Here is a 576,716-nt window from a genome sequence, read left to right as displayed (position 1 = left end):
CCCAATGGTGAAGATTCTATTTCCGATCATTCCAACCCCTCCCCCCTTTTTTTAATCGATTATTGTTTCGAGGTTTTGCTGTTGCTGTGTGTTTTCTTGAAAGAAATGTAATTTAAATAATGCTCAGTATGTCCACTTACCTGTATGTTAGTACCAGGTGATAAGGTTTGCAGCTCCCCTCAATTTAAAAATTGTACCGAGAATATGACGTGTACAGTATCTAAAAAAGTACCCAGTGCCCTGCCAATCGGCAGCATCAGCTCCACACGTCAACGTGAAAAGGGTTAGGTGTGAAGGGATGGCATCCTCAGACCACAATAATCCCTCTTATGGCTCCACGATTAAAGAGAGGTGCTCACTGGGTCTACCCCATCCATCCACCATAGAGCAGGATAAAGACTAGAAATGGTTCACTGCTCAAAATATCAGAATTAGACCCATCTGGTTCATATCTCTCTAACACCATCCAGAGAGTTCCTCTAACTCAGAAAATTAAAAAAGACCAAAAAAACCATTAAGAACTAAAACATTATCTATCCATCCATCCAAAATCGTAATATATGATATATAATGACATAGATCATAATATGTTACGTAATTTACTAAAAGTTAAATTTAACCAAATATACCGTGAATTTCAAATAAAAGCTATGTTTTCAAAATGCCTTGGCTGCCAGCCTCTCTCCCTGACCTCCCCACCAAACCCCGCACACGGGGAAACCCTTGGCTGGGGTGGGAATGGGTTTTCTGTCCTGCTTCCAGCCTCCTCTTTCACCATCTTGATTAAGTGTGTCTGATCCATTCTCGGTATCAACCTCATCCAGATTTCATGCTGATGTGGTCATGAAATTTGTCCTAACAAATCAGATAATATAGATGATCCAGAATTATTTTATAAACAGAAAAAAATGAGGTCAGAGAAGCTAGGACTTGCCCAAGATCCTGTTAGTCACTGGCGAAGTCAGACCTAGAATTCCACATTCCTAGCCCGCGGTGTACCATGCTTTATCCAGAATGCTTTTTGTCTCATAAACAAGATTGAAAGATGCTAATTAAGAAAATGCTAATTAACCAGTGCACTTCAGGGGAAATCTCAACGTTACACGTAGCAAGTTCAAGAGAAAATGTGCACTTCACAGGCCTCACCTTGACATTGTGTATCTTCTTAGAGACAGTGAAACCATAGTCTTAGGATATTTTTACTCAGAGTTAAGGATTGATGCTTACTTGAAACAACTGTTCCAAAGAATCCCAGAAACCCTGAAGTCCTGCGGATCTGTTCTGTGTTTGGATTTGCCATGAATTTCTCAGCAATTGTGTTACTATTTCAAACCAGCTGGAGATAAGCCAGGAAATGAGAAAAGTAGCTAGAAGAATCCAATGCCCTTGATTTAATAGCTGCTTTAAACTCCTAATGAAGTTAACATTGGGCTCTTTTTTGGCTAGTGATGATTAATTCTTGTAATGACTTGGTTTTCTTTTGCCATAGCTTGTCTAAAATACTTTTCTTGCATAATCTTCTGTCAAAACTTTTCTGGTTAAAAAAAAAAAAAGACAACTAACAAATATAAAGGGACTTTTTTAGTCATTTCCATGGAGTGAGATTAAACCCAGGGCCGGTTTCACCTTCACCTTGAATTGGACGAGTGCTGATGAGGAACAGCTCTGCAAGCAAAGCAGAAATGCGTTATATATTCTAGCAGAATGAAGCTGACTGTCCTTTCTCAGCCGAGAGAGGACAGTCTGGAAGCTGCTGCAACGTGCCACGCTTGCCACTGCTCCAAAGGGACTGGGTCGATGGATCCCCGAATCAGTAGCTCACAGCTCGCACTTTGGCAAATTTTCTCAAGGCTGTACTTTGGAAGATAATTCATGAGATGGGGTATTACTCCTCTGTTTAACATAATAGGGTTTTTGATGGGAGAAAGTGGGTGCGCCCTCTTTAGTTTATTCCTACTGCATCTAAAGCTGGTCTAAATTGTAACTGGACTCCAGGGAGTGATGGAGCTAAGCCTTCCGTCCCTTGCAGGCTTACGGGGCTCTGGATGGTCCCTGAGGTGCCACATCCTGGGCTGCACAGCCCCTGCCCTGAAATGCGACACGGACGGATGGTGCTGGCCTTTTCCCTGGTTTTGCAGCGGTGCGTACGTGTCTTCAGAAGAGGCCTTGATTTACAGATTCCTGTTCCCACTAGGAGTCCACAGTCCTCATGCAGACAAGGGGTGTTAAATAAACATCTTGCATGAGGCAGACAGACCATGCTGTCCTGTGATATCAAAAATAAATCCAGTCGATGGAAAACAGTGTTGGAGTTTTCTCAAAAAACTAAAAACAGAGTTGCCATATGATCCAGGAATCCCACCCTTGGGCATTATTGGGGGAAAACTCTAATTCAGAAAGATATACGCACCCCCATGTTCACAGCAACACTATTCACAATAGCCAAGACATGGAAGCAACCTAATGTCCTTTGACAGATAAATGGAAAAAGAAGATGTGAGATATATATATATATATATATATACACACACACACACACACACATACACATATATGTATATATATACACACACACACACACACACATATATGTTTATATATATACACACAAATATGTATATATATATATATATACACATATATACACAATGGAGTACTACTCAGCCATAAAAATGAAATAATGCCATTTGCAGCAACATGGATAAACCCAGAGGTTAACATAATAAGTGAAGTAAGCCAGACAAAGACAAATATCATATGATACCACTTATATGCAGAATGTAAAATATGACACAAATGAACTTATCTAGAAAACAGAAACGGACTCACAGACATAGAGAACAGACTTGTGGTTGCCAAAGGGGAGGAGGTTGGGGGAGGGATGGATTGGGAGTTTGGGACCCACAGATGCAAACTAGTGTATACAGGATGGATAAACAACAAGGTCCTACTGTATAGCACAGGGAACTATATTCAATATCCTGTAATAAACCATAATGGAAAAGAAAATAAAAAAGAATATATATATATATATTCAGTTTTATATATATATATATAACTGAATCACTTTGCTGTACACCAGAAACTAACACAACATTGTAAATTAACTATACGTCAATAATAAATAAATAAATAAATCCAGTCATTTTCAACCCCCAAGATGTACTTCTCACTCGTGCTTGACTTGCATCAAAGTTTGGCTGAAGCTCTGCTGCAAACGACCTCCCGTTGGGACCCCGACTGCTTTTACAACCTGGGCTGGGATGGTGATGGTTGTCACAGCAGACGGGAAGAGGACACAGATAACCTCGCTCTGGCTCTCGGCACTTCTGCTCACGTTTCATTGGCCAAAGCAAGTCAGATGGCCGCGAGGGTTATCTGTAGGGTGGGGACGTATAAGCCTCCCCTAGGCAAGGCTAGCAGATATTTGAGAACAATAAAACTATCAGGCATGCTAATTAAATGCTAGACCCATAGTTTTCAACACTTTCAGTTCACAGGCGTTTTGGTAAGACAGAGACCACCACATTTGCCCGCTCTTAGTTTCACCAAAACCACCATTTACTTATGCATGGTGTCCTTTGAACTACACTTATCCAGACTAATTTTTTCCTTTACCCTTAATTACATGAAGAATACATAAGTGTATTCTTGTTGTGAAATACTTAGATAATAAAAACAAGAACAGTATGGCAGTTGCTCAGAAAGTTAAAAACAGAACTACCATTATGATTCAGCAATCCCACTTCTGGGTATATACCCACAAGAAAGGAAAGCAGGGTCTTGAAGAGATATTTGTACACCCATGTTCACAGCAGCACTATTTACAATAGCCAAATGGTGGAAGCAACCCAAGTGTCCATCTACAGATGAATGAATAAATAAAACGTGGTCTATATATAGAATGGAATATTATTCAGCCTTAGAGGGAAAGAAAATCTGACACTTGCTACAATATAAATGGACGTTGAAGACATGCTAAGTGAAATAAGCCAGTCACACAAAGACAAATACTGTATGACTCCTCATATAGGAAGTATCCAAAGTACTCAAATTCATCGAGATAGAAGGCAGAATGGTGGTTACCAGGACGGAGTGCAGAGGGTAATGGGCAGTTGTTTAACGGGTACAGAGTTTCAGTTCTGCAAGATAGAAAAGTTCTGGTGATCTGTTACCCAACAACGTGAATATACTTCACACCAATGAACTGTATACTTGAAAATGATTAAGATGCTGAACTTTATGTTATGTGGGTTTTTTTTTTTACCACAAACGAAATTTTTAAAAATTAAAAAACAAAGCAAGAGTCTCTTTGATGACCACTTTTGATCCCATTCACCTCTTTAGAGGTGGCATCTGCTTATTAATTTGGCATGTGTCCTTACAGACATTTTTCTATGTGTTTACACACATACCTATGTAGGTAAAGATAGAAATGAACAGTCTGTGCAGCTTTTTTATTTAACATATATTACATAGCACTGCATGTATTTTCGGCAACATGCTTTTTTCACTTGACAATATATGTCTGAGATATTTTAATGCTGGTATATATTGATTTAGGTTTCCTTAAAAATTGCTACAATGATCCACAGCATCAAAGTATGATAGATTATTTAACCATTCTGCTTTTAACAAACACTTAAGTTGGTTTCCAATTTTTCACTGTTACCATCAATATCTCTTTGAGCATATGTGAGAGTATGTCTCTATATTAGATACCTAGAAAGGCATTTTTGGCTCACCAAGTATATATACTTAACTTTTTTTTTTTTTTTTTTTTTGTGGTACGTGGGCCTCTCACTGTTGTGGCCTCTCCCGCTGCGGAGCACAGGCTCTGGACGCGCAGGCTCAGCGGCCATGGCTCACGGGCCCAGCCGCTCCGCGGCATGTGGGATCTTCCTGGACCGGGGCACGAACCCGTGTCCCCTGCATCGGCAGGCGGACTCTCAACCACTGCACCACCAGGGTAGCCCAGAGAAAATTTTTGAAGAGCAAAAAATACAGTAATTTTATTCTTACTCAAAGGGAATAAGAAGCAAAACACAACATGAGATACCATAGGTGTCTCCTTCAGCAAGAGCTTTGGTGGTTCTTAAGTCCCTTGTATATTATGTTTCTCTCCCGCAACACAAATTCATCCCAGTTTAGCTGGTTTTAACTCAGCCTGCACCCTGACGATTTCTTTATGCATCACACCCACAAAGACTAGAGATTTTGCCTGGGTTTTAGGGATATTTTAGACAAACAGCATGCTTCCTGTGCATTTTCTCAGGTCGGCCTTTCTTAAATTAAAATCGTATTATTATCCCACGTGAATTTGTCACATATACATTTCTCTCTTCTCTAATACTATTCACTCCCTTCTATGGTGAAAGCTAATTCCCAAGTCCTGCTGCAGAAATACAAGATGATAGAGATAAGACAGCCAATTGCTTTGAAGGGTCCTTCATTGTGAATCACCTTAGTTAAGGCACAGGTGGCCTATGGCCATGGTTTAGAGGACATGTTTCTAACTGAAGAAAACTGTTTTGGTTTTCACAGAAATACAATTGCTGATAAAGCTGAGGAGCACACGTCTAAAAATGAGAACACGGCCGTTCCCTCTGGTATTTATTCAGGATGCACTTTGGTCCATGCTCTTCTGGCTGGACCCCTCCTTTTGTCTCCCTTCACACAGACGGCCAAGCTCAAATTGCTGTTTCTTCTCCCTCCCGGTCCCCTGCATCTCTCCCCCACCGCAGGGAGGTGTACACCATGCATGTGGCGCGTCCTCTCCCCGCCCCCCCCGGGATGTCACAGCATCCCTGACCCACGTCCTCTCTCGCCTCTGAGTCACTCCTGTCTCCTCGCGCTTCCCCAGTTTTGAAAACACCACCTCTTCCTTCCTTCCTTCTTTCCTTCTGCTGGAAAGCAACTGGCTTTCTTTCCCCTTCCCTTTATTGACATGTTTTATTTATTTGTTCATTTTTAAAAAATTTCAAGAGCAGAAAACAAACTTGTAAAAACATCAAACAGAACGGAAGCGTATGGAACGTAAAAGCCCCCCATCCGCCCTCTCCCTGCCTCCCATTCACTCGGCTGTTAACAGTTGGGTGTGCACCTGTATCAGACGTCTATGACATATAAACAAACACATAGCTATTTCTGTGGAGTTCCTCAACCCTAACGGGAGCATAGGACACAGCTCTGTAGCTTGCTTTTTTCTTTTTCTTTTCTGTTATTTAAAAAAATCACTTGAAAAATGTAAACAATATAGAAGCATATGTTATGAAACATTAAAGTCCCTCTTGTGGTATATTTACCCACAAAGCCAAGCTGTCCTGTCATCACTGTGGGTCACCAAAAACAGTTAAAGAAAGAAGCTCACCATCCAAAATAATTGTGAAGTAATTTGAATCTTTACTGTAGACTCGTTTTCTCTCTGTAACCCCCTTCCCTCTTTTGACACACACACACACACACACACACCGCCGACACACACATACACACACCCCACACATATACACACCCCCCACACACATATACATACACACCCCACATGTACACACACACACACACACACACAGAGTGACAGGCACTCAGGTTCCTAGTTCTGTCACAAACAGTACGGCAGTGAACAGCCTCACGCAAACACCCCTTTGGGAGCGTGTGAATATTCTGCAGTACAGATTCCTAGAAGTGAAAATATTGTATGTGAGTGACGCACATTTAAAATTTTGTTAGAACCTGCCAAATTGCCTCTCCCAAAACAGCTCTACCACTGTGTACTCTTACTAACAGTGAAGGTGAGTATGACTGTGTCTTCACATCCACATTAACATGGTATATGATCAACCTCCTAAAAGCTTTTTCTCTTTTGCCAATTTAATTGGTTAAAAACAGGATCCCGTTATTTCGTTTTTTCTTTTTCTGTTACACATTTGATAAGAACTGTTGATCAGCCTGTTGTTTGCCTTTACTTTTACTTGTGGGGATTCACTATGAGGACGTATTTAACTCTTCTACAGTCAAATTTGTCAAGATTTGCCTTTGTTTTCTCGTTTTTCTTTGTCCTAAAAAAAATCCTTCCTCACGTTAAGATTATTAACGCATTTATCTATCTATCTATAATTTTAAACTATTTGGGATTTATTCCTGTGTAAGGAATGACATAAAGATCTATTATTCTCCTAAATGAACTGTCAATCATTCCAACCTATTTATGGAATAATTCATCCTTTCCCCACTAATTTGAAGTGCAGCCTGTATCATATGCAAAGTGTGTGCGTGTGTGTTGTGTCTATTTCTGGACTTCTTTTCCCATCATGCTATATATTTCTGAATAATGTCACCCTATTATAGTTACTGTCATTTTGATGACATAGAAAATTCTACTTTATTGTTCTTCTTGGCCGATTTTAGGAAACAATCTGTCAAAGTCCACTTTTAAATTCCCAGAAATTTTTAGTGAATTCTCTCTGAATAAATAGATTATTTGGAATAAAGTTCACAAGGGACATTTGAAATCTCCTGTACATTCCTGGGAATCTAAAAGGCCACATGCATGTGCAGGGCTGTGTTCATGCGAAGGGTTGTGCACATGCCCAGGAAAACCTGAGAAGGCTGTAAGTTTTCACCTCTGGCTGACCTTCAGGCTATGTACAAATAAGAAGTGAGAGCTAAGGCAGAGTTGTCAACTTCTTACGGGAGCTTTGAAGGCATGAGTAGCACACACACAGAGCCAAAGGATGGAAACATATTGGTTCAAGGCACATTAGCTTTAAAGGTTTCATAAAGCATGACATGGCCTTTCCAGAAATCCAACCCAATGACTTTCACTTAAATCTCAACGATCTGAACTAGGTCCTATGGCCATGTAAGTGTAAAGACATCTGGGAGAGTCAGTGTCTTAGCTGGACACATTCACACTCTACAGGAAACCAGTGTTCTGTGTGTAAGAAAGGCAGGCTGAACATCACGAAGGCCGCTAGCAGTGTCTGCCACAACCTGTTGGGTTTTACTTCTTGGAATTACCGTGTAGATCAATAAATAGATTTTTGAAAAGTCTATGTAGTTTAAGTTAGTGCGGTACAAAGTTTATGAGTCAATGAAAATGAACTTGCTAATAGCATTTTTATTTTCTCAATCACTGCTGTCCAAAGAAGTTTGAGAAAGTCTCTCACCATGATTCTGTATTTCACCTGGCAACACAAGGACCTGAGAATGCTTTATTGAGAATCATAGCTCACACTTATAAAGCACTTGCCATGTATCAAGCACTGTTCTAAGTGGTTCACGTATATTAACTAATTTAAGCATCACAGTAACCCTATGAGTGATACTATTACTATCCTCATATTAAGAGAAGTAAATAGACATACAGAGGTGTTAATTAACTTGCCTAAAGCAAGGTAATAGGTACCACCAGATAATTAGTACCAAAGTCAGAATTCAAACCAAAGAGATCTGGATTTAGCATCTCTTCTCTTAATCACGAAGCACCACTCAAATCTGACCACACATCCAGTTGTTCAGTATTTTAGTTCTACTCTATTATCCCTACCCCTAAATTAGACACTACTTTATTTACTTTATACCATCTGTATCTATATTTAGCAATATCTTTGCTCACCATTTCTTCTTGTCCCTCAGACATTCCACCTGAGGTATTTTTTCCACATATTTTTAGTATTTCCTTTAATGAGTGTCTTTTAGAGAAAAACATTCTTAGTTATTAAGTCAGAGAATGTTTTTATTTAACCTTTGCTCTTAAAGATGGTGTCCGTGGGTAGAGAACTGTGGGTAACTCTTCAATGTCTCTGAGCACATTGAAAATAATTCACTGGCTCTGACATCAAGGTCACTGAAAAATAAAATTTTACTCTCACTGCCATTTCTTCATAGGTAATCTGGCTTTTTTTCTTGGATGCTTTTAAGATCTTTTGTCTTTCATGTCCTATAGTTTCTCTATGTTGTTTCTAGTTGTGGACTTTTTTCCCTACTTGAAGTTCATTTGGATTCTGATATTTTAGAATTTAAATCTTAGCAATATTTCTGAAAATATCCTAGTCATATGTCTTTGAAAATTGTCTCTTTGTATATGTTAGGACTTATTACCCTTACTTCCTTATTTTTGGTATAGTTTTAAATTTTGCATCTCTGTCTTTTTAGATGGTATTCCACATAATTCCTTCTGTTCACAATTTTTAAAAAAAATTCAGCTGTGTCTAACCTGCTCTTTAATCTTACAGATTTGTGACAATTCTTTGTCAGTCATATGTATTACAAATACCATCTTCCACTCTTTGGCTTCCATTTTCATTTTCCTAGTGGTGTCTTTGATAGACAGAAGTCCTAATTTTAGTAACATTCATCAATCAAGAGACACTGCCAAGCTTTGCAGAGATGATGCTTTCCCTTTCAGTAACCTTGAAGATCAAAAAGAATACATCTGAGAACTAGCAGCCTAGCAGCCGCTAGACGAGGCAGAATGAGTGCCGAGCCCCCAAAGGGCCATTCCCAAAGAACTGTCAATATTTGACCTGTCTGACAGCCGGCTGAAAAGTTCCATTTTCAGGGCATCTCTTTCTTTGATGTGACTTAGAACTCCCTCTGTGAGAACAGCCCTACCGACAGGGTATTTGTCAAAACAATCAGCATTAATTGTTTAACATTGCAGTTGCTTAAGGAAGCGTTACAAGTTGAGGCTAACAAAAGGCTATGAAAAAAAACTTAAAAGGAAACACTGGACACGTGATATCCATAGGGTGCTTTCAAAAGTTTCTATATATTCCTGGGAATCTAGAAGACCACAAACACACACACAGGGCTGTGTGCATACCTAGAGCTGTGTCTATGCCTAAGAAACAACTGAGAAGACCCTAAGCTCTCAATTCTGGCTGACCTTGAGGGTCTGCAGAAGGAAGAAGTGTAGGCTAATGCAGAGTTGTAAGCTACCTGTGGGAACTTGGCAAGCATGCCCCAACACACACACAGAAGCCCTAGAGAAAGGATGAGAGTCTTATTGATTCAAGACATATAAGGAAATCTTAGTGCAATCATTCACTGAACACTAAGCTAAGTAGCAGAGATTTCAGTGGCTATATATGACAAAGAATACAGACTTTATAAAATTTGTCTAGGAAAGTCACTGAACAAATAAACAGAAAACAGCAAGAACAACAACAAAAAACCTTGGGAAGGAGAATCTTATTTCTAGGGTGGTCACATTATTTATCTAGAATGTACAGTTTTCAGCAAAAAATCACAAGACATGAAAAAAAACCCCAAACAAACCCAGGAAGAATATCTTTTCACAAGAGAAAAAGCACACAAAAGAAACTGTGCATGAGAAAGGGCACATGTTAGATTTACTAGACGAAGACTTAAAGTCAAGTCATCAATCATGTAGGAAACCATGTTGAAAGAATTAAAGTTTGAGAATGACATCTCACAAAATAGAATATGTCAATAAAGAGATAAATTATTTTTTAAGTGAAAATTCTGGAGTCGAAAAGTATAAAAACTGTAATGAAAACTTCACTAGAGGGGCTCAACAGAAGATTTGAACAGGCAGACAAAACAGCCAATAGACTAATTGAGATTATCCAGTCTGAAGAACAAAAAGAAAAAGAATGAAGAATAATAAACAGAGCCTCAGAAACCTGTGGGACACCATCCAGCATACACCTAAGGGGAGTCCAAGAAAGAAAGAAAAGAAAGGAGAAAAAAGAATATTTGAAGAAACAATGGCCAAAAACTTCCTAAGTGATGAAAAACAATCTGCTCACCAAGGAAGCTCAATGAACTCCAAGTAGATAATTTTAAAGAGATCTATACCAAATACATCATAATCAAATTGCTAAAAAGCCAAAGAAAAGGAGAGACTGATGAAAGCAGCAAGAGGAAAACAAACTCATCCTGCACAAGGGATCTCAATGAGGTTAACAACTAACTTCTCATTAAAAACCATGGTTGCCAGCAGGCAGTGGGATGACATACTCAAAGTATTAAAAGAAAAACACTGTCAACTAAGATCCTACATCTAGGAAATCTGTCCTTCAAAAATGAAGGAGACAAAAAAATGAGAGGCTTCACCACTATCAGACCTGACCTACAAGAAATACTAAACGGAGTCCTCCAGGCTGAAATGATGGGACAGTAACTAAAATCCAAATGAACAACGAAGAACACCAGAGAAGGTCAATACATGGGTTTTTACAAAGATAGTATAAATGTGTCTTCATTTGTAGTTTTTTTCTTCTTTTGGATTTAAAGACAACTGTACAAAGCAACAATTATAAAACTATCTTGTTGGGCTTACAGTGTGTAAAGATGTAATTTGTATGACAACAAAAGGATAAAGAAAACGGAGGGAATGGAATATAAAGAAGCAAAAGTTTAGTAGACTATTTAAATTGCTATTAAACCAAACTAGATTGTTCTAAGTTACAATTTCATTTTAATTGCCAGGGCACCCAATAAAAAAATCTCAAAAATATATAGTAAAGAAACAATAGATAATTAAAATGGTATGCTGGGAAATTTTATCAAACACAAAAGAAGGCAGTAATGAAGAAATAAAGGGAAAAAGACATGACATAAAGAAAATTTTAAATGACATACAAAAGCCCTAACCTACTAGTAATTATGTTAAATGTAAATGGATTAAACATTCCAATTAAGAAGTAGAAACTGGGAGAATGAATTTAAAAAAAATCCAATTATATGCTGTCTACAAGAGAAGAGCAAGCAATGACACAGAATGGCTATTATCAAAGAAAAGAAACCCTTGTGCACTGTTGGTGGGAATGTAAATCGGTATAGCCACTAAGGAAAGTGGTATGGAGGTTCCTCAAGAAATCAAACAGAGAGCTACCATGTGATCCAGTAATTTCACTTCTGGGTATTTATCCAAAGGAAATGAAATCACTATTTCAAAGGCATATGTGCCTCAGAGACAGGGCAGATGTGCCTGGAGTGGTCGCTGGAGCTGGATGGTGGTAACACACAAAGAACACGTGGTGCAGATGCCTCTAGGATGGGCTGGGGGACATCTGCATGAGCAGGGAAGCGGAATAGAGAGTGGACACCAGTTTCTTTCGTGTCTCCTCACATTCCTTCCCTGTGGGGACTACCTCTCCCTCTATTTCTGTGATACTAGAGGAACTGCCCATCAACCTCCTCTCTGCACTGTCCCCCGGCCCCACAGAGGTGGGTATGTGACCCAGGCTGGCCCACGAGAGAACACAACTCTGCAGGAATCAGGGAGAGGTATGTAAGCTTGGGCATGTGACCCAAGCAGAGCCTATCGTGGTCCTTTTGTAGGACTGAAATGGATGCTGGAAGGGGTTTCCTTCTTCGCTGCACTTCAAAAACCAGTGCTTTTACCAATGGAGAGATTTGGCAAAGAATACAGCCATCAGGAAAACTGTGAGATAGAGAGACTGAGATATATCTTGAAAACCTAGCTCCAGACATACGTACATCTGGCAAATCCTAAACTTTGCAGTTATGTAATAATAAAGTTAAAAGATTTCCTAGAGTTGTTTGAATCAGGTATGGATTACCTGCAATTGAGTGACTCTTGACTGACACAGAGAAGTCGTTGTTTCTGTTTTTGACCATTTAAAACTACGGCTGGCTGTGACTTGTGGAAACACGAATCTCCAAGGAAGAAGTCAGGGACAGATTATCCTCGGTCTCCTACTATTTTAGGGAACTGGTTAACAAGAACACAAAGATTTATCTTTGGGAGTATTCAATAAGGTGATGGTTTGATGAGATGATGATAATTAACTAATTATTAACTAATATGATGTGTCCAAGAGTACTTCCTGGACCAGGGCTCGAACCCGTGTCCCCTGCATTGGCAGGCGGATTCTTAACCACTGCGCCACCAGGGAAGTCCCCGTTTGCGTCTTGCACTGAACTTTCCTGCTAGGAGGGTGGGCTGTCAAGGCAACGAGCACAGTGCAGTGACCGAGAACACAGATGGTAGAGACAGAGCCATCTCCGGGCCTCTCGGCAGGTAAGCAAGCTCTCCGGGCCTCAGTTTCCTCATCTAATAAAAGGGAAATCTAATGAGCTGCTGTAAGAGTTGAGATAAAGCCTGAGAGTCCCCTGTGTGGTGCCTGGCACATCATAGTATGACTCCATAAAGGCTACTGTTCATTATTACTCTAATCATCAATAGTTTTCACCTAATGCATGCTCCACTGATACAAGGAAATAGCAGAGGAATGACTTTATCAGTGCCTCTTTTATTCTTTGACTCCTAAGAGGCTTAGTGGAGAAAAAGCCACAGGAGCAGTAGTACTTACATATGGCTTTTCACTGTGAACTGACAGCAGCCCCCGACTTGACAAGCTGATAGGAACTTGACAACAAGCCCATCTGCAAGAGCTTTGTTATAATCCAGAGCACGGGTAGCTGTCACTGAGACTGAAGGTGTTACCTGGAGCAGGCTCTCTCACCCGCTCCACTGTTGACGTTTTACGCCAGATAATTCTTTGTTGTAGGGGTTGCCCCATGCATTGTCGGGTGGTCAGTAGGACCCCTGGCCTCTGCCTGCTAGATGCCAGTTGTGCCCTTCCACAAGCAAAAATGTCTCTCGACATTGTAAATGGCTTCTGGAAGGCAAAGGTTGCCCCCCTTTGAGAGCCACTGGCCTAGACGAGCCTCTGATTGTCTTGCACCGGATGTTGAATACTGTCTCTTGAGTGAAGAGAGAACGCACCGTCCCAACAGGTAGGGCTGAGAGTCAGCTGGTCAGCACCAGTTCAGCCGAACCATCTCTTATAGTTCATCACCTCTTCTTATTGATCGGTGCCTGTGGCATCTTGGCTGTTCAATATGCTTAACATATTTCCTGCATCGTGCTGAGCCTTAGGTGGAGGTTTCTTTAAAGAAGTAAAGATGAAAACAGATCTTAGCTGTTCGTGTAGCGAAGGCAAAGTTCATTCAAAGAGCATCATGGTGGCCAAAAGTAGTCCCTTGGTAGTTATTCTACCTCATACCTCAGAGGCTTCCAGCGATGCCCCTGTATAGACTCCTCACTCACTGTTACCTTCCCCACCATCTTTCGCAATCATAGTGTAGAATGTCATTTTAGACGGCTTGACGTTAATGATGACCACAAGCTACTCACCTACTTCTGGACTTTTGCAGAGCAGGTTTTCAGAGGAGAACCATCTCCTTCACTGCCTCTGTAAATAGAACTACACCACTTCTGATGAGGTATTCTTAGGCTCTGGATTGATGCACGCATACCATGTTTCTCTAGAGGATGGTTTCGGACCTGGGGTCCCAGAGTGCCTGCAGTGGGGATGGCCACCTGTTATTAAAATGAAAGCCATCCAGAAGTGTTGCCACTGGCATCTGATCTGTGTCCAGAGGAGTCCTCCAGTACGGGATGAGGGGGAGGGAAACCAACAGCTAACTGGAGTACCAATGAATTCAGGACCAAGGGAAAGATGAGGGCTCAATTAGGTTGTGTTACTTCGTAAAATGAGCCCAGGTGCCAAGTAGAATCACACAGCTGCCATAAATAAGCAACAGCGCAATGCTGTTAAAACCCTTGGAGTAATGGGCCACCCCTGGTGAGCCTCCTCAGAAAGGCCAGTTGCGATAGAGGCAGGGTTTTTGGCCAGCGCGCTGGGCCAAGGCTCTGAGTGTGAGCAGGGAGTTACGTGTAGTTTATCGCCTAGATCCTGAAGGATCTAATCAGTCTCTAAAAACAAAGCTCTGTGAGGACGTTAAAGGCAGTGCAGAAACAGAGCTGCTGCTGCAGCCCCCCACGTGCTCGTGTCCATCGCCAAGCCTTCCACCTGCAGCCCCTGCCCCTCTCACAGTCCGGGCTCCAGCCAGCTCCTCACAGGGACCTCTGGGTCTGCCCGCCTGGGACCTTCTCCCTCTCACTTCACTTACCTAACACCCTGTTTACTACCTGCGGGGCTGTAAGGGTGTTAGTTAACTTCTCTGTGCCTCCATTTCACGTTCTCTGAGATGGACAAAATAAGCGTTCTAACTGCAGCAGGTGTGGTGAAGAGTAAACAAGATAACACACGTGAAGGGCTTAGCACAGGGCCTGGCACCTTGCTAGCATGTGGTAAACACCAGCTACTGTGATAAGAATCACTCATCCTTCACGTGTTAGCTTCCTCCAGCAAACCTCTCCTGATGCTCTCACTCAGGTCGTGTGCCCTGTTATGGCTTCACATAGCACATGGTACGGGATACGCATGTCATCTTCAGGGACTGCCCAAAAAGTCTTCAAGAAGACACCTCCCAGATTCTTCATGTAGGCCACAAACAAGACCAGCCATGAATAAATCCCCAAATCCCTGGGCACAATTATTGATACAGTGGTAGGCATGGCCCAAAAAGAGCTCTTTGAATAATTGAGGGAGTTGCTATGGAGACTGGGAGAAAGAGGAGCTCTCTTTTTATGAGATCTCATGTACTGAGGTTGACATTTTGCTGGAGTCAACAGGGGCTAAGCCGTCTTTGCCAGTAAGAAAGCCTGCCTGAGGGCTTCCCTGGTGGCTCAGTGGTTGAGAATCTGCCTAATGCAGGGGACACGGGTTTGAGCCCTGGTCTGGGAGGATCCCACATGCTGCGGAGCAACCGGGCCCATGAGCCACAACTACTGAAGCCCACGCGCCTAGGGCCCATGCTCTGCAACAAGAGAAGCTACCGCAATGAGAAGCCCACGCACCGCAACGAAGAGTCGCCCCCGCTCGCCACAACTAGAGAAAGCCCGTGTGCAGCAACAAAGAGCCAACGCAGCCAAAAATAAAATAAAATAAAATAAAAAGATGCAAGCACAGAGACCTAATCCCAAGACTGTGAGGTTCTGGCAGCTCAAGGCAGGAAGGGGTGTCTAGGGATATGGACAAAATGTTTAGAGGCCTGAGATATCTTTGAATAAAGGTTACACTTTTGCTTAACCAAGTAGGAACTTCTGGGGTGTTAGGGTGAGCTGAGATCTCATACCTTTTTTAATCCTCATATAGCGAGAAAGCCTTATCTGTAATGAGCATTTCCACAGGCAACCACTACCGTGTCTAGGTTTCGCTGAAGCTGGCATATCACCCAAGTGGCACACCTTTCTAGAAATCCAAAGGGGATGGCTTTTGCCAAACTGAGTCCCTGCAGAAATTAGCCAAGCCCCACGAATGATGATCTGTCCGGTGAGCTGTCTCTGGGTGCCATACAGAACCCCGAGATCCACAGGCGGGCCTTTCCTGGTTGAGGGAAATGGAAGAGAATCAGAAACCTGGGCACCAGGGCTGGTGACACTTTCTTCGATTTCATTTCTTCCAACAAGACGGGGGAGCGAGGGACAGTAGGACAGAGGGAAGAGGACGAGCTCGGGGGGACCCTGCACTGTTGATCCCCTCCTTTCACAAGGGATGCACGTCTAGCTGACGCGAGCAGCCCTGCTTTCCCCACTCGCCCCTCTGCGCACGGTGGGAACAGCGGCCTTCTGAAGCGGGGACTCGGAGCTCCTGTCCGTGCAGAGCCAGCGCTGCTTGGGTTGGCAGCGCAGCTACGAAACTGCAGGGTTAGAGACGGGAGGCCGAGGAGAATCTCAAAGGCTTTCCCACCTTCCGCACTGGGCACACGGGCCAAGAGGGAGGAGAGACATTGTCGAAAACACCTCGAGAGCAGCAGATTGCTGAGTCATCAAACGGAGGCATCAGCCTTCTGTGGGGAAGAGCTCTCCCTTTGGTCCTGTGGCCTCAAGGACTACACGGTGTCTCCCTGCTGCCGTGGAACAGGAGCTTTGCTCTGGCGACGCCTGGCTTGTGGCTTTTTCAGCTCCAACAGTCATTCTTTTAAATACGGTTTCTACCATGTATTAATTTGCTAAGGCTGCTATGACAAAATAGCACAGACTGGGTGGCTTAAATGGCAGATTTCTTTCCTCACGGTTCTGGGGGCTGGAAGTCAAAGATAAAGGTGTTGGCAGGTTTAGTTTCCTCCGGGGCCTCTCCCTTGGCCTGCAGACGGCCACATTCTCGCGGTGTCCGCACGTGGCCCTTCCTCTGTGCCCACACACCCCTCGTGTCTCTCTGCATGCCCTAGTCTCCTTTTCTTTTTCTTTTTTTTTTTTTTTTTTTTTTGCGGTTCACGGGCCTCTCACTGTTGTGGCCTCTCCCGTTGAGGAGCACAGGCTCCGGACGCACAGGCTCAGCGGCCATGGCTCAGGGGCCCAGCCGCTCCGCAGTGTGTGGGATCTTCCCGGACCGGGGCACGAACCCGTGTCCCCTGCATCGGCAGGCGGACTCTCAACCACTGCGCCACCAGGGAAGCCCTGCCCTAACTTTTTGCTGAGGCTTTGAGCATAATTATTCTTCCCCTGGTTCGCACTGAATCTCTTCTGCCAGGAAATTGCTTGCTTACGGGCCTTGCCATGGAGGGTCTCCTACAGTTTTAGTGAAGTCAGCTGGGTGAGGCTGCTAAACGGAGCACAGTGCTGACAATCGTCTTGGTTGAGTTCTACCTATACACCCATCAGGGCCTGGAACACTTGCTCTCAGAATTTACAGATACTAACTCTATGATGCATCTGCTTGTTGCCCGAGCAGAGCATCTCTACAATCTATTAAATTCTATTTTACTGCCAAGAGTCTTAAAAAAAAAAAAAAAGCCCACAATCATATTTCAAGTACTAAGGGATATTCTGCTAAGAATAAAAGGTTTATAAGCTCCAAACAGAGGTGAAATAGCTTGCGGAAAACCATAAAGGAATGAAATGGTAGAATTCAGATTCAAATCCAGATCAAGTGCAAAGGCAAAGCTGGTGGTCCTTGAATCACACCAGGTTTCCCTCTGTGAAATCCTATGACGGCAGTGTCAGCGGGTTAAGGAGGCTGTGTGGGTTCAGGAAGAGCCGCAGCACAGGAGACCTCCTTAATGCAACGTGAGAGCATCCTTTCACCAATGAACAGGTGAAACTGAAATTTACTGTTTGAAAACAACGTGTATGTAGTCACTGATTATGATGCCAAGCACTCCAAAGTGCCTTGCAGATACTAGCCCATTGCTGTGTTCACGAAAACGCTTCTGAAGCTAGCACCCTGCAGTTATATGCTTTATAAATTGCTAGTGTAATTCCAAGAGTATCGCGCCCTGTGGCTGACAATGAGGCCCCATCACTGACCAAGGACATTGTGGGGGGAGGGGGGTTGGGTAGGAAGCGTGGAAAGGACTCAAAGGCCGTGGACACCGTGCTATCGTTTTTCCTGTTTTCCTACAAAGTTAGAGAGGAGGCTGGCGGGGTTAATCTATGACCTACTTACCTCTCTCATGTCACAGGTTACTGGATCTCTATAGATTGTGGCTTCTGCTTGGTTTTGGACGCCAAGAGGGAGCCTGTGAGGTGAGCGCGGTGGGACCCGGTGCTAGTTTCTGCCATCTGGGGGAGAGTAGCTCCGGAAGTAGCCGCGGTGACAGGCCCGCCGGCCAGGTGCTCGTCCTACCGCCAGGGGCACAGGCAGATTCAGGCTTCCGGCCCTTCCGGACAAGGGGCGAGGATACATTATTTGTTGAAAGTAAGGGAACAGCAATAAAAGATTCCAATGACAAAGAAATGAAGATTTATGATAATTAAAAAAAACCCAACCTTGAAGTGCCTCCCCAATCTTCTCATTTTGGGGGAGGCAAACTGGCCGCGAGCGCGGGGTCCGCTCGCCGGGGCCCGCGGTAGGGTGGACAGTCCGGCGGCCGCGCCAGCCGGGCCCGCGCGAGGTGCAGCGGGGACCCGAGGATGCAGGCGGGCTCCCACTGCCCAAGGGATGGCCGCACGCGGGCGGGGCGACCACCAGCGCGTCGGCAGGCGCCGCCCACCCGCGGGGGAATCCCGGGTTGCGGCGCGCGGGGCGCGCGAAGACGGCGCGCCCCGCCCCCCGCCCCGCCCCCACCCCGCCCCCACCGCCGCTCGCTCCCCGAGCCGCCGCCGCGCCGCGCTGCCATTGGTGCCAGGCGGTGACGCGGGCGAGCGGGCCGGACGGCGGGGCGCAGGGGGCGGGCGCAGGGAGCGGGGCGCGGCTGATGAAACCGGCTCCCGTTCCCTCCCGCCCTCAACGCTCCATTCACTCCGCGCGGGCAGGTGTGAGTGGCAGGTCAGCTGCCGGCGGGGCGCGCGGCCGCCCGGCGTCCGTTACCTGAGTCTCCCGCTCCGGCTCCCCGCGCGCCGCGCCTCCGCCCGAGCGTCCGTCAGTCCCGCCGAGCCTCGGTCCATCGTCCGTCAGTCCAGCCGCGGTCTTGCCTGCATCCCGCCGCCCGCCGGCCCGGTGAGTCCCCGGCCTCCGCCGGCGCGAGGGCAGCTGCCCGGGTCTGGGTCACCTTGGGGGGCTGACCCCGGCGGCGCGGGGAGGGGCGCGGAGCCCGCGCGGGGAACCCTGGCATCCTCCGGGTGGGCGCGGGCAGGGCGGACGGGGATGTACGCGGCCGGTGCCCATGCGGCTGTCTCCGCCACGGAGTCCATTTTGGTTCGCTGAAGGCGCGGCGTGGTGCATGATGCAACACCCCGTGAGGGAGCGTGGGCGACCTGGCGCCTCCGGGGTGCCGACCCCCCGCTCCCTGCGGGGCGCCGGGACGCGCGGGTGGTCGCGGGGGCGTGGGGACGGGGAACGTGCACGGGGCCCGGCAGGCGTCCGGAGACCTTCCCTTACATGGCGTGGAGCGGAGCACGCCGCCCCGCCGCGAGGTCCACGACGTGTTATCGGCCGCGGGTGGGGAGCCCGCCGGGCGGCGGAGGGTGGTCCCGCGGCAGGTGGCCGGCCGAGGACGGCGTCGCGCACCCGCAAGCTGGCCGCGGCGCCCACGTCTCTTCCTCTCTGGAACCCTGCACACTCCCTGGCCCGCCTCCACCTCTCTTCCGGGTCCCCGGAGTTGTTTCGGGGAAGTCCCCCCCGCGGGGGGCTTCCTTGTGACCCTATCTGGCCCGTAGAGGCCGGCGCTCAACGCTTCCAGATGGTTTTGAGCAGGAGGCAGTTCTTCCGGCTTCACCGAGACAACCTATTCTCAGTGTGTTCCTTTCTACGTAGTAGGAAAGTTCCCGGGCCGGGCGGGTCCCGCAGTCGTTCTAAGACCTGTGTGTACACAACAGCAGGGCGCTGTAGTACTACTACCGCGTGCTCTTACGGCTCCTTCCCCTTTTCAGTGGCCGTGAGAACCCGAGAGGAGTGGTGCTTGACTTGTCTGATTAGGACAGCCAGACAAGTGCCTTCTGGAAGAAACGGAGCACTGCCCAGTACCCGCCCTCAGGCTCTCACGTGTAGAAGTAACCTGGAGTAGGTTTTACTCCAGATGTGTAAACAGAGGAGGGAGTGAGGGTTTCAATCCCAGGTGTATTTCCCTAAATGAGCTCTTAAAAATGTGACCAGGACTGTGTTTTGGCCTCTGGCTGAATTTCCTAATTGTGTTTCATTTGAATTATAATTTACTTGGGATTTATCTTAACGTTTCTTGCCACTTAGGTTTGGTTCTGATAATAGGAAACCGTGATACCTACAAAAATATCCCCCGATATTTTTAGTTGACTCAGTGGAAATTATTATTTTTATATGCACACACCCTTCTGTGATTAAAACAAAAAGGTCTTAAGTCACAGAATAGAAACTTAGGGGACAAAATCAACAATGGATTAAAATAGTTTTTAAAGGTTTAGCCTATTAAGATCATGTTTAATTATTACAGGTAAAATTTAAAGAGTGCCAAAGGGGTTTTGACTAAAGAAACAGGACGAGAATTAATAGAGATCAGAAATGTACTCAGTTGTTTAAATCCGGATTGAACCACATGGGTGCTCTTATGCGTATAATTATTTGCCTTAAAGGAAGAAAGGCTTGAAAGACGAGATTGCTGACCTCGGGGAGCTTGCGTTTTAGGACACATGTTAATTGTATTGGGTTGAGGCTTCCATTCTTTGAGGAGCTTAAACACATGTTTACTGACTGTTCTAGTCTGTCGTTTCTTGTCTACTCAGGCCAGTAAAAATATGTAATTACGTTGGAGGGCCCAGCATTATGTCTTATTAATCCCTTACATTATTAACTATGTATTTGAAGGTATTGGTTTATTAATCCCAGAGAGGAATTTGAAACAGGAATGAGTGTGTCCTTGTCATGGGGAGAAACATTTTCCTCTGACCCTGGAGGTGTCTGGGCCACAGGCATCTTCTGAGATGGCCATCCCTCCACCTGGGGCCGGGTCCTCACTCCAGGTGGGACCTGCGGACGGGCGGGCCCTCACCACTGTCTGCTCCCGTTGCCAGGCAGGCTCTTTCTCTCAGAGAAGCGGGGAGTGCTGGGTGGCTGTCAGGGAGTGGAAGGACCACTTCAGATCCTGGGTGGAGAAGAGATGGGGGACGGGCAGGCGCAGAAGGGGGGAGGCCAGAGCAGAGACGGGTAAGTTAAGTCTGGAAAAAAACCCAAGCCCAGCTTTTTTCTGCACAAGAGAGTGTGTGCATATGTCGTTTCTGCGTGAGAGAGAGATGGTGGCAGCTTGCATGGGGTGGACATGGTAGGAACGTGAGCTGGTTGAGTTCTGCTCCGTCTGCAGGCTGGTATCCTTGCTCCGTCTGTGGATTTTAAAGGAAGATTCCATGTGAGGCACGAAAGGCCAGATGAGGTTCCATGCAGAGCAGAGCCCCTGTGCCAGTGAGGTGGGGAAGGCTGAGGAGAGCGTGTCGGGAAGGGCTCGGGAAAAGTCACAACTGGCTTCTTCCAGACGCTTCCATCCTCACGGGCCGGGGCTGAGCCGGAGCTGCCTTGTGGCACCCACGTGCCGCGGCGTTGGGCCTCCCTGATCTCCCCTGCGCCCTCCAGTGGGCATCTTTGCCGTGGGTTTGTCCCGTGGCCCGCTTGGGGACTGCAGCTGTGGGGCGCGCCTGCTTTTTCATTCCTGGCCTTCAGGAGGCCTGCCTGCCAGGGGTTTCTTGGGCCTGAGGCCACTGGCATTGGACCCCAGGCCAAGGTTGTACCTACCCCAAGGTTTTAGGTCTGTTCCAGTCAAAGAGAAGAGTAGCAGCTTTGGTGGCATATTATGGGCCCTGTGGTAACTTCAGTGGCTTCTCTTTCTCCGTAATCATGTCCCTACCCCCAACCGCAAAGCAGCTTTGACAGCAACTACCCCTGCACTTGTTCAAAGCGAGTCACAGTTTATCATGGCGGGGGTTAGTGCATTTGCCACCTGTGAATCTGCTAGAAGGACGGGCAGCACGTTGGTAAAAGGATTTGGTGGGCTGTTATCTTCATTTGGCTCCGAAGACATTCCTTCAGATCTTTGGCCTCAGCAGAGCAGCAGCTGAAGCTGTTTGCCTCACCCGTCGGGAGGATTCGCTCACCCAGGGGACACAGGCTGCAGGAGAGACACCTCTGCACGTTGGGATAGATTCTGGCACGAGGTTCCCTCGTCATGCCACACCCGAGTCTTTCATTTGGCTTTTCCTCTGGTTATTGTCATTAGCAGTGGGGACCGCCAGGTGGTAGATTTGGTGGACAAACCACGTCAACTGAGGGTAGAGCTGTGTGGAGTTAGAGGCCAGCTTCAGTGCAGCCTGAGGTCATCGCCCTGAAATGCAGACGCTGCTTCTAGGAGCCGGGGCAGGTGGTCCAGTGCCGGGAACGGCGCCACCTGAGGCGTCTTTGGTGCAGGTTTGCTGCCGTCTCTGTGCAGCCTCCAGAAAGTCCTTTGGGCTGTCCGAACCCTGCAGACGTGCTCTTGCCCTGCCTGTAGCTTGGGGAAGCCCTGCTCTCAGCCTCATAATGACGAAGCCAATAAATATGAAGTGCAGAGTATTCTTTGAAAGAATAAAGGTCAGTCCATGTAGATTCTTTCACAAAGTAAATTCCATTGCCAGCCTTCTCTTCTGATAAAGGCAACCAGAAATCAAGCTCCGTTCAGCCTTCAAAGGCTACCAAGAGGTGGACTTGTACTGAGGAGGGAGAATGTCCTTCGTCCGGTAGGACAGCGTGTGTTTCCACGTCGTCTCCCTTTTCCCTGAGTCACCTTTTCCCTCTGGAGGCAGTTGTTTCCGAAACATTCTGTCTTCCTGCCGTAGTGCTTTCTTCAGAAGACCCACGCAGATAATGTCCTTGCCTGTGAGAACAGCCAAGTACTTTGCCACGTGCGTAGTAGTGGGTCCTGATTCTCCGCACGTGCTGGGCGCGCAGGGAGCCCCGCGTCGCGGAGACCCGCTCGCCGTGCCGACTCCGGGCAGCCCCCTGCTCTCCCCGACGGGCCACGCACTGCGGGGCCGAAGGAGGTGCCGTGGGCCTCCGCCCGCCCCGGAGTGCGCTCCGCCTACAGGATCAGTGCTTTTTCTAAGATATTTCTCGGAGCCACGTTTGAATCCTTTTCCATATTGCCTGCATAATAATTGGCTTCTAGTGCCTACCTTACAGGATTGAGAGGACTTAAATGAGGCAATAATCCGAGTTACGCACTTAACACAGCTTCTGGCGCGTACCAGGTGCTTCGTATAAATGTTCGCTGTTTTACTGGAAACAAAGCACAGTTCTTTGATTTTGCCGAGGAGAAGAAGAAAATCTGTAACAACTTTATGTGCCCTCCCATTTTGCCAAGGTGTCAAACGGTCGTCCCTTCTCCTTGGAGCTGTGTCTGCCTTGCAGTGGGTGCCGTGGCACCGGGGTGTTGGGGAGGCCAGTCCCCGCAGGTCTCAGATCCACAGCTTTGGGCTTGTCCCCTCCTCATGCCTCCGGGAAGCAGAGCTCACGGTCCCATCCTCAGGGGTGGCCGCCTGCGTGTGTCTGTGTGCACGGGCGTGTGAGTGTGTGCCCTCGTCCATCCCGACCCCAGACATTTGGTCCAAATTACCCTGAACGCTTTGGGTTTAAAAACTGGGGCCAAGTCTGTTTCCCACCTTTTTTCTTCCCTTCCTCTGAGGGCTGAGGTAGATGCCCCAGTGCCTTGGCGTGAGATGGGGGCCCCATCACGGGGGCAGCGGCGAGGGGAAGGGAGCAGGCGTCTCACCGGCGTTTCATCCCACTGTTGTCACCGTCGTCTTCCTGCCCATGAAGATGATCGGGGTGACCTTTTAAGGTCGGCTTGGAAATGCTCTCTTCCTCTGTATCTTCTTATCTGCCTACCAAGTACCATCAACCAAAGTCTCTCTTACAGCAGATAGGAAGGAAGGGAGAGGCCCTGGGGCTGAGTGAGATCCAGACTGCCAGCCCTCGTGAGTGCTCACCGTGGGGCTCGGCACCTGCTTTGTTGTCATTTAATCCTCACAGCCGCCCCCTGACGTAGGTCCTGCCGTTTGGCTGATGGGGCGATGGAGGCCCTGAGACATGACCCAAGTGGCCGAGGGGCACAGGGGTGGGTCGTGAGTGGCGGAGCTAGGATTTGCACCTGGGGCCTGGCTCCAGGGCCCTGACACCGAGCGAGCTTCGGGCTGTGGGCGTCAGCCTGTGCCTGGGGCTCCGGCCGCTCGCTCTGGGGACCGTGGTCGGGCACGCGTGTGCGTGGGGCCGCGCCGGGCCCTGAGATTGGCACGCGGACCTGGAGGTGCCGGGCTGCCCCGCGCCTCTTGGTTCCAAGTAAGTCCTGGAGGCATGGGAGCTGCTGTGGCACCGCTGGGCGGCAGCCTGCTGTGTTCCTCTAGCTGCCCCGGGTCTTCTGAGTGCAGATCTTTCCTCTCTGAGCCCTGGGCTCCGGGTGCAGCTGGAGCTCTGGGGGCCTTGACACAGCTGTGCCGGGGTGTGACAGAGGCTGGGCTGCCTTCCTCCTGGGTCGGAGCCGGCTGGATGAGGGGCTTCCTGCCCGGGCCACGGGAGCCCCGCCTCACGGATCTCCATCGGTGTCCCTGGTCCCCCTCCTCCGCCGCTGGGGGGAGGGCCCTGTGCAGGGGGTCGTCTGGTTCGTGGGGAAAAGTGGCTCCCTTCTCGGTTCTCCCTCCTTCTCAAGGCCAGTGGCAGTAGCCGTTCTCCCAGGATCTTCACTTTGCTGACTTCTGTAGTGTCGGGAGGTGGGGAGGGGGTCTCCTTCCTTGGAAGGTGCTTCATTGACGCCCTCAGGAAGCCGGGGCTGGGGGCTATCCGAGCCAGGGTAGCAGCAGGCAGACTGTACGCTGGCAGGGCCCCCGTGGCCGTGGCCCCGTGGGGAGGCCGTGGGTGCTGGCAGGTGGAGTGGGGAAACGCGTGCCCGCCCCTTCCTGCCTCTCTCCTTTCTTCCTTTGCTCTTTCAACTTTTTGTGTATAGCATTTCAGACTTAAAGAGAAGTTGCAGGGGTTACAAGGAGCGCCTCAATTTTCTCAGATTCACCGGTTGTTTACATTTCATTCCTTCTTTCTGTTTATCTGTCAGTCAGTTAATCTATCTACACACACGGATGCATTTTTTCCAGAACCATTTGAGAATAAGTCGAAGACATCATGTCCTTTTATTTACCCCGGCATGCTTCAGTGTGTTTCCTAAGAATAAGGACATTCTCTTACGTGACCACAGTACGACATCAAAATCAGGAAATTTAACATTTGTGACATCATCAAGTCCACAGTCCATATTCAACTTCCAGTTGTCCAAATAATGTCCTTTACATATGCATGTAGGTAGTTGGTTTTTTGTTTTTCGTTTTCTTGGGGGGTTTTTTGTTTGTTTGTTTTCAGGAGAGGCTCTTTCAATGGAACTGTGGTCTAATTTTCTACCTTATAAGCCTCTTTAAGAAAAAAAATGTTCCTAAAACTTAGAATGTGTATTGTGAAAAATTTGGAAACTACAGAAAAGTAAAAGAAAGAGAAAATAAACAGCATCCATAATTCCGTCAGAGAGGCTGAGCGCCCAGCCAGGGTAGAGAGCTTGCAGGAAGGTGCTTGGTCAGAAGACTTCAGCTCAGGGTGACGTGGTCCCGCAGACCTGCACCCCGAACACGCAGGGCGGGGGCCCGGGGCAAGGCCTTGGGCTGCCGGGGCAGCAGGCGCCCTGTCTGGAGCGGATGCCTTTCATGCCCCTGCCCACCACCTGGCCGGTTGCCCACCTGAGCAGGCAAACATAACCCCCTCGGGGTGGGGAAGGGTGGAGATGATTATTAAATACCCAGAACTTGTTCAAGCCTTGAAAAGAAACGTTGCAGGCCCTCTCTTGCCTGCTCTGTAGCCCTGGCTTCCCAGACTAAGCAGAGGGTAGGGATGGGCAGGGGCCCTGATGGGGAGGAATGGTCCTGGCCTCTTGGCCTGTAGCTTGCTGTTATTTCATAGGGTTGTTGAGCCTCCTGGCCGCTACGAGTGGGTCAGGGGAGTGATAAGAGGAGAAATTCTAAATGATGAATTGTGTTCTTTGCTAGCCCAGAAGTTCCTGGGGGAAGGTTCCAGACTGTTGGGTGAGGTGTGGATCTTGCTTCTTTCTGTGTTTCGTTTATCAAAGCCGCCCCCTTTGTCATTGCCAGCAGTACCCCCGAGACTCCGCTCCTTCCCCGGCCCTGGAAGGGGCCCTTGCTGGGTGGGGCTGGTTTCTGGAAGGGTTTCGTTCTTAGAACCCAGCTCCCCGTGGTTCGTACCTCAGTTTCCCTGAGCTGTGAAACCTACACTGTGTGTGAACAGGGCCTCTGAAAGCCATGATCAAAAGCCCCAAGTATTTTTCCATGTTTGTTTTCTCTTCTCCCACACCAGACCCTCTCCTTGAAGGAGGTGGCCTGGAGAGGGACTGCAGTGGGCAGCCGCCCAGACTCTGCACACCCCGCTGGGGCCACGGAACTCCTAACCTGGACGGGCCAGCACCGGAGGCTGCTCTTCAAAGAAACCCTTTGAAGTGCAAACATTTCCTTTCCTGAAAAGAAGGGAAATTGAAATGAAAACGTATTGTTCTGTGCAGACAATGTTCTCTTGGATCAAAGAGGGAGTGGGGCTTATAAAAAAGGGAGATTCACAAGTTAGGCCTTAACGTGGCACACGGGGAAGCCGTGACCGTGTACGTGTCCACTGCCCGGGGTCCATGATCGGTAAGGTTGTATCTTCCCTTTGTTTCCCCTTTAAGGTCCTAAATCTGGATCTAACATGCCGTGTTTAACTGTCTCTCTCTCTCTCGTTTGTGTTTTTATCCTGTGGTCAGCATTTAGAACTGTCCTTTGGTAAATTATGACACCATCCACGATGGAATATCACGTAGCCAATAAAAGTGATGTTTTCAAGGAACATTTGATCTTAAGGGAAAAACTTTACTGTTAGAAGTGAAAAAAACCTGGAGGCAATTTTCCATAATCAGTGTTCTCTTAATGCGATACATGTATTTGTACAGAAAGAAAACACTTACAATCAGGCTCTGTTTTGTTCACTGCTAGGTCTGTAGCGCCTGAACTAGTGCTCAGCAAATATTCGTTGTATGAATTATTTTTATAATTAGTGAAGCAGCAGTATAGTTCAAAGGGGGGTATCTTTGAGCTGAGTCGTCACATTTTGGCAAGTGGAAAGAACAGTAAATTATTTCGAATTTCTGTTGTAATTCTGTCCTGGCGTCTCGACTTGGGGTTTATTTTGGAGGGTTTTGGCTACAAACGTGTACCACATTTTGTACTTTGATACACATCACCCTGTGAACGAGGGACTGTGACGTTTCTACTTGTGGAGTCATCGGGTCTTGTTGAAATTAGGGTCTTGGGGTAAGTTTTTCCTGGGTTGGCTACTAGGCTCCTTCCCAGATGGGGTAAGGAGACAACTTCTCAGGTGCCCTGTGGCTGATGTACCATTTCACCGGCTTGACCTGTCCTGCTGTTGAGAACTTTGCCTGTTTCTCATCTTCTAGTGTCAGTACTACCAAGATACACTAGTGGGCCGTACATCGTCCTATTTCTGATTCAGAAGGTTCTTTAGTAACACAGCGTCTCAGGTTGGCTTTGAGGATGGCCCTGGTCTCAGTGATGGCGTGTCACAGCCGCCCGTGCTTCCGCCTGGTGAGATCGTCTCGTTCCTCCTTCAGAAGGACACAGGCACTTAGGTTTCAGAGCCCGACGTGCACAGGGTTCTGGAAGCCCCTTGGGGAGGCTTCCTTCGGGCCGGGGTAGGGCTGCTGGGGCCCACACCCCGCTTCTCCCGAGGGTGGCGGCTGTCAGCTTCTTTGGCTGCAGTCTACGCGAGGAAATAAACTGAAACGGTGCTCAGGTGCACACACAGGGAAGTACATATTTATATACAGATTGAAGTGAAACTTCCCACCGAACAGTGCTCATTCTCGTATTTGCGCTGCACTCTGATCATTTTTACTCTTTTCCATTGCATCGCGAAAAATCCTGGTGGCGACCTGCAGTTTGCAAACACTGGGCGTGGGCGTGCTGGCCTCCATGCCCACCCTCCCCTCCTCCGTGGTGTCCTGAGTTTTACACTCACTGGACTAGGGCCTGGGAGGAATTCTCTGTCCACATCGATTTAGACAAAGACAGTCAGAGGGTAGAGGTTGTTTCTTTTTGTGGTGATTTAAGGGTTTCTAACCGAAGTGGACATTATTATCTATGATGATTCCCCAGAAGGCAAATAGGGACACAAGGCAAGACCTGTGTGAATTCCCAGTGTGGTTTGCTGCTGATGCAAACCCGGGTAGCTCTGTCCTAAGCTGACCTCACACGCTGGTGTTTTGAAGGTGGCCTGGTCAGGCTGTGTGGTTTTTTTTTCAGGGGTGGCGCAAACATTTGTTAATTTCAGCACTTTGACCTTTTTTGGGGTGTGTTTACTTTTTTCAGTGTGATTTGAGGAAGCGTCCACCTGAAAGGTGAGCCTTCTCTTTCAGAGTCGAGGATTTGTAGGAAGAAGAGGGAGAACAGTCACTCTTACAGAAATATTAATGTTTAGACTCTGAGGTCTGATGGATTAAATTGAACGGGGCGTTGAGATTATAATATTAGCAATAGCAATTGTACCCTTGAACAGTTCTTCTTGAAAAGGTTGAATGCGTTTTGTTCTCTTTTTTGAGAAGCGTTTGATTTTTTTTTTTTTTGCTTAGAAAATTAATATTCTTTAATAAGTCTTTGTATATGATTCCTAGAACAATTGTAAATCAAGGGAATTGATTCTCTGGAACAAAAGCACAGTGACAACAGAACTAGAACAAGTTAAATCACCTCGTTTATTGAAACAGTGTACAAATATCTGGCCTTGTTTCTTGTAACTTCTTTTATTTACTGTGCCTCTCAGTAAGTTTACTGTAAGAATTCAGAGTGCCTAATTTGTAGTCTTTTAAAAATTCATTTATAAATTACAAATATCACCACTGTTGTTAGTACTTGAGAAGAATCCTCATGAGCTTGATTTTACGCTGTTATATATGTTAATATTATGTGAAATATTATTATGAATGTTTATTCATAATATAATATTATACAATACATATAACATATATAATATAATATAATATTATGATATTATATAATAACATATTACGTGAAATAATAGGGGAGTATCTGCAATTGTAATTGTATAACATGTTCCCCGTAAGTCTATAACCTCAAATTCTTAGCAGCAAGTTTGGTTTTTAAAGGAAATCTTCTGTTGGAAGACCTTTCTTTCTCCCTAGAGGGCCATCTTGGGAGGCATTAGGCAACAATATTCATGAATTCTTGGAGTAATCCACACTGAACTGGGAATAAGGTCTTGATAGCCTCAGAATTTGATGCAATCAGAATTTGGAAAATACCAGCTATAACTTGCGCCAGGATTCAGGCCTAGTTACTGAGAGGCTCTCAGGTCTGTGGTCTGAGGAGTCACGGCAAGGGCTCTGCCACCTTGAACTCCTCAGGCTTCCCTGCAGCTCCTGGCTGCCTGTTCACTGTCCTGCCTTGAGCATCCGCAAGGCAGCTCTTGCTGCATCTCCCTGGAGAGCCGCCCCCCCCCCCCGCCCCGGTTACTGGGAGATTCGCAGCCTCTTCAGGGGGCTGCTGGCTCTGACCCGAGCCCTCACAGGGTGTCTCTTTCCAGCAAGGTGTGTGGCCCTGGCAGCAGGGATAGAGGCAGAAGGGCCCTCCCTCCTGTCCGACGCTGCGTGGGAGCGGGCAGCGCTGTCCCCAGCTCACGAGGGCCGACTCCATTCTCCCAGCCCCTCCCCCTGCGCTGCACTGCCCCCAGCCAGCAGGACTTCCAGGCCGACTTTATCATGCGTGTGGCCTGAGGGCCACAGCCCTGCTCCTCTCGACCTCGCCTTAGTACCTGGACCTACAGATGCAAACTGTGCACTAATAAATATAAAACTGTAAACCGAGGGGCAAGACTAACCATGGCTGGGAAGGTAGCGCACAAAGCAGGAGCCGCTTCCACGGCACTGCGCGCACCGCCTCTCCGTGACGACGGCTCCCCCCCCATCCACATCTGAAACGCGCAGAGGCAGGGTGGAGACGAGGAGTACGTTCTGCCTGAGGATGTGAGTTCAACCTGCCTGATGTCCTAGTGCCTTTCACATCCTAAAGTCAGACCTCAGGCGTCTGACCCATCTCACAGGCTCACAGGTGCTGCGCACAGATCCCCTCTGGGCGTTTCGCCGACCTGCAGATCTGTTTCCGAAGGTCCGGGGCAGAGTTTCCAACCAGCTCCTGGGTTCTCTGGGAGTAGCCGGCATCTGTCAAACCACTGGCAACTGGGCCTCGTCAAGGAGACCTCAGCCGCTGTTGGACCGCAAGCCCCTTGAGGCCAGGCTCTTGGACCCACCAGTGCCTGGTGTTGAGTAGATGCTCAAAAGGTGTCTTTTCAGGAACCCAAGCACTTGCTGTCCCCGGGCCCTTGGGGTGGGAGGGGCGTGGGGCGCATTCATCTCTGAGCAGCCTGGTTATCTGTTTGCCCCCAACTGCAGATAGGGCGTGGAAACTCAGGCTGCAGGGGCCAAGGCGATAGGAATAGCTTACGTAGAAGGAGGCGCCAGAACTCGGCAGCTCCCGTCTCACGAGTCCATGTGTGGGAACACCTGCAGCTCCCAGCCTCAGTTTCCCCATTTGGAAACTGGGGAGAGCTACAGTCCCTACGCTGTAGGCTGTGCTGATGATTAGATACGTAAAATGAGTTTAGAACGTTGCCTGGTGTTCAGTAACCGTGAGCTCTAGTTAGGGTTGGTGTGTAAAGGGTTAAGCCTCAGCCTCTGGAGGTTTCTGCCCGGTGAAGAGCCCACCTCAGAGGTGGTGACTGCTGTAATGGAGCAGGTGTGAATTAGCTGCAGAGGCTTCAGAGACTGCGGGGTGGTGGAAGGGGCTAAGGAGAGGTTGCTACTTGTTCTCTCTTGGTCAGGAAGTTCTTAATGGAAGAGGGGGTGTCAGGACCTTTAATTAAAGGGGAGCCGTGTGGAGGGAGGGGGCCTGGGGGTGCCGGGGTTCCCTGCTTCCAAGACCCTAGACCAGGATGCCGCTTGGTGATGGAGGGTGTGGGTTTGGGCGGACTTGCAGGTGTTAAACCCCTTGCAGTTTCCTTCCGTTTGCCTCTGAGGAGGTTTCGGAACGGTCGGGTGCTCAGGGGTGGGTCCATCCTCCTCCCGCAGCCCAGAGGCCCCAGAGGTGTGGCCTCGGCCCCTGACCTTTGAATAGTCAGGGGACGCATGCCTGCCTACTGCACGTTTTTGCCTTGGGACGTGTAAGGATGACCGCAAAGCAGATCAGTGTCTCAGAAAGCTTTGAAGTGGTCCTGTTCCCTCCTGTTTCACTGCACATGCTGTGGAGACGCCCAGAAGTTGGCCAGAACTGCTTGATCTAAATGTTCCTTGTCACAGGGGAAATCATGAGGGAAGAGGTGGTGGGAACGGAGTATTACTGCACTCAGTCGTACTTGATGTTTATTTTTGCTGTGTTATCTGGCTCATTCATTCATATGCTCACGGGAAGGCTCTCTGTTAAGTAGAATATGGAAACATCATTTATGTTTTTCTTTAAGATCTGGGATTTGTGATCACTTCTGTAAAAGCCGTGAGCCAAGGCCGGACGTTCTTGGAGGGCTGTGCACGGCGGTGGGGGCTGAGGGGGCGGGGCGGGGCCTGACCCTGTCCTTGACTCTGCGGCCTTTGGTAGTGTCGGCGTTTTGCATCCTGCACGTATTGCTTTATGAAATCCCACCACGGCGTTGTTTCTTGGGGAAAATCAGATTTAATTCATGGCGTCTCGTGCAGAGTGTCTTATAATCAATCACCTTTCGTACATTTTTCAGTCTCTAGAGACTTGCACGTTATCTGTCTCTCCAGGTGGCAGGACGAGCGGTGCGTTATGTGGGGGAGACCTTGTGGTCGGGCCGTGAGGAGTCCCTCAGCTTTTCCGTGCTCGTCACCTTGGCAGAGGGGAAGGCCGTCAGCCGAACGGGATTAGTCTTGATAGCTCAGCAAGCGGCCAGCGGGGAAGTTGAGACGTGTGTGTGTGTGAAGGTGTGGGGAACGTCTGTAAAGGAGAAGGTAGTGCCGTCCAGCCCAGGAGACGTGTTCCCCGCCTGCCTGTGGGTCGTCTCGAGGTGACAAGGGGTGACTTTCGGAAGAGGGCTGCGGTCCCTCCCAGCTCGTGAATGAGCTGGGAGTCAGGCATGGTGGCGTCAGGGGAGCCAGGCTGGATGGACGGGGGCTAGAGCTGGAGTCCTTCGTCCCCTGGTGCCCAGCCCTGAGGTCCCCCTGTGGATTCACCACCCCCTCGCCAACAAGTGCCCCAGGTAGCCCCCCCCCGCCCCCCGTTAGACTGGCCTGGAAGTCCAGAGACCGCCTTGCTGTCAGCCGAGCCTCGGACCGAGTGACCCTGGGCGGGTCCAGGCCCTCAGGGCCACGCTTTCTGCTTTTGGATTCCGAAGAGATGGCACTAGGATACTCGCTTTGGGGTTTCCAGCCCTGAGCAGGAAGTGGTGACATTCTGTGATTATGGAGCAGTTTGGTGTCCGGACTCTAAGAATGGATGTTGAGTAGGAACAGTAAAGGTCCGGGGTAGTAGAAACCAGAAGCTCCGGTGTTAGGACGCTGACAGAGATTTTGACTGAGAAGTGTCACTTGGCCGGTATGAGCCCAGAAATGTCGAGTGGCGTGACCTGTTGCAACCAGAGGGAGAGGAGTGGCTGTTATAAACAAAAAGCACCTGGTCGCGGGCCTCCACGTGGTCCATCAGATCCGCACCCCCGCCCAGGAGCCCTCCAGAAGAGCCCAGGCTGGTCAGAGCAGTGCGTTTCCTCAGCGCATCTCTGGAAAGAGCGAGCAGCAGCCTTGGACCAAGGATTTCACCGTCTGATGCAACACTGCCAGCCGCTTACCCGTAGTCCCGGGCAAGGACTCCCTAGCAGGGGCAGCCGGGTGCTGATGTGTGGTGTGTGTGGGGCGTCTCCTGCGGGTTTTGGAATGTCGGGATAGGCCATGAGAAGTTTCATTTCCAAACTATCTCACCAGAGAGGAAGCTTGAGAGAGGTTATCTTTCAAAAGGATTAGGCGGCCATACACACCAAAATATATACAGGCGCCATCAAAGGAAAAAGAAAGCAAGCTTGCCTGTGTTAACCCACCCAGCTTGAATATGGATGGTGCCACGTCAGCAGCAGAGCCCAGCTGAAGCTCTGGGCCTGTGATTCTAGAAAGAGCTCTCTTTCACTGGAAACATTTCTTTCGGAAAATCCTTCTCAGGGTCCTTGTTTCTGCTTCTTCCCTGCCTCCTCCAAGAGACATACTTCTTGGCAGTGGAATAAAGACAAAGGTGGTCTCGAGAGAATGGAGGCTCCCTGCCTGCCACCAGGCCCTGCAGGCAGAGAAAAGGGCAAACGTGGCTCTTCAAGGTTCGCTGCTTTCGACAGGCTGAGACAGGGAGCCGATGCGGGCGATACTGAAGGGTCACTGCTTTTCTAGCATGGGTGGGTCCTCAGGGTGCCCTGTCTTCCAGGAAGAAATAGCAGACCAGAGCGGATGTCCCAGACTTGGGTTTCTCTCTGCATCCAGGCATCCTTCGCTGCATCTGGGGTGGACCAGCCTGGAGACAGACCCTGCAACACCCGTCACCTTTCCTGGGCCTCAATTTCAAGGAGCCCCTTAAGGAAGGGCGTTCTGCCCAAGGTCCTTTGGACTTGCCTTAGTGGACAGGATCGGAGATGACACAGCTTTCCTATTTAGATATGCAGGTGTGTGTATATAAAAGTAACCTGCCCTTGTATTGGGCAGTGCACACTCAGCTGTGCCACCGAGTTCATGTAAGGGTCAACGGCAGACAAAGGATGGCAAACGGTCAGATCTGCAAAAAAGACTTCGATTGTACAGCCACGATTCAGATGTCTTAAATATCTGCTCTCTGGACAGAAATCCGATAAGGGTTGTATTACAGGAGAGGGGAAGTTTCTAGTCTGCAAATCCCAGTGAAGGCTTGGCTTTTGTTTGGGGATGGAGGAGAGCTCAGCTCGTACAAGGGCCAAGTGGAAGGTTTGGGGACCACCCCCCCGCCCAGTCTGGCAGCACCAGCAGAAAGAGATGCGACCCGAGTTTGAAACTCCTGCAGACCATGGCGTGGCAAGCCGCGGATTTCCCCACCAGCCCTGGCAGTCACCTTGGCCCTTGTCAGGACGTTCAACTCCCTCAGCATAAAGAAAAAGCACGTAGTGCTTCCCGCAGCTGGTCACTGACAGAACCGGAGAAGCAGAGGCGGAAAAGGGAAGTGGACGCACGAAGGATCGCGTTCTCCCCGGCTGGCCGGCACGTGGCGCTGGGGTTTATCACGGACCTTTGGAGATGCTATCGTGGGATATGCCCATGTACAAAGTTTGCTTTGTGAGCCTCTCCAAAGACAGGACTCTCGGCCAGAGTAGACCAGGTTTGACCGAGATATCATTTCTTCTGTTCTTGGCTCTCTGAGTCTGGACTGCATGGCATTTCAGAGGAGCAGGGTGAGCTTGGTGCCCAAGACGCCCATCTGCGTCGTCTTGTTTACGCCCTGCAGTCCTTGTGAAGTGAGACACAGCCCAGGATGGGCACAGCCTTCTCGTCTGAATTAGGAGCCCCCTCTTGGCACCGAATTCTGGAGGACTGCTCTGCCCTCTCCAGGGCGCTCTCCCTCCCGTCCACTCCCCTGCAGCCAGTGCCCCGTCCTCACTTCCCTGGCCATCCCGTGTCCCCCTCAGCCTCTCCCACCCGGTGGGGCGCGTTTGGCTCGCGGGGGCCGGTTGAGCGCGGTGCCGTGCTCCTGCAGACCCTGACCCACTTGGGTGGGAGGACGGTGTCAGGGCCAACAGGACGCCGCCAGGAGCAAAGTCGGCCACAGAGAAGGTGGCACAGAGGAGAGGCGCCCGGCGAGGGCGCCTTCAGCCCCGTCTGACTGTCAAGGTCACCGTGCCTTAGCCACGTCAGACCCCAGTGACAACAGACCGCATCATGTAGGGAATTGTAGTTGAATTCTAGAATTGGCCTTGCGTTTCTCTGTTGAGGGTTAGTAAAGGTTCATATTGGCATTTAAATGTAGGTAATGGACAAAGAAAATCAGCAGTGGGGACGACCAGCCATGACGAGGGCTCCTCTCACCTGGGCTGCCTGGATGGGAAGCGGGAGGACCAGGTGCCAGACAGACCTGGGTTCCAGCCCAGGGGCCCGCGTCCTTCAGGTGGGCGCCGCCCGCTGGGCCGTCTGGGGCCCGAGGGGGAGTGGCCGCCCAGGGCCCTCAGCCCGGGGCTGCACTCAGCGCTTGGCCAGTGGGTGTTCCTTCCCCTTGTCTGTACTTTTCCTTCTTCCGTTGACTTTTAATGTCGATAGACACGGCACGTTTGTCGTCTGGAAAGACCACAGTGCCCTAATCTGACAGGGGTCCTCAGCGGAACAGGTAAGGCCATCGGCACAGGAGCAGCAGGTGACCCGGAGCACCTCCCTTCGAAGTCTGACGTTCCCCAGCCCCACGAAGTACCGTAGGTCTGATTAGAGCTTGGTACTGTTGGTGTCAGCCTTTAGGGAGAATTGGGTCCCAAGAAACCAAAGATATGATGCAGTGACCAACCCCCAGTGTTAGGACTGTGTCCGTAGAGTAGCTGTCTCCCTGCTGTTAGAACATTGGCGGGTCTCAGCTGAGACAGTCGTGTGGTTCTTTCCACCTGCAGAAAGCATGGTCTTCCCTGTCTCTGCCGGTCCTGTGAGTGTTTGCTCTTGTTCACAGGAGCGCTAGGCAACCCTGAGCCTTAATGACGTTTGCTGAAAATTAATAATAAAAAGTGTATCTCCAGCACTGAGTGGGGAGCTGTGGGTGGATAGGTCCTTCCTTAGAAGTTGCAAGGCAGCAGCAGATAACCGGAGCTGGCACCAGTGTCCCCCGCATGAGGACAGAGATACATTCCCTTGGGCCAGGTTTGAAAAAACAAGTACTGAGAACACAGACTCCATTTGAATTTAAACGTTTCAGGCGTTGGTATGAAAAACCTTTGGTTTAATTTGAGCATTAAACCCGCTTTTAGCTTAGGTTTTTTACTCCATCATAAAATACCTAAACGTTTAGCAGCAGAGACATAGAGCACGTTTGCTTGATGCCAGGTGATATTGTATCCCAACGCTCAACACAGCGTTCACTTTGTCCAGGCTCGATTTGTTTGTAAATTCTAAATTAGGGGCCTTTTAGCAGAATGGAAAGTTCATAGTAGCAAAGCAAATAAAAGTTCCTTTATAAAAACTCAGAGTATGCTGGGGATTTATATCCTAAGTTCGAAGCAATATGCAGTACTCTCTTTTTAAAAATATATGTCGTCCTCTTTTTTTTGAAGTTTTTTGTTTTGATAAGGCGTCCTTGGGATTTCTTCCAGCATAGAGCAAGGGAAATTGGCGTGGGGTTGAATAATACTTTTATGTATAAATAAGAAAACTGTGGTGTTCTTGGATGTTTGTTTGATTAAGCGCTCCCGTAACTAAATACCAGCCACAACAGTTACACAAAGGGGCGTAGAAAATAACGCGCTCGGAACTGGATTCACTTTAGTTTGGGAAGTGGTGGCCTTGCTTCTCGGCTTCATGCCTGTGAATCTTAACGTGTGCCTCATCGGGTGGAATAGCAGGTGTTTTTGGTTCATTTGTTTGGTTTGGGCCCAGCACAGACGCTTGTGACTCGTCCTACAAATAAGCCTCAGCCAACAAACTAGTTAAAGAGCAAACAATGTTAGCTACCGTGGTGAGTGCCAGGAAATGGAAGATTTACCTTGGACTTCGATTTTCAATAATTATGTACGATTTCAAATTTCAGAACAAGTTCTTTGAGAAAGTGTAGATTCATTCATTCACGCAGCAACATCGATTGGCTGCCCACAGGCACTTGCCTGAGTTACCCAAGTGCTGGCTGGTCCTTACAGGGCACATTCTGTGGCGTTCTCTGCAGGCACCGTGAAGACGCAAGCCGTTGGCTGAGAAGCCATTTCTTTATGATTCAGCTGACTAGAGAGGATGCCAGACTCTTAGCTAGCACCTGTTTTCAGCCCTCTGGAAACTAAGCTGCTACTGAAACTGCTCACTTTCAGACAGTCTTTTCTCATTAGACCCTCTAGTGGTCTGTCATCAGCCTGCACCCCCTGTTGTCTCTGAAATATTTCCCACGCTTGGCCTTTTTCCCGCAGACTCCCTCCTTTTCTGAGTCTGTGGTGGCAGCTACCTCCATGCACAGTATGTGTGTGTGTGGGGGGGGCTCGTTAGATACGGATGGGGGGGTCTTTACTTGCTGCTTGGTCTGTGGAAAGACCTTTGCAGAGAGGCCGTCTGTGGAACTCAGGGCTGGTGGTCAGGGGCACGGAGGGTGTGGGTGGAGGTGAGGTGCTCAGGCCTGGGCCGTGGACACCAGGTGAGGGTTCCCAGGTTGAGCAACTAAAAATGCTGGACGGATGACTAGTTAAATTTGGACATGCAGTTAAATTTGAATTGCAGGTAAGCAATGGATACTTTTTTAGTACAACTTTTTTTATACTGAAAAAATATTTATTGGCAATATTTGGGACATAATTATGATACACTAAGCCATTATCTGCTGTTCATGTGAAATTCTGATCCAAGTGGGCATCCTGTATCTCATCTGGCCTTGTTGTGGCTCCTGGCTCATGCTGAGAGGTGAGGGTGTGGGCCTCAGGGAGAAACATGGAGTCACACCCCTTTCTCCACTTCAGGAAAGTCCAGCTGCTTTGGACTTTTTGGTTGCACCACACAGCTTGTGGGATCTTAGTTCCCTGACCAGGGATCAAGCCCGTGCCTCCTGCATTGGAAGCGCGGGGTCTTAACTGCTGGACCACCAGGCAAGTCCTGCTTTGGACTCTTTTTAAGGTTGCTCTTTCCCCTTCCCTAGAGCGATGCTTCCTCCTTGGGCTCAAAGCGTGGGCCTGCTCCCCACAGGGCTCTTAGCAGCCAGCTTCCCCCCCGAGCCCCCTGTCAGCACTGAGCCCGCACAAGCCCCACCTGGAGCCCTTGCTTCAGCTGCTCACGTACCCCGCTGCGTGCCGCTGAACGCAGGGCATTTTGACACACTGTTTTGTTCTGAGGATATTTTGACTCTGTTTGTGAATATAAATACTTCATCAGAAATATCATCACAGATGAATTTTGGATGAAAAAGTTTCCCTGAGTGAACTTCAGTTTAAGTCATTAAGTTTTTAGAGCACAGACAAACCATTCAAATTTTGCTTTTTTCTGAAATTATTCTCATCAGGGTAAATTATATTCCATTTAAATCTCCAGCATTTATCAGCCATTTATCCATAGCAGATTCTGGTGAATTTAGCTTCAGCCACTGTTTCTTTTGTGCCATTGATTCCTTCCGAGTCCAGTTTTTCTAGATCAGATTTTGCAGATTTGAATTGTTAACATGCTCCGTTGGCCTTTGCCAGTTGTGCGCGTGTGTTGCTTGTCTCTAGCTGGTATGTTGGTTAGTTAGTTCTCTGGCGTGAACCGGCACTGGTCTTCCGTGCTGCTTTTGTGAACCTGGGATCACTTGTATTTTGTAAACCAGAGCCGAGAGAGTGAGTGGTGGAGTCAGAATGGCAGGTCACAGCATCTCCCTCGGTCTCGCCCTCACCTCGAACTCAGTGCTTCCAAACCCAGACTTGGATTTTGCACCTGAATGTGTGTTCTTGACGTTGCCTCTTTACGAGTCCTCCGTCTTCCAGTCTCCCAGGCTTGAGAGCTTAGAGTTACCTTTGACTCGCTCCCGTCTCTTGCCTCTGCTGTAGTCATTTATTGCATCCTGTCGGTCCTTCCTTCCCCGTCTGGCACAGCCATCTTCTGTCCTGTGCAGTAACCTTAGAGGTTTCTTTCAGCTTCCCAACCCTCCACCTTTTTGAAACCCTCCTACATATTCACTCTGTGTTTTTTTTTTAATGTCCTTTCTCCTGTTAAATGACCAACCTCCAGGGCAGGGAGCACGGAGCTTTCTCTGTCACCTGCAGTTCCAACAGAGCGTGTGTGTGCAGTGGACGCTCCGTAAGCAGCTCTTGGATGGGGGTCCTGGGGGTCCAGGCTGGTGAACTGGGCTTCTCTGGTGTGGGCATGGCCGGCAGTAGGTCAGGGGGTCCAGCCGCGGGCCGTCCCTCCTGCCTTTGGTCCCAAGGTCACACACCCCACAGGTAGGCTCAGCTCTGGGAGCGGGTGCCCCTGCCTGCTGGCCATCTGGCATCGTTCCTGGTGACATTTCACTCTGACCTTTCCTTTGAAGAAGGATTTTGAAGCAACATTGTACACGTAAAGGTCAACAAAGAAGAGTGGATGATAGGCCCACAGAAACCTAAGTTAAAAGGCAGGAAGTGGGGCTCTTAATATAACCGGGTTGGAGGTGATGAGTGGGAACAAAATGCCCTTGAATTTCGTCTTTAATCATTCATCCCTGGAGACGTAGAGCGGGACACAGAAAACAAACATTTCCATTCAATGTATATACAGTTTGGCAAAACAAATAACTGGGCTTTGTGCGCATCCGGACCTCCTGGCAGGAGGAAAGTGGCCTCTCGACTGGGCATCGCTTTCCACCAGGGCGTTCACAGTGGAAGCAGCCGCCCCTGCAGCAGGGCAGGTAAAGCAGAGCATTTCATTCCCTAACGTGGCCGGATTTGGCCCGAGAGCCAAACAGGTGAAGAGGCCCCTGGGTGGAGTGGTGTCAGCCCGCAGCCCGCACCGTCTGACCTCGCTTGCGAAGGAGGCTCCCGGAGCAGCCCCCCCCTCGGCTCCTAAATGACAGCGGACACCAGGACGGCCACGGTCACCGCCAACCCCCGACCCACACACCGCAGACGACAGCGGCCGTCAGCGCTACAGAAACCGGGATGTTTACAGATTCAGAAATAAAAATCAGTGGTCAAAAACTCAATATTAGTTGTAATGTGTATGTCTATTTCTTTGTACATTTCATAGACTTAATATTTTTAACAGCTTTAAGTCAATTTAAGTATATTTTGAAGCAGTAGCCCTCAAACCTTCAACCATCTGAACTGGTGCGGATGGAAATAAGGCAAACAGCTTACTTTTATTGGGTTGGCCAAAAAGTTCGTTCAGGTTTCCATAAGATGATGGACTTTTTGGCCAACCCAATACTTTTTTTTTTTTTTTTGCGGTATGCGGGCCTCTCCCTGTGGTGGCCTCTCCCGTTGCGGAGCACAGGCTCCGGACGCGCAGGCTCAGCGGCCATGGCTCACGGGCCCAGCCGCTCTGCGGCACATGGGATCTTCCCGGACCGGGGCACGAACCCGTGTCCCTTGCATCGGCAGGTGGACTCTCAACCACTGCGCTACCAGGGAAACCCCAACCCAATACTTTTTAAACTGTATGCTTGTGTAGTGCTCAGTCAATTACAGAATACCATACTTAAAAACACAGTTGTCATTTAAAGTACCTGCTTAATCTTCAAAGCACTTTACACGCTGGTCGTTAATAAGATCTCTTACAGATTAAGAAACTAGTAATAACTAGTGCTTCCTGCGTGCCAGCTGCTCTTCAGGGCCCTGCACGTGTTAATCTGCTTGGCCCTACCCTAGACTGGGAGGTAACTATGCAGAGGGAAAGGGAGCCCAGGGAAGGTAAGTCACTTGCCCGCCATATTTTGAATCCGGTTTTGTCCGGGACGTTAACCTCGCTGTTGCCTCTCTGCTCTTTGATCTTCACAGCTGGGAGCGGGCAGGAGTCGCGTGGGGAGGCCAGACTCACTACCGGTTTTCAGGTGGTGAGGCCGAAACAGAGCAGCCTTTCCATCAGAAAACCGGGTAGTGACGCGTGCCCGAGCTCACCCAGTTCGGGGGCAATGGGACTTCTGATCCCGTACAATTAGGGAGCAGATATAAAATGGGATGTAGGAAAAGTGTTTCCATCTCGCACGCGCTTGGTTCAACAAATCCGTAACAAACTTGAGCCGAGTTTCCAGCCCCCCTCCTCCCCAGGGTGCCCGGATCCTTGTGGTCTCTTCGTGCTGAGGTCAGGGCAGAGGACGTTCAGAAGAGGCACCGCTGGGCACGGTGGCCACTTCATTCTGTGCCATAAAGACATCGTGACCACACCTGCCCAGGGGTTCACGCCCAGGCAGGAGCTACCAGGTGTTTTCGCTCCGTGGGCCAGGCCAGGCAGTGCGAGAATGAGGCTGTGGGAGAGCTTCCGCGTTATGTCAGGAAACCTGCCCCCCGTCCTGACCTCTTCTTCCTATTAACCTAATTTGTGTCATGTGACTGGGACATGTCTGTGACATACCAGCTGCTCAGATTTCATTAATTTGAAGATTTTTTAAAAATGTCTTCTTTTGATGCTGTGTGTTGTTATAACGAATCACTAGACTCTCTGGGCAGTTTTGAGAGTGAGGGGGGGTCTAGGCTGGCCCGGGAGCTGCGCCCTTTAGGGGGAGGAGGGGCCACCAGAGGCTTCAAGGCCCGTCCAGCTGTGCAGCTCTATAATAGAGGCCTTGTACGTGGGGTGGCCTGGCTGCCCGCGTTCTTGACGGGACATCAGCAGCTGCAGACATCCAGAGCTCACTGCCTGCAAGGATGCAGCCATCGGGCCCCTGCGGGCAACAGGGCACTCTCAAACCGGGTCGTGTGAAGTGAGTTCAGTACCTGCTTACAGAGACGGGGACAGGGCGGAGGCGGTCCGGCGTGTTAGCGGCCTGTCTCGGGTAACCAGGGGGCTGCAGCTGGCGGTGTGGAGGGGTCTTCCATCCCGGGGGTCTCTGCCCTCACCTGCTAGTGCTGGAGTGATCAGGATCACTCCAAGTGATCCAAGTGATCCAAGTGATCAGCTGAGCCTCAGTGCCTGGTGGGAGGGGTGGAGTGGTGGGGGCCAAGGAGGCGGGCGAGAACAGGTGGAGGAATTGTGTCCCAGCCCTGCTCCCGCCCCGATCTGGTTTGCCGTAGACGAGACTCACTCCTTACAACGACGTTGAAGTGGTTGGACTGAGGCCCGTTTTGAAAGCGTTTAACTGATGGCCTCTCGGGTGGAATTCCTTTATCAAAAGCTTGAAGACCTGTGTGCAGTGGATCTGAGGCATTCAGCAGAATTGGTCTTGGGTCACCTCATTGGCAAAGTGTAATGAGAACGAGCTGAAGAGGGCTGGGTAGCAAATATTTTCGGCTTTTTGGGCTGCACGTGGTCTCTGTCGAATAATGATCTTCCTCTTCCTCTTTTTTATTTTTTTGTTTTCAACCAACTTAACAGAAACCACTCTGAACTCAGGGTCAACACAAAAATGGGCCCAAGTGCCACAGTTCGCCAGCTCGTGGGCCAGAGCGTGCTGGGTGTGCCCTGCGAGCCAGATGATTTCAGGGAGAACGCGAACGTTTTTATCGTAATAGTGCGTTAAATTCTAACGTCTGCTAGATGCCGACATGCCCGGCGCTCACTACCTGTCAGGCCCTACCCTTCGGGGTCCCCGCAGGAAGCAGACGGCGCTCCCGTGGGATGATGGAGCTGAGTTTCGTATCTGATTTCAGATCGTTTGGTGGTGCTCCATTTATGAGAAGAATCCAGGTTTTCTGAAAACATTTTAATTATGAAAAGGTGGGTTCCTCTAAGGAACAGTATGACAACAGTATGAGGCACACAGATCCAGCAGAGACTCTTGAGGGTGGTGTGCTGGGAGCCTGGGTCGGAAGGTTGTAGAGCATCTCGTAATTCCTTCCCAGCGCCGGCCTTCCTGTTTCCTACTTCATGTGCAGCCCGTTGGGACCACTTCACACAGATGAAAATGTTCTCAAGAAGCTCCTCGAGAAGAAATTTTGTGTAAGTTTGGTGGAGAAAACGAGAACAGAGCCATTTTTGACTTGAGTCCCGGCTGGTCGATGGCAGGTGTGCGGGGACCCTCCCAGGGAGCAGGGCCCGCTGGGCGGGAGCCCTTGGGAGGCACCATCCACTCCTTGCACCATCCACTGCCTGCCTTCGTGTGTAGAATTGCAGCGACACAGCCAGTGGTTTAGCCCTATCGGAGTCCAGAAATTCAGAGGCCCAGGCTTGCAAGTGCTTGCCTAATCCCCTTCGGTAGTTGCAGGGCTGCACAGGCAGCCTTCTCGTTCCCGGACCCGGGCTGCTCTCCTGGCCGCATCCAAGGCTCATTTGTCTTCTCAGGCTTCTCCAGAGCCACCGCGCTGTCACGGCCACATCGTGGGAGGAGAGGGGCAGGCAGACACCTGCCCGCAGGGAGATGTACCCGGAGCCTGGGAACACCCAGGAGGATGGCGTGAACTCACCTGTCAGGAGTGCCTTGGCAGACAGAAGTCTGCGGCCGAGCCTTGGGAGCATTCTGAACATTCGGTGCAGGAAGCGCCCCCCCCCGCCCGAATTCGCCTCCTGTGCATTTTTCCTTGCAGCTTCCCGAGCTGGGCCTGTCTGTCCCCTGCCTCACCGGTGATTTATCCGTCCTGTTAGTGCACCGTGACGGTCTTAGGAAATACTGTGCTGGTGCTAAGAGACTGTGAATGTTTTTGCTGCCTGATGATCTTTTCCTCTGACTCACTCTCCTCTGAGGTCCTGGGCCATGGGCACACGCAGAGCGAGAGGGGTACCCCTCCCCTGGGCCCTGTGTGAGCTAGAAGCTTAAACTAAGTGTATCGTTTAAACCAACACATGGCTGCAGTCTTCCTCAGTTTTATTATTCTGTGTCCTGTCACCGTGAAAATTGAAGCTGTGTATTGAAACTGGAGTCTGTGTTCAGTGTAATGGGACAAAATCGGAGGCAGTGCGTGTAGTTAGGGCTTATTAAACAGGAGCTGATTTCACGTTTGTGAAACTCTCAAAGCAGAAAGACTGTTACGTATACTAAATGGCTTGTGCAGATAGAGTGAAGATCGTCTTATCAGCTGCAGCCAGAGCTATAATTATGGATTGGGTGGGGTGGGGAATGGCAGAGTTTTGACTTGAAGCAGAATGAAAATATGGGGGACAAAGTGCTGCTTTCGCAACTGAACTTGGATACAAGTTGTAGAGGCTGCCTGGGCACCTTTAACAGAAAAGCCGTTACTGGGCAGTTCCTTGTGGGTTGGGTGCCTCTTGGCTTTTTTTTTTTTTTTTTTTAAACAGCTTTACTGAATATAATTTAATACCATAAAGTTCATCCATTTGAAGTATAAATTCAGTGGTTTTTATTAGATCCACAGTTAGGCAACCCATTCCCACAATTTTAGAACATTTTCATCACCCACCCACCGCCCCAGGCAACCACTCATCTACTTTCTGTCTCTATTCTGGACATTTCACAGACCTGAACTAACACAATACGTGGCCTTTTGTGACATTAGCATAATGTTTTCAAGGTTCATCCACGCTGTAGCACGAATTAGTCCTCATTCCTTTTTATGGCTGAATAATATTCCCTTGTGGATAGACTACATTTTGTTTATCCGTTCATCAGTTGATGGGCATTTGGGTTGTTGAACCACTTTGGGGCTATTATGAATCATGCTGCAGTGAACACCTGTACGCAAGTTTTTGTATACAAGTTTTTTACATTTACCTTGGTTATATAGCTAGGAGTGGTTGAGTCCTATAGCAATAACTCTAGGTTTTTGAGGAATCTTTTTAGTTTCTGAATGTTACTTTTTCTGTATATACATAAATCTATTTTATCTATTTATTTTGGCCGCTTTTGTTCTTTGTTGTGGTGCGCAGGCTTCTCATTGCGGTGGCTTCTCTTGTGACGGAGCACGGGCTGTAGGCGCGTGGGCTTCAGTAGTTGTGGCTCGTGGGCTCTAGAGCGCAGGCTCAGTAGTTGTGGCTCGCGGGGTTGGTTGCCCCGTGGCATGTTGTGGGATCTTCCCGGACCAGGGCTCGAACCCATATCCCCTGCATTGGCAGGCAGATTCTTAACCACTGCACCACCAGGGAAGCCCTGTTACTTATTTTTTATCGCACATTTTGAAGTATACACTTCAGTGGCATTAAGTCCATTCACCTTGTTGTGTAATCATCACATTCCTCCTCGTAGACTTTGATGACACAGTAGACACCATCGCTCGGGCCCCAGAAAGGGAAAGTGGCTTAGACTTTGACTTGGCAAAGTGGTGGCTTAGTAATGAGCCCACTCATTGCCCTTTGAGAGTGGGAACAGGTGAGGGGTCCTTGGCCCCAGACCATAGGGTCTGTCTCTGCATTGATGCTATGGCTTTAAAAAATAGAAAGTGTTGGTTAAGAGGGGCAGGAGGGGGTAACTTGATGAGGCTGCCCAGGAACCGGGAGCAGGGAAATAGAGGGGGGCTGCTGTCTGCCTCCTGGGGGGCGCCCACTGGGCATGGCGGAGGGGGACACCATCCTCTCCAGACACACAGGCTTATTTGCCTGGTGATCGACAGATCTTCCTGGGCCCTGGCAGGTGGCCTGAGGGGATCCTGAGCACAAAGGGCCGTGGATTATATTTTCTGAGTCTCAGGAGAATGCATCGGTGTGAGGCCAGAATGTGTGTTTCCAGGGAAACCATCGTCGGGCCGGAAGAGATCTTGCAGAAGCTCAGCCTGGACCGTGGGCAGCAGCACTCTGACCTCGGCTCCCTCTGCCGGCCTCCTGGCAGGCTGGGCCCCGCTCTCCTGGGACCTCTGTGCTCCTCCCTGCCCCCCCCCGTCCTGTCCGACGGGTGCCCACCTTCCTGCCTTGGCCCGGCCACGCCTCCACCTTGACCACTGCCCCCTGATGACTCCATCCTGAAATTCCCCCAGGCTTCCTCTCTCTGCTGCTGTTTTGGAGAAAACCCTGCAGTTTTGTGTTGTATTCATATATTTCCTGAGTAGCTCTTTCACCTTCCCAGCAATAATAACGTCACTTCCTCACTGGCAAAGACTGTCCTTTATTAAACACTTTGGGTTAAGTCACTGGCAGACAGAAGCCTCAAATGTCCACATTCAGGGCAGGCGCCATCGTGGACCCCAACCGCTAGTTCGTGAGACAGTTCTTCTAAAATACTGACGCACCATGTAATTAAGGGCTAACAGTCACAGGTCAAACAATTCTTCACTTAAAGGGGAGGATTTCTTTAAATAGCAGCTCCCCTTGGCTGCATTTTATCTGTTGGTGTCGCTCATTAGCTCTTTGGCAGAGAGATTCCAAAATGCCAGCCATGGGACTTCCTGACGGTCCAGTGGTTAAGACTCCATGTTCCCAACGCAGGGGGGCACCGGTTCAGTCCCTGGTCGGGGAGCTAAGATTCTGCATGCCACACGGTAAGGCCAAAAAAAAAAACCCCAAACAAAGAAAATGCCAGCCAGGAGCCAGTGCAGTTGGAAAACAGTATGAAATGAAGAGAAAGTATTTCTGAACTTACGTCACTTACTCAGAGAAAGCCTTCAACAATGAATTGATTTTAAGAAGTGCTTGATATATTTATAGGCATAATCTCAATTTCCAATTATTTTTAAGCAGTTCTGTGAGTTTGACAGTCGTTTCCTCATTGCAGAAGTGGGGAAATTGGGGTTCAGAGTAATCTGCAAAAGCTCATTCAGGTAGTCAGGGGTTGACACCCAGGTCGTTTTCAAAAAACGGTTTCTCCACATTCCACTGCCTCTGACTATGTTTGCGAAGTGGGAGGGTCATCTTTGTGTTTAATTAAAGTTTTACTGTAATCACATTATGGCCCTTCGTCCTAGGGGACCTACTGGAAGCCTCATGCAGAGTTTCAGTAGCATGAAAAATAATTCAGGAGCCGCAGAGTGGTTTTAGACGCGCTGAGGTTTGAGCCGGGGCTCTGCTTTCTACCTGCTTTAGGAAGCTGCTTTTCTGTAAGAGAAGTGGGTTGTGGTAGCTGTGTAAACGTCAGAGCTCGGTTTGAGCGGGACCGAGTAGGCACCTAGAGTAAACGTCAGCCGTCACGATCGCTGCTGCCGTCCTTGCGGAGGCACCTGGCTGCAGATGCCTGCCCGTTACTGCTGCACCGGAGGTGGAGTTGGGTGGCCGTGTCGGAGGGAAATGACTGAACGGAAAGTCAGCGTGCTCTCCGTGGCTCCCCTTCCTCTCTCTCCCCACCGCTTTCCTGCCCTGCTCAGTTTTTCCTTTTACAGTCTGCGGCGATTTCTGAGTTAGGTGGCCAGTTGGTCCTCTTAAAAGGTAAGATTTCGCCTCTCAAATTGTCAGGTGTTAGAAATAGAGGTTGGCTGCTCGCTGGCAGGCGGAGCGTTTCTGGGACGGAAGCCGGTCCTCGCGTGCGGACCACGCCCCCTCTTTGCTCCTCCAGAGCCGCGGAGTGTGGGCGTCCTCCCCACTCAGACGCTGACACAGTGTAACAAGAGCGCCAGTGGAGCCCGACAGCCGCTCGAGGTACTTAGCCTGTTCTGAGCCCCGCACCGCACCTGTGAAGCGCTGACGGGACCGCGTGGCGGGTGCCCGGTTCCTTTCTCTCTCAGCGGGCCCCCGCCAGCGCTCCCATCCCCACGGACTTTTGAGCATCTCCACGTGACGCAGGGTGAACGAGCTCGCGCAGAACTTCAGGATCAGGTTCACTCTTAGAACCTGGATTAAGAAGTGAAGCTTGGGCTTCCCTGGTGGCGCAGTGGTTGAGAGTCCGCCTGCCGATGCAGGGGACACGGGTTCGTGCCCCAGTCCGGGAAGAACTCACATGCCGCGGAGCGGCTGGGCCCGTGAGCCAGGGCCGCTGAGCCTGCGCGTCCGGAGCCTGTGCTCCGCAACACATCAGCACATTTTTTTCATCTTGTACTTTCTTCCTTTGTCTGCTTGCCTCTTAGTAATTCTCAGCCCAGTTTTGGGGACCTCGAGGGTTTTCCAGCTACGTGGTGACAATGTTTTGCTTTCTTGTGAATACATGTTTAATCGCAGGCATTATTTGTAGGTTTTTTAAGAGTAAACCATTACTTTAAACTATTTTACAAACCAGTCCACTTATGAAAACACTGCGTCTGTGGAGCACTTGGCTCACAGCTCTGCACAGTGCGGCAGGCTCCCCCCACCGTGGCGCACCGCACCCTCCTGTTGGTGGGGACTGTGCTGGCGCTGCAGGACGTCCAGCAGCATCCCTGGCCTCTGCCCGCTACATGCCAGCACCACCCTCCGTCAGCTGCGACGACAAAGCTGTCTCCAGACATGGCCAAGTGGTCCTTGGGGGGCAAAGTCACCCCCGTTGAGAACCACTGCCCCAAACCCCGCGACTCGGTGCCGCCAGCCCCCCAGCCTCTCTGGCTGCCCCCTCCCTCTTTGAGCCTCCCCAGGAGATTTACGCCCGTGGGCAACACGGCCTTCCCTTGCCTGCTGCAGCGCTTAGCCGAGAAGGATTTGGTGGTCTTGTCGTGGAGTATCTTGCGTCTCAAAGGAAGGATGAGTTATCAAATTGTGGTCTTTTCCTTGGTGCAGAACTGGCTGGAGTAATGTTAATTATTGAAAGGTTGGGAGTGGAATTAATATCTTGCTGTTACTTCTTTGACCACATTTCCTTTAGAGTTTGTAACTTTTTTTCCCCCTAATAAGCATTGTAGAACCGCAGGTGGCTATATATATTGTGAGGTCTTTCAAACGGCTTTTATGTTTAAATGTTATTGCTGCCTTAGGGGGTGGACAGAAACTGGTGTTGGTCCCCAGTAAAGGTGGAATCAGGGTGGACAATGGAAATTGCGGGAAGAGGTGATATAGTCACATTCTCAGTGGACACTGGAATCCATTCTGGGGAACGGATTTAGTAATAGCTGTAAGACCCCCTGTCATCACGAGCCCCCTGTCCTCAGGTGGAAGCCGGTCCTTTCTCACTGAGCACCTGTGAACAAGAGCGTGGCCTGCCGTTGTAGAGCCCTGGGTGGCAGGAGGTGTGGGTCGTGGGGAAGGCCGGGGACACGATGTGTAAAAGTACTGTAGTTTCTGGTACCGGCCAGGTCGGCCCCTCGTGAGTGTATTATTTCAGTCTACGACAGTCGGCTCCTTTCTGGATAAATGCGAAATGCAGAGCTTCAAGACTGGAAGGCTCAGGACGGAGGGGATCACTCCCAGGTCCTGGTGGTCTGGAAGGCCGTGTCGGAGTCACCAGCGCTCGGCGCACGGCACGAGCAGCTGCCGTGATGTCAGTTCTCGATGCAGCCCCGTGGCGCCCGTCCTGCAGGGTCATAACGGAAAGGGGAACAAAGTGCGAGCGTCTCTGAGGACAGTTTTGGACCCTTGGGTGACGCCTGGAGGCCTCTCTCCCCCACTCGGGCTTTGAGTCCATCATCCCTCTCTTTCCTTGAACAGGAAGGATATTAACTTCTTTGCGGTACTCATCAGCCTCTGAGCTCATGCTCCCTTTTAACAAACAAAAATCTCATGCTGAAATTTCAAAACTATTCGTGCCAAAGAAAAAATTTAATTAAAATATTTGTTTTTTCAAACTACAGATGCCCTTCTTCCAGGCTTCCAACCCCCCACGCATCCCCTTGGGAGGTCCTTGGCTGTTCCAGGGGCTCGAGGTCAGCCAGGGAGCTCTGTTCTTGCCACAGTGCTTGGTTGCAGTCAGAAGACTTAACAGAATTCCCCTAACTGCCTTGAACTCTGTTCTTGTAGCTTCATTCCTTACAATGACCTTCATATCTGACCTCATGGGATGGAGCACTTGCTCGTATAATGGGGGCTCATCTTATTTCTAATAATGTCATGGAATTGCTTTAGGAGCTCAGAAGCGTGCTACCTCCTGTTGATATTTCGTGCATCCTTATTTTTCAAAGACATTGCTCCTAGTCGCAGAATGTAAATTCTGCCGAGGCAGGATTTTGGTCTAGTTAGTTCACCACAGCATCTCTGGTTTCTAGAACTGTATCTGGCACTCAAGGACATCTGTGGCATGAAGAACAATACACAAACTCATTCAAAGGCAAAGCAGCTATTTAAGCCGCCCCAGAGTTGGGCATTGTGTTTAATACAGCAAAAAACCTGTTTAGTAATTCCTGTTAATGTACTTAGTGGGAAGGCCTGATTCCTTTGGATTTATAAATTATTCAGTGGAAGTACGTTTGCTGATGTTTTTGGGTTATTTTATGTATGTATTTCCCATCAGTGTGTGGGTGTCCCTGTTACACAGAGCCACGTGGTGTCATGGTCACACCTGTGCAGTGTCTGTGCCCTTGGAAGCCCGGCAAGGGTGGTGTTGGAATGCTGCTTGCTGTATTTATGAAAGGAGTGAAATCAAATTCTTTAGGTATGAGGTGGTTGTAGCATTCTCAATACCCTGTTTTTAACAAGTGAAATTTCAAATCTGAAGTAGAATAAATCGGTTGAAACATTCTTGGATTAAAGAAAAGCAGTACTAATGAGTTTTTATTACTATGCATTCCAATCCCGTTAATCCTGGTGGCTTCAGCCTGGTTTAATGTACGGCAGGCCTTTCGTTAGCACTTGAGTTTGGCATTAACTGCTTTGATACCATGACAGGGAAATGTGAGCAGAGTGAGGCTCCCTCTCAGGCTGCCTCGTCCTGCCTAAGGAAGCAGGAGGGCAGCTCTGCTGACGGGGCCTATGCCAGCCTGGCTGAGTCCGTGCCGTAGGGCATCCCTAAAGCAGCGGTTCTCAAGCTGTTTGATCTCAGGACCCTTTTCACTCTCAGAGATTATTGAGGGCTTCCCTGGTGGCGCAGCGGTTGAGAATCCGCCTGCCAGTGCAGGGGACAAGGGTTCGAGCCCTGGTCCGGGAAGATCCCACATGCCACGGGACAACGAAGTCTGCGCTCTAGAGCCCGCGAGCCACAACTACTGAGCCCACGTGCGACAACTGCTGAAGCCCGGGTGCCTAGAGCCCCTGCTCCGCAGCAAGAGAAGCCACCCCAATGAGAAGCCTGCGCACCACAACGAAGAGTAGCCCCCGCTCGCCACAACTAGAGAAAGCCCGCACACAGCAATGGAGACCCAACGCAGCCAAAAATAAAATAAATAAATAAGTAAAAATAAATAAGTAAGTAAGTAAATTAAAAAAAAGTTGTTGAGAACTCCACAGAACTTTTTGCTTATGTGGGTTGTATGTATCACACTACAAATTAAAATTCAGAGCAACTTAAAATATTTATGTATTAGTCCTGCAAAAAGTAACAGTAACAATAAACGATTTTACGTTAACAAGTAACATTTGTTATGGAAAACATTTTTATGGAAAACAACTAGTTTCCAAAACAAAAAAAGTTTAATACGAGTGGTGTTGTTTTCCATATTTACAAATCTCTTTAATGTTTAGCTTGATAGAAGGCCACTTGATTCTTATGTCTGATTATACATCATTCAGTTTTGATGTATTGTTTTAGCTGAAATACATAAAGAAAATGTGGCCACAGATCTGTACTTGGAAGAGGAAGAGTACTTTAGTAGCCTTTTCAGATGATTGTGGATATTTTTTGGTACCGCACAAAAACTCGACAGGTGGTAGCTGGTACCCCGTGGAGTCTGAAACCATATCCGTGAGCTTTCTGTACTCTGAAATGGGTCTGTTTTGTACTTTGAATCAACCTTTTACCCATATGTGATTCTGTTTCGGTGGATTAGTTTTACTGAATTATCCAGATCTAAATGTTGACAGATTTCATCGTATATGTTTTCTAAAAACACATTTGTTAATATCACCACCAAAGTCTTCAGAAAACTCTAAGTTTTGGGAAGCTGTCAACTGAGATCTTGGTGACAGATACCAGTTTTCCACAATTCTAGGTTTTTTTGCTTGAAAGCTCAAATTTTATCATTGGCAACAAGCATCGCCAGTTGTTTTCCTTCTGGATTCTGTTCCTTTCATTCCGGCGTTTTCTTCCTAAAATACAGATCCTATCATGGCTTTGGCAGCTGGACTCGATGACTTGGCCCCAGCCCCTAGCACTTTGACAGTTTCCAGCCTTGTTTCAAGCATCTACGTTAAAAAAAAAAAAAAAAAAAAAGTCTTTAAAACAACACAAATTTACTGGGTTGGCCAAAAAGTTCGTTCGGGATGTTCCGTAACATCTTACTTTTTGGCCAACCTAATATTGTTCTTCAGTTCTGCAGGTCAGAAGTCCAGAATAGGTCTCACTGGGCTCAAGTCCAGGTGTTGGGAGGGTGTGTTCCTTTCTTAGGGCTCTCTAGAGAATCCAGTTCCTTGCCTTTGTCGGCTTCTGGAGGCTGCCCGCCCCCTCCCCCATCCTTCAGGGACCCTAGGGATTACATCAGACCCACCCCGGGAACGTCTCATCCAAGGTCAGCTGATGAGCACCTTCGTTCCTTCTGCAACCTCCCTGTCGTGTAACCTAACGTAGTCACAAGTTCCCAGAGGTAGGATTTGGACATTTGGGGGGGTTGGGCGGCATTGTTCTGGCTGTCATATTCTAGCCTCTCCGTTTTTGTGTTCCGTTCCCGCTCACTGCGTGTAAGTTGGGTAACTTCATCCTCTGAAAAGCCCCAAATGGCAGAAACCTTTCCTGAGGCCTTCAGGTGGAGCCACCACTTTCTCTTCTGCCAAGACAGAGACTCACGTGCGAGTCAGCTCCCCCTTTGTGCCCAGCTCCCAGGAAGGATCTGTGTGTCCGTCTCCCCCTGGGCTGTGAACCTGGGCCTTAACTCATCTTCGTTTCTCTCACTGCCCTTGTGGTACTTGGCCCATGACAGACAAATGCCAGTATGTTGCTGGTTTTGGACATTTGATCGTGGGCTGTGTTTTAGAGGCCACTGAATGAATATTTGGTTTCTAACAAGTGATGTTACAGGTATGTGGGTGAGTGTCATCCGTAGGAGTTACCAAAGTACTTAGAGTCAAGTGTCATGTTAGCTCTTACAGCTCAGCATCAAATGGTTCGTGAGAAAAGTGTATATTTACGTAACGATAGAGCAGATGTGGCAAAATGTTAAATACTGGCAAATGTAGATAACAAGTGTGTAAATATGTGCGTTAACTTTTATGTAGGTTTGGACGTTTTCAAAGTAGGAAGTGGCAAAGACTGAAATATTAGCACAGAATGAATATACAAAAGCTGTTGGTGGGATGGAATGGTTGGCTGCAGCTGCTGGAAACCTGCTTTGCTGCATTGAAGTGATACAACTTGAGCTGTGGATGAGCATCTTCTCTTGAGCCTTTGGCTCAGCAATAATCCACATCGGGGTTCACATCAGGTGCAAAGTCATATGCAGGAAGCTTAGCTAAAGCACTCCAGCTCCTGGGTGGGTGAGTGCACGAGCCTGTGTAGAGTAGGAACGCTGCAGTTGGGAAAACAGAGGACTTTATATGCCACTCGTCCAGGAGGTTCTTCCTGGATGCCCCTGTGAGGAGTGACAGTCACCGCCTTCATTCCTTCCGGGACTGCAGGCTGCGCCCCCGGCACGTGGCGACAGAGCACGCCCCGCGTCAGAGCAGTCGGTGGCCCATGTGAAGTCACAGCAGGTGGCTGCTCAGTGCCAGCGAGGGTGGTGTACTACTGCTGTGTGGTCTGCACTGGTGCCCTGACGCTGGGTGCTAGTGCCAGCAAGGACAGAAGAGGGGCCGATCACACAGACTGGAGTCCCGCGTTTCCTGGAGGACGCAGCTGAGGCTTTGTGCCCCTGCTGACCTCGGTTCTCAATGCCAGCGTCAGGAGGGCGCTCGCTCCCCTGGCTGGCCCCTCGCAGGGCCGCGGAGCGTGCACAGCTCCACCTCGGTGTCCTGCATGTGTGGCCGTAGCCTGTCTGGAAGATGCTTTGCTGTCGTCCTTCCTTAGACGTGACCCCGCGTTTGTCGCGGTGGACCTCTGGTTGGGAGGCCGTCTGGTCTGGTGTCCCGTCTGCTCCCCAGCGCGGCTCCCCGCGCGCTGCTCTGTCCCCGTGGTGCGACCCCGTCTGCCTTCCTGATGCCGAGCTAAACGGAATCTTTCCTCCCTGCGATGGCCGCAGGCTTGGAGGTTCTGGGGTCAAAACAGATGGAGTCTAACGTCTCTTCCTCGCCTCCCAGGAGCCTGCAGCCCCGTCTCGTCCCTCCTGAGACGTCTTCGCTCCAGGACCCAGGGATCCTCAGGTGACAAGGTGACCGTCCTCACGTCATAGTCCAGGTACGGTCTGCCTGTCAGCACCCTGGCAGGGGAGTCTGCTCGTTTTTGCTGGAATGTTACTCAGTTAGGGCTTTTGCTGGCCGCTGGCCTTTTAAGTTAACTGATAACTAAGCCCTAAGTTGTCTTTTTATTTATTTATTTTTATTCATTTTGGACTGTGTTGGGTCTTCGTTTCTGTGCAAGGGCTTTCTCTAGTTGCAGCAAGCGGGGGCCACTCTTCATCGCCGTGCGCGGGCCCCTCACTATCTCTGCCTCTCTTGTTGTGGAGCACACGTTCCAGACGCGCAGGCTCAGTAGTTGTGGCTCATGGGCCCAGTTGCTCCGCAGCATGTGTGATCTTCCCGGACCAGGGCTCGAACCCGTGTCCCCTGCATCGGCAGGCAGACTCTCAACCACTGCGCCACCAGGGAAGCCCCCCTAAGTTGTCTTTTTAATGTCTCACTGCTGCGCCCATCCAGCTCTTCCGTCCCATCGACTCACCAGGAAAGGTTTGTCTTTTCACTCTAATGGGTTCTTGAATTCTTACCTGCACTTCTGCTTCGTACAGACCTCTTAACGTCTTGTGACAGCAAGGCCTTCGGTGCAGGGCTCCGTGGGGAGAGGATATCCCCTCACTCCGGGCGCCGCCTGGTCTGCAGCCCTTGGAGGGACTGTGCCCCGTGGGCGACCACAGAGCCTTGACCATGATGCACCCGCTCTGTGTCTGCCTTTGACTCTGGGAGACTTTGAGGTTTCTCAAGGTCAAGGGCCAGTTCCACTTTCCATTCTGCTCTCAAGCTTCTCGTCTTGCTCCTGTGCCTCTCCTCTGCTTGTCACTCTTGTCCTTAAGAATTCTCCCGTGGCTCGTTCTTGGGTTTAGGTGCTATGACGACCTGCTGTAGGTCGGTGTACTTCAGGCCAGTCCTTGGAGCCCTGGAGTCCTGGGCAGGGTGGGCACAGGAGCAGGCATGGAGGGCGGGGAGAGTCAAGGCCAGCCAGGGGGCTGCTTATCCCCTTGTCCCTTTAAATAAGAGCGGGTCCAGTTTCACCTGATGCTTATATTTGGGTTTGGCATAGGATGTAGTTTGGGGGAAAAGGATTCTACTATAAAAATGCCGGAAAGCTGTTGCTCTGCTTATTTTTTGATTGAGAAAACAGGTTCGCTGAGTATGGAGGCAGTCATTTTTGTCACTGTTTCGTTTATCACAAGGTGTTTTCAGCTGTGTGTGTGTGTGTAAGTGTAAAAGAACTGCACCTGACTACCCCCCCGCCCCGCCCTGCAATCTTCCAGTCGTTTGGGCCCATTCATGTTCGTTCTTCCGAGTATGGAGCCGTACTAAGAACGCACGCACGATCAGGATCAGCGGCCCTCTGAGTCCTGCATCAGGGGCTTGGTGGACGTGTAGCCGTGACCTTTGCCACATAGAGGCGCCTCTTGGGGACGGGCGGGGCTCCCCGGCTCCTCCTTCCGGAGAGGTCGATGCTCTGAGTGAGCACCTTGTTTACGAGGCTGTTGCAGCTTGTAAATGTCAGAAGCAAAGGTTCCTGGGCGCACTTCCCCAAATTGTCAGGTTAGGTCCATGTAGCAGGGAAGTGGGAGTGCGTCCCATCGTGAGCCTTGAGTAGCCTCGTCTCTCCTTCTGCTTTTCAGCACCTGTTTAGTAGAAGTGCTTAAATGAGAGTTGTTCACGCTGCATTCCCCCTCCCCTCTGCTGCTCAGCCTCTTCTAGAGCCTCTTCCTCTGTTACCTGGTACCCAGGCTGCAGGGAGCGTTCACATTTGAGTGAAGTGCCTCAGGTTGCTGGCTTCTTGGGTCGGCAGGGCCGTGATGAGGTGTCTGGGGAAGCCCTGGACGGTTCCTGGTGCTCCGGCAGGTCCTGAACCGTGTCTAAATCAGGGGACTTCACAGCCCACCGGCCACACCGTGACGGCACCCTTCCTGAGTGAAGAGACCAGGTGCCAGGTGGTGACGGAGGTGACGTGTCTCCGGAGGGCTCGGGTCTCTGCCGCCTGTTTGTGCTCTTTGGTTTGTTGTATTGTCTTCTCCTGCCAGGAGAGCAGGGAAGTTTGTTTTTACCCTACAGCACAGGGAAGGGAGAGGCATATAGTAGGTGTCCAGATAAATACTTGTTAGATGGATGGCTGGCTGGCTAATTTGGCTTTTTTCCAGGCTGCGAGCACCCTGAGAGCAGGGACAGCATATTGCTTATCTTTGTAGCTCCTGCAAAGTCCTAAAAGAGAGGCACAGGGTAGAAACACCATTTTTTTTAAGTGAAATAATAGCCATTTAATGTACTCCATTCTTCCAGAAAGAGGAAATTACTTTCAAATCATTCCGCCTTAACCAAGAAAAAATAGTTTCAGGTGAATTAAAGGTTAACTCCATCATTGAAGAAGAGAAAGTTAAAAGAAATGTTGGGCTCTGGTTTTTGGGTCCTTGAAGGTTTAAAGAGAAAGTGAATGCAGACTCACTTATTATCTCATGGCTGTTTGGACCATGGATTAGTCAGCTGTCACTGCACACACACCGCAGACTTAGGGGCCTAAAACATCTGTCTTCTCATGGTTTATCTGGCCGGGAGTCAGAGCATGGCTTAGCTAGCGAGGTGCTTGGAGCACCGCGAAGCTGCAGTCAAGCTGTGGACCAGGACTTGGTTCTCAGCTGAAGGCTCAACTTGGGGGTGGGATCTGTGTCCAAGCTTCCTTGGGTTGTTGGCCAAATCCATGTCCTCACGGTTTTGGGACTTAGGACCCCAGTCTCTTGCTGGCTGACTTGAAGGCCACATTGACTGCTGCTTGGGTTTTCCCAATGTGGCCACTCACTTCCTCAAGCTGGTAAGACAGAGCCTTAAATAATGTCACATAATTGTGGGGTGACAGCCCTCCCTTGTGCCAGGTTCTGCTGGTAGAAGCAAGCCCCAGCTCCCACCCCACTCCCCGCTCCCACCAGGGGGAGGGGGTCACGGGCCACCATAGACACTGTCCACTGCAGATCACCTTTCCTTGCCCCTGAGAGGAGGGATTAAAAGTACTCTCATCTGATATTCATTTTTGTGAAAAACTGTTTTGCTTCTTTCTTTCTTCCACAATGACCCATGACTTTACATCTATTAAAGGATCACAACTCTACAGGATCCATTTATTCTCCCAACCCACGTCGGTGTCCTTGTGCCCTCACTGACCCCGCTGGGCAGTGGGCAGCTCCAGAGAGCTCGGATGCACTTCAGGAGCGTTTCGGGTTAAACTGCTTTTTGTGAGCTGCTTTGGAACCCAGTGGTGGCTTTGTCCCATTGTTGGTATAGGAAAATGTGACCCTGAGTCTCAGGTGACTGATGCGACTGTGAACTTTTAGAAAGAAGGCAGGCGCCCTCTTCGTGGGTCTTTCTGGGCAGTGGGGCATGTAGAGAGCATTATTTGGGGCATAAGTTGCAACTTCTATTTTCAGCCTTTAAGAATTCCTTAAAAACGATAGAAGTCTGTGCTGTGTTTCCTCATTCTCTGATGATGTGGGTTCTAATTGTCATTAAGTGGGAACCAGAAGGGAGAATTTCAGGTAACTGCCATCTGGACATTGAACGTTGGCTTATGGCGAGGCCCTGGGGTCACGTTCGGGTGACATTCTGGAGGGACAGCCTGTCCTTAAGGTTATTGCACTGGAGCGTCCATTACAGCAGAGCTGGGGGCTCTGCCTGTGACATATGGGGTACACACGGTCCATCCGACGTGCAGGAAAACAGCCCCTTCACACTCAGCACTGCCGGCCAGCTCTGGTCTCGTGTCCAGCACTCTGGGCTGCTTCCTTCATCTCGGGCTCAGCCTAATCCTCTGGTCCACTCTCTCCTGGCCTTTGATCACTCGGTCCTGCATTCCGGTATTCACAGGCCCTTGTGCAACTGGCCGTTTGCTTCCGATGCCTGACAGTGACTTCAGCTAAACGGCATCACGTTCTCTGTAAGGGAGGCGTTCTGTTACCACCCACTGGACGTGTCCTCTAAGTGTGTGACATGAGAGAAAACCTTGTGGCAGGAAAGTGCTGGATGGAAGACAGGTGAGGTGGAGAGCCACGAGGGAGGCCGTGGTGTTTCTTTCAAATTGTAAATGCTTTTCTCTTGGGGGTGAGTGTCTGAAGTTCTGGCCACCAGTGAAAGCAGGTTGCCAGTACGCCAGCAAGACCCATCATAAAACATGCATTTCCTACTAGGGGTTATTCCTGCAGGGCACACCCCACCCCATGCAGATAATCCCCATGGTAACCAGGGTGTGGGTGCTGTGAATAGCTCAGGGCTCTGAGGGGAGAAAACAGGGACGGGGAACAAATGCTGGTACATATGAAAGAATATAGCATTTGCTTGCGCAAAGGGGCTTTATTAGTTGGATTAAAATATCCTGCTCAAAGGCGAATGTATCGATTTGCATCGATTTGCCACCCAAGTAAAGAAGGCCGTTACCCTTCTAGTCTGTCCTGCACAAGACCCGATCAGCCCTCCCGGTGTTATGTTGTTGATGCCCCTCCTCTGCACGAAACTTTTACATCTCGAGTGTGAATCCCTCAGCTGCCCACCCGTGACTTTCCTAGGTGCACGGCCCTGGCCTGTCCAGCTCCCCACACCCCGGCCCAGCCTCACCTGTGCAGTCTGGCCAGGGTCACCTGCGGCGCAGTGGGCCTGAGCTTCGTCTCCCAGGCAGGTCAGGGTGTGACCTGCTGAAAGGTGGGAGGTGAACCCTAAAATTCATGTATGTCCCGCACAGCGCATAGCACAGAAACACGGATCTACACGTTTCTCTCTCCCAGCTTTTGAACGACCTATGAACCACTTCGTTTTTCGTTTTACCTAAACCTGTGCTGCCTTCTGGTGAGGACGAAGTGATCTCGTGTGTGTGTGTCTGGCGGGGAGCTGGTGTCGTGTAGAGCAGTGCTGGTTTCCAGCGGACCCCAGCTCCCCAGGAGTCTCTTCTCCAGCTCAGTTTTGGGAAACTGTCCCTGATTTTTCACACCTTCTTTACTTTTGAACCAGTGCATTTTCTGGAAATTCCGAGTTTTTTCAGAGTTGCTTGTGACGGTGGGAAGACTGGGGGAAGGGAGGAAATTACAGGCGTTTGGGGATTAAGGTAGGCGCAGGCTTACGGGTAAATCAGTGCGCTGCCTGGGTGTGTTAGGGTTTGCTGGGCGAGTAACTGAGCACATGGAAGAATAACGGTCTGACTGCAGCGGAATTAGATCAGCCTGGCAGGAACCCCCTGCCTTGCTCTGGTTCCAGATGCCAGGTGTCCTGGGGCATTTTGAAAGAGGACGTTTCTAGAAGGAGCCACTGAAAACTCTAATTGACCTTTCAGGATGCCTTAATTAGAGGCCTAGAGAATTGAAGAGGCAATGTTCTGAGAGTTAGTCTGAGTCCTGTCTTAGGGGAAATGTATTTAAGACATTTCTTTTCCATTTGAGATTGGAGAGCCAGTTTGGTAACGGTCGTCAAGGCCCAGGTGAAGTGCCCACGGTTCACACGCGCACGACCTGATGAAGCTTCCCCGCTCAGGACCGGGCCCCTGTGGGGCTCAGGTTCGTGGACCCTGCACTGGAGGGCCGAGGTGACGAGTCTCCCCCTGGACCCTCCCCCCAGAGTTTGTACGTCGCTCGGTTTCACGTCGCTGTGAACCAGGGAGAGAACTTTGTTTTCTTTACATCCCGGAGAATGAGTCTGGCTAAGGCATGTGTCAGAGGAGCTCGGAGCTCCTGACAGAACACGCATTTCTGTTGTAACGTGTTTCTGCACACAAAACCGGGCATGTGTCCTGATAAAGCATGGCCTCCCTAGTGATGGAAATGCCGTCCAGAGACATACTCTCTAATCACATCCTGCTGGTTTTAGGAGGAAACGTTTCTAGATCGTATCTGGTTTTCATGGAGAAGCACTTGCTGGATCTTCCACCGGCTGCTGGGCTCTTGTCATTCTTGGATTTGGGTAAACAATGTTGGAAAGGTTGAGTGTGGTAAAGTAGGCAGCATTCACAGTGTCTGGCAAGGTGTCAGTTCATGACTGCCTTGTGACGGGAACGCAGAGCTGCCGGGGAGTGTGTGCCCCCTGCTTCTGTGAGGCGGAGGTGACGGGGAGATGCCGAGACTGGAAAAGGAAGAAGCAGTGCTGACTCAGCGTCGGAGGATTTTCTTCTCAGTTAGTCATCTAGTCCTCACGAGCTCCTGCACGGGCAGGACCGCAGGGCCACCCCATCTTTCAGATGTGGAAACTGAGGCCCCAGCCACGTGGACTAGTTGAACACAAGGAACCTGAGCCTCACGAAGGCCCTGGGCAGAGGGGACAGGGACTCCATTTGTCCCCACAGTGGAGCAGGGTGGGCTGGGGACGGGACACCCCCCATGACGGGAGGAGCTGCCGGGAACTATTTCAGGGCTTCATAGACCAGACTGTGTCGCTTGGGTCAGATTTTAACCCAACTAGCATCTTCTTGCCTGTGTATTCATTTAGAGAAACAGAACCGGACTCCTTGGTGAATCAGACCTTTAAATATCCAGCTAATAGGATCTCCTGTGAGGGACAGACCTCGTTAGTCGTTGACGGTCACGCCGAGGGTGTGGCCTAAGATGAGGGACAGAAAGACAGCCTGTGTCCTGTTAGTTTCCTGAATTTAAGTCAGCGATAGTACTGAGTGTGTGCTGTGGGCACTCTGCGTGTTAATGGTCCCGTAAGCACTGCCGGGTGCCTCCTGCGTGCTGGGCGGGACAGAGGGTGACTAGATGGGGCCCTGCAGGTGGGACGTGTGGATGCTCAGCCCCACAGTGGGGCTGCTCCCCCTGGCCATTAGCTATGCCATCTGCCCCCCTTCTTTCTTACACAGCCTCTCTCCCCGCCAGCACACCCCCAGGACCCAGGAGATCCTAATTCAGGGAACAGCTCAAGGCTCTGGAGGCAGTAAGATGTGGGTCTGAGCCCCGACTCCATCTTTGATTGGCTTGCCTGCCCTCCACCAGGTGACCTGGGAGAACTGCACAGAAGCCACCTGATCTGTGGTGGGCCGGCATCGTTAGTTTAAAAACTGTCCCCACGGGACTCTGATGTACAGCCAGGGTTGGGAATGACTGAGTTCTAGTCTGCCTGGGTCCCCTTATTTCCAGAATGCAAAGCATTGCCTGCTGGATATGGTGATGTGAGAATTAAATAAAATCATTTATGGAGAGGATCTTCCCTTTGGCTGGTGCCCCCAAAAGTTAGTTGTTACTGTTGTGTTTTGCTTTACGAAGTAACACATCTCACTGCCATAGATAACATGGCAAATATAGAAAAGAAGAAAGCAATGCACGATCTGGAAGACAGTCTCAGTTAATATCTTGGTATTTACACCCCACCTCCACTTAACCCTCATCGGGATCACATCGTGTAGTTTTTAATTTGACGTTCTCCCACGGTACTAGAACTGCTGAAAACACTTCACTGTCTGCACCCCGTCTGGTAGCAGATTTGCCCCTGGACGATCTCGCTCTAGGTCCCGAGCTGGTGCCACATCCTCGCTCTCAGCCTGGGATTGTTTGCTTGGGCCTCTGCAAGGCGTGATCGTGGGTGATGGCACCGCTTCGGCCCCTGAGCCACACGGGGTTCCCTGCCCCTCAGTGGCTTGGTGCCTGGACCCCAGGGGGCGCTGTGCCCGTGGTCAGCAGTTCCAGTTCCCTGTGGCATCCCTGCATTGGAATCTGCCCCTGGAAGCTGCTCTGCGGGGTGGGTGCGTGCCTGAGCTGGACCCCAGGGCCGCCCTCCTGGGCCTGGTGGCTGGGAGTTAGGGCTGAGATGCAGAACATACCTGCCATTGTTTACGGGACCGCAGAGGCCTCTGGCGCTTCCTGCAGTTAGTTGTGTTGAATCGGTAGGAAGGGTCAGCCCGGGGTAGGGGTCCTGGGGGCTGGCTTTCTGGTAAGGCCGAGGATGGTGGGCCTTGTGCCCCCCGTGCTGGTGGAGACCACATTACCTATTGGTTGTGGATTTCAGCCAAGCACAAAGTGTCTTCACTGGAAGCAGAGACAGGCCCAGGTGCCTTGCGGGCTTTAGGCCTCTGTCCTTGCTGGGTGGAGTGGACCTTTTCTTCCCCGTGGAGGTGGTGGTCTTTGAGACGGACTGTTACGCCTGGTCCCACACCCCTCTTCAGGAGCCCCGTCACCCCTCGGCCCGGCCCTGACTCTGCTTCCTGGGCTGGGACCGGGTTTATGCTTTTCCCCTAAACCTGGCCGTGTCAGCACAGGGCATCTTAACAGCTGTGAGATCTGCAAATTTTGGAGGAATTCAGTTTTATCCTCAGCATCTCCGTGCTGCCTGGGGTCAGACAAATGTAGATCTTGAGGGACTTTAAGAGAGAATCTGGATCATGAAGTCACATCTCACTGGAGGCAGACAGGCTCCTGCTGCCCAGTGAGGACGTCGGGGTGTGAGCCGGCCCCTGTCGCCCACGGCAGGCCTTCCCCGCTGTGTTGTCCCCCCCACCCACCCCTGTGCTTTTAGTTCCCTTCCTTCCCTCCTTCCACGTGCCCACACGTTGGGTCTTCATCTGCATCAGCCAGTCCCCTCCACACCACACTTTTTGTTTTTGTTTTTGTTTTTTTTTGCGGTACGCAGGCCTCTCACTGTTGTGGCCTCTCCCGTTGCGGAGCACAGGCTCCGGACGCGCAGGCTCAGCGGCCACGGCTCACGGGCCCAGCCGCTCCGCGGCATGTGGGATCTTCCCGGACCGGGGCACGAACCCGCGTCTCCTGCATCGGCAGGCGGACTCTCAACCACTGCGCCACCAGGGAAGCCCTTACACAGTTGTTTTTTTTAACTTTAAGCTCTTGCACCTGGTCATCCTGACATCTGGGGGATGTGAAGCTGGCTTGGAGAAGAACTTCCTTCAACTCAGATTCTGTTCCTTGCTGTGCGTCTCCGTTCCCACAATGGCCCACATCCCGAAATGCTCTTATGTTTGGGCCCCTTGGACCACATCTAGTTGAGGGCCCTGTCGTGGGCCCTCTGTTCCCGTCCTTGTGAAACTTGCATGTGCTCTAGAGCCTTGGGGGCTCCTGGGGGGAGTCCCCCACGTGGCCGTAGGAGAGCTGAAGTGAGTTTGCTGACCCGTCTGCCCCGCGGTCTGTGTGTCCCGCAGGTGAGCGCCCTAGCAAGGACCTACTTTCTCTAGCCCGGGACACGTGTGGACCACAGTGCATCATTCTCCCGCAGGAATGGCAGAGTTTACTCTAGGTGGCTCCCATGTCTGGGACCGTTGTAAAGATCGCTTAAAGGAAAAGCACAAGTATGGGCAATAAAATTTCAACATTAAGACTTTCCCCAAAGGATTTATGACCTCAGTGTCTACTGCAGCCTACGTCTGACCTCTTCCCCTCCCTCCCATGAGCCATTAAGCGGACTTTTTCAGTGATGGGACTATCATGACATTTGAGAGTAAAAAAAAAAAAAAATCTCACATTTGCCCACCTTTGTCAGACACCTTGAAAACAGCATCTTTATCTCTGCAATCTGGACCCATTGGATCATTTTGCTCCTATTGTTATATAGTGATTACTAGAATAAAACTTGGAGTTAGAAATTCTATGGGAAAGGGGCAGATTGTCTTTGCTTTTCTGAGAGTATAACACATAAGGTAAGGGCTCTTTAATAATAAATGAATCGGGAGTAAGACAGATCTGAGGCTCTTGCTATTACAGGATTTCTGTCAAAAACTGAAATGAAAGTGTAGGTGTCGACTGTTGCACAAATTCCTCCCCACATGAGAGGCTAACATAATTTCCAGATAATCCTTTCAAAGTATTTGGCGACTGTCTGCGTAAATCCCAGCAGCAGGAAGTCCTCATGACCCTGACGTTGCTGGTGTTGGCGTGGTTAGATGGGTTTTACATGGAGAAGTTTCATTTGGTCTCACTGCTGGCTGAGTGCCCACCTTAGGAGTCCAGGCGTGAATGTGAGTCGCGCCGTAATGTGTACAAAATGCCGCCAGGCGATGCCACCCGGAGAACAGTTTTTGCATGACTCCCAAGGAGACAGAAAGGACATTTCTTTAAAATAAACCCGAACAAGGTTAGCGAGCATCTCATTTTCTCCTACCCTGGAAAGTAGAAACAGACAGCGCACTCGTATTTTCCGCATTCTCAGCGCTAGGCCTCAGCAGCTGCGTTTCTGTCCCAGTGGCTTCCAAAGAAGTTGGGTTTGCCCTTTCCCCAGACAGCAGGGAGCACCGAGGAAGTAACCAAGGTGAAACTAACGGGCCCTCCTGGGCTCCCGTCCACTGGCACCCGGAGCGCTTCCCTCCGGCTCCTGTGAGGGAGGAACAGCCCAGGACCCTTCGTGAGAAACGGGGGCGCTGTGTCCCTGCTTAGAAGAAGTCCGCTGCCTCCCTGGAGTCTCGGTTTGTGGTCTCAACCAAGAAGTCCCTTTCACATATGGTTGAAAACCTGTGTCTAAAATCTGTATCTAAATTTACACAATTCGATGCCCCGCCCCCTTTATTTTGAAGATGGCGCGGGGGCCCCCAGCGTTGGTCAGTGGGTTCTTGGAGAGGGTTTCCGCCTGTGCCGGTGATACCACCCAGGGGCGTGTGGCACATGCACCGCAGCTGCGCATCCAGGGAGGTCATTCCGGCCTAAAGTGAGGTCACCGGGCTCTCAGGACAGTGTCCCCAGGCTCCAGTGTGCCCCTGGCCAGGCGTCCCAGTCGGGTCACTCGGCAGCTCCTGCTTCTGCTCCAGACGGCAGCACATCTGAGAAAGGCGTGTGCACTGTGGACCCAGCCCTTCCAAAGAGCCCAGGGCACAGTGTGTCTGGCCTTCCAGAGGAAGGCAGGTGCCTCCTGGGCCCTGGGGTTACTTTACTCTGTGAAGCTGAGGAAAGAAAACGCTGTTTAACTGCATTGTCTTTGCTTTGCACTTGGTTTTGGGGAGAGAATCCGTCTGTCATGAACCAACAACGACCTCTAGGAGGGGACGCGAGCAGGTCAGCCCTCTCGCTAAACGTCAGTCCTGTTCACCAGCCAAGCTAGAAACAGTGCCAGTAACCGGGAGCTTTCACACTCCGCTTCCCGTGAAGGGTCCTGGCTTCTTAAAATACTCCCGTCCCTCCCCAAAGTGATGCTGAGAAGTTGTGTACTGCATCCTCGCACATTCCCCTTCTGCTAAGGGCTGTGTTGAAATGGTGCATCTTCCCTTTTTACTTGTTATCCAAGCAGTGGTTTACTAAAGGCTTTGCTGTTGTTCACAGCCTGACTTGAATGAATCCAGGTAAATGCTGGGAGGAAGAAAGGGAAAGGCAGGACCAGGAGGACTCGCACCCTGGGCTCCCCGGGCAGCACCGGAGCCCCGGCAGGTCCTCGCTGCCTGCCTTGCTGGGGCCCCTCAGGGCCCACTCCTGACCGAGCATCAGCAACTGGCCAGTGAGTGGCCGGAAACACCCCGGGCACCGTTGCTCTTCTGCGTGTCTCCTGTCCTGTCCCTGCCCTCTCAGCTCTTATCAGCTCCTGTGCCTGTGATTTTCCTGCTCCACTGCTGTTGCACTAACAAGGTCTTCTTCCCTCATTTCCTCCCACTTCCTCCCCACCTCACTGACGGTGATATCATTTCCCCCCCGCCAACGCCAGACCCAGATGTGGGGCCAGCACCACGCACCTTCTGAGCTCGTGACCCTGTTTGACACTTGGTGTCTGAGTTGTTTTCCCTTGTCTTTACGAGAAGATCGGATCGGATGAGTTTTATTGCCCACTCTAGCTAAAAACTTTGTCTTGAGAAACTCTCTCTCTCCTCTTGGCCTCGCAGAGAGGACCATCCACTGGTCCCTCTGTGACCGGGAGCTGGCCAGTGACGTGACCCACGGGGGCTTGGCCTGAGGCTGGGAGGGGCGCGGGGCCACAGGGGTGTGGGCGGGCGGTCCAGGGCGCCAGGTGGTTGGGTGTGGACTTGGCTGGACCTGCCATCTCCATGTAGACGGTTTTGCTTTCCACTGACTTGCTTACAGCAAAGGTAGGTCAGTAACTACCAATGGATCATAAAGATGAATTTTTAGTAGCTCAAAGTCATGGTGATAGCTTATCTCTGCACATGCTGTTGTCTGAAAACTATCTTAGCACACGTTTATAGATTTGTAGAAAAGCCGTGAAGATAGTACAGAGAGTGCCCACGTGCCCCACACCCGCTTTTCTCTCTGGTTAACATCTTACACTAGTGTGGTATTTTAGTTATGATTAACGACCCGATATTGATACAGCGGAAGTCCACACTTTATTCAGATCGCCTTAGAGTTCCCTGCCGTCCTCCTTCTGTTCCGGGATCCCATCCCCTCCCTCGTGACGTGTGTCGTCCTGTCTCCTTGGGCTCCCCCTGCTCGGGATGCTTCTCCGACCTTCCTTGTTTTGGGTGACTCCTGACGATTCGTCAGGTGTTTCGTAGAGAGTTCCTCACCTGTGATTTGTCTGATCTTTTGCTCAGGATTAGCCTGGGCTTATGGGTTTGGGGAGGAGGCTCTCAGAGGTAAAGGCCCTTCTTATCACATCATACGGTCAACTATAACTTGTCACTGTGGATGTCGACCTTGGCCACCTGGCCGGGGCCGTGTCTGTCAGCGTTTAAATCACTGTCCTGGGATGCTGACCTGGGATGCTGTTCACGTTGTGGGTGGCATCCTGGGAACCCCCTTGGGTGTGTCCCGTGTGAAAGTCGGAGGCCGGGAGCCATATGTGCATGGGGGCCCCCTCCTGGCATGTGTGATCAAGAGGGCATCACGTAGCACTTTGGGCCAACATTTTGGTCCAGAGGAGAAGTGCTTCCCCGAGTAGCGATGGTTACAAGGAGCCCTAACTTGTTAGTAATTCAACGCTTTTCTGCTCTGGACCTAACTCTGTGTTAAAGTGGAGACGGCTTGACCCCTGCCGTCTCAGAGGATCCCAGGAAGGTCTCTAAAAGGCATTGTCATTGCTATTCAAGGCCTCTGGGTCCTAATAATTACATTAAAATGTGGTTTGGTTCTCTTTGCCCAGCAGCCCACTTGGGATGGCGTCCTGCTTTTCCTGGCAAATCGCCCGATTATTGAGGGCAGGAACGACATCCTTAATGTGCGCCTCTCGCGCTCTTTCTGCCCCTGGAAGGCTCCCGGTTAAGAACTGAAATCAGCGTGGAGGCTCAGAGACCAGAGTCCAGGCGGCCGGCGCGTTGGCCTCCTGGTGTTTCTCCCGCTGGTTAAGCCTGAGACCGGGAAGCCGTGGGTGGGTGTTGTGACCGCGGGTCGTGGAATCGTGACGTGCGAGGCCTTAGCTGTAGATGACGACACGGGAGCACCTCGCCATCCGTGCTGCGCTGAAGGGGGTTAATGGGGGAGAGCGGGGCGATGCTGAAGCACACACCTTTGTTCTTTCTCTCGGCAGGTGTGAGCTGCAGGATGGGGTGCAAGGTGCTGGTGGGCATCGGGCAGCAGATGCTGCGGCGGAAGGTGGTGGACTGCAGCGGGGAGGAGAGCCGGCTGTCCCGTTGCCTCAACACGGTCGACCTGGTGGCGCTGGGGGTGGGCAGCACGCTGGGGGCCGGCGTCTACGTGCTGGCCGGGGCCGTGGCCCGGGAGGACGCGGGGCCCGCCATCGTCATCTCCTTCCTGGTGGCCGCGCTGGCCTCCGTGCTGGCCGGCCTCTGCTACGGCGAGTTTGGCGCTCGGGTCCCCAAGACGGGCTCGGCCTACCTCTACAGCTACGTCACCGTAGGCGAGCTCTGGGCCTTCATCACCGGCTGGAACCTCATCCTCTCCTACATCATCGGTAGGTCCAGGAGGCCTGGAGCCTGCCCCCTGCCGCCTCGGTTGTTCCCACCCCAGCCGTGGGCCGCGCCCCGCTTGGCTCCCTAGACACACAGAGCCTGGTGCCTCCCTGGCACCTGCGCCTCGCTGAACTGCTACACAGTTTCCCTTTTCCTCTAACGCACGTCGGAGGCCACCTTCGGGCATCACTGCCCTTGCTTTTTAATGATCAAGTACATGGGACGACCTTAGTGGGGACAGGCCAGGCCAGCAAGGAGCCAGTCCTGTTCGCACGATAGACACAGAATCAGTAGGGTGTTTGTATCTAGTTAAAAAGGACGTAGTCTCTTTCAGTATTTTTTTCTGATTACTTGAGTAAATACATCCCTGATACAGAAAAATTTAGGAAATGTAGAAGAGCGCAAAGAAGAAAGTAGAAATTACCCACTCTGACAGCCTGGAGAAATTAATTCTCTTATTCATTCATTCTTCTAGCGAACGTTTATCAGGTACCTCCGCTGTGCCCGGCATCCCGCTCAACGTTAGACTCCGTGGAGGAACAGGGTGACCTCCGTTCATAGAGTTTAGGGATATTACATGGTTAATATTTCTGTGAACCTAAATGTATATTTATCTGTCTAGTGTGTCTCTATACTGGTAAAACAATATATAGTGTACATTTTTCATAGCGTTAGTTATTTTTCCATAGTAATATTCTTATTTTTTTCTTTCTATAAGTTTATTTATTTATTTATTTATTTTTGGCTGCGTTCGGTCTTCATTGCTGTGCGCAGGCTTCAGTAGTTGTGTCATGCGGGCTCAGTAGTTGTGTCACGCAGGCTCAGTAGTTGTGGCTCGCGGGCTCTAGAGCACAGGCTTGGTAGTTGTGGCGCACGGGCTTAGTTGCTCCGCCGCATGTGGGATCTTCCTGGACCAGGGCTCGAACCCAATTCCCCTGCCTTGACAGGTGGATTCTTAACCACTGCGCCACCAGGGAAGCCCCGTAGTAATATTCTTGATGATGTACCATTATATAGATTTATATACAGATAATTGATTGGGTGCCTTTGTGGGGTATTTAGATTGTTTCCAGCTGTATTGTTGTTATAAATAGTAAATTACTTAATGTCTTTGGCATAAAAAACAAAAAGCTGTGCACTTTCCTTTAAAATGGTCTAAGAAGCAGAACGTCTGGGTCAGCGGGCCTGCGTATTTTCGAGGCCTGTGTGGCCTGTGGTCCTCCTGACGGCCAAGGGCCCCTTTTCCTCACGTCCTTGCCGACTCTGGACTTGGCATCAGCATTAAAAACAACCAACCAACCAACGAAAACACCAAAAACATAGTCTTTTCTGTTCGATAGGTTTCAGTGTTATTCTCTTTATGTTATTTGTATTTTGATTACAGCCGAAGCTGAGCACATCCACTTAAAAGAAACAAACGCCTGAATGTAAGAATAACTAAAGGATTATTCTTTAGTTATAAAGAATGGCCGGTTCGCAAACAGAAATAATACAAATGGCCACTACATGTTCCAGTTCTGTTTTAGCTCTTGGTAGTAATATTGAAACATCGGGGCGTGGATGAGTCGAACCCCGCTGGCTTCCATGCCCGCCCTCTGGGAAGCCGTGTGTGGTGCTGGGCCTCCGCCTGGGCTCCACCAGGCTCCCTGGGCGACACCCGCCCTTTCTTTCCAGCACCTGCCGAGAGCTTACTCTTCTGGGTTGGAAAATAAGATTCCTAATCACGTGTTTCTCAGTGCAGTACCAAAAGTTGCAATCGTGCACGTCCTTACAAGCTGCGGCCTCTCAGTGGGAATGCAGCTGTGTTCAAGGGGCCACTATGTGTCCAGGGGACTCACCTGCGAAGAAAACAGAATGGTGAACGTGAAGCGCCTGCAGCTTCTGGACCAGCAGGTGACGACGGGGTCTTGGCCAGAGTGGTATTCTCTTGTGCGACGCACCCCCGTGCTACTGCAGGCGGTTCTCGGCCTCACCTCCTGAGCAAGGGCGGCTTCTCTATCAAATGTGTTTCTTTTAAAAGCCACGATTCAGAGGTGGGGAGGGGTAGGCAGGCAGGAAAAGCTGGGCAGCCCTGTTGGTGGCGAGCGGGCCTCTGGGGCAGGAGAGGTAGTGACCTTTTTCTTCACTGGGTTGTGGCGTTGAAGGACAGAACTCATCATAGGCTGGCTACTCGGGATGAAGCAATGTGGTTTCCTTTTTGAGTTGTTGGAAAAACACTTAGCATGAGACCAGACGGTGAAATGGAGTCCTGCAGGTCACTCTGGCCAAGTTGTGTGGAAGATCCAGACCACGGTCACCAGCAAGGCCCCCTTTGAAGATAAAGAAACTCTTTGTGGATATTGGAACTTTAGCGACATTTCCCGAGAAGCATTGCTGGAAAAGCAGTGACGTCATTCAGATGAAAAGAGAGAGAGAGAGCAGTCAGCTGCTCCTGGCCTTGGAGGTGCTGGACGCCGCATCCGTTTGTGTTCCCGTCGGGCAGACCCTCGGGGCCACGGCCCGTGTCAGGTGTTGGCCGCCCGGGCCCGGAGCAGCAGAGGCGGGGGTGAGCAGGGACTCGGCTGCTGACGTGGAGCCAGCCCCGAGCCGCTGTCCTTAGTCCCCCGCAGCGGGAGGCAGGCCTGTCAGCTCTGCTGCTGGGGTCTTAGGGGAGCAGCTTCCTGAGGAACGTGGCCCCTGCTCACTGCAGCCCAGGAGTGGGTCGTGAAGTCACCTGAATGGTTCTCCCTCAGGAGTTCTTGTCAGATGCGATCAAATAAGTAGCACTCAGTACTGTCAGAGCGCCGCTCTGTGCTCAGGGTAACGTTAGTTTGTTAGACTTTTATTGTCATTGAGTTACATGTACGTTCGCAACGCATGCTATGCACGTCGTATTGATTGTGATGGAAAACGGGTTTCTCTCCAGGCTCCACTTCTCGCGTCTCTGCAAACACTAACTGACCCTCACTTCTGAGGCAGCACGTCCCAGGGTCCGGTGGCTGCCGCTGGACCCCCGTGCGCCGGCCGCCATCCCTGCGCAAGTGCCGCCCGTGCCGGGCTTGGTGACAGGTGCTCCGTTAACTGTTTCCCTTCAGTTTCGTCTGACGGTGTGTTTCGTGGCAGGTACTTCGAGCGTAGCCAGAGCCTGGAGCGCAACGTTTGACGAGCTGATTGGCAAACCCATCGGGGAGTTCTCGCGGACGCACATGGCCCTGAACGCGCCCGGGGTGCTGGCCGAAAACCCGGACATATTTGCCGTGATCATAATTCTCATCTTAACAGGTAAAGCCACACACCGGAAGGCACTGGGTTGGAGCGAGGGGTCCAAGGTGTAGGACAGGCTCCCATTAAGTTGCTTCCTTCCTTTTCTCTTTCTCCCATCCCCCCATTTTCTTCTCCTTTTTGTAATTGATACAGACATCTTTTTTGTCAAAATGGCTTCTTAGAGATTCACGTAGGATTGACCTCTTGAATCGGTCGAGTTACATGTCATTTAATTAAAAGAGAATCTCAGGTGTTTGCGTAACTGTTTGTGGAATAAGATCTTGTTAATGCTGCAGGCTTTTTGATACAGAAATATAAATTCTTTGGAGTCAGCGGATGACTATTTGGAAAAGGAAAGTTGGCGTTTGTCAGCCAGGGCGACGTGGAGGAATGAGGGCCTCAGTGTTGGTGAAGGCTCGGGTGGTTTACACCCAACGGCCGGCAAAACACCCTTTAAATAAATAAGCTTCACCAGGAAGTTGCTGGTACAGAATTTTAAAATCGCAGACATGGCTTGAACACAGCTGATGGCAGCTTCTTAGTGACACTTATCTGAGCCTCAGCCACTAGGATGGGAGTTTTGTTTATATAAACATTAAGCTGAAACGCAGATAAATTCTCCTTTGAGGTTAGAAAATCTTGGATGGGTTTTAAAAACAACGTGCCGTATTTTACGCACCACATAATTGAAATCGTTCTGCACAGGCCAGTCTCAGCAGTATTTCTGGTCCAGCTGGCAGGAACATGTATCAGAAATTAAGTCTGCACGAGTGAGATTTTCATAAACACGAGAGAGAGGGACGCTGAAGAACAAACACGGCGGAGAAGTGTTCCCTGTGATGAATTGCTCGATTCTGTCCTAATGCCTGTTTTTCAGAATTCAGTCTATTACATAGAGCGTCTTGTTTTAAAACGTATGAGAGACCTACACTGCAGGGCAGTAGTTTCCAATCAGGTCGGTGGTCACGTGTCACCAGGCACCTTCCCTGCCGCCTTCTTGCCCAGCCGAGAGTTCACTACAGAAGCGTGCCCTGCGGCAGTGCTGTCACGTGGCTCCCGTGGGTTTTTATCATTCGGTGTCTTCTTTATCCTGAGTTTACAAGCTGGCACTAGTCTAGCTTATACATTGTTCTTCGTGCGCTGAGTCCCAGGAGGACCCGTACGTGGCAGGGGTCCCACAGCCCAGGTGGCTGTCACTGCTAGCACCCCGTAGCAGTGAGTGCATGACTCCTCTTCTGGAAAACTCTCACCCTCCCGAGAAACTGAGCCAGGTGTCTCTTGGAGGAAATGAAATTCTGCCCCCGAGGGTGGCTCTCCGGGATGGAGGTTCAGGAAGAGGGAGGGCCTTGCTCTCGGGGGCCGTTGGCTGACACGTCGCTGCCTCTGCTGTTCCTGGTGCCCCTGGCCTGGCGTTTCAAGTCCAGAGGGGATCTGGAAGGCCAGCCTTGATGGCTTTGTTCAGCACCCCCTCAGACCTTGGTTATTTTGATCCCTGCCTCTAGAATGAGAATTAATTCAGTCCCATTTCCTCTTTGGAGGTCTGACGCTGCTTGGATTCTGTTTAAGTCACCCTCTCGTCCCCGTCCCCCTCCCCATCCCAGAAGGACTTGCCTGGTACGAGGTTAACGCTTAGAGAGAGTTTCTGTTGATGCACTTTCACAGGACTTTTAACTCTGGGGGTGAAAGAGTCAGCCATGGTCAACAAAATATTCACGTGTATCAATGTTCTGGTCCTGGGCTTCATCATGGTGTCGGGATTTGTGAAAGGATCAATTAAAAACTGGCAGCTCACGGAGGAGGATTTCCAGAACACATCTGATCACCTCTGCCTGAACAAGTGAGTGTTGTTCTGTCTCTGGGTGCGTGACAGTCATGAGGTTGGTGATGCCGTCGGCTGTGACAATACGAGTCTTTTCTTAAGTGTAATTTGAACTAGTATGTTTTGTTATTATTTAATTGGTTTTTTTGCAGTCAAGTAGCTGAGGGTGTTTTATTTGTTTGAAGTTTGGGTTACGTTTTCTTTCCTTGTACTTGACTGCACACTGTATGACTAAGGAAGATGTTGGGGAAACAGCATCTTCGTTCTAATTCCAAAATTGTGCATGGTTGAGGATCACTGTCAGACTCACTCAGGAATCTCTCTTCCCTCATACTCTGTTTCATGACCAAGCTCTGAATTTTGTTTTCAGAAAAGATTTTCTCTGCAGCACCATGGTGGTAACCATTTTTTAAATTTTGAAATGCTTTCCTATTTAATAACCTAGAACAAAGAAGAAATATGTGGAACTTTTATCACAGGCCTTTATCAGAGGTTTTCAGAATTACTGAAGTATCAGAATGTGATTATAATAATCTCTTTCACTCGCACTCAGCTTGTGCTGCGTCAGCCCTGAGAGACCGTGGCCCCGTCTCCCTTCCGTATCTGGGGCTCAGGACACCCAGGGCTGGAGGCAGGTGCCTGGCCAGCTCCCCAGGCTTCTAGGTGCACCCTTACCGACAGGCTCATCTTATCCAGGAAACAAAAGCCAAACATCGAAACGGGCCTTTCTGATCTTTTTTTTTCAAGATTTTTGGGTAAATTTTAGGGTCCTAGGATGGAGAGTGGGGAGTTTTCATTTTGTATACAATTCTGTTTTAATTATGGCTAAAGGTTAGACTGCTATGATGAAGAGACCTTCCTAAAAGTGCAGTGGCTTTCAAATGATGTCACAGGTCCTGGAATGAACAGTCGGGGGGGCTGGCCAGCGAAACCACACACTGGCTTTTAGGAACCTGATCATCCGCCTGGCTGTCCCGTCAGCCTTGAGGACGCCGTCCTCGTGCTCCTGGTTGCATCTGGGCTGTGGGCACAGGCATGGCCCGGCTCTCGCACAAGGGGACAGAGCGTGAAGACAGCGCACTCAGATCCGGAAGACCTGTCCCCACCCGCACGGGCACCCGGTGGCACTGTTCACTTGGCGCACGGGAGGCAGGGGCGGCTTAACACATGCGTTTCTCCACCGAAACAGTTCACCTTTTCTAACCGCGGCACCCCTGGAAATGCTTGTTTTCAGACATGAGCCGCTGGTAAACGTGCAAGACTGCATTTTGGTCCCGGGCGGGCGGAGACCGCTGCGCCTGGTGGGCAGCTGAGTGATGCTCTGAGGGTCCCGGGGGAGAGGCTGCGGTCGCTGGTTCCCCCCCTTCCTGACAGGCACCCTGCCTTGCGGTCCCTGCCTCGCACAAATCAGTATTTAGCCGGGGCGTCTGGAAAGTGCTTGGTGGCCCCTTGCAGCCCTGGCCATGAAAAGCAGGGAGGCCTGTCGCCCAGGAGTGTGGTGGCTGTGACAGCTGTCCCAGGACCGTTCACCACGGGTGGGGGGCCCGGCCGCAGCGGGGACAGCTGGATGGCTCCTGTTGGGGACCACGGAGCAGGCGCTGGCCTCTTGACTGTGGCTCTCTCTTCCAGTGACACGGAGGTGGGGAAACCTGGTGTCGGGGGGTTCATGCCCTTCGGGGTCTCCGGTGTCCTGTCTGGGGCAGCCACCTGCTTCTACGCGTTCGTGGGCTTCGACTGCATCGCCACCACAGGTACGCCCGCCCCCCTCGGCCCACCCGGGCCCACCCGGCCAGGTCGCTGCTCCCCTTCCCGGGCGTGTGCGTGCCCGTCGCTGCTCTCTCTCTCCTGAGTACCGTGTGCGTTGGCACCGTCCTGCTAATCTTCCGCTTCATCACTCCCCGAGCGGCAGGCCCGACGGGAAGCGGCATCCTGAACGAGACCGCCGGTCCCCTGCGGGCCGGGAGGATGGCACCGTACATAGCTGCAGCTGATTGCAGACCTGTGCGCCCTCCGGGAGAAACAGGGCCGCTAAAAACACTGTCGTCCTGGTGACTGAACAGGCTGGGCTCCCGGGCCTCCCGCGTGTTCTCTGCTAAAGGCAACGAGTCTTCCTTGCCGACCATCAGTGTAAAGGCTGAGAACACTGTCCCTGGGCTTGTGGGTGTCGTGGTCTGTGGTGCTGGGGGAAGGCCCTGGTCCCCACAGGGCCACGTGCCATGGGGTGGTCCCGAGCCCCCCCGGCTGACCCCTTGCTCCTTCCAGGGGAGGAGGTCAAGAACCCCCAGAAGGCCATCCCCGTGGGCATTGTCGCGTCCCTCCTGATCTGCTTCGTCGCCTACTTCGGGGTGTCGGCCGCCCTCACGCTCATGATGCCATACTTCTGCCTGGACAAGGACAGCCCCCTGCCAGACGCCTTCAAGCACGTGGGCTGGGAGGGCGCCAAGTACGCAGTGGCCATCGGCTCCCTCTGTGCCCTTTCCACCAGGTGAGGAAGCGGAAACTCTCGGGAAGGCAGGTTTGCTGTGAATATTCCTCTCGTCCCTTGAAATAGAGCCAAACCCCAGCCCTGATCGTGTGGCTTCTCCCCTTGTGCTGCTCTCCGTCACCCCAAGGGCTCTTTGTGTTACTGACATTTCATCTCGAAGAACCTGAAGCCCACATTTTAGCGCTATCTACTCAGCAAGGTCCTGGCTCTCTGTCCCCATCTGTGGCCACTGGACCAGGCCGCCTCTGTGAACACTGTCTTTTGGCCCTTAGTTTGGCCATAAAGCAGAGACTACCTTGAAAAGGGGAGCACGTGCCTTTTAATGAGAAACACTTTGATGTTTTCTGCTGGCCTGGACACACAGGAAGTATTTGCTAAAAACTGATTGACCACAGAGAAATCCTCATGAAATGCAGCGATGCTTTTATTTTCTGTTTGATTCAGCTAGAAATAATCACGGGAATAAATACAAAATTTCTCTTGCATAAAACTATGTCTAGCTGCCACGCTAGTTTACGTGACACATCTCCCATTCCTGTTAGACTTTGCAGTGAGTGCTTTTCCGGGGGTTGGTGTGTTGGGTCCCTGTCTTTTAGGCGCGGGCTTCACCGTCGGGAGACAGCTCCCTCTCCTCGGTGGTGAACACGCATGCCGCGTTACGGTGCCTTTATTCCCAGGAGATATTTTACGGATGCATTTTGCTTTTCCTCCCATCTAGCCTTTTAGGGTCCATGTTTCCCATGCCTCGAGTTATCTATGCCATGGCTGAAGATGGGCTGCTGTTTAAATTTTTGGCCCAGATCAACGGTAGGACCAAAACACCAATAATCGCCACGTTAACCTCAGGTGCCATTGCTGGTAAGAACTGGAATTTCACGTGCCAGTATTTTAACAGTGGAGTTATTATTCCCCAGGGAAATATCTTGAATTGTGCTGGTCTGAGAGATGTTGTAACTGGTTTTTTTTAACTTTGGGTTTTTACTCTTGTACGTGGTTTATTTCAAGGTAACTAAGTGCCTTTTTGACAAAAGGCAGAAGCCAGTTTTACAGAGGATGTGATGGAATTCTCAAACAATTTGTATTTTTAAATTGTTATCGTTTCATTGGACAGAGCTTAGAATACACGCTGTTCCTTCAAAGCCCGGTGTCTTTCCCCTTTTCTGAATGTCCCTGAGCAGACCTTGGTGGGGTGACATTTTACACAGTACAAGCCAAGTGACTTTTTGTTGGTACTGGAAATTCACCATCTGTGTGTCTTAGCTTGTGAATTCTCTGGAAAGTGAGAATCCCTTATGATCGATGCTTTATAAAACGTGTCACCTATTCTCCAGGGGACATTGAGGGTGTGGCTGGTGAAGCCATTCGCCCTGAGTTTATAAACAATGGCAGGTCCAGAGGAGGCTGATCTGACCGCATATCGGGTCCCTCGCCAAGAGGACAGTTCCGAGAGGTGAGAGCCGGGGGCTAGAGAACCCTTGGAGCTCTGTGTGTGCCACGAAAGCCATGGCAGCCCCGCAAGGAGACTGTGCTTTTTTTTTACGTTTCCTCCTTGAATCGCGTTTCATAGCCCAGGAGGCAGGTGCACACAGATGAGAAGCGGAGGCTCAGAGAGGTAAAGTGAGGCTGCTCTCGCCCGGTGAGTGCAGAGCTTGCCTCTTGGTTCCTGGTTTGTTTTGGGGCCAAAATGGCTGGTTCCTTCCAGCCCACGAGGAGAGCAGTGGGTCTTCTTGGTAAATGATGACACGTGATACCAGTCACAGTTGTACCACGAGAACTTGTCAAATAGCCTTGGGTGAGGCGTATGACCATCTTAAAGAGTGAACTGTTAGTAGCATTTACGCCCTTAGCAAAGTGTGCTTATAGTTTTTTGGATTAATATTATATACTGAAGGAAAGCCAGTTTTTCTTATTTTACACATTTGGTATGTGAGTCTGCATTCTTGAGGGTGATGGCAGTGGGGAGATTAAGGGGCACCATGTGTCAAAATGTGGCCAGTATGTTTAAGGGATTAAGGGATTGGAAATAGTGTTTTTTCAGTATTTACTTGTAATTTGATTGTATTGAAGACTGGCCTTAATTTCCTTCCTGTGCTGATTAAGGGACATTGAACTATAATCTTTAAAGTGACTGTAGAGTACTCACATCGCCAAACCAAGGGTTTGCTTTTTCTTTTCGTTTGGCAGAGGTGGTAAATAAGTATTTCGTTTTCTAAAATCACCTCACATGGAAGAAGTTTGGCTCGAGTTCCTCGGAGTGGGAACGTAGGCATTTGTCGCACACACAGGGGTATCCTCTTCTAATTATCCAGAAGGGACTCACTGCTCTTTAATTCTGTTTTCTAGCCTCAATTTGAATTTGTTTTAGTTGCAGTGGTCTGTGTGGGCTTGAGAAATATTTGTGGAAAAGTTACGGCTTAGTGTTTATGTTTCAATTTGTGTTGATTGCGTGTGATTTGAAAATATCCCAAAGTAGATCCAGCCAAGTTATTTTTTAAATGGGAAACTTGACACATATACCCACATAGACATGCATACTCTCATAAAAATCTACAAAAGATTTTCAAAGAAGCATGAATGTTTTGTTTTGCTTGAAGTGGGGTCATGGTGAAGGGACTGTATTGTCTGGGAATAACACTGCTTTCCATGTGCACCTTCTGGGTTAGAATCCTTTGTTGAGGGCAGTGGACTTGCCCCCAGCCACCTCCTCATCACTGTTGCCTGCTGATGCAAGTCTCTGGTGAATGCTTGGGGAGGCCAGCGGCTGTCTGGTCTGCCTTGTTCAATGGCACATATCTAGCACCCAATGACTGGCATGCTCACGAGTGCCATTGGATGAGGGATGAGGGATGAATGGGTGGATGATGGAAGGATGGATGGATGATGGATGGATGATGGATGGGTGGGTGGATGGATGGATGGACGGATGGATGGATGATGGATTATGGATGGGTAGATGATGTATGATTGATGGATGATGGGTGGATGGTGTATGGCTGGATGATGGAGGGATGGATGATGGGTGGGTAGTTGATGGGTAGATGATGGATGGATGGATGGTGGATGGGAGGTGTATGGGTGGGTGGTGTATGGGGGGATGGATAGATATACACGTCTGTCTATGCGTCTGCGTGGTGTAGGGGAAGATATACCATAAGAAGCTAGCTCAGAGCCTGACTCTTCCACTTAATAGCTGTGTGACCTTAGGTAAGTCTCTCAACATGTCTGAACTTCACTTTCTCCATTTGTAGTGTAGGGATGGCTGGCAAAATTGCCATGAGGGTCAAAAAGGATCATGTTGATAAAAGTACTCTCCTTATAAATGTTAATTATTATTACTGTCTGTTGAGAGCTGCGTATATGGTTAATCCTGAGCTTTTCTCCCCTTTAAGCAAAGTCACAGTGTTTTTCCATGGAAAGGGCCGGGGAGGGCAAGGGGGAAAGTAGAAGCAGCACCCCTCACACAGCCTGGGTTGCAGGTGGGTTGTGGTTCTGGCTGGCTGTGGAGGGCCATGCTCGGTCCTGACGTTCGTTTCCCCCCCTAGGTGTGATGGCCTTCCTCTTCGACCTGAAGGACCTGGTGGATCTCATGTCCATCGGCACTCTCCTGGCCTACTCTTTGGTGGCCGCCTGTGTGTTGGTCTTACGGTAGGTGTGGCTTTCTGGGTCCCAGGACAGAGGTGCCTGCCAGCCTTCTTTTTAGCAGTTTGTGTCAGTGGTTTATACAGTGTAAACTTCAGGCTGTGGACAGCTCCTTTGGGACCCGCCTGGGAGAGGGTGGCATCTGGTGGTTGAAAGCCTGGCTACAGAGAATATCCCTGAAGAGTCCGGGGTGGCCCCACCTGTCTCTCTCATGGGCCCTGATTTTTCTGGCTAGATGTTGGGAGGGTAGAGACAGGTTATCAACCCGACTGTTGGGCCTGGATCCTTGGATCAGAATTTTTGAAGGCTTAGGGTAACAATTTCAGTTTGGTCCAGGTTCTGGGACAGAGAGGACTGGGGTCGGGCCCTGGTGGGCATTGGGAGAATCCAAGACCTGTGAAACCTGGGTCAGTGTGATGCTTCCGTGGCTGCAGTGCACCGGCCCCAGAGTGAGCGAGTGCCGTTACAGGTCCCGGAGTAGCCAACCATGTTCAGGGAAACTCTCCCGGTTCTGGCTTGGAGTCCTGTCTGGACCGGGCCAGCCCCGCAGAGGGCCCTACTAAAGCAGTTCTGGGCCGAGGCTTGGTGTGCTGGGGCCCTCCGCTGCCACGGCGCCCCTCTTGTCAAGCACCCCTGCTCCAGGCTTCCTTTGCTCTGGGGGACAGGGCTTTGCTGCCTCACTCCCAGGAACGACCCCAGGTGAGGGCGCGTGATGAGAACAGAGACTCGTGGAGACGCTCAGTGTGGTCGCCTGGGGAGGGCCCCCCACTTCCTCAGGGGTTTACACTTGCCAGGCCGTTGATTCCATCCCTAACGTGCTCTACAGCTGATTACCTGGCGTGAGCCTCAGTAGTGGCTCTGGAGAGTCAGCTAGAGCTAGTTTGCTAGTTTCCGACCACTTCTTCCTTCCCAAGAGCTCAGTGCTAAAATGTGAGTTCCACTCCACTGTCTTAACTGCCCGAATGGTATTGTATGAGTGAGTCAGTGAAAAACGTGGTTAAATATCTTTATATTCGCTGTTAGATTATATGCAGGATAACTCATGGAGCACTCCGTTTTGCAAAGCGGGTGGGAAAGATCCGACCTTTGTTCATCTTGGCTGGGAAGATAAGGAGCCTCATTTAAAATGAGTGTTTCACTTGCAGGTGGCTTGTGTCTTGGAAATCATGCCACAGGCTTGGTCCTTCACCCAGCTCTATAGAGTTATTTATTCCAAGGCACTTGGAGTTTTAAAATAAATTGATCCAATTAAGTCTTGCAAACAGGCTCTCAAATTCCTCAGACTGCAGACGCAGTTCTCTGGCTCTCTGCACCAGATGGGGTCCTAACGTAGCTGCTTTCTATTTCTGTCTGTACTGTTAGCCCCCCCACAGCCATAGTTTTGTCGGAAGTGGCCTAATATCTTAAGCATCCAAGGGCTAGTGCTACTTTTCAGAGCAAGAGAAACTCTCGGGACCTTCCTCTGGGCTGGTTCATGGTGGAGGTCAAGTTGCCTCATAACAGAGACACCAAGGAGGGTGTTGCCCAGAGAGGTAGGAGCAGAAGGTGAGGCCTGGGTCTCCTCCTCTGTTTCTCTTTGCTGGAAAATGTATCATTCTGATCATCCTCTTCCCGTTTCATGCCTTGTGTCCTGGGCAGCTTACCTTTGAAGGCTTACTAAGAACTTGAGTTAGTGTGTGTCCTTTTGCTTATTAATTAAAGCACATTACGATGGTCAAGCAAACTGCTGCTTTACAGGTATCAACCAGAGCAGCCTAACATGGTATACCAGATGGCCAGGACTAGTGACGAGCTCGATCCAGTCTACCAGAACGAGTTGGTGAGCACCAGCGATTCCCAGATGGGCTTTTTACCAGAAGCAGAAACGTTTTCTCTGAAAACCGTACTCTCACCCAAAAATACAGAGCCTTCCAAATTCTCTGGGCTAATTGTGAACGTCTCAACCAGCCTCATCGGTAAGAGCCTGTCCTTCCCTGTGCGCTGTTTGGGGTCTTGCTTATCCACAGGGGTGGGCAAGAGCTGGACTTGCCCTGGACCGTGACGTCAGTTATTCCGTCCTAATTGGGGTTGGTGCCTGCAGAAACGGAGCCTCCCTCTCCATGGGTTTTGGGGGGAACTGAGGATATCTGCGTGTGGGAACTTGGGAAATGACTGAAGTGCGTTTCTCTCCCTCTTAGCCCTGCTGGTCATCACCTTCTGCATGGTGGCTGTGCTTGGCAACGGGGCCCTGGTAAATGGGGAGTTGTGGGCAGTCTTCGCGCTCATGGGCTCCGCCTTCCTCTGCTGTGTGGTCACAGCCATCATCTGGCGGCAGCCCGAGAGCAAGACCAAGCTCTCCTTCAAGGTGAGCGGCTCGGCCTGACCGGGCTGGAGGGAACCCCCCGGGAGGCTGTGCGCCTGGCGCTCCTGCCGGGAGGCCGCCCTGCCTACCTGGGCTCTGCGAGGCCTGGGTGGGCGGAGGGAGGTGCTCGCTGGCCGGCCTCGGGGGATGTGAGCCTGGGGCTCCCAGGCACAGATGGCGCCGCTGAGAGAGGCCGGGCCCTGGCCCTCAGGTGGGGTAGCGCCCTGCGTTCTCTGGGCTTCTCACGTTTGCCCTGGTGGATCGCATGTCATCACCAAGCCTTGGGGATGACCAGGGCTTCTGCATTTTTAGATTCCACACATAATAAGGTAGTTCAGTCTTAGAAATAAAGCAGAAGCCCCTCTTCCGGCCCCTTCAGGGGAGGAGCAAGAGGGGAAGTTAGACGAGAGCTCACTTTGGCAATTAGTAGCGTAGAACAAGCTCCCACCTACTAGGATTTGCCTGCGGGGGTGTATTGGGGGGTGCTGGGGGTACGGGGTGTGCGCTGGGGGGATAGGAGTGTGTGCTGGGGAGACGGGGTGTGGGTACGGGACTGGGGACTGGCACTCAGCCCCTCCCCACGGAGACCTGGCCGTCCGTGCCAGCCTCGGGTGCGCTCTTCTCTTGGGTAGTTTGGCTAAATGACTCGAGCAGACGCCGTCTGTCCCGCGCTCTCCATGGCGTCCGGCCTGACGCTCCGCCTCCCTCCTGTCTCTGCAGGTGCCCTGCCTGCCGGTCCTTCCCGTCCTGAGCATCTTTGTGAACGTCTATCTCATGATGCAGTTGGACCAAGGCACGTGGGTCCGGTTTGCAGTGTGGATGCTGATAGGTACGTGAGTTGTGGGTTTCGAGGTGACCGGCACGTGATGTCCCAGCGACTCCTGGAGGCCCCCAGCCCCGCCAGCCTGTGCTGAGCTGCTCGTTCGTCCTCCCTGCTACGGGCTGGATGGCTTGTGCCCTCCAGCCGCCCCCGCTTCAGATCTCAAAACACAGCGAAAACACGCGTAGTCAGCGGTTTCCTCTCTGACAGTGAGGAACTCCTGGTAGGCTGTGGGCCCTCCCCTCCCTTTTAGATAACTTTAAAGCCTTTGTCTGAACTAGTTACCTCGGGCCAGAGCTTGACTTTCTCAGAACGAGCCCGTGAGTCAGCTGTCCATCCCAAACAGTGGGCTGCGGGGACTGGCTGGGCCTGTGGGAAGCAAGGGGTCACCCTTTGGGTGCTGGCCCCATTTAGCACCGACCGTGGCCCCTCTCTGGGCCTCTGACAGCAGGCCCTGCAGAGATGGACCCGGGTTCCTTGTGTAGTGTCGGAGGCCGGGGGCCGATGCCCGGGAGACTGGCCTTGACCGGTCCGGGCCACTGACTAGAGCAGTGACCTCCAGGCCATGTTGCGGCCAAACCGCCCAGCCCCAGTGACCGCAGGAGTGGAGGTGGCAGAGGTGGAGGATGCCCACTTCCGAGCATCCCCGACACGCTCCTGGGTCCCAGGGCTTTTGGTGGCTGGGTCCTTCCTTCAAGGCCTGCTCTCCTGTGTCACTGGCACAAAGGTGGCCCCCGGGGGGGGGGCGGGATAGTTAGGGGCACGGACCTCTATGGCCCCTGACACTCACTAGAATGACTAAATTCACGGGTTGCATGCAGTCCCGGGCGACCTGAATGTCTAAGTCACTCAGGTAGGGAGAACGAGGGCTGTACAGACGGCGCGAAGAGCCTCAGGAGCCCTGGCGCCCTTGGAAGTCCACCGTGGCGGGGACAGCGTGACTTCTGCAGGGTCTGTCCTGGACCCCCCAGCGGCCGCGGGGCACCCCGCCAGCTGGGCAGTGGATGAGGCTGTGGAACCAGCGCCCACCCCCGCCCCTGGGGCCCCGAGCCCAGCCCCTCCCCCGGCCTGAGGCTGCCCAGAAGGACGCGCCTTTGCCGAGCGTAGAGGCGACCCTGCTCGATGAGTCGCGCCCTCCTCCACGGGGGCCCCGCATGGGGCCGCCACCCATGGAGGCCTCACGGCGGGGCCGCCTGCAGAGGCTGCTGCGGGGACTGCTTCCCGGGACCCGACGGTGCCCGCTCACACCTGCTCTTGCCCTCGGCCCGCAGGCTTCTTCATCTACTTTGGCTACGGCCTCTGGCACAGCGAGGTGGCGTCCCTGGCCGCCGACCCAGCAGGGACTCCTGACGGTCACTCGGACCATTGCAAGTGACGCACAGCCCTGCCCCCACGGCCCCGGCAGCACCTCGCTCCCCCCCGCGCATGCACGGGACCCGCCCGCACCCACAGAGCACAGTGCCGCGACGGAGCGGCCCGCGGCCCGCGTGTCCTGCTCAGGCCGGCTCGCTGGGCCCATCACCTGGCGCCTCCCGGCTGGGGCCACGGGGCCGAGGCTGCCCACCTGCCTCTGAGCCTCTCGCTGAGCAAGACAGCAGCCTAGCTCCTCGCCGGCCGGGCGCCCCTGCTGCTGCGGCCTTGGGCAGAATGGAGGTCACCACCTCTCGTCACCTGAGAGGTCCGGCCTCCCTTCCAGGGACTGTGCTGGACACTCCAGTCCCCGCCTCCCCGCCCAGCCCTGAACAGTCGCCCCAGATGCCAGCCGAGCACCACGACACGGTCTGTCCCCAGCTGAGCCCCCACGGGGCCGCCCCAAGCCTGAGGACAGCGGTTTAGTTTACTTAGGAAGGAAAACGAGACGGTCTCCTCCTCCTGCTTCTGCCCTCTGGGCTGCCTCCAGAGGGGTCGTGAGGACTGTGATCTCCCGCCTCCTTCCAGGCAGGGGCTCCGGCCCCCCTCGCACACTGCACACTCGGGCCGCAGGACCGGGCTCTGCATGGGGCCAGGGCGGTGGCTACTCCACCCGGACTTCCTGCAGCCACCAGCCGTCCAGGCCCCGGGCTGGTTCCTGCTGCTCTGGTGTGTCTCAGCGCCGGCCGAGTCCTGAATAACTGGAATGTGACACTATTTCTGTAGGACCCGCCTCGAGTGAGCCGAGCGGAGAACAGGGTTTTCTGTGGTCCTGGCTCCTCCCTGAGTCCTCCTCTGCCGCTTGTAGGTCGGTTTTTTGGGTCTCAAGGTCCCCGAGGCCGGCGTCCTCTCGTCCTAAGTGACGGCGTGGCCCTCCAGCTGCTTCTGGCCACTCTTGTGTCTTATCCTCACGTGGAGTCCTCCTGCCCGTTGCTGTGAATCAGTCACTCCACCAAATTCAGTTGGCGGTTAACAGTGGCGCGGCACATGGCCAAGTGATTACCCCGAATTGTCCAGGGTATGGGGTCTGCACGTGACATGGTTTGGGGTCACATTGCTGTGCCTCTCGTGTGGGTGTGTGTCGTCCAGACGCTGTGAGTTTGTGTGCGGGTCGGTGACCCTGCCCTGCACCCCTGCCTCGGTGTCCGTGTGTCCCTGTGCACACGGCGCTCCCTCCCGAGGCCCTGGGGACACTCCTGGTAGCTGGGCCGAGCCTTCCCGAGAGAGTGTAATTCGGTAGACGGAAGGGCCCGTGTTGGCAGGTGAGGGGCAGGCATGTTGGGCTCCACGGGAGATGTAAATGCTGCTTTTGAAGCTTAGCTCCCCGTATCTTCCCCCTCTGGCCTTGGTCACAAACCTGGTAGAAGCCTGATGAACTGATGGCACTTGGCTTTTCTCCCTCTGCCCCAGAAAGTTCTTGGAGAAAAATGCAAGAATGAGTGAAGCAGCCAGATGGCAGGGTCAGCCTTCGTTCTAGGCTCTGGCCACTCTGGTCACTCGTGGAAGCTTTATTCTCAGTATCACTTGTGAATCTTCCAGCGGGAGGATTATAACAGCCCAAAGCTTGGATTTCCAAAGAAAGGTATTTAAATTTATGTAGCTTGGTGCTTGGTACAATATTTTGATAAATATTAACTTATTTTGTTGGGGTTTTGGTTGTCTGCTGTCTTCTTGGGTCCTGTTAGCCATTTGTTTGCTTGATTTGTCTGCTGTTTTTCCACAGAGGCAGAGAGCGTGAGGGAATGAGGGTGTCCAAGAAAGGTGGCAGGTTGAGAGGTGTTTTTTCTCTTTTTCGTTCTGGCTGACGTTTCCCCGTGTGACACCCCCAGCAGACTGCACGCCTGCCGTTTCGGCCAGCGGCGCTCGTGGCTCTCCAGCCGAGAAGGTGTCTCAGCATCTGACGGGGCGAGCGCGTCCTGACACGCGGTCCCCCTCCTCACCCAGAGCCGCGAAGTGCTGCGCAGATGGGCGGTGGCTACCCCGAGAAGCCCCCCGCCCGCCCCCCCGGAAAGAGCACCTGGGGTCCCGGGACGGGGCCTGTGAGAGCGCGTCTTCATGCCGCTGCCGAGGGTTTTCTCTTCTGTGCGTGGGGCGGCGCCTCCGAAGTCAGTGGGCTTTCTGATCACACCCCTCCTTCCTGGCTCTGAGCTGGACACGCACACAAACACGTACACACAGAGACCTGCCAGACACACAGACACAGACACACGGCCAAAAGTAACCGCCGGAAGTGCCCGACGGTTTCACATCCCAGCCTCTCCCGCACTCGGTTCCAGGGCTTGGCTACGTTTTCCCTCAGAGTCAGAAGTTCCACATTTCCAGTGACGCGCCCGCAGGGGATACCGTGTCTCCTTTTATCTGTGCACCAGCCCCAAATGGTCACATTGGAAAGACCCGCTTGGGATGGGGAAGCGCCCCTTCCTGCTGCCCGTGGCCCCCTCCCTGCGTGTCCACGGCCTTGTGAAAACCCACGCGGATCCCCGGGACCTGTACCAAAGAGTGAGGGGGGCGGGGTTTCCGGAGAGGCAGTGAGCCCCGAGCCACCCCCCGCCCCGGGCAGGAGCTCGAGCCTCTGCACAGCCCCCAGCTCACCTGCTCACACCTCCTCTGCCCAACTTTGGGCCGGCTTTGCTTTTACAAACCCAGAGGGCCGCGGGACGGAGCCATCTTTCCAGGCCGTCTTGGAGAAGCTGCTGAGTTTAGACTGTCGTCAGGGTCACTCGCATCTCCCCCACTCGGTTTTGTTCCGTTGAGTCTGTCTCCATCAGGTGGTCGGCTTCCTGGTTCCGTGTAGTTTGGACACCACGGGCCTCGCCCTGTGTCCACAGGTGACTGCAGCACTGTGGAGGCTTCTCTGCCCACCCTGAGCCCCCGGGCCCGTGGCACTCCCTTCTCCGCCTCTGACACATCTGTTCACACCTGGGAGGGGCGCGGGCCCAGCAGGAGCCGGGGGGGACCCGGGCTGTACCAGGTCTCCTCCCCTCCACCCTGTCCTCCAGGCAGGCAGGGTGAGTTGACAGGTCTTGCTGTCCTGCCTAGGGTGGCGTCTAGCCTGACGTTGTAGGCAGAGCTGTCAGCATGGGGTGTGTGGACACGTCTCCTAACGGCCCCACCCAGACTGTCGGCGAGCCCACGGGCATTTGAGCGGGCCTCACTGCTGGAGAAAAGCTGCCTGGCTTCATGCTGGGACCTGTCTTTCCTGACCTGGATGCCCCGCTTTGACACATTAAGAGCCGCTTGTTCTGTTGGCACCCGAGAACCAGCCCCGTGGAGACAGGAGGGAGGGGACTTGGTGCCAGACCCAGTGGCCCGAGTGTTGTAGGACGGATGGAGAGGCATGACCACACTCTGGGCGCAGGCATGTGACGCTTGTGTGAGTTAAGTTCAGATGGAACTAAATATATGTTATGCATAATTGTTAGGTGTAATTTAAAATGCATCTGTTTGTCGTGGTAATGAGAGTATTGTATGTAAGGCCTCTTAGGGAGAGCAAGATGTACATTTTATCAGACTCTTGTGGACTTTTTTGGGTAATGAAATGCTTTATTGGTCCAGTGGTGCAAGAAGCTACAGACATTCTGTATCTCGTCATCGTAGTTACAATACCTAATGGGAGGTTAAGGCAGAAAAAAAAAAGTCAACTGACCTTCCTGTTCATCACTATGGCCAAGTTTTTCTGTGCCCATTGCTTCGCTGGGTGGCAGTGCTCTTTCAAGAGGGGCGTGGACTGGCCAAGGGTCTTGGGGCACAGTTCTCCGGAGCCCCCCTGGCCCACCTTGTAAATGTGTTGAACTGCTGAAAACCCCTGTGAGATGAAAGACCTTGGCTTGAAGTCCAAATGGGATTTCTCCAAACAGTCAGGGAGGAGGGCTGGGAAGATGCATTCAGACTTTGTTAAATTATTAACAAGGTATATGATTTTGTGTTTCTTGATGACAAACTTTTTAAGTTTGGGACTTATTTTCCAATTGGAGAAGTTATATATTTAAGTTTCCTGCTTACGTTGTGCCTTTCAGCATTGATGGGTCTAAGGAGCACAGAGGGTGACGATCTTCTCGAGGGTTGGTTTATAATCAAACCTGAAGAGCTGTGGTTTCCTCAGTACACTTTCTTCTACTGAACGTGGAGCCATTATTAAGAGAATTGTGGTTTTTTTATTATGTAAATTGTATAATATTTTTGCTTGTTTGATCTATTTTTCTAATAGTTTTCTTATAGTTTCTTATAACTGTGATACAAGATTTAGATTCTGACGCTAACTGCAAATCAGATTGGCCTCTGCTGGTCCCCCGGTTTTTATTTTAAGGACAAGAGTAGATGTCGTCCATCGCCTTTAAAAAATGTGAACCTCTGCTCTGTATCCCAGTTTTGCTGACAACACTGTGCATTGATACCATTCTTCATGTTGTAAAGTCGAGCTATTTTGTGGTACATCCTCTCATGCTTCCGCAAATCCTAATAAATTCCGTCTATGGCCTGGGCGTGCTCAGTGTGATCTCAGGAATTCCGGCAGCTCGGGGGGGCGGGGGGGTGCCCCGAGGGGGGTGCCCCGCAGGGAGTTCAGATCCTGCTCTTTGCTTCTTGAGTATCTGCCTGCTTCCCCACAACCGGAAGGATGTCGCGTTGCCTCGTTCTTCAGCCGTTTGGTGGGAATCCTCATTCCGGCTTTAGCGCCTCGGCCAGGGAACCCCTCGACCCTCATTTAGGATCCTCTGACGCTGTCTCCCCACCTCCCACTCTTTTCCGGACTTGGCTTGGGTTTGGGCCCACAGGTCTTCCTGCCAGTGGGTCTGCGGGGCATGACGCTGCTCGTTTGCAGAAGGACGTGGGTGTCAGTGCAGCAAACCCCTGTGCCTTGAGCACTGGCCTTGCGTTTCCCGCCACACGCCCGCCACCCATCTGGAGGGTGGGGTGCGCGCAGGAGCGGGAGGGTATGGGGAGGGCTGTAGCTCTTCTCATAATCCTTGATCTCTCACCACCCCCCGCCCCGCTTGAGAAAGGAAGCGCTTTCTTACACAGGAGGCGCACTCAGTCAAGGGGACCTGAATTCCCAGGCCCTGAGGCTCAGCGTGATCACGCTGGGAGGTCTGCTGCCTGAGAGCAGCGCAGGGGCTGCTGCCGGCCCCGCACGCTCAGCATCAGGGATGTGAGGGGCATCCGTCGGCCGCGCGGTGAACCACCCACCAGGCCTGGACCGCGTGGACGCTTTCCCTCCTTTTCCCCAGGGCTCTGCGGGGACGAACGCAGGCAGGGTGCCCCTTCCTGCCCTCAGCTGCCCCGCCCTCCCCCGCCCCCAAGGCGATCTGTGACAACTGGCAGGCGCTCGTGAGCCCAGACCCGGACTTGTAGACGGGCCGGCTTCCCCGAGCAAGTCTTCCCGGGAGCCCGCCTCGGCGCGGGGCGGCCAGTCCCGTGGCGCCACACTGCCACCTAGCGGCTGGCGCGGGCGGGCGCCCGCCAGGCTTGGGGCAGTTTCCTAGGAAACCCTGACGGTGGCGGGGGGGGGGGGGGGGGGCGCCTGGAGGCCTGGGGGTGGGGACTCACCTGGAGCACAGTTTGGTGATGAAACACGTCTGGTGAGTCAGAAGCTGCCCCCTGACAGCCCGGCCTCCGCAGCGGGGAGGAATCTCATGGACTCCTTGGGGGGCTGTTCGGCCACCAGAAGGCCTCCGGGAGCGGGGGGACACCTCCCCGGGGTAACCCTGTCCGCCCCTCTTCCAAGGGGCATCGTTTCGCTTTACTGTATAAGCCTGTCCACCAAGCCATAAATACGGCCAGAAAAAAGGCGATGTGAGAGAGGCTTCGGGAATAAAGCAGGTGGTACGTCCGCTGATGACGTGAGCTCTGGCCTCCTCAGCACCGACCCGCGGGCACTCCGGACTGAGGTGCGGGAGCCGGGAGACGCTGCGCGGTCGGACTTCCCCACGGACGCTTTACAATTTTACTCCTTGAAGCCGTGCGGTTACTTGTTGAGCGTCTGCTAACGCAGCCCCTGCTACGTGGATTTGGGTGCAGTTGAAACCGACAGCAGCAGCTGAGCCTGTCCGGGTTGTCTGTGGGGAGGGACCCGGGCGTCCTGCAGGGACGGGAGGGCCCAGCTTAGGCTGCACAGCACTTTATCCCGCGTGGGGCTGTCTCTGGAAAACTCGCCCAGACTTGGTGAGGGAGGCAAATTCGCCTGCATGTCCCCCATGCTGAGGGGGAAGGAACGGAGCTGGGCGTTCAAGAAACCCGAGGTGTCCTGCTTTTGTCTTTAAAGAGGTTTGAGAGAAGCAGACAGGTTCAAAAAAAAAAAAAGCTATTTAGCAAACTTAAGCGAATGAGCTCTAGCCTGTGACGGTGGTGGTGATTTTTTAGAGCATTTGACCCAAACTCCCCAGCGGGCAGGACCCTGCCTCTTACCTACACGGGATGCAGGGATGCGATGCGAGGGTGCCCGTTCCGGATGCAGCCACGGAGTGAGAAGAGCCTCCAGCAGCGGGTGGGACGCCCTGCGCCCGGCTTCTACCCGAGCTTCACTCTCACTCCTTCCAGCCTCGCAGGCAGGGAGAGCCGGCCGTGGCCTCCCTTGGCACAGCGGGGACCGAGCGGCTGACTTCAAAAGCCTCTCTGCCACGGCAAGACAGCCGTGCAGGACACAGCTCTCCACGGATGCTAGGCCCCTCCACCCTGGTTTCCTCCGTGGGCCGGGCGCCAGCGCCCCTCTGTTAAGCGGCTGTGCTGACTGGGAGGACAATGCAGGGTGGGTATAATAAAGGTGGTGGCACAAGACGCCAGAAGAAACGAACAGGTTGGGAGGGGTTGACAAGCAGATCATGAATAGCAGACATCGCCAATAACCTGGACACGTGGGTGACCCAGGGGGTCCGGGAGTGGTGCTGGCGGGTCCGGGGTAACAAGGGGCTTTATCATCTGCCGAGGGGCTCCTGTCCGGCGGTGGTTCGGGAGGGCAGAGTGGCTGGAGTCTCCGGAGGTCCCTCCAAACCCCACAGGGAACCAGCCTGCGACCCCAGGCAGGGCAGGCCCCGAGGGACACTCCTGGGCAGGCAGCCAAGTGGCTGCGGCCCAGCCTGAAGGCCCTGGTGGGGGATGTGAGCACTTTTACGTTCAGGGAGTGGCCTGGCCCCCGAGAACCCGAGGGCATGAGAAAGCGCGTGAAGAGGCAGTGCTGGGACCACGGGCCCCCAAGCCGGGCGGGCCTTTGCCTGGTGCTCCGAGAGCAGCGCTCTGTGACCAGCCAGGTGCAGAGGGACGGGCCTGAGGACCGACCGAGCTCACTCTGGGTAGAAGCAATAGGGCCACGTCTGAATTCGACACTGACGGTGAGGGGACTGGCCTCAATCTCGTGTCCTTTTCCCAACCTCCTCCAACCCACCCGGACCTCCCCAGGACGGGGCAGATGGAGCACAGCCGCTGAGCCCCCAAAGCCTGGGCAAGGCTGCTGGAGGATCCGGGCTGGAAGATGGGTGCAGGGATCCTGAATCCGCCGAGTCGGGGGGAGAGCTGGGGGGGTCTCGCGGCTCAGTGACGACCAGCTGGCGCACACACAAGGGGAGCCCAGCCTTCTGGCCTCCCTGCCTGACCCCACCGGACCTCCTGAAGCCTGGGAGGGCCAGGCCAACGGTCACATCAAGTGCATGTCACAGAAGGTCCCTCAGGTTCATTTTAATATGCTTCCAACACAAATAGGCAACACAGAACCCGCAGGGGCCGGAAGAGGAACGAGCGACCCCATTCAGATGGCCACCAGGTGTGCCCACCCCACCAGAACGTCGCCGGGCGTGTGCCGGGCGGCGGGAGGGCAGGGCGCCGACGGGGTCCCACACGCCAGGAAGAGGTTGGGGCGGTTTGGCGGGTCTGTGAGCGGCAGGCGGGGAGGCTGCGGCATCTCCGCGCGGCAGCAGCTGTGGCCTGGGAGGTGGACGCCGGGGAGACAGAGGCCCAAGTCCTAACAGTGTGGGGGCTGGAGAGGCGCAGAAGGGGCCGGTGGCCGCCACCCCTCGTGTTCCGGGATAGGAGCCGTATATGATGGGCGTCCAGGACAGGGAAATGAAGCCAGGGCAAGGCGGGAATTAGCTCAAGTACCCAAGGTCAGGGCTGGCTAGAGCCAAGCTCTAGTCACCTAGTGAGGGATTACTTCGTTCTAACACCACTACAACCTTGACTGCAACAGGCTAACACACTGGACCACATCCTAACATAACACTGATACCTGTATTGCTGCGTAACTGCATTTAGCAAGCGCCGTTCCTTGTTCAGAGGGAAGCCGTTCCTTATTCAGAGGGAAGCAGTTCCTTATTCAGAGGGCCGAGCTACTGTGTCTGCAGGTGGAGCCTGCTGAAAGAATACATACTTGTGTATTTAGTCAACATGGCATGATCTACTCTCATGGGAGGCCCGACTCAACATCACAGCATCATGCAGAGCCACTAAAGGAGAAGAATGTTTCTTCAGTGGATACTCCTGTGTATGTCCCCAGGATGGGCAAACACCTGGAGGTTTGCTAGAAATGAGATGTACATGAGGCCAGGAAGCCCAACCTTGACTCACGCAAGGAACACAGACCAGGTCTGTCTTTATGCCGGCCGCGTATTCACGGAGCAGGCAGGGCTCTGGGCCAGCCACCCCCTTCCGTGGGCCGTGTATTCCCTGCTGTGTGGCTCCGGCCCACGAAGCATCCCTACATGAGTCCGCCTGCCTTGGGCATGCTCAGAGCCAGTCCTGTGCTCAGGACCATTTTGAGGGGCCTTAGGGAGAAAAGTGCAGGGTCTTTGTCACAAACAGTAAACAAAGGCATCATTATCATCACCATACCAACTGTTGAGACCGCTTCTTTCTTTCGTGTGTCTTGCTTCTAAACGTCCACAGCACTACAGGAATACCTCTCAGGTTCTAATTCTACCATTTCAGAGCCAAATGCCAGTCCAGAAGCCAGCCACTGCTGGCTGGCTGTTTCCCGGGCTCCTTCCTCTGTTTGGAAGAACCTCCTGGGCCAAAGATGGGACCTCTGTCAGCTGTGGCACTGCTTGGTCATCCAGCAGAAAATACACCTGGGTTTCTGGGAGGCCACGTGATGATCTAGCATAGCTTGGAACTGATCCCCCAGGATAGAAGAACTGGTTTTCTGGAAGCCCCTGCTGGAACCCCTGAGCTTCTCAATGTACAGGAATGAGGTTGGGTTACGGAACCAAACCGAACTGGGGAGCCAATGAAGTGGGGCTGAGGGTCATATTTTGGTGAGTTGACCATTTTCAGCATCACATCAGAGTAAAGCAAATAGGACACCCGAGTATGCTTTCCTACTCTACGCTTAGTCAGAACACACACCCTATTAGCAGTCTTCCTTCTTGAGGACGGAGCGTGAATGGTCTTGGCCAACTCCAAGGTCACTCTCACCCTCATCCTATAAGGTCATGTGCTTCCATATTTTCCCGAAGATGAAAGAGATTAATGATGGATTCCAAGATGCCATTTAGGAAAAAAAAAAAGCAGAACTTGTGTTTACAAGACTATATAGACGATCCACTGTCCTTAGTGACGTCTGCAAAACTCCTCATGCCCTCAGGGTTTCCCACTGCCACCCCTTATCTGCTCACGACAGAAGTATTAATAATTAAAACTTGCGGATGGAGTAATAGTGACCTCAAATCATGTGGACTAAGAAGCTGATTGTTCCAAAGGCAGTTACCGTTCATGAATGGCTGGTGTTTGTGTTAAACAGTACCACGTGGCGGTAGGTCGGAAGGCGCTTCTTCTCTGTATCTTTTTTTTTTTTTTTCCTTTTTCTATTTTGGGTAGAAATATTCCTGGGAAGGTAGATAGAAATGCATTTTCATTTCCCAATAATTCTTAGGCACGAGTTAGAAAACTGCTGACCTCCACCAAAATATGTCAGCACTTCATGTTATAAAAAATGCAATTCAGAACCGCTGCCTGTGTATATACGTATATGTGAATATACACACATATCGGTGCAGTACACAATGATTATTCAATGGATATTCAAAACTGAGCTATTTGTTAACTAACCTGATATTCTGCAGTGAAAGTTCATTGCTCAAGAACAATTGGCGTTTCTTTCTTTTGGCTCTAACTACGGTCAAACGTTTGCACATCAGACACTACCATTTACACTTTCCTAAGTGCCAGTACCAGGACAGTCTTACACGAGGATCAGAAAAGGACTCTGCCTAGGATGCAGCTATGCAGCTACTGGGCATGCGCGCAGGGTCAGTCGGGCCGGTCCATGGACACCACTCCCTCGAGGCGGAAACGCTCGTGGACCAGGCGCCGCAGCTCGACCCGCAGCGTGGTGGCGTCATCTGGGCGTCATGCTGACTCTGGCGGGAGAGGAGGGCCCGGAGGAGGAGCCTCGGTAAACGGGGGACGTGGGGGACAGTTTAATTGGGCTGGTTGGGTCCCCTGTTTGCAGCTTCCAAAGCAGCTCTTCGTTGGTTCGGCTCAATCTCTTCTTCTCCTGCGTTTCTTTCTCCACGTATTCCTGGAGGTTAGCATTCTCCTCTGACAGCTGTCTGCACGGGGACAACAAGCAACTGTCGAGCAGCAGTCACGCTGGAAGGCACTTAACCTGAGGTCTGCCAGGCCGAGGGGTGCAGGGAAAGGGGGCAGGTGGTGGGTGCCCGCGGGGAGAACAGGGTCCTGCCAGACCCCAGGGACCAAGAAGCGGCGTTGAAACATGATTGCTACTCGTCCCACCCTCACATCCGTTCCCAGAGACCCTCCGCCAACACCCGATCTGCCCACAGCCCCTCTGCCCGGGTCAGGGGAGGCGCTGGGGGCCAGGGGAGAGAGCAGAAGCCGCCGGAAGAGAGAGAGGGAAGTGGGGCTTGGTGTGGGACGCCCTGCCCTGGCTCAGGCCTCCCTGGCAGCCATCACCTCTGGCCTGTGAATCTGGCCGCCTGCTGGACCCGGAGCCCTGGAGAACAGGCCCCAGAGCGGTCCTCCTCGAGCGCCCGGCACCCAGTCTGACGCCTGGTGCGTAATGGATGCTTAGTTGATGTTTGCGGCTAATGGATGCTAAGTGAAAAAGGAACCGAGGCATTCTGTGCCTCTGTCGTGACGGCAGTGGGTCTGCCCCCCCATCTCTCTTCCTGGGGCCCTCCGAGCAGCGAAGGCAGCACCAAGATGGAAGCAGTGTCCCTGGGGAGCAGCTGCATCGGTGCGTCCCCTCCCTGCTGCCCTCCGGCCAGGCCAGCTCTCCTCTGCCATGACCACCTGGCCCAGCGCTGGTGCAGCAGCCGCGGGCCCCAGTGATGGAGCTCGGCGTCGGCTCACACGGTGGTTCTCTTTAGCCTGGGAACCCCCAGCTGGCAGCCTCTCCAAAAGCTCCTCCAGAAATATCCCCGTCACCTCCCAGCTGCACCCCAGCCTTTGGCTGGTGTCACTCATTTCCACCAACATGGGACCCACTGCTCTGCAGAGCCATCGGCTGGGTGCTCAGAGCCGTGTGTTCTACGCTTCCCTCCACGTGGGGAATGCCAAGAGCCTGCGTGCGGAAGCCTCGGCTCGGAGGAGTGAGGACAAAAGCAGAGCACTCCAAGGTCAAGAGCAAAGCCATCCTGTCGGCGACACATGCTTTGGAAGCTCCGACGCCCAGGCCCACCTACCTCGTGACGACGGTGTTCTGGTCAATCCTGGCTTTGAGGTCTTCATTCTGCTGTTGGAGAACTTGGATCTTTTCTTCCAGGATAATGTTCTTTTCTGCCTGTAAAAGATGCAGTGTCAAGAGCTTCTCAGCAAGGCCCTATGGATAGATGGCAGACCAGTGCTGCCCTTGGCTTCTGGGCTTTGGAACATTATCAAGAACAGTGTTTTCCAAACCGCAGTTTGCAATGCATTAGTCGGTTGTAAAATCAGGTTAGAGGGACGTGACCAGCATTTCTTTTTTAAACAAAACAGAATAGAAAATACCAGAGTGCACTGTGTGTAGTAAAAGTATTGTATATATTTTAGATACAGTATGTATTTCCCTTTTAGATATATTATGTGTGTGTATATATTAGTGTATATAGTGGATTGTACGTACTGTATATATACAATTTATGTGTGTGCCTATACTGGATTCCTAAGTAGAATATATTTCTCACAGTGAGTGTCCCCAGACTCCTGCCATTGTCAGAAACGAGCCGTGAGCACCACCAGGACCCAGTTTGGCTGATGGGTCCCCCAGTTCTTCCCATCAGGCCGTCTGCCCTGCACCGGCATCTCTGGCCAGGCCTGTGTGCATTCTACAACATTCTGAATTAATGGAGGGCTGGAAATACAAAGAGCATGGACACACTCTTTTCCTTCTGAGGCTCTGGGCAGCCAGGAACATGCAGCTCAAGCCCAGCGTGGCACATGGTCAGAAGATAACATCCTCTGTGGTCGCTACTCCTCTGCAACTCATGCCCCGCTCTCTCTGTTGGTCTCAGGGCCTGAGACCTAGCCAAGGTAGAGCTCCATTCTAAGATGCACTGAGAAATAAATTAGTTTTTGAAAAGAATGTGACAAGTTCACAGCTAGAGTTATCTTTAAAGAAAACCGCCACTTCTCCGTGAGTCAGGCTTAGGCATCAGAGCCAGAGGACCGGGCTCTGCCCCGCCCTGCAGCAAGGCTCTTCACCCCATCCGCATCTTTGCTCCCAGGAAATGGGAAGTGATTAAATCAGTTCTTCCCCCCACCCCTACCCACCCCTCTGCCTGGAAAGGTTTCTGGAATGAGAACTCTTGCATGCCTGCAGAATGCCTGGAGCATGGCTAGAAACAGCCAAAGAAGCCCAGAGGCTTGTGGTTGACCAGACAACGATGCAGATGGCCCTGCCTGGAGGAGGAGGGCTGCAGGGCTGACAGGGGAGGGCTCTGTTCGCGAGCCCCCCGCTGGCCTTAGCTCTGGCCTTGCTGGGAAGCTCTGGGCTGCTGGAAGGTGCCAGGAGGCCAGCATTGCCTCTGATGCTGGCAATAGGCACTCACACCCCCGTCTGCCCTTATCCTGACTGACAGGCATCCATGCAGCAAGAGATGGCCCCAGAGAGGGATGGTGCTAGATCAGGGGAGGGGACGTGACGACTGAACGCAACAGGTGGTCTGGGACCAGCTCCTGGTTTGGATATAGTGGCTTCAAGGACATTTCTGAGACATACTGAGAACTTGAAAAGTTAGAGGAGGTGATCAGTTACTGAGATGGTAAGCTGAGGGTGTGCTAACTGAAAGAAAGCGGGATACAAAACACTCGTATGTATGTGTGGGTTGTATATTAGGGTGTGTACACTTATACAGAAGAAAGGCTCTGGAAATATTAACAGTGTAGAAATACGTTATTTTAATTTTCTTATCTAATAATTTCCTTTTAGAGTATCAAAAGTTTATTTTAAATATAACAATAAAAAAGAAAAAATTAATCTACCTGCGACCCTTGGGCCAACCTTCCTCTCAAGTATGGCATCTCCCTGGAGGCAGGCTTCTCTGCTGCTGACTTTGGATGACTATCTCAGCTTCAGCCCTTGCACCCACAGGGGCGGGAAGTGAACTCTGGCTGCTCTATTCCCCCAAAGGGGTGCCCTTTGCTAGTTCTGTGGGAGCCAGGCTGAAAGGTGAGGGAGAGAGTGTGGTGAAAGCCGGGGCTTGGAGCTCTGGCCCAGGGCTCCCCCCTGGGCTGGACCACCTTTTGGCTCTGGGTGAGACATGACCTCGTCCTAAGCCTCCGTCTCTGCATCTGTATAAGGAGGCTCCTGACAGCACCTACTCAGTGGATTGCTGTCAGAGTTAAAGAACAAACATGCACAGAGTGCCTGCCTTGTGCCTGGTGCACAAGAGCGATGCTCCACAGATGCAGGCTCACCACACATCTTCCCTGGGGTGGGGGAAGGAACTGGCACATCACAGTGGTGGATGGGAAGCCAGGCAGGGCACCAGACGGCCTCCGGGTTTCTACGAATGAGGCCACCTCTGAGATTCCTGAACTCCTGGCTTCCTAAGAAAGGCGATTTCTGCTCAGTTGTGAGCACCGGGCATGTAAGGGCCCCCACCTGGATGCTGTTACTACTGACATCCACGATGGCAGCAGGAATATCATGCAGGTTACTGGGGCCTCCCAAGGTAAGAGGCCAACTCACCAGCTTTTCCAGCTCAATAATCTTCTTTTCCTGCTGGTGTATTTGCTGATTCTTCATCTCTAATACCTGCTTCAGACTCTTCATGTCTTCTTCCAAGTGCTGATAAGGAGCCAATGCAATCTACAGGGGCAGAGAGCAAGGAGCTATTTACCAGGCATCCCGGCGAAGCCCAGGATTCACCAGCACCGTGAATTCGGCGAAATCTAGTCATCCGTTAACAAGCGTCCTAACAGGCACTGGAGAATGAGAGCGAGAGGGCGAGAGGGAGACTGCTCACAGCCTTCCCTGGTAATGAAACCCACGAGTTGCCACTGGGGGAGCTACTAAAAATCCAGCTCCTTGGGGAGCAGGAGAGATGAAGCCATCTTTCCCTGAAACGTCGGATCCTGGGGTGGCCGGACACTACCAGCCTATCACCCCAAGGGAACTTAGCGGGTAGAAACAGTACATTCAACACTGGCTTTTAACATTCACGCAGACTACTTGATTCAACAGACAGGTGGGGATTGAAAGGTCCCATCTGTGCCCACGGAGGGCCCCGTCCCCTGCCACGCATAGGACATGAGCAAAGTGCTTTAAGAAGCAGAAAAGGCGTAGAAAAGGAAATGTGAGAATAGGTTGCCAGATGTAACAAAAAGACAGGATGTTCAATTATGTTGGAATTTCACATAAGTATTGCATGAGACATACTTGTTACTAAGAAACTCATTTATCTGTAATTCAGATGTAACTGGGGGTTGTGTATTTTGCCTCATGTATTTTATCTGGCACCTTACATCAGAGGGAAGGAACTGTGCCAACCTGAGGAAAAACCCCTCACCCTACCAACTGGGGCTTCAGGGATGCCTCCCTTGCAGGCGGCATTGGGAAGGAACAGGATGTGGGGGCTGGGGTGGGGCCTGGCCAGGCTGGGGTGTTCCCAGGCCCAGCTCGTCACAGCAGCCCAGGGACAGGGGCTGGGGAGCTGTGTGCAACGAGGCAAGAATAACACTTAGATGGAGAACCCAGGGCCATCCCGACTCAGCACAGGTGCTGACAGGCACAGGCTTGAAATCCCGGGAGGCCCTGACAGCTGTCGCTCTGGCGTCAGATCAGCACAGGGGCCCTGCCTTCGGGGTGACTGCTGGGGGAGCCCCGGGCTTCCTGGGATCCAACAGAACTGCCTTGCAAGGGCCCTGCAGGTGCTGGGAGACCGGGAACGCATGATACCTCCAGCTGCTCCTCAGTGTTTTTCCTCAAAGCTTCCTCGAAGCGTCTGGCTCGGTCGCGCAGAGACTGGCTCTGGAAGGTCAGCGTGTCCACCTGGTCCTGCAGGTAACACACGAGATGTTCAGCCCGGTCCCCTGCAGACGCGGCACCTGGGAGGCGGTGATGACGGCCACCACCCTGCCCTGGGGCTCTTCCCAGGGCGTCCAGATGAGAGCCCCCCCCCCCCGCACCGGGCTCCACCAAAAGGCCTTCGCATGCAGCAGGGAGAGGCCCCCGGGCTCCCTGCCTCTGTGCCTTGTCCAGAATGGACCACAGGACACTGACAGATGCATGTTTCTGTCGCACGGAAAGTGCATGCACGCTGGCGGGGCACTCGAAGCCGGTGGCCCGACTCAGCGCCTCCTGAGATCAGACAGCTGTCCTCGCCCCCCACCCCAGGAAAGCAAGAAGCTTGCGGAGCGGAGGCGTTTAATAATTTAATATCTGACTTCACAAAAGCAGCCCATCAGCAGAGAGGCATCTTAGTCGGGGTTGGGGGGGCCTCTAGCCCCCGGCTTCAGGAAGGACGATTAATCCATCTCAGAGAACTGTTCTCATTTGTTAAATTCAAGCCAGAAGCCGTCGAACCAACCTTGACTTCCGGCTCTGCCCGAGCCCCTCCCCCCACACTAAACACAGCGATGGCAGGTCCCGGAGGATTCTGCCTCCGGTGTCACGACCCCCGATCCACAAACACTCCTGATGCTACTCCCTCCACCGGGTGGAGCTACTCGCTGACTTTGTCCCGGACCCGGCAACTCCTTTGCCCTCAAGGGGGAGTCATGGGCGGGGCGGGGTGGCGGGGGAGGAGCTTTCTAAAGCGCAAGCCTGAGCCCCTCACCCCCTAGGTAAAACCCCGTGCCCTCGGGACCCAGTGACGCTGACGCAGCGTCTGCATCCTCCGCATCCGCCTTTCTCCTCTCGCTGCCCCCAGCCCACCTTACATCCGCTCCTCCCCCACAGCCAGCTCCCACTCACCCCCGGCTCTCTTCTGGCCTCCCCTCGGCGCCCCTGGGTGGCAGGCCCCTGGCCTGAGCTGCCACGTGAGTGAAGTCTGTCCCGTTCAGACGCTCCCCCCCGACCCGGAGGGCCCTCCTGGCCCCCATCCCGGCACGTGCCCACCACGGGACCGCTCTGTGTACGAAGGTGGAGAGAATGGAGGCGTGTGTGGGGAGGCCCGGGGCCCCAGCCCTGCTGCCGGCGCAGGTGCCACCACGCCGAGCCCTCTCCCCGCAGCCCCGGCCCTGACCGACGGCGGCGGGCAGCAGAGGGAGCCGGGCAGAGCCTTGACGCCCAAGCGGAGGGAAGAGACGGTGCCTTGCTGGTGCCACGTGTTCCAAAGTTCTCCACCCCCATCACCATTTCTGCAACATTAAAACCCAGGGACTGAGGTCTTCCCCTGAACACTTCTGGCAAGAGAGATGGCCCCGCTCACCACATGTGAGCAGCTGGGTGCGGTCAACGATGGAGCTGCACACGAGAGCACTGCCTCATAGCACGTGCTGGCTCGACCGCTTTCCTGTCATCACAGAGAACCCAGTTTTGCAAACCATCCTTGGTGGGTTCCTTTTCCTTCTCTCCTTTTTTGTTTCCAGTTACTTCCATTTCATTTTTAAGAAAAAAAAGCCCTCCACAGTGCCATTAAATGCACATGCTGGTGCATGAGGGCAAGACAGTGTCAGTGGGAGCTGGAAGGCACATGAGCCAGCAAGTGTAAATCAGGGCTCAGGACAGCCGGCTGCGCCCCAGCACGCATGCGTAGAACGTGACTATAAAATGACTGGAGCGCTGCATAGTTTAACCACTGTGTCCAGGTTTCCCCATCTGTAAAATGGGTATGATACTAATAATACCTAACCCAGAGGATGGTGGTGAGTTAATATTTAGAACAGTACCTGGCATACGGTAAGTGCTCAATAAACATCAGCTATTATTTTATTGCAAAAATAAAATGACTGGAGTGCTATCCACCTTCTATACAAGCCTCGTCAGAGCCTCTTGTCCTCCATTAAAAAGTAAAACAGTGAAAAACTCAGGCAAGTACCATCTAGGTGGCATCTAAACTATCACACTGTGGTTTTTCTGCTTTCTTCCCCATTATTCAAAACAGATCCTCAGGCACACAATGGTGCCCCAGCAATCAGACAGGACACGCTGTTCTTCAACTTGGATTGGCTACTTTATGCCAAGGTAAGAGCACCAAGACCCAGCTGGTGACCTGGCCCGGCATGGACCACTTGGAGTTAACCAACGGCCCCATAACAATGATGACGATGGCAAATGTAGCGACGCCTGAAACTATTATAAGAGCACTAGATGCTGCCTGGTGCTCCATACCCTTTACACAGGAGGAAATCCATTTATTTTTAAGGCAGGACCAGGAAAGTTTTAAACATAAAATTCTCTCTCTGCCCATCTGGGCCACTACCCCTCTTTAGTGTGCACTGTACATCTGCATTATACATTAACTAGATCCCCTTAGAAGACACAGGAATGCCTGCTCACCGGAAAAAAAAAAAGCAATTTTCTCCTGGCACCAGCAAGGTAACTCCTTAGGAGATAACATTCCTTTCTCAATCCTGTAAGGGGTCACGATGACCCACTGCTTGCCCTGTTGGACTATGTACACTGTCAGTATGTTACTTTGATGTAAGACCCTTTGTCTCAAAAATTTATATAACTGTGCATTGACCTCTAAGGGACAGTCCTTAGCGCTTTGTCTTTTAATCTTTAAAAAAAATTTAATTTTAAAGGTTACTTTCTATTTACAGTTATTACAAAATATTGCAATTACAAAATATTCCCTGTGTTGCACAACACATCCTTGAGCATACTTACACCCAGCAGTTTGTACCTCCCCTCCCCCATCCCTACATGCCCTCCCCACCACTGGTAACCACTAGTTTGTTCTCTGTATCTGTGAGTCTGCTTCTTTTATGTTACATTCACTAGTTTGTTGTGTTTTTTATATTCCACATATAAGTGACATCATACAGTATTTGCCTTTCTGTCTGACGTATTTCACTTAGCAGAATGCCCTCCAAGTCTATCCATGTTGCTGCAAATGGCAAAATTTCGTTCTTTTCTATGGCTGAGTGGTATTCCATTGTATACCACATAAAGACTGTCTCCTGGGTTCTAATCCTCAGGTTGGCTCAAATAAAATTCTCCGTTTCTTTCTTGGATTGACTATTGACTAATTTTTTCATTGACACACATATAATTTCCCTTAAGCTGCTCACACTTCGAGGAAGGAATTGGTATTATCCCCATTTTATAGACGGGTAAACTAAGGTTTACAGCTTATGTAGCTGTCCAAGATTTCAAAGCTATTAAGAGAAGGTACAGTGGGGATTTAAACCTCAAACTCAAATCTTTTACCCCAAACCTGTTTCTCTAGCTGCCAGCAGCCCAAGGAGACTGGCCTAAGCAACCGTACCCACCTCACACCAGAAAATCTCCAGCTCAAATGGATTCTGCCCATGAGTTACCACTAAAATGTGCACAATTCATGACTGTGTGATGTTAGTGGCAAAGTGAAGACTCATGGATGAAACAGAAGTCTCCCTTCTTGTGGTTTTGGACCATTTGGGGTTTTCTGATACATCACAGTATGGCTGTTACTTTCCTGGTTTGTGTTCCTTAAGGGTAATATATCTGGGTGGTATGGGATGTGGGGTACACAAAGAAGTTTGGGGTTAATTTGCCAAGGATAAGCCACACGAGGGGCACGTGGGCATGTGCAGGCCCACCGATGGATCCATGGATCCATGGATCAGGGGTGGGTTTGCAGGTGGTTTCCCATTTAAAACAGTACACTCAACAGTGTGACACGCCATAATCCTAGATTCTTTTCTCGGCAGGGCAGGCTCTGTGCAAGAAACACTGCCTGGGGAAAAGTGAGCCACTGAAGAAACAAAATTCCTGCCTTTGTATTAGAATTACGCTAATCACCTCCCAAATTTCCAGATGTGAATGTCCCTAGTATTTCAAAGGTAATCTTTCTATGACTGGGACGTCCACAGCTGGCAATGGAAGCAGGGCCACCAACCTCCCCCTGGCTTCCCAGGCAGCCCCTCTCTAGGGCTGGGGGCGGTCAACACTTTTCACAGAAGCAGCTGATTGGGGTCTCTGGAAGGCAGAGACCTCCATTCTCCCCTTCGAGATCAGAAGGAAGCCCGGCAGTGCCCCTGGCATCTGAGACCCCCACTCTGCGTAGGTTTCAAGCGGGACGCCAAGAAGCTTCGTTACATCTCCAGGGGACTGAAGGTGCTTCTACAATCCCCAGAACGTGTCCTGGGATTTCTGCCCGACGTGAGGCTCCTCACCCCGTGACCCCTGCCTACAATGCTCTGCCCCCTAACCTTCCCCTTTCCGCAGACATGGCTCTGACCGCGAGCACATGGGGAGCCGTCTCTCGGAACCCCTGTGGCGCTAACGGTATTATCCATTCTGTGCAAGTATGTGTTACCTTCCATGCTGGTCTGTCACTATTTGTATCACAGCTCTGAGTAGACAGTAAACTCCTTAAGGGCAGGGAGTAGGTCTTATTTACCCCCATATTCCAATGCTTGGTACAGTATCCAGTACACGGTAGGTGCTGGATAAATGTTTGTGGACAGGAATAACAATGCTGCCATTATCTTGATGCTGGAGTTAAGGAAACACTAACCTGTAATGACAGCCGCAGCTTTTCAAAATTTTCTTCCAATTCTTTCTTTTCAAGCTCGTGGGTAGATATCAGTTCTGGAGAGAAGACATCAAATTGTTAAGTTGATCTTTCTTTTGAAAAGGGATCAAACAAGATTCTTTTGCCAGGCTAAGACTAGTGATGTTGGTGAGTAAGGGACACCAGTATACAGTGGACTTAAGCCTAAAGAGACCTCTCCATTAGTTTGAAATTGTATGCAATGTTATTTAGGAGAGAGGGAGAAAGGATGAGGAAGGAAATAGGAGAAAGGGCGAGGGTTAAGAGGAAAGAAAGGAGGGAGGGAAGCAAACAGAGCACAAGCACAAGCACACACACACACACACACACACTTTTATACCACTCTTATACCCAGCTCTACCAACACCCTGGCCAAGTCAGATTCTCCATTCACAGCATTCATTGATTCTCCAACTTTTCCTAATGGTAAAACCACTAGGTAATTAACGTTAAATCTCCCTTTTCTTCCCTCCCAGGGTCACTCTTCTTTTCTACCATGAAGCCGCAATCTCGGGCTGAAGCAGGGACCTTTCCAAGGAGAGCGGAGCATGGGCTTGCTGGAGAATGGACAGGTGAACGGGACCAGTGCTGTGCCTGCGAAGTCACCTTGGTGGCCTCTGGGCCACACTCTGGAAACCACAGATGCTAGGATTTGCTTGAGCAAAGAGTCGATGTTAAGCCACTCAGACGGAAGGAAGGACTCATTGCACTGGTTCCTCTTGGGGAGTTTGGAGCAATTCTATTCTGTGAAAAGTGTCATTCCAGTGATAATTTGCAAGATAGGCAGAAAGAGATGTCATGTAAGAGTTATTAAGCAAATGGATTCTATTTTCCTCCAGATGGGAGTAGTCCTATTAGCTGGGTGAAGCCCGTCTCATTGTAGCTACACAAGCTATTTGTTTTCATGTTATAACTGGAGAGAGGAAAGGTCTCATTAATGAACCTGGATTGTATGCTCAGCACAGGAGAGTACTGGAGACCAATAATTATCATTCCGGCTGGCATAGCTGCAATTAAGAAAAACTTTGTGGTTTCCCTTGACCCAAATCTTTTAACTAATGATGGTTAAGGTCTCTTAGAAATCCAGTTGTTATAGCTGAAATTTACATTTGGGAAAAAAGACAAAAGTTTGTGCTTATTTTATTGACATAAAACCATATCAGTTTCTGGTCTACCTGCCTTTGTCTAAATGATTACTTTTAATGGTCACTGAGAGCATCATCCATAATAATGAAGTTTTTAGCTACCATTACATACGCCTACATTGTCTTCACATTGTATGTAATTCAAAGGCCCTGGATGTGGCGTCTAAGCGAGACTTCATTAGTCAGAAAAATCTACCATGTCTATTTATACGAAAATCCGGAAACAAAAGGCAACACTCATTGTAACATTTCCATTCCTGTTCCCTTTCCTGAGACCATTTTCCTACAGTGCAGTGATGGGCTTTAGGGCATTTTCAGATACCCTATACCTCACAAGCAAAGAAAAGTCAGTATCTATTAGGTGGCATAAACCACGGCGACTATCTATGTATTCATAATGTATTTCATTATTTTAAGGTCCTGACACTCTGTCCCATGCTTAAGACTATGCTCTAAGAGAGTGCTTCTCCGATTTTGCTACATATTAGAATCACCTGGGGAGTTTTAAAAAATCCTGATGCCTGGGCTGCACCCCAGAGCAATTAAATCGGAACCTTTGTAATGGGAGCTACACATCAGTATTTTTTAAAAAACTCTCCAGGTGGGCTTCCCTGGTGGTGCAGCGGTTGAGAGTCCGCCTGCCGATGCAGGGGACACAGGTTCGTGCCCTGGTCCGGGAAAATCTCACATGCCGTGGAGCGGCTGGGCCCATGAGCCATGGCCGCTGAGCCTGCGCGTCCGGAGCCTGTGCTCCGCAACGGGAGAGGCCACGACAGTGAGAGGCCCGTGTACCGCAAAAAAAAAAAAAGTTTACTTTTGTGTTTGTTTGTTTTTTATGTATTATCTGTGTGAAAAGTATTATGAACCTATTACAGGACAGTACTATATAGCCGATTGTGTTAGTTGGGTACCTAGGCTCACTTTGTTGGACTTACGAACACGCTCTCGGAACGGAACTCATTCATATGTAGGGGACTTGCTGTTGTTACCCGGGTCCTGGATTTCTGTCTTTTCTTAACCCAAGAAGCAACACAAAGGACACACCAGGAAGGAAAGGAAGGAAGAAGGGAAAGGGGAGCAAGAGGGAAACGGAGGGCTCCCCGTGTCTGCAGCCGGAGGGGGTCAGTGCGCACAGCCCACCCTGCCGGCCCACCCGCGCGCACCAAGCCTCGTAGCTACCTTGCACCTTGTGGTCGTGGTCGTCCTGCAGGAGCGAGACGGCAACCGTGTGGCTGTTTTCCATCTCTAGGAGAGCAGCCTCATGGCTGGCGGTGATGTCTTCCACCTGCAGGAGATCACAGCTCTGGTTACACAGAGAGCCGGGGACCGGGCGCTCCAATGGCCTCGCTGCTTGGAGGACCGAGGTGGACTGCAACAAGGGGAAATGTCAGTGGCCCAAACGTCAAGGGCAGGACGCTCCGCTGAGATGACGGCCACCCTCAGCCTTGTGCTGAGGCAGGAGAGCCAGGATCTGGTGGTGATGCGGGAGTCCCGGAGTCAGGGGATGTCACAGGGAAGTCACTGCCACAGGCCTGCTGCTCATGCAACGGGAAGCAGCTCCCGGGGTGGGGTGGGTAGCTGCCGAAGCCGCCTCTTTACTGCCCTGGGCCCCCTCTGGACCACTTCCTTCCACCCCATTCCTTCCCCTTCCACCAAGCACTCCATGAGGTAATAAGGACAGAAGAGGGTCCTCCCCTACCAGATGGTCCCTTCTGCTTCCTGGCAGCAGGTGGGAGCTACAGCACGCGAGGTATCTGGAGGGAACTAACATTTATTAAGCTACCCACTCTCGGCTTCTCCACTCAAGCCTCACAGCAACATGATAAAGTAAATGTTCTCATGTTCATTTCCCAGACGAGGAAGCTGAGGCTCAGAGAGGTTTGAAGTGTTTTGCCCAAAGGCTAGTAAATGGCAGAGCCAGCAGTCAGCCCAGGGCTGTCTGACATCCACGGGCGAAGCTCTGAAACGCACTGCCCTTGCCTCCCCCCGCAAGACCAGCAACCAGTGCCCAAGGACCCTCTCGCCAGCCCCAAGGCAAGTGGGCAGGTCTGTGTGTGTGCTCGCCACCCGTTCCCAGCCGTGAACCTGCCCCCCAGATCACAGTGCAGACCTCGCCCTACCCGGGCTATGGGACCTGCTCCCAAGAAGCTACTGTCTCCCTGGCTGGTGGCGCATTTCCAGGAGTTTAATCACGGGTAGTGCAGCCAGCCCAGGATTTTTGTTTTTTTTTGACTTTCTTCATTATATATATATATATTTTAAACATCTTTATTGGAGTCTAATTGCTTCACAATGGTGTGTTCGTTTCTGCTGTATAACAAAGTGAATCAGTTATACGTATACATATGTCCCCGTATCCCCTCCCTCTTGCGTCTCCCTCCCTCCCACCCTCCCTATCCCCCCACCCCCAGGCGGTCACAAAGCACCGAGCGGATCTCCCTGTGCTGTGCCAGCCCAGGAGTTTTCATTTCTCCCCTTCCTGACCTCCGTCCCCACCACACACCTTCCATCTTTACTGCTTTTTTTATTTTTGTTGTTCCAGCTGTCATTTTAACTTCAAATGTATGACTTACAGGAGTCACTGCATAAGACGACCTCTCCCTGTGATAGCAAACCAGAACAATGTTTCTCCAAATTCTCTGTCAGTGACCCATTGTAAAAACACCATTGTACATTGTTACACACACACACACACACACACACACAGGGCGTGTGTGTGAAACCAAAGTTTCACAAAATGACACTTTCCCCTCTTACCTGCAGTAATCTCGTTTTTAAATTTTTATTCTATGTTCCTTTGTTGTTTTTCAAAATGCAGTTACAAACCACTAAATTCATTTCACGACGTACTAAGGTGTCAAAACCTAGCATCTGAACAACACTGGACCAGCGCACCTGCCCATGCCCTGAAGCTCTGCAGCGGACCAGTTCAGAACACTGTCCAGCCACCTCTCAGAGGGTCTCATTTCTCTGGGGACAATTCAGGCTGATCTTTGATCTGTAAGGAGGAAGAGCTCTTCACAAGAAAGGAAGCCTGCTTGTGAAGGGGATGCATGGGAGTGTTTGTATTTTAAAATGGGATAGATTCCCATTCTGGATACCATCGTTGCTTCAGAAAGTTTGCCCGACCTCTCTCTTCTATGGTAAAAGGAACCGTCATCCACTAAAACAGAAATATCACTGCCAAAACCAACAATGAACTTGACAGTGTTCGGGAAGCTGCATTACGACATGAAAATGGACATGGTATGCGATGATTCACTTTTATCTACTGGCCATTCTTGATTAAACAATATTTCACCTGAGGCTCAGAGCTATGAATCCACTCAGCAGAAAGGCTGATTACTGCGGTTTTTAATTGTCCAAATCCTGTTTATATGAAGGTTTTTTATGGAATCTTTGTCCAAAGACTTTCAGTCTCTTGGAAAAACAAATCATTGGTTAAAAAAAATGGAACTAGTTTTCCTTATGCTCCATTGGTGACTTCCTTTAGAAACAAGTACCCACACATTGTTTGGAGGTATGTTAGTTAAGTATAAAGAAAAATCTTTCATCAGTCCTTAGTATGATTCTAATTTATTGGGTTTGTACACAAATTGCCATGGGTGGTTTCAGAAAAGAGAGATGGATGCAAGGACTAAGTTCCAGAAGAGTCCCTTTCGTCCTGGGGGTGGATCTGCTCTGATCAGCAAGGGTGGTGCTTCATCGCATGCCCTCCTGGCTTGGTGGAGTCGGGTCTTTGATTTAGTGGTGATGGAATACCACACCCAATATAACAAGGATGATATAAGGGTGTGATCTATCTGTTACAGCCTCTCAGAGGGGCTTTTGGGGATGAAATACTGATCCCCTAATTCCTCCATATGCAATGAGAGGAAAGCCCAGGATGTTTTGAAGGAAACCAGTGAGAGCCAGTGAGCCAAAATTTGGGCATCACGGTCCTTACTCTCGAGTGACTTAGGTTTCTAGACATGTGTATGGTTTTTAAAGACTGTTCCCTCTACAAGGAAGGGGCCGCACACTGTTGGCCATCCCCTTTCTTATCCCAGTTTCAATCCCCATGGCTTCTCCTCTATGGCTCTAGGCTTCTTTCCAGAGCACGGAGCAGCAGCCCGTCCGAGCTCTCAGCCTGAGAAGACCTCCAGGTAGGCAGGCATTTGAGGGGATTCAGACAAGTTGACCCAAGGGACACACGAGATATGTCTTGTGCTGTAGATCAGCAAACCTGAGACAGAGGCGCTCAACCATTATCCGGCCACAGCAAACTTAGGCTGCGTGAAGCTTCATTTTCTTCCTTTTAGAACCCTGGGTGCCCCCGTCCCCCCAACATCTCTGCTGGGCCAGCCTCCTCCCTCTTCCAGGAGGACAAAGTTCTGAGCTGGCTGCGGGGGTCCGTCCATGTGCCCACCAAGTAGTCCCAGGGGTACAGAGCAGCAGCTGGTCCCTGCACCAGGCTCTGTTCCTGCAGCTGTCTGCTGTTTAGCTGAGTTCCAGCAAAGCAAAGGGCTGGGAAGCCACCCTCTCTGATGGGTAAGAACAGAGCCGTGGGCTTCCATTCAGCCATTCGCAAAACGCCATTATGGGAGCCTTCGGCAATTCACTTAGAGAAGACTTCCATTCCGAGTGAAGAAGCATGGGCTCTACATTGTCTCGGCTTTCCTCATTAAAGAAAACCAGATTAAACTCCCATTTGCCCCCATCTGCGACGTGTCTTCCTATCTGATGAGACAGAGGGAGCTGCCCCCGTCTTCTCTCTCCGGGCCTCTCTGAACGACCCTCCTTCCGGGTAAGGAGACGACTCACCATCCCTTGTGTCCCTGCATCCCTGCTACAGCATCCTGGGTACCAACTCGGAGCAGGCAGCCAGCCCTGCCAGAGCTCCTGGGCTGACTCCATCGCCCTCCGGGCTGTGCCTGTGCCCCTCTGCCGCCCACCACGCGGGCAGGCGTTCACAGAGGCTTCTGTCTGCCCTGCCCTGCCCCTGTCCAGTGTCTGGAGGCTCTGGGCTGCGATGGGTGGGGCTCTGGCGCCGGAAGACAGAGGGGCCCTCGGGACCTCATTCTATTTGATGAGAGAGTGTGGTTTCGCTGGTGGCAGCTGTGCACCTGCTGTGCGGGACGAATATGGGACAGAATGCGAGATGATGGCCAAAGTGGCCTCTGCACATTCTGATGAAGCGTGGGCATGCTGGGCCTCCCAGTTAGCCTAAAAGGATGATTTCTTTAGGAAAGGTTAGAAAGTGTGTCCCGGATATGAGACAAAGCCAACGTGAACTCCAAAGGTTGAACACTACTGCTCCTCTGGAAAGGAGTCTCTGCTCAAAATGCAGAATCCAGAATGCCTTTAGGAACCAGGGGGTCCTGCACGAGGGGCTTCCGGGCAGGGTCAGGGAGAGAGAGAAACTGCCAAAGGATCTTGGAGGGAGAGGGTCAAAGGTCACAAGTCTGATCACTAAACACCAGGCTCTGTGGGCGAGTACATTTGGAGCAGAAAAGGAAAAGCATTTGTGTTTACGTTGAAAAATCTGTCTCGTGTGCCCTGAGATAGGAAGCTTGGGAAATCTGGCTTCTGTTAATGTGCGGCTAGCTCTAGAATGAGCACTGATTTGATGAAACACCTTTATAATCCGACTCTTAAGATAAGAGTCACACCGTATCTTTAAAGGCACATAAGAAAGCCAGGAGGCCAGGCCACGCCCCTGCTCATACCCTAACTTGTCTGCAGGGCTAAAGAAGGAGGCCCTGTACATCCCCCAACACCAGACCTGCAGCTCTGGGCCCCGGGAAGCCCCAGTCTGTGACTCTGATTCCATTAGCGCGGGGTGCAGACAGGAGGAGTGCTTTGCCAGAAGCTCCCCAAGTGACTCCCATGTGGAGGCAGAGAGAGAGAGACGGTCTTTGCCTCTCGAGGCAAGTGGACGGCTGGATCTTCCTAGGGGCATCCTGCGGTAAAGTCAGAGGTCAGCCGGCCTTCTCGAGGGAGCTCCTGATTGGAGGAAAGCCTCAGAAAATCCTGCGTCAGAACGGAAGCAGCCTCCCCGCTGCCGGCCAGGGCACCGGGGCGCCAGGAGAGGCCCCACTGGTGAACTTGAGTTTGAAGGCTCGAGAAGGACAGGGATGGCAGGACCTATGGGTCAGCATTGCCGGACGCGACTGTCCCCCACAAAGAGGACCTGAGTGTGGACGGTTGGCACAGATCGCTGCAACCACAGACCTTCCAGATCCCCACTGCGGCCAGGCACCGAGCCTCCTCCCAGGCCAAATACATGGGCATGTACTCTACCTGGAAATTAGAATATGGCTGGATGTGCATTTCACCTTCTTCCTCGTTGCCTGCCCGCTCCCTGCTGGAGAAGCTGAAGCTCAGGATAACAGCCAACATCCAGCAGCAGGAGCAGAATCAGGGGCCTGAATAATTCATAGATTTCAACCATCCACCCCCCCCCCGCCCCCACACCAGTGGGTTTCTACAGGAAAGATGTCCTCGCGTGTACAGCGCGCAGATGCTCTTTCCACCATAAAGCTTTCCCTCATCCTCCCACCTGGAAGGAAACTCTCAGCTCCTAAACACAGAATCTCTATTTCCCACCCAGTATTACAGTTTCTGGAGAAACTGCCTCAGAACTTCCCTGGATCTATAACCCAAGGCTATGGAACAAGCAAGTCCACATTTCATAAATGCTGGCATCTCTTGCCGTGTGCTGTCATGAGGCCTTGTGTACGGCGGGCCTTCACTGACTATTCTTTGCTTAGATGGATGAATAGCTAAATGAATCACTTTAGCTGTAAAGGATCAGGCAGAACAGGACTCAGAGCTCTCATAAGACAGAACACCTTTAAAATATACATAAGTAGCTCATGTAACTCACTCTCAAGTGGAAAAGTCAGGGCCTCCAATCTCTCCCAGTATGAAATCTTTAAAAGGCCGCTGTCCCAGCTCAAAGGCAGATGAGGCCACACCCCCCAGCACGCGCTCCTGCGCCGACAAAACTCAGCGAGGTTCTGCCCCGGCTCCCTCCACTGGTGGAGGGGCTCGGCAGTGGCCCAGGCTTCCCGGTTTCCCACACATGACACCCCAGCATAAGCGTTTGTTCAGAGGCTCATCCTTCTGCCTGGGGACCACCTCCTGCCCCTCCTTCTTCCATCTCTTGGCATCTTCTCAACCAACCCAGAACTCTGGACCAGAAGTCAGTGAATATGGGTATAAATACATTCTTTGTGTAAAATTGGGAATGAATAGCCCCAGGATACGGGGCACAGAACAAGCCGATATCTGCACCAGGTCTGAGCTGTGTCAAGGGACCACGAAGCAGGTAAGACTAAAGACGGCAGCTGTGCAAATGTCCACTTAAAGCCAGCGGAGAATCCACGATGCTGGAGGTTCCACGTCTAATCTTAGCCCAGCAGGTAACCTTAGCTGTAACCTATCTGTTTCCCAGCCTCTAAGTCTGTACCACCTCAAGCAGGCAGATGTGTCTGGTTTCCACAGGCCTCTAGAAAAAGGAGGATGACTAACCCAAGATGCTGAATAGAAGAAAGTGCTGTCAAAGAGGAGACCGTTTATTCCAACAACAGTACTTATTATTACTCTGAGATTTCTCCCGTGCCCCCTATGATTCACAAGCCTCTGCGGACCATCGCCATCCAGATTATCTACTGGGGAGGCAGCCCAAACGTTCATGATAGTGAAGGGCCACTCGGCACCAGCCTGAGATGTAAAGTGAGCTCTTCACAAACGCCAGTCGACCTTAGGGATACCATGAGCAGACTAAGGGTAACAATACACAATGAGGAGGTGGGCATTAAGGCGTCAGAGCCTTGGGGACTTAGGAAGAAGAGAAGAGGGAGGGGCAAACGAGCTCCCTCGGAAGCAGAGTGGTCTCATCTTAACCTGCCTGTCACACCGGCGCCAACACGGTAACGGACACGGCAGCTGGCCGCGCGGATGGGCACGCCAGGCTCCTACCTGCTTTCAGGCCGACAGGCTCCCGGGGAATTCTTCCCCAGCTATTCCAGGATGAATGACCCTCTCTAGGAAGACTGCTGGGCTAAGGTTAATGAGCGGAATCCTTCTTTCATTCAGCAAATACACACCAAAGGCTCGCTCTGTGCAGGCAGGCAGTCCCGTGCCAGAGATTTAGCAGTAAACCCGGCAGAAAGCTCTAGTTCAGTGCTCGAGAGCACGGACCCTGGGATCAGACTGGGTCCAACCCTGGCTCTTTCATGAGCATGAATGCTGGCAAGTTATTTAACCGCCGGGTCTCAGTTTTCTCGCCTGTAAAATGGGGACAATAATGGTACTCCCTCTTAGAGTTATCGTGGGGGTTAAATGAGTTAGTACATGTAAAGAGGGAAGAGCAGGGCCTGGCACACAGCACGTGCTAGACACACATGTGTCTGTCATCATCACCGTCCTTGTGGAATATGGAGAAGATCGACAGGGTACAAAGTACAAGTCATCACACATCAGGGAGTAACAAGTGCCGAGGAAAAACCAAACAGGAAGAGCGCGCACAGGGTGGGGAAGAAGCTGGGATTGTGGATCAGGAAAGGCCTCTCTGAGAAAAGCCTGCAAGGGAGGGAGAGAGGGAGCCATGGGGTTTCTAGATGGAGAGCATTCCGGGCAGAGGGCACGGCGAGCGCAAAAGCCCGGAGGTGGGAGTGTGCCTGGGAGCACAAGGCAGGGAGACCAGAGCGGCTGCGGGGGACGACGGACGGGAGGGGACAGAGGAGAGAAACGAGGTGGGGAGGGCGGGCTTGACCGGAAGCTCACCTGCTCGCTGCACGGACTCCTGCCGCAGCGGCTCCCCTCCACCTCCCACCCACGTCCCCCCACGACGGCAGGGACAGGGCCCGGGCCGGGGCGCAGACTGACCTGCCGCTGGTGCTGACACCCGATCCGCAGCAGCTGTGCGCGGTGCTCCTCCTGGAGCTGGGCCACCTCGGTCTCGAACTGCAGCTGCAGCCGCCGCTCCAGGTCGCGCAGCTCGGCTTGCTGCCGCCAGCCCAGCCTGCGCACCTCATCCTCACAGCGCCGCTCCAGCTCCGCCTTCTCTCTCTGCAGCTTCTCGCACTTCGCCGCATGGAAGGCTGGGGACAGGGAGAGTGATACTTAAAAAACTGGCCAGGACGCACCGAAAGCGCTGGGCCCGAGTGTCTGCAGCCCCCACGAGTGCCACATCAAGGTAGACGTAAGGACCAAGGCCAGGTCCCCGTCCTTCCGCAGAGCTTCACCGTTTGTCAAGTGCTTTCCTCCCGACCACTTTTGATCCCCAACACAGACCCTGGATGCTGGGGTGAACCTGGGCCCTGGGGAGCTCCGGCGACCGGCCCAAGGTCCCACTCCGTGTATGGAGCATGAGCTGCGAAGGCAAATCTGGGCTTTCTGACCACAAGCCGCATGTTTCTGCCGCTAGATCAGGGCTCTCTGAGCGCCCACAGACCATGGGCATCACAGATACTGGGTGCTTGTTACAAATGCACACTCCTAGGCACACCCTGGTGGATCAGAAACCCCGGACCGGAGCCCAGCATGTCAACTCTTCACAAGGGCCACAGTGACTCTTACACCCATCAAGGCTTGAGACCTGGGCACGCCTGGAGGCTGGAGACAAGACGGGATGCACGGGATTCTCTCCAGGATGACATGCCGAGTGGGACAATCGCAGAGGAAGTGTGCGTGAGGGTCCTTTTAGGTGACCGAGACCTCACCAGCAGCATCCTTCCCCACTGGAGGAAGGACGGGTAACCACTCAACACCCCTTTGCACGGGTGGGTCGCCTGCCGCAGTTCTGGTTTGCTTCGCGGGGAGGGGCTGCGACAGCACTTAGAGTTTGTGCCTCCCCTGGGCCCGAGCGGACTGCTCTCATTTCAAAGTCTCTTCCTCAACTGCAAACTGCTTCCAAGAAGGAGAAAACCTTCCTCGACAATCTACTCTGTTTAAGTCCCGTGGAGGTGATGATGCACACGCACGCAGACGTCAAAGTGGACGGACACCTCACTTACACTCCACAAAGACTGGGGCCCCTATGCTCCCTGCTCTGTGCTGCAGTCTGGGGATGCTTGTCATTTACTCTGAAGTTGAGTGAGCAGTATCTGTACTGGTTCAGGATAATCTGCACGCTAGGGGTGGTTGTTATGATCAGGACCATTCATCCAAGGTAGTTAGATAGCATTTGAAACACCCTAATCAGAAGTCCTACCCTAAAGGTGCAGCTAATTCAAGGGTTTCTTTGCCACACTCGGCTCTCAGAGAGTTTGTTAATTAGCACAGGGGATGTTTAAAAACATTTTTTCCCTGGCAAAATGAGCGGTGGACGGGCTGGATCTTGCCCTGTGTGCACAGCGTGTAAAAGTCTGGCCAGCCCAGCAGCCTAACACTGTCCCCAAAGGCCTTCTTGGTCCAGGGCTTCAATTGGCCCTGTGTCCTGTGTCCCATCATTTTTTGGAGGATTCTGACACACAATTGTGAAGAGTTGTTAGGATCTGCCAGTGTAATCAGGGTGTACTGAGGGTGGGTGGTGGGCACCCCCATGCCTCTTTATGGTCCAGGGTGGACCATAAGAGGACGCACCGTCTGTAGGGAATTTAAAAGCAATAACCACACTGACTTGAAAAGCCCTCTGCTTTTTGTTGTCACCTGTGCCAGCAACTCTAAAGAATGTTGGTGGAAAAATACTCCTCCTCAAAAGTTTTTGGTTGGTCTACATTCTAAGTAATTGCTACAATTACTGTCGAGGTTTTTAAAAACCATTTTTGTATTTAAAAAAAAATCACAAACAGAGCAAAGTCGGAAGTACGGTACAAGGACATTATTGTCCAAATGACGTTTTCCCCCTGAACCATTTGAGAATCAGAAGCTGACTGCTTCTCATCAACCCTGAATTCCTTAGTATATATTCCCTACAAACAAGGACTTTTTCCTACGTAACCACAGTGCAGTCATCAAAATCAGGAATCAACGCTGATCCAACAGTGCCCTCCGATGCTCAGACCCATTAAAATGTCACCAGTTGTCCTCGTAATGTTCTTCCTAGAAAAAGGACCTGGTTCTGAATCACGAGCTGCACTGAACTATCCTCAGTCTCCTTTTGTCTGGGATACTTCCTCAGACTTCCCTGGATTTTCAGGACCTGGACACTTTTGAAGATGACAGGCCAGTCATTCCATTCGGCCTCTCTGAGGTTTCCTCATTATTACATTCAGGTCAGGTTAAGTCTGGCAGGAATATCACAGACTTGGCACTATGTGCTTCTCATCTGAATATCCATCAATTTGAATCATCTTTAAATTGAAATTTCTTTTTTCTAATTGTTTATATAGTGAGTCAGGGAAATTATGCTTATGACTGATTATCACAATGCTATCCTGAGAATGATTCTGTGGTACAAAGGAGTGAGTGCTACAAATGCTGGGTGTCAAATATGCTAGGGATTCCCTTGAACATATATCTTATTGTCACACCTGCTGTGAGTAAATCTTTCCGCTCAGGTACAGGTACCTCAGGACGAATGGCTGGGCGTGCACCGGGCTTCCCACCACAAGTAGTGAAAGGGCGTTTTGCTCGATCGCTAACAAATACAGCAGGAACAGCAGACTCGGGCTGAGGCTTTCTGGTCCCTGGTGGTGAGGTCACGGGAGGCTACAGTCCCCAAAGAAAGAACCTACCGGGAGCTAAAGGTCACAGTGGCTCAGGCCTGGAGGTGGTGGTGAGGAATCACCTGTTCCCAGGAGTCTGAGCCCCGGCTGAAACAGAGCTCCAGCTTTCCCCAAAGACCCTCCAACTTGGGGAAGTTATTAGAATTTCACCAGGCACCCTAGCTAGTGAAAAAGCTATCAGGATCCACAGACTAGGGAAGAGGTGTACATATAAAGACAGGTTTATCCTAGGGTGACTGGGTTTTAACAGAACAAAGACCATGGAATGTCCATTAAAAAACAGTGTTTCATGGATTGAGACAAAGTCAGATTGAGGCCAACGGAGAAGCACTTATTTACACACACAGACACTCTTTTTCCTATTCGTTTCCATCATGGTTTATCACAGGAGCCTGGATATAATTCCCTGTGCTCTGCAGGAGGACCTTGTGGTCTGCCCATCCTATATGTAATGGTTCGCACCTACTAACCCCAAACTCCCAGTCCATCCCTCCCCCTCCCCGCCAAGGAGCAATTATTTTACCTACATTGGGGGAGGGTGGAGTGTCATCCAAAAGGCAAGAATGGCGGGGGGGTGGGGGGGCGCACAGGGTAATGACGGTTAAGTCCCGGGCAACGAGCCCCGGGGAGGGTTTCTGGGTGCATGGGGGGCCTCTTTGGAGGGTGCTCTTGTTTCCGTACAAATACCTTCCTAGCAATCTTTGCCACATGCATCCTGCCCCGGTGGATTGGATCAAAGTGAAGCAGTGACAACAACATGTTTGTTTGTATTTAAAACAGGTCCACAAAGCACTGCAGAGATGAAGCCTAAACAGCCAAGAAACATGAGAACAGATGGTCGGCACCATTCATGATTCAATACATGCAGATCGAAGCAGGAGATGTTTTTCACCTATGAGGCTGATCAAAATGAAATATTTTGATAATACAGGGAGGGTATGAGGAAACTGGCCTTCGGGGGTCTGATGGTGGGGTATAACTGAGAAGCTGCTTTGGAAGACACAAGTATCTTTCAAAATTTAAAAGCTAGGGATGGGAGCTTGAGAAGGGTGACAGCTAAAGGATTTCTTTTTGGGGTGATGAAAATGTTCTAAAACAGATTATAGTTACAGCTGCACAACTCTGTGAATATACTAAAAACCACTGAATTATTTTCAATTCACATTTTAAATGAGTGAATTTTATGGTATGTGAATTATACCTCAATAAAGTTCTTACCAAATATGGAAAGAAAATCTGCAAAATAACATGACAGGGGAAATATCTCAGAGGATAAATTTAGACGTTTTCATAGAGGAAAAGTTCATGTTTGGATTTTGAGATTCTGTATAACAATGATGAAGATGTTTGCTGACAAAATAAAAATTCCACCACTACACTGTTTTATACTCACACACACACGGATATCTGTGGAGCCTAAGGGAACCTGAGAACCACTCTTACTGTTTCTTAACTAGAAACAGCACATAAGACTCAAATGAAGATAATAAAAAAATGCTAATCATGTATTTTTCTTTAACAAGTACTATTTTGTATGGGAAAAATGTATTTGTCATATACTAATATCAGTATCTTTAGGAAATCAGAACAGTAAGTTGACTATATAGATGGCATAGATGGAATAAAACAGACAAAAAAGTAAAGAAATGAAGAATAACAAATCAGTTACACTGGAGGAAACATTAAATGACACATATCTTTTAACCTAACAATTTCACAAGGGCACAAAAAATTTGATCAAGGATGACTACTACAGCATGATTTGCCTTCAGGAAATAGTGGGGGGCTAGTTAAATAAATGAGGATAAATCCACTATTCACATAGGACAAATCCTACGTGCAACGGGATAAGGGTAACCAGTAAAAAAAAAATAAGGTGAATCTTTTCCTGTTATTTTGGAATGATCTGCGATACACCATTAAAAAAGGCAAGATGCAGAAAGAGTATGACAGTGTACTTCTACTTGGAATGGAAATGCATCTGTATTTCTGACCCTCCATCTTTCCCTCCTCCCTCAGAGGTTGTGCGTTTAAGTTACAGGGCTCACTGCCCAACAAACACCTGCAACAGTATGTATTTAAGAAAATCCTATTACGTGTTTTCATATTTTATGAGTTAAAACATTTTAAAAAATTACTACCATGACTAAGAAGAAGACTAGGCTTTAAAAGGTTATGTAGCCTGTGGTCAGAAAGGACAGGACTTTTCCATCTAACTTGCGATTTTATTTATGTTCGTGGCAGGATGATTCATGGGCCTGGCACTCTTTTGAGGGCTCAGAAATGATTGATTTTCATCCTAGAGCTGTGCCTCAGTTTTGCTATCTATGAAGTGGCAAAGTAATCACTTTCCCACATAGAGCACCAATCCCCACATTCCCAATTGCTATTATATACGAGAGGTGATCCTTCTATTCTTGAACTGACCCCATGTCATAAGCCCCAGGCCTGCAGAAGATATTGGATAAGAAGCGCAGCTGAGGCACCAGCGAAAGAGCTCCAATAACAGAGTCCCTAAAGAAATAAACATCCTCTTGCCTCTGGTAAATCTTCAAAAATGTATGTATTGGGGCAGATAGGGATTAACGTAGGCTAATTTAATGGGTAACATCTGGAGTCTTGCTTTCATTATTTCTATTCATGAGAAAACATTTGGTACTTTATAGTGTGAGAGGCAAACACCACAATAATAAATCCCTAGAACCTAAGAAGCTGAGAAAATAATTTCTAAAAGAACAGGGTTATGACAGGCCAAGAGTATTGTAACATTTCTAATTCATAAGCATGAGTTTGAAAAGCAAAAACAAGATTATTAGAGTCTGTTTTACAGTTTTAAATAATTGAACATATATATGTATGTATGCATGAATATATAGAGTGTGTGTGTATACAGTATATACATATATACCACAGTTCATAAATCAAATGAGAGAGAAAAAAAACCCAGTGAGTAAGATCAATTTTCTTCAAACAATTGCCCCAAATGTCCCTTGAATAATTACAACTTGTTATTGGTTTACCAAAGAGGTAGCAAACATCAGTAATTACAGCACTAGACTTAAACTGAAGAAAAGTATCTGGCTCTAACTCATGATAAAGCATAAGGAATGATATTATACTGCCTTTTATGTCACAGGAAGTGCTTTAGATACAACAATCATAAAATAAACCATCTAAACATGAAGAAATGATACTGTATATAAATATGTGGTACTATTGTAACAGTCACTATTATGGGCTCAACTGTGTGCCCCCAGAATTTATATGTTGAAGTCCTAACCGCCAGTACCTCGTAATGTGACCATGTTTGGAGACAGTATTTTTACAGAGATAATTAAGTTAAAATGAGGTCACTAGGGTCAGCCCTAATCCAATATGACTGGAGTCTACAGGACACAGACACCTGTAGAGGGAAGGCAAGGTAGCCATCTATAAGCCAAGAGGAGAAGCCTCAGAAGAAACTAACCCTGCTGGCATCTTGATCTCAATTCCCAGCCTCCAGGACTATGAGAAAATTAATTTCTGTTGTTTAAGTCCCCCGGCCTGCGGTACTCTGTACGGTAGCCCTAGTAAAATAATACAGTCAGTATCGTTACATATTGACAGGAGATCCCACAGTAGATAAAAGATTAAGTTGTTTCTTTGAGAGATGGGGAGTACTTGAAAAGACAAAATAACTTTCAAAGAAAAAATGTAATTTAAAAATTACCCATAGCTCACTACACAAAGAAAATGAAATTTTCCACTTGTGTAGTCCCTTCATAGCTGTTGCAGTGGTATGACTCCTGAATGTTCTGTTAGGAAGTTTTCATGTCTTCCTACTTAGTATTTGTATGGCTACCCTATACTTTCATGTGGATGCACAGTAACTTATATGCCCTTATTGTCGGACATTTGGTTTGTGTCACTCATATACTGTTTTGCTTTGTTCATCAGGGCAAATTTCTAGGAGTACAGTTACGTGGGGTTAAAGATTGTGAGCGTCTTTGTGAAGTTTTTTCGTGTTGTTTTTTTTTTTGATGGCAGTGATCCTGTAACAAATCAGTGCCCACCAGGGGGAGCTACAATGCCTGGGAAAGCCCTCTGGTGGCGAAGGCCTCTGTCCACACTTGTCAAATCACAGTGACCCACAGGAGGCCGCAGGCTCAGTCCATGAAACGCGCTGCCTGAGATCCTGGCCACACTGCCCTCTACTGCCCCGCTCTCTCTTTCCCTTTCTTTAGGACCTTCTTCTTGATGAAAATGTCAACAAGAGAGAAAAGGAGGGGCTGAGATGGAGGAAAGGTTCAGAAATGGGAGTGAAGGAGCCAGGGGGAGAGTCCTGGGTCTCCCAGCATCTTTGCAGGTCCGTGCGGTATCCCCAGGGCCCGGTCAGAGAGGCAGGTGGAACATCAATAGACAGTAGTTGGATTTACTGAGCACCTGCTACGGGCCACGCCCAGTCCCGTGGTGATTCAGACACGCTGTCAGGTGGGCAAAGACAGACGCGGGCAAAAATTTTAAACGGCAAAATGTTAGATCGTGAAAACCTGAGATAACTGCAGTGAAGAATGTAAAATGAGAGCAACGCTAGGGAAGGGCTCGGGCCGGGGTCAGATTCCGGCGGCCGGCGGAGGAAGGAGGCGCCGGAGAAAACACCACCCGGGTGGATGTGAACGACGGGGAAGGGGCGGCGTCCAGAGAGCTCGAGGGAGGGGTTTCGAGGCGCAGGAACCGCAAGAGCAAAGGTCCGGAGGTGGGAACACTCGGCTCACTGAAGGAACAGGAAGACAACACGGGGCTCGAGGACCCGTGATGGAGCCAGTGGAGGGAGGTGAAGACGGAGAGAGGCGGGGTCAGATCACGCGGGGGCCCGTGGTCCCCGGAGAGGAGTGGGGATTGTAGTCCTCTAACTGGAAGACCGCCCTCCCCCGCCCCCGACAGTCTTAAATGGGGGAAAACAAGAGCTCATGAAGCTTTTACAAGAGCCCCCTGGCGGTGGGGATGGTGGTGCCTTTAAGGAGAGGCAAACATCAGAGCAGGAGTCAAACTGGGGAGAAAAGCACACATTAGGCACCAAATAAACCTCTACTGAACTAACAGCCGGATTCGTGTACATATAAGGGCCCATGGTTTACAAACGTTATGGTGGAATTCACCTCTGGTTCGCGGTACTCAAGAAGGGCCCTTCTGGATGCTGTCAATTAGTATGAAAAATGTGAAACTCAGGACTGCTGAACTTTGCCAAGCCTTGCGACACTTCAATCATTAACGATAATATTCCATTTCACGTGGGCACATGCTGTGGCCTGTGTTGTAAGTGTTGAAGTCTTAAAAGCATGAGACCTCAGGATAAACTCTCATTATGAACTCTCCCCCAGTGAGGCGGGCACAGGTTGACAGATGTGCTTCCCTACCTGAGGGCGTGTAAATGGTTCGGGGGAGAATACGAGGGACACGGGATGCAGTAAGATGAAAGGCATTTTCTAGCTGCTAGGCGTTTCCAATGCTGTGGAACAAATACGGAAAGGTTTCTCATCAAGGTGGCTTTTTAGAGTGCATTAACATTTACCTGTGGGTCAGATTTGGGGAACACGGCCTCCAAACTGGATGACTCTATATAGGAGCCTCAAGATCCCCAAATATGTGTCCTGAAGTGCCCACTTACATCCCACCCCCTTACAACGTAAACTTCCACACAGAATGACAGTAAATAACCTTCCTGCACACTGAATCCGGATTGTCAGAGTTTCCAACAGATCAGAAGGGGTGGGGAGGGGTTGGGGAGTGAGAGCCCAGGACAGAAGTGGTCAGGTGACACCCGGAAGGGAGAGGAGACAAAGGCAAGACCCAGTAAGGCGGGCGAGGCAGAAGGAGCCCTGGTCTCCAGGCCAGCCTCTGTCCCAGGCTCTGCGGACACGAGCTGTGGGAATTGTGGCAACTCACTCAACCTCTCTGGGTCTCCACATCCTTATCCATAAAACGAGAAGGTCAGGCACAGTTACAGGCTGAAGTGTATTCGCCTTAAAGTCACATGTTGAAGCCCCAATCCCCAGGACCTCAGAGTGCAACCCTATTTGGAGATGGGGGTCTTTGAAGAGGTGATTAAGTTAAAATGAGGCCATTACAGTGGGGCCCTAGTCCAACATGACTGGTGTCCGTACAAGAAGAAAAGCCACCAGGGATGTCTCAGAGGCCGGGTGAGGACACAGGCAGAAGACGTCCTCCCAAAGGCCAAGGACACAGGCCGCAGCAGCAACCAGCTGGCCCCTGACCTGGACTTCAGCCTCCAGGACTGTGGGAAAACATATGTCTGTTGTTTAAGCCACCCGACGTGTGGTATTTTGTTATAGCAGCCCGAGCGGATTAAGGTAGGCCCCTTTAGTGTTAAGCCCCCTTCTGCCCTGGCATGCTAGAATTCTAAGGATATTGTAGTGGTGACCAAGGGTCATCAAGAAGAGTTTATATTTGCCCACTGTCCTCTCTTGAAGAAGACAGGGAAGGGTATACCATTTTTATGATGATCTCCCTCCAAAATGGAGCCCTAAAGAGAGAAGCCTCATCTGCAGAGACAATGTGCTTTGCAGAATGACTCAATGCCCAGCGACAGGAGACATTAGTAGCAATAGCAACGACTGACGTTTCTGTGTCTTCATTTATGAAGTTCTTTAACACACAATATTAACTTGTTTAATCTTTGCAACAAATTTCAAAGCTGGGGGAAGCCAGCATTTTTGCTCTGATTTTATAGAAGAGAAAATGGAGGCTCAGAGGGGTTCAATCGCTTGTCCAAGCGGACATAGCGAGAACTCGGGAGCTGGAAGTCCCTCCAGGTGCTCTGATCTCAGCAGTGCTTGTTCGAATAGCAATAGTAATACTGCTCTTCTGCCTTACGTTTTGGGAGAATGGAAACAAAGACAGACAAGGAGAAACAGATACAAAAATCCCAATTAGCTTAAGGTGCTTTTTGAGTCATAAATACTTTGTGCCATTTTTATGTGTTCCTTAAGATAAAGGATAAGCCTTTCAACAGATGGATAACGACCGATCCTGTGTGTGAATGTAATTGCAATGCTTAGAAGTAACCTTCTTGGTCTGAGAGGAGAAAAATGCAACAGTGATTTATGGGGGCAAAGGAGGAAAGAGGAAATGGATTTAAGAGGATGGTTATAACGATGAGCTTTGAAAAGAGAAACCAATGCCATCTACATAAGAACTAAGAACACCACTGCCCATAAACAGGAAGCGGCTTTCTGGGGAGATGCTTCTGCACAGAATCTGCTCTTTCCTCTCCTCCAGGTTAGTCTGGGCTGCACAGCCGGTACCGACTCATCTAACATACCACGGGAGCCGCTCTTACGGCTGGCTTTGAACAGGCCAGACAGTGGGTCCAGTGAGCATGTACTGCTTCTAATATTTTCAATATTTTTTTGTCCTGTCCAAAATGGCATTGAAAAATGACTCTTTAATTTTACCTCAAATTAATATTTGTTACATAAATTGGACAGCGAACATCATCTCCAGGTTGGACATCCTTTTTAGAAGGAGCTTTCAATAACTTCCTGAAAGATGTTTAAACAGAAGCTTCGGTTGAGATTTCGGACCCCTTTTCACTGGCTAGAACCCACCCTACAGGGTTCTAACCAGTGAACTCCTGTGACCCTGTCCTTTCCTTAGCTTCCCAGCTGGCGGGGATTCCACGGCGTGTTGCCGACCTACACCCTCTGTGCCATAGTTTGGGTGCCCCCATTCCCCTTATTTGCTCTTGGAGGGGATGGAGACCAAGGGGCTGCTAGATAATACATTTTTGTCCATTTGATGGTGGTAAGTTTAAATACTGTCACTCCTTCGTTCAGGATGCCAAATGCATGGCCTGGATATTCTTCTGTGTTCTCCATGGGATTTGGGACATTTTCTCGGAGGTTTTCCCAGACTTATGACTCTTTACTTGCTGTTCGAGGGTTTATCGCTTTTAGTTTTGCACAGGAATGAAGGGTTGATGTTTGAAATCTATAGAGTCTAATTTTTAAGGAGGTGTGCATTTCCCCATGAACTCTTCCCATCCTTTTGCTATACTACTTCCAAATACATCAAATCGACTCCAAGGAACAAAATGGACCACCTCAAATTGTTTCTACCCACCAGTTTTAACCATAGACATGGAAGAAGTTAAATTTGTAGGCAATTAATAATAGCTCAAGAGTATGTTTAGATGAGCATTAATACTTGTCTATTACTCTAGCTACACCCCGTGCAGCCTTCCTCTATGGACGCCCATCTCAGCACAATGCCAGGCCCGGGCAGATTTCCATAAATACATGCTGGCTTGAAGAGCACCAGGGGATCACTCCCCTCAGAGGAGACAGCGGCCTGGGCAAGCCACACCCCTTTTGAGTTACCCAGGGCCTTCTCACTTCCGGATGCCAGGCTGCCCTTGCTGATGGGTTTGTGTCTCCCATGCGGGGGTGAATCCCATGTAACGGGTAGTCGTCAACTTGGGTCCACTCCACCTAGATGTAGGCGTGTAACATGAATGTTTCTCTTTTTTTTAAACAAATTTATTTTTATTTATTTATTTTTATTTTTGGCTGCGTTGGGTCTTCGTTGCTGTGCGTGGACTTTCTCCAGTTGCAGTGAGCAGGGGCTACTCTTCGTTGCGGTACGCGGGTTTCTCGTTGTGGTGGCTTCTCTTGCTGCAGAGCACGGGCTCTAGGTGCGCAGGCTTCAGTAGCTGTGGCACAAGGGCTCAGTAGTTGTAGCTCGTGGGCTCTAGAGCACGGGCTCAGTAGCTGTGGCACACGGGCTTAGTTGCTCCGCAGCATGTGGGATCTTCCTGGACCAGGGCTCGAACCTGTGTCCCTTGCATTGGCAGGCGGATTCTTAACCACTGCGCCACCAGGGAAGCCCATGAGTGTTTCTTTATGCTAGGTCCCACCCTAGCATTCATGAAGGGTGGGAAACATTCTTACTGTAATATTTCAGTGATTCTATGTACCCCCCCCTCAAAAACAATAAACAGCTAATAATAGAGGCCAGGTGCGATGCTGAGCCTGGCACTTACTCTGAATTATCCCATTTCAATCTCACACTAGAAGCTGGGAGGTAAGTCCTAGTGCAACCCCCATTTCACAGATGAGGAAACTGAGGCTAAGAGGGCTTAATCTCCTGCACAGGAGCATTGACAAAGACCAAGTCTTTGGACCCTGCAGCCCATGCTCCTGCCACAGCACTTGGAGGAAGGAGGTCTTTAACTCAGCACTGTGTAAAGACAATAACAGGATTGACCAAGAATGACTGAACCTCTTCTGAAATAACGGAGGATTTTACTTAACTGAAATATGTTATAACCTTTCTTAAAAGCTATAACATAGACCTCTGATATGGTCCCCAGATGTCCCCTACTGGGGATACCCATAGTCTTACTCAGGCCAGTCTAGATTGCCACCTCCCACCAGCACAGCCGGGATCCTGCTGGTCCAGAGCCAAGTCCAACCTCTCCATACTCATGCCTGTGTGTGCGGGGACTCTCCCTCTCTTACAGGGTCTCACCTCCATCTAGCAGCTGCCTCCCACCCCAGCCTGTCATGTACGGTAAGCACTGCCCGACTGGTTCTTTCTTTATTGCTGGAGATCGTAAGCTCTTTGTGTCTCCATCACCCAGGAGCCTTTGTACACCTGAAACTAACAACACTGTAAATCAACTATGCTTCAATGCTTTAACCCCCCCCCCCCAAAAAAAAACAGAGAGGCAGACATGAAAACAGAACAAAACAAAAACGCTGTCTCAGAGTAGGTCTGAGAGGCATGTTAGACGCTCTAACTAGAGGCAAGCGCTGTTTTTTGTCACAAGCATTTCTGGTTACTGATGGTTTTTAATCAGGGAAGTGACAGGGGATGGACGCTAGGGGCAGGAAGGAAAGGAAGGGGATGAGTGAGAAGGTGTTTGCAAACGGAGAGATGAAGTCACTACAGGAATGAAGAGGAGAGGACGGAAGCAGGACGGACTTCCGAGCGAGAATCAACAGAACCTGGGACTTCCCGGACATCAAGTATGAAGCAGACGCAGAGGCGGAGTCGGCGATGCTCCCCACTTCCTGTACCGGTTTCCTCTGCAAACTGTGGTGTCAATAACTGAGCTTCAAACTGTGGTTGAGCCTACCTGTCCCCCATCTCCCTTTCTTTCTTTTATTCAAAATACTCTCTAAGTGTTAGCAGAAACGGTTGCCCTGCTGGACACGCCATCTTCCAGCCTCCCTTGCAGCTCCATGGGGCCACGTGACTGTCCTTGGGTCAAGGGATGTGAAGGAGTGATGTGGCAACTTCTAGACCAGCTTCTTATGAGGGAGCTGCTTGCCCTCGACTTTCCCTCCTTCTCCTTCCCTCAGGCTGAAACCTGGGGCCTCTTGTCTGCGGACAATTACACGAGAGAAAAATACCCCTCTATCTTATTTATTCCATTGAATTTGGGTGCCTTTTTGTTACAGCAGCTTAGCTTGTACTTGAAATAAATTAGGACTGTAACAAGAGAAGTGGCGATTTGGTTCTGCTTTGAAGGGGGGAGCATGGGGTAGGTGGAGACGAAATTAATTGCCCCTGAAGAGCCGTACTGCCTGTGGTTCACCAAGAGGTGACCTCAGGAGAGACCAGGGCTGGAGCCATGGTCTCGGGAGGGCACTGCTTAGGGGGTAGTTGAAGCCATAGGGGTAGATGAGATCACCAGGGAGACCAAGGAGGGTGAGAAGGAAAGGGGGCTTAGAACAGCATCAGGGACAAAAAGGGATTTTAAGGAGAGACCCACTAACTTTATTTCATGCTATAATCATTCACTGCCATGTCTGCTTTTCCAACTGGGTACAAACTCTTTGAGTCCTTGGATTATAGCTTACTGATCTCGGAACAAAACACCGCGAATACTTTTATGCAGAATAGGCAAATTTATCTTAAGAACGACACTCTTAAAATGCTTTGTATTTTAGGAATAGATTTGCTTTCTCTTCTTGATATTCGAGGCTGTAGACTTAGGCCATCCTGAGTCAGTCTTTAAGTGCTGGGAATCAGAGGACAAATCATGAGCACGATGAGGGTGGGCCAGGTGGAAGTGTGGCAACCTTGAGAGCACCTGTGTGCCCAGGTGAAGGGGGCGTCTGCCGTTCAGCAAAAAGACAAACCGAGCAAGAAAAAACGGGCGACAGACAGCTCATGGAAGATATCCAATAGCTAATCAGCACATAAAAGTGCTTAACTTCCTTAGAGATCAGGGAAATGCGAACTAAAACCACGATGAGATACTGTTCACACCTGCTCTAACAGCTAAGAGAACAACAGAACTGACAAGGGCGAATGCTGGCAAAAGCATGTGGAGAAACTGGAACCCTCAAACCTCCTGGGGACGGTGCAGGAACGGAACAGCCATTTCCAGGACTGTCTGGCAGTTTCTCCTAAAGTGAAACTCACATCTGTCCTATGAGCCAGTAACTTCTCGTGTAGGAACTTAACTGAGAGAAATGAAAAACATCTCTGTCCACGAGAAGACTTGTGCAAGGATATTCATAACAGCCTTATTTATAACAGCAAAATGTGGACACAATCCAAATGTCCATTAGCGGAAGAGTGGATAATTAATGTTGGCATATGCATGTCAGTGGAACACGACTCAATAAAAAGGAACAAACTACTGATATGCTCAGCAACGTGGATGAATCTCTCATGCGGGGCAAAAGCACCCAGACACCCCGACGCAAAAGACCATATACTGTCTGATCCCATTTGTAGGAAATCCAAGACCAAGCAAAACTAATCTATGGTGACAGAAATACGGAAGTGGTTGCTTCAGAGGTAGGGAGGGGGTGGAATTGACTGGAAAAGAGGCCTGGGGGGACTTTTGGGAGTGATGTAAATGTCTTACATCTTGTCTCGGGTGGTGATTATATGGATGTATTCATAGACAAAGACCATCAAGCTGAACACTTAAAACAAAATGAATAATCATTTTAAAACAAAATGAATAATCTTTTATATGTATCCACACATTTACCATTTTGACAATCTTATTTCTTTCCTATAATTCCAAGTTTCTATCATTTTTAAAAGAGGTTTTCTCTGGATATTGACTTCTGCTTTTTTTTTTTTTTTTTTTTTTTAATTCTTTAAGCAGTTCAAACATGTCATTCCACTGCCTTGGTCTGTTTCTGGCGAGGTTAACTGTCACTCACATCCCTGTCCTCTGTATGTGATGTGTGTCTTTAGCTGGTTGCTTTTAATTCTTCCTCTTTATCTTTGGTTTTCAGCAGTTTGACTAGGATGTCTTTGGCGTGATTTGTGTATTTGTATTTATCCTGTTTGGGGTTCACTGTTTCTTGGGTCTGCAGGTTGCTCTTTTAAAACCAAATTTGGGATGTCTTTGCACATCATTTTTTCAAAAAGATTTCCCCCAATCACTCTCTCTTCTCCTTCTGACAATCCAATTACACATCTCTTACACTGCCACAGGTCCCTGACACTCTGTTCATTTTCTTTTAATCTTTTTTTCTCTGTTCTTTAGATTGGATAGTATCTGTTGATTGTCTTCAATTCACTGACCCTTTTTCCCCTGGTCTCCAACCTGCTGTAAAGCCCAGCCAGTGAATCTTTCATTTCAGAGATTCGACTCTTGGGCTCTAACATTTCCATTTGGTTCTTTTGTAGTTTCTGTTTCTCTGTTGTGCTTCCCCACCTGGTTACTCACTACGTTCCTCTTTTTCTGGAAGTGCTTGAACATGTTTATGACAGTTTTTAAAAATTTCACATCTGCTAGTTCCAACATCTGGGTTATTTCAACACGCATGTCTATTGACTACTTTTCCCCTTGATTATGGGCCCTGCTTTTTGTAGGTCTAAGTTTTAAAAATAAGTGTTCAACATCATGGATGGTATACTGTAGGAAGCGTGTATTACTTTGTCTTCCTTTAGCAGGTGTTGAGTTTTGTTGGCAGGCAGGTAAATCACTGGATACCTTTGACTCCACCAGACTTGGTTTTATTCTTTATTAGGGTGGGTCCACTTGAGTTTCCTAGAGAGACCCTTCCTCTCGGTCATGGTCCTTACTCCTAAAGCCTGGCCTTTCTCAGGTCTTGTCTTGAGAGGTGAGGTCTCTCCACCCTGGCTGGGCTGGAATCCAACGTCTCCCAGCACCATGCAGCCTCTGTTGCCCTCACCCATGTCAGTCCTGCAGCAGCTGCCCTCTGCCAGGCCTCCCCGGGCATGTGATGCCCATGCTTCATCTAAGATCACCCAGGAACCCCCCATGCAAATTCCTGGGGCACTGGAGAGGTAGGTGCAGTTCCCTGACCAGGGATTGAACCAGCGCCCCCTGCACTGGAAGCACAGAATCTTAACCACTGGACCGCCAGGGAAGTCCCAATGGGCTCATGATTTTTAGCTGCTTTAATCACCTGGATCTCTGGTAACTGCTTCTTCAGCTCAGCAACATGGCGGCCACTGCTGGAGCACCTCTCTGTGCTGTGGTCTGGTAAGTGACTCCAGGCAAAAAGCTGGGGCCAACAGGGGACTCAGTGTGATCCCTTTTCTTCAAGGATCACGGGCCTGTGGTGTCTATTGCTTGGAAACAGCTGCCTCATATATTTTGTGTCTTATAGCTGTGTACAGTGGGATGTTAAGTCCAGTACTAGTTACTCTATAACAGCTGGAAGCAGGGCAGGCATGGGTACTTGGTAGAAGCTCCCAGGTGATTCTAATAGGCTTCCATCTCCTCCCATGGGGATCCCCGGCTAAGAACTGAGGTCCCAGGAACAAAAGAGGTATGCAGATGGCTGCCCAAGGCTATCTCAGTGAGATGCCATTATATTATAGCACATGACTGATTCTGGTCCACTAAGCTGTCTTCTGAGTACAATTTTAGCTTTCTAGGTAGATGTGCCTATAAGGAGACATATCATTACTCATTGTAAATTAATAAATTGGGATTTTCATTTTCTATATCAGGCTCTAGTAAACTTACTTAAAAGGCGCTTCCTTGAAAGTCAGAGCCATTCTTGGTGCACTAACGATGCCCACACTTAGGTGCCAGCCTGGTCTCTCCATCTGGAACCATCATTCTGATTAGCTAAATTCTGACCAAATTCTTCATCACTAGCTTTTCTTTTTCTTTTTCTTTTTTTTTTTTTAAGAAAATAGCTGTGTTAAGGAGCCCTGAGATCAGAATCAGATTCATTATCACCAAAACCTAGTTTTTACACGGTTCCTTGCAATGCAGAGTTGGTCTAGTTATCATCTTCACCAGAATTAACCTCCTGAAGACCTGACATTTGGCTGAAAAACTGCAATTTTAATCAAAAAGAGTGATCTGAATATAACATAAGCATATACTACAATTTATATATTACTTTATTCAAATTAACTGCCAAATTAAGCAAATAGATTGACAGCACTCCTGAAGCTGGACCTGGTGGTATCTGTGGCTACTCGAATGAGTGAGAGTAACTTCATAATGGCATAAGACAAGAAAAACCAAACGTCTAAAAAATCTATGAAGAGAGATTCACTGGAGTCTAATATCCCAAACACTGCCCTGCTTTGTATGCAAGTAAAGAGTTTCACAGATAAATTCATTTGCCCTATTCCTCTGGTTTAGGGGTCACCCCATGGAAAACCAGACTTTACTATTTTTCCCATCTCCCAAAGGAGAAATTGAGTCAATGACGTCATTAACGCTGTTGATATAATTGCTCAAGTGTAGAAGAACCACTTCTTCAATGACTCCTCCATTTCCTTTAAGCTCAACTGTTTTACCCCTAAAAGCCCTTCCTGGACCTCTGACTGGGTTACAGACCATCCTCTGAACTCCCAGACCTCCAGCACCTTACTCAGTACCCTGGGTTTTAATCACCTGCTTATGCATTTGCCTCTCTAGTGCCCAGGTGTCCCCTGAAGTCAGAGACCATGTCACATCCATCTTCCACTCCTGGTACACTAACAGGTGCATCTCCTGGGTTCAGTCAAGTTTATACAATGAAGCAATGAATGGTTCCCATTTAATGCGCTAAGCCCTGGGATGGGGCTCGAGGTACAAAGAAAAATAAGAGGGATCCAAGTGCATGAGTAACTCACAAGTGGGTGGTGATTACATTTGCATAATTTGTATGTGATTGTCATTTAAAGCACTGTGTTTTGCAAGATGCTCTTCAGCAATTTTCAGGTTAAATCTATATAGCAGGTCACGTCTTTTTCTGCTTTTTCTTATCGTCCCCAAGACACCAACTGAAATCTTACAACACCAAGGCAGCATGCTATGGTCATGGTGGCACAAGATAAGGACCCAGCTCCATTATCCTTAATAGTTACGTGATTTGGGGTTTGCTTTCATTCTTTATAGCCACAATTTAGTCACCTTTAAAACAGTGGTGGTATTATCTACCTTACCTGTCTGTCTCCTAGGGTTGCTGTCAGGATTAAATGAAATAATATGTGAAAGAGCTTTGTAAACCACACACCACTGTAGACATTAGATTTATTATGAAGTCACAATTTTATGGAAGCTGCTGACTCCAAGTTTCAAGAAACTGCTTATCCACAGGGTAGTTTACAGGCAGCCCTTGGTATCCTGACTTATTTTATTCAGTCAATTCAGGTTAAGGATTAAACCCACAGATTTAAAAATATTAACATATATCAGAAAGGACTGTCTTTATTCATAAAGGAGTAAATATTTTAGAGGATCACACAACAGACATCTCCATATAAAATAACTAGAAGGTGCTATACCTACAGACTTCAAAGAATTTTATAAATATCAAAAAATGTGTTGCTGCCAACTGGAATAAATCATTGTCTCAAAGAAAGTAGCAGCTTTGTGGAACTGTAGCTGATGATGTATTTTCCATGGCAACCAAACCCAGTCTCTGGTACATCTAAGGGAGTTTGTGGGTTTGATATTACTGTGCATGGGTAAGCACCTGTTAGAGATAGAAACTAAAATGATTTTTAAAAATTACATTTACTGGGATAAAAATCTAATCATGGCAGGTGACATCACTGGTTTGAATTTTTCTCAGCTCAGAACATCATTTTCCTATAGGAGGGGTCAGGTAACTCTCAGACCTTGTCACACTGAGTGGTCCATCTTGCAAAGCAAGCAGTATATTTGAATCTCTATTGTCACACTCGAATTTCTGACAGCACACCAAACCTTCTAGATCAAATCTTCTAAATAACACCATTTGCACCCCACCATAGAACCTAGGACAGTGACAGTTAAATAGTAAATATGCATTTGGGTCCCCCCCTGCCAAAGTTGTTGAGAAGATTGAGAAGATTCAACTCTGCTGATCAGAGACAATTTTGCATTCCACAGATGTTGTGTTTTTATTTTCATCCAATTCAACATAAGTTTCTAATTTACTTTGTGGTTTTCTCTTTGACCCACGTGTTAGTTGTGTGTTGTTTAATTTCCAAGTGTTTGGAGTTTTCCAGGTATTTTTGTGCTACTGACGTATAGTCAGATTCTGTTATAGTCCAAAACAGTTTGTATGGTTCAATTCTTTTATATTTGTTGAGGTTCGTTTTATGGCTCAGCATACGGTCCACGTAGGTCAATGTTCCACGTGTATTTGAGAAGGATGTACATTCTGCTCGTTGGATGCAATCTTCTATGAATGTCAGTTGGGTCATACTGGTTGATACTGTTGTTTGGGTCTTTTAAATCCCAACTGATTTTCTGCCTGTTCGTTCTCTCAGTACTGAAAAAGGAGTGCTGAAGTCTCCAACTGTAATAGTGGAATTGTCTATTTCTCCTTTCAGTTCCACCAGTTTTTGCTTCATGTGACTTGAAGCTCTATTTTTAGGCGCACAGATATTTAGTATTGTTATGTCTTTTTGGTGAACTGACTCCTTGATCATTATGTAATGGCTATCTTCGTCCTTAGTAACACTACTGGTCTGAAGTTTACTCTGTGTGATATTAACGTAGACACTTCAATTTTCTTTGGATTGGTGTTAGCATAGTATATCTTTTTTCTATCCTTTTACTTTTAAATATCTATATCTTTATATATGAAGTGGATTTCTCTTAGGCAGCCCATAGATGCATCTTGCTTTTTTTTAATCCAATCTGGCAAACTGTCTTTTAATTGGTGTGCTTCAAAGAGATATTTTTATAAATCAGAAAATGTACATTATTTTTGTGATCCCAAGAGTAGTTATTTTTTCTGAGGTGTCCTCTCGGGTTTTGCATTTTAACTCATCTTTTTTAAAGCTGTGAGGGGAAGGAATACAACAGAATCTAATCTGAAACTTCAGGGAATTAGCATATACTGTGGCCCCAATTTTCTGCCAAACATTCTGCTAGATCCTTTGCTCTCCTTCAGCTCGTGTGACAGGACTATTCCCTCCATCTTACTGACGGAGGCAAGTGAGGCTCCACAGCACAGTTCTCCCCTTCCTCCACAGTAACAAAATATCTGGGCAAGGTCACCAAGAAAAAAGAGCACATTTCCCAGTCCCCTTGTGACTAGGTTTGCCCTGTGACTTAGATCTGGCCAAGGAGATATAATTTCCTGGAAACCTTTCCCCAAGAGGAGCTGACCCACTGTTTCTGCTTCTTTTGTTCATTTCCTCCTCCATCCTACTACCTGGACTAGAGATATGATGACCACGTGGCACCCAGTGCTGACCACTGCCACCCTGGACCACGAGGAGAAGCGCCACTGTCTTGGGGATGGGTGAACGTTGAGCTGTTGGAAGCCTGGGGCCCCTGTGGACTCTGTGGAACAGAACCACACCTGCTTCTGGGTGCTTGCCTCCTGACTTTTATATAAGGGAGGAATAAACGTCTAGTTTGATTAAGCTACCATTGTTTAGGGAGTTTGTTATTTGTTCCTGAATCCAATCCTAATGGCTATAGCTTAGGGATGAATTAACATAACACTGTTACATAATTATACTCTAATCTACGTTTGGACAGATCCATACTAGCATCTATCATGGTTTTGGGTGGGAGTCATACAGAATTGGGATACAAAACTATTTTATTTTGTTTATCTGCTTTCTCAATCTATTAAATTAAAAGTTACCAAGAAAAGGTGGTGGGGGAGCTGGGGATGCCGCGGTAAAGTTGCGCACGATGTGTAAAGTTATGCACGATGTGTAAAGTTGCGCACGATGTGTGAAGTTACGCACGATGTGTGAAGTTACATACGATGTGTAGAAGAATTCTAGACTTGGGTTAAGACCTGACGCTGTCCCATTCCACCTGTATGCTCTTATGGAAGTCACTTAACCTTTCTGAGCCTCAATTTCCTATAAAAGATACCAGCACCTACTTCACAGAGCTCTCTGAATGAATAAATAAAACATATCATGTGACAGAGCTTGGTAAGTACTAGCGCTTTGTAAATACAAGGGATTATGATCATACATTGGAAGACATGTTTTATGCATAAACCCTGGAAGGTAAAATCATGTCACAGATACACTTACAGTGGTGCGTGTCAATACATTTAGGTTGCTAGTTATAAATGAGAATAAGTGGAAAAGTTCATTCTATTTAGTAACTTAAGAATGTAGTAACTAACCAGTCAGTGTTCACTGTCATAAACTGAGATTTCTCTCATACCTTTGTAGCAAAGCTCTCAGAAGTCTTTAGTATGACTTTATTTCATGTTATAGAAAACAGTCAGGTATTTTTTGTTTTGTTTCAATAAGCTAACTTTAATCTAAAGGTGGATTTAACCACTTAGCTTCCTGTACAATACCTGAGAAACTTTAACCGAAGGATTGCTTTGTTAATTACTGCTTTCTGTTTTAAAACTATACTTCATGTTAAGTGTTTTTAAAGTTTTCAGTGGAGACGAAAAAACGAAGTCCAATGTTAAGTCTGAGGCTGGCAGAAAGCTAAAAACCCATGGCCTCGGCTTGGGAAGAGCCAGAGCAGAGGTAACAAGTTCAGGAGAGGAGGGGATGATAGAGCCACACGTGGGAGCAGAGAGCAGCTTTGTCCATCAGCACAGGGACCGGGGCAGTGGCAGGTGAAGAAGGCCAGGAGGAGGGCAGCTGGGTGACTGAGAGCCTCGAAGATGAGAGGCAATTTCACACCCCACTCAGACAGTCACGGCTCTGAGCGGCCTCGAGGGAGGAACGTGGTGGGAGGCGTGCAGTGCTGTTACCGTTGGTCCAACGTGTGTCTGCACGCACATCTCAGCAGGGCTCTGGTCTGCCTGTGAGAGCACCGGGGGTAAGTGAGGAGTGTGAGGCCGAGGCCCCATTTGAACCTAGCTGTTGATTGCATGTTTTTCTGCGGAGTTCATCTAATTCATATTTGTTTAATTCATACTTTTTATAGCTCAGGTTTTCTAATAAGGCAGCTTTGCTGGAGAGAAGACCATAAATATCTGCCTGATGGTGGTCAACAACCTGAAACATAACGTCTCAAAAGGAAGTAATCTGCTTCCGGGAAGAACATCTTACAAATCTATTTCAGCATCTACAAATGTAAAGGATGAACCTTCAAGGATCCAGTATTTGACTTCCAAATTTGGAGAATGCCACTTTATCCAAAAATCAGGGCTCATATTTTAAGAACTATACTTTTTGGGAAATTTTAAGATGTGATTAAAAATCATATATTAAATATGTTTCTAGCATCTTTACTCCTCCTTCCCTGGATGGGATGCTGGATTCTGGTTTCCTGGAGATCCGAAATGCCCTTTCATCCCACAACCAATACAGCTAGAGGAAGGCTTTTCCAAGGATAGACCCAATTCAGGGCAACTCCAAAGACAAGGCAAGAGCCATCAACCCTGGAGGGTGACCTGAGGATGAGAAGCTTTCAAGAGGATGACTAGAGATCCCTGTCTTCATAGGAGATACAAATACCATAGATGACAGAAATTTCAGCCACTCCACAGGGACTCTACCCTTGGACCACAAAAGGCTCCATCCCAAACTACATCTTGGTATATGACTGGCAATTACGTGTCCCTTCTCAGGTGTGTGTGAGAGAGAGAGAGGGAGGGAGGAAGGGAGGGAGGGGGAGGGGGAGGGAGAGGGAGAGAGAGAGAGAAATTGATTTAATTCCCTTCTTATAAGGCAGCCCTAGCTACACTGAGATTAAATCCACCATAATCTTGTGCAGTGATTTACAGAATAAATATCCAGGACACTGCACATATAGATGAGTTTAAATCAAATGTGAAATCCTACCCAAATTATTGGTCCACACTTTTGAGATTATATTCCAAGAAAATAACACAAGAGGAGAAAAGTAATTTGCAAACAGTACACTCATTGTGGCGTAATAGCAAAAAATGGTAAAATCCCAAACACTCAAAGGGGAAGAGTAGCTGATTCTAGTTTATGACAGAGTGTTTTATAACTCTTAAGTGACAAGTGCGAAAAGTGTTTTTAATCCATGGAAGGAGGAATGGGTTTTCCTTTCCAAAGGTATGCAGGATGGGTAATGCCCCCAAATGGACATGGCGCCTATAGGTCCAGGGCCCATTCAGTGGGGGCAGCAGGCATAGCTGGTGCTCGATAACTGTGCTCCTTCCCTTCCCACGTGCATCTACCCAAGTCTCAGTCACTGTACAGGCCCATCTCAGATAGCCCCTTCCGCACGGAGTCTTGGATCGTAAGCTCCTTGAGGACAGGAGCTGTGTCTTATCCACCACTGACTTGTCCGTATATGGCACCAGGTCATAGCTAGTCCACAGGGTGCCTTTGTGCAAATTAGAAAAAAGGGCCCCTTCCTGTGGGTGGCAGCAACCCCAGGCTGGGGTCCAGGGCTTGGCGAGCGGCTGCAATGTGGGTGCATTTCAGCCCCCACTCAGAGGGGCACCCCCTGCAAGGTATGACTGCTTCACCATCCATGGTGACCCTGCCTAGCCTGTGCCTGGCACATACTAGGCACCTAGTAAATATTTGTTGAATGAATGAATGGACTGAGATTAAGGAGAACTAAGGTTTTCTTCTTGGTACTTCTTACAGACATCCCAACTTTAGCCAAGATCTCTGACCATGTCTCAGCTTACCGATCTCACAAATGTGGTGAATAGACTATAGTCATTAAGACCTGGATCACCTCTGAAATGCTATGAAGCTTTTGCTACATAAAGGTGCTCAGAAGCTTGTTGAATGAAGGAACCATTCTCCATAACGGGGCAGAGCCTTGGCTGGGTGCCTTGGCGAGGTGTGGTAGAATAATACATTGGTCTTTGTCCCTGGAGCTCCTAAAACCCTTTGGATTTCCTGAGTGACAGGAGTGTCTCTGTATTTATGATGAGCTCCTTCTCTGAGTTTATGCTAACAAGGTAACTTACTGGGGGGCCCCTAGAGAGCCTCAGGATGGGGCTGGTCACAGGACAGACCAGGTGATTAGAGGGATGGAATTTTCAGCCCCACTCACTGACCTCTAGGGAGCGGAGACGCTGGAGAAGGGGTTATAAAATCTCTTGATTCAGAGAGCTCCCAGGTCAGTGAACACAGCTAGCTCCTGGGGGAGGGACCTGTCCTGGGAGGGTGTGGAAGCTCCGTGCCTCCCCCTCCCCCCAAATACCCTGTCCTGTGCATCTCTTCCATTTGGCTGTTCCTGAGCTGTATCCTTTATGATGAACTGGTAAATGTAAGTGAAGTGTTTTCCTGAGTGGTACAAGTCATTCTACTGAATTATTGACTATGCGGAGGGGTTGTGGGAACCCTTGAATTTACAGCCAGTTGGTCAGAAGTATAAGAGGCTCCTGGGACTTAGGACTGGCACCTGCAGTCTAGTGGGACTGGCCCTTCACCTGTGGGGTCTGCACTCACTCGGAGAGTCAGTGTCAAAACTGAACCGAATTGTTGAACACCCAGCAAGTGTTCTCCATGTGGAAAAATCTCCTACACACCTGAGGTCCGAAGGGGATAAGAAAACACCACTTGGGCTTCCCTGGTGGCGCAGTGGTTAAGAATCTGCCTACCAATGCAAGGGACACAAGTTTGAGCCCTGGTCCAGGAAGATCACACACGCCACAGAGCAACTCAGCCTGTGCGCCACAACTACTGAGCCTGCACTCTAGAGCCCGTGAGCCACAACTACTGAGGCCCACATGCCTAGAGCCCGTGCTCTGCAACAAGAGAAGCCACCACAATGAGAAGCCTGCGCACCGCAACAAGAGTAGCCCCCACTTGCCACAACTAGAGAAAGTCCATGCGTAGCAACAGAGACCCGACGCAGCCAAAAATAATTAAATAAAAATAAATTAATTAAAAAAGAAAACACCACTTATTTGGAGATGTCCTCAAAGTTTACTTGCAAATCAACTGCCAGAAATTTCCAACTTAAAAACTACTATGGTCAGAGATTCTCAGTGTGGGATGACGCATCTCAAAATCTCTTAGAGGGATTCTAACTACACGCCTTCTAGAAGATTCTGTGGTAGCTCCCCCAGAGAAGTCACAAATGGAAATGTATTATAAATGTGAAGTGTGTCAGCAAACACACCAGGGGGTTACTTTTTGGGTTTAGTTCCCGGAAGCTCATCTAATCTAGATGGGAGGGGACTCAGAGGATGGACACCCAGCCTGACCGGCAGAGGCGAGGGAAGGACGAGAAGGGAGGGGGACCTTCCTCCCCTTTCCCGGGAGCCAGGCCAACCCTAAGGGTGAGATCAAAGCAGGTGGAACCTGTCTTCTGCATCTCCCCTTTCGGCACCCTCCCTCACCCGCCTGGCTCCTCTGCCTGGGCCCCTCCTGCTGCCCGGAGCCCTGGCCTGTGGGAACCTCCCACTCCCCGGCCTTGTCCCTGATCCAAATCAAAACCCCTGCTCCTTCAACGCAATTCAGTGATTCTCAAACTGCACCTAAGAAACACCTGGGGAATGAAGCAGTGCCTCAGTCTCACCCTCAAAGATTCTGATTCTGTTGCCCTAGGGAAGGTCCCGGGAATCGACGTTCTAAAAAGCATTCCAGGTGATTCGAACACGCACCAGGGCTGAGAACCACCAGCAAAGCTGATTCTGGCTGGATGCTAAAAACCTTTGATTGAATTTATTCACATCAAGGGTGCAGAAAACTGATGGGTACTTATGAGCAGATATCGGTAGAATTTACGGCAGCATTTTAATGGTCGTGAAGAATTTTAAGCAGCGATTTTTGAATGTGGGGGACAGGCCAGCCCTGTTCTGGGATCTGTATAAGTGCCCCTAAAGGATTCTGACTTTTCGCAGCTTCTTTTTTTCTTCTGTGTCAAACTTACAATCTTTAGAAATTCCATCTCCCCCTCAGAACTGCACCCCGGGCCCCTCCCCTCCAGTGACCCCGCCCCCCAGACTCAGCTGATAAGAGGTCCAAATAAGGCTGGGGGGTAAGAAGACAGGACTGATCATCTCTCTATAGGATCACTGGGAAGTCTGGTTTGTAAGCTCAATACCCCTTTCCCTTCAAGGGAATACCCTGCAGGTCAAGACACTAGAATTTACGACTTTACGGTTAACAGATGATCCCGATATTCCCGTCTTTCTCTCTCACAAACGCAGCCTCTCCAGTGGTTCAGGAACTCGCTGCTAAAGTGTCCTCTGGGGCCGAATGCTGGGCTGAAGGGCCCAGGCCATGGTGCTGCCTTCCCCTCCCCACATGGCTTTTTCATTTGGCAGGTGAATTCTGGTTCTATTCTTATCACTAATGCAGAAATCAAGTAAGGCTTAAACACAAAATCCCAGCGTGATCCCTGTGTGGTTCCTGCTGCACTCAGAAGCTTCGGGAAAGCACAGAGGGAGGGGCGCTGGATTTGGTACACACTACCTGGCTGGGTGAGGACGAACACCCCGGATCCAACGCTTGCCCAGGGGGTGCAGATGTCCCTTCCCTACTGGGGAAGAGTTCATCCTCTGTCTTCAGATTCAAGGTGCTACACACCTAAGAGTTACAGAGTCACCTTTACAGACTGCTTCATCATCGCTCTCTTCTTTAATCGAACTTCCTTTCTATGAAGTGGAACCCGAGGGACAGAGACGCGAGCCAGCTTGCCCTACCTGGACCTTGGTCATTTGCTCGAGAGCCCAGCCACTGCGTGGAGAGACACGTGCTTGTGGACCTGGGCTGTGCAGGAGCTACCCTCACAAACTCTGCCAACTTCCGTTCCTCGGGCCTCTCAGAACACCTCCCTGTGGGTTCATCCACTGGTGGGGATGCCAGGCGTGGGCGCCTCGGTCTTGCTGCTCCGATCACACACAGGTGAGGCCGGGGAGGGGCCTGCTCTGTTTGGGGAGAAGAGGCCACGGCTGCCCTGTCCCAACGGCAAAGGAGGTTGCAAAACTTATGGTGAAGAAACAAAATAAATTTTTTTAAGGTAAAAAAAAAAAACTGAAAAAAATGGGTAGGGTAAGCTGTGTTTGGAAATCACTACCCCGTCCACTGGGCATCCTGGGGGCCTGTGCTCCCCGGGGAAGCCTGGCCTCCAGACTCGACGCCTATTTGCATGGCTGGCCTGGAAACAGGTGCCACCCATTAAGGATGGTTGGGCCTGTTCAAGTCCCTTGCTGGTGGAGGAGGCCATACCTGCACAGGGGGGCTGCCCCCAGGACCACACTGGATGGAGGAGGAACGTTCGCTGTAAAGAGAAGAGCAGGCCAAGGGGACTATGTCACGTTCACTTCACCTTTGCTGGAGTAACAGATCCCAAGAGAGGAATGGGATCAAGAAACTGGAACGTGGGAAGTTCTTGGTCTGACCTTTGGCCTAGAGTGAAAGCCCCTCTCTTAGCACATCCCAGGGTCTGGGGATCTTCCTGTCACTGGCAAGGTCTCCTGTGGTTCAGCCAGAACTACACCATCGTATCAGACAAACAGAAGGAGTTTCAACACGAACCCTAGCATTTTCTAAACCATCCAGATTCGTGTTCTAGATCACAGAGTATTTCACGGCAGGGTGCACAGTGGCAGGAAGCAACTTACAGGGAGCACCTCGGTTACCCGCCCAAGCTGGGCGTGACATGGAGGGGTGCTTGTCACCCCACACAAGGCAGACAGAGAGGTGTGCCGCCACTGGGGCGGAGCGCTCAAGCCTGATCAGTCCCACCGTGAACTGTCAGGAAGCTGCCTGTATAACAACGGAGACATTACACAGAAATCACAGCTGCCCGCAAGGCTGCAAGAACCCACCGCTGTGCTGGGGATGATACTTCCTTTTGTCCAGGCAGGTTTGCTCTGGTTATTACCTGAGACATAATTGCTTTTGTTATACATTCACAGATAGCAGAAAAAGACACGCTTTACGTTCCTCATCGTCAATGCCCTACTTACCAACTTCATCCCTGATGTTTGCAAGTTCGATTGACAGCTCTTTTTCTTTCACAAGGGCACTTTCATTCTGAAAAAACAAAATGGATACCAAGAGTCCCCTCGTTTTAGGCTAAATAAGCACTTTCACATGTTTAATTGCTGAATCATATTAAGCAAATATTTATAAGTTGAGCCCTTAAGGAGATAACTATATAAGCATATAAAAAACTTACAAAGCCAAGTCTGACTCACTCATTTGTATCACATTCAAATCACAAAGCTTGCCATATAATATTAATAATACCCATGTTGTGCTTTTTGCACTCTGTATACCTGTACTGCACTCTGTATACCTCAACCTACAGTAATTCTTTGCATGTCTATGTCCTACACATTAATCTACTGTTATATATTATTATATATTTTTAATTATTGTCACTATTACGAGATTTTTGACCATGAAAATACCATATTTCTCTGAGGGACAGATGCTTATTTTACCAGCTGTCCCCTTAAACTTACCCTTTTGTCCATACATGCACTGTTACCCACCTAATGAATAATGGGCAGAAAACCTAACATGAAACATTTCTCTTTGTAATAAGACCAACACCAAAACTTAAGTTTCCAAGGTTTTTTGTTCCATTCTCTGCATCGGTAGAAGGAAGATGAAGAAAACTTACACTCAAAGTGTTACTTACTGTAAAGAATGCCATTTGTCACTAAATGATTGCTTGGTTGTTTTCAAATCAAATACATACTACGACATAAAACAGACGAGTTGAAGACATGAGTCAGCACCAATATTTACATTTGTTGTGATTTTTATTACTACTAAAAATAACTAGGAAAGATGTGGTACATAAATTCTCTTCAAGTGACAGATGCCAAAAGTACAGGCCCTCAAGGAAAGGTTCCTTCATTATGTAGAATGTACTCCCAAAGCAAACATTTCCAAAGAGGGAATTTTGGCCAAAATGGGTACCAAATATCTAGCACAGATATCCTCAGGGCCTCGTGAATGCTCTTTCTTTCTTAAACTTGCTTTGACTTCGATGTCAGCACATCCGGACAACCTGTGCCGAATGGGGACAGACAGCTGTCACGATCTTGTCTCTGTGTCTGCTGCGTTTAGACCCCGGTGACACGTGTGCTACTTTGGCTTGATGGCAGGGTCTCAGGTTATCCAAAGGGCATTTGCTAAGCAATGTTAGAATTTCATGCCTAGGTAAAACTCTACTTGCATAATAAGCTGTGAGCTATTTTAGTCACAGGCATTAACAATGATTAAGTCATGGTTCTCTTAAGACTGATGTAGCAACCATACACTATTTGAGGGACAGTGGACCCCCATCCCACTCATGGAGCTCCCTCCTCACCCCAGCCCATAGCATCCTTGCCTTCCCTGAATTTGAAGGCTGGAAATCACCCCTGAAAGTGTACATTCTCCTGATCACTACGTGACACTGCCTCGATGCCAAGCCCATGGCACAGGGTTGTCCTGAGGGTTAAATAAATTAACGTACGTGAAGCAGTTAGAATGGTGCCTGGCACTTACAAGCTCTATACAAGTGTTAGCTGTTACTACAACTCTTTTGTTTCCTTTGATTTCGTTTGCAACTGGATGACATCCTATAGATGATAGGTGCTTTTCCACGTTGAGTGCCTGAATGTGTTTAGAGTTGGCATATGTCTTGTTCCCTGCTTTTTTTTTTTTTTTTTTAAAGCACCTTCCTGGCTCTGTCTTGATTCTACTCTAAGTTCAAAGACTAGAGAACTCAGAATAGGCAAAGTGTCTAGTCAGACTGATCACAGGGATAGGTGCTTGGTCTAACAGCAGCTTAATACAGCCGCCTGACTTGTTACTACAAATTAAGAAAACTTGGTATTCCTGAGAGGGTAAGTTTCAGTATTTACTCTGAAATAATCTCAAACTAGTGAAAAAACTAACTTGTTTCTACTATCAAGAATAATTCTGAACACTCATATCCTCAATTTCCGAAGCACAGCCAGAGAATTTAAATACTGTCCTCATCCGTCCAGAAACAGCATCACCAAGTATTCACTCCTGGGCCGCTGAGAGTTGCAAAGACTTAGACGAGGTTAGGCAGGGACTGACTAGAAGGTAACAAAAAACAACAAACTGACTCTAATCTTTCACCCAAAGCCAACGTTTCCCTCAGTGCCTGCAGAAGCCCTGGGACGAAGCCCTGGGTGGATGTTACCCGTGCAGAGGGATCCTGCGTCACAACCCATCACACTCTGCTTTCCAGCCATGGAAGAATCAGGCATTTGGGGACGGAGTGGCTTGAAGGTCCAGCGAGGAGGACAGGCCTCGGCTGGACACAGTGATGATGCTGATGAAGATCTTCAGACCTGAGTCACTGAGATGAAAAGCCACCACTGGTATCTGTGGCCAGGCCTGCCCACCCATCTTTGCTTTAGGAGTGAGAGAATGAAAGAGAAGACGCAAGAGAGGAAAGGGAAGAGGATGGGAAGGGAGAAGACATGCAGGGGAAATAGGAGGGAAACCAGGCAGATGAGAGACCCTGCACCCTCTCCCTTTTGAGAAGCAGAGAGGAAGACAATCCATGAAGACCCAGGCCCCCCTCACCCCCAATCTTCTGCAGGCACAGATGACAAAACCAACTGATCTCAGAGTCATCAAATAGACAAAGACAAGCAACAAACCTGGTGGCTAAAATGTCAAGGAAAACGACCAAGCTTGGGTAAGGTCTACTGATCACATCAGTATTAACAACAACCTTGACCAGACACTTCCTCGATGCCAAGGCACAGCGCCGGGTAAGCCCTTTTGCTCACTTACTCCCCCAAATACTGTCAGGCAGGTCCTGGGTTTTATTTCCCATTCTGGAGGATGGAACTGGGGTTCTGTGGTTAGGTAGCTGGCCAAGTAACCTGCACAACCAGCCAGGAAGTGGCCAAGCAGGAGTTTTCACCCAGGCTCCACACTCTTTATCAAACACTAACACAAGGAGATGCTCCCCTCTGTCCCGTGCTTACCTAGACCCAACACCAAGGTCCAAACTGCACCCATCCTCAGCTTGGATCCGAGCTCTCATTACCACGAAGCTTTCCCCGTCTAACTGGAGGAGAGGTAGTGCCACATCCCCCGATGACCGTTTCAGTGGAAATGTTGCCTGGCTGCATTCACACGCCCCCCGCCCCGTGCCCTCCCTGTGTCTGTCCTTGGCGTGGATTTGTCAGTTGCACTTCATTTCCGTTCTAGCCTCTGTGTGGCGGTAACAGCGGACAGGGCAGCTATTTAGCTTTTCCTCAGTCAGCGTTCTCAAGCCCTTTCCGATGGCCTCCTGAAGGCGCTGGCACGGCTCTCTGCTCGCGGAGGCCAGCCCGAGGAGTTTGGCTGCAGCCCTCCTTCCTTAAGTGCTGGGTTTTGAAATGATATCAGCCCTTCTAACTTGTGAATTCTCTGCATCAATCACATTACTTTTTGTTTTCTGCAAAGCAAACCAGGATGACGTGACGCTGCCCTGCAACGGACCGAGTCAACAGCCGAGACCTCAGGACGCTCAGCTCCTTAGGCAAGAAAGGGACCTAAAGGGCATTTCCACTCGCCACTCCCTGCCTCCGAGAGTCATCTTTCCAGCCACTGTGGCTCAGCGGAGCCCAGCAGCCTTCCTGCCAGGCCCTGAGGGTCTGCTCAACACCAGGGGTGAGGCTGCCCCAAAGACTCCCTTCCAAGGGCTCTCATGCACCACCCCCCTCCCCTCCCCCACCCGAAGCCAGGTCCGGAGCGATGATGCAGTGGGAGGGCTGAAATACAAGCAGGGCCTCCTCGGGGCCTCGGTGTCAGATCAGTGCTTCCCTACATGGGGAATGAGTGGAAAATTCCTCGCTGGTGCCAAGCACATGAGCCCCTGCGTTCAGTCCGATGGGCTAAAAATAGAACTCAGTATTAGGCATCCAAACTATCCTAGTGATACGGTCCAGAAATTGCCAAGTCGAAGAAGGCCATTTCTCTAAAATTACTGTTTACTCCAGGACGGGCTTAACTAGAAACGGACACTTGGAGAACATTCATCTCGGCCCCGCACCAGCAGCTGTGTTTCTCAGCCGCCTCTTTTATGTGGTCACGCACCTCTCCTCTGCAGTCCAAGTCCTCTAGTGTCTCTGGCGTGGTCCACTGTGCTCACAGACGGAATCCCAGAGGCGCTATCCCCACCAAACATCAGAGTCTCCCCTCCACCTCTTGCCCTACCAGGTCTGCTACAGTGAAGCCCACATTTCTTCTTAGACATGGCGCTGCGAACTCTGGAGAAACACTGCCTTTGACCTTTCCTAGCTACAGAAGCCTGGCAAAGTGTACAACGGGCTCATCAACGTCAAGCAACTGGATGTGTGGCCAGGCCCCAAGCAAGCCTGCCACACTCTGTTATCCTAACATGCTTGGTCAACGGAGGGCTGTCTGTTCTGGGGGCTGGTGCTGCCCGAGTGACTAGTGGTGACAGGAAGTGAAAACGCCCATCTGTGTTATCATCATCCATGTGACCCTCACTTAGGCATCAGCCACCTAAGCCCCTCCCCCAATTAGAAATCGACAGGACAGCCTGGTTTCTATTAAAATTGAATAGATCTGTTTTGAATGATAATCAACACATAAAACGCTGCGTGAATATGAGGTGCTTTCACCCCAACTGATCCAGAAACAGGAATGTATCCAGCACAACACATATTTACTTAGTGTCTACTATGTGACAGGCAGACATGCCAGGCAGGATACTTCTGCCTTCAAGAAGCTTAAGAGTCTCCCAAAGAGTCAGTAAATAAATAAGCAATTACAAAACAATGTGATACAACTCAACCAGGCAGCGCTGGCTTGGAGATTTCCTGAGACCAGAGGATGCGTAAGCAGGGGGCCCAGGAAGGGAGCACCCCAGGCAAAGGCCAGAAGGGTCATCGACACAAGACAGCACCTGGGGCTATTCTGGGAACCTCCGTCACCCCCATCAGAGGGGCCCTTTTCCTTTTCTTGCCAAGTGTCTGCTTCTGGTCTCTGACTGTCCCTGAAAGAATGCCTGATCAGCTACAAGGGTACTGATGACAACTTCATAAAATTCACTGTAGTTCTGAGTGTTTTTTTTTTTTTTTTTTTTTTTTTCTTTTTGCGGTATGCGGGCCTCTCACTGTTGTGGCCTCTCCCGTTGCGGAGCACAGGCTCCGGATGCGCAGGCCCAGCGGCCATGGCTCACGGGCCCAGCCGCTCCGCGGCATATGGGATCCTCCCAGACCGGGGCACGAACCCGTATCCCCTGCATCGGCAGGCGGACTCTCAACCACTGCGCCACCAGGGAGGCCCGAGTTCTGAGTGTTTTTATCAGCTCCCTCTTCCCCATCCGATACATTCTTAAAAAGAGGGACATATGTATGTACATTTAAAAAAATATATATATGTAAGCTTAAAGACTCCCAGCTCATCTTTCCTATCTTTTTAGCCTGCCCTGAAATTGGTGCAGATCAGGAAAATTCAATCGCGTGAGCTGGGCCACTTTTTCCCAGGCTAAACAAAAGAGCCCTAACGAGGAGTGAAAAATTAGAATATCTACAGAATTCTGGTATTTGAGGAAACATCCAGATCCTTTTTATTATGAATTTTTGAAATCCTAAGTCATATACCTACACATGAAATTACAAAGAGGTTAAGGGATTTTTTTCATTCATCCCAGTAACAATATTGCTTCTCACTCATGAGTTCACAGCTGAGGGTTTAATTCTACACAGTAGAACCTGTCTTAATAGGGAAACATTTTCTTTTGTATTTCAAAACGAACCAGCCACCAGGTGACATCAACAGAACACCTAAGTCTTCAGTGTTGTTCTCTTTTCACCCTTTGTGAATACTGCATTCATTTTCAATATCAGTATTATTGTGAAGATGGGCCAGATTCATAATATAGCTCTGTGGAAAATTCCTTTGGGAGGTGAACTGACCTTTTATTCATTTCAGTTATTATGGCTTTAAGGCAGCATTGATGCCCTGCTTTGACTTAATCAATAAGTATTATTTCTTTCACATATAATTAACACAGCCCACTGTATTTTATGTCTGCTTTTCTAGTCGGAAATGAAATTTAATATAGACTGATCAAAGGGAAAAAGCATCATTCACATTTAACATTCTTAAATATGTGTCAGTGTCTAGTCGCATGGAAAATGAGCAAAGCCGTATCTGGTTTCAAAAGAAACCAGACTAAATTTTAAGATGCATCATTCCAGCCTTTGCCTTTGTGCATGCTTGGGTGTTGATGACCGCCAAACATCTAGCTTACCTAAGAGGCGGTAGTTAATAGGGGGGCATCAGAACAAACCTGGATTACCTAGGAACATTTCGGAAGGACAGAGACTTGTGGGGCCCGAGGAGAAGAAATGTGCATCGAAAGACATTAGGCTGGAACATTCTGGATCCCAGAGCAAGCAAAAGAAAGGAAAGTTAGCCAGAACCATGATGTTTAATCCACTTATGTCTCACTGAAGAAGTCTCCTGACCTTTCTGGATTCTGTCGACTTTGAGTGACCTTCCCAAATTTATGACTGTCCCAACACCCGTGCGCACCTGGGACAAGCAGTGAGGTGCCTTCCCCCAACTCACACCCCTACCAAGAATTTAGAGAAAAGGTAAGTAAGATTAGCCTCTGAGATGACAAGCAACACAGAAAAGGTTAGGGTAGAGATAGGCAAAGTAACCCCTAAAGGGTAAGGACCGGACCTAAAGCAGTAAGACAAGAGTGGGTCATAGAAATGGAAGCAAAGCAAAGGGAGATTGGAAGAGGCAGTCACCAGGGCGAGTAGCAATCACACAGCCTCCCAAATGATTTCAGGCTGGAGTGGGGACGGGACATGAGGTCACTGGATGCCTAAGTAACATTCCCTCCTCATCAAAGCTTCTTATGAGGCTCGACTTTGACTCTAAAAAGAAATCCCATGTTGATCGGGCTCCTAATCATTCGTTTGCTTGTCAGGTCTACTACTCATTGTTAAAAAACAAGTTGGCATTCTAACTGTACATCTACTTGATTTCTCTTAGTACCTCAATGTTTCTAAGAATGACCCACTCTGGCAAGTGTCTGCATGTGCAGAGCTGCTGGCTTGGGCCTGGACCACACTGAGTCTGCTGGTAATGGACTCTTGGGGATCCATCTGGGTGTCCCAGGGGCCTTCCTGGGTCATACTTTTCCCCTCCAAATACCTGTAGAGAATGAGTCTGTCTACAGACCGCCTCCCAAATCCCAAGATGGATCCCTGCTTCTTCTTAACTCAAGTTAAAAAACCTGGGTCTGGTTTTCAGCCTAGAAAACATTTCCCCACACTCCCTATGTGCTTCTGTGTCCCGATGCTGACTCTCATCTTTCACCAGAGTGGGCTAAAATGTCTTCACCCCCACACTCTTTGCTTAGAGGTACAGTCCTTCTCAAAACTCTACCCCGTTCCTCAGCGTTCAAGTCATGATCCACTCCTTCCAAGAAACCTCGCCTCTGATTCCAGCACTGACTTCTCCTTTCACTGGATTCCAAAACAGGTATGATCAGTACCACGTGACTTTCACTTGATGACACACCAGTCTTGTACCGATGGTTGAACTGCTGCCTACCTCACTTGCAATTTCTCTGGAAAAGGTGGAAATACAACCAGACGAATAACTGGTAAACTCCATAGGACAGGCTGTGCCTTTTAAGAATTCTTTGCTAGTCCCCATAATAACTGAGCACAGAGCAAACGAGTAAGAAATACCGTCGATGTTTTTACAGGTGTTTTTAACGTTAAAATGCCTAGGCACGATCAGCTTTTTTTTTTTTTTTTTTTTGCGGTATGTGGGCCTCGCGCTGTTGTGGCCTCTTCCGTTGCGGAGCACAGGCTCTGGACGCACAGGCTCAACGGCCATGGCTCACGGGCCCAGCCGCTCCGCGGCATGTGGGATCTTCCCGGACCGGGGCACGAACCCGTGTCCCCTGCATCGGCAGGCAGGCTCTCAACCACTGCGCCACCAGGGAAGCCCACGATCAGCTTTTAAAAACTATTTGTGCACTTAACGACTTTATATGCAGTTTATACTCTAGGTAAGATTCCTTACTTTCCGCACCCCCCCCAATAAATTCATGTTAAAGAAACATCTTAAGACTAATATTTCTTGGCCCATCTCTGAACTGATGACTTATCTACAATTGTCTCCCCACTCTTTTCAAAACATCTTTAGCTGCACTACGATCAAACTGTTAAAGACATTTTTACTTCACAAAATAAAGTTTTCTATTTTGTATCTATACAGAGTTCGGAGGGAATGTTTCATTTCTTTTCTTTTCTTTTTTATGGTTTATTAAAATGGGCTAAAGTAATCAGAAACAACTTCATCGACCATTTTATCAGGTCTCTTTCAAACCAGGTTGATGCTGGGATTGTCAGAGCTGATCAGCAAACTGAAGGATTTTATGGTGGGACTTAAAGAGTAAACTGATTTCCAGAGTTTGGAATGGAATCCCATAATAGTCCTAGTAGGCCATGCCTGGCCGAATAGGCAACTATTGAATAAACAAATGATTTTGGCATACTGCCTGCGAAGTTATGCTGAAAGGTGGGTAACTAAATAAAACAACAAATTTTTTAATTAAAAAAGGAAAGCCCTTAATCCCTAAAATGAGCACCTATGAACATACATCTATAAAACCGCCAATGGGAATACCATTCTAAAATATAGCAAAGAAACATCAAGAAATGTGGGTGTAAACTTAATGAGAAAGTTTACAAATGCTGTGTAAGCTTTTAAGTTTTCATCAGGAAAGAATAATTTGCCTTAAGTTTGAAGTTTCAAAGCTAAAACATTTGCAAGTCACTTAAACATCGCACTGCGATGAAATAACATTTAATTATCTTCCTAAAATCTCTAATTTAAAGACTGACACAGGGATAATATTTTTCAACAACTTGATTTGAAACAAAAGAGGAGGATGGATTCACTTCAAAATATATTTTCTCAAAAAAGACCTTTAATCAGCTTCTATTTCGAAAACTTTTGTACCACAGCTTAGAAATATGAACATTATAATATTGTTGTACTTGTAGCAAATCCTTCCCTTTTATAATAATTACTGTTACAAGGCTTCCTTCAACACCTTTTGGTGACCATTTCTCTTGAAAAAAGGGCTTAATCACTTCCATGTTGGATGTGCAGATAACTGAGTGCAAAGGTTGCATATTTCTATTTGTCAAAAGCACATAAATGTGTACATAAATATTTTAGTTCTTAGTCATGGTAGCAAAAGCCAATCCCACTGAGATAGTTATTTCTACTGGAAGAAAAGGACCAGGGGACTTGTAAGGTATCAGTTTAACTTTCCTAGTTGGTATGTAACCCTCCTTTAGGTCAAGGTTCATAAACACAACTGATGACTAAGATGTTCCCAAGTGACCTCCTTGTAATGGGTTTTATATTAAGCCATTCATTTCCCTTCCCCTGGTCACATACTATATATACCTCAAGCCATAGAGCTGACGCCCATGAGTAGAAAGGAGACAATCTCAACCTCTCGTTAAACTCCATTTCATGCATTTTGAGAAATCCAGATGTGTGTGATAATAAAATATACCACAGAGACAAGAGTGATATATTTTATTTTATATCACTACTAGAAATGCCAGCACATTTCTAATAGTGAAATTAAAAGCATATCTTAATCCCTCTGCAAGCTCCCAGGCAAATGTCAAAAGCAAAGAAAGGCTTTGTGTTGGAATTGTCATACAGTGCTTGCTCACACTCTGTCCTCCATTCCCTGGCTGTGAATTTTCCTTCTTCCAGTGAAAACTGGAACACACCCTCAGGCTCTCGGGCTCCTTAAGTTTTCACCTCTACGTTCTTCACCCCTACGTGAGGCAAACACGTACAGAGAGAATAACTGGACCAGTGCTTGCTCCTCTGACCTTAAGAACAGAAATTACAAGGATGGATGCTGTTTGTCAAAAAGAGCGGCAAACTTTCAAAGTTACCAGCTGGCCAAGGGAAACATGTCTAGCTAATCTAAATTCCCCACTGGACCGTCTTAGATTTCGCAGGTACATTAAAATGCAGAAAGAATATTCCAAGGATTTCTTGGCAGTTTGAATTTCAAGATGTTGGAGCAGAGAGCCCTCCTGTTTCAGGAGAATGCAACAGTTACATCTGAGACTGCGGGAAGGCAATTATGTAAGGCACTGCAGAGTATGGGAGACCCCGGTGTTTCTGCCAACACCGCTCCCATTCGGCACCCGGGAGCCAGTCAGGGCGGCCTCCTGCTCACCCACAAGACAAGTGCACACACATGCCGGGGACAGGGACAGAGGCGCTGGCTCTGGCCTTCTCTCTGCCCTTTGGAAGGAGGAGGGGAGGGAGAGAGAGACAGGGAAGGCAAAGTACCGTCTTGTCCAGGCACTGAAGGCAGTTATAAGGCTTGCAGCAGCAGTGGCCCATCTCGGCAGGCTGGCTGGCAAGGGGACCTCCTTCATTCAGTGTGTCGGCGGGTAATCGCTAAGGCGAGGTGATGGCTCCAGCGAGAGGGGCGCGCCGCTGGGAGCTGTCACAACTTCCATGTGGTCCCCTCGGCTACCTTATTTCTCCTAATAACTTCAGGAATCCGGGAACCAGAGGAAGGAGAGGAGGAGGAGGAACGCAGGGCGGCCGCGTTAGGTTCCCGGTGCGGGGAGAGGGAGGGCGGGAGCCAGGAAGGGAGGGAACAGTTGGAGGGAGGGTCACTTTGCCACTGGAATCCTCAGAGTGAGGCAAATCAATTGTCGCATCACAATCGAGCATTTACCAATGCCACCTCCCAGAGGGGACAGCCGGCGCGCCGCTCCCAAGCCCTCCCCCTCGCGCGGTTGCGCCCCGGCGCGACGCAGACACGCCTGGAGAGGACGCAGGAAACACAAAAGGGCTGGTCTTCCAGGGATGCTTGGGCTGAAGACCACGGAGAGGACTGCGAGAGACGTGGCTCTGCTCAAATACTGGCTTTCTATTTTCCCGAGAAGTAAAGACGCTTATAAACGTGATGCATAATACACGGCCTTTCCTCCATGTAACCCGCCTCTCAGGGCATCGTTGCCTGGGCGGAGGGGGGCGGCGCGGAGGGGACCACCCATTGCTCCTTTTCAAATTTGTGTGCCACGAACAGTTTTGCCCCATTGGAGGATATCTTTATATTTGAAATACAATCGTGAAATCGCTTGTCTTATTTGACAGACCAAACCATTCAAGTGGCTTAAGTAATTAAAATTGGGGTGTGGGCAGCTATATCTCATGGGTGTATCAGCATAAAAGTCTTAGCGGACTGGATCTTTCTGGGCGATTTGTAATTTTTCAAAAAGTTCAAAATCAAAAAGGGACAGGGGTGGGAGGCGAAGGGTTTTTTTTTTAATTTCAAAAGAGACGTGGTATTTAAAAATATGTTTGTGTAATCCTGAAAGTAAGAGATGCAAATATTTATGAAATTAACTTTATACTTCCTGATACCTCAGAGGAGAAATCCTGAAATTTACTGTCTGCAGAAGTATACAATTACATTTTTGCCCATGAAATTTGCCTAAGACTGGAAGCAGACAATAGTTAAAATTAGATAATTTTACTAACTTGAGATTTTTCCAAGACGATTTTAATTAAGTAGCACAGGCGACTTAGATTTACTTGTAGAGAGATCAAGGATATTTGGTGATTAAATAACAACAGACCAGAATGTTTGTCCTAAACTTGAAAGGATAAACTCAAATCTTTCTTTAGCACTAACAGGTAAACTGGTATAATTCTTTAGGATGTTTCTATTAAAATTTTAAATGTCAATACACTTTGACCCAACAGATCGACTTCTATCCTACAGTAACACATCTATACGAGAGTGTATGCATAAGGATATTCAGTTTAGCATCATTTGTAACAGCATAAAAATGGGAACACCCTCGATATCCAGCACCTTTCCAGTGTATGGAAACTTTTTTGAAAAATGAAGCAAAACTATACACACATATGCGTTTGTATATGTCTACAATAAATCTGTTGGAAAAAATCCCACCGTTCATCCAACAGCAGCTGATCCTTGGGGAATGGAAAATAGGGGTGAGGGAGTGAATTTCCACTGTTTACCATCTTGCCAGAATGTATTACTTTTATTGTTTTCAGACAAAGAGTATCAGGGGAAGGCAGTGACCACTGCCTGGGCTCTTTGATGTGAGGAGGTACACAGGTGCCTCCCTCTCACACAGGCTTGCCCTCTCTGGCAGTGAACTCAGGCAGACCTCTCAGAGAGAGAAGAGCTGACAGGACCTTGAGCTTCAACCTGGGCTGAGAGCTGTTGCTGGAGCTTTTGACACCTTGGGAAAAAGACTTGATATTGCAAGAAGCGATGCCTTGGTACACCCATGTTCATAGCAGCACTGATCACAGGCCAAGACATTTGGGAAGCAACCCAAGTGTCCATCGATGGATGAATGGATGAACAAAATGTACCCATCCATACAACGCAGTATTATTCTGCCTTAAAAAGGAAGGAAATCCTGTCACATGCTACAACGGATGAACCTTGAAGACCTTACGCTACATGAAATAAGCCAGTCATAAAAAGACAAATACGGTATGATCCTACTTACATGAGGTCCCTAGAGTCGTCGAATTCCTAGAGACAGAAAGTAGAATGGTGGTTGCCAGGGGCTGTGGGAAAGGCAGGAATGGGGAGATACTTAATGGGGACAAAGCTTCAGTTCTGCAAGATGGAAAGAGCTCTAGAGGCCGGAGCCTCATAATGTGACTGCACTGAATGGTACTGAACTGTACACTTAAATGGTTGAAGTGGTAAATGTTATGTCATGTGCATTTTACGACAGATAAAAATAAAGAAGTGGTGGCGTGCATTCCCCTGGGGGTAGGCGGTCCTTGTACAGTAAGTTTCTGATCGAGTGAAGACAGAGCAAAGCCTCTCTTGTGGGTGGAGCAGCAGGGCAGGGGGGTTCTAAGAAGCTGACCGTCTCCCAGCGCCGTGTGCAGAAGGCTTTCTTCGGGCAGAATTGTTTTTCTGCACCTGAGGACACGGTTTCCTTCTAAATTAGGATTTAGATTGCACCGTCCTAGGAAATGACTGCTTGTTCTTGTGCGAGGTCTGAGCATGCTTGCTCCCGCTGCTGCCCACAGGAGAGAGGGTGAGAGGCGAGGCTGCCCAAAGAAAGATGGATTCAGCTTCTCTTCCTGTGCACAGAGGGCGCCAAGGGGCCCGGGACTGGCTGTGCTCAAATCACACACATGGTGAGATCTCAGAGCAAACAATCCAGATTTTGAGAAATGTACCAGTGTCCTAGAGTTACGCCATCTTTATTTTCTTTGTCAGTGAAAAAATTTCAAATGTACTCAAAAACAGAGCGATAAATATGAAGGACCTTCATATTCCCGTTTCCAGTTTCAACAGTTACCAAGATTTTGGCACATTTGTTACATCCATCCCTTTTTTATTTAAACTTTTTTTTTCATATGTCCATCACCCAGCTTCAGCAATGATCAAGATTTGAAACTTTATTTTCACTTGTCCCTTTTCTTTCTTTTTTTTTTTTTTTTGTTAAAGTATTTTAAAGTCAAGCCCTACACATTTTAGTATGCATTGCTGAAAATGCTGAGCATTTTTACATAATCCCAATGCCGTTAAAACCCCCGAACAAAACTGACAATGTATCCTTGGCATCTAACGCTTAGTCTGTAACAACATTTCCCTGGCTCCTCTGAAACAAAATTATTTTACAGCTGGTTTTCTTGACCCAAACTAGGTTCACATATTACATTAGGTGTTAAGTCTCCTAGGCCTCTTTTATCAACCAGTAGGGCCCACCCTCCCCTTCCTATCTCCCTGCCGCCACTGATTTGTTCAGAAACTGGGTTGGTTGGCTTATAGAATGTCCCACATTCTGGACGTGCCTCTTTGCTTCCTTGTAATGTCATTTCCCTTGTTCCTACCACCCTGTAAATAAAATTTAGTCCTTGAGGCTGGATGAGATTTGAGGTTGAAGGTACCTGGGCAACAATACCTCGGATGTGATGCTGTGGGCATGACCCTGCCACCCACTGGGAAGCACACAATGACTGGGGCTTCCATCGTCAGTGATGCTACAGTGAATCAGATGTGACGGCTTCATCTCTTCCATTATAAAGTTCCCCATCATCAGCTCATCTAATGCTTTCGTTAATGATTATTACCTGAATCGATTATTTCATTAGGAGTTACTACATGATGTTCTGACTCTATCATCCTTTTGCATTTCTTGGCTAGAATTTTTTTATAAGAAAAGAAATTTTCTTCATCAACTAAGGCGATTTCAATTCCCAGCAATACAGGTTGTACAGGAAAGATGGGATAAATGCTCACTCCTTTCCCTTTAAGTGCCAATTTTCTGAATAAAGACTTGGGGTTGTAATGGTACCTAATGAGGTTATTTGCTTTCTCTCACTTCTTCCAAACATCATTATAAATTCATGTTTTTATGTTAATATACACAATGTATTTTAATCGCTTGCATTTATTACCATTTTTAGATGCTCAGTTTATCTCATCTCTGACCAATGGGAGCACCTTCTTAATGGCCCCTGTGTCCTTCTGACACAACTCATTCGTCTCCCTTTCTTGCTTTCTGACACAACACGGTATCTTAGGCTCACCTGGGATGTTTCCTGCTACAGATCTGGGACCAGCCATCCCTGCCCTCCAGGTGCCCTGGCTCCTTCTGGTTGGGGATGGGAGTTACACATCACAAATCCCGTGTTGTTCGTTGTCTTTTGAGGGCCACCTGTTTGGACTGAGATTTCTCTCGAAGGAAGTGGTCCTTCCCTCAGACAAAACATCCTTGGAAGGTGTCATGAAGAAATCAGGATGGGGCCTTAGGATGGAATCAGACAGTAACAGCTCCTTCTCTTGGGGCCTTCAGATGAGAAAAGGTGCTCAATGAAACTCACTGTGGGGGAGATCGACTGGCCTACACAACATGCCCAAGCCAAGGGCCGGCATAGGAATTTTCTAAAGAGTCCCCCAAATGCATGGATGTCTGGAGAAAAGGTTGAACTTCTTGAAGGCATGTAGAATGGGGGATTAGACTACTGTAATGTAGCACAAAGGAAGAAGCTGTGACCTCACAGCCTGATGAAATCTGGGACATTTTAGTTCCTAATGTTTAAAAAAAGTTTGAGATGAGTTTTATTCCTGGTATATTTTTTTCTTTGCATGGGAGTAGGAACAAACATTCAGAAAAGTTATAAGAAGGTCTATTGGGATACCTCTTCAGAGAAAACCTCATAAACACGCGATGTTTTAGAGCGCTAAATAATGATGAACATTAACTGACCATTAGTAGATGCCAGGCACTGTGCTTAGGGCTCGCATGCAAACAGCTCATGTAGCCCTCACAGAGCAATGCGAAATAAGCCCTATTATCATCTTCATTTTGCAGATGAGGAAAATGAGGCTCAGAGATCGTACATCCTGCCATGCAAACATCAAACGAGGAAAAGATGGAGTGGGGTCCTGAACTCAGATCTGACTCAAAAGCTATGTCTTTACCACTGTGCTTTTATCTGTAAGGCCTACATAATTATAAGTTTGTGTTATAATCTGGATAAGGGATGTGGGTATATAAAAATATAAAAGAAATTCAAACCTACTTATGAAATTGCCCCACATTTTCAGAATTTGGAGCAAGAGCCTCTACTGTAGTGTTCTTTTTTTTCTAAGGTACATTTACAAACCAATGTACGAATAACTTTAAACTGACACAGTAGAAACCTTGGGCATAAGTCAACGTTAAAATAGTCAGCTTTATTATTCCTGTTTCTCTGTCTTCCTTGAACTTGGAGTTCCTGCCCAATCACCCCTCAGACCCAAGGCTCCCTCGGCTCAAACCCGACTGCCCTGTCCCATCGGTGCCACTTCACCTTTTCTCCTTCTCTCTGATTTCATGTCACTGTGTGTACTTGCTCTTGCTCATGACATTCTGCTCCATGTAATCATAACTGTTTACATCTGTCTTCCCCCAAATATCCCGCCCCCTTGCTGTGCCTCCCTCAGTTCACACCCGCAGCACCAGCAGTCTGCCTTGGGACTAGGTCTCCGTGACCACTGCCTCAAGTGACGCGGGAAGGGCCTCGCAGGAGTGGAACTCAGTGATGGTGGCTTCCTGGCAGAAGCGTTTTGTTGCTTCGTGCAGCTTGTCAGCCATGGGCCATGTGCAGGAGGAGGTCAACGAGATCAAAACTGTATGTCTGTCTCACTACTTATTTCAAAAGAAAAACCATGAAAAGCGATCATGAAAGAGCCTCTTACAGACTGTCAAGGCAACCATCTGTTTATTTTGGTTCCACCGTCCATGCCTCTCCTGTTTCCATGCATCTAAAATATGAGCTGCAGCTCCTGCACTGGATTTTAGCAAAGGGGATTGCCAGGAAAATATGCATAGCATTTACCAAACACAATCCATCTAGAGATTTTAATGAGGTGAGAATGGGCTGGAAAGGGAAAATATGAAACAGAAATTTTGAAACTGGAAGTAATTGATGGTTACGATCATTTGCATACAGACAATAGATGCTCTGAAACACCTTTGATGTAATAACCAGGATCTAGAATATTAAGGGTATTAAAAAAAAAGAAACAAATGACATATATACTATTCTGTTCTTAGATACTTGTCAAAAGAGCTGTCACTTTTCTGTAATACCCAAGTAGGAAGGCTGCTATTTAGGTATGACAGTCTTCTTTGTTTTTAATCTGTTAGTCTTTGACAGTACCTTTATTTTTTTCCTTTTAAGTCAGTGACTAGGATGACTGCAGGAGAGGTATCCTCCTTAAGTTTCTGCATTATATTCAGAAGAGCTGTCTACTCTTGTAAGAGACGTGAAATTCAAAATGACCTTTACTAGCTGGATAAATAGGCTGGACAAGACTGGATAGCTGATAAAATCAGATACAGAGATGGGCAACAGTTGGCAAAGCTGCAAAGTGCCTCTGTCTATTTGACATACATTAGATAAGAAGGATGGTCACTGTGGACCACAAGCTGAATATCAATCAGCAATGTGACTGACTGGCCATTATAAAGAAAGGGTGAAAGGACCTGGACACTGGAATGGTGTCTGTGACCAATCTAGGTGTCTATCCCAGGGCCCTAACCCTTCTTACTATTCCATGATGAAGCAGTAGCCTCTCCAAGAACAGACGGGATGACTGCAGGAATGGGAATGATGCGTAACTCACTGAACTCAGCATATGGCTTCTTACTTTTGTTAAGACTAGTCCCCAGCACCTCAGTTAGGTGAAGGTTTTCCCAGAAACCTCCACTCTTCCTTTGTAGCACCTCTCACCACGGCAATCCAACAGTTCTCTGACCTGTCTGCCTTCCTGTACAAGGTCACCAGCTCCGTGAGAGCCTCTAAGGACATGACAGCACCCTTATCACTCAGCACAGCACCAGGAACACAGTAAGCACCGGTACCTGTTGAATAAATACGTTAAGCGTTGAGCCGACTCATCCTAGTTAAAGTTGAAGAACTTCAAGACACAGAGACCTGCGAATAGGGAACAACGCAGCTGTTGCTCCAATGTTTGGTGGGGGGCGTTTACGACCCCTGCAGAACATTAATGCTCAGGCCCAACTGCATAGATATCGTCAAGCAAAGACAGAGAAACCGCTCTGACATCCGCCTGGACCTCTCTTTCGATTTGCAGCTCTGAAGAAGTACAAGACATTAAGGGTGCCACTGTGCGTTGCTCTCTTTACTGCCTAAGCGTGGGAGAAAGCTCACTCTCCCAACCGCCCTACTGTTTTCCTCTTTCCCTTTTTCCACTGATGAGAAGACCCTGGCCATTTATCTGTGTGGGTCTGTCGCTAAACGTTATCAGCAATGCTCACTCTAGATTGCCACACGGCCTCCAACCAACGGCTCCGTAGCTTCTACTCTACACCCTATGCCCAGATTCCCAAATATGCTACCACTTCAGGGAAGGAAATGGTAGGTGCCTCACAACTAGTGATTATACCTGATGTTTGCAAAAAGTCTGCGCTTGCAGTGAAGGTGACCACCATTCTTTGAAAATAATATAATGAACTCTAATCCTACATACAAGTCCAGCAGCAAATTCTGTCAGCTCTCCCTGAAAAACAGACCAAGAATCTGACCACCTCTTACACCTCTGCTATTGACTGAATTTTGAAATGGAAGAAAAAGACAGTGATCTCAAAAATGAAGATTAAATTACAAAGTGCTCAAAGCAAGATAAATTAAAATGAAAATTTAATAAAAGGCACTTTAACAGGCAGAAAAGCAAACAGGAAAATAAAAATGAGAAAAATAAATAATTTAAAAAGGGCCATGGAGAAAATATGGGAAATGAAAAACAGATAAAGAGGGATTAACACTCATATTATTAGACTCCTGAAGAGAAAAAACAAAATAATGGAACAGGTATGAAACTTAAAAAACATACTGTAGGACAGGAATAAAAATGCAGATGTAGAGAATGGACTTGGACTTGAGGACACAGGGAGGGGGAAGGGTAAGCTGAGACAAAGTGAGAGAGTGGCATGGACATATATACACTACCAAACATAAAATAGACAGCTAGTGGGAAGCAGCTGCATAGCACAGGGAGATCAGCTCGTGCTTTGTGACCAGCTAGAGGGGTGGGATAGGGAGGGTGGGAGGGAGACATAAGAGGGAAGAGATATGGGGATATATGTATACGTACAGCTGATTCACTTTGTTATAAAGCAGAAACAAACACAGCACTGTAAATCATTTATACTCCAATAAAGATGTTAAAAAAATACTGTAAGAAAGCTTTTCAGAGAATTAAATCTTCATTTTGAAAAGACCCACTGGGTACCTGGGAAAAGTAGCCCAGATTTAAACAACGTTAAGATGTTTAACTTCTACTAAGTCTGTTAGAATTTAGAGATTAGAAAAAAAAATCAAGATCTCTAGGCATAAAGATCACCTAATTACAAGGGCAGAAATGTTAGATATTCAAAGTAAGACAACAATGGAGCAGTATTTAAAGACGAACAAAGAACAACTTAATGAAAGAACATATAAAACAAGGACTTTCTAAAAAGTCAAGCTCTCCAAGTATCAAGGCTATAGAGAAAGTTTAAAACACAAGGACATAGGGAATTTTGTACCTATGAATCTTTCCGAAGGAATAGCCTAGAGTTTGTGTGTCATTCAACTGAGAGATGACTGGGAAATTTTCATCAAAAGGACTGACGTAAGGATTTACGCACAGAATTGTAGACCTAAGACAAAACCAAATGTGAGTACCAGGATGGAAGACTGATGTACAAATGCTTTTATGTCGTGACAACTAAAAAGAAATAATGCAACTAAAAAACTAGTACGAAAGAAAACTAGGAAGAGGAAAACTAGAAAATAGGAAGAGGATAAAGAAAGTAAGTTAAGCTCCTTGGCTGCTGTGAAGGCAACAGGTAGGAGTTAAAGGATACAATTAAAAACTGGCAAACTAGATGGTCAAAGGTTAGATAAGAAAACAGGGGACTGGGAACACTCAGAAAGGTGTAAGTGTAAAGGTAACCACTAAAATAAAAATAAAATATTCCTAAATTCCATTCTTTAACATGAAAGAGCAAAGAATTTACAGCTTTAGAAAAAGAAACACATCAACAGAACATAATAGATGTAATTATAAAACATTATGGTAGAGGCATCCAGAGCCGGCGTTTGCAGGCAGTTGGATAGAGCCAGGTCTTGGTCCTGAGATGAGGACCTCTGGGAGGCCTCACTCCGATTAATCTTCCCTGAGGTCTGAGGTTCCCTATTAGTCCAGCGGTTTGGACTCGGAGCTCCCGCCACAGGAGCTCAGGCCCAATGTCCGGCCTGGGAACCAAGATCCCGCAAACTGGTCACTGGGGGTTCCTCCTGTCCCCTTAGGTGTCCGTGGTCCCCCACTGGTGCTTGGTAGGGGCCCTAGCTGTGCGGAGACACGAATTCCGTGTCCTCCTAGTCTGCCATCTTGACTCCGCCCCCCCGGTAAATCTTGTTTGTTTAAAAATGTCCTTATTTTCTCCACATTTTGGGAGTAAGTTTTATTAACATGGAACGCCAGTTATTTCTTCCCAGAACTTTATTCCACTGTTTTCTCTCCATTCTTGGTGCTATGGAGTTACTCCCCAGTTTGTGTTGCTCCTTTTGTAGATACTCTTTTTTTTTTTTTTTTTTTGGTCCCTGTGATTGCTATAAAAATCTTCTGTTTGTTTTTTGTGTTCTGCAATTATACCACACAGTATGTGGGTGTGAACTGCTTTTTATTTATTTTGATTCATTGTTCTTTTTAAGTCTGAGGGTTCGTGTCATTTATTAAATCTGAAAAAAGTCTTGGTCATGATAGTTTTTAATGATGATTCTCCTAATTCTCTCTCTTCTTTCTTTCTGGAAGTCTCATTACATATGTCGGCCTATTTCATTCTTACCCCCACCACCCCATGTCTCTTAACCTTTGCTATTTTCCATTTCTTTGTCTTCGTCTTCCTGGGCTACACTCTGTAATTTCTTCAAATCTTCAATTTCATGAATTATCTCTTCTGTAGCTGAACCATAAAGTTTTAAATTTCAATTAATTATTTTTCAAGTTTGAGAATTTCTACTTGATTCTTTGGCGATTTTTTGACAGTCTTTGAGTCATACTTTGGATTGACTCTCTTCTAAAACCACATATTGCTTGTAGACCTTTTAATGATGGCCATTCTGACTGGTGTGAGGCGATATCGCATTGTAGTTTTGATTTGCATTTCTCTAATAATTAGCGAAGTTGAGCATCCTTTCATGTGCCTCTTGGCCATCTGTATGTCTTCTTTGGAAAAATATCTATTTAGGTCTTCTGCCCATTTTTTGATTGTTTGTTTTTTTGATATTGTGCTGCATGAGCTATTTGTAAATTTTGGAGATTAATCCCTCGTTGGTCTCATTGTTTGCAAATACTTTCTCCCATTCTGTGGGTTATCTTTTCATTTTGTTTATGGTTTCCTTTGCTGTGCAAAAGCCTTTGAGTTTGATTAGGTCCCATTTGTTTATTTTTGTTTTTATTTCCATTATTCTAGGAGGTGGATCCAAAAAGGATCTTGCTGTGATTTATGTCATAGAGTGTTCTGCCTATATTTTCCTCTAAGAGTTTCATAGTGTCTGGCCTTACATTTAGGTCTTTGATCTATTTTGAGTTGAGTTTTGTGTATGATGTTAAAGAATGTTCTAATTTCACTGTGTTACATGTAGCTGTCCAGTTTTCCCAGCACCAGAACGGCCATCATCAAAAAGTCTACAAACAATAAATGCTGGAGAGGGTATGGAGAAAAGGGAACCCTCCTACACTGTTGGTGGGAATGTAAGTTGGTACAGCCACTATGGAGAACAGTATGGAGGTTCCTTAAGAAACAAAAACAGAGTTAACATATGATCCAGCAATCCCACTCCTGGGCATATAACTGGAGAAAAACATGGTTTGAAAGGATACATGCACCCCAATGTTCATTGCAGCGCTGTTTACAATAGCCAAGACCTGGAAGCAACCTAAATGTCCATCAACAGATGAATGGATAAAGAAGATGTGGTACATATATACAATGGAATATTACTCAGCCATTAAAAGGAATGAAATAATGCCATTTGAAGCAGCAGGGATAGACCTGGAGATTATCATACTAAGTGAATTAAGTCAGACAGAGAAAGACAAATATATGATATCTCTTATATGTGAAATCTAAAAAAAAAATGATACAAATGAACTTATTTACAAAACAGAAACAGACTCACAGACTTAGAGAATGAACTTACGGTTACCAGTGGGGAAGGGGATAGATTGGGAGTTTGGGACTGACATGTACACACTGCTATATTTAAAACAGATAACCAACAAGGACCTACTGTATAGCACAGGGAACTCTGCTCTATACTCTGTAATAACCTAAATGGGAAAAGAATTTGAAAAAGAACAGATATGTGTATATCTATAACTAAATCACTCTGCTGTGCACCTGAAACTAACACAACATTGTCAATCAACTATACTCCAACACAAAATAAAAATTTTAAAATCCCACATATTACACACACTTTTTAAGCAGACTTTTTTTTTAAATTGGAGTAAAGTTGCTTTACAATGTTGTGTTAGTTTCTGCTGTACAATGAAGTGAATCAGCTATATGTATACCTATATCCCCTCCTTCTTGGACTTCCCTCTAGGCATACTTTTTTTTGAACACTGTTTATGATAAGTTTAATAATGAAATATTCTGTATGTGGTTCTGTTGTTTGTTGTTTTCTGCTGGCTCTAACATGGGACTTTTTGTGTGCATGTTTGTGATTTTTTAAAAAATTGTGTGCTCCTCTATTTGGAACTCTGTCTGAAGAATTCTTTGAGGCCTGGGTTGAGAATGCATTCCTCTCAGGAGATTTTTCTTTTATTCAGACCCAAGGTCATTTCAAATTTAATTCTTGGTTTTCAGTTTTTCAGATTAGGCAAAGGGTATCATGAGAGACACGTGGGCCGGCCAGTGTACATGTTATCAAGGGAAACTTTAAAATTTCTCTTTGCACCAGCATGATCTTTAAATTTCCTTTGAGAATATAAAACATCAAACTCACAGAGAAGTACAGGAATAGAACAGATACCTGCACATATATGATAACACAATCAAACAGGTGGGTTTTGTTCCATTTGTTCACTCTTTTTTTCTTTCTAATTCCTAATTGTTCCACGTTCTCTTTCTTTCTTGGAAAAAATTTGTATTAACAAAATATAACAATTACATTCAAAGAGATTAAAAACATGAGCAAATATTTTACTCTAATACATATTAAACAAAACTAGGTTAATTTATAAAGAGGAGTAGGGGTTTGAATCAGGGCTTGAAGGAAGCAGTAAGCATTTGGAAAAGCTGTTGAGAGAAACTGCAGACGACAAAAACAAATAAAAGGGTCGATAAAAAACAGCCCTGACAGGTCAACCGTGATCGGAGGCACAGATCAGCCATGGCTCATAACTAGGAGTTATCCACATTGCAGTGTCCTCGTAGGGCCGGAGTTCTGCTTGGTGGATCTGGCAGGAGGACAACAGTTAGGGAACCTGCAGGTAGAGCAGCTTACAGAAGTGCTGCTTAGATTTATTGTGCATACAGATCACCTGGGTATCTTGTTAAAATGCAGATTCTGATTCAGTGGGTCTGGGACGGGGCTGGAGACTAAACATTTCCCAAGTTCCCAGGCGTTGTTAATGCTGCTGGTCTAGGGACTCACCTTTCAGCCAAGGGGTCCTGGGTCATGGAGGGAATGGAGATAAGAAGGGTCCTGACACAGTGGAAGAAACAAGATGGCCCTAGCGATTGGAGGGAGGTCTTTGTGTGTTGAAGAAGAGGACTAGCAGGAGTCAGAGATGAGAGCTGGGCAGAGAAAGCAGACTGGTCAGAATGAGATACGCCAATTTAGGGTATAAAGTGGATCTGGCTGAAGGCAGAATCCAGGACCTATTCATGGAGCAGATAGCTGAAGTGGAATTGTAAAGGTATCAGGAGTTAAGACGGTCCAAGAATTTGAGGTTTCGTTGTTAGCTGTTGGTAAAACCTACAGTAATTGTGGAAGGAGTCGGGGTAGCAAAGATGGGGAGCCTGCCTGACGGTCTTTGATGAACGCGGCTTGATGGGGTGGTCATGAGAGCATTTGAGAAGTTGGTAGTTGAGCCTGGCACGGAGGGGTAGCAGGCAGACACAGCCTCAGACTAGGATGAAGTTTGAGGTTTGGGTGGGAAACACAAGAAATAGTTGGTATGTGCCCAGTTAAGAGCCTTCGTTAAGGCAAGGACATGGAGAGAACATTTTAGGTCAGTGTGGTTGTCCTAAAGCTCTTTACCTCTGGACAGGACAACGCTGGGGGCAATTTACGTCCTTGAGGCTCTTTGTGGACCAGGCATGACTGGACCTCACCCAGGCCACACCCTTGCTCACCTGCTTCCCTGTTCTTGTGCTGCTTCCCTACTGGCTTTTTCCTGAAGATACACCCTCAATACATCCCATGCACCTGAGTCTCTATCTCAGCTCTGCTTCTGGGGAGCCTGAGGTAAGGCAGGTAGTCCCAAGAAGTAGTGCTGGGAAGCAGACCCTAAGGATGGATTCTGGAGGTGAATCATCCACCAGCCCCTGGCAATGATGGGGCACGAGGAGTAGCGATGGTCCCTGGAATTCTACAGCACGTGTGCTGAACTGGGAAAGGATGCTCATGGGGAAGGAAACACTGGCTCGTGCGTTGTCTCTGGCTTTGTGAGATCTGAAGGGATACGGGGATTTGGGGGACCACAAAACTGGGTGGCTACTGCTGATGCTTTGATGCTTTGAAGAGAAAAGGACAGACTGGGGCAACGAAGCATCAATCGAAGCTAAGTATGAGAGCCAGAGGTCTCCATGGCAGCACATAAGGAACCCTTCATCCCCATCAACTAGGCTCAGGGTCTAATCTAAGAGTAGAGGCACGTCCTTTCAGAGAAGGAAGACTCTCAGCTCTGCTAAGTCTCCTACATCACAGGCAAAGCCCTGAGTGGGAAGGGGTAGGATCTCGACAGTCAGTGTGAAGATATCTGGGTAGATGCGCTCATATTTCCCTAAACGCTGCAGGCTGCGGAAGTGATTATCCCCGCTTTGTTGGTGAACAGAACCCCCCCACCCCTCCCAAATGAAGCGGGTGCCTTAGAGGACCACGCTTGTCCTCCTCAGGTCTGCCCCACCTCCACTGGTAGCGACCACACCAATAACTAGGGTCAGATCTCAGCAGGAGCCAACCAGAAAGTCCTGGGCCTGCAGAGGGAGGAGAGAAAGATGAAAAACCAAAGGACCCGCAGGAACTGGTTGAGGTTTCACGGCAGGAACAGGAGAACACACCTGGGAGTGGATCCCAAGGGTGCGGGTCGAGGGGAGGAGCAGAGTGTGAAGCTGGATGATGGGGAGACTGTTGATATGGCACTCTCCATGACAAGGATTTCATTCCCTGGCAAGGGTTTGGGCTCTGGCTCAGAGAAGCCTGGCAAAAGTGAGAGCCCACAAGAAATGAAGAAGGGACCTCAGAATTGCCACAGCAGCCCACGGAGGGAGGGACACAAAGCTGGAGAAGTGGGCAAGCTGGGAGACCGGAAGACCCACCAGCTGACTGTGATCCTCAGGAGGACCTTTTACTAAGGTGACAGGGGTTACACCGCTGCCACCAAGCAGCTCAGCAGAGGCTGTCCTCTGTAAGCCCCAGCCGATAGCAGGAGACGCTGTCACAAAACAGGGCTTTCCAGTAGCCATGGGAATAAGAGGATGCCAGGATGCCCCAGGCCATCTGGTAGCACTCAGCCATCAGCCAGACTCTGAGGACAGTGTGACGGCTGAGCTGCAAGACCTACAGAAGAGAACGCAGTGTCCTGGAGACAAGCCATATGGGCACCCAACAGGGCACCGCCTGACATACAACCAAAAGAAACCAGGAGTGGGCAAGCCAGAGACGGAGGTGAGTCACCCCAATGGAAAGCCAGGATGCCTTGTCCAGCTTCCAGACGGACATCAGTTCTCAGACACAAAACCCATTTACTGCAGAAGAAACTGGGTCCCCAAGACCCTGAAACACCATGACACACATATGTATAGTGATTCCTCTAGTCCTTCAGCAAAGGAACTTACGGTCTTGACTTGGCTAACTGTGTACTGTAGAAAGGGGAATATCCAGACCTTCTGAGGGATGTCAGATCCAGGGCCGTGGCAGACACTGGTACCCAGTGGCCTGGTGCAAAGCACTATCAGGCACCCCTGCTAGAAAAGGCGCACATGGGACCCAGGTAACTGATGGGAGTCCTAGACCAGGTTCAAGTCATGGTGTATCCATCAAGTCCATGGACCTCAGTGATTATTTCCTTAATTCCTAAATATACGATCAGAATAGACGTTCTTAGCAGAACCCTCACATTGGCTCCTTGACTTATGGAGTAAGAACTGTTGTAATAGGAAAGTCAAAGCAGCAGTCCATGAAACTGTCCCCTCCACCCCAGGTAAGACAGGACATTATAAGCACTACTGTATCCTAGAGGGCATGGCAGAGGTTAGTGCCGCTTCCAAAGGCTTAACAGATGCAGGGCTGGTGGTCCTCGTCATACCCCACTTAATTCACTAGCCTGGCCCCTAGGAAAACCCAGATGGATCATGGTAAGAGATACAGCTCCACCACAGACCTAACCCATCAGCTTCAACATGCCTCATGTGGTAGTACTTTCTAGAGCGGGTGAACACGGATCCTGTTGTGTGGTTTGTGGCTACTGAGTTGGCAAATGCATCCTCCGCCCCGATCAAAACAGAGGGTCTGAAGCAGCTAACGCCACAGGCGATGACCATTACTCATGGAAGCCTCGTCCCAGGGCTGGGTTAATTCTTCTGCTCTCTGTCACAGTAAAGTCTGAAAGGACTTAGGCCATCTGAACATTTGCAGAAGATCACACTGGTCCAGGACATTGTTGAAACTGTGTTAATCCAATTGGGTGAGCAAAGAATGACCAGTACTTTGAAGGTCTTGGTCAGAATCATGTGCTCCCGAAGGTAAGGGAACAACTCTTCAAAGATACAGGGGCCAGCATGTCGATAAAGTTTTTAGGAGTCCGGTAGTCTGTGGCAAGGGACAACATTTCCTCCAAAGTAAAGGACCAACTAGTGTACTTTGAACTTCCTGACACCAGGGGAGAAGCATGGCCTTGGAGGCTGCCGTGCATTGAGGGGGCAGCATATCCCTCTCTCGGAAACACTGCTGTGACCCATTCATCAGGTTTCAGCATGATCCTAGCAGCCCTGCCATTTCCCTACCCTGACTCCCTTACGGGTTTTCTTAGAGCACAATTCCCTGTAACTCATGTGCACCGAGATCCCTGTCTCAAACTCTGCTTCTAGGAAACTGAACCGAAGACAAGTTCATAAAAGGGATGAGGTAGTCATGGACGAGGGAGCAGGGCTGGCTTTTATGTGATGGCTAAGGAGTACAAGATGAAAACAAACCATAGTTAAGTGTGATCGGCCTCAAGCACCCTAACTGGATGTAGGTCCCAGACAGAGGCTGCCCCCTGGGCCTGGGTAAGGGCTGCCTCACGGTGAGTGAACAAGAACAGAAACCTTGGTCCACTCCCTTCTCACTGGCCTAGCATCTCCCCACGGTTCCCATGTCCCATTTCTCCAGACATATTTGGAGAAAATATTTTGACAAGAGGCGCTACAAGCAAGCCCCCCAAACCCACTAAGAACGTGGCTGACTTGGATTCCTTCTTTGGATTCCATGCAGGCATGATGGTAGCTACACAGGAAATCCTTCCTGAATTTCATTTTATTAAAAAAGTAAATCTGTACCAAGCACTGTGATAGTCGCAATCTTCATTCCTAACATTACATTTTTAAAGGTATGTTACAAATTGTATGGCACTGTGTAATAATTCTTTTCATGTCATTATTTCATTCAACAAATATGATTGATGGATCTAAAAATTATCATACTAAGTGAAGTAAGCCAGACAGAGAAAGATAAGTATCATATTATATCACTTATATGTGGAATGTAAAAAAAAAAAATACAAATGAACTTATTTCCAAAACAAAAAGAGATTCACAGACATAGAAAACAAACTTACGGTTACCAAAGGGGAGAAGGGGCTGGAGGGAGGGATAAATTAGTAGGTTGGGATTAACATATATATACTACTATATATAAAATAGATAACCAACAAGGACCTACTGTATAATAGCATAGGGAACTATACTCTATATTTTGTAATAAACTATAAGTGAAAAGAATCTGAAAAAGAATATATATATATAAAATATATACATAATATATATATTTTATATATACATAAAACTGAATTGCTATGCTGTACACTGAAACTAACATGATATTGTAAATCAACTATACTTCAATTAAAACATAAATTTAAATTTTTTTGATTTAAAAAAATTAAAAAAAAAACACAAATATGATTGAATGCTTACTATATACCAGGCATTATTCCAGGCTAAGCTAATAGTGACTCTGGGATTTTTTTCAACACATCATTTACCTATATAGATTCAAATGTCAGAGAACTGAAACATATAGACCAGGACTTATTACATACTCATTATAGGTTCCCTTTGTTTGTGTTTTCTGGTGTTTTGAGATGTGGTCCTCTTTCATTCTTTGGATTATAAGCTTCTAAGTGATGCAAACTATGTGACTGTTCTTTTAAAGAACCCTTCATCAATGTCTGGCAGTGTTCTCCCACAGCGGGTGACTGAGTGACATCCTCCCCACAGCTGAGCACAAGCCCACAAAAATACAAGTTCATTAGTCCACAAACAACTGTAATTAGTTTCAGGAAGCTTGGAAAGCAAGACCCCCAAACTGTGTCAGTGTAGGAGTCCTGGCTGGGTGTTGTTACTTCACTTCAACTCTGACAGCATGAGAGACAGACCAGGACTTTTTCTCCTTTTCTCAGTGTACTGCTAATGAATTTTGCAGGACAGCAATTTTAAAACAATCCAAAAGACATTATATTTTGGAAACATGACAAGGCAGTGTTCCCCCAACACAATGAATATATTAATGAATTCTGAGAAAAAGAGTTATATTCTGGTCTTTTTTTTTTAATCTGCATGCTATTTTATTTCCATTAGAAAAATATTATCTTTATAAAATTTGGTCAGTTTCTTCTCCTTTACCTCTACCATTCAAACTTAAATGCTTTAATTTTACTCAAGTAAAAGCAGAATCATGTATCTGACACGAGAACTAAATATTTCACACCATTAAATTAATAGGGTTTAATTGAATTAGGTGTGCTCTTCAGTATTTCTCAGGAATAGTAACTCATCTTTCCTACATGTTATTTCCCTTTACTTTTATTTTTCTGAGTAACTATGTAATGCGTGTCTCTTTCCCCACATCCAGTAATATGAGTGTTATAGAGGTGTAATTTATAACATCAGTAACTAGATTCATCATTAATCTTCAATTCACGTTCAATTCCCCTTATTATATGGTATTTCCAAAATAACTTCAGATATTTCAGTCAACCTTACACTTCCCAACAAAGATTGTAAAAATTAAGATGTTAATTTAAAAACAGTATTAAAATTCCAGACTAAATAACACTGGGCCCACTCAGAGCAATGCTGTCACAAGAGGTCCTTGGACAGCTACTGCTTCAGTCTCAACACTTTGCCCTCCTTTGGGCAAAGCAGCAACCTGAGCAGCTCTTGCAGGAAAACTACTCTGGAAATATTGCTTGTAGATGTCATTGACAGTATTGAAGTCATTTATGTCAGCCAGCAAAACAGTTGTTTCTACCACATTCGTGAAGTCACAGCCTGCTGCTTTCAGAATTTCACCCATGTTTGTGAGAGCTTGTTTAGTCTCTTCTGCCACCCCTCCTGGCACAAGCTGTCCACTTGCAGGATCCACGGCTAGCTGTCCTGAAATGTAAATGGTCCCGTCGACTAACACAGCCTGACCGTAGGGACCAATAGCCGCTGGGGCTTTCGCGGTGCTGATCACCTTTGTGATCAAAGGCGACATGGCTAATCCTTTTCCCTTGCCGCCCCTTGGAGACAACTACCCCGTATACTGCTCCTACTCGCGTCTCACGGGTGTGTTCTGGTCTTCTTAAAATTGCCATTTAAGCAAAACAAGTAGCATCCCCAGAAGGGTTTGTTAAGGGACAGTACAGCATAGCCTAGTGAACCGATGATAAATATGGATTTTAGGCATTCTAATTAATAATCTTGGCCCTGCCATGCATAAACGCTATGGATTTTCTTAATAAGGCAACACTCAGCCTGATTCTCTACGTGCCCTTGGAGCAAGGACACCCCACCTTTTCAGCGGCATCATTTGCAGTGCCTCTGCTCCCAGCCAACGCCTCTTGCAGTTCAAAACATCTTTCCAGGTTCAATGTCAATGCATCTTACAAACCCACTGTTTGTCCAAAGCATCAATTGATTTGACTCATAAGCCACTCTTGACCCTCTTGTACATCCCCCTCCTACAAATAATTTGGGCCTCATGCTTCCTTACTCTTCCTTCCTTCCAGCAGTTTCTCTTTATTAAAAAAAAAAAAAAGATTATTGTCAAAACAACCTTTGGTTTCTCCTTTCTGTCAGTAAAAGGAAACAATGATTGAAACAGCTGTGCCCAGGAGCACACAGCCATCCAGAATGTAACAGTGTCTATGAGATGTTAATAGCATAATTTACACATCATCACCGTTATGAGAAAAAGAAGGGATGGATAAATAAATGCAAATGGCACTTTGTGATGGCAGTTCCACTAGGACAGATGGCTGGGGGCAAGACAACAGCCTTGGGCAAGATATCTACAGTGAGACACAAAATATGAACCTGTCTTTTCAGTTCAGATGGAGACAAAAGTCGAAAACATGCCCATCAAAACTCATATACTAACAGAGTCAAACTCAAATTCTACTCAGAAGTGATAATCTGATATAAGTCATTCACAGACCATGTGTCATAGGGCATTTCCCTCATTTTTAGCCCAATTTGCAATGCCTGCAAAGGTGGCTTAATTATTTCTCAGTTTGAAGATAAAATTATGTGTAGTAGGAAAGTCAAAATTGACTTGATTATTGTAAGCTATGAATGTGGCTTTTAGCTGTCTTGATAGCTAGGAAGCCAAAATAAAGAATTAAATCCAAGCTCTGCGTGTGTAGACAGAAGCCGGACTTTGGATCCTAGAGAACCCAGTTTAGTCTGAGTATTCTTTCCGTTTGGGGAGATGGCAAAGGACTCTTCTGTTTAGAAAGCGCAGTGCGCTGCATTTTATCAAATGGCACCTCATGTACCCACAAAATGAATCAGGGAAACCGTAAAAGATAAAGAGAAGAGGACAAAGCCAGCCTTCCGCATCGCATCTTGATTCTTCCACTGTTGAGATCCGCAGCTCCCCAGGAGCCTGGCACCGGCGGACTGAATGCCAACCCTGGGCATACGCTGGGGTTGAGAGCAGGCCCGGGAGGTGCTGTAGCCCCCTCATCCTGGTTGCTGCCCAACCACGGGGTGATTTCCTGTAGGCTGGTAGAGCTGGGGACAACCCACCTTGGCTCTGGGGCAGGGGCTGTGCTGGGGCCTCAGAGCCACACAGCTGTGATTTCACAGGGCAGCACGACAAAGTTCTGAGCTCCAGCAAACGGTGCACGGGGTGAAAAGCTGCCACCACCGTATATGCGCTGTATTTCCTTCTTTTTTTAATTTTTTAAATTGAAGTATAGTTGATTTACAATGTTGTGTTAATTTCTGCTGTACAGCAAAGTGTATCAGTTATACATATACATATATCCACTCTTTTTTAGATTCTTTTCCATTGTGGTTTATCACAGGATATGGAATATAGTTCCCTGTGCTATACAGTAGGACCTTGTTGTTTATCCGTTCTATATCTCATAGTTTGCACCTGCTAATCCCAACCTCCCAGTCCGTCCCTCCCCCTCCCCCTTGGCAACCACAAGTCTGTTCTCTATGTCCATGAGTCTGTTTCTGTTTTGTAAATATGTTCATTTGTGTCATATCTTAGATTCCACATATAAGTGATACCATGTGGTATTTGTCTTTCTCTTTCTGACTTACTTCACTTAGTATGATAATCTCTAGTTGCATCCATGTTCCTGTAAATGGCATTATTTCATTCTTTTTTATGGCTGAGTAGTACTCCATTGTATATAGGTACCACATCTTCTTTTTCCATACATCCGTCGATGGACATTTAGGTTGTTTCCAAGCCTTGGCTATTATGAATAGTGCTGCTACGAACATAGGGGTTATGTGCTCTATTTCTAGGTGGAACAGGCTAACGGAGTTTCTAGTTTTTATAATGACAGCTGTAAATATCGCTAAGAGGATTTTTAAATGCTAACTGCCACTGATAGGATCTCAGTTCCTTAGATTGTGGAAGGTACCACATCAGTCTCAGCAAAATGGCATCACCGTCCACCCAGCTAAGCACCTGGAAGCCAAGCTCTCCCTAAACGCCTTTCCTAAGCACCCCATACCTCACAGCCAATCCTTCACCCACTCCTACTGGTTTACCTTTCCCTGTATGGGAAGATACAAGGAAAGGTTTGATCAGAAAGCTACAATAATCATGTCTTTCTCCCAGTGGGTGAGAACCTTTCTCCTCTTCTGGCAAACAAGAAAATGTCTCACTTCAGTTCACGTCCGGATGAGATGGTGGTGTAGGTGCTGGTGATTCTGTCACTGATTGACTTGACACATGGCCGCTCCATCCGTTCATCTGCCCCTAAGCTGGGGTGACAGGACAAACGGCCACCAGTGGAGGGAGGGCTCCAGTAATGCCAGGCAATAGGACACCTGCACTAAAGACTTCAGTGCTGGGGAACACCGGGGCCCCTGCCCAGTGTGGGTGTGATGAGGCAGGGGGTTAAAGGAATTCTCTAGCCCTCTTTTCTGATGGGAAGAGCAAGACCAGTCAAGAAAAGGCTTCTGGAAGGAAGCAACTGGGACCTTCTTGGCTGTGTCTGCCATCTCTACACTCCCTACCCCCTCTCTGCCTGGGCATTTGGGCAACAAGGGCGGGCAACTCAGTGGTCTGTGGGTGTGGGGTGCCCAGCACCCAGGGCTGCTCCAAGCATCGCTCCTCAGAGGACAGGGACAGGCTGAAAGAGTTACTCATGGCGCCACTGGGACAATGCAACCAGAAATGATCTGGTCAGACCATAAAAGAACATGTGCTGGGAGAGTATTTTGGTAGGATCACCCTGTATTTCTTACAAATGGTGACACATGTTCAGCCTGCCTTACGATACTCCTGATACTTTATCTCACGCTCACCCACTGGAGCCCGGACGTCAGGGTCACTCTTGTTCCCTGAGGGGCCCTGGGGGCCCAACAGCATGACTGGCACACCGGAGACCCAGAAGAAAAATGAAATGAATGGATGACTCTCACTGGGATTGGGATTAAAATCTGGTCCCAGCACTGGTGTTATAAAGTGATATGGTGGTTTCCCCTGATCGTATTTTGAAAACTGCAGGTAGATGTTTTCAGGTCACCAGTACTATGAGCAGCAGCTGCGGTGTGTTTTCAGCTGGGAATAACTGTCTCACGTGAGGTGGATTAAATTAAGGCAGTCTGGACACAGGAGTGGGGTGGGGACACTGCTGGCTGGGGCTGCCATGTCTGAATGATTTCCAGGCTGTGCTCGTGGCGGCACTGGCTGTCTGCAGTGTGTGGCCCGGAGTGATGCCGGCAGCTGTGGCTGCACAGGTCTCGTGTATCCAAGCTGCTGTCAGGACCAAAGATAAGAGAAACAAACCACACAGAATATGAGCCTCAGCGATCACGAGTAGCAGAGGCTCTTGTTTCAGTCCTGTTGCTCTCCAGGGGCCCAGACTGCTAAAGGATGTGGGAATTCAAAATGTAGTTTGGGCCGAGCCCTTCTCCTGGACTGTCTGGATTCCCACCCTACGTGCTGAAAGAACATCCAGAGCATGAACACACATGCTTCTGCATCTGAAGCTATTTTCTTCTGACAGAACATAACAGATCAGACCCTGGACTACAGAAAGCTGGTCTTTTTATTGAGTGGGAGCATAAATCCTGACTATATCAGAAATTTCGGATAATATCAAGAGTCCAGTGAACACAGGATCCCCACTGGACTTGGATAAGTAAATGGAATGAACCCATCATGACTTTGTTTCATTATAAAAAAGTCTCTTCCAACGGAAGAGAAGATTATCCTTTTGGCCGTGATATTTCCCCTTGCTGTCTTCCTCTCACAAAATATATTCATTCAAAGAGGATGTTTTATAAATACACACAGATATTTTTTTCTCCCTTTCTTTGGGGATTCTGCTGTGGTGCACTGAAAAAGGATAAATCAGCTTAAAAGAATTTTTCAAAACGCAATCCCACTCCAGGTTTAATTATAGACAATATAGGTCAACTTATTTTAAATAGGCCCCAAAGTGGTTGTCCGTGAACTACTTTGTATGTTTCACATGAGTCAGTTTCCCAATTACTGAAAAAAGTGGACAGTCAGAAGTTAGACAAATGCCTCCTCTCTGTAAGTAGCCTGTGGACGGGTTCCCTGGACAGTAATAAGCAGATGGAACTAGAAGATGCTGATTTTATGGTCACTGGGTCTCCTTTCCTAGCACATCAGGAGGGCGAGTCCACACCCTCGGCCGCCCTCTCCTATGCTCCCGTGTGTACACTTTCTGATGGGCTCTGAAATCACAGGGGCTGGTTCCCACCCCCAAAGGAGGTGAGGGGAGACGGCAGGCCTGGTGTGGCAGGAACACAAAGCCCAGAGCCTGCGAAGAGACATCCTCCCTGCCCCGACACATGTTTTTATTCAAATCAGAAGACATTCTTCCAGGTGAACCAAAATTCGAGAAGAGTCATTTACTCCGTTTCTGCCTTGGCTCTCCAGTGCAGGGCCCCCAGATTTGATTACAGGTCACCCCAGCTGCCCCCAATAGTTGATATTAGGAGTGGAAATAGACATCATTTCCTTGAGGCCCTCACATCTATTTTAAAATATCATTTTCACTAAGCTGGCTATTAGATACTGCCTAAAGCTTTGCATGAGGGTGGGAAAGAAACACATATATACACGCGCACGCGCACACACACTCAATTTTCATGTCATTTGAACTTGGGTTTGCCGTTTGCCATGACTGATCTGTCTTGTAACAAGACCAGAAGCCACTGAAATAGAAAGTCACAATTCCAAGAATACAAGTCTCATCTTCAAATACATCTCTGTGTTAAGCGGCTGGACGCCGTGACCCAATGGCTTGTGTATATGCTGCGATCTTCAGTCGGCCTCCCACCTCGCTCCCGCTGCCCCTGTCCCAGCACAGAACTGTGTTTATTCTCTCTTATCCTGCTCACGTCAGTGTATCACTATCTTCCCTCCCACCTGTCCCTCAGCCTGCCAGGTGTGTCCCGTGTGAGTATCAGTTTTTCCAGGAAGCCTCTGCACTCACTTCCAGCACACCCCGAGCCCTGCTCATCAGTCACGCACTGACTTATAAGTTCTCATTGTGTCACGTGGTCATCTGATCTCACAGATGAGGCCAACTCCGGAAGGAAAGGCACTGTGTTTTACACCAAAGAAGAATCTCTTTGGACCCAGACTGTGAAGGCCCCCAGGAGACGCTCTGCCACTGCCTCTTAAAAGTCAGACAACACGTACCAGCTACTGGCGTCAAGAACACCAGTCCTATTTAGCCTACTGGAGATCTTCAGTGGACATCTCAAAGGACCTCAAACTCTTCAGGTCTGAGAACTCAGTCCATGAACCTCCGTGGAGCCCATCCATCACATCTTCCATCTCAGTGAGTGGTACCCCATTCATGTGGTTCCCCAGCCAGAGACCTTGACCTCAGCCCTGGCGGCTACCTTTTCCTTACCCCTTCTCCCAACACATCACCACTCTTACCCGACTGACCTCCTAAACATCTCTCCCACCACCATGGACATCTCTCCATCTCCACATCCATCATGCTGGTCCAAGCCACCACCACCCACGCCCGTGTGGACCACAGCCTTAGCTTCCCATTTGGTCTCCCTGCCCGTCTGTTCTGGAAACGTGAGTCTGCTCAGATCACCCTCCACACAGGGTCTTCCTTTTGCTCCTCCGTAAGGAGCGGGCTCCCCATCACTGTTTAGGAGGCCCTGCAAGGTCGGGCCTGTCAACCAGCTCCCCAGCCTACGGCTCTATCGGCGCCCCCTCAATTATTTCAAGTAATTTCAAGGGGACACGCACGTCCCCTCCCCTCTGCAGTGATTTTCCACACAGGCACCTCTCCCCGCCACACCTGCTGCCATCGTGTCCCCTGACCTCTCCACCTCTTTCTTCCATCTCAGAGCCTGCACCCCGGAGCTCCCAGATGAGGTTGCACCCTCCAGTACCGTTCTTTCTATTTAAAAGACTTGCTCAGGGCTTCCCTGGTGGCGCAGTGGTTGAGAATCTGCCTGCCAATGCAGGGGACATGGGTTCGAGCCCTGGTCTGGGAAGATCCCACATGCCATGGAGCAACTGGGCCCGTGAGCCACAGCTACTGAGCCTGCGCATCTGGAGCCTGTGCTCTGCAACAAGAGAGACCGCGATAGTGAGAGGCCCACGTACCGCGATGAAGAGTGGCCCCCGCTCGCCGCAACTAGAGAAAGCCCTCGCACAGAAACGAAGACCCAACACAGCAAAAATAAATAAATAAATAATCTTAAAAAAAAAAAAAAAAAAAGACTTGCTCAATCCCTCCACCAAACTCCACGAGGGCACAGACCACGTCTGCTTTGCCCTCTGTTGTATTCCCAGTCCCGAGCACAGTTTCTGATCCAGAGCAGGCACTGGACTTGGGGATTATTTTCTGATTACACAGTCATCATCACCAAATGGTAGCATCTCCAAACCACTTTCGTGGACACTAGCTCGGTTCACCCTCAGAACGGTCTCCTTTTACAGATGAGGAAAGTGAAACAGACAGAGGGTCTGTGGACTTTCCAGACCACAGTGCTGACAAGGATTGGACTGGATCCGTTTTCTGATGCCGAGTTCTGTGCTTTCTCTACGTTGCGTTTTCTCACTTTAGTGTACTAAGTATGAATGTAGTGATGAAGTCTGAAGGACCTTGCCCTTGGGTCAGACTCCAGCCTGGCTCTGCGTCACTTGTGTGACTTCAGGCAAAGTGACCCTTCTCTCTAGGTCCCAACAGTGCCCACGCACAGGGCTGTGGAGAGAATTAAATGGGACAAGGGGTGGTGAGCCCCTGCCAAGGGCTTGGTACGCAGTAAGATACATAAATGTTAGCTGATAACAAGGAGGGATAAGCAGTCTTACTTCCAGTACCTCTACGTAATTCCCCTACGCTAGCAGGTTATTTTCTACGCTAAATGCCATAAGCACTACAGCTTCTGATTATATAGCATCAAACCCTTTTGCTTCGTTGTGTTAGGAATTTTAGCCCTTCTTTGCTTGCTACAGATGCAAACTTTCTCCTCACTCTGGCTAGTCTACTTTATATGTTCCGGAGCTTCCCCTCTCTTCCTCAACTCCGGGACCACCTGTATCTGGGCAGAAGCCCAGAAATCTGCCCCTTTAGGCCCCCAGCTATAGACTCCCGGGGCAGGAAGGATTCTAGCCAGCCACAGATTCTAATTTGGGTTGTTCTACCTCTTTCTTCCTTGGCTATGCCCAATCCTCCTAAAATCAGCGTAGATTTTCCTAGAAGGGAATGCAAAAGCAGGCGGTCACGGCTATTCCCAGGCAGGCATTTGCTCTGTGGCAGCCTAAGATGACCTGCTTCTGCTTTGCTGAGAAGAGTACTCTGTGCATCCATCTCGGGTGCATTCCTTCTTCTAGCAGAACAACTTAACTATTGCAAATAGAGGTTAATGACTGAGACTACCAACACGGGACGGCCCACTGGCTACGCCAAATCCACCCCACGGAGAAATGAGTGGGGTGGGGGAGGCCCCCTTTCTCCTGGGAACTCCCCACTTTAAACCCTGTTGTCTTTAAAGCAAGCGCTAATATGTGTTACTTGAAATAACAATACAAACTCATGGAGTACTGATGAGGTCATGGTCTGAGACTGTTCTCCAGGGTCAGCTGAGATTCACAGCTGCGCAATGTCAGGACTGAGGTTGGCCACTCTGATGCCAGCACGACTGTGTCCCCTAAGCCTCTCTATGTCCCCGGCTATGGGATAGGGGTATCCTGGGATCTGAACGACTGGTTACCCTTGTGTTTCTTCCTGTTGTGAGAGGCTTGTGAAACACCAGGGAAATAGGACAGGTTGAGAGTCAGATGCCTTCAAATCCTGGCTGTGCTGTGCAGCCTTTGTGACTTAGCCTCTCTGAGCTCCAGCGTTCCATTTGAAAAAAGAGACTGTCTCATGTATAGTCTCTGGGTGGTTGTTATAGCCCCGGGGGGCGTCATCTGGCGGCTAGAACATATTACCAGGTCAAAACACACGACTTCCACCATTCCTCTCTATTTTCAGTTATAACCATTCTTTAAAGGTATGTTATATATATGAACTTCAAAAATTCAAGTATTCCCAAGTATAGTTTTCTTCTTCTCTGACTGCCCGTAATCTCTACCTCAAGCCTCTGATTTTCCTCAGTTTGGGGAAAGGTAGTCTAGTTGCTTTTAGGTGAAAGTTAAATCGCATAATTTCTTAATTTAGATTGACAGAAATCAGCCACTTCCCAGTTCGAAACCCCCATCTCCTGGGTTTTCTTCTCTCCTATGCCACTCCGGCTTGATTCCAAGTGGGTCCTGGCGTGGGCAGGGGCGGGTGGCCTCTGTTTCTCCTTCCATCGTGCTCCTGGGCTGGCAGCCTTTGAGCCGTGACTCATCTGGAAGGATTCCGTGTGTCGCCTTCCACGTCACACCCACTGCTGTGTATAGCCATGCCTTAAGGGCTGTGATCCCTGGCTCCGTGCTCACAGCGTCCTCACGGTGGCCTCTGGTTGCCGTGTCCACGCCCGTCCCCTGTTCCACCCCGTGCTGGTGGTGTTCTCCATCCTCGGAAGCCCTCGGGAGTCTTATTCTGCGCTCCCCGCTCTCCAGCCGCCCCTGCTGTCACCCTCAATCCACTGCAGCTCGAGGGAGGTCAGGGAGGTCTGTCACCACCAGAAGTCCAAGTGAGACGAACAAAGCAAAGCTCCCCATCACCCCGGGATCCCCCAAATTATGGGGGTTCCCCTGGGTTTTAGTCTCTCCTCTTGGACTTCTCCTGAGGCAGGTGCATGCAGACTAAGATTGCATCTTGAGATTCTTCTGGAACACTCTTCCCCCTTCCCAGCTTGGATAATTTCCCTCTAATTGAGGAAGAATGGGAGGCTAGAGATTAACAGCTGCCCAGATTAACTGACCTTTTCAAATCTTCTGGCTCTCAAGGCTTTTCAGGGTGAAGCTGAGAATCTGAGTCCTTGTTGAACTACGAGGCTGTACTGTTTCGAGTGGTACCTCGTCAGAGGCCAACCACGTTAGAGGCTGGGCCAGAGCACATCGATGAATGCTTTGAAGATGACTCACCACAAACTGACACTTTACACACTGTCCTGCTATAGATGTAACTTATTCCCGTGAAGAAGTGAGAACCTGTCTCACCAAACACTAAATCTATTTGCCTTTCCTATAAGCTTCAAAAGAATAAGACCCGAAGGATAATGAGAAAATGACCATATGGATTTTGACTTTTTCTTTTCAAAAAAATTTACTTAAAAAATTAAAAAATAGTAACATTGGCTGTGTTGTGTGTGGGGGGGAGACTTTTTTGTGTACGGTTCTGTGAATTTAAAAACGTGTATACATTTATGTAACTACCACCACAAGCAGAACACAGAACAGCTGCACTACTCCAAAAATCTACCTTTGCACCCCCACATCCCTGAACCCTGGCAACTACTAATCTGTTCTCCATCACTATGGTTTTGCCTTTTGGAAAATATCATATACATAGGATCAAAGAGTATGCACATTCTCGAGGGTAGCTTCTTGAACTCAGCATAATGCCTTTGAGAATCATGCAAGGTGTTATGGGTATCAATAGCTCATTCCTCTTTGGTACCTGTGGGGTCTGTGGAGATTTCCCCTTTTTCATTCCTGACGCTGGTAGGTTTGTCTTTTTGTTTGTCAGACTTACAATAGGTTTATCAATTTTACCGTCTCAAAGAACCAGCTTTCAGTTTCATTGATTCTATTATTTTTCTGTTTTCAATTTCATTGATTTTTCCTCCTATCTTTATTATTTCCTTTCTTTTGCTTGCTTTGGGGTTATTTTTGTGCTATACTGTACCCTATAGATACATGCTACAAGCATACATTCTTTTTCTAGTGTCTTGAGGTAGAAGCTTAAATCATTGATTCAGACTTTTTGTCTTTTCTGAGTTTTTAATATTATAAATATCATCCTAGGCACTATGTTAGCCATGTTCCACCAATTTCTAAATGTTGTAACTTTATTTTCCTTCACTTTAAAGTATTTTCTAATTTCCCTTGAAACTTCTTTTTGACACACAGGTTATTTGGTAGTATGTTACTTAATTTCCAAATGTTTAAAGATTTTCCTGTTATCTTTCTCCTACTGATTTTTGTCTAATTTCATCAAGGTCAGACAACATATTTTGTATGATTCTAATTATTTTTAATTTGTTAATTTTATGATCCAGAATATAGTCTATCTTGGTGAATGTTCCATGTCCACCTGAAAAGAATGTGTATTCTGCTATTGTTGGGTACAGTATTTTATAAACATCTATCATTTCTCGTTGGTTAATGGTGCTATTCACTTCTATATCCTTGCTAATCTTCTGTCTGCTGCTTCTGTTTATTATTGAGAGACGAGGTGTTGAAATCTCCAAGAATAATTTAGATTTGTCTTTTTCTCCTTTCAGTTCTGTTTTTGCCTGGTGCATTTTAAATCTCATTGTTAGACGCAAACACATTTAGGATTGTTATATGTTCTTGGTAAACTAACCCGTTTACATTGTGTAATATCCCTCTCATCCCTGGTAATTTTCTCTGCTCTAAGGTCTACTTTGTCTGCTATCAACACAGCCACTCCTGCTTACTTTTGATTTACGGTTCCATGTTATAACCTTTTACTTTTAACCTACATCTTTCTGTATTTTAAGCAAGATTCTTGTTAACAGCAGATAGTTGGGTCTTTTTTTTATTATTATTCATGTTTCCATACATACCCTGACAATCTTGATCTTCTAACTGTTGTGTTTTGACCAAAGCTTGGCAAACGTTTTTTCTGTAAAGGACCAGATAATAAATATTGTGGACTTTGTGGCCTATATAGTCTGCTGTACTACTCATCCCTGCTGTTGCAGCGAGAAAGCAGCCACAGGCAGTACGTAAAGGAGTGCACGCCACCATGTTCCAACAAAACCTTCTTTACAAAAATAGATTTGGCCCATGAGTCACTGTTTGCTGATTTAAATCATTATATTATATTGAATGTAATTATTGATATGTTTGAATTTAGATCTACCATTTTATTGTTTTCTGTTTGCTCCCTCTGTTTTTGTTCTTCTGTTTCCCATTTCCTGACTGTTTTCAGTTTATTTGAACATTTTTTAGTATTATGTTTTAATTTGCTAATTACACTTTTGACCACATCTCTTTACATAATTTTTTAGTTGCTGGTTTGGGAGCTATAATATAAAAATTTAACATTTCACAGTCTAATTAAAATCAATATTTTACCACCACATGTGGAAAGTAGAAACCTCACTGTTAAAATGGGTCTCTCTGCAATCTCTCCTCTGTGTAGTAGTCTTAAGAATCACATCTACGTGCACTGAAAACTCCATCAGACAATGTTGTAATTTTGGCTTCCAGCTTTTAAGTATATTTTAAAGAGCTCAATCGGAAAAGAACAGTCTATTATATACCCAGATATTTACTATTTCTGTTGCTCTTCATTCCTGTTGTTCCAAGTTTCCTTATGGTATCATTTCCCATCTGTCTGGAGAACTTCCTTTAACAGTTCTTTTAGAACAGGTCTGCAGACAAAGGATGCTTTTAGTTTCCTTTCATCTGAGAACGTCTTTACTTCACCTTCAATTCCAAAGGATGTTTCCACTGGATATAGAATTCTAAGTTGGTGGTTCTTTCTCCCAGCACTTTGAAAATGTTCTACTGTCCTCTGCCCTCCATGGTTTATGGTAAGAAATCTGTAGTCATTTGAATTGTTTCTTACAGGTAATGTGTAATTTCTCTCTGACTGCTTTCACAATTTTTTCTTTGTTTTTAGTCTTCAGCAGTTTGATTATAGTGTATCTGGATGTGGATTTCTTTGGGCTTATCCTGTTTGAGGGCTACTGAGATTCTTGAATCTGTAAGTTTATACTGTTCACCAAATTTGGCAAGTTTCTAGTCATTATTTCTTCAAATGTTTTTTTCTGTAAACACTCTTTCTCCCTTTTTTTCCCCCTGGGACTCCTATGGCAGAAATATCAGACCTTTTTATTTTCTCTCTCAGGTTCCCAAGACTCTCTTCTTCTTTTTGTAAAAAAATCTATTTTCTTTCAGATTTGACAGTTTCTATAGACCCATCTTCAACTTCACTGACTCTTCGTCATCTCCATTCAGCGAATTTCAGTTTTTTGGCTATTATATTTTTTACTTCTAAAACGTCCATTTGAGTTTTTATATCTATTTCTTTTTTTTCTTTTGCAGTATGCGGGCCTCTCACTGTTGTGGCCTCTCCCGTTGCAGAGCACAGGCTCCGGACATGCAGGCTCAGCGGCCATGGCTCACGGGCCCAGCCGCTCCGCGGCACGTGGGATCTTCCCAGACCGGGGCATGAACCCATGTCCCCTGCATCGGCAGGTGGACTCTCAACCACGCCACCAGGGAAGCACTCTTCTCTTCTTTGATAAGACTTTCTATCTTTCCATTCATTTCTTTTTACAGGGATTTTTTTTAAATTCATTTATTTATTTATTTTTGGCTGCATTGGATCTTCGTTGCTGCGCATGGGCTTCCTCTAGTTGCAGCAAGCAGGGGCTACTCTTTGTTGCTGTGCGTGAGCTTCTTGTTGCGGTGGCTTCTCTTGTTGTGGAGCACGGGCTCTAGGCATGCAGGTTTCAGTAGTTGTGGAGCGTGGGCTTCAGTAGTTGTGGTGTGTGGGCTTAGTTGCTCTGCGGCACGTGGGATCTTCCCAGACCAGGGATCAAACCCGCGTCCCCTGTACTGGCAGGCGGATTCTTAACCACTGCTCCAGCAGGGAAGTCCCTCTTTCCATTCATTTTAAGAGTACTTGGCCTTACTTCTTGGAGCATTTAAAAAACAGCTGCATTTAATGTCTTCATCAAATAAATCCAACAGCTGTGTCATTCTGAATTTACTGTCTGTTGGTTGACTTTTCCCATACAAGTTGAGATTTCCCTGTTCTTTGTATGCTAAGTAATTTTAGATTGTGTCCTGGGCATTTTGAATATGACATTATGTGACACTGGGTCTTGTTTAAATCTTATGTAGAATTGATAGCAGGCGACCGATCAGGTAGAGTTCAGGCTATGGTTCCATGCAGCCTTCTATGGGTTGTGCTTCTGGCATCAATTCAGTTTTCAAAGCCTTTCAAGTGCTGTTAGGATCTGCCCCACACATGCACCTAACAATGGCCAGTCTGGCCTTGGGTGGTGGCCTCTCCTGTTCTTCAGTTCTTAGCGTCCACATATGCTGTGGGTGAGAGTCACACACATGGAGCTCAGGGGTGAGCCCAGGGGCACATAAACAATTTTAAGGGGTCACTTTCCCAAGTTCCCCCCTCTCCCTAATCTCCACCATCTGTTCCAGTTCCCTGGGGCTCCTCTTTCTAGTCCTCCAGCCAGAAAGCTGGGACATTAGTTGCTCCACTCTGCTGTGCACTTCTCACAGCTGTGCTCACGTCTGTGGCTACATTGCAAAAAAACCCCAGAGAATAAAAGCAGTGGGGTTTGCCTCACCCTCTTGGGACACAGCTCCTTCCAGCAGAGAGGAACGTTCCCCTCTCTCGCGGTTTGCAGGTTGCTCCTGCCACCACTGCTGCTGTCATGACCACACGGGTGCTTGTGGCTTGGGGTATGAGAAAATGGAGAAAAGAAACGAGATTTACTTAGCTCCCTCTGAGTGCTAGGAGTTCCCTTTCCCACTCCTGTAGCCAGAAACAGAGGGCTTCTCCTGGAGACCCCTCTGCCCACATCCAAGTGTCCATTTCCAGGTTTCAAGCTGCACTGAATTCAGGCTGAGCAATACTGGAGAGAAACCCTTGTAAATTCGCCATCAGTTCTGCGATGCTTCAAATTCTGGTCTTCTTCCCAGTCTGCCTGCGACATATTACTTTTTAGCATTCTCAAGTAGCTACTCCATGCATTCTGGGCTGGCTGTACAGCTGCATTTGGTGGGAGAGACAACATGGAGTGTACTTCCTTCATTTCACCCGGAACCAGGAATCAGCTGGCATCTCGGGGATCACCTGCTCAGTCTGTGTGTTGGGTCTTCACATCAGAAATGGTCATTCTGAGGAGGTGCTCATTGCCAAGAGCAAACATTAAGGTCTGAAAAAGAGAAAAACCTATCCACGGAGAAGAAAACATTCTGAATATCTCAGGTCTGAAAAATTGCTCAGGCCGTTACTTTTGGTGGGAAGCACAGCATCAGGTGTTTCTTGCTCAGCAGCCACCTGAATGTGTTTCATGGCTTGTCCTGGGCACAGGGGGCCGTCTTCCATGGATGGGCATTTGTCCCCAGGAGTGGGGCAGAGGTCTGAGCTCCTGGCCAACCTCACAGAGCTACACTGGTTACCTGGGGTTTGATCATTTAGGGCAATAAAAACCCAATAAGATACTAGTCCTCCTTCACACATGGCATCAAATTATTGAATGGAGAGCGTGGCTTTCCACTGCAGCCACTGAACACTGTTCCCCATTGGCTGTCACCAAAGTGTGACATCTCAGCATAAGGTCAAGATGCTATTTTGCACAGAGATTTTGATCTGCTCGTGCTGCTAGACTGACACAGGGATAAGGATCAAAGCAGAAACACCCTCACTGCTGCCTGAGAGAAGGTCATGTGTTAATACCCTGGTGGCCTTTTGGGGAACTGTCACTTTCCATGCAGCCCTGGTCAGAGGTAAGGGCTGCAAGAAATGTTCCACGTGGCTTCATCCAGCTACAGAGCTGATGGTGAAACTCCCCTCTTCATCATCCTGACCGCCGAAAATCAGTTTCATGCCTTTGTCAATAAAATATCACAGTCAGAAGAGTGAAAGGAACACTAGAGCTGGAGGTACGCAGCCTGCGTGATGTGTTGATTCTGCTGCTTACTGGCCGCCAGACCTCAGGCCAGGAACAACTTCTCTTCTTCTGTCTCTTATCTGGAAAATGTGGGTACTAAGAGCTCTTCTGTGTGTTTTTTGGCCGTGCTGAGAGGATCAAATGAGGCGCTTTGCAACTAGTAGGTGGGATATTTGACTGGGATTTTCTTGAAGGAACACCTTCAAGAAAATATTATTTATTTTATTATTCTGAGATTAGCAGGTGCTTGTTAAATAGTTGATGAATGAAATAATAAGCAAAATATTATTGATCAAAGCAACCTGAGTTATCTACAAAATGGGCATCAAAGCACCTGCCCCAAAAGTTTAATGTGAGCGTTAAATGAGATAATGTACATAAAAAAATATAAAGGTCAGAGCAGTGCCCAGGACACATCAGGCATTTACAACTATTTTTCCCCCAAATCCTGGAGATTTTTCAGTAGATCTGTGAGATTAAAGCAACAAGGTTCTCAGGCCTGAAACAACTGAGCATTACCTGAATGTGAAGTCACTGGATCCAAACGGAGTCAGCCTAAAATATCAATAACTACCTTCATGCTTTTATGTCTTTTGGAGAACTGACCCCTTTATACATAATGCAGTGTCCTCTTTATCTCTGATGATCTGTTTTGTTCCAAAGTCTGCTTTGTCTGAAATTAATATCGCTACTCCAACTTTTTTGGATTAGAGTTACCATGGTATATCTTTCTCCATCCCTTTACTTTTGTGAGCATCTTTATATGTATTTATTTTTCTTTTATTTTTTTTAATTGGAGTATAGTTGATTTACAATGTTGTGCTAGTTTCAGGTATGCAGGAGAGTCTTTATATTTAAATCGGGTTTCTTGTGCACAATGTATAGTTGGGTTAAAAAAAATCCTTTCTATCTCTGTCTTTTAATTAGTGTGTTTAGACCACGCACATTTAATGTGATTATTATTCTAGTTGGATTAATATCTTTGTAACTTTTCTAATCATTGCATTTATTCTTCGCTTCTTTTTTCCCCTCTTCTTTGGCCTCCTTTATGCCTGTAAAATAGATATAGAATTCTGGCCCTGCATTTCTTTCAAACTGAAAAAATAATGGGGAAATACTATTGCAGAAAAGTTTGAGAAATGATATCACTTCCTATTTATTTTGTCAGCACAGTTCTCACGTTGTCTCTGTTTTCAAGAGTACTGCCATGTCATAGAGTCTCAGTACATTTGAATTTTAAATGTTTCCTCCTCTGTTCCTGGTAAAGCAGATGTCATGGGCCTTCACGCTCTCCAGGGACTGAATTACATTTATAGATTGTTTGTCTCTCAGGTTTGTGCAATATATAATTGCTTTTATGAATTATCTCATAGGGAAGTTGCTTGCAGTGTGTGACACCAATCTTATTCTCGCTCAGTACTTTGATTGTCAGGAATAAAATGAAAAATGAAAGCAGTTGTGTGATTTTAATATCAAACCTAATTTCAATTACGTCTGTGGAACAGGCAGGTCTGCAGTTCGCACTTTAGTGAACAAGGGGCGGAGAGTGGCACCTGCTTTTTGTAAAACGCCCTGGAATTTAAGGTAATATTTGGCAAGCACTCTTCTGGGGGCACAGATGTCATTTCCAGCCAATGCCCTGTAGATGTCACCATTGCCACGTCTCACAGGGGAACGTTCACCACGGGCTGACAGAGGCCAAACTTGCTAAACCATCTGGCTGTCGAGGAACCAGGAGAATCTGGTCGTCCTGACCTGTTCACAGATACTCCTGTGAGGGTGCCAAGCTCTGGGATATTTCCTCATTCGGTGTCATTTTCATCCACTGTCTGGTACCTGGCATTACAAATCACTCCAACCTACAGAAACTCTTCCCTCCTTTGGCTTCTTTGAGGCGGGACTTCTCCTGTTTTCAACAACCTTTCTCACCATCTCCCACGTTTCCTTTCTTTCCTGCTCCTCCTCCTCGGGCTGAGGGGCTGTCCTGTGTCCGCCTTCCTCTTCTGTACACGTGCTCTTGTCAATCTCATCCCTCTACAATGTCACTTCTATACAAATGTCTCCCAAGTCTACTTTTCTACCGCTTCCTTCTTCCTCCCCTGACATCTAAACCCATGTTTAACTCCCTAACGGAGCTCCCAGCATCTTGGAAACCAACAAAGGGGAGCCACAGCAGGTAGGCAGGGATGCTGCATGTGGGACAGCAGGAACCCATAAGCTGAGCTAATTTAAGAGAAGCAGAAATTCAGAGCCACAAGTAACTATACAAAATAAGCTCATCCCACCTGAAATCCCTGAGAGGATGGGAGATAGGGAGGATACTCCTGGACTGTGGGATGGGATTCTCAACAGTCTCTCCTGGATCCCACAGGCACAGGTGATGTCTGAATAAAAGTTGATTTGGGGAGGACAGACGTCCACCCCTACAAGCCCGTTGGTCCTGGACCTTGAGGGTTCACGGATGCACAAGGTATGCAGTTTCAGAGAAAGTAGTTAAAAAGAGAGCCTGTGGCCTCTTTAAGTATTTCTGAACTATAAACACACAAATCCTAAGTGAGCTTAACATTCCCTAGTTTTGTGACTCCTGTTTGAGAGCTGCTGGGGCGGGGATGGGGAAGGTTTACCGCTTATCACCCGGAGCCTCCTGGACCTGTTACACCCTAATGAGCCCCCTAACTGGCTCACAGCCCGGGTGCTGGGGTCCTGTATCTGCCCTCTGCTTTGCATCAGACCCTCCTCCCCACTCCTCTCACCCCTTGCCTGGATTATTATTACTACCAGCAGAGCTTCCCAAGTGTTTTCTCTGCCTGGAGTTCTCTTTCTACCATCCAGCTCATACCTCGTACCATATTAATCCTCCTGAAATGCAGCCTCAGACACTTCAGTACTCTGTGAAAAACCCTCAGTGCCCCCTGACTGTCTCATACTGAGCCTCTCTTTACTTTGCTTTTTTTTTTCAATTGGGGTATAGCTGTTTTACAATGTTGTGTTAGTTTCTACTGTACAGCGAAGTGGAGTTCCCTGCGCTATACAGCAGGTTCTTATTAATTATGTATTTTATACATATTAGTGTATATAGGTCAATCCCAATCTCCCAATTCACCCCACTTCCCACCCCACCCCCTTTACTGTGCTATTTAAGTCCCCAAACCCTTCCACCTCATTTCTGGTACTGACACTCCAAGTTTTAGGCAAATCAGACTCTTCACTCCCTGCAAAACCAGCCTGCCTTGTCCCAGGTCTGTGCTGCCCGCCATCCGTGCTGGTTCCCTCCACCTCTGCCTCCAGAAACCTTATTTACTCTCAAGGGCCAGTCCACGAGCATCCGTCCTCTCTGCATGGATAAGGTACACACTGATGTGTCTTTGGAGTCAAGAGATAATCCCAACAGTGCGTGTGTAGTAAAGAGGAGGCTCTCCGTGTAACTCACTCAGGCAGTGAAGGTCCTTGCACAAACGGACCACACTCCCGGTCCTCCCCCAGATGGAAGGCATAGCACAAGTCACCGCTTCACCTGCACCTTCCAGAAACAGATGACCAAATCGGGGAAGGGGAGGGCTTGGCCTCATTAGACAGCAAGTCCACAGCTCTCTCTCCCTGTCTCTTTGCACTGGCAGTATCCCTGAGAAGTTATAGAAGGTAATAATATCCTTAGAAATTCACTCCTGTTTTAAACGTCCCACAGAAGTTTGTTACTTGAAAGTGATTTTTCCCAAAGAGGAAACTCTAACGTGTTTTCTGAACGGTGATGGTCACACAGCAGATACGCTTAAAGTGGCTAAGCCAAGGAACAAGCATACGCTGAGCTGAGCATTTCCCGGCATTTCAATTACAGCATTGCCTCACAGAGTTTCAGGAAACGGAATTAAATCCCAGGCCCTGGAGCACGAGTGCCCCTGCACTCTCGTCTTGGCCCTGAAGCTGGACCTTCAGTCACACCATTTTATAGAAAAACTTGAGGTCTAGGAAGTTAACAAACTCATCATCTCAAAGAGGTGTTGGAATTGAGGCAACCATACCTCCTATCTCCTTAGGCAGTAATTACTTTTTTAAAGTTATCATTCCCTCCACTTCTTCTTACTTGGAGGGGACTTATAGCATTTAATTTATTTTAAAATAACTTTCCAGTGACATTTAAGTAGAGACTTGGGTATCTGTTAGAGGGCCTGGGTCCACACAGGCTGGGGGGTGTGGCCTCAGTGTGCCACTCCCACTGCCCTCTGGTGCCTCCCTGGCCTGGGGGAAAGGGACACCCAGTTCTGCATCTCAGAGTATGTCCAAGGCATGCACTTTCACTACAGACCACTTTGAGCCAAGTGCAGACCTCCTTCTGAGACGAGCAGATGAAACTCATCTTTCTTCGCCCATATGTCCATCTGTATTCAAAAGGAGCATCATTTAATCAAAAAAAGAAACCATTTATGACAAAGCATAAGAGAAATGAACTGAATTGGGGCAATTAGTCTCTACCTTAGTCGAGTATCTATTCTTATCACCTTATTATGAAATTTACATTATCAGCAATGAATTTGGGTCTTATCAGGCCCCAGTCTTGGGGATCTTCCATAAAAGCTGAGAAGACTTCACAATTCAGAGTTTTACTTTCTACCTACCATGATGGCTTCCATAACTGACACCCCAGGCCAGGGATTCTTATTACTTCAAAGAGCTGCTTGGCATAGCTGGGGTGGGGAGGGGGTGTTCTATCCCTTGATATTGGGAATATTTTGATATTTGGGGGTTACGCTAAGCACTTCCTTAAGCTCAAGTCCTAAGGGTAAGAGCTAACACTCATGGTCCTCCCAGCAAAGGACTGTGGTCACATTGACTTTTGGGACACAAAAGTTCTTTTAGAACAACAATCGCTGGAATAGCCAATTTACTATTTCATCAACATTCCCATCAGGTCACATGCTGAACTGTCAGAAATGCCAACCTAGGTGCTCACTTTTTCTCTAAGGCTTTAGTTATTCAAGGTGAAATTAAGGAAGAAAAAAGATAATCACAGGGCACTGTTTATAAGGGGGAGAAGCACAAAATACTATATTTAAATGGACATTTTTAGGATTTAGGGAGCAACAAAGAGCGTACAGTTTTCAGGTTTGGTTTTTTTTTGTTTTTGTTTTTGGCTGCATTGGGTCTTTGTAACCATGTGCAGGCTCTCTCTAGTTGTGGCGAGCGGGGGCTACACTTCGTTGTGGTGTGCAGGCGTCTCATTGCAGTGGCCTCTCTTGTTGCGGAGCACAGTCTCTAGGCGCGCAGGCTTCAACAGTTGTGGTTCATAGGCTCTAGAGCGCAGGCTCAGTAGTTGTGGCACACGGGCTTAGTTGCTCCGCAGCATGTGGGATCTTCCCGGACCAGGGCTCGAACCCGTGTCCCCTGCATTGGCAGGTGGATTCTTAACCACTGCGCCACCAGGAAAGCCCCTCGGTTTTCAGTTTTGATCACATGTAACCACTGCCCTGAAGCTCCCGTCGGTGGGAAAGTGTCCTGACACATGAACTCCCTTGGCAGCTGGATACAACAGCTTCTCTACTGCTTTGGGGCCCTAGGGCAGACTTTCATCCTGATGATCCATGCGAATGTATCAAATGGCAAAAGCAAGCAAGCATGCATTTATTTTCCAAAAGGATTCTACACAGCCTGCTCGGATGGAAGCAGCCAGCTATGGAGCAGGGAAGGTGAATCTGGGCCACCTTCACCAAGAGGAGCTGCCGTCTGTTATAGAGGAACCCTCGCACTTCCAAAAACAGTTCCGAGTCCCTGGATCTCCATCTGCAAATCATTAACTAATCTACCCTGGGCTTCAAGATAGGGAGGGGCCACCACTCTGCAGACAACCAGGTTGGACTGTCCTCTGCCCGTACACATGCTCCCCCTCCTCTTTACTCACAATAATCCCACCCAGCTCCCCGTCCCGGCCCCTGCCAGTCTCCTTCCCAGGGCGTCCCTTCTCACTCACAGTGCTGGGCTTCTACCAGAACATACACCATTTTTGTTTGTGGCTTCAGGTTGACTATTACCTTAGACCATTTTCTCTTAGCATCCTCTACATGTGTTTAACTTTTAGATTATTGTTTCACATTTTGTTCTTCCCTGTTATGTTCTTCCCCCTTAACTACATCAAAACCTTGAAGGCTGGGTGGAGAGAGAGAGAAAGGACCACAATATTGTGGGAAAAATATGGGGTGGATACGGGCTGACCTGCATTTGTATCGTGGCTCCATCGCTTTCTAATTCTGTTGTCTTTGGAAGGCTACATAACCTCCCTGAGCCTCAGTCTCCTCGACTGTCACATGAGAATAATGTCCACACCAGGGTGGGTTAAAATACTATATTAAAGTGTCTAGGACATAGGAGATGGTCAGTAAACAGGAGCGATATTGTTATTAAGGTGCTTTGCCTCCTACTGTTTTGAACCCTCCACAGAACCTTTCATATGGTCGGGGCAGGGTTGATAAAAATCTACTAACATAAGTGAATTAAAGATGAAAAGTTAAGAATATGAACTATATTTAAAAATATGTATCCCTAACTAACAACAAAGACATAGATAAAATGGGACTTCCCTGGTGGCACAGTGGTTAAGACTCCATGCTCCCAGGGCAGTGGGCCCAGGTCTGATCCCTGGTCAGGGAACTAGATCCCACATGCATGCCACAACTAAGAGTTCACATGCCACAACTAAGGAGCTGGCAAGCCGCAACTAAAGAGCTGGCGAGACGCAACTAAGGAGCCTGCCTGCCGCAACTGAGATCCAGCACAACCAAATAAAATAAATAAGTAAATATTTTTTAAAAACATAGATAAAGTGAATACGGAAACATGTCATTAAGTATTAAACCTAAATGATGAGCATTTGGGTGTTATTCTTTCCACACTTCTCCACACTTATTCAATATATTTTTGTGATAAAAAGTCAAAGAGTAAAAGAAAAAAATATACATTCATATACATACACTTTAGGGAGAAGGAGGCTGATGCATTATTAATTTTGATTATGCTTAGAAAGTACACAAATGCTTGACATAAATTTTCATGCTTTGTAGGCCTAAACTATTTCATAATAACTAAAAAATAGTTAAAAACCATCGTCTATCACATTCATAAAGTTAATGATAAAAATGATACAAACCAATATGAAAAAATATCAAACAAATATAATAAATCTGATTAAAACTAAAACGAAAATAAACACACCCTCAGATGTAACCTGTGTGAAACTTGATGCTACAGGATGAGGCACACCACTTAATACAGGACCATCTCCTGGATTAGCCGCCAGGGGCTGCTAAAGAGTAGCGTTCCCGGGAACCAGGCAGCAAAAGATAAAAGTCTTTCAACTTGACCCTGAGAAGTGAGAGTCCCTGAGAATCACACTTAGTACAGCCGCCCCAGAGGTCTGGGACCACAGATTTCAGCAGAGCTGTCTGGCCCGTGGTGAGGACCGTGCCTTGTTAGGGGGAATAGAGCTGCCTGGGAACGAGCACAAGTGTGAGGTAGGTGTTGGCACCTAAATGTGGCATCTTAGCATCCCTGGACGCTGGGCTCAGGCTGTACCACAGTTGACAACTTTCACAGCCGCTCTGCCAGGAGCTGTGAAACATGGCGCAGAAATGAAAGATCCCTATCCAGGCTCCTAATTCCTTTTTCTAGTGCCTTCCCACACCTAATAGCATCAGCACAGCATATATAGCGGCAGCAGCTGAAAGCTGGACTAGAAGATTATTTCTATTCTTAAAGTACGCCCCAAGCCAAATCCTTTATATAGATACAATGAAGTAAGAGGGGTGTGGTCTGTGTTTTAGCTTTACATTCCTCACATATGTCTTATTCATCCCGCTGGAGAGTAAAATATTTGTCACCTTTTCCTCGTCCTCAAAAAGAATGTTTTATTGAACATTTGTTCAAAGTACCTTTGCCCATTAATTCACTCCATTCTCACAATAACCTGGTAAAGAGTTATTACCAAACCTATTTGAATTTGAGGAAACTCAGAGTCAAAGATGACTGGTCAGAGGTGATTCTGCAGTGGGAAGCCAAGGGGAGCAAGGATGTATTCCCGCTGGCGATGCTGTCAAGACTCAAAGAGGGGCCGCAACTCGCTCAAGGTCTCATGCGAGATGGAGGTGGAGGTGGGACCGGCTCCTTGCTGGCACGGCCCCCTCTCTCCACTACGCCTGCTTTGTAGACGAATATGCTACAGCATAGAAAAGATACAGGTGCAGAGTTCCAGCAGGGTCCTCTAAGCAGAAGAGCAAAGAGATGCTGCTTTTTCAGGCTGGCTATGGAGGTCACGCCCTGCACAGCTGGCATGCTGGGCTATGACCACTGCCCCATATATGATAATAATAATAATGCACTGGCTTCCCCCAAGAGGGACACGGGTCATGAGAGCATCTCAGGATCATGAGCCCTTGTAGTAGGGGCTCCATCATCAGAATTCCCAGGTTGCCTGGCCTCCACGTCCCCAGGTGCTCCACTCTGGTCACACCCCCTGGTCTAGTCTGGCATTCCTGGCGAACTCTCAAATCAATCATCTTAAACCATGTAGAACACATGCCAGCCTGAGTGGAAGCCACTTATGTTCAACTGCAGACTTTAAAAATGTCCATTTTTTCTTCTGAGGTATCTCTGGAGAAAGAGTTGAGATCAGAAGGACGGAAAAAAAGAACACACTGTGTGGGAGGTGAAATGCCATGGTCACTGGGGAGGCCTGTCTGGAGTTGCTGGCTGTGATTTACTGAAAAGAAAATGAAATTCATGCCCACCATCCATCTTGCTGAAATGTCATGCCGAGTGCGGCTCCAGCCAGTAGGGGGGTCGGATGGAGATGGCTACAAATCACCTGCCCTTTAGGGTCTCTGCCTGAGGAGCCATGTGTATGCTGCAGTGAAATAAAACTCGTGGTCCATGGGCCAACAGGAATTTTCCGGGGGCCCAGAAATGCATCACTACAGGGAGCCGACCCTTATTCAACACAGGAACTCTCTTCTCTGCCATGATGCCATACATGGGGTCCAAAAGTTCCAACTTGAAAACACAGCGCATGTTGCCAATGTGTTAATTCGATGTCTGCTGGCATATCTATCCACACGAAACCTTTATCAAGGATTTGTTATGAAGCTGGACGATGCACGGAAGGCGCAATCCAGAGCGGGCAGAGTTACAAAGTAAATGTTATCACTGAACGGCATCGAACAACGCTGCCTTCCTCTTTATTAAAGACTTCACAGTCGGCGGAAAGCACACATCCAGCTGAAGCACGGAAAACACATGACTCTTTGCCTAATCAGAAAAATGCTCTATATTTACCATGCCAAGTCTGGCCCCTTTGGCACCTCAAAAATGTGTTTGTAGCTTTAATTCTTACCGGGGTGAGAACGCAGCAACTGCAGCTCTTTAAGGTTGACCCTAGTGGTACTAGACCAGAGGGGAAGACATACAATTCACATTGGCCATTTACTGCTGGTCTTAACATCTTGATCCCGGAAGAGGCAGAAACTATCGGTAAAACTGAAACCTGTTTGTCTTGTCTTTCATCACAACAATAACTCGGTAATTAGCTCTTTGGGCCAAAAGCTTTAAGCAAAAAAGGAAACAACAACAGAACAGGTCAGCTCAGGCTTCTACATTGTAGGGCAACAGAGGCTGCAGGCTATGGTCAAAGGTCGGAGAGCCCTCCACACTTCCCGGCACAGAAAAGAAAGAAAACCAGTGGACGTGGTGCTCGTTAATATTCTCCTGATTTTCTTCTTTAAATTACTTAGAAATTTAGTTAGTTCATTTTCTTATATAGCGTTTTTATTTTCATTTACAGGTACCGGAAGGTCCATACATGAAGCTAATGCCTTATGGGTTATTGATGTGCTAACTCATAATGTAAACCTCAAAGGTAAATGTTCAAGTTCTCCCCCAAACAGGCCTTGGCCACCTCAGGGTGGAGCACGAACGCACAAAGTCAGACAGACCCGCGCTCCCATCACCACCCTTTCACATTTAAAGGCAGGAAAGCCAAACTACACCATGGCTGGTAACAGACTCGGAGTCCGGATGGCCCAGGAGCCTCTGGACACTCAGGCTGAGGAAACCAAGCCTCTCTGCATTGTCAGAAGAACCGAGGGGGCAGGGAGGACGCCCCTACCCCATGCTGTCCCGTGCGCATTGTGAGCGTGGCCCCAAGGAGAGGTCCCAGCCCGGCACCTTCCAGGTCCCCTCAACAGCCAAAGTGGCACCGCTCTGTGGCCCTGGCTCCCTCTGTACTGAAAGGTGTAGACACTTCAGACCCTGGCCGTCTCGGGTCTAAAATGCAAACAATCACATGCTCCATTCTCTTCCAAGACCTCACCTTCAAAACGTTCACTTATACCCTTTCCCTTCTTTTTTACACCATTTTCCCTTTTGCAGTCCAGGTTATGAATCCTTCTTCCCAGACTAATGTCTTCCACGCTCAAGTCTAAACCTGGCACCCAAAACATGACGCGATGCTGGCGGAGATGCCGTATGACCTGAAAATCGAACTGGTCTCTAACCCCAAACTCGAACTGAAACACACACACACAACAGCCATCACCACCGCCATCCTCCCCGCAAACCGAAAGCCCTTCCACATTCACCACGTGTGGACTCACCTTCCTGAAGAAAAGCTGAGTGGACACGGCGAGCGCCTCGAAGCCCCGGACGGCCTTCCTCAGCTCCGCCTGCACGAGGCCCAGCTGCCGCGCCTGCTGCTCGTACCGCTCCTTCAGCCGCTGCACCAGCTGCCGCTCGGCCTCTCGGACCTGCGGGTCCGGCTTGGGGGAGGCCCCATTGCGGGGGGCCGTGGGCCTCTGCTTGGGGTGTCCTAGAAAGAAAAACGGTCACCTGTGAGAAAACATTCAGCCCGAACGTGACAACCGCTCCTTATGACGGAAGGATTCCATTAAGTAGCTGAGAAGGAACTGCCCATCGTTTGTCATTTTAGGTGTTAAAAATTAAAAACAGGGACTTTAAATATGGCTCTGTTGATGTTGTCTGAAGTGCAAGGTTTCATGCTTGGAAAAAAGAGTAACAGACAAAATGGCCCAGTTCCTTCTAGCTGCCTGCATGTCTTCTAGGTCTGCTTAGAGAGACTGGAGCAGTTGTGGTTTTTGTTTTTGTTTTTGTTTTCTTCAAGGGGATTCCTCTTTGAAAATGTCTAATGGGAAATCAATCAGTAAATCCAGGTCGAAGTCAGCGTTAACCCCTAGCAACTCTTTCACTGGGCGTCGGGGAGTAATGCCTAAACGCCCTGCCCTCCCTTCAACGCTTTCTTTAATGTCAGGTTCAAGCCACGTGTCTGATGACCTCTGCTGCAGGGATTTCTGGCTTTCAATTCCTACAGCACCCATGCCCTCCACGAGAGCATTCACACCACCTCCACGGCTGAAGGTCCAGACCCAGCCACCATAACCTCTGACCTTCTAACGGGAGCCCTGCTTTTTCTCATCTCTCACTGCACAGCAGCCAGAATGATCTTTATAAACAGAAAAGAGCCCCCGGCCTGCATGGACCCCTCCCTCCACTCCTTACACTCCGCTGCAGTAAGAAGAAAGTGCTTGTTCCTTACATGGCCCACAAAGCCTCTGAGATCTGGTTCCTGCCGGGCAAATGTTAGGGGTGTGTGTTGAGGAGGCTGCACAGAGCAAAGAACCAGGAATTCTGCGTGGGGTTGGGGAGGCTTTAAGGAGATTATGAGGCTGAAGCATTAAGGCGTAAAGGCCCAGGAAAGAGCTCAGAGACAAGCGCTGCATCATGGTCCCAGACCCTCGGGTAAGCAAGAGTCTTCCTCGGATCGGCTGTACTTCTAGCATGAGGCTCAGACAGACCTGGCACCCCCAGAGAGCCCCTGCGGTGGCCAGTGGACTTATGTTCCCAAGAATAGTCTTTCCTTGGCTCCAACAGATCACGTCCTAGAGGACATGACAGGGACACCGACCACACAATCATGAATAAACTCTAATGTTTCCACCGTTCTTTCGTCTCCCCGCACTGCCTCCAAAATATCAGGGAGTAACATATAGAACAAATCAGAAAGCAGTGGCCTCTTCAGTACCTGATACCTTGAGTTGCAGCAGAGTCATGGGCCTGAGAACACACAATGGCTTCATCTTTTAAGGGGAAAAGATTGTTAATTGATCTAAATACTTCTAATTGTTAATTTAATGGTAACCATGCTAATGTTAATCAAATCCTCCTCCTTTTAAGAAATCATCAGAGGGCTTCCCTGGTGGTGCAGTGGTTAGGAGTCCGCCTGCCAATGCAGGGGACAGGGGTTCGAGTCCTGGTCTGGGAAGATCCCACATGCTGCAGAGTAACTAAGTCTGTGCACCACAACTACTGGGCCTGCGCTCTAGAGCCCATGAGCCACAACTACTGAAGCCTGCATGCTGCAGCTACTGAAGCCCATGCGCCCTAGAGCCCGTGCTCCGCAACAAGAGAAGCCACCGCAATGAGAAGCCCGCGCACCACAACGAAGAGTAGCCCTGCTCACCGCAACTAGAGAAAGCTCGCGCGTAGCAACGAGGACCCAACGCGGCCAAAAATTAATTAATTAATTAATTAATTAATTAATTATAAAAAAGAGGAAATCATCAGAGACTGAAATGCGACCTCACATATGACATATCTTCAACTAGTATGGCTTAATGGAATAGTAGAATGTGAAATTATTGCTTCTTTAAAACTGTCTTTACGGCATAAGAGTATACAACATTCCAGAAGGCAAATCAATCTTAATATATACTTAATCCCAACATTCTCAATACTGAAAACAAAGAAAAATAACTACTGACAAAATGTGAGAACTTTTACTGCCTGCATTAAATTCTAAGACACAGTCTAAGACCCAAGGCAGATTTTCTTCAGGATTACCATTTGCCATTTTATTGCTGCGGCTGGTGATTTTATAAAACACTTCAGTGTTTTTTAATGTGTTGAGGTACAGGGTGCCTGACACCATTACAATAGAAGGCACTTCTTTTTTTTTTTTTTTTTTTGGTTACACGGGCCTCTCACTGTTGTGGCCTCTCCCATTGCGGAGCACAGGCTCCGGACTCTCAGGCTCAGCAGCCATGGCCCACGGGCCCAGCCGCTCCGCGGCATGTGGGATCTTCCCGGACCACGGTACGAACCTGTGTCCCCTGCATCGGCAGGCAGACTCTCAACCACTGCGCCACCAGGGAAGCCCTAGAAGGCACTTCTTTCAGAAAAAGAAATAAAAAAACATACTTCCACATCAGTCAATTAAAGCTAATTGCAATCTATAGCATATAGAGTTACCTCTGAACTTGTGGATATTAGTAAATGTTCATGTTGTCCTGTGTTTTTGGCTGTCAGATTTATCCTCTGTTATTATTATTATTACCATCATCATCATTATTTTTAGGTTAGCAACTATATTGTAAACAGCCGATATGAAAGGATTTGGTGAAATCCTATTCTTGGTGTTTACTTTGATATTGGTGTTGTTATTAAACTGGTTTAATTCACACACTCAATATTCAAGGGTTCTACTGAACACTGGTATACTCAGTCTACATTTCTACTCCTGGGGCCACCAAACCGATGTTCTGAGCCAGGACATTGGCTCCCCTGCGAACATCAGCTTTTGGTATGAACATATCAAGCCAATGTTTAGCCGTACTGTGACACCAAACCACCTGATGAAACCAGTCCTTGCATGGGACTCCAGGTTGGCTGCACTTCACAGCACAGACCAACGCTCAGGCCTCAGGGCTAAGACTATTGGAAGGAAACGTGGAGAAACATGGTTGCATGTGAAGTTCTCTTATCGCTTTTAGTTGAAAAGGGTACTGCCATGTTTTTAAATATTGGGTTGGCCAAAAAGTTCATTTGGATTTTTCTGTAAGATGTTACAGAAAAACCCAAAAGAACTTTTTGGCCAACCCAATATATCAAATATAACTTTGCCTATGACTAATAATCATTTGACTGTCATCAGCATAGCTCTGAGCCTCACTAAAAACAGCATTCTTTTCTTGTGCTGTGGATTTTGTTAAATATGTCTACAGTTATTCCCTGAAGTATCATTCTGTCACTCACTATCCTGTCCACCCGTATGTCAGACCATCCCCAGGACGGTATGGAAGGATGGCCTCACAGCCTCACCCACTGTCCTGGGGACACTGAGCTTATGTTGAAAGATGATGAATGACACACAGCCAGCTTCACCTGGTTCATTAAAAATTAAAAAGGATTTTGCTTCCTTCTGCTGTCTTTTCTTAAAGGCCAGCACATGATGAAGTTTAAATACAAATCTGCTTAGGAAGTAAAGGGTAAATGGGAACACGGGACAGAAAAGTTCTGAGCCAGTGATCACCGGCAGCTCATAGAGCACATGGTCGGCACTGGAATGACTGTGATGATGGTGACCCACTTCTGACCTCTTACACCCAAACTTCTCTGGAAAAGCCACCATACACGCTTCAAATGAGGGCCATGCCACATCCCCTGAGGACATTTCCATGTGCTGGAAGATTTTATTACCTCCTTCCCTGTTCTTTGTGGTATTTATATTGCTTCTGGGGAGGTCAAAGGTTCAGAGCAGGCAGACATGCCACTGACCTCTGTCTGCAGCCAGGCAGAGTCAAGTTACGTGTGTTTAGTCTCTTTCCAAAAAAAATCAAAACTCTGGTCGCCTAGAATATTCTGATTTCCATCCAGTTAAACTAGGAAACTGAGACAGTCTCATCCACCAGAGGGCAGATAGCAGAAGCAAGAAGAACTACAATCCTGCAGCCTATGGAATGAAAACCACATTCACAGAAAGATAGACAAAATGAAAAGGCAGAGGACTATGTACCAGATGAAGGAACAAGATAAAACCCCAGAAAAACAACTAAATGAAGTAGAGATACGCAACCTTCCAGAAAAGAATTCAGAATTGTGATAGTGAATATGACCCAGGACCTCGGAAAAAGAATGGAGGCAAAGATTGAGAAGATGCAAGAAATGTTTTAAAAAGACCTAGAAGAATTAAAGAACAAACACCTAGAAGAATTAAAGAAAAAACAGACAGAGATGAACAATACAATAACTGAAATGAAAAACACACTAGAAGGAATCAATAGCAGGATAACTAAGGCAGAAGAATGGATAAGTGACTCGGAAGACAGAATGATGGAATTCACTGCCACAGAACAGAATAAAGGAAAAAAAATGAAAAGAAATGAAGACAGCCTAAGAGACCTCTGGGACAACATTAAACACACCAACATTTGCATTATAGGGGTCCCAGAAGGAGAAGAGAGAGAAAGGACCCAAGAAAATATCTGAAGAGATTATAGTCAAAAACTTCCCTAACATAGGAAAGGAAATAGCCACCTAAGTCCAGAAGTGCAGAGAGTCCCAGGCAGGATAAACCCAAGCAGAAACACACCAAGACACACAGTAATCAAACTGACAAAAGCTAAAGACAAAGAAAAACTATTAAAAGCAACAAGGGAAAAATGAAAAATAACATACAAGGGAACTCCAATACGGTTAACAGCTGATTTCTCAGCAGAAACTCAAGACAGAAGGGAGCGGCACGATATATTTAAAGCGCTGTAAGGGAAGAACCTACAACCAAGATAACTCTACCCAGCAAGGATCTCATTCAGATTCAACAGAAAAATCAAAAGCTTTACAGACAAGCAAAAGCTAAGAAAATTCAGCACCACCACACCAGCTCTACAACAAATGCTAAAGGAACTTCTCTAAGTGGGAAACACAAGACAAGAAAAGGACCTACAAAAACAAACACAAAACAATTAAGAAAATGGTAATAGGAACATACATATCGATAATCACCTTAAATGTGAATGGATTAAATGCTCCAACCAGAAAACACAGGCTCACTGAATGGATACAAAAACAAGGCCCGTATATATGCTGTCTACAAGAGACTGACTTCAAACCTAGGGACACATACAGATTGAAAGTGAGGGGATGGAAAAAGATATTCCATGCAAATGGAAATCAAAAGAAACCTGTAGTAGCAATACTCATATCAGATAAGATCGACTTTAAAATAAAGAATGTTACAAGAGACAAGGAAGGACACTACATAATGATCAAGGGATCAATCCAAGAAGAAGATATAACAATTATAAATATATATGCACCCAATATAGGAGCACCTCAATAAATAAGGCAAATGCTAACAGCGATAAAAGAAGAAATTGACAGTAAGACAATAATAGTGGGGTACTTTAACACCTCACTTACACCAATGGACAGATCATCCAGACAGAAAATTAATAAGGAAACACTAGCTTTAATGACACAATAGACCAAATAGATTTAATTGATATTTATAGGACATTCCATCTGAAAACAGCTGATTACACTTTCCTCTCAAGTGCACACGGAACATTCTCCAGGATAGACCACATCTTGGGTCACAAATCAAGCTTTGGTAAATTTAAGAAAACTGAAATCATATCAAGTATCTTTTCTGACCACAACGCTATGAGATTAGAAATGAATTACAGGGGGAAAAAACATAAAAAACACAAACACGTGAAGACTAAAAAATACGTTACTAAATAACCAAGAGATCACTGAAGAAATCAAAGAGGAAATCAAAAATTACCTAGAGACAAATGACAATGAAAATACAACGATCCAAAACTTATGGGATGCAGCAAAAGCAGTTCTAAGAGGGAAGTTTATAGCAATACAATCCTACCTCAAGAAACAAGAAAAATCTCAAATAAACAATCTAACCTTACACCTAAATGAAGTAGAGAAAAAAGAGCAAACAAAACCCAAAGTTAATAGAAGGAAAGAAATCATAAAGATCAGAGCAGAAATAAATGAAATAGAAACAAAGAAAACAATAGCAAAGATCAATAAAACTAAAAGCTGGTTCTTTGAGAAGACTGATAAACCTTTTGCCAAGTTCATCAAGAAAAAGAGGGAGAGGACTCAAATCAATAAAATTAGAAATGAAAAAGAAGAACTTACAACGGACACCACAGAAATACAAAGCATCATAAGAGACTACTACAAGCAACTCTATGCCAATAAAATGGACAACCTGGAAGAAATGGACAAATTCTTAGAAAGGTATAACCTTCCAAGACTGAACCAGGAAGAAATAGAAAATATGAACAAAGCAATCACAAGTAATCTGTGATTTTAAATCTTCCAAAAAACAGAAGTCCAGGGCCAGATGGCTTCACAAGTGAATTCTATCAAACATTTAGAGAACAGCTAACACCCATTCTTCTCAAACTCTTCCAAAAAATTGCAGAGGAAGGAAAACTCCCAAACTCATTCTACGAGATCACCACCACCCTGATTTCAAAACCAGAAACAGATACTACAAAAAAAATAAAGTTACATACAAATATCACTGATGAATATAGATGCAAAAATCCTCAACAAAATACTAGCAAACAGAATCCAACAACACATTAAAAGGATTATACACCATGATCAAGTGGGATTTATCCCAGGGATGCAAGGATTCTTCAATATATGCAAATCAATGAATGTGATATACCATATTAACAAATTGAAGGATAAAAACCATATGATCATCTCAATAGATGCAGAAAAAGCTTTTGACAAAATTCAACACCCATTTATGATAAAAACTCTCCAGAAAGTGGACATAGAGGGAAACTACCTCAACATAATAAAGGCCATATACGAACGACAAACCCACAGCAAACATCATTCTCAATGGTGAAAAACTTAAAGCACTCTAAGATAGGAACAAGACAAGGATGTCCACTCTTGCCACTATTACTCAACATAGTTTTGGAAGTTCTAGTTTTGGAAGTTCTTCTCTAGAACTAGAGAAATAAAAGGAATACAAATTGGAAAAGAAAAAGTAAAACTGTCACTGTTTGCAGATGACATGATACTATACATAGATAATCCTAAAGATGCCAGCAGAAAACTACTAGAGCTAATCAATGAATTTGGTAAAGTTGCAGGATACAAAATTAATTCACAGAAAGCTCTTGCATTCCTATACACTAACAATGAAAGATCAGAAAGAGAAATTAAGGAAACAATCCCATTCACCATTGCAACAAAAAGAATAACATACCTAGGAATAAACCTACCTAAGGAGATAAAAGACCTGTACTCAGAAAACTATAAGACACTAATGAAAGGAATCAAAGATGACACAAACAGATGGAGAGATATACCATGTTCTTGGATTGGAAAAATCAATATTGCAAAAATGACTATACTACCCAAAGCAATCTACAGATTCAATGCAATCCCTATCAAATTACCAATGGCATTTTTTATAAAACTAGAACAAAAAATCTTAAAATTTGTATGGAGACACAAAAGACCCTGAATAGCCAAAGCAGTCTTGAGGGAAAGAAATGGAGCTGGAGGAATCAGACTCCTGTACTTCAGACTATACTACAAAGCTACAGTAATCAAGACAGTATGGTACTGGCACAAAAACAGAAATATAGATCAATGGAACAGGATAGAAAGCCCAGAGATAAACCCACACCTAATCTATGGTCACCTAATCTATGACAAAGGAGGCAAGGATATACAATGGAGAAAAGACAGCCTCTTCAATAAGTGGTGCTGGGAAAACTAGACAGCTACATGTAAAAGAATGAAATTAGAACACTCCCTAACACCAAACACAAATATAAACTCAAAATGGATTAAAGACCTAAATGTAACACCAGACACTATAAAACTCTTAGAGGAAAACGTAGGAAGAACACTGTTTGACATAAGTCACAGCAAGATCTTTTTTGACCCACCTCCTAGAGTAATGGAAAAAAAACCAAAATAAACAAATGGGACCTGATGAAACTTAAAAGCTTTTGCACAGCAAAGGAAACTATAAACAAGATGAAAAGACAACCCTCAGAATGGGAGAAAATATTTGCAAATGAATCAACGGACAAAGGATCAATCTCCAAAATATATAAACAACTCATGCAGCTCAATATTTAAAAAACAAACAACCCAATCCAAAAAAGGGCAGAAGACCTAAACAGACATTTTGCCAAAGAAGACATACAGATGGCCAAGAGGCACATGAAAAGCTGCTCAACATCACTAGTTATTAGAGAAATGTAAGTCAAAACTACAATGAGGTATCACCTCACACCAGTTAGGATGGGCATCATCAGAAAATCTAACAAACAACAAATGCTGGAGAGGGTGTGGAGAAAAGGGAACCCTCTTGCCCTGTTGGTGGGAATGTAAATTGATACAGCCACTATGGAGAACAGTATGGAGGTTCCTTAAAATACTAAAAATAGAATTACCATATGAGCCAGCAATCCCACTACTGGGCATATACCCTGAGAAAACCATAATTCAAACAGACACATGCACCCCAATGTTCACTGCAGCACTATTTACAATAGCCAGGTCATGGAAGCAACCTAAATGCCCATCGACAGAGGAATGGATAAAGAAGAAATGGTACATATATACAATGGAATATTACTCAGCCATAAAAAGGAACGAAATTGGGTCATTTGTAGAGACGTGGATGGACCTAGAGACTGTCATACAGAGCGAAGTAAGTCAGAAAGAGAAAAACAAATATCGAATATTAACACATATATTTGGAATCTAGAAAAATGGTACAGATGAACCGGTTTGCAAGGCAGAAATAGAGACACAGATGTAGAGAACAAACGTATGGACACCAAGCGGGGAAGTGAGGGGTGGGCTGGTGGGATGAATTGGAAGATTGGGATTGACATATACACACTAATATGTATAAAATAGATAACTAATAAGAACCTATTTTATAAAACAATAAATAAAATTCAAAAAACAAACAAAACAACAAAAAACAAAACGAACACAGACCTTCAAAATGGGGCTTAGTGATGGTTTGGGAGTCGTTAAATCAAAAAGTAAAAGTACTAGTTTTTTACTCTCTGACCGTTGTAAACTTCCCAACTGTTAATGAGGCTAATCCCCAATGCAAGTGTTCGATGTGAAATATATGAACAGAAATACCTAGACCAGTGTCTTGCGGTGACCTTCAGACAGAGACGATTTCACATGTGCACTTCATGTCATGTGTTTTGTGGGGACCAAAATATCTGAGGACTTTTACCGAGCACCTGCTCGGTGAATGACACATGCACGGAGCAGTGGCTAGGCAAAGGAAATGAGGTCCTGCCCTTGCCGGTAAGCAAGCGTCAGGAGGGGCCCGGCCGCGTCTGGGTTTCTGGTGCTCTGATTCCTCGCCGGGGCTCTCACCACTCAAGCGCACTGTTGATCCACTCTGCAACATCTCTGACAGATCTCACGGGTTTGGGGGCATACCCTAAATCTAGAACATTCTCCCATTATCTCAGTCTTGCCCCAATCACATCCTACTGGTTGCATTACTCTGATTAGGGGCAGAGAGAATCTATGATGGTCCCAGTGACAGCTGACAACCCAGAGGAAAGAGCTAGTAACCTTATATTCTTACAAAGGTGAATGCAAACCGTTTGCGTGCAAAGGCTGAGCGCCAGCATGAACACAACCCTTCAAAATGGAAAGAGAACATTAAAAATTCATCTGCAGTCATCTGGTCACTATCCAGAGGATTCTAATGGATGGAAAAGCCTGGTTTAATTTTAAAGCTGGAAGCTTAACTGACATTATAACAAGCAAACAGTGCAGCATTGGGACCTGCATATTTATAATCTCAGAGAAGCCCCATGATCTTAACACTTATAAACAAGAAAGAAAAGAATGAAAGGACAGAACTTTGATAGCCCTCCACTTAAGGAAAAGCACTTCATGAGTTTGGTCCACATCCTAACAGAGAGGGAGTCTGTTTCTTGCAGGCTAGCACCAGCATGACACCCCAGGGAGCACCCCAGGCCAAATTCTTTGTGGTCCTGGACAGGCTTTATTTTTCTTAAACTGATCTAAATTTATTTCAGAAAAATTTGCCAGCAGCACACTACCTTCTACTTAGCACTGGCACTTGTTTGCCTGGACTTGGTTAGTGGTAGGGAAAGGTGAAGAGCAGATGGCATCAGGGTAGGAAATTTCCTTCCGGCCAGTTCCGAGCATGGGTGAGGGCAGGAATTACTAAATTGGGCAGTGCCCAGCCGTATAGTAAGTACCCTAGAAAGAAGAGGTTTACCTTTCCCACTCCAACGAAAAAGCAGACTTTTCTATTTTGATGTATAGAAAAAGAGAGAGGGAAAAAAAAAGGATGTTACAACCAGAGTTTCCAAAGCCAACTATGAAAAATCTGTTACTATAATCCATGCTCTAGACAAAAATTGACATAAAATATTCCCATCTTCAGGAAATTTCTTATTATTTACCAGAAGTACAAGTGCTATTTATGAAGATAAATCGGATTGTCCCCTTTCTTTGAGGGTGAAAAATCATGGTTTAATAGTGTTATAGCAATTGCTTAATTTTTATATTAAAAATTATAGCTATTTCTGGCCAAGATGAAGTAAGGATAGGATTTCCCTTCTCATCTGAAACTACCCAAAACACCTGACCAAAATATATGTCAGTGGATTTCAAGACATTAAATATTAGGAAATGAAGCACAGTGATCTCCAGAGTCAGAAAACAAATGAGGTGCCCCCACAATCCCTACAGTCACCTGACCCTATGGCCTGGGTGGCCTTCCAGGCCATGGCACAGAGAGTCAGGAAACCCACGGGGAGCCTGGTGGCTTCCCCAAGTTGGGAAGGTGGAGCTGGGGGCTCGGGAAGTTCAGAGGTCAGAGGTTACAGGTCAGAGTAGTCAAGAGGACAGAGACACACAGAGGGACCCCTCGAGTATCTGGACAAGTCAGATCAGTGCAGCCTGTGAGGACAGTGTCCAAGGCCAAGGAAAGCATTCCAAACAGGATTAGAGGGAACACTCCCAAGAGCTCACAGGAGGCCAGGATTAGCTCTTGTTCCCACTGGTAGAGGGGAAAACCTCGCACTTCCTGGGGCATCTGAACACCTGGGAGGGTCATGCCCTGGTGCTGTGATAAAATCAGCCTTAGACTGATCGCTAGTCGGGACCATGTAACAAGGCTGATGAGAAAGACCCAAGATGCTCAAACTCTTTCCAAGTCACATAGTTTCACCCAAGAACAAAGCTTAAGAATATTTATAGGATTAAAAAAAATCCAGTACCCAAAAAGGAAAAATTCACAATGTCTGTCAGCTAAAAAAATTCTCAGGCATGCAAATAAGCAGGGATGTGCAACCCATAATTGGGAGGAAATGCAATCAATTGAAGCCCGCCAAGAAATGACACCTATGATTAACAGTTATTATAACTATATGCCATATATCAAGAAGCTGGAGGAATGACTGAACACGTCAAGTAGAAACAAAGAAGACAAAAAAAAAGACCTAAATAAAAATTCTAGAGATTAAAACCTCAAATGTCTGAGATGAAAAATACACTGGATGGGATTAAACGTAGATTAGACACTGCATAAGAAAAGATTAATGACATGGATTTTCATAGCAGCATTACCCACAGTAGCCAAATGTTGGAAACAACTCAAATGCCCATCAACCGCTGAGTGGATAAACAAAATATGATATATCCGTGTGATGGAATGTTATTTAGACAAAATCAGGAATGAAATATTGATCCATGTTTTGACATGGATGAACCTCAGAAACATGCTAAATGAAAGACACGGATAGAAAAGGCCACATACTGTATGAGTCCACTTATATGAAATGTTTGGAACAGGCAAATCCCTGAAACATGAAGTAGACTAGTGGTTGTCAGGGGCTGGGGAAAGCAGGGGATGGGGAGTGACTGCTGAGGGGTGTGGGTTTCTTTTGGGGATAAATGAAAATGTTCTGGAAGTAGTGGCGACAGCTGCACAATTTTGTGAATATACTAAAAACCACTGAATTGTACATTTTAAAAAGGTGAAATTTACAGTATGTGAATTACAGTTCAGCTAACAAAAAAACTCAATCAGAATGTTTTGATAGACCCATTTAGACATGGGGACTGGGGGCGTTTTGCTGCCACTTTATCAAAATGCCAGTGTCAAAACAGCTGCCTCAGAATGTCCTGTGTCCCTTTAAAATATGGTTTCTGTTATCAAGAAGCTTAGAGTCATGGAAGGGGAATAGGTCTGATATGTTGGTGCTTTACATGTGTTATCACTCACCTTCCCCATGACCTGCAGCACAGACATAATTCCTATTTTACCAAAGAAGCAGCTGAGACTCAGAGAAGTTATGTTATTTGTCCAAAGTCATTTATCACGTGAGCTAATGAGCCAGGATTTGAACCTGGTTCAGTCTATTCTTTTGGGCCAAGCAACCTGGCAACCTTTAGAATTTGAAGAAGAGTTTCTAGTGAAGGCAACTCAGTGTAGGCATTTTCAGATGCAGGAAGAGAGCCAGTAGGAATTGGTGTCACAGAGTTGAAAGGAAGGAAAGTTTCAGGAAGGGAGTGATCAATCATGCCAAATGCCACAGAGATATGATAAGGAACAGACATGTCCACTTAGACTTAATAACCAGGAGGTCACTTGTGGCCTTTGCAGGGCAGTGGAATGGGCAGGGTGGGGTGGGGTGTGGCACTAGCCGGCAGCGAGGGGAGGAGTCCCTTGTAAGCAAAGGGACAAAGACGGGGATCATGGGAGACTCTTTCCCAAGCCTGGCTGCAAAGGTGGGGAGAGAAGTGGGTCAGAAATACGCAGGTCAGGGGAATTTTGTTGTTATGGCTTGTTTTGTTTTGGGGGTGGGATTGATGACATAAAATACAGTGACCGTCCTCAGCCAATCTACAGATCAGCAGGGGAGGGGAGCACACCTCAGCTTCACCAGCCACTCCTCATCCAGATGACAGTAGAAGGTTCAAGGCCTGATATAGGCACCACTGGTCCAGTTCACTTTCTTTGGTATCCAGTAATCTGAAGAAAGAAGAGTCACCCTCAGAGAGGGATGAAGGAAGCAAGGAGGGGAGGCTGGAACCGAAATACTATGCCCCCAGGTCTGTCCATTATCCATTACACAGGTTTCTATTCACCAAAGCTGGCTTGAAATTCCCCTGTGGTAATCTGGACTCCAGTGTTTCTGCTCCCTTGCATACATATCCTGCTGTTTTGAACTGAATGTTTGGGTTCTCCCAAAATTCACATGTTAAATCTCTAATCCCCAATGTGATGGTATTCTGAGGTGGTGCTTTTGGGAAGTAATTAGGTCATGAGGGTGAAGCCTTCATGAATGGGACTGGTGGTCTTAAGAGAAGAGACACGAGAGAGATGACCTCTTTCCCCCACATGATGACACAGCAAGAAGGCATCCATCTGCAAACCAGGAAGAGGGTCCTCACCAGTAGCCAAATCAGCCAGTACTTTGATCTTGGGCCTCCCAGGCTCCAGAACTGTGAGAAATACATTTCTGTTGTTTAAGCCACCAGTATGGTATTTGTTATAGCACCCTGAGCTGACTAAGACACCTGCAAAACGCCCTTGAGTGTGAGTGGAATCTGTGAATGTGACGATTATGTAACATTATATACAAAGGGGGAGATTATCCTTTGTGAGCCTGACCTAATCAGGTGAGCCTGTTAAAAGCAGAGTTTTCTCCGACTGGTTGCAGAGTGGGAAGTCAGAGATTTGAGGCCTGAGAAGCATTCAACACACCATTACTGCTTTGAAGATGGAGGGATCTGCATGGCAAGGAATGAGGGGGCCCTAAGAGCTACAAGTGCCCCTACAGACAGCCAGCAAGGAAACAGAGACCTCAGTCCCACAACTACAATGAAGTGGTTCTACCAACAACTTGAATGAGCTTGGAAGTGGATTTTTCTCCAGAGCCTCTATTCAAGAACTCAGCCTAGCTGATAACATGATTTCAACCTTGCGATATGCTGAACAGAGAACCCAATGAAGCCACGCCTGGATGTCTGACCTGTGGAACTGTGACCTATAGAACTAATAATTGGGTGTTATTTTTACAATTTATTTATTTATTTTTATGTTTATTTTTAGCTGTGTTGGGTCTTCATTTCTGTGCAAGGGCTTTCTCTAGGTGCGGCAAGTGGGGGTCACTCTTTATCGCGGTGCGCGGGCCTCTCACTATCGCGGCTCTCTTGTTGCGGAGCACAGGCTCCAGACACGCAGGCTCAGTAGTTGTGGCTCACGGGCCTAGGTGCTCTGCGGCATGTGGGACCTTCCCACACCAGGGCTCGAACCCATGTCCCCTGAATTGGCAGGCAGATTCTCAACCACTGCACCACCAGGGAAGCCCAGGTGTTATTTTTTAAAAAGAAAAGGGAAAGGAAAAGATTAGCAAACATATAGCAGGAGAAACTAGCCAAAATTAAACACACAGAGAAAAAAGACTGAAAGAAATGAACAGAGTAGCAGTTTGGACAGGAGTGGGGCAACTACCAGGGGCCTAACATATGCATAATTGGAGTCCCTGGAGATGAGGCAGTTAGGGTGGAGAATTTTTGAAGAAATAATGGGCAAAATTTTTCAAATATGATGAAATCTACATACCCACAGATCAAAGAATCTCAAGAAAATTCAAGCACACAAAAATAAAATACCACAAAGAAAATGACACCAAGGTATAGTGTAATCAATTTGCTCCAAACCAGTGATAAAGAGAACATCTTTAAAGCAGTCAGAGAAGAAAAAGACACATAGGCACAGAGAGATAAAGATAAGGATGACAGTCCATTTTAAACTGGGAACCAATCAAACCAAAAGACAGTGGAACAACATCTTTAAATACCTCAAGAAAAAAATAATGCCAACTTGAATTCTGAACAAAATAAAAGTATCTCTCAAAAATGAAGGTAAACAAAAACAGGAAGATTTTATCACCAGGAAACCTCCACTTTAAGAAATTTTAAAGGAAATCCTTCGGGCAGAAGAAAGATGATACCAGATAGAAATCTGGATCCACATAAAGGAATGAAGAGCACCAGCAGTGAGAACTAATTGAGTAAATCTAAAAGACTTTTGCTTAAGAAGAAAACTGAGTGCTGATAGTCAAAAATGACAATGTAGTGTGGGCTTATACACAGAACATACGTAGAAGGAAAACGTTTGCTAACAGTAGCACAAATGCCAGGAGGAGAGAGATGCCAGCGTACTGTTGTAACTCTTATACTGTATGTGAAGTGATATCGTACCACTTGAAGCTAGAATGTGTAAAGTTAAAGACGTGGACTCTGAACCTTAAAACCACCACTAAAATAACACGACAACAAGATATAGGTAGCTAATACGTCAACCAAGGGGAGGATGGAATCATAAAAAATAAGTCATGTAAAAGAAGGCAGTAAAAGCGGGGGGAAAAGAACACGTGGAATGAATAGAAAATAATAGCAAGATGGTAGATTTCCTCCCAATCAAACCAATAACATTAAATGTACATCAAAGCTAGAGATTGGAGACTGGATAAAAATGGAAGAGCCAATGACAAACTGCCTATAAAAAACCAACTTAAATATAAAGAGACAAATAGATGAAAAGGAGAAGTATGGAAAGAGGTACTCCATGCTGAAATGAATAGAAAGCTGAGTGGCACTATTAATATTGAATAAAGTAGATCTCAGGGAAAAGAATATTACCAGGGATAGAGGCTCATTTCATAACGATAGTGGGAAATTCATCAAAATGACAAACAATCCTAAACATTTATGTACCTAATAACAGAGCTTCAAAATACACAAAGCAAAATGATGATAGAGCTGAAAAGGAGAAAGACAAGTCCTCAATTATACTCTGAGATTTCAATAACCTCTCAATTACCGATAGAACAGTAGACAGAAAATCAGTAAGGCTACAGAATACTTGAACAATGCTATCAACAAACTTGACTTATGACACTGTAGAATATTCCACATAGAAACGGCAGGAAAGGCATTCTTTTAAAGCACATATGAGAGATTCACCAAGACAGCCCTTGGTGTGGGTCATAAGACAAAGTCTCAATAAATTTGAAAGGATTCAAGTCATCCAAAGTATGTTCTCCAATCACAATGGAATTAAATTAGAAATAAAATCAGAAAGATCCCTGGAAAGTCCCAAATATTTGCAAACTAAAAAAACACGTTTCTAAATAATCATGGGGACACAAGAAATCAAAAAGGGAAACTTGAAAATATTGTGAACTCAATGAAGATGAAAACCCAATATATCAAAATTTGTAAATTATATAGCTAAAAGCAGTATACAGAGGAAAACTTACTCTACTAAGTGCACATTAGAAAAGCAGAAGGACTTCAAATTAATGACATTAACTAATTAAATCCAGTGTAAGCAGAAGAGAAATAATAATGGTCAGAGTAGAAATCAATTGTATATACTTCTGCAAAAAGAGAGTCAAGCCATACCTCACACTATATACAAAAATTAAATTAAATGGATCATAGACTTAAATATAAAACCTACAACTATAAATCTTTTTAGAATAAAATGTAGGAGAGAATCTTTGTGACCTTGGGTTATGCAAAGATTTTTTAGATAACACTCACAATATGGTCCATAAAAGAAAAAAATTATGAATTGGACTTCATGAAAATTAAGAACATCTAATCTTCAAAAGACACTGTTAAGAGAAGCAAAACAAGCCACAAATTGTGGAGAAAAATTGCAAATCACATAGCTGAAAAAACTGTATCCAGAATATATAAAAACTCTCAAAATTCAATAAAAAGAAGACCAAAAAAAACCAAATGATGAAAGATTGGAATATATATTTTATCAAAGAATATACACAGATGTCAAATAAACAAAAAGATGCTCAACATTATAACATCATTAGTTATTAGGGAAATGCAAATTAAAACCACGAGATACCACTGTGTACCTACTATAATGTACACTATTAAAAAAAACTGACCATACCAAGGGTTGGCAAGGATGTGGAGAAACTGGATCTCTATGACACCACCGATGGGAATATAAAATGGTAAAACTACTTTGGAAAACAGTTTGGAAAACTTTTAAACAGTTTTAAAAAGTTAAACACATAGCTACCATATGACTCAGGCATTCCACTCCTAGCTATTTGCTAAGAGGAAGAAAAGCAGAAGGCTATACCAAGACTTGTACAAATGTGCATAGTAGCTTCATTTATAATAGCCAAATCCTTGGGGAAAAAAACCCCGAAGTCTCTCAATAGGTAAATGGATAAACTGTGGTATTTACACAGTGGAATTCTATTCACCAATAAAAAGGAATGGACTATTGCCACGTGGATAGATCTCAAAAAAGCCATGCTGAGTAAAAGAAGCCAGATAAAAGTACAGTATATATTTTTTGTTTCGTATTTTCTTGGCATAAATATTCCAATCCTTTTATTTTCAACCTTTTAGGATTTTCTTTTTTTTTTTTTTGCCACGTGTCATGAGGGATCTTAGTTCCCCAACCAGGGATTGAACCCGTTGAGGAACTAAAATCCCTGCAATGGAAGTGTGGAGCCCTAACCACTGGACCACCAGGGAATTCCCTAGTATTCTCATATTTTAGGTGTGTACTTTGTAAAACAGTCTAAAGCTAGATTTTACATCATACAATGTGCACTTAATAAATACTGTGCGACTGTTCAATAAATGAATCCAGTCTGGTAATCTAAATCTGTGATTTAGTCTAAGAGTTTAGTTGATGTACATTCATTATGACATCTTTAAATTCATTTCTTTTTTTTTTTTAATTAATTAATTTGGGCTTCCCTGGTGGCGCAGTGGTTGAGAGTCAGACTGCCGATGCAGGGGAGATGGGTTCGTGCCCCGGTCCAGGAGGATCCCACATGCTGTGGAGCGGCTGGGCCCGTGAGCCATGGCCGCTGGGCCTGTGCGTCTGGAGCCTGTGCTCTGCAACGGGAGAGGCCACAACAGTGAGAGGCCTGCCTACCCCCCCAAAAAAATAAATAAATAAAATTTAAAAATAAAATTAATTTATTTATTTATTTTTGGCTGTGTTGCTGCGCGCGGGCTTTCTCTAGTTGCGGCGAGCGACGGCTTGGCTACTCTTCGTTGTGGTGTGTGGGCTTCTCACTGCAGTGGCTTCTCTTGCTGCGGAGCACAGGCTCTAGGCACGCAGGTTTCAGTAGTTGTGGACGCGGGCTCAGTAGTTGTAGAGCACAGGCTTAGATGCTCTGCGGCATGTGGGATCTTCCCAGACCAGGGCTGGAACCCATGTCCCCTGCACTGGCAGACAGATTCTTAACCACTGCGCCACCAGGGAAGTCCCTGAATTCATTTCTAATACCTTATTTTATTCTTTCAATTTCTTCCATATCCTTACCTCCTCCCTTCCTTCTTTCCTCTCTTTTCCTCTCCGTTTTCTTTTTCCTTTCTCCCTCTTTTGCCTTCATTTATATACATTAAAATTTTTCTTAACCCCTCTTTTCAACTTTTCCCCCTACTGGTTCAGAACTCTATTTTATTGGTAATTCTAAAAATGTTAACATGTATAGTTTAACTTAACCAAGTCTGAAATTACACAATGTAAAACATCTTTACTCTCTTATTGGTGAATAGAATTCCACTGTATAAATACCACAATTTATCCATTTACTTACTATATAAGGACCTCACTCACAGTGGCTTATTTCCTTGTGTGTGTAGCAGGTTCACATTTTATTCACCAAGTGGACACAAGTACTGTAGCATTTTAAGTTGAGTTTTCAGACTGTAGTGATAGCAGGCATTCCAGCTCCCTGATTGAGGCAGGGTGGATTGAGGTGAGGATTTCCTAAGGGAGGATTGGTTCCCTTCCCACCTTCTCTCAGAGCCAAAGCACAATAGGCCAGACTCCTCCTGCAGGGTGAGCTTTTTTCCCTTCCTAATTTGTCTAGTGAGGGTGTTGCCCTTCAGAAATTCCAGATTTATGAAGGGTTCTCCGATCTCATCTCCCACCCTCTTTAGGCACTGGGCTTGTAATAGGGAAGAACAAATCTGACTCCATATTAGATCTGTTTCTTTTGCTTCGCTGCCTGTGCTTAGTCACGCTGGCTCCGCACCTTTTGTAAAAGAATGTTGCCTATAGCCTGAAATATACAGGATAGCCTAGTCTCAAGGCTCTGACCTTTAAGAAGGTCATTCTTCTAGAGAAAAAAAGTTGCAGAACAGAGAACAGCATTTGTCTTGTTGGAGGTTTACAGGAACAGCCTAACCTGACCTACATGCACAGCTGCAAGAACCAAGGATTTTGACACCAAGAAGTTTGCAACAACTAACCACGCCCCTCCCTTACCTGGCCTTTAAAAATGCTTTGCTGAAACCCTTTGAGCAGTTCGGGGTTTTGTGGGCACAAGCCACCCATCTCCTTGCATGGCCCTGCCATAAACCTTTCTCTCCTCCAAACTCCGAACTTTCCGTTTGTTTGGCCTTCATGTACACGAACTTTCAATTGGTAACAGGTTTCGTCTCCTGACCCTCTCGTGTGTGGCTTTGGATTACTTCCTATACATTTTTAATTTACCAGAAATATTAGAAAGTTCACTATTCTCCAAGCTTTCTGGTTAACAGTGTGGCAACTAAGAGTGCGGTTTTGGGATTCAGAGTGCCTGCATTCAGACCAATACTCTACTACTTATTTCCTGTGACTCTGGGCAAATTAACAAAAATCTCTGTACCTCAATTTCCTCACATGTAAAGGGAGAGGCAATAATAGTACCTGCCTCCCAGTTACTGTGGGCCTTAAATAAATGAATATATCTAAAGAGCTTAGGACTGTACATGGTATACAGTAAGAACTCAAACATCAGCTGCTTTTACTGCTACTATTTTTGTGCTTAAAGAAAATGTTCTGAGGTTATACTGCACTCTACTCTACAAAGGGGTTGATACCTTACAGTATGAGTCTTCTTAATAAACAATTTTCAACTTTCATGTGACATTATGTAGCTTATTCATATCAGGAGGTAAATAAACAAAATAACAAGTATTTGATATCTATCATTTCTCTGTTTTTCTTCTTCTTGGGAAACATTATCTCTTGAAGTTAGATCTCCAAAGTCTATTTTTCAATTATAAATTATTTTATATTCTGTTGGAATAGCAGATACTCCTACACAGAGAAGATTCTACCACTTAAACGTAGCGTAACATTTTGTGTTTTAAGACAAAATGATGCCAACAGCTGGTTCATTTCAGCTAGAGTCAGAACACATCCATACATGTATGTCAAGCCCTGGAACCATCACGCATACCACATGGGCTGGCATTGCTCCATTAATGACATTTGAACAAAATAAATTCCAAGTTCAAGTCTCCACAGATAACACAGTTCACATTTCTTCAATACCTGGCGAATGAAGCTTGGTGGTTGAAGCCGATATTCTCTTAGGAGATGAAACGGCAGGTTTATTAGCATCTTGATCTTTTTGTACTTCTTTCTTTGTTCCTATATATAGTTTAAAAAGAGAAAAAGAAACAAAGAGAGCTCATTACAATTGAAACAAACACAAATTGTTTGTGGAGAGGGAGGCTTAACAAAAGGCACAGAGAACAGAATAATATTTGGGTGATGTGTTGCTATGGTCACCACCCCCTGTGCTTCAGGAATGACACACTTGTTTATAGCAGAGGGAATTTCGCTTTGAGTAGTCAGAGGAATAAGTACACTGCTGTCTCTGATTTGATGAAAACCACCCCACCTCTGGAGGCCACCGCACCCCAAAGACCCCGACAAACTATCTGGGGATTAAAATTGTGAACAAATTTTCATTACACGGAGAAGGAAGCTGTAGCCCAATCTAACTGCTAACGACTCCAGCATCATGAGAGTCGAGCCGCGGGGGACACGGTCTGCCTCTGATTAATTTCCACGCAGCTGGTCCACCGAGGTGACCTGGACAGCCTCTGAGCTCTCTCTCTCTGCTGCAGCTGAGCCTTTGTAGAACCTGCTGGCAGAGCCGGCTGCAGCAGCACGGGACAGCCTGAGCTCGGGCCTTGTCTAAGACCAGGCACTCAGGACACAGCACCGTTTCTCCCTTGTGTGATGGGCAAGGACCCTCCCCGTCACATCCCCTTCATCAGAAAGTCCAAGAACGATGGATGGAAGATCAGAGGAATAACGCCGACCTGGGTGCACCTAGACCCGTCTCCGCCTCAGCACAGTTTATTATGTCATCTCAGAAATAAACCCTCGTGAGGGTGATGGTTCCTTAGAAGTGGAACACAAACTTCCCACTTTGCCCCACGCCCTGCACCCTTACTCCGCTTCTAGAGGTAACCAGCGAGCAATTTGGCCTTTACTCTTCCAGACCTTCTTCTAGGTATTTCTAAGTATATCTACCCAAATACAAATACAGCTATGAATTAGCTAAATGCATCCCATACTGCAATTTCTTTTTACCTACCCACACTTTGGAAGATCTTTTTCATATCAGTGTATTCACAGGTCTTTAAAAAAATGCCACATCATATTAATGGGCAAAGATGTACCCTAATTTACCCATCCTCCTGTTGACGAACGTTTCGACTGTTTGCAAGTGTTAGCTATTAAAATAGCTAAATGTGCTATAATAAACATACTTCTACTTGTTTCTTTGTACGCGTGTACCAGTATCTTTACAGGATGAATGCAGATACACTTTTGCTGGATTAAGATCCTGCTCATTTGCAATCTTGCCAGACACAGTCCAACTGTCCTCCACGAAAAGCTACTAAATTTACACTCCCAACCAAGTGTGTGAGGCCAGTTCTTCCTACACGCCCCGTGCCCTACCGACGCTGAAGTCTCATCATTTCAATTTTTGCCAGACACTTAGAATCTTTTCAAATTGGTCATGTGCATTTCTTTATTTGAAAATTGACTAATTAAACCCTCTGCCCATTTTGCTTACTGATGTGTGAGAACTCTTCATTTATGCTGGATATGAATCCTTTGCCTGCTATACACATTATATTTTCCAGCCTTTCACTTTTTACAACTTATTTAGAGTACCTTCCCTCGTACAGTAGTTTTAAAATATTTACATGTTCAAATATGTCAACTTTTCCCTTACAGCTTTGAAAGCACTGTTACAGATCATTTATACGTATGTGTGCGTGTGTGCGTGTGCGTGTGTGTGTGTGTGACTGGGGAGAGATCGTTCCAGGCTCTGGAGGGGGAGGCAGGGGTCTGGAGCCAAGCCCTCTGTCCCTCTCTCCCTTCCGGCCTGACTGCGCTACTGCGTCTCCCGACACCGGCGGATCTGCCTCACCCCTCTCTGTCCTTGTCCACCCGTCTCCTGCGGCTCTTCCCACACACCTGTGAGCACCTCCTCCGTTTTACCGCCTTTGGACACACTGTTTGAGTCTTGTTGATGTACCTCTTCTAAGGTCTGAGTTCCCTTGTGCATGTCTAGCCACTACTTTTTTTCTTCCTATGTTCAAAAAAGGTGCTTCTCGCGCTTAGCGAACATACCCCAAGCCTGTCCCTTCTCAGCAAACGGCTCCACCCTTCACTCACTGTGCTCAGGCCGAACACACAAGGAGTCACCTTGTTTGGCTCCCAGCCCCCATTCAGTCCATGCGCAAAGCTTGCTGGATCTCCTGGGTGGACACCTCCCAGGTCTGACCACTTCTTCCCCCTCCGCACTGCCCCTGCAGAGCCCAGGTCACCATCGCCCCTTCCTCCTCCTTCAAGGCCTCCCACCGCTCTGCTGCTACCGCTGCCCCTCTACTGCATATGCCCCCAGGGCAGCAGGTGAATTAACTTCAAACCCAAGTTAGAGCGAGTCATTCCCAATCTCAAAACCCTCCACTCACCTCCCAAGATACTCAGAGTGACATGCAGACTCCTCGGCACCCTAACAAGGCCCTACAGACCAGCGCCACCCAACAGAAATACAATGTGAGCCACTTACGTAATTTCAAATTTTCTACCAACAACATGTAAAATGTACAAAGTCCAGTGAGATTAGCTGTAATAACATGTTTTATTTACACCAACATGCTGAACATCGCTTCAGTGTCCAGCACTGGTCACATTTCAAGGGCTCACTGACTGACTGTGGGCCAGTGAACAGCACAGCCCAGAAGTGCTGGTCCCCAGGCTACATCACACACCTGTGGTAGTTCATTTTATGTGTCAACCTGATGGGGCTACGGTTGCCCAGACATTTGGTCATACCTTATTCTAGATGAGAGTAACATTTGAACTGGTAGGCTGAGTAAAGCAGACTGCCCTCCCCAGCGTGAGGGGGCCTCATACAATCTGCGGAAGGCCTGAGTAGAACAGAAGGTTGGGTAAGAAGGAACTTCAGCTGCCTGACTGGTTGATCTGGGACATCAGTCTTCTCCTGCCCTTGGACTGGAACCTACACCATGGGCTCACTGACTGCAGGTCTTGAGACTTCTCAGCTTCCATAATCATGTGAGCCACTTCCTCACAATAAATCTCTTTTTATATACATGTATTCTATATTCTATAATATATATACTATATACTATACTATATATATATACTCTATACTATATTCTATAATTATATATATACTATATATAAGAGTATATATAAAGTATAGACATAATTATATTTAAAATATATAATAAATATATTTTAATTTATATATTATATATATTTACAAATATATAAAATATATTAAAATCTATATTTTTAAAATGTATTTATATATTTATTATAAATAAAATATATAATATATTATATAAAGTATATATGTAATAGTATATATATACTATTCATAATAAATATAATAGGATATTCTGTATTATAAATGTTTTAATACATAAATATTTATTATTTTCCTATATAAAATATGCTATGTATATACATATGTATCTCCTACTGGTTCTGTGTCTCTGGAGAACCCTAGCTAATCACACACACACACACACACACACACACACACATCCCTCTGCACCTGCTCACACACTCCAGCCACACTGCCAGCCCTGCTGGTGCTCAGACTTGTTGTACTTCCTCCCATTCTGGTCACGTTAGCTTGAGTTCCTTCTGCATGGAATATGCTTCCCCAATTCCTTAGGCTTGGTTCACTCATCTGCTCATTCAGGTCTCTGCAGAGACGGCAATCTTCAGGGAGGCCGTGCCTGACACTCCAGGTAAAACAGCCCTCCTGCCACCTGCCACTCTGCCCCTCACCTGCTTCATTCTTCTTCACAGCACTTGTCACCACCCAAAACATCCACACACATGTTTGTTTACTGTCCACCTTCCCCACTAGGACATGAACTTCAACCAGAGGACACACCCTGCCCTGGACAGTGTGGCCATTCAGTCTATGCCCCACTGTCCGCCCATCTCCCACCCAGCTCTTTTCAAGGCAGGTCATGTCCAAGCATTTGGGGGTTCCAGAAGGCTGGACTGGCGGGGACCTGAAAGCCCAGCCCTGACTCCACTCCACTGAAGCCACATCCACCCTGCAGAGTATCCCACTTATGGTTCATCTCACTCTTCTATTCCCTCCCTCTGCTCAGATTTTAGGTTTCAACAAACACAGAAAGTCAGCCAGACTCCTAGGAACTCAGAAGGGAAGAGTTAAAGGCCAAAGTATGTGCTAAACACAACACTTTAAGGGGAAACTAAACATAAGTATTTATTCAGAGTCTCAATATTTTCCATCCAGTCTTCATGGAGTGCTATCTGGCAGCTTCCATCAAAAATTTAAACATTGATAGACTTGACCCAGCAATTCTGCTTCTACAGATCTCTCTTTGGAATACTTCTACAAGTGTGAAAAGATGTACATTCAAAGACATTTCATACATTATTCACAACAATAGAGATGTACAAATAACCAAAAATGCACACAGGGGAATGATTAAATAAACTACTGTATAACCATACGATGTAGCACTATGCCGCCGTTAAAAAGAACGAGGTTGTTCTATATCATACGGGCATGGAAAGATGTCCATGAGAAATAAATTAAAACGCTAGTTGTTGAACAGTAAGCACAGTATTATCCCATTTTTATGACACAAAAATGTTACCTGTATTATAGTTGTAAATATATAAAAATAACTGAAAGGCCATTTACTAGTTTATTTTTTTTTCATTTACTAGTTTTTAAATGTTTTTAATAATGGTTACTTCTGAGAAGTAGGATCAAGGGAATTTTACTTTTTAATATGCTTCTGCATTATCTCCACTTTTAATGATGAGCACACACATTACTTTTATAATAAAAAATAAAAGGCATGAAACCAAAACCAAAATGAAAATAATCTATCAGCTCTCTGAAAGGATAAGGAAGGAAACCAGCCTAGTGCAACCAATTCTACAAGAATAACTTGGATCCAAAGTTTCACGACCCTTCCCCCTAGGAACACAGTGCTGCCTGGAGAATTCCTGTGTGGTTCTGGGAGCTCTTGATGGCACAGAAAATTAGGGCAAGTAGTCAAGACTTACAGTTGTTTTCGCAGCTTTCTTGCAATCCGGACTCAGCTTGCATGTTTTTTGAGTACACCGTCAGCTTTCGTTTTACTCTCTAAGATCCCAGGGTGCCTAGCGAGACCAGTTCTGGTCGCACGGTTCTCCTGCTGCCTCTGTGGCCACTCTCCCTTAGTCCTGTCACTGCGCCTAGTAAAGCTGCCCCAGGATTCTGCCTCGACCTTCTCCTGTGCACTCTTCTGGATGAGCCTGTCCACTCAGCATGCTTAGACCACTGAATTATACCCACTGATGGCTATAAAAATCTGTTATTTCCAATCCAGACGGGCCCAGACATCTCTCCTGAGATCCAGACCCGTTTTTAGGTGTCAGCTAGACATGACCACTTACCTACTGGATGACCAGATCATCACACCCTAAATGGAGCTAATTATCTTCCTCTCTAATCCACTCCTCTTCCAACATTTTCTTTCCTGGTCAACTGTCCCCCTAGTCACTGAAACCAGAAGCTAGTGAGTCCTCTTCCTTATTATCCTCCCAAATCTAATCGGTTACTAAGTCTCTCTAATTCTGCCCCTTTATCCATCCTCACGGTTTCCCTTAACTAAGTCCTCCTCATTTCTTGCTGGGACAACTAGGAAAGTCTCCTAAGTGATTTCTCAGTCTGTGTCTCACATTCTTCATCTTTAGTCAACTCACCCTCCTTACAGCTGCCAGAATGACCTTTCAAATTACGTGATTTTACTTTTAAAAGCTTTCCAAAGCTTTCCCCGGTTTTCAGTAGGAAGCCCCAATTCTGTGTTGTGGAAAAAGCAAGCTCCAGGATCGCACTTCCTCTGCTGCGTGTCCCCTGCTGTGACACTGTGGTCCCCTACGATGCTCTGTGCTCCCACCGTGCTGTCTCGTAGTCTGGAGGGCTCAGTCTCTCCCTCAGCTGCTTGGCCCACCTCATCAACCTCAAATTCAGCTCATCCCCTCTCTGAAGCCCTTCTGTATGAGTTTCTGGTTTGCCACTGGAACAAATTACCATGATCTCGGTGGTTAAAAACAACACACGTTTATTCTCTCACAGTTCTGGGGTGGGGGGTTGTCAGAAGTATGAAATCAGTCTCACTGGGCTACTGTCAATGTGTCAGCAGGGCTGTTCCTTCTGGAGGCTCTGGTGGAGAATCCGCTTCCTTGCCTTTTCCCGCTTCCAGCCTCCCTTGGCTGTGGTCCTTCTTCCACCTTCAAGGCACATCACTCCAGGCTCTGCTTCCATCATTACATCTCCTTCTCCTCCAACTCCTCCCTCTTTCCTCTTATAAGGACCCTTGTGATTACACTGGGTCTATCTGGATCATTCAGGACACTGTCCCCATCTCAAGAGCCTTAACTTAATTGCATCAGCAAAGTCCCTGTGGCCATGCAACGTAACATTCGTAGGTTCCAGTGACTAGTACATGGGGGCCATTTGGGGGTCATTATTCAGCCTATCACACCTTCTCTGTCTACCTGAATGAAAAAATGAAGAAACTCTTTTTGCTCACCAAAAAGGCACTCAGTATTTGGCCTGTATTAGCACCCTAAATCCCTGTCACTTATGAAGCTTTTCCTAATTTCATCAACTCCTCTTGAATAGCAGTCTTTCCTTAGAGCCCATTCAGCTTTCCCCGTTTTCTTCCACCCAGTGTAGACCGTATGCCTCTAGTGGATAGATGTCTCTTGTCTGGCCGGACCAGCTTCTATTTACTGAACCCATGCTGACCTTTGGGGAACCAACCCTTCCCTGCTCTTGGTCCATGTGGTTGGGTGGGGCTGACCTGCCTGGATCTCGAGGTAGGCATGTGACCTAGGCCTGGCCAGTCAGAGCTCTGCATCACACCAGTGTGACAGAGCCTCTTGGCTTAGGAATAAAAAGAAGATCCAACCTGGGATAATGAGAACCCTACCTTGAGAATTTTGCTGGAATTAATAGAAAAGAATTCTTGTTCTGATAGATACCTAGGCTGGTGGGATGTAAATCTCAACTGCCTTTGACCATCTCTGACCAAAGGGGAGAGCCTTTGTGAACAAGAAGCCAGCCAAGGGGAAAGAAGGGCCAAGAGATGGAAAACGTTGATGACGACCATGTTTAAGTACTGTGGACAGCCCCACCTTACATTAGCATCACCTCCTGAGCTTTTCAGTTATGTGAGCCAAAATCTCTCTGATCTTTTGCTTTCTTTTTTGCTAAGGCAGTTTGAATGGGGTTTCTGTAACGTGCAACCAAACAAGACCTGAATTACAGGACGCCAGCCAGTGGAAATAGCTCCTTAATAAATACATATACACGCTCATCTTGCATGGGGCTGTATATTGGCCAAAACTACTCCTTGTGTACCTTAAATAGGCTGGGATTCAGAGCTATATAAACGAATGTGTATATACAAAATCCAGAGCCCTATCATCGGTGCTTTTGGGGTGGAAGGAAGAAAGCGGCAGGTGGGGAAAGAAATGCCAGCCTCACTCTGGTCTCAGAGAAGAAGTCACAGAGTTTCATTTGAAACATGGTCACAGATGGTAGTCACCCATTGCCAGACAACCCCTACACATCCAAATGGCCCTAAAGCGTTTCACCATAAATAGAGCAGCAAAACATCGGCCTAAGGCCCAAGTCGGAAGGTGCTCCCTGGCAAACCGTACAGAGCTCCTTGGAAGAGGGAAGAATAGCATGCCAGCTCAGCTTCTCATACAGACAAGGCCTTCCACGGTGATCTGAGTGACTCTGACAAGTGTTTGTGTTCTATTCCAAGATCCACCTGGTGTTTTATTACAACCTGTTCATCACGATGCTTAACACCAAGCCCACCTGCGTGGGAGCCGTGAGAATGTGACTAAAGCTGCCCAATCAAGAGCGACGGATGAACATGAGGCTGTCCTCTTAAAAAAATATGACGACAAATGTCAATGGCTAAGTCAGGATCCTCACTGAGCACATCAAAATGGAAAGAAAAATTCAATTTAAGATAATGGTTAGAAGAATGCTATATACTTTTTTTTTTAATAAAAAGCAATATTGGGCCTCCCTGGTGGCGCAGTGGTTGAGAGTCCGCCTGCCGATGCAGGGGATACGGGTTCGTGCCCCGGTCTGGGAGGATCCCATATGCCGCGGAGCGGCTGGGCCCGTGAGCCATGGCCGCTGGGCCTGCGCATCCGGAGCCTGTGCTCCGCAACGGGGGAGGCCACAACAGTGAGAGGCCCGCATACCGCAAAAAGAAAAAAAAAAATAAAAAAATAAAAAAAAATAAAAAAAATAAAAAGCAATATGCACATCAAAAAAAATCAAAGGGAATTTGCAGAGGCTCTTAACCACACTCACAATAGGCCACAAATCCCTGCAAATCAATCTTGGTAGAAGTAAGAAAAGATAAGAAAAGAAGGATAAAGAGATATGCACAGTAACTGACTTTATCCCCCAACCGTCTAGCCTTCTCACTCCATCCACCTGTGAAAGCACAGGTAACGGGGCTAATTCCTCCCCCAGCCCTACAGACCCCACCCAGGCAACATGAAAAGCCACGTTGGGAAGATGAAAGGGGGCAAGAAGAACAATGAAAGGTCAGCGTGGCAACAATGAGTGTTACGATCATCAGGCAATGGAATTGGAGGAGGTGATTAGGAAAAAATGAACGATGTAATCAGGAAGTAGGGATTCTGATGTCACTTATGAGACAAACAGAATGAGGGAACATTTCAAGGGGAGATTTATAGGGGTTGAATAGGATGAAGAAAGGAAATGTTATCTAGATACGAATACATCAAATAAAAGAGGAACCTGGATGAGGTATAAATCAGAGAGAGAGTGCCTAAGAGAGGATTCAGGAGGGCTTGCAGGGATAAAAGAAAGAAACAGGTTTTAGCTGCTTTAAAAAAAAATCAACAGGAATATCTGATGTTGGTGGAGAATGGAGTTAATGAGGGAACAATCTGAATACATTCGAGAAAATGCTGGATTTAACCTGTTTAAGGTTCATTCAACTCCATTTATTGAACGCATGAGGGCAGACCTTGTAGCTGGAAATTTAAAGTAAAATAAAGGAGGTCTCTGTCCTCAAATAGAGACCTACAAAAAAATCAGACTCACAACAGAGACCTAATTATTTCCTGGGATAAAAGCAGGGATGATTTAATTCTGAAGATTGTTATGAAAAGGTAAGGATAAAAGAATGAAGAAGTGGGTTTGGGGGGAAAAGATTATATCTGTTTACAAGCTTTATAATTCCCCAAATATATTCTTATTCATTCATTATTAAGCACCAAGTAGGCACCAAGCACTGTCCCAGTGAAAGAGAAGGTGAGAGCTGTCACGGATGTCATATTTCAAGGAGTGTGTTTACTATCACAAGCATTTATAAATGCCAGGCAGCACCCCGCCGTTGCTTCTATGTATATCACCTCACTTTAACCCTCTCTCATCTCTGTTGGTATTATTATTGGTATTATTACTTCGTACATGAAGAAACTGTAGGTGTGGAGGTGGTAGCATGTCCCCATTTACTAGCAGGTGGCTGAGCAAGATCTAAACGTGCGCCTTCCCGCCCTCATTTTAGCTCGCATTTCACCGCCCCACAAAGGCCTCGGTGAGTCCTGAACGTACCGAGCCCTACAGCCTGCCTGCAGTACGAAACACAATGAATCCAGGTGAGTCTGACTCCATAGGAAGGTTTAAAGGGAAGCAGGAGGGTGTATGGGGGAGAATGCTCGGAGCCGAGAGTGGGGATGGAGCAGGGGAACGTAGATGCTGAAGGGCTTCTATTTGGGGCCGTGACCAGGAGACCAGGGAATGCTCAAGCCATTTGTTTTCTAAAGCTGGAGGCCAGTGAATCCCAGCATTCTTCCCATCCCTGGCCCCAACGTTCCTCTCTTTCACTCAGTCTGCCCTGTGTTGAACTACTTAGTCCTTTGGTAAATAACCTCCCTCTCCCACTTCCGTCCTTAACCTTTCAGAGCAAGCTTCTCAAACGGTCCTCATCCTCCTCATCCAACCTATCCTCAAGTCAGGAGATTTCTTCCAAACTATCCAATAAAGCAGCAGAGCTTGAGGCCCCCGTGTTCGCGTAGAACTCCTTTTCCTTCGAGGTTCCAAACTTCTGGCTCATGTGCTGTAACCCTGCTCCCTGCTCTCACCTACATTACAGTCACCGTCCCTCACGTACCCTTAGGCGTGGTCTTCCTCTTACCCCAGGGCCTGCCATCATCCGGGTGAACTTCCATGACCCCTGCACAACTCATCTGACATCCCAGCCTTTCAGTACTTAGACATTTGCGACTCTTGCCAGGCACCTTTAATCAGGACACCTGGGTATCACCCTGGAGCATGTCATCACCGAGAACGTCACCTCTGAAAACCACACACCACACCTTCTGAGCCCGACCTTCTATCCTCCAGCTGTGTTACCGCCACTCCATCAGTTCATGAATCTAGACAACAAATCCCTTTACCCCAAACTGCCAGGCTCCTCCTGTCTTTGCCTCCTTTCTTACCCAACCTGAAGCTGCCCCCAGTGTCCTTCACCTCTACTATCCTCCTGTCTACACTCTTGCTCTAATATCACAGGCAGCAGAACCACGTGGTCACAACCATCTGCAGAATCCAACCCTCCCTTAACCCAGCTGTCACCCTCCCCTGGTCCAGCTGAGCACACGACAACACAGATGGAGCCGCCAAGTTTACAGTCGATAGCCGTAACTGCGGCCACGACCCAGCCCAGCAATTCTCCTATTGTTTTCTTTTCATCTTGTGCATTCTCTTCTTTAACCTACTTTTTTTAAAATCATAGTTCTACATCTGTATCTTTCTAAAAGATTATTCCACATGGCAAAACAAAACACAGCAGTATCTTGTCCCACCCTCCATATGCCTGATTCATAATCATCACTTTCAACTTTTTAAGCTGTTTTTCCTAGTATTTATCTCCATACATGTAAGTAACATGTCTATACTGCTAGTTTTTTAAATAAGTTTATTTATTTTATTTATTTATTTTTGGCTGCACTGGGTCTTCGTTGCTGCATGCAGGCTTTCTCTAGTTGCAGCAAGCAGGGGCTACTCTTCGTTGCAGTGCGTGGGCTTCTCGTTGCGGTGGCTTCTCTTGTTGTGGAGCACAGGCTCTAGGCGTGTGGGCTTCAGTGGTTGCGGCATGCGGGTTCAGTAGTTGCGGAACGCAGGCTCAGTAGTTGTGGCTCACAGGCTCTAGAGTGCAGGCTTAGTAGTTGTGGCGCACGGGCTTAGTTGCTCCACAGCATGTGGGATCTTCCCGCACCAGGGATCAAACCCGTGTTCCCTGCATTGGCAGGTGGATTATTAACCACTGTGCCACCAGGAATGTCCCATATACTGCTAGTTCTTGATACTTACATTTTAGACATTTTAATAGCTCTCTACTACAGAAAATGACAAATTTTCTCTCTATAGGCTCTCTATAGGCACTACCTCCCTCTTCAATACAGGTGTACAATAATCTTTGTTTAAGTCAAAATTCATTGTTCATTTTGTTACAATTACATAAATATTATTCACAACTGAGCAATTTCCTTACTTGTATGACTTTTTGTTTTCCCTGGATTTAATAGTTGCCTTGGTTGTTGTTTGTTTAGATTGTTTATTTCTATGCAGTTTGCTAATTCTCCCCAGAACTCTTTATCAGTCACAACTCTCCTCTCACAATATGTAAAAGGTTTCATTTTTGTTTCCCTGAAGGCTTCAATTCTCCATTTTCTTCTGGACTCATAACTTCTCGCACTGTTGCACAGCTGTCATCCCAGAATCTCCCTTCCTCATCATTCCGTGAAATACTTTTGTCTCTTTCCCATACTGGATTCCTTTTTTCCGGACCTCTCATGTATTCCTTTTTCTTGGTCTGCTTCCTTATTTTGGTAGAGTACTTTTTTTTTTTTTGAGTTTCCAGAGAAATGTACATGAGAAATAAATTATTTGACATCTTCCATGGCTGAAAATTTCTTCTTACAGTTGACTCTTTGGCTTCATACAGAATTCCGGCGTGGCAATCATTTCCCCCAGAACTGTGAAGGCATTTCTCTTTTAGCTTCCAGGTTTGCTACTGAAAAGTCTGATGCCACTCTAAATTTTAACCTTTTGTATGTGATCTGTTTACTCTCTTGGTACCTCTTTTTCCCCACTGTTGTGAAATTTCATGATGTGCCTTGTGTGGGTCTTTTTTCATTCATTATGCTGGGCATTTGGCAGGCTCTTCTAGTCCTACAGTTCTAGGAAATTTTCTTGGAAGGTTGCTCTGATAATTTCCTCCCCTCTGATTTCTCCATTTTGTTTTTATGGAACTCCTATTATTTGTGTGTGTATATTTATATATACAACCTATATATAAATATCTCTTTGGATCTCTCCTGGTGCACATGGCACTCAGCACTCCCAACACTGAACTGTCTGTCACCTAACAAAACTTCCTCTCAGTCCTATTTTCTCTGTCTCGGTAGATGTGTCTTTTTTTTTTTTTTTTTTTTTTGCTATATGCGGGCCTCTCACTGCTGTGGCCTCTCCCGTTGCGGAGCCCAGGCTCCGGACGCGCAGGCCCAGCGGCCATGGCTCATGGGCCTAGCCGCTCCGCGGCATGTGGGATCTTCCCGGACCGGGGCACGAACCCATGTCCCCTGCATCGGCAGGCGGACTCTCAACCACTGCGCCACCAGGGGAGCCCGGTAGATGTGTCTTTTGTCTGAGCCAGTCATGCTCATTGCATCCTTATCTCCTCCCTCATTCTTACTTCTTATATGCAATAAGATGCCAAATCCTATGAGACATACATCTTGTATCTCTCTAAAATGTAGTCCACCTCTTTTTTTCGTAGTCGCTGCAACTCCTCAATTCAGATCACTGTCACTTCTCTTGCAGAACTGCACACCACCTCCTACCTTCTCTTCTCTCCAGTGAACCCTGCTCCAACTCATCCCCAGACCTCAACCTAGAGGTCTCTGGATGCTGCTAATATGCTCTGTGGCTACAACCTTATTGCACAATAGGTTGAAAGCCCTTTACCTGTCCATGTTCCCCATTCAACAATGCATCACATGAAAATCGCCCACTCAGTAAATATTTGTAAATAAATAGAATTGGTTATCATTACTAACTAATCATGTTCTTCCTCTGTGGAAAATGAAGTCAACCTTGAGATTAGGTAAATTCCTGATATTTTGAAACCTCTTCTTATTTTCTTTCTCTTTTTCATTTCTTCTGCAGTACCTCTCTCTCCCCACCTAATAAACAGGCACATCCCAAGTGAGTAATGAGAAATCACCTTACACACTCTTAGAAGAAAAATAAGTAAAGCTCTGCATATGATGGATCTGTGGGAAGAAAATAATCCAGTTCTGGGGAATCAAGACACTGCGTGATCTATTAGGCACTGAGGAAATGTGAATAAGTAAGTCGTGGTGCAAAAAGTACTTTGTATTTTTGAAACTACCCAAAGAGATATTGGGGCTTTATTCATTGTGGCAGTTTTAGTTAGGTAAGCCCAAATGAAAGAAATGGTCTGGGATTATTTGTCTCATTCCATTCAATAATTTACTTTCACATTAATTCAAGAACACAATACAATTGTGCTTTTCACAGCTAACATTTTCCCCATAGAAATATGGTCTACTTAATATTAAATAAGTGCCCACACATTAGTTCCCTGTAGTTTTATTCCAAACGCTGCATCATCCCTTTCTTATTTTCTGAACTATTCATTCCTTGAAAAATCCAAAGCATTCCCTTATTCATTTGTTCATCATGTATTTATTGGGTGCGTCCACGGTACTTGATGGGGTATTAGCTGTTGGAGAGTCCAAGGTGAGAGACAAAATCCTTATGTCCAGAAATTCACCAACTAGTGGGACACGTAAGTAAGTAGTGACAAGATAATGCATCAGGTGCCAGCCCAGTGGTCTGGATAAAGATTTCTCAGGGAGCTCAGAGCAAGAGTCAGGTAGGGCTTCACCGAAGAATGTTATGTTTGAGCTGAAGTGTGAACTATGTAGGACAGTCACCAAGGATAGGACACAACAGGCGTGGGATCCTGTGCAAAGGTACAGCACGTGCAGGGGCAGCAGAGTGGGGTATGAGACGTGAGGGTTTGCTCGAGTCCCACCTTCCTGGTCTCTAGCCCTCTATGATCTCCAACTGCACCAGGCAAATACTGAAAATGCTTAGCATAATGCCAGGCACTTATTAAGCATGCAAACATGGTACTTATTAACAATATTAACTTAATTATTATAAACATTTGTTTAGAACCTATGGATTATCAGTGCAGTGCTAGAGTATTAAATCATTACTGAATCAGGGTGACAAGAATTACACATGCTTCTTTTTCCAATAAGGCATCGAAGGTTGGAGAAGTCAAGTAACTGAACTAAAGTCACCCAGCTATTGGTGGGTCTAACTTCAAAGCTCATTCCCTGTTTCCTCTGCCAGCCAAAGTCTATGTGGTAGAAACTCTCAATTAACAGTGGCTTACTAACAAAGTTATTCCCCTCATTGGAACAAAAATCACGTGGAGACAGAAATATGTCCAAGGTATCTTTGTTTTTTTAAACCTAAAAAGATGTAGCCAATGAATAAGAAAAGGGTCCTGTAACCTTGTTGTTATATTTTCCCAGATCATGGGCACAGAAGCACTGCATGCTGGCAGCCCAAGAAGGTGGGTTCTCTGCTGGGTGATGTTGGTCCCAGCAGCTGTGTGAAGAGGCCCATCACTGTCAGGGCTACAAAAAGGGCACCGGCACCGGGTGCAAGTACAGGCTTTGCAGCTGGATGCCGGGGCTTACACCCAGCCCGTAAATCTCCTCGTTTTGTTATCCTGGGAAAACCACTTGATCTCTCTAATCCACAGTTTCCTAATCTATAAGATAGTCTTAAGAATAGTACCTACACATCATAGGGTTTTTAAGTGAGGATGAAATGAAATGGTGGGTGTGACTAAGCATTAGGTAAGTACTCAATAAAGGCTGGCTATTATTATTATTATAGTTGCTCATCAATGAACCATCACATCTGCTTGGCCTGTTTAATATTTATCCCACTGTCCCAGCTCGGATACACAGCACGGTACTGTCACATTACTTAAAGCTGCATCTACTTAATGAGTGAGGCATTCGGCTTTCATTCACTCCCCATCTACCTGCCATGTGGACTGTTCAACAATCAGAGCTACTTCTAGGCTGGGGGACTCTGTATTTCAGGGTCCTGCGTCTGGTGGTCGTGTGCAGGCTTCTCCTTTTCAGCATGGGCTTTAGACTCCTATCAGTGAGGCTGCTTTGGGGCCCAAAGCAGTTCTCAACACAAATATGCTGATTGATGGATTAAAGATGGACAATACGAAGACTCTGCAATGTCCAAGAAATGTGCTATTCTTTGCCACTTATCTTAGAAAAGGGATGGCTGGCATTTGTCTCTTTCTTATTATATTTGCATTTATTCTAGCTCCCCCCATCCCTGCCCGAAGACAGCAATTAGTATTTGGTATTTCATCGGTGTAAGGTAGCTAGTAAAACATATAAATCTGGAACGAATTGGGAAGTTTTAAACACTGACATGTAATTAAAAGTTCCGTGATCACCAGGCTAAGAGATGGGGCTACATCACGGCAGCACTTTGCATAACGATGCATTCATAGTACAGGAGGCAGAGTTCTGAAGCGTATAAATGTCAGAAATCACAATGGAAACCCGGCTCTCCAGGACCATCTGCATTAATTACTTCTGGACCAGCTCCCATAGCTCTTCGAGGCTGACAAGCAGAGTGGGCAAAATACCAGGTGTGTAACCTTTGAGATGCAATACGTGCATATACTCTTAAGTGAGAGCTAGGGTTTTGTGCCTTACTTTGGAGGGGCCACCACACGGTAAAAGGTTTCACACCAGCCTGCAGGGGGCTTAACAGCAAGGAGAGTCACGGCATTTTATAAATTCTCTCCGGTACAGTGAGCGTGTCCCCCAGTGCTTCCCAAATTATCCAAGATATTATCCGTGCCGTTGTTTCCATGAAGGAATTTGAAAGGCACAGCAGAGAAAGGGAAATGTATCCTGTCCCTTACTTGGATCATCCCGTGGCATTTCAATGATAATTGTTAAATAGCCCTCTACGCCACTAAACTGGCAATAGAGGATGAGGGTGTCAGAGCTTTAAACTCAAGTGTCCACACACACACAAAAAATCAAACTGTCCCAATGAACTGCTTAAAGGGCAATGTTTGTGTCATGATTAAGGCCAGGGTGGACTCACCAGGAAAATCAGAGACTGATGAAGCAGCTGTAAATTTTCTGTACATTTTTTTCACGCTGTCTGTCTTTTTACCACTTCACCGCTTGCAAGTTTCTCCATAAAAGGGACGGAAGGGGAAAGGAGCGTGTTTATTTGAAAATTAATAACGAGTCTAGTTTTTAGCAGCCCTAGCCCAGGATTTTAAGGGGAGGGAAGCTTGGGAACCTCTAAGATTTACAAAGAGGGAATCCATGTGTTCACCTGCACAAAATGCTGTTCCCCACCATTGCTGCCTGGCAACTTCGACTGACCCGTTAGGTCTCTGCCTGTGTGCTTTTTGCACACTACAGTAGGTCTGTATGATACGCCTCCACTGTGCACTCAGCATAACTGTAATTAAATAATTATGTGTGTAAGTACAAGTTTTATGTTCCTCTCTCCTGTTATACCATGGGCTCTGTAGCAACAGAGACTGTTTCTGTCTCATTCTTCATGATTTCCCCAAGCATCCAGCACGAAGCTCAACTCAGAGAAGGTGCCCTGTAACATCCGTGGAATGAACGGATGCCCGTCACTCCCCGGGGTGACTGAGCTGGACCCTGGGGTCACAGCATGTGACTCACAGCGCCTCCGGGCTGCCACGAGGAACCTCCCCACTGCTGGCCAGAAAGAACAGCAAACAGGCCTTCCAGGACACCCACGAATGCCACCCTCTGAACGATGAAATGGACAGTCATTCCATCCATCATCCTGCCGTATTTTTCTGTCTCTATGACCTCATGCAAAGGAATGGGTCTCAAATGTATCGATTTTTCTCCCACAAAAGTTCTTTCTAACACTTCCACTCTCCTCTAATCTCCTCTATCCCCAACCCATTGCAGGTTCCCCTGCTGGCTTCACAATGACAGATGAGCTAAAGTTTGGCTAGCCACGGGGACCCAGCCTCAAGGAAAACACAGCCAACACCAAATGATAACACCATCTGCACCAAAAAGCCCAGCACAGCCTAACTGCTTTGAACTTGCCTCCTTCAGGTCGTCCCACTCCCGGGTCAACGTGGGCTTCCATATTGTGAGGTGCCATGATTCCTCACTGTCAGAAAAATGATAGGCTCTTAGAGCTGTTTATGTTAAAAGAGCATATGCTACGGTAAGGAGAACCTCTCAAACCATCCAGACCCAAGATTCCAGTGGCAAAGTGATCGCTTTACCTGTCCTGTCCTTTCCTAGAGCAGAATATTTTATTTCAGCAAGCTCTTACTCAATCTCCTCATTGAAGATGTGCCCAGAGAGGGGAGATGATGCTTGGCCAAACTGAAGAGAGGCAGGGGAGAACGTGCTAGAGCAGCTGTTTCCGGAAGCCTGCACCTCAAAGTGCTCGGTGAACACATTCTGATGGTGTTGACAAGCTACTTGTCTTTTTAAATTATAGTATGCCCAGAAATACCTAAACTTGTGGAATTTAATGCAGAAATAATAATCCCCTGTTCAAGAAGTAAAATTAAGTTTTATGATACAAGTGGAGTTTCTGTAGCCCATAAAGTAACAGTCTCATTATTTCCAGAGAATATTTTCCTTAGGGAGACAGGAACCCAAACAATAAGACATCAGCTGTTCATCTTCTATATAACCATGGGAAATCCTTCTACAGCTTAGTCTGAATAAAGGAATTTTATTTTCTGTTATACATCATGTCAACATGACAGTATCAGAAGGCATACTGACCTAGAAGTAGTCTATCACCAGATCAATACTTCAACTGAAAATATTTTCCCTTTTGCTACAACAACTGAAAACCAGTTAGAAAAGTCAATCGGTAAAGCCTGATTATTTGTGTAAAATTATACGGATCATATCCTGGTGAGGGCTTCCCTGAGAGTCCGCCTGCTGATGCAGGGGACATGGGTTCGTGCCCCGGTCCAGGAAGATCCCACATGCCGCGGAGTGGCTGGGCCCGTGAGCCATGGCCACTGAGCCTGCGCGTCCAGAGCCTGTGCTCCGCAACGGGAGAGGCCACAATAGTGAGAGGCCCGCGTACCGCAAAAAAAAAAAAAAACACCCTGGTGAAATTTTGTACTTGACATACGAACAACAGAACAACTTTTCGTGACAATTCTGAGAAAAAGAGTCACCAAAACACCAAGGTTACGTTTCTAGAATTCTTCCCTTTACACAGCCAGAGAGAGGATGTTCAGTACTTTTTTTTAAACCATTAGCGCTAAATCCACGGCAGTTTCCTTTGTCGTCACACTGATGTCAAGAAGGCAATGAATGAATGAATGAATGAATGAATGAATGAATAAATAAAGGGACTTCCCTGGTGGTCCAGTGGTTAGGACTCTGCGCTTCCACTGCAGGGGGCACGGGTTCAATCCCTGGTCGGGGAACTAAAATCCCGCAAGCCGAGGGGTGTGGCCAAATAAATAAACAAATAAGAAGGCAATGATCATTATTAACTTACAGGAAGATGGTATTATAGGAGTGGATCATGCTTAGCACAGCGCATTCGTTCTCAACCTGTGTCTGGAAAGCTGGGGAAAGAGGAGCATGGACAGAATACAGAATTATTGTAGGGGCTCTGGGCGCTGCACGTGCGGTAACCAGCGTTGTCCCAGAGAGAAGATTCAACCTCTAAGCTGTATTTTTCAGTGACAGTTATTTCAATAAAATGTAATTAGCTGGCCTCCATCTGTGTAAGAATCTGTCAGCAGCACAGCACAAAGGTTAGGTATACACCTTTTAAAGTCAGACAGATCTAGGTTGATTCATATTCTGCTGCATAGAAGTGGTATGACCCTGGGGGGGAGGGGGGTTTACTTAATTTCTCTAAACCCCAGTTTCCTCTAGAGCTAAATTAGGTAGAATATAGAAATCCCCAAGCATACTGCATGGTACATAGAGAATGCTCAGTAAATATAGCTTTGAAAAGAAGAAAAGAAAAAAGGAAAAGACCTGAACAAAGTAGTTTTGTTATTTATATTCCTGATATCTAAAACATTTAAGCATCCTTCCAATTATCCAACATAGAATATTACACTTAAGACAAATTAATATTGACTTATTTGCCATCATAAACTGAACTAAGACAACTCTTACTTTAGAAGGACAGCTGAAAACACATGCCAATCATTTCCTTCTAAGGGTCCTCTAAACTCTTGATTATAGAGTTAAATTTCATAAAGGATGTACTCCTAGATTATACTACTTTAGCTCCAGTAAAATATCTCTCCAAACAACTCATTTAATATTGTTTCCTTGATTTAGTTGATTTATGGCTATAAGAAATAGCAACAGTCAAAATATGTCTGCGTTATTTGTAAAGCCATATTTCAATGTGACTCCATATTTCTGCTTTTAGGAATCCATCATAAAAACACACTGCATTGCTCAAGCCCTGCCCATTCCCAAGAAGGGCTTGTTTTCATGACTGGCCTTTGGCCAGCTCCTGGGAGCTGAGCTTTTGGCATGTTCTGACTGAGGAAAGAGTTCTGCCTACCTGAGGTCTTGGGTCACACGGTACCAGTTTGCCTAGATAGTCCAGCAGGTGCTATATGCCAATGTAACTGACCCATAATAAAAACCCTGGACAACCAGACTCAGGTGATGTGCCGTTGCTTATGGTTGCTGAAGGAATTAAGCACACCTGTATGACTCCACTGGAAGGGGACCCTTGGGACCTGGTGTCTGGTTTTCTCTGAACTTCGCCCCGTGAGCTTTCTTCCTTTGACTTTTTACTCTGGATTCTTCCACTTTCACAAATTGTAATGATGAATCTAACAACTTCTGAGTCCTGTGAGTACTCCTAGGGAAATCATCAAGCCTGAGGGTAGTCTGGACAACCCCAGCAAAATATGTTTTTGCAAAATAAGCTTATTGCAATTCCTTGTTTTGTGGTAATGAAACATTGAGAACAACCTAAATGCTGAACAAGGGATAAAGAGTCCTACAAATTGGGGTAAATCAATATGAAGTTATTACGACAGGACTAAAAGTTGAATTTTCACATGTTTATCATGACATCGGAAAATGCTTAGGATATAATGTTAAGTGAAAAAGCAAGACACAGAAGTATCTATAAAGCATCAGCTCAATTATGGGAAAAAAATCCATACCTGTTTAGAAAAAAGAGTGAAAGGAAATATGCCAATATATATTATTAGTAGCTATTCATGGACTGAGATTATGAGATATTTTATTGTTTCATTTTTTTCTATATTCTTCACGCATTTTTCTGGGAGCAAATTATTATCCTATTTTTTACTGAGTTGCTTTTATGTATTTCATTGTAAAAACTGAAACGTGGGGAAATTCTAACTATAGAAGGAGCACAAAACTTAAAACTGAAAGTTTTTTCCTAATCACAATTTTTCTCCAATTGGACACTGCACTGATAATAGCTATTAACTATTTAAATGATACTTTCCACCTTTTTTCTATAAATATACAAAAAGGTATACATTAAAAAAAGATTTATTTTCATTTCGGGGTTTGAAAAAATGGGACCCTGTTCTGCAGCTTTTCTTGCTTTAACAATGTATTATGGACAGTTTCTGAATGATTCATATCGATTAGCTCAATCTTTTCAGTAACTAAATAAGTGTCTATTGAATGGATATATATTGTAACCTATTTAAATATTTCCATATTGATGGATATTTAGATTGTTTCTAACTGTTTAGTATTATAATCAGTGTTGCAAAGAATGTTCCTATACATATATCATTGCTGCTTGAGCAAGGATTTTTGTAAAAGAGAGTCCCAGATGTAGAAATACTGGATCACATGTTAAAGATAGTTAAATTTTCATAGATATTAACAAACTGCCCTCCAAAAGACTGTCCCAATTTACATTCCCACTAATGCTACAAGAGTGTTTTTTTGCCATGTTCTTACCAACACCTGCTGTAATAAACCTTTTTATTTTTTCTAATCCAATATGAAAAAGATGGTATCTTATTTAAAAAAAACTGAACGTATTTAGTCATTAGTGAATTCGAACATCTTTTCATATGTTTATGGCCACTGACCTCTTTGTACTTCTATTGTGTAAGTCACCCATTCATATATTTTACCTACTTTTCAAATGAAATTGTACTTTTTCTATTGATTTTCATAATAACACTTTGTTGAAGCATTTTCATTCAGTTTATCATCCTTCTTACCTCTAGGATGTCCTTTATTGCAGACAATTTAAAATTTGTATGTAGTTAAATCTATCATTTTTTAAAGGTTTCCAGGTTTCATATCATGTTTAGAAAGGCCTTCCCTATTCCAAAATTTTAAAATATTATCTAATTATTTTCCTATCAGAAAAGATATGTTTAAACTATACAATTAAAATTATTGTCCATTACATTGTTCAACATATTTTTTTGAATTCACAGAGTTAAAATTTTACACATTTGTGCTAAAAAATAAGTTTCTCTCTTCTGATAAAGTGGCACACTCTTTTTTTTTTTTTTTTTCCTGATTGTGTTTCTTCTTTTGCCCTTGCAGTCAGGAAGCTCTGAGCCCAGTTTTATCAGGCTCTTCTCTTTCTTATTATTTGGATTTTTATCCTTGTATCTCTGTTATTCTGTGCCCTTTACTACATACTGCCTTGTATCTTTTCTGAAATCAGAAAGTGAAAACATAATACATAAATTAAAAAATGATTAAACAAATAATAAATAGAAAGTGATTAAATAATTTTAAAAGCCTATTATATTTAATTTAAACTTCTTCAGGTCATTTGTTTCTTAATCCATCTTACTATGAATTCCTGGTCTGCTAGAATTAACTGGCAGCCAGCTGATAAGATTATAGATCTCTTGCTCTCACTCTAATTATCAGTGTACAAATCTGTTTACCTTATTTTGAGCCCCTAAAGGTTAAGGACTGTTCTAATTATTCTTGAATCCAAGTCCCTTGGAATCACCAAGGGAAAGAGGCAAAGCATCACAGTTTAGAAATGTTTCCAACAGCATGCGTTAAAAGAAGGGTTGGTGTTACCTAAGTAATTAAAATAACCCAAACACCTCACAGTCCCAAGAAATACAATTATTTGGAATTTAACTGTAATTTGCATGCCTGCCTTCTGCTTTTTAATTAGCTTTGATGACAGAACAAGGTGACGTGAAAGCTGATTTGGTAGTGGGAACTAGATTTTATTTAAATGAAAAATTCATAGCAGTGGAATAAATGCAAACCTAAAATTCAGTAATAAAATTTATCTTTTAACCACAATTTTATAACTGTTGTTAAATTAGGTGTTGGAGTGGGATGAAAGTTAGAAGAGAACGTCCTGAAATCTCTCAAGGGAGCTTTCTGCTTCATTTTCCCAATCCGTGCCTTCCCTTGATAACTACGTGTCACAGGGGTCACAGCCATAGTCTACACAGCAGCTGGTCTGGGGTCCTCCGTCTAGTAAAGGGTAGTGCTTAATCCTCGTTCTAAAACACCCTTGGGACATCCTTGGCAGTCCAATGCCTTCCAATGCAGGGGGTCCAGGTTCAACCCCCGGTCGGAGGGCTAAGATCCCACGTCTCGCGGCCAAAAAACCAAAACATAAAAAACAGAAGCAATATTGTAACAAATTCAATAAAGGCTTTAAAAATGGTCCACATCCAAAAAATAAATCTTATAAAAAACAAACACCCTAGCACCTCCTCCTTATGTCAATAATGGGAAAATATTTAAGAAGTTTTATGTCTTTGGAAAATTCTAACACAGAGCCTTAGGGCATCATTGAAATAGGTTTCCGAGCAGACCTGGACTAAGACTCGGGAGCTCTGTCCACTGCCTGTCTCACCCAGTCCTCCAGAGTCTGGGGCTGCCCCCTCTGCCCCCCCCCCACTCCCACCCCCTGCAGACCCTGGAGAAGGAGGCTGCAAGTAACAGAGCAAGGCTGGCAGAGTTCACAGTTACAGAGAGGAAAAACTGGGGGAGAGAGAGAAGGAAAAGAGACGTGACTGGGGGCAGCTGCCAACTGTTTCTACCGGGCGAGGCCTCTGTAATTTGCCATCAGAGCCTAAGAAGCTGACCTCAGGGCAGTTGCATAAGGGATGTGAAACAGGTGGGAGTCTCCGAGCATCTGCTGGAGCCTGTTTCTAGGACACGGGAAAAGGCAGGACTCTCACTTGTCCTCAGGAACTGGTCTACTGCTTCATTATGTAACAACCTGCCCAGGTCACAAGTACTTTCTGAGCACTCAGCGTGGAAACTGGTAACATCATGGTGACCCTTTCTCTGCTGGGAACATCCCTTACCCTCTATGAAGGCGCAAGCCCTCCTCACACGGTATCATTCCTTCCCCTCTCTTCCCTCTGGTTAACACCTATTTTTCATGGCATCACCAACCGAATTCTAACCAAGACGTCTCAAGGAGAGCCTGGCCTGGGGCAAGAAATCCTGTGTACCATTTCTGTTTACCACCATCCCCAGTTCACACATGTGAAATCTAATGGTAATGGGGGACCACAGATGGAATTCTTATACTCCACAGCTGGATATTTATATTATTGTGGAAAAAGCACAGTACACATACGCAACCTATGTGATTTCCTGATGCCACCACATGACTTGGGGCAAGTCATTTCACCTCTGAATCTTGATTTCCCATCTGCAAAATAATACTTTCCTTGCCTACCACTCTAGGTTTTTGTGAGGACCAAATCATATTTAGCACATTAAAGTGTTTTATAAAGTAATACAGAGTGGAAGAGAATTCTTGTTATCAAGATCACATGGCTTTCCAAAATCCTCTACAGAGCAGAAGTATTTGAAAAAATAATGAAATCTTTATGGTCTTAAACACTGTTGCTGCCTTGCCCTCTATCCTCCACACCTGAAATACCTTATTCCCATGTAGCTCTACCTCCACTAAAACAGCTAAAACAGCCACTCTCTCTGCACAGTTTTCAATGGAACACTTTAAACACGTACTGAAGCACAGAGACTAGTCTAGTTAACTATGTATTCTACCACCCAACTTCAACAACAAGCAATACCCATGTTTCATCTTCTGTGACATGTTGACTCCACTTGCCACCATCCTGGGTTATTCTGAAGCAAATCCCAGAAAGCACATCACTTCATATTTGTGCATCTCTAAAAGACGGCTTTTTAAAAAGACATACCCACAGGGAGGGATAAATGAGGAGTTCGGGATTAGCATATACACGCGACTATATATATAATAGACAACCAACAAGGACCTACTGTAGAGCACAGGGAACTCGACTCAATATTTTGTAATAACCTATAAAGGAAAAGAATCTGAAAAAGAACAGAATATATGTATACGTACAAATGAATCACTTTGCTGTACACCCGAAATTAACACAACATTGTAAAGCAACTATACTTCGATTAAACAGAAACAAAAACATAACCACAAATACTACCATCATACTCAGAATAATAGCAAAAATAGTTTCTTAATGTCATCTAAGAGCCAGTGTTGGTTCACATTTCCTCAGTTATCTTAAAAAAAATTTTTTTGGTGTGTTTGTTTGAATTGGGATACAAAACAAGATCCGTACTTTGCAACTGGATGATAAGTCTAAGTTTTTTGTTTGTTTGTTTGTTTTTGTGGTATGCAGGCCTCTCACTGCTGTGGCCTCTCCTGTTGCAGAGCACAGGCTCCGGATGTGCAGGCTCAGCGGCCATGGCTCACGGGCCCAGCTGCTCCGCGGCATGTGGGATCTTCCCGGACCAGGGCACGAACCCGTGTCCCCTGCATCAGCAGATGGACTCTCAACAACTGCGCCACCAGGGAAGCCCAAATCTAAGTTTTTTATAATCTACAGGTTCTCCCTCTATATCCTTTGTCCCCCTCCCAGAATGTTTATCTGCCTTTATTATTATTATTTTTTTGCAATTTTTGTTGTTGTTTCTACTGTTGAGTAAGTTGGATGGTTTGTTTTATAGAGTTTTTCAGTCTGGTTGGTTGATTTTATTCCCATGGTGTTATTTAATATGCTTCTTTGTCCTTTCTACTTCTAGTAAATTAGTAAATCTAAAGGCTAGAGCGGATTCATTTTTCCCCCAAGACTAATTCACATGTAATGTTGTATATCAGTATTAGTTCGTAACGTCTGGTTTCCCCTTTCCATTGATGATCATTGCCTTTACCTACTGATTCACTAAAGCTTTGAAAAGGTGATATGCTATCATACCTTATTTATTAACTAGAATGCTTTTAAACACTAAAAGAGAAATTTCCCCTCACCAACTATTTGGTTATCATGAGATACAGACTGAATAGGAGAAGTGGCTAAAATATTTTATTCTTTTCTTTCTTCACCAAATTTCAAAAAAAGTTTCTTAGCATCATCCAAAGTAACTAGTTTTTATTTTATTTTGTATCATTATTACCTCATGGATACACATATATTTTGATTTGATGAATATTATTCTACTGCAATTATGAATCTTATTGATACTCAATCTCTTCCTTCCTTCCTTCTTTCCCTCTTTCCTTCCTTCCTCCCTTCCTCCCTCCCTCCTTCCCTTCTCTCTCTCTCTCTCTCTCTCTCTCTTTCTTTCTTTGTCTTTCTTTCTACCAGTAGGAGCTTATTCAGTCTGACTCTTGAGTTGACAGAATCCTAGTAGTCTTTGAATTCCTCTTGGCTGTCTGTTCTGGAGTCTACAGTTCCTGCCCTAAACCTGGAACCAGCCATTTCTTCAAAGACACTTATCTCCTGTTAATGCAAAATGTATTGAGAGATCACAGTCTGGGCGCTGGGGGTGCTCAATGCTATTGGTCTAGCCACTGTTTATAACTTTTCAGTGGACAGAGCTGGCAATACTTTTTAAAGATAAATTTCAGATGAGTTCATAGTTTATCCCCATAATGCCCATATCCTATTTTTCCCATAATACACACATTCAGAATAACAGCAGATTTGGAATCGCAATAGCCACACCATCACCAATAATGTAATTACTAAAAACAGTTTAAGATTTTTCTTGCAATTCTTTTTGAACACAGAGTACATACTATTAGGGCGGAACAACCAAATTACTGTTTTAAAGTCACTTGGAATAAGTCTTCTCTGTGTATTCATGCCACCAACAGGCCATGCAATTACTTTCATTTGTTTAATCATACTTTTGATTTTTAGTATAGCTATCACCTTTTAAAATTCAATGTTAATTTATCATTGTGTAAAATATTTATGTAACTTCAAGGTCAAATCTACACAAGGAGGTATACTCAAAGTCTAGCTTCTGTCCCCATTCCAACCTATTCCTTCTTTTCCCTTAAAGATTTCTTAAAATTTCAAAGGTTATTCTTCTATTGCTTTTTCTTAATTTAAGCAAGTATGTATTTAATTATACATATGATTTCCCTGTTGTTTAGATAAAAGGTTACGTCTATCTTGCTTTTATCACTTAATGATGTATCCTGAAAACCACCTTCTAGTAACATACAGAGAGATCTCCCCACCCATGTGACAGCTGTATAGGACTGCATCCCATGGACGTATGACAATCCATTCAGCTGGTCCCCTATGGATGGACAGCTGAGTTGTTTCAGTATTTTGCCATTTCAAATAGCACTGCAATGAATCACTTTGTGCATTCTGCTTTTGCCAGTCTACCTTTGGGAAAGACTTCTGGAGGTGAGACTGCTAAGTCAAAGAAAAAATGCACATGTGATTTCATTATTAGATATTGCCCATTTCCTTTCATAGGAGTTGAACTATTTTATATTCCAGCCAGCACAGGTACGAGAATGCCTCTTTTCCTGCAGATTCATGATAGTGCATGTTTTCAAACATCTGGATGTTTGCCCATCTCACAGGTAAGAAACTATAGTCTACTGTAGTTTTACTTTATATTTTTCTTATTATGAACGATGCTGATTATCTTTTCATATGGCTAGGAGCTATGTGCATTTCTTTTTCTAAGGACTGTCTGTTCAAATTCCTAGTCCATTTTTCTGTAACAGTGGTTTCACAAGTGTGATCTCTAGACCAGCAGGATCCGCAGCGCCACCTGGGAATCATTAGAAATGCACATTCTCAGGCCCCACCCCAGACCTACTGAATGAGACGCTAGGATGAGGCCCAGTAATCAGTGTTTTAACAACCACTTCAGGTGATTCTGATGCACTAAAATTTGACAAACACTGGTCTATAGGATTGATTCAACAACTGTATTTTAACTCAGTGTAGGCTTGTCTAGTTATTTTCTATTTAAACCAAGGCCAAACTGTTAAACTAGAACCAAGAGTCAAAGGCCGTGTGACATTCATTCATTGATTCATTGATGTATCCAGCCATTAACAAATAGATGCTAAGTAGCCACTGTGTGTCAGTCACTGGGGACACTGCAGCAGCGGGGATACTGTGCTAAATAAAATGGACAAGTCACCGTCCCCAGGAGCTTTCCCTCCACTGAGGAAGAACAAAACCAAACAAGTCAATTTAAGTCTTACCAAAGGGGATTACAAGGTGGTACTCCATTGAAGGGCAAGTGGTCAGGGAAATGCAAATTTAAAATAAAAATGAGATAGTATTTTACTTCCACCAAATGGACAAAACATTTTTTAAATGCTGTCTGTTCTTAGCAGGGATATGGGTGGAAATGTGAAGCACTGAAGCCTCTTTGAAAAGGAATCTAATCATATCTATTAATGCATCAAACACAGCCATCCCACTGCTGGGGATCAATCCTGTAGAACGAATGCCACCAAGGACATGTACTGCAGCATTGTTTATAGCAGCAAACACCAGTTACAAAGTGAATGTCCACCAGTGGGGGGATGGTTCAATAGATCATGGCATATCCACACCAGGCAGCCACTGAAAAATGAGCCATACACTGACTTGAGGGCAGCTCTATGACATACTTTGAGTAAGGAAAGTAATATGTAGAAAAATGGGTACAATCCAATCTTACTTTTAGGAACTCATGCAAGCCCATCTGTGTGTATACGTATATGCATTGGTACATGAGTATAAGAGCACAGAAGAGGGCTTCCCTGGTGGCGCAGTGGTTGAGAGTCCGCCTGCCGATGCAGGGGATACGGGTTCGTGCCCCAGTCCGGGAGGATCCCACGTGCCGCGGAGCGGCTGGGCCCGTGAGCCATGGCCGCTGGGCCTGCACGTCCGGAGCCTGTGCTCCGCAACGGGAGAGGCCACAGCAGTGAGAGGCCCGCGTACCGCAAAAAAAAAAAAGAAAGAGCACAGACGAATAACCTGGAGCAATGAATAGCCATAGGGATGAGCCATCTACTGTGGATTCAGGCTCAACACCCAAGCTTCCTTCCTCTTAGTGTGTCTTCCTACAGCACGGAAGATGGAAAGCTAAGCCACATGCCGCGTGCTTGGACATCCCGCGGGCAAACGTGCGCGTTTGCGAGCTGGGAGGAGAAGGCGGGGTGGGGGCCGCACTGGGCTGCTTCGGCTGCTGACCAGCACCTTCATTTGTCACACCTTTGCATCAGCCGAATTCCCTGTGTCCCTCACTAGCTTCCTGGGTGTGGAGGCGCGGGGCTCGGGGCATCGGCTTTGCTGGTCTGGATAGAGCAGGCAGGGCGCGAGCTCGGGAACAAGGCTTTCTGCGGTAGCCGCTGATCCCTGCATCCCAGCGTGGGTGGTGCAGGCCTGGGACCAGCAGGGGGATGGAGGCCCTGAGTCCCTGTAGAGGCAGCAGTTTCCCCCAGGGATCAGGGACTCACGCCCGGGGGCACAGTCTGCAGCTCGCTCCTACTGGCCTCCAATGATTTCATCAGCGCCTGCTTCCCTGAACCAAATTTGCCTGAAACAGCTTGATCCTTTTTTCTCTGCAGTGAAAACTGTGTGATCTGATGGGTTACCAGTCGCAGAGAGGAGTGAGAGGCAGTTGTGAGAATTTAAACATAGGAATATATGGAAGTGCCTTGAAAACTGTGGTAGTATTATTATTAATAATTTTAAATGCCATCTGACACTAGACTTCTCCGCAGCGCAAGTCTTACCGGCCGGTGTGGTCGTGGATTTTGGCGCCGGAAGCAAACTCCTGCGAGGTGTTGTCACACTGGAGGATGCTGGAGGGGCCCCCCGGGCAGCCCCTTTGGGTGTGTCTTTGGAAGGCAGAGCTGCCTTCAGAGCCGGCTGGTCTTCAGTCCCAAAGGTTGACCCTGTGGAAGCATACAAGTTCATGAAAAATGGATGGAGCCCCTGGCCGTGTGCCATTGCCGACCATCCTACCGCTGCCACCTGCTATAGAACTTGACCCGACTCCTAGTGAGTGGCCTTGAAAAGCATTTCTCTGGGACCAGATGTGGAAAAGAGCTCCCTTTAGCCACCGCAGGGAAGTCTGTCATTCAAATCCCCATGCCAGGGGCTCCATAAAAGGCCAAGAGCAGCCTCACTTCTCTGAAGATTTTACACGTGTGCTCATGCACACACAATTTGCTTGTGTGGATGTGTAGCTGCAGACACGTGTGGTAAGCATTTATTTTGTAACTCACAGAGGATGAGCAACAGTGAGAAGCAGTGTGAGTGACCCAGGGGGGACGAGAGTAGGAATGCGCATGTGCACCACTGGTCCAGGAAGTGTGTTCAGGGCTCCCTGAAACCCAGCTGATTGTACCTTGAGAAGAAGAGGCTTGGGATGAAGGTAGATGGGTGAGAACATGGAGACAGAGAGTCCCTTTGAAACTCATGAAGCTTTTTGTCTGAAAAGCTGAGGCCTCATCAAACTAAGAGGACCTTGCATTCGAGTCCAGTTTACTGCAAAGGCAGATATTTATTGATCATTTCAGTTTCCTATTCAACACAGAACAGGCTCTGCGTCTATAGGACAGCTTGTTTACAATGGACTGCTCTGAAGATAGGGCATACTGGGATTTGGGTCAGATTTAAATGCCCGGAATGGTTGTGGCCTAACTTTTTCCTCTATATCTTTTCAAACCTATTATGGTTTATACATTTGTAATCTCTTAAAGACAATGACACCACCATCTATTCCTATCAAAGGATAAATCTTCTAAATGCACCTCTGGGTACAGCTGCAAGGACTAATCTACTAAATTAAATAGAGAGCCTGAATATACTGAGATTACCACTTGTTGGGGATAAAACTATCCAGTTAGGAACATGACCATCTACTGTGGAAAACAGGCAATGACAGCTGGAAGAAGTATACAGAATTTTAGTGAAAGATTAAATTTTTTTGTTTTCATCATTTTAAAAGGATAGTCATAACATCCTATTTAGACAGGGCCTGCATCCAAATGATAACATTATTAAATGGCTTTAGTGTTAAAATATTCAGGAGTTTTAGTCAACCCCTTAGAGTAAGAGATGGCTGCTCTCCTCCCTCTGAAAGTCTGTTTAAAATGGGTAAGATTTGTTTGGTTTCTAAAGAAAAGTGTATTTAGGAAGGAAAAATAAAGAACGTGTGATTTCCTAACAGAGAACCTATGCCCTATAGTTCTTTGAAGGTCCCGTGCAAGGTTTAAATAGTTTTAAACAGGGCTAGGAGAATGCACTTGATCCACACAAACAGAATAAAAATGATGAAACTCCGCTGAAAGGACGTACACTGTATCCTGAATTTCAGATTAAAAAGTAAGCACAGGACAGCCATATGCAGAAAAATGAAACGACCACTATCTCACACAGTACACAAAAATTAACTCAAAATGGATTAAAGACTTGAATGTAAGACCTGAAACCATAAAACTCCTAGAAGAAAACATAGGCAGTACACTCTTTGACACTGGTCTCAGCAATATCTTTCTAGATGTGTCTCTTCAGGCAAAGGAAGCAAAAGCAAACATAAACAAGTGGGATTATAGAAAACGAAAAAGCTTCTGTATAGCAAAGGAAACCATCGACAAAATCAGGGGACAACCTGCCAAATGGGAGAAGATATTTGCAAATAATATATCTGATAATGGGTTAATATCCAAAATATATAAAGAACTCATACAACTTAACAACAAAAACCCAAACAACCATATTAGAAAATGGGCAGAGGAGCTGAATTGACATTTTTCCAAATAAGACATATAGATGGCCAACAGGCACATGAAAAGATGGCCAACAGGCACATGAAAAGATGGCCAACATCACTAAATTATTAAGGAAACGCAAATTAAAACCATGAGACATCACCTCACAACTGTCAGAATGGCTGTTATCAATAAGACAAGAAGTAACAAGTGCTGGGGAGGACGTGGAGAAAAGAGAGCTGTCAGGCACCGTCGGTGGGAGTGGAAATCGAGGCAGCTACTATGGAAGATAGTATGAAGGTTCCTCAAAAAATTAACGATAGAACTACCACTTGATCCAGCAACTCCACTTCTGGGTATTTGTCCAAAGAAAACAAAAACACTAATCCAAAAAGATACCTGCACCCCCATGTTCACTGCAGCACTATTCACAATAGCCAAGATATGGAAACAACCTAAATGCCCATCAGTGGATGAATGGACAAAGAAGATATGCTACATAAACACATACCTAACCTAAGTGCCCATCAGTGGATGAATGGACAAAGAAGATGTGCTACATAAACACATACCTACACACACACAATGTAATACTACCCAGTCATAAAAAAGATAAAATCTTGCTATTTGAGACAACATAGATATACCTCAAGGGGATTACACTAAGTGAAATAAGTCAGACAAAGAAAAATACTGTATGATTTCACTCATATGTGAAATTATAAAAAGCAAATACTCCCCAAGCCAAAATAAAATGAAAAAACTAAACCAAACAAACAAACACATAGATACAGAGAACAGCGGTTCCCATAGGAGAGGGCTCCGGGTTGGGGGCTGGCGGCAGGAGGGTGAAATGGGTAAAAGGGATCAACTGTATGGCGATGGATGGAATGAAAATTTTGGTGGTGAGCACGTTGTAGGGTATACAGAGGTAGAAATATAATGGTGCACACATGAAACCTATATGTTATAAATCAATCTCACCTCAACAGAAAAATAAAGTAAGCACGTGTTTGATCGAAACCTCATCAAGAAAAGGGGCACCAGGCACCTGCAGAACAGTAAGTCTTAGCTTCTGAATCATAGCGCAGGCTCACCAGTCCCATCGTAGGACTCAGAGAATCTCTGGGGGTTGTAGGACATTTTGGGGGGTGATGGCAATGGCTCGGCCACTAGAAATATTTCACGTGGAATTATCTAATGTTCAGCCTCCTGCTGACATACTGCCAGAATAATCTATTCACTGAAATGTGTAGTGGAAGTTGAATTGAACATAAAATCTTCCACACAGAGTCTTTTATTTAATAATTTATTAAAGTTTCTTAAGAAGGGGAATATTTTGTATCATTTGTAGAGTTCAAATGCCCTTTTATCAAATCCTCTTGTGCCTGGCATTATTCTCTTACATGAAATTTATAATTCAGTGAACATGTCAATTTGGAGATCTAGCCGCTCTCCAGGCTGGGAAGTAATTCATCTGTTTGAAGTAGGAAGTATCAAGGAAGCTCTGTACTCCCCTCTGAGAGAGGTCTTGAATTACCAAAAAATAAAACAGAACAAAATAATACAATACAATAAAATAAGATTGAACTCTGCTCTTGTACCTTATTGTGGGAGACAGCTTGGCAGTGAACAGCACCCCTCATTGAAAACCAGCTTAAGTCAGCCAGTACTTAAAGACACATGATTCAGTAAATGAAAAGTACTCTGAATTTGGAAATGGCTGCTGAATTCTGTAACTGCTCTGGGACTTCACAACAATGCAGACAACATCAAACCACTGCTTGGTAAGAGGAGAAAACAACTGGAAATAAACCAACCGTGCCTGTGTGAGCCAGAAAGATGTTCTGGGGGATACAGCTAGTGAGAGTGGTCCACGCATCTTATCAGTCATCCCATTCCCTACCAACCAGAACCTACTGTGTCCCGAACCATCCACATGATAAATGGTGCAGACTCGGGGGAAAGACAACCAGGCCTCCTCTCCCTCCCACCTCTCTGCTCCTCCATTTCTTCGTCTGTAAGTGACGATAATGATAACTGATTCCACAGAGCTGCTGTGAGAATTAAAAGAGCTAACGCAAGTGGATTTTTTAAAAGGTGATGCAAGAGTTAGTTCAAAAAAAAAACCAACACATTTAGAGTGGTGCCCAGTGCATGGTATGCTCTTATGTGTTAGCTATGAACACTAACAAGTTAGCAACACAGCAAATGAGCTTTTCATAGGAACTTGGAAAGTATTCAAGGATTACTATCAGATGTCACATCATCATCACCAAAGTATGAAGGGATTCCTCTGCTCATAATAACCAAAGGACTACAGCGTTCTGCTTCACTGCCGGATAGGGGCCATCTTTTGTAGATATCCAAATCATCATACCATTGACTTGCTATTTGGAAAGTAAGATCTCCTTCATTAGAGTGTGAGAATTTGCAAGGCCTATATTCTGCATGGTTATAGAATTCAGCTGGGTCCATTTCTATACATAAACCTGATCTCTCTACCTTTTTCTCTTCAAACTGTCAGGATAACGATGCTTGTTCAGCACCAAGTCCTAGGAGAAAACCATCTTATTCTTCCTCCAGGGACAGCTCCTACAGTTCATTCCCCACATGCTTGAACACCCTGAGCTGATCAACTGAGTCTTTCAAATTTTCACTGGCAGTTCCCTGGCAGTCCAGCGGTTAGGACTGGTGTTCAAGTGGTTGGCGCTTTCACTGCCATGGCCCCGGGTTCAATCGCTGGTCAGGGAACTAATATCCTGAAAGCCGTGCAGTGCAGAAGAAGAAAAAAACTTCATGAAGTCATGAATTTCAGACCATATTCAAAAACTAATTAAAAATGAATCAAAGACATAAATGGAAGGGCTAAAATTATAAAACTCTTAGAAGAAAACTGAGATTATGGTTTCTCAGTTATAACACCTAAAGCACAAGTAACTAAAGAGAAAAACAGATAAATTAGACTTCATCAAAATAAAAACATTTGTCCTTCAGAGGGCACTATTAATAAAGTGCAAAGACAACTGACAGAATAGAAGAAAATACTTACAATTCATATATCTGATAAGGGTCTAGTATCCAGAATACATAAAGAATTTTATTGCTCAACAATAAAAAGACAAATAACCCAATTAACAATGAACGCAGGATTTGAATAGACACTTCTCCAAAGAAGAGATATTGATACGAATGGCCAATAAGCACATGAAAAGATGCCAACGTCACTAGTCACTAGGGAAATGCAAATCAAAGTCATTAAATACCACTTTCAACCCGCTAGGATGGGTATAATTGAAACACAGACAATAAGAAGTGTTGGTAGAGATGTGGAAAAATTGGAATCTTCATACATTGCTGGTTGGATTGTAATACAGAGTAGTCTCTTTGGAAAACAGTTTGGCAGTTCCTCAAAATGTTAAACACAGAGTTACCATATGACCTAGCGGTTCTACCCTTGGGTATATGCCCAAAAGACTTGAAAACATATGTCCCCACAAAACCTTGTACACAAATATTCATAGCAGCATTATGCATAATAATTTAAAACTGAGAACAATCCAAATGTCCATCAAGAGATGAATGGTACATAAAATGTGGTTTACTCATACAACAGAATATTATTCAGCCATAACAAGGAATGAATTATTGATAGAAGCTGCAACATAGATGAACCTTGAAAAGGCTGTGCTAAATCAAAGAAGCCAGGCATGAAAGGCAACGTATTATACAATTCCATTTATATGAAATGTCCAGAATAGACAAAGCAGAGAAGCAAGAGTAGATCAGAGATTGTCAGACGCGAGGGGGCCAGGGGAGAGAGGGCTGACTGCTAATGGGTAAAGGGTTTCTTCCTAGGGGTAATGAAAATGTTCTGGAATTAGGAGTGATGGTATATAACCTCGGGAATATACTAACAACTATCAGATTTATGCATACAAGGGTGAATTTTATGGTATCTGAATTATCTACGAAATCAATCAATCAATTAAAAAATTCTCATACATCAGTTTTCTTTCCTGGACCCCCTGGTTGGAACAGATTCCTCGAATTGGGATTCAGCTCTCACCTCTCCCCTGAGACCTCCTGTTCCCACGCAGGAGCGATTATTCCTACTCCCCATCCAGGGTCCCTGCATTGTGACTACAGCAGATCCCACCCCGTCCGTCCCAGGGTGCTTCTGTCTCCTGGTGGCCCACTCTTGAGTAACACAAAAAAGACCACTCCTGGAACCCACCACTGCACCCCATCCCCTGCAGCAGAAGGACCAAGCTCCCAAGTGAGAAGGACAACACCCAAGGCATCGCCAACTCCTTCACTTTTCTCACCTACTCCCACCAAATCAGGTGTGGGTCTCAGCGGCTCTGGGCCCACGCCACAGACAGAGGAGGCCACGTGCAAATTCAGGCCAGACAAGGCTGCACTCAAGGAATGAAAGTCCCTCGTAGGTCTTGAGGCACTGGGCGGAGGAAGTGCAGATTTATAGGAGCCCTGATAGCCCCCTACCAAGCGATGAGTGGTATCTACCCAACCTGCTCGAAAGGATCATTCTGACCATGACTGCAGTCAGGATGAGACGTTAGGGTTTCTGATGCATATCCCAGTGCTCTTGTTACCACTTCATTTATTGGGAATGCCCATAATTGAGACTGAACTTTATTTTTTTTTTGTAAGTATACACAGAAATTTCATTTATTCTTTTTTTTAACATCTTTATTGGAATATAAATGCTTTACAATGCTGTGTTAGTTTCTGCTTTATACCAAAGTGAATCAGTTATACATATACATATGTTCCCATATCTCCTCCCTCTTGAATCTCCCTCCCACCCTCCCTATCCCACCCCTCTAGGGGGTCACAAAGCACGGAGCTGATCTCCCTGTGCTATGCGGCTGCTTCCCACTAGCTATCTATTTTACGTTTGGTAGTGTATATATGTCCATGCCACTCTCTCACTTCGTCCCAGCTTACCCTTCCCCCTCCCCGTGTCCTCAAGTCCATTCTCTACGTGAGACTGAACTTCAAAAGAAGAAAGAATGGCAAGGAGGAATGAACACTAACCAGACCAGAATGAGGTTCTTAAGGGGAAGGCTGTAGAAGAAAAGCAAATCAGTTATTAATACTATGAAGGCATTACAGCCAAAGTTGAAGAAACATGTTTTCCTGATTCTGAGTATTTATCCATATTACAATGATTAAACTAGTCTCTTCACTGATTTTTTTAAACAATCCCAGGCAATCAAGTTGTGTAAGGTTCTGGCTGCATGATTGCCTAATTGATGCATATTTCCTTGATTTAGCAGCATTTATCACCTGGCAGCAAAATTTAGTCTAATTATTAAGGTACCAACTGGATGTTTTATTTCCCACCTCCTGCATATTTTAACCCAGGTGGATGCTTTATGTCTCACTAAAGAGCTAAAGTAAACCCGCTAGCTTACCATTTCGGCGAAGAAACATCTTTGTCAAAAGGAAGGAGACTAAGCCTTCTCTGTGCCATGCTCTGCCCCAGGCAGGAGGCGCAGGGCAGACGGGGTCCTGTCTTCACAGCACTTACATTCCAGCAGGGGGGCACCCGGAGCACAGACAGGGACGGACAAAATCGTCTCAAACTGCGACCAATTACAAAAGAAACACAGGAGCAGGACAAGCTCAAGGGTGAAAGGGGTACTTTAAGTGGAGAGGTTGGGGAAAAGGTAACGTCTAAAGCAAACATTTCTCTCAGCTGCACGCTGGCCCCCGCTCTCCTTTATTCTTGAGTATTAATGACCATCACTGTTCTAGAAACTTAGAATTAAAGCGTCAGAATCCTCCTGACTCTCTCCCTTCTGTCAACCAATGCAAGTCAGTGGGCTTCCACTTCCGTCACAGACTCCAAATTTAAATCCCTGTCTGCTCCTGCGGGCGCCCAGGTCAGCCCCTTAGCGCCTGTCGGGGACACCATGGCACGGACCCCGCTCTCCCCACCTCCTCCCCTCCTCCCTCATTCAGTGCATCCACCTCCCTATACCTCTGTGTGGTCTTCCACATAAGCTCCAAACTCTTCTTTCTGGCCCTCAAATTCTTGCATTATCTGGTCCCAAAGTATTTTTCCCACCTCCATTCCCAGCATCACATCAAGAACCATACAAACTCCAGGCAGGCAGGATTCTACCCTGTGAATTCCTGCCCCGCCATAAACAAGGCTACGCTTCAGAAGTATCTGCTGTGTGAACAAAAGTACTGAGGGCAAACCTGTCCCATGGGGCCAGCGCTTCCTTTCATAGTCAATTCTTCTTCTCAACGTCTGAGCCCAGAGACGCTCTAAAAGGTTCACACTTTCCTCAACAGCCCCCATGAATGCAGTCACACTGAGCACGGCCAAGGTGGGGCAACAGTTGCCTAAAAGGTGGGGACTGTCTATGGTAGTGCGGTGGTTTTCAAACATTTTTTAAAACAATACACAGAAAGATAAACAGAATTAAACTGTTTGGGGGTCTTTTTGCCCAAGCACCCCTACCCCTCTCCCCAAGAGAGGGTACCATTTACCTAATACTTTTCCTCTATATCATTTCAGTACTTGCTTTAGTCTCATCTTACACATTAAGCTCTGGGTTTCATAAAGTTTGAGAGGATAACAGTTAAGTGGTTAAGACTGCCTGGGTTCAAGTCCTGGACAAGTTGTTCATTCTCTCTGTGCCTCATTTCTTCAACTGTAAAATGGGGATAACAGTGGTATCTACTCATTAGAGTTGTTGTATTAAAAGGGTTATTACACGTTTAGAATAAAGTGCTTAGGACAGTATGAGGCACGTATAAGCCCTCAGTAAAGGCAACACTGACATTACGCCCACTAACCCAACACTGAGCCTCATTCAAAGCCCATCAGCCTTATCAGCCTATTGTCTCTTGTCTTTTCTTCCAACCACCAACATCTCATGGCTTCACACCTTTCCAAGGCAGTAACTGGAGTCTGGCTCTGAAGAGGCAGCTCTAAAGAATCATGGTTCTTCCTCTATCCACCGTTCCCCAGTAGCCTAAGTCCTAATGAAAGAAGGAGAAACACACGGCATGCATTTCACTACTCCCACTTCACCTAGAGTGAAGGTTAACTTCTCACTAATCCAGGGCTGGCCTTAGCATCTTCCTCAACACAGTACTCCAGGAATCTGGTAAATGATTCCAGCCCTGGACCAGAGGACATCATGGCATCCTAATCATCATGGCATCCTGATTAGGATGCTGGATTACACAGCATCCTAATCAGGCAGCAGGACACACTTCTCTAGGTCAGGTACTGGGGAGAAGAGGGTTCCTCTAGGTCCACAGAAACTCTCTGGATTCCTGCTGCAGGGCCTCCCCTCCTGAGCTCTGCTGGCTGGACTTTGACAGCAAGGTCTTAAGAATAATAATGTAATAGTGCCATATAGTAGAGTCACAGACACCACAGGCTCTGCCTAAATTCAATACCTGATGTGAAACCTACTAGTAATATTCTCTTTAAAGAGTTAATTAATTAAGCCTCTTTTATGAAATGGCTTATTTATTTACCCTCTGTCATTAGGTTAACCTGAGAATTATGTTCTTTTTTCAATTGTCTTTCGTTCTGTTTTGTTTTGGCTGTGCCATGCGGCATGCGGGATTTTAGTTCCCCAACCAGGGATCGAACCTGTACCCCTTGCAGTGGAAGCACGGAGCCCTAACCATTGGACCACCAGGGAATTCCCAACCTGAGAATTAAATGAGAAAATACATATAGATCACTTTGCAAAGTGCCTGGTACTCAATAAATGTTAGCTGTCATCACAAGGATCATCAGCTGTCATTTTGTCAAGTGCCCCATCTGTCCCACGTGACTCCTAACGGCACCTTGTTTTATGAAATCCTGTTCCATGCAAGCCCTACGGAAATACCCTCAAGACATCCCTAACTCCCCCAGATCAATAAGGGAGGCAGATGAGCGGACGCCAACACTGACAGCCATCTCTGCCTTCACAAGTTCCCACTGCTTCAATAGGTAGTTTTCGCAGTGCCCCAGGGCTAGGCATACTTTCCCAAAATTTCCTTCTTTTAACAATGATCACAATTAAATCATCAGAGAGGATTAGAGGAAAAAACCACCTTTGTCCCCCTACTCTCTACCCACCTCCTCCCCACCCAGCCTCTCCAGAAAAGCTTCCTCATCTCTTCCTGGATTTCATTCTAATACATAGCAAAGAGGGTCCTCTTTTTTTTTTTTTATGTCTGCTCAGGAAACAGGGGGAATATGGGTGCAGCTGAACTGGTAAGGTGAGATTCACAGTCCAGGGACACAAATGTTAAAGGGAGAGTGGGCCTGTATGAGTGGTGCCCTTCCCTTCCATCTGTGACATCCTGCAACATGGGCAAGCCTTCCAGTCTTTTGTAGCCTCATTAAATGCTATCTTCTCTATAACATCTTCTCTTAATTCCCCTCTAGGAAACAGAACTACTGTAAGAAAAACCAAGCTGGTTAACAAAGAGAGCAAAGGCCAGGGGTGATCACACCATCTCTCTTAAATCATAGATGTAATCACGGAAGATAAAAGCCAGCGTCACCCAGCCCAGGACGTTTGAACTCCCAGCACATAAGTGACTTAAAGCTTCTTTTTGACTTGAGAAATTCTCTTTAATATTTACCAAGTCACATTCCCAAAGGAGAGAATATGGTCAAATATTGATGCAGGTTAGTGACTTAAAAGACCAAGGGCTAACACGGTATTTCAAGAGGCTTTTGAGTAATTAAAGGCAACTTCTTACCATTCCTCTTTTATATCAATTAGACCAGTTGTAATAAATCCCTTTTCCTTATCTGAAGTACTTAAAAGCTTGAGGCCTCATCCACGAATACTCTGGTTCATCACTGTGTGAATCTTTTAGTAGTTAATACCTTGGGGAAAATAGTTAAACTGGAGCATTTTAATTATATGCTTAATATGGGAGTTAAGAGATAAGAGCATCTGATCTGAACTCAATTTAAATTCTGCTGAAGTTATTAATAAGGTATAAGAAATTACAGGAATGATCAAGGGCTTATCTACCGGCTTTTATTAACAGAGCAATAAGGAAGGTTAGGTGTTCCACTTCCATAGCTTGGATTTGGGGCTCTAGTATAGTTTGCTTTTTGTGTCACAGATCTGTTTAATTAATTGTTTTGAAGCATCCGAGGAATGCATGAGTTACTCCGTGTCAAACACTGCTCTGTAAGCCACAGGCTGGCAGCAAACCAAGTCCAAATCCTGAGAAACCAAGTCAAATGTTGAAAAGTGGGTCATTGCAACTGAGCCCTAACCTTCTTTCCTATATATTTATAAACCCTTCAGGGGCTGCTAGAAGAAGTCAGAATTGTACCTCTAGCCGGGATTTCTTGCCCTCCGAAAAAGAACCCTTTCTACTTAGTAGTTTCTGGAGGATATGAAACCTTTAAGGGAGAAGTAACTGAACAGCCTGTTAAAAAATAAACAGCTGGGCTTCGCTGGTGGCGCAGTGGTTGAGAGTCCGCCTGCCGATGCAGGGGATGCGGGTTCATGCCCCGGTCCGGGAAGATCCCACATGCTGCAGAGCGGCTGGGCCCGTGAGCCACGGCCGCTGAGCCTGCGCGTCTGGAGCCTGTGCTCCGCAACGGGAGAGGCCCCAACAGTGAGAGGCCCGCGTACCGCAAAAAGATTTTTTTAAAAATGAACAGCCTATTGGCTTTAGGAGGTTCGCCAACTTGTAAATCCAAATAATATTCATCCCTTGAACTCTAAGAATTTTCTCTCCCCTCCAGGGAGCTAGAAAACTCTCCCTCTTCCTTTAGGGTCCAAGAGGGTAGTTATCTTCCCTTTTTTTTTTTTTTTTTTTTCTCTTTCAACATAGTATTGGTTTTGTTCCTCAATGACAACTTCATTATTCTTTCCCTTTGGCCCAGAGTTCTCCAGCAGGGCACTATCCACATCTTGGACTGGATAAGTCTTTGCTGTGGAGGCTGCCCTGAGCATTGTAGGATGTTTAGCAGCATCCCTGGTGGCCTCTACCCAGTGGATGCCGGTAGCACCCTCTCTCCCTGCCCATCCCCAATCTGATTTGTTGTGACAATCAAAAAATGTCTCCAGATATTGTCACATGCCCTCCAGGGGCAAAAACCATCTCCAATGAGAACGACTGCTCTAGTTGAATGAAAGACTGAAAGATTTAGTGAAAAGACAGTACTTACTTGTCTTAGTGGAAAACGAGACTGGTAACATCTAAAGTTCTGCTGGGTTAGCTTGATAGCTAATTCTTTACTAATTCTTGATAGCTAACTTTTGGTTACTTCTTTAGCTAAACTAGGGCTGTACAAAAATACCTTCAATATTCAACAATGCTTTAATGCCTGTCAAGTAATGGACCTTTCCTGCTTTCCAAATGTAACACCCTAATCTGTCTCAATCAGAAACTGGGAAAATGTACTGAAATCTTCCTGATTCTGACAGCCTTGGTCCAAAACCATGAACCCCCAGGAGCTGTACTAATGTCCAAATAACATAAATAGCAACTGTTTTCAACTGAAATTGTATGGGGAAACCTCAGTAGAAAACAGATGGTAATGCTCTTCAAGCAGTTTAAATCATCACGGTTTAATGGCAAATACATCATTCCTTGGAAGAATCCTAGGGTTATAGAGAGAAATAAACCATTTTTAAAGCATTATAATTACTGGACTTATGAATCAAAACAAAACAAAGAGAATCCTCCTTTGCTTTGCTTTGGCTGTGCCTTTCTGGCTCCAGTGAAAGGGCACTGTGGTCGCTGAGGCCCGGGGTAAGCGCTGCGCACTGAGAACACGGCAACCCTGCGACGGTCACTAACTTTTCTTCCCCTGCAGCTTCATTTGTAACGTTAGAAGAGCAAGCACCGCTGGGACCACAAAATCATGTCTAGAGTATCTCATATGCCGTAAGCACTAAATAAATGGTGGGCTCCCCTCTCCTGGCCTCTGAAAACCATTTGCTCTTCCTTAGTTTATGGACACAATCCTTTTCCTCAAAGTCCTTCCCAATAGAAAATTTCAAAATCGAAATCCCTATTTCCATTCATTGTTATGGGTGAAGGTATGACTGGTACCTGCTGTTCAACCATCATCTATGCAAAATAAAATCACAAATATTGAAAAACCTATCATAAAATCACGCAGGCAAACATTATTCAAACTGGTTTTTGCAAACTGTCGTCAACAGACTAGTAAATGAACCTTACAACCCCTTTAAATCCTTCAAATTTCATGATATATGAGCAAAGGCTTCAGTTGACCACTTCCCTTAGGGAAATTTCTCAAGGATGCTGCCAGCAGCCTCCACACTAAGCCTAAAGCAGTGAAGCCAGGCCTGTCTCTTGGCTTCTGGATTTTATGAATCTCTGATCCCAAGCTCAAGCTTGTGAGTTTCAACTCTTCTGCATCTCCTCTCTCCAAGGGCTTTCCTCTTCATTCCTCCAACAATGGCGATGTCTTATTCTGGGTAACCGTGAGGTGCAAACCAGGCACGGGTGAACACCTGGGGTCACCCTGCAACCCCAAAGGGCAGGGAGTCCCATGTCTGCACTGGGCCATGTTCAGCATCCGTTCCTGCCTGCTCTCCCACAAACTGAGGAACTGCCGGCTCATGAATTCTCTTTCACTTCTTGTTTTTGTCGTTGTTAGAAATTCATAGAGTTGAAAAATGTTTGTAAATAAAAAATAAGTATAAATATTACTCATAGAGCTGAAAATTCATAAATTAAGGTTTATAAGCAGAAGCATTTCAATCAGTAGCAGGATCTGAATTCTGCATTAGTCAGAACATGTGTCTGAAGGGCACAGAATTCCAAGAAAGCTTCGCCTTAACTAAGTGGCAGTAGCTTTGGGCCAGGTAGGTACAGGGAAGGGGGACTGGAACCTTCTCTGTGTTCTGCTCTGAACACGGCACCTAAGGCTGTGTGCACAGAAAGCAAAGAATGGGCCAGCCTGCTGCCTAGGGGCTTAAGCAGAAGTGGAATAAATTGTTTGCTAAAATATTAATGAAATGCAACATCTGCTGAGGTCTCCTCCCCTAAGGGGACTTCTGGCAAAGTGTTAGGCAGCAGATAGGAACAAAATCCTGGGCTATTCCAAGGAGGAAAGTTTTTATTTTAAATAAAGGCAAATTCTAAACATAAATGTAATCAAGGTATGTGTGTGAGCAGGATGCTAAACTGTCTTCCAAGAGCCCTGTTCCCCAGTGTACATGCCCTGCATGATCCGCAGGAAGGTGAACCTGAGGGATTTGACCCCAGCGAGTACGTTGCATTATACGGCACACTGGATAGTAGGAAAGGGAGTTACCTGGGTGTGCCTGACCTAATGGCACCAGCCTTTTACAAGCACAGCATTGTCTCTGGCTGGAGGCAGAAGAGCAAGTCAGAGATTCAAAGCACTAGAGGAAGTCAACACCCCATCCCCAGCTTGGAGGTTGAGGGGACCAGTAGCAGGGAATGTGGGCAGCCTCTGGTTGCTGAGGGTAGATCCCCACTGACAGCTGGAAAGAAAAGGGGACCTCAGTCCTACAACCACAAGGAAGTAAATTCTGCCAACGGTTGAAGGGGCTAGGAAGTGGATTCTTCCCCAGAGCCTGGAGGGGAGAATTTCAGCTCAACCAACACCTTGACTTCAGCCTTTGAGACCTTGAGCAGAGAACTCAGCTCTGCCATATGTGAGCAAATAAACAGGTATTGTTTTAAGTGGATAAGTTAGTGGTAGTTTGTTAGGTGACAATAGCAAACTCCTACAGACTACGAGCTAGCGCATCAGCCACGTAGACGTGACAAGCTGGTCCAGCACAGCGCCACATGGAGATGGGCCCCAGGGTAAGGGAGGCTGTAGCAGAGGCAAGGACAGGCCAGGACACCCCAGCTGTGGCCCTGATCCCCTGAGCTGGCTACCCTAGTGGAAAGCACGGGGATTCACCACATATAAGCTGGAGTGATTCAGAAAAAAGGCTGAGTCCTTCTGAATCTACATTTCCTCATCTATAAAATGGGTTCTGGTGCAAATCAGAAGAAATAACCTAGACGAAGCATCTAGCAGGGTTCCTGACACATAGTAGATATTCACTGAATGTTACCTTTTTTCTCCAGTCTCTTTGACATCCTCCTCTTTCTCAAAAACAAAACTAATCATTTTCAATGATCCCTTACTTCATTTTTTTTTTTTTTTTTCAGTACGCAGGCCTCTCACTGTTGTGGCCTCTCCCGTTGTGGAGCACAGGCTCCGGACGCGCAGGCTCAGCGGCCGTGGCTCACGGGCCCAGCCGCTCCGCGGCATGTGGGATCTTCCCGGACCGGGGCACGAACCCGTGTCCCCTGCATCGGCTGGCGGACTCCCAACCACTGCGCCACCAGGGAAGCCCCCATTTTTTTAAATTTAATTTATTTTTTTATACAGCAGGCCCTTGTTAGTCATCCACTTTATACTCATCAGTGTATACATGTCAATCCCAGTCTCCCAATTAATTCATCACACCACCACCACCACCACCCGCCGCTTTCCCTTACTTCTTTTTTTTTTTTTTTTTTTTTCTTTTTGCGGTATGCGGGCCTCTCACCGTTGTGGCCTCTCCCGTTGCAGAGCACAGGCTCCGGACGCGCAGGCCCAGCGGCCATGGCCCACGGGCCCAGCCGCTCCGCGGCATATGGGATCCTCCCAGACTGGGGCACGAACCCGTATCCCCTGCATCGGCAGGCGGACTCTCAACCACTGCGCCACCAGGGAGGCCCTCCCTTACTTCTTATAAAGTAAATCCAAGCTCCTTAGTAGACCAAGGAAGGCCACTCCTCTTCCCTGGATCTTAAAGTCTGATATTAGACTATTTATCATGCTATGAATATACCATGATGTTTTTTGCTTTGTTGCCTTTAAGCATGTGGTTCTGTCTGGAATGGCCTTCCCATTCCCCTCCTGCCAGGTGAACTCTGTTTCATCCTTTAAAACTCAGCTTAAGTGTTACGACCATAGTAAACTATTCTGGGAAGGTTGCAGATAATGGTAATAACATTTTGCTCTGAGGTTCCAAAGTCCTCTGCATGTACATCTACTTGCCCCATGGTAGCATGAAGGAGTTTGAACTTGATCCTGAAGGCAACAAAAAGCCACCGAGGGGTTTCAACATGGAATGACATGGTCATGTATACATTTTAGAAAGATGGCCACGGCTGTGGAATGGGGAAAACGGATTAGAATGGGGCAAGGCTGGAAACAAAGACTCAGTGCAAAGCTGTTTTAGTAGATCAATAAGACAAAGTAAGGGCCCTAAGTAATATCTATTGTAAACAGTACTGGGTACATCAACTGTTTTGTAACAGGACTGACCAGAAGAAGGCAACTTCAGAGGAAGCATTGAGAAGCAGGTGAGGGGGGAATATTACTGTTGACCAACCATCACTGGGTTGAGAACACCTGCTTGGACAAGTCTTTAACGAGCTAAGATGTGCTAATGAGCCCTGATTTGGACCAACTCCAAGCCTGGTAGGATCCTGAATGAGGTGTGAGGAAAGTTCATTCCAAAGCAGATAAAGCTGGTTTATGATCAATTAGAAGTGAGAAAAGTCATGGTGATTACAAACCACTTAAGGGTCCCACAGTAGTAGAGATGCTGCTTGTTTCTTGCAAAATGTCAAACATTTTTAAACACCAGAATTAAGTCTTCTGTTTCTTTCCTTCCCTGTTTTTAGGAAGTGAAATACCCGTCTATTCTGTTGACAATTGTTCTCAAAGCCATACGCATTTGCAGACCTTAAAGAAACAGGACGTGAAAATACAGTGATGACAATAAAATACAATGATGTCCTCTTCCCTTTGTTGGTGCTTTGCCTTCCTCGCCCCCCTATCCAGGCTCGGCCCATGCCCCTCACTGTGGCCCTTCCTGCCCTCAACAGTCAGCATGGGGGCTCAGGCTCACCAATCTCCCCTGTAGGAGGGGGCAACGGGGCCCATTTCAATGCCTGGACAAGTTGTCCAGTGTTGGCCACCAGATTCCTGCTCCCCAAGTTGCTATCTGGCAGACACAGTGATACACCCGTGCTGGTCACTGGGCTCCCCCTTGGCTCACTGCCCTGTCATTTTATAAACCACAGCCTCACAGCTGGCATCCCCAACAAGGACCTTTGCCTCTGATTTACTGCTTGATATGATGCTAATGCTCCAAACCCCTCCCAGGAGTAGACCCCTGTCACTGCCCAGGCCTGCAGGAAACAGAAACTAACATTGGCCAAGGGCTAACACCAGACAAGTAACTTTTACTAAACACCTACACAGATGCAGTCATTTAATCTGTGCAATCTGCTGCTCATTTTGCAAAAGCAGAAACTAAGGCTGAGTAATTTGAGCCAGGACAGATTACAAAGGCAATAAATGCATAGTCAGCATTGAAATTCGAGTCTGATTCCAAAATCCAAGTCCTTTCAACAACTGAACACAGCCTTCCCAGAAACTGAAGGCTGTTCCCGAACCTCAGCTGTCTGGCGGCCTGGAGGGGTGAGTGATTCCTGGGGATGGACCCAGCTTCTAGAAATCAGTGTCCCCGCACCTGCAGCGCCCATTACCTTCCACCCCGCCGCCCCCAGGCTCTGGCCGACGGCTCTGCTTCACACAGCAGTTATGAGTCCATGAACCACAGAACTGTGCTCTCCTGGCTTCTTCAAATCCCGAAGGGTAGAGCCTGGGATTTCAGAAGTGTGGTCCTAAGAGAAGTCTTTAATCTGGTATATTTCTGACATTGTTAGTTAGTCTTTGATGGTTATTTTCTAGAAAAATGTAAAACCATCACAGAACAAGGTCCCCAAATGAGCCAAAAGGAATGTAGAACCAATATTGAATATGGGTGAGATCCTTTACCTTTGTGTATAAATAGTCAGAATTTTAATTCTGGGATAATGACAGTTTGACAGATGGACCAGAGGGGGCTGCAAGCAATCCTAACAGAAAATCACGTAACAGAGGAAGAAATCCTCACTTAATCTCATCTGAAATGGAAAAGCACCAGGATTAGTCTCAAAAACAAAGCCCAGGGCTTCCCTGGTGGCTCAGCGGTTGAGAGTCCGCCTGCCGATGCAGGGGACACGGGTTCGTGTCCCGGTCCAGGGAGATCCCACATGCCGCGGAGCGGCTGGGCCCGTGAGCCATGGCCGCTGAGCCTGCGTGTCCAGAGCCTGTGCTCCGCAACGGGAGAGGCCACAGCAGTGAGAGGCCCGCGTACCGCAGGAAAAAAAAAAAAAAAATTCACCGAGACTGAAAGGAGAAACCCTGGTGATTGCCCGGGGCTGGAGGGAGGAACAAATGAGGAGTTACTGTTTACTGGGTGCAGAGTTTCAGTTTGAGAAGATAAAGATGTTCTGGAGACGGATGGTGGTGATGCTTGTAGAACAATGTGAATGTACTTAATTCTACTGAACTGTACTCTCAAAAAAGGCTAAATCGGTAAGTTCTATGTTAATGCATATTTTACCACAATTAAAGACACACAAGCAAGCAAACAAACCGAAAAACCTCCTAACACCCCAGATGTTAGGCATTCTATCCCCATTTCACAGGCAAGGAAGTCGAGGCTGAGTGATGTTACCTAAGTAAGTACAGAACTTGGCTCTTAATTTATGCTAAATAATGTTGCTCATACGAACTTGGGTGGAACATCTTATATTCCTTCTCCAATTTCCACCACAGCCTCACTCACAACTTTAAATTTGAAATCAGCATCTAGTCACCTCCTTCTTCTTCTTCACTTTGCATTGTCGCTGGCAAGAGGGAAGATTTCATGAAGTTCAAGAGAGTCGGTGACTGGATGAAGAAAACACAGCCTGAGTGACAGGATGACCAGGCATCCCTGCTGCCCTGGGTTTAAAAGCTCGGTCGGCACAGATCTGTAGGAATCTCACATCTTCTGAGCACTGAAGATCATTTTTGTTTTCCCCACACAGGTGTTCAAACTGGAATTTATGGGCAATAAAACACTGGAAATTCTTGGTACTTAACTAGGAAATTTTCCAACATATATTAAACTTGTAATTTATCGGAAGAGCTGATCAATATCTTTTCAAATTGAGAAGACCTATTTGAACTAAATTTAAACTGAAATTTCTGAAAGCCTAAAATCCAAATCCTTCCCTCCTCTCTGTGAAAGCATGAGGGAAAGTGAGACCCTTCATGTCACAGTGACAATAACTGTCTTCATCCTCCCCCTCCACATGCTTCCCTGGGGAGGGGGGCTCAGAGCTAATCTAGCATGGAGAACTCAGCCATGCAGGAGAGAATGACTGCATTATTTCCAAAGATGGATTAGGACAATAGAGCAACTCTTCATTTTTCAAGTCAACGAGAAGCGTACTGTCCTCAGCAGCTGTAATCAATAGCACTGTTCTGAGGCCATTAAGAAGAGATGCTGATGTTGAAGTTCATTAATTTTCCTGTCCAAAATCCCACAACCAAATTCTTTGGGACTCTGGTGACAGAATGAATTGTTCCCTGCTCATAGCAGAACTGTAAGAGCCAATGTCTCCAGCACATAATCCAAACAGTTCAACGTAAATATTTTCTTTTCCTCCTTTTTCACTGGAGCACTAGCTCGCCAGCCGTTTCCCCCTATCCATTTCTATAAAAACCTCTTAATGTTGCCTTTGCCTGATTTCATTGCCTAAAAGCCCAAGCGCCCTTCAGCAACACTTGCTTAGAATCTTGGTCCTAGTGGAGTAAGTGCTGGGGTGGAGGGAGTGGGGATGAGGAAGCCCAAGCAGGGGCTCTTTGGGTTCAGCTGGTTATATCCGAGGCTCTCTACAGTTTCAATAGGGACCTTCAGAGTGAACACAAGGGACGCCTGCTCGCTTGCTGCTGGGGAGCACAGACGGGAAAAGGATGCCCTGGATTGGCCATCCCGCTGCCTTGTTTCTGGTCTCATGTCTGGGGGCAGTGTGAGATCTGAGCTGGAGGAGCTCTGGGGGTCTCTCTGGTTCTGGAGACTCCTTGGGGGAGTCTGGAGGATCGGAACAATCCAGAACTCTGCCAGGTCGGTCTCAGGGTGCCCCTGCGTCAGGTCCTGTCTCTTCCCCCAGTTTTCATTCTTAGCCTCCTCTGCCACTACTGCCTTCCCTTCCAAATCCTCCCCCTGCACCTTGCCCTTCACCAACTGTCCGCTGGGTCAATACCTCCAAAGCCTCAGTCATTCCTGTACCACCTTGGCTACTTTTGCCACATCTGCTCACCACTCTGCTATTATTTACTGAATATTTAGAAAATAAACTCTTTTAAAAAAACTTTAAAACGTTTTTAATAATGGATTTTATATCAAACATAAACACACCAGTAACATTTTCTGTAAATACAAGGTAACTATTCAATGAAATGCCCACAAAACCATATTAAAATCTAGCTCTACACCTGAGGCCACTCTCTCTCTGGGGAAAAGAAGATGAGCAAGTGTTAGAGGGTCTTTAACGATTTTCTCCTTGATGAGTGATAGGATGGAAGGGGAACTGAATCAAGTTCTCACGTGGCGAGTCCCCAGGACCTGACACAGGTGCCCCTAACTCAATGTCACGCTTTGAGAAACTCTTCCTTTCCACACCAGCCTCTGCTTGGAACACACTTTGGACTTCCTTGCCTCCCCCCAACTGATCTCTTCCAAGGCTTCCTTTTCCCCTGCACCCTTCTCCAGCCTAAATTCTTATTCTTCTATGGGCCAAATACTACGGAGTTGAGTTGGAAGGAAGTTTTGCCATCTCTGCTCGCCTCATTCCCACCGAAACCATTAATCAGCCACCAAATTCCTGTGAAACTTTCCCATTATTTGAGGCTCATTCCCTCTTATTCATCAAAATCCTTGGCATCTGGCTCATGTTTTTACAATCCCATTGAAGCCCTTACCAGGATGTTGTCAATATCCAAATGAATGATACATCCAACACTCTAGCCTAATAGTTCCTTTACACGTTCAGTTCAACTGCCTTTTACTTTCCATCCACCTCATTCCACCTTAACCATAGCCAAGCACCGCACTTTGGAGCCGATCCACATTCGACACCATAAACTCCCGTATCATCGCCAAGCACGAGTCCCCATCCTGTCAGTTTTCTCATGCCCCTGACCTCACTGGCACGTCCCTTGGACCTCAGGTGGCCATTCAGTCTCCATATCCTTCATTTGCTCCTAATCAGCTTCCTCCTGCTTTCACTTGCTTCTTACTCATCCTGAAATTTTCCATCAGTAGGGTCTTCCATATCCACTACCCCGTCCTTACTGAGCCCCTTCTTGGCAAAATCCCAGCCCCGCGTCAGGAATCCAGTTCTCTCTCTCTGCTCTCAGGCTGCCAGAGGAAATGGCCCTTCCATGTTTGTATTTGCATTAGAACCGCATTAGCGCTGTGTGTCTCTAACTACTGACAGGCCAGCAGCAGCCAGCGGACCACTGTCATCTGCCATTCCCGGTCCCTTCAGCAGGTATTCCAAAGTTTTACCTTTTTCTCAAGCCGTCTAGCCTCAGCTCCTCTCATCTTACTATTAGCCTCACACTTTAATTGAGAAAGTTGAGGTCAACAGGCAGATACTACTTCATCTTCCTACTTCCACATCTGTAAACCCATCTACGAATATACCTGTCCTTGACTCTACCTCTTGGTCAAGGCCAACTCTTCCATGTTGTATTAATCCCATCTCCTACCATCTCCTCTGGAATACCATTCCATCGATGATTCCAGTGCTTTTTCAACCCTGGCTATAAATCAGGATCATCTAGGGAGCTAAAAAATGTATTATGAGTGTCTGAGCCCCACTACCAGGTCAACCGAATGAGAGTTTCTGTTCTTCTTAAGCAGCATCCCTCCCTACTCCCCTCAACCCAGATGGTTCTATTGATAATGTGCAGCCAGGGCTGAGAACCACAGAATTGTTCCCTTATTCTTACATCTTCAAAACTTCCTTTCTTGGCTCCCTGCCTCATGCTTATAAATAGTCTCAAGGCTGTAATACTGAAAAGACAATCTTCCCTTGATGCTCTGAGCCTTCAAGGCTTTAGTTCTTGAATGTCTTGAAAGAGCAGCCACCAGTGTGACCCCACTAATCATGGCCCTTTGATTTTGAAAGCCACTACTAACTGGCTTCCAAGCTCTCCAATGCCCCGAAAGCAGATGTAATCAATAGCCTCCACATTCCCATAGCAGGAGACACTTCTGGTCTCATCTTCCTGGGTCTTCCAGTTGTACTTGCTGCCTTGACAGTCCGCCCATGGGCTTCTGTGGCTCCACCCTTTTTTTAGCCCCTCCTCCCGCATCCATCAAGGTTTCCCCCTAGTGCAGAGTTGCCTGCCTCTTGCTGCCCCCTGCACAGTGGTGCTCCCCAAGATTCAGCTAAGGCTTTTCTCAAACTACACATTCTCCCAGGGTGACCTCATCCCTCTCATGATTTCACCTCCTCTTACATGCTGATGATACCCAATTTCTATCTCTAGCCTTGACTTCCCGCTGCAACGTTACATGACTACATACAAATACTTGGTGGACAACTCTCCTTGAGTGTCTATGGTATCTCAAATTCAAATGATCTCAAACTTTTCTGGTTTTGCCCCCACTAAGTGTTCCTCTTTCTGCATTTCCAGTCTCAGTTACAGGCACTACCATCTAGCCAGTCTCCTAAGCCAGAGCAAGTTACTTAACCTCTCTGGGCCCAGTTTCATATACAAAAGGAGGATGATAAGGATACTCTCCTCCTCAGATATTACAGCCAGGATTTAATAAGACAATACACATAATGTACTCAGAACCATCTCCAGCAATAGTAGGTGCTCAATTAACGTTAGCTGTTATCGTTAGACTGTAAGGTCTTCAAAGGCAGGGATAATGTCTTACTTGTTTCTGCATCTTCAGGGTCTAGCACAAGGGTGCTCAGTACATGCTGATATAAACAGAAGTTGAACCAGTGTGACTCCCAAGGGTTCTCTACCCTGGAAACCACACATAGACAGGTTGGCCTATAGCCAGGGTAATGATATCATCCTAACACACAATTCAGAGGGGAAAGGGGGCACTAAAATAATTAAATTATACAGTTTTTGAAATACGTATTATCGAAAAATTGGTTTTAAATGATAATACAGTTCTATTAAGCAGACAGATAAAATGAGTTGCATCCATAAATTTGAATACTACTCAGCAAAAAAAAAAGGAATGAACTACCAATACATGATATGATATGGATGAACCTCAATCCTTATTGAAAGAAGACAGACACAAGAGACCATATGCTGCATGGTTTCGTTTACGTGAAATTTCCAGAAAAGTAAAACTTATAGACAGAAAGTAGATTACTGGCTGGGGGTAAAAGTGGGCATGAGGGATCTCACTGGGGTGATGAAAATGTCCTAAAGCTGGAGATGGTGATGGATGAACCACTCAGTAAATGTACTTAAAATCACTGACTTTACACTTGAAATGGGTGATTCTATGCTATGTAAAAAGCTATTAAAATTATACAGAGCTATTAAAATAATAGCTATTAATTTTAGTAGCTAACAAAGCTATTAAAATTATACAAATTTATATTTATAAAAATAAATTATAATACAGTTTTACTTAAAACTACATTCAAAATTAAAATTATTTCTTAAACATCAAAATAACATACTTCTGAGATGACTACTAAACTGAATGGGACGCTGGGGTAAGCAGACCTGAAATGGGGCAAGTACAAGCAAGGCAGGATGGACAGTAATCCCAGCCACAGCACACCTCTCAGATCAACATATCCCCTGCTAACCCAGAAATGGGCTTGTTTCTGGGGCTAACAGGACAGAGTGCCAGAGAATAAGTCAATTTGCCTACTGTGCTAGGCCAACACCCACAATGTTAATGTTTTTCATCCATCTAAAAATTAAGCATCTATTATATACTGGGCACCATCCTAGATGCCAGGGATAAGAAGATGAGTGAGAAAGGATCCTTGTCTTACAGAGGTTAAATGACTTGCAGAAAGAAAGAGACTTAAAACAAATGCAGTTAAATGTATGACGTGCTTTTATTTTTCAGAAATAAGTACTGGGTAGGTGGGCGTTTGAAGAGAGACTGAAGTGTTAATTCCACCTATCAGGAAGAAAGCAGAGCAGTAAAGGCTTCCAAGGGGATGTGACTCTAGAAGGAGGAGAGGGTCGGCTAGCATATGCCAGGCACTGTGCTAGGTACTGGGCATGTAAATCCCTGTCCGCATGAAGTTAAAAGGTAACCCACAAGAAAACAACAAATTAATACATCTTAACAAATAAGATAGCTGCTAAGACAGGAAAAGATTAAGGTGTTGGGGGGGTGTCCTATACTGAGCTATTAGGCATTTGATTTTCATTTAAAGTCACTCTAGGGGGCTTCCCTGGTGGTGCAGTGGTGAAGAATCCACCTGCCAACGCAGGGGACACAGGTTCGAGCCCTGGTCTGGGAAGATCCCACATGCCACAGAGCAACGAAGCCCATGAGCCACAACTACTGAGCCTGCGAGCCACAACTACTGAGCCTGCGAGCCACAACTACTGAGCCCGCGTGCTACAACTACTGAAGCCCACGCACCTAGAGCCCGTGCTCCACAACAAGAGAAGTCACTGCAATGAGAAGCCCGCGCTCCGCAACAAAGAGTAGCCCCTGCTCGCCGCAACTAGAGAAAGCCTGCGCGCAGCAACGAAGACCCAACGCAGCCATAAATAAATAAGTTTATTTTTAAAAATAATAAAAGTAAAAAAAAATAAAGTTACTCTAGAAATATGTCAATTTTATAGACAAGAAAAGAGAAACTGATAGAGCAAAGTGGTCTGCTCAAGGTCACACAGAAAGTGTCAAGGTCAGAGCTGGGAACAGCCCCTAGATATTCTAACCCAGGTCTGGGGCTCTTCAAACTATGTTCAAAGTTCTTCTCCTCTTCGTAATTTCAGATTAGAGCAACCTGCATTTGATTCATGCTAAATTTAAAATATATTTGAGCTTTTTCTTCTCTCCTTTATCAATAATTACAATATAAAAACAAATACATAACATCTTTAAAGAAGCGGGTAAGTAGAATGAAGGAAGGAGGCATCTCTGGTCATTTAGAAGAATTATAATTTTTCTTTTCTGTAAGGTTGGATTTTATGTCTAAAGTTTTCATGAAACTGTCATACCTACAAACTCAAAAAAAAAGAAAGCAAATCAAAGGTAAAAGGATAGATTCGAGATAAAAACAAATGTTCATGGAAAATACTCTTCATAACATAAAATTCTAAGAAAGGTAAAAATTGCATTTGTTTGCTGAGAACGTTCATCCCACAATCAGAACTTCCCCACCCTTGGGGATTTTAATCATATGAGATCACTCAGAACCAAATCATGTACAGATGATAATGCATGGAAATTTTCACTGTGCATCGAGAATCCCACTGAAGAAAAATTAATATTTTATTTATTTTTACCTTACACTGGCAAAAGCTCATGTTTCTAGCATTACATTTGTGATTCATGCAGTGCAAAGGCAACTGAAAAATAGCAAAAGCGGGAGGAAGTGTCCTCGACTTGGCAAACAAAGATCAGATATCCGATCTCACGCTAAGAGTGTTTCCGACATCATTACAACAGCAGTAAATCGGCCGATGGCCGCTACCACGGCACATGAGGTAGCTGGGATTTTATATGCTAGGATTCTTACAGTTAGAAGATGGCTAATTAGGCCAGAGTTGTCAGCACACTCTCCTGTGCGGACACTGAGTTTTTAAACATCTCCATAGTTTGTTAGTGATAATGCTGGTGATCGTATTAGACAGCACAGGAATAATAACGTACATCCTGATGAAACACTGGCCACATTAACTGCAGTTCTCATGGCATCTGTGGTCTCTGTTTACTGACTGTGGGGCTGAAACAAAATTACTTCTCTTTCCCGAAGGACTTGCAATGGAAACCCGAACAGCTTTGTCTTACGTTGACTTCAGCAGTTTCTAACCCTATGAGGTCTTACAGAGGGGCTCCTGGAATCCAGAAACCATGAGCAAAATGAATATTTTCCTGAGAACAAGGTCCATAGGTATTTTTTTCAGATTTTCAAAGGAGTCTGAGCTCCTTCCAAATGTAAGAACCCCTTGGACTGTACCCACATCTGTCTACTCTGCTGAGTTCTACCCCCCAGAATCCAACAAGTGGCCTGACCCCTGAGGTACCCCAAGCACCACAGAAGAAAATGCAAGTTCCATCCATTCCACGCTCTGTCTGTCCCTCCTACTGGACCATGAACCACTGGCGATCAAGACTACTTCTTGTCTTGTATAGCACCCAGCACAGTAACTGCCCTGTAATAGCTTCTCAGTAAGTATTTGCTGAGTTTAATTGAAGTGAATTAATAGAAGAAGGAGATGTGTATAGGCCATATAACTATATAAATTGAGGCCCCTAACTGCACCGCTAAGCATGGTCAGTGTGATCATCACTCCAGATTCCCAGGCAATGGTGTGCACACGATTGGCACACAAGGATCCTTTTCTACCTTTGCCCCTTTGTTTCTCATGGGAAAATTCTGGATAAAACAGAGCCAAATCATTTTTAATTGCATAGTTGACCTGAAACCAAGAAAGGGAAATAAATCACCAGCTATAAAAACTCAAGAAGGAATCAAAGTCACAGAAGTAGGAGTCGAAGCCAAATGACTCCCTGGACGTTCCCTGAACATCCAGGGTTCTGACGGCCCTGTGGGCACCGAGTCCAGACCACAAACCACAGGGAGCTGGAGACTGAGCTACTTGTCCCAAATCATGACATTCAGGGACCAGAGTATTCTACCTTTGGCCTGGAGAAGTAGCAAAGAAGCTCCCCACCTGCCTGGGGACTGGTATAGGGTCACCCAAAGAAATGGGAGCCTCCTTGGCCTGAGATGGGATGGATATTAGAGCACAGGGAACCCAGGCTGAGAAATGACCATAAAATGGACCCAGGGGCTTCCCTGGTGAGGCAGTGGTTAAGAACCCACCTGCCAATACAGGGGACACGGGTTTGAGCCCTGGTCCGGGAAGATCCCACATGCCGCGGAGCAACTAAGCCCGTGCACCAAAGCTACTGAGCCTGCGCTCTAGAGCCCACGAGCCACAACTACTGAGCCCGTGCACCTAGACCCGGTGCTCCACAACAAGAGAAGCCACCACAATGAGAAGGCCGCGCACCGCAACGAAGAGCAGCCCCCGCTCGCCACAACTAGAGAATGCCCACGTGCAGCAATGAAGACCCAACGCAGACAAAGATAAATAAATAAATAACTTTATTTAAAAAAAAAAAAAAAGGACCCAGAACTGGTGCAAGCCCCTGGGCCCTGTTAGAGACACAAAATCATCTAAAGGATGCTTCTACGACCCAGAGCACACAGGACTGCCCTGGAAAGCCACAGCACAGAACATGAGCTCACAGCCAATCAATTCCAAAATGTTAAAAACCTTTAAAATCACTTCCAGTGCTCACAGTTTATATAACTCGACGTAAATACCTAAAATAGAAGCAAACCAGATCCACTGGAAATTTTTTTAAATGGTTTTTTTAAACAAGTCTTGGACCAAATAAGGTATCAAAGTCACAATGGCAGAAAGTAACAAAAATTTAAAGGATACAAATGAAAACAGTTGGCCTCTAGGAATAAGCTTATTTCGTGTGTGTGTGTTCATCTTTCTACCTTCCTCCTGGTCTTCACAACAAAGAATAAGAATTGGCAATTGGTCACATTCCAGGACCTGATGGGGACAAATCTGCTAGTGACCAATAGTAAAAACAGACCCTAGGTCTGACTGTTCTGCACCTCCCTTTCTGAAAGTGGGGGTGATGCCACAGCACCTGCTTCTGCACGAGAGGAGGAAGGAACATCTGGTTCTCTCTCTCCTCTTCCTCCACTGTATAGGCACTGTCATGGCGCAGACCAGTCCAACACCAGACATTGTGAGCTAATGTGCCTCTTCTGGCTCAACAATATCTTCCTCTATTTCCCTTTCTCATTATGCTGATGGTCATGGACTATGCTTTTCTAATACTATATTGAGTTTGGGCTTGCATACTGAAAGCAATGGAATAGAACAAGTCTCTAGAAACTAGTGCTATTTATCAGAAGCTATTTAAGTCTATTCTGGCTAGGAAAATATAAGTGTTTTACACTGTTCATCCCAGCTTTCTAGGTTCTGTATACTGGGGCTTAAGTCTTAGGGACCTTATGGGAAAAGGTGAACGAATGAGGTCAGGATTCTGTATCCTTGTAGTTCCAGCCAATAATATAATCAAATAGGACCAATCTCACCCTAGTTATTTAATAAAACCTACAGAATACAGTCAGGTGTATATTCAGAGTAAATACATCTTCTGTGCTAATACAAAATAAAATAAATGAAGTAGACAATCAATGGAAGAGGTTATAAAAAACACAAATAAATATGCCCATGGAAAGGCAAAAGACTGTCTTAAAGATTTTAAAAAGTAATAAATTAGGAAAAAGAAGTCATGGTAGATAAATAAATTAGACATTGTTTTTTGAGACAACAACCTCAATATACCACACAAGCCTCTAGCTGGTCAAAAATTAGGTAAATCTGTAACAGTGGATCTAAGAGGGGAAGGCAGAGATACAAGTAAAACTTAAAGAACTGTATGCTCATGTTTTAGGAAATTGGGGAGAGGGGATAGTTTTGCAGGAAAACATGTTACAGAAATTAACTGGAACACCTAAATAGGCCAAAAAACAAAGAAATCACTGAGAAAGTTGCTAATTACTGATTGATAATAAGCTCCAGGACAAAATGGCTTCATGAATGAATTAGAAAGAATTAGTATGCCAATTAATTAGTTTCAGAGTACAGAGAAAATAACTCAGTATCAGAAAAATCTATTTAAATAATTGAGTGTATCAAAAACTCAAGGAGGAAAATCACACGAGTCTGTTGATTATTGATTTAAACAATGACAAAACTCACCATCTATTCCTGATTGAAAAAAAAAAGACTGAATAAAAATAGAATAGAGATAATTCCTTAAAATGATAAAAGCATGTATTTCACACCATCAGCTGAACCGCTAAGATTAACAAACACTAGAAACACTCCCAACAAAGCCCAAAATGAGATAAAAGTATTCATTAACACCATTATTATTTAATATTATTTTAAAACTGCATCTAAACAAGAGAATAAAAGCAAAGTTTTAACATTATAAATAAAAAATCATCATCATTATTTGAATTCTTTGTTAGTATATCATTACTGACATACCTAGTAAAAATATATCAACTGAAAATATAATCAGTAAGCATTCAAAGGACCAGTTAAAAATATAAACAGCAATAGCTTCATTGGTTTAAGGAAGCACACAAAAGATCACATTCAAATTATTTACAAATCAATTAAAAACTTATATACAAACTTACCTGAAAATGTGTGAGACTAATAATAAAAAGAAGTACTAACTCCTATTTTGTGGGGAGGTGACCTTGAAAAAATGACTTCGAAAGGCCACCTTGAAGAATGAATTTGTGAGGATAGCTGGAGGTGTAAGAAACAGAAAAGGAAGTAGTAAAGAGGCCGTAACACTCACCAGAGATAAATACTACATAAATACCAGCTCTAATGCTATAGAATTACACGGTGTGAAACAGATGAATCCACAAAGGGAGAGTGCAGAAGGAAACTCCAGCCGGTGATAAAGGTGGTATTTATAACAGTTAAAAAAAAAAGAAAAGGAGCTATTTTCTAAGTGTTTGTACAACTGGCTAGATGATGTTTGGCTACAAATCAAGCTTGACCCCATTCTCAGGCTTTCCATGAAAACCCATTCCAGGTGAACCAAAGATACATATTTTAAAGACTAGGGGAAAATATGGCTGAGCAAAATCCAAGACCAAAATCAAAATAAACAACTGAATATGTCAGGAATAGGGAAAATCTTTGTTAGAAAAACATTAAAAACAAGAAGAACAACAGAATTAATGGTAAAGGTATACACACTTTATTAAAAAAGTAAAAAACTTAACAAAAATCCTATTATAAAGTTAAAAATATAAACAACATACATGTGGAAAAAACATTTACAAAATATAAGATAGACAAAAGTTTACTAACTTAAAATAAACTTTTTATTAATTAACAGGAAAAAGATGAACATCCACATAGAGAAACTGATGTAACATACATAGGTAATTAATAAAAGAAGCAATACAAGAGACCAATATATGTGAGAAGATAGACTTATGGTGAAAAAAAAAGCAGGTAAAACTGTAAGACCTCTCTTTCTGCTTATCTAATTGGCAAAGATACAAAAGCCTGGCAATAGTCAATGCTGGTGAGAGTCTGTGGAAGCAGGCAAAGTCACCCATGCTGGTGGGAGTATAGTGATTTCACCATAAGGAAATTTGGCCAAATACACATCAATTAGTATTTTGTATAACTTTCAATCCACTTTGAAGAATCAGTCTACAGAAGGCAACTTGTCATATATGCAAGGTTGCAGTATTGCTAATAACTGTGTAAAACAAAAGCAAAAACAAAAGCTCTCAGCCCACATACACACAAAATCAAAAAAAAGCAAAATTAAACACAGACTTCAGTTTCTAGTCCAGAATGTAAGAAACTTAGAGGTCATCACTCACACCCACACAGTAAGAAAAAAGCTCAAAAACTTAAAATCAGCAAATCTTCTTAGATCCATCAGAAAACTGAGGACACAGGGCAAACTGCTGCCCCCAAAGTTGGAGAGAAAGACAAACAGGCAGATACAGAGAATCACAACTTCCTGGAGAAACCCACAGGCAGAAATCTCTGAGGGAACCAGTACTGGGGGCATGAAAACCTAATTGTAATTGAGGAGCTGCTAGGGGCTCAGAAGGGGCATTTCTGAAAGTTAAAAACTCCAGGGGGGCCCAGTCTTAGCGGGTGACTCACACTTTTGTGAGTATTACCTCCAGATGCCCAACCAGCTTCCACAGTGAAGATCAGAAAAAACTCCCATGCTTCCGGCAGAGGGAGGGGAAAAGTGGGCATTCTGAAATAAGTCCAGTGTCCATTCTGTTCTCAAAGAGGCGCCCTTAAGAGAAATTATCTCACCAGAGACTCACCAACTGCTGCTAGAAATATGAACGTTAAAGGCGCTTCTGGTAGGTCTCAGATGGAAACGAGGAACATGTTCTTAGAAAGTGGAGGAAAAATGATGCTTGCTAAAAAGTGACAGAGAACTTGGCTGAACTGCATTCTGCTGTGCTGTGGAAAGCAGAACTTCTAAGTCATGAACCTGGAAATTTAATTGAGGTGATTTCTAAGCAAAGTGTTGAACGTGAGGCCTGGTTTCTCTTTGCTGCTTATAGTAAAATGCAAGAGGACAGAGATAAAGTAAATTAGAGATAGGAGTGATGTGTCTACAAAACAAAGAAAGTACCAAAGACTGTCAGCAAACCACCAGAAGCTAGGAGAACAGCATGGGATAGATTCTTGTTCTCAGAGCCCTCAGAAGGAGCCAACCCTGCTGACACCTGGATCTCAGACTTCTAGCCTTCAGAACTATGAAGAGTAAATTTATGTTAAGTCACTCACTGTGGTACTTTAAGGTAGTACCCCTGGAAATCTAATTTAACAATCAAGTGGGATTTATTCAAGTTATACAAGGCTGGTCCAACATTAGAAAAATCAGTCAATTAATGGAGCCTATTGCTTAACATACTAACAAAGAAAAATCATATGATCATATCCATAAATTCAGAAAAGTATTTGACAAAATCCAACACCCATTCATGATAAAAACTCTCAGCAAACTACAAATAAAGAGAAGCTTCCTCAATTCGATAAAGAACATCTACAAGAAACTACAGCTAACATCATACTTAATGCAGAGAAAACAGGTGCTTTCCTCATAAGATCAGGAACACAGTAAGATGTCCACTTTCACCACTCTTGTCCAACACTGTACTGGAAGTCCTAGCTAATGCAATAAGTCAGGAAAAGGAATAAAAGATATAGAGACTCGGAAGAAAAAAGTGAACCTGTCTTTGTTCACAGATGACATGTAGAAAATCCCAAAGAATCAACAAAAACTCCTGGAAATCCTGGAATAAGTGTTTATATCAACATTGCGAGATACAATGTTAATATACAAAAGTCAATTGTTTTATTATATACCACCAATGAACAACTAGAATTTGAAATGAAAAACATAATACCATTTATATTGGCACCCCAAAAGTGAAATATTTTGGTATAAATCTAACAAAAAAATGTACAAGATCTATAATGAGGAAAATGTAAAACACTAATGAAAGAAATCAAAGAATATCTAAAAAAACACAGAGAGGTATTCTATAAATATGGATAGGAAGGCTCAATGTTGTCAAAATGCCAGTTCTTGTCAACTTGATCTATAGATTCAATGCAATACCAATCAAAACCCCAGCAAGTTTTTTCATGGATATTGACAAACTGATCTTGAAGCTTACATGAAACAGCTAAAGATCCAGAAGTCATCCCAATATTACAGGAGAAAAAGAGATGACTGACATTACTCCACTTTTAAACATGCTATAATACTACAGTAATCAAGACAGTGTGATACTGGGGAAAGAATAGACAATATAACACAGAGCCCAGTAACAGACCTACATAAATACAGTCATCTGATCTTTGACAAAAGAGCGAGGCTGACTCATCAGAGAAAGGATAGTCTTTTCAGCAAATGGTGCTGGAACAACTGGACATTCACATGCAAAAAACTGAATCTAGACACAGGTCTTCCACCTTTAAAAAAAATTAATCCAAAATGGATCATAAACCTAAATGTAAAGTGCGAAACTCTAAAATTCCTAGACGGTGACATAGGATAAAGTTTAATAATCAGGTGATCTTGGGGTTGGCAATGACATTTTTGATATAACACCAAAATCAAAATATATGAATGAAAAAATTAATAAGTTTGTTTCCATCAAAATTTAAAATATATGCTCAGCGACTTCCCTGGTGGTTCAGTGGTAAAGAATCTGCCTTCCAGTGCAGGGGACGTGGGTTCGATCCCTGGTCAGGGAACTAAGATCCCACATGCCGCAGGGCAATTAAGCCCACACACCACAACTACTGAGTTCACTCGCCTCAATGAGAGAGCCCGCATGCTGTAAACTACAGAACCCACGTGCTCTGGAGCCTGTGTGACACAACTAGAGAGAGAAAACCCACATGCCACAACTAGAGAGAAGCCCGTACACCATGACTAGAGAGAAGACCGCGCGCCACAATGAAAGATCCCACATTCCTCAATGAAGATCCCACGTGCCGCAACTAAGACCCAACGCAACCAAAAATAAAATAAAACAAACAAAATGTATGCTCTATGAAAGACAATGCTCACAGAATAAAAGAACAAGCCAGGGCCTCCCTGGTGGCGCAGTGGTTGAGAGTCCGCCTGCCGATGCAGGGGATACGGGTTCGTGCCCCGGTCTGGGAGGATCCCATATGCCGCGGAGCGGCTGGGCCCGTGAGCCATGGCCGCTGGGCCTGCGCGTCCGGAGCCTGTGCTCCGCAACGGGGGAGGCCACAACAGTGAGAGGCCCGCATACCGCAAAAAAAAAAAAAAAAAAAAAAAATAAACGAACAAGCCATAGCCTGGGAGAAAATATTTGAAAATATATATTTCATAAAGTACTGGTATCCAAAATGTACAAAGAACTCTTAAAACTCAACAGTAAGAGAACAAACAACCCAATTTAAAAATGGGCATGAGGTCTAAACAGACACCTTACCAAAGAAGATACACAGATGACAAATAAGCATATGAAAAGATGTTCAACATCACATGTCATTAGGGAATTGCAAGTTAAAACAACAATGAGATACCACTACAAATCTATTGAAACGACAAAAATTCAAAACACTGACAACACCAAATGCTAGAGAGGATGTGGAGCAACAGGAACTCTCACTCATCACTGGTGAGAATGCAAAATGGTACAGCCACTTTGGAAGAGAGAGTTTGACAGTTTCTTTCGAAACTAAACATACTCTTAAAACATACACACACACACACACAATCCAGCAATCATGCTCCTTGTCATTTATCCAAATGAGTTGAAAACTTATGTCTACACAAAAAGCTGCACATGGATGTTTAAAGCAAATTATTCACAATTGCTAAAACTTATAAGCAATTGAGATGTCTTTCAATAAGTGAAGGGATAAACAAACTGTGGTACATCCATACAATGGAATACTGTTGTACAATAAAAAGAAATGAGATTTTTAAGGAAAAAAAAGGGGGGGGAACCTTAAATGCATATTCCTAATTTAAAGAAGCCAATCTGAAAAGGTTACATAATGTATGTTTCCAACTATTTGGCACACTGGAAAAAGCAAAATTATGAAGACGGTAATAAGTTCAGTGGTTGCCAGTTGTTCAGGTGTCGGGGAGGAGAGAGGGATGAACAGTTGGAGCACAGGGGATTTTTAGGGCGTGAAACTACTCTGTATGACACTGTAACAGTGGACATCTGTCATTATACATTTTGCAAAATCCATAGAGTACACAGCACAAAGAGTGAACCCTAATGCAAACTACTGAATTTAATTAATAATAATCTGTCAATATTGGCTTATCAACTGTAACCAGTGTAACACACTAATGCCAGATGTTTTACCCTATTAGTAACAGAGTAAACTGGGACAAGGGTAAAGGGGTATATGGGAACTGTCTGTACTTTCTGCTCATTTTTCTGTAAACCCAGATCTGTTAAAAGATAAAACCTATTCATTTAAAAAAATAGCAAAAAATTAAATAAAAATTAAATAACTCTGGAAACAATCTAAATGTTTTTCAGTAGGAGATGTTTTACTTAAATAATGGTAGAAACACAGAACTGAACACTGTGCAGTCTTTAAAGAGTGTGATACAGTTATATTCCTCAGTAATGCGTTGTCGTTTACCATAGATCACATTATGCAGCATCATATGAGATGATCTCCTACAAAACTATCCATCAACAATATGCATGCGTATCAAGCAATGTCGGGAAGAACCATTTCGGGTGAAACACTCAGGCAACGGTGAGAAGGGGCAAGAACCGTGCCTGTCTGAACACTGATGAATCCCCAGCACCCAACCTGCACACAGTAGGTACTCAACAGATACTTCTGAAGTGAAAAATTGAAATCAATTCTTTTGTGTGCTTTTCTCTATTGCCTGAATTTTTTCTTCACATGAAACCATACTATCATCATAATGGGACAGAAACTGGAAACTATTTTCACTCTAGAAAAGTCCATCTACATACTTCACGGCAAAAATCATGCTGGGTTCTTGACACTGTTTAAAATTCATTGAATAACTGCTCAATTCCCCATTTTACCTTATGAAGGTCGGCCCAGTCCTACATAGCTTTTCTTTTGAGAAGAACCTATAAAAATAATTGCCTATTACTTCTCTTCACTATGTAAGGCACAGCAGTGGCAATATTCCATTTCAACCTCTCAAATGTCTTTCTCACAGGAGAATAACCTTCTGAAATGGGAATGCTTAAAATGGCTCGTTTTTTTCCTCTTTCCAAAAAGCATTCAAAAAAGTTGTTTTCCTTCTTTTCCTATCAATCTCCAGGTGATATGGTAGATTTACCTCTCCCTTTCCAAATCATGGCAGAAATGTTTCCCTGGAAATAGCAACTTCTTAGAACTAAAAAGCTGAGATTGGATCACTGCAAACACAAAATGTCTGTGGGTGGGTGGAAGAACAAAGTTACGTCTCTCCCAGCCCACTCTGAATTACGGCTTCTCATGGCATACCAGCTGATGGCTGTTAACCATTGGTGGTAATAAAACTGTTCAGTTTTGTGCTTCAGATGATCAGACTTACATAAAAAGAAGTCTAAAATGATATCCACATTGACTGCAATTTGACCTATTACACTTCTGGGTACATTTATGCCGGCACACTCACTGACTCGGTCCCAAGAAGCCAGTGGGCTCAGCGCCACTGTCCCCCTCGGGGCATCATGTCTGTCCTCCTCTGTCCTGCCTGAGCCCCCTCGGGGCATCATGTCTGTCCTCCTCTGTCCTGCCTGAGCAGAGTCCACATCTTGGTTACCTACTCCCCACCATGCCAGGCTCAGGGTGTTTCCACATCGCCAAAAACTTTTTTAAACATACGTTTAGTTACCAAGGGGGAAAGGGGAGAGGGGAGATAAATTGGGACATTGGGATTGACATATACACACTACTATATATAAAATAGATAACTAATAAGGACCTACTGTAGAGCACAGGGAACTCTACTCAATACTCTGTAATGACCTATGTGGGAATAGAATCTAAAAAAGAGTGGATAAATGTATCTGTATAACTGATTCACTTTACTGTACAGCAGAAACTAACACAGCATTGTAAAGCAACTATACTCCAATGAAAAAAAAACACTACACTCCAATAAAAATTAACTTTAAAAAAAGTTACATGCTACATCCATGCTACAACATGGATGAACCTGGAGGATATTATGCAAGTGAAATAAACCAGACACACATACACACACACAAAACGCAAAAGCCAAAACCCTCAATAAATGGCCCCAGACAATGGTGGAACCACATCACAATTGGAAGGAATAGAGTGGAAAGAAAGGTGAAAACTTGTTAACATAGATTCTAAAAAGGCAACAGCAAGGCCTGCATGTGACTGAGCCCACTTTTCATACGGTGTTTATTCAAAGTAATTGTGATGTTCTTTTTCTTCATACCCAGGCCCAATGCTTTCATGTCCCCTCTGGACAGGAGACTCTGAACTTTTAGAGACATTCACTGTCAAATATATATACTACCAAACGTAAGATAGCTAGTGGGAAGCAGCTGCATAGCACAGGGAGATCAGCTCGGTGGTTTGTGACCACCGAGAGGGGTGGGATAGGGAGGGTGGGAGGGAGGGAGACGCAAGGGGGAAGAGATATGGGAACATATGTATATGTATATGTTAAACTGATTCACTTTGTTATAAAGCAGAAACTAACACACCACTGTAAAGCAATTATACTCCAATAAAGATGTTAAGAAAAAAAAATCCTTTCTAGCTTGGTTAAAAACAAAAAAAAAAAGCAACCCTAAATTCGAACACTTTAATTCTTGTGAGGAATGCTTTCACTCCCACAGCATTTAATATGGACATTTTTTGTGGAATAGTGAATACCCAATGTTGTGAAAGAAGAATTTTCTACCTACTTGAAAGAAAGTAGAAGCATATTAATTAATTCTGAGTCACAGATAATGTGGAGAAACCCAGACAATACTAATTCCCTCCTGCCCCCAACAATCATATCTATTGAGGTAAAAATGGAAAAATATGGACGGAATTGCTCAATTAATTCAGGTCAAAATGAGGAAATTTACAGCCCACCAACCACCCACCACTCCCTGAACGCTTTCTGCTTTGACTATCTGGTTATAGCAGGGTTTCACAGTAACAGTGCAGATCAAAAACTCAACAGATTAGAAACCTGCAATGTCCTGAAATGGGAGTCAGGAGTCTGGGTTCTGAATTCTTCCCCCTCAACAGCAGTTTATTTTTGATAAGCCCTAAAGTTTCTTCCAGCTCTAACATTCTTGGAGTCTATAAGGATATAAAACAGAGATTCCAAACGGACACCTGCAAGCCAAGACAGCTCAAGAGACACAATGTTTGGCCCACACATTGTTTTCAGAAATCATGGAATTAATCATATTCAAAATGGAGGGATTTCACCAAAAATATGAATTTCTGCTTTAATTTTTAAAAAAAATCAGAAGATATGGAAATATACTAAATGACACCTGGCTGGAGTTGGGTAGTGGCTTCCATCTTCAGACAGGGCACTGACTCTTCAGTTTGCCATAGTCTCCACTGTTCTCTAATGTCTACCCAACACCAACATCCACCCAACTCTAACATCCAATGTCAGCCGCCATCAGTCATCAAGCTGTGCCACTGTTTCTCTTACACTTGAATAGAAGTACGTGAATTATTTCTTTATCCATATTAAAAGCAGGAAAATACAAGACAGATCCAAAAAGCTGAATGTGCCATAAAAAACATGAGAAAGTAATATTCTTCACTTCCACACAAAAATATGCTAGGTGTTTAATATGCAAACATGCATGTCTGCACTGAAAGGATACGGCATAAGATGCCATTTCTAAATAAGCCACAATAAATGCTGGCATAAGGAAAGATCTGTAAGAAAAACTTAATAAAATGAGGAAAAAATTCTACTTTGTTTCTATTAAAAACTATCAGATTTGTTTCTAATAGAAACAAAGTGAATGAAATAGCTGCAACTGTGAAATAATGAATTAAGTGAAACAACTGCTGAGCAGTCAACCTTTTAGGGATGGTGAGTTTATAAAAATGCTAATTGAACACAGCTGTAACTATGTATCCTGACCAGACAGAAATAGCCTTGTGGAAATATAAGTGTGATCGGAAACACTGTTGTTCAGGGTGCTGAGGAATTAGTGGAAAACTTGCAGGAGAAGTTGCATGAAAAAGATAAATTGTGACATTTTCTCTTGCAGCTGATGAGAGCACTGTAAACTACATTTACTTGTGGGTTGAAGAGAACATTGGTGGGACTGAAGAAGTGTTGGACATGGTGCCCATGAGATAGACAGCAGCAGGAAATTATTTATATTGATGAGTTGGGAAAAGCATTTAAGTGGGTTTTGGGTTTTTTTGTAATTTAATGTAGTAATAAGCATGTCTAAAGATAGTCCTCCCATGGGTGGTAAAATCACACATGATATAAAATATAACACGTTCGTGCTATATTACATAATACAACAACAACATGTATATGAATAATTTGAGTCAGTTCATTGAATCATTCACCAAGAAAGGCTTTGCACTGAAAAGTTAAAAACAGAACATAATAAAATTATGAACTAGATACACTCCTACAGCTTGAACCACAGCAATTCAAAGCTTGGCTGGATGGACCAGATGTATAATACGGTATTTAGCAATACTATATAAAGTCAGGCAGTGGTGCTGAAGATATTTTTTTAAGTGTTGAGGAGTAAATTCGTCCTCATCATGCAAGCAAAATCCTGAGGGTAAAAAAGTGGATCAAAGACTTGGCATCCTTGGATGATGCTGCAACCCATCTAGATAATTTGGATACTCTTTTGTTGAGATACTCACAAGCAGTATACAAATATAGGAACTATTAGCAAAGTCATATGCATGAGTAATTCAACTCATTTTCCTATACTTAAATTAGTCTCTAGAAATGAAAATGAAGGCCCAAATTCTAGTCCCCAGATTGTGAAGCTGAAACCTTCATTCCTCCAAAATGTTATCTGATTTTAAAGTTTATGAAAATAAATTACCCATGTTTAACTGACATTTTTCATTATCATGTACGTTCAGTCTGCTTCTGACTATGAAGGAATAGCTTGTAGTACGTCAACCTTCCTACAGAAAAGAGTGACAACCACCCACACACAGAAATACAAAATTTAGCCTCTTGAAGACATCAGAGAGCAACCAAAGCAGCCAACATACCAGCACGAAGCAAAACATAGTAAGATGTGAGCCAGACCTTCCCTCTGCTTTCTCCCTGAAGCTTTCAGTGACTTGCAGTGCAGGGCACTATGCAGAGTAGGAAGCAGCAATCTAACCTTCCAGCATCTCACAAGGTGATGTTATCAGGGTTTTTTCCTCTTGGTTTTCAGTTATTTGGTCCTCTCTTCTGGGATGCCTGGTAGTTTTTGCCATAATGCTACTCATTGTGTATGGAACATTTTAGAGGCTCTTGATGATGTTATCATCAGCAAGAAAGGATCCGATTTTCACCTGGCTGCCAGTAAGAGTACAGAAAGATCCCTGGTCAGATTCAAATTTAATATAACTAAGGAAGAAATGCCCACAGATGAAAATGAGTTAACTCTGGAGACAGTGAGTGTCTTATAGTGACAGGAAAATGTTTAGAAATTTGGCCAAGCTCTCTTGGAGGTGTTTCAGAAAGTATTATTGTACTTGAAGTATGGTTAGATTAGATGACCTTTAAGATTCCCTTCCAAAAAGATCCCATGCATCTGTTTTCAAGGCAAAGAAACTAGTATGCTGAAATGAGCCAGCGTCCAACCCAAACATCCAAATTCACCTATAGGATTCATGCTTTTAAAGCAACATGAACAGATCCACCTGACTCTCTGCTGTTATCAATAACACAGTTGTTCCAGAATGTTCCATGAAAAGTCAATGAAAGGAAATAACACTTAATATAGTATATCTTAAAACTATCCTTGGTCCTGGACCAGGGCAAAGTGGATTAAGAAGACAGGTTATTCTAAGTAAAGGTCAAGAAGAGAATGAAGGAAAAAGGGAATAAAGTACTTTATAGTAAAGGGATGGTTCAAATGTAGACATTACATGAAAGTTAGAGGTCAAAACAAGATCAAAGCCTATAACCAAAGGTGGAACCAGAGAAAGAACCAGGAATCACTGCAGAAAGCTAGAGGTCAAATCAGGTGATGACTTAAAGGCTTAAAGAGCCAGCAGAAATCAAGCCTCAGAATCAAGGTACCAATGTCTAGGGAACCTTAAAAATGTCCACAGCCTGCCTCAGTCAGGAAGCCCCTTCACATTCACATCATGGCAAGACCAACAGAACCTCCCCAGAGGGCAGGCACTCCAGCAGATGGAGGCAGCATGGTGGCTTATACCCCTCAGACCTTCGCACTATGGATGTTGTCATGTCATGTATCTCAAGCAAGAACACCACTGCTCCCAGGGTTATGCTGTGATGAGACAGGGAGAGGGCAAAGCCACTTAGCATGAGCCTGTCAGCTCCCAAATTTACAAGAGAGGGGCAATTTTTTTATTTAAAATTTGTATTGCCCAGATCACATATACATATCTAACTTCACATGATTATATAAATGCAATATTTTCTTTTCCCCTGCCTCCTTCTTCTTTCATCCCTCCTACCACAGGTAACCTGGTGAGCTACCTATTTCCCCATGCTAATATTATTTACAGAACATATAGAAACATATACAGTTACTCTGTCATTGTTCTTTTTTTTTTTTTTTACCTAGACACTTGTTAGAAATGTATATTCTTTTTTTTTTCATTTTTTTATTTTTTATTTTTTTTTGCTTTATAACAAATTTAATCAGTTATACACATACATATGTTTCCATATCCCCTCCCTTTTGCGTCTCCCTCCCACCCTCCCTATCCCACCCCTCCAGGCGGTCACAAAGCACCGAGCTGATCTCCCTGTGCTATGCGGCTGCTTCCCACTATCTGTCATTGTTTTATAAACATGGGCTCTTAGATGTATTCCTTGCATTTGGCTTTACTCACAGAAATCCCTTCAAGTCGCCCAGCAGAATTCCAATTCATCCTCTTTAAGGGCAGCACAATACCACAATGTGGTGGTTCCACAATTTATATTCAATGACTTCCCTGTTGACTGCCATTCATTTTATTCCAATTTTTGCCATGACATGTGGTCATATGTATCATTATATATGTATCTTGATGTACTGATGCTTTTATTTCTATGAGACCGATTCCCAGAAGATTGCTGAGTGAAAGGGTACATGTATTTTTAATGTTAACAGATATTGCCAAATTGGATTTCAAAAAGGCTGTAATAATTCACAAAAGTGACACTATAATTCTATTAATGTAAAACTGGATATATTTTGGAATAAGATGCAAAGTTCACACGATTTTTTGGAAAACACATAAGGCTTCAATGAAACATGAGACCTTCCGCTATCTACACTCTAATATTCTCTAGGCTGTGGGTTTTCTCTTCTCTGCCAAGTTTGAGATGTCCTAGATCACATGAGAGAAGCAGTACGTAACCTATAGGAATACTGCGTAACTCTTTTCTGGTGGAGTTACAACAGCAAAGCCTGACACCAGCTCATTCCAAGGATAAAGTAACTTCCCTCCCAGAGGCTATTAGAGTATCAGCCTGACTATAATTTTATCCTCCTCTGTTTTTCACAGAAGGAAAGCATCCCAGCCCAAGTGGCAATAGAGTGTTCTCAGAGTCTCCTCAGCATGCCGGAGAGGACGCTGTCTAGGGACAGCCTGAAGAAGTTGACTTGATGGGCTTCTTGGTTCCGCCCCAGCTAGAAGAGAAGCCACCAAGCTCGGTCTCTTGCTACAGCTCCAGGAAATGGGCCTTGGGTCACATGCCCCCAAGGTTACAGAGCCATCCATCACGGCAAGGAGACCTTCAATGATGGCCGACACCCCCAGCCAGAGGCGGGTCTCTCTCAATTTTTCATGACCTAATGGGGGTTTTTCTGTGTGAGATGGGGCCACCTCTCTCACCTCCAGATTAGGGTTCCAGGCACAGTGCAGAAAAGAAAGAAGACCCAGGAGTCCTGCTGTCATTCTAAAACCTGTACTCTTCTTGAAACAATTCTAAAATCAAACATCATCTTCACAATGGTTTAACTTTGGCACTTAAGTGAAGCTTTACAAGTCACAAAGCTTATCTGTGTGGTTATCTCTAGTTATACAAATTTCTTTCTTTGGCTAAAAAGGCATAAAGAGATCCCCTTTCCTCAGCAAAGATTTTAATATTAAAAAGGCTCCAGGGGCTTCCCTGGTGGTACAGTGGTTAAGAATCCACCTGCCAATGCAGGGGACACAGGTTCAAGCCCTGGTCCGGGAAGATCCCACATGCCGAGGAGCAACTAAGCCCGTGCGCCACAACTACTAAGCCTGTGCTCTAGAGCCTGTGAGCCACAACTACTGAAGCCCACGTGCCGGAACTACTGAAGCCCGCACTAGAGCCCGTGCTCTATAACAAGAGAAGCCACCGCAATGAGAAGCCCACACACTGCAACGAAGAGTAGCCCCTGCTCGCCACAACTAGAGAAAGGCCGCATGAAGCAAGAAAGACCCAATGCAGCCTAAAATAAATAATTTTATTTTAAAAATCAATTAAAAAGGCTCCAAGTGTAAATAAAAGCAATTCAAGTTTTTAAGAATTTATTTCCACATTCTATGAATTTTGATGATCCCTACTGAATTCCATAGTCTTAAAGATTTGTAGGGGAAAAAATGTTTATGTCATGTTTAACATTTAAAGAATGAATCTTGGGCTTGTTTTGGGAATTCAAATGGAGTTTCCACGAAGTATCAAGTGATGTGGCCTCTGAAGGAGCGAGGGTGTCCAGCTCTCTGAATTCTTCACATGAAAAGCTTTGCTATTACAAACATTTAAAATCTAATTCCGGGACTTCCCCAGAGGTCCAGTGGTTAGGACTCCACGCTTCCTCTGCAAGAGGGCGCATGTTCCATCCCTGGTCAGGGAACTAAGATCCCGCATGCTGCATGGTGCGGCCAAATAAATAAATGAATAAATGACCGATACTGACAGGGTTTAAAAAAAAAAAAACCTAATGCCAATCAATCAATACATAAAAACAAACCAAAAAATGTTAATGAATGGAAGTTTACATATAATATAAACACATTGTCTGTTAAATGAATAATTCTTTTTTACAATATGTCCAAAATTGTCATGTCTCGATCACAGCAACAAAACTACTTAATTTAAAAAAAAATCTAATGCCAACGTCTTCTCTCCATAGTGTAAATGAGAACATAAAAAGCCACTTAGACGCTGAGCATGAAATTTGGCCATAATGTCAAATATTATTTGCCAGAACCAACAATGAACTATCCCGCGAATACTTTATACCATTTTCATTTTAATTTGAGATAAAAATGAGGGCAAATCTGAAAGGTCCACTTAGAATCCGTAATGTTATCTTTTTAATCTGAGGGAGGTTGCTTCATTAGCATGTTCTAAGATTGATGGCTGAAGAAGATGAGATACAGGCTAATATTAACTCCGTGCAACACTGGAAAAATACGGCCAGCACTAACTTAAATTTAATATGGCATCTTGGGAGACACAGCCCTAATTCTACAGGACATTGTATGCTAGAAGCAGGAAGTAATGAACAGAGAGAGTTTATTAAAGAGGAAGCACAATTTCTTATTTACTTAGACTGTTGACAAATTGTTGAAAAAATTACAGAGTATGATACATCCCAGAACAATATTAATGTTGTATTATCATTCTTGTTCCAAAAGGGAAACTGGGTATTTTAGTGACAGAAAGTCTTCTTTCAGTCAGCACACGAACAGTGATCATTTATGACCAGCAAAGCAGTTAGACTTTCTGACACTGCCTTACCTAAACTGGTAAAAACATTTTGATGCTAATTGGGTAAGACAAGAAAACTAAAGAGAATTCATTTCAGTTATTTAAATCCTGTCACTGATGTCCATGCCTTATGTCTCAGATAAACTATTCAGATGTGTCTTTCTAATCATGTTTTCTGAATTAATCTCTCAGCTGGTGGATCATGATATGATTCACTGAAAGACTGTCACCCTCAGTTCTATGATCATAAAGACAGATGGGCAGGGACTGAAAGGATGCAGAATTGCACTGTTGTGATAGGCAAATGTGACGGTAACACCACACCACTCTGCAAATTATCTTTTCTAAAATCAGGTTTGGGGACTAGTCAAGATGGCAAAATATGATCACATCTTGATGTATATCCTCCGCTCCAAACATACGCCCATGACAGATTTAAAATATAAATAGAAGTAACCATGGTCGTCTTCCAAACGGAGATAGATTTGTGAATCAGGATTGGAACAGAACATGAAGCCGTGGGAAGGGTCCACGAGGCTCCCAGTCTGGAGACAGATTCCCATGGGGGCAGGGATACACTGCACTGCACTGTCCAGAGTGGCCATCAGAGACGGTGGCCAGCCCTGTGAAGGACGTTGAACAAGTCTGCTGTTCCCTGCAGGCCTAGCGAGGTTAAAGGAAGCAGACACAGCCTGGTGACGGGAACCGTGGCGCCTCCGCCCGCCTCTCCCCCTCCCCAACACCGTCCCACCTTCCACTACATCCCACTGCACTGGGCTGGATCAGAGTCATCATGGCACAGGCGCTCAAGTCACCTATGAGGACCTCGTTTTGACTGGACGACTCAGGGCCTGGCAGACACAGCCATTAAGCAGGGAAGGCAAACGTGGAAGGGGAAAAAGAGAAACAGTAATCACAAAATGAGTAAGCCAAAGCCTCAAAATATTAATACAGCTAATGCTAAGAAACACAGCTAGCAAAATCTACATGAATTTACCAGGAATGAATTCATTTCATGGACTAGTCTGACAAAGATTTTAAAATAAGTACGTTTAGGACACTCAGAGAAATAAAATACACCCATTAAAAAAAAAAAAAACCCACCAAGACCTTATGGAATGAAAACAGGAAGAAATGTAACAACATATGGATCCAGAAGAGAACTAACTAGAATGTTTGGAAATGGAAGATACAGTCATTTAAATAAATAAAAACAGTCCAGGTGGGATGAACTCTGGACTGGATGGTGGAAGCAAGATATAGTGAACAAGAAGAGAGCTCTGTGGAATTCACCCACGAAGCAGCAATGTAAGATGAACAGTTAAGCGACCCAGGAGACAGATGAAGAGCAGGAGAAACATCTGAAGAGATAACAGCCAGGAAGTTACAAGGCACCCAGGACTAAATCATACAGAAGATGCGAAGGGTCTTTTTGAAGTATCAATAAATTACAAAGTGCTACTGAGAGACACAAAAGAACACTTGAATATATGCAAAGCTAGAGCATTTTCATGAAAAGAAAACAATACTATAAATATTAGTTCTCCCCAAATTATTCTATTAATTCAAAGAATAATTATAATAAAAAATCCTAAGAATTTTACTTTTTAGCTAAACAAACTGACTTTAGAATTCATATGTAAGAACAAAGGTGCAAGATTAGGCAAGATAACGATAAAGAAAAAAGAGAAAAGAGTGAGAGAAATTTCCCTGCCACATCTCAAGACGTAGGGTACAGCTATTCTAATTAAGACAGTGCAGTGCTGACACAGAGACAAACAGAGTGCAGCAGAGCAGAGAGCTCAGAAACAATCCCAGACACATTGAGAAAGCAAGGTGAGGGGGGCGAGCCCTGGCCATGTGCAAAGACTGTTTAATCAGGAGTTCCTGGGCCCCTGGTTATCTCTCAAGAACAAAATGAAATGAGACCTCTACCTCATGCTAGACATAAAAATCAACTGATCAGGTGCAGGAGGAATAAAAACTATAATATGAAAAGTGAATTTTTAAATCTTATAGAGAAATATACTGGGGGGAAAGCATGGGTAGGAAAGAATTTCTAAAGAAACACAAAGAGCACAAACCATAAAGGAAAAGATTGATAAATCTGATTAAAATTAACTTAAATTGAGAAACCTGTGTCCAAAACAGATGCCATAAGTAAATTTAAAATACATCTGATATTCGTATAACGATCCAAGGATTGGTAACCAGAATGTATAAGAATAAAATAAGTAAGAAAAAGGCAATACCTGAATAGAAAAATGGAAAGTATGTAAATCAGCAATTAACAGAAGAAATCCAGCCACAAAAATTATATACAAAAAAGGTGCTCACACAGACTAATAATTAGGAAAATGAAAATTAAAACACTACAATACTATTAATGCCCCTCAGTTGGCAAAGACAGAAAAATCTGACAGCAACAACTATTGGCGAAGATGGGGAACAGTCTTTTTATACAGCGAATTGGAGCATCACTTTGAAGGGCCTTTGCCCACACGTGGTTGAAAGAAGAACTATGCACATACCTTATGACATACCCAGCAATTCTACTCAGAGATTTTCTCAACAAGTGGTTCTCATCTGAACCGTAATGACTGGAGGATTATCTTCTCAAAACCCCCAAGGAGCAGTCCAGTGGTTAAGACTCCATGCTTCCACTGCAGGGGGCACGGGTTACATAACTAACACAGTTCTAGATGCATAGGCAAGAAATTAATTCATACAAATAATGGGTGATTTGCGGCATTAGGGCTTAATTCTCCAGGGGACCCTCGATGATGAAGGCCGTGACAGCTGCTCAGAGCCCACTGCTAGAAATAGTCTAAAGTGAAATAAACTATGTGTTCATCAACAGTAAAAATATACATATTGTAGTACATACCACAACACTGTATAATAGTTGTCAGGAAAAGCTCAAGCTAAATGATATATCAACATGGATATCTTTTAAAAATAATGGAAGCGAAGTAAGTCAGACGGAGAAAGACAAATGTCATATGGTATCAGTTACATGTGGAATCTAAAAAACTGATACTAATGAACTTATTTATTAAACAGAAATAGACTCACAGACATAGAAGACAAACTGATGGTTCCCAAAGTGGAAAGGGGGAAGGGATAAAATAGGAGTTTGGGATTAACACATACACACTGCTACATATAAAACAGATAACCAACAAGGGTCTATGTATAGCACAGGGAACTATATTCAATATCTTGTAATAACCTATAAAGGAAAAGAATCTGAAAAAGAATAGATTTATATATATATGTGTGTAACTGAATCACTTTGCTGTACACCTGAAACTAACACAACACTGTAAGTCAACTAAACTTCAATTAAAAATAAGTAAATAAGGGCCTCCCTGGTGGCGCAGTGGTTGAGAGTCCGCCTGCCGATGCAGGGGATACGGGTTCGTTCCCCGGTGTGGGAGGATCCCATATGCCGCGGAGCGGCTGGGCCCGTGAGCCATGGCCGCTGAGCCTGCGCGTCCGGAGCCTGCGCGTCCGGAGCCTGTGCTCCGCAACGGGAGAGGCCACAGCAGTGAGAGGCCCGCATACCGCAAAAAGAAAAAAAAAAAAAAAAATAAGTAAATAAAGGGGGAAAAATCATCATGCTATACACCTTAAACTAAAAAAAAAAAAAGGAGAATGGAAAAAGTAAGTTATGGAATATTACATATAGTTTCATAACACTGACGTAAAAATGTAAGATATGTTAAAAAATACTATATTTTAAGTGTAGGTACAAACATGTGTAGCAAAATATAAAACACATGCAAGGGAATAATAAGTAGCAAATGCATATGGGGAGGAGACTGAGATTGAGGAGAGGTTCACAGGAAAATCTAACTAAATTGTAATGTTTTATCTCCTTAACAATCAAATTACGTTAAATATTAATACCTGTTGAACGTTTGTGGTTGGAAGGTCTGTGTTTGTATTACCTCCTATGCTTTTCTCCATGTTTACAACAGCTCTTACTTTTAAAAAAAATATAGACTAGGGACTTCCCTGATGGTCCAGTGGTTAAGAGTCCGCCTTCCAGTGCAGGGGACACGGGTTCGATCCCTGGTCGGGAACTAAGATCCTGCATGCTGCAGGGCAACTAAGCCCGCGCTCCACAACTACTGAGCCCATGCGCCTCAACTAGAGAGCCTGTGTGTGGCAACTACAGAGCCCACATGCTCTGAAGCCTGCGTGTGCCACAACTAGAGAGAGAGGAGTCCAAACAAGACCCCACACAGCCAAAATAAAGAAAGAAATATTTTTTAAAAATAGACTAAAGAAATCCACAAAATGTAGGTGTGCACATCTTTCTGTAACACCTGCAGGACTTGAGGCCTGTGTCACCTCAGCTTGGGTATCTGGACAGCCTCTGTGATTCTCAAATTCATCTTCCTCCCTTCCCTGCTGCCAGAGCGATCTCTGTAAAACACCCATCTGCTCACATCAGTCACCTTCAAAGGCTCCACCTTCAGACTCCAGAGCAAGTGTACAGGCCTTCCTTGCTTGATGCAGCCCAGGAATCCATTGCCAGCCTTACCTCTCAGTGCCCCCCCACCTTTGATGCTTCCAAAATACACATTTCTTTTAGTTCCTTGAACACATTACACTGCTTTTTGCTTCTGTTTTTTTGCTTAGGTTGCTTCCCCTCATGAAGCACTCCCCCGACAACTGCTCAGGCCCCACCTTCACCGGGATGACCCTCCTGACCGGGCCAGGCTGAGCTGAGAACCCTTCCATAGGGCTTTCCCCCCAACAGGGCTTTCAACTCTCCGCTCTTTTGGAAGATGACTCTCTGTGTATCTTTCAACACCAATCCCAGAGCTGTGACCTATTAACTATTATACCTCTTAAGACTTAATACAATGCCTGGCCCAGAAGTGCTTAATGGAATTGAATGGTGAGCTCTACTACTTTCCCCCTTTCTAGTTTTCCCTGACTCAGTACTCTACATCACTGTCTGAGAAAACAAGAATTATACCCAAGGAGTATCAGTCTCCGATCAGCTCCTGCATTGTTTAGCAACCGCAAAGAGATCTCTGCTGACCTGAAACAAACTGGCTGCCAGATATCTCTCCAGCAAAGAGGGGTTGATTCAGGATCAGAAGAGAATTGCAGTTCAGGGTCTGCAACCATGGTGAGTCATGTGCAAGTCCCCACACAGCAAGGGAAGGAGAAGAATTTTATAGAGGGGGAAAAGAAATTGGGAGGGCTAAAGTAAAACAGTCCATGGCTTTTCGTTGGCTGAAAAGGGAAAAGGAAAGCAGAGGGGTTTCACAGGTCCTGAGAGCTCCCTCTTCTGATCCCCCAACTCTATTTAATTGAGGTTTCTGTTTATTAATTTTTTACATCTTCAAGTTATATATTAACATGACTTCTGCAGTCAGAAGGCTGGAAATAATCCATTTTCAATGTTCTGCTCATTGGTTTAAAATGTAAACTTATGCTATTGAGCCACTCTCCCCAGTGAATTAATCCTGGATGAAAATACGAAATGCATTTTTTGGTTTTATCTTCTCTTCCAGTACTTTCCCATGGTATGCTCTTCCCCACCTCTTCCTCTCACACCCAAGGCATCCTACTGTCTGTCTTACATCTTAATTTACCATCTCTGCTTTTCAACCACTCTGGGATTAATAAATTTAAAACACAGAGTGCCGTTCCTAAGTATCCTGTAGGCAGCTTGACTATGGCCTCAGAGATAATGCAGCAGTTTGGGTTTAAAAACAAACGACTGAAATTTCAAGTGGGGTATGGGAAATGAGACATGGCTAGCTTTTTAACAAGCAGGTTTCATGCCTTGAACAGAATTACACACCTATTATTCTGTATACTTACTAACCTCGACCTTTTCCCAAGCATGACCTCACTAAACCCCAAACAGTCTCAGAAAACTTGAAAATATTTAAGACCTAGATGAAGTTTATGAGCGTACACACAAACTGTAATCACTTAATTTGACTGACTTACTACTCATTTACTACCATCGATGCTTCAATAAAGTATCTTGACACAAAGCAAATTTTGAGATTTATGACATCCTTATGGACTTGCAGGCTGTTAACAGCTTTTCCCAGCTTTATTTACCACTTGGGAAATAACTCACTGCATTATACTCACCACATCACTGACATATTTCTTTGCAGATGCCGTACAAAGTCCTATACTGCAAGGTCCTGGAGACTTCGCTATGGTCAAGGGGCCGGTGTAAGAAACTGATGATTATGTGACTTCACAGTCATTACTGTACAACCACACCCATTCAAAAAAGTCAGAGAGACACTCAGGGAAAATTTACGCTGAGCTATTGCTCTTTCCTTTCAGGTCTGAATACGAAGGCTCTCATGATCAGGGAGCATCAGGTTGACACTTAGCCCCGCCCCCAAGATTCCCCAGGATCATCATCCGCTGAGTGGTCTGATGTTGAGCACTGGCTCAGTCCAGCTGTGGTCTCTTGGGCACAGCAGCCCAGATACCCCCCAGTCCTCAGCCCACCATTTGCACATTAGTTAGCCTCCTTCACAAACACTGCAGAAGAGCTTCCAGAAGCATAGAGAACAGAGGCTCATTCCCTAGCTGCCAGGATGTCAAAATCTCAGTTATGCTGGTACCCAGGGAGACAAGAGTTAATTTCTCCTCATACATCAGATTCCCTCTGAGCCAATTATGCAAACGAGGCAAAGAGAAAAACACACTGATATCTTGGAAATTCTGGTGCCAGCCACGGAATGCTGAAGCCAGCAAGAGACTGAGATTCCCTGTGACGTTTTCCCATTTCCTACTGCTCATCACTGTCTAAAGAGTCACCCTCAAACTCAGACTGGGTTTCTGAACCTCCAACAACAGTACAGCTAACAACGATTACGACCTGGACAAGCTGAGGCGCCCTGAGACTCCGGAGCAATGGGTCTGAGGATGCCCAGGACCAAAACCTCTAGGCCCCGACATCCGGCCACGTGGCAGCTGTAGATGATGCTCCCACTTCTCTGCACAGGGTTCCAGACAGCCCTTCTGTAATGAGATGCCTATGCTGGTATATTCTCAGGGCAAATCACTCACACCTGGCTGTTTGAATTAAAAGGGAAAAACACGTAGTCACCAGAGTCCACTATGGTGATGATGTAAATGTCCCCAGGCCACCTGTGGGCAAGGTTTCATGGTCCAGAAATGCCTGGGAAGCAACCCTTGGCTGATAGAGTGTCACGACACGGTTACTCTGATAACCTCCAAAGTGCTGGAATGACAAGGCACTAAGTTACACACATGAAGTGCTCTAGCTTGAGAACGAGAACACAGTTAACTAGGAAAAAATGCCAAGCAAGTCCATCCTCTCTGTCCAGCAGCGCTGAACTGCTGCATCCAATCAGTGCAGCTTCTCGTGCTCGCCTGTGCCTACTACCCACAGGCCCCTGAGCTCTCCTGGGAGTCTGTCAAGGCCACAGTGAGGTCAAACCAATTCCAAGATGCATGAGTGTTCTGACCACCTCCACAGCCTGGGGCTTAGCAGAGGTGGCCAAGCATGTGGACCATGGATTCTGGAGCCAGATGACCTGGGTTTGAATCCCAACTCCACCATTTGCTAGCTTTATAGATCTGGGCATTTTTCTTTGCCTTGGTTTTCCCACCTGAATAATGGGGTTAGAATAGTATTTAACTCAATAGATAAACAACAAGAGTTTACTGTATAGCACAGGGAACTATATTCAATATCTTGTAATAACCTATAACGGAAAAGCACAGAAGAAAAAGAATATAGATACACACACACACACACACACACACACACACACACACACACACACACATATCACCAAATCACTTTGCTGTACACCTGAAACTAACACAATATTGTAAATCAACTATCCTTCAATTTTAAAAGAAGTACTTAACTCATGGGTGGCATAAACATTGAGTTAATATGTGAAAAGCACATATTAACGTAAGTGCCATATTGTGTCAGCCGTCACGATGTTATTTTTCTTATTACTAGAGCACATGGGAGAAGAAAAAATAGGTGCACCATCGAGGATAAATCACTGAAGACACTGTCCCCTCCTTCCATAGAGCAACCGCTTGGCGTCCACTTCAGCTGTGAGATGGTGCTTCCCAGCTTAATCCAATGGGCAATAAATTATATTTTAAGTGTAATAAAGGAAAACAAACAAAAAGACATGTGGTTGGGCTACATAAAAGAGCAAAAGATTGATCAAGTAAATTGGCAAGTTAAGTAATTACAGGAGAAAAAAAATCTCTTCTTTTTTTTCCCCCTCCAGTGAATTTCTTTAACGGTCCCCTCGCCTGGGCTAGAGAAAATGATTTTTTTCCTAAGTGGGTACTGCCAGTTTTAATGACTTAACTAAAACAAAGATAGCTTTATAGCCTTAATATTGTGAAGATAACATGAAGAGCTGTTATGAGAATTTAACACATGGGAGGCTGTCTCTCCACAGAGTGAGATAAATACTAAAAATTGTAATCGTCTCTTCCTTAGGAACAAAAAAGATCTCCGTAACAAAACAAATTACTTTTGGCTTTCTATCCTCTGAAGAAGTTTCTAAGTTCCCAATGATGAACTTCTTGAACCTAATGCTTGTGAAAGTCCTGAACATTCTTTCCCGTGATCCCGAGTGCCACACCTTCTAGAGATGAGGTGAACCTGTAATTGACAAGTCAGCCGAGCATCCCAGGCTGGTGTGAGGGTCCCTGGGGACTCCAGGACCTCCACACTACCCGCATCCCGAGCAGGATCCTGAGTTCCGGGCTGCCGGACTCAGAGGTGCTTCCCAGGCTCAGAGCTGACTGCATCTGATCTGGCCAGTGGTGCTTCTCTTTCTAATGTTTTCTGACTTCCAGAGTCTGCATGTTGTCTGTTTACCCCCATGGTGCCTGTGTAGGGGATTCGAGGCATTTCAGGGCTGAGCAAGGAAGAAGAGATGACCACAGGTGGCAATAGCACACATAAGCGTTACTGGATGATGCTTTGACAGCTTGCGTGCAGGGGAAGTCCCTCACAGCCTAGGCTGGTCCAGAGGCTACCACACTGGCTTGCTACTCAGAAGGAAGGGAAGGCCAGGGGACTCCTGGGGGAGAGAGGAACAGGAGAGGACACTTGTGTGACGTTGCTCGGCAGTGTGGCAGGAATCCCTGGGTCTGAGTGCTCCAAAGGGCAGCAGCAGCTTGGGGTCCTATAGCCCACGGCTTATCTTGCCTGTGGCTTGCAGATGCTGGGTCCAGTTTTACCGTGCATGGAAAGCAGGCAGGCTATAAATGGCTAAAAGTCTGCTTATCTGGGCTATGTTTAAAACAGTTGGAGGTATAAAAACTTGAGTATGCGTTGGTGGGCTTCTGAGCTCATAAGTCTCAGCCTAGAGGTCCGGCATCAGGAGAGGCCCTCAGAGCATTTGGCTTCGAAGGCGAGCGGGGCTTGATCGCAGGAACTGCACAGGACTGGGGGAAACAGAGACCCCACTCTCGGAGGGCACATACAAGGTCTCACAGGCACCAGGACCTGGGGCAAAAGCAGTGACTCCACAGGAGCCTGGGCCAGACCTACCTGCTGGTCTTGGAGGGTCTCTTGGGGAGGTAGGGGGCAGCTGTGGCTCTCTCTGGGGTCCTAAAGCTGGTGCTGGACATAGTGGGGAGTGTCCATCTAGCGGTGAGTGAACTCAGGCTGGAGGCAGACATCTTGGGTCCTTGGCACTGAGACCGGGCCCCACCGAACAGCCTGCAGGCTCCAGCACGGGGACACCTCAGGCCAAGCAACCCACAGGGCGGGAACACAGCCCCACGCATCAACAGACAGACTGCCTAGAGAGTTCCTGAGCCCACAGTCACCTCCAGACATGCCCCGTGGCACGGCCCTGCCCACCAGAGGGCCAAGACCCAGCTCCACCCACCAGTGGGCAGGTACCAGCCCCTCCCACCAGGAAGCCTGCACAAGCCTCTAGACCAGCCTCACCCACCATGGGGCAGACACCAGAAGCAAGAAAACGACGATGCTGCAGCCTGTGGAACTGAGTCTCCAAACACAGGTCAGAACCTACCCTGGTCCAAAAATTAAACTAAATTACATTAATTTTGGTAACAGGTAAAGTAATCTGCAAAGGAAACTGAGGTATCTTGACGGAAATGTTTCTGAATTTATGACGTAAGGATGGATAGGAATGAATAAGTCTATGTGTAACAGTAGCTAACATCTATTTAGCAATAACTATGGGCCAGTACCTACAATAATAGCTCTAGGAACATCTCATTTAATGCTCAAAGCAGTTTTATTTCTAGGAATGTGTCCCTTTCACCCACATCATCTAATTTCTTGGTATACAATTGGTCACAGTATCCCCTTATAATCCTTCTTATTTCTCTAAAGTTGGTAGTAATGTCCCTCCCCTCTTTCATTACTGACTTTAGTAATTTGAGTCTTCTCTCTTTTTTCTTATTTTTCAATTTTGTTGATTCTTTTCTAAGAACTAACTTGTGGTTTCATTGATTTTCTCTATTATTTTTCTGTTCTCTGTTTATTTACTTCCTCTCTAATCTTGTTTCCTTCCTTATGCTTGCATTGGGTTTTGTCTCATCTCCTTTTTCTAATTTCTAAGCATGGAAGATTCTTGATTTGAGATCTCTCATATAATTTAACATATGCATCCACAGCTATAAATTTCCATCTAGGCACCACTTTAGCTGTACCCCATAAGTTTTGACATGTTGTGTTTTCATTTTCATTCATCTCAAAGTATTTTTCAATTTTTCTCTTGGGATTCTTCTTTGACTCATTGGTTATTTAGGAGTGTGTTTTTTATTTTCCAAATTTCTTTCACTTGTTTATTCCTAATTTTATTCCATTGTCATTGAATAACATAGTTTGTATAATTTCAGTCCTTTTAAATTCACTGAGGCTTGTTTTATGGCCTAATATATGGTCTGTCCTGGAGAACGTTTCATGTGCACTTGGGAAGAATGTATGTTCTGCTACTAGTTAGTTGAGTGTTCCACAGAAGTCTGTTAGGTCTGGGCTTCCCTGGTGGCGCAGTGGTTGAGAGTCTGCCTGCCAACGCAGGGGACACGGGTTCATGCCCCGGTCCAGGAAGATCCCACGTCATGGAGCGGCTGGGCCCGTGAGCCATGGCCGCTGAGCCTACGCGTCCGGAGCCTGTGCTCCGCAACGGGAGAGGCCACAACAGTGAGAGGCCCACGTACCGCAAAAAAAAAAAAAAAAAAAAAAAAAAAAAAAAAAAAAAAAAAAAACCAGAGAAGGCCACTGGACTCAAGGGAAGCCAGTACACAGGCTGGTCAGTGACCTGTGACCTGGAGCAAAATGGTGAGTTGGTATAATCAAAAGCTTAAAGAAAACAGAAAATGGATCATGAACTACTGTGTGAAATGCTGCAGATTTATCTGAAGATACAGACGTACGGCCATGGATACCCATGCAAGTCCAACCTCTCAGGAAACATTTCAGGCACTTCAATTCCAAAACAAGTGAACTGAAACACCTGCAGACGTACCACAGTAGGGCTGCAACTTAATCTGCTGTTAGTGAAACACAACTTCTGTCTTGGCCCGACATCCCACTTCTCTTTCTTTATCTTAGGGATGTTTGTTTTTTTCCAATACACTAAAATTAATGTTGTGTACGTGTCTGTGTCATTGTGAGCCTCTTCTTAGGGGCTCAGTACCGGAGTTCAGTGACCACGGGGTTGTGTGCTTCGTGCGGGTATAGCTTTGTGAGTAGAGAGATCAATCAGCCATGGCAAAGTGGTTATGAAAAGCTAGCCTTCGAGGAATAACTTCCCTCTACAATATTAAAGACTCATAAATTATTCAACCCCCTTGGAAGAGGGTTTTACAGAGAAGTATTCAAAGTCATTAAACACCACTTTTCTTTTTAAAAGAACATCTTCGTTTGGAAACCAACCAAAGACAAAATAGTTAATCAACCAAATTTAGGACTGAGAAAGCTTTCTCTTCATTTAACATATTTTATGTTCCTATTTTTGGATAAAGTTTGTTCACCTCACACACCTACACAGACAGTATTGATGCCTAAGAACACAGCAACTGTTGACTAATTTTTAAAGAGTTTATTTATGGTCCACCCATAAAATTTCTCCTCAGTCTGAGGAAAAAATGCCTACAGATATTTGCAAAGGAAAGGACCTAGCTGTTTTTATATACCAAGTGAGATAAATCAGAAAATCTGGAAACCTAAATGAAATCAGAAATCATAGGTACAATTTGAAGCAACAATGTACCTACTGGAATCACAGTGCAAATCGAATGTACTTTCAGATTTTCCAAATAAAATTTTTAAAAATAATCAATTTTTCAAAGTTTGTTTTTTAATTGCTCAAGAAAGATATTTACTTTCTGTGCTTTTTTCCCCCTGGGTTGAGGACACCTAGCATCACTGTATAATATTTTGTTTGCTGAGAGTAGGTATAAGAATTTTAGGAGACTCAACTGAAAACCCCTTCCTCAGCTATCCAGATAGGTGCTTCTGTCTCTCTCCTCTAAGGAAGAATCTCTCCGTGGTTATTACCACAGTTCCTGCTAAATATTTCCAGTGGCATTGCCTCAAACAGTATCTTTTGACAAAATTCAGGCCAGTAACTGATCTATTAAAATCGTAACCCCCTTTACATTTAAGTTTACTCGTTTCTTTCCAGTTCCATACCATTTCTTTGTAACTTACTACATGAGCCCATGTTAAACAATCCCTTGCATTAACATCCCACCCAACCTTAGAGCCTGTAATGATTTCCTTTAAATTATGATCCTTATTTACAGTAGCTTTTCAGGTTTCTTTCCTTCCTTTAAATGAATCCACCTTCTCTCCTCACTGTTCTATCTACATTTACTCTCTTTGTGGTCTTATCCAGGCTCACAGCTGTCAGTATGACCTAAAGGCTAATGACTTCCAAATCTTATCTAGAGTCCAGACCTCTCCCCTAAATTCCAGACGTGCATATTCAACTGCCAGCTCTACCTGCATGTCTATTAGCACCCCAAATGTAATATGTTCAAAAGTGAACTTCTGGTTTTCCCCTCAGACCTGCTCCCTGCCCCAACATGGTGGCCATAAGGAGAGTGAGGAAGACATCTGGGCAAATCTTAAGGTGAGAGGACCCATCATGGCTCCCTGCCCAGGTATTTGGGCATGGAAGAGATCTGAAAGTCTTCCCACAATTTAAGGTAAGGTAAGGTAAACAGAAGACAGCTGAGAGTCGAGAGCCACATGCCTACTGGGGACAGCCACGGTGCAGGGCATGGGGACCCGTTAGCAGAAGCTCAGAGAGAAACTAAGGAGGATCTCAGGAAAGCAGCAGTGCCAATGAGAGCCGAGATATGGAGATGGCCCAGCCAACTCGAGAGCTTGCCCAGCCCTGGAAGCAGTACTACGTACCACTTGCACCAAGAGGACAGACAATGAATGACACAGTTCAGCTACGGAAAAATGAAGAAAAATATGACTCTCTTCCTGACCAAGTTGGGATTGTAAATTCAAACCCACTAAATATATAAAGAGAACAGACAAATACATGAGGCTGTTGGGTGAATCTGTCTCTGTTACAGTTGTACCTGAATGTTTATATAAATTATATGTTTAAAATATGTATGATATTTAAGTAAATGCTCATCAGCCACATCAGGATGCAAGCAAATCTCTGTTGTAAGTTTCAAGAAAAAAGACCAGAAAAGCATATTTTTGAGACCCTGCATAATTGAGCTTTGTACTTCCAGACAGCAATTGGTGGCCATGGGCACATAAAGCCAAAGGTCTATTTCTGTTAGCTACACTCTACTGTCTTGCTCAAAGGCAATCATTAGTGAATTCAATACATCCAGCAATCTAACCAAGCACTCAAAATACTGTAGCCCCCCAAGCCAAAATGTTCCCCAAGGTCATCGACAGTCTGTACACAGGACAGATACCTACACAGGCTGCTTTCTTTGTTACCATCCTAAAGCGATTTTTTTTCCAGCACACATATCAAGTGGAGAACACACCTTGTCTAATGGCTATTGCAATGGGGTATTGTCATTTTCTCCTCTGTTACTGACTATGCAAGTTTCAAGTGGAAATAACTATAATTATGGAGGGAGGGACAGCATATCCACCTCCCCTGGGGGTCAGTGGAATCAAACCCCTTTCCTTTACAATCATCCGTAAATAATTATGCTTTACTGTCCATTAGTCTTTGCATCCTGAAAATAAGAGGCGTAGTCTTATAATCGGCTTTCATCATTCAAAGAAAGAATTTAGACTTTATCTCTACAACGTATAAGTAATACTGGACTTCAGTGCCAATTTTTCTGCTTCAAATTCTTTTCAGCTTGTAATTAAAGAATGTAAATTTTCTAAAAACAGCATTAAACAATGATATGTTAAGAACCTCAAAAATACGATTCTCAGGTCCTGGATATACATAAGACTTAAACATTCTACTCAGATTCAAACTATCCATTTGATTTATGAACATATTATTGGCTGAAAATATAATTGAGGCATGAAGAGGCTGAATGACTGTCAGCAGAGGAAGAGTGAGCTGCTTCAATTTAGGGGCTAGAAAGAGGCTGGCCAGACACAGTTCAGCATTTCACATTTACTCTGCAAATAGTTAATCCTTAAAAAACATAAACAGCAGGGAATTTAATTTTCATGAAATACTGACCATAAATAATCCCCATCTGCCCCCCTGGGACTAAGGAATCAGCCCTTCAATTTATTCCACCGAAGGTCTGCAATACTATGCAGAAGGGAAATTCCTGTGCACGTGACCATGGGGGTGTCGGGAGAAAACTGTAATTTGCTGCAAACCAAGTTGGACAACAAAGTCCCTAATCAGTGAAGGGCAATATATTTATTAGGCAAATCGAGAGTAATTTTAGAATGCAAAACAGAATGAAGTTTGGCTAATCTTTTGTTCGTGTATCACTCCTTTTTACAGTTCAAACCTAACCTTGTTTCCACGGAATAAAATGCTTTCAAATTCCATAATTCAATATGGACACCCATGACAAACACTAATGAATAGAGCATGCCAGCTACTGTTCTGCCTCTGATGGCTCACTGGTTACTTTAAATGTTGAGGCTTAAGCAGTGTGAAGGATTTCTCAAGGGCAAAACAGTAAATAGAAATGTGCAAACTACCATTGGACCCTCCGCTTCATTTGTTGTCAGGAAATTGGTTTCTTGATAAGCTCAGAGGTAAACAGAATACATTAAGAGTGCACCCAAACTTGCAAGATGTCACATTATGCAAAATAAATGGTGCAGGCATATCACTGTATGTCCAGGTAGCATGGAAACATCTGGGATCAATGAAGCACATTTTCCAATAAAGTAAAGACAGCCTCATTTAAGGGGAAAATGACAGTGAAACAGCTGTTAACTTGTAAGTGTGATGTTTCCAATTAATATAAAATCAAATAAAATCAGGCTGCCTTTGCAAGTACAACGTCACAGTTTACAGTCTGCCTTAAAGGGAAGGGAGTGGAGAAGGCTGTACTCCCTGAAGAGAGCAGGAAAGTATCATCTAAACGGGGGAGAGGGAAAAACATCTCTATGAAAATCTAAGTTCAAGTCTCAGAGGCTATCAGACAGTAATATAAGCAAAAGATATGGTTTTTGTAATTTCAATTTCAGGAAATAGACAAAGGGGAGTTTAAGAAGTTTACGTATGTATGTATGTAGGTATGTATGTATGTATGTATGTATGTACTTGAGCCACAAAATAAAAGTGCAAAGAACCATATAATTTCTTTGAATGCAGTACCAATGCAGTCATAATCTTCTCAGAAGGTTCGAATAATTCATCATCTTGACCTTCTCTGGGAGAGAATCAATTGCTATTTCCATCCTAATCATTCACGCTGAACTACATTTTTTTCCTAAGGAAATGGAAGACATTTAACACAGTACTGAAGGCCCTAATATCTCCAATTACTAAGCCCTTCCACTCACATGTGAAAATTACAGATAGGCAATAGACCAAAAACCAGAGCTTTATAAGCAAATAAATTAAAATGTGAGGGTAAAACCAATATGTAAAACATTTAGCATCACATAGGTGCTTAAATTTTAATTTATTTTCTTAAGATCCTTAACATTTAGGCCTAAGGAGAAAACAAAATAAACTCGAAAACTGAAGCAAGTAGCTCAGCTACTTACATATCTTGAGGTTCAAACTTACCAAGGAACAGCATCCTTTCTCGATGTTTATTTGCAAACAGACAAATCCTTACAGTAGAATGGCTGACTCTAAGAAGTAAAGATTGAGGATAGAGAGATACTGATTTTAACACATTCTACCAAATATCAATAAAGAAAAGAAAGATAAGTCATGGAAAAAAATCTATAATAAAAAATGAACAGGTGCAATTATTTTGCAACCAACACAGCCAAAATCCCAGATCAAAGAATGAACTGCCCGGAAGGGTGCCTGGCATACAGTAGGCACAAATTCCATGTATGTTAGAGGAAAGAATGAATGAAAGAAGAGGATGAGAACCTATGAAAAATGTGATTCGACGATTTCTATGATCTTACTTAGGACTGGGACAGCATTTGCAGTCCCAAAGCAAAATTTTAAACAAGGCCCCTTGTTTCAAAATTATTAAAAATTTCAAGATGGTGACAACAGAACATGAAAGCAAGTGTGAGGCCCTGCTGAGAGCCGGGCTCTGTGTAGCTGCATGGCTCGTTCACCCCCAGAGCTGGCCCTGCTCCTGCCCATGGCATCCTATCCCCAGGCTCGCCAATGCTTTCAGGTCACCGTGGTTCTGAGTTCAAACACGCTCTTCCCTCTTCCTTGCCCTCAGGTTCTGAGCACACACAAGGGCTTCACTTCCTAATGTGCTCCTTTACGTTGGACCCTTAAATCTCTCACCTTCCCTTCTTGCCCCAGAACATCTCCACCCCACACCCTGTTCACAGCTCACCTACGCCAAAGTGGTGTCTAGCCCCACCTCGCACCTACAGTACCCTTCAGTTCCTAAACGCAATGGACACTTTCTATTCCTTACTTATATTTGTACACATTCATCTGTTCACTATGCATTCATTCTTTTAGTCAACACATACTTATGAAGGGCTGCAATGACCCCAATTGTATGCTAGTCACTTTACAGTGGTCAACAAAACCACTGTTTGTGTGTGTGTGTTCACGCGTGCATGCATGCGCGCACACGCGCACACACACACACAAGGACTGCTCCTCATAGAGCGACTTCTAAGAAGCACTGATCTCCTGAGTTTCCTCCTACCTGTCAGTTCCTCCCAACTCTCTCCGCTAATTTTTCTCTACCCTAAATGCTGTCATCCTGAGTCCCTAGACCAGGCCCTCTTCCTAGGTGAGCTTGTGTCCACCACTCATGCAGTGATGATTTCGCAACCTACACATTTACCCTGAACTCGACCCCAAAGTTCTCTGCCTGCATGTCGACTCCCTGCTGCAGACCTTCACGTAGGCGGCCCCCACGCATCCCACACCCAGCCCGCCCCAGTCTGCGCTCCTCCGTCTCCCCCTTCCACTCTGTGCACACCTTAACCTGATCTCGTGTGCTTGTGCGGGACCCTGCACTAGCCTGGAAATGTCCCTAATGCAGTGCCTGGCAGTAGGTAGACACTCAAATTTTTGTTGAGATAAACAATCCCCCTGCCTAGGGTTCTTTTTGTAATTTTATCTCCTTGAACGATTTCAAGCTTGAGTGTGCAATTGAATCTTATTATAATAAATTAGAATGTTAAATTCAGTCAGAGCCAAGAATCTTACGCCGAAGAAGACGCTGAACTGGACACTGCCAACATTTAATTCCCCGTGACATATCAGGTCTGATTAATCCTTTAATTCATTCCGCCATTTTATTCAGTTTATTAAATGCTTTGATTTGCTGGGTGACTTTTCTCTTCACAGGCCAAAGAGCATTCACATGGACGAGAGTAAATCCTTCATGCTTTAAACCCCAACTAACTAGAGTCGTAAATCTCTTTGGTCTTGTTTTGACCAAACACGTTCAGGAGGAGAGACGGAGCATGTGTGCGGGGCAGTGATCTTACAGAGCATCAGGTCCTGCACCTCTCCTCTAAACATGACAGAGCTGACGCTGAGCAGAGTCCAGTGGCCCAGCCGTGTCACACAGGGGGGCACTAGCAAAGCAGTCACGAGGTTCCAGACACAGATTCCTACTAACAGGTGTTGCTTCCGTGATACCACAATCATCCACTGTCGCCAAACCTCATGGCAAGGACTGCTGGCTGTCTCCCCATGTGCATTTCTCCTTCCATCTTAGTACTAGAACCCCATAAGTTTAGTGGAGTATGGGGTCACCTGGAAGAAGAAAGACACTCCCCAACCTCCCTTGTAGCTAGGGAGGACCAAGTAGTTAAATTCTCATGCCTGAAATGTAAGCAGAACTAAAGTGTGCAACTTTCAGAAACTGCTTTGAAAAGAAAGGGACTAGCCGGTGTTTGGCTCCTCTTCCTTCCTACGGACTGGAATGCCGACAGCACGGCTGGATTTCAAGCAGCCTTCTTGGACCATGACGCAAAAGCACTGAACTGAAGTTGGCAGAGAAATATAGTAGAAGGAGCTTGAGTCCCTAACACCAAGTCATACAGGCCATCCAGATTTCTCCAGATTCCTTTCACATGAGAGAAAGATTAATTCTGCCTTGTTTAAGTCACAGTTATTTTAGATTTTCTGTCATATGCAGGCAAACGTAATCCTGACTGATATAACCCATCTGCCCTATCTTTCCTCCATTTGGCTCCCGCCACTTGCAGATCTCACCTCCACTACTGTGAATATCAGGTCTACTCCGTCTCCCCCATCCCACCCTACAAGTCTCATCACTGCTCACTTAGAAGAGGAAGTTCTCAAACAGATCACATTTCTGCCCAATTACCTGTGCTTTTATGTCAATAAGATTCTTATTCACTCAACCAGGATTTAATTGTATCCAATGTTCTATATTTATAAGGCAAAGGAGTACAATGAAACATTGGAGAAAGGTTTTTGCCTAAAACCCGAACAAAAAGAGCTCTACGTTAACCCAAAAATTTAATTCGCTAGAACCCTCCATCCCCACTGATCAAGTCTTCCAGCTAAATGAAGAGACTGTGTTTACAAATTTCCTTGTAGGAATATGCACACAACCCACAGTTTAAACATGGAGAAGAGGAAATTGGAGAAGGTACAGCAAATTTCTAAAAGTCAAACACCAGTCAGTGAACATCTTATTTCCTGATGCAAAGACGAGTGAGATAGAAAGCCTTCCTCCCTCAAGTGCAAGCCTGGGATGGCTGCCACATTTTAGAAAGATTTTTCTTTTCTTTCTTTTTTTTTTTTAATCAATGGTCTCTAAACATAGAAAGCTGTTTCAAAGAACCACGAATAACAACCACAAGAGACACACGGAAAGACAACCTCCATCACCGTCCGGGGCTGGAGGACCCACTGGGTTTCATAGCCATTTCTCCAAGCTGCCGATCAGCCCTGATACGAGGTGTGAGCCTCACCTAGGCCACCAGGACCTGAGAGCAGATACCCTGCCCCGTTTGAGAGAACTCAGGGTGGAGGGGCAGTAAGGAAACCAGATAGGTGGGCTCCGTCGGAAACGTACTTATGTTAGTAAGCATTTGTATCCAGTTTTACAGTGCACGAGCATCTTTATATACAATCTGTCATTTGATTTAAATAATTCAGCCCCAGAGTTTCCTTGGCTCTCTAGGTCTCTTGGAAGTAGAAGCTGATAAGGAATGGCATGATTATTAGGAGCGGGGTTGACGAACCTCGAGTGGGAATTCAGCTCCAATCCATTAGTGCTCAACTTTGTTTCCGGTGTCAGTGCTCACGGGAGCAGAGTTAATAGCAATGCAGTAATAATAATAATAATAATAATAATAATAGCAATAGGGTAATAATGCAAGCTTCCTTGCCTTTTAGAAGCTCTCATTAAGAAAAGCTCTTTAGGGCTTCCCTGGTGGCGCAGTGGTTGAGAGTCCGCCTGCCGATGCAGGGGACATGGGTTCGTGCCCCGGTCCGGGAAGATCCCACATGCCGCGGAGCAGCTGGGCCCGTGAGCCATGGCCGCTGAGCCTGCGCGTCCAGAGCCTGTGCTCCGCAACGGGAGAGGCCACAACAGTGAGAGGCCCGCATACCAAAAAAAAAAAAAAAAAAAAAGAAAAGAAAAGCTCTTTAAGGGCTTCCCTGGTGGCGCAGTGGTTGACAGTCCGCCTGCCAATGCAGGGGACACGGGTTCGTGCCCCGGTCCGGGAAGATCCCACGTGCCGCAGAGCAGCTGGGCCCGTGAGCCTTGGCCGCTGAGCCTGCGCGTCTGGAGCCTGTGCTCCGCAACGGGAGAGGCCACAACAGTGAGAGGCCTGCGTACCGCAAGAAAAAAAAAAAAGAAAAGCTCTTTCTGCACTTATGCTAAGATTTCCTCTTCTCAGATTCACTGCATCCTTGTACATTTTCCTCCACCTGGTCTAAATCAGTTGGTCCCTCATACCCGAGCACCTTCCTCCCCTAGGCTCTCTGTCCCTGCTTCCTAGCTTTCACTTCCACAGACAATTCACATCAGGCCTTTACTTCCTTCTCCACGCCCTTACTAGCCGCTGCTGTACCTCTTCTTTGAACCTTTTCTAACATATCAACATGCTCTTCACAATGAAGAATCCAGGGGTCTCTTGACAGGGAAACACTCTGAATTGACAGGTTTGGAGGATTTAGCTAGAGGTGAGACAGTACGAAAGGCACATGCAAATCATCAAATCTTTGTTCCAGGCACATCTGCAACTTCCTTGGCATCACCTTTACTTTCTGCAGACTTGGCTAGACAGTCCTTGTGATGGAAGAGAACAACCCTTATGTTTATCACATGAGAACTGGCTGGAAATGTCCTCAGCTGCTGGCCCAAATTCAGAAGAACAACAGAAAATTAAATACTTGTAGAGCAAATAGGTAGATAAAATGAGGATATCTCTAAATTGAGAATTAAATGTATAATTATATTTATGTGTATAAAATATATACACATAATTATCTTTCTGAAATTTTGCCCTGTCCCAGCATAATCCCCTGTGTACAATGCAGATACCTAATGCTTCTGACACACATATAAATTAAAAGCCTGCCTTATTCTGATATAAGTTCACTGCTGCAAGCACCCCCTCTTATTTTCCAATGCAAAAGGATGAATCACACACTCAAAACCATTTTATTTTCCAAACAACTATTTTTATTTTACTTTTAAATGCATAGAAACTGTGTTACCTAGACACACGCATGCTATCCACTTCACTCTTTTTTTTCTGTGAAATGAAAGGACATTTCACCAAAGGGCCTAAAAAGCACCCCATCCTTGGGCTAATATTCCATTTTCCTTTTTTTTTTTTTTTTTTTTGGCGGTACGCGGGCTTCTCACTGCTGTGGCCTCTCCCGTTGCGGAGCACAGGCTCCGGATGCGCAGGCTCAGCGGCCATGGCTCACGGGCCCAGCCGCTCCGCGGCATGTGGGATCTTCCCAGACCGGGGCACGAACCCGCGTCCCCTGCATCGGCAGGCGGACTCGCAACCACTGCGCCACCAGGGAAGCCCCCATTTTCCTTTTAAATCCTGCTTTTATAAACGCGAAACATTGTGTTTCACTCTGCAACATCTATGCAGTTTCATGAGAATTAGTGAGATCTGTTTTAGATTTCACTTGCTGTTTTGCCCCAACAAGCCTGGGGCACAGAAGTCAGAACTGAGGCGGCTGTCCCATTAAAAGCTGTGGCAGGTCACAAACCTAAAAGGAAAGTTACCTCATTGGTGACTACTCCACAGCTAATTCCACTGTTAATATATGGGCAGGATTGACGTGTGCATGACCTAGAAATGATACACGGTACAACGTATTCTTTTCACATATACACACATGGATTCATAAAGTGAAAGGAGTCACGTGTGTGATGGTATATGCAAAACATTAGCATTATCCTCCCGGAGGCAAGGCTTAAATTGCAGAATCAGCATTTCCCAGCTTGACTTCTTCCTCCTGCTTTGAACTTTAATATAGTGATCCTGAAATAATGGTAATAAAGACTCAGGGAGGAATAAAGAAGGGGCAATTTGTTCACAAGGCTGGAAATAAAATATTTTGGCTGACAGTAGTGTCATATTTGAATGCCTAGCCCATCTTCCTGCTTGAAAACGAGTGCTTCCTTGTTCGGGTAAAATTAAGTATAAGCAAAGGCACAGACAGAGATTTCTGAACTGTGAATTCTGACCCCTGCTCTGGCACCGCCTAGGCATTGGTAGGTTATTTAATCTGTTCAACTATAAGAGGAGGCGAAGTGCAATTACCCTCCTTGCAAGAGTGCTGAGAGAATTCACAAAAGAACACTGACTGCTACACTGTCAAATCCAACACGTCTTATAAGAACAGAGCTATCATCTAATCTAATTTATTGAATGAGGTGCTTTTCTAAGTGCCCGTACGTGTGGAACTCAGATAAAATCTGAAACATCATCAACGTACATAACAAGCACAAGTCACACTCAGGGCTAACGTGAGTTTGGAAAGTCCAATTGTTTCTTGTTTAATGACCAACAGTCAAGGGCAGTCATTTGGGAAACATAAAAAACATTCAGATAACATTCAGAATAAACCCTCCTCTAAATTTTCTGGGATTTAGTGAGTTGTTCTGGCTTTTTTCCAAGTTTGCTCATCAATGTAAACTTTAAATAAATTTGTCATACTAGATACACTAAATGTCAGCTGGTATCATTTAAAATGAGATTAAGCTCAACAAAATTATACATCTCACCGTGTCCCTCTGTACTTTGGTTAAAAGGACACAAAAGCATTGGTTTGCTTCCCTCTTTGTTTCTCTGTTCATATACTCTTTTTATTTCTTTCGGTATTATACATATGTGAATTTGAAAGGGCAAATATAATATTAATTAGGTTCTTTATTGTGGCTTATTCCTAAAATATATTCTGATTTTAACTTTTCTGGTTAAATAAGACAATTTTAAAAATCTAATTATTTTCTAATGGTCAAATTTAGAAGCCATGAAGATGGTTCTGAGTTATCAATATGGAAAGACTGTATTACAGTTCAACTTACATAAAGCACTAAGCTACTTTTATTTAGAAAGGAGTTTCTTTTAAAAAATGATTGTATTATTAGAAGTACCTTATTTTTAAAAACGTTAATAATTGGTTCTAGACAATACTTGAGAATTAAATCTAAAGAACACAAGAACCGATATGTGACATTAAATGTAAAACATATGGCTTGATAGATGCTCCTGTTCTTCCATAAGGCCGCCCAAATTACACTGTTGGAAAAACTGAATTAATTACACACACGTGTACTGAAAGGCAATTGAAATTCATTTACTTTCTTCAAATCATCAATTGAGCTGTATTACTTTAAAACTAAGTTAAATATTATTGTTAATAATGGTAGGCAAGACCTGTATGCAGAAAATTATAAGACACTGATGAAAGAAATTAAAGATGATACAAATTGATGGAGAGATGTACCATGTTCTTGGATTGGAAGAATCAACATTGTGAAAATGACTCTACTACCCAAAGCAATCTACAGATTCAATGCAATCCCTATCAAACTACCACTGGCATTTTTCACAGAACTAGAGCAAAAAATTTCACAATTTGTATGGAAACACAAAAGACCCCGAATAGCCAAAGCAATCTTGAGAACGAAAAATGGAGCTGGAGGAATCAGGCTCCCTGACTTCAGACTATACTACAAAGCTACAGTAATCAAGACAGTATGGTACTGGCACAAAAACAGAAAGATAGATCAACGGAACAGGATAGAAAGCCCAGAGATAAACCCACGCACATATGGTCACCTTATCTTTGATAAAGGAGGCAGGAATGTACAGTGGAGAAAGGACAGTCTCTTCAATACGTGGTGCTGGGAAAACTGGATAGGGACATGTAAAAGTATGAGATTAGATCACTCCCTAACACCATACACAAAAATAAGCTCAAAATGGATTAAAGACCTAAATGTAAGGCCAGACACTATCAAACTCTTAGAGGAAAACATAGGCAGAACACTCTATGACATAAATCACAGCAAGATCCTTTTTGACCCACCTCCTAGAGAAATGGAAATAAAGACAAAAATAAACACATGGGACCTAATGAAACTTCAAAGCTTTTGCACAGCAAAGGAAACCATAAACAAGACCAAAAGACAACCCGCAGAATGGGAGAAAATATTTGTAAATGAAGCAACTGACAAAGGATTAATCTCCAAAATTTATAAGCAGCTCATGCAGCTCAATAACAAAAAAACAAACAACCCAATCCAAAAATGGGCAGAAGACCTAAATAGACATTTCTCCACAGAAGATATACAGACTGCCAACAAACACATGAAAGGATGCTCAACATCTTTACTCATTAGAGAAATGCAAATCAAAACTACAATGAGATATCCTCTCACACCAGTCAGAATGGCCATCATCAAAAAATCTAGAAACAATAAATGCTGGCGAGGGTGTGGAGAAAAGGGAACACTCTTGCACTGCTGGTGGGAATGTGAATTGGTACAGCCACTATGGAGAACAGTATGGAGGTTCCTTAAAAAACTACAAATAGAACTACCATATGACCCAGCAATCCCACGACTGGGCATATACCCTGAGAAAACCATAATTCAAAAAGAGACATGTACCAAAATGTTCATAGCAGCCCTATTTACAATAGCCCGGAGATGGAAACAACCTAAGTGTCCATCATCAGATGAATGGGTAAAGAAGATGTGGCACATATATACAATGGAATATTACTCAGCCATAAAAAGAAATGAAATTGAGCTATTTGTAATGAGGTGGATGGACCTAGAGTCTGTCATACAGAGTGAAGTAAGTCAGAAAGAGAAAGACAAATACTGTATGCTGACACATATATATGGAATTTAAGAAAAAAAAATGTCATGAAGAACCTAGGGGTAAGACAGGAATAAAGACACAGACCTACTAGAGAATGGACTTGAGGATATGGGGAGGGGGAAGGGTAAGCTGTGACAAAGTGAAAGAGCGGCATGGACATATATACACTACCAGACGTAAAATAGATAGCTAGTGGGAAGCAGCCGCAGAGCACAGGGAGATCAGCTCGGTGCTTTGTGACCGCCTGGAGGGGTGGGATGGGGAGGGTGGGAGGGAGATGCAAAAGGGAGGGGATATGGGAACATATGTATATGTATAACTGATTAAATTTGTTAAAAAAAAAAAAAAATGGTAGGCTACTGACCTGGTAAGCATTTAAATGCCAAATCCTCAAAAAACTTTTTCAGAAGCGAAAGTCTAAAGAGATGTCTGTATAAAATCTATTTGTTTTGAAAATCTATATGTAAATACATATAAAAACCACCACTTCACAGAGCTACTAGACTGCACCCCCAAATGAAAACCTATGTATTTAAGTGTGTTATAAACACAGAAAAAATAAACCATACGCATTTAAATCCCGGACATGTATTGCTGAGAATTCCTGGAGGATGAAGAAACTTGCAGAAAGGTAGAGGTAGATAACGGGCCTGGAGCAGACACCCATCAACAGTAGCAAGAAGACTCATGGGTTGTTCTCTGTCTAGAAATGGGGGTACAAGGAAGCCCACTTTATATTTAGGAAGAAATGACATCTCAAGAAGGTTTGCTGAAGGGTTCATTTGTTGGAAGAATCCTGTAAGAAATTCTACTACAACTTTTTCTGGTTTTCCATGTCAGTCTATTTTTCTCTTCAATTCTATGGATCCATAAAATTGTGTCTCAAAGCTCCTGTAACGTAAGTTTCCAATCCAAAAGTACTGATATTTACAGATAAAAATCCTAGTCCTAGAGAAACAGATATTGTACGAAATTTAAAATCCTGTGTCCTCACTCCAATTAGGATGAGTGGCCAGGCCATTCTTTTGACAGTAAGAGCAGAGTTCACCTTTCCCCGGTAGCTGTACCCTGACACGAGTGTTTTGGTAAGAGACATCCTTTCTCACTGCATCAGTTTTGTGGAAATTCAACTTCTCATGGCATTTAACTATCCCCCACTGTCCTTAGTAGAAAAGAAAAAATGCTTCAGAGCAGCAGGAACTGCATCTCAAACAGTTTGCTTCCGCCCAGAGCACAGTGGACAGGTTAACGTTGTATTGTTAGCAGAAATGTAATGACGGCCAAATAAATATGGAAGAGAAGAATTTGAAATTAGAAGATGAATAAGGTCTGGAGATCTAATGCACAGCATAGTGATTATAGTCAACAATACTGGTTTATATACGTCAGATTGCTTAGAGACTAGATCTTAAATGTTCCCACCACAAAAAGAAATGATAATTCTGTGACCTGATGGAGGTGTCAGCTGTATCAAATCAACATGAAAGATTCTCTGCAACATTGTCTACTCATGAAAACACGAAACTTCTATCGGAAATACAGCAAGCGTTTTAAAAGAAATTTTTTTTAATGTCAAATAAAAGAGCCATTAAAAAGGACCAATCTCACATTGACTGTTTTCTCTTCCTTCCAAAATGTTTATTAAGGCATCAGGGTAGACAGAAGGGATATCACACCAAGCAAAACCAGGCTTAAGTCCCAGCTCTTAAGCAACTCACGGGCTATACAGAGGTTGAGGGAGATGATTAAACAACCTTAAATGGAACTATGGAAGTGCAGCTCTGATAAGAGCTATGAAGGAGAGGAATGTGAAGTGGGTATTGTGTGTGTGGCTGTGGAGGGGGAGGATTAATGTGGTCAAGAAGGTCAGGACAGGCTCCCCTGAAGATGACATGCTTTAGCTGAGATCTCTTAGTGCAAAAAAGAAAGGGGAGGACAGGCCCGGGGTGGGAGCAGAATATGAAAAGGTCCTGGGGCAGGAGGAAGTATGCAAGCACCTGAAGGATGGTCAGGGCTGTGTCAGTGGAAGGAGTGAGGGCAGCTTGTGTGATGACACCAGAGGGAGGAGAGTAGCATCTCACAGCTCCCGCCGAGCGGCGCAGAGTCTATCCTAAGAGCCACGGCAAACCCTAGATTCAAGCTTTCCAACATTTTCCTGATGACCGAGAAAGTCATCCCTGTTCCTAAAGTTAAACCTTTAAGAATATTTTTCAGTATTTCATAATGATACATTTCTGCCTTAAATGAAATGCCTTTTCCATAATTTCAATGCCTAAGTAGAAAAACACCACATAATTATTTTAATTTGTTTCATTTGTGACTACTCATAGAGCACCTGATTTTAAATTATTTGTACTTAAGGTGGAAAAATTATTTCCTCTTTGAAATTATTTCAAAAGACCAATACATAATTACATGTGGTGTCAGGATTTTCTCAGAAAATTTTTTTCATGAAAGCACTCCTTATGTTAAATATTCCATAAAAGGATCTTATCTGCAGTCATTTCTCTTTGTGGGTTCCCACTCCAGTACAAAAATGCTATGAATTAAGTTCACATATCTGTTATCCCTAGACAAAGGATGGTAATACCTCAAACCATATTACATAATAGAAAGGCTTTTCTCCAAGAACCCTGTCAATAGCCAATTTTAAAGAGATCATCTCTGAGCACCCAGGTGGTTTATAATCATTGACATCATTAAGATTTATGTAAGGCACCGGTCTTCCCACCACAGTGCACCTTAGCCAAAATCGCTGTCAAAAATATAAGCTCAATGCCCAGGGCTGCTAAATTTAGGACAGAAATAATGGTGCAAATAAAATGAGCAGACAGAAGAAATGTCACCAGATAAAACAAGGCTGCATGGAGCCTGGAAGGCAAAGGAAGAAGGGCCCATGCATTTCAGTCCAGTGCGGGCACAGGGTCACTTCCGATCTGGACCCACAGGGCAGGTGTCTGGGACTGTTCAAGCTGCTCCCCACTTTGTCTGCCACTGATCGTGCCTCACCACCTACAGGCAGATCTGGGTAGATTTTATGGCGTCGGGAAGGGGAAATGCTGCCTAATGATTCTTTTTTCGGGATCCTCTGTTCTGTCGGGGACAGTGGGGACCGGCCCGACAGCCTTGCTCTGGCTTTTCTGAGCTTCTTTCAGGGCAGGTAAGAAAGGATGGGAACTGGAGTTTTCAGCAGAGTTCAATCACAGGGCACATGAGGTCAAGAAAAAGGTGTCTTCATCCATTTAGGGATTCAGGGCTCATGATGCCTGGTGTGGAGGAAAGATCACGGAGGCTATTCTGAAATGCTTTCCCTGATGTGTGCAGACATTCATCGGGAAGTTCAGAAGTGCCCCACGGGTGGACTGCAATGTTGGTTCTGATAGGCGGGACAGACTGGGCTGCACCATCCTCCGTGGGCTCAGGAACAACCTGGCCCCCCCTGGGGTCAGCCTGGCTGGGCCTACCCTTCTAGTGGTGCTGAAATGAAGTCAAACTCTGGGGGACTGTCTTAACTGAATTTGACCAAGCACCACAAAACCATCTGTAGCTGTTCTAGAGCCAAACCCTAGGACAGGAATTGAACATACAAACACATACATGCACAAACATGCATGAACACACATGCAGCCTGGCATGCGACTCATATTGGAGTGTGAGGCAAGAGGAAACACTTATTAAAAAATCCTCTACAATAAAAAATGACTGTGTGTGGTACCCACTTTGCTCAATCTGTGCCCACACAACAGTCAGCCCTTGTGAACCCATCCAACAGGGATGCAAGGACTGGCCACATGGACCCAGAACAGCTCTCTGGCCTCATGCATGATAATCTAGGGTCATAAAACAAAGTAGCAACAGCCTGTTTTATTTTTAAATTCAGTATTTTGTTTGTTGTGGATTTTTAACATTATTTTTTAATAATATTGCTTAAAAATACTATTTATTTTATCAATGAGTTTTTTGGCATCCAAGGTGAAGGCTTCACTCACATCACCCTAATTCTGGTCCTGTGACACACACACCACACACACCCCACACACACACAAAGGCTGGACCGGACAAGGTCTGACCTGTAGGGAGTGGGAGAGACAAGACACAAAGCACTTTCTTCAAGGCCTTCAGAATGCACTCAGCTCTCTATGCTTATCCGTGACCCCCAGCAGACAAGGACCAAACCCCTGGGCAGCATCAAGGAACAACAGCCAGCCTCAGACACACCGAGTTTTAGATCCTCAGGGGTCTGATCTGACTCTAGTAATTCCAAGTCCATCAGAAAGCAAGAAAGGAAGCAGCTTTCCCTTAAAACCCTTTGTTGACAAGTACATATACACTCTGGATCTTATCACCAAGAATCTTATCAAGCAAGAGTGAAGTTTTCACTTAAAAAGAGCCAGAATGATATGATTTAGAAAACGTAACATTCTAAAGGGCCAACTAAGGTCTCTGTTTTAACTCAATCACTTGGTAGTCTGTATTTGTCTATTTGTTGAGTAAACATTTGTCTAGGGGGTTGAATGACGTTGCTCACATGTAGAATACCACAGAAGTGTGTCAGTAAGCCCCTGAAGTTCATTACGTGATATGTAAGGGTACTGTTTAATTTCCTGAGATTCTACTCTTTGCTATGAAACATTCTAGGAAATGGGATACATTCAGGACCAAACAGACAAAAGTCTCTGCCTCTAAGAAAGTTACATTCTAGAACAGGCAGCCACACAATAACAAAATACATCAACTGTATAATCATATGGTATGGGAATCATATGGTATGGGTACTGTTTGAATAGTGTCCTCCCAAAATGTATGTCCACCAGGAACCTGGGAATGTGACCTTATTTGGGTTGTGGCAGATGTAATCCAGTTAAGCTGAGGTCACACTGGATTCGTGTGGGCGCTGAATCCAGTATCAATGCTGTCCTAAGAAGAAGAGGGAAATCTGTACACAGAGAGACACACAGAGGAAAGACGGCCACATGAAGACAGAGGTGGAGATTGGAGGTATACTGCCAGAGCCAAAGAATCCAAGGATTTCTGGCAAGCACCGGATGCTAGAAGAGTAGAAAAGTCAAGGAAGGATTCTTCCCAAGAGCCTGCAGAGTGCGCACGGCCCTGCTGACACCTTGATTTTGGACTTCCAGTCGCCAAAACTGTGAGAGAGTAGATTTCTGTTGTTCAATTTGTGGGACCTTGTTACAGCAGTCCTAGGAAACTAATGCAGGAGGTTAAGAGGTGGTTAAGTGTCTTGGAAAGTACTCGGGTAAGGGACTGGGCATGCTAAATGGGGGGAGGGTTTTCACCGTTAAATAGGGGATTCAATGTAGGCTTCACTGGGAAGGTGAGAGTAGAGTGAAGATTTGGAGTTGGGAGAACTGGTGATGTGGATCCTGGCTGAGGAGCCCTCCAGGCAGAAGTGGGAGTGAGCCTGGCAGACCCGAGGAAGAGCAAGGAGGCTGGTGTGGCTGGAACGAGCAAGGGTGGGGAGAGTCCAAGAAGTTTATGGAGTTGACCGGAGACACGGGACCACCACGGTAGATTGGCTGACTGCATCTCACGGTGGGTACTCCTACAGTTTTGAGCAGAGGATTGACATCATCTAATCTGGTTCTAAAAGGATCACTGCAGAAGCTCCGGTGACTTTAGGGATAGGTCTACTGGAGAAACCCATTTGGAGACAACGGAGGCTTGGAGCACAGAGGCAGTGATCTAAGTGGAGAGATGTAGTTTAATCCTGAATGTACTTCAAAGGTAGAGTCACCAGGATTTGCCGACAGACTAGATGTTGGCGTGTGAGAGAAACAGGAGCCAGAGACAGTCTCAGATGTCAGAGGTTTGGGCCTGAGCAGCTGGAAGAATGAAAATGCAACAGTCGAGAGGGGGAGGCTGTGGGTGCAGAAGGCTCTGTCGTGGCAGGGGTGGGGGGTGGGGGGGCCAGTGCTGGAAGTCAGAGGCTTGGTTTGCCACCTGCTAACTTTTAAGATGCCTGGTAGATATCCAAGTGGAGATGTCAGGCATGCGGCTGGGTGTATGAATCCACAGTTCAAGAGAAAGGAGCGAGCTGGAGTATAAAACTGAGTCATAGGCACGTAAATGGAATTTAAAACCATAAACCAGGTGAGATCACCAAGGGCATGCAGGCAGAGAAGAGGCCCAGCCACGGATCCCAGGCCACGTCACTCTAAGGAACCAGGAAGCCACGTGCAGAAAGATGTCAAGGAGGAGGACTTCATCCAGCAGGACCGATGAGGCTGCTGGGCTACGAGAGGTGGGGACAGGGGAGGAGCCTGCAGTGAACACTGTGTGTTTGGTACCTTTGGATAAAATGTGTAGGTGAAACCTTAAGGAAAGCGGCTTTGAAAGAGAATGGGAGAACTGGGTACAATGAGTACAGATAACCCTTTCATAGAGTTTTGCTGAAAAGAGGAGCAAATTGGTAATTTTATTTTGCAATGATATACGTATTCCAATTGGTCAAGTTCTTCAGTGATGTATTAGTAATTAATCTATTTCTTATGAATACCAAACTATAATATATATACTATAATGTTATACACAAATAATAATACATGTTATGTAATTATGTAAATATAAGTCAGGAAGAGAAAAACAAATATTGTATATTAACGCATACATGTGGAATCCAGAAAAATGGTACAGATGAACCTATTTGTAGGGCAGGAATAGAAAGGCAGATGTAGCAATGGACGTGTGGACATGGGGCGGGGCGGGGAGGGTGGGATGAACTGGGAGATAAGGTTTGACATAAATACACTACCATGTGTAAAATAGATAGCTAGTGGGAACCTGCTGTAGAGCACAGGGAGCTCAGCTCAGTGCTCTGTGATGGCCTAGTTGGGTGGGATGGGGGGCGGTGAGGGAGGTCCAAGGCGGAGGCGATGTGTATATGTGTACGGTTGATTCACTTTGCTGTGCACGGGTCCGGGTGAGTGGCTGTTTATGGCCATTCTGATTAGCTACTGCCCATGACTCCTGTGTCAACGCCTGTGCTGTACCAGTTGTTAAGTATCTTTAATAATGCCCTTCTTACAATGCACCACTAAGTGGGTAATAGCAGAAATCAAGTTATATTACACTATGATTACAATCATAGAGATATGTATACCAAAAAAACCCATATATGCACACACACACATAACTGACTTAACGCAGCTAGAATTACTGGTGGGTTTTCCTCTATCACACACATTTTCCACAATTTGATACTGATTTTATAATCTGAAGATCAAATACTGGAATCTTTTCTTAGAGTACATCTGTCCTGAGTCAGCCACTTTATGACCCTATCCTAGACTTTTCACTCAATTCTGCTCTTCCCACGAGGGCACAGTTTATGTGCTGAGGCAGTGAAGTGTAATTCCTGGCTGAAAGAGGAGACACAATGGCTCTACTTTGTTTTCAGATAAGATCAAATGCACTGGACTTATTTTATGTGTTTCTATCTTGCTAAGGGTACTACAAATTATATAGACATATGGAAAGACCAAATGCCATCAGCTCCTTTTAATGAAATTCTGATCCTCTTAACCCCACAGTTCTCTCAAGTCTTATTTTTCCTATTGGGATGTTACAGACACCCACACATCTCTTCAAGACTGAAAATGCATGCTTAGTGCTATCAGAGAAAGTACAGTTTCATCAAATATAGGTAAACCTTTCAAGTCTTATAAACCCTTGTGATGGTATTATATTTTATGTTTATCAACCTTCCTAACCACGAGAATTCATCCTTACAATTCAGAGGGATGAAACCGGCATTTAAAAAAATAGGTCCAGGTTTTTTGTTACACATCCATGTGTGTTCAGAATGCTCACTCTTGGAATTTCATTCCATCAACAGGAGCTGACATCAGTTAAACTTACCTTCTTTTCCACTTACCCTGGTGAAAGGGGCTATTTTAAAGTGACTTACATCTTTATACCAAGAGCTACTTTTTCTCTTTTTGAAATGATCAGTTTCTTAAGAAATTACAGATTCAAAATACAAGGGGTAGCAGTGAGGTTATGAATTAAGAAGCAGAAACACCAAAACAGCGGAATATTTCACTCTATGTAACAGTTAACACATAAAATCCAATCCAGCTCAGCCACATGAAATGATTTCAAGTTGGATAAATGTCAATTAAATATATTATGTAAGCAAAAGCCGTAGCATATGGCAGGATGCTAGGTCATTTGGATTCTTTTCGCGCACTGCTTTCCCTGCAGAAGTATCTAGCAACACCCCAGCACTGGGCTTTCCCTCTGGTGTCAGCTGTGCAGAAATCCCATTTTGCACTATCATTGCAACAGTGTATCACTTACGAAATCGATTCCTGACACATGGTGTTGTAACAAGGTTAATGGCTAATTAATTTAGCCAGTGGTAGGATTTGCTATGTTTAACAATGCATGAGATGATGGCCTTTTAATGCGTTTATATTTCCAGTAAGACTATAAACTTCTGCAATATTATGAGAAAGATATGTAAAATGATTGTACAGATTAGTTCATGTTTTCAAACACTGGAAGCATTTGCAAATTCAAGAGTAACCAAACAAATGAGCTCGGATATTTAACAATGATGTACTTCATGATGGAAATCCATGTTGAAAACTTAGTTCTCCATAAACCTTAAATGCTCACAACTAAGAGTTTATCTTCTATTAAGAGGGCCTACAAAACTCAGCGATATTGTTTCTCCCTAATTTTTCTAGCCAGATCCAGTGAACAATGGGAGAGCAAAGCCAGGGTTGGAAGAACACAATAAAATCATCTGACCTCCAACATCTGACTGTGCCTCTATTTGCCATCCTTCAATGCCTTCTGAATGGGGGAGATTAGATTCTTTTAGGTGCCCATGGCTGGGTCTTTTTCCAGCCACCTTGATACTCTTTTTACTCTTAAAACTTCTTGACTGAGCAACCGAGAGTACAGATTGGTATTACAACCTTCTATTTTCCTTCCTACCAAATAAAACCCAGAGTCTCCAAAATGTTAAAAGACAGTGTCGTCACCTGATCCTTTTCCAACTCAAGTGAAGGCTGTTAAAGACAACCAAAAAGGAAGAAGGGGAGGAGGAGGAGGAGGAGGAGGAGGAGGAGGAGGAGGAGGAGGAAGTAAGCGGGAGGGAGAAGTGGGGGGATGGGTGGGCAGGGGGAGACCACACTCACTCAGCAAGAGCCAGGGGAAAGCTAGAGATTGGGCAGGGTGGGACCAAGGCCCTGGCATCAGGGCAGCAGGAGAGCTGGAGACAGTGCTGGGACGGAGGCAGCCTAGTGCCCGCCATCTTCCCCTCCAGGAGATGGAAGCCCGCAGCGGGAAAGCGCTGTGCACCGGGAGACCCTGGTTCCCTTTCAGAGCATTTGCAGTTGTAACGTTGGGCGAGAAGAGGCTCAGGTAGGGAGGCTGAGAGATGGTGTGCCCGGCAGCCAGGATGGAACCAGGATGGGGTAAGAGTTGAACTGGCTCATTTGCTTCCGAGGGAAAGAAATGACTGTGCGTTTGAGGGCAGTTAGTTAAATTTATCAGTTAGAGTCTATCATGCAGAACTGGAAATGTGAGTTTTTATTTTTATTTTTTTTTAACATCTTTATTGGAGTATAATTGCTTTACAATGTTGTGTTAGTTTCTGCTGTATAACAAAGTGAATCGGTTATACATATACATATATCCCCATATCTCCTCCCTCTTGCGTCTCCCTCCCACCCTCCCTATCCCACCCCTCTAGGTGGTCACAAAGCACCGAGCTGATCTCCCTGTGCTATGTGGCTGCTTCCCACTAGCTATCTATTTTACATTTGGTAGTGTGTATATGTCCATGCCACTCTCTCACTTCGTCCCAGCTTACCCTTCGCCCTCCCCGTGTCCTCAAGTCCATTCTCTACATCTGCGTCTTTATTCCTGTCCTGCCCCTAGATTCATCAGAACCTTTGTTTTTTTTTAAGATTCCATATACATGTGTTAGCATGCGGTATTTGTTTTTCTCTTTCTGACTTACTTCACTCTATATGACACACCTTAGGTCCATCCACCTCACTACAAATAACTCAGAAATGTGAGTTTTTAAACTATGTCTTTAGGCTGTTAATAGGTGAATGGTAATGACAAGGCAATGAGCCTGCCCTGTCTAACCAGACAGCTGAGCTTCCATTTGGCCTGCACTACTGCAGTACACTCAAGTGTCACGACCCACTGGAACTGCCGATTGGTCCAAATCAGCCAACTTAGAAAGAACTTTGGACTATTTAAGTGCAAGGCACTATGGAGTTCATCTGGTATAACTCACATTTGGTGTGTGTAAACTTGAAATGCAGAGGGTTAGGGGATTCTTCCAAGGTCACACAAATGATCAGCCTCTAAAGTATATAAAGTACTTTCCCTTCACACATTAAGGCTCCCAGATAAGAAAAATGAAAGCATCTCGGTCATACTTTTAGGGAACTCCTATCCTAACACCTCAGAAGTTATTTATTCTGTGGTGATTATTTAGCACTAGTCTTTAAGGAAGATTCACTGGTGACAACTGAGACATGGTGAATATCAGAATTATGCATATAAAATTCTCCTTTCACAACTAGATGACCAGGAAGACAGGAAGTGTCTGATTTCAGATTGTGGCTCTGACAGATAACTGACTGCAGAAATCACACACAATCAGCCAGCTGGTAGCCTCTATTTCATCAGCTATAGGAGTTCTCCAAGGAGAGGAGCTGATGTCTGTTGTAAGGTGACAACCGTGACTTTAACCTAAATGATACCACAGGCTTCTTAGATGAACATTGCTTCTTTCTTGAATGTACTTCATTGATGGTTAACGAGTGTGGCTTAGAATCAGCTGAGTAATAGATTCAACTTTGACCTCATGACATATAGGCTTTATTTGGATTTTTTTAAACATATAATGGGTATTAGAGCCACCTTGTTAAAGTTAACAAGAGTATTCAGAACAACTGTTGTTACCTGCTAGTCCTTGGTTTGCTATCTCACTGGTTTTTCCATCCTGAGTGAAAACTGCCACACGATAATAATTCATCAAGTTATTTGTTCATCCATCCATTCATTCACCAAACATGCATTGCACACTTGAAATATCCTATACAGTGCTAGGCACTCTGCATAAATGATGTTTCACCCTTAAAACAATCCTGCAACACAGAGATTTTTGTGTTTCCCATAGTACAGACAGGAGACCAATGAACTCGGGCCTGTGTACAATCAGGGCACTTCAGTCTGCTACCCCAAGAAATGTGAACACTACAAGCCAAATACTATTAATCTCCATATGGACATTTAGCCATATTTGCATAGGAAGTAACTAGCCTCTCTTGTTGGATAATTTATTTATCTCAAGTTTCCAAGTAAACATTTTTCTCCTGGCATGTTTACCAAACCTTAATGGTTCTTGGTTCAGAAATGGCAAACACTGTGCAATTCTAAAATAAAGACAGCTGCTAAGGTTGGATACATGATGGTCTATAATATGAATTGTCTGGTCATTTTTGTTTTAAAATATCTGTGTAAAGAGCTGAAATCTTTGGATCAAGAAATGGGAGTGTAAATCTGTTTTAAATTATAGGAACCACTTCTCAAAGATTTAATTCTCAACTTTTTTCTTAAAGTTATCTTGCTTCAAATTGAACATGCACGCCACGGATGTAACTCAAGGGCCAAGAAAAGTGGGTGAATGGGCGTCTGATAACTTTTCAAATTTATTTGTCTCAGATGTGTTCTCTGCTAGGAAGCCTGTAGTGTATTACTTGGCAGACAGGTCCACAGTGTGACCTCACCCCCATCATTTCCACCTACTGTTGTTTATGTCCTGTGTAATCCCTTCACCTCTGAGTGCAGGTGGCGCCTGGGACTGGCTTATAAGCCACAGAATATGGCAAAGGTGATGACATATCACTTTCAAGATTAGGTTATGTTATGTAAATCTCCATCCTTGACTGGAAGAAGAGATTCTCCTTGCTAATTTGAGAAAGTGAGTGGTCATGCTGGACAAGCCCATGTGTCAAGGAAATGCAGGTGGCCTGTAGGAAGTGCAGGAGGCATCTAGAAGCTGAAGGTGACCTCCAGACAACAGCAAGCCAAAAGCGGGGACCCTCATCAAATAGCTCCAGGAAATAAATCCTGCCTACAACCTAAGTGAGCGTGGAAATGGATTCTCCCCCCACCCCAAGTTGAGCCCCCAGATGAGGATGCAGCTAGCCAAGACCTGACTCTGAGTCTTGTGCCCAGACTCCCAAGCCATGGAAACAGAGAGAGAGGTGTGTTGTTTTAAGTCATTTCTGTGATTAGTTACACAGCAGTTAAAAAAACTAACGTAAGTACTCATTTGGTGGTTTTGCAGCCTCATGTTTACCTTTCCATCCCCCTCACTGGACTGTGAGCTAGCTTACAGAATGGGAATGGACGGTGTCTTGGTTTACTTTTGTTCCCCGCTCCCCTGGTGTTTAGCACACTTATGTGACACACAGACAGTCAGGAAGTGTGCGCTGAATGAATAATCCAGTGAACGGACAAATGAACAAACAAATGAATATGGCGCCTTAGCATTCTGGTGTCTGTATCAACCACACGCCGCTTTTTCCTCTAATATCTCTTGGTTAATCAACGTGCTGAGGAAACTGAAACTATTTCCTTTTCTAAGCAAGTCGTTTGTCTTCATTAAAATGGAGCTGCTGTCCTATTTTCTGGTCATACTGTTTGATTAGACCCTTCTGGAATACTGTGTAGAATTCTCTGTGGTTTTCAGTAGCCTACATAATTCTGTGCCATCAGCTACTTCAATGAGCTAGCTACTTTTCTCCAACTAATTATTTCAAATGCTAGGCACCAATTCCTGAGGCTCCCCATTAACTCCTTTCTATGAAGGGAATTTGCACAAATTTCCTTTCTCTGAACCAATTTAAATCCACACGACGAGAACTTGATTTCTTATTCTGTCGTTAGCAATAATAATTATACTCAGGCTTTTGGAGGATGAAAGCACTTTATACCAATTATTTTATCTGTGTTATACCCAGAGGTAGGCTTGCTATGTAATACCCATCTTTTGGATAAGAAAAGAGAGGCTGAAAATGTTTTTGGAAGTAACCTGTAAGTTATTTATTTTCTCAGTCAACAATTTATTAAGCACTGAGAATATGTGGAGAATGGTATTTAGAAAAAATGAAAGGAAAGAAGAAAGGGAGGGAGGGAGGGAGGAAAGAGGGAAGGAAGGGAGGAAGGGAGGAAGGGAGGGAGGAAGATGTGTCTTGCCTGCCTTATTAAATTATAAGTTCTCCATAGTTTCATCTGTTTTTTTTTTTCAATTTTATTTTTTCTACTAGTAATTCCACAAGAAAAGCTGGGCATAAGCCTTCATCACCTTACAGCTAGAAAAATACAGCAGACTTCTGCTTGTCTTGGTGCTTCTGGGTTTTCCCAGCCTCTGTTTATCCAACTCAGGATTTGGAGAATATTTTGTTAAGCTCAATCTTATTGCTTCTGAGGTCCCTACAGTGATTTCCTGTGACTAATATTTAAGATACAATCATTCTTGCTTGGTTAAAGACCCTTTTAGACATTTCATTCACCCTTCCTCCCCAATCTAATATCCTCTGTTAATGTCTTCCTTATTTCATAACCAGGAATTCTCTGTATCAACAGTGATAACTAGCTTATTGCCCCTTTAAGCAAAACTTCTCCTCCACTTCTTTTCTCCACACCATCTCTTCAAGCCAACATGCCCTCCTGGCTCACGCAGGACAACCTGACTTCTCTCTCCTCCTATAAAAGCAGGTGCAACATTCACCTCTGATTCACCTTTTCCTCCTCAGTTAGGCCTCAACTCTTTGCCTCTCATACACCTGAACTTTTTCATTTTGCTGCATTTACACCAGTGGTCCCTGAACCAGCAGTATTAGCTTCACCTAGAAACACACATTCTTGGACCCCACCTCAAATACACTGCATCAGAAGTACTGAGGGTAGATCCCAGAAAACCATTTTAAAAAGCCCTCCATGTGATTCTGATGCCCTTTCAAGTCTGAGAGCAAATGACTGATATGTGTAAATATAAGTAAAAACACATACAAACATGCACACACACACACAGACACAAATTTCCAAAAGGGTATGTCACTGAAAAACCTTAGATCCCCACTGAGATTGTAAGCTACTTCCGATGGCAGGAAGCATGTGATAAAGCTTCACTAGTCCTATGAGTGTTCTTCTAACACCCGCAGTACCTAGAGCAGTATGTTGCACATATTCTGTACTTAACTACGTTTAGCTAAATACCACCTGCTCCTTTAGCCCACCGTGGCTTATTGACAAAGCACACTCAACCAAAAGGGTACAAAGGAAGAAAATAAATGAAGCACATTATTCTTATCAAGTATGTATTTGCAGCTCTGATTAAGTCTAGGAAACCTGAAACCAGTTCTGCACACAAAGCTCTTGCCCTGGGGCTCCTGTGTACCTTCTATAGCTATACCTTCTTCAAAAGGTTCCAGTCAGGGCTTCCCTGGTGGCGTGGTGGTTGGGAGTCCGCCTGCCGATGCAGGGGACGCGGGTTCGTGCCCCGGTCCGGGAGGATCCCACATGCCGTGGAGCGGCTGGGCCTGCGAGCCATGGCCGCTGAGCCTGCGCGTCCGGAGCCTGTGCTCCGCAACGGGAGAGGCCACGGCGGTGGGAGGCCCGCGTACCGCAAAAAAAAAAAAAAGGTTCCAGTCAAACTGAGCTATGTGTGTCTCCCCAGCAGCATCTCTAAGCTGTACCTTCTACCTGGGATGCCCTCTGTTCCTTACCTGCCTGCATAACTCCTCTGTATCCTTCAAGTTCACCTTCAAGAAGCTTCTCTGCCCCCCATTCCATCCTAGTGAGACACCCCTCCCTCGTGCTGCCGGGGTGCCCTCTATTTATCCCTATCCTGGCACTCATTACACTATATTACAAAATCACCTCCACCTGTCTGTCTGTCTGTCTGCTCCACTACACTGAACAGTAAGCACCTTGAAGACAGAGAGGTCTCACGGAGGTATTCTAGTGCTTCTCATGTAAGTTGCTGACCAGGAAAAAAAATGGCTAAGATTTGATATCAGATGTACTTCCGTTTTCTATGCTTTAATTTCCTCAACAAGCAAACATGAATGTATTTTACGCCAGCAACCCATGTAGTTCAGAATTAGAACGCAGTTCATCTCTGCTGGTCCCTGAAGGGATCGGGGACCCCCAAGGCAGTACCGGCCCCCTCCTGATGTCCAGGGGACACTGACACTGCCTTTCTTCAGCAGTTACACCAGTGATCCAGAAGCGTAAATGTCAGGCTGGGGAGGCGCTCCAGCACAGGTTGTGTTGTATTTTCAAGCACGACCTGCGGCTCCCGTGGGAAGGTTTGCACATGGCTGCTTCCCATGAGGACAGCCCCCTTGACTGCGCACTGCATGGGCTCCACTCAAATCTATGCAGATGATGGGTCACTGCGCTCAGGGGAGGAAAAGCTCATTTTCTTGTGATTGGTGCTTCCTAATCACCTAACCGGGCACTGGGGCACGCAGAAGAGAAAAGACAAACACCTTTGGGTGATCATCTTTCCAGGCCGGTGAACCCCATCCCACTGCTCAGGACAGAGAACAATCTGTCCAGGACACCACCAAGCACTAGCGACTTGGTTGCCTACAAAAGGAAACCATCCCATAATTGCTGCAGCATTTAGAGCTAATTCCTGTTCTCCTTCACAGTCTCTGGCATCCCGTCCGACAGGACACAGGGCTGCAGATAGGGCACCCTCATGGCAAAGCCACGTAGGCACGGGGCCCCAAGAGCTGTGCGCAGTGCCAGGAAATACAGAGGCGCCGGGAACAGCCCAGAGATTCCTTAGGAGCTGTCATCCCTCTGAGAAGATGACCTTCCCATCCTGTGGGCATCCGTCTCCTCACAGCTTGTTCCTAAGCGTCTGAAGATTCCAAATTTAACATTTTTCCTCCCGTATTCTTAAATGAAGATATTCTCCTCATTTAAGAAACTGCTTATCTTGATGAAATCAGGAGAGATTTTCTGCATATATTCATAAACAAATTCTGTCTCTCAGTTGTGAGGGGAGGAAAGCTAAAATGAGGGTTTAAAATGGCATCTGGTTAGCAGCCCCCGGTGCAGTTCCTCATCCGTGAAAACTCAGAGGAAGAAGAAAACCCTCCCCACTGACAACCATGACTACAGGCACCCTAACATTTCAACGGGATGTTTGGGGAAACAGTTGCTAATTGCTGGGCAGGTGATGCTTGGTGGAGAGAATCCAACCGAGGAAATGCTGGCTGATGAAAGATGGCAGAGGAAGGGGAGGATAGCTATTCCTCTGGCCCCAGACACCTCTGTCTCAGGGACCCAAGACCTGCACACGTCAGAAACTTAACAGCACAAGAGTGAGGAAGTCATGACCCAAAAGGACTAGAGCTAAGTATCAAAACCAATGAGAATAGATATGAATCTAAATAATGGTTGTACCATTATTTGCAAAATGGGGCAGTTTTCCTTACATGGTGAAAGAGAATGAAATGATCACCTAGATCTGAAACGTCGAAGACCAAGAAAGGGAGTGAAGAGAACAGGAAAATAAAAGGATAGAAAACACCTTGTCTTAAAAGTAGGATAACTCAATAAGAGGAACAGGGTCAATAAATTTACACCAACTGATATAAGAATCTACCATGATAATAAACATCTCAAATCAGAGGAGGAAAGTATCTTTTTACATGTTGTTTACAAACCACTGGCCAATCATTTACAAAATGAAATCAGAGTCTTGCCTAATTGTGTCCCCAAATTAATTCTATATAGCTTAAAGATTTCAGTATAAAGAATTAAAGTGCTGGAGGAAAACAGAAATGCGTGATGCAGAGAAAAGCTTTCTGAGCATTAACCCAACACAAAACTGAGGAGGAAAAAACATTAATGTGTGTTGGACAGCTACTTGTAGGAGAATGAAATTAGAACATTCTCTCACACCATGCACAAGAGTAAACTCAAAATGAATTAAAGGCCTAAATGTAAGACTGGACACTATAAAACTCCTAGAGGAAAACACAGGCAGAACACTCTTTGACTTAAATCGCAGCAGTATCTTTTTGGATCTGTCTCCAAGAGTAATGGAAATAAAAGCAAAAATAAATAAATGCAGCCAAATTAAGCTTAAAAGCTTTTGCACAGCAAAGGAAACCATAAACAAACGAAAAGACAACCTACAGAATGGGAGAAAATATTTGCAAATGATGAGACCGACAAGGGATTAATTGCCAAAATAGGCAAACAGCTCATGCAGATCAATATCAAAAAAACAAAAAACCCAATCAAAAAATGGGGGGAAGATCTAAACAGACATTTCTCCAAAGAAGACATACAGATGGCCAAAAGGCATATGAAAAGATGCTCAACACTGCTAATTATTAAAGAAATGTAATCAAAACCACAATGAGGTATCACTTCACACCAGTCAGAATGTTCATCATTAAAAAGTCTACAAATAATAAATGCTGGAGAAGGTGTGGAGAAAAAGGAACATTCCTGCCCTGTTGGTGGGAATGTAAATATATTCTCCACAGCCACTATGGAGAACAGCATGGAGGTTCCTTAAAAAACTAAAAATATACCTACCATATGACCCAGCAATCCCACTCCTGGGCGTATATCCATAGAAAACCATGATTCAAAAAGACACAGGCACCCCCATGTTCACAGCAGCACTGTTCACAGTAGCCAAGACATGGAAGCCACCTAACTGTCCATCGACAGACGAATGGATAAAGAAGATGTGGTACATATATACAATGGAATGTTACTCAGACAAAAAAAGAACAAAATAATGCCATTTGCAGCAACATGGATGGACCTGGAGATTGTCATACTGAGTGAAGTAAGTCAGACAGAGAAAGACAAACATCATATGCTATCGCTTATATGTGGAACCTAAAAAATGTGTACAAATGAACTTATTTACAAAACAGAAATAGAGTCACAGGTGTAGAAAACAAATTTATGGTTACCAGGGGGAAAGGGCAGGGGGATAAATTGGGAGACTGGGATTAACATAGATACACTACTATATATAAAATAGATAACTAATAAGGACCTACTGTAGAGCACAGGGAACTCCACTCAATACTCTGTAATGACCTATATGGGAAAAGAATCTAAAAAAGAGTGGATAAATGTATCTGTATAACTGATTCACTTTACAGCTGGAACTAACGCAACATTGTAAATCAACTATACTCCAATAAAAATTTTTTTAAAAAGACTGTGGGCTTTTGAGTCCAAATGACAGTTACCTTCCAAAGCCTAGAGGCCTCGGCTTCCCTCAACTGTAAAATGAGGATAACAGCTACCTCCATGACTGAAAAGTGATTAGCTCAATGCCTGGCAGGTAGTAAGAAGCCAATATTCCTATTAATTTTGCTGTGATCGTTTCTATGAATTAATCTACAAAACTGTAAGCGGGGGCCTCAAGGACTCTGAAACATCATCATGCTTTTCTGTCCATGGCGTCCCCATGACGCGCACAAGGAATACCGTTTTTGGCAGATGGGGTAACTGACACACTGAGTCTTAGGTCAATTCATTCAACCCTTATTTGAGGGCCTACTACGTGCCACATGCTGTTTTAAGCACTCAGGATACATCAGTGAATAAAGAGGACAAGGATCCTTCCCTCCTTGGGGCAGAAGGAGATGGATAATGATCGATATATATAAAGATAAGTAAATTCTATGTATAAATTAAATACATAGAGTGAATAAGTGTGCTAGATGGGGAAAATGCTGGAGTTAAAAAAAGAAGGGTTTGGGGGACTTCTCTGGTGGTCCAGTGGTTAGGACTCTGTGCTTTCACTGCCAAGGGCACGGGTTCGATCCCTGGTCGGGGAACTAAGATCCCACAAGCCACGCAGCATGGTCCAAAAAAAAAAAAGAAGAAGAGTTTGGGTGTCCTGGGTGGGGGGGTGAATGTGGGCTGATCAGAGCAGACACTGCAGGGAAGCGAACTTTGAGCCAAGGCTGGAAAGAGGAACTGCAGGCCTGCAGGGAGGGGCTGACGTGTGGGCGGAATGACAGCAAGGAGGCTATAGTGGCTCAGCACAGTGAGCAGGGGGTGCAGAGAAGAATGACTGATGACAGGGGCCACGGTGGCCTTTTCAGTGAGGACTTGGGCTTTACTCTGAGTGAGAATGTTAGGGGGTTTGGGAATGAGGAGACCTGGATCTGACTTCATGTCTTAAAAATGGTCACTCTGGCTGATGTGTTCCTTATCCAAGAGCTTTACATCTGCCTTTTTGCTGAAAGACAGACTGCAACTTCTCCCCCCGCCCCCCTGCCATGATCTATAATCTGACTGCCAACTACAGCTTTACTACGACAGGACATGTGGGGAAAGTACATGCTCAAAATTTACGTGTGATCCTGCTGCCTTCAATGGGGGTCCCAAAGCAAAGGCCAAATCCTCCTCTCTTCTTGACCCTACTCTGCCCTCCTTATGATGGGGGAGAGACCCTAACCTGGTCCTCCAACCCATGGCTAAGCAAAGCTCATGGGCAGAACGCTCCCTGGCAACACGAAGGGCAAAGCTCTCCTGACAGCAGTGACCCACCAACCAGCAGACAGGACCGTCCCAGTACCGAGAAGGGTCCTTGGGTTTCCTCTAAGTGTAAAAATAAAACCAACCCTCCTCGTTCTGACCATAATGAACCATGACTTCCCCACCCCCCAACCCCCATTTTCTTTTCTTGCTTTTAAATACATCCCCAGAGCTGATTTATCTTATAACTGGAAGTTTGTACCTTTTGATCACCTCCACCATTTCCTCCACTCCCCACCCCCTCCTCCTCTTGACATCCACAATATCTTCTTTGGGAAAGTGTCTATTCAGTTCCTCTGTCCATTTTTTATTCAGACTTTTTGGCTTTGTTTTTCCTACTGAGTTGTATGAGGTCTTTATACATTTTGGATATTAACCCTTATTGCACACATGATTTGCAAATATTTTCTCCCGTTCCATAAGTTGTCTTTTCTCTTTTTTCTTGATACTTTCCTTTGATGTGCAGAAGCTCTTTAGTTTGATGTAGTCTCACTTGCTTCTTTTTGTCATTGCCTTTGCTTCCGGTGTCAAATCCAAAAAAATCATTGCCAAGACTGATGTTGAGGGAATTACCCTAGGTTTTCTCCTAGGAGTTTCATGGTTTCAGGTTTTACATTCAAGTGTTTAATCATTCCGAGTAGATTTTTGTGTACGGTATAGGGTAGTGGTCTAGTTTCATCCTTTTGAATGTGGCTGTCTGGTTTTCCTAATAGCACTTACTGAAGAGACTATCTTTTCCCCACTGTGCATTCCTGGCTCCTTTGCTGTGAATTGCCTGACAATACTGACCCCAACACATTCTGAGAGAGCGATCTTCTCTCTCCCAGCACCAGCACCCACACCACAGGGAAGCAAAAGGGCGACAGAGGCAGCGCTCTGGGCTCAAGCATCCTCCTTAACCAGCCACGGCTCAGGCCGTCCTCCTTTTGCTCACAGTCACATCCCGCCAGCTATCAAAACAGCAAGCTTTCCCAAAAGGATAGGGACGGGACCTGCACCAGTGGGAGGGAGCCGTGAAGGAGGAAAGGTTTCCACACACTAGGAGCCCCTTCGTGGGCAGAGACTGCGGGTGGCGGAGGGGGGGAGCTTCGGAGCCACAGAGGAGAGCACAGCCACAGGGGTGTGGAGGGCAAAGCGGAGAGATTCCCGCAAAGATGATCGGGGCCGACCGGCACTCACCAGCCCGAGAGGCTTGTCTGCTTGGCCACCGGGGCGGGCGGGGCTGGGGGCTGGGGGCTGGGAGCTGAGGCTCGGGCTTCGGTCGGAGCGCAGGGAGAGGACTGGGGATGGTGGTGTGAACACAGCCTGAAGGGGCCAGTGCTCCACGGCTAGCCGGGAGGGAGTCCGGGAAAAGTCTGGACCTGCCTAAGAGGGAAGAGACTTTTTCTTGCCTCTTTGTTTCCTGGTGCGCGAGGAGAGGGGACTCAGAGCGCTGCTTAAAGGAGCTCCAGATACGGGCGTGAGCCGTGGCTTCAGTGCGGACCCCAGAGACGGGCATGAGACGCTAAGGCTGCTGCTGCCGCCACCAAGAAGCCTGTGTGCGAGCGCAGGTCACTGTCCACAGCTACCCTCCCGGGAGCCTGTGCAGCCCGCCACTGCCAGGGTCCCGGGATCCAGGGACAGCTTCCCCAGGAGAACACACGGCACGCCTCGGGCTGGTGCAACGTCACGCCGGCCTCTGCCGCCGCAGGCTCGCCCCGCACCCGTACCCCTCCCTCGCCCCGGCCTGAGTGAGCCAGAGCCCCCGAATCAGCGGCTCCTTTAACCCCGTCCTGTCTGAGCAAAGAACAGACGCCCTCCAGTGACCTACACGCAGAGGCGGGGCCAAATCCAAAGCTGCACCCCGGGAGCTGTGCGAACAAAGAAGAGAAAGGGAAATCCCTCCCAGCAGCCTCAGGAGCAGCGGATTAAATCTCCACAATCAACTTGATGTACCCTGCATCTGTGGAATACCTGAATAGACAACGAATCATCCCAAATTTAGGCAGTGGACTTTGGGAGCAACTGTACGCTTGGGGTTTGCTTTCTGCATCTAACTTCCTTCTGGTTTTATGATTATCTTAGTTTAGTATTTAGCGTTTAGTATCACTTATAGACTTATTTATTGATTTGGTTGCTCTCCTCCTTTTTTTAAAAAATATATAGAGATATATATTTTTTTCCTTTTTCTCTTTTTGTGAGTGTGTATGTGTATGCTTCTTTGTGTAATCTTGTGTGTTACCTTTGCTTTTACCGTCTGTCCTAGGGTTCTGTCTCTTTTTTTGTCTTTTAGTATAGTTTTTAGCGCTTGTTATCATTGGTAGATTTGTTTATTGGTTTTGTTGCTCCTTTCTTTCTTTCTTTTCTTTATGACTTTTTAATCTTTTTATTTTTAATAATATATTTTTTAAATTTTGTTTTATTTTTTTTTTCATTCTTTATTTTTTCTTCTCCCTCTTCTTCTGAGCCGTGTGGCTGACAGGGTCTTGGTGCTCCAGCCAGGTGTCAGGCCTGTGCCCCTGAGGTGGGAGAACCAAGTTCAGGACATTGGTCCACCAGAGACCTTGCAGCTCCACGTAATATCAAACAGAGAAAGCTCTCCCAGAGGTCTCCATCTCAACGCTAAGACCCAGCTCCACTTAATGACCAGCAAGCTACAGTACTGGACACCCTATGCCACACAACTAGCAAGAGAGGAACACAACCCCACCCATTAGCAGAGATGCTTCCTAAAATCATAATAAGGTCACAGAACCCCAAAACACACCACTAGATGCGGTCCTGCCCACCAGAAAGACAAGATCCAGCCTCATACACCAGAACACAGGCACCAGTCCCCTCCACCAGGAAGCCACTGAACCAACCTTAGCCACTGGGGGCAGACACCAAAAACAATAGGAAATAAGAACCTACAGCCTGTGAAAAGGAGACCCCAAACACAGTAAGTTAAGCAAAATGAGAAGACAGAGAAACACACAGCAGATGAAGGAGCAAGTTAAAAACCCACCAAACCAAACAAATGAAGAGGAAATAGGCAGTCTACCTGAAAAAGAACTCAGAGTAATGATAGTAAACATGATCCAAAGTATTGGAAATAGAATTGAGAAAAGACAAGAAATGTTTAACAAGAACCTAGAAGAATTAAAGAGCAAGCAAACAATGATGAACACCACAATTAATGAATTTAAAATTCTCTAGAAGAAATAAATAGCAGAATAACTGAGGAAGAAGAACGGATAAGTGAGCTGGAAGATAAAACAGTGGAAATAACTACCGTAGAGGAGAATAAAGAAAAAAGAATGAAAAGAATTGAGGACAGTCTCAGAGACCTCTGGGACAACATTAAACGCACCAACATTCAAATTATAGGGGTCCCAGAAGAAGAAGAGTAAAAGAAAGGGACTGAGAAAATATTTGAAGAGATTATAGTTGAAAACTTCCCTAATATGGGAAAACAAATAGTCAATCAAGTCCAGGAAGTGCAGAGAGTCCCATACAGGATAAATCCAGGAAGAAACATGCCAAGACACATATTAATCAAACTATCAAAAATTAAATACAAAGAAAAAATATTAAAAGCAGCAAGGGAAAAACAACAAATAACATACAAGGGAATCCCCATAAGGTTAACAGCTGATCTTTCAGCAGAAACTCTGAAAGCCATAAGGGAGTGGCAGGACATATTTAAACTGATGAAAGGGAAAAACCTACAACCAAGATTACTCTAGCCAGCAAGGATCTCATTCAGATTAGACAGAGAAATTAAAACCTTTACAGACAAGCAAAGGCTGACAGAGTTCAGCACCACCAAACCAGCTTTACAACAAATGCTAAAGCAGTTGCTCTAGGCAGGAAACACAAGAGAAGGAAAAGACCTACAATAACAAACACAAAACAATTAAGAAAATAGTAACAGGAACATACATATTGATAATTACCTTAAATGTAAATGGATTAAATGCTCCCACCAAAAGAAACAGACTGGCTGAATGGATACAAAAACAAGACCCATATATATGCTGTCTACAAGAGACACACTTCAGACCTAGGGACATACACAGACTGAAAGTGAGGGGATGGAAAAAGATATTCCATGAAAATGGAAATCAAAAGAAAGCAGGAGTAGCAATTCTCATATCAGACAAAATAGACTTTAAAACAAAGACTATTACAAGACACAAAGAAGGACACTACATAATGATCAAGGGATCAATCCAAGAAGAAGATATAACAACTGTAAATATTTATGCACCCAACATAGGAGCACCTCCATACATAAAGCAAATGCTAACAGCCATAAGGGGAAATCGACAGTAACACAATCACAGTAGGGGGCTTTTAACACCCCACGTTCACCAATGGACAGGTCATCCAAAATGAAAATAAATAAGAAAACACAAGCTTTAAATGACACATTAAACAAGATGGACTTAATTGATATTTATAGGACATTCCATCCAAAAAAAACAGAATACACTTTCCTCTCAAGTTGCTCATGGAACATTCTCCAGGATAGCCCATATCTTGGATCACAAGTCAAGCCTTGGTAAATTTAAGAAAATTGAAATCGAATAAAGCATCTTTTCCGACCACAACGCTGTGAGGCTAGATATCAATTACAGGAAAAATCTCTAAAAAATACAAAAACATGGAGGCTAACCAATACACTACTTAATAACCAAGAGATTATTGAGGAAATTAAAAAATACCTAGAAACAAATGACAATGAAAACACAAGGACCCTAAACCTATGGGACGCAGCAAAAGCAGTTCTAAGAGGGAAGTTTATAGCAATACAATCCTACCTCAAGAAAAAAGAATCATCCCAAATAAACAAGGTAACCTTACACCTAAAGCAATTAGAGAAAGAAGAAGAAAAAAACCCCCAAAGTTATCAGAAGGAAAGAGATCATAAAGATCAGATCAGAAATAAATGAAAAAGAAATGAAGGAAATAGAAAAGATCAATAAAAATAAAAGCTGGTTCTTTGAGAAGATAAACAAAATTGATAATTGACTCATCAAGAAAAAGAGGGAGAGGACTCAAATCAATAAAATTAGAAATGAAAAAGGAGAAGTTACGAGAGACACCGCAGAAATACAAAGCATCATAAGAGACAACTACAAGCAACGTTATGCCAAAAAAATGGACAACCTGGAAGAAATGGACAAATTCTTAGAAAGGTATAACCTTCCAAGACTGAACCAGGAAGAAACAAAATATGAACAGACCAATCACAAGTAATTAAATTGAAACTGTGATTAAAAATCTTCCAACAAACAAAAGTCCAGGACCAGATTGCTTCACAGGTGAATTCTATCAAACATTTAGAGAAGAGCTAACACCCATCCTTCTCAAACTCTTCCAAAACATTGCAGAGGAAGGAACACTCCCAAACTCATTCTATGAGGCCACCATCACCCTGATACCAAAACCACACAAAGATACTACAAAAATGAAATTTACAGACCAATATCACTGATGAAAATAGATGCAAAAATCCTCAACAAAATACTAGCAAACAGAATCCAACAACACATTAAAAAGATCATACACCATGATCAAGTGGGATTTATCCCAGGGATGCAAGGATTCTTCAATATACACAAATCAATCAATGTGATAAACCATATTAACAAATTGAAGAATAAAAACCATATGATCATTTCAATAGATGCAGAAAAAGCTTTTGACAAAATTCAACACCCATTTATGATAAAAACTCTCCAGAAAGTGGGCATAGAGGGAACATACTTCAACATAATAAAGGCCATATATGACAAACCCACAGGAAACATCGCTCTCAATGATGAAAAACTAAAAGCATTTCCTCTAGAATCAGGAACAAGACAAGGATGTCCACTCTCACCATTGTTACTCAACATAGTTTTGGAAGACCTAGCCATGGCAATCAGGGAAGAAAAAGAAATAAAAGGAATACAAATTGGAAAAGAAGAAGTAAAACTGTCACTGTTTGCAGATGACATGATACTATACCTAGAGAATCCTACAGATGCCACCAGAAAACTACTAGAGCTAATCCATGAATTTGGTAAAGTTGCAGGATACAAAATTAATGCACAGAAATCTCTTGCATTCCTATACACTAATGATGAAAAATCTGAAAGAGAAATTAAGGTAACACTCTCATTTACCACTGCAACAAAAAGAATAAAATACCTAGGAATAAAACTACCTAGGGAGATAAAAGAACTGTATGCAGAAAACTATAAGACACTGATGAAAGAAATTAAAGATGATACAAACAGATGGAGAGATATATCATGTTCTTGGATTGGAAGAATCAATATTGTGAAAATGACTATACTACCCGAAGCAATCTACAGATTCAACGCAATCCCTATCAAATTACCAATGGCATTTTTTACAGAACTAGAACAAAAAATCTTAAAATCTGTATGGAGACACAAAAGACCCCGAATAGCCAAAGCAGTCTTGAGGGGAAAAAACGGAGGTGGAGGAATCAGACTCCCTGACTTCAGACTACTCTACAAAGCTACAGTAAGCAAGACAATATGGTACTGGCACAAAAACAGAAATATAGATCAATGGAACAGAATAGAAAGCCCAGAAATAAACCCACGCACCTATGCTCAACTCATCTATGACAAAGGAGGCAAGGATATACAATGGAGAAAAGACAGTCTTTTCAATACGTGGTGCTGGGAAAACTGGACAGCTACATGTAAAAGAATGAAATTAGAACACTCCCTAACACCATACACAAAAATAAACTCAAAATGGATTAAAGACCTAAATTTAAGGCCAGACACTGTAAAACTCTTAGAGGAAAACATAGGCAGAACACTCTATGACATAAATCACAGCAAGATCCTTTTTGACCCACCTCCTAGAGAAATGGAAATAAAAACAAAAAAAGCAAGTGGGACCTAATGAAACTTAAAAGCTTTTGCACAGCAAAGGAAACCATAAACAAGACGAAAAGACAACCCTCAGAATGGGAGAAAATATTTGCAAATGAAGCAACTGACAAAGTATTAATCTCCAAAATTTACAAGCAGCTCATGCAGCTCAATATGCAAAAAACAAACAACCCAATCCAAAAATGGGCAGAAGACCTAAATTGACATTTCTCCAAAGAAGATATACAGACAGCCAACAAACACATGAAAGAATGCTCAACATCACTAATCATTAGAGAAATGCAAATCAAAACTACAATGAGGTATCACCTCACACCAGTCAGAATGGCCATCATCAAAAAATCTATAAACAATAAATGCTGGACAGGGTGTGGAGAAAAGAGAATCCTCTTGCACTGTTGGTATGGAGGTTCCTTCAAAAACTAAAAATAGAACTATTGTACGACCCAGCAATTCCACTACTGGGCATATACCCTGAGAAAACCATAATTCAAAAAGAGACATGTACCACAATATTCATTGCAACTCTATTTACAATAGCCAGGACACAGAAGCAACCTAACTGTCCATCGACAGATGAATGGATAAAGAAGATGTGGCACATATATACAATGTAATATTACTCAGCCATAAAAAGAAACGAAATTGAGTTATTTGTAATGAGGTGGATGGACCTAGAGTGTGTCATACAGAGTGAAGTAAGTCAAAAAGAGAAAAACAAATACCGTATGCTAACACATATATATGGAATCTAAAAAAAAAATGGTTATGAAGAACCTAGGGGCAGGACAGGAATAAAGACACAGACATAGAGAATGGACTTGAGGACATAGGGAGGGGGAAGGGTAAGCTTGGACAAAGTGAGAGAGTGGCATGGACATATATACACTACCAAATGTAAAATAGATAGCTAGTGGGAAGCAGCCACATAGCACAGGGAGATCAGCTCAGTGCTTTGTGACCACCTAGATGAGTGGGATAGGGAGGGTGGGAGGGAGACGCAAGAGGGAGGGGATATGCGGATATATGTATATGTATAGCTGATTCACTTTGTTATAAAGCAGAAACTAACACAGTATTATAAAGCAATTATACTCCAATAAAGATGTTAAAAAAAGAGAAAGAAAAGTTCCCCATTACAAACCGAAATTTTCAGTGTTATAACTCCAATTGTGAAAAGAACATCAATATACTATTCCACAAATTCTGGGCCCTGGCACAAGGACAGAAAAACAGAACTACACATCTCCCAAATAACAGAGCTAAACGACAGCCAGTCCTTTCTGGATCTTAATGTCATTCCAGATGAAAAAACAGAATGCCAGGGAAAAAAAGTTCCACGGCGATGCCCGGATTTATGAGTAATCATGGTACTAAATATTTATAAAGCAGGGGAAGTGTACAGAGTGTCCATCATTTTGTAAAATTGTGCCTGCGAAAACATTTAGAAGAGCCTAAAGAAATGCTCTACTCGGCCCCATGGTTAGGGCCATGGTTGGAATACAGTCACAATTTTATCATTTACAATTTCCTTCAAACTGGGGTCATCTTTTGATTTAGAAAATAAAGGCATCAAAGATGAAAGGTTTCCTCTTTTTCTTATTTCCCATTTAATCACCGAATATATTCAGTCCTTGTTCATTTTTATATGTGAGCAAAACATCTAGGCTCAGAAAGACTCAAGGCTGTTAAGATGGTCCTTTTTGATAGACACAGATGAAGGCAACCTGGCATTCCTTTACACATGTACTAACTGCACAAGTACCACATGGCTGTCATCAAAATTCTAAATAGTGGTACGGAAAGAAAAGACAAAACAAAATAAAACTGAAATTGCCTCAAGTGCCACCATTCAGAGATATTCACTGCTGATTTGGGAAGTGATATGTTTCTTTATCCTTGCTCTTGTAGGCATCGACAGTTCTTTTTTTTTTCTTTTTATTGACATATAATTCACATATAAGATAGTTCTTTTTTTTTTTTTTTTTTTGTGGCCGCGATGCATGGCACGTGGGATCTTAGTTTCCCGACCAGGGATCGAACCCGTGCCCCCTGCATTGAAAGTGCAGAGTCTTAACCACTGGACCACCAGGGAAGTCCCAGTTCTTTTTTTAAATTAAGAGTAGTGAGATTTAATTTCCATGCATTGGTATTTGGTTTTGTCCCTACGTTTTATGGCACTCTGCAATTTGGAAAGTGAGGTCATCCTGAAGACCTCTCACACCCGGCCCTTCCTCTCCACGCTGCCTCTGTCCAGGTACAGGCCCCTATCATCTGTCCCTGGACCACTCCTCCCTGGTCTCCGTGAGTTCCCCCTCTCTGCACTCCAAACCCACTCTCCGCACTGCCTCTCGGGCACTCCTATTTAATTCACAAATCTGAGTCATTCCCGGCCATGCATTTCCTTAGGCCCAAATGCTTGCCTGGCAGTGGGCCCCAGAGGACCTATTCCTGCTGGCTTCCTGCACATCAGGCCTCTGAATTCACACTGCTATTCTCTCTGTCTGTCCCCCCTCATGAACTCTGCTGTGGCTTCCGGTCTTCTCTTCCTCCACCACCTTTCTGATGTCCCAAGCAAACTTTCTCTGTACACGCCTCCATCATAGCGTCTTACAAACATCTGCTTCAGTGTTGATCTCCCCACCCGACGGCAGCTCTTGGAAAGAAGGCATGTGGGGTCTTTACAGGTTGGTATGTATAGCACTTTACAAGGTATGCGGCGTGTAGCAAATAGTCAATTAAAGCATTAGCTGAATACCTTAATTTTTTTCCCCAACTTCATTGACAAATGTCATTGTCTATATTTAAAGTGTACAATGTGACGATCTGATATATGTATACACTGTGGAATAATTACCAAGATCAAGATAATCAACACATGCATCATCTCGCACAATTAACTTTTTCTTTTTTTTTTTTGAGATGAGAATGCTTAAGATCTACTTTCAGCAACTTTCAAGTATATGATACTATATTAATAACTATAGTCACCATTAGATCCTCAGAACTTATTCTTACAACTGACAGTTTGTACCCTTTGACCTACATCTTCCCATTTCCCCCTCCCCATGGCCCCGGGCAACGACCCTTCTATTCTCTGTTGCCATGAATTTGGCTTCTTTTCCCCCTTAGATTCCACATATAAGTGACACCATGCAGTATTTGTCTTTCTCTGTCTAGATTATCTCACTTAGCATCATGCCATCCAGGTTCATCCATGCTGTCACAAAAGGCAGGACTTCCTTTTTTATGGATGAATTGTGTGTGTGTGTATATATATATATATCTCAGTTATAAATATATATTTTCTCACATTTTCTTCGACTCTTCATCTGTTGACGGACACACAGGTTGTTTCCGTATCTCACCTATTGTAAATAATGCTGCCATGAACGTGAGAGTGCAATCTTTCTGTGATACTCTGTTTTCATTTCCTTTGGATACATACCCAGAAGCAGAATTGCTGGATCACACGATGGTTCTGTTTTTCACTTCTTGAGGAACCGCCATACTTTTTTCTTAGTGGCTGCCCCAGTTCACATTCCCACCGACAGTGCACAAGGGTTCCCTTTACCCACAGGCTTTGGTTATTCCTTGTCTTCTCGATAAAAGATATCCTAACAGGTGTGAGGTGACACGTCATGATCTTGATTTGCATCTCCCTGATTAGTGATGCTGAGTACATTTTCATGTGCCTGTTGGTCATTTGTCTGTCTTTAGAAAAAAATGTCTATTCAGATCCTTTGCTCATTTTTAATTGGGTTATTTGGGTTTTTGTTACTGAGTTGTATGAGTTCATGTATATTTTGGATATTAATCTCCCATCAGATGTGTGGTTTGAAAATATTTTCTCCCATTCCACAAGTTCCTTTTTCATTTTCTTGATGGTTTCCTTTGCTGTGCAGAAGCTTTTTGGTTTGATGTGTGCAGTTTCACTTATTTTTCTTTTGTTGCCTGTGCTCCAAAACAAATCATTGCTGAGACCAGTGCCAAAGACAGGACCCCCCTGTGTTTTCTTCTCGAACTTTTATAGCTTCAGTTCTTGAATTTAAGTCTTTAATACAGTTTGAGTTCATTTTGGGGTATGGTGTAAGATACTGTCCAGTTCCATTCTTTTGCATGTGGCTGTCCAATTTTCCCAACACCATTTACTGAAGTGACTCTTCTTTCCCCACTGTGTATTCTTGGTCTCTTTGTCATAAATTAATTGACCACATATGCATGGGTGCCTGTTCTTATGCCGTTAGCATACTGTTTTGATTACTATATCTTTGTAATATAGCTTGAAATCAAGAAGCATAATGCCACCAGTTCTGTTCTTCTTTCTCCATATTGTTTTAGCTAATCAGAATCTTTTGTGGTTCCACACAAATTTTAGGTTAGTTTTATTCTTTTTTTTCAATTTTATTTATTTTTTTATACAGCAGGTTCTTATTAGTTATCTATTTTATACACGTTAGTGTATATATGTCAATCCCAGTCTCCCAATTCATCCCACCACCACCACCCCTGCCCCCCCAGTGTTTTTCTATTTCTGACAAAAATGCCATTGAATTTTGATAGGGATTGCACTGAATCTGTAGACTGCTTTGGGTACTAAGGACATTTTCACAATATTAATTCTTCCAACCCATGAGAATGGAATAGTTCTCCATTTATTTGTGTCTTCTTCTTCAATTTCTTTCACCACTGTCTTATAGTTTTTAGCGTACAGGTTTTATACACTGAAAGAATAGTGTATAGTGTACACCTCCTTGGTTAAATTTATTGGTTAAATAAATTGGTTAAATTTAATAAAAAGCTATTTTATTATTTTTTTGTAAATGGGACTACTTTCTTAATATCTCTTTCAGATAGTTCATTGTTAGTGTACAGAAACACAACTTATTTTTGTATGTTGATTTTGCATCCTGCAATTTTACTGAATTCATTCATTAGTTCTAATCATTTTTTGGTGGAGCCTTTAGGGTTTTCTATATTTAATATCATATCATCTGCAAACAGAGACAATTTTACTTCTTCCATTTTGATTTGGATGCTTTTTATTTCTTTTTCTTTTACTATAGTTAGGACTTCCAGTACTCTCTTGAATAGAAATGGCAATTCTGAGCATCCTTGTCTTCTTCCTGATCGTAGAGAAAAGGCTTTTAACTTTTCATCATTGTGATGTTGGCTGTGGGCTTTTCGTATATGGCCTTTATTATGTTTAGGTACCTTACTTCTATACCTAATTTGATGGGATTTTTTTTTATCACAAATGGATGTTGAATTTTGCGAAGTGCTTTTTCTGCATCTATTGAAATCAGCGTATGATTTTTATCCTTCATTCAGTTAATGTGATGTATCACGCTTACGGATTTGGGCACATTGAACCATCCTTGCATCCCAGTGATGGATCCCACTTAATAATGGTGTATGATCATTTTAACATGCTCTTGAATTCCACTTGCTAGTATTTTGTTGAGAATGTTTGCAATCTAGGTTCAACAGCAATATTGGCCTGAATTTTTCTTTCCTTGCAATGGCCATCTGTAAAGCCACACTATGCAGCAGGAAGGATGGAATTATTAATCCCATTTTACCATGTGGGGAAACTAAAGCACAGGTGATTTCACAACTTGAGTGACTTGGTTGGGGTTCACACCCACACTGTCCAGCTCTAAGTTCCCATTCTTTCTGTAAAACAAAAGGCAGCCTGCACTGCTGCCAGGATGGGGAAACTCAGCTTAATATCCCGACTCTCTTACAGAATTTGTGTGGCAGCCACAATATCTATCTCTTGTCGACCTGCATGGAGCAATTAGCGCACAGAGCTCATCTTCTAGTGGGGACAACCTTGCTGAACGTCCCCGGCAATGACTTAAGTTCAAAATGCAGACCACCTTCCCATCCTGAGCCTCTCTTTGCCCTCATCCCTGTAGCTACAACCCCACCTCCTGCTCTCTCAGTCTGGATCGAGGCTATCGCTCCAAAGCTCTGACAAATCCCTGTGGTTCAGTCCCCACCCCCCTTTTTGGTGCTGAGCCCTTCTTTCTTAGGGCTGGGGAGGCACAAAGGCTGAACAGGATCCTTGGAGGGCACAGGACACCGACCTCCACTGTCTGATTACACTGTGGCTCCCCTGGGACTGGAACCACAGACACTGTTTCCCAAGAATCAGCAGACAGAGTGAATAGAAGTCCTTCCAAAAGGGGAAGTGCCCAATACACTTCTCTCCCTGTAAAGCTATTTTTAGTTCCTTCAAGTGTCTCTGAATCCAAACAAACCAAGGAACTGCCTGAGTTCGCAGTTTCAACGTGTTCCAACTTCGACAAAATACATTATGTCATGTGGAAAGAGAGCCAGCCAGCCTAACTGCATCACAGGCCCACAGCGCCCGCTCAGAAATAGGGTCCTCATCAACGCTGGCGGTGTCCAGAGATGATTTCTGAGGACTGGTGACCCTCTCAGCAGTATACGGAAGAAAAGCAGGGATTGGGTTTGTGCTGGGCAGATCAAGCACATGAAGAAAGAGTGGAAACAGTGATCAGTGCAGGACAGCTTCCAAACTGAAAATAAAAATGTTGCACAATAACGTTAGAGAGAAATCTGGACTTTGGAGTAAATAACGCATCACGTATCTACACCAGCATCTTCAGCCAGCCTCAGCCTGCATTTCAGAACAAACCTCTTGCCAGAACTTTCAAAGAATCCGATTATAGAAAGAGAAAAATACTAATGAAGGGTGAAGTGGGGAAAAAACGTCACCCAGCCCCGAACAGCTGTTTATGAACTATTTTCATCTAAATGCTGCATGCGTAGGAAAATGAAAGAGCTAAATCCCAAAGTGGGTCACAGAAGTGCAAAGAATAAATCAATCATGACCCAAATACATGACTGATTCTATCTCTGAGGCCAGTGGGTGACGTAGAAGGTGAGGGCAATAGCCAAGCCCCTTAATGGCTGAGCCAGGGGGTAAGGGAGACAGCGTTCTGTGTGGACTCCATCTACAGGGGTGACGGGAAGTTACCTGCCAATTAGGAGAGTTATTCTTCTCTACATAATTGTTTTTATTATGCTCAAGGATATGGCACGATACATTCTGACGGACTTCCCCAGTATTCATTCATTCAGGACAAACTGAGTTGTGGGATTAGCACGTGGAGAAACGTGGGTCCTGCCTGCACGGAGCTGTCAGAGCAGAGGAGATTCAGAAAGCAAATGGGGTGTGATGCAGTGTGCGTGCAGGGAATGCCGAGCCAGGCGCCTTCTCCAGGGAAACAGAGCCAGCAGAATATGAACACGCGTATGCATGTGTGAGTGTGGGAATAAATATATTTTCATACACACACACACACACACACACACACACACACACACAGTTATTTCAAGACACTGCCTTACACAATGATGGGGGCTGGCGAGTCCAAAATCCATACCGCAAGCCTGTGGGGAAGAAACGCCCAGGCAGAAGTCAATGTTGCAGTCTTGGGGCAGAATTTTGTCTTCTTCAGGGAAGCCTCTGTTTTGCACTTAAGGCCTTTGCAATGATTGGATGAGGGCCACCCAGATTATAGGGGATAATCAATCTCCTTTACTTAGAGTGGACTGATTACAGATGTCAACCACGTCTACCAAACACCCCTACAGCAATGCCAGGATTGGTGTCTGATGGAAAATGGGAGACTACAGCCCAGCCACGCTGACACATAAAACTGTCATGGAGCGGAGGTCCGGGGAGACCCTCACTCACACTTGGGCCCGGAGTTGGGTGGGGAGACGGGGAATCAAGTCTCCTGGAGGAAACGCTAATAAAGACTGAAAGCCTGGAAAGCAAGTAAAGAAGGGCTGTGGGAGAAGCCAAACCACTGTGGGGGGCAGGCAGGCAGGAAGCTGGTGAGCACAGGAATGGGCTCCCGGGAGCCCAGGTGGAGGCCCCAGAGCCAGAATCTGTGGCAGAGAAGTGAAGATGCTGAAGCCAGGCATCACAGTGCTTCCTATGCATCACCTCCTAATCCTCATAGGTACCCTGTGACACAGGGCCCGCTAACCACAGTTTGCTGATGAGAAGCTGGTGCACAGCAAGGCCAGCTAGCTTCCCAAGGCCCCACTGCTCCTAGGCACACAGGCAGGATCCCAACCCACGCCTTCTCACCAGAGGAGGGGTCTGCAGGTTGTGGGATGAGCTGGGGTCAAGGGCACACATGGAGAAGTTACTTTAGCTTTGGACAGAAATAGGAAAGAAAGAACTCAAGATGAGCATGGAGAGGCAGGTGGGTAAGCAGGAACTCCAGAGAACCGGGGAGGTTTGGAGCAGCCACGGTGGGAAACAGGGCAGGAGGGGAAAGGGTGGGAAGGATGGAGCAGACGGGCACAGAGAGCAAAGGTGGCAGCTGTCGGTGTGGAACTGAGGTTCGCTGGAGTCACAGAGACAAGGAGCTGAGATGACCGGGTACCGGATGCCTCAGCCACGCGAGCCCCCAGGCAAGAGTAGAGTTTAGGCAAACAACAAGTCCAGGTGCCAGGACTCCCCACCGACCTGACTGGGGGCATTTGGAGAAAGCAACGGAGCGTCAGAGTAATTCACGTGCTTAACCACAGTCCTCCTTGGTCTGTCCCGGAGACAGTCAGTCAAATACGGTGAAGGCTGTAGTCCAAGTAGAACACACAGCTCTGGCTTTAGAAGGAAAAAGAATCCCCTTTCTTCCATAGGTAAACTTTGGCCAATCCAGTTGAATCACTTCAATTTTGAACGTTTCCTACTGACTCCATCTTTGTGGATCACAGGCATTAGAGCGAGAATGCTTCAAACAAAAAGCTTTCTCGTTTAGGTCTGTTGTGATGCTCCGTGCAGGAAGTACAATGAGTAATTTAACTTCTATCTTTTTCTTTTTTCTTTTTTTTTTTTTCCCTAAGCTTAACCAAAGGAAGTCCTCTGGATTGGGGGAAAAAAATCATCATTAAAGAAAACGTTTGCCACTGTGAGGTGTTATTTTGTTGAGTGATTTCAGAACATCTCGGATGTACAAAGCTCAGCCCTCACAGTGTGAATCCGGCACCAGATACCCACTGGTGTCCCCTGGTCTCCTGGAACACACTTGGACAAAAAAGGCAAAACGCAGGAGCTGACGCATGAAACGCTGTCCTTGTGGAAACGGCATGGCGTGTGACAATCCAGGTGTTTGTATTTTTCGTTGGAGTAGGTAGAAATGAAAACATTCTGACTGAACATTTCTTCTACCATTTTAAGCGATTATAAAATTAATGTTAGATGTGCTCCTGTTGACGGCAGTCATACGTTGTTTGGCAACCCCAAGTGTCTCTCGGGTTGAACTGCGAACCACTGGGGCAGCTACTCATTTTTAAACTCATGAAGCTGCTCAAGAAGCTGAATGTGGTGCCTACCACACCCGGACCTCACGATGATGCAGGATATTTACACGTAAGACGCTCCCACAGTTGGATGTAACACCAGATGCCCCCTGGACCTCCAAGCTTTCCCGAAGTCATCAAAATGTCATCCTGGTCCACTTGATCCAGTTTTCTATTTCCTTCGTGGCTACTATATCACTGGCTCTCACCAGATTCTTTTAAATTTATTTTTAAATTGTGGTCAAATATACATAACATAAAACTCATTACCATCTTAATCTTCTTCAGGTCTACAGTTCTGTGGCATCAGTACATTCACCTGGTGCAACCATCACCACCATTCATCTCCAGAACTTTTCTCATCTTGCAAAAATGAAACTCTACACCCATTAAACACAGACTCTCCACTCCCCCTCCCCCAGTCTCTGGCAAACAACATTCTATTCTGACTCTGATTTTTGAGTATTCTAGGTAGTCATATATATGGAATCATACAGTATTTGTCCTGTCTTGTCTGGCGTATTTCATTTAGTATAATGTCCTCAAGGTTTTCCCATGTTGTAGCATACGCCAGAATTCCTTTTTAAGGCTGATTAATATTCCATTATATGTATATACCACACTTTGCTTATCCATTCATCCATCAATGGACATTTGGGTTGCTTCCACCTTTTGACTATTGTGAATAATGAATGGTGCTATGAACATGAGTACACAAATATCTCTTCAAGACCATGCTTTCAATTCTGTGGGGTATATACCCAGAAATGGACTGATGAATCATAGGGTAATGCTGTTTTTAATTTCTTTTGCGGAACAGTCATACTGTTTTCCATAATGACTGCACCATTTTACATTCCTAAGAGCAATGCACAGGGATTCCAGTTTCTACACATCCCCACCAACACTTATATTATTTTTAATAGTAACCATCAGTAAATGTTGTTAATAAGAAACATAATCATTAAATCTAAGTATGGTGAAAGGAAGCTAAAGAGATACTTACCAGAGAAGCTAAATCAATGAATAGTGATTGTAAGCTTGAATAAAATGTTCCAAGAACTGATAAGAGAATATTAATATAAAATGATAGGCTTTAAAAAAAATGAGCCATCCAAAGATCAAGGATAAAGAAGAGGAAATACGTATGTTAGAAATTATAGTAATTTTTATCTTTACCAGTTTTAAAGTTATTTCCGATTTTTAAACCTTTACTTAGCACCTAAAATAGAGCAGGCACAGAACTAGGCACTGGGAACATTGCAGACCCAGCAATGGAAAAGCTGATGGTCTAGCTGGAGGACAATCAGGTACTGGCCACAAAAGCTACATTTTTTTTATTCCTTTGATATGCGGTACGTCCCTCTGACAGAGCTTAAAGGGACTGAAGGACAGAAACAGTGATATGAGTGGAGATAGGAATTTGTTTAAAGTCACATTGTTTAGTTTCTTTTCTCTGTTTCTGATCTTTGGGCAGATGTAAAGTTCAACTCCTGTAAGAGCCTCTACAGGTAATTAAACAGCTCTTGTTTTCAGCGTGATTCTTTACCAATCTATCCATGTTCCTTCCTCAGCTAGACAGAGATTAACATGAGTGCAAATACAAGAAGCCACTCTAGACAACACTGCAAAAACACGACTTTCTGTCTCTATTAACAGATGCCACTGAGGAGGGAAAGAAAAGCAACCTAGATCCTCCCAAAGGAGCTGTGAATACAGGTGGGGAAAAGCTATGCCTTGCATGGAATAGTAGGAAAACATATTCTCCTTTTTAGTCATCAGCAAAAAGTGAGTGTGGCTGGTAGAGAAGGAAATGTAGCCCAGGCAGGGACAGGACCCACAGGGGTGAGGGCTGATCTAACAGTCCCCTTACTCATCACTCCTTCTGGAGAAATGTGCCCCCGCTCACTTCCACCAACACAAAGCCTTCTGTCCTTCAAGACCTAATGCATCTCAGCCCCTCCCTCTCCCTCCAGTGAGCCTCATCTGCTCACCTAGGATGACTGATCCACACTCAGGGGCAGGGGCTCAAACCAGGGGCAACAGTAGAGCACAAATTTCTGCCCAGCACTGGGTTACATAAAAAGTAGTCCTATTCATACTACATTTTAGAGCCTTTAGCCTATTGTGAGCCTCAATTACATGCTCTCATTCTCACAATACAGTGGGGAATGAGGTTTGGAGAAGTGAAAGGGTGAGTGGGGCCTTGAACTACCATCTTCTCCATGAATTTCTGTGCTCTTTCCACACCCTTGCCTTAGCCTAAACACACCTTGTACAGAACTTCACTTTAATACCGTAGTTCTTTAAAAAATTCCCCATATTTATCTATATGATATCGCCTGTCCAAAATCAATATATATATAATTCCTTATATAAAATTAGTTTTATAGAGAGAAGTCTTTTTTTAAAAAAAGAATAACATAAATATAAGCTCCTTAATGCCCAGACCCTCATCTTTAGTACATATTTCTCCCTTGCTCCTCCAGCACCCGGCACAGGACAAAAGCAATGGGCTCTTAGTGAATATTTCTGGAGTTTTTTCACTACTATATATAATACAGATCACCAGTAAGGACCTACTGTATAGCACAGGGCACTTTACTCAGTATCCTGTAATAACCCATAATGGAAAAGAATGTAAAAAAAACAATATCTATCTATCTATCTATCTATCTATATATATATATATATGTTTAACTGAATCACTTTGCTGTACACCTGAAACTAACACAACATTGTAAGTCAACAATATTTCAATAAAAATTTTTAAAATATTTCTGGAATTTTTTGAATATGAGCATGATCAGAGATACACGCCCGACAACATCTGTCCAACTTATACTGACACCGTTTTCTTAAGGATGAGTGAGAGTTATTCCTTATAGCTGTCTCATAAAACATCTACATGGTTACGTCTTGAGAAGTAATAAGGAATTATGGGGAATTTTATCATCACTGAAATAACACTCCCTCAAGAAAGAGAGAAAGGTGGGAAATTTCAAACGTTCTCACACGGTTAGGGAAGTGATCGATCTGGCGTTTTGTTCCATGTATTGTCTGTCCCATAACCTGACATAATTTATAAAAGAGGCTTTTACCAAAGTCTTTTCCAAAGACAAGCAGGTTCTGCTTTTTCTTGCTATATTAATTATTTTATACAGCCTCCTTTCATCTTTTAATTTTCGTCAGAATGTTGTAGAGATTATTTCTACCCCACATGGATCTCATTGCCAGAAGTAACTGAATTCAGTCGTGGAGGGAATTGTAATGTACACCAGACCCCAGGGGCACCAGGCCATCCTTAGGTGGTGAACTCCCCAGTCACTTCCTACTGAAATTTAAACTCCTTCTCTGGTCTCTGGTAACAATGGGACCATTAGCCATTTATTCCCTTTCCTTTTATTCCTCTCTTCTCTTAAAAATGTGATATATTTCCATCTTCTTTTTTCTTCTCTCTTTTTTTCTTCTCACTTCGCTCCCCATGCTTAGAAAATATAAGTGAACAAACATATTTAAAAGTCTCCAATAATTCTAATTATTAACGTTAATGTAGAAAGAAATCTAGGCATTTATCTTTGTTTTTTCATTGAGATATAATTGACATGTAACACTGTACAAGTTTTAGATGTACAGCATAATAATTTGATATATGTATACACTGTGAAATGATCATCACAATAAATGTAGTTAAGATCCATCAAAGGTCTCACAGAGTTTTGTTTTGTTTTTTTACTTTAATTTTTTTATTGAAGTGTAGTTGGTTTACAATGTTGTGTTAGTTTCTGGTGTACAAAGTGATTCAGTTATTATATATATATATGTGTAGTAACTGAACATATATATATATATATATACACACACACACACACACACACACACATTCTTTTTCAGATTCTTTTCCGTTATAGGTTATCACAAGATATTGAGTATACTCCCTGTGCTATTCAGTAGGTCCCTGTTGTTTATCTATTTTATACATAGAATACTGTGTGTATACAGAATAGTGTGTGTAATAGTGTGTGAATCCCAAACTCCTAGAGATATTTTTTCTTGTGATGAGAACCTGTAAGGTCAACTCTCTCAGCAACTTTAAAACACAGTATTGTTAACGATACTATACAGAGACAGCATAACTCGTATGTCCTTCAATCGTAACAGAGGAAAAATACATGGGAAACGGAAGGGGTCTTTCCTTACAGTTTCCGAATGAAAACGTAAGAAGGAACAAACTTGTGCCCTCGGGGCCCTGGACCCCCTGAGAACCTTCTGCTCAGGAGTCTTGGGACCAAAGACACAGGATCCACAGAAGGCGTGTTAAAAACCATGGTCCCATCCCTCACTTGAAAGGGAGGACACTGGAGGCCCACAGGGATGTGTGACTTGTCCAAGGTGACAGCCCAGGGCAGCTCTAGATCCGCGTCCTCTGAACTCCCAGCTACCCTTCACTGCCCCACCCCACCCCCGCCTCTCCTGGCGTCTGGGAAGGAGTGCAGGGTCCTGCCAGTCTCTGTGCTCAGCACACAACACTCACACCTCCACCCTCCCTGTCTCTGGGGATCGTCACACAGAACCGCAATCAGTACCGACCCACGGCTAACGGGCTCCGTGTACTGCGGGCAGCTGGGCTAGGCTTCCTGCAGTTCCTCAGCAAAGGGAACGTCACGGGAAACTGCTAGATTCCAGTTGCTGCCAATTTGCATCGTAGGAGCTCAGGGATGGAATCGAGCTACACGTGGAACAAGCATCCATTTCTCCAATAAACCCTGGAGTGACACTCAGTGCCTCTCACCCTGGTGTGCATCATGGGATGAGGCGTCGGATTGATGCTCCAGCCCCGGGTTCATCACTAACTCACCCTGGGGTGGTGATAAGTCACCTCGACTTTCCTTACATCCTCTCCTTTTTTGTAGAATGGTCATGATCACTTGGATAATACCTGAGGTGTCAGTGTGGACATTGTAGGCTTCTGTGATGGTAAAGCAAGGCTTCTGGCAGCAACAGACAGCTAAGGATACAGGAAGAAGGAAGCTGGTGCAAGCATGAAGATGCCCAAGGCATAGAAAGGACCAGCCGGAGGGAACTGACACTTCCTGGACAAGTAATCAGTCACCAGCCAGTGAGCACATATATTCCTCAACTGAAATAAAAACTAGGAAGAACTGGACTCTTTCTTGTGTTCTTTCAGAGCCACTGTTGGACACAAACTAATAACACCTGCTTGAAACAACACCTGCTCCTTGACCTCCGGCTTAATTAGCATATCTGTTCAGTGAAACCACTGTGACAGGTCCATCCAGGCTCATTTGCTTTCATTAGCAAACCTCACGGGTGGCAACAGAAGTCTCCTGTGTAGGCACCGACTTTAGAGGCAAACCTTGGGGTTAACGGCACCCGAGATGTGCTGGCATTTTTCATTTTCTATTCAAAGGGGTCAGAGTAAACGGGTGTTGGCAGTTAACAGCTGAGGCTGTCTGCCTGTCATCTCCCTGCCACACACAGTTTCTAACAAAGAGTGCTAGGGAGAAGATTGGAGCCTTGGATTTCTGTGACAGGGGCCATGGTAGGAGATGCTGGGGTGGCCGTTTCCCATCACATTTATTTGTGGCAAGGGCAAGAGGTGGAGGTGGGGAGACTTCATTGTGACGTCTGGCAAAGCTGTAGTAAGGTTGTATGCGTACACACATACGTCCAAACCACACACACACACACACACACACACACACACACGTCACACGTCCAGGAAGGCAGGAGGATCCCTGCGTAGCTGCTGTTACAATGTAGGAGCCAACCCTGAAGGCTGACGAGAGGGTGTGGCACAGGGACCAGCAGAGGTGGAAGAGAGCAGGGCAACCCTCCCGCGGCTCTGAGAGCTGCAGCTGGCCCTCCGCGGCCACACCAGTGGCAACAATGGTGGCCCTTGCCTGCTCAGGCCAGGGCAGCGTGTGCTCAACCCAAGTCCCTCCCGGGGCAGCAGGCAGGGAGATGCAAAATCTGTGGGTCCAGCATCCACGTCTCTGCTGGAGAAATCCACGACCCATGTTAAAGAAAACCTAAGAAAAAGGGTTGTGAAGCATCTCATTCTTTGCCCTCAGGAACCCCAATACACAGAAAAAGGACAAAGCACTCCACACAGATGTAGAAAACTAACTTACGGTTACCAGGGTGGAAGCGGGGAGGGATTAATTGGGAGACTGGGATTGACGTAGACACAGTACTATATATAAAATAGATAACTAATAAGGACCTACTACATAGCACAGGGAACTCAATACTCTGTAATGACCTATATGGGGAAAGAATCTATACATATGTATATGCATAGCTGATTCACTTTGCTGTGCACCTGAAACTAATACAACATTGTAAATCAACTATACTCTGATAAAAATTAAAAAAAAAAAAGAACAAAGCACTCAAATTACAGAAAACATCATGGGCACAGTGAAGAAGTGCTCTCATGTGGAAAAGAAAACGGAGTGAGGGAATTTTCTGGAACTTATGGGAAGTAGTAACTCTCCTTACCAAGACTGTGACAAAACTCTTCCCTTGGGGTCAACTTGAAATTAGCACGTAAATGGAACCACAGACTAAGGCCTGTTATATGAAAGTGACATGGCAGCATCTTAGCTGTACTGGGAGAAGGTTCTCACCAGTTCCTTAGGGAGGAAGAACTAGACCTTTAGGTCAGAACCTACCACTTACAATCTAAATTGACTGCATATATTTAGGGTAAAAATAATACATAGTAAGTGCATCTAATTCTATCACACGGGTTTAATTATTCTCACGTACCCCTAGCATCTTCACGAAGTCCTGACCTGCTTGACAAGCAGATCTCTGAACTGAACCCCGTGCAGACCCCGCATAGCGACACTGGGGTCAGCCAGCCAGGCGTGGAGGTGGGCTTGCAGGAGGTGGGCTCACGCTTACCTACGCCTGAGTGTGTGCTCAGTTGTTCGCGTTATTCACAGATATCTACACGTTAAAACAGTAAAGACAGGGTTTCCCTGGTGGCACAGTGGTTGAGAGTCCGTCTGCCGATGCAGGGGATATGGGTTCGTGCCCCGGTCCGGGAAGATCCCACGTGCCGCGGAGCGGCTGGGCCCGTGAGCCATGGCTGCTGAGCCTGCGCGTCCGGAGCCTGTGCTCCGCAACGGGAGAGGCCACGGCGGGGAGAGGCCCGCATAACGCAAAAAAAAAAAAAGAAAAAGAAAACCAGGAAGAGGCTGATGGAGCCCTCACGGCTCCTTATTCTCTTCTTGGTTACTTCCCACCACAGATACGTCACCACCTGCACCTCATTCCCCTCACTTTCCTTCCCTGCCCTCCCCCTGCAGCTTTCCTTTGATTTCATGTATTTCTCTCTCCCCCCCCACTTTTTGCTTTTAGTTTGGATACTGTCCAACTCTGCCTAGATAGAATGGGCTTAAGTTGTTATATTTACACCCCACGAAGGTATCTTAAACAAAACGTTCAATTACATGTACTCTGCTTTTCTTATATATGAAGAAAATGGCTCTGAGTGCCATCACTCTGGATGATTTATTCCAGCTTCTATGACCTAGGCTTATGACCAATGGTATGAACTTATAAAGCAGCCAGTGAGGGAGAGAGGTAGCATCTACGGTTTTAGAAGGTTCTCCCCAGCCCTAAGCCCTGTAACAAGACATTAAAGGGATCAATATGGGATCTTCATTAGTTCGATGTCACCAACCCAGGAGTCCAAAGCTTTAGTCTTCAAGGATTCATGTGGGATGTCTTCACGCAGAGGAATAAATACCCACCACTATGCACCTTACAGATGTTATGGTCAGTATTATTATATCTTTCAGAAATTCCAAACTGATAATAAATCTGGAATTGTGTTATCCAATAGGGTAGCCCCTGGACACATACGGCTACTCAGATTTAAAGTCATTAAAATTAAATAAAATTTAGAAGTTAGTTCCTCAGTTACACTAGCCCCGTCTCAATGGCTCAGTAGCCCCATGTGACCAGCGGTTACTTTTCCAGGAGCACAGATACGAAGCACATCATCATCCCAGAACGTTCTACTAGACAGTGATGCTCTAGAGACACACGGGACCCTATGACAAACCAGCAAGTAGGAAATGCCTTTCTCGGCAGTGGTAATTAGGACTTTGTATTTTAGAAGAGGATTTTACCCTTTCGTCCACAGTAGTGAATTCTGTCTCCAATTCTTGAGCCAACGAGACATACTTGCCACAAAAGCCAGTGATTTCCAATTGTGCTCCATGGATTTCTTAGGGGTTGGTACAGCGGGATGCAACAGGCAAGGGGAAAGGTAGAGCGGACTTGGGGCTCTCTCCTCCCCCTTCAACCAGCACCTCTGCCTCGATGGAGCTGTATTTAAATATCAGCCGATTCAAAGCTCCCGAGAAACATTATTCACTCTGAGATTTGAACTGCTCTAACTTACAGTACGACGGGGACAAGAGCAGAGAGAGTGGGACCCTCACATCACCGGGGACAGTCCTAAAATGGAGCCGACTGTCTCCCATACAAAGTCATGTTCTCCAACCTCAAGCTGGCCTTCATGCAGCTCTCTAGTTCTCTGTCACCTCTTATGACTCATTGTTTTGCTCTAGGTAACCACCACGTGCCTTTCTACTCTATGAAATCCCAACTCCATCATGTGTGCTCTTTGCAAAAGCCCTACTTTTTAATTACCCAGGACAAATGAGGCTCCTAATGTGAGCTCTCTCAGCCTCTTTTCCTTCTCTCCAGCGTATCTCTACATTCACCCTTCATCCCTTCCTGACTGGTGCCCTTTCCACTTGTATCTGACATCACTCCTACGTGCTCCAGGAACGGCTCCATCTATCACCCGCACTTGCTTTCATCTTATCTTCGTCTTCATCTCTCCTTCACTACTGGATACCTCCTCTCGGATCAGAAGCATTCTTACGTGTGCTAAAAAAAAAAAAAAAACGCGAACCGAACACAAACACAAAACAACTTTCCCTGCTCCTCTGCTAAGCTACCACCCTTTCCCTTTCCTCCATCAAATTCTTAGCATTAATCTATGTTCTCTACCTTCACCTTCCTTACCCTCTTGTAACCTGATTTCTGCCTTCATGCATTTTGTTCAAACTATCTTCAAGGTGACCACTGACTTCCTAATCGTTAAGTCAGCAGACCCATCTTGCTCAGTATGGAAAGTCCGCCTCCACAGCACAGATGGCGTTGACCACCCACCTCCTCTCCACGAATCTCTCTCCTCCCTGGGCTTTCCAGAGGTTCCCCGCCCCCCTCGCTGACCACGCCTTCTCTAGTTGTGTCTGCCCTGCTCCCCACCCTGACGGACACGTCCTGCAGAACCTGTCCTCATCCCTCTTCCCATCCCGTCCTACATGCACTCCCCCAGTGATGTCAGTCAGGGCTCCACCTATTTTCCATGGCTGCTCTTCCTTCGCTGCAGTCCAGCATTTCCGTACAGCTGCCGGATATATTCATATGAATGCTTTTCTGGGACTCAACAGACCAGAGCCCCACACACCCACTCCTCCTCCTGCACCCCCAGTTCTGTGAGTGGCCCCCTCACCCTTCCTGTCACCCCACCCTCTCAGGCGCTCTCGCCCTCTCGGTCCTGACACTTTTCCATCTGGTCCTTTCTTTCCGTGCCCACTGCTGACACCTACTTCAGGCTCCCACCAACCCGCGCCTCCCAGTTGCTGCCTGTTATGGGAGCCAAAGAACCCTCTGACATCACCATTAATTGATTTTCTTTCTCATCAAAAGCAAAAGGAATTATTGATCTGTGCTGCCCCATCTGCTGCCTTAAGGAAGACCCTGCAAGGATCGCTATGAACCTTCCCAGATGATAGACTGTGCGTATTACAGCAATACAAGAAAGCATGTACTGTTGGTCAAGTTTCCGGGAGAAGTCAGTATGAGTCTGGAAGTCATGCACCTCCCTGTCTCTGTTCTGATTCTGGACCAATAATCCAAGATGCCCAGCATTAGGCAAAGGGCCGGAGCAAGAAGGTGACTTCTAAGAACCTCATACCTCTGTATTTTAGAGGAAAAAATCAGGGCAGTAAAACCTTTGAGCTGTTCTCTGTCTGTTAGTGTCCATCTCATATGACAGGAGAAGAATAACAAAATAAGGTCAGGCCAAGACGGGAAGAATCCCTAATTTTGGCAGAACTAAGACCTCTCACTCTCTGTCTCTCTTCTCCAAACTAATTAACTTACATGACCATATTAACGTTTCTCAAATACAATTCTGATTATTCACCACTTAAGAACCATAAATGATTCCATACATTTATAGAATTCAGCCACAAGATCCCAGCTCTGAGAGCCAAAAGCGGTCAATTCATTTAATTCGATACCTTCCAACTTTTATAATAAAAATCTGAGTCCACTGAGGTTAACTGGCCTTCCCAAAGATTATTCTATTACCATAAATGCTGATTTTATTACATATTATGCATGCAAGTGTGGCATATTTCTTCTCTCAGTTCATAGTTCAAAGTACCCTTTCTTCATAAAATATCTTGAATGTGCTAAAACATGCAAGAATACGGCACTATTAACCTTTTGAAGGGCTATGTGATTTCTAACAGTTTTGTTCACATATCTGATTCAAAATGGATAAACTAGGTGTTACTTAAGCAATAAAGAAAATATTTTCACTTACAGGCAACACCGAATAACACCCAGAAGAACTCATTCTGATGTGAGTGTATGAAGGAAGCAAAGAAAGGAAAAAAAGAAAGAATTGAATGTGTGGGAATCACTGGGAAAATTAACAGCAAGATTCAGTGAAAATGATTCTGTTTTTTTCCTTACAAAGAATACTTTAAATTACCTAATTACAGATACCAGGGAAATAGGTATTTAAATCCACCAGTGGCATGTGTTTGACTTCCTCATTTCCAGAGAAAATCAGGAGCTTATTTTGGTTTTTGTTCTCACTATTCTCTTTTCCCCACCCACCCAAATCGGGTTGAGATATCCGACAGAGTAAAACCCTAGTACAATGGAAATTAGACTCTAGCAAAATGAGAAGCTGTGTGAAACCCTTTTCACACTGCAAAATCAAATGTTCCCGTTTTTTCCTGCAGACATTAGAGGCACAGAAATAAAAATCAGATCCAACTCTCAGTTTCTATCTTGAGCAGAGGTTTTAAAAGCCATCAGCTTAGATTAATGTGCTATGTGTTAGTCACCTTGCATAAATACATTTCATTTAAAGGGAGCCCAACTGAATGTATTCTCTTAAATGATAACATGCTAAAGGCATGGCAGAGCCCTTTTAGATAAAGAGATAAAAACATGACTTGCCCTGCCTATGTTTTATAAATATCCAAACAACCACAAGCTTAGAGACCAAAAGTAAGAGACGCTCATGAAAATCAAGATTAACTTCTAGAACTGCCACCTTACGGTTTCATGAATGATACACGTTTTAGTTTAACGCTCAGAAAGGCATTCACCGTACATGAGAGAGTTGATGATAACAACGGTGAAATGGAGTGAACGTGGACTCCCTGACCTAGACGTTATCAATACCAGTTTCCTCACCCCGCACCAGACATGGTTAACCCACCACGGCATTTTATCATCTGAGCTTTTAAATCCCTCCCAAGAGAAAACTTTCTGCATGTGGGAAATGGGTGGAAACAGCCACTGGAACATTATTATCATTATTGTGCATACATGAATTCCATTTAATGTTCTCATCAATCCTACAGCGGCTTTTGACATTATTTATTAGTAGTAATATTATTATTATTTTACAATGAGAAAGTAGAGGCACAGAGAGAGTAAGTGACTTGCCCAAAGTCACAAAACTAGCTAGTGGCAGAGGCAGAATGGAAACCCAGCAGTGCACCTCCAGAGACCACATTCTTCACCACTATATGCTATACTGACTCTTTTTTTTTAAGGATGTCACTTAATTTTATTTATTTATATTTTTTAACATCTTTATTGGAGTATAATTGCTTTACAATGGTGTGTTAGTTTCAGCTTTATAATAAAGTGAATCAGCTATACATATACATATATCCCCATATCCCCTCCCTCTTGCGTCTCCCTCCCACCCTCCCTATCCCACCCCTCTAGGTTCGGTGCTGATCTCCCCGTGTTATGCTTGGAATGTAAAAAAAAAAAAATGGTTCTGAAGAACCTAGGGGCAGGACAAGAATATACCGACTCTTAAGAAAAGAAAACCAAAACAGAGAGAAGATGGGATTGTAACCTTCTTCCACGGAAGGTTAAATGAAAATGGAAATTTTCAAACATACAAAAAAAACCAAAACAAAACCCCAAACCGGGAAGTAAATAATGCAATGAACCCTCAGAGTTCCATCATCCAGCTTCAAGGATTATCAAACTTTTGCCTAACTTTCCTTATCTATGCTGCCCCCCCTCCAGTTTTGTTTTGTTCTTTTCTTTGCTGGATTATTTTACAGCAAATCCAGAACATCTGTCATTCCCTTGAAGCAGAGTGGAATAATTAGATCTGAAGATATAACGCAGTAGGGCTGAGACAGCCCAAGGGGACTTGAGGGGCGTGGGGTCAGGACGGGCAGGTGCTCCGCCCTTCGGGTTCCTCCTCCCCTCACCCCTCCCCAACGCTGTGCCATCTCCAGCCACAGCCCCCTCACAGCTCCCTGCAGGATGCACTTGGATACCCCACCTCCCCACCAGACACTAACTTCACAGGGTGTCCTGGCCCCAGCACTGAGTTCCATGCTCACCACGTAACAGATGTTGCAAGACTGCAGGATTGGGGAAGGGCAAGTGGACAACCCGATCTTCACAAAACAACACAAGCCCCCCAAATGAGGCAGTTCAATTAGACATTACGTTTACTACATATAAAATTATTATCACCCCAATTTCAGGTTATCTTACTTTCAATCATTTAACAGTCAGTTTTCTTCGAAACAAAACAAAACACATTTACGCTCTAATCTCATCTCTGGGTAGTCGTGATCCGTGTCCGAGTGTTTTGAAAAGGAATGTACAAGGACATCAATAGGCTCAATCTCAAATAGGCAATAGCTTCTCTGAAATTTAACCTCACAGGTCCCGTTCAGCTCCTTTTTCCATGAATAAAAAAGGACTCCCTCTTCGCCAATGGAACATGAGACAGGTTGATGGCTGTTTCAGTAGGAGTTATTAATAATGCTTCTTGTCGACTCTCATTTATTTATTTTTATTTATTTATTTTTGGCTGCGTCGGGTCTTTGTTGCTGCACACGGGGGCTACTCTTCGCTGCAGTGTGCGGGCTTCTAGTTGCTGTGGCTTCTCTTGTTGCGGAGCACCGGCTCTAGGCCCGCAGGCTTCAGTAGTTGTGGCTTGCAGGCTCTAGAGTGCAGGCTCAGTAGTTGTGGCACACGGGCTTCATTGCTCCCCAGCAGGTGGGATCCTCATGGACCAGGGCCGGAACCCGTGTCTCCTGCATTGGCAGGTGGATTCCTAACCACTGCACCACCAGGGAAGCCCTCTTATCTTATTTAGAATGCATGTCAGTTACAGAAAATCAAACATGTTATGTATGTAGAAGAATTCTATAGCGTTCATAAGCATAAACACTGAAATGAACACTGCAAAAAGCTTTCATATTCACCTTTACTTTCACTGACTAACTTCCAAAATGGTTAGTGATTTCCACTTCAGATCATTATCTCCAGAACCCAAATTTTATTCAATAATTAAAAGACCACCTACCTATTTATTGTAAGTATGAAAATAAGAACTAAAGCTCTAGAATTTAATGAGAATATCCAGTCTCTCTAAATTGAGATGTCTAATTGGAAACTAATTGGAAACTTTGAAATTCTCTCATGAACAGCTTCAACAGTTGGGTTTTAGCCTAATTCTTTTAAAATAGCTAATTACATGCAAGGAGATATATAAGATCTTAGACATCTGTGAGACCAGTAGGTCAGTCCACATAACGATTTAGCGCTGAATATAATTATACTACAAATAACCTATTATCTTTTCCATGCTTTGAGTTGTATAAATTGTCTATGGGTACACCACAGTCAATGCAAGCAACATTTTAGAGATAATTGAGATAATTTAGAAAAGTGTGAGAACCACAGTGATGGAACTTCAACCATCAAGACCTGTGAAAGTCCTAATAGACTGAAAATGTGTTCCTGGTACAAAATACTTCTGAAAGTTGCCCAACTTCCTCTCTCAAAAGTCTCTCTTGGGCTTCCCTGGTGGCGCAGTGGTTGAGAGTCTGCCTGCCAATGCAGGGGACGCGGGTTCGTGCCCTGGTCTGGGAAGATCCCACATGCCGCGGAGCGGCTGGGCCCGTGAGCCATGGCCACTGAGCCTGCGCGTCCGGAGCCTGTGCTCCACAACGGGAGAGGCCACAGCTGTGAGAGGCCAGCGTACCGCAAAAAAAAAAAAAAAAAAAGTCTCTCTTGTTCTATACCCTCACATAAGAGAAAATCTTTCCACTGGGAGAGAACTTCTCTTGAAATTCTACTAGTGGAAAGCCCACGCTAGGTAGTGTGAGGTATACTAAAATTATTAAGAGACATACCCTGTATCCTCAAAGAGCTGAGAATCCACAGGGGAGACAGGACATAAAAACAAAAAACTATACCAAGATGGTATGTGATAAGCCACAAAAGTGATACAAGCAAGGGGCAGTGGGAGTTCCTAGGAGAAAGGACCACTTCAGGTTCACAGATGAAGGAAGGCTTCTTAGAGGAAATGGTATTTGAATCGCACTGAAAATGACTGAATCCACCGAGAGATCTGTGGGAGGGGAGAGCATTCTAGAAATGAATAGTTTAAACCAAGACCCAAAGGCAGGAAAGCACAAAGCCCTCAGAGAACAATGTGAACAGCTCTCGTTGTGTGGTTGAGGGTATATGTCAGGGGACTGGGTGAGGGAAAGGTGAGAAGGGGGCTAAGCAATTCACAGAGGACCTGTAACTTCTGGAAAGCAGTGGAAGTGAGTACAGGCACACATGGAGCATTCACAACAGGCTCAAAAGAAAACTGTCTAGGACCATGTGCCTTGTGGATTAGAGAGTGAGGATGTACTGGGAATAATTTAGGTGACAGAGATTTAAACAAAGATGATGAGGAGAAAAGAAAGAGGATAGAGTAAATGTAAGAAAGAACTGATCAGATTTGATCTCTGAATACAAAGGAAGGCAAAAAAGAAAAATAAAATGGTGAGTGGTAACGGCTGATTTTAAAATTTCCAACCTCAGTAGACAGGAGATCATAGATGTCATTACATCATAGAGCAACTTTGAGAGGCGGCGTCAGTTTGGAAAAGATAACGGAAGATTCATTTTGTGGGAAATGTTTAGTTTGAGGTGACTTGAGTCACCCAGCTGGAGATATGTGACAGGTCATTTGAAATGTAGATGAGAAGTTCTGGAGGGAAGTTGGGGCTGGAGATATGGATTTGGTACCACGTCTGAAGTGCTAAGAGCTGAAACTGTGGACAAGAGGACCGAGGGGAAGATGGCAGCATTGGGATAGATGCATTCTGAGGACAGACCCTAGGGAGCTCAAACACTGGACTTCAGCACCAAGGAGGCAGACCCCACCATGATGAACCAGCAGGCTTAGCTTCCGGAGGTGTTCTGGATGTACCAACAGCTCCTCCCAAAGGATCTCCTAGAAAGAGCCCACCTCTACCTCCCCAAATACTGCCCAGCTGACAACCCCCTCTGAGAAACTCCCTGATCACCCTAATCAGAAATGAAGCCTCCACCCCAACTCATTTAGAAGGCTGTCGGCACATATATCCATGCATCATGATTATTTATACCAATGTCAGTCTCTCTGTCCACATCCAGCTCTATCCCTACATCTCTAAACATTCTACTACTTCCCTGCACCAGAACAAGAAACAACAGAAAACCCTTCAAATTTCTTTTTTATTTCTCCTTTCAAATTCTTTGTCTCATGATTTCTGGTCTCAGCTCACCGCACAAAGAAAACATGAGAATATCGCAGAGAGAAAAAGAGGAGGAGAAACTGGAAAGGACAGCTGCAAAGGCCACCTTCTTCATGTTATTTTCTGATAGATATTTTCTGCTTCTTGAGCGCCAGTAGGTTAGGTGTTATTCAGAGTCCACAATGAGAGATCATCCTCCACATAAATTATTCTATCCTTGTGTGATATGATCTATTTTCACTAATGATTAATTCATGAAACCCTAAGTCTTCCTATTTCCCTTCCCACACACACACCCCCCCCAGAGGTTTTAACTTTAAATTATACCTCCTTACCCACCAGAAAAATCAAGTCTATAAACCTAACTGCTGGTAAATTTGACAACTAGGTATACTTTGGGCTATAGTTTGTTACCAGCACTAAATTACACTGTAATTGTTTTTCTCCAAATTTCTATTGCCTGAAGCATATTGGAGAATTTTTTAAACGATGAGCTACATGTTGGGTCAGACCTGCTCAAATACTGTGATTTTAAGCTTAAATTTAAGTTTTAAGGTAGAGAATGACTGTTTTCCTGTTCACTTTCCATCTTAAAAAAGCTGTGGGTCACGACCTAATGTCATTTGAAGTTTTCTTTGAGGTTCGAAATGGGCCAGCCTCATGATCTCCACGTGATGACCCTGTACAGGAGTGCAGGGAGGGTGATCTCCTGCGGCACGGTGAGGGTAAAGGTTGTGTGTTAATCCAGAGAAACTGAGCTGCTAGCAAGAAATTACAGGGAGGCAGCCTGAACCCACAAGGAGCATGGCCTCACCACGCGAGCCGCTCACCAAACAGCTGGCTTCTTCACATGATGGAATGGTCCCCATCACCTGAAGCGAGTACACACACCTGAGAAGGGGTGGTGCAGGGACAGGTGAGTTGGGCCTGAGGGGCCTCTCAAGGCAACTCAACTCTAAGATTTGCTTCACTAATAGAAAGAAATGACTTCACGTCATGGGTGTGTCTTTACCATACATGGCAGCTTTGAGAACTAAACTGAGGAAGAGGAATACCATCCCAGGATGGGAGCATGTCATTCTGATCTCAGTTTGCTCAGCTATAAAATGCAGGGGTGGACAGGATGCTAAAATACCCTCAGGTTCTAAGGACCTACAGACGATTCCTTTCCCTGTGTCGGCCCCATCTGCCAAAGCCTCGTGGAGAAGGTCAGAAAACACAGCAGGGCACTCGCCTTGGGAAGCCCTTGCCCAGCGGGGTTGAATGAATCGTGCAGAGCCTGAGCCTGGGGTGGAGGGCAGACTCCAAATGGAACAGCCGAGACCCGCACTCAGGGGGTTCCCAGGCCCCCCTCTACAGTCAGCATCACTTGCCCATCAGGACCCAGGAAAGCAACACAGAAAAGTCGCAGCTAAGCCAAGGTAGCCCAAAAAACACTAGTAGGTTCATACTGAATCACTTAAAAGTGTCCCCCATACAGCATTCACAGTCACATGGATGCTGTCAGACTGTTTATAGGCACGTGAGTATCTAAAATCATCAGTCACACATTTGCAAATAGTTCCTCATTGTAATCATGTTTCAGATTTTGAGACATCTACTTACTGTGGTGCAAACCCTTTTTATAGTAATATTCCTAAAATGAACCCTAAGTAGTGTCTAAAGAAAGACAAGACAAGGAACAAAAAAAGGAACCAACTCTGATATCATGTTAGCTGTTTCCATGAGCTAAACTGGCAACATTTGCTCCTAGGATTTGTCTAAGGACTTTCAGCTCTTCCAAGAGCTTCGTATTTTACTTAATCTTTGTCATCAAAGCATCATTTCTTTGCTAAAGAACAGGAACAGAAGTTTTCTTGACCTTAACTCTGATAACAAGCATAAGCATCATGGTTAACGACACTAAGACATCAATTCAAATACGGGCGAAGTTTTTCTGTGATTTACTGGTGAAGGACAAATTTTATATACAGTTAGGCGGCAAATAATTACAGACCGATTCTAACATATTGTATTTTAGAAACAGAAAACAGTTCTGAATCGAGTAAATATTTCTTTTACTATAAAATCTTTAAACCAGGAATTATTTTCTCTGGCACATAACAGCTCTTATCTCCGGTTGCTCAGGGAGTCCCTAGCTAGTATGCTTTGAAGCACAGGTGAGAAGAAATGCCCTAAGCACACCTGGAATTATTCCATCCACACCTGTCAGCTCTCCTTTTGAAAAAGTGGCTGCCATGGGGACATGCTTCAGGTCACCTTGAGGTTAATTTTTTTTAAGAAATCAAAATCTTAACTCCTTCCTTGGAAAGATACATACCATATGAGATTTTTTATCATTCATGCTCCATCTAAAACAGAAACATGCCACTGAGAATTTCACTCCTAAAAATGATGACAAATCGTCACTCCTCTATCTCAAAACCTTCAGACTGTTAACACACACACACATATCGAAAAATAAGAGTTACGCATTTGCAAATTTGAGACTGGCACTGTGCCATGATGCCATCCCTAATTCCAGTGGGGTTTCTAAAATGATTCCCATATGAAAGTAGGTCTGAGACACAGCACCTGCAGGAAATCAAGTGAACCAAGAACCTCTCAGAAATGCTTACAAACACGTCGAGATGTGTTACTTTTTGGAATAACCAGGTAGACTAAAATTTAGAACTACAGAGGTACAAATGTTCCACCCATGAGCTCTATAAAGCCGAGAAAGGATAGGGAAAAAACAAGCTTGGAGAGGGGAAATTGAAAAAAATAATACAAAATCAATCTTATTCTCAATCTCTCTTCCTCTTCCCCCTCCCCGTGTTTCACTTTGTCTCTATCTCTTATTCCAACTTGATTCAACTACTATAATCCCTTCAAAACAGCTTTCCACATGAAAACCACTTAGACTTCCCTGGCAAATTCTTACTACCCAACATCTGAGGTGTCATGACTTCAGATCCAGTAACAATGACTTTGAAGTCGATGAGGCCGAGATGGGGTTTGGCCCTCAAAGGCTCAGCCAAATGGGGCAGCCTTGGGTCTTCTTTAGGGACAGCAGCTGATGTGACCTGCTTGGACGCTATTAATTCATACGTTAAAATGCAGCTTACACCACCAGTGTCAGGTAGCAGGCCTGGAGTGACACCATCTCAGCTAACAGGGACCTTCCTGGGCACAGACCAGAAGAAGCTCCGCTGGGCTTCCCTATTTTTAACATCATTTAATTAACTTATAGAAATCAAGTGCTCCACCAGTATGAAGGCACGACGGGTAATCACAGGTGACTAAAATGATTTTCCCACTAATATTTCATGTCTTTTTCTGGCACATTAACTCCCCATAACTTAGAAAATGGTAGTGCCAAACAGGCTTTTATTTTTCTTCAGCAGATTATTTTTAAAGTCCCAACAACGGTAGATTAAGGTAGTCAACCCAAATTCTTAGTTAAACGCAAAGAAAATGCAACCCTGTTGTACCACACGCCGATTCGCCCTCTGCTGGTCCTGCCTGTCTGGGATGCAAGCCCGCCCACCCGTCCGCCCCACTTACGGTTGGCCAGCCGGCTGGGCTCGGGCTGGGCGCTGTCCGCTGACGGGGTGCTGGACACTGAGGACACACTGGAGCTCCGGACGAAGCCAAAGGCCGCCAGCTTGGCTGCCGGGAGACGCGAGTAGCCAGGAGGACGAAGTCCAGATTTGGGTAGGTTGGATTTTGCAGCATTTGAACCGGAAGGTTTCTTTAAATCTGCTAAAATGAACCCAAACCAGAAAAAAAATCTCAGTTGATAGCAAGCTAGAGAAGACACAGATTGTAAATATTAACCCAGCTCCAGCATAAACAGACCACAATTACTCTGGCACAGTCTGATTCAACACATTCACAAAGGCATCTTCATGAGAAAGGGCCCTCACTGCGGGCTGGTGCTGAGAGGAGGAGAGACGGCAGGCAGACGAGACCAGAACAGACAACTCACCCTATTATACGGCCCTAAAGAAAGGCATAAAGTGCTTAGGGGGCTGAATGGAATGAGGACACACGCTGTTGCAGGTCACCCTAGAATTGTGGAGCTGAGATACACCTTGCTTCTGCCATACGATGGGTGAAGAACCCTTGTGGCCAAACACTCCTCAGCAATTATAAGCTGTATGTAATAAGTCATAGAAACACTCACAAAGAATCATTTAGTGGTGGTAGGAACGAGGTGAAAGAGCACAAACTGTGTAGCTGGCTGAAATCTAGTCTCTCCCAATTACTACTGTGTGACCTCAGGCACTTGCCCTAACACTAAGAACCACAGTTTCCCCCGTGGAAGGAACAGGGTTGATACAACTGGCCTGGAAGTGTTAGTGTAAGTTCCACTGCTTGTAACACACAACTTGACAGGCGCTGAAACTGAGGCTAGGCTTCATTCTCTCCGTTTTCCATTATCCGTTTTTATGTTAGTCTAAACTTCAAAATTAGTTCCCAGGTATGTGCAAAGCCAGCTCATTTGAAATCATAAAACATTATTATAAATGCATGATCTCAGCACTCCTGTGTCTGAGCCGGGCTCCACGCACAGCTACTGGGACGATCATCCCAACCCTATGAGAATTCTCTCAATACCAGATAGAACCAGAACATTATCAGCACGCAAATGCTCGTTTTTTTATAAATTCATTTATTTTATTTATTTATTTTTGGCTGTGTTGGGTCTTCACTGCTGCACGTGGGCTTTCTCTAGTTGCGGCGAGCGGGGGCTACTTTCCGTTGCAGTGAGCGGGCTTCTCATTGCGGTGGCTTCTCTTGTTGCAGAGCACAGGCTCTAGGCACACGGGCTTCATTAGTTGTGGTGCACGGGCTCAGTAGTTGTGGCTCGCAGGCTGTACAGTGCAGGCTCAGTAGTTGTGGCGCATGGGCTTAGTTGCTCTGTGGCATGTGGGATCTTCATGGACCAGGGCTCGAACCCATGTCCCCTGTATTGGCAGGTGGATTCTTAACCACTGTGCCACCAGGGAAGCCCACAAGGCTTTAAAAGGAAAAAGGGCCAAGCGTCCTGCTATTCTGTATAATTGTCCTAGTCAAGCCATTTAACAACTTTCACTCTAGCCATATTTACTGTGAGTGCTTGTTCTTACACTACAGTCAGGCAACTCTTCATTATCTACTGAAAGCTCCACCAGGTTGCAGATTAAAATTAAAATGGGCTATTTGTAAAAAAAAATTCAAGGTCTAAAAAATCAATGAAGAGTCTACATATTAGAAAGCATCTATGTGTGGAAATACATCAAGAACCAACAGATGCCAGGCTGGGCCTGCAGTGCCCTTTCCTCTAGCAGCAGCTCCCCTGAGAGTGAGACCATGGTCACTCATATGTCCAGGTGATGGCGAAATCTGTACAACTGTGGTTTCCTGACTTCTAGGTCAGGACTAGGAAGGGGAGGAATCAGGTGAGTGCAAAGGGAAGAGGGGACAAGGAGCTGGTGCTGCTAATATTCCCAACTCAGGTCTGTTCTAACACTTGGAAAAATATGTTCAACTAGGACAAAGAAGAAATGATCATTGTTTAACGTGTAATATTGGCCCCCTTTGTATCAGAAAGTAAATGTCATGTCAATGCCTTAGAATTATTGTCTCTGCTTCTCCAAAAGACATAAAGTTATATGAAGTAATAACTAAAAATATGTATTACTGGGTTTGTAACAGACATAGATGTAAAAAGGAGAAAGATGGAATAGAGCTAAATAGGAGTAACATTTCTGTATCTCACTGACATTAGTATAAATATTAAGTAGATTCTGATAATTTAAGATGATATGGTAAGCCCTAGAGCAATCAGTAAGAAGATAACTCAAAAAAATATGTGAAAAAAATCACTAAAGGAATTAAAATGCTACCTTAGAAAATACTCACTCAGTGCAAGAGAAAGCAGTAATGAGTAGAGAAACAAAAAAGACATGAGGCAGACACAAAACAAATAGCAAAATAGCACATGTAAATACAACTATATCAACAGTAACATTAAACGTGAATGTATCAACCAATCCAGTCATAAGGCACAGACTAACAGACTGGATGAAAAACAAGACTGAAACATATGCTGTCTGCTGGACAGACATTTTAGATTCAAACATACAATCAGTTTAAAAGCAAAAGGATGGGAAAAGACATATCATGCAAAGAACAACCACCAGAAAGCTGGAGTGGCTATATTGATGTCAGAAAAAACACATTTTAAAACAAGAAAGAGATAAAGAGGGAGATTTTTATCATGATCAAAAGTCAGTAAATCAGGCAGATACAGCAGCTGTAAATATATATACATCTAAAACAGGGTCCCAAAATACACAAAGCAAAAGCTTACAGAATTGACAGGAGAAATAAACAATTCAAAATAATATTTGGAGACTTTAATACCCCACTTTCAAATGGAACAACTAAGCAGAAGATCAACAAGGCCATAGAAGACAAACACTATCAACCAACAAGACCTACAGACATCTATAAAACACTCCATCCAACAGCAGCAGAATATACATGCTTCTCAAGTGTACACAGAACCTTCTCCAGGATAAACTAAATATTAGGCTATAAAATAAGCATCATTAAATTTAAAAAGATTGAAATGATACAAGTGCATTCCTTTCCTGTTTTTATTCTGTTTTTTGCTTGTTTCTGTTTTTTCATCTAACGTCATAACAAACGTTCAGCCCTGCAATACACACAGATTCAGTACTTTCATTGTTGAGACAGTTTATGGTCATTGCCAATCTACCATTGTCCAACTTACCCTCCCTGACCTTTAATAGCAGGATTAGGGCCCAGCAATACCTTGGCAGAGACAGGTGCTGGTGACGTAATCGAGCAGCCTCAAGGTGTGAATATATAGGAGATGAGACTGTAACAAAGTAACGATACCATTTTTCTTGAACCTGGTTTTGGATCACATGTCTATTGACTGTACTGTATATGTGAAATCAAAATTGTCCATCACAACCCTGCTCCTCTGAGCCAGTCCTGCCCAGTCACAGTCATTATGCACAGCAACTGGAAAGAATGGCCATAAGAAATTCACCTCCATTTTGACAACAGATGAAGATCCTGTGGTTGCACTACCATCAATGACATTCGGCAAATTCCTGCTCCCTGGATTTCTGCCCATGTTTGAATCCTGCCCCTGTCTCCTTAAACGTCACCTGTGATTCCCTGATACTCCCTATCCCTTCTCAAAGGACTATGGTTGACTCAGCTCTGTAGACCCCCTTCTCTGTAGATGCCTGAGATCAAGCCTGTTCAGCCTAGTCAAGTTGACTTTAGCCTTACAAGGGTTATCTATGATTTATTTCCATGCTTGGGTTGCACAGGACTGAATTAGTTTGTAAGTACAAGCTCTAACTCTCTCCAGAAGTGAAATGTTAATGGATTTAAGTGGTGTTAACACAACTCTGAACACATGATATAATTTCATAGAACTAAATATACATGTACAAACACACACACACACACGCACACAGGAGTGCATGTAAAAACGAGTGAAATCAGAGTAAGTTCTGTAGTCTAGTTAAGAGTATTGTCCCAATATTAATCTCCTGGGGTTTTTTTTTCCTTTTTTTAAAATTTTCGTTGCTTATGGGAAGCAACTAAAGCAGTACTTAGAAGGAAAGTTGTATCTATAAATGCCTACGTTAAAAAAGGAGGGCTTCCCTGGTGGCACAGTGGTTGAGAATCTGCCTGCCAATGCAGGAGATATGGGTTTGTGCCCCGGTCCGGGAAGATTCCACATGCTGCGGAGCGGCTAGGCCCGTGAGCCATGGCTGCTGAGCCTGCGCGTCCGGAGCCTGTGCTCCACAATGGGAGAGGCCACAACAGTGAGAGGCCTGCGTACCCCACACACAAAAAAAGAGAAAGATGTCAAATCAATAAAGCAAACTTCCACCTAAAGACACTGAAGAAAGAAAAGAGCAAACTAAACCTAAACCAAGCAGAAAGCAGGAAATAATAAATAAGACAATGGAAATAAATGAAACTGAATGGAAAAACAACAGAGAGAATCAATGAAGTCAAAAGTTGGTTCTTAGAAAGATCAACAAAGTTGACAAACCTCTAGCTAGACTAAACAAGAGAAAGGGAAGACAAATCTTTAAATTAGGAATGGAAGAGGGGACATCACAACTCGTTCTTCAGAAATAAAAACAATTATAAGGAAATATTAATGAACAACTATATCTCAACACATTAGATGATCTAGTGAGACTGGAAAGTTCCAGAAAGACACAAACTATGAAAACTTACTCCAGAAGAAACAGAAAATACACCTATAACAAAAAGATTGAATTCATAATTCAAAAACTTCCCAGAAAGAAAAGTCCAGGCCCAAATGTCTTCACTAGTGAATCATATCAGACATTTAAAGAAAAATTTATACCAATTCTTCACAAATTATCCAAAATTGGGGGGATGGGTGAAGAGAACACTTCCAAACTCATTCTGTGAGGTCAATATTACCTTGATACCAAAACCAGACAAAAATATCATGAGAAAAGAAAACTACAGACTGATATCTATTGTAGATGCAAAATTCTCACCAAAATATACAGCAAACTGAAACCAGCCACCTATAAAAAGGATTATATGCCATGACCAAGTGAGATTTATCCCCAAAATAAAAGACTGGTTTAATATGGAAATCAGTCAATGTACTTATATTAATAGACTTTTTAAAAACCCACACAACTATCTCAATAGATGCAGAAAAATCACTTGACAAATTCCAACAGCACTTCATGATAAAACACCTAACAAACTAGGAAAAAATGAAAATGATCTCAACCTAATAAGGGCATCTAGGAAAAACCCACAGCTAACATCATACTGAAGGAAAACAGACTGAATGCTTCCCCGCAAATCAGGAACAAGACAAGGATGTCTGCTCTCACTTCTATTCAACATTTTATGGAAGGTTCTAGCCAAGGCAATTGGGCAAGAAAATAAAATAAAAGGCACACAGATGGGAAACAAAAAGCAAAACTTTCTCTAGCTATAGACGACATGATCTTGTATATTAAAAAAAAATCCCATAAAATCTACTAAAAAACTATTAGAACTAATACATGATTCAATACATGAAAATCAATTGTATTTCTATACACTTGCAATGAATAATCCAAAAATGAAGTTAAGAAAATTCCACTTACTATAGTAACAAAAAGAATAAAATACTCAGGAACTGTAATAAAGGGTCAGACTCTATTTTTTCAATGTTTGATTGATCACAGCTGTCAACTTTCAAACGCTGCACCCCCTTCTGTACTCCCCACACCCCTCTGCCCCACGTCTGAGAAAGCTGATAAGAACTTAAGCCCAGTGCTCCCTCCTTTGCCACTGGGAGCAGATTCAAACTACGCAGGCCCCTACCACTTCCACTGAACCCTGCCCCGTCCCACCTCTAACCTCTGACAACAGTAAAAAAAGAGCTGAGCCAGTGTCCTTTCCTGGCTCTCTCAAGCCATGTCAGCCATGTTTGAGAGGCCTGCCGATCTCTCCCCAGAGACCTCAATTATGTGAGTAATGAACTTCCTCATACTCTCTTGCTTTGTGTATGGCATCATCAATCTTGACATCCAAAACAAATTGGGGGTGGGGGTCCCTCCTACTGAGACAGGCTGGGACCTGGGGCCCTTTGCTGCAGGGCTTGCACCCGGACACACATTCCTCGAGTAACAGAATACAAAGAAATGATAAGGGGCTAAAAATAACTGCGTGCGTGTGCACTTGGGGCAAATCATAGACAAGAAGACACAGAAAGACCCAAAAAACCCCACTGTCACTTCTGAAGAGCTGGGAGCAAAAACAGGGGACTGCACATGCCCTCCTGCACTCGACACCACCAAAGGGGTGGGCAAAACACCTAAGCCACCCCTCCAGCCTGACATACCCCTACTCTCACCCCATATAAGGAACCAGCTATCCCCTCTTCAGGGAGCGAGCAAGGGAACCTGTTGCTTGTTCTTGCACCCCTCTGCTGCAGCAGGGGCCCCAATAAAGCCTTGCCTGAATTTCTTGTCTGGGCTCTAGTCAATTTCTACTGATTGTGGAAGGTCAAGGACCCTGGTCGGTATCACTACCTCTTCAGGGCAGCCACAACAATAGGTGCTGTGATCAGGATACTGAGACAGTGACCACCATCACAGGGAGTCTTCTTGCCTTGCTTTTATTAACTAGCTCTGCTGACTAAAAGCAAGCATGCACTTCAAGCTGCTGCTGGCTGGTTAGCTGGTGCTTTGAGCCGTGGGGCTCTGTGCTGCATTAATGAGTCCTACAGAACCTCTGTTATATAGACTTCCCCGACCTAAGTTGGAAGTGTCAGTAATCAATTGGCTTTTAGGAACAGGATTATGGGATTGGAGTGGGCCTTGGGTCACATATCTTTGCCTGGACCTATGTGTACGTCTTGGAATGGAGTTGTGACTGATCCTTGGTTCACGGGAAAGACTACCTTGTCCTATATGCAGGCCCACTGGGTGGTCACTCATGAAAAAGCAGTCATTAGGGGGAAAACAAGACCAAAAACAAAAAAAGCCGTCATGTGAGCACTGAGGTCTACATTCCTAAGAGCAGATGTCTCAGCAGGACCCTGAAATGTCTCTGCTGCCGCCTGTGCCTCTGTCAGAAACCCTGATCTCAGGGTTATACAGAAAAACACCCACTGCATCTCTGCAGACAGCAAAGGAGTTAATTCAAACCCTACTGAAGCCCAGGGTCCTGAAATCTTATAAAGCAACCACTGCCACGGGGAGGCCCCACCCCAGCCGATGCTGAGCTGAAGCTCTCTGGAAGAACGTTATCAATACAAGCAGATTAGAGAGACACTCCCCCAGTAAAAACAACAAAGGAAAAAAAGACTGGGGGTGGGTGGAGGGAGTGACAGAGAGAGAAAGAAACTGGCATTATTCGTAAGAGCCACAAAGTAGAAACAACACAAACGTGCATCAACTGATGAACAGATAAACAAGATGTGGAAGGTCAATACACTGCAATATTTTTCAGCTACAAAAAGAACGGAACTACTGATACATGTTAAAATATGGATGAACCTTGAAAACACTAAGGCAAGTGAAAGAAGCCAGACACAAAAGGCTGCACCTTGTATGATTCAATTATATGAAATGTCCAGAAGAGGCAAATCTAGAGAGACAGAAAGTAGGTTAGTGGTTGCCAGGGGCTGGAGTTTGAGGAAACGGGGAGGGCCTGATAACAGGCATAGGGTTTCTATAAAAATGTTCTAAAATTGATAGTGGTGATGGTTACACAATTGTGTGAATAGACTAAAAACCACTGAACTGTATCCTTTAAAAGGGTGAATTCTATCTAGTATATGAATTGTGTCAATACAGCTGTTATATTAAAACAAAACTTTTTTTAAAAAGAATAAATCTTGTCTTCAGTTGAGTAATAAGCTTACACTGAGCTGGAGCAATGATGACTTTCCCAATCTCTATCAGTATCTTCAACTTCCAAAGGGCCTGTGACAGACAGAGTGGACTTGGTCTGTCGTTGTGAGTCCTCCAAAAAACCCCTTCTAACCGGCAGATGGAAGAAATGTTCTATACAGCAGATCAAAGACCCTTCCAAATGAATATGACCATAATGGGGAAATTAAATAACTTCAAAAATTAATGAATATTTTAACAAAAAACCTCTAGGATCAAATATTCAAATCCCATGCAAAGGAGCTTAAGTGGGCTCACTTCTTTTATTTTTATCAAGGCTCTGTATTCTGTCAAGATTTTGCCAAAAAAAGACACCAATTCCTGTGTGAACAACAAAAGGGATTTTGCTGCTATTAAGTGCTTAAAAGATGTGTTGCTCTTTCAAAGTAATACTGTTTTTCTTTTGAAAGATGAATCCTTTGAACAATGCAAATCCTCACATTTAGAGGAAACATGAAAAGCTGTATTTACTCTCACCATTTTTCCTTTTGTATTGATTCTCCTTTAAATATGACTTTGTCATGCTAGAATATCTCAATCATCTAAAATCAGATTACAGTGCTCTGTGGTTCAATACTGTATTGATAAAGGTCCATCCATCACTGTCTAACATTCTTGACATCTGAGGCAGTAAAATAAAAACTTTAAGAAGGTAAATGGGGAGGCAAGATGGCGTACTAGGAGGACACAGAATTCACGTCTCCTCACAACAAGGGCACCTACCAGGCACCGGGGGGACCATGGACACCTAAGGGGACGGGAGGAAGCCCCAGTGACCAGTGATCTCTCCTTTTGGCTTGTTCCCCACCCGTCCTTTTTCTTTTTTCTTTTTTCTTTTTTCTGTTGTGGTTTTATTTTACCTTGTTGCAGTTGTTTCAAATAGTTTTATTTTTCCTGATCGTTCTAATTTTATTTTGTTTTTTTATTCTTTCATATCATACTGCTACTTATTTTCTTTCTTCCTTCCTTTTTTTTTTTAACGCACCACAAAGCTTGTGGGATCTTGGTTCCCAGGCCAGAGGTTGGACCTGAGCTCCTGTGGTGGGAGCTCTGAGTCCAAACCGCTGGACTAACAGAGAACCTCAGACCCCAGGGAATATCAATCGGACTGAGGCCTCCTGGAGGTTCTCATCTCAGCATCAAGACCCAACTCTATCCAACTACCTGCAAACTCCACTGCTGGACGTCTCAGGCCAAACAACCAGTAAGAGAGGAATACAGCACCACCCATTAAAAAAAAAAAAGAAAAGAAACAAAAAAGAACTTTGTTACAGATGAAGGAGCAAAGTAAAAACCTACAAGACCAAATAAATGAAGATGAAATAGGCAACCTACCTGAAAAAGAATTCAGAATAATGATAGTAAAGATGATCCAAAATCTTGGAAACAGAATGGGGAAAATACAAGAAACATTTAACAAGGATCTAGAGGAACTAAAGAGCAAACAGTGATGAACAGCACAATTACTGAAATCAAAAATACTCTAAAAGGAAACAATAGCAGAATAACTGACGCAGAAGAATGGATAAGTCAGCTGGAAGACAAAATGGCGGAAATAACTGCCAGGGAGCAGAATAAAGAACAAAGAATGAAAAGAATTGAGGACAGACTCAGAGACCACTGGGACAACACTAAACACACCAGTATTCGAATTACAGGGGTCCCAGAAGAAGAGTAAACAAAAGGGTCTGAGAAAATATTTGAAGAGATTATAGTTGAAAACTTCCCTAAGATGGGTAGGGAAATAGTCCATCAAGTCCAGGAAGCACAGAGAGTACCATTCAGGATAAAACTAAAAAGAAACATGCAGAGACACATATTAATCAAACTATCAAAAATTAAATACAAAGAAAAAATACTGAAAGCACCAATGGAAAAGCAACAAATAACATACAACGGAAGCCCCATAAGGTTAACAGCTGATCTTTCAGCAGAAACTCTGCAAGCCAGAAGGGAGTGGCAGGACATATTTAAAGTGATGAAAGGGAAAAACCTACAACCAAGATTACCCAGCAAGGATCTCATTCAGATTCAACAAAAAAATTAAAACCATTACAGAAAAGCAAAAGTTAACATAATTCAGCACCACCAAACCACCTTTACAACAAATGCTAAAGGCAGGAAACACAAAATAGATAATTTTCTATCCTGCAACCTTACCAAATTCATTGATTAGTTTCAGTAGTTTTCTGGTGGCATCTTTAGGATTTTCTTTGTATAGTATCATGTCATTGGCAAACAGTGACAGTTTTACTTCTTCTTTTGCAATTTGTATTCCTTTTATTTCTTTTTCTTCTCTGATTGCTGTGGGTAGGACTACCAAAACTATGTAGAATAAGAGCAGTGAGAGTGGACATCCTTGTCTTGTTCCTGATCTTAGTGGAAATGCTTTCAGTTTTTCACCATTGAGTATGATGCTTGCTGTGGGTTTGTCATATATGGCCTTTATTATGTTGAGGTAGGTTCCCTCTATGCCCATTTTCTGGAGAGTTTTTATCATAAATGGGTGTTGAATTTTATGAAAATCTTTTTCTGCATCTACTGAGATGATCATATGGTTTTTATTCCTTAATTTGTTAATGTGGTGTATCACACTGATTGATTTGCGTATACTGAAGAATCCTTGCATCCCTGGGATAAATCCCACTTGATCATGGTGTTTAATATGATCCTTTTAATATGTTGTTGGATTCTGTTTGCCCCTCCCTCCCGCCCGGCCTGAGTGAGCCAGAGTCCCCGAAGAGGCTGCTCCTTTGACCCTGTCCTGTCTGAGCGAAGAGCAGACGCCCTCCGGCAACCTACACACAGAGGCGGGGCCAAATCCAAAGCTGAGACCCAGGAGCTGTGAGAACAAAGAAGAGAAAGGGAAACCTCTCCCAGCAGCCTCAGAAGCAGCGGATTGAAGCTCCACAATCAACTTGATGTACCCTGCATCTGTGGAATACATGAATGGACAACACATCATCCCAAATTGAGGAGCCCGGAGTCAGTGCTGTGCCTCTGAGGTGGGAGAGCCAACTTCAGGACACTGGTCCACAAGAGACCTCCCAGCTCCACATAATATCAAATGGCGAAAATCTTCCAGAGATCTCCATCTCAACACCAGCACCCAGCTTCACTCAACGACCAGCAAGCTACAGTGCTGGACACCCTATGCCAAACAACTAGCAAGACAGGAACACAATGCCACCCATTAGCAGAGAGGCTGCCTAAAATCATAAAAAGTCCACAGATACCCCAAAACACACCACCAGACGTGGACCTGCCCACCAGAAAGACAAGATCCAGCCTCACCCACCACAACACAGGCACTAGTCCCCTCCACCAGGAAGCCTACACAACCTACTAAACCAACCTTAGCCACTGGGGACAGACACCAAAAACAACGGGAACTACGAACCTGCAGCCTGCAAAAAGGAGACCCCAAACACAGTAACATAAGCAAAATGAGAAGACAGAAAAACACACAGCAGGAGAAGGAGCAAGATAAAAACCCACCAGACCTAACAAATGAAGAGGTAATAGGCAGTCTACCTGAAAAAGAATTCAGAATAATGATGGTAAAGATGATCCAAGATTCTATTTCCCAGATCCAAAATCTTGGAAATAGAATAGACAAAATGCAAGAAACAGTTAACAAGGACCTAGAAGAACTAAAGATGAATCAAGCATCGATTAAAAACACAATACATGAAATAAAAAAATACTCTAGATGGGATCAATAGCAGAATAACTGAGGCAGAAGAACGGATAAGTGAGGTGGAAGATAAAATAGTGGAAATAACTGCTGCAGAGCAAAATAAAGAAAAAAGAATGAAAAGAACAGAGGACAGTCTCAGAGACCTCTGGGACAACATTAAACGCACCAACATTCGAATTATAGGGGTTCCAGAAGAAGAAGAGAAAAAGAAAGGGACTGAGAAAATATTTGAAGAGATTATAGTTGAAAACTTCCCTAATACGGGAAAGCAAATAGTCAATCAAGTCCAGGAAGTGCAGAGAGTCCCATACAGGATAAGTCCAGGAAGAAACATGCCAAGACACATATTAATCAAACTATCAAAAATTAAATACAAAGAAAAAATATTAAAAGCAGCAAGGCAAAAACAACAAATAACACACAAGGGAATCCCCATCAGGATAACAGCTGATCTCTCAGCAGAAACTCTACAAGCCAGAAGGGAGTGGCAGGACATAATTAAAGTGATGAAGTAGAAAAACCTGCAACCAAGATTACTCTACCCAGCAAGGATCTCATTCAGATTTGATGGAGAAATTAAAACGTTTACAGACAAGCAAAAGCTGAGAGAGTTCAGCACCACCAAACCAGCTTTACAACAAATGCTAAAGGAACTTCTCTAGGCAAGAAACACAACAGAAGGAAAAGACCTACAATAACAAACACAAAACAATTAAGAAAATGGTAATAGGAACATACATATTGATAATTACCTTAAATGTAAATGGATTAAATGCTCCCACCAAAAGAAACAGACTGGCTCAATGGATATAAAAACAAGACCCATACATATGCTGTCTACAAGAGACCCACTTCAGACCTAGGGACACATACAGACTGAAAGTGAGGAGATGTAAAAAGTAATTCCATGCAAATGGAAATCAAAAGAAAGCTGGAGTAGCAATTCTCATATCAGACAAAATAGACTTTAAAATAAAGACTATTACAAGAGACAAAGAAGGACACTACATAATGATCAAGGGATCAATCCAAGATGCAGATATAACAATTGTAAATATTGTTTACCTAACAGAGGAGCACCTCAATACGTAAGGCAAATGCTAACAGCCATAAAAGGGAAAATCGACAATAACACAATAATAGTAGGGGACTTTTAACACCCCACTTTCACCAATGGACAGATCATTGAAAATGAAAATAAATAAGCAAACACAAGCTTTAAATGACACATTAAACAAGATGGACTTAATTGATATTTACAGGACATTCCATCCAAAAACAACAGAATACACTTTCTTCTCAAGTGCTCATGGAACATTCTCCAGGATAGCCCATATCTTGGATCACAAATCAAGCCTCGGTAAATTTAAGAAAATTGAAATCGTATCAAGCATCTTTTCTGACCACAACGCTATGAGATTGGAAATCAATTACAGGAAATAACTGTAAAAAAAACACAAATACATGGAGGCTAAACAGTGCACTACTAAATAACCAGAGATCACTGAAGAAATCAAACTAGAAATAACAAAATACATAGAAACAAATGACAACGAAAACATGACGATCTAAAACCTATGGGATGCAGCAAAAGCAGTTCTAAGAGGAAAGCTTATAGTAATTCAATCTCACCTCAAGAAACAAGAAAAGTCTCAAATAAACAATCTAACCCTACACTTAAAACAACTACAGAAAGAAGAACGAAGAAAACCAAACGTCAGTAGAAGGAAGGAAATCATAAAGATCAGAGCAGAAATAAATGAAACAGAAATGAAGAAAACATAGCAAAGATCAATAAAACTAAAAGCTGGTTCTTCGAGAAGATAAACAAAATTGCTAAACCCTTAGCCAGACTCATCAAGAAAAAAAGGGAGAGGACACAAATCAATAAAATTAGAAATGAACAAGGAGAAGTCACAACTGACACCACAGAAATACAAAGGATTATGAGAAACTACTACAAACAACTATATGCCAATAAAATGGACAACCGCGAAGAATGGACAAATTCTTGGAAGGGTACAATTTTCCAAGACTGAACCAAAAGAATTAGAAAATATAAACAGACCTATCACAAGTAATGAAATTGAAACCATAATTAAAAATCTTCCAACAAACAAAAGTCCAGGACCAGATGGCTTCACAGGCAAAGTCTATTAAACATTTTGAGAAGAGCTGACACCCATCCTTCTCAAACTCTTGCAAAAAATTGCAGAGGGAGAAACACTCCCAAATTCATTCTACGAAGCCACCATCACCCTGATACCAAAACCAGAAAAATACATCACAAAAAAAGAAAATTATAAACCAATATCACTGATGAACATAGATGCAAAAATCCTGAACAAAATACTAGCAAACAGAATCCAACAACATATTAAAAGGATCATATTAAACACCATGATCAAGTGGGATTTATCCCAGGGATGCAAGGATTCTTCAATATACACAAATCAATCAATGTGATACACCACATTAACAAATTAAGGAATAAAAACCATATGATCATCTCAGTAGATGCAGAAAAAGATTTTCATAAAATTCAACACCCATTTATGATAAAAACTCTCCAGAAAATGGGCATAGAGGGAACCTACCTCAACATAATAAAGGCCATATATGACAAACCCACAGCAAGCATCATACTCAATGGTGAAAAACTGAAAGCATTTCCACTAAGATCAGGAACAAGACAAGGATGTCCACTCTCACTGCTCTTATTCTACATAGTTTTGGTAGTCCTACCCACAGCAATCAGAGAAGAAAAAGAAATAAAAGGAATACAAATTGCAAAAGAAGAAGTAAAACTGTCACTGTTTGCCAATGACATGATACTATACAAAGAAAATCCTAAAGATGCCACCAGAAAACTACTGAAACTAATCAATGAATTTGGTAAGGTTGCAGGATAGAAAATTAATGCACAGATCTCTGGCACTGCTATACACCAACAACGAAAAATCAGAAAGAGAAATTAAGGAAACATTCCTATTTACCAAACCAACAAAAAGAAGAAAATACCTAGGGATAAACCTGCCTAAGGAGGCAAAAGACTTGTACTCAGAAAACTATAAAACATGGATGAAAGAAATCAAAGATGATACAAACAGATGGAGAAATATACCATGTTCCTGGATTGGAAGAATCAATATTGTGAAAACGACTATAATACCCAAAGCAATTTACAGATTCAATGCAATCCCTATCAAACTACCAGTGGCATTCTTTACAGAATTAGAGCAGAAAATTTTACTATTTGTATGGAAACACAAAATACCCCAAATAGCCAAAGCAATCTTGAGAAAGAAAAACGGAGTTGGAGGAATCAGGCTCCCTGACTTAAAACTATACCACAAAGCTACAGTAATCAAGACAGTATGGTACTTGCACAAAAACAGAAATATAGATCAATGGTACAGGATAGAATGCCCAGAGATAAACCCACACACATACAGTCACCTAATTTATGACAAAGGAGGCAAGAACATACAATGGAGAAAAGACAGCCTCTTCATTAAGTGGTGCTGGGAAAACTGGACAGCTACATGTAAAAGAATGAAATTAGAACACTCCCTAACACCATACACAAAAATAAACTCCAAATGGATTAAAGACCTAAATGTAAGACCAGACGCTGTAGATCTCTTAGAGGAAAACATAGGTAGAACACTCTTTGACATAAATCACAGCAAGATCATCTTTTTTTACCCACTTTCTAAAGTAATGAAAATAAAAACAAAAATAAACAAATGGGACCTAATGAAACTTAGAAGCTTTTGCACAGCAAAGGAAACCATAAACAAGAGAAAAAGACAACCCTAAGAATGGGAGAAAATATTTGCAAATGAAACAACAGTCAAATGATTAATCTCCAAAATATACAAACAGCTCATGGAGCTCAATATCAAAAAAAAAACAACAAACAATCCAATTAAAAAAATGGGTTGAAGACCTAAATAGACATTTTACCAAGGAAGACATACAGATGGCCAAGAGGCACATGAAAAGATGCTCAATATCACTAATGATTAGAGAAATGCAAATCAAAACTACAATGAGGTGGGCCTCCCTCGTGGCGCAGTGGTTGAGAGTCCGCCTGCTGATGCAGGGGATACGGGTTCGTGCCCCGGTCTGGGAGGATCCCATATGCCGCGGAGCGGCTGGGCCCGTGAGCCATGGCCGCTGAGCCTGCGCGTCCGGAGCCTGTGCTCCGCAACGGGAGAGGCCACAGCAGTGAGAGGCCCGCGTACCGCAAAAAGAAAAAAAAGAAAAAAAAAAAAACTACAATGAGGTATTACCTCATGCCAGTCAGAATGGCTATTATCAAAAAATCTAGAAACAATAAATGTTGGAGAGGGTGTGGAGAAAAGGGAATCCTCTTGCACTGTTGGTGGGAATGTAAATTGGTACAGTCACTATGGAGAACAGTATGGAGGTTCCTTAGAAAACTAAAAATAGCACTACCATACAACCCAGCAATCCCACTACTGGGCATATACCCTGAGAAAACCATAATTCAAAAAGAGTCATGTACCAAAATGTTCATTGCAGCTCTATTTACAATAGCCAGGACATGGAAGCAACCTAAGTGTCCATCAACAGATGAATGGCTAAAGAAGATGTGGCACATACATACCATGGAATAATACTCAGCCATAAAAAGAAACGAAACTGAGTTATTTGTAGTGAGGTGGATGGACCTAGAGTCTGTCATACAGAGTGAAGTAAGTCAGAAAGAGAAAAACAAATACCGTACGCTAACACATATATATGGAATCTATGGAAAAAAAAAAGGTCATGAAGAACCTAAGGGTAAGACGGGAATAAAGACACAGATCTACTAGAGCATGAACTTGAGGATATGGGGAGGGGGAAGGGTAAACTGTGACAAAGTGAGAGAGTGGCATGGACAAATATACACTACCTAACGTAAAATAGCTAGCTAGTGGGAAGCAGCCGCATAGCACAGGGAGATCAGCTCGGTGCTCTGTGACCACCTAGAGGGGTGGGATAGGGAGGGAGGGAGGGAGGGAGACGCAAGAGGGAAGAGATATGGGAACATATGTATATGTATAACTGATTCACTTTGTTATAAAGCAGAAACAAACACACCATTGTAAAGCAATTATACTCCAATAAAGATGTTAAAAACAAAAAAAAAGACTGTTAAAGGAAGGAGAACAGGGACTGATCTGCTGAGCGGAGGATGAGTTGGGACATGTCAAGACTAGAGGTATGGAAATCAGCTGGGGGGCAGCAGATCAGGAGAGAAGTCCTGACATTCTAGGAGCAGGGATGGAGTAGATGTATTCAAGTTACAAACTCAGCAGGTCTGGCTGACTGATTATCTGGAGGAGTGGGAGGGAAGGTGGGAGGGTGAGTAAAGAGAAATCTTTGTTGTAGGAATAAGAAAAGGCCGACATCCCTGAGAAACTTCCAAGGGAACCACTGTGATTAAGCCTTGCCCCATTGAGGTCACGTACACCTGAAAACACAGCAATGTGTAGGAACTCTAGGAAAATCCTTCTCACTGCAAAAACAATAGAAGCAAGCTGTGGTCAGAAGAGCCCCGTGGAAGGCTCTCCTGCAGAGCGGCTGGACAGCCTGTAGGGTCACTCCCTGTGAGCAGCAAAGCAAACCCCAGAAAGGCCCAGGGTGGATGCGCGGTACCTCAACAGGTGAGACTGCAGAGGGATGCAAGGGGCTTAGACCCCGTGCTTTTGCTCACTTCATTACAGGTGTGTCTGTCCACAATCCGGGAATGATGATCAGGAGAAAAACTTAACTGAGATTGCTGGCTCACTGGCATTATTTAATATCCAGGCTGGAAAGGGAACTAGTGAAAGTTTTTTGTTTTGGTTTCGTTTTGTTAATGTTTCTGGAGTTGCAAAGAGATGGGCCTAAAGGTAAAAACAGAACACTGTGCTAAATGAGCAATAAATAATCTGCAAAACCAAATAAACCTATTCGCAGTGTGTCTTTAACTGAGGCCCAAATCTTGAGTTTTACTTCCTTATAATTATCTAAAAATTTGAGACTAAGCATTTTTGCATTATCGGAGTATAACTGGGATCTGAGCATCTGCATTTGCATTTCTGTTTAGATCTTGTTATCTCACCTAAAGCAACTGGATTTAATCCAGAGATTCACAAATATCCAGTGACATATTTTCCACTGTATTAGAGTAAAACCCCCCCTAGGGAGAGTTGGCCTCTCTATACATAATTGGTCGGTGAATAAATTAGTCAAAGCCTTTGTGTAAGAGAAGGGAACTGGAAAGGGTCGGGTGGGGAGCAGGCATGAGAGAGTGCTACAAACAGAAGGACATTCACAGCAGGGACAAGTAATGTAAATACTGCAAATGTCATACTTCTGCTGGACAGATCTGCTTATAAATAGAAGCTGTTTAAAAAGAGCCGTCAAATACAGGTGACCTTGTACGAGTACATCTTACAGAATTAGCAGTGTTAGTCAGTTACTTTTAACCGACTCTAAACCTACCAATGCTTCTAGACTGCTGTGGGTATACGTGAGGATGGAGAAAGTCCTTGGATCCTATTTGTACTTGTAGTTCTCGGGGAAATCATCAGAGGCTCAAAGCTCATCGAAAGGAACAATATCTTTATGAGCAAATGCACTTGAATCATCTGTTTTCTGATCATTGGCTTTAGCACTGCAAAATAGAGGAAAAGCAAAGCACTTGCTCTCTTTGCTAAGGAAAAGACTCAGAAGATTCTGATGACATAGCATGTCTTTTCCATGGAGTGCATGTAAAGCACAGTTCTCACACTGCTTTTGCAATACTGACGGAACAATCATTTTACACTACTGAGCAGCACCCTAAGAGGTGCTGGTGACTAGATTTAAGTAGGAAAGGAGACCGCCAGCTCGTGGTGGTGGACAGAACGCAGGCATTTTGTCCCTTTCTTACCAAAGATGCCTTAAGGTGAGAGTAGTTCAATTTTAAGAGGCACAATTAATAATAACAGCTAATATTTATTGACTCCTTCTATTAAGCACTTTACCTATTTAAACCTAGAACAAGAGACAGGCAAGAGACAGGTACTTACCAAGCCAGATATTTCAACAGTTTCTGGAACAGAGACGGAGGCCCCTGACTGGCAGGCAGGGGAAAGCGCAGCCTGCAGCAGACGGGAGAGCAGTGCTGCCCTGGAAAAAGCAAGTGCTGACCTCCAGCTGGACAGCCAGGGCCGCAGAGCCTCAGATCCCAGGAAGGAGGAGGGAGAGGCTGAAATGATTAGGGAGACACTATAACCTCCACCCCATTGTCTCCCTCATCAGGTCCTGCAGTGTCCAGCACCCAGGAATTTACCCCTACCTGGCCACCCCGTGCCAAGCCCCAGGGTTAGGGAAACAGATTCCTAAAGAGTCCGAACAAATGGACTTGATGTCCATCCAACTCAATAGTAAGCATGAATGATCACAAAGACTTCGAGAAAAGCTGCCGGCATAACACAAACGACAAAAAAACTGAGAAAAACAAAGAGAAAATCTGCCCCTGAGCATATATAGAGAATTCAGGAAACAAAAGCTATCTTTAGGATGGGAGGGAGACGCAAGAGGGAGAGGATATGGGGATATATGTATACGTATAGCTGATTCACTCTGTTATACAGCAGAAACTACATGCTATTGTAAAGCAATTATACTCCAATAAAGACGTTAAAAAAAAAAGCTATCTTTAAAAAAATCTAATTATCCCTAGAGAAATTTGGGAAGATATGGCAACAATTAAAGAAAGTGCAATCTGCTACGAAAAGACACAATCAGAAACCAGGACGGCATCCTTGGAAATTAAAAATACCCAAACAACAATTCAAGAGAAGTGTTAGAAAATAAAGTCCAGTCAGATGGTCTAAAATGAAAAAGGAAAGCATGAGGTAAGAGAAAACGTGAGAAAAACTAGACACAAGTAATCACTTTGGGAGGTCCAAAAACCAAATAATAGAAATTCCAGGAAGACAGAGAAAACAGAGGATTAAAACACCAAGGATAGAGACAATTCTAAAGCTTCCAGAGAGAAACAAAAGCAGGTCTCCTACCAAAAAAAAAAAAAAAAAAAAAAATATATATATATATATATATATGTATGTTTCTCAGACTGGCACCAGGTTTCTTTAGAGCAACACTGGAAGTCTGCATGTTTTGAAAGAAAATCAGTTTCAACCTAGAAAATGATATTTGATCTAGTGAATGCAGACTAAAGGCTGTCTCAGAAAGGCAAAAACTCTGTGAGTTTGCTTTCCCTGAACCCTCTCTTAGAAAATTACCGAGGATGTACTCCAGCAAAACAAACCAGGAAACACATGGATCCATCCCAGGAGAAAGACGAAGGGAAGTTCCAGAAGAACAACATCTAACTGAGAAGGCAAACAGAAGCTGTAGGACTGAAAGTCCCAGAGGCAGGCACCAGGAGAAAGAAAAAGGCATCTTGAAACAAAAAGCCCCGGACACAGTGGGTGTCCAGTAAATACGTACTGCATGATTCCATCCCTCACTTCGGTTTGAGACTTTACCTGCCCAAACCACTCAATACTCTCCAACTTCTGAACCTCTGCTTTGAAATCATGTTTTTATATGATTTTGGATTAAGGAAGGACAAGAACGTATAAAGACAAGGATACAGCCCCTTTCCATAGTACAGAAAAATCCGGGAAGACAAGCTTTGTGATGAGTGCTCATATACAAGGATAAATCAGACAGAAGTCTTGAGAGTCCATATCAAACAAGGTCAAAATGGCAAAACAAAAAAATCTAGATGATTCATCCTCATCCTTACTATCACTTTAAAAAGCAAATAGATGGAGCAGCTAATGGCAAGGTCCGTACCCTTCAGCTGTGTCCCATTAGAATTAGTAGCGGATTTTTGCCTGTAGAGTTGAGTTAGGGCTGCCATTACTCTTCCTTGCTTTTTGTCCTTGAATGATTTTCCCACAATCTATTCTGATGTGAACTTGACGCACAGGGTCGGGGGTTAGTCAAATCCACCCCCTAGAGCCTATCTACTTCTCTCTATACCCTACCACCGCCTTGGCTATCATTTAGGGTATCCTGCATCGGTCTCTTGAAAGGTCCCTGTCTCCATCCTTGTTACCCCACCCCACTCCTGTCCCTCAATCCATTCTCCAAACTTCAGTCTAACAGATATTTTTTAAATGAAATATGATCCTATCAGTCCCTTGCTTAATATCCTTTAATGGCACCATCTTGTTCTTAGGAGAAAAGGCCAATTCCTTAACACAGCTTACCACGTCATAACAATCTTCTTTTTTCTCATCCCTCTTTGACATCCTATGTTCCAGGCATACCAATCTTCACATGTAGCATTCCCTCTGCCATCCACTCCCATCACCTCCTCATCCCTGACCCCCATACCTCAAGTCCTTTGCTCCTTCATACCATACTTCACCTAAGAAACTTTCCTGGACCCCGACTTGGGGTTAGATCCCCTCCTATGTTCTTCTGAGCCTAGAAGACTTTACCATCCCAGCACTAAGTCACGCTGCATCATAATTGCCTGTGGGATCTCTTCTGTCTTGTTCATGGTTATATCCTCATGGTTGTATCCTCATTGCTGAAACAACCTGACACATAGTAGGTGCTCAATATTCATTACATATACTAATAGTGTTTGTCTAAATAAATAGAAGAATAGTTGTTATGCCTGTGATGCACCCCAGGGCCACTGAAGCTGACTCTCTGGGTCTGGGCCAAGGAAACTTACATTTTTTTTAATAAGTTTCTGCAGGGCATTTTAGGCATGCTCAGCTGCAATGAAAGTAAGTCAAAGATGGGATGGTTTCGTTGGCTGGATGCACAACAAAAAAATAGTCACTGTCAATGTCCATTTCAACAGTATGTAGAAATGGGTGACATTGAGAGAGATATACTGAGACAAACACCAGTACAAACTTAAAGGTTCCTCCGAAGCCTCCAAGATTCGTCCCAAGGTCATCCAGTGTTATTAAGACACCAAAGGAACCACAGTTATGCCATGTTGTCTTGGGCCATCTCAGGAATTCATCAGTCTGTCTTATAGGGACGTTTTCCCACCTGATTTAAATTTTTCTTGGTAGATGCTATAGTTGTCATGAAATTAAGTAAAACTGTGATAAAAATAGTAATGTGGCACTTAAGCGATGCCAAAAAACTTGTTATCATTCTTTTTTTGAAATCGAAGTATAGTCGATTTACAATGTTGTGTTAGTTTCTAGTGTACAGCAAAGTGATTCAGTTATACATATACACACACACACACTTTTTCATATTCTTTTTCATTATGGTTTATTACAGGATATTGAATATAGTTCCCTTTGCTTATATAGTAGGACCTTGTTCTTTATATATATAGTAGTTTGTATCTGTTAATCCCAAACTACTAATTTATCCCTCCCCCTGCCCCCTTTCCCCTTTGGTAACCAGAAATTTGTTTTCTATGTCTTTGAGTCTGTTTCTATTTCGTAGATAAGTTCATTTGTGTCGTATTTTAGATTCCACATATTAAGTGATATCGTGGTTATTTGTCTTTCTCTGTCTGACTTACTGCTCTTAGTATGATCATTTTTAGGTCCATCCATGTTGCTGCAAATGGCATATTTCATTCTCTACTCTCATTCTTAACACAGGAATTAACACCTCGCCCACACTGTTTCTTCTCTTTCTCCCTTCCTTTGTCTCACGAGAATCAATGCTCTGCTTCTGTTCCAAGGTTCACCCTCCACATGGGATCGTGATCTCACTGTTTGCCACCCACCTGGGCACCTTGCTCCAACAGTTAACACCACCACACCCTTCAGCCTCTCCCCCCAGGCCACTCCCTATCGCTCACAATTCAACTGAGTCCGACCTCTCGCACAGGCTCTGAAAAACAAAACAACACGCAGCCCTGCTTCCCCTGCGGCGGCGAGTGCCCAGGGCTCTCCTCCACCGTTGCCTTTTTAGAAACAGCAGTCTATTCTCATTGCTTCCACTTCCTCACTTTTCATTCACTTCTCAGCCTTACTAAGACGTGACTTCCACCCCACATTTTACTAAAATTGCTCATTCGGAACTAGGTCACCAACTGCTTCCTAATTTCCGATCCCAGCCTCTTTGCATTTTTCCTTGTCCTGTCTTCTGTGAGACAGGCTTGACCACTTTCTACCTTGGAAGCTCCCCCTTCCTTAGACTCCAACGCTACGTTTTCCCAGTGGCCTCCACCCACCCACCCTGTAGTCTCCTGCCTCCTGCAGGCGTCCTTCTTCAGTTACTCCTGAAACGTGGACACAAAGTCCGCTTCTCGACCCCTTCCTTACTCCGTCCTCCCTCTCCAGCCCTGACCCTGCTCATCCATTTGCACGGCTTCGACTCACATCCAGGTGGCAATGACTCCTACACTGACCTTCGGCTCCAACTTCTCTCCAGTCCCCATTTCTGCCCTCGGGAAATTTCTACCTGAATGTTCCCAAGGAACCTCAAACTCCGCATGCGTCCAATGACTAACTGTCCATCGCTCGCCCCACCCTACCAAGCATCCTCCAGTCCTCCCTACTGAGTGATCGGTCCTTGTAAGGGATCTGAATCGCCCAAACTGATGACCTCTTTCTCTGACAGACACACATTCTACCGTTACCCCTTCTGGTAAACTCCTATTTATCCTGAAAAATTCAATTCAACTCACCTCATCTGGAAAATCTTTCCAGAGCCCCAACCCGCCCGAGCTGATTGGAGAGCCCCCTCACATGCACTCTGCATGTCTCTATCAAGTATGTCTCTCTTCCTGTTGTAATCACTGGTTAAACTCTCCGTATCCCCACAAAGTGGGGATAATGCTCTCACCTCAGAATTCTTCCTTTAGAAATATTGAGTATATGCTTACAATTTGCTACATTTCTGACATCATCAAGACCACTCAGAGCTCTCCACAACCACTACTGTGCTTGTGTTTTAAAATTGTTCCAATCAAGTCTTCAATATATATTACATTAACTTAATAGCCTACATTTTAAAATTTGGCAGGATTCAACCTGCCTTTTGATAACAATTACCAAAGAGGTATGTTCAACTCTAAAATAAAATTTATTTTAATAAGCAGAATTCATAACAAAACTGAATATAAGTTGAGAAAAACTGTCTCAACTTATCTGATTGAACTTCTCTGGTTATTTATAGAATAAAGTATTCCTCATCTAGTCTTTAAAAAACTTCTATTCTGACACTTTATCCCTATCAAAAAATATTATAGTTCTTTCAGGATGCACTGGCTGACACAAAAACGTCATGCTTTCAGCAACACTGGGTATAGTTATTTTCATGAAAACAAATTACATCCTGATATGTTGTATACAAGTTAACATTTTTTTACATAATGTATTACATAATGCCATGAGAGATGTTTTCAGAAAAAGGAACATAAAACATATATAAATCTACTAAAAAGGCAGTACAGAAAAGAACTATCTTTTTAACTCTTTAGATGTGAAGGATCTAATAATGAACTGTTTTTATATACAATCTTAGGTTTCACTAGTACAGATTTTATGTCCACCTAAAGGGAGGTAACCGTCTGCTGTTGTACTTTGAGTACTTAAATAGCATCCTGATTTTCATACCCAGGCCTGATGACAGTAAAACTTCATAGGTTTATGCATGACTGTGGAGTCAGAAAACACTGTATACAAAAACACAGAAATTATCTAAGAAGTAAGGAAGTGCTTAGGTTTATTTATTTTTCAGCAGACAGAATCACATTACAACCTGTAAGACTTTGGAACTTCCCTGCCAGTCCAGTGGTTAAGACTCCGTGCTTCCACTGCAGGGGTCACGGGTTCGATCCCTGGTCGGGGAACTAAGATCCCGCATGCTGCGTGGCACGGCCAAAAAAACCAAAAAGATCTGTAAGGCTTTAAGAGTCTTAGGAAAGAGTATTCAGTTATACCAAAGAAACTGTGTAAGAATATGCTTTGTGGGGTAGCATGTACTTATTGCACATCTGGGTCTTCTAAGCCACTTTAAAGCCACGATGCACGTAATGGTACTCACAGAGTCAACACAGGAGTGGAAACAACAGGAATTCTTCCCAAAGTTTAAGTCACACGTTTACTTGTCTATAGGAGACCTAAGTGTTTTCCTACCTAAGGCCTGAAAAAAATACAGTGTATGCAGTTCACGTATCAAACCAGATCTTAGGATTCAGAATGAGGGACCTCACCTGGTTCTGGGAATGTGAATGCTAAATTACGGGGCTGCAGCATCGAGGGCTGTTCCTACCTCCTGTTCTCATTGCCAGCGTGATGCTGCTCAGAGCCTCGAGTGACCATGTAAAATAAAGATCTAAGAATAACCAAGGTAAGAGTGACAGAGAATCCCAATGTGCTGAATATGTGACGCCAGGCACAAAATTAAACACAAATTGCAAACAAAATACAACCATATACAGAAACATTTTAAAAGTATTCTTAAATAACAAAAAAACCCAAACAACCATCATAGTCTGAAACTAAAAGAGCAAACACAAAAGAGAAAGTTTTCTCATTAGCTACAACAAACATCATCTGACATCAACAATCTCTGATGAATATGTAAAAGCAACTTCACCCATAAAGATTTAATTGATATGGAAACTGCCATAAACAATTACAAAATGAAACAAAATATACAGAACTAATGTTTTCAGAAACTGTACAACCACCAGCCCAGGAATGTGATCCTTTGGAGAAGGAAAACGAATGAGGTGAGCCTTATCACTGCCAACCTCACTGCCTGGAGGCACCCTCCATGCCAGAGCCCAGGAGGGAGGAACTCAGAGTCTGTCCATCACAGTGAGTTGAAGACACAGAGATCAGTCTGGAGAGTCAGAGGCAGTGAGAATGTGCGGGGCAAAGGGAAGGGAGATATGCAGACACACTGTCCCCTTAGAGCGCGCTCTCAACCCGGCACTCAGAGAGGTCCTGTTTACACAAAACCCAGATCACACTGCCCTACTTCCAAAGCCTCCAATGGTCTCCTCACTCAGACTAACAGTCACATCCTTACGACCTTCTTAGGCCTTCTGCAAGTTCCCTCAGTGCCGGCCACGCCTCTACTCTCCTCCCCAACCACTCTCCCCACTACTTCCTCTGCTCCAGCCTCCCTGGCCTTCCTGCCACCCCAGGGCCTTTGCACTGGCTCTTCCCTCCCTCCCATCCTTTGGGGACTGGTTTAAAGGTCATCGCTCAGGGAGGCCTTTTCCAGCCATCCTATTTAAAATTGGAATCTCCCTCCTTCTTGTCCCAAACATTCCCCCTTCTCTAATGTTTCATTTTCTTCAATACTGGTGATTTCTCTCAATAGACCATGTGCTTTATTTATTCACTAAAAAAAAAAAAAAAAGTTTGTTACCCCCATCCTAAAATTCTAAAACAGTGGCAAGGATTTTTGCCTGTTGTCACTGCTTTATGCCCACACCTAGAACAATGCTGACATGTAACAGTCCCACAGTACTAATTGTTGAATGAGTGACTGAACACATAATTGACCTGTAGCAGCTATGTAACATCAGGTAGATCCATCATAATATACATATACTGTGGGAACCATTAAAAAATAATTTGATTTTTTATAGAAGGGCTTACCAAGAAAACAACTAACCATTAAGACCATCAGTTATCACCTGAGTAAATGACAAGTCACAAAATGGCAAACAGGTAAAAAAAAAGTTCCCTTCCACTAATAATAAAAGAAGTGCAATAATAATAATAGTAGGAGGAGTAATAATAATGGTAATACTCAATACTGGCAAGGATGTGGCAAAGAAAAGGACTTTCAAGAAACTCTAGTGTGAAAATAATTACTACGCATTTTCTAGAAAATAAGTCAGTCTTAAAAAATGTTTGGATATGTATTTATCCAATAATTAAACTTCAAATAATCTATTCTGAGAAAACAATATGAAAGAAGACAAATAAGTACAAAGATTCAAATTGTAACATTACTGAAGACAGTGTAGAATAAGCAGAACCCAACTTCCGTGAGTAACTTCTGGTATTACTCCCCATGCATTCTTCCCACTTCCTCAGACAGGCTGCCCCTGAAGCACCTCTGTCCCACACATATAGCACTCTTCTGGCTGCAATTTCTCAAAACACTGTGCTTCTTGCTTTCCTAACACTTATCACAATTTCCAATTATGCATTTATCTTTTTATTGTCTATTTCATCCATTAGACTAAAACGGTCGGCACCATTTTTCCAACAGCAATTGCTCACGTTGTGTTTCTGGTGTCACATTTTGGTAATTCTCACAATATTTCAAACTTTTAAGTTATTATTATGCTTGTTATACCGATCTGTGATCAGTCATCTCTAATGTTACTACCACGACTTGCTGAAGGCTCAGACGATGGTTAGGATTTTTCATAAATAAAGTATTTTTTAATTAAGATAGATACATTGTTTTTGTAGACATAATGCTATGGCAAACTTAACAGACTCCAGTATAGCATGAACATAACTTTTACATGCGCTGGGAAACCAAAAACTCGTATGACTCTCTTTATTGCAATATTTGCTCCATTGCAGTGGTCTGGAACCGGAACTGCAGGCACACCCAAGGTGTGCCTGTATCTGTTTTTGTAAAATAAGTTGTGTTGAAACACAGCTGCACCCACGCATTCACGGACTGTCTATGGCTACTTTCATGCTACGTAATTACAATACAGACCGTTATGGCCCAGAAGGCCTAAAATATTTACTATCTGGCCCTTTCTGAACCCTAGTCTATAGGATGTATCAGAGAAACTAGATGTACAGGAGAAACTACAAGAAATGAGGTGGTGGTCACAAGGGCCATCGTTTTAAGGGTGACATGGAGAATGACAGTTGCAGATAGATGAGTCTTGACAAATGTCTGTATCTACAATCATATGGAAGAACAGAAAAAAGGCTCTTTTAAAGAAGGAGAGGCATTCATACCTTAGACAGTTACCATCATTTTATGCGATTACTATTTAAAAGTACAGCAGGAAAAAGCAGTCCCTGTGGCATTGGTTTACCTGCAGGGTCAGAACTGTAGAGGCTGGCAGCTGCCGCTATGGTTCCTGGTGGGTGAATGGCACTCGCTGAAGACCTCTGGCTCGCGATCAGGATCCTGCTCTTGGCAGATGGTAAACGTGACATTGCACCCAATCCCAACTGGGGCTTAAGGAGCATGGCCGATCGATAGAAAGTTGGAGGAACTTCGTAGTGAGTATAGGGAGGAGAACAAAATTCTTCTTTTCCAGGGCGTTCTGTAACCTATGATAAATGACAAGAAGCTCAGTCAGAGAACCGCACATCACAGGATGAGTGCTGAGCCTGGTCCGGAGACCAAGGCTCCAACAGCGACCACCCTGGAACCGCTGAGCTGCTCCATCACCCATCTCTTACCTTCTCTGGGCCCAATGTCTTCATCTCTAAGTTGACAACAACTGGATGATCCCTTAGGTATATGCTGGTTTTAATACTCTATGAATCTACATTTTGCTGGGAGGAAAAAGAATTCCCTCCATCAGATTTTTAAATTTGATCATTACAAAATCATTGGCATTTGTGCAAGTAGTTAATCTATAAACGAAAGATGTCAATGACGCAAGGAAAGAATTTAGCACATGTTCATGGAACTGTGACAGTCTCATTATTCCTAAGGAGAAAAGGCACAGTTTTCCTGGTGACCTAGTCTTACAGTAAGTTGATGAACCTTAACAATTTATGTTAAGTCTTTATTAGGCTACTTAGGAAATAAAATATGCATTGTTAATGAGGGGGAAAAGGTTATTTGGAAGAATAGAGAGGTTAATGGAAAGATGTGTTTTCAGGCTTCTACATCATTCTTTTTACATAATTAAAAATGAGAGACTGTGAATTACCTCTGATTGTCTTCCCTAGTAAGGTGTTGCCTCCAGGAATGTCTGAGCAAGTTTCACTAGAATGGAAGTTTTGGGGCAGAGTCTTGCTGACTGCTGAATTCATAGCACCTAGAACAATGTCTAGCACAGAGCTGAAATCAACAAACATCTATTAAATAAAGGAATCATGTTTCATTCTTTCCTGAATCTAACAACATAACAGCATGTTACTATCGCCTGTGATTAACAGTTTGGATTAGAATACAATTGATGGCTACCTTTTATATATGCAATTCTGTACTCACAAAGCCTGTTCATAGTATCAGTGTTTCTTCATGTTAAAAGTAAAAAAGGGCCTCCCTGGTGGCGCAGTGGTTGAGAGTCTGCCTGCCGATGCAGGGGATACGGGTTCGTGCCCCGGTCTGGGAGGATCCCATATGCCGCGGAGCAGCTGGGCCCGTGAGCCATGGCCGCTGGGCCTGCGCGTCCGGAGCCTGTGCTCCACAACGGGGGAGGCCACAACAGTGAGAGGCCCGCATACCGCAAAAAGAAGAAAAAAAAAAAAAAAGTAAAAAAAAAAAAAAAAAGACAACAAAATAATCTTATTTCCTTTAAGTTAAAAAAAAAGTGCCAGAGGCTATGTATGAAAAGACATAGATGTTAACTAACTCTGCTCTAAATCATAATACATTTTACGTGTCGAACCTCTATCCAGGAATCACAGGCATTTAACAATATTCTTTAATAGGGGCTATAAAGCTTTGATCCAGGCTGCTGAAGAGATAAACCCTTAATTTAATACTCTTTTACTGTTGAAATAGATAAGAAGTTAAATTGACGTTATTGAAACAAAAGATGAGGCCTTAAAAGTTTTATCATAATCACATTGTAAAATATGCATGATTGCTATAGTATGTAGATGGAATTCAGGCCCCAGCAAATTATATTCCTGTGAAAGAACATTCTACATCTGCTCTCTGATAAAATTTTTACCATTTTCTACTTACTTTCTTACTGTCAATCTTTGGTTTTTCTATTATACTCATATTTGCTCAATTTTTTTTATTTTAGTGTCTAAATGTTTGGTGTCATTGCTCATTGCTTTTATCAGGTGCTCCCATGAAGAAATTATTATCATTTCTAACCTACATCTGTCAGGTTTTTAGGATTGCAATGTCTTATCTCAGTAATTATTCTGTCCTTTCAAACTGTATAGGTTTCAGGGGTCAAAATCCATCATTCCATCATTTGAATATGACCTTAACAATTTCAGGAACCTCAATGCCTGCCATTTTGTTGGGTAATTTGTCTCTGTTAAGATAACAAATTTTTTGAAAAGGTGAAAAGTACTCCTTAGATGCCTAATCTATGCATTTTTAATAAAACAGGAGAGTCTACAAAAAGCTTCACACTCTTTTCTTTCATCTTTATTGACAGAACACAGCAGGTATCACCGTACCATCATAAACACAGAGAGATTAACCCCAAATGGGTTTTTTCCCTCTTTCTCTAATGAAGTAGTTTTAGAGAAATAATTCTGAAACTAAAGAATCCTTGTGATTTCAAACAAACTCCTAAAATCCATCAAGGCACACACCACAAGCAACTAAGTTCTTACTGGACTGTCCCTCTTCCTATCTGCCCTGTCCTGTTCTCAGGGGACGGCAGGCTGGGGAGACAATGGGGCAAATGCAGAGGCTTCACTGAGAAGCTAGCGCAAGGAGAGGGCTTGTGACGGCTCATTTTGTCAACGTGATAGCCCACATCACCCAGATATGTGGTTAAAGATTATCCTAGATGTTTCTCTAGTGCTGTGTTTCAGATGAGATCAACATTTAACTCAGTAGACCCTGAATAAAGCAGATTACTCTTCATCATGTGGGTGGGCCTCATCCAATCAGCTGAAGGCCTTAATAGAAAAAGACCTCCCTTAAAGAAGAGGGAAACCTCCCAGCAGATGGCTTTTGAATTGAAACTGCAGCCTCAACGCTCCCCTAGGTCTCCAGCCTGCCAGCCCACCCTGCGTATTTTGGATGTGCCAGTCTCCACAACTGCATGCACCAATTCCTTAAAGTCTCAACAGGCAGAAAGATACATACATACATACATATACACACCTGTATATACAATCTGTTTCTCTGGAGAGCTCTGACAGGCACAGTGTCCTACAGTGATGAGGCGGTACCAGGGAGGAGCAGCAGGGTTCAGCCCTAATCACACACCTGTATGCTGTAAGCACACAACCTCACTGGGTCCTCTCACTCTTGTTCCCTTCCCCCCACTTACACCAGCAATTAAAAGGATTCCAGGGCTTCCCTGGTGGCGCAGTGGTTGAGAATCCGCCTGTCAATGCAGGGGACACGGGTTCGAGCCCTGGTCTGGGAGGATCCCACATGCCACAGAGTGGCTGGGCCCGTGAGCCGCAACTACTGAGCCTGCGCGTCTGGAGCCTGTGCTCCGCAACAAGAGAGGCCGCGATAGTGAGAGGCCCGCGCACCGCAATGAAGAGGGGCCCCCGCTCGCTGCAACTAGAGAAAGCCCTCGCACAGAAACGAAGACCCAACACAGTCCAAACTAACTTAATTAATTAATTATTTTTTTTAAAAAAAAGGATTCCCCCAAGATGTCAATAGGAGGGAGTGTCCCAGAGGCCTCAGGATAGCTGAGAGCAGAAAGCAGTCTAAACAAGTCAGCGTATTTTATCCTCCTGGCATGACTAGACCCACGATGACCTTCAGAGCCACTTCCGGGGGCTGAACACAGGAGGGGGACTCTCTGGGTTACACCAAGTCACAGCTACAGGAGCAAAGGGCAAAGGCCAGCCCATTCTCCACTTGTGCTTAGAGACTACCGCAGAAATGAGCCCAGCACAACCCCTGGCGCTTCTCTGCTCTGTCCTGTAGCCTGAGGAAAGGACCTGGGCCTCGAATGCCCTGAGTACAGCAGGAAGCGTTCCTCAGAGCCGCTGGTGCACAGTGGCACAGCTGCCCCCACACCAACGGGGTCTCCCCAAACCCCTCAGCACTACTAAAGCTGCACAAACACTCATACTATCCCACTTCCTGGAAACTTCGGGTGGCTTCTACAGGGTTAAGAATAGAGAATATTTGGGGGGGATGTGCATCTAATAGTAGACATCACTGTGTATTTTATGGAGAGAGTGGAAGCAACAAAGAAAGGAAACATACATTAAAAAATTAAGAAGGGTCAAAGAGATAGAACAGTAACAGGATTTGTGCCTACATCTCCAAATAAAGTTTCTTTCACAGTTGTGTTTTGCAGAGAAAAATCTAGGGTATCTTTTTGTTTTGGGGGGGAGGGTACAAAATTACTTTATTTAACGAACTGTTACAAATGAAAGACTCCAATGAAGTGATCATTGAACAGAGACCTAAAGAACGTGAAGGAGAAAGACATTCAGATATCTGGGAGAAAAGTAGTCTGAGCAGAGGGAAGTGCAAAGGCCCTGAGGCAGCAGAGGGAGAGAGAGAGCGAAGGAAGGCGAGGTGGTCAGGAAGCAAAGGAGCCAGATCGAGTGCATCCTAACAGCTGAGCATCCTATAGGCTCCAGCCCGTGTTCTGAGTGGCCTGAGCAGACGTGGAGGGTGTCAGGGAGAGAAATGATCTGATGCTGCTTTCCTCTTAATTGATCACTGGCTGCCATGAGACTGCATCCAGAGAAAACCTTCTTTCTGAGCTCTGGGAGCACAACTCGCCATAGCACCCCAGTACTGAGAGGGGCCACAGAGTGAGGAGACTGGGCGGGTCTGGGTGAGCATCTCAGTGCTGTCCTTGTTTTGTTGCCTTGGATGAGTGACTCAGAGCTCTCCAAGTCTGCTTCCTCATCTGGACAATGAAAAGAACCACAATCCCGCCCTCCAGAGAATCACTGTAAGGAGTAGTGAAGACGGGCAAAGATTAAATGTGATGTTATGTGGGCCCAATGCATAGTAGACACTCAACTAAATGCTAGTTGTAATTATTGTTTTGACTTAAAACAGAGCCCATGCCTAACACATTATTTTGTACTCACTGTGCTCTTGACATGGACGAAAACAAGATTCTCCCATAAGGGAAATACATACTCCCCCTCAGAGGATGAAGTCTGACTAATTTGAACAATATATTTATTTTGGATTTTTTCCATTGCCCTAGTTTATAGAAGAATTATGCTCACTTATTTAAACAAGGAAGCCAATTTAAATGCATACTTATCTAATTTTTACATATTATGTCAGGTGGAATTTAAGTGACTCTCTTCAGACGTTAGCTCTATCTCATTCTGATCATCAAACTCTTCTAATCGAAAGTGTCCATTTGCCTACGACCTCCTCTAGCTAAAATCATCCATTTCTGTACAAGTGCATCCATCAGAATCTGCTATTTGCTAAGAGAGGAAATTCTGTTTTCACAATTCATCGAAAATACACAACAAACTTTAGGATGTTCAACTTATACACCGTATCACAGTGACATTCTCTTACCTCCTGTAAAAACTTTTCACTCATTTGACTGAAGGGGTGTCCCGGGGGCTTGATCCCAGACACCACCAGTCCAGAGCTGAACACCCGGGGCCTCTGCAGGTCTGGCTTGAACTTGTCGTACAGGCTGGCGGCCGGCTTCAGGTCTCCACCTGCCGCCTTCTCCTCTTTGGGGAGAGGCACGTTACACGAGGGCGGGGCATAAGGTAGCCCCACGGGAACCAGAGACGTGTCCACCTGGCCGAGGGCCTGAGGGCTCCTCCGGATGTAGGTGATGATCTTGGGCCTCACATGCTTGGGCTTGGGCATAACAATGGGCCGGGGATCCGCCCTATCTTCTGCCTTTTCAACCTGGGGGCCCTCCGTTCCCTCCTGTGAGGCGGGTGTGTCCTCGGGACGGGTGAGGCCAGGCTTGGGGATCCCACCAGGGCAGGGGTTCTTGTCAGGCACTTTCAGGGAAGCGTGTGACAACCTGGAGCTGTTGGCAGAAGGCGGAGCGGCCGGGGGGACCCCTGTGTCCACATTCAAGGTGCCCAAGTCTGGAAAGCGGCTGCTGGGTTGCACGGGCTGGCGGGCCACATTCACAGTTGTCTCTGGGTGGAGGGGCACTGGGACTCCAGGAAGAGAATCTGCTCTTGCCTGGGAGGTGCTTTCAGTCTTCACTGCGGTCTCTAGACGGTTCCTAGTCTCAGCAACAGATGTAGCGATCTCTGTGCTTTCCCCGGTTTCTGAGCTGCTGCTTGGAGGGTCAGGGGGCTCAGGGACCCCAGTTCCGCTCTCTCCAACAGAACGACCTGAATTAAAAACCATAGCGCCGTCCCCGTTCCCGCCGCCCAGAACCTCTCTCTCCTCACTGGCACCTGAGGGCCTGCTGTCAGTCGAATCACCAGGAACAAAAGCAACGTGACCATCCCTGGGTGAAACGCTGCTGGATGGGGCTTCACCCGGTTTCCTAGCTGCACTTGGTGAACTTCTGCCCGTGGGCTGATGCTCAGCAGCTCCCGAGGAAGCGGGGCTCTGCTTGGGGGTGGTATGGAGAGACCCCTCCTCACCTCTCTTTTCCTGCTCGCCCCTGCCTCTTCCCATACCCGGCGGGTGGGGACCGCTGTGTGCAGCAGCCGAGACTTCTTGCTGTGCTTCCTCTGTAAACGGCTCCCTTCTCCCTAGGGATGACACGCCATCCTCCTGAGGACATCCCAGCCCCTCTGCCTGGGTGGACGGGAACTCCTGCACGGCCCTGAGCTGGACAAGTTTCAGCTCCATCTTGGGCTCGGGCTTTCCCTGACCTGATTGTGCTTCTGGCTTCCTCAGGGCATCTTTCGAGGCTGGAGAGGGGCTGGGAGCGCACTCTGGGTGGGCAGAAGGCTCTGTGCTCTGGGTGCTAACTTTGGGTACCTGTCCCCCATCCGGCTGGGTCTCTAAGGGGGTGGTCTCCTTGATTACTGAGGTAGATGGTTTAGGATGACGTGAGCTCCTTCCCTCTGAGGGACCATCAGCTGGAAGACAAGCCAGCCCCGGAGAAGGGGCTGCCCCCATCTTCTGCGGCCCCTCCCCACCACTGGGTACCGGACGGGGGGCTTCTGGGGACCCCAGCACTGCAGGCTGTGGAAGCGGCCAGGCCAGGCCCCCAGCCCACTCCTTGGTAAGCATGTCCACTGCTACAGCAGAGCTGCCGGCTCTCTCCAAAGAATGCCTCCTCAATTCCGCATTGTCAAGGGTCTTGGCCAACTTATCCTTGGGAACATGCCGGGGAACGTCAACCTCCCTCTGAGCCGAAACCTCTGGGCTGGCCTCACCTGTGACAGTCCTCCAACTTGGTTGACATTGTCCCTGAAGACCCCGAGGGGCCTGCAGGGGATCTGTGCCTCTCTCCAGCATGGGCTCTTCATTCCGTTCTCTCTGAGCCATCGGAGAAAATTTAAAATCCTTCAGGCTGGCAGGGCCAACCTGAGATGCCTTCGAAAAGCCCTGAAGGGGGTGAAACTCCTTCTGGACACGGGTACTACTTTCTGGCCCCCTTGAATTTGCATTTCCAATTTCATCTGTCAGGGCACATGTCACAGGCTCATCAGGAGAGGAGCTGACCTCCAACGTGATGGGGTTGGCATTGGTGTCTCCCAGACTTAGGACGCTCTCATTATTGTTTTTCACTCCATTTCTGTTGTCCCGTAACTCAGTGTAACATGATTTCTTAGGAGCCACTGGGACACTCATTTTCCAGCCTTCAGTGGGGGCTGCCTGCCATGCAGTCCTCCCTAATGGAAAGTGGCTTCCTTCAAGCTGCTACCTGGTGAACAGGGAATTCTCAAGCTGCTTGTTGCCCCCTGACAGCATCACTGGGCGATCCTGCCTTCATCATTTTCAGAGCAGTTTTAAAACTGGGCATTGTCTTGACACAGCAGGATGACTTATCTGTTAGGTTCCAGCTGAACGAGAGCCAATTAGCCCATGAGACCTAGAGAGAAATAAAAAGAAAAGCGCGCTAGATTGACAGATATAGAGTCTCGGGAGAAAAAAGAAGCATGGTAAACACAGATTTATTCCTCACTTTCCTACTACTACTTCATTCACTCAATCCAGGAACTATTTCTCAAAAGCCTTTTAGACAGGGGCTCCTGCTGGCCAAATATGGGAAACTGTAACATCAAAACGATTAATGTAGGGCTTCCCTGGTGGCGCAGTGGTTGGGAGTCCGCCTGCTGATGCAGGGGACACGGGTTCGTGCCCCGGTCCGGGAGGATCCCACATGCCGTGGAGTGGCTGGGCCCGTGAGCTATGGCCGCTGAGCCTGCGCGTCCGGAGCCTGTGCTCTGCAACGGGAGAGGCCGCAACAGTGAGAGGCCCACGTACCGCAAAAAAAAAAAAAAAAAAACAATTAATGTTAGAAGTGGATTATAAATACATATTAAATCTTAAATTTGTATTTTAAAAATTCACAAGTTCATATTGATACTGATTAAAAAGAGCGGAGGAGAAAGGAAGGCTCTTCTTCACAGAATACCAACTAATATACAAAAAATTAGACAATTAGAAAAATCACCACTTGGTATTCACCAGAGTAATAATTATCTTGGATGAGGGATGCCAATAGTTGCTAAAATCACTGAGTGCAAAATTGTTGGGGAACAGGATATTTACAGAATCTTAAAGCACCACCCTCCGGATTATTTTATTTCTTAGAAAGGAAAATTCCATCTGTACAATGGAGAAAGCTGGTAGACACCATCAAATTTAACATCATCATTATGGAAAGTGCTATCATGTGCTCCTGATGTTAGGTAGTTCTCAGGCCTCACATCCCCTATGAGAGTATCCCTGCTGTAAATGTTCAGCCTGAGTTTAATCATGAGGAAATAATCAGGCAAATTTAAATTGATGGGCATTCTACAAAATAGCTGGGCTAAACTTGCCCCCCAAAACACCAATGGATATCTGCACACAAACCATGATCCTTGACTAGATCCTGGATTTTTAAAAAAGTTAGCAGAGAACATTGGGACAATTCAAGATTTAAATATGGACAATCTATTGGTAAAGGTATTTTATCAATGTTAACTTTCTTGGATGTGTAACAGTATCACAATTATACCAGAGATAATCTGTGTTCCTGGAAGATACATGATATTAAACATGACATGCTTTTTAACATGACATGTTGTCTGTAACTTACTCTCAAACAGTCAGCAAAGAGAAAAATATGTGTGTGTGTGTGTGTGTGTGTGAAAGAGAGAGAGAGAGCACACAAACATGGAAAAATGTTAGCAATCTGAAAATCTAGGTGATCCACTCGACTACACCTGCAACTTTTGTATAGGTTTGACACTTTTCAAGATAAAAAGTTGGAGGAAATTCTAGTAGCCTGCGAGTCCTGGATGATCCAGCCCCTACATACCTTTCTAGCCTCATTTCCTCTCATCCTTTTCTTTCCTAGGCTGGAGCCACACTCCTCATTCCTCACGTTACCATGTTCCTTTCTCCCTGCTTCAGGGCCTTTGCACATACCCTTCCATCTGCATGGAATATGGAATCCTCCCCTGACCTCACCCAACAAACTCCCATTTAGTCTTCAGTTTGCAGCTTAAATGCCACTTCCTCCAGGAAGCCTTCCTGATCCACTAGATCAGGTCCTTCTATGATGAACTTTTAAAAACCCTATATTTTTACTTAAAAAAGAAAACTCCAAATGTGCTAGGCATCAAAGAAAATATTGTTAAATACCTGGCACATCTATCTATCTATCTATCTATCTATCTATCTATATGGAACTTAATATGTACTCTTAGCATGAGTGAATGAATCCATGACAAGATGAATGATGAAGATCAATGTTATTTCTGCCCTGACAGAGATTAAACTCTAATAACGTATTTAAATTTCTACCAAAGTAGCCTCACAGATCATCAGTAAACCACTCAAGGCTAACATTGTTTTATCCACTACTATGAATGCATTCATTAGGCCCTGGGGATGGGAGACTTTAAAAGTAACAAGGTTCTGCCTCGTACCCAATCCCCCAGGGGGGAATCAAAGTGAACAGCCACCTTCCACACCTTCCTCTGCTTCGTGCAAACATGCACGAGTGCACACGCACATTACACGGGAGACTGTTACGTTTCTACCAAAATAGGTTACGTGGCAACCCAGCTGTCTTTCCTTCATCATTGTTTCATATGCTACTTCACACATTCAAAAGAGTATATGTGTGTGTGTATATATCCACACATACATGTATATTTGTACATATACTAAACATGTACACGTGTATATATACCATATATGTATATCTACATATACGTACATTTGTATCTATTATAAACAAGAAAACCAAAGGACTGAAAAATCACCAATAACTTGCAGCTACCCTCACACTCCTCTCCATCCCAGCTCCCATCTTCCCAACTTAACTTTTCACTTGACAGCCTCCCATGGGCACCCCTAAGAACTCAGCTGATGGAGCTCTCTTTTCCTTTCATTTGTTTGCGTCTGTACATAAGCATGTACATTTTCCATAAATGACATCGTTTCCTATAAGCTGGGTTTTGGTCAGTTATTCTTTTTCCCCCTTCTTCCTCCTCCCCTGCCCCCCACACAAGGCACAGTGACATCCTGATCTAGGTCTTTCCATTCCTTGCCCCATGTTCGTAGAATCCTGTCCAAATACACACGCCTGTGCACAGGTTTGCGCTTTCACCTCCCTGCTATGCCACACTTCCGTTCTGTCCCTGTCGCACTCAGCTCCTCATCCTCCCACCCCCTTCAGCCCTGTCTCCTGCTTTCTTTTTCTCCTTCTCTGCCTTCTTCCAGGCCTGTCTTCAGTAGGCCAGTGGTACCCCCAGGTCCAGCCTCAAGCCTAACCAAGGTGCTGACACTCTGATCCCAGCCTCCATTCCCTGATACAGAGGGGAGTCTCAAAGCATCCACATTTCTTTCATTATTCAGTTTTCAAGGTGCTTTCCTTGTACCTCTGGGCAGAAATACAAAAAGCATGTAGGCAAACCATTAAGACAGCAGTTTAAAAGAACACCGTGCTCTCTGGGTCGGGAAATGGGCGTCCTGGAAAGTCATGGAGAGCAAGACATTCCATAAATGTGAGCCAACCAGGCAAAGTAAGCATCTCTAATTCTCTGTGGTCAGAATTATAAGCATGAAGCCAAGAGCCCTCTTGGGTTTGAAATATCGAGTCTGGCAGAAGGAAATAAATGCATTCTTCTCAGCAGTGACAAACCAAACCGGAGCATTCAGACACTGCAATCCACAATGTGAGTGCTAGAGAGTGACAAGCAGGTGTAAAATCTTGCTAGAAGGAGTTGTACCTTAATATTTAAGAATTACATAACAGATGTTCTCCGTCAGTAAACAGTAAACATTGCTCATTGGAAAGAGGATGGAAAGCTAGAACCTTCTAGGGGCCGAGTATTATTCTCAGCACTAATACATGTTTGTAAATTTTAAGTTTTAAATTGCAATTACTTTAATTTAATTTAATTTTAATTTGTTAAACTATTTAATATTTGTAATGGCCTCCAGAAACAGATCTTCACATCTCCTTGCTTTTTTTTCTCTCTTTCTCTCTCCAGGTAAGGAAATGAAAACACAGAGAGGGTAACATTCCCAAAGTCACACAGCTAAGCTGTGACAGAGCAGGGATAGAGGCAGGAAAGTAAAATCCACGCAGAAAGTGGAAGCTGTAAAAGAAAAGCTGCCTATTGGTGAAATTATACAGATCACAGGGAAGAATAAAAGGAGGAGTCACTACCATAAGAACAAGGAGAGAAAAGCAAAACCAGAAACCAAAAAAGGATAGGAAGCTCACACAAGACAGGAAAAGCAAATTTTAAAACCTTCTTCAATTATAAAAGGCACAATTAGATACAGGAGGTAATGTTTCCTGTTTCCTTCCCTTCTTGCCCAGCTTCACTCCTCCCACCTCGAGCGCCACTGTTTCACCGCAAGACAGTCACAGAATCTACACGGGCAAGAGGTTTTTTCTGGATCTGGATTTCACTCCAGGGTACTCTACTGAGATAAACATCCCTCCCACCCCAGCATAAACATGATCGTAAAAATCCAGACCTATAACACAGGAGTGTGTGATTAAACAAAAAATGCAATTATGTCAACCAACTGTGCCGACCCCACTCCGCTTAAGGTGCATTTTCCCAGGGTGAGGCGTGTAGCTTTCATATGCTTCACATTCATGGCTGTCAAAAGTTACAAACAATGGCCTTAGCAGTAAATGGCAACTTATCCTGGAAAATAATCCATTAACTAAGTCCTCGGTCCAAAAGGAGGTTAATGATTTTCTAGGCTCATAGCCTATCTCATGCTTAATAATCTTCCAAGTAGCACCCCCTACCACTAGGGTGAAAACCTATTCTCCCAGTTAAGGAGCTCAGATTCTCCTCAGCTGGAACAGCTTTTAAAAACTCCCAACACCTAAGCACACACACTAGGGAGCCCAAAGTGCCACTTACACAGGGTGCTCAGAGCTGCACACAATAATCAGTGCTGGGTGCATCATCCAGGGTCATGTGACAACAAGACTTCCATTCTCTTAGTTATACCTCTAACCACACCGTCTAAGAACATGACAACTTCATACAAATCCTGCTGATTCCATATCATCCACAGAATGCCAAAGCATCTTATGAATTACTCCTAAACTACACTCACTCAATCCTAAAAATTTGCAAGTGGCTTTTAGCACCCAAGGTAGGACTATAAAAACACGTCTTGAACTACATCTTGTTGGTCTACGTCCCTTGTTCAATCCTATTTAAAACGTTTTGGGCCCACCCTCAATTTTTCATCCCAAATATTTGCAATCCATTCTGTTTTCATACCATCTTGGAAGAGGTAAGTGCACCTTCCAGGTTATCATTCATTCACTGATGCCAGAGTCAGCAAAACAAGGCAGGGGGCAGCGCACAGCCCCTGGAGCAGGGAGAAGTAGCTCCCTACCTCCTCATCAGCACCCCGTGGCCGTCCACAGGTGCTCCTCCACCCACCAGGCCCCGCGGTCACTGAGCACACCCTATCTTGTCCACAAGGACATCGTTAAGAGGACATACTTTGTCAAGCGTGTTACTGAGATAATTATCACCTCACCTCCCACCCAAAAGAAAAAGAGAAGATGGAAATGAAGAAAGAAAAGAAAATGAAGCCGTTATCCCATGACCTGTTCTCCATGCTACCCTGCATTCTCCTAAGGACCGCTGTTTATTTTTCTCAGTACTCGTAACTGGCCAATTACCAATGCTTTTTCATCCAACGTGGGTTCAGCATCAGGCTCTACGGACATGTGGTTTAAACATCGCACCCTCTTCCTTGCCAACAAACATCATTGTCTTTGCCCATCGTTAACCATCAAGCATGTCTGCAGCTCTCCCCAGCTCACAATCTCTGCTAATGGTTTGACCATCTTATCTAGATGGAACCTTTTCCATTGAATATGCATATACGTTCATGAATCGTTAAATGGACTGATAGGATCTAGACGCTCAGATACAACCTCTTCATCCATCTTTCGCTTCCATTCCCTGTTACCACGCTTGCTCTGCCCAGTATAGTGTGAAAGGCATTCTCGGATAAAGAGGACCTCAGTAAACCCACCACCATCTCTGTGCTGTCCACCAACATGACCACAATACCATCTGAATGATGGGTGAAAGCCAAATTTCCCATCTTGACTTTCCAGGTCTGGTGAGCACTGGGCCCATGTATGTTTCCAGGTGAAATCCCCTTTACTCTTCTACTTAAAATACACCTGCCAGTAAAATTGTCCTCCCTACCCCATAGCTCCACCTTCTGAGTTCAAAAGGCCACCTCTTCCAGGAAGCCTTTCCTAATTGCTCCTCCCTCCCCCCCCCAAAAAAAAAGTGGAGAAGGAGCTAGATATTCTCTCTCCATGTCCTGAATCCCTACATCTTTCCTTCTGGCACTGTCATGCGATGTTCTTACAATTATACTATGTACATCTCATTTTATTCTACATAATGAGTCTTTCCGTTTTACAGTTCCACGCCTCGTTTTTATTATAGTTCTGTGTGTCTTATTTCCTTTATTAAACTACAAGCTCACTAGGCTGGAGGTTAACAGCTCAAACACTTCTCGTTTCCAGGCAACATCTGGGACAGCACTTCATGCATAGTAGGCCCTTGGGCTGAAGCAATCTCCTCCCAACTTAAGCTCAAAAGGGTGAATGTTTACATAACTTTCAATACAGCACGGGCCTTATTTTTTTTCAGTCTTTTAAGATGGAGATTACAAAGCCATCCTTCCCAACTGGGTAACTGGTTAGGCACCCTTTCCCTTTCCCCACAGGAGAGCTGTACCAGAATATCCAGGGGTGATTATACAGAAAAATACATTCTGATCATCGTGGTTAACTTATATGTGTCATAAAATGTAATTTAATTAGAAAATTTAAAAACTAAAGAAAGTCTAGGAGATTTTTTTCTGTTATTAAAAGGAGGCATGGGGGGCTTCCCTGGTGGCGCAGTGGTTGGGAGTCCGCCTGCCGATGCAGGGGACGCGAGTTCGTGCCCCGGTCTGGGAGGATCCCATGTGCCGCGGAGCGGCTGGGCCCGTGAGCCATGGCCGCTGAGCCTGCGCGTCTGGAGCCTGTGCTCCACGACGGGAGAGGCCACAGCAGTGAGAGGCCCGCGGAACTCAAAAGATTGAAAAAATACTGCATACAGCCTTCCTGAGCTGCCAGGTCTGCTGTGGAATGCTTTATCAGTTGTGAATTTTCACATAAATATTCAAGCACTGTGCATTTGAATGTAAAGGCAATTCCATCTGACTTAATAAAACTTAGTTGCCAAAGAAGCTCCAGCTACAATACCTACCATGCAATAAATAATCCTTCAGAAGAACTCTGGGATACAGAAAAATGTATAGGCTATGAACCCAAAAGGTAATGGTAAATATAATAATGATGCAAAAAAGTCAAAATCCCAACTTTCAAAGTTTAGTTGACACTTTTAATGAGCATATATTGAGGTCTATGATGTTCCACCACATTTAAAAGGATAGTTTTATGTGAAGTGACTTGCAAACATTTACATACAAGTCAATCTATTCACCTGCTTTAGAAAGTTTTGTGGTTATCACTATTCTCTGCTTTCTGCAATGGTAACCATTCAGGAATAGCCAGGTTCTTGGTCCTATTTCATATTATTTATTCATATTATTTAGGAATAGCTGGGTTCTGGGTCCTATTTCATAATGTTTATATGTTTCATAATGTTATATATGTTTATTCTCAACAGGTATAGGTATAGGTATAGTTGACAAGTTGATGCACCACAGACTGAATGAACTTTACAAGTTCAGTTTCACTGCAATATGATTAAAAGTTGAATTCCTGGTTGGGGGATGATAACTAAATGTTCTGGGACACTGTAGCTATCCGTGGTGCTGAATCCTGTGAAAATGTGCCAAATTATGTAAAAATATAACCGCTCGACGGAGTCTGCTTCACTCTCTTATCTATGTACATATCATGAGTAGTACATCACATTTTCTTTTAATATATAATCAGAACTGTGTTCAGAAAAACATCTTTTTTTTCTTTTTTAGCTAGTAGAGGCTATTTTATTTTTATTTTACCCTAAGTAAAAAGAGTGAAGAAGAATATACACATAAACGAAATGCTCTATTTCCCCCTTTATAAAGGGCCAGGAAAAGAGGTAACTTGACTTTTCAAAGGTTAGACTAATCTGACATTTAAGCAAAATATTAAACTAACTGATATTTTAAGTCTCTCCAATAAAAATGTTGCATGTTTCTCCAAAAACAGCCTCATTCGCATTTGCCAACAAAAAAGCATTTGTTTTCTCCTTTAAAAAACAAATCCTTCCTTCTAGAACAGAATTTCACTCAGAAAATATAGGGTATTCATTCCTTGCCTATTACGTTTAATATTTATTTTGTTTTGTGTTTGTCTTAAATGATTTTTTCCCCAAATGGGAATACTTAGATTGCCAATTATTTGGAAAAAAAAAAAAGGATCTTCATTGTGTAAAAAAAAAGTAAAAAATATACCAAAGTCCCCTACTCCCACCCCTAGAAACAGAGATTAATGTGTAGTATCCCAGATTTTTTTAACACTCAGGGAATGAGTTTTTTACCTTCAGTTTTATACTGTGTATCATAGACACCTCCCCACATAAATACATGTAACAAATACTTTATCATTTTTAATGACCGCTTTTACCATAATTTACCCACCAATCCCCCATTGTCAGACTTCAGGTTGTTTTCAGCTTCTGCCTTTTAAAATAATTCTTTACAGAACACTGCTGAATGCATATCTTTACGGCCCCTCCCTTACCTCCTTACAATATATTCCTGAAGGTAGACTCACTATATAAACAGGAACGCACATTTGCATTTTAATACACAACTCTAAGCCCCATGAGGGGTTTTTGTTTTGTTTACAGGCACAATCTGTGCCCAGACTATATGCCAGGACCTGGCACATAATGGGTGCCTCATAATTATTTATTGAATGAGTACATATTACCCTCAGGAAAAAAGGTGTCAATCTTCCTTCTATCCCTCTATTTCCCTCTATTTCCCTGCTTCCTGCTCCATCGCCTCTCTCCCAAAACTCTTCATAACTACAATGACCAGATCATCTGCCATTCAAATAGCGAAACTGTTTTCTTTCTTGCTTAGGAATTTTTTGTTTTTTATTAAAGTATAATTTACATATGTAAATTTCACCCTCTTTACTGTACAGTTCTGCAAGCTTTGGCAAAAGTAGTCAGTCTTGTGACCACCATGACCACAATCAAGATACAGAACAGTTCCACGAGTTCCAAAATCCCCCCTTTTGTAAGTCAACCCTTCCCTGACCCCCAGCCCCTGGCAACCAAGATCTGATTTCTGTTCCTACAACTATGCCTTTTCCAGAACGTCACTGAAATGTCACTATACCGTGTACAGGCTCTGTGCCTGGCTTCTCACACAGCACAGGGTATCGGAGATTCACCATGACCTGGGGTCTATCGGTAGCTCACTCATTTCTACGGCTAAATATGATTCTGTGCTACGTGCCACAGTTTGTTCATGCCTTCCCCAGTTGAGGGACATTTGGATTATTTCCAGGTTTGGGCAATTATAAATAAAGCTGCTAAATACATTCATGTACAAGTTTCTGTATAAAACTGGAACGCTTTTGAGAGTTCAAAAATGCTAAACCAGACAGAATGCCAAGACACCAAGTACAAACTGGACATATGGGCGCCCTCTTTAGAACACACTTCTCACCACCCCAGATGATCTGGTTCTGGTGCTTATCTGCCTGGTTATTATCTGCCTCCACTCCTCCTATATAAACTCCAGGAGAGCAGGTGACCCCCTCCCCACCCTCTGTTCACCACTCTATTCTTTTTTTTTTTTTTTAATCTTTTGGCTGCACCGCACAGCACGTGGGATCTTAATTCCCTGACCAGAGATCGAACCCGCGCCCCCTGCATTGGAAGCAGGGAGTCTTAACCACTGGACCGCCAGGGAAATCCCTGTTCACCACTCTATTCTCAAGTCCAGAACAGTAGCTGGCACATGGCAGGGATCCAAAAACATTTTTTAATGGAATGAAGTTCGCTCAACACTAGGAACTTACTTTCCACACCTGAATAGCATTTACCATCACCAGGTGCTGTTTTCAGTGCTTTACTGCACTGAATCCATATAACAACCCTATGGCTAGAATGTACTATCTTGTTTTTACAGATGAAGAAACTAAAGCAGAGAGATGTTAAAGAACTTCTGAAAGTCAGTGGAAGAGCCAGAATTTAAATCCACAGTCCATGCTCTTAAGCCACCAGGCTAAGCTTCCCTGAAATCCTCAATTTTTAAAGTTTAATAGGTTAACAAAATCTTGTTATTTTATTTTTGTTATTACTTTACGTTTACGGAAGTCACACACCCTTTCATATGATGTTTGGCTATTTGTATCCCTTCTTTCATGCTGTGTGTGTATCTCCAAAGTGAAATTCTTTTTGACCATTATTTTTAATGGCAAACATGAGACAAGCTATTTCCAGAATATAGCTTTTATCAAGAGAAAATGAGGTATTAGAAATTTAAGGACTGTTCGAGGGAATTAGGGCCAGATAAGAGACCTCCCAGGTCTCCCTGGCCCTCCCAGGTCTCTCCTACCTGGATTATTGGGGCCATCATCCACCTCATGACCAGAGCTGGAAACCTGGAGAGTCTCCTTGGCCCTTTCCTGTAGCTCCACCCATCAGCAAGAGTGCATCAGACGGACTCTTCCACGGTCCAGCCCAGCCACTCACTTTTCTCCATCCACATTGCCACCACCATCTCCCGTATAAGCTACGTACAAATCTCCCACCAGATCTCCTGACCCCCATTCTTGCTTCTCTAAAGAGCCGTTCTCCCTTCACAAGGTGTCCAGAGTAATATCTTGACACATCCGTCAGATGGGGTCCTTTCCCCACCACAAACACTCCATGGCTTTCCTGCTCTCACCTGTGTGGTCCCCTCTCCCCTCCCCCACACCCTCCTTCCTCACCGTCCCCTTCAGCCTCTCCACGGGCTTTGCACGGCCACTGTCACTTCTTGGCGCCCAATGCCAGGCTCTCTGCATGGCTGTGCCCTCCTCAGGCTCTCCTGATGTTCACCCTCTGTCCCCTGTCACAGCCCCCATGGCTTCCTTCCCAGTCTGTCCCAGCTACTCTATGTGTTGATTCGTTCACTGTCCTCCTTTCCCAGTAAAACATACTCCCCACAAGGATAAAGATCATATAAGCCCGCCTCATCCCTGGTCCCCCGTGACCAGAAGACTGTGCTACACACTGCAGGTACTCAATAAACCCCAACAAATCTTTGTTGGATTCATGAATATGGTAGCATAACTGAATACTTCCCAATGTGTTTGGCCCTCTGGGTAATGCCTCACCGAGCACATATTAATCACAGAATCACGGAGTGTCAGAGGTGGGAAGGAACTGAGACATCAATTAGTTTAACCCTCTCATTTTCTATGAGGAAACTGCAGCCTAGAGAAGCTTCAGGACTGACTCAAAGTCGTCCAGCCACGACCTGTCACAGCAGGGGGTGCAGGGCAGGCCCCTCATACCCCTTCACAGACCTGACAGCCTCATGCATCGGGAAGGCCAGGGAAACAAGGGCTCATGGACACAGGACGCGAAAGGGCTCTGAGATGGAGCCAGCTTGTAAGCATCAGCCAATAAAAAACACAGTGTGAGGAACAATGGGAAATAAATACATAAATGAAAGGTCCTAATCCTCAGAGAAATGGTAATCTCCTGAGGGAAAAGGGATATGATGTAGATACAACTAATAACAACGGTAATAAAGGCAAGGCAGGGTGTAATCGAATATGCTGTTAAAGAGAAATACTCAGGACCACATGATGACAAGGAGGAGGGCAGGAACTGCAGCTGAGAGGCTGGAGAAAATGAGATCTTCGCCCCTTCTTGCAATTTATGAAGGGGTGTGTGTGAGTGTGTGTGTGTGTGTGTGTGTGTGTGTGCGCGTAGTTTTACAATGATTCCAGCTGGCCACCTTACACTCATGTACACCAGAAGTACTGCATCATTCAAGGTCTGGGTACTGGGTTTGTGATGCTGCAGTCACAGGTCCCCCTTTCTTCCCCATGATCCCTTTACCTCTTATTCCTCCAGTGGGGAAGGGCTAAGGAAAAGAAGCCACTTGGAAGCTCCAATCTGTCAAACACTGCTTGCTCTCAAAAGGATTTCTGACGAAAGGGGGCAAAATAATTGCTAAAATGAGGCATGGGATTATCTGTGGATTTCATTTCTCCTTGCAATCCCTATATTCTTAGCAGAAAAAAACTCAAAGAGTTATTTGTTCTGGTGAAGGAAGAAAATGTCATCATCCAGTTTAAAAGACTGGCAGTTTCAAAAGGTAGCAAGAACAGCTGAACTTGACCACCAAGAGTTGGTGATAAACTCCCTGCCACTACTTCATGAGACAAGTCAGAAAAGTTAATCTATTGAAGACTAATATTCCATCTACAAAATGATGATGAGACCCAAACTCTTCTAATACCATTAGCATGGGCTTGTGTTTATTAACAGGAGACTGAAAAGAGAGACAGGCTTCAAACCCAGATAAAAACAGATCCTTCTTGACTTACAGGAAAGGAATTATATTCACACACAAGCGGTTCAACTGGCATCCCAAGAGCTGAGTCAGACAAGGTTTTGGTTATAGAGTTATGGAGGAGTGAGAAGCACTTTTTAAGAAACTGAGCTCCAATGTTCATTTGCAAGGCATGTCCTTCCTCCTTCTCCAGTGGCTACCTGGCCTATGAACTCACAGCTGGTTGCTTCACAGCCTATGTCGCCTGCCTGGCACCTGAAGGCAATTGAGGACCCACTCTAAAGAGCATCTTAAAAGAGCATCTCCTCCTATTCATTTACCTGCCCAAGTGTTCACATAACACTGTAATATTCATGAGTTTATTCCCTTCTTCGTCTCTAACCACAAATGGCTTATGTGAATATCCCCAACAAATCCACCCTCCTCCTTTCTTCCCCACTAGACCTATGGCCCAATCTGCTCTGCAGTGCAGACGCTGGGTCAGGCAGTTATGGGAGAATCCTGAAGTCCGCTTGAGCAGGTGGGGAGGGAGGCTGCTTCTTGGGGGCTGGGGCTGGGCCTGGGGGGTGGCTTGGTACAAGCTGAGAGGCAGGACCAACACCTTCTCAAACTCCTCTGCCCGGCCCCGCTCGAGCTCGCTTCTCCAAGTGCATTTATTTCAAAGCAGTAGGCATGCTCGAGATGCACACCTTGACTCTCTTCTGTGTGCCTAGCAATGGACTTCAGCATTCATGGTGGGTGTGACACATGACCCTCGTTTATCTGCGGGACTACAGGCTGTAAATCTCAGGCACTGTCTGCTATCTGAAAGGAAGAAAGAAGTCTTTCTCACACCATCAGGGATAAGCTGAGAATCACCTTCAGCTCCAAAGCCTGCACTGGGTCACTACAAACAGGGCTCTTCCAAACCACTTTTTTCCGGAAGGTACATTTCCTTTATCTTTCATCAGAAGCGTATAACCTTCCTTCTGTAAAATGAGCCAGATACCTAGAAGGATAAAGCTAAATATTTAACACCATGATGCAGTCCAGGCAAAAAAGTTTGTAACAACCAGACAGCAAATAAATAAACTTCATGGTGACTGCAAAAAAAACTACAATTAAATGGAAAGGGATATACGTTCATGGCCCAGGGCCCTTTGTTAAGAGTGTCTGTATTTTCATTAGTTATACTATGTAATGAATAAGGCATTTTTGATCACCATGTTTGGAATGTCTTTATCTCTAAGGGAGAGATAAAGAAATGAAGATAAATAGAAAAAGAAAAAATATATTCCTTAGTTAGGAACCAACTTGGCCTAGAAACATGCAAGAAAAATAAATGATCTATGCTGGGGAGAATGACTGGTTCTTCTATACAATCAAGCTGAATGAGTAATATTGCTTTAGTGAACTTGTATGATTCCTCCAACATCTCACCAAAACTTGAAGAAAAATAGAAAAAACAAAACAAAACACGTAAGATGCCCAACAAAATTCAAGAATGCTTCCACATGGTGATGAGTATTTGAATAGCACTCAATCTACAATCCCAGGGTGGAAAGCTGGCTTGCTAGCCTTTTCAGGATAGGGCAGGGGCTTCACGCATTGCATCTTAATGATCAAAACTGACAACTTCCATAAGCAACAAAAATCAAACACTCCCAGAAAGCACAAACCTGAGTAAGGATGAATTTTAATGGGCATGCTTTAAATATTTAAAAGCACAGTTTAGAAATTCACTCTTAAATAACATGAGATGCTCAAACATCCATTTTAATCAAAAGAAATACCATTAAGTCTCATGCTTCTTATCTTTTCAATAAAACAGCCGAAAAGCTAATTAGTCACTTTCATTTAGTGATCCACAATCACATCCTCGTATATGCATGACACGTGTGCATAAGTTTCAGGCATGGGAAAGGGAGCCATGATGCTAACTGTCCCCCAACATGCGGTCCTGACAGCGTCCAGGAAGGCTCCTGACCCGTGTCTGGGGGCTGTTCCTCTAACCGGGCAGCTCTCCGAGGCTGCAGGAGCACATTTACACACTGACTGTCCTCCTCCCAACCAGAGAAATAGGATCCAGGTTTACCCTTAGGGCCTCTTCCCAACTAAGCATGAGGACAGCTCAGAAGGGGTGGAGACAAAGGAATCTCCAGGGAGCACACTGGTGTCAACAGAGTCGTGATGCAGCGAATAAATCAGGAGAAAACCTCTCTCCAGGCAGACAGGCCTGGCCAGGGGTCCTGGGAGCGTTTGGGGTGGGGGAAATGGTCTGCTCAACCCCACGGGAAGGCAGGTAGAGTCGCACCAGCCTGGAAAGACCAAGGCCTGCAGCCTGAGAGCCTGGCAAGGGAGCGGGGAGACCTGTGCCAGGTCCTCTGATGAACGTGAAAAGAATAAAGTGATATTGGAAAAGTAATGCAAACTCTCCGCTCCCCACCAAAAGCTAGGAGGCCAGAGGAGAACCGAGAAAAGGAGAGGAAACCCAAGGACGCACTGAAGTAGAAAAAGACAACTGATTCAGAAAAGAGGAAAAAAATTTACTACTTCTTTGTACTGGAATTACTACTACTCCTTTGCCTGGAATTCCACCTGCGCGAGTGTGTGTGTGTGTGTGTGTGTATGTATGTGTGTGTGAGAGCACGCTGTATAGCTCTTCATCCTGCACGCTCTCAACGCCTCCACAACAGCAAAGGCATACAGAGCACAACACATGGCTCTGGATTCCAATCCCACTCACAGGAAGGAGTGGACAGCTAAGAATTCCAAGATTCGTAAGGAAGGCCTCAGATGACAAAGAGACAAGGCATTAAAGAAAATAGAGAAAACAGAAGAAACCTTTTTAAAATTTATGTTCTAATCTGCATACAATACAATCCACTCTTTTTACTGTACAGTTCTGAGTTTTGACAAATGCACAGAGTAACCGCCAATCAAGATACAGAAGAGCTGCATCACCCCCAAAATTCCTCTCCGGTCATCTCTCATGATCAACTCCTACCCCACCACGACCCACTAGCAAATACTGATCTATCCTCCATCCCTACAGTTTGCCTTTTACAAAATGTTTTACAAATATACTTGCACAGCATGTAGCCGTTTTAAAAACTGAAGTATAGTTGACTTACAATCAATCTTACATTAGTTTCAGGTGTATAACAGAGTAATTCAATATTTTTATAGATTACACTGCATACAAAGTTATTATGAAATGTTGACTGTATTCCCTGTGCCGTGCATTATCACATCCTTGTACATGTAGTCATTTAAATCTGGCTTCTTTCACTTTTAATATAGATGAATCTAGATAATAACACTATATTATTATTATTTTATTAATATAGCTAGTTATAGTAACATTGTTAATATTAATATAGAATGCATATTGCATTCTAGATCCACTCATATTATCACTTGTATCAATAGTTCATTCCTTTTTTATTGCTGACTGGTATTCCACTGCATGGCTGTACCACAGTCTGTTTACCCATCACCAGTTGAAGGACAGAAGAAAACATTTTAAAATTCTAATTAATTCCCTCAGAGAGAGAAGAGTGTCCATAAAACAAGAATAAGATGCTATAAAAAGGGGCAGTCTGGGAATATATAAGAGCGCATAGGAATTAAAAATATGATAAAATGCAACAATCAATAGACGGTTTTAAAGATAAGATCTAGAAATTCGATTAGTCTCAGAAATTAGAACCCCCAAAAAGGAGAAACTAAGAAAGATTAGTGTATCAATGCAGGAGCTCTAAATTCTAATAGAAATGCAGGGGAAAAAAGAGAGAGCACAAGAGAAAATTACCAAACAAATAAAACAAGAAAATTCTCAACACTGAAGAACATAAGTGTCCAGATTATAAGGGCCCATTGAGGGCCCAGAAAATAAAATGGTGCCTACTGCAAAGCACAGCATTATGTACCCCGAACGCACCAGGAATAAAGAGAAGTTCCAGGGAAATAAAATAGGTCATAGATAAACGGAATCACTGGCAACAGATCCCTGAACAGTAATAACAAATATATGAAGTCAGGGAGCAATCCTAACACTTCAAGAAATAATGATTTTCACCTAGAATTCCATACCTTGCTAAACTATCAAATCAAGTGTGAGAATAAATTCATTTTCAAACACACAGTAATTCAAATACATCTGTTTCCCAAACCTCTGAAGAATATGCTTCTGCAAGATGAATACATAAATGAAGAAGACAGGGGATCCAGGACAGGGGACCAAAAGAAAATCCCAAGGGCTTCCCTGGTGGCGCAGTGGTTAAGAGTCCACCTGCCGATGCAGGGGACACGGGTTCGTGCCCCAGTCCAGGATCCATGCCATGGATCGGCTGGGCCCGTGAGCCATGGCCGTTGAGCCTGCGCGTCCGGAGCCTGTGCTCCACAACGGGAGAGGCCACAACAGTGAGAGGCCCGTGTACTGCAAAAAAAAAAAAGAAAGAAAAAAGAAAATCCCAAGAAAACAAGGGCAGGGCCCAGGCCCAGAGATGCACCGGTTCAGACAGGAGCAGAACAGGAGGCATGGAAGGCAGACCCAGTAAAAAGAGGCAGCTGGTGGTCCTGCTGAGCTAGGACAGTTGTGCTGAGCCAGAGTGTCCTGCAGGCCCTTGGCACTCTCTTCGCCAGGTGATAGGGAAGGCTGTTTCTTCCTTGCTTGTCTCTCTAAGAACAAAGAAACCTTCCCAGAAGCACCCCTGAGGCCACCCCTCGCAGGGCAGGGGAACGGGGCCCTGGTGACTAGCTTGACATCATCAGGAGTTACTGAGTCAAGTGGCCAAGGGGTGGACATCAGAACAAAATCAGGCTGCACCAGCAAAGAGGAAGAAGAAGTGACTTCTGGGCAGTACCCAGCAATGTCCCATGCGGTGTTCACTAACCTTAGGGAAAAACCCAAAGGAGAGAAAGCTGCATAGTACACTAGTGGGCTCATCAGTAAATGTCATGTAATATAATAATGTAAAACGTTTCTGCTGATGTACCCACATTTGGGAAGGCTGGGAAGGGAGTGTGCAGTAAGAGCTGACCCCTCCACTGTGTGATGAAAAACCACTGCTGATGTCCAAAAGGGAAACAGAAGCCGAGTTAGCGGGAGAAACAGCAAAATGATTTGAAATCGGTTGCCTCCGAGGGGTAGGATTTGGAATGGGGACGGCTGGGCAGAGGACTGCAGCTTCTTCTTCTAAGCCTTTTACCATTACAGTAAAATAAAAGTTACAAACATTTTAAAACCACTGTTTCCTTATGGAATATTTAAAGAAAACTGAAGCAAAGTGCAAATTTTTTATCATTTTAATGAAGATCTAAAGCTACAAACTCATCGAAAAAATCTATGGAGTGATTTCTTGGCTTACATTTAAATTTAAAATTTACAAGAGCTGGGATTAACAGACACACACTAGTATATATAAAACAGATAAATGACAAAGACCTACTGTAAAGCACAGGGAACTATAGTCAATACCTTGTAATAATCTATAATGGAAAAGACTGAAAAATCAGTTATATATATATAACTGATACACTTTGCTGTACACCTGAAACTAACACAATACTGTAAATCAACTATACTTCAATAAAAAAAAGTATAATTAACAAAATATAGACAGAAATAATAAATGAATGAATGAATGAATCAATCAATCAATCAATAAAATTTACGAGATCTGAGGAGATCGTGGTGTCAGATGCACTGAAACTCAACAGACTGGCTGTTCGCATTGAGATGACAGGACATCTGAAGCTGTGGCTGAATCAGCAGGAGGAAAAGCACTAGTATTTCTGGTTTGTTCAGAGGAGAACAGACCCTAGATTCACCAGTGGCCTGAGCAGGTAAAGGAGACAGCATTCTGAGCTCAACAGGAGGGTTCTGAAGGAATGGAGAGCTTGTTAGGTTAGGAAAATAAAGTTACAATTTCAGAAGAGTGGTGGATACTTATGAATGAAATTTTAAGATTCTCCAGCTGCCTTTGGAGTAGCAACTCAGGACGTTTCTGAATTATCCAGCACATTCTACTAGAAGACACGGCCCCCCTGCATCACCACTGACAGAGCTAATGAAGATCTGCCTATCTCTGGGCCGCTCAGAATGCCACACGACCACCCTAAACATAAAGCAGGTCCCCTGGAATAAGGGACGGAAATGTGGCATCCTCTGCTTTGAATCCCGTCCTGCGGTCCTCTGCTGTGCTGTCAGTCACCAATCTCACCCAGTTTCCTCATCTGCATTTTAATGCAGCTAAAAATAGTAGCAGCCCTACTAGACCATGGACTTGAGGATATGGGGAGGGGAAGGGTAAGCTGTGACAAAGCGAGAGAGTGGCATGGACATATATACACTACCTAACGTAAAATAGATAGCTAGTGGGAAGCAGCCACATAGCACAGGGAGATCAGCTCGATGCTTTGTGACCACCTAGAGGGGTGGGATAGGGAGGGAGATGCAAGAGGGAGACACAAGAGGGAAGAGATATGGGAACATATGTATACGTATAACTGATTCACTTTGTTATAAAGCAGAAACTAACACACTATTGTAAAGCAATTATACTCCAATAAAGATGTTAAAAAAAAATAGTAGCAGCTTGTAGGGTTGCTGTGTGGGCTTGAAGTAAGGTCTGTAGCACACCTATCGCGTAGTGGGGATTAAATAAATGGTAGTAGTATTGCATCACTGCAGTAAAAACATGTGCACAGACTCATCGCTACATGCTTGAGGGGGTCACAGAGGGGGTCACGCCTGCAGACGTAAGAACGAGTTCTGCTGCTGTTTGCTTTTGGCTTGTGCCTGCCAGAATCCAGAACACAGGACCCGAGTCTGCACCTGACTCAGCTCTGAGCATCCTCCACTCTTCCCTGCTCTCTCCTCTGTCCATTCTGAGCCCCAGCCACGCCTCCCCTCTGGTTAATCGTCACCCTTCTCTCCATTCTAGAGTTTACACAGCTCATCAACACTGAATAAATATTTAGCCTGTGTTCCAGAGACTGACTCCCTATCTAGGAAGGGACTGGTGAAAGCAGCCCCTGGGCAGAATCTCATCTTTAAAAGAATTGGCTATAATCAGATAAAAAAAGAAATCGTTACTATAGGCCATGTGCCAGGACACAGAAATAGTTTCATCTTGGAAGAACAGATGACACAGCACGATTCCCTTCCAACACCATCTCCGTGCTGCAAGTTCCTGGAAAGCAGATTCTGTGCTCAGCAGAGTCTCAAGAGTCCAGAGAGGTATTTGGATGGATGAATACGATGTACTGGCTTAACAGGACCAGGTTAATCTGGGATAGGAAGAAGCAGGGTTACAAGACACTGGTATCTAGAGCCGGAACACGCAGACCATAACATGCGCAGTTCACACCTGCCAAAGCCAAGTTTCCCACCTAATTGCAGCCAGAGGGCGCTGGCCAACACTTTCTCCAAATGAGCCTCACTTCCGCCCTTTCTGTCCTGATTGCTCACAGTAATTTCTATAGATGTCTGTCTCCCACCCAGCTTTACCCTGCTTCATTCACAAAGCCTGGCTGCTCCTTAAGGCATGGCCCTTGCCTTTTAGCATCTGTAGATCCCTTTTCCAGACGTTTTGCATAATAAGTGCTCAACAAAACTCTGCTGGATCACAGATAAAACTTGTGATTTCTGATGGGGGAATGGGCAAGCACTGCCGTCAAAGCCATGTTGGTGAATCCTTGCCCCTCTCTGGCTGCTGGGCTCGCACTGCTTCGCCCTCCATGAGCTCCCACAGGCATCTGGACCCCACGGAGGGCTGTGCAGGGTCCCTCTGCCATTATGCTCGTGGCTGAGCCCTCACCACTGTCCACAGGAACTCTGTTGCCAAAACCAGGTTAATTCATTCACTGCATACCTACCGAGCATCTACTTTGTGCCAACATGGCCCAGTGCTAGGAACAGAGAGGGACTAAGACGGGCATCCTGACTGCACAAAAGCCCTTCTGGTCCACAGCCTGTGTCGATCCGCACGGTGCCGTGGGCTGCACCGGGGTGGATACCGGCTCACAGCCTCTGACACCCTCCTCCATTCCACAGAACCTGCTCCTCAGGAACTGGGCACCCACATTTCTCTACATTTCCTTTGTTCCTTTCTCAGGATCCTTATCACTCTCCACCTGGCACAACTGTTTTCTACATCCTTGTCTTCTCTTCTCAACTAGAATTTGAGCCCAGGAGCCCAGCCCAGGCACCTCTGTACCCTTTCCTAACACCCAGCAAAGGGCCTCACCTGGGGCAGGTTCTCAGTTCAAATTTTCTGGATGAAACATGTCTGGTTAAATGACACCAAAAATTGAAATCCCATTGCTTTCTAGCAACATCACTGATTTAAATTTTCCTGGAAAGCTATATAAACATGCTGAACTATTATACTGGGTACTTTCTGATTATATGATTGGATATTCTGTTTAGAAACTACAAATTGCTGCTTTTATTACACAACAAATTCGTGTTTTGTCCTCCTCCCCCTCTTCCTCTCCCTCCCGTCCTCCCCCTTCTCCATTCTCTTGTTCTTTTTTTGCCCCCTTCATTGTCAAAGTAATAAGTGCCTTTCTTCAAGGATCTACTTTGCAAACATTTGTTTAAAGACTGGAACTGTGAAAAGGTGTGTCTAGTGTATAAATAAGCTTTTCATGCATAAAACTATTCACTGCGAGTATTCTGAATATACTACACAGAGAACGCTGTAGGGCAAGGTTTTCAAACTGGAATCAATTTAGTGACGCATGACCTGCACTTTTAAAAATGAGAATATAATAGAGAAGATCAGGTTTATCACATTTTCATGGGTAAGTATTGTTTCCTGAAACTTTTTTCAGTTAAGCATGTGTGTGCATGAGTGTGTGTGCAGGTGTGTGTGTGTATATGTGCACACATATCCTTTCTAGGCTGCAGACAAAAATGTTTAAGTGACACTGTTGTAGGGACGTTTGTCTTTGTTTTTGGCCGCCAGGAACGAAACCAACTTCCTTTCTGTGTGAGCTACACTGCAGAGGACCAGAAGCCTGTGAAAGGCAATCCCAAAGCACAGCTGAGGGCGAGGATGTGTAGAAAGGGAGCCCTCGTGCACTGGCGGTGGGAATGTAAATTGGGGCAACCACTGGGGAAAACAGTACGGAGGTTCCTCAAAAATTAAAAATAAAACTGCCATATGACTCAGCAATTCCACTCCTGGGTATTCATCAGAAGAAAATGAAAATGCTAATTGGAAAAGATACATGCACCCCACTGTTCACGGCAGCACTATTTACCATAACCAACATGTGGAAGCAACCGAAGGGTCCATCAACAGATGAATGGACAAAGAAGATGTGGTCTATATATACAATGGAATATTACTCAGCCATAAAAAAGAGTGAAATCTTGTCATTTGGGACAACATGGATGGGCCTGGAGGGTATTATGCTTAGTGAATTAAGTCAGACAAAGACAAATATTGTATATTTTCACTTATATGTATAATCTAAAAAATAAAACAAACAAATATAACAAAACATACTCACAGAGAACAAATTAGTGGTTGTCAGAGGGGCAAAACAAATGAAGGGTATTAAGAGGTACAAACTACCAGTTATAAAATAGGTAAGTCATGGGTATGTAATGTACAGCATAGGGAATACAGTCAATATTTTATCGTAATTTTGTATGGTGTGTAATCTATAAAAATATGGAATCACTATTGTATATATATATTATACACCTGATATTAATATGTTATAAATCTGCTGTATTTCAATAAAAAAACAAACAAACATAGCTGAAAAGATCCAGTGAGGCCAGCAGAGAGCAGTTAAGAGCATGGACTCCAGAGCCAGACTCCCTGGATTTGAATCTAGACTGACCAGCAGGATGAACTTGAGTTAATTACTTAATCTTTCTGTGCCTCACTTCTGCTATCTGTAAAATGGGAACAATGACAGTACCTAACTCTCAGAGTTACTGTCATAAGAATTAAATTAGTTAAAATATATGAAGGGCTTAGAAGGGTGCTAGGCACCCCATAAGCAGGTATAACTGTTAAAGAAATTTAAAGAAAAAAAGCCTTCTCCATCCCAACTGCTACAGCAAAGCTGTTGCTTTGGGTCTAATTTGGGGAGTGAAATTCCAGTGCGTTGCTCTTCTTGGGCTGCTCTAACTCTAGTTTTAGTTATATATTTACAATTCCACAGGGAAAGGCTCTCACAACAGGGTGGACACACATTTAGAGCCTAATCTTTAAATATCTACTTACTCTCATTACCGTTTGTGAATTTATCCACAGCTAAGTTCAGTGACGCTTATTTTCTAGCATCACTGGGGAACTACATGTTCCATAAGTTAATTTTCTAGCAACTGAAGCACATAAAAGTTTGAACTACATTAACAGATACTTTGCAAAATATATTGTATAATTACCTACTTCCTTAAAGAGAGTGCATCAGAAATAACTTCATATTTTTAATATTTGTAATATTGACTCAAGTTGACCATTTTGAATGAGCATCAGTCGCTGGACTAGTGCTGTAATTCATTGATGGTCTTAAGGATTAACCACTATGGTTTGAAGATCTTTTTGAACCTAGTGGCAGGGCAGGAATAAAGACACATGTAGACAATGGACTTGAGGACACAGGGGCGAAGGGTAAGCTGGGACGAAGTGAGAGAGTGGCATGGACATATATACACTACCAAGTGTAAAATAGGTAGCTAGTGGGAAACAGCCCCATAGCACAGGGAGATCAACTCGATGCTTTGTGACCACCTAGATGGGTGGGAGGGAGGCTCAAGAGGGAGGACATATGGGGATATATGTATATGTATAGCTGATTCACTCTGTTGTACAACAGAAACTAACGCACCATTGTAAAGCAGTTATACTCCAATAAAGATATTAAAAAAATAAATTAAATAAAATAAATAAAGATCTTTTTGCCCCTAAACTGTTAACTCAAATACAAATGGGTTGGAGGCTTTGTATCTCCCTCTTACTTTAATTTTTCCTGCACCTTTCCCTGCTATTAGTTAAATAGTGCATCTTGCAGCTATCACTATTTCTGTTTCAGAAGATACCCTTTCCTGCTTTGTTCTAATCTGAAAGCACATTGCAATAGATACTCAAAGTAGGTAGTAAATGGGTGCACAGTCGATGGACTGTGGGGCCGGCATGAGAGCACCAAGAGGCAGGAAACATACGCTGTACACTTTGTAGAATCTATGTCACCTGCTCTCAGGACTGTCCCCAGAGTGTTACTGCTGCCAACAGAGCATCGTGAGTTTGACTAGTGATGAGTGACAGCTAAAGGGAAGGACGCTCAGCATACCCGGAGCCCCAGACTTGTCTGGAAGGCCACCTACGCGACATCTCCGCTGTATCTCCACTGAACTCATTTTGCCTCTGCGACAAAGCGCCACAACTTAACGGCTGAAAACAACACAAATCTATTGTCTTGCAGTTCTGGAGGTCAGAAGTGCAAAATGGATCTTACGGGCTAAAATCAAGGTGTCGGCAAGGCTGCCTTCCTTCTGGAGGCTCCAGGGGAGGATCCATTAATTTGCCTTTTCCAGCTAGAAGCTGGGAAATGGATTTCAGGAAATGTGCTGAGGCCACTTGCATTGCTTGGCTTCTGGCCCCTTCCTCCCTCTTCAAAGCACGTCACCCTGACCTCTGCTTCAGTCACCTCATCTTCTTCTCTGACTTGGACATGCCTGTCTCCCTCTTCTGATGACCCCGGTGGTGACACTGGGCCCACATGGATCATCCAGGATCATCTCCCATCTCAAGATGCTTAACTTCATAAAGTCCCTTTTGCCATGTGAGGTTCCAGGAACTAGGACGTGGGCATGTTTGGGGGGATGTTTCTGCTGCCCATGTAGATGTGAAACAGATCTCACACTGAACATACACAAAACGGAGCTGCTCATCTTGCCACCAGCGCCTCCACCTCCACACAGACCTGCTCCACCCACGGTCCACTGCTTTTCAGGTGGCGGCAAGCTCATCCTTCCGGCCGCTCACGGCAAATGATTTGGGGTCACCCCTGCCATCAAGTTCTGTCAAGTATCCTTTCAAAAGCAGATCCAGGGGACTTCCCTGGTGGTGCAGCAGTTAAGACTCCGTGCTTCGACTGCAGGGGTCACGGGTTCGATCCCTGGTTGGGGAACTAAGATCCCGCACGCCGCACGATGTGGCCAAAACAAACAAACAAACAAAAACACACAAACAAAAAACTAGATCCAGCATCTGTCTACCTCTCCCCACCTCCACACCCACCGCCGTCCGAGCCACCTCCTCTCTCAGTGGACTCCCTGGAACACTCCACTACCTGGTCTCCCAGATCCCCCCTACAGTCTATTCTCAACCCTGCAGCCAGAGGGAGAGTTTTAAAATACGAATTACAACATGTTAACCCTCTCTTCAAACCTCTCCAATGGCTCTTTATCTCACTCAGTAAAAGCCGAAGTCTTATGCAAATGAACTTATTTACAAAACAGAAACAGACTCCCGGACTTAGAGAAAGAACTTAAGGGTACCAGGGGAGAAGGGCAGGGGGGAGGGACAGTTAGGGAGTTTGGGGTTGACAGGTACACGCTGCTATACTTAAAATGGATAACCAACAAGGAGTACTGTACAGCACAGGGAACTCTGCTCACTATTCTGTAACAACCTAATTGGGAAAAGAATTTGAAAAAGAATAGATACATGTGTATGTGTAACTGAATCACTTTGCTGCACACCTGAAACTAAGACAACATGGTTAATCAACTGTACTTCAATATAAAATAAAAAGTTTTTTTAAAAAAATAAAAGCCGAAGTCTTATGACAAGTATCCCAGGAAGTAAGAAAATCATGAATAAAAACTCAGAGGTGAGAAAGTGCAGTTTGCCAGGAACTGAAGGCCACTCGGTATGTCCTGAGCAAAGATGGGATACAGTGCAGCCGGCGGGAAGGGTAAGAAGCGTGGGGGGGATGCTGGAAGGGGCAGCGGAGAAAACGGGGCGGGGGGCAAGTTCATGGCCACTTAGGAGGTCAAATGGCAATGGTTGGTGGTGGCTGAGATTTGAGGTCAAGGACGACCCCCAGCGCTGACTTAGCGAACGGGTCTCTAAGACAGAAAAAGTCAGCAGGAAGAATGTCGGGCTGTGACACGCCGACCTCACATGTGGGAGATTTTCAAGTCAAAATGTTGGAAGGCGATTGGCCACATGGAATCAGATGATAAGTTAAGAGATGCTGGCTGGAAATGTGTATTTGGAAGTCTTCAGTTTGACGATGGTCATTTACGCCACAGAAACAGATAAGAAAAAAAACACCCAGGGTGAGCAGATAGAAGGAAAAGCAAAGAGGGCTCAGGACTGAACCCTTTAAGGGGAAGAGAAGTCTACAAAGGAGACGGAGAAAGAACAGCTAGAGGGTTTGGGAACAAGCAGTAGAATCTGGTGTTGTGGACAGAATGCAAAAGAACCCAGCATTTGTAAGAGGTGCGTTCACTAGAATCAGACGCTGCCGACCGGCCGGCTAAGCGAAAAGGCGAAAAATGTTCCATCAGTTTCATGTCAAACAAGTGGTGAGAGACCCCAACAGGGGCTGCTGCAGGAGAGTTCACACCAGGTGCCTGTGGAGTGAGAAGGGAAGGATGCACAAGAGGAGAAGCGTCCACAGGGCATGGCCGGAGTGACAGGGGGCAAGGAGAGGTTTGCTCCTCCCAACTTCTTTTTTCCTTTCCTTCTTCTTTACTTGCTTCTCAGTGTCTATCATCACATAGTTAAACTCTGATGGGAAGAAGCTTTCAAGGAGAGAAACAGGAGGTTGTCGACATGTGAGGTCTCTGAGAAGAAAAGACGGGACCCAGAACACAGGTGAGCAAGGTCACCTTCGGGTCTCTACCACAGTGCCCCCCCTTGTCAGAAAGCCATTCCCCGACGCTGCAGAACAGCTCTCCTGCCTCCGTGCAAGGTGCTGGGAGTCAAATGGACAATAGGATGGTCCCTACCCTCAAGGAGTTCCCAGCCAGTAAGGGGAGTGGAGGCTGCTAGCCAAGCCACACTGGCATCTCAGACACTGTGGAGTCTGCCTGGTAGCACAGGTGCCAATAGAAGCAGCCAGGACTACAGTCTTCCAAAGGCCCAGAGGGGCAGCGAGGAACAGCGGGACAGAGCCCTGGAAATGTCCAGCACAAACCAAGCTATGGCGGAGGCTGTGAACTGCCAAAAATACAAATTACAGAAGAAACGCTCTTAGCACCTTGCTGGAAATGTGTCAGGAGTGGAATCTGCCTACAGGTCTCAATGCTGCTGACATCCGTGCACAGGGGACGCCGAGGCGGGGCCCCGCTTTCCTCCCTTGCCTCCCATGAGGTCCTCCATCAAGAGCATGCAGCTCGAGACAGCTCTGCTCACCCTCAGGACGAGAGCCGGGTAGCTAAGCCCGGGAGGGCGAAGACTCTCTTCCTTTCCCAGTTGACAGCTGTGAACACCACCCCTCAGAGCCCCTCCCAGAGCCCCAGGCCCAGGGCCAGAGAAAGTCTTCTCACACGGGCCAGGAAGCCCAGGACCCAAGACCAAATCTTCTCCTGGGTTCTGGTCACGTGCAGCTGGCACAAACCAACTCCTGCCCCTCCGCCTCTCCTCTGCCCCTCTCCTGCCCCTCCCCTGTCCCCCTGCCCCTCCCCTGCCCCTTCCCCTGTCCCCCATGCCCTTCCACTATCACCTCTGCCCCTCCCCTGTCCCCCTGCCCTCCCCTCTCCCCATCTCCTCTGACCCTCCCCTGTCCCCCTGCCCCTCCTCGTCCCCCCTCCCCCTCCCCTGCCCCTTCCCCTGTCCCCATGCCCCTCCCCATCCCCTCTGCCCCTCCCCTGCTCCTCCCCTGCCCCTCCCCCTCCTCTGTCCCCCCTGCCCCTCCCTGTCCCCTCTGTCCCTCCCCTGCCCCTCCTCTGCCCCCTGCCCGCCCCCCACTCTCCCTCTCACCATCTGGTAAAGGCTACTCTCAGCCCCACAGGTCCTGATCCCCCCTCCTCCTCCCCTCATTCCCCACAGCCCTCATATCTGCTCCCCTGTGGCCCTAAAACCAAACAGTTACATCAACGTGCCACTGTGGGAAAGCATTTGTTGAAATATTAATTTCTTCCCTCTGCTCTCCCTTTCTCCACCCAAGCAGGTAGCTGGCTGTCAGCTTCTCGATCTCGGGAGGGGTTTGTCACTCAGGAAAGCAGGTGCTGCAGGTGAGGTGCTCCCTTCCTGGCTTTTGTTTCCAAATCCTTAAACCCACGGAGAAAAGGGTTTCCAGGCCAGTGGAGGAGCCCCGTGAGAACTACAGAGAGGGGGTGTGGGCAACTGAAAGGTTTCCCCCCCCCAAGGCTCTCAGGCCTGAAAAGAAGAGAGGGCTGCAGTTCCCCGTGGCAGCTGGGACTGTGCTGGCCTTGCTCCACAGCAGCAAAGCCTGGGAAGGAAGAGCCCGGCTGGCCAGAGCTGCCTCCAACCCCAGGACACTTGCACAAAAAGTTATGAGGGAGGAAGCGGCAAAAAAAAAAAAAAAAAAAAGAAAAAAGCTAAGATTAAATCTCCTGCCAGCCCAGAGCAGGAAGAAATCTCGGAGTCAAAATTCAATTAGTTCTAGAAAATGAAGAGTTACACCTGAGTTTCATAACTACTCCACCACCTCAACAGAAATAAAACAGAGAAAACGTCCTCGTAAGGCAGGCAAAGCATTTGTCCAGCACAAGCTGGGCAGCACTGGCAAGTCTCTAACGCACACGCCTGAGATGCTCGTTTACATGCTTCCCGACGACCAACAGCAGCACAGACCCAATCGCCCGCATTAACATGGCTGCAGCCTTTAATGAACCAAAGTCTCTTGTTTTTTTTTGTTTTTTTGCGGTACGCGGGCCTCTCACTGCTGTGACCTCTCCCGTTGCGGAGCACAGGCTCCGGACGCGCAGGCTCAGAGGCCATGGCTCACGGGCGCAGCCGCTCCGCGGCATGTGGGATCTTCCCGGACCGGGGCACGAACCCGTGTCCCCTGCATCGGCAGGCGGACTCTCAACCACTGCGCCACCAGGGAAGCCCCCAAAGTCTCATTTTTAAAAGTCTCGCCCTCAAATTAAATGTGCCCCGGCCCACCGGTGCCCTTCGCCAGGCCCTCCCGCAGCAGCAGCAGCAGCCGGCATCTTGTAAATATGCAAACGTGGCCAAGCTACTTCTCTGCTAAGAGCTCCTTTTTGCCCACAGGGCACAACCCGATTTCTCCAGCAACCATGAAGCCCTTCATTCTCTTAACTACGACTGAACTTGTTATTATCACACCCTTTCGCCCACATGGACTTTCTCTAATCACTCAGAAAGACATCCTCCCAGGAACATCCCAGCTCCTCTCAAAGTCCCAGGCCACTAATGTCTTCCCACCTGGAATGCCCCACGCCCCCAACCCACCTTGAGCTGGTTCGGACAGCATCGAATGAATGAATCACTCAGTGATGCCTCGCAGGCAGGAGAAGGTTCTGGTGCCCCCGCACACACACAAGCCCCGGTGAAGACAGAAGGGCAGGGGGCAGAGGCCACAGACGCGTGGGCCCATTCTGTCCTACAGAGGCATTTTATGCGACGCACAATGAAATGATTTACACTCAGTACCATCACACATAAATCAGGGAATCCTCCAGAAATCATCCGGATTCCTGACTTCAAGTGGAAAAGCAGGCAACCTGGCACTGAGGGCCCAGCATCCCCACGTGGCAGCCCTTTATAGGAGCAGCACCAGCTCCCGTTCACCTCAACCCCACCCCTCACAGGCACCCCGACACGAGGCGGAAGGTGGCTACTACCCATCCTCGCCCTCCCAGCCACACGCCAGACTCCCGCACTTGGACCTCCTGTCCAGCCACTGTGGGCACCCAGAGAGACACCTCTGGATTAGAAGACCCAACCCCATCACATGGTGACCGGGATTCAGTGACTCCTCTATTCCCATCACCCACAAGCCGAAACCAAGCCTCTTCCACGTCTGTTTCCCCCTCCTTCCTGGAGTTTGCTGGGGGATATTTTCCTGGGTGAGGGAAGCTGGTGATGGACTCCGTTAATGAGGCCAATTTTTTAAAAATGTCTTAGCCGAATATCTGAACTAATGTGCTTCCCTAATATTTCCTTATACGTTTATCCCTTTTCTGAAAAGGTGTCACTATCCTGGCCTCATTTTCATAAGCTTCTTCCACTGTTTAGCTTTGAGGCACGAAGAGAATTAATTCATCCCCAAAGGCCCCCGATTACCAAGCAATGATTTTTCCGTGGCAGCCTTGATTCTCTGGCTCCTTCTCAAACCAACAGCTGACCCAGCATGCAGAATCGCAGCCCCCAGTGCTCTCCCAGCCTCGAGAACTGTATAACACATGCCCAGCAGAGCATCTTAAATTACAGGGAATCAATACAAATCTCCCTCAGCAAACACATCTAAGCCGAGGAAACTGTTGACAAGAAAGCATTTGCATCTCTTGATGAGAATCTGGTCCAAAACCAATTGAAACCAAGTACCGCAAAGCTATTTTACAAACAATTGCTTTTGATTACAAGGGAAGCTGCATGAGCAACATCTCTGTGCTGGAAAGGGGCTTGTTCTCATATTAAACTAATATTTTAGGCACGGAGCTTCCATCACTTCAAACTACATTCAATTCATGGGGGAAATGCAATTGCATTTCCTCCCTGAATTATTCAAAACCTTCTCTAATTTTCAGTACACATAAATATACTCCCCTTTAATAAAAATGCTCCTCCAAGGAACACCTCTGGTCTTTGTCTCCCTCTTTAAACAGTTGATAATTAAGGGACTTTTAACATTTTTGTACCAAAAGTGATAATTATATTTTTGGAAATAACTGTCCGTATTCAGTAAATATTTGGACTTGTTCAGCTCACTGAAAGCTTTGTGAGTGGCTCTGTAGAGTTAGACTTTCATCTTTTTCCTGACTGATCTCTTTGCTCACAAATCCATTTCTATAATTTGCTGTTTTCTCCAAAATGATAATCTGTGACTTCTTCGGTGGTGGAGTGGGGATAGGCATTGAAAGGTAAAGCAATTCCTAAAAGGTGGTCACTCCCACCTACAACACATTTGTCCCAAACCAGTTCCTCAGGAGCAGACAGATTTGCACACACACGAGGAACATGAAGACACGTGGTGATGTAGCCGGGCAGGCACACAGCTCCTTCCACTTCTCCCGGTGGCAACAGCCTCATGCCCTTTATTTTAAACAGAATCTGGCACGTATACAATCGAATATCATTCAGTCATAAGAAGAAGGAAATCCTGCCATTTGTGACAACATGGATGGATCTTGAGGGCATATGTGCCACATTTTTAAAAATCCATGAACTTGTTTCCATGTCTTGGCTATTGTAAATAATGCTGCATTGAACACTAGGGTGCAGATATATTTTCAAGATAGTAATTTTGCTTCCTTTGGATAAATACCAAGAAGTGGAACTGCTGGGTTATATAGTAGTTCTAGTTTTAATTTTTTGAGGAACCTCCATAGTGTTTTCCACGGTAGCTGCACTGGTTTGCATTCCCTCCAGCAGTACATAAAGGTTCCCTTTTCTCCACAGCCTTGTCAACACTTGTTATTTCTTGTCTTTTTGGTAATGGCCATTCTTACAGGTGTGAGGTGATATTTTACTGTGGTTTTGATTTGCATTTCCCTGATGATTGGTGATGCTGAGGACCTTTTCCTGTGCCTGTTGGCCATTTTTATGTCTTTTTTGGAAAAGTGTCTATTCAGAGCCTCTCCCCACTTTTTAATTGGGTTGTTTGTTTGCTTCTCTATTAAGTTGTATAAGGGTTTCTTTTTTAATATATTGTGGACTGTAAATCAACTACAGTCCAATATAAAATAAAAATAAAAAAATAAAATAAACAGAATCTGCACATATCCTTACTTGGTCCCTCCAGTCCCAGAAGCAGAGGGGCTCCCTACTCCTGGGGTCTTAATGTGATTCCTTCCTATCTCTTCAGGGTCTTTATCCTCCAATGATCTCATCTCCTACACCAGAGGCTCTCAGCGTTGCCTGCACATGGGAATCACCCATTCATCTGCAACAACGCTGATGCCTGGGTCCTTCCCAGAGCCCCACATTCTAACTTAGCTGTTCCAGGGGTGCCTGGGCTGTAGGACTCTACTGCACGGCCAACTGTAAGGGTCTATCCCCCAGCCCAGGAGCACAGATTTACAGCCTGGGTGCCAAAATGGCCTAGAGACATATGTGCACGTGTGTGTGCTTCTGTGTAGCTCAAATCCACAGAACATAAAATTTACCATTTCGACCATTTTTAAGTGTATAGTTCTGTGGCATCAAATCCATTCACATTTCTCTGAGTGGATATATACTTCTTACGGAAGGAGTAACCGTGTTATTTTTTAAATGTTTATAAATCAGGGACATTTCACCAAAAAATGCACGTGTCTGGAACCTGGCAACAGAAAGTTAACACGACCTCCCAGCCACAGTCCCCTGGGACAGCATGACAGCTGCCCCTGCAGGCAGAGAGCGTGTCTCAGGGCTGCCAGCATCTCGCCCCTCTCCCACCACTGCCCCCAAAGTTACTCCCAGCCTGGTTCCCACAGACAGGCGTTACCTTAGTCCAGCAACAGGCTCAAGCACCCTCAACCCTGAAAACATCCTGTCTTCTGATCCCACTTCTCTTTCTAGCATCCCTCTCTGTCTCTTTCCCTTCTCTCCTTCACCTCCCATTCACTCCCCAAAGCCCTGAAATCCAGCTTTCTCCCTTCCTCTACACTGAGCCCACCCTAGCAAAGATCACTGCCCTCACGTCACCAAACCCCAGGGACATGGTGTCATCGCCCCTAGTTCCCTGTGCTGCACTGGATGGTCTCGGATGCTGCGTCCTTCTGGAAATCCTGTGTTCCCCTCCCCACTCTCTCCCCTCTTCCCTCCTTCTCACCCACGCTTCTATCCTTGGCCCACAGTGAGGGAAGACTCACCACGACCCACCAGCTGGCAAATCCACACAGCGGGTTCCTCGGGACTCCACGGGAGTCTGAGAGACAGGTTTTGAGTTCCTGTCTCTGTCACTTAGGAGCCGTGATTTGGGGTCAAGTATTCAGCCTAAGCCCCAACATCTTCATCTAAAAAATGGGGATAATAATTCCCACTCCAAAACACTGTAGGAGTACGTAAGAGGACGTGTACAAAGCCAGAGACTAGAGCATCACTTTCTGTGGTGATGGAAATGGTCCACACGTGTGCTGCCCAATACGGAGGCCACGAGCTCCATGTGGCTTCTGAGTACTTGAAAGGTACCTAGTGTGACTGAAGAATTAGACTTTTAATTTTATTTAATGTTAATTAATTGTAAATTTAATAGTTACATGGGGCCAGCGGATCCCTACTGGATGGACAAACGCTAAACCAGCATCAGAAAACACAGCTATTATCACTGTCGCTAGGAACAAAGGGAACAATAACGATAAACTCCTCCAGCTCAGACTTCCCCCCTGAGGCTCAGGCTCTGCAGGAACAGACCTCAGTCAAGTCGAGAGCTGGTCCCGTTAGAAAATCCTACGGGACAGTGACCAAAATTCATCCGGGGACACAGTAAACACTCAGGAATTGTTCTGTCCAGCTCTTTGCATCTGGTGAGGAGGCAGGCTGGGGCCACGGTCTCCTGGACACTCAGGACGGCATCGTCACTTCAGTCGGGTGGAGGCCCCAGCTGCAGGGCACCCCTCTGGGGCCTGAGCCTGAGAAGTGGGTTCCTCCCACCTGGAGTAGCACCAGGGACCCAGAAGGTAGGTTCTCACATCCTGCACCTATTAACATCCCTCTGTGACTCACCCGCATCCTGTGACACCCACAGTCCAAGTGCCCGTGGACACCTCCACGTGGTTTCCCCTCGGGCCATCACCGGCTCTGAACTGGGCCCCGTGTCTCCAGCCCCTTCGCAAAAGCCCAGTCCCCTTCCTGCCCCATCCTCCCAAATGACGGCCTGAGCCGTCTTAGACAACTCCCCAAGCCCAAATGGAGCCGCTTGCAACCCAAATAACTTCTCACACTGCTAAAAGGAAGCTCGGAAATCATCTTCTTCCATCCTCTTATTTTACAAATTAAGAAACCAAATGAGGTCAAGAGAAGGTGTATTTTTCAGAGTCTCTAGAGAAACAGAACCAGTAGGATGTGTGTGTGCGTGTGTGTGTGTGTGGAGAGAGAGGGAGAGGGAGATTTATTTCAATGAATTGGCTCATAGAATCCTGGAGGCTGGCAAATCCAAACTCTGCAGGGTAGACCAGCAGGCTGGAGAAGAGCTGATGCAGCCATAAATCCCAAGGTCATCTGCAGGCAGAATTCTTTCTTGCTGTGGTGGAAGGGTGTGGTGGGGAGAGGGGAGAGGGCCCTCTTTTCTTCTGTCCAGGCCTTCAACTGATTGGATGAGGCCCAGTCACATTAGGGAAGGCAAGCTGCTTCACCCAAAGTCCCAAAGTCCACTAATTTAAATGTCAGTCTGATTCAAAAACACCCTCACAGAAACATCCAGAATGACGTATGACCAAGTATTTGCACACCATGGCCCAGCCAACTGCACACACAAAATTGACCATCATAGAGGGTAACTGACTTGACCAAGGTCACTGAGTTAAAATCCAGGGAAAATCTAAGATAAGCTTTTAAAAATACAAGAGGGCTTCCCTGGTGGCGCAGTGGTTAAGAGTCCGCCTGCTGATGCAGGGGACACGGGTTCGTGCCCCAGTCCGGGAAGATCCCACATGCCGCGGAGCGGCTGGGCCCGTGAGCCATGGCCGCTGAGCCTGCGCGTCCGGAGCCTGTGCTCCACGATGGGAGAGGCCACGACAGTGAGAGGCCCGCGTACCGCAAAAAAAAATAATAATAATAATTTAAAATAAAAATAAAAATACAAGAATATAATTTCCTCCATTATTATAAGTATTTAAAAACACAAGAAGCAAATTTAGATAAAAACCATTTTATCTGGCACAACAGGCAGTGCTACTTATTATTAACATGTACAATCATAATAACAATGTAACACGCAGCTAACATTTACTGAGTTACCAAGGACCGCGCTCTGTGCTGTCTGCTTTATATGCAATGTCACATTCAATCATCAAACAAACCTATGACACTGTGGTGTAAGTTTGCATCAACTCTGGGTTTTATTTTCACACAAATAAAATTGTGTGAAATTTGTGTCGCATGCGTATAGCCAGATTCAAGGATGCAGTTGAATTGGAATAATTTATTTTCTGTCTAAAAATCAAAACCACTACATTAGGCACCAATATCTGGGAAAGCCCCTCTATCCTTCTGAACAGGAAAGCCTAGTACTCTTAGGTTGCTGGTGTCAATAGCAACTATAAGAAGCTAACTAGGTATCAGCTCTTTGGAATCTCCTCCCAACCCAGGGCACTGCTCAGCCATTCCAAAGCAAACCAAAGCTGCACATTTGCTGATCTGGCTTTATTCCGTTATTTCAGACAACACAGTCAATACCAAAGTCCACAACCCCTTATCCACAATCCTGAATACCAAAAGGTGTCAAAACTAAAGGTTGTTTTCATAATTCATTTGATGGCAAAATGTTACCTAAACTGATAGGAAGCTATGTACAGTGTTTTTTCAATATCCCACTTAGTGAGAATGTTTTATTTCAGAAATATTAATGTATTTGATTGCAGGATGTTGCCTCAGACCCTAGTAGGAATGCCATGCTCTACATGGTAGAGGCACAAACCAGAAATCTGAAAACGATGCAAATCCCTGCAGGGATTTGGCCCCAAGGGTTTTAAAGAAAGTATTAAGGACCTACATTATCCTCATTTTACAAATGAGGCCACCAAAGTTCAAAAAGAACCCAAATATAGCTTCACTAGATGTCAAAGCTGGTATGGGGATTCTTAACCACTGTCCCATATCTGTAAGGCACTCCCACCCTCAATGACAGAATGTGAGCTGCAAAGCTTTAAGTGACACTGGAAACCATTAACTCTGTTTTGCGGACCGGGAGTTAGATGCAATACATTTGGTCTCATCAAAACCAGATGCAGAGGGACCTCCCTGGTGGTGCAGTGGTTAAGAGTCCGCCGTCCAATGCAGGGGACATGGGTTCGAGCCCTGGTCTGGGAAGATCCCACATGCCGCAGAGCAACTAAGCCCGTGAGCCACAACTACTGAGCCTGCGCTCTAGAGCCCACAAGCCACAACTACTGAAGCCCGCATGCCTAGAGCCCGTGCTCCACAACAAGAGAAGCCACCGCAGTGAGAAGCCCTTGCACTGCAACGAAGAGTAGCCCCCACTCGCCACAACTAGAGAAAGCCCGCACACAGCAACGAAGACCCAACACAGCCAATAAATAAATTAATTAATTTAAAAAAAAACAAAAACAAAAACAGATGCAGAGCTCTCCTAAAGATCCCTTTGGTTTATACTAGAAAGAAACCAAAATTTCCCCCAAAGGAAATTAAAGGAGGGACATACTTGGCTTCTGGTTTTTCCCTAAGAGATTTTCAACTATATGAGATTTCAAAACCACTGCTAATTCAGCACCTTTCCCCTGACTTATTCTTCTGAACCTCCTTCCCTCCTTTCTAAGCAGAATGAAGACACCATTCAGCATCCAGCAAAGTGCACATGATTACACTCAGCCATCAGCATCAAGTCAAGGGCACCACGTAGCAGAAACAGCCCCGGATGAGTGCAAGCCTCTGTCGCACGGAATAATGAAAAGGGAAAGCCAAACTCTGTTGTCAGGTCCACTGAACTTGGGGCTGGAAATGGGAAAAGAAACAAAGTGGGTCAGAGGCCAGGCAGGCAAGAGAGTGGAGAGAGATGGAGAGAGCCGGGGGCAAAGCAAGAGTCCAAACCATGGCCGCCTTGTGAGGGTGCCATCCAGGGCCCTGAGGCCCATCCTGCATGCGCTGAGATCCAAGGACCAGCAGTGTCTCAGCTGTAGTCACCGGTTCACGAATACCCCAGCTTCATTCACTGATACCAGTTGGCTCTCCCCTTCTTATTCATTGCCTTTCGCTGTAAATGCTTTCCATAAGATCACTAGCGACTTGGAAACTGATTGAGAGAGAGTCGCTCAAGAGCCCCAGATCTCAAACTTGACCTGCGTCAGAATCACCTGGAGGCCTGTGAAACACAGCTCGCCGGGCCCCGCCCCAGAGTCTCTGCTTCCCTGGGCCTGGGGTGGAGCCCAAGAACCTGCATTTCTAACCAGCTTCCCGGTGATGCTGCTGCTCTAGTAAAGTGCTGACTGAGAGAATGACAGCTGCATATGCAACTTCAGATCTCCTAGTAGCCACATTTTAAAAAGTAAATCCAACACGCAAAATGAACTTTAATAATGTATTTTACTTTACCCAATATAACCTGTTATCATTTCAACATATGGATATAAAATAATCGATGAGGTCTTTCTACAGGTTTTTTTTTCATGCTCAGTCTTCAAAATCTGGTGTGCATTTTACATTCACGGCAAATCTCCATTTGGACTGACCACCCTGAAAGCCCTCCATCGCACATGTGGCTTCTGGCTGCTGTCTTGGACAGCATAGCTAAGGATGATGCCCACTGCATGTGAATAAGAGTGTGTGTAGCAGGCGATTAGACTGAGCCCAAGTGACAGTTATGGGGTATCTGAGAGAAGCTGGGCATCTGTGGAGGGCTGAAGAGGTGGGATCTCCACGTGAGAGATGTCGGGGCCTCCTGGGAAAATACACCCTAAAGGACGTGAGAGTGGAGGCCCTCATACTCCAGTCAGTGAGGCAGAAAGGGGGACCTGGGCCCTCATGCAGCCCACAACTTAGAGTGTCCTCTGTCCAGCCCATGGCCTCTGCCCAAGTTCTAGGCAGAAAGATTATCAAGCTACAGGATGACTAAACCCTAAAAGAAAGGCCTTCTTATACAGCATCAGAAGCTCAACAAAGCCCCCCTAGGTAATCCCTGTAGCCAAAAGACACCAAACCCACTCCCTGCCGCCTCTGCCGCCACCCAGGCACCAATGCCAAGAAAGTCCAAGGGGGTGTCCTGCACCGGACGTCTGGGGGGTGGGAACAGAGTATCCCACCTACCGTTCTAGCCTCCGCCCAGACTCAGGGCCTGGGCAGCAGGACCCACGGCTGCAGCCAGCCGGGAGCAGGGCTGAGCAGGAAGGCCCCCTGCCACTCACGAGACGCTCCCTGGGAGGACTGAGCAGGACCAAGTGACAACCATGGCTCTCTGGAGGAAGGGACAAGGCCAGGTGTGCCAGCAGACCCTGACCGCTGGGTCCCTGCTCATCTCAGGTCAGGCACCTGTATCATCCCGACTCCCAGGAGGGCATGCAGGAGACAAAGGAGCGACAGTGCATTGCCTGTGATGACCACGACCCTCCGTGAGAGGGGAGAGCACACACTCTGCACCCACGTCCCTGCCTCACCCACCTGGGGAGACTGCAGGATCCCCCCCCGGAACCCGGCTTTTCAGGTGAGGCTCACTTGATTTGGCTCACTCCCCTCTGATTTGTTTTTGTTTTGTTTTGTTTGTTTGCGGTATGCAGGGCTCTCACTGTTGTGGCCTCTCGCGTTGAGGAGCACAGGCTCCAGACGCGCAGGCTCAGCGGCCATGGCTCACGGGCCCAGCCGCTCCGCGGCATGTGGGATCTTCCTGGACCGGGGCACGAACCCATGTCCCCTGCGTCGGCAGGCGGACTCTCAACCACTGCGTCACCAGGGAAGCCCTGATTTGTTTTTTAAGATGACTTTTCTTACGGTAAAATATATGTAACATAAAACATACCATTTTAACCATTTTCCAGGGCACAGTTCTGTGGCACTGAGTAAACTCACACACCACCATCCACCTCCAGAACTTTTTCATCTTCTCCAGCTGAAACTCTGTACCCATTAAACACCAACTCACCACCTCCCCTCCCCCCAGCCCCTTAACCCCCCAGTCTACTTTCTGTGTCTATGAGTTTGACTCCTTCCCATACCTCATATAAGTGGATCATACAGTCTTTTTTGTGACTAGCTTACTCCACTTACTGGAATGTCCTCAAGGTTCATCCGTGCTGTAACGTGTCCGGATCTGCTTCCTTTTCAAGGCTGAACAATATTCCACTGTATGGATGGACCACATTTTGTTTATCTATTCATCTGTCAATAAACATTGGGTTGCTTCCACCTTGTGGCTTTTGTGAATAGTGCTGCTATGAACATGGGTGTACAAATATTTGTTTGAGTCCCTGTTTTCAATTCTTTTGGGAATACACCCAGAAGAGGAATTGCTGGATCCTATGGCAGTTTTGTTTAATGTTTTGAGGAACTGCCATACTGTTTTCCATAGCAGCTGGACCATTTTGCCAACTGTGCACAGGGTTCCAATTTCTCCACATTCTCACCAGCACTTGTTCTTGTTTTTGTTTCTATGATAACTATCCTAATGGATGTGAAGTGGTACCTCACCATGATTGGATTGGCATTTCTCTCATCATTAGTGATGTTGAGCATTCCTCTGACTGTGACCCTTGACTGCTTCTGAGGGCCCCCAGAACCCTTTCCACTTCACTGTCTTCATGACCCTGGACTCTACTTAACCTGTGGGACCTTCTGTTCTTGCCCATCTAAATGTTCTAATTACTTGGTCCAGATGCAGCAGATATTCACCTTGGCCATCAAAACCGGCACCTTCTGTCACAGCCAAGACTGATCAGAATGCATCAGAATCCTTTCCCGACCCCAAGAAGAGATGACATCGAATCCTCAGGGCAGGCAAAGAAAGTCCGGGCACTGGGAACCAGTCCCCTGGCTTGCTCCTTCCTTCCTGGTAGACAGAGAACCAGACCTATTCGTACCCAGTTGACCTTGTGATGATGCCCTCAGGGGTCAGACGAGCCTGGGACCCTGACATTGGCATCTGCAAGGTCCCTGAGGCGGGCCAGACAGATGCTCACAGACCCAGATTTCCTGAAGCAGCAGGGCCACCGATGACAGCTAGAAAAATGCAAGTGACACAAGTGGTCACCAGACGGGAGGCCCATTGGCAAGTGCCACTCAGGGCACCCTGCACTCGTCCAGAAAAGAACAACATCAGGCAGGGCAACTTTCCTGGAGCTCCAGGGAAACAATCCTGAGTGGCTTTACTTGTTTATTCCATTTCTTTTTAATTTTTTTATTAAGGTATAACCTGCATACAGTAACATGCACCCCTTTGCGTGTGTAGTTCAGCAAGTTTTGGCAAACACGTCCAGCATGCGTGTGATTATTACCACAACCAATACACAGAACCATCCCAGCACTCCCAGGATTTCCCCCTGCTCTTTACACTCAACTCTCCCCCGTACCCCAGCTCCTGGAAACCACTCATCTATCTTCTGCTTCTATAGTTTCACCTTTTCCAGAGTATCTTATGAACAGAATCATACAAGATGTAGCCTTTTGAGACTTTCTTTCATTTTGCATAATTTGAGACTGATCCATACAGTTTCATGTATCCATAGTTTATTCCTTTTTTAATTTTAATTTTTTAATTGTGGCAAAATACACGTAACATAAAGTTTACCATTTTAACCAGGTTTAAGTGCCCAGCTCAATGGCATTAAGTATATTCACACTGTCGTGCAACCATTTTTGGTAACTTTACTTTTAAAGGCTGGCCTCATTAAATGCTTACGTTTGAACTTTAATTCCACTCAAGGTCCCTTGAGAACAATGTGGAAGTTTGACAGCACATTCTGTTGGTGAGACCACGAGTAAGTCAAGATATGTCCAGGCTGCCAGCAAAGCCCTGGCCCCTGCCTGCTGCTCCACTATTTTTAGAGCCACTTTCACTCTTAAGAGTGTCCTGGTTTGGACGATAAGATTTGGTCACACTTTGCCACAGGGAAAGAGTTTCTCTCCGACATTCCTGGTGAAAGACCAATTTTTTTTCTAAATGTTTAAATAAAAACCTTATGGTCTATCAAGTTACAACTGTCAGAATTACAGATACACCTACCTTTGACCCAACAATCTCATTTCTGAGGTTTTATCCTAAAGATGGAGACACGTGCACGTGCACGTAAAATATCACAGCAGTGTTTGCAGAAGAAGAACATCAGAAACCATCCCAGTGGCCGTCCATAGAAGCTGGTCACATAAGTGATGGCGCATCTACCTCCCCCTCCCCCAGAGAATTAATGTGTGGCTGAAAAAGAAACGGAGAAGCTCTCTGTGTTCTGATATGGACGGAGCTCTAGGACACACCCTTAAGTGAAGAAAGCAAGGAAGAACAGGATGTATGAAGGGCTACCTTTTGTGTAAGCAGGTGAGGGGGGAGACAATGTATCTGTACATCTGCTTGCGTACGCATAAAGGAACGCTCCCGGGGATCCTAACTAACCTGTCTACCTGTGGGGTGAGGGGTGGGATGAGAATGGAGGTGGCAATAAGGTCTCTAAACGTCTTTTACAACGTTTTCAACAGTGTAAGTGTATTACTGGTCAAAACAATATTAAATAAATTTTAAAAGCCAGGGCGTAAAGTGTTCCCTGGGAAAAGAGCTGCTCCATTTGATGGCATGGACTCTTCATTATAATCAATTTCTTTCCAATATCCACAAAATCAATAAAACAATCAATGTACCCTTCAAACACTGAACGTACCCCAAAGCCCTCAAATTATCTAGAAAGTGATGTCCTTTTCAAAATTCATCATGTAGTTTGGCAAAGCACGAGAAAGTTCCTTCTGCTGATGTGCTTTTAAATTTAAACCTGTCATCACAAAAGAAGAGGCATGCCTCCTTAGTTCTCTTCTGGATGCCACGTTCAATTCTTTTGAGGGAGAAATGTTTCTTGATAATTGGAATCGTTTTAAAGCCAAAAAAAGTCGTTAGTGCCCCTGACAATGACCTGGGCAGATGGTGCAGGGTCCGAATGGCCAGTCATGAGAGAGGGGAGACTGGAGGGCCAGGCACGGAGCCCACTGGGTCACGGGGCCAAGGATGTGCTGCTGTCTTACAACCAAAGGACATGATCACAAGTAATTACACGCCACAGGACACACATTCCTGTAATTCTTCTGAGTCTCTATTTTAAAACGGACTATACTCACAACCTTCATATCACAGTAATTTCCAACAGACACGAGCAATCACTCTCTCAGTCGAGTTCCAATACGAGAACGCCATAATTCTAAGCGGACAAGAATGCTGTAAGAATTCACACAAGTCCAGGTATACGATTTCTACATTCTAATGAGAAAACAAAGATATAAATGGTGCTCCCCTTCCCACTCTTCTTCTTGCAAATAATGTTATTTAAGCTCTTCTGTGTTGCCTAATCCAACAAAGTTTGCATTCCTGAGTTGGCTTCCTTGGATATTGTATGCTATTCACTAAGCAAAACTGGATCTACAAAGTGAGCAGTCAGGGCTCCATCTAGTTCATCCTTGTCTGAACTGTTCTATGAAACTAGGAAAATCCCTCTGATGCAAGTTCTTTAAACCATGGGGAAAGTTCTCACCAGCAGACATTTGCCTATTTCACTAAACTTTCTATGTTCTTAGCATACTCTAATAAATGCCAAGTGCAAGAAGAATGCTCAAAGAAAAGAGCACGTGACAAGCGAAATGTAGTCAAGAAAATACAGTTTCTGAACTTGGCAGAGAAATTCTATTTCATGGAGCAATGTCACCACACTTTGTGCAACTGTGATTAAGAAGTCATTTTCCTATCTTCTTGACCATTGCTGGGCTATGAATCTCTTGCAGAGGGCTGTGCTGGTCTGAGAAAGAGATAGAAAATGGATTATAACCCACATCAAAGTGTGTTGCTGAGAGAGGTTAGTTTTGTAAATCAGTATTTTTTCTTTTTTTTAATTTTTTTTGGCCATGCAGCATGGCATGCGTGATCTTAGTTCCCCGACCAGGGGTTGAACCTGTGCCCCCTGCAGTGGAAGTGCAGAGCTAAAAGAACAGCTCTAACCACTGAACCACCAGGGAATTCCCTGTAAATTTTTAAACTGAAAACAGTACTTTTTTTAAACCGAAATCAGTAAACAGGCAAAAAAGATAACTTTCTGAATGCATAATGCTTGAATTTCCCATTAATAAAATAAGTAAACCCTGAACTCCACCAGCTCAGAAACTGAATTAGCACAGTACTGCTTTGTTTAATTCTCTTTTTCTCTGCCTGCTTCCCAGTGAAGAGAAACACTTCTGTATCATTTTGATTATAATAAAGGCTTTCATCTCTTACCTGATCATACCGCAAAGTAACATTATGATGGTGGATGAACATGTGAGGCTGTTAACAGGCTATAAATGCCTATAACTCAAACAGTTCTGTTCTGTCAAGTAACTGATGGAGAGCATGTAAACACAGCTCACCTCTTACCAAATCGGTTACATTCTAAAAGTTTAGGGATAAGTAAATTGTCAGGGACTAAGAAAACATGATCCCATAAAAAATACAATAGTGTTTCCTCTAAACTGTAAAGTAAGTGTTTACCTTACAGTAGTGTTTACTTTAAATTTTAATTAAAAAATATTATAGTGTTTAAATGTCCAGGTGAATTCCCCAGAGTTGATTTAACTCATGAATGACTGATTATAATAAGTGCTTAAGTTCTGGTCATTAAGACTTTCCTTTCCTTCTCCTAAGAAGAGTGTCAGCCTTGGACAAGACTTTTAGAAACACATAAAGGTTCTCTGCTTTCCTCTGGGCTCACTTTGTAAGTCTCCACTTCTAGAACTGCCCTACACCTCCCACCATGGCCTCCCACCAGGCCTGTCCATTTTCCCCAAACTGGTCCGTGTTCCAAATGGCCCATCTGTCAAACTTCTTAATCCCAATGCCAGGAACCTGATTCACAGAACCTTGGAGCTGGAGGGACACAGAGGTCCTCTGATCCACTCCCCCCCTGCCGCCCCGTCGCCACCGTACACTCCTGGAGGTAACCCAGACCAATGTAAGAATACCTAACTGCACCATCATCTATCCAAAGACATCTGCCTGCAGTAAAAGTTGGCCAGTAACCCAAAGGATTATATAATGTATAGAATTCCAGGAAGCATAAGCAGTAAACATGAAAACATCTAAGCCATCTACCTGAAGATATTTTGAACCTAGGACACCCACAAGAGCAGGCTGACACCATCTTAGGTCTGCCCCCAGGGTCAACCCTTCTAAGCTGGCACTGCTTTTCACAGCTTCTAGCCTCCTCCACTTGTGGACGCCCTCTAAGAGCTTCCACAGAACCTCTGGAAGGATGGGGCCAGGAAAGGGAGGTAGGGGGCGGGGCAGCCATGTGCACTTAATTCTGCAGTTTATGGCAGCGGTCGCGCAGGGGACTGCGAGGGAGTGCTGCTTCTGTCACTGGAGCGAAAAGAACAGCTCTAGCAGCTGAAAGGGATCTCCCTAAGCTAAAATTCCTCCTCTCTTAAAACTGGTCTAGGGCTTCCCTGGTGGCGCAGTGGTTGAGAGTCCGCCTGCCGATGCAGGGGACACGGGTTCGTGCCCCGGTCTGGGAAGATCCCACGTGCCGCTGAGTGGCTGGGCCCGTGAGCCATGGCCGCTGAGCCTGCGCGTCCAGAGCCTGTGCTCCGCAACGGGAGAGGCCACAACAGTGAGAGGCCCGCGTACCGCAAAAAAAAAAAAAAAAAAAAAAACAAAAAAACAGGTCTGAACAAAGGCCAGTTGGGTTGAAATATCTTAAAACAACACTTTGGGCAATATGGTAATGAGATTGATCGATCATAAATTTCTTAATCCCACTGTGAGAAAAATATATACAGCTGTACATACAACTCATCATCTCGTCACCCTTCCTCCAGCCTGGACCCCACCTGACTCTTCACCTACATTCCCGAACCTGGGGTCACGGACGGCTCCCTCCTCTCCCTCACTCCTCAGACCCAATTCACAACCAGAGGACTGTATAGCTCAGGTAATCTGTACCCACGGCACCAAGTTCAAAAGATGGAAGGACCCACCTGGTGCTGGTGAAATCCACATCCCTTACTCCATCCCTTCCTCCCAACTACCTATCTGTCCTGGAAGAGCCAATTACTTCCTTCCAGAGTTAGTGTACGCACATTCTTTTTTTTACAATCCGGGTTAGCACAGTGTGCACACAGTGTTTGCACCTGTCTCCTCCCACCCACCTCTCCACTCTCTGGGAAGCTGGTCCTTCCAGTCCACATAAAGCTGCCTTTTTTCTTTGTAACAGCTGACCGTTTTCCATTGTGTCTATGAACCTAATTTAATCATCCTTCACCAGCAGTCATTCAGATTACTTCCAATCTTCTGCCATTATTAAAATGCTCTGTTGGTTTTAACTTCTAAATGTTTCTCATATGCACTCTCTCTAGTATCCTCCTACTATAGATACTTTCACTGACTCTATTCTGTACCTCACTATCCCTCCCCTGGACTGCCACCATAGCCGGGTAACTGAGCCCCCTTGATCTGAACCCTCCCCCCCACTATCCTTCCTCTAAAATTCACCACAATCTACTGAACTACAGTTCTGTCCACGTCTATCCCAAGCTTAAAATTCTTCAGCAGCTGCCACAGTGTACTTAGTGAAGGCCAAGTTCCTTGGCACCTCACACAAGGCCTCCTCCAATGTTCACCTAGTGCAATCCTATCAACGCAGTAATGTCACACTGTCTGTATCCTCAGACAACATCAGGCTGCTCTGGACCCTCTGCCTTTGGCCATGCTGGGCCCTCATCCTGGAACATGCTCCCATCTTATCTCCAGAGGCTTCCAGACGGCTCTACCGCCCCTTCCCCAGAAGACGTCCCCGACCCTCAGGATGGACAATGAGCTTCCACAGCAGCCTGTACCTACTTCAACTTTCCCTTGTGCAACGCACAGTGACGTCACACCACAGAACGCTCTCCCGCTCTGCCGTAAACTCAGGACGGAAAGAATCCTGCACCTCTCCAACTGAAATACAGCAGGCACTTCAATGTTCACTGCAAGGAACCGGTACGGAAAAAAGAGAGAAGCTGAGTTTCAAAATGGCAAAGGTACAGCAGAAATTAACACAGCATTTTAAATCAACTGTACTTCAATAAACAGTAAATTTTTAAAAATGGCGCAGGTGATCAAATGTTACTGTGCCTCGGTTTTCCCACCACAGAAATGAGAGATTACAGTATTTTCCCCATGTGGCCAAGGTAAAGACTAAATGAGGTGATATGCATCGAGTACTTAAAACAGTGCCAACGTATGGAAAGCACTCAGCAGATGTTATTACAGTGCGAGGAAGGAGAATAAGGACCGGGGAAAAGACCTTCCAGGTGGCTGACCGGCCGTGGCCACGGCTGTCTGAAGAGCTTTCCTACAGTGTAAAGGCAAGGCTGGAAGGCATGGCCGTGATGCTGGCCTAGGGACCGGAAACTCCCGCTGAGAAACCAGCCTGAAGACCCACTGTGGAGTGCCGGAGGGGAGCCCGGAGACCGAAAGGACCACAAGGGTCCCACAGACCACACGTGCGCCTCTGTGGCCCAGGTCAGGAGGGAAGCGAGCCAACAGGGGGAGCAGCCAGAAACTGCCCAGGAGGAGGGTCAGGTCTTCAGGTGGGGCCTGAGGATCAGGGAGGAAGGAGAACTAAGAGTGGCTCTGAGTCAGCTTTTAGAATCGAGACACTTACATAACTATCACACCTTGATGACTCTGGCCACCAGGGTTGGAAAGGGCTGTGGCTAAAATTCCAACCCACTCAACACGGACAATTTCAATGACATCCTGCTGCCAATCCAGTCGGGCTGCCTATGGAGTTAAGGGCGGAAGAGTGTTAATTGTTCCAGAATTCCGTCAGCACTGCAGTTTCCTGGGCTCCATCACATGCCCCATATGGAACTTCATTTTTTTCTTTAATGACTGAAGGATTATCACTCCGTCCTCTCATTTCCCCCAAGGAAGCAAAGGCTCCAGATGGGCCAACCCCCGTTACGTGATTTTCCAAGAGCAATGCATATTTGCTTTGTATACATAGCTCTGCCATTTATTATTCATTCTACTGACTATCTAATCTATTAATGTGCTGAGCTTTCTTTATGAATCATGAATTAGCTATGTGGCATTTTGGTGAACAGTAAAACTGTCGGGGAGTGACATGGGGAGGGTCTTTTTTTTTTTAACATCTTTATTGGAGTATAATTGCTTTACAATGGTGTGTTAGTTTCTGCTTTATAACAAAGTGAATCAGCTATACATATACATATATCCCCATATCTCCTCCCTCTTGTGTCTCCCTCCCACCCTCCCTATCCCACCCCTCTAGGTGGTCACAAAGCACCGAGCTGATCTCCCTGTGCTACGTGGCTGCTTATGGGGAGAGTCTTGTTAGAAATCTCCATTTGCTGCAAGTCTAAGGAAATAATACAAATCTGACAAAGAGTAACCACAATTTTTAAGACTGTCAGTTCTAAAGGAACCCCGGAACTGTATGTTTTCATCATTCATGTGTTCACTCATTTAACAAATGTTTATCAGGAACCTACTAAACAAGCCCTGTAGGAGGTACTAAGGGAAAGGAAAAAGGGATGTAACTCTGTATCTCACAGCTCCTTCAGCACCCACTCATGCACCTACCAGGAGACAAGCAAACTGACAAAGTAGGTCATAAGGAATCAACCTTAGTGTTCACGATTTTTTAAAACTGAAGCCATTTCACAATTCAATCCTCCTAACAGAAAATCAGTGCAAATCAGTGGCCTGAAGACTAAATTCAGATAGGGTTGTTTGGCCAAAACTGTTTTGGTATTTTTCAAAGGTGGGTCAGTATTTTAAAAACAAAATCAGGAGATTCACAGAATTAATTCTTTAAAAAAATATTTCTAATTTCTCTTGGAAAACACATGAAAATATCTAGCAACACTGGAAGCACACTCCCTCAAAACAAAACTCCTCCCAAGCGGAGACACAGCTGTCCCGTTGGATGGGCCCCGCCCCTCCAGGACATGCCCTGTCCATCACCTCTCAGTCTGGATGTGCCCCGTCAGGGACCACTCAGCAGCCCCAAGTGTGCTCTGCCCCCACACGGGGACCAAAGGTGGAGAACAAAAGACAGACGAAGAGGGAAGCCCGACTCGAGAAAACCAGGGGGGAGAAGAATTCTCTGATCAGTGAAGAACAGTCTTACGTGTTAAACATGCAAATACACCACACCCACCACACTGTATATAAAGCATTTTATAAAACTGCAGCTATGGAAGGCATCTATTTTCACTCTCTGCCCAAGTGTAACCACTGTTTACACTTAGCAATACCATTCCCATCACATGCTAGACAGCAGAGAGCAACATAATTCCAGTCCCTTTCTAAGGCTAAAGTCCTTAAAACCAGATACCAAAATATTAGATATTTCTCACCTTCCTTCTTCCCTATCAACCTAGTAAGGACCCCAGCCTCTACTTTTCACTTCCCTTAGTCATTTTTCTCATGACTGTCCAGGACTGTGCTAAAATAAAAAATACAAATTTTCCCCCCAATCATTTTCAACACTTCGAAATGACTTATTATCAGCCTCACTAATAATCAGGAAAAGCAAACTAAATTTACAGTTAGAAACCCTGGTCACGGACTTCCCTGGTGGCGCAGTGGTTAAGAATCCACCTGCCAATGCAGGGGACACGGGTTCGAGCCCTGGTCCGGGAAGATCCCACATGCCGCGGAACAACTAAGCTTGTGCGCCACAACTACTGAGCCCACATGCCACAACTACTGAAGCCCATGCGTCTAGAGCCCGTGCTCTGCAACAAGAGAAACTACTGCATTGAGAAGCCCGCACACCACAATGAAGAGTAGCCCCCGCTTGATGCAACTAGAGAAAGCCCACGTGCAACGAAGCAATGAAGACCCAACGCAGCCAAAATTAAATATAATTAATTAATTAATTAATTAATTAAAAAGAAAAGAAACCCTGGTCACAAAATCCCAGGGCTAAAATGTAGCGAAACAGGAAGGAACACTGCAATTAAGATACAGCCACTTTGAAGAGCAATTTGGCAACAATCAACAGAGCTGAAGATGCACATGGCCCAGGACCCAGCAGTGGGACCCAGCGTGTGCTCTGAGTGGTGACTCCTGACCTTCCTTTACTATGACCCTCAGTAAGAAATACATTTGACATCACAACCCAGTGCACCCACACACATACACATCTAACTAAAAGAAAAGCCTAACAAAACCCACCCACGTAATGTGCAGTGCATTTTGATATAATTTATGTAACATATAACATAACGAATCTTTACTAGTTTTTAATGTGGGTTGCAATCCATTAAATTGATTAAATTGATTTCATGACATATAAATGTGTGACAGTTTGAAAAATGCTCAAAGAGGATACCTTTGAGTGTTAGAGGATACCTCTCCCCTGTGTCTACGGACTTATCCATCAGAAATCCTGTTGCATTACTTTTGCTAAGACTGAAAATGTTTAAATAATCTCAATGTCCATCAAAGCAGATGGGAAAAATAAAATTTCACGTTCATATCACAGAACCGTGAAAACTGAGTAAACTAAATCCAGGTCTTCATTTTGATAAAGCTTAAAATTAATGTTACATTTTCTTCTAAAAAAAAAAAGCAAGTTATCAATACATATGCAGAGTGTATGTAGACTTAAAACACCAAAATATGAGCTATATATTTCTTTGGATACACACACACATAGTAAAGGGATAACACCACACAAGGAAAGGAGTCACACTTACTTCTGCACAGAAGTTTTCCTGGGGAGAGACGCATAGGGAAGGGATTAAGGTAGGGGTGTGAACCTGTAGCTGCATCTGACACAACATTTCTTTAAAAAAAAAAAAAAAAAAAAAAACCTTCAGCAAATGCAAAAAAGCAGCATCTCTTAAACGTGGATGTTCATACAAGATGAATTATTTTCTGTATTTTTGTATGTTTGAAAAAATTCACAAAATTTAAAACTAGTTTATAGAGTTACCTTTTCAAGGCACACACTTCTCCCATAAGACGGGAAATGAACATCAAAGGATGCAAAGGTGAGTCTCTAATGCCTGCAGCTCTTAGAACGTGGGGTGTCAGGGGGAGGTGTGGACTACACTGTGGACCAGAAGGTAAGACTCACCTACGTGGTTGTGCTTCTGGAATTTTTGACAACTGGACACGTTAAAACACTAAGATCATCTGGGATTTTTAGACATAGAAATGTTCTGCTCCCAAACACACACTGCTTATTCTGAAGCTCTGGTGGTTGAAATGCTGCCTGGTGCTGAATAGACATGATTTTAGCTGACTCCTCGCGAGGCCACCTGCTGAAATAACGCAGAAGGACTCTGCGGGGACCAATTACTCCATGGATTAATAACGCTGACTATCTCTGTGGTGGAGGGCCCTGGAAGAACAGAGCGGCGCTGCATCAGAGAAGCCAGCCATTACCGCGCCTGTGACGCTGTGATGCTCGGAGGGCTGGTGGCCCCCATGCCCCCACCACAGCCGCACTTGCAGACACATTCTCACACCCTCCAGAGGCAGCTTTCCTTATGCACATCTAAGATGCTGAGATTTTTTTCAAAAGCGGTTTGATCTAAGCAAATATTTCTTTCTCTGCAGTAGTTGCTCCAAATGTAGTTTTAACACCCTCTGACTCAATCCTGTCTATACCTTGTGAAACTCGGAAGTTCTCATTAAAGTCACAATTCACAGGTGGGGCTTCACCCTTGGCTATTAACGCCTGGCAGCAGTGCTACCATGACTGGTCCAGTGTGGCTGTTTGAGTGCAGCCCACGGACTTCATCCATTACTTTATTGACAAGAGAAGCTTTGCTATCGCAGAAAGAACATGCCAAACGGGATAAGAATACCATACCTAACTCTGTGTCCCATTTTGGTGTCGGGGAAGCTTTCAGACCTCGGGCAGGTCCCTTCACTGTTTGGGACCTCAGTTTCTGTCTCTATTTTCTCACATGTTTAAATGAGAACTAAATGAGGTGAAGCATCTGGGAAGTTCCATATAAAAGAGGCATCACAAAAACACGAGGTGGAGCTGTTATTAGAGGCAAAAGCAATACATGTAATGTCTGCACCCCATTATATAATGCAAATAAACACCCGGGAATGCTATTTCTGTGCACTGCAGCCCATTCAATTTTTCTATAGCCCTTTTTGCTGAAATCCTAATGGGTTTCATGTTTCTCTCAACTATTAATTTGAATTTTTTATTACAATTTCTTTCTCAGCTTGAGAGAACACACACCCAGTTTATTTCTTTTTCTTTTCTTTCTTTAGGCCACACCTTGCAGCATGTGGGATCTTAGTTCCCCAACCAGGGATTGAACCTGTGCCCCCTGCAGTGGAAGTTCTGAGTCCTAATCACTGGGCTGCCAGGGAAGTCCCCGCAGCTTATTTCTTCACATCTAACACACTTGTATTCCTATCACATGTTCAACATGCTCCTGTTTATAATGGGGGGAGGAAGGCATTTGCTGAAATTGTCTATTCATCTAACACCTGTTAGGATGGGTACTGTCAAAAAAATAAATAAATAAAACCAACAGACAAGTATTGGTGAGGATGTGGAGAAATCGGAGCCCTGTTGGTAGGAATGCAAAATGGAGCAGCCTCTATGGCAAACAGTATGGAGGTTCCTCATCAGACTGAAAATAGAACTCGCATATGATCCAGCAAGCCCACTTCCACATATTTATCCAAAAGAACTTAAAGCAGGATCTTGAAGAGAGATTAGCACCCCCATGTTCACTGCAGCACTGTTCACAAGAGCCAAGATGCAGAAGCAACCTAGGTGTCTATCGATGGATGAATGGACAAAGAAAATGTGGTGTGTATATATACAACGGAATGTCATTCAGCCTTTAAAGAAAGGAAATTCTGCACCATGCAACAACATGGATGGACCTTAAGGACATTATGATCATTGAAATAAGCCAGTCACAGAAGAATAAACACCACGATTCCATTTACATCAGGTACCCAAACCCAAAATAATCAAACTCACAGAAGCAGAGGATAGAGTGTGGCTAGAAGTGCCAGGAGCTGGAGGGGAACAGGAAATGTGGGTTGCTAATCAATGGGTATAAAGCTTCAGTTAGGGACTTCCAGTTTCTGGCTCCACGTATAAGAAGCTTACAAGTTACCACTCTGTCCTAACAAGTAAAATCAAAATAGTCTGAAAAAGCAAAAACTCTTCTTGGATCCTGAAGGGATGGGGGAGCAACACAGGGCACAACTGGGCCCCCGAGATTGGAGAGACAGCCAGGCAAATACGGCTTCCCCAGCAGAAGCCACTCAGGAGCCAGTGCCGGGGCAGGAAAACCTGAACTGTGCTTGGCGAAGCTGGAGGATCAGCGCGGACAACGCTGAGAATCAGAGGCCATGGGGGACCCGGTCCTGGGGGGCCCACAGCATTGTGAGATTTACCTCCAGGAGCTCAAGCAGGTTCACAGTAAATATCAGAGAAAAGGCCCCCCCTGCTCCCAGCAGCTGGAGGGGAAAAGCACTGTAGTGAAATATACCTGAAATACACCGGAGCCCCCTGTTCTTAACAAGGCCTGCTGCCCTCAGGGGAAACTAGGTAACCAGAGCCTGGCCTACTGGGGTGTGATCAGAGCCAGACTGACTGGGGAAGGGATATAGCCACCTCCAGCCCACCCCAGCCATCCTGTCCCACCTAAAAGAGGAGAAAAAAAAACTGAGAAGCAGTTATGAAGCTCACAGTCCAGAGCCACAGGCTCCTGGAAACACAGTGACCCAATCATAGGACCACAGGACATTCCCCAGCCTCTCATGCCCCACCACCACATAATTCAAGGCCTAGTTACAGCAGTTCCTTTTACCTGGTACCTCATGTCCAGCCATCAAGGAAAAAAATCACAAAGCATACCAAAAGGCAAAACACGTAACTGGAAGAGACAAAGCAAGCATCAGAACCAGACATGCAAGGGACTGGGAATCTAAAACAACTCTGATTCATGTGCTGAGGACTCCAATGGATAAAGTAGACGGCACACAAGGACAGACGGACAATGCAAGCAGAGAGATGGAACTCCTAAGAGAGAACCAAAAAGAAATGCTGGAGATCAAAAACACTGTAACGGGAATAAAAGAATGCTTTGATGGGCTTGTTAGTAGACTGGTCACGGCTGAGGAAAGAATCTCTGAGCTTAACATGTAGATCAATAGCTTCGAAAACTGAAAAGCAAAACAAAGAGAGTTTCAGTTATGCAAGAGGAATAAGGTCTCGAGATCTGCTGGACAACACTGTGCCTAGAGTTAACAGTACTGATGTGTACACTTAAAAATGTAAGAGGGTAGATCTCATGTTAAATGTCCTTACCGCAATGAAAGAAAGAAAAAGAAACATGAAGAGGCACTGTTGCCTGTGTTAAGGGCTTGGGATTTTATTCATAGTCGTATGGGGAATGATACAATCCAATTCACATTTTCAAAAGCCCTCTTAATTGCAGAATAAAGACCAGTTTACAGGAACAGGTATAAGGGAGAGTAGTTGGACTAGAGTAATATCAGTGAAGAAAGAAAGTAGGGGACATATTTTTTTGAAAATAGAGGCAATAGGACTAAATAAGGCTGTTGGCTTAGTCAACAGAGTGGAGGGTATTGGCATTTGCTAGAACGGGGATGGCTGGGGAGGAACAGATTCGGTAAAAAAAGATTTAGGATTACTACTTTGGAAATGTTAATTTCGAGATATCTGTTAGACATCCAAGTGTAGGTATCAAGTAAACAATTAGCCAAGCAAGTATGGAGTTCTGTGGAATGGCTGGGGCTAGAGATGAAAATTTCAGAGAGATCATGGCTTTTACAGTCAAGAACTTGGCTGAGACCGTGTGGGAGAAGTGGAAATGAAGGCCAGCAAGCCCACAGCTGAGCCCTGGCTCACTCCATCATTCAGGAGCCGAGCTGAGGAAGAGAATGAGACATGTGGCCACGAAGACGCAGTAAAACCAGAGGTGACAAAGAAGGCAAGAAAGAGTGTTCCAAGGGGGAGGGAGTCGGCGTTTGTGCAAAGGTTCCTGAATGAATAAGTAAGATGACGACAACTGACCGCTGGGGATGCCAGATGGAAGTGGCTGGTGAGGCTGGCAAGAGCAGTACCCATGGAGCGATGGGGCGGGGCCTGACTGGAGTGAGATCAGAAGAGCAGGGGGCGATGAGAAGGGAAGGATAATGTCCGCAGATGACTCTCAGAAAGCCCTCCTGCAAAAGGGGATGTGAAATGGACAGAAGAAAGAGCAGGGAGGAGAAAGGGTTTTTCTTGTTTGTTAAGGAAGGATGCATTACAGCATCTCTGCGAATGATATGGTAAAAAGGGAGAACTGATGGTGCAGGAGAGAGAGCCCCAGGGGATGCTCAGGACAGTCCATCTGCAAGCTGGACCCCACACTCCCTGAGGCAACACTGACCAGGATGGTTGGGATGCAGGACACAGAGACCCTGTGTCCATGACGCTCTACCAGTTCCCACGTAGCCCTCCATGCAGCACAGCTGAGGAGGTCAGGGTGAGGCTTGGGTGGAGAGGACTCTGAATCCTTTCCTCAAACACTCCTCCCCCAATCTGGCTGATAAGACCAGCAACTGTGGATCTATTCTATGAAATAATAACAAATATAAGACTGAAGCAAAAGGAGACCAAGAGATGTCAGCAAAGAAATCTCCAGAGATTCGAAAGCTATAGTGATCAATGGCAGAAACTGGCTGGAAACAGAAAACTATGTTTTTCTTCTTGTTTCCTTTCAAGAAAGTAGCATTTCCCCTAATTCCTCAGAATGTCCTGCCATCCATAACATTATATTAAAGATATACTGGAAGATATATAAAAATAGAAATGGTGGCAAGAGGAAGACGTTAACTCAAAAAATAACAGTGAGCCAGAAAAGCAGATAATTAAGTCTAAGTAATTTTATTATTTGAGAAAACATTAGGGACATTCTAAAACTAATATCCCAGAAAATCATAACATGAGAAATATCAAAAAGTTGGGGCCAGGAACAGTGTGGGATATGAGGAGAGAAGAGAGAAGAAAGCATGTCTTGACTTGATTGGTGGAAGACTGCATTCGATAGTTTTTTAAGAATACACGCACACATGCACGCACGCATGCACACACACACGTTATCATCACATAAACTAGTACTATTTTTCTTGGACAGCAAATTGACAAAGTATATCAAGAGATTTTAACTTTATTCTCATTAATCTAAGAATTCTACTTCTCAGACCTTAACCTAAGAAAACATTCAGTACTGCAGTCAGAGATCTATATTCAATGATGTGCATGGGAGTGTTATTTAAAATAACAAAAATTCACAAACCACCAAAATGACCAAACGTACGTCATTTTACCCTCATAGTATGGAAGGTAATACAGCCATTAAAAATCACATTCATGAACACTATTTAACCAAGTGGTCAAACTCTCATGATACAAAGGTAAGTAAAAAGGTACACCACAAAACTGTGTGTCTTAGATGATCTCAGTTTTGTAAAGTGTACAGTAGAAAGACTGGAAACAAACATGACAAAAATTAACAATGATTTTCCACGTGGTGGGATTATGGGACATTTGCATTTTCTCTATGTTAATTTGTATTTCCCAGTTTACCAACAATGAATATTTTTATAATTGTAGGTTTTATAATTTGAACTTTTAAGTTTTAGCAGAACTGTGGGAGAGGAGAGTCAGTGAAAGTAATTACAATCGAGTTAAACAGAATGTCTAGATTTCACTTCCATAGTTTCTGATGAGAAATTCAATGTCATTCTAACTGCTTTTCCTCTATAGATAAGATGTCATTTCTCTAATGTTACTTTCAAGATTTTTTGTCTGATTTTCAAAAGTTTGACTAGGATATATTCTGATGTGGATTTATTTGGATTATTCTATTTAGAATTCCTTAGGCTTCTTAAATTTGTAGGTTTATGTCTGACAAATTTAGGAAGTTTTCAGCCATTACTTCTTTAAGTACTTTTTCAGCCCACCCTCTCTTTTTTTTTTTTCCTTTCTTTCCAGGACTCTGATGACACAATTGTTAGATCTTCTGTTAATGTCCCACAGGTCCCTGAGGCTCTGCTAATTTTTTTTAATCTATTTTCTCTCTGTTGTTTAGATTGGATAATTTCTATCATTCCATCTTCCATTTCCCTGATTTTTCATTCTTCTGTTGAGCGCATCCACTCTACTGTTGAGCCCATCCACTGTTTTTTTATTTCAGTTACATGTTTCAGTTCTAAAATCTCCATTTTGTTCTTTTTTATATCTTCTATGTCTTTGTTGAGACTTCCTATTTTTTTCATTCATTTTAAGTGCATTTGTAATTGCTCTTTGAAACACTGTGTTTATTGGGATGTAATTCACATACCATAAAATTCATCACCACTAAATAATTCCAGAACTTTGTATCACTCCAAAATGAAACACCATGCCCCTTAGCAATCACTCCCCATGCTCCTTTCTCCCTAATCCCCGGAAACCATTAATCCACTTTCTGTCTCTGTAGAGTAGTCTGATCTATACATTTCACATAAATGGAATCAAACAATATGTGGCTTTCTGTGACTGGTTTCTTTCACTTAACATAATGTTTTCAAAGTTTATCCATGCTGTAGCATGAATCACTACTTCACTCTTTTTCACGGCTTAATAATATTCCATTAAATGGACATAGGACATTTAGCTTATCCATTCATACTGCTTCCACTTTTTAGTTATTATGAATAATGCTGCTGTGAACATCCACATGCAGACTTTTTTGTGGACATACGTTTTCAATTCTCTTGGGTATATACCTCACCCAGAATTACTGGGTCATGTGGTAACACTGTATTTAACTTTCTGAGGGACTGCCAGACTGCTTTCCAAACTGGCTGTACCATTTTACATCCCTACCACCATGTATGAGGGTTGCAGTTTCTCCACATCCTCGCCTATGGTTCTTATTGTCTGTCTTTTTGATTATAGCCATCCTGGTGGGTGTGAAGTGGTATCTCATTGTGGTTTGGGTTTGCATTTCCCTAATGACATTAACAACCTTCATGTGTTGTTGAAGCATATTTGATGATGGCTGCTTTAAAATGTTTGTCAGATAATTCTAACATCTGTGTCATCTCAGTGTGGCATCTGTTGTCTTTTTTCTTTTGGTTTGAGATCTTCTTGGTTCTTGGTATGACAAGTGCTTTTTTATTGAAATCTGGACATTTCGGGTATTATGATATGAGAACCTCTTATTTAAACCCTCTGGCATTGCTCTGGCAGAAAAGGAAGAGGGTAAGGACACTGCCTCATTACTTTACTGACTGGTGGAGCTGGAAGTCCAGGTTCCCCACACGGCCCCCAATGAACCATGGAAGGGTGTGTGGCCTTATTACCACTAAGGGTGGGAAAAGTCATGACACCCCACTAGACCTCCTCTGACACCACCACACTGGGGAGGGGGAGGGGGTCTTGTTACTGCCAAGTGGGGGCAGAATCCCAGGCTCCTTAGCCAGTGCCACCACCCTGGCAGAGATGTCAGAGCACCTCATTACTGGCTCACAAGGGAAAGTCTAGATTCCCCACCAAGTCTTTGCTGGCATGGGTGGGCATGGGGCCAGAACTTTTTCTATGGTGTTTGACTAGAGCAGAGTGGTTACTGTCTAAAAGTTTTCCGTCTTGCGAACCTGCTTCTTCCGTGGCCCTTTGGTGAGAGAAACCAGGCATTGGGGGGCTGAGGGAGAGCTTTTAATCTCTGCCCATGACTGTTCTGGGTTGCTGGCTTCTTCTGCTCCAAGTCTGGGATAGATAAGGCAAGAAGAAAACCCAGAAAACTCACCACGGTGTCATTCCTCAAGGTCCCTAGCTGGCCTGCCTCCTTCTCTCCACCTTTGAGACCCACCTCATGTTTGTTTTATGTATAAAGTACAAAGTTTTTAGTTGCGCTTGAGAAGAACAGGGGAAAGTATGCCTACAACATCTTCCCAGAGACAGAAGCCCAGCTTGTCTTTTTAAACAAAAAAATTTTTTTTAATTTTTAAATTACATCTTAAACACAGAAATAGTTTTAAAGTGAAAAATGTATGTCCTTATCCTTCTGAAACATAAGCCACTAAAATTAATTTAAACTTTTTGACAAGGTTCAACAATAAAACATCCACAGTTGTACATTTATTTATTCCGCAAGACTCGTTCCGCATTTACTATGTGATAAGCACTCTTCTGTGACATTAAACGGGTCCTGTTGACCCGGTTTTGGAAGTTCCTGTGATAGCCTGCTCCCTTTTCTATTTCTCACTCTTGTCAGTGTGGCTGCCTCCAGAGAGTCCCCACACCTTTTAATCCACTACTTCTAACAGTGTGCAGGCTGAGCAATCAGACGGTCAGTTCTTTCAGAGATATTTTTAAACCGTAGTAAACAGACTAAGAATAATAGACTCTGCACATTAACAGCAAATTTGCCAACATCTACTTGGGCTACTCCGACGTCCTTCTGGCTCAGTTTCCTCATCATATCCAGTTAGCTGAAATTGGGCGACAAATGGTCTCCAATAACAGGAAGTGCTGCTGTATAGTAACATTCATTTCACCTTCCTCAAGATCAGATCAAGCAAGCAGAAGCCTGCGGGAAAACAGGAGACGCAGGCCAAGTACAGACCACCAGGGAAATGTTCTCCTGGTGCCTCTGACAAACCCACTACCCAGCAAGGACGCCTGAGTTCACAGGCAAGCTGGAAACTGAGGATGCCGGACTACTGGGATAATTAAGCACAAGAACAAGTTAAATGCAGATACCTAATAAGCACCTTGAAATTTTTCTTACTTCGTTACTGTTTGAGTATAACCAAAACTGACACTTCTAACACAGCGGTCCTAGCACCTGTTGGTTTCGGGAAGTGTGCTGTGCTCAGGGAGCATGTCCCAGAGGCATGCTTCTCCAAGATGCCGAGGCTAGTAACTGGTTAAAGGCTGACATCAGGGCTCAGTCTCACACCTTCTCCCACATGCATATCACAAAATACAGAACACGACGTTCCTGAACTCCACGGCATTCATAATCAGCGCCTAACATCAGACTGCAGACCTCATGCCCATCTACGCTCCTGAGAGAGAATACTTGGTCCCAAGAGAGACTGTAAGTTCTAAACTCACCTCTGTGGCCTTGGAAAGTTATCTGAAGTATAAGGTATAAGGCAAGTATAAAGTATAAGGAAAGTATAAGGAAAATATCCCCTGCATTACTGAGTTTTGATGAACTCTAGAGAGGAAAAACCATGGTGCAAAAGAGACATAAATATTTAATGAATGCAGGGACTGCCCTGGTGGCTCAGCAGTTAAGAATCCGCCTGTCAATGCAGGGGACACGGGTTTGATCCCTGGTCTGGGAAGATCCCACGTGCTGCAGAGCAACTAAGCCAGTGTGCCACAACTACTGAGCCCGTGTGCTGCAACTATTAAGCCTGTGCTCTAGGCCCATGAGCCGTAACTACTGAGCCCGCGCGCTCTAGGGCCCACGTGCTGCAACTACTGAGCCCGCGTACCTAGAGCCTGTGCTCTACAACAAAAGAAGCCACCGCAATGAGAAGCCCGTGCACCGCAATGAAGAGTAGCCCCCACTCGCCGCAACTAGAGAAAGCCCGTGCGCAGCAACAAAGACCCAACGCAGCCCCCCCAAAAAATATATATATTCAATGAATTCCAAATACCATGACTGTTATTGATTTTTATTATTACAAGGAAAAGACGGCCTCTCTATGAAGAGACAGGATACCAGATACTACCCTCAAGTTACCGCCACCTGTAAACCAAAGTACTGAGTTGACTTTCGGCCTAGATAACTCAGTGTCTCTGAATGCAGAGTTCTTTGTGTGATGTGGTACAGTTTTTAGCACATGTGGAAAGGTAGTTGCAGAGTCCAGGTCTTGAAAGTTACCTGCATCTTCTCTGGGGTGGTGAGCAGAGAAGGTCACTTCCCCTCTGTCCCCACCAGCTCTAACCAGTCTCCCCATGACTGCCGCCCACACTCCCTCACCCACTGCCTCGCTCTCCCTTTAATATTCTAGGTTATGGTGTCTGGTTTGTCGGTGTTGGTTTTTTTCTTTTTCTAGCCATGCACAATCCTCTAGACTCTGGGTCTTTATTCTATATGTTTTCTACCCACCAGTCCCTCTCCTTTCGGTGCAATCCTCCCGACCTTTCCAATCTCCAGTTCTACTGGAGTCCACTGACTTTGAAAAGGGAGACTTTGGTAGTTAAACTACAAGTCTTGGTGGGGAGACTCCAGGTCTTGGTGGGATGCTCCATACAAAGGTGGGAACCCAACCCTGAAGCAGGGGTGGGGCAGAAAGAAAACCAGAGGAGCACTGGTGCTCCAGCCACACTGAGCTGACCTGGAAGACATCCAACCTGTGGAGAGAGAGAACCCCAAGGGGGCTGGGAGTGGAGGTGGCAAAGGGCTGGTGAGAACTGTGGCAGAGATGGTCTAGTTTTGGAATCAAGAAAACTCATCAACGCCCAGAGCACAGCAAGGCGTCCAGGCTCCCATGGCTTCCCCAGGCAGAAAGGGAGCATGCCACCCATGCCTGTGCAGGTCCTCTTAAGGCATCGGACTGGGCTGCAGTAGGCACTTGTCTGTCAGTGTCAGGCCAAGTGACTGGTGGAAATGTGGTTGGGATGAGAGAGTGACAGAGTGCCAACTACAACCTGACCACAGATGCAGGCAGACAGGAATGATGGGGACAATGGGATCTGGAGGGAGGGAGGTAAGAAATGACTGGCTTGGAAATTAAGCCCACATTTCAGCAGCGAAAACCATCTCGCACAGGAGCATCAGTTTTCCCGGACACAGACACCTAGAAAACCATCCTATGTGTGGGTCACACTGAGCCCCTCAGTCATATCAGAGTCTTTTTATGGCATCATCATTAGGCTATTTATAGTGAGCAATTAAAGACAGCCTAAGGGGGCCACCACATTCCTGTCTGGCTGGCTCTGGCTGGTGTTGGGTAATGCTAACAAGACAAAGGCTTTCTTTAAGTGCCATGCTACACAAAAGCCTTCTCTAGATACTTAAAAGTCTGCCTTTCGTTTGTATTCGTATTTCATTTTTAAAGGCAATTTAATTATTCATGGGATGCAGTCTCCATAATGTGAGCTACACTGTGGGAAACTTCACAAAAACTGTTCAATGCCCGGCAGGAGGCGGGCACGTGGACATAACATGGGGGTAGGAGACAGTGTCGGGGGGCATGGGGGACACAGTCTTTGGACCCAAGTAGACCAGACTCAGAATCGCACGGCTGCACATAAACCATTGCACAGGGAAGGTCAGCCTCTCAAACCTCAGTTTTCTTACCTGCAAAACCAGGACCTATCAACTGACTTTAGAGCCCTTTTGTATATAAAGTGCCTAATGAATTCGGGTACCTGGCGATGCTCAGGAAATGGTAGCTGTTTTAGGGACAGTCAACAGGGCACATGAGAAATGAAGTCAGGGTTATGAAGAGACTTCTGGATATACTCCACCACTGTCGAGGGACACTTCCAGAGACAACTCAGCCCCCTGCGTGGGTCCCTCGTGCTAGGACCCTACTCGGCTCACTCCTGCCTAAAACTGATCACTCCCTCCCTCTCCTCACACATCCGCTCCTCCAAACCATCACACATACACATCTGCGTCTGTGGCTCGTGGTCCTGGAAGGCCACTCCCCAACCCAGACCCCAAATATCTACCTGCTCAAAATCATACCTGTGCTTCCTGGCCCTACTCAAACGATCTGCTGTCTTCAAGGAGATGCCCAGCCTGATACCTCCCCACCCAGAATCTCTCAGCACTGGCCACCTGCCAGGGTGGCCACAGTGAGAACATCAATGCACTCATGAGCACCTCCCCCTCCTGATCCAGTCCAGGTATGTTCATTTAGAACACGCTGCCAAAGGCTTTGGATGCACGGGATAACGGGAGAGAAACTAACGGAAGGCAGCAATGTGATTTTGGTTTTCAGGACAGAAAGCTTGAGCAGTCTGTATCATCTGCAATGCTTTGAAATTAAGAAGCGCCGTGGTTAAGAATCCGCCTGCCAATGCAGGGGACAACACTCGATCCCTGGTCCGGGAAGATCCCACATGCCATGGAGCAACTAAGCCCGTGCACCGCAGCTACTGAGCCCATGTGCTGCAACTACTGAAGCCTGTGTGCCTAGAGCCTGTGCTCCGCAACAAGAGAAGCCACCACAATAAGAAGCCCGCGCACCACAACGAAGAGTGGCCCCCGCTCACCGTAACTAGAGAAAGCCCGTGCGCAGCAATGAAGACCCAACGTAGCAAAAAAAAAAGAAATGACTCACTGGGATCTTAACTCAGACGTGTCAGAACGCACAGTGAAGCCAGGAAACGAGCTTTCACTGTCACATACACAGAACTACACTGAAGACAAGCCACTGGGAATCTGAGTCAAGATTACACATTTTTCTGCAGAACTTATTGGCAAGTGGCACAAAAATTCATCCACATTGTTAGCAAAAATGAATGCACTCTGAAAGTTCTTTCTTCCCCTGAAATTTTAAGGAAGTGGCTAAAACAAATAGACTGCTCTCTACCAATAAAACTTAAATGTCACTTTGTCATATTTGAAAATTTTACTTGTACCGGGATATCTCTGGAGTCTCCATTCTGTCTCACTCTAGTAGCCTTCATGGTATGTTTTCTTCTCTGATAAGGGAAGTCTCAACTATCCCTTCAATATTTTTTTGACTTTAAAAACAGTGCTGGCACTTTCAGCTGTCTATTTGGAACAAAATAATTTTCTTACACCATAGGTAAAAATAAATTACAGATAAAGTAAAGGCTAGATGCCAAAAATAAACTAATAAACTCTTAAGAGAAAATCTAGGGGACTATGTGTACAACCTAAAGATGCATGGAGACCTTATCTCCCTCTGAAAACAAAGAAACATAAAAGATGTATTTTGCTATATGAACATTTAAAACTTTTATAGAACAAAAGCTATCATAAGCAAGGTGCACATAAAAACAATAGATCTGGAGAAAATATTTGCAATAAAATGTTTAAAATACAGTGCTAATATCAATAACATGTAGAAAGCCCTCTTAGAAATAGATACAAAAAAGAAAAATAATTCAATAGAAATATGTGCAAAAACATATGAATAGGAAATTTGCAGAAAAACCATGCTCCAAAAGACCAAACATATGAAAAACTACTCAAATGCACTCTTTCCATTCAGACTAGCAAAAATTATAAAGATGATTAACACCTATCGCTAACAGAAATGTCAAAAGAAGACACTCTCATAAATTGCTGGTGGCAGTGTAATTGTTACAGAAATTTTGGAAGCAATCCAGCAATGTCTATTGCTAAAAATATGCTGATGAGATTCCAACTACTATAACATTTTCTTAAAAAAAAAATAATGCAAAGGAAGAGATGTACAAATACGTTTACTGCACTGCTATTCCTAACGGCAAAAAAGGAAACAAAATGAATGTTTATTAATAGGGTAACAGTTGAATAACTAAAGATGGGTCCATAGCCATACCATGGACCACAGCCATAAATAGAATGAATGGGAACTATTGCTAAACGGGAAAAGTAACACAGAAAAGTGTGTTTAATATGACAGCAGTTAATAAAGCAAACAATTACCCCCAAATCCTTATATAGTCATATGTTTACATGTTCATATATGGTTATCTAGGCAAAGAGGAAAGCACAGGAGGATACACACCAGGTAATTCACGTGGGTTATTTAGGGTGACAGAGGGAAAATAAGTGAAAACAGAAAAAGAAAAAATCCCAAAGAACACCCAATATGTATATGATCTCATATGTATATATATTTCTTTAAAAAGAAAAAATTTTTAAAGAGATCGGATTAGATCTGTATCTAGCAATTTGCAGGGATATACACCAATTGCTGCTAAATTAAAAGAACAAATTGCATAATAATGTGTAAAAAAATTCTGTTTGGATAAAGACAAAATACCACTATATTTATAAATAAGCTTACATATTTGTTGGAGCAAGGAGAAAGATTCGGAAGGCTATACACCAGGCTATTAACGGTGATTATCTCAGGAAGGTTGTGTTGGTTCAGAAAGAACATTAGATCAGTAACTTTGCCCATATATGATCTTTGTACAGAATTGCTTCAGATATTAAAGCAAATATGTTTTACTTCTATAACTAAAAATGAATACAGAAATTTTGTTTTCTAGAAAAGGAAAAACAAGCATAACAGTGACAGGGAATCAGAAGTGCTTCATGGAATTCTTCTTCGAATTCCATCCTAGAATCTACCACTGGTGTGTACCCACATGAAAACTGCATTACCTGCTTGTGCTGCACATACACACTCCATCACTATGCCCTGCCCTTCAATAAACACCACTCCACCCTAGCCAGTAGCAGAGGCTCTATCAACTATTATCATTTGCTTGTCGAGATTATCTCCAGGTCAGATACTTCATCTTGGTTTCCTAATCATGGTGCCTGGCTTTAATTTTTTTTAATTAAGAGAATGTACTTAACAGACTAGGAATGGAGGGAAACTACCTTAACATAATAAAGGCCATATATGAAAAGCACACAGCGAACATCCCACTCAGCAGTGAAAGAATGAAAGCTTTCCTTCAAAATTAAGGACAATATAAGGATGCCTGTTTTCACCAATTCTATTTAGCATAGTACTGGAAGTCCTAGATAGAACGATTAGGCAAGGAAGAGAAACAAAGCACCCAAATCAGAAAGGAAAAAGTAAAATTATCTCTGTTTTCAGACAACATGCTCTTATATGTAGAAAACCCCAAAGATTCCACACACAAAACAAGCAAACAGACAAACAAAAAAGACCTGTTAGAATGAACAAGTTCAGCAAAGGTGCAGAATTCAAAGTCACACAAAAACCAGTTGCATTTCTGTACACTAACAATGAACAATCAGAAAAGAAAGTTAAGAAAACAATTCCATTTACAATCGCATCAAAAAATAAAATACTTAAATATTAACTTGACCAAGGAGGCAAAAGACTTGTTCATAAAAACTGTAAAATGATGCTGAACAAAATTAAAGAAGACACAAATGAATGGAAACACATCCCATGTTCATGGACTGGAAGACAATATTAAGATGCCAATACTACTGGAAGCAATCTCAATCCCTATCAAAATCCCAGGAACATTTTTTGCAGAAAACAGAAAACTCCATCCTAAAATTCATATGGAATCCCAAAGATGAATCCCAAAGATGACAACAGCCAAAATGATCTTCAAAATAAAGAACAAAGTTGGAGGTCTCACACTTCCCAATTTCAACACTTATTACAAGGTACAGTAATCAAAACAGTGTGTTACTGGCATAAAGATCATATGGATCACCATAACAGAATGTAGAGTCCAGAAATAAACACTTACATATACGGTCAAATGATATCTGACAAGAGTACAAGACCATTCGATGGGGGAAAGGCCATCTCTCCAACAAATGGTGCTGGGAAAACGGGATATCCACAGGCTAAATAGTGAAGTTGGACCCTTACCTTAAACCATATACAAAAATTGATTTGAAATAGATCAAAGACATAAACCTAAGACCTAAAACTATAAAACAGAAGACAAAATGGGAGATAGCTTCATGATATTGCTCTTACCAAGACTTTCTTGAATATGACACCAAAAGCAAGGCAACACGGCAGATTACTTGTACTACATTAAAATTTAAAACTTCTGTGCATCAAAGAACACAACCAATAAAGTGAAAAGGTAACCTACAGAATGGGAGAAAATATTTGCAAATCATATAGCTGATAAGGGGTTGATATCCAGAATATCTAAAGAACTCCTATAATTCAACAACAAAAAAACAAATAATCACATTAAAAAAATGGGCAAAGGATTTGAATAGACATTTCTCCAAAGAAGATAAACAAATGGCCAACAAGCCTACAAAAAGATGCTCAAAATCACTAGTCATGAGGAAAATGAAAATCAAACCCATGAGATATCATCTCACACTCATCAGGATGGCTACTGTCAAAATGGAAAATAACTGTTGACAAGGATGTGGAGAAATTGGAACCCTTGTGCACGGTTGATGGGAAAGTAAAATGGAACACCTGCTATGGAAAAGAGTGTAGCAGTTCCTCAAGAAAGTAAAAATAGAGTTAACATGTGACACAGCAATTCCACTTCTGGGTATGTGTCTAAAAGAATTGAAAGCAGGGTCTCAAAGAGATATTTGCATACCCATGTTTACTACAGGATTATTCACAATAGTCAAAAGGTGGAAGCAACCCAAGCATCCATCAATGAATGAACAGATTAAAGAAATGTGTATACATACAATGGAATATCATTCAGTCTCAAAAAGGAAGGAAAGAGGAGCTTCAAGATGGCTGAAGAGTAAGACACGGAGATCACCTTCCTCCCCACAAATACATCAGAAATACATCTACATGTGGAACAACTCCTACAGAACACCTGCTGAATGCCGGCAAAAGACCTCAGACCTCCAAAAAGGCAAGAAACTCCCCACATACCTGGGTAAGGCAAAAGAAAAAAGATAAAACAGAGACAAAAGAATAGGGACGGGACCTGCACCAGTAGGAGGGAGCTGTGAAGGAGGAACGGCTTCCACACACTAGGAGCCCCTTCGCGGGCGGAGCCTGCGGGTGGCGGAGGAGGGAAGCTTCAGAGCCATGGAGGAAAGCGCAGCAACAGGGGTGCAGAGGGCAAAGTGGGGAGATTCCCGCACAGAGGATCGGTGCCAACCAGCACTCACCAGCCCGAGGGGCTTGTCTGCTCCCCTGCCAGGGCGGGCGGGGGCTGGGAGCTGAGGCTCAAGCTTCAGAGGTCAAACCTCAGGGAGAGGACTGGGGCTGGCTGTGTGAAGACAGCCTGAAGGGGGCTAGTGCACCACGGCTAGCCAGGAAGGAGTCCGGGAAAAAGTCTGGAGCTGCCGAAGAGGCAAGAGGCCAATGTTTCTGGTGCTTGAGGAGGGGAGATTCAGAGCGCTGCTTAAAGGAGTTCCAGAGACGGGCGCGAGCCGCGGCTATCAGCGCGGACCCCAGAGACGGGCATGAGACGCTAAGGCTGCTGCTGCCGCCACCAAGAAGGCTGTGTGCGAGCACAGGTCACTCTCCACACCTCCCCTCCCGGGAGCCTGTGCCGCCCGCCACTGCCAGGGTCCCGGGATCCAGGGACAACTTCCCCAGGAGAACACACGGCGCCTCAGGCTGGTGCAACGTCACGCCGGCCTCTGTGCCGCAGGCTCGCCCCGCACTCCGTGCCCCTCCCTCCCCCGCGGCCTGAGTGAGCCAGAGCCCCCCAATCAGCGGCTCCTTTAACCCTGTCCTGTCTGAGCGAAGAACAGACGCCCTCAGGCGACCTACACGCAGAGGCGGGGCCAAATCCAAAGGTGAACCCCGGGAGCTGTGCGAACAAAGAAGAGAAGGGAAATCCCTCCCAGCAGCCTCAGGAGCAGCGGATTAAATCTCCACAATCAACTTGATGTAGCCTGCATCTGTGGAATACATGAATAGACAACGAATATCCCAAATTGAGGAGCAACAATGTATTTTTTTTCCCTTTTTCTCTTTTTCTGAGTGTGTATGTGTATGCTTCTGAATGTGATTTTTGTCTGTATAGCTTTGCTTTTACCATTTGTCCTGGGTTCTGTCTGGGCTTTTTTTTTTTTTTTTTTAGTATAGTTTTTAGCACTGGCTATCATTGGTGGATTTGTTTTTTGGTTTGGTTGCTCTCTTCTTTCTTTCCTTCTCTTCTTTTTAAATTATTTTTTAATATTTTAATAATTATTTTTTATTTTTGTATTAATAACTTTTTATTTTATTTTATCTTCTTCTTTCTTTCTTTTTTTTCTCCCTTTTATTCTGAGCTGCGTGGATGACAGGCTCTTGGTGCTCCAGCCAGGCGTCAGGGTTGTGCCTCTGAGGTGGGAGAGCCAAGTTCAGGACATTGGTCCACAAGAGACCTCCCAGCTCCACGTAATATCAAACGGCGAAAATCTCCCAGAGATCTCCATCTCGACACCAAGACCCAGCTTCACTCAACGACCAGGAAGCTCCAGTACTGGACACCCTATGCCAAACAACAAGCAAGACAAGAACACAAGCCCACCCATTAGCAGAGAGGCTGCCTAAAATCATAATAAGGCCACAGACACCCCAAAACACACCACTGGACATGGAACTGCCCACCAGAAAGACAAGATCCAGCCTCATCCACCAGAACACAGGCACTAGTCCCCTCCACCAGGAAGCCTACACAACTCACTGAACCAACCTTAGCCACTGGGGACAGACACCAAAAACAACGGGAACTACGAACCTGCAGCCTGCGAAAAGGAGACCCCAAACACAGTAAGATAAGCAAAATGAAAAGACAGAAAAACACACAGCAGATGAAGGACCAAGGTAAAAACCCACCAGACCAAACAAATGAAGAGGAAACAGGCAGTCTGCCTGAAAAAGAATTCAGAGTAATGATAGTAAGATGATCCAAAATCTTGGAAATAGAATGGAGAAAATACAAGAAACATTTGACAAGGACTTAGAAGAACTAAAGAGCAAACAAACAGTGATGAACAACACAATAAATGAAATAAAAAATTCTCTAGAAGGGATCAATAGCAGAATAACTAGACAGAAAAAGGGATAAGTGACCTGAAAGACAAAATAGTGGAAATACCTACTGCAGAGCAGAATAAAGAAAACAAAAATGAAAAGAATTGAGGACAGTCTCAGAGAGCTCTGGGACAACATTAAACGCACCAACATTCGAATTATAGGGGTCCCAGAAGAAGAAGAGAAAAAGAAAGGGACTGAGAAAATATTTGAAAAGATTATAATAGAAAAGTTCCTTAATATGGGAAAGGAAATAGCCACCCAAGTCCAGGAAGCACAGAGAGTCCCATACAGGATAAATCCAAGGAGAAACATTATAAGACATGTATTAATCAAACTATCAAAAATTAAATACAAAGAAAAAATATTAAAAGCAGCAAAGGAAAAACAACAAATACAAGGGAATCCCCATAAGGTTAACAGCTGATCTTTCAGCAGAAACTCTACAAGCTAGAAGGGAGTGGGAGGACATATTGAAAGTGATGAAGTGGAAGAACCTACAGCCAAGATTACTCTACCCAGCAAGGATCTCATTCACATTCGACAGAGAAATTAAAACTTTTACACACAAGCAAGAGCTAAGAGAATTCAGCACCACCAAACCAGCTTTACAACAAATGCTAAAGGAAGTTCTCTAGGCAGGAAACACAAGAGACGGAAAAGACCTACAATAACAAACCGAAAACAATTAAGAAAATGGTAATAGGAACATACATATTGATAACTACCTTAAATGTAAATGGATTAAATGCTCCAATAAAAGACACAGACCAGCTGAACGGATACAAAAACAAGACCTGTATATATGCTGTCTACAAGAGACCCACTTCAGACCCAGGGATACATACAGACTGAAACTGAGGGGATGGAAAATGATATTCCATGCACATGGAAATCAAAAGAAAGCAGGAGTAGCAATTCTCATATCAGACAAAATAGACTTTAAAACAAAGACTATTACAAGACACAAAGAAGGACACTACATAATGATCAAGGGATCAATCCAAGAAGAAGATATAACAATTGTAAATATTTATGCACCCAACATAGGAGCACCTCAATACATAAGGCAAATATTAACAGCCATAAAAGAGGAAATCAACAGTAACACAATCATAGTAGCGGACTTTAACACCCCACTTTCACCAATGGACGGATCATCCAAAATGAAAATAAATATGGAAACACAAGCTTTAAATGATACATTAAACAAGATGGACTTAATTGATATTTAATTGATATTTATAGGACATTCCATCCAAAAACAACAGAATACACTTTCTTCTCAAGTGCTCATGGAAAATTCTCCAGCATAGATCATATCCTGGGTCACAAATCAAGCCTTGGTAAATTTAAGAAAATTGAAATCATATCAAGTATCTTTTCCGACCACAATGCCATGAGACTAGATATCAATTACAGGAAAAAATCTATAAAAAATACAAACACATGGAAGCTAAACAATATACTACTTAATATCCAAGAGATCACTGAAAAAATAAAAAACTACTTAGAAACAAATGACAATGAAAACAAGACGACCCAAAACCTATGGGATGCAGCAAAAGCAATTCTAAGAGGGAAGTTTATAGCAATACAAACCTACCTTAAGAAACAAGAAACATCTCAAATAAACAACCTAACCTTACACCTAAAGCAATTAGAGACAGAAGAACAAAAACACCCCAAAGTTAGCAGAAGGAAAGAAATCATAAAGATCAGATCAGAAATAAATGAAAAAGAAATGAAGGAAACGATAGCAAAGATCAATAAAACTAAAAGCTGGTTCTTTGAGAAGATAAACAAAAGTGATAAACCATTAGCCAGACTCAACAAGAAAAAAAGGGAGAAGACTCAAATCAATAGAATTAGAAATTGAAAAGGAGAAGTAACAACTGACACTGCAGAAATACAAAGGATCATGAGAGATTACTACAGGCAACTATATGCCAATAAAATGGACAACCTGGAAGAAATGGACAAATTCTTAGAAATGCACAACATTCCATGACAGAACCAGGAAGAAATAGAAAATATAAACAGACCAACCACAGGTAATGAAATTGAAACTGTGATTAAAAATCTTCCAACAAACAAAAGCCCAGCCCCAGATGGCTTCACAGGTGAATTCTATCAAACATTTAGAGAAGAGCTAACACCTATCCTTCTCAAACTCTTCCAAAATATAGCAGAGGGAGGAACATTCCCAAACTCATTCTACGAGGCCACCATCACCCTGATACCGAAACCAGACAAAGATGTGACAAAGAAAGAAAACTACAGGCAAATATCACTGATGAACATAGATGCCAAAAATTCTCAACAAAATACTAGCAAACAGAATCCAACAGCACATTAAAAGGATTATACACCATGATCAAGTGGGGTTTATCCCAGGGATGCAAGGATTCTTCAGTATACGCAAATCAATCAATGTGATACACCATATTAACAAATTGAAGGAGAAAAACCAATGATCATCTCAATAGATGCAGAGAAAGCTTTTGACAAAATTCAACACCCATGTATGATAAAAACCCTTCAGAAAGTAGGCATAGAGGGAACTTACCTCAACATAATAAAGGCCATATATGACAAACCCACAGCAAACATCGTCGTCCTCAATGGTGAAAGACTGAAACCATTTCCACTAAGATCAGGAACAAGACAAGGATGTCCACTCTCACCACTATTATTCAACATAGTTTTGGAAGTTTTAGCCACAGCAATCAGAGAAGAAAAAGAAATAAAAGGAATCCAAATTGGAAAAGAAGTAAAGCTGTCACTGTTTGCAGATGACATGGTACTATACATAGAGAATCCTAAAGATACTACCAGAAAACTACTACAGCTAATCCATTAATTTGGTAAAGTAGCAGGATACAAAATTAATGCACAGAAATCTCTTGCATTCCTATACACTAATGATGAAAAATTTGAAAGAGAAATTAAGGAAACACACCCATTTACCACTGCAACAAAAAGAATAAAATACCTAGGAATAAAACTACCTAGGGAGATAAAAGACCTGTATGACACTTATGAGACTATAAGACACTGATGAAAGAAATTAAAGATGATACAAACAGATGGAGAGATATATCATGTTCTTGGATTGGAAGAATCAACATTGTGAAAATGACTCGACTACCCAAAGCAATCTACAGATTCAATGCAATCCCTATCAAACCACCACTGGCATTTTTCACAGAACTAGAACAAAAAATTTCACAATTTGTATGGAAACACAAAAGACCCCGAATAGCCAAAGCAATCTTGAGAAGGAAAAACGGAGCTGGAGGAATCAGGGTCCCTGACTCCAGACTGTACTACAGAGCTACAGTAATCAAGACAGTATGGTACTGGCACAAAAACAGAAATATAGATCAATGGAACAGGATAGAAAGCACAGAGATAAACCCACGCGTATATGGTCGCCTTATCTTTGATAAAGGAGGCAACAATATACAGTGGAAAAAAGACAGCCTCTTCAATAAGTGGTGCTGGGAAAACTGGACAGCTACATGTAAAAAAATGAAATTGGAACACTCCCTAACACCATACACAAAAATAAACTCAAAATGGATTAAAGCCCTAAACGTAAGGTCAGACACTATTAAACTCTTAGAGGAAAACATAGGCAGAACACTCTATGACATAAATCACAGCAAGATCCTTTTTGACCCACCTCCTAGAGAAATGGAAATAAAAACAAAAATAAACAAATGGGACCTAATGAAGCTTAAATGCTTTTGCACAGCAAAGGAAACGATAAACAAGATGAAAAGACAACCCTCAGAATGGGAGAAAATATTTGCAAATGAAGCAATGGACAAAGGATTAATCTCCAAAATTTACAAGCAGCTCATGCAACTCAATATCAAAAAAACAAACAACCCAATCCAAAAATGGGCAGAAGACCTAAATAGACATTTCTCCAAAGCAGATATACAGATTGCCAACAAACACATGAAAGAATGCTCAACATCATTAATCATTAGAGAAATGCAAATCAAAACTACAATGAGATATCATCTCATACCAGTCAGAATGGCCATCATCAAAAAATCTAGAAACAGTAAATGCTGGAGAGGGTGTGGAGAAAAGGGAATCCTCTTGCACTGTTGGTGGGAATGTAAATTGATACAGTCACTATGGAGAACAGTATGGAGGTTCCTTAAAAAACTAAAAATAGAACTAACATAGTATCCAGCAATCCCACTACTGGGCATATACCCTGAGAAAACCATAATTTAAAAGGAGTCATGTACCACAATGTTCACTGCAGCTCTATTTACAATAGCCAGGACATGGAACCAACCTAAGTGTCCATCAACAGATGAATGGATAAAGAAGATGTGGCACATATATACAATGGAATATTACCCAGCCATACAAAGAAATGAAATTGAGTTATTTGTAGTCATGTGGGTGGACTGTCATACAGAGTGAAGTAAGTCAGAAAGAGAAAAACAAATACCGTATGCTAACACATATATATGGAATCTTAAAAAAAAAAATGGTCATGAAGAACCTAAGGGTAAGACGGGAATAAAGATGCAGGCCTACTAGAGAATGGACTTGAGGATATGAGGAGGGGGAAGGGTAAGTTGGGACAAAGTGAGAGAACAGCATGGACATGTATACACTACCAAAGGTAAGGTAGATAGCTAGTGGGAAGCAGCCGCACAGCACAGGGAGATCAGCTCGTTGCTTTGTGACCACCTAGAGGGGTGGGATAGAGAGGGTGGGAGGGCGGGAGACGCAAAAGAGAAGGGATATGGGGACATATGTATATGTATAACTGATTCACTTTGTTATAAAGCAGAAACTAACACACCACTGTAAAGCAATTATACTCCAATAAAGATGTTAAAAAATAAAATAAAGCATTTAGTGATTGGGAATAAAAACAAAAAGGAAGGAAATTTTGACACAGTCTGCAACATGGATGAACCTTGAGTACATTATACTAAGTTAAATAAGCCAGGTGTTGAAAGGCAAATACTGTATGATTTCACTTGTATGAGATGTGTAGATTAGTCACATTCATAGAGACAGAAAATAGAATGGTGGTTGCCAGAGGCTGGAGGGAGGGGGAAATGGAGCGCGGTTGTTTAATGAGGATAGAGTTTCAGTTTTGCAAGATGAAAAGAGTTCTAGAGTTTGATTGCATGACAATGTGAATGTACTTAACACTACTGAACAGTACACTTAAAAATGGTCAAGATAGTAAATTTTATGTTATGTGTATTTTACCACAATTAATAAATTTTTAAACATTAAGAGAATAGGATATTGTAATTAAAAGATAACAAGGTGAGTGAGGTATTGGTAAGAAGTTGGGCTAGAAACTGAGAGAGGCTGGGAAAACCCGAAAGTATACGAAAATCCAGGGCCCCCAGGCAGGAGAGTAGGTCCCATTTGGAATAACCAAGGTGCACATTAAACTGATGCCCAAATCATATGCAACAGAAAAACATTCCTGCTACTCAACGTGAAAGCCTGGTCATACTCAGTGTATGGGAAAAGGGATGTCAATATTCCATCCTGGGGAAGGCCAGCCTTCCCATAAAATGGAGAGAAGAGCCCCGTCCTAGGCAGCAAAGATTGAAAAACAAGTTGTTTGCCTCATTTTAAAAAAAAGTTTGAACATACATATCCTACTACCTTGTTGGGAAACTTAATAAAGTAGTCTTGTTCAGGCTTCAGAGGCAGACACAGGCCTCTGCCCGACCTGTGACGCTGCCTGGACTGCGCACCTGCTTGCACACCTCACGACTGCTGCCAGCATGTCAAGCGGCACTTACCATAAGAAAGGGAGTGGGTCTTGGAATTTCTCGAGCTCTGGAAGATCTTGTGACTCACCTGGTGAAATTAACAGCATTATTACAATTGAACCAGAGCTGCATTTCTGCATGCAAACTGATAATATCAGTTTGCGGCCTGGAATTATAACCGAAGCCCCCAGGACTCCATTCTGAAATCTCACCTGTGGGGTGGACGCACGGCCCAGGACCCTTACCAACTGGGGCTCCAGAGTGCTGTTACTCAGGACTCCCCAGCTGCTGTCTGGATCTGGAAGTAGGGGTCAGCCCAATTCGGTGATGTATACCTTGTTATGTTTCTCTAATAATCTTATTCCTTTCCTTCTAATGATTGCATATTAAAATTAAGTTAAATCACCTTTCATTAAAGAGTTGATTAAAGCTGTTTATTTGTGTGAGATGAGCGCTTATTTTGCCAGCGAATCCAACAATCCTTAAAACTGAAAGCAAGCTTTCAGCAAAACATACCTACACATGTTCTCTTTTATATCCTTTAAAATATACATATAACCTATAAGGTGAAAGAAAAATGAAGCTCAGAGATGTTAAGTGACTTCCAAGATTTACAAGTTGGTCGCCCAAAGGGGCAGTGGGGAGGAGATCCATCCCCCCACCAACCTGTACTCGGGACCTGCACTGAGTTTGTGATGTAAAAGCTCCAGCTGGGGCAGTGGACAGTGGCATCTGTTATAATATAGAGTCAAGCGCAGGCCCAGGAAAAGTTGGTCCCTTTCCTCCCCGCCACACCTGTGAAACGAGCAATGGCTGACATTATCACAGTGAAAGCTACGTGTCTACCATGGTGCTCTGAAATAAGTTGCCAACAAAGTCATAAAGCCTCCTCTGACATTTAAACAGATGGGAAGCAGCAATTTTCTGAGATTATAGAAATAAGCAATTTTGAGATGAGGGAAAAATCTTAGGAACCAATAAGACTAATTTCTCACCTAACAGAGGAATCCCACCCACAGATTCTCTGGCAGGCGGGAACACTTCTAATCGCAGGAAATGTCACTACCTAACGAGACAAGCCTATTCTATTTTCAACAGCCCTACAGAATTATGAAATGCCTTCCTATACAGAACCAAAAACTGCCTCCCTGTAACTTCTCCCTCTAGACCTGAGCCTTATTCTTCTTAAAACAGAGAGATGATTTCGAATGATTTAGGAAACTGACGATCATTTGAAAACACTCCTACCCACCATGCAGTAACACATTACTTGCTTAGAGGTAAACGTAAGCCACACAAGCCAGTAAATCAACAGTTGTTCAGCGAGTCCCTGGGCACAAATTTCCAGCTCTGAAAAAGCTTAAATCCTGGACAACAGGGCAACAGTGCAATTATTTTGTTAAAGAAAATTAGTTAACATCATGCTCAATAATTTTGATTGCATAAATATGCTAACTGTGAAAATGATCTGTCATCTTTGAACAAGAAAAAGATGGCCTGTAAATTCTGTTTGAATTTCTAAAGAAAATTTCCCTCCAGGCATAAACAGTACACTTAAAACTAACTGTAGTCTCAACCAAACCACTGAAATTTAGAGTTGCCAAGAATCATAAATTGTCCCTATCTCCCGTTACCCTCCACAAATTAATATTCGAAAGTTGTCTTTAAATCCTGTATAAAAATTTAACCATGTGGCCAATACATGCCATTTGCTTAAAAAAAATGTAATAGGTTCTAGTTCTTTCTTGAAAAAACAGTGGCATACGCACAATTATTTATTATTTTCCTTTCTCTGATGAAAGATACGAAAAGTAAAATTAAACAAAAAACTGACTTCTCATCTCTTCCTTAAATACAACGTTCAGTTAACTAACAGTGGCAAGACCCAGGAGGTGTCGGTGACACTAATGCTGCGGCACCAGATTCTTTACATGTGAAGAATCTACTTTGAAAATGCTTTTAAGCAGGAGGCTGCTTCAGGGCCACAAGAAGAGCTCACTCATAACTTGTTTCCAGCAACAGGCACAAAGAGTTTTTTGCAAAGCCCAAAAGATCTCTTGTAACTTTGGTAGATACCTGGAAGACTCCTTTTCTAAGCGAATAAATCACTCACAAACACATTGGATGTTAACTTTTTTGGTACCTCATCAAAATAAAATTATAAAATTACATGGACAAAATTTTTTCCTCCACAGTACCTTCTATAAAATCAACACTGGCCCATGCATCCCAAAGCAACAGTCTGGCCCCTGATCCTGAATTCAGTTCAGGATATATAACCATCAATAAGCAGCTACCAAGCAGAGCGCCAGGACTTTGAAAGCATCCCTGGCTTTCGAGAAGCAGACATTCCTTTCAGCCATATTCCTTAATGCCCCAAACATAAAATTCCAGTGAAATTTTAATTAACAAATTCAAGGCTCAATTAGGATGCTCACATAAAGTAATATAAAACCTTATGTAAGCCACAGTAATGAGAGTGAACTCAATCACAATAAAGAAACATTTAGTTAAATAAAAATATTTTTAGTATTGCCTATTCAGACATGTATATAAGTGGCAAATGCAATTAAATATCCCCATAAAATGAAAACTGTAAACAGCCCCAGCATACTTCTTTGCTTAACATCCTATAGCTCAAATTAATTTTATTTCCCCAAACTGTCGCTCACAACCTACTCACATAAATTTTTCTCCATCTCAACAGAAGTCGGCTCCTCTGGCTGTATCAGCTTCCCAGGCAAAAAGGACCATGCGAGTCACGCTTGCCCAAGGGCTTCAGTTTTGGACACTGGATACGTGGCTTCATCCAGGGGCCTGTTAGAAATGCAGACTCTTAGACTCTACCCCAGACCTGATGAATCAGACCCTACATTTTAACAAGCTCCCCAAGTGATCTCCAAGCATATTATAGTTTGGGCAGCACTGCGACAGACCGGTGGGTCTCAAAAGGTGGTCCCAGGACCAGCAGCAGCAGCACCAAATGGGAAGTGCAAACCCTCAATCCTCACATACAACTCAACATAAAAAAAAAAAAAACACCCAATCAAAAACTGGACAGAAGACCTGAACAGACATTTTTCCAAAGAACACATACAGATGGCCAACAGGCACAGGTAAAGGCTCTCAACATCCTTAATTATTAGAGAAATGCAGATCCAAACAACAAGATATCACCTCACACTTGTCAGAATGGCTATCATCAAAACATCTACAAATAATAAGTTCTGGAGAGGATGTGGAGAAAACAGAACCCTTGTACACTGTTGGTGGGAATGCTGGTGCAGCCACTGTGGAAAATAGTATGAGGTTCCCCTAAAAACTAAAAATAGAACTGCTACATGACCCAGGGATTCCACTCTGGGTATATGTCCAAAGAAAATGAAAATACCCAGTCAAAAAGATACATGCACCCCTGTGTTTACAGCAGCATTATTTACAACACCCAAAACATAGAAGTAATCCAGGTGCCCATCAACAGACAAATGGAAAAGGAAGATGTGGTGTGTATATATATACACACACACACACACACACACATAATGGAATACTACTCAGCCTTACAAAAGAATGAAATACTACCATTTGCAGCAACATGGACAGACCTAAAGAATATTATGCTTAGTGAAATAAAGCAGACAAATACTGTATGAAATCACTTACATGTGGAGTCTAAAAATAATACAAATGAATGTATATGCAAAACAGAACAGACTCACAGATACAGAAAACTCAGCAGTGGTTACCAAAGGGGGAGAGGGAAGGGCAGAGGGACAAGTTGGGGGTATGGGATTAACAGATATAAACTACTATGTATAATATAGATAAGCAACAAGGATATATTGTACAGCACAGGGAATTGTAGCCATTATCTTATAATTACGTAACAATGGAGTATAAGCTGCAAAAATACTGAATCACTAATGCTGTACACCTGAAACTAATATAATATTGTGAATCAACTATACTTCAATTAAAAAAAAAAAACCCTGGAGGTGGGGTCCAGCAATTCATGTTTTTACAAGCCCTCCAGGTAAAGGACCAGATAGTAAATTTAGTCTTTGCGGCCATATGGTCTCTGTCGCAAGCACTAAATCACGCAGCCGTAGCACTAAAGCAGCCGTGGACAAAACATAAACAAATGAGCTTGGCTGTGTTCCAATAAATCTTTACTTACGGACTCTGGAATTTGAATTGTATATAATTTTCACGTGTCATGAAATATTCTTCTCTTGATTTTTAAAAATCATTTAAAAATGTAAAACCATTCTGAGCTCACGGTCCATACAAAGCCAAGCGATGACGGAAACTGACCCGTGGGCTCTAGTTCACCAGCCCCTGCTTTAGAGGTGACATGATTCTCCCAGTTCCCACTGCCCTCCTTTCCTGGCCCACAGGAGTCCTTAAGGTCACGGCCCCAGGATCGACCCAAATCAGAGCACTAAAGCAACCTAGCCTCGCAGCAAGACAGCAACATTTCAAACACATCCTGTAATTTTGTAGAAACAGCCTTGCTGAGGAGGGGATACCAATTCCCCATACTAATAATGCTCAGGAAATAAAGTGAGATTCTGTTGAGAAAGTATAATAATACTTGTGAGCTTTTAAAAACCTAATTATAAATGTTCAAGGGAGAGAGAAAAGCAAATGAAGCAATCCAAAAGTGTCCGCGATCGCGAGTCCAGCCCATCTTTCTAATCTTACTGATCTTATCTACTACCTCTTCCTAAAACCCCCTGTGCCCCAAATGAATGCAACCGCTCTCTGTTCCCAAACCCCAGTCTGAGGATGCCCACAGATCTCTCCCACTCTCTCCCCATTAGGAAGGCCCTGCTCCCCCAGCCCCACGTGTCCAAACGCTGCTCATTCCTTGCTGTCCGGCACAAACACAAGTCCTCCAGGGAGCACTCCCAATACTCGAGCTACAATGAATCCCTCTGCAGTCTGTCCTTGTGTTTCTATTCTCCTGATTATCACATTCTATTCCTTATTTGTAGATTTTTTTATACCCTGCACTAAATTATAAGCTTCTTGAGCATAGGAATATCTCACTCTTCAACACATTTAGTCCCCTAGCAGAGGGCTATAGTAATGGTGACTTGCATATTTTCTGAAATGATTTTTATTTCATGAAAACAATATAAAATTACTATAGAAACAGCAGCAGCAGCTACCATTATTGACACTTCAGTTATTGTCAACGTTATAACAAAACTTCCTTTCAGGTAGGAATCCTTGTGGCTCACGGGACCCACATCCCGCTCGGGTGATTCTTGGCACTCAGGAAAGGACACTGAACTTTGGTAAGATCCTGCCACAGCCTTCAAGGGAAAATGCAGAGGAATCGTTCTTTGATACAGTGTGGGTTAGAGACCATCTTCTTCCACAAATCCTTGCGTTAGTCCCAACTCAACCCAACCATTGTGCAGTGGATGGAGAGGGAAAGACGTCGTATGTGGGAAATCCAGCTACTTCCATCAGGTCCAAATAAGCATGGACTTTATGAAGACTTTTCATAATCTCAGAATGCAGTGATGGAATGAAGTGACAATAATGTACAGAAAGCACAAAGTAAAAAACAAAAAAGACATTATTTATTCCAACTGGTGGCTAATTGAAGAGCCATGGTTTGTTAGGGCATTAGTATTTCCTAGGTCCTAGCTGAAAAAGAAGGAAGGGAGCAAGGGAGGCAGAAGGGAAGGAAGGAGAAAGGAGGGAAGGAGAAGGGAGGGAGGGAGGGAGAAGGGAAGGAAGGAGAAAGGAGGGAAGGAGAAGGGAGGGAGGAAGGGAGGGAGGGAGAGAGGGAGGGAGGGCGGGAGAGAGAGAGAGAGGGAGGGAGGGAGGGAGGGAGGTTGGTTAACTAAGGCTAAGGGTAAAATGACAGGCTTGAATATCAAGAAGATATCTTAATTTACCTTGAGACCCACTTTGCAAAGTTCATAAGTAAATTCCACAATGACTCAATACAAGAGTATCACAGTGGATATTCAGGCAGGAGGAGAAGCAATCAGTCATGCAAGGCCCATGGCAAATGCAGCCCCAATGGGAAGGAGAAATTCAGTAAGGGCAGTAATATAAGTGAGAGTAGCCCGAAACGTTCTAAACAAGAGGGAAATGAGCAGCCTGATCTATGAAAACATGTGTTTTCTTTAGCAGAGATGATTCAAATAGGCATGGAGTTCCTTTTCCGTTGCCTCCTATAATAAACCACAGAACCCATGAGCAGACGGCAATAGGAAAAATATATACGGCAAAACTCATAGGCTGGCCTCAGGACAGAACTTAAGGGGAAATGATTATCTGTATGAATAAAATGGCTTGTGCAGTTTTCATTATAGTTGTATATTTGTAATGCACTTATAACTAATAACTAATTAAAATAAATAAATATGTTCCTCAATGGGGCAATTTTAAACACAGTATATTGCAGTCTTTATAAACATGAATAATCATGGACAGATGGATGGCCATTATTATTAGAGTGATTCTGTTTGTTTTCATTTTATAGAAAACCCTGAGGAATAGGTTGGGAGAACTCTGACAAATCTGAGACACATGGTAGACTGAAAAGGGGCTTACTCTCTATGGGGGATGTTTCTTACGCCCTATAAACCTGGGTTTCCTCATGTAAAATGTAGTTAATATTAATACTACCTCACAGGAATGTCGTAAGCATCAAATAAGATGAGAGATGACAAAGGTGCCCTGGAATGGTAAAGCTCTCTACAAAGAGAGTCGTTTCCACATGGGAATAGTTCACATGGAATGAATGAAGGGCAACAATTTTAAACTGCTGACTGTTAATTTCTGTAAATGCTATTCCATTTAAACTAAGTGATAATATCTGAATTTCGAATTGTTTGAGAAAATTGCTAATTATTCTTTACAGCAACCGCCCAAAAAACTGAACCATTTTCTGGTTACATAAATGACCCGCCTAAAGGCAAAATGCCAGAACATGAGACACAGCAGGTGACGCTACTGGATATACTCAAGGAACACTTCAAATGCCAGTCAAGCCATCTCCTCAAAACCCAGCCACGACCTCCTTATGATCCACTGTAGGATTACGTTTGTGAATTACCACCACGTACAAAAGCCCTATTCCCTTGTACCCTCAACCCCACTCCTCAGCGTGTGCCTGTGCACACATGTGTATACACATACACACACACACACAGAAATGTCAGGAAAAGGAAAAGCAATTCTAGCTAGGCCAGTTAATTTAAAGCATCTTCCACCTGCAAGTTATTTCTAGCTTTCTGAGTCTTCCAATCAATAAAATGTCAGTAACAGAACTTTTTCTTACAGCTGATACTTGTAGATGAACATGACAATATTAAAGTACACAAACATGAACCTCAAAGGATGAGGTTCTGCTACAGAAGATCCTTTCCACTCTCGGTGGCTGTGTACTAAAGGTACCACTGAATCAATCATCATCCATGACATATAGCAGGCTGTCAAAGCACTACAAGACCAGCACATACATTTCCTGAAGATATACATCTCCTAAGTGAGTGGTGTTTTCAGTAAATACCATGCCAGCCTGGACCTCAGTGACAAACTGCGTGATTCAGCCTATTCAGACCACTCGGGAGACCTATGTAATCATGAGTTTCAACTTTCAAACACAGAATTCATTTTTCAAACAAATATAGAAAGAGAACTAAGTAATCATGAGTTTTGATTTACAAACACAGAAAGATACTTAAAATATCTGTGGCATAAATAAACAATGTTATATCGGACATAAGAAAAGAAAGAACAATAGAACAGAACTAATGACTCAGAAATAAACTTCATTATATATAAAAATGTAATACATGACAAAGAATACATCAGCAGGAAGGAAAACGTTGTTTAATAAATGGTTTGGCAGGTACTAGCTAGTAATTTGTGTGTGTGTGCATGTGTGTATATATATATATATACACACACACAGACACACATATATGGATGAATATATATAAGTTTTATACACAAATATATCTGTAACAAATATTTGTTATGTGGATGTGTAAAATTTAGGCACCCCATTCTAGATATACAAAATTAATTTGACACCATTTTATACTAAAAAATATCAAAATAAATCAAAATTGAAAATATCTCAGGCTCCAGAGGTGACACCTCCTATGCTTAGAAACTACAAAGGAAAAGAGGCACAGGCACCTACATAAAAATGTAACACCTGGGCTTCCCTGGTGGCGCAGTGGTTAAGGGTCCGCCTGCCGATGCAGGGGACACGGGTTTGTGTCCCGGTCCGGGAAGATCCCACATGCCGTGGAGCAGCTAGGCCCGTGAGCCATGGCCGCTGAGCCTGCGCGTCCGGAGCCTGTGCTCCGCAACAGGAGAGGCCACAACGGTGAGAGGCCCACGTACAGCAAAAAAAAAAAAAAGTAACACCACTACATGTTTGAAAAAAAAAGACTACGAAAAATATTTTTGCTAAATATGAGTTTTTGTAGGTAAATTGATAAAAGCATTAACTCAAGAAATAAGCAAGTCATAGATAAAAAGCCCTCTTGAGTGTCCTCTAGAAAAGCTCCTCAACTGGGCATCCTCTGCCCTTAGGACCCAGGCTATGCTTTCCCTTCCAGCCTCATCTCTTGCAGCCGGGACTCCTGCCACACCGAACTACTTAAAGCTCCTGACTATCTCCAGGTGAGCCAAAGCTTCCAAAAGCACTATGTCTTTCTGCTTTCACTGTATTGGAGTGGCCAAGCTCCCTATTCTCCCACCGGAAAATTCATCTTTCAAAACAGTTCAAGCCTCACCTGTACCAGGACACCTGCCAATGCCTACCTGTAACCCCATATGCCGACCTGCCCTATCCAGCACTGTCCAGAAGGGCTTTCTATGGTGATGAAGATGTCCCATATCTGTGCTGTCCAGCATGGCAGCCACTAGCCACATGTGGCTATGGAGCACTTCTCAGTAGCCAGTGCAACTGAGAACGTTCATTTTATTTTTAATTTTACTTCCACTTAAATGTCTATATTGGGTGGTGGCTCCCCATATTAGACAGCACAGCCATCTAGACTGAGGCCTTCAGGAGTTCCCTAACTTTGTCTTATTTATCTCTGTGTCCCCATCACCAGCCCAATGCCAGGTACATGAGCGGAAACTTGGTAAATGTTTTTGAAATGAATAATTTTAGGTGTCAATTATGAACCAAACACTCAGAGTACATTCAATGTATTATCTACCTGACCCTTAAGACAACAGTATGAAATACCACTTTATAACCTCTGCTTTACCAGTGAGGAAATGAAGGAACTAAGAGGGCTGAGCAAGGTGCAGGCTAAATGTGTCCCCTCTCCTGCCACATTCATATCTTGAAGCCCTAACCCCAATGTGATGGTATTTGGAGATGAGGCTGTTGGAGGTGATTAGGCTTAGATGAGGTCATGAGGGTGGGGCTCCCATGATGGGATTAGTGCCCTTCTAAGAAAAGGAAGAGACTGAGCTCTCCCTCTCTCCATCACGTGATGACACAGCAAGAAGGTGGCCGTCTGCAAGCCAAGAAGAGAGCCCTCTCCAGGGAAATGAAACTGCTGGTGCCTTGATCCTGGACTTCCCAGCCTCTAGACTGTGAGAAGTCAATGTTTGTTGTGTAAGCACCCCCCAGTCTATGGTATTTTGTTGTAGCAACCTAAGCTGACCAAGACAAGTAACTTGCCCCAATCACACAGCTAGTAAATTTGGGAAGGGTTTCTAAGCAATAAGCCAAAAGAATGATTGTGGATATTATGTTTATTTCACTATGCTTCCAAGCTTTTTGTGATACGGGTGTGGTAACTTTCTAATTTACATTTCTTTCTTAAGTATCTTTATATTAACTTTTTTATATTAAAGTATAACATACATACAGAAAAGTGAATTAGATAGTTAAATGAGACAACACAAAGTGAACCCCAAAGAACTACCACCGAAATCAGAACCAGCACTCTGGAAGCCTCCTCCAGTGCCCTCCCACACTCCCCCAACCATCTTCCCTACAGACAAGCTCTCCTCTGACATTTCACACAAGAGATGTGTCTTGCCTATTTTTGACCCTGATAACAAGTGAACTCGTACGCTGTGTACTCTTGTCTGTCTGGCTTCATTCACTCAGCACTGTGAGGTGTGTCCCTGTCACTGTATTCAGCAGCAGCTCTACTGACTACCGTACAGGATTCCACTGTCAGAATACACCACAGCCTGCTCATCTATTCTCTTACAAAAGGACACCTGGGGCTATTAAGAGTAATGGTGCCGTCCACTTCATCTTTCTAAACTCCAGTGTTCATGTCTTTAAAACGGAGATACGATTTACACCAAAGTGTCGTTGAAAGTACTGATCAGGATAACACACAGGGTGGGCAAGGGGGGTGAAGGGAGTCAAAAGGTACACACTTCCAGTTACAAAATAAACAAGTCATGGGAATGTCATGTATAGCATGGTGACTATGACTATAGTTAATAATACTATATTGTGTACTTGAAAGTCACGAAGAGGATAGATCTAAAGAGTTCACATCGCAAGGAAAAACATTCTGTAATTGTGTATGGTGACTTACTGTGGTAATCATTTTTCAGTGTATACAAATGTCAAATCATTATGTTGTACACCTGCAACTAATATAATGTTATACGTTAATTATACCTCAATTTTTTAAAAAAGATAACACAAGATACTGAGCATGTAAGAGGGAGTAAATACATGGTAGCTCTTATTCAATTAAAAAAAAAAAGAATAATGGTGCCACGAACATCCTGGTATGTCTTTTGATGCATGTATGTGCCCCACTTCTGTTGGTTATATTCCTAAGAAAGGAATTACTGGACTATAGGACCTGCAAATATTTAAATTTTGACTAACAGTTTTACAAATTGGTGTACCCATTTACACTCCCACCAGAGTATGAGAGTTCTAATAACCTCCAATGTTGTCAATACTGATATTTTTGTCTTTTTAATTCTAGTATTTGTGGGGTATGTTTATTGGTACTTCATTGTGGTTTTGCTGCATTTTCCTGAGGACAAATGGGATTGAATATCTTTTATTTATTGGCCATTTGGATACTCTTTTTTGTGAAGGATATGTCAAGTCTTTTGCCTACATTTCTACTGAGTTGTTGTTACTGCTTTTCAAATGTTTAGTTATTTAAATATTTGGATATAAGATCTTTATCACCTGCATTTTTACAAATATCTTCTCTCACTCTGTGGCTTGCCATTTCAAACTCAATCATATTTTCCTAATAAGCATAATTTCCTCATTTTAATGTAGTCCAGTATTTTCTAAAGAGACTGATAGTGACTTTTTAATATCATATAATGAAATTTCTACTTTTAGTTATGTCATTTTTTTCTTTATAGCTATCTTTTCTAGTTAACTATATATTTAGAATAGCTACCATTCTCTCTTTACCTCTAGCAATGATCCTTATCTCTAGGTCTACTTAGATAATAGTGACATAGTCACACTAGCTTTCTTTTGGTTAATGTTTTCATGGTATACATTTTCAGCCATTATTGTTCAAATATTGCACCTTTCTCCCTACTACCTTCCCTCATTTTCTGGGACTCTAAATATACGTACACTAGATTGTCTTACCATGTCTCTTATGCTCCTTTCTGTTTGGCATTTTTTTCTAATTGCTTTTAATTTCCATGCCTCAGCCTGGACATTATTTTAATCTATTTTCTAATCCACTATTTCTCTCTTTAGCTGTATCTAATCTGCACTTATGCCTACTGTTGAGTTCTTAATTGCAGTTAATTTTTTAGATCTAGTTTTTTTATACTTTCTTATAGTTTCCAGTTCTACTCTTTTATAGTTCTAGCTCCAGTCCAATTCTCCAACTTATGTCTGAATATAGTAATCACAGTTATTTTAAAGTCTGCGTTTGATAACTCCAATAACAGGGTAACCCCACTACATGTTCCATTTCTTCTGTTTTGTCTCTTGGTGTTCAGTCAATTCTTGTGTTTTTTTATACTTTATTTTTTTTAATTGAAGGCTAGAAACTATTCATGAAAACTGTTAAAGATAACCTGAGACTATGAAGAATGTTATCTTTCTCCAGAAGGGATTTTACTTTTGCTTCTGGCAGGCAGTTAGGGTAGGGAAGATTGCTTAATTTAATAAGGGATTGTGCTAGGCTTCTGTCTTTGCAAGGGCTGGCCTATTTCCAGCTCAATCATATTCCTAGATTATAAGCTTAAGGTATTCCAAATAAAATCATGATGTGTTTATTAGAGCCCCTCTTTTTTTAGTGGGCTCTGAACTGCATTTTTATCCTCTGCCACCCATGAGTCTTCTAGAAGCTTTGCTCAGCTTGAACAAGCATATGCTTCAAGGGGAGATGTAGTGCCAACAGTCAGGCTCACTCCTCTGGGATCTTGGATCCACAGCTCTTATTGCATTGGTAGCTCTCCAGTGCACTTTGAAAATAGTCATTTTAATTATTATTGAGGTGAAATTCACATAAAATGAAGTGAACTGTTTTCAAGTAAACAATTTAGTGGCATTCAGTTCATTCACAATGTTGTGCAACCACCACCTCTATCTACTTCAAAAACATTTCCATGTGTGCAAGAGGAAATCTCATACCCATTAACCAGTAACCTCACTGCCCCCTCCCCCAGCCCCTGGAAACCACTAATCTGCTATTTCTATGGATTTACCTATTCTGGATATTTCATATAAATGGAATCATAAAATATGTGACTTTTTGTATCTGGCTTCTTCTGCTTAGCATCATGTTTTTGAAGTTCATACACACTGCAGCATGTATCAGTACTTCATTCCTTTTTATGATTGAATAATACTCCATATTACATATATATCATAACTTATTTATCTATTCATCTGCTGATGGACACCTGAATTGTTTCCACCTTTTGGCTGTTGTTAATAGCACCACTCCAAACATGCATGTACAAACACAGGTTTTTGTTTCATTTTGGCGCTTTTTTTTTTTTAGTTTTTCTATTTTCAGCAGGTGAATTCTTTTACAACAAACCAGTCCACCACTGCCAGAAGAGCTCAAATTTAAATTTATACTTGAAAAAATACAATACAGAAAAAATTGATCCTGAACTAGTTACTAATTGGAAGGCTTATTCTTTAGAGTATAAAACAAATACTCAACTTCAAATAATTTGACAAATATTTGGAAACTGCTTTGTTGGTGCTTTTTTAAGACTATAAACTTTCCTTAGGGCTAAATATGGAAACAATTAGTAGTGTAAAAACCAACTCAGCCCTAGATACATATGCTATACAAAGTAAAATATGAAAATTCCCTTTTACACAAAAAATAAAAAGATAATCTTAAGTAGTTCCCCCTTTATTTCTCAAGCTAAAAATGCCTAGTTTTCAGCTATATGTTACTCCTACATTTAAAAAGTACTACAGTGGCTATAAGGACATTGACATTTAAAAATTAACATCTGACAGAAAAGAAATAACATCTTAACACAAGGAATATTAATTGGGCACAAGTAACCTAGATTCCCAGCCCAACTGAGAAGCTTATGCATAAGAATGATGAAAGCTAAATGTAAACTTTATAAAAGACTATAAAGTTTAAGAGGAATATGAAACAGAACTATGAAAACAGACTTGCCCAACAAAGAAGAGAAAGATGGTTATAAGACTGTGCCAGATGACTTTGGTTAATTCCTGAAAAGTCTAGAAATGTGAAAGTAGAATAAAGAAATTACAAGTGTAGAAATCTGATTTCACAGCTTATCTCATTACTCTACACCCACACTATTGGAACAAGTGCCAGGTTCATTTGAAAAACACAATATTAAACTATGATCACTTAAATGGATTCCCATTTTAAAGTAAATAAAACTATCTCAGATGCTTTTCAACATCTTAAACTGAAAGTTTTTGTAGCCCAAGAAACCCACTGCTTATTTAGTCTCTAGTGAGAAAGGTAACAGGGATTAAGCAAAATCCTTGGCCTTTTTGTGGCTCTCTGTGCCTCGATTTCTCCAATAATAAATTCCTTTTTATTTCTGGAACTGAAGACCCCATACAGGATGTTTGGGAGAATCTCGCAGTTGTGTACTACACATGCTAGTAAGAAAGAGAAATGAGCAAAATTATTTTTAATATACAATGTCAGTGTTTTTGTTTCCTCCAGACTATATCCCCTAAAAACTCTAACCTTCTTTGTGATATACCAACTACTGGTTTTAAAAAGGGTAAGGGGCTTCCCTGGTGGCGCAGTAGTTAGGAATCCGCCTGCCAATGCAGGGGACACGGGTTCGAGCCTTGGTTCAGGAAGATCCCACATGCTGCAGAGCAGCTAGGCCCGTGCGCCACAACTACTGAGACTGAGCTCTAGAGCCCGCGCGCCCAGAGCCGGTGCTCCAAGACGAGAGAGGCCACTGCAATGAGAGACCCGTGCATGGCAATGAAGAGTAGCCCCCGCTCACCGCAACTAAAAAGAAAGCCCACGCACAGCAACAAAGACCCAACACAGCCAAAAATTAATTAATTAATTAATTAATTAAAGGGGAAAAAAGGTAAAGAAAACATTCTTATTGCTCTAATATCATAAAAACCAGAGGATAGAGATATCCTTCTTTTACTAAATCCTTTAGAAAAACATAAATACATTTTTAATGAAGTCAGTCATGTTTAACACTAAATCAAGCTTTAATTTTCACATTATCAGAAGCCTGCGTGCACACGGGGTTGGATTAGGGAAACATCCTTACTCCTGGGAATACGGGACCATTGGATAAACACGGAGGTGTGGGTCACTGGTTAGGCATCCACCAAAGTTGCTTTTCTTTTAAAGGAATAAGGTGGCTAAGGCCCCGGGCCATCCCAACTCGATGCCTTCTCCCCAAAACACAGTCCAAGCCCTTGCCTTCTCTCCTAGGGATTAGCCGACCCAAGTACTGGCCCCATAGGCCACAGGAGCCTCCGCTGACCCTCAATCGGAAGCCAAACCCTGCAGCCACGGAGAAGGCAGCTGCCTCCTGCACCCAGGCTCACTCTAGGCTGCTCTCCCAGAGCACGCGGCATCCACCTTCACTGCCCCAAACAGCCAGAACATGCAGCTTGGCGCCATGATGATGTGACCTTGGGAGTCCATCCAGTGGCTTGACTGCCTTCCTCCTCCTGGGCACCCACTCTGTTCCTCTGGTCTAAAGCCACAAGAATCTGATCCCCTCAAGTCTCCTTCAACTCAAACTCTGCTCCTATTCCCCCCCACTCCTTTAACAGCCCCCCTTATGGGGAAATATATATATCTATATACCATATAGATATAGAGAGTCATGTCATATCCTTATAGCACAAAGGAGCAAACTAGAACTACCAAGCAGGTGAAGTCACATGCCACTCTGAAATATTAACAGATGGGCCCCCTCTTCCTTCTCCACTCTTCCCTCCGGCACAGGGTCCCCACTCAGGCAGCCGGGCATTCAGCACCATCTCCTCAGGATCGGTGTCCCAGAAGAAAGCAGAGACAACCGGGTCAATCCTTGGCCTTTGGGTTTCCAAAGTCTCCGGGGCCACAGGTGGACATCGGATGAGGGAAAGATCAGCCGAGCACTCGGCACACCCCCTCCACCAACGCTGCGGGGCGGGACAGAGTCTCAGCACGGCGGGAGGCAAAGGGAAAGCCAGGCATGGGTCGGTACCCTGGTCCCCAGGACAGTGCGCTCTCCCTTCGTGCGGGCCACACTGGGCACCCAAGGCCTCCAGCAGCAGCTCATCAAAAGGCACGGGCCCCAAGGAAAGGGAGAAAGCCACACCACCACTTTCTCAGCTGTGAGTCAGACATCCCTAAAGACTCCTAGAGATAACAAGCGCGTTTGGAGGCAAAAACTAGGTCAGGACAGAAGTCAGAGAAATCATTTTTATCTCCAAGTAAAACGCGTAGCCAAGGGAAACCCATATTACAATTGTAAAAGGGGAAAAAAATCACCTAAAAAAAGTCAAGTTGACTTTCAGGCTCGCAAGCGGGGCTGGAGCTGACAGGGGTGCCGTGTGCTCCACCTGTTTTCCTGCCGACAGCACAGAATTAGGGAACAGCACAACACCTAACAAAGTGTCCCTCGGGGGCTTAAGGAACACAGGGAGAAGCAATGCCGAGTCGGAGCAGCTCTCTTTATTTCCCTAATACAAAATCCGGCCTCAGCAATCATGTCTGGTCTTGAGGCACCACCCAGAAGAAAAGCAAATGCAATTATAAGCATGTCAACTCGGCCTCAGCATCCAAACATTTGGAACGTTACAAGGGGTCATCAGAGAATAATCTGTGGAAATTTACACAAAGGGCTTGCCAGGAACAGCATAAAATTCAATAAGCTAATCAAACGGAGACAGCACGTGATCATTATTGCTGTCAGCAGAGTTGCTTACACAACTCCATAAATCTCTTCAAGTTCTCTTAAAACCAAAACGAAGTATTTTAAAACCAAATACAGAGCAAGTGTTGGTGAGGATACAGAGCAACTGGAATGCTCACGCACCGTCAGTGGGAGGGTAAGGTGGTACCACCACTTTCAAAACCTGTTTGGCAGTCTCTCCTAAAACTAAACCCTACAACTCAGCAATTTCACTCCTGAGTCTATATGAAGAGAAATGAGTACAAAAAATTATGTACAGAAATGTTCGTAACAGTATTATCCGTAATAGCCAAAAAAAACTGTAAATGATCCAAATGTCCCTCAACAGCAGAATGGATAAAGTGCAGATTATCCATAAATAGAATATCTCACAAAAAACTCCAAATGTCGTATGCTACAGACATAATGCGCAGCTAAAGAAGTCACACAGGAGAACAAACCCTGTGATTCCATTTACACAAAGTTCAAGCACAGGCAAAAAGCTTCTATGGTGATAGAACAGTGTTACCTTGGAGTATGGAAGGGCTGGGCAGGAGCACACCCACTGGAGTCCTGGAAATATTCTATACCTTGAGGTGGACTGTGGTTACACAGACATACATATGTGCAAATTCATTGCACTATACATTTAAGATCTGTGTATGTAAGCTATAACTCAATATAAAAGTAAAGTTTAAGAAAAGCAAATCACATAATACATTCACCACAAGGATGGGCTGTTATTGTCAGCATTAAACAGCCCCTGTATCCTTACAGTACAATGGTGAGTGAAACAGAAAGGATCCTTCTCTTTAGAAGCATAAACTGGAAAACAGACACAAGAACACTAACACAGAAAACCAATTAATGAGTACACAGAGGGAGGACTCACACAAAACCAGGATGCGATAGGAGAGCGACACGGAATAAACACCAACAGTCAATACCTCCCTCAGGGACAACGTCAGGCTGACTTTTGTGCGCAATTAATCTATCGTTTACAGGCATGTGTGACAGATTTATTTCATTTTCCAGCAAGCATCTTAACTTAATCATGGTACTTGGTAGAATCTGGGGTCTAATTCTGTTAATTCCACTCCTGGGAACTGTCATCTGATAATATAAAATGTGCATTCATAAAAGCCTTCAGTGTTTGCTGTGGTTAAAATTTACATCAATAACTTCCCATTTCAGGGAATTTCAGGAATCCAGGCCTGAAGTCAAGGAATCATGAGTTACTTTCTGCCAGAGAATCCTCATATAAACAAGCTGCATCTCCCAGAACCATGGCCACCATCATCTGGGAAACATCTCCCATGAGGGGCAGCATAGGGAAGGGACACAGTAAGATCCTTAAATGACTTACTACCTGAGCCTTGGCTTCCTCATTTGCTATATGGTGGAAAATAGGGCACATCTTTACAGAGTTACTGCAACAGTAAAAACAAGGTAACAGGCATTGGTGGACGCCATGTGGGCGGCCACCAGGTCAATTCTGTTTCATCTCTGTGTGCCCAGCCCAATCACACAACAGAAATATCATAAACACATGTTTGTGGTGGTTAATCTTGTGTGTCACCTTGGCTGGGCTATGGTGCCCAGATGTTTGGCCAAATACAAGTCAGTCTAGATGTTGCTGTAAAGGCCTTTCTTAGATGTGATTAACATTTATAATCAGTGATTTTAAGTAAAGCAGTAATGTGGGTGGGCCTCACCCAATCAGCTGAAGGACTTCAGGGCAAAGAATGAAGTTTCCCAACAAGGAAGGAATTCTGTCTCAAGACTGCAACATAGAAACCCTGCCGGAGTTTCCAGCGTGACAGCCTGCCCTACAGATTTCAGACCTGCCAGTCCCCGCTATCCTGAGCCAATCCCATGAAATAAGTAAATTAGTCGAAAGAGAGAGAGGGAGGGAGGGAGGGAGGGAGAGGACATACATACATACATACATACATACATACACACACACACACACACACACACACACACACATCCTGCTAGCTCATATCTCTGCAGAACGCTAATACATACATTGAGTAATGAGTAAAAATGAGTAAACATAAAGCACCCAGAACCATAAGGAGTTTACAGTAAACGCACAAAACAATGTTACAGCCTTACCTGCTTCCTCTTTCCTTGGTTAATTTCCCACTGTGCTGAAGATATGCACTGATTTGTATCTCATACTTTAAGTATTAAAACCAGCTACAATGTATGTATTGCCTGCTTACTAGGAGTCAAGCACTGTACTGACCAGGTTCCAGGAGAGGACACAGCACGGAGTGTTGGTTCTCTACTGCCACACCGACACCACAGAACGAAACCCCAGATCCCAGTGGCTCGTGACCCCATTCATCGTCCAGGGCACACGTCTGCATGTTCACTGAGGCACCGGGTCCAGGTGGGTTCGGGTCTGTTCCGGGTCTCACGGCCATGGGGGTGGCAACTCCAGGGCACTTCTTCTCAGTGAGGACCCCCTGAGCTTGAGCCCAGCACGGAGCCCGTTCAAGCCTCCACCTGCGTCCCCTCCACCTGCGCCCCCTTCGCTGATGTTCAGACTCACCAGCCAAGGCGAGTCACATGGCGAGTCACACGGCCACGCCTAACATCAAGGCCAGGAGGAGTGTGCTCCCCAACTAGGCGCCACGGCCACAGTGTGAAGTATGATGCCATAACAGGGGGCGAAAAAGGGGACTCAAGTATTCAATCTACCACGAATACCTTGTCCAAAGTCACAGAACAGCCAGTTAAAACCAGCACCAGGTCCACTGGACTCCAGGTCTGCCTACCTGACTGTTCTAATTCTTCTAAAACAAACAGCTATAAAAAGGCAGTGAGTCTCAGCCCCAGTAGCAGGAGTTACTGCAATTACCTTTATACTTTTCTCAGTCAGCTATAGCCCCCGGGCGCACCCACCCCAATCCCATAAGTACCTTATGGTTCCTAACAAGAGTGCCCCCCGCCAGGGGCACTGGAGTTAACACTGGCCACCGTTAACTGTGTCCAACCAGTTTAAGATGTTCCAGATCCCACTCCACTACAGTCAATGTTCCAGGTGGAATTCTACCAGGGGAACAAAGCAGGTACTCAAAAACCAACGGCTGAACTAAACTAAAAATCGCTGGTCTTATTAAAACCTATGAATGCCTGAAGGACTAAAATACCTTAGGTATGTGAGATGTTCTTCTTCGTGAAGTTGACAACCACTTCTCTGCACACGGAGTTCTTCTATGCACTTCCACTCCACCTTTGGTTCATATGAAAACGGAGAGACCCAACACTGAATCTCACCAGGAAGGAAACCAGAAGTTCTATGGAGAACCGTGCCTGGCTCCTATTCCTGGCCCCAAAGGGAGAGAGCAAGGCAGGCAGGGCTCCACCCACCAGCCAATATTCTCCACGTGCTGAGTCAACTCACCCAGCCCTCAGCTGCCTTCAGGCTAAATGATGAGAAAACTGCTGATCAGTTACACCTGGACAGCCGCATTTGAGTGGATAAAACACCGCGCCAGTTTTCTCAAAGACAACCTTCCATTTCATACATAATTTCAGTTATAAACACACCTATTTTTACTACATCAGGCTAAACAAGTTATTCTAAAGAAGAAAAGTTAAAGATCACAGCCCATAAACGTTTTTTCTTGGAAAGGTTCGCAGAGAAAAAAGAGGCGGCTCTCGGCTGAGCTGGGCCTTCGCAATCTCAGTGCACCCTGGGTGATGCTGTGGCCCCTCCATATGAAAACGGAGAGACCCAACACTGAATCTCACCAGGAAGGAAACCAGAAGTTCTATGGAGAACCGTGCCTGGCTCCTATTCCTGGCCCCAAAGGGAGAGAGCAAGGCAGGCGGGGCTCCACCCACCAGCCAATATTCTCCACGTGCTGAGTCAACTCACCCAGCCCTCAGCTGCCTTCAGGCTAAATGATGAGAAAACTGCTGATCAGTTACACCTGGACAGCCGCATTTGAGTGGATAAAACACCGCGCCAGTTTTCTCAAAGACAACCTTCCATTTCATACATAATTTCAGTTATAAACACACCTATTTTTACTACATCAGGCTAAACAAGTTATTCTAAAGAAGAAAAGTTAAAGATCACAGCCCATAAACGTTTTTTCTTGGAAAGGTTCGCAGAGAAAAAAGAGGCGGCTCTCGGCTGAGCTGGGCCTTCGCAATCTCAGTGCACCCTGGGTGATGCTGTGGCCCCTCCATATGAAAACGGAGAGACCCAACACTGAATCTCACCAGGAAGGAAACCAGAAGTTCTATGGAGAACCGTGCCTGGCTCCTATTCCTGGCCCCAAAGGGAGAGAGCAAGGCAGGCGGGGCTCCACCCACCAGCCAATATTCTCCATGTGCTGAGTCAACCCACCCAGCCCTCAGCTGCCTTCAGGCTAAATGATGAGAAAACTGTTGATCAGTTACACCTGGACAACCGCACTTTGGTGGATAAAACACCGCGCCAGTTTTCTCAAAGACAACCTTCCATTTCATACATAATTTCAGTTATAAACGCACCTATTTTTACTACATCAGGCTAAACAAGTTATTCTAAAGAAGAAAAGTTAAAGATCACAGCCCATAAACATTCTTTTCTTGGAAAGGTTCGCACAGAAAAAAGAGGCGGCTCTCGGCTGAGCGGGGCCTTCGCGATCTCAGCGCACCCTGGGTGATGCTGTGGCCCCTCCGCCCCCCGCCCTGCTCCAGCCTCGCTGCCTCTGCTTCCCCCTCCTCCACCCCACCTTCCCCTCCAAGGCTCACCAGACATTGCTTCCTAAGCTCTCGTCAGAGCAGAGGACTCTCCTCCTCAAAGCACACGACGGCTCCCAAAAACATACACGCTCCACGGCAGTGCCCTCACCTCCCCAGCGGCCAGACCCTGCGCTTCCCCTCCAGACTCAGCTCCCACCGTGACCACCTTCATATAGCCCAAGCAGCTGGCACACACCTGGCACCCAGAAGGTACCCAAGGGTCTGTTGTCGAGTGAATAAATGTGAGTGTCCAGACTCATTTCCTACGAAATAAAGCTCGCTCCCATCACCTATATTTACCAAGTTCTCCCACTGCTCCTCGAATGCAGTATGGACTCTCTCTCTCCACACCTCTGCTCATGCGGGGCTGAATCTCAGCCTGGAAGGACCATCCCATCTATTTTCTACTCATCAAAATCCTTATTTCAGGCCAAGCTCAAATGTCAAGTTTCAGGACTTCTCAGATTTTTCTCTTGAAATCATTTTACCTCTGTTTGGAACGGATTTCCTATTCCAAGTGCTTTGTATTACTGTTTATCTGTCTGTCTCTCCATTACAGAGAACTTAAAAGTAGAGCCTTAAAAAAATACATCTTTGTATCTTCCTTGTGCTGATTTAGCACAATATTTTTCAGACAGTAATACATAAAAAATATTTATTACATAAAATCCCAGGCTGCTGCAAAATTCATAAATTATTCTTCTATTTGCATCAAGTAAAAAATAATTTTATGCTATACATGCTGTACATTTAAATAGAAGAAAATCTCATGACTATAAACACTATAACACCTAGTTATATCTCACAAGTATAACAAAATCTCGATTATCTGGTACCTTCCTGCCCCCAATATCTTAGTAAAACAAGAAACTAATAAACCAACGAAGATCAAAATCCCATTTACATCCACATTGCAAAAACAAACGAACGAATATACAACAAACAGCACACACAAAACTACAAAGGCCTTAATGGTCTTCGGAAATCATATTCTAGATCTACTGTTATTTTACCAACTAAACAACTTCGCTGATACAAGTCTCTCACATCAGATGCTGTTTTTCATTGCAAATTGTACTATGATTTTTCAGTATATTTTTGTAAACATGATTTGTAGGACATTAGTAGACGAAATTTCAAATACTGAAAAGATGGCTGACAAACTATTTTCATGAACAAGGTTAATTCAGAATGCATTAATCAAGTACAAAAGTCAAGTCTAGAACTAATTTTTTTTTTAAGTAACTTAGAAAAAGAAACCAGTGAGACAATAAGATGGCTGCCACTGGCTTCCACACCATCTGTGACTGAGTTTACGTGATTAAAACATGAAGGGGAATTTACCTAATTAAAATTAAGTACGAGTTGTCTTATTTGATTAGTTCTCTCCTTCACACTCCTGGGTCCTGTAACTGAATGCCCTGGTGATGACGGCTCTTCTACACAGCTGTCATTTTAATGGAAACAGATTTCAGTAAATTCAACAAATTTCTGTCCACCACCAATTCTTGATCCATGTCAATCCTATTTAACAACCAGAAAAGCCATTATAAATTTGTCAGCACTTTAATTTCCCTAAATGCATTTAATTGATTTTTCATTACTCATTAGGTATTAACATCATCTTCTCTTAATAACAAAGTACAACAAAATTAACCATCATAAAAGCTCACTATTTTTAAAGCCGTACCTTTTAGAAACAGATTAGATGGGGATTTTGTGTGTTCAATAGCTAATTTGACTGTTATTATGAAGAACATAATAACGAGAGGCTGAAGAGAATTCCCACCTTGGGGAGGGAGGGGGAAGGGGGGAGCATCAGATGTGGCAGAAAACAGCAAACAGAGCGAGACTGTTTACCCCCCCAGAGCAACGCAGCATCCAACTAAACATTAACGCATGCCATTTTTATTAGGCATCCAGATGCCTAATAAAGATCCTGGTGACGGATAACAATTCCAAGGTGGTCTTACCTTTAAGTCTTTCATTCCCGCAGTCATACCTACTTTCTTTTGGTTTCACAATAACAATAACCACATACCACAGGAAAAGCTAACATCTCCTACGTGTTTGCTAGCAGCAAGATATTGTTCTCAGTGCTTTGCATCCATTGTTCCATTTCATACTCACAAGACCTGGCCACAGAATGCTCTATTCCCCCAGGGTGTAAACGAGGCAACCGAGGGGCAGAGGTGAGGTCACTTACCCAAGGCCCCAAGTTTGTCAACAGTGGAACCGGATTCAAAACCGACCCGTGGGGCTTCCCTGGTGGCGCAGTGGTTGAGAGTCTGCCTGCCGACGCAGGGGACACGGGTTCGTGCCCCGGTCCAGGAGGATCCCACACGCCGCGGAGCGGCTTGGCCCGTGAGCCATGGCCGCTAAGCCTGCGCGAACGGAGCCTGTGCGAACGGAGCCTGCGCGAACGGAGCCTGTGCTCCACAACGGGAGAGGCCACAACAGTGAGAGGCCCGCCTACCGCAAAAAAAAAAAAAAAAAAAAAAAACCGACCCTGAACTCAGACCCAGGTCCTATCGAAAAGGTAGTTTCCCCCCCAAAGTGTGAGGGGCCTCAGTGTGGGACAAACAAGACCCACCGCAGAGAGAGGCCCAGGAGGCTCAGATGGCAGTTAAGATTTTGAAAACATAGTTCTAGATATTTAGAAAATGTTTAAGTAGCTTAAAAGTAGCTGATGCTTAGTATTTCTGCATGAAGGACAACCAAATGTTAGTTTGTAAAACATTTAAATTGACTATATGTTCACCCACGTGTGTTAGTATCAAACACATTTTCATTTGTCCAATGAAAATATGAGTCATATAAAACAGAAAATACAGGAACTTAACCAGGAATTCATTAATTGTTTAGTCATTAAATGAGTAGAACCAGAATCAATATATTTCAAATTCTTTCCTTAAGGAATCTTCAGTTCCATTGACTTCTGCAAAGTTAGGGATGGTCAACAGCTTCTTACGTCAGAATAATTAAGCACAACATTCCAATTCTGGGCACAATGCAAAAATGCAAAATGATGCAAAAGTGCCTTACTTGACCCAAACCATTCCAGGACCCAGAGGCAATCCAGGCCTCTCTCATCTCCCTGTCCTTTCATCATTAGAGAAAGGACCTGGGGCTTCCCTGGTGGTGCAGTGGTTGAGAATCCACCTGCCAATGCAGGGGACATGGGTTCAAGCCCTGGTCCAGGAAGATCTCACATGCTGCAGAGCAACTAAGCCCGTGTGCTACAACTACTGAGCCTGTGCTCTAGAGCCATGAGCCACAACTACTGAGCCCATGTGCCACAACTATTGAAGCCCTCACGCCTAGAGCCCGTACTCTGCAACAAGAGAAGCCACCACAATGAGAAGCCCACACACCACAACAAAGAGTAGCCCCCATTCGCCGCAACTAGAGAAAGCCCACACACGGCAACAAAGACCCAATGCAGCCAAAAAAAAATAAATAAAATAAATTAATTTTTTTTAAAAAAGGATCTGAGATAAAGAGGATGAATGAAATTACTTCCTTTATAGTACAGTATATAATGGAACTGGTCTTACTAATGGAACACATCTTGCCTGAGAAGACAAATTTGGTGCTGGTTTATCTTTCTGAGCAGAAAGCGATGCAAGTACCCTTTTTTGGAAAAAAAAAAAAAAAAACGGCCATCAGGTAGAGATCTCATCCACTTCTCCACTAATTCCCACTAATCTTAAAGTGATTTCCACACTTTTTCCATTCTTTTTCAGTGCCCAAAGTATAAGAATTACTTTGAGATAATCCAAAGATAGTCCCCTGGCTGAGGGCTACTGGGCACTGCTGCAAGTGATTGAAACTGGGAGACCAGATGGCCACAACCCTCCCCTTCAGGCAGGACAAGCACTGACCACAGGCATGGTGCCACAGAGCAAAGGGCATGCTAGCTTAGCCCCACGTCCCCACAGAGGGGCTGCAGCACCCCCCTCCCTTTTTTTCTCTATGTATGTGAGCTTAGACTTTTGTCTCCACATTTTTAGAATTAAATGAATACACACCAGCAAAATAAATTCTACTGGAGTTTTTACCTTGGTCAGATACATCTGTACCAAAGAGCTAAAGGATACTGCTTGCTTGCAGGGTAACTCTCAAAGCTTTTCAAGCAAAAGGGGGGGAAAAGCATATACAGAAAGCGAACGAAAGCTAAACAAAAAATATATGAGTCTGATCAACATGGCATGGACTCTTTTCTCTGTGCCCCTTCCACCTAAGTACAACTATAAACCCTGGAAACAAAGCAAAAGTCAACCAAGGCAGAATTCTGAAAGGTGGAAGGCAGAGGAAGGTAGATGGTTAGGGACCCTAGGACTGAAGGAACAACAGAGCAGCACGGTGCCTTAGGATCTCCTGCCCAAAAGCAGAAGGTGGCCCAGGACTGGCATTTCCTGATTCTCCACCTAGCAACAGAAGGCAGCGCAGGTAGGTGCGTTCCTCCCCTGAATCGAAAGGGAGTACTGCTGACAATACCACGTGAGCCAAGCAAGGGGGACTGATGGGAACCCCTGCTGACAGTAAGCGGCCAGTGGAAGCCTTCTCCTCCCAGTCAAGTGAGAATACCAACCTCTACAGAGAAACATAGGGGGAAGGAGGAGGTGGCTCCAACAAGGGCAATTCCACCACAAAAGTACCTGGAATACCCCCAAGATTCCCCTCTCCACCTAGAGGGACCAGGGAGCCAGGCAGCACAGGTTAGAGGGACCTTCCCCACAACAATATCAAGCCTCTGTTTCCATGGACTGGAGACACCCTTCCCCGTCAAGAGCCACTGGGCATCTGGGCAATACCAGTAATGTGAATCTCAACACAACAAACAGCCAGGCACAGAAAGAGTCACTGTCCCTACGAGCCAGAGATACTCTTCCCCCATCTAGAGGTGCAAGGGTTCCTGGCCTGAGGCCAGGAAGCTACTTCCGTCCCCTCAGGCAGCACCAGCAGAGACCAATGTGAGCCCGAGTGGCACCAGATACATTAAGCAGGCTTCAAAATTAAATTACCGGGCCTCCCTGGTGGCGCAGTGGTTGAGAGTCCGCCTGCCGATGCAGGGGATACAGGGTCATGCCCCGGTCCAGGAGGATCCCATATGCCGCGGAGCGGCTGGGCCCATGAGCCATGGCCGCTGAGCCTGCACATCCAGAGCCTGTGCTCCGCAACGGGAGAGGCCACAGCAGTGAGAGGCCCGCATACCGCAAAAAAAAAAAAAAAAAAAAAAGAAATTAAATTACCAATGGAACCACAGCCCACAAAAGTAGGCCAGGATCTGTGTTCTAAACCTAAACAGTATGACTGTCTTCCAGAATAAAAGATTTAAATAGAATTTAGAAACTCCTGACATAATAGCCAAAATATCCAGAATACAATGGAAAAAATCACTCATCAGACCAAGAACCAAGAAAATCACAACTTGGGTGATAAAAAAAACTATCAACTGGCACCAACCAACAGTGAGATAAATAAGATGTTGGGATTATCTGACAAGGATTTTGAAGCAGCCATGATAAAAATGCTTCAACAAGGAACTAAAATTTTTCTTAAATGAACTGAAAAATATAATAACAGAAATAAAAATCACAGTGGATGGGCTCAGTAATAAAGTGGGGGTGACAGAGGAAAGAATCAGCAAACATAAGGACAGAACAATAAAGTTTACCCAGAGTCTGAACAACAGAGAGAAAAATAAACTGAAAAAAAAAATTAACAGAGCCTCAAGCACCTGTGGGACAATAAGAAAAGGTCCAACCATTGTATTTTTTGGAGTCCTAAAAGAACAGGAGAAAGAGAGTGAATTGAAAGAGTATTTTAAGAAATAATGGGGCTTCCCTGGTGGCGCAGTGGTTGAGAGTCCGCCTGCCGATGCAGGGGACACGGGTTCGTGCCCCGGTCCGGGAAGATCCCACATGCCGCGGAGCGGCTGGGCCCATGAGCCATGGCCGCTGAGCCTGCATGTCCGGAGCCTGTGCTCCACAACGGGAGAGGCCACAGCAGTGAGAGGCCCGCGTACCACAAAAAAAAAAAAGAAAGAATGGCTGAAAACATCCCAAATTTGGTGAAAGACATAAATTTACAAATCGAAAAACCAATGATTTCCCAAGAAGATAAACTCGAAGAAATCCACACCAAAATACATCATAAACTTCTCAAAACTTATACCAAGAAAAATCTTGAAAGTAGCTAGAGAGAAACAATAGATTACCTATAAGGAAACACCAGTTTGGATACTCATCTGAAACCATGGAGGCCAGAAAAAAGTGTTGAAAGAAAAGAACTGTCAACTGCAAATTCTTTATCCAGCAAAACTATCCTTCGGGAATGATAGATAAATAAAGTCATTCTCACATGAAGGAAAACTAAAACAATGTGTTGCTAGAAGACCTACCTTTAAAGAATGGCTAAAGGAAGTTCTTCAAATACAGAGAAGTCATGATGTCATAAAAAAGGAAAGGAATCTTAGATGAAATGGACCAGTTCTTCAAAAACCACAAACTACCACAACTCAACCAATACAAAAGAGAGAATCTGAATAGCTCTATAACTATTGAAGAATTTAATTCATAAGGTAAAAACCTCCCCAAAAAGGAATCACCAGGCCCAGATGGTTTCACTGGAGAATTCTACCAAATATTTAAGGAATTAACACTGATTTTATATAATCTATTCCAAAAAACAGAAATTGAGGGAACAACTCTCAGCTCATTTTAAGAGGCCAGTATTATCCTGTTACCAAAACCATACAATGATAGTATAAAAAAGAAAAAATAATATAGAACAATATCTCTTGTGAATTTAGTCACAAAAATCATCAAGAAAATATTAGCAAACTGAATCTAACAGTGTATAGAAAGAATTATACACCATGACCAAGTAGGATTTATTCCAGGTATACAAAGCTGGTCTGACATTTGAAAAATCAATCAATGTAATCCACTATATAAACAGACAAAAAAAGAAAAATCATATAAATTGATGCAAAAAAAAAAAGCATTTGACAAAATCCAACACCCATTCACGACAAAAACTCTCAGCATGTTAGAAGCAAAGAGAAACTTCCTCAGATTGATAATGAGTACCTACAAAAAATCTACAGCAAACTTCATACTTAATGGTGAAAATCTAGATGCTTTCCCTCTGAGACCAGGAAAAAGTCAAGGAGGTCTGCTCTCAGCACTTTTACTCAACATAGTAGTTGAAGTTCTAGCCAGCTCAATATGGCAAGAAAAGGAAATAAATCTGGATTGGAAAGGAAAAAATAAAACTCTCCCAATTTACATATGACATGATTTACTATGTAGAAATTCCCAAGGAAACTACCAAAAAAAAAAAAAAAAACCTCTTGGAAATAAACTCAACAAAGCTAGAAGCAAGATCAACACACAAATATCAATTGCATTCCTATATGCTAACAAAGAGCTTGTAGTAACCAAAATTTAAAACACAATACCATTTATAATCTCTCCAGAGCAAATGAAATATTTAGGTATGTACCTAACAAAACATGTATGGGATTTTTATGCTGAAAATTACAAAATGCTGGTGAAAGAAATCAAAGAAGATCTAAGTAAATAAAGAGACATATCATTTTCATGGGCTGGAAGACTCAACATAGTAAAGATGTCAATTCTCCCCAAATTGATCTAATGCAACTACCATCAAAACCCTAACAAGTTTTTTTTTGTAGACATAAATAAGCTTATTCTAAAATTTTCATTAAAAGGCATAGGATCTACCATAGCTAAAACAATCTTAGAAAAAAAAAGAATAATATAATAGGAGGAATCACTCTACTGGTTATCAAGACTTACTATACTGCTACAGTAATCAAGACAGTATGATATCAGCAGAGGAACACACACATCCATCAAAGGAATAGAGTAGAAACACAAAAATACATCCAGAAATAGACACAAAAATATGTCCAGCAGGGACCTGACAACAGTGCACAGGCAGACCTCAGAGATATTGCAGATTCAGTTCCAGACCACTGCAATAAAGCGAATATCACAATAGAGCGAGTCACACATATTTTTTGGTTTCCCAGTGCATATAAAAGTTATGTTCACACTATACTGTAGCCTACAGTGTGCAATAGCATTAGTTCTAAAAACACAGTGTATATACCTTAATTTCAAAATACTTTATTGCTAAAAAATCATCTGACAATGCAGGACTGATATAAAGCTTCAATCTGTAAAAAACACAGTATCTGTGAAGCACAATAAAGCAAAGTGCAATAAGACAAGGTATGCCTGTAAAAGTAATTTGACAGAGGAAGGGGAGCCTTTTCAACAAATGGTGCTGGAATAACTGGACATCCATAGGCAGAACAATCAACTTTAACCTAAACCTCACATCTTATACCAAAATTAAGTTAAGATGGACCGTAGGTTTAAATGTGAAACATAAAACTATAAGAGTTTCCTTTTTTTTTAAATAGAATAAAATCTTTGGGGCCTAGGGCTAGGCAGAGTCCTTAGGCTTAAACTAAAAGCACAATCACATAGGAGAAAAAACTGATAAATTGGACTTTATCAAAATTAAAACATTTGTTCTGTGAAAGACTCTGTTAAGAGGGTAACAAGATAAGCTACATGTCTGTGATTTGCAAACCACATATTTGAAAATGAATTAGTATCTAGAATATGTAAAGAGCTTCCCAAAGTCCATGGTAAGAAAACAAACAAGCCACAATTTTAAAATGGGCAAGAGACATGAACAGATTTTTCTCCAAAGGGGAAATAAAAGATGGCAAACGAGCACATGAAAAGATGTTCAACATCATTTACAATAAGGGAAATGCAAATTAAAACCACAACACATTTATCAGAATGGCTAAAATGGAAAATAGTGACAATACCAAATGCTGCTGAGAATGTAGAGAAACTGAATCATTCATACCTTGTTGGTGGGAATGTAAACCAGCCACACTGTGACACAGCTGGGTAGTTTAAAAAAAAAAATTAAATATGCAATTACCATACAACCCAGAAATTGTACTCTTGGGCATTTATCTCAGTGAAATGAAAACTGACATTCACAGAAAAACCTGTACATGAATGTTATGGGCTGACTTGAGTTCTACCTATTTCTAAATTCATTGTTGAAGTTCTAACCCCCAACATCTCAATATATGACTATATTTGGAGATGGTGTCCTTAAAGAGGTAATTAAGGTTACATTAAGTTATTGGGGTGGGCCTTAATCCAATGTGACTGCTGCTCTAATAAGAAGAGAAATTCGGACACAGATACACACAGAGGGAAGACCATATGATGACACAGGGAGAAGATGGAAATCTACAAGCCAAAGAGACAGAAAGAAGAAACCAACCCCACCAACACCTTGATCTCAGACTTCTAACTTCCAGAATTACAATAAAATAAATTTCTGTTATTTAAGCCATCCAGTCTGTGGTACTTTGTTATGGTAGCCTAGCAATGAACATTCAGCTTTATTTGTAATAGTCCCAAAATGAAAACTACCGAGGTACCTTTTAAACAAACTGTGGTACATCACCACCATGGAACACTACTCAGCAGTATAAAGGAACAACCTACTGATACAACAATCTGGATTAATAAGCAAGGAATTAAGCTGAGTGAAAAAAAAAAGCCAATCCTAAAAGGTTACATACTGTATGATTACATTATGTGTCTTGAAATAACAAAATTATGGAAATGGAGAACAGATTAATGGTTGCCAAGCGTTAAGGATGATGGGGGCGGGGGGGGCCAGTGAATGGTTATAAAAGGTCAACATGAGGGATCCTTGTGGTGACGGGACTTCAGAATCTTGACTGTGGTCGTGATACATGAATCTACACATTTGATAAAATTTCACAGAACTGGACATACAGACACAAATAAATACAGGTGAAAGTGGAGAAATCTGAACCAGATCAGGGGGCTGAACCAATGCCAACGTCTTGGTTGGGATGTTGTACTACAGCTTTGCGAGACGTTATCATTGAGGAAAACTGGATAAAGGGTACATAAGATCTCTATTATTTCTTACAACTGCCTGTGAGTCTACAATCATCTCAAGCTAAAAAGCTAAATCATGCCAAGAGGAAATGTGTTTATTGCCCAGAGAAGTAAAACTGAGACATTACCCCGCTGGACCAGGGTGGGTGTGGTAGGGATTAAAGAAGAAGTGTGAATAAAGGGAATCTGAACTCTTTGCCAAAGAAAAGGTGTACATCTTCATCAAGTCTGTATTATTTTATTACTATTCTCTGTAACCACCCACATAGTAGGCAAAGACAGGCATATACCTCATTTTATTGCACTTTGCTCTATTGTGCTTCAGAGATACTACATTTTTTACAAAGTGAAGGTTTGTGGCAACCCTGCATCAAGCAAGTCTATCCGCGCCATTTTCCCGACAGCATTATTTTTTTTTTTTTTTTTTTTTTTTTTTTTTTGCGGTATGCGGGCCTCTCACTGTTGTGGCCTCTCCCGTTGCGGAGCACAGGCTCCGGACGCGCAGGCCCAGCGGCCATGGCTCACGGGCCCAGCCGCTCCGCGGCATATGGGATCCTCCCAGACCGGGGCACGAACCCGTATCCCCTGCATCGGCAGGCGGACTCTCAACCACTGCGCCACCAGGGAGGCCCTGACAGCATTATTTTTTATTTAAGGTATGCACATTGTCTTTACCTCCACAGTGATTTCTATTTTGCTTTTTTATCTGGAGTGATAAATCCCTTCGAGGCTTTTCAGCCAAAGAGGGAAGTTCTGGTACAACCGTGGACTAACATGCTAATGAGCGCCACGTCCCCAGCTGGCACGGCATCAGCTGGTACTTTCTAAACTGCATCATTTGTTTTCCTTGGAGAGCCAATGCCTGCCATCGGTAGAGATGAAGGAGTTGGCCGTGCACAACGCTTTGCATTGTGTCCAGAAGAATAACACACTGTCTTCGGTGTCATGCTCAGGACGGAGGACAAGTCACTGGGTGACGAGAAGGGCTCTGGCCCCAAACAACAACCCGGGATGCCTTGGGATGGCAAAAGTGAGACAGAGAAAAGAAAACTTCAGGTTTTGATAGTGCTTCTGGTCATATCTCTTACTACTCATCTGCAGAACTCAGTAGAACCTAGTCAGTTTGGCTTATTCATCATCCCCCAGACCAAGGCAGGCAACCTACGCTGGGGCCCCATGCTCTGCTGTCATGGTCTGGAAATTGTCAATCGTTTTTTTAACGAGAGACCCCACCTTTTTATTTTGCCCTCCGTCCTGCTAACTATATAGCTGTTCCTGCTTCAAACACATCTTACACTACCCCCTCACCTCCCTTCCCCACAAAACTTTCAGGACATTCTTACAGAATGCCTCCCACTTCATCACTGCCTCTCAGAATCCTACCAGTTACCTGAATACCAAATAAAAACCACAGCTCTTCCCTGACCATCTCAGCCTAATGTCCTGTATCACTTATTACCTATAAAATTATTCCCGTAATCAATCATACGCTGCACTGCAACAGTGCTGATAACACACTGACTACATTTTCTTTTGTCGTCTCCTTTTTCACATGGTTTTGTCCTGGATCCAAAACAGAGTAAAAGTCAGTGGGAGCAGAGAACACGGTCTCACACGGCCCTGTCTGATGGAAATGACTACGGTGGTTAGAAATGTTCTGTATCGCTGCCGTCTCACAGGGTAACCACAGCTGTCGGAGCCGTGATCACCTGAAATGTGTCTGGTGCAGCTAAGGAACTGAATGTTTTATTGTGTTTCACTTTAATTCATTTAAATTCGAATTTACACATGCGCTAGTGGCTAGTGTCTTGGACAGTACAAGTCCAATGCTGCTATGTAGCTTCCCGGTACACAGACACTGTTGTTTTGATTTGATTTTTCAAGAACTTAACGCTCACCTTCATGGACCTATAGAAGGTCAATCAACTTTTTTAAGGAAAGAAGCTTTCAGTGAGTTATATACTAAATCTCCCTGCTGCTTAAACTATTCCCAGTAGGTATACACATTCTATTAATATTATTTAATCTAAAGGAATGAATGTAATGCTCTAACTGCTTGAATTAATACTGGGGAGTTATGTTGTTTCAAATTTAAGATATCTGTGTATAATTTTTTTTGGATTACAGACCTCTTCAAAATATCTTTCTGTATCCTAAACTTTTAACAGAAGCACAGCTCATTATTGCACAAATGAGAAAAGAAACAAGTCAACTAAAACCCATGAAATATTACCTAAGACTCTTAGCTCAGCACAGTAAAATGCTCTTCTGATGGGGCTGCATCCTCAGAGACCCATGAACCACATCCCCGGGGGATCCCACTGTATTTCAGATCTGAGAGGTACGAGGACCTCACTGGGACCACCTCCACATACAGATATGAGCTTCTTTCTCCTTAGTCCTTTGTTTTTCTAAACACACCTTGGCCCACGCGAGGCTGGCCTTCAGCTGCTGTGCATGGGTGATTTCTAGGAGAGCCAAAACTGACAGATGGATTTCAAGCTCTTTGAAATGCTTCCATACTGTTCTTGACCTTTTCTCTGTTTTAAACTGCTCTGTCTTATGAACTTCCTTTATTGCTACAGGACTCTGGCCTCCAAAATTGATATTAATCATAAACTAACCAATTCGCTCATCTCTCCACGTATCCAAGAATTTTTGTATTTAAATATTAAGCTAGTTAAAAACCCAAATGGCTCCAAGTTTCCATACATAGGGCGTACAATGTCCCAGGCTCCAAGAGTTTTTATTATTCTTAAGCAAAGTATGTCCTCCCCTTTACTAGAACCTGTCATACAAGCAGACCCCAGTTTCACCTCAGCCTGTCTCTATCAGACACTTACATGCCAAAAATGCATGTCAGAACCAGCCTCAAAAGGGACTGGCACAGCATTCCTATGTAGTAATCACATGTTCTTGAACCCTCAGCTGTACTTTTACGAGTCTTTGCTCTAGTGGGGCTGTATTAGTCAGCTGAAGTCACCATAACAAAATATCACAGACTGGGGAGCTTCAACACCAGAAAGGTATTTTCTCACAGTTCTGCAGGCTGGGAAGTTCAAGATCAATGTACCAGAAAATTTGGTTTCTGTTAAGAGCTCTCCTCCTGACTTGCAGATGGGCCTCCTTCTCACTGTGTCCTCACAAGCCAGATAGAGAGAACAAGCTCTCTGGCGCCTCTTTTTATAAGGGCACTAATCCCATCATGAGGACCCCATCCTCATGATCTCATCTAAACCTCACTACCTCCCAAAGGTCCCATTTTCAAATACCATCACACTGGGGGGTTTGAGCTTTCAACAAATTAATTGGGGGGAGGGGGGAATGACACAATTCAGTCCACAGAAGGGACAGTAATAAAGAGGGAAGTTAAATAGTGAAGAGTGGCCCCAAAGAAGCAAATGATACAACCCTAAAGGCTCTCGACAACCTCTCACTCTACATGCCTTCTCCCCATCACTGAAAAACAAAGTGTGACTTACTTGCTATAAGTGCAAAATCCCAAGTCTTGAGCAAAGGCAAAATGATGCCTCTCTGGATCCTCGCTTTACAATAAATTTCTTTGAGTCACAAAAATTTCCAAATCTGCACATGGCAGAAACTATGCCTCACAACTCGAGGATAAAAATAATTATAATCATGTTCTATTCACATGGAAAGTCTGTTTAACCTGTCTTCTCATTTAGCCAGCTGTAGCTTTAAAAGCCATTTGGAGGGTATCTCCATACGCATACAGTCTCTCTCCGATGTTCCTGAAATTGAAGCTCCTCTAGGGAAACAGCAAAACACAGCGTCTCGGGAAGCCCTGTGCTTCATGGGGCGCTTCTATTCCTATATTTCAGAAATAGGTTCAGAATTCCTCATTATCAAAACCAAAACCGTAGAAAAATTACCAGGCACCCCAACGCTAATAGAAATGGATATAATGAACTTGTAACTCAGCTCACACCAGGCAGCAACACTACTCTTCTAACCACAGATCAGATTAGTTGACGAGTGGCTTTGCCTTTGACCCTCAGGAAGAGATGACCATTCTGATTGTTTCCTTTGGTCACTTCCAATCTGTATCTGCCCTATGCCATTCCCTGTATTAAACTGCGCACAGAAGGGATCCTGGAAGATCTCAAAGTACCACGTGACCAAGAATCATTTTCTTCCTGCTTCTGTCGGTTCTTAGACTTAGCAAGTAGCTTTTCCAACGTGTTTTTATCTGGTTTTTAGGATACTTGACTCTGACTCCACTCTGATACATCAATTGCAGGCTAAACATCTTCAGTGAGCCCCCTCCTTCACTGCCTAGAGAAGAAAGTCCCAACTTCCCCCCTGGCATTTAGGGACCTCCACAACCACCTGCTCATCAACCTCCTTACTGTCCTCTCCAGCCACGTGGATTGCCATCATTTCCTGAGTCCACTCCAGGCTGTGCAGCCTGCAGACTTTTGCTTCTGCTGTGTTCTCCCCCCGGGAACGCCCACCACGTTCAACCCCCTCCTTCACATCCACCCGCCCACCTAAATCCCACATGCTGAATACATGTGGTCCCCGCCAAGAAGCTTCCTCTGCTCTTCTCTAGATGGACGTTCTCCTTCCTGTGGATTCCTACGGAACCCAGCGAGCATCCTCCAGCAGCTCATCCCTTTCTACCTTGTAACACAGTCCTGTTCATCTCAAAACCATAAACTCAGGTCAGTCCTCAGTGAGGACTCAGGTCCCCCGACTGTCTGGACAACACCTTTTACATTGTAGATTCTTACAGAAATGAGGAGAAAAGGAAAAGAAGGCGAGAGCGGAGGGAAAGAGGTGGGTCAGGAAGGAGAGAATACCCAACCCCGTGGACACCCCCCATCCATCCACATCAGATGATTCAAAGTACAATCTCAAATAAATTAACTAACGAATGAACTCAGAATCATCTTCATTCTGAAACAAAGATTAAAAAGTACAAAGCTTTCAACTAATTTGGGTAAACATTGGATATGCTTTGCTATAAAATATTACATGTGTCTTGGATTAAAATATTTCTTTAGAGTGCGCCGTTGTTCTAAAAGGATGTTCAGCAGTGCCTCTGTGCCCTTGAACTTGCTGGTCCTTCTGCCTGGAGGGCTGTCCCTTTCCTCTCAGCCTGGCAAGTGTTTCGTGAGACCTCAGGGCGGCTCAAGCACCAGCTGCACCACGAAGCCTTCACAGCCTCCACACCACTCTGTAAATGCACAGCCCATGCATTCTCTAGTCGGGCATCATCACGGATGCTGGGAATATAAATATTAACGAGACAGCCCCTCCTCAAGGAGTCTGGGGTATGGAGTTTGAGGGGTAAATAGATACTAGGCTATGGTAAGCAGAATCATATGTGTCTAGAAGTTTGCACAGGATGCTCTGGAAACGGGACGGGAGATCCTGGTTCCAGCCCAGTGGAGAGGGTTCAGGGGCTAAGGAAGTCTTCCCAGGGGGGAAAATAACACCCAAGCTGGATCTTAAAAGAGAATCAGGAACCAGCCGGACCAAATGGGACCTGCAGACAGGGGAGGGAGGCCAGATACAAGGTTTGTTGTTATTTTTATTTATTTTGTCTTCTCCTTTGAGCACTGCACCTGTTATCTTTTTGTTCCCTTAGTCAGAAACTATTTATGAACTCCCTATTATTTTTTTTAAATACCTTCCAATTCCAGGAGTCTATAATTCTGCTTTTCTCGTATGTGCATGTGAGGTTTTTTTAAACAGGTACAAAGCTTGAGGAAAGCTTCGTACACAGCACAGTACAAAGCTTGAAAGATAAGAGTACACAGTGAAAAGCAAGTTCACCTGCCACCTGGTTCCCTTCCAGGGAGGCAACAATGTGTCTTCCAAGACTTCTCGAGATGAACATTCCTGGCTCTTAATGGAAATACTGGTGTATCTGCCTCCCATCTGCAACTTTTGCATCTGAAAAGACATTGGCTGCTTCCAGGCTCAGGTGCTCCCAGGGTTTACGAACACTCATTAGTACCAGCAAAATGTATCCCAGGTGTCCTAGGACAAGTCTCTTCTCCCACAGCTTCCTTCCATGGAAAAGATGACATTAGACAAGCAAGGCAGAGGGGAGGGGGCTGCTTCAGAAGAAAAGCTGACACTTTCAGGGCTGAAAAAAAGAGAAGATTCCGGGAGACACAACAGCTTTCCTCAATGATGTAAACGACTGTGATGGAGAAGACAGATTATACTTTGCTCCCGTGATGTCATAGGGCAAATGAGGACCGATGGGAGGAAGCTTTGGGCCCCATTAAGGCAGGCTCTTCTAAAGAGTGTCAGGGGCTAAGATGCACTGAAACCCCTGGGGCCTTAGTCCCGGGTGATGTAGGAAAGAATCAAGCACAAAAACAAGGATGAGACCAGATGACAAGGTCAATGCTACTCAAAGCAAGATCCATATCCTGCTGGTAGAATGTAATCTAATCTTAGCTGGCATAAAAGGGATTTTTTTTAACGGTTAAGTATTTTCAGGTTTATTAGAAAAACATACAACTATTAATAAAGCATTTTGTGAGCACTTACTATGTGTAAGATACTACTGTAAGTCTTTTCCTTTTTTTTTTTTTTTTTTTTCATTTACTCTCCACAAAACCCCGATGAGACACATACTATTATTATCCCCATTTTGTACTTGGGAAACAAAGATGCGGAGAGATGGCATGCCCTGCTCCAGTCACTGAACCCGTGAAAGGTGGAGCTGGGATTGAACCTAGACAGTCCGGCTCCAGAATCCAGACTGCACCTTTACGAAATCCAGATATTGTGCTTAAGATGAAGCTAAGCCAAACAAAGGATATAATCTAGAGAAAACTTATTAAATAATAGTGCAGGCAGTTCTCAACTATGGCAAAACTCTTGACTCCAGTGCTCAAATCACTGACATTTGAAATACACTTGCCTAGATGTGTCAATACGGTCCCTTCCAACCCGTCTTCTAGAATTATAACCACACCAAGAGCTCCTATAACTTAGGCCATACTATGCTTACAGAGGACCACTTAGAAGTGAAGCTGAATGGCAAAAATAAAGGATGTTCCAAGGACAATGCCATGCATTATAGCCTAATAAGAAGCTGCTACGTTGCATAGACACTTTGTTGCTTTGCTAAGTCCTCCAAAACAAACACTGAAATGCAGGTGTGGACAACTGTAGCCAAGACCCTAGTTAAGTACCATCAGACCATCTCTAGCATCCTGCATCCCCCCACCCAACCTCCTCCAACATCTCCCACCCACCGCAGTCGAATATATATGCCTTCTCACACTCAAACTCCACTTAAGAGCAGAAAACACACGTACACACTAAAGGGGGCTTCAGTGAAGTCCTGTCAGGTTTCCATTTGCTTCTCTTTGGGGCTCTTTTCCTCTGTACTACTGGTTGTTTATCATGGAAATGCTGAAAATCACAAATCAGAGCATCTTAGAGTGTAATGTTTTCCCCATGTCTCCCCAGGCACCAGGCATCCCTCTCTCCAAGAGAAAACCTCCTGCATCCTTTCCTTTGAAATGCAAAGCCCAGCACGAAGCACAGGGCACCGTTCTGTGTTTCACAGGCGTTTGCAGCACAGACCTAAACTGAGGGAAACAGGGGAGCCTTGCAGACAAGACACGCCCGCATTCAGGGCACATGACAGCTTTATGACAAAATCGGCTGCCCTACAACAGAGAGAGAGAGCAATTACCTAATAACCAGGCGGCTCACCCAAACCTGTGATGACCTGGCTACCATTAGAAAGTCAGAAATAATGAGCATCTACCTGCAAGGCTGATGCTGGCACGGAAGAGAAAATATTAGGGTACAAATGAGCTTAAGTACACTGGGGTAGGCAATGGTGTCTTAATTCAATCATCTCTGCAAGCCAAGTGACCCCCTAAATGCCCCTGACTTTTCCCCCTTGACTGGAAAGCCACCAACACGCGATCCTTTCTTTTCTTGCTGAAGCCTGTCACACACAACGGGGAGCATGTGAAGAGCTACCCCCGTGGGGAAGAGCCAAAAACAAGTGAACAACGAGCGGGTCACCTCCATCATCACAAAGAATTTAAAAGAAATTAAAATAAATGGATTATAGGAAGCACCGCTGGTAAACACTGATTACTTCCAGGTAGATTCTTGGTTATCAGACTTCACTATCAATTACTTTTCTTGGGGGAGGGGATGTCCATGTATCACTCAATTTTATTTCTTTCTCTTTAATCAATCTTTCCAAATCTTTTCTTTAATCAAGGGATGTGGTGATCCCTTACCCTTTGCCCTAGACATTGACAATGCAATTGTAAAAGTGAAGGATGAGAGCCAAAGGTTGAACCAATTCTCTCTCAAAATATCTCTTGCTGAGGGAAGAGATATGGGGACATATATATAGGTATAACTCATTCACTTTGTTATAAAGCAGAAACTAACACACCATTGTAAAGCAATTATACTCCAATAAAGATGTTTAAAAAATGTATATATCTCTTGCTTTTCAGATTTTACAAGGCTTGTGCAGGGCCTTCAACCAGGATAATAACCCACAGTACCCCCTTATTAAGATGCCAAGGGCAAAATCAGAGGGATGGGTTTTCTTCATTTGATATATTCTCATTCTGTACGGGACATGACTCTCTCTACTTTCACTGGCCTATTTAAAGCATTTCCATCCGTGTCTCAATATCTATTTTTATTCTGCTCATAAAACAGTTATTTAGTAAAACTCCGAGTCCCAAATAACATGCAAGGCACCAAGGAAATAAGGTCTAGAAGGACTCAATCCATTAAGAGCACAGAGAAATATGCAGTGGTCAGTAGTACGAACCAATCATGTTAATAAAGAAATGGACAGCATTTTATAGGGTCACAGGATTCATTCATTCTGCTGCGGTAGACAGGGGTAGGGATAAATCGGTAGGAAAGGTTTTGCAGACGAGTAATATTTGAGCTGTGTTTTGATAGGAAAGAGAGGGTAGAAAAGCAACAAGGAGAAATGCATGAAGAAGAGTAGAGCCCCAAGAACACAGACTGTACGAGAGAAACAGTGAAGTGAGAAGATCCTTCCTAGGGTTTAGAACACGTTAAGTGTATCACGCCTTTAGGACACGCAGGTGGAGATGCCTGGCAAGGAAGTTTGAATGTCCTGAGGGAGGTAAGAGGTGGAAATAACCACGCAGGTGATGACTGAGGCCAAAGGAAGAGACGAGATTCCCTGAGAGGGGGCGGTGTGAGAGAAGAGGTCCAAGGACAGACCTCAGAGGACACCCCATCGTGACCCTGCGGTCACACCAGCCTTTGCTTTCTTTCCAGAGCGTGGGCAGCTCATCCCAGCACAGGGCCTCGGCACAGGCCGTCGTGGTCGGAAACGCTTCCCCGCTTCCTTCCGCCTCACGTTAGTCAGGTCTCAGGCCTCACCGTAAAAGCTCTTCCTCAGGGGCCCGCCCTGAACCCCTTCCCCAGTGCTCTGAAGTTTCCTTCAGAGGGCATCGCCAGACTGCAATGATGCAGTGGTACCTACAATCATTCATTCAATATCTCTTCCCCACTAGACCCGCCTGCTTTGTCCTCTATGTCCCGCACGAGGTCTGGCACAGAGCAGGCTCTCAATAATTATTTCCTGAGTAAACGAGGAAGGCGCTGTGGTCAGAGACTGGAAGTGACTCAAGAATTAGGAGGGTCCAGGGGGCCAAAGGGTCAAGTGCGTCAGGAGGAATGTAGTTGACAACGAGGAAGCTACCAGAGAACAAGCACAATTAAAACACCAAAGCGGCCTAGTTCTAGGCAACCTAATGGGAGAGAGGAAACGTCCTAAGGCTGTAATTCAATCAGCTCAACTACATGAATCAAACCCCTTCAATCATGGCTTATAACCTACAAAGTGAAGGCAAACTCCCCAGCCGGCAGCCCAGGGCCTTCCTCAACCTCAGCCCCCACTGATCTCCAACTCAACCCACCCCGTTGGCCACGTGACTCATGCCCTGTTACTGGACCACTCCAGACAGGCTGGCTTCCCAGCTCGCTAACCTAACAAAGCCCAACAAATACTTGAAAGCCCAGGGAAAATGCCAGCTCCTCACAAAGTCAACCTAATAATCCTAGACTGTTCTAGCCCCTGGTGACCCTTCAGCTGAAGTCCTAAAGTCACTCACAAACTTCACATACTTTTTACAGTTGTGTGCACTTTATCTCCCGATTTATCAGCAAGTTCCTTGAGAGCAAGAACCACATCTCACACTTACTTGTGTCTAGTCAGAAGAGCTACAGCGACGATCTGCACACAGGCGACACTCATTCCATCTTCAGAACCCAAATATGAAGCCCATTCTTTTTTTTTTTTTTTTTTTTTTTGTGGTACGCGGGCTTCTCACTGTTGTGGCCTCTCCCATTGCAGAGCACAGGCTCCGGACACACAGGCTTAGCGGCCATGGCTCACGGGCCTAGCCGCTCCGCGGCATGTGGGATCTTCCCAGACCGGGGCACGAACCCGTGTCCCCTGCATCGGCAGGCAGACAGACTCTCAACCACTGCGCCACCAGGGAAGCCCTGAAGCCCATTCTTAACCCCAAACTGAGCTCCTGACCTGCCTCTCCAGTCTCTACCCTGTCTCAGCCAATGGCACTCACAACTCCATCTCTTTCCCACTCGGGCCGAAGGACTGGGAGTCTTTTCGATGCCTCTCTTTCTCTCAAACGTCACATCTAATCCATCAGTAAGTCCCGTGGGCCCAATCTGAAAAAGATAAGCAGAATCCGACCACCTAGCATCTCCACCACGACCACCCCGGTCCAAGCCTCTGTAATGTCCCACCTGTGTTACAGCAACCACCTTCCACCCACCTGCTTCCAGAACAGTCTCTCTCCCGCCTCTTCTCCACAAAGCCCCCAAGTGATCCTTTCAAAATTAAGTCAGAAGATAACACTCCTCTGCTCAAAACCCTCATATTACTCAGCCATAAAATAGAATAAAATAATGCGATTTGCAGCAACATGGATGGACCTAGAGATTATCACACTAAGCAAAGTAAGACAGAGAAAGACAAATACTGTATCATACGATATCACTTACGTGTGAAATCTAAAAAAATGATACAAATGAACTTACTTATTTACAAAACAGAAACAGACTCACAGACATAGAGAATAAACTTATGATTACCGAAGGGGAAATGGGGGGGGGATAAATTTGGGATTTGAGATTAGCAGATACACACCACTATACATAAAATAAACAAGGACCTACTTACAGCACAGGGAACTATATTCAATATCTTGTAATAAACTATAATGGAACACAATCTGAAAAAAATAGATATACATGTATGTATAACTGAATCACTTTGCTGTATACCTGAAACACTGTCCAACAACTATAGTTCAATTAAAAAAATTAAAATTAAAAAAAAAATCCTCCAGCCTCCTCCAATCTCACACAGTAGAGCAAAATTCCTAATGAGGGCCTACAAGGCCCTGCCCAGTGTGGTCCCTACATTCCTCGACCTCACACCTGACCATCGCAGCCCCCACGCAGCCACCGTGCTCCAGATGCACTGGCCACTTTGCCACTCCAAGTGCACAGAGACATTCGCATCTCGGGGCTGTTAAAACTCGCCATTCCCTCTGTCTGGAGTGTCCTTCCCCAAGAGATCTGCAGTCTCACTCCTCCTCACCTGCAGGGGACCCCGTGAGGCTCTCCCTAATGACCTTATTCAAAGCATCAGCTCTCCCAGCACCGCCATCACCCTTCCTTCCAAACGTGTTTTCACAACCCTCACCACCACGTAGCATACATAGATTTCTTACTTATTTTCCTTGATTTTGGTTTGGTTTGTCCACTGCTATATCCCCAGTGCCTGAAATAGTGCCTGGAACCAGTGAAGGACTCAATAAATATCTACTGAATATATAACAAATCAACAGATCATTTATCTACTTTTTTGAAATATAATATTTAATATTCATCTTTAGGATTGATCCACGCAAATGTGTGCTGTAAATACTGCCTGTAAACCAGGGCCATCCAGAGCGAAAGGTGAGTAAAGATGGTTAAGGTGGACACACTCCTAAACTTGACCCAAAGCCTGCTCATGGTCCACACATTACTGCCTCTCCCAAGCAACTCTGGATCCGAGTTCAGGCACTCATCAGCTGCCCAACTTGGGAACAGTACGTTTCTTTCTGGGCTTCAGTATCCTCTTTTGCAGAACGCTTAACCACCCTAAGTAGGGCAGGTAGAAAAGCATCTGCACAGTAATTGGAGCACAGGCTTCCATACATGTTGACCCATCAATGTCAGCTCCTTTGCCTCCTTTCTATCCACAGAGGTAAATAAAAACTACTAACACTCTCCTCCTTGTTGGCCTTCTGGCATCACTCAAGGGCCAAGAACAGTCTTCAACCTAGCTGAACACAAAAGTCTGTATTTTCACCGCATTTTCTCTAATGTTTACCAGATGATATATCAAAAAAAAAAAAAAAAGAATCACTGCAAAGCAAGATAAAAAGCAAAATATGGATGATTCTTTTCTTAAAACACCCAAACCAAATCTATTAAGAGAAAGTCAACTATACAGAAATTTATTTATTTATGTATTTATGTATGTATGTATTCATTCATTCATCCATTCACTCATTCGTTCTTTTTTTCGTTCTTTCATCTGGAAAATATAATAACCTGAAGTCAAAATCAATCACTGATAAATTTCAGTACAGTCATTCCAAGCGGACTCTTACCTAAAAAAAAAAAAAAAAAAAAAGGTGCAAATGGAAAATTCTATTAGACCTTAGAATTTTAATTCTTAAATTACATATGGGTGAAGAATCTAACAAAATGGCAAACTCTTCCAATAATTACAGCCAGTTTTGTCCAATTCCTGTACACCAAGGAAATCTGGGGCTTGTATTTAAAAAATAAAAGAACTTTTTATTTTGAAATAATTATAAATTCATAGGTAGTAGCCAAAAAAATACAGAGGTCCCATGTATTCTTCACCCAGTTTCCCTCACTGGAACATCTTGCTAAACTACAGGAAAATATCAAACCAGAAAATTGGTACAACCTACAAACTTAATTCAGATTTAACCAGTTTAAATGCACACATTTCTCTCTGTGTGTGTGAGCATTGTAGTTCCACGCATTTTTCTTTATTATGGTAAAATATGCATAACGGAAAATTTACCACCTCAACCATTTTCAGGCGGCATTAAGTACACACATATTGTGTGCACCCATCACCACCAACCAAAACTCTTTTATATTCCCAGACTGAAACTCTGTGCCCATTAGGTCATAACCCCTCAATCCTCCCTCCTCCTAGCCCCTGGCAACCACCATTCTACTTTTTGTCTCTATGAATTTGACTACTGAAGGTACCTCCTACACATGGAATCATACCTTTGTCCTCTTACTTCCGGCTTATTTCACTTAGCATAATGCCTTCAAGGTTCATCCATACTGTAGCTCTCAGAATTTCCGGCCTTTTTAAGGATGAATAATAGTCCACTGGATGGATATACTACATCCGCTTATCCATCCATTTGTCAATGGACATTCGGCTTGCTTCCACCTTTTGCTTACTGTGAATAATGTGGCTGTGAACACTGGTGTACAAATATATTTGAGTCTCTGCTTTCAATTCTTTTGGATATATACCCAGAAGTGGGACTGCTGGATCATATGGTAGTTCTATTTTTAATTTGTTGAGGAACTTCATACTCTTTTCCATAATGGCTGCAGCAATTTACATTCTCATCAGCAATGCACAAGGGTTCCAATTCGTCCATATGCTGGCCAACACTTATTATTTCCTGTTATTTTAATAATAGTCATCCTAATGGGTATAAAGTCCTCATGGGTGGTTTTGATTTACCCTCCCTAGTGATTAGTAATGGTGAGCATCTCTTCAATGCAATTTATAACATGTTTAGATTTGTGGAACCACAGTCTAAATCTCATCACTACAATACAGAACCATTTGAGCACCATGGGGCTCCTCTGTGCTACCCCCCAACAGCTACACTGTCCCCCATTTCAAATCCCTGGCAACCACTAATCTGTTCTCCATCTGCATACTTCTGTTCTTTTTAGAATGTTTTATTAATAGACTATTTAACCTTTTGATATTGGCTTTTTTCATGCAACATAACTCCCTGGAGATGCATCTAAGTTGTCACATGTATTGATCCTTTTTAGCACTACATCGTATTCCATGGTATGGCTGTACCACAGCTGTTTAAACATTCACCCATTAAAGGACATCTGGATAGTTTTCACTTTTTCATTATTCTGAATAAAGCTGCTATGAACATTTGTGTACAAGTTTACGTGTGAACGTACCTATTCATTTCTCTGGGATATACATCCAATGGTGCAATTGCTGGTAAAGACACATTTAGATTCATAGGAAACTACCAAACTGGATTCCAGAGTGGCTGTAGCATTTTACATTCTGACCAGAAAATATATCAATGATCCAGTTTTTCTGCATCTTCAGCAGCATTTGCTAGTGTCACTATTTTTTTTAATTAAGCTCACCATTTTTATCTTCAAAGTCACTATTTTTTATTTTAGCCATTCTGATAGGTGTGTAGCAATATTTTATTGTGGTTTTAATGTGCATTTCCCTGATGGCTAATGATCTGAACATATTTTCATGTGCTTATTTGCCACCTGCATATCCTTCTTCAGTGAAACATCCATAAAGTCTGTTCATGCTTATGTCCTCTGCCCATTTTCCAACTGGATTTTTTGTTCATTACTACTGAAGTTTTGAGAGTTCTTTTTATATTCTAGATAGTGTCCATTTTTTTGATATGTAGTTTAGAAATATTTTCTCCAGTCTGGAGCTTGTCTTTTCATCCTCTTAAGAAGACCTTTTGCAGAACGAAAGTTTTAAATTGTGGCTTGTCTTTCCATTTTCTCATGTTGTTTTTGAAAAGCAGAAGTTTTTAATTTAGTGAAGTCTGATTTATTAAGGTTTTCATGGGTCACGCTTTTGATGTCATACCTAAGAAATCTTTTCCGTGCAAAGTCACTCACAAAAATCAAACTGCTAGGAGTTTTACAGTTTTAATTCTTAAATTTAGGTCCACGATTCACTTTGAGATAATTTTTGCATTTGATGTGAGTTAAGAGTCTAAATTCACTGTTTTGCACGTAGATGTTCAATTGTTCCAGCAACATGCGTTGAAAAGACTATCCTTCCCCCTCTGAAATACTTTGGCACCTCTGTCAAAAATCAATTGACCTTAAACGTGCGGGTTTATTTCTGGGCTTTTTATTCTGTTCCATTGACCTTTGTCTGTCCTTAGGCCGATACCAAATTCAGTAACATTAAGTCCTCCAACTATAATCTTATACAAGACTCTCTTGGCTATTCTAGGTCTTTCATCTTTCGTTTTTACAAGGCATAGTTCTATAAAAATATATTAAATAAAAAAGCCAAATATATAACCATAGTCTTTTCTAGAACTCCATATTTTATAAGATTTCTCTCAACAACAGACCATACTGTACTCTTAACCGTGGGTGAAACAGTCATCTTTCTCTCCAACTGTCCTCCTTATCTTTTCATGTAACATAAATGCTTGAAACTTACTAAAAATAACCCCAACCACAATAATAAAAAAAAAAAACTATACACAGGAAAACAAAATCTGGAATAAAATACTCAAAAAAAAATACTCAAAACATTATCTGGGATTATTGCTGACTAGTATGACTAACATTCAGTTTTTCTTTTCCTTTTTATATATATTCCCAAATTTTCCAAATTATGCATGTTACGTTAAAATTTATTTTTCCTATTACAAAATCCATAGATTTTTTTCAATATTTAATTTTCCGTTTCTTCTAACCTTTGCTTTTTGGTGGAGAAATACAGTGTTATGATCTAAATTATTAGCATGGATATGTCAGAGTATTTACCATGATTCCTGGACTCTGCTTTTCCATTTCACAAAATCCAAGAGAGAACAACAAACTTTATTAATGCCTTCCTTTATTCATTTACTGCTATGTTTCATAAATATTCAGGGATCAACCTTGCTATATTTATTCTGTTCTTGATAAAATACATTTAATTTTTTCTCATTAGCCTGGAGTGATCTGTAATAAGAAACAACAAGGAACAGACAGGAAGGAAATGAGATTTCAATTTCACCAAGAGCAAATGCTTTTTTCATAATTTTTCAGAATGGGTGTGAGCTAAGCACAATGAACACTGATTTCTTCCTTAAATCACAGTATTAACCAGAATGTGTTGAACAGAAATGTAAGACAAAGTGTTGGTGAAATAAAGTTTCACCAAAAGTTGCCTAAATGTTTAATGAAATGGTGAATAGAGTCTTCCAGTAGCTGAACCTCGGTCTTTTTTCACTATATCGGATCCTTCCTAGCACCATTTCTTTGCCTCAATCCCACGAGCAATCACTTCAGAAATTATTAGGACAAACAACTTCAACTTCTTGCCCCCCTTGGCTCACTGACCCGAGTCAATCCATCCACCCTTACCATCTCTGTTCTCCTCACAGGTTGTTGAGCGGTGACCCTGAAAACCACTTGACCCTGCTCATGCTGCCTGGATACATCCCGAGCATCAATGTCAACTGGCCACTCAACACTAAAGGGAAATTCTCTCCTCACTTTAGAATTTCTCACTCACATCAATTTTCAACCTCTGCTGGATCATCAAGGGACTCTACTGTTCAATGAAAATCATGTAAAACTCTCTCTTAAAACACACATAGCGGGCCTCCCTGGTGGCGCAGTGGTTGAGAGTCCGCCTGCCGATGCAGGGGATACGGGTTCGTGCCCCGGTCTGGGAGGATCCCATATGCCGCGGAGCGGCTGGGCCCGTGAGCCATGGCCGCTGAGCCTGTGCGTCCGGAGCCTGTGCTCCGCAACGGGAGAGGCCACAACAGTGAGAGGCCCGCGTACAGCAAAAAGAAAAAAAAAAAAAAAAAAAAAAAAACACACATAGCAATATACCTGCCCAAGAGATATGCATCTCTCAAATTTGCAGCAAGGATGTTTCAAGAGTGAACCCAAACAAGGGGAGCCCCCCATCAAGGTTTCATACGACTAGCACATAAAACAACGGGCCTGGAGAAGTCTCATGGCAACCAATGAAACAAACATTCCAGGAAGTAAACGCTACCCTCAACGCCATGACCCTGCATTCAGGTCTAAAATGTGAACTTCCTACTTGGAATTAACCTCACAGAGGAATATGAAAATGGGGCCGGGCGGGGGGGAGAAAAGGAAGTCTTAAATAGTAATTAAACTTTGTTTCTCACTGTTTCCAGAGATGACCTGGGGAAAAGCCCATTCTCACCTGAGTTTTCCTATCCACCACCAGGCACTTGAAGAAAATACATCATTTTGTAAGCCACAAAGCTCAATGTTTGAAAGTATTCTGAATCATTAGACTAAAGGCCATCAAAAAGTAGGTTTGATCCTCATATACATCAATGAAAATCTTTCGGAGCCACAAAGCATGCACCCTAATACACCAGCCATGACTCAAATAATTAAGTACAAACCTTGCACCGTAACTAGAGAAAACACACAGACCACACTCTATACTCAGCAGGTCAGTAGCTTCATTTCCAAGTGCAAAGGATCACATGTTGGGATGTGGTGAAACACAGGAGCCAGTACCTCTAAGGCCTGTGCTGCCTGTGAGGCAACAAGCACCAGGGCAGAGAATCAGCCAGGACATCCATTATCTGGATACTAAACATACTTAATTAAATATCAGAATTGAATTACAGTTTATTACATCAACAGGTAAAATATACATGTACACATATTACTACAGATCAGTGGGGAAGCTTCTGAGTATCTTCTTAACAGATTCTTTTACTAAAGCAACATCATCACCACCTTAGTTACAGGATTTATAGTAATCTCACACTAAATTCACTTCGTTTAACTGAACAAGTATCAACAAGTAATGTGAGATTTTATGGTTCCTACCATATGCCATCATTATAAGATTACATTCTCTGTTATACTTCTACTGGTTTACAAGTTATAAATAACAGATCAAATTTGCTTTTTTAGTTTCATTCAAGATGAGACCTTAGACTGGGATACGCTAGCAAAGTTGTCTAAACACATACCTCTCAAGTTGTTTTAGTTATAAATTATTTTTAATAATTCTATTAATTGTGAAATAGTAACAGGCTACTTACATAAGTGTTTTTAAAATAGCTTTTAAAAGTAAGATAATAATAAGCAAGGTATAAATGTTTATGTCCCAGGAAACAAAAGAAAACAAAGAGTCTGAGAAATGATGTCAGAAGATGAAAGAACAAAATTAATTTAATAAACATTTACAGACAACCTATTATGTGCCAGGCACTGTTCTAGGTACCGGGGACACAACAGGGAGTGTAGGGGATACTGTGTCAGTCATCCGCCCTCCTTCCTCATAAACCTGACTTTGTTCAGGTATTCACTTCTCCTCCAAGGCATCCCCCCAGGAGAAGCTGGCCACATCCCTGGCTCCACGGTTCACCCTGATTGATCCAAGGGCAATTCCATTCCCATCACCAAAGACGGGTTCAGGAATGGGTCTGTGACTCAACCGAAGTCAAAGATCCACAAAGACTGCTTCCCTGGAACCTTTTGGAAAAGACTTTCCCCTACCTTGTGCGACCTCCAGGAAGTCGTTCTCACTTCCTCTAGACTGTGTGTTGAGTTGAGAGGCTTGGAGATGCTGCAGCCTTCTCTATGATGGCTTGAGGATATGGAGGAGGGGAGAGCCAAGACATTCACATGGAGACGGAGCTGGCACCTCTAGATGATGTCACACTGAATCCTACCCCACCTTCTGGTTTCCATATTTATGTGTGCTAATAAATGTCATTATTTAACTAATCTTAACTAGGTGTTCTGCACAAGCATATGAAGGCAATTCTTCAAGGACAGAGTCTCTCTGCTTCAGAATTTATTATCTATGGGGGAACAAAATACTGATCCAATGTCCAAGATCAGGCTCCTTAATTCTGAAGGAAGACAGAGAAGGTCCAAGAGATTAGAAAGACTAAAACCCCCTCAGAGGAAGTCATGTTTCAGCTGTTAGCTAAACCATTTAAATAACAGCATCTCACACAAACTATTATATATAGAATGGATAAACAACAAGGTCCTACTGTATACAGCACAGGGAACTGTATTCAATATCCTGTGATAAACCATAATAGAAAAGAATATAAAAAAGAATACATATATATACATATATATGCATAACTGAGTCACTCTGCTATATAGCAGGAATTAACACAACATTGTAAATCAACTATACTTCAACAAAATAAAATTTTTAAAAATAATTTTAAAAATAAATAAATAACAGCATCTCAGAATAACAGTGTGTAGGCAGCTAAGAATCTGGTCCTTCCTGGCATTCTGCCACCTATGCAAGTCTCATCAATTTTTTAATTTAAAAACACTTTAGTTTTTTAGTTTGGGTTTTAGTAGGCAAAACAAGTGATGAATAAAACAAATTCTAGAACATTACAAATAGCAAACCTACAAAATAATCACTTTAAAATTGCTATAAATCTTTTTTTTGCAGTACGCGGGCCTCTCTCACTGTTGTGGCCTCTCCCGTTGCGGAGCACAGCCTCCGGACGCACAGGCTCAGCGGTCATGGCTTACAGGCCCAGCCGCTCCGCGGCATGTGGGATCTTCCCGGACCGGGGCACGAACCCGTGTCCCCTGCATCGGCAGGCGGACTCTCAACCACTGCGCCACCAGCGAAGCCCTATAAATCTTTTTAATAAGAATAATTCTTACTTGCTGATACATTCTTAATATCTATGAACAGAAACCAATTTTTTTCATTTAAAGATACAATTTTATCTTTCTTACTCCAAGTTGTTGAAATGATCATCAACATTCTCAGGTGACACCAAGTGCTCAATTATAGAATTCAGCTGAACAATTTTCTCTCTGGGAAGAAGTTAAATTCTTATCAATCCAACAGCATATACTTACCTATGGGATATTTTTTCCTTCCACAATAGCACAGATTTAAGTTAATCCTTTAAAATAGTACAGTTACATGAATACAGAGCCCTCAAAACATAGGCTTAATAAAGCAGCAATGTAAGGGCATACCCAGAATAATAAAAACAAAACAAAAAAATGACTCTATTTAACCTAAGTTTTGAGTTTCCCTACCAAAGAACAAATAACTTCTACTGATTTCATTTATTTAATATATTTTTACTGAGCACCTATTATGTGCCATGTACTGTGCTACTTGGTAGGAATACACTGGCTCCTTCCTTCATAAAATATTGTCTTGAGGTGGAGACAACAAAGTAAACCTCACAAATACATGTAAATTACAATTATGATAAGAACATCTATAAAAGAATGATTTGAGAGGTCCTACTTATCTTAAGATAACTGATACCAAATCAAGGCCCCTCAGAGTGAACCCACTTAAAACAAAACATTTTTTATAGTACGTAAAAAAGAAATAATTGACATGATAGCCAGCCCCCAAAATTGCCTACAATGAACCATGACTCCTGATATTCTTGCCCCTGTGCAGTTCCATCCCACAGTGAACCAGGGTTGCTCCTCTGTGACTAATAGCTGGTGGAAGTAACAGTACGTGACTCCTGATCATAAGGTCATAAAAAGCATTGCAGCTTCAACCTTGGCCTCTTGGACCACTAATTATTCCTTCTTATATCTCCATGCCTCCACTGTGGTCTGCTGGCAATACATTTTTTTTAAGTTTTCCTTTGCCCGAAAATGTTTTTATTTTGCCTTTGTCTTTGAAAGACATTTTCACTAGATATAAAATTTTAGGTTGGCAGGTATTTTCCTTTAGCTTTTTTTTTTTTTTTTTTTTTTTTTTTTGCTGTACGCGGGCCTCTCACTGCTGTGGCCTCTCCCGTTGCGGAGCACAGGCTCCGGACACACAGGCTCCGCGGCCATGGCTCGCGGGCCCAGCCGCTCCGCGGCATGTGGGATCCTCCGGGATCGGGGCACGAACCCGTGTCCCCTGCATCGGCAGGCGGACTCCCAACCACTGCGCCACCAGGGAAGCCCCGCTTTAGCTTTTTAAACACATAATTGCATTGTCTTCTGACTTTCATTGATTCTATCAAAAAGTCAGCTGTCAGTTTTATTGTTACTCTGTGGAAGGGATTGTGTATTTGGAGTTCGTGAAATTTCTTGTGTCTATGATGTCTTTCATCAGATTTGGAAAAGTCTCAGCCATTAACTCTTCATATATTGGTTATGCCCCTCAGACCTTCCTTTGGATGCCTAATATGAGTCTCAAAGTTACCATATCCAAAACTGTTGGTTTTCTCTGCCATACCTACTATTCTCCAAGACCACCCCAACTAAGTAAAGAGCATCACATCTCCCAATACCTAAGAGTGTTCCTCAAGTCCTCTCTTTCCTCCACTCCCCTATCACATCCATCACCACAACTTTTTTTTTTAAGTTTTTTTTTTTTTTTTTTGGCTGTGCTGCATGTCTTGCAAGATCTTAGTTCCCCAACCAGGGATAGAACCCAGGCCCTCTGCTGTGGAAGCATGGAGTCCTAACCACGGGACTGCCAGGGAATTCCCCATCAACACAACTTTTGAAATATATTCTAAACTTACCCATTCTTCCTCAGCTGCCCACCATCACTAGAGTCCACACCATTTGTCTCTTATGCAGATGCCTCCCGACTTGGCTCTCTGCAGGCTACTCTCCACGAATAACCACAGTCATCTTTTTAAACCATGAATCAGGTCACATGCTTCCTTCCCTTCCTGAAAACCTCCAATGTCTTGTCACCCTACTCTCTCTCATGAGCTGCTCCTACAAACCCCTATGTCTTTCTAGCCACTATCCTTGACCAATTGCAAATCTAACCAAACTTGAGAAATCCCAACAAATCAACAAGCTTAATGACTATGAGAGGCACGGACATCAACAGCCATGGCAACCAATGTGAGGAGATGGGAAACAGTCCAGCAGAGATCTTCACTGAAAAAGAGATGGGAGAGGCTGGGACGGGGCCATCCAGTCCAGTGGTCCTTCCCCCCTCCTCCCCTATCCTGTCATCTGCCTGCTTCTCCAGCTGAGGCCACTTGTCATCATTTGGAGAATGGAAATATTATCAAGATTGTTTTTGTTTTACAACTCAAACAAGAAGAGGTATTTCATTTGGATTCCTCCTTAAGACCTAAGTTTTTTTTTAAGTAAAACTTTCAATCTAATCATATTCCACATACTTTTTTCCAATGTGTATGAAGAAATCAGAGTCTGTGTTGGGCCAAGGGTGAACATTTTAAAGTAATTCAAAAACCTGATGAGAACCAAAACAGATTCTGTATCGCCCAGAAAACAGACACAAAACATACAGGGATCTGCTCCCTTACTTTTTTTGACACTAGTTCTTTTCAACAAAACCCTTTATCAAAAAGGAAAACGAGCCCTTCTACACAATGATAAGCAATTTACAGATGGACCAATGAAACTCCAGCCATTGTAAAATTACTTTTAAATTACAGCCATTGTAAAATTACTTTAAAATCACTTTCCAGTTAAAATGAACTGGAATTTAATAGCTTTGAAAGGGCTCTATGATCAACACCAATGGGAAGTCACCTGAACAATGAGCTACCCAGTTAAACTCACTGGAAGCTTTACCTACTTAGCTTTGAGGACCTAGAAACCCAGAGCAAGTTAAGAGAGTTAGGTCCAACTAGGGTAGCAGTTGAAGCCAGAGTCAAGATTCTAAAGAGCTCTTCAATGGCTCTAAATATTTCTTCCCTTTGAAAAGGATCTGCAGCTGATTTGCAGACGAGCAAATCAACACTGTGTAAACATCACAGGTGGGTGGTTTTGAAAGAGAAGTTGCTGGCAATTGTCCTGTACTGCACTTACATTTACCAACCTCCTCCTTTCTGCTTGCACCCAAGAACTAAAGAGAAACCAAGAGCACCCTACACCCACTCAAGTTACAGAAGGGGGATGCTGAGAGGAGTCCTAGAGATCACCAGCACAGTGCTTCCCAGACTCTGGTGTGAAATAAAGTTCTAACCAGTCAGCCTACGGTGAAATTTAAAAAAAAAAAGGATGACATATAGTGAACTCTTCATAAAGCTGAATTTACTCTGTCTCTAAAGGATCGATAGTCTGAGATTATAGCTTTCCTACCTTTCTGGAGTTAAAATATCCTTTCCTTCATGAACTCTCTATAGGCAACAAAAGCAAGGAAAGAATGACAGTGACGGTGGTAGGTGACTGAAGATTTTTTTAACCAGTTCGTTGGCAAAATAAAAATTTGGAAGATTTTTCCCATAGCTCTCTAGTCCCTGAAATCCAAAAAGCTAAGAATGCACTAATTTAAATCCAATTTTTCCCTTTATAAGGCCTGAGTCCTGCTAATGGATGAAACTCTAGCACGAGGAGAAATATAAGCAGTAGCAAACCGCACGGAAGGGATACCCTGGGCAGATGGAACCCAGGACCCACAGTCTAACACCAGAAGGGCCACCCTGTTCCTCCCCCTACAGCCCAACCCAGAAGGATGATACAGAGCTTCCTAGAACTCTGGCATCAACGAACAGAAAACCACCAGTATTGTCACTGCTTACTGATGACTCTGGGAGAGAGTTAAACCACCACAGAAATACAGGTTCCAAGGCAAGAAACAGATGAATTTGTCATACAGAACAACACTACCGTAAGATAGCAAATCACACATTACTATACTGCAGTGTGAATTTTCAGCTGAGTGGGCTAAAATGCACATCCAAAACGGATTAGGTTCTTAATTTGAGAGAAAATACCATCCTTCCAGCATCCATTTCCTCCTCCTATTTTCCTTAAAGCAGCCCTGTGACCCCTTCAAGTCTGCTACAGGGAGACAAACATGAATGATTTGACCAGAAAGTGCTCTGAATTCCTTAGAAGTAGGTATGAAGATTGTGCGGTCGTCGGATTGTTTGCGTGGGTCTTTTCGGGATTCCCCTCAAAGGACTGTTCACTGTCCCAGGGCCCTGGAGCCTCAGCCGACAGCACACATCGTGGTGGTGACAGAGGCACAGAAGAGGCTCAGCACTGGCCATCGCTCCCCGGGGTCCCTGCACCAGGATTTCAGGAGAAAGACAAGAAGCTGCCACCGTCGGTCACGGGGGCAAAACAGCAACGACGGGGTCTAGGTGAGACATCCTCAGGACGGCTGCTGGACTCACGCTCTCCACCTGATGCAGGAACCGCCAATATGCTTCACCTTAGTATTGAAGGAAACCCCAATGCCCCGTCGAAGCGTTACCAGAGAATTTAGATACTGATACAACGTGACTCTTCTCGTATTAACCTTTCCTCCCACTGGATATATTTTAAGCAATCCAAAGTGACGTTTGGCAGAAAAGTAGCGAATCTTTGACTTCGCATAGGAGATTTTCACCAAGTTCTGGATAACATGTCTCCTCCTCCGAAAGCCCCTGGCACAGGCAGGAGGTCTAGAACTGTCGCTCTGCATTATTGGTCAATACAGTGCCCCGCCTCCATTTTTTTCTTGTAATTATTTTCCTTACTTTTTTTTTTTTTTTTTTTTTTTTTTTTTTTTTTTTTGCGGTATGCGGGCCTCTCACTGCTGTAGCCTCTCCCGCTGCGGAGCACAGGCTCCGGACGCGCAGGCTCAGCGGCCACGGCTCACGGGCCCAGCTGCTCCGCGGCACATGGGATCCTCCCGGACCGGGGCACGAACCCGTATCCCCTGCATCGGCAGGTGGACTCTCAACCACTGCGCCACCAGGGAGGCCCTTTCCTTAAGTTTTTAATCAATATTAAATCAAATATGAGGGGGAAAGTGGGAAGACGAGAAAGAGCTATGGTTACATACCCCAATGGGTGACAGCCACAAGCAAGTTTACTGAGTAGTAACAGAGAGAGGAGGGTTTGCTTAATACAAAGAGGCAAAGGTCTTTTAGAAGCTAAACATTTGGCCATTCTTGGCATCTGTCTTACACAAGACTAGACCAGCATGTTCTTTCACCACCATTCTGCCCTCCCCCACCTACCACTGCAGGACAGTAGTTACGATTTAAGACTTTTGCTTACATTTTCACAGACTTGCAGGGATTTAGGGATTACTTCTGTAACTTGAATGTTTGCTTCAGGGAGCAGGTGTAAAATGCTGCATTTTGATGGATTCATGATCTGTTACTGTCCTCAAAAACTTAGCGTTTCAAAAATCATTTTAAAATTTCAATCAACCCTCCATCATTAAATACATTTTTAAAAGCAGGATGTAGCAACTTTAAAATGCAGGCCTGGAAGTCATACACAGGAGGATATCCAATCCTCCTATCAAATCCTATCAAATTATACAAGACAGAGAAATCTACCTGCCTAGTTCTCAACCAAAAATAAAAGCTAAATCAAAATTCTACAAGTTAAAATGAAAATTCAATAGTTTGTCCTAAAACCATTATTTGCAAACCACTGCTTAAATCTTATGTAAACTATTTTTAATATAAGAATTCTGTGCAGAGAGTTTATAATAAATCTCAGTATTTACTTCAAACCATCTGAAAACAAACGTGAAAACCTAGCTGAAAAGCAAGAATCAGTCATGTTAGTAGTTTCACACGGCACATTCCTAACCCACAGTTCTCGGCAGCGCAGAAGCACAGAGAAGCACAGATGCCACGGAGATGAATAACAGAACCATCAAAGGCCATGTGCTGAGAAGCAGGAGGTGGCCCCGGCGCTTCTTTGTTCCTGCCACACCCTTACCTGCACACCTCTACCATCATCTATGCTTACCAACTACTTCAAATTCAGGAAAATGATACTCCAGTCGCCTGAATTTCACCGGAAGAAAAAAAAACAATTCACACAGCTTCAGGTGAGCTATGGATAAATTAACACTTAAGCTCAAACAGGATCAAAACAATGAGATGGTGCAGTAAACAGCACCGGTAACAGTGGCCGCCGTCTCGTATGCAGGTGCAGAATGCAGCGCACACATGGGCTCCCGTGTGGACCGACCGCAAGCATCGTCCCGCTCACCAGCATCAGAACCACCTAGCTCAGGAAGCACTCAAATGCACTCCTCGTGAAAACTTAAACATACCATCCGCGGACGCCCCTCCTCCAGTGTTTACTCCTGTAAGAAACCCCCAGAAACAATGTATTAGCTTTTGAAATGAAGAGAAGTAGGAGTTCCAAGCGCAGTTCTCCCATAGCCTCAGATGGTTTGTTTCCAGTTTTGTGTTCAAGAAAACAGTTTGGCTCATTCATCGAGGAAATCACAAGAGAAAAGCAATTACAAAGAGCATAGCAGCTGAGCATCCCAGAGACCGTCACCCTAGGGTACCCCGTCTTCCCTAAGATGTCCCCACGGGGAAAACCGGAGGCTCTGTTCCCGATGACACTGCTCTTTCCGAGCCAGCCCAATCAACGGGCTAATTTGGGGTGGAACACGCTAGAAATACCACAATCCATCACACGGTACAGGAGATTCCCCCAACAGCCGAAATCCTGACTATCACACACCACAGGGTATATTTTCTCCCAGTTTAAGACGTGCAGCCAGTGGTGGAGACTCGGTGCTGAGACAATTTGCATAACCACGCCCAGCCTCTCATTACCAGCACTTACAGGGGAATCCAGAGTCACGCCGGGAAGCACAAACGGCTGAGAACAGCTGGGCACTTTGCCAACTGAATATGAACATTTCATATTTTCTGGGTATTTCATCACTTTAATTTAACTCTGACACATGAGTGAGGGTCTGACCCAGAGGACTGGGGAAAGAGCTAGAACCAGAGTGAAAATGGAAGGGGCTCCATCAGCTCCAAGTTCACGCCTCTAAAGCAGTGCTTCTCTAAATCACGGGCCTTTGTGACAGCCGAAGCCCACTCTTTATCAATACTTATCAGAAATGCAGATTCCTGAATTCCAACCCAGACCTACTCGGCCAGAATCTCAGGGGCTGGACCCTGGAAGCTATACCTGTGACTCTTACGATTGTTACAATTTGCTTCCCAAGCTACCAACTGCTTCACAGACAGGCTGAGCGGCTAAACAGACACACACGCACACACATACATATACATACATACACATGCACACTCATGCTCCCTTGCTGTATTCACTTGAAATTTCTTTATATTTTATTTCAAATTTTAAGTGACGAGTGCAACTATGATTTCATATTCTCCAAGCGCAGCTGTGTCTATGCTAACCAAAAAATTCAGTCACTAGTAGCCGTCAACTACATACAGCGGGGCAAAAACAAATGTTTAAAATAAAAGGACAATACAACGAAAATAAATTGCTGACCACAGACTTATAACCACGGTTCTTATTTGTCCATCAACTTCTCTCTCTCTTGGGAATCACCCAATTTTTTTCCCCAGAAGAGGCTGAAAATGCCCAATGGTCCTAAAGGAACTGGCACCTTAGGTGTGAAGAATCTGAGTGGGGTGTTTTTGTTTAGTGAGTTTAAAACCCCACAACTTCTTGACCAAGCAAAATTCCAGGCCCACACCTTTTAAATCTTTTGATTTAGTTTGGTCACCATCAAGCTACCACCGTAGGGTTTTAAAAGTCATGGTCTTTAGCCACTAATTCAATGAATATTAACTGCTGTTCTACCAATCATGACTTGTTTAAAGTTTATTAAATGGTGAAAAAAACCACCAGAATAGCCTTTTGAAAGATTTTTGTTTTGCTCACCTGCTTGTTATTATGCTTTTCACATAAGACTGAGAGCCAGAGTCCCCTAATTCTTTGCAGGTAACCAAAAAAACTGGATTCTAAGTTATAAAACAGTTTAGGCTTTATTCTGAGAAACTGGATTCAGGAATCCACGCTGCTGGTCCTGGCACATCAGTTGAGCCTCCCCCAGAAAGCTTTCTCACCTCCCTCCTACCACCCCCTACCCCAAACTCCTCCTAGGAGTGCACGGGACACCATGCACTCATTTTGACACATTTACAACCTGGCATTGTTACCTTCATTATTTATCAATTTTTTATCTCACTCCAAAAGAGCGACGGAGGTAGCTTACATAAGGTCATTGTAAATACTACCACCTCAAGTAGACAATAAGCTCATATAAAGTCCAGAGCTCTCAGGTTTATTCTGGCTCAAAATATTTTACTGAACCCCTAGAATATTCCGTTGACTCTAATACCTGTCCTCCTACACACAGCATTGCAGGAAACACGGTTCTATTTTTAAAAGCTATTTTAAGGAGAAATGAACACCTTTCCTCATATCCTTCTCTGTACTGAAGACCCCTGCTGTGGTGATGGCTGGCACTCTCGTCGTTTTGTTTAGTTCTGAGGACACAACAGAGGATTGCTTATTCCCTTCAATGTTTTCATGGAACACGCTCCATCAGACACTTTGGCTTTTAATGACTCAGAGGATAAACTCTTAGAGAAATGGACCCAACAGAACATAAAGCCCTTATTCCATTCTATTACTGTGAACTGGACTAAACCAAGTTGCTGCTCTTCCCTGACCAAAAACAAACAAACAAACAAACAAAGCTACAGGAACTTGAAATGTGCTTTCCAGAGATGGCGATGAACTGACCAAGCCACCCACCACCTAACTTGAATCTCTTGGTGACCAACAGTATTCACTAGCAAGACAGCCCGCTGGAGTCAAGGGTGCCGCCAGGAAACATAACACAGTGTCTTATGTGCAATGTTTGTGAACATAGTGGAACTATGTTCAATCCACAGGAGGGTTAATCCATCCCCTTCTCTAACAATTTGGTTGGCCTGCTTATAGCTAGGTTCAAGAGAGTGGGAAAGAAACACAAGGTTAGTGATGACATGGACATATATACACTACTAAATGTAAAACCGATAGCTAGTGGGAAGCAGCCACATAGCACACGGAGATCAGCTCGGTGCTTTGTGACCACCTAGAGGGGTGGGATAGGGAGGGTGGGAGGGAGGGGGATGCAAGAGGGAAGAGATATGGGAACATATGTATATGTATAACTGATTCACTTTGTTATAAAGCAGAAACTAACACACCATTGTAAAGCAATTATACTCCAATAAAGATGTAAAAAAAAACCTTCTAGAAACAAACAAAAAAAAAGATTAGTGATGACAAATAATAAGGACTCAAGAAGTATATACTGAATAAATGAATGAAGTCAGTGCCTCAGAAACCAGAGTATCCTTCAAGCACCTCCTATACCCACATCCACCCCTTCAGCCTCAGTTCCACTAAGCCACCCAGATGCCGAGTTGGGCCCTGTGAGCAGTGACAATGGCAGCAGCAGAAACCTAGTAAATTACAGCAGACACTCCTCACCTGACCAATTAGTACAACCCCTGATGAGCCAGGAAGCCTGGGAATTTCAGTAGCTACAGGTGCCAAACACTTGCCACGACACATCCTTAAAGCCCAGAGCTCTCCCGTCTGGACATGAGCACAGCTCAAATTCTGATCTATGTGGTTTGGCCCAATAACTGGAAATCAGGTTAACCTTGCCTTCTCCATAAAATAGTGCAGGAAACAATGACCCTTATAATAAAATACTTGCTATGGTTACTATGTAGTTAACATTTGTTACACTGGGAACTCACAACAGGGAGATGTTTGTAAGAAAACTTCCTGCATTTGTGAATATATAGGGGGAGAGGCCAGGATGGTTAGGTCGCCTAAATTAATCTCCACAGATTCTCAGAAGTGGGCAAAGTGGCAGGAGAAGAAAGCCAGAGTCTCAGGGATATAATTAGTGACTCCTAACCCATGCCTTCTGAACTCCAAAGAAGGACTGTATGGGGGCTGGAGCCTGAAAATCAACTTTATATTAAAGCATATCTGTTTTCAGCAGAACCTAAAACCCTTGTGGCACCTGTGAAACATTCTTCTGCTAAAATGAGTTCTCTTTTCCTCACTGGAAAGCCTGCTCCAGGCGAACACAGAGACAGGTGCCCAAAGCTTACCTTGCAGCCACCGCGGAGGAGAAGTGCTGAGGCGGTTGGTATTAAGCTCTCCTGTCCAAGGTCAAAGTCCCTCAGCCCTGGGCTATGTTAGAAGGCTTGCAAACCTTGGGGCACACACACCTCTAATGGCACTGCGGGTTCCTGCATAATGACCCAGGGCGGAACCACTGGGCTAGATGGCGACTGTGTCCGTCTCAGCAGTTTTCCAGGGGGCGACGTGTGTTCTCAAACCAACGAATGGTAACTGAGTGGGAGGGCTGTACGGGACTTGAATTTGTTAGTCAGAAAAGGGAGTGAATTTTCATACGGAATCAACTATTTGTCTGGAGGACAAAACAGCCTCTAGGCTAGTTCCTAAGAGTAAAGGAAACCAACTGCTTCTGAGAAGGGAGGGAAGCTGGAGGAAGGGGGAAAAGCAGAAGAGGATCTGAATTTGATGAGCCTGGGGCTCTGCTTTAACTATCTGTGGATAAAGATGGGGCTTTAATATCAAAACTCTCTCCTACAAAGAACTGGAACGTGCAGAAACAGGAGGCCAAGTACCATGCAAATGACTTTTGTATGTTCGTAGAAATTCTTTAATTTCTTCTTATTACTCACCCTCTAACGATAATTACTTAAATACATACGGTTTGAAACTATAAAACAAAACGTTAGCACCATCACTCCAATGGGAAATATCTATTAGTACATATTTCTTCTCTATTCATACATGTTTAGCTGAAGTCATTTTGTTTGTAAAATGGTATTCCTATTTTTCAGTCAACATCATCAATTTTTTCCATATTATGATCAGCTTCAAAATCACTTTTAATGACTTTAGAATTTATCCACGAGACGTGTCCCACTCCCTTAGCTTTTAAGATGTTTCCAACTTTCTGCTCTTACAAATGAAACTCCAGCAAACGTCCTGTGTGTAGATGGTTTTCTTTTTTGTACTATCTCCTTAGGATAAATTCCCAGAACACTAAATCACTAGATATTCATGCCTTTATTGATTTGGGGATTGCCTGTCAAACTGCTTTCTGAAAATTTTACACTGACTTACAACACAACCAAAAATGTACGAGAGCATACCCTTACCAGCCCAAGTATTGTTTTCATTGAGTTTTTCAAGTGTAGTAGATAAAAGTGGTAGCTTCTTCCATCGGCGTTTATTTGATTTCACTGCAACTGACCTATTTCCACGTTTATCAGCTCCACTTCTTCCAAATTGTTTGCTTTTTTCCCACTTATCTACTATTTATCTACCTAGAAAAGCTCTTTGTATATATAACAAACATTAATACTTGATCATATTTGCAGCCAATACACTTTCCACTCTGGCTACGTTTTGTTTTCACATCAGATGATTTCATTTTTATGTAGTGAAATCCCTGGATCACTTCTCATCCTTGAAAGTCATCTACCCTCCAGGAACCTGATGAATATCACATTCTGCTTTCTTCTAGTTTTTCTGATGTTTGATTGTATTGTTGTTGGTGGTCTTACTATTTAGTCACCTGGAATGGGCATATATCTTACCAGGTGTCACCCCAAATCAATGATTTCCAAATTTCAAAACAGCTATGCCACCAATATTGTTGAATAATCCCATTCAGATTGATTAGTGTTACTTTTCCTGTCACACATGTACATTGAAGTCAAGTGTGGGGTGGGGAAGGGGATGTGTGTGTGTGTGTGTGTGTGTGCATGCGTGTGTATGGCAGAATCTATTTCTGATTAAGTCCTCTTGTAAATGTTAGCCTCTCCCTCCGATGTTAAGGATGAAAATAAAAAACGTTTTCTTTCCCACATACTTTTGGGAGCTGGGTGTGTAGGGGGAGGAGGGTTGCCCCAAAAATCTAAGGGGGGAACCCATGGGGAGTCCTCTGGGAATCTCTGGGAACAGGGTCAGGGAAACCAGGCCCAGGCTGCCTTTCCCTACGCAAGTCTCCCAAGTGGTCACGTCTCTCTTTCACACATGCACTCCTCAGTCACTGAACATACAGAAATCTGCCTCCTATCCAGATTCTTCCACATCCCGGTAAGTACAGTTGTCCCTTGGTATCTGCAGGGGACTGGTTCCAGGACTCCCTTGGATACTCAAATCCGTGGATGCTCAAGTCCCTTCTATAAAGTGATGTGGTATCTGCATACAACCTAGGCACATGTTCTCGTATATTTTAAATCATCTCTAGATTACTTAGGATACCTATACAATGTAATGTATGTACATAGTTGCAAATACAATGTAAATGCTATGTATGTAGTTGCAGGCGTGGCAAATTCAAGTTCCACCTTTTGAAATTTTCTGGAATTTTTTCCCCAAATATTTTCAACCCACAGTTGGTTGAATCCCCAGTTAGTTGAATCTGAGGATGCAGAACCTGTGGGTACCAAGGGCCCGCTGGACTGAGTGCCCATGACGTGCCAGGCACTGTTCTGGGCTCAGCAAAAACAACACGGACAAAGCTCCAGGACTCCTGACTTCTGAAGACTATTCCCAAAGATCATATTTTGGCCTTGATATAATAGCAGCTACTGCCTGCCAACTACCTATTAAGTGCTGGGGAGTTTTCAATATACGAACACAAACACACCCGTTTAATTTACTCTTCAAAGCAGCCCTTGGGCTGGCTGTTCTCATTTTAGAATAAGAGAAACTGAGGCTCAGAAAAGCTAGTCGGGGGCAGAACTGTACCCACGCAGGCCTGTCTGGCCTCCTTGTCTCCCAACTACAGGCAGAACAATAATCTCGTAGGGCTGTATGTGGATGTGCAGGTTGCCCGCGATTAATTCTCCCGCACAATTCTGACCATCATTTTTCCAACAGGCAATTAATCTACACAATCTCACACACACTTGAGCAGTCCAAAAGCACTCCACTCCACCGCCTACTACTTCTCATTTTATACACCATCCCCACGCCGGCGGACACTTTCTCTGTTCACGCCAGGGCACTGGGGAAACTAACCTCCCCCCACCCATCAGGGCCAGCGGAGTCACTCCATCAAGGAGCACCACCCCTGATCGGCCCCATCCGTGAGCGGCAGAGGCTCAACCATCTCTGTCCGCTGGCTCTCTGGGCCTGATAAGATCCCCTAACAGACTGATTCTTGGATAAGAACAGCCTTTGTAACTGACAGAACTAGCAAGGCACCCGCCACTGGCCAGGAGGGTTCCCGTTGTGAGGCTAGAGCTGTCCAGCAGGGAGCTACACAGGCAGACACAAAACGTGAGCGAACGCCGGTCACACTTCACCCCGTGCATAACGACGACGTCTGCAAAGACACTGCGCGTGGAGAGTGGGGGGGGGGGATTTCACATATAGATTTAGTGCCTTTCCCTAAAAGCAGCACCGAAAGAACTTGTGCCAATTTCTCCAGTGTCCAGCACACAGAGAGAAGCAGTGAGAAGAGAGGACAGAGGAGGGAGCAGACAGACGCAAACCGTCACTTCCAGCTGAAGGGCCAAGCCCGGTACGCATCTATCTCGAGCTAAAATGGGGAGCCAGGCAGCGCGGTGTTAGGATGTGCTCTGCTGCCTGCTTTCTCCTTAGGCCTGAAGGCAAGACAGCCCAGCCCCGATCTAATTTCCCCACTCTTCTAATTACACAGCGTCTCTGCACGGCCTTCACATGCGGTGTGTGAAAACGTCAAGACCTAGTTCCTAGTCCAAATCTCTCCTTCCAACCTCTCAGCTCAAGTGATGGTACCACTGAGTCCTCAGATGTTCTCTGCTCACGTCTTTTCAGACACTATCCTTTTAGGAGGAAGAAAATCAAATTCCTGGACTCCCACAAAAAGCCAACAAAGGGCTGCCTGCTAGGAATGCTGACTCACTTCTCCTGTAACAAGCCAGTTGTTTGCTTGTTTCACAGCAAATGAAGACAGTTACCTGGAAAGAAGAAACAACAGAATTTGTTTAAGGGAGGAGAACCCTCAGTAAAATCTAGCAATATTATTTTGTTTATATCTCCAAATGGGAGTTTTCCCTACAGATGGCAGAACACCGTAGCAAATAGCAGTTAAGCAAATTCTAAATCCATCTTGTCAAACAAAGGTATCTGCCGCTTTGTCTAACTGATCACAACTACATACAATTTGAATTCCTCCCCCTAATTCCACCTCCCCTCAGGCTCAAGGTTTTGCAACAAAAGTAGGCAGAATGAAGTTTATTGATCAGCAAGGTTCATTCTGAAATAAACCTCCCCCCCAGTCTGTCTCCCGTCAAGTTCCAGGGGAAGCAAGTGACCAGGAAGGCTTGCGTTCCTCCCCCATCTGACCAGCAAGCTGTTTTCCTACAGAAATGTTTTTCTTGGGCAACACACGCATTCCCCATACTAGATCTCTTCTCTCTGTATGATGTTTCTCTGCGAAGCTCCGTAAATAAACAGTCTTTCTTACATCAGTTACAGGATGATTTACCCCATGCCTGTAAAAAGTCAAGATGGGCTTCCCTGGTGGCGCAGTGGTTGAGAGTCCACCTGCTGATGCAGGGGACATGGGTTCGTGCCCCGGTCCGGGAGGATCCCACATGCCACAGAGTGGCTGGGCCCGTGAGCCATGGCCGCTGAGCCTGCACGTCCGGAGCCTGTGCTCCGCAACAGGAGAGGCCACAACAGTGAGAGGCCTGCGTACCGCAAAAAATAAAAATAAAAATAAAAAAATAAAAAGTCAAGATGTTTTATGAAAATAAAGCTTTACCTCAGTAGTTAAGTTTAATAGTAGCTACTTGTCCTCTGTATTACAGCGAGCGCTGTTAACTCATAAACGCCTTAATTACTATAGTTCGGAAGCTGGCAGACGGCCACAGGCCTGAGCAAGCCAGCATATGGCTCATGGACTCCGAGTCCTAGAAAGCAAAGCATGACACAGACAGGCCCAGCTTAAAAATGGGTCTATAAGCATGTTTTTCCACAGAAAGGACTATACTGCAGGGATGAGGTCCTCAGCAGTCCCCCAAGTCCTTTTGTTCATTGTGTCTCCGAAGAATCCAGCCATGCCAGACAAGCTTGGGGACTGTCTGCAGATGTCCAGCCCAGGACAATGGCACCGGCAGCTCACAGGCCTCACTCAAGCCTTGCAGGCCTGACAAAGGAAGCAGGGCAGGGCAGGGTGAGGTCCACCCTGGTTCCAACCCCACCGGGCCTCAGATGCTTGTAAGGTACAATGGAGACAGCGACACCTAATTCAGAGGGTCGGCGTAAAGGGCACATGTGACAACTGAACAGGGCTTAGCCCTGCACTTGAGCCTGATAAAGGCGCCCAAAATGACACCTTAAAAAATCACCTACGATTATCTACTTCCCCCTCCCCCAAAGGTAGCCTGTTCCCTTGTACTTGCTACCCGTTGATGCCCATTCAAAGGTCTCTTGCTCCTGGTGCCCTAACCCTCCCGACATGCCGTGTCTTAACCTTCTCCCACCTTCTCCCCTCCCTCCTCCATCCGAATGCGGCTTAGTTCAGGGAATGAGCCCTGGAGATGGAGAGAGAGGACCTGGCTTCCACAGCAGCTTTTTTTTTTTTTTTTTTTTTTCAGAAGCAAAGGGAAGTTTTATCCTTTAATCAAAGAACGCAGAGGATTGAACTCATGCTCTAGAGCACACGCTCTCCAACTGCAGCCTTCCCACCTCCTCCTTCAGCAAATCCTACCCTCTGTCTGAACCTGCCCTCACCTAGGGTCCTTTTCCAACTGAATCTTACTCTTTAAAACTCTACAGAAACTGCCACCCCCGCACACCCACGAGGTAGGGGTTCCCGCCCCACACTCCCAGAACCCCCTGTCTGCCTCAGAGAAACTCACACATTGTGTCTGAAAGTATCTGTCCCCCTCTCTAGTTGCTGAGGTTGAGAGGGGGAGAGGGTGGGCACACATGATCATTGTTTTTAATCTCCAATGCGGCAAATCGTCAAAATGCATTTGATGTTGCTGGGATGACAATGAGGTCCTTCCTGTCCTATCGACCCGGGAGGCAGGCGGATGAAGAGAGAGAGGAAGGAGGGCTGGGATAAAGCAGAGATGCAAGTTGAAGTAAGCACATGAAAGCACTTGGCCAGCTACTCATTGCTATGCAGATGTTACTCTTAATTTTATTTTATACAGCAGGTCAGTGAAAAAGGCAGGTCTGCAATTCAGTGTTGCTGCCATTGCCATGGGTTTAATTCCTGAGCTACAACCCTAGTATAACTGACCTGGTATAAATGTGAAAAAGAACACAAGGTAGAAAAGGCCCTGGATCCCTGGATGACGTCATTCGAGAATCCCTGCTGTAAAAGAATTTCAACCTTGGGGAAGAGGCGCGTGCCCTGCCCCCCAGGGAAGTGGCCCAACCTCCCGTGATGCCTTCCTTCTTCTCAGTTCTCTTATTAGGTCGGATCATCTGACATCCAGAGCACGGAGCTGCCCTGCACAGTGCTGAGCACAGCGGCTATAATCACCTATACTGGGGCTTTTTAATGGTATTAACACAGCAGGGGCCATGTGTGGCTTTGTTCTCCACAGGATACTTAGCACCCAGCCCAGGGCCTGGCATGTAGCAGAAGCTCGAAGGTATCTATGGAAATGATGGATGGATGGATGGATGGATGGACGGATGGACTGACTGATGACTACTAACACTGGAAATACCAAAGTGAAATGATAAGGTTAGACTGTGCAAACTTGAACTTAAGGAGGCATCTCCTCTGCCCCATGTGTGTATGTTCTCTTTCCCTGAACACCTTCTTAGGTACTGGTCATCAAAGCTCCACCAACAAGCCCTTAGCTGTTACTTCCACATCACCGTATCAAGTGTATTTTCACTCCTTCTTTATTTATGTAAATACCTGAAAAGGGCGGTTCTGTAGTTTGACTTCCAAAACTATTATCTGCTTCCCGCTTTCCCAAAAGGCAGCCTGCTCCCTGGTTCTTGCTGCCTCCTGGTACTGGTCTAAAGCCCTCTCGCTTCCTGGTTACCACCACCACCCACCCACCCCCAACGTATTTAATGCTTTACCTTCTCTTTCAAGAGCCAACTTTGTTCTTGTCTGGATCTCTCTCCCATTCCCCACGTGACAGCTTCCAAAAAACTGATCTCTGATCTTTAATCTCTCCAGAAAGCCCACAGACCGTATGACTTTAATCTTTTGGGTTTTTAAAAAGAAGAATCATTAATTGGAAGGTCAAATTTCTAAGTTTAAGAAGGCCTGCCTTTGTCTCTCAGAACTATCATCTTCCCAGATTTTCTCAGATGGTACAGAGTTCCCTAGAAGAAACTGCGGATTCGGTTCCCAGGATGGCTCTTTGAAACAGCATTAATTGCTCAAAAGTAAATTGAACCTTGTCTCAATACCCTCAACAACCAAGGTCCTCCCTTCCCAGGGGAGCCAGGCAGAGGGCAACCAGCCTCCTCGGGAAATGTCCACAGCTCCTTACAGAGTGGGCGGCTAATGGGCTCAGAGGTTGATTCAGTGGCTGAGAAGCTGGGTTCTGGAGCCAGGATGCCTGGTTCACCTTCAGCTACGCCTCCTGTTATCTGTGTGGCTCTAGGCAAGCGACTCTCAGCTTCCCCATCAATAAAACAGACTCAGTGACAACATCCACCCGGGTGAGAACTAGGAACTTTGGAGAACATGAGGCCCAGGGACAGCACCCAGCCCAGCCCAGCCAGCACTCCACACAGGATACAGTCTCTGCATAAGCGCCTCTCTCAGTTTTGAGGTTTGTTTTGTTCTCTCATTGCTATTGTTATTGTTTGGTATTTTTCACTCTACCCCTCTCGTTCCATTTTAATATGGACTGAAGTTCAGGATATATTTGCAACTTCACAAAAAACCACAGCAAAAAGCCAACAAAGGTGCTAAACAGTACTCTTCTGGGGGGAAGGACGCTGTCCCATGGCCAGTGAAAGCAGTTGTTTTATAAATCCTCCTTAGGCTATTTCCAGATTAGCTGGCTAGCCCATAAATGCACTTGACGTCCTGTGACCAAATTTGTCAAAGAGATCTCCCCAGGTAAGTGGCAGAGCTCCGAAGCCAGGCAGCAGGTGCACACAAGTGCAGACCTCAGCACGCCTGGCGGCGCAGTGAGAGGAAGAGCCCGCTTCCAGCCCCCAGCTGACGCTGTGACCACTGGGGCTTCCGATGGGCTTCCTACCTGCTGCCAGCCCTGGCTCCTGGCGGCTCTCCCTGCTTGGCCAGGGCCGCTCCTTGGAGAAGCCCGGTCCAGGCAACCATCAGGTGCAGCCTCAGGATGCAGCAGACTCGGCACCCGTGGCACCGAGCTGGCCTGAGTTTGGGCCCCACGAGTGCTAGAGAAGGCTCCCTGGATATCTGGGACTTTGGGACACACGCAGTCCCCCATTTACTCAAAGCAGCATCCCATGTGCCTTTGCGAGGCAGCCAACTTCACACCAGAGCACACAAAGGCTTTTCAGGGGTGCTTGTTTTAAGGGAATCAGTGTATAGATCCTTATCTCTTGTATGTACTTTTCCCCCAAATCCTGCTGCTGGGAGTATCCTTCCTCCTCACATCTGTCTGTCTTGCAGTTTTTAAGGAAAGCACACCCTTCACACACCCCGAATCTTTCTCTAGGGTGCTGATTCAGGCTTTAAACTCTTCAGGTGACAATGGGACAATTCCAAATACTGGTATAGAGATAAAGACTGGGGTGTCAGTCAGACTCTTACCAGGGAAAACAGAATCCACTTTAAGCATCTGTCACAGAGGGCATTAATGCAGGGAACTGGGCACGCAAATGCACGAAGAGCTGAGAAACCCGCTGGGAACGAGGGAGCCAGGCGGAGGAGCAAGTGCCGGGGGTCAACGCCAGCCCCCCAGTGTGACCAGAGCCCCGGGGGCAGCAAGCCCAGGAAGAAGTCGAGACCCCCGTGAGCCTGGCCCGGCCTGGCCAGTAGCAGCTGGCGCCACCAGGGGACTCAGCTGCTTCTGGAGACACCACCAAAGTTCAAGGTCAGGGGCCAGTGAACTCTGGCTCCTCCCCCCTCCACAACCCCCCACTGAGAGTCTATCAACTCTCCTGGCTTTTTAGTCCATGGGCTAGATTGGGAAGAGTGACACCGCCAGTTTTATTTTAAATTATCCATATTCCCAATAACCTAGGGATTATTTTGCAACTCTTTAAACTTGTGATGAAATTTTCAGATGTTAACTTTAAAAAGTGGACGCGATGTTTCAAAACTCTTTTAGGAGGTACCTGAGCAAAAAGCTTAAAGACCTCTGTGCTCTGAGACTGTAAGATAAGCCATCCCCCCTTCTGTGGGTTCACAGGCTAAGGAGGCCGTGGGGAGGAAGGAGGGACTGAAGCCACGCTCACCGACCCCCTCCCCTTCCCGCTTCCCGTACGGGCGATCCCTACACACACCCAGGAGGCAGGTACTGCTCTCTCTACTTTACAGACGTGCAAACAGGGTCTCGGATGTTCACTGAACTGCGTGAGGTCAAGTTTGTAAGTGACACAAGGAAGACTCAAAACCAAACTTGTTTAAATTCTACGATTTCTTGTGTGGGGAAATCACTCCCTGACGTCAAAAGCCCAGAAGCGATATGTTATAAAATGCGTCCTAGAGCAGCATTTCCCAAACTGTGATGTGCCTACAAACCACCTGGGAGCCTGGTGAGATGTGGATGCTGATTCTGGAGGTCTGAGGTGGGAGCCCGAGAGTCTTCATTTCTAAAAGGGTCCCACGTCTGAGGACCACACTTTTGAATAGCAGGACCGTTGAGCAGTGGGCACTGAGGTTTCTTGAGTGGACGCCCCCAAATGGTAAGACACTTCTGGCATACATCCCCCAACATGTGTGAACTTGTTCATTTATAAACTGTATATACCTGTATTCTGACCAGTAACTAATATAACAAGACTTACTACCCAGTTAGAAGATACAGTGTTACAATCACAGCTCTAAATCCGCATTTCAGATAATCTTGGTGATTTGGAATTTCCGGCCAACTACTTGTCCAATAGGATTAGGTTATCATTTTATTTTTTACTTGGCTAAGGAAATTCTCATACAAGGAGCAGCAGAAACCATATCAATTCTGCCATTTTCTGGATGTTCATTTGCACTTTCACTGGCTACTATGATAGTCAGTTTCTAGGTTAATTTAGTTAAAACCAGATAATGTGATTTGTAAATCTACTTCACCCTGCAAAGGGGACAGAGGTGTGAGGTTGTTCCTCTTTCCTTCCAGGCGTGACCTCCCATCACGCCCTCCGGACACCTCAGTTCAGAACATTACAGGTGACCAAGCGAAGCTGCCTGTGTCCGTCCTTACAGCAAAACATAATAAGGCTTAGTTTCTGCCTCATCCTCCACCCACAAAGGAATGTCAGGAGCCTCCCCACGGCACCCACTCAGGACACAGCCCACTTTGGAAACTGCCAACCTAGCGAAGAGGCTTGTGGGTCCTGCAGGAACATAAAGAACAGACATCACCTTCCCGGTCAGCACGCCACTGTTTTCATCATCAAACCCGTTTTCAGATAGTTCAACAAATGCATAATTAGAAGGAAACATTTTATATGGGATTTTTGCAGCTCTTTAAACTTGCATCCCCACCACACACACACTTTTAACTTTTCCCTCCCTCTCCCACTTCTTTACCTTAAATCTCTTCCAACCACATCCAAAGGAAGCATTAGAAACAGCAAAACTAGAGGTGTTCATTACAACACAGTATCACATCTATTTCAGGTAATCAGATGCTGTCCCTCCAGAGGAAATCTGGCAGGGAAATTTTTTTCCAAAGAATTTAGAAATTCTGTAAATTTTATGTTGCTCAGAAACAAGCACAATTTTAGCCTTTGAAAATATTTCGAGCCCTGGAAGACCATTAACTTCCCTTCTGGCAAGCCGCTGAGAACAAAACCCCCAAGTACCGTCCCCGTTACCCTCATTCACCTGGTCATCTAACAGATAGTTAACCAGGGTCTCCTGTGTGCCAGACCCCACTCCAGGGGCTGAGAGAGCAGCAGAGAACCAGACCTCCTCCCAGAGTCTACGTTCCAACGGGGGAGACGGACGAACGAGTGAGCATGCATGCGGCACCGTGACGGTGCTCTGAGGAAGAGAACTCAGAAGGAAGAGGGCAGAGAATGCAGGGCGCGACCAGGAAGGCCCTTCCGAAGGCCACGCTGGGGCAGCCGGCACGCGGCGTAGGAGCAGACCACAGGCCACGCGCGGGGCAGGAACCATGCGAGTGGAGGGGGGCCCAGGCGAACCTGGCTCAGGAAGAAGATGAAGGGCAAGGCGGGCAGGTGGCGCGTTAGGAGCCAGGGGGCGAAGGGGGAAGGGCGTGGGGTTGGTTCTGCGAGGAGGGAGAGCAAGTGGAGACCCGGGAGCAGGGAGCGATGTCATCTGCTGCGGGGGTCACAGGCTCCCTCTGGCTGCTGGCGGGAGAGCAGGCGTGGGGAGCAAGAGTGGAGACCAGACACACCCCAGTACCACCTCCTCTGGGAAGCGGCTCCCAAGGCCCAGGTGTGGGAGCTGACACTGCCTAAATAAACATTCGTTTCTCTACATGATGCTCTTTTTGTAGAGTTGTACGTTTTTTAAGAAGGGCCTCCAGAAGTGCATACACTTCAAGCCCCGGGTGAGAGCCCCCTCCACCTGTACCTGAACTGCTTACTCACCTGTCTCTGTCTCCTCCTAGACTCCAGGTTTCTGGAAGGCGAGGACCATGTCATATTTACCTTTGCATCCACGACGTCTGCATAGCACGCAATACATAATAATCACCCAATAAATACCTCCTGAACTATTTAACATAATATACGTGTCTATATGTGTGTGTGTATATATACATATATACTCGTGTGTGTATGTGTGTGTGTGTACACACACACACACATACACACATACTGGGTTGGCCAAAACGTTTGTTCAGGTTTTCCCAAAGATGTTATGGAAAAATCCAAACGAACTTTTTGGCCAACCCAAAATACATACACACAGACACACACACACATATGACGTTTTTGAAACGACTACTCTGATTTCTTTTTCTGTAGATCAGATTCCCTAAAGCTTCAGGTACACGTGGTCATTCAAGATGAATTCCATCAACGTCAACATACAAATGCATGTGCTTACACGATGGCATTAAAAAATACGATTTAGACTCAGAATCACTAGCCCTGCATTTAAACTATGCACACGTTATGGGTTTTTTATTCCTCGTAGGTCCAGTCCAGACACATTTCCTCACCTTTCTCTACTTCCTCTACCAACATATGTAGAAGTTTTCTCGGGAACTGGAATATACCTCACGGCTAAGACACAGGAAACAACACAGCATAGAAACAGCCCTCAGAGACACCTCACAGCTCTCACAGAACAAACAAGCTTCAGGCGAGAATAAGCCTCCATCCTTTTCAGAATATACTTTAACTTGCAAATAAATGATCATCCGCATTTAAGAGCGATATTCCTCTCTGGCAACTTAGAGACATACTCAGCTGCACACAAAACAGGGAAATTTTCATCGAGAAATAAATGAAACCATGGTAAATAGGTAACAGAATATTCTGAATATAAAAATCAAGGTAAATCTTCTCTTCCCAGTGGTCTCATGTGAATAGAACACAAGTATTTGTAATGAGGACAGGTATGATAATGAAATTTTAACACCCAGCAGGAGGCTTAAATTTTAACGGATCTGTCTGAGTTTTTGCTGTAAAATGAATCAACTGTCTGAAGACCAACCTCGGGGATGGTTTAGAGACATCCTTAAAAAATGCAGCACAAAGAATGAAAGTTCTCTGTAGCAAAATTAAACTCCATTTTCACAAGTCTCTCCTCCCTTCTACTGCCTGACACTTTAATGTTAAGCATACCCTCTGGGCAATTTATGTTTTTAACACTGTTCTTCTAAATAGAGCTGGTCACAAGCCACTGCTGTTGGGAATTCTGCACAATATTGCAAAGTTCCAGGCTGAACGTGGACAGAGAGTCCCTGGTGAGACCGACAGGAGTGCCTGGCCCGACGGGGTGGCCTCCAGCCAACGAGCAAGCACGTCCTCCCCCCTGAGCTTGCAGCCAAGGCCAGGGCACGGCAAGAGGCCCACGCACCTCCCATGCCGAACCCGGACCCCGAGGAAACAAACACTGGCTGTACTCTACCTGGGTCCAAAAACTGGGACGGGGTCCTGTACAGCGGGGACTTACCCTGTCCTAACGCTAGGCTGGCAGTTACATTTTTGTCTGCCTCTGGGTCTGGGGTTTGCGGACACGTTATAAGGCCTCCTTCACAGCCCTTCTTTGTCCCCCTTTGTCTGAAGGGGCTGTCAGAACCTTCACTCAAATCTTAAGCCAACAGGCAGGGGGCTGCGTGCAGGCTCTGGCTAAAACCTCTTGCCTGGTGGGCGTCCGTCCAGTCGGCTCCTGCTGGACAGCAGGGGGACGCTGCCCTGTTCCTATCACCGGCTTCAACGACCACAAAAAGATGAATTCCTCCCCAGACGGGTTTTTTAAACACCTGAGGTTTCTGCACAGTGAGTCCTCCTGGTTTTCTCCTTATCTCTACCCCTGCCCCCCGCCCGACTCTGGGCCTCACATTCCAGATGCAACGTACTGACGGCTGCCCCCTTGAAGCCCTGGTGATAAACCAGGCCTGCAAGCTGTCTCCTGAATTTGGAGGAGTGGAGGGAGGGAGGACTCAGATGGTTAAAGATTTCTGAGGCAGAAAAACTCAGGGAGGGTTTCACGAAGGGCTGAGAACTTGAGCTGGATCTTGTAAAAGAAAACTCAAAGGCAGAGAGGAGAGAGCAAACGGCATCCGGACAGAGCAACACGGTGAGCGCACAGGGAGGCAACAGAGCCGTGTTTAGAGAATCGGCCGGGAAACGTGGCTGGAGCAAAAGGTTCACAGAGGGAAACAGTGAGAGGGAAGCCGGGAAGGGCTTTTCCCAACAGAACCCGCACTGTTGGGTCCGCACAGGTCCTGTGTCGCTCTCATTCCTTCCATCTGCGCCAGGGGCCGATGGCAGTGCGACCGCTAAGCTGAGTTTCTCTTTCCTCTAAGGATTCTGTATCCTGCCTGCTCGCCTTCCTGTTCTAGGTCTGTGCTGAGTTTACTTTCTGGTACAGCTGTTTGCTTGTAGCGTATCCCTCTGTGGCTCTGGACCAAGTGGCCTTTTCTGAACTTCTGCCGTGTTTTTTGCCTGTTCAGCTTTCCAAACAAGCTGCTATTAGAGTCCAAAGCTTCTCCCTTTTGGAGAGCCAGGTGTCCTCTCTTTACTGTCCTAACACTCTCTTTGGATCTTTGGAATGACTTTCATCAGCTCTGGAAGCACATTTTCCATTTAGCTAGACGTGAATGTACAAGAGGGGTTTAGAGAAAACAAATAAAATGCTTCTCTCTCCAGGACCACGTTTCTGTGCAGACATCCAACGAATGCGTATTAATGGTGCACTTTGTTACAGGGTCTGTGCTAGACACCAGACAGCTTAGCAATGTTCTCCAAAACACGCTAAGCAATAATCAAACAATTTATCTTATGGATTAATAAAAACAAACTCATTACCAAAAAAAAAAAAAAAAAAAAAAAGACATGCAGCAAAAGCCAAAAAGAAAAGAGGCCAATAGTGAAAAATCACTGCTACCTCCCCACCTCCCACTTAGTCTCCATCCCCCTCTTGTTCAAAATCATCATTTTTTTACATCATTATGGGCACTTACTCGAGTGGGGAATCTTGTAAATTTTTCTAGTGAAGACAGGAAATATAGGCTATTCATCCAGCCCAGAGAATCTCAACTTCGGCACAACTGACCTTTGGGGTCAGAAAATTCTTTTGGGGGGACTGTCCCGTGCATTACAGAATGATGAGCAGCGTCCCTGGCCCATTAGATCCCAGTAGCAGGTGTGACAACCAGAAACGTGCCCAGCCAGTGCCAAACGTCCCCTGGGGGAGACGGCAAAATCGCCTCCATTGAGATCTAGCCCATTAAGGCCAAAATAATTCTTTCATCAATAGCGGGGAGATCGGTCGAGACGGAAGGGCTGGGAGATTGTAAAATGCTAATTCATAGGCATGCTCACTGGAACTCTTCTGACTGATATAATTTTCTTTTAAACTTGTTATTTGCACTGCGTCTCCTGTCTTGTCATTGCTCTGGAAATGATGCGGAATTGATGAGGAACTGGTAGGTGGTTTTCAATAAACGTGTTAACTGAAAATACTTCCTAAATATTCCTCTCTTTTTCTGCCACACTAGGTGCCATTAACTAAGTACAGTTCAATTCTTTTGACTATTAGAGTTCTTACAGTACCTAAAATTATTTTTCAGTACAACTGTCGTCAAATGGTACTGCAAATATAAAACTCCAATATCAAACCAATACTGATGGACCCCCAAACATAATAACTGCAAGTGGCTTAGAAAGGATGGAGAAAGCGGTGTCTGGGAGTCCCACCTCCGTGCTCCCCCTGTGACCTTCCTTTAAACCAATCTTTTGATATTGTTTACATACTGGGCTATCTCGTTAGATTGTAAATTCTTGGAAGGCAAAAACCTAATTTTATTCCTTTTCATGTTCTCAGCATCTGGCACAGGAAATATTACAAGTCAGACATTCCATAAACACTTACGCACCTACTAAAAAAGAAGTATGTACTAGGAAATACTAATAAAACACGGAACCATGGCGTGTGTGAAGAGCCCCGTATTTCTGCTAAGGAATCCAGGTGTTAGCCTGTAGATAAATATAGTGTAGGTAAGTAGAGTGCTCAGATAACTCGAGGGCTTAGCCTGGCAGAGGCAGGGGGCCCCGGTAAATGCCTGCCCACCAGCGGGGCAGGCCTAGCTCTGCTCTTCCCTCCCTCTCTCCACCCGAGGTCAAGCTTTGCCAACTATGAACGCCCCGCTGCTCGGAGCCACACGAGGCCCAGCTGGCCTCAGAGAGCATAACTCCAAGGTGGTAGCCTTCTTCAGGGCTGCAGCCTGGGTTCCGCGGATGGTGCCCCGGGGGGGATGGGCCTGACAGGTGATGAAACAGCCAAGGATAAAAGGAAGTCTGCAGAGATGCTAACAGGAGTTACGGAGGGAGGACTCAGGCCACGTCGGGGAGGAAAGGAGGCCTGCCCTGCAAGACCACCTCCCAGTTCCTCATCAATTCCCTGTCACGTGCCAGAGCAATGACAAGACAGGAGACACAGTGCAAATAACAAAGCAGGAGAGCCACAAGACAGAAAGATGTCTTGAAAGTCCCAAAAGTTACTGACTGGCCTCTGGAACCTAATCTATGCCTGATACCCCACAGAGCGCCTCTCCTGACTCCCCCATGGCAGGGCATCCTTTTCTTCCAGACCACTCACTGTCCATTGTCCCTCCTTCCTCCCAGAGCTCCTATGCCCCCGTCCCTTCCCTCTGAGATGGGCAATTCCACCCTCATCCCCACCTTCTCCTCTGCACTAAATCCAACGAGGAGAACCAAAGCGCCACCAGCAAATTCAAGTGATGCTGGCCTTATTAGCAGACACTCCAAACCGTTCATGCTTATTTCAATATATTCCCACTTTAAAAAGAAAGTCGCCTTAGGTGACCGTCTGGCAGGCTTCTCTCACATGCTAAATACAGGGCAGTGCCACGGCTCAACCAGGACCTAAGAGGGGCACGAACTCGTCCACACCATTCCCGCCTCAGACAACGGGAACCACAAACAACAAATCGGGCCCTCTGTGCTTTGCTGGGACAAAATTTCCATTCACCAAATATTTCCTGAGCCCCCTTACGTGTAAGGCCTTTTGTCTAGTGACGCTGGGAGTGAATGAGACATGGTTCATGCCACTGAAGCAGCACAGTGTCCAGTAAGGAAAGAGCACGTGCTCGTGAATACCTGTAAAGGAAGGGGAGGGGCGGCATCACGCACAGGGTACTGATGCTACAGGGCCTCACAGACTATCATCTTCCTGATGTCTGTCTTTCAGGAAGACGATGAATCCTAACACCCTTCTCCTATTAAAACTCATCGGTTTTGTGAAGTGTGCATTTTCCTAATAACTGAAAAACTGCTTTGTTTTCTGAATGCAGAACAAGAACTGCTTCTACATGAAGCAGAAGAAAACATGAGTTCTTGTGAGAAGTGGTCTATTAAAAATCCCTCATCAGTGGCATATTATTTGCACATTGATAATAATAGTCTTTGGAGATTAACCCGCCTGGATAATTTAATTTCTTCTGAAGAGAAAAACGGAAAACAGACCTAAAATATCTAAAGGACACATACAGCTTCTGCCTTGATGGACTCAGAGTGCATCTGTATGTTCTGGGTGATGTTAAGACGCTTGAGTGAGCCAAAATGCATCTTAGAATTTATAATTAGCCAGGTGCTTCCAATCTAATTCTTTCATGCATTTTGGTTATCACACGGCATTACTATTCCTTTATACTCAGAAGAGAAAGCTGCCATGGATTGGCAGACCTCGAAAACTCAGCTGAGATTTCCCCGTGGTCTTCCTTCAAGTGGCTCCCACACAGGCTTAAGAATGTCGCTTCATTAACAAACCAGTTCAGATCTGTGCGGTTATGTAAACACCTAACCGTGCTCTTTGGTGCCAAAGCATAACTTGAGCAGCCCACTCCCATGCAGGACTCTCTTTAAGACAGGCAGGCCCCATTTTATCGCATTTCTCTTTATTGTGCTTTGCAAACAACTGTGTTTTTTACAAATTGAAGGTTTGCAGCAACCCTGCATCGAGCAAACCTACCAGCACCATTTTTCCAACAGCATCGCTTACGTCATGTCTCTGGGTCACATTTTGGTCAATCTCGCAGTATTTCAAAGGTTTACTTTAGTATCCTATTTGTTATGGTGACCTGTGATCAGTGACTTTTGATGTTACTACTGCAAAAACGCCACCACTCCATGAAGACTCATGATGGTTAGCATTATTTCAGTAATAAAGTATTTTTTAATTAAGGTATGTACATTGTAATTTTTTTTTTAGACATAATGTTATTGCACACTTCACAGACTACGGTATAGTGTAAACATAACTTTTATATGCACCGGGAAACTAAAAACGTCCTGTGGCTCGCTTTACTGTGATATTCCGTTGACTGCAGTGGTCTGGAACCAAACCCCCAGTATCTCCGAGCTGTGCCTGTATGCCCTATTCTGAGAGAGGAGTTTAAAAAAAAAACTGTATATATGTTTTTTTTTTAAAGTAAGTTTAGCCAGTCTAGAAATGTCAACTTCTTCAAGGAGACTCTTTTTTTTTTTTTTTTTTTTGCGGTACGCAGGCCTCTCACTGCTGTGGCCTCTCCCGTTGCGGAGCACAGGCTCCGGACATGCAGGCCCAGCAGCCATGGCTCACGGGCCCAGCCGCTCCGTGGCATGTGGGATCCTCCCGGACCAGGGCACGAACCCATGTCCCCTGCATCGGCAGGCAGACTCTCAACCACTGTGCCACCAGGGAAGCCCCAAGGAGACTCTTAAACAAGGCCTGCTGTGGAAGGGAAAAGCACCAGCCCTGTAACATGATTGGGTGCTCTCCCTCGTAACCTCACCGGGTCCTAACAGAACCACAGGACAGGCGCCACCCCATCTCAGGGTAAGGACACTGTGACCCAAGTCAGGTCACACACTCCAAAATACCAGAGCCTGGACACGAGCCAGAGCGTCACCAAATTCCACATCATCCTGCGTGCTCAATTGCTGATGACCTGTCCGGTCCTGAGTGACCAAGATAAGCTGTCTATATAAAGAAGATGTGGTACATTTATACAATAGAATACTACTCAGCCATAAAAACAGAATAGAATAATGCCATTTGCAGCAGCATGGATGGACCGAGAGATTAACATACTAAGTGAAGTAAGTCAGACAGAGAAAGACAAATTTACCTATATGTGGAATCTAAAAAGATGATACAAATGAACTTATTTACAAAACAGAAACAGACTCACAAACATAGAAATCAAACTTATGGTTGCCAAAGGGGAAAGATGGGGGAGGAGGGATAAATTAGGAATTTGGGAGTAACAGATCCACACTACTATATGTAAAATAAATAAACAACAAAGACCTACTGTATAGCACAGGGAACTCTACTCAATATTTTGTAATAACCTATAAGGAAAAGGAATCTGAAAGAGATAGATATATATGTATGAATAACTGAATAACTTTGCTATACACGAGAAACTAACACAACATTGTAAATCAATTATACTTCAATTAAAAAAAAAAAAGCATAAAGAGGAACCTAGGGTTTCCCTGGTGGTGCAGTGGTTGGGAGTCTGCCTGCCGATGCAGGGGACACGGGTTCGTGTCCCGGTCCGGGAAGATCCCACAATGCCACGGAGCGTCTGGGCCCGTGAGCCATGGCCGCTGAGCCTGCGCGTCCAGAGCCTGTGCTCCGCAATGGGAGAGGTCACAACAGTGAGAGGCCCACAAAACGCAAAAAAAAAAAAAAAGAGGACCCTAACTTAGGAGGGTTTCCAGTGCAAGGCCAGTGCTTCCACTGACTAAGTTATATGCCATGCATAAAGGATCTTTTTCTCTTTCCCGTTTCTTAAAAGAAGTATAAGTCTTGCCATGGTCTCTCGATATGTCTCTGCTGTGGAAAGAAGGACTGCGTGAGTCTTCCTGTCCTCCAATGGAGATGAAAGAAAAAGGGCCCCCCCCCAAAGCCACATGCTTCCAAGTTGCCTCATTCATTCCACAAACATTCACTGAGCGCCCAGCATGTGTCAGGTGTTCAGTGGTCCAGGTGCCAGGAAAAAAGCAGTGAATAAACAGGATGCCAGCCCTCATGGAGCGCACATTCTGGTGACGAACTGGACCTACAGGAGCAAGATTAGAAAATGCACAGACCCCCACTTCCCTCCCCCATGTGCCAAGGCCGCTCCCCAATCCACACGGGGTGACAACTTTTGAAAAGGCCGTAAAGCCTATCCTGGCATCTAGAGGAATGTCCCCATCTTAGCACCTGGACATTAAACACACATAGCATTTTTAACAATCAGGATGCTAAATACAATAAAGAACAACCATAAAAATATGAGGACAAATTAAATACAAAACCCTTTGCAGGCAAAAGATCTTAAAAAGCCACTTAGTTCATTCTCCTATTGTTAAATAGAACCAAACTAAACCTTCAAAAGAAGAACTAGAAATGGATCTCCAAATGACCTCTCTACACAAAGTCCGAAGCTTCTGCCCCAGGAAATTACTGCCAACTGGCTGGTGTCAGGTTATCAGTGTTTCTAAAAGGGGGAAAGAAGTGGGTGGAAGTATACATTGTATGAAAAATGTGCAAGTTACAGCCATGTCATAAAACATTTGAATAACCCATTCATGTTTAATTCTTCTGTAATTTCTGTGATCATTTTAAATACGATGAACTCATCTGACATAATGTGAGTACCACAGGAACTTTTCCAAGACTCCCGTTGTAATTCATCACTAACTGGATGCCTGTTCAAATTTACACAGTTCCCTGCTATCTGCCTCTAATAGCCGGAGTGAAGCCATTTCATTTGCCTACTGGCGGGCTTACCCATTAATTACCAAAGATGACACAGTGCCAGTGGGATCCAAGCCCGTGTGTGTGCCCCGATGACCTAGTTGAATAAAATCTGGCCTTGCATCGAACAGAACACAGGTTTAATTCCTAGCTCGAGGGGCTGGATGACAGTATGTCTAACAGTTTGAGAGAGTGGTGCAGGGGAAACTGAGCTGTCTTATGCACCGTTTAGAAACAAACAACAAAAAAGTCTAAGTGATTTCTCATCATCTCGATGCGATCGTCCATGGACTTTTATTCACTCTTCCTCCCTCACCCCCAACAACCAATTTCCTAAAATTCGGGGCTCTGGGTCTATGGATTTAAATATTGAAATGTGGCCGGTCTCTACTACTACATTTTCTGCCTAAGGGAAAGATGGATTAGGAAAAAGATTAACCTCACTATCCCTGAAATAATGGATTCTGAGACCCTGGTGCTTCTAATCTACTCCTGAGGATCATTTTAAAGCAGAAAATAAAGCCTACGCACTGCTGAGTTTCTTCACATACTCAGCATATGAGTATGTTTCAGTCCTATTTGACATTTAGATATTTCAGAATCACAGGACCTTCTCTGGTGGGAAAAAAATATATAGTCTTTAAAAACCCCTAAGGTCTCTAGGAAACAAATTGTAACCAACAATTCCCTCACGTCTCATTACAGGGTGCAAACTTCTATCTAGGGTTCCTCTGACCTTGTTCAGCTGGTGCTGTCTAATAATAGAATTATGTGCTCCATTTTAAAGCAGTTCTGTCTACGATGCTATCATGCTTCATACGATGGGGGATGAGGAAGGCTAGTCTGGAACATACAGAATTTGAGAGACGAGAAGGACTTTGAGGAGTGGATCCACGTGGGTGTCCAGCAAGGCAGTAGAGCCCAATGGTTAAGGGCGCAGCCGGCTGCAAGGTCCGGCTCCAACCCTCACCTCTTCAGAGCTGGAAAATGAGAGTAATGTCAGCACCTACCTCAGAGTGTCCAAGGGGGCAACGAGACGATGAGTGTTACGGGCTCACACGGCACTGAAGCAAGAGAGCGCTCACTAGATGGTAGACAGAGCTGGCACTTAAACACTGCGAAGCCAGGCCATTCAGCAACGGGTGATGTACATGGCACTCTGCACCTAACCTAACACCCTCCCCCATATGAGAACCCACTAACCACCGCCTTTTAAAAAGCTATTCTTTATTGTCTACATCACTCCTGCTGCAGCGTACCTACATCTCTACATAATCAGCGGAAAGGATCTCTTATTAAAAGTAATGAAAACAATTACTGGGATCACAGAGTGATAAAATATGTCAACCCCAAATTTATGAAGATTAATGACAATGAGAGCACTGGACTGTTCTTAAATACCATTGTTTCATTTTAACATTTATGAAGCTAGTGTTTTCACAAATCTTTTCTAGTAGCAAATATCATTCTCCCTATGAAAGGTAAGGAAAAATGGAACACGAAATTACCAGCTCAATACCACAGATACCAAACATTAGACCCAAAACATCTCCAGATTCTCAGTCTTTCCTTGGTATTCCAAAGGCAAAGAAAAAAAAAATCAGACATAAAGATACAAACAGGGGCTTCCCTGGTGGCACAGTAGTTGAGAGTCTGCCTGCCGATGCAGGGGACACGGGTTCGTGTCCCAGTCCGGGAAGATCCCACATGCCGTGGAGCGGCTGGGCCCGTGAGCCATGGCCGCTGAGCCTGCGCGTCCGGAGCCTGTGCTCCGCAACGGGAGAGGCCGCAACAGTGAGAGGCCCGTGTACAGGGAAAAAAAAAAAAGAAACAAACAAAGTGAAACAGACAGCTACGCAATTACCCATGAGGGAATTAATCCATGTAAACCTCCCGAATCCTCTTTCCCCTTTTCCTTCTGCCCCTAAACTCATCTCTTTTAAATCCACATCATTTCTCTCTTCAAAACACAAATCATGTACGTGCGGCGGGGGTGGGTGAGAGAGGTTTCAGAGGTAAATAATACCAAGGCCTCTTCCCATAAATCACATAAATGGTTCTCTTAATTGATCATGTAGGGACTTCCCTGGTGGTCCAGTGGTTAAGACTCCACGCTTCCACTGCAGGGGGCACAGGTTCGATCCCTGGTCGGGAAATTAAGATCCCGCATGCCGCGTGGCACGGCCAAACCATAAATAATTAAATAACTGATCATGTATTCCTCTACTTCTGTATTCAGAGGACCAACCTCCCACCCTACCACACACACACACACACACACACACACACATACACACACACACACACACACACACACAGGAGAGAAATGCAGGCCGTGGCAGGGGTAAGGGAAATAAACACCAACATTCACTGGAGTTATAACTATTCTCTGAGATCTCTTTGTAGTTATTCTTAAGGGAAAGGGGTATCCTCCAGGGGAGGAAGAGATGGATAAATGATACAGTAACAAAACGTGTTTATCATTCCCCAAAGAGAAGCCCCTTGGATTTCCCTCTAATCAATTCTGTCATCAGCACCCAAGAAAGCAAGAGCTTTTTCCCAGGCCATATATTTGGCTTCTATGGCCTGGCATCTTTTCCATCTCCCATTCCCTTCCCTCTCGTGAGTCATCGATGTCCCGGTGGCTACTGCCGCCCACCTCCCCCACGGTACCCCCGGAGCTGCCACCATCCTGACCACCCCAACAGTCACCACGACCTCCACCCATGACCCCAGCTACCGAGACCACCACCACCATCACCCACCCGCACTACACTGTTTTCTCCCATATCTGTTATTTTTTTAATCTCAATAATACATCAGTCATCAGTCACATTCTCCACCTGCAGCCCTATCTCTGGACCCAACATACTGGTGCATCTCTGTTACCCTGTATTTATCAATCAATATCCACCCCTTAACAACAACATAACAGCTTTTTGTCTCATCAGAAGATTAATTACAAAAATTCATCAGTAGGGAAGAGCCAGCCATTATAGACACACTCAACATTTTAAAAGCAACTCCTTTTTACTGGGGAAAAACTCAAGTTTAAATAGTCCTTAAAGGACTTCCTGGTGGCGCAGTGATTAAGAATCTGCCTGCCAATGTAGGGGACACGGGTTCAAGCCCTGGTCTGGAAAGATCCCACATGCTGCGGAGCAACTAAGCCCGTGCGCCACAACTACTGAGCCTGCGCTCTAGAGCCCGTGAGCCACAACTACTGAGCCCACATGCCACAACTACTGAAGCCTGCGCACCTAGAGGCTGTGCTCCGCAACAAGAGAAGCCACCGCAATGAGAAGCCCGCGCACCGCAACAAAGAGTAGCCCCCGGTCGCCGCAACTAGAGAAAGCCCATGCGCAGTAACAAAGACCCAACGCAGCCATAAATAAATAAATAAACAACAACAAAAAAACCCACATGCTTTTAAATAAATAAATAAATAGACCTTAAGAACAAGAACGTTACAGACGTGGTGATCTACAGAATAAAACCACTTCAGAAGTGCTGGGAATCTGAAAGTACACACTATCACTCAATTGCAGGAACTGAGTCATTAATTTGGTTTAAAACATGGTTTAGGTTTTCCCTCCCTAGTTTTACCCCTAGAAAACGCAGGCCAGCCTTCTGGCCTCCAAACCTACAGAAGCTACTATCCCTCTGATAAGTGTTTTTCAATCAATCCAAGTGTCCAATCAAAGCCATACCCCAAACTATTATTTCTTTCTCGTCCTCAAGGACCAGAACTTAATTAAAAAAAAAAAAAAAAAAAACCCTTCCTTAGAATCTGTCCTGAAAGCAAAGCCAGCCTGGCAGTTGTTCAGGTTGCAAACTGTGCAAGGCCACCACATTCAAGGGGGCGCCAACCACATCATTTTAAAAATTGTATTCTTATTACAACTTTGATGACTTAAAGATGGGTAATTTATTTATCTTACAAGTTTCCAGCATATGGCAATAAAGTGTCTTGCCCTAAAAATCAGTACACTCCAACCATTCTCCATCAGGTGGGCGTAAAAGGTCTGTGGAAGGGATGCCTTTGTCTAATTTGCACACAATGCCATATGGACTAGCAGCAGCCCCCAGAAAAGCTTCTCTCAAATATCTCAAATGTTTTAAACTTTCCATGGTCTTGGCTGTTCACTAAAGCTTCTACGCATCATTTAATAAACTCTGTTTGCACTGCATTAACTTTTTCCCTCCCAATCTGGTCTTTTTCTCTCAAGAAGCACATCCTCTAATCAAGGCAAGCCCCTAAATACGACTGCATCCTCTTGTTCTATTTCTGTCAACTGATAACATTAAACACATGTTAACAATCACACCATAACCTTTTGTTGCAGGAGAAGATTAATCACCACTAGGAAAGAGATGTCCTTATATACACACTCCTCGAATTTAAAATCATTAACAAAACACGTTGCTTGAACTTGAGTTCCAGTCAACGTCTGAATAGAATCCTCACATCTTAAAAAAAGCAAAGTTGAATTAAGCTTTCGTATGAGAATTCATTTTTATTTGCTTGCATCATTAATAATATTTACCCAAAATTACCACCAGCTCTTTACTTTGACTACCAAGAAGTATCATACAACATTTAAGAGGGAACTATGAGCCCCAGTCAAATGGAATCATAAATTGAACAGAAATCCACATAAACTCACCTTGACCCCCAGAAAACAAGTTTTACTGCCATTGGTGACAATTTGCCCTAGTTGACAATCCAGGTGTAGAAACCTTAAAAAGAGAAGGCACAGGAAAATTCAGAAGAAAGGAGCAAGATTTGGGGAAACATAAACAGGTACTTCATTACACTACTACTCCTCAATGAAACATAAAGTTAGCACAGGAGTTCTTGAATCTAGGCAGTAATTGTACCACAAGTAAGTTCTTCGTAATGGGAGTTGTGTCAACAAACTCACTACTCTTCCATTGGCTGTTATCTAGGATTTTAGAGATACTTAATCTCATATTCAGACTAATCCTCAATGGGTCACATGACTTCAATTTTCTTTCTATTTTAATCCCTCAAGTAGTTAATGATCTGAAAACTGATTCTTAAATACACCATATAAACGAAGTATCTTAAGAACTTAAGACTTGGCTTTTATCAGGGGAAGAATACCGCTGATACATGAATAATCATGTCCATTTTGTAGATCTTAATTTTCTTAAATTGCACCAAATTTATACTTGTTATGCTTCTTACTTTCCAATAATTCAGAAGAAATAAAAAGCCAGAGTAACTGTAAATCCTACAATATTAACAATATTAATATTAATTAAATCCTTAATAAAACTGTATTTCAAAATAAATCAGCAAAAATTACTTTCTCCTCTAAATTGTCCAGCAAGGACATTAGTTGCTCAGTGGTAGAAAAGAGACACATTTTCCTCCCAAATGCTACTGCAATAGATACCACAGAAAGCCTGCTAGTATTAGGTTGAGTCATATAAAATTACTGATAGGCAACCATTTTTTACCTGCAAAAAAAAACAATTTAATCATTTTTCCAAGCGAGGAAATAGACAGAATTGGAAAACCCAGTGATTATGAAACAATTAAATCTCCAAAACTACCTATCGCTGTGCACGCGTCATTTTCTGAGCAGCATCAGGGGTTTGGGTATTAATGTTTCCATTCCAAGCCAACACATCTTCAGGGCACCTGAAAGACAATGAATGAATTGCCTCCAGCATTTGGAAGGGCTTGAGAATACCTTTTCCACTCTTTCTTCCCACCCGGTCCCTATTTACTGCCAACTCCCTCGAGGCTTCCTCCTTGAAACAATAGAGAGTCTTTTCCAAGAGCATAAATGTGGCAGAGAGAAAAGCTGAAGGCTGGAAGGCAAAGAGGTGAGAGGAAGAACGCAGATCTCTAAGAAGGGCAGGCGCAAGGGACAGCATGTCAAAGTGAGTGAGGACCGTGGCTGTGTCTACAGAACGTCAACACAGTCAATCAGATGAAGAAAATTAGATCCTAAATGGTGATTATCTCAACTCTTGACTTGTCCCCTCTGGCTGCCTGCGAGTCTGAATCTCCCAAGGAACAAATTTCTAGGAGGCACTCGATTGCAGCAGAGTCGGGGACAGCATTCTCTCAAAGATCTTATATATTATATTGATGCCATACTCAGCAGCGAGCTGTTACATCCAATTTGAGGAAATCGCCATACTTTTCCACTTGAAAACTTTTTAAGCCCTTCCTGCATTCGCTACATGTGTGTGAGGTGAGTGGTGTTATCAAGGTTTTTGTAAATATTTACTATGTTTTTCTATTTAGCTTAATTCCAACAATTTTGTACTTTAACAAAATGTTGTAAACAATGCCAAACAACAACAACAACGAAGTGAGTGAGGACCAAGGTGCAGGGGGCAGATGGATGAAGGGTTAGATGCCGGGGGAGCAAGCAGAAGGGCTGCCAGTCCTTACATGGTGGGCGGGGGCGGGGGCCAGAGATCACACCACGCTGAGAAAATCAAACAGCTCCAAGTCCAGGTGGGAGGAAGGAGAGGTTCACTGTCTAATGTACTTAGGAGCCCAACCATCTGAGGACCTTCCCTAACCACCACTCCCACCCACCCCCCACTGCTACGAGCGCCACCAGCAGGACAGCAAACACCACCACAACCAGACCCACGGCTACGGGTGTCCCATGGGGCGCGCCCAACGCTACTGGGGCTAAAACCGACAGCGTAGAGGCCGTGTGAGTGCCCTGGATACGAAAGTCTACATGTTCACGAAGCGTGCTTTCTTCGGAGGTGGACTAGGAAGGGCTTGAAGAATTGTCCCTCCTGCCAGGAGACCAGTCCAATGAGCCACCTACCATAAATTGTTCTGCCTTGTGTTTTGTATGAACATGCAGCCAGTTGCAAAATAAACTTTTTGATCTCTTTTTATGCCGTTCATCTATTTCTCATTCCCTATTTTTAAAATTAATTATCTGAAGATACCATTTTGAATATATTAGGTTAAATAAAATATATTAAAATGAATTCCATCTGTTTCTTTTTTCCTTGTTAATGTGGTTACTAGGAAAGTTAAAATTACATCGTGGCTCACACTGTATTCCTATCAGACAGCACTGCTCTATAAAGTATAGCCTGTCTCTTCCTTATTAAGAAATCTGTGATGATGCTCTTAACTTTTCCCAATGCTAAGAGAGCCATGGCCACCAAAGGCTGCACCGCGGTGATGTACAGCATGGCCCTGCTGGACGTACAGACTCTGCCCACATGTTAAAAGCTCACAGAATGTTGCTTTCAAAGTTCGACCACCTCACTAGAGTTTCCTTCTCTAATATCAGTTGTTGCTTCACACGTAACCACCAACTTTCCTGAGGTTCCTGATCTTCCAGTCTAGATATTTTACTGAATCCTCAGGCAGCAGCCCTGTAGGGAAGGACAGGGGCAGGACTACGATGAGACAAAGCATCTGCCGCAGGCACGACATTCAAGAGGAACCAAAACACTCCGTAAGCAAGATGAAAAGGTTTTTAAATAACAGCGTTACTGATACGTAACTCACATACCATAAAATGCACCATTTTAAAGGGTGCAATTCAGTGGTTTTAATATACTCACAAAACTGGACAACCATTGTCACTATCAAATTTGAAAACATTTTCATTACCCCACAAAGAAACTCCATCCCGATTAGCAGATACCCCATCATTCTCCCTACGCCCAGCCTCTGACAACCACTAATCTATTCTGTCTCTATAAATCTGCCTATTCTGGGTATTTGATATAAGTGGAACCACACAATGTGTGGCCTTTTATGTCTGGCTTCTTCCACTTAAAATGTTTCCAAAGTTCACACATGTCAGTACTTCATTCCTTTTTATGAATGAATAATATTCTATCGTACGAACATGCCACATTTTATCCATTCATCAGTTGATGGACAGCTGAATTGTTTCCAGTTTTGGGCTATTATGTACAAATTGGTGTACAGTTTTCATATGGATATATTTTCAACTCTCTTAGGTATATGCTTAGGAATGGAATTGCTGGGTTATATTATAACTGTTTATAATGTGAGTAACTAGCAACAATTTTCCAAAGTGTACCATTTCACAGTCCCACCAGCAATATATCATCAGGGTTCCGATCTTCACCAACACTTGGTATTGTATTTTTTATGTTAGCCATCTTAGTGGGTATGTAGTGATATCTCATTGTACGTTTGATTTGTATCTCCCTAATAACTAATGCTGACCATCTTTTAATAGGTTTATTTGTCATTAGTATATCTTCTTTGGAGAAATATCAACTTGAAGCCTTCAATTTTTAATTGGGTTATTTATATAATTGAGTTGCAACCATTCTTAATACATTTTGGATACAAGTTCTTATTAGATACATAATTTGTAAAAAAATTTGCTCCCCTTATATGGGCTATCTTTTTCTTGATGATACTCTCTAAAACACAAAAGTTTTTAATTTTTGTGAAGCCCAACTTATATATGCTTTCTTTTGTTACTTATGCTTTTGGTATCATATTTAAGAAACCACTGCCCACTCCAAGAGCATGAAAATTTACTTCTATGTTTTCTTCTAAAGGTCTTTTTATTTTAGCTTTGACATTCAAATCAGTGATCCATTTTGAGTTAATTTTTGTATATAGTGCAAAGGTGCAACTTCATTCTTCTGCATGTGGACGTACAGTTACTCCAGCACCATTTGTTAAAAAGACTATTCTTTCTCTTTGAATTGTCTTATCACCCTTGCTGAAAAATCAAAAATGTAAGCATTTATTTCTGGACTCTCAATTTTATACCACTGATCTATAAAAGGCTATACTTATGCCAGTGCCACATCATCTAATCACTGTAGTTTTGTAATTAGTTTTAAAATCAGGAAGTGTGAGTCCTTCATCTTTGTTCTCCTTTTTCAGGATTGCTTTGGCTATTCTGTGTCCCTTGCATTTCCATATGAATTTTAGGATCAGCCTGCTAAAAGAGCAGCTGGGATTACATTGAGTCTGTAGGTCAATTTGGGAAGCATTGCCATCTTAACAATATTGTCTTTCAGTCCATGAATAGGGGATGTCTTTCCATTTACTTAGCTTATCTTTACTTTCTTTCAATGATGTTTTCAGTATAGAAGTCTTGCATGTACTTTATTCTATTAATATGGTGTATTACACTGATTTTCATATATTAAGCCACCCCTGCATTCCTTAGAGAAATCCCACTTGGTCATGATGTATAAACCTTTCTATATGTTGCTGGATTTGGTTTGCTAGTATCTTGTTGCAAATTTTTGTATCTATATTCATAAGGAATACTGGTCTGTGCTTTCTTATGTTTTTTTCTTCTGGTTTTAGTATCAAAATATTAATGGCCTCAAAAATGAATTGGGGGCTTCCCTGGTGGCGCAGCGGTTGAGAATCTACCTGCCAATGCAGGGGACACGGGTTCGAGCCCTGGTCTGGGAAGATCCCACATGCCGCGGAGCAACTAGGGCCATGAGCCACAACTACTGAGCCTGCGCATCTGGAGCCTGTGCTCCGCAACAAGAGAGGCCGCGATAGTGAGAGACCTGTGCACCGCAATGAAGAGCGGCCCCCGCCTGCCGCAACTAGAGAAAGCCCTCGCACAGAAGCAAAGACCCAACACAGCCAAAAATAAATAAATAAATAAATAATTTGGAAAAAAAAATGAGTTGGGAAATGTTCCCTCCTTTTCCATTTTCTGGAAGATTGTGCTAAATTGTTATTAATTCTTCACTGTTTGATATAATTTACCAGTGAAGTCATCTTAGTCTGGGATTTTCTTTGCAGGAAATTTTAACTAATTCAATTTCTTTACTTGTAACAGGTCACTTCAGATTTTCTATTTCTTCTTGGGTCAGTTGGGTAGTCTGTGTCTTCCTAGGAGTTCATCCATTTCATCTAGGTTATCTAATCTGTTGACATAAAGTTATTCATAATATTTCCTTATGGTCTTTTCTATTTCTCTACCATGGGTAGTATATAAAAGTCCCTCTTTCATTCCTGGTTTTGGTAATTGAGCCTTCCTTCTTTTTCTATTGGTTAGTCAGCTAAGGGTTTGTCAATTTTGTTGATCTTTTAAAATGATTAATTTTAGGTTTTATTGATTTTCTCTATTGTTTTTCTATTCTCTAGTTCACTTACTTCTACTCTGGTCTTTATTATTTCCTTCCTTCTGCTTGCTTAGGGTTCAGTTTGCTCTTCTTTTTCTACTTTCTTAAGGTGAAAGATTAGGTTATTGATTTGTGATCCTTCTTCTTGTGTTAATATAGGCATTCTTAACTATAAATATCCCTCTAAGCACTGAGTTACTGGCATAAGTTTTAGTATGCTTTGTTTTCATTCACCTCAAAGCATTTTCTAATTTCCCTTGTGATCTCTTCTTTGACCCACTGGTTATTAAAGAGTATATTGTTTAATTTCCACATTTTATGAATTTCTGAAATTTCCTTCTGCTACTGATTTCTAATATCACTCCAGTATGATAAAAAAAAACATACCTTGTGTGATTTCAATGCTTTTAAAGTTATTGAAACATGATCTATGGCCTAATATAGTCTATTCTGAAGAATTTTCTACATGCATCTGAAAACAATGTGTATTCTACTATGGTTGGGTGGGTTGTTCTTTGGATGTCTCTTAGTTCTAGCTGGTTTATAATGTTGTTCAGGTCTTCTATTTCTTTGTTGATCTTCTGCCTAGCTGCCTAGCTAAACTTCTGCCTAGTTTCGACTTGTTATTGAAAGCAGGATATTGAAATCTCCAACTATTATTGTTGTATTTTCTATTTCTCCCATCAATTCTGTCAGTTTTTGCTTCATGTATTTTGGGAAACTGTTGTTAGATGCACATATGTTTGTAATTATTATGTCTTCCTGATGGATTGACCCTTTTATCAATATATAATGACCTTCTTTGTCTCTTGTGATAACTTTTTACTTAAAATCTATTTTGTATAATATTAGTATAGCCACTCCCAGCACTCTTTTGGTTACTATTTGCATGGTATACCTTATTCTATTCTTTTACTTTCAAACTATTTGTGTTTGAATATAAAATGGGTCTGCTGTAGTGAGAATATAGTCAGATCATGTTTATTTAATTCATTCTGCCCATCTCTGACTTTTTACTGGCATGTTTAGTTCATTTACATTTAATGTAATTACTGACAGTATTTACATTTGCCATTTTACTCTGTTTTCTGAATGTCTTATGTCTTTTTGTCCCTCTGTTCCTCCATTACTGCCACCTTTTGTGTTAAATAGATATTTTTCTATAGCATTTTAATTCCCTTGTTGTTTCTTTTATATGTCTTAGTTATTTTCTTAGTAGTTTATACTGCCTTGATATTTACATAATCAGTTACTTTTACTGATACTCTTTATTTCTTCCATGGATTTGAGTTACTGTCTAGTGTTCTTTTATTACAACCTGAGAGCTCCCCTTTAATATTTCTTATAGGGCAAGTCTGGTAGTGACAATTTCTCTGTTTTTGTTTTTCTGAGATGTCTTATTTTTTTCTTCTTTGTTGAAGGATAGTTTTGCTATATGGGTGGTTGTTCTTTTAGCACTTTAAAGGAACTAGCTTCAGGCTTCCATGATTTCTGATGAGAAGTCAGATGTTAATATTATTGAGGATTCCTCATACATAATAATTCATTCTCTCTTGCTGCTTTCTTTGTTTTGGCTTTTAACAGCTTGACTGTTGTGTGTCTGGCTGTGGAGCTCTGCATTTATCCTGAAATGTACTGACCTTCTTGGATGTGCAGATTAATCTTTTAAATTAAATTTGGCAAGTTTGGGGCCATTGTTTCTTCAAGTATTCTTTCTCTCTCTTTTCTCCTTCTGGAACTTCCATTATGCCTATGTTGGTACTCACAATGAATAATCTGAAGTTCTGTTCATTTTTCTTCATTCATTTGGCTTTCTGCTCCTCAAATTGTATAATTTCAATTGACCTACTTTCAAGTTCCCTGATTCTTTCTTCTGCCAATTCAAAACTATTTTTCAGCCCCCATTACTGTACTTTTCAACTCCAGAATTTCTATTTGGTTCTTTTAAAGTTATTTCTATCCCTTTATTTATATTCTGTATTTAGTGAGACATCATTCTCATGCTTTAATTCTTTAGACATGACTTCCTTTCATTCTCTGAACACATTTATGATTGCTGACTTAAAACATTTGTCTAGTAAGTCCAACATCTGGACTTTTTCAGGGACATTTTTAATTGTTTTGTCCCTGTGACTTGGTCATACGTTCCTATTTCTTTGTGTATTGCAATTGTGTGCTGAAATTTGATTTTAAATAATATAATATGGCAACTCCAGAAATCAGATTCCGCCACTCCAACCAAAGGTTTATTGTTGTTGCTGTTTGCTTTTGTTGTTCCTAATGCTATCTGTCCATTTCCTGGACTAATTCTATAAAGTCTATTTTCTTTACCATGTGCAGCCACTTAAGTCTCTGCCCAATTTGCTTCATTAGTCAGCTAATGATGGGACAGAGATTTCCTTAAATGCTTTGAACCAATATGTCTCACAAGTGGCCTTGGCACATGGGGGAGGGAAGTGGGGGTCTGTGCATTTTCTAATCTTGCTCCTGTAGGTCCAGTTCGTCACCAGAATGTGCGCTCCATGAGGGCTGGCATCCTGTTTATTCACTGCTTTTTTCCTGGCACCTGGACCACTGAACACCTGACACATGCTGGGCGCTCAGTGAATGTTTGTGGAATGAATGAGGCAACTTGGAAGCATGTGGCTTTGGGGGGGGGTCCTTTTTCTTTCATCTCCATTGGAGGACAGGAAGACTCACGCAGTCCTTCTTTCCACAGCAGAGACATATCGAGAGACCATGGCAAGACTTATACTTCTTTTAAGAAACGGGAAAGAGTAAAAGATCCTTTATGCATGGCATATAACTTAGTCAGTGGAAGCACTGGCCTTGCACTGGAAACCCTCCTAAGTTAGGGTCCTCTTTTTTTTTTTTTTTTTTTTTTTTGTGGTACGTGGGCCTGTCACTGCTGTGGCCTCTCCCGTTGCGGAGCACAGGCTCTATTCTTCCTGCTTGTGTACAGCCTCAATGTCAGCCAGAGGTGATGGATTAAAGCCTTCTCAAGTCTTACTTAGGCATATGTACAGACTTGAATATGCATATGGGCCTTCTAGATTCTAAGGAATATGTCAAAGTTTTTCACAGCCCTCTACAGAGATCTCTTTTCCCAATTATTCCTTTTCAGTTTTTTGGTCAACCTCTTGTTAACCCCAACCGGTGTAGCCACCTTAGGAAGCTGTGTTGTTAAACAATTGCCACTGATCATTTCTAACAAATCCCCTAAGGGTGTTTGCAAAGAAAGAGTTCTGAGTCAGGAGAAATAAAAACAAGTTCTGAGCTTTTCAGGGAGCTGCCAGACAGGTCATACAGTGACAGTTTTCTAAGAATGGGGCATTTGAAGAGCTCTGAACCTACTCTGTCCCCTCCAGTAGCTTTTAGCTTTCAAGGCTACTGTGGTGCTGGGAAGAGGTAATGGGAATAAATTTAAATGCCACAAAGGTCACTATTCTTACCACAATTCAGTCTTTTTTCTTGAATAAACACCCCCTGGATTGTTGCAAGTCTTTGATCAATTTCCAGAGTTCTAAAATCGTTTATTTTGACAATTTTTGCCTCACTCAGTGAAATTTTGTTCTCACTGCTGTTTTGGAAAAGAGAATTTACACAGTGTCCTTACTCCAACATTCCAGAGGTGGTTCCAAGATAAATGATATTTTTAAAACATAAAAATTAATGCAAAAAAAATCCATGGTGGACAAAATATCAAAATTTTAAATTAAAACACAATCAGTAACATGATCAGTCATGCTATGACATACTGAGCCTTACATAAAAGGAAAAATCAGATACTGATCTTGTCTTCCTTAAATTTTTGTTTACAAATTTTTGCACTAATTTTAATTTTTTAACCATATGAAAGTATTATTTATTTATGTACAGTGGAGAAAGGACAGCCTCTTCAATAAGTGGTACTAGGAAAACTGGACAGGTACACGTAAAAGTATGAGATTAGATCACTCCCTAACACCATACACAAAAATAAGCTCAAAATGGATTAAAGACCTAAATGTAAGGCCAGAAACTATCACACTCTTAGAGGAAAACATAGGCAGAACACTCTATCACATAAATCACAGCAAGATCCTTTTTGACCCACCTCCTAGAGAAATGGAAATAAAAACAAAAATAAACAAATGGGATCTAATGAAACTTCAAAGCTTTTGCACAGCAAAGGAAACCATAAACAAGACCAAAAGACAACCCGCAGAATGGGAGAAAATATTTGCAAATGAAGCAACTGACAAAGGATTAATCTCCAAAATTTACAAGCAGCTCATGCAGCTCAATAACAAAAAAACAAACAACCCAAGCCAAAAATGGGCAGAAGACCTAAATAGACATTTCTCCAAAGAAGATATACAGACTGCCAACAAACACATGAAAGAATGCTCAACATCATTAATCATTAGAGAAATGCAAATCAAAACTACAATGAGATATCATCT

General features: G+C 44.7%; 3 protein-coding genes and 1 long non-coding RNA gene across 11 annotated transcripts; 1 reads left to right on the top strand and 3 right to left on the bottom strand.

The window, feature by feature from the left end:
* Positions 1 to 12,353: 12,353 nt before the first annotated feature.
* LOC309792375 lies at positions 12,354 to 18,877 on the bottom strand. 2 transcript variants are annotated; one of them, XR_014291697.1, is made up of 5 exons: positions 18,614 to 18,877; positions 18,291 to 18,504; positions 16,091 to 16,229; positions 14,132 to 14,298; positions 12,354 to 13,883 (listed from the first exon to the last, which is right to left on the bottom strand). It is a non-coding gene; the product is annotated as an uncharacterized lncRNA (long non-coding RNA). The 2 variants fall into 2 exon arrangements; XR_014291696.1 differs by having other exon boundaries at positions 12,354 to 14,298.
* Positions 18,878 to 19,005: 128 nt separating this feature from the next.
* On the top strand, positions 19,006 to 85,974 carry SLC7A1 (solute carrier family 7 member 1). Of its 3 annotated transcripts, XR_014291706.1 has the most exons (14): positions 19,006 to 19,283; positions 54,187 to 54,283; positions 67,654 to 68,037; positions 71,138 to 71,296; positions 72,941 to 73,115; positions 74,727 to 74,848; positions 75,360 to 75,582; positions 76,301 to 76,440; positions 79,125 to 79,227; positions 80,959 to 81,176; positions 81,399 to 81,565; positions 82,283 to 82,391; positions 83,654 to 85,374; positions 85,516 to 85,974. XR_014291706.1 is itself a non-coding variant. In XM_082601994.1 (13 exons), the coding sequence occupies exons 3-13, from the start codon at positions 67,668 to 67,670 to the stop codon at positions 83,755 to 83,757; spliced, it is 1,890 nt and encodes a 629-aa protein (XP_082458120.1). In that variant the 5' UTR covers positions 19,006 to 19,213; positions 19,245 to 19,283; positions 67,654 to 67,667; the 3' UTR covers positions 83,758 to 85,974. The 3 variants fall into 3 exon arrangements, 2 of the variants coding, with proteins under 2 accessions (XP_082458120.1, XP_082458119.1); XM_082601994.1 differs by lacking the exon at positions 54,187 to 54,283 and having other exon boundaries at positions 19,006 to 19,213; positions 19,245 to 19,283; positions 83,654 to 85,974; XM_082601993.1 differs by having other exon boundaries at positions 83,654 to 85,974.
* Positions 85,975 to 92,079: 6,105 nt separating this feature from the next.
* MTUS2 (microtubule associated scaffold protein 2) lies at positions 92,080 to 406,837 on the bottom strand (the record flags this gene model as incomplete). 5 transcript variants are annotated; one of them, XM_082601954.1, is made up of 14 exons in its annotated part: positions 92,080 to 94,324; positions 95,420 to 95,517; positions 97,906 to 98,025; positions 99,115 to 99,213; positions 103,826 to 103,899; positions 106,186 to 106,291; positions 113,881 to 114,095; positions 141,908 to 141,974; positions 197,407 to 197,618; positions 218,028 to 218,126; positions 247,276 to 247,437; positions 371,663 to 371,860; positions 399,312 to 399,552; positions 404,627 to 406,837. In XM_082601954.1, 14 exons carry the CDS (start codon positions 406,835 to 406,837, stop codon positions 94,111 to 94,113), a joined length of 4,116 nt encoding a protein of 1,371 aa, XP_082458080.1. In that variant the 3' UTR covers positions 92,080 to 94,110. The 5 variants fall into 5 exon arrangements, with proteins under 5 accessions (XP_082458080.1, XP_082458081.1, XP_082458082.1 ...); XM_082601955.1 differs by having other exon boundaries at positions 371,663 to 371,857; XM_082601956.1 differs by lacking the exon at positions 371,663 to 371,860.
* Positions 171,096 to 171,509, bottom strand: LOC309792562 (2-iminobutanoate/2-iminopropanoate deaminase-like; the record flags this gene model as incomplete). The annotated part of the gene is made up of 1 exon (XM_082602252.1): positions 171,096 to 171,509. The coding sequence occupies one exon, from the start codon at positions 171,507 to 171,509 to the stop codon at positions 171,096 to 171,098; it is 414 nt and encodes a 137-aa protein (XP_082458378.1).
* Positions 406,838 to 576,716: the final 169,879 nt, after the last annotated feature.

This window comes from Mesoplodon mirus (assembly GCF_964341445.2).
Source record: "Mesoplodon mirus genome assembly, chromosome: 17".
NCBI classification, from domain to species: domain Eukaryota; kingdom Metazoa; phylum Chordata; class Mammalia; order Artiodactyla; family Ziphiidae; genus Mesoplodon; species Mesoplodon mirus.
Note: the sequence above shows the minus strand (reverse complement) of the source record. Positions and strands in the feature narration are given on the sequence as shown.

Excerpts from the sequence above, each read along its gene's own strand:
- SLC7A1 (XM_082601994.1), top strand. The coding sequence starts at position 67,668 with ATGGGGTGCAAGGTGCTGGTGGGCATCGGGCAGCAGATGCTGCGGCGG. Across the intron at positions 73,116-74,726 it reads GATCACCTCTGCCTGAACAA|TGACACGGAGGTGGGGAAAC; the intron begins GTGAGTGTTGTT and ends TCTCTCTTCCAG. Across the intron at positions 74,849-75,359 it reads CGACTGCATCGCCACCACAG|GGGAGGAGGTCAAGAACCCC; the intron begins GTACGCCCGCCC and ends TGCTCCTTCCAG.